Source organism: Antechinus flavipes, chromosome 6 (genome assembly GCF_016432865.1).
Source record: "Antechinus flavipes isolate AdamAnt ecotype Samford, QLD, Australia chromosome 6, AdamAnt_v2, whole genome shotgun sequence".
Classification (NCBI taxonomy): Eukaryota; Metazoa; Chordata; class Mammalia; order Dasyuromorphia; family Dasyuridae; genus Antechinus; species Antechinus flavipes.
This window is the reverse complement of record NC_067403.1, coordinates 81,530,577-82,107,292: the sequence shown is the minus strand read 5'-3', so window position 1 is coordinate 82,107,292 and position 576,716 is coordinate 81,530,577. Positions and strand designations below refer to the sequence as shown.

The 576,716-nt window shown below is 35.6% G+C and overlaps 4 protein-coding genes across 4 annotated transcripts in view; 3 read left to right on the top strand and 1 right to left on the bottom strand.

Moving 5' to 3' along the window:
* Nucleotides 1-3,105, top strand: part of FGA (fibrinogen alpha chain) — a 10,166-nt gene extending 7,061 nt beyond the window's left edge. The window contains exons 5-6 of the mRNA XM_051966683.1: nt 515-1,747; nt 2,070-3,105. Coding sequence (XP_051822643.1) covers nt 515-1,747; nt 2,070-2,885 — 2,049 coding nt within the window. The 3' untranslated portion in view covers nt 2,886-3,105. The remainder of the gene's footprint in view (nt 1-514; nt 1,748-2,069) is intronic.
* A 12,593-nt stretch (nt 3,106-15,698) lies between these two features.
* On the bottom strand, nt 15,699-27,939 carry FGB (fibrinogen beta chain). Its single transcript, XM_051964949.1, has 9 exons — nt 27,838-27,939; nt 27,552-27,572; nt 23,980-24,174; nt 22,968-23,151; nt 20,982-21,209; nt 19,566-19,679; nt 18,324-18,449; nt 17,735-18,020; nt 15,699-16,363 (listed from the first exon to the last, which is right to left on the bottom strand). Exons 1-9 carry the CDS (start codon nt 27,937-27,939, stop codon nt 16,132-16,134), a joined length of 1,488 nt encoding a protein of 495 aa, XP_051820909.1. The 3' UTR covers nt 15,699-16,131.
* A 22,929-nt stretch (nt 27,940-50,868) lies between these two features.
* PLRG1 (pleiotropic regulator 1) lies at nt 50,869-70,969 on the top strand. The gene is made up of 15 exons (XM_051964910.1): nt 50,869-50,986; nt 55,366-55,472; nt 55,886-56,028; nt 56,824-56,877; nt 60,244-60,337; nt 61,596-61,686; nt 63,939-64,040; nt 64,955-65,047; nt 65,709-65,858; nt 65,964-66,065; nt 66,357-66,459; nt 67,414-67,522; nt 69,115-69,254; nt 69,943-70,136; nt 70,755-70,969. Exons 1-15 carry the CDS (start codon nt 50,978-50,980, stop codon nt 70,812-70,814), a joined length of 1,551 nt encoding a protein of 516 aa, XP_051820870.1. The 5' UTR covers nt 50,869-50,977; the 3' UTR covers nt 70,815-70,969.
* A 110,100-nt stretch (nt 70,970-181,069) lies between these two features.
* On the top strand, nt 181,070-510,754 carry DCHS2 (dachsous cadherin-related 2). Its single transcript, XM_051963913.1, has 20 exons — nt 181,070-186,626; nt 333,059-333,250; nt 369,568-369,799; nt 425,113-425,349; nt 425,988-427,004; nt 429,310-429,497; nt 431,250-431,349; nt 435,682-435,839; nt 436,965-437,805; nt 440,837-441,076; nt 453,445-453,579; nt 454,079-454,288; nt 457,874-458,731; nt 477,715-477,828; nt 488,332-488,543; nt 490,410-490,561; nt 498,917-499,047; nt 500,657-500,943; nt 502,049-502,187; nt 504,417-510,754. The coding sequence occupies exons 1-20, from the start codon at nt 184,491-184,493 to the stop codon at nt 507,041-507,043; spliced, it is 10,206 nt and encodes a 3,401-aa protein (XP_051819873.1). The 5' UTR covers nt 181,070-184,490; the 3' UTR covers nt 507,044-510,754.
* The last annotated feature ends 65,962 nt before the right edge of the window (nt 510,755-576,716 follow it).

Below are 576,716 nucleotides of genomic sequence, written 5' to 3'. Positions count from 1 at the left end.
TGAGGAAACAGATTCAGAGAAGTTAAGTTACTTCTTCCTCACATGGGTAGTAAGTGAGAGAGAATTGGGTTTTGCATATAGGTCTTTTGTCTCTAAATCCCATACTTTTCATTAAGCCACAAGATCACAAGATCTTGAGCTCAAAGGATCCTAGAAATGATTCAGTGGTTCACTATAAATAAGACAGCTGAAGCTGAAGTGGGTTAATAAAATCTGAACTCAGATGCTTCTGTATCTTTTTTCCCCATTATCTCATACTGTTGGAACACTCTTCTATTAAGAATTCTTTACTAACTGGAAATGTTGAAATCTTTTCATTATACCATACCTCCAGAAAAGCTTAGCTCTTCCTGGATCCTCCATTAGATGGAAAATGGAGAGTATTGGCTGTCATGTCCATGAATAAAGAAAATGAACAGTCATATGAAAACTAGTAAACCATCCAGAGCTTTGGCCATTGTGGCTCATGAGTCTCACCTCCTATCTTTATTCTTCCCTTTCTCCTTCTCTCTAGGTGGACATTGACATCAAGATCCGATCCTGCAAAGGGTCCTGCAGTAGGTCTTTAGCGCGTGAGATCAACATCAAGAGCTATGAAGAGGATCAGAAGCAACTTGAGCAGGTGGCAGCCACCAACTTATTCCCCAGAAGAGAGGTCCAGTACTTGCCCAACTTGAAAATACAGCCTATGAAAGATCTGATTCCTGAGAACTACAAATTCGAGCTCAAGGAAGCTCCCGCTGAGTGGAAAGCCTTAATGGAAATGAGACAGTTGGAAATGGTTTTGGAAGTACCAGGCAGAGACAGGAATTCCCCAGGAAGTTCCTCCCCTTCTGGAACAGGCTCAGAGCCTGAAAGCCCCAGACCTGGAAACAAGAGGCCAGAAAGTTCTGGGAGTGGAAATTTTGGAACCCACAGTTCTGGAAGCAGTGGGTCGTGGCCCAGAGAGAACCCTGGATCTGAGAACTTCAGACCTGATAGCTCAGGGCATGAGACCTCTAGACCTACAAACCCAGACTGGGGTCACCACGATTGGAGCAGACATGAAGAATCATCCATGGGTGAGAGCTCAACTAGAGGAGGAAGTTTCCATACCGGCAAGCTTGTTTTGGGAGGAGATAAAGAGTTTGTACTGAGTGGAGAAAAGGACACCTCGGCTACCAGAACCACCACACGCCATGCTTGTTCCAAAACTATCACCAAGACTGTGGTGGGTCCTGATGGCAGAAAGGAAGTGACCAAAGAAGTTGTCAACTCAGAGGATGGTGCTGATTGTGGGGACATGCCAGATTTTAATTTTGAGCGCCCGGACGAAAGCTCATTTACTTTCACTGGCTTAGGGAGCTTAGAAGAATTCCGGCGTCGATATCCTGAACATGGTAGCTTCTTCGGCTCTGCATCACCTGATTCCACTTTCCATAGTTCCACTCACCGAGGGGATTCTAGTTTTGGTTCAGAGACATCGAAGGGAGCTAGCAGTAAGGTTTCAGGATCACATCTGAGTGATGGAGACACTGATAACTTAGGTTCATTTACCTTTGGGGAACCTGTCTTTGGTGAAGGGAGCACTAGCTCAAGTCACAGAAAAGTAGTGACCAGTAGCAAGACTTTCAGCAAAGGAGGCAAGAACTTGAAAATGGCCGATGAAGCTGATGGAGAGACCCAGAGAGAGGAAAGAACATTCGTCCAAGCTCGTAGTAGCAAAAGAAGTCATGTTAGAACCCGCAGTGCTCGAGGTACCCACAAATTCTTCTGAAACCCAATTTTGAGTCAAATGCTTGCCCAGGCAAATAGATCTAGCACTCAGAATGCACAGTGGTGAGTGCCCCTTCCTGTATTCCCTTCCCATTTCACCGATTAGTCTGTTGCATATGTCTCAGTTGACATTTATAACGGTAGGATAATAAGGGGGGAAAAGTTACAAAACTGTAATAATAAGTGATCTTTAACATCATTGCTGGTCGCATAATACTTGCCATGATATTCAAATAAAGCTCTGGTTTTTCTCTGAGACAAAGCCTATATGAAATGTCCTTTTTTTTGCATAACTTCTTAATGTATATCCTGGGAGGCCGGGATCTGTTTTATTTCTATCTGGGCCCAGGCCTGACTTTAGAACCTTGAATGAGCATAACCTCTGCCAACCAGCTCAAATTTTCTTTTTAGACTGTGATGATGTCCTGCAAATACACACTTCAGGTGTTCCAAGTGGTCTTTTCAGTATCAAGCCAGCAGGATCCAGTAAGTTTGTTTCTGTTTACTGTGACCAAGACACCGGTTTGGGAGGATGGCTTTTGATCCAGCAGAGAAGTGATGGATCATTGAATTTTAACCGGACATGGCAAGACTACAAGAGAGGTTTCGGCAAGGTCAATGACAAAGGGGAAGGAGAATTCTGGCTAGGTAATGAATACCTCCACTTGCTCACTCAAAGGCAGTCTGTCCTTCGGGTAGAGCTGGAGGACTGGGATGGGAATGAAGTATTTGCTGAGTATAACATCCAAGTTGGCTCTGAGGCAGAAGGATATGTCCTAAGAATTTCCTCCTATGAGGGAACTGCTGGGGATGCACTGATCGAAGGTTCTGTGGAGGAAGGGACTGAGTACACGTCTCACGCCAACATGAGATTCAGCACCTTTGATCAGGATAATGACCAGTGGGAGGAAAACTGTGCTGAAATGTATGGAGGTGGCTGGTGGTACAACAATTGTCAGGGGGCCAATCTAAATGGTATCTACTACCCTGGGGGGCCTTATGATCCAAGAGACAACAGTCCTTATGAGATTGAAAATGGAGTGGTTTGGATCCCCTTCCGAGGTTCTGACTATTCACTCAGGACTGTACGCATGAAAATCCGACCTCTAGAGACCCAGGAGTCAGAATAGGAGGAAGGGGAAAAACAGGATATTTCATTAGTCTGGTGCTTTGGGTTGTGGAGTTAAAAAAGAAAAAGGTAGATGGAAGGAGAATATGGGGATGGGTCTTTATGAGTTCCAATAAATCCCAGGTGCTATTTGATTCCCTTTGTACTGTAGCTAAATGCAACTGAGATATATTTGTACTTCTAATAATAAAGTTTTTTGATATTTTTCATCTCTAAAATAACTTTCAGAGTTTTTTTCCCATTTAATGTTTAAACAACGCTCTAAACTAATTCCTTCCCCCATTCCTCACTCCCACATCATGTCAGTTATCTCTTGTAGAAAGAGAATAATAATGATTCGTCTCTTGTAGAAAGTTAGAGGGAATGATAATAACGATAGCTATCATTTATTAGCCTTTTAAGATTTACAAAGCACTGTACACATTTCATCTTTACAAGAACCATAGGAGAAAGGTGATGTTATTTTTCACATTTTACAGATGAAAAAACAGGCAGAGTGAGGTTATGTGATTTACTTAAGATCACAAAGCTAGTGCCTGAAGCAAGACTAAAACTTGGATTTTAAGGCCCAGGGCTAATCACTACTTTGATCTATTGTACAAGAGGTCTATATTGTTTGATCAACATCTTCCTCCCTCCCAAATCTGGAACTAGAAAAAAGCAAAATATCACCTGTTAGGGAAAAGGAGAACAGGGCTGAAGGTATATTAAGAGATAATTTTACATATTAAGAATATGGACTGGGTCTCTTATTTCAGACAGTTAGCTGGCACAATGAATAGAATGTTGAATATGGAGTTGGGAAGAAAAATTGGAATTTACTAAGTCATCCACTCTTAGGGTTACAATGAGAATTTAATGATAAAACATAAATAAAGCATTTTGCAGGAGGGCAGTTAGGTGGGGCAGTGAAAGGAGAACTGTGTCTACATTCAGGAAGACTCACCTTCATGAGTTCAACTCACTAGCTGTGTGATCCTGGGTGAGGCACTTAACCCTATTTGCCTTAGTTTCCTCATCTATAAAATGAGCTGGAGAAAGAAATGGCAGACCAATCCAGTGTCTTTGTCAAGAAAACCTCATATGGGGTCAATAAGTCAATCACAACTGAAATGATCTAAAAATGACAACATATAGGGAACTTCCTCTACCAGTCTACACTGGTCAATACCAATACAGCATATCCTTTAGTAGCCTTAGGAAATAGATCATGGTCACAGATTCAGTATGTTTCAAAGGCAGGACTTGAAATCAGGTTTTCCTATCTCTAAGGCAAGCTCTCTATTCATTATGGCATGGACATGCTTTAAAAAAATGTGACATTTAAAGTAAATTCACCCATTTTTTTCCCAGTCATTGACTTTTTATTAATAGAACTCATGCCAGGGTAATGTTTTACATTATCCCTTGCATTCACTTCTGTTCCAATTTTTCCCCTCCCTCTCTCCACCCCTCCCCCAGATGGCAAGCAGTCCTTTACATGTTGAATAGATTACAGTATATCCTGGATACAATATACGTGTGCAGAATCGAACAGTTTTCTTGTTGCACAGGGAGAATTGAATTCAGAAGGTATAAATAATCCGGGAAGAAAAACAAAAATGCAAGCAGTTTATATTCATTTCCCAGTGTTCTTTCTTTGGGTGTAGTTGCTTCTGTCCATCCTTGATCAATTGAAACTGAATTAGCTCTCTTTATCGAAGAGCTCCACTTCCATCAGAATACATCCTCAAACAGTATCATTGTTGAGGTATATAATGATGTCCTGGTTCTGCTTATTTCACTCAGCATCAGTTCATGTAAGTCTCGCCAGTCCTCTCTGTATTCATCCTGCTGGTCATTTCTTACAGAACAATAATATTCCATAACGTTCATATACCACAATTTACCCAGCCATTCTCCAATTGATGGGCATCCATTCATTTTCCAGCTTCTAGCCACTACAAACAGGGCCGCCACAAACATTTTGGCACATACAGGTCCCTTTCCCTTCTTTAGCATCTCTTTGGGGTATAAGCCCAGTAGAAACACTGCTGGATCAAAGGGTATGCACAGTTTGATAACTTTTTGAGCATAGTTCCAAATTACTCTCCAGAATGGCTGGATGTGTTCAAATTCACCCATTTTTAATGCCAGAAAATCTTGCCCTTCAGGGCATATAAGTATTTATTCAGTGATAAGTCACATGCTTTGTAGGAATGGAAAATCAGAAGTTGAATTTAACCGACATAACTTTAAAAGGTGGTTCTAGGTTCCAAACAACCAGTTTTTATCAACAACTATTCTCCAAATTCTTTTTTTTATTATTATAGCTTTTTATTTACAAGATAGATGCATGGGTAATTTTACAGCATTGACAACTGCCAAACCTTTTGTTCCAAATTTTCCCCTCCTTCTCCCCACTCCCTCCTCCAGATGGCAGGTTGACCAATACATGGTAAATATGTTAAAGTATAAATTAAATACAAAATAAGTATACATGTCCAAACAGTTATTTTGCTGTACAAAAAGAATCAGACTCTGAAATAGTGTACAATTAGCTTGTAAAGGAAATAAAAAATGTAGGCGGACAAAAATATAGGAATGGGGAATACTATGTAATGGTTCTTAGTCATCTCCCAGAGTTCTTTTGCTGTGTGTAGCTGGTTCAATTCATTAAGGCTCCATTGAAATTGATTTGGTTCATCTCATTGCTTAAGATAGCCAGGTCCATCAGAATTGATCATCATATAGTATTGAACAACTATTCTCCAAATTCTAATTCATATTGTATGAGAGCCCTGAAGCAGCATGAATCACAAGCCCAAGCCAACAAGATGCCCCAACATACCCTCACTAGCCACTGTGAACACATAAAAGGAGTCTAAACACTTAGTGCCTTCCCCAACATATTCTTTCCAACCTCAGTTTCCCCTGCATCCCTCTCAACAAACTCTCTCAGCACCATGTACAAGACTCCAAATGTGACAACCTGTTTTCACTATTCTCCTTAAGACCTTGGCAGAAGTGTCCCTCAAGATGGATCTTTATCTTATGACTTCCTATACTATGAGAATATCTCAGGCAGAACAGGAATCCTAGGGCCTCTAACTTCAATTGCTATGGTGATGGTGAGAGCGAGGTGCATCACTCTCTGCCTCTCAGTCTCTGTCTCTGTCTCCGTGTGTGTGTGTGTGTGTGTGTGTGTGTGTGTGTGTGTGTGTGTTGTGAAAGTATTCACTTACTTTGGCAGTAAACTTTTCAGGGATATCCACATTGATTATGAGATTCACATACTCATTGCCAGAATGAGGTCAGTATTTGGGAATCTCCAAAGGAAAGTATGGGAGAGAAGAGATATTAGATTGACTGCCAAACGGAAGGTCTACAGAGCCATTGTTCTGATCTTGTTGTTGTATATCTGTGAAATCTCAATAGAATAGCAAGGCCGGGCCAGGAAACTGAATCCCTTCCCTTTGAAGTGTCTTAGGATGATTCTGACAATCACCTGGAAGGATAAAGTACCAGACACTGAGGTCCTTTCTTGAACTCAACTGCCAAGCATTCCATCTCTATTGCAGAGAGCACAGCTCCATTGGCTGGCCACATTGTTTGAATGCCAAATATATGCTTGCCAAAAAAATTTTTTATGGAGAACTCCCACAGGGCAAGTGCTCACAAGGTGGTAAAAAAAAGCAGTACAAGGATAATCTCAAGATCTCTCTTAAGAACTTTAGAATCGAGTGTATGATGGAAGACGCTGGGACAGGACCATCCAGCATGGAAAGTTCTCATTAGAGAAGGTGCTGGGCTCTATGAGCAAAGCAGAAGTGAATTGGCTCAGAAGAAATGTGAGATGCACAAATAGAGAAGCCACCTCAATTGTTCACAACAGACTATTTGTGATGGACCTATGCATCCCAAGCTCATATTGGTCTGATTAGCCACAGTTAGACACACTGTAACTTGACTTGAACATAGTGATGTCATTTTGGTCCTCTTCAAGGACAAATGACAACAAACACTTGCCCTGAAATCCAGAAAAAGATGTACATGTTGTTTGGTCACAGCTCAGAGGACAGGTTACTCTGGTTGGATGTAGTAAATCTGGGCAAGATCTGAGGACAATGGAGAGAGGTAGGGAGATAGAGTGTAAAGAGGGGCTATGTTGTATTGGAGAATAGGAAATCCCTGGGGAGAAATCAGAAGGGGGAGGGAAGCAGCAGGCTGAGGAAGTATATTTCTTTCTGCTTCCCCCTAGGATATTGATCCCTTGGAGAAAGTCCTTATTGACCTATGCTGATTCTGTCTCTAATCTCCTTTCTCATGAGGTACTATTTATAGTCTCTGACTTTCACTCCTTGAAGTGTTTCTTTCTTCATATAATGCTGACAATGGATCACTGTGAAAACATAAAAGTTTTATTTCAAAAACATGCATAGAAGTTGTACTTCTCAAACATAGAAAGAGGGAAAGAGAATTCAGAGAAGTTACATTTAAAAAAATCTGGCTTAAGGACACATATATGATGCCTTAGCATAGTCATTCTCAAGTAGGGGTTTTATTGACTAAATTGGGAAGGTTAGCATTCAAGTAAATATACCACAGTTTAGGTTGGTAGATCTTTGTGGAGTAGAAAAACATAGAGTAATTCCACTTTTATTTCTGACAAGCATTAAGTACCTACTGAACCTGTGGTAGCCTGTGGTAGACACCAGAAACTCAAAGATAGATATGACACAGGCTCTATCTGAAGGACTGTATACTTTTATAGGAGTGGCAGGAAGGAGGAGAATCAAGAACCACTCTGACACAAAAGCCAGTCACCTAATGAGAAAAAAAGAGAGATTAAGGAAAAGTACTGTCATTTGAGGAAGAAGAGCTTACTTTGGGATGGAGGTTGGTATTGTAGAAGGCTTCATAGAGGAGATAAGAACTGCAAGAAAACATATAACTTATTACCCTCTCTCCAGGCAAACCTATTTCTGAACCATTATTGCAGGATGGGAATGTATTCTGTCTGTATTCCACAGAAATATCTTGCATTGCTTTCTTCACAATATAGTCCTATATCTAATAACTCCCTAAGTCATAAAATTCTAGTTCTTTTCTAACCCAGAAAAATATTCAGAAGAATTTAAAATTTTTTAAATATATTTTTGTTGTTATTCGGTAGTTTTAGTCATGCCCAGCTCTTTTTGACCCATTTTAGGGTTTTCTTAGCAAAGATAGTGAAGTGCTTTACCTTTTCCTTTTCCAGTTCATATTACACATAAGAAAACTGAGGCAAACAGGATTAAGTGACTTGACCAGGGGTCACACAGCTAGTAAATGTATGTGGCTGGATTTGAACATATGAAGATGAATTTTCCTAAATCCAAGCCCTAAATCCAATAAATACCATCTAAATGGGAAGGTTTTATTATTCTTTTAATGAAAAAAATTTTTGTTATGTTTTAGTTTTCATCACTTTTATTCAATTAGCATTGGATAAAAGTATATTCCCAGAGACAAAAAGACCTGACCTTTTGTCCAGACACAGACATTTGCTTTGTATGCAATGCTGGGTGACTCACTTAACCTATATTTACCTCAGTTTTGTTAAGAGTACCAGTTTCCTATCATTACAGTGAGGATTAAATGAGATAATATTTGTAAAGAGTTTGCAAATGTTAAAGCAAGCTGTTATTGTGATCATTCTTAAGTATAGCCAGCTCAGCATCCTCAACTTCCCGAAGAATGGTTTAGTCATACCTTAAAACAAGGATTAAAAAGATGAAAAACAATAACAACAAAATAACTAGTCTTTCAGAAGTAGCAATACAAAGTAGCACTTTAGTATTTTATACCCTTATCTCACAGAAAAGAGAGAAGTGCCTCTTCATAATTTTTTGGTACCAAGTTTTGTCATTAGAATTGCATAGCATTGTGTTTGAATACTTTGATGACATTGTTTCTATTTTCATATTTATAGTCATTTTGTATATTGTTTTACCTGTATTGCCTACTTCATTTGCATCAGCCAATATGTGTTCCCATGCTTCTCAAATGTTTTTCATATTCATCTTACAGCACGATAACATTTCGTCCAAACATATAGCTATTCACAACTTGGTAGACATCTACTTTAATTCCAATTCTTTGCTACTACAAAAAATGATGCTGTAAATATTTTGGTTTCTATGGGACTTTTATTTTTGCCATTGATTTTTTTGGAATATCTACTTAAAATATCCATACCTTAGTAATTTTTTTGCTTTCATAGGAAGGTTCTTTTCTTTTTTGGGGATGGGAAGGAGGCAATAGAGAAGTCTTTTTTTTCCCCTTTCAATATAAAGGCAACATTTCCCTCAGCATAAATGAGGACTTCCCTTTTCTAGCAAATAGCAGGGATTTTTACACAACACTAGTTATTTCTGAAAATAAAAATTTGTAACAAAAAGAAAAACCTTTTATTCTAGGGAGTTTTTTTGAGACATGAAAAAAGGAAATGTACAGGTGTTTTAAAGACATAGGGATATCATCTTATTGGGTTGGATAATCACTCAAAGGAATATAGATTTTATATTTCTAAATTCTTAAATCAATAAACTAGAGAAAGAGCATATCAGTGAATTAGTAAGGCAACTTTTAAACTAGAAAAAGGACAAATTATAAATCCCTAAATAAGCACCAAATTGGAAATGTTGAAATCCAAATGTGAAATTGATAAAATTGAAAGTAAGAAAACTATTGTGATAATAAATAAATCCAAGAGTTGGTTTTATGAAAAAATCAATTAAATAAACCATTGATCAATTTCTTTTTTTAAAAGAAGAAAACCAAATTACCCGTATCAAAAATGAAAAGGATGAATTGCCCACCAAGGAAAAGAAAATCAAAGCAATCATTAGGAAACATTTTGCTCAACTATATGCCAATGAACGTGACAATCTAAGCAAAACTGATGAAATTTACAAAATTTATAAATTGACCAGATTAACAGAAAAAGAAATAGAAAACTTAAATACTCCCATCTTAGAGAAAGAAATTGAACAAACCATCGATGAACTCTTTAAGAAAAAAATTTCCAGGGCCAGGTAGATTCACAAGTGAATTCTATCAGACACCTAAAGAATAATTAATTATATAAATTATACAAACCATTTGGAAAAAAATAGATGGACTACTATTAAATTCCTTTTTTTTGATACAAATATGGTATTGATACCTAAGTTAGGAAGAGCCAAAGCAGAGAAAGAAAATTATAGACAATTTTCCCTAATGAATATTGATGCAAAAATTTTAAATAAAATGATAGCAAAGACATTATAGCAACATATCACAAGGGTCATACACTATGACCATGTTATGGGCCAGAACTCTGAACTTGAAACAAAGAATTCTTACAAGGTATTAAGTCAGTGAAATTGATAGAGATAATAGTTATCTAATTTAGCATGGTGCTTAACAGTTCTCTAGTTCAGTACATGTACTTAATACTTACTATAGTTCTACAAGATTCACACCTTTGATAAAAGAGCATAAAACTCGGACAAACTCAGCCAGAATCAGAACTAGGGAAGACAGAGAAGTGGTGGCAAGCTGTCCCCTCTTCGCTTCTCCACTGAAACCAAGATCTGGAAGGCCTCCAGAAAAACTAACTGAGCCCCAGGAAAGGAGACAAGACTTGGAAAGAGACAATAAAGGATTTGGACTTTAATCCCTGGCTGCACTTGTGGTGATTACTGAACTGAAAAGAAGGCTGCCTCCAGAGACCCCAAGAAAACCTCAACAGAGAACATTATATTTTAGAGAGACCATTACATGACCAGATGGGATTTATATTAGAAATGCAGGGTTGGTTCAATATTATGAAGACTATCAGCAAAGTTGACCATATCAATTACAAGACCAACTGAAATCATATGATTATTTCAATAGTTGCAGAAAAACTAGCTGACAAAATACTGCTCTCTTCCTATTAAAAACATTAAAGAACATAAATGCAGCTTTCTTTAAAATGATAATTAACATCTACTAAAACTATCAACAGGCATTATTTATAATGAGGATAAGGTAGAAGTCTTCTCAGTAAGATCAGGAGTAAAGCGAGAATGCCCATTATCACCACTATTTTTCAACATTGTAATAGGAGTGTCAGCTATAGCAAAAAGAGAAGAAAAAGAAATTGAAGGAATTCAAATATGCAATGAGAAAACAAAATTATCTCTCTTTACAGATAGATATGAGAGAATCAACTAATAAATTATTTTAAAATGAACAACTTCAGCAAAGTTGCAGGATAAGTTCAGGAACTATATGAATTTGAAACACTTTTCACACAAAGTCACATGTAAACAATTGGGAAAATATCAATTAGACATGGGTAAGCCAAGCCAATATAATAAAAATGACAATTGTACCTATGTGAATTTACTTATTTAATTCAAACCAAAAATATTTTATAGAGCTAGAAAAAATAACAACAAAATTTATTTGGAAGAATGAAAAGTCAAGAATATCAAGGGAATTAATGAAAAAAAAAAAGCAAAGAAAAGTGACTCAGATCAAATGTGACTATTTTGCATTTCAAGACCTCACAACCTGACTTCAGCCTATCTTTCTAGGTTTATTTTCCTTCCATTTTCTTGCTATTCTTCCCACATTTCAGTTCTCATTTTGATCATTTGCATAAGCCCTGAGAACCCTGACCTAATTTGTAAGTGTTACGCCTTCATTAGATTTTTTTAAACTAAATTCCTACTAAATATTATTTCTTACTATGTTCAGCAAGACATGTTATATTTCCCTTCATTTGAGGGTGTTTTATAATATCTTATGTCATATGTTGAATTAGTGGATTTTCCACAGCAGTTTTTGGTAGTATTTCTAGTATGGTTATGCTGTAATTAAAAAGCAGTAAGGAGACCTGCATTCTAATCTTATATCAGCTGCTAACTTGCTGACTGTTTCCAGAAAAGCTATTTGAAATCTCTGGGCTTTGTGACAAATCTAGATAATCTTTATCCCATTTCCAGGTAATACTTCTCATTTCCAGCATTTTATCATTAAGTATGGTTGAGATTTTTCTTATCTTCACAGACCGTAAAACTCTTTAAGAACATCACCTAATAGATCTAAACCTTGTTTCTATAAAGTACACAAATTTGATTAATCAGTATTTATTCAAAGTTTTTTTTATTAATAAAGGCATAACAAGGGGTGTTCCAGAGTTGTGTTTTTTGGGTGATATTTAAATTATTTTAAAGAATATGAGTTATAAATCATTTAGATACCAACCTAAAAGCAAATTTCTTAAATCATTGAAATTTGAGGAGGTATATGGTAGGATTGTTGAACATTTTAGAATAAGAAAATTAGATAGCAACTTTTGCTAAGATAAAATATATGATTTGTTAAGAGGAATAGAAAACAGAACACTGATCTTGGAAGTAGAAAGGTCTTTTCAAATCTTTTCTGAGATGCTTACTAGTTAAGCAATTAAATGAATTATCCTCGCCCTCTAGCCCCTCACCCATGAAATGGGCATAAATAGGGATTCCCACCTCAAACAGGTTATTGGGAGTATCAACTGGGATAAGCCAAAACATTGTAAACTTTTAAGAGTTCACTATATAAGACTTAGCTAGCATGAGGCAACTTTTTAAAACTGCCTTTGAAAATACTCTGCAATTTTGTTTTATGTTTTATAAATCTTTTTCTGGGGTTCATGAAATTAGCTGCAAAGAAAAAACACCCACAATTGTCTCTTACAATAAAACCTCAAGCAAGCTGTTGCATCTATCAGTTGTCCTTCAAATAGGGAGATAAGAAAGTTTATTGACCTTCATGATGTCAGGTTTAGGGAATTGTTTTTCTAACCTCATTGAGTTATCTGACTTCATTTGTTTAGTCCCTGATATCCAAGGACATCATTCCTTTGTGAAACAGTTGGCTAGGATTAAGAGTGATCTCTGCTTCTGTAGAACAGGATTTTCTTTCCTTTCTGGGAAACTTAATGTTCCATCTGTAAATTAAGTTAGCAAGGTTGGTGGTACTGGCACTGTATTTGAACCAGAGGAAGCCACCAGGCTATTTTTTCCCAGGAAAGAAATGACTTTCTCATATGATGATGACATTAATGACTACCCCACATGTTTTGAATTATTGTTTCAGTATTCTTGATAAATTTGTAAGGCAGATTCAGTTTTCCTCATGATCAACAAAATGTATTTATCAGTTGAGACTGAGACTGGAGGGACAACCTTTGGAAAAAAAAAAGGCTAACTTCAGGATCAGGAGATCATTATATAATTCAACAACAATACTATATGATGATCAATTCTGATGCACATGACCCTCTTCAGCAATGAGATGAACCAAATCAGTTCCAATGGAGCAGTAATGGACTGAACCAGCTACACCCAGCAAAAGAACTCTGGGAGATGACTAAGACCCATTACATTGAATTTCCAATCCCTATATTTTTGCCAGCCTGAATTTTTTATTTCTTTCACAGGCTAACTGTACAATATTTCAGAGTTTGATTCTTTTTGTACAGCAAAATAATGGTTTGGACATGTATACTGATTTTGTATTTAATTTATACTCTAATATATTTAACATGTATTGGTCATCCTGCCATCTAGGGGACAAGGTCGGGGAAGGAAGGGAAAAATTGGAACAAAAGGTTTGGCAATTGTCAATGATGTAAAGTTACCCATGCATATAACTTGTAAATAAAAAGCTATTTTAAAAAAAGGCTAACTTGCCCACCTTTGAACCAAATGATTTGAACCAAATCATTTACCATAGTAATTTAACCAAGAATTGGTTAAACTAGTCCTATAGTTATCAATCAGTCAGAATATGCTAAAGAAATTTTCTATATTAATATGGCCCTAAAATTAAAATTATATTTCATATTTATAAAGTACTTTCTATAAATTATCTCACTTGAGCCTTATACTAAGTTATAACATAGACTGAATCTCTTATTATTATTTTTAATTATCATTGTTGTATCATTCTTCTATTAAGGTTTTATTCCAATTCCTTTTTATAGCATAAAGATTTTAAAAATATTCTATTAAATTGAAAAAGTTTTGAGTATTTTTTTCTTAATACTCAAAAAAGACTGAACTGGAAGATCTGGCTATATTCAGGGAGCACTAATTTTTCCTCCAGAAAGGGAAGAGGTGAATGGAATTCAGTTGTCCTAACTCAGCTGTGAATAAGGCCTAGGGACCTTCTGTTGAGGTGGATGAATCTGGAAATCTTTATGGCTTCTACAATGTCATATATAAAGAGTAGCAGTTTGGCATGGTAGAAAGAGTACCAGACTTAACTGACAGGAGAGCTAGATGCAAACTCCAGGTCTAAAACTCATTAGCTCTACGAATCTGGGCAAGTCAAAATAATCACAGAATATGTGAATTAGAAAGGATCAAAGAGACTTTCTGGTTTAATCCACACCCCAAATGAATCTCTTCCACAATGTGCCTACAGGTGATAATCCATTCTTTTTCTAAAGATCCAAAGACTTCTAATGAACTGGGATGCTAAATGTCTCCTAAGGCAGCCCGTAGCCCATTTCCACTTTGGGATGTTTCTGATTTTTGAAAGTATTTCTTACATAGAGCTTATATATTATTATATCTTCCTGCCTCTGTTTCTAATTCTGCCCTCTGGAATCTAGAAGAACATCTGTTCCTTCTTCATGAAAACCCTTCAGATGTTGGAAGATAGCTATCATATTCCCAAACAAATAACACATACTCATTTCTTTCAAGCAGTTCCCATATAGTATGATCATCAGGCCCCTTTACTATCCTGGTTTCTCTTTTCTTGGAAATTATCCAGTTATTCAATGTGTTATACAGCTTTTATTTTGACTGCTATATAATACTGTTCAACTTTAACCTCTCTCACTCTCAATTTTCTTGTCTTTTAAAGGGGTATGTGTGATAATAATCCCTCAATTTCAGCTTCTGCTGCTTTTATTCTTTTATATAGAATAGTTGGGCCCACCAATTGGTCCTACTGACGATGTAAGGATGACTATGTAAACCCTAAACTAGAGTGTGGGTTCCACTGGGATTTGGTTTGTAAATCTGGGCATCTAGAGTGGTATCAGGGCTTAATACAATGACAATAGTCTTGACCATGTGATTGGGCAGTTGCTTTTGTGTTCTGTATTTTGGCTCCAAGGATACATAGAACAAATACGTTTCAGTGGGGTTAAGGGTGAGAAGAGACAACCTAATAATGCTAAGGTCTAAGTGCTAGGTAAGGAAGGTACTGACTTGGGCAATGAGTGAGTGGGGATAACAGGTAGGGGAGCAGGTAAAGAGAAGGAAAAACTTTTGCTTAACAATTTTGTCTAAAGTTAACCTCGACTGGACTACCTTCAAACAGAGGCCCAGCAAAGTTCTAAGTTGGATTAGTGTAGAGTATCACTGGCAGCAAGTTACTGCTGGTTTTATTATCCCTTTTGGAAAGGACAAAATGACAAGCTTCATCCTAATTAATAACCTAATACTACTCTCCCTCCACCCCAAGCAAATGGCAAAGAGGGAGCATTCAGCATAGTCAAAAATAGTAATTTCTTATTTTCAAATACTTAATGCTCAGATACCTATGTATTTGAAGTTTTGAATATATTTCCTTTCTTGAATAAACTAAATTGAGGTAAACTCAGGGAGGCAGTAATGAGAAGTACGTTGGAGACAAAGGACTTAGATTAGAAATGTCATTCTATCGATTATTAGCTGTGTGACCTTGGCCAATGAGCCTCAGTTTAGTCATCTAATGAGAGTCACTATGATTCTCTATGTTAAGAAAAAAGAACACATTTACTTATTGCAGTGTATGGTGTTTAATGAACACATCTTTGGAAAGCTTTCTCTCACAAAACTTTGCATAAATAAATACAGTTTACAAAGTAGAGTTTTAAACATCAGGTTTTAGTTTGCCTCACAGATTTTTTCAAAACTATATAACATTTCTCCACCCATTTTGTTTCATGACCAGATAGAGTTGACATTTATAAATGACTGTTTATCTACTTTTTCTTTAAGTAGTGTCGACAAAAAATACAAATCAAAAGTATAAAATATAGTTATATTGTATTTAATAGCTTTTTATCCTGAATAGCATTTCCAGTTTATATTAACTCTACAACCTTTTGGAGGTTTGCTTCCAATATGTGAAGAAAAGTTCTAATAACAATATATAAAAAATTGTCCAATGTGGTAAGATTTTAAGAAATCTGTTAGGTTTTAGAACTATTGTTGTGGAAAGAATGGTCTGATCTTCATGGATATCTTCTTCAATGAATACCATGAGCCCTTCCAATTCATCCAAACAGCTCCATCGTCTGTGCCATGTTTTGCCATATCCCACGTGTAATGGCCACCCCAATAGTATCTGCCATTTGGGTTAGCTGAGTGACATCTGTTGTACCACCATCCACCACCATCTTCCTTAGCACACTGTTTACTTGAATCTGCAGTTATCCTGAAAAGAAAAATAGTAGTAGTTAAGTATGATGCATGGATTCTATCAATGCATATATTAAAAAGAAATCATATGGAGGAAGGAGAATTCTGTGTTTATTGGCTAGGTCTGAAAGAGACCACTGGTGTCTCAGAAAGTCTAGATGTAAAATTATTTTCATTTCAAGAAGCATAATTCCAGGAGAACCATCTGATTTTTTAGTTATTCTTCTGCAAATTCATTTTTAGGCTACTAGACTATGGTAAAGTGATAATCTGGAATCTTAGTGTTGAGCATTCCTGTTTGGGTGACTTCCTGGAATGGGCTGTTTATTGCTCTCAGGGGGAAAGAGGGAACAAGATTTACAGCAACCAAAGCCATCAGGAGCATAATGTTGGCACCTGGAAGAATGAAACTTCATAAAGCCCAGCTGGAGTGAGCAGCACAAAGTATGTCCCAAAGTCAGATTTTTGAGGGGTGCAAGAGGAGTGCAGGAGGGGAAGAAGCTGGCCCATGAGATGCTCTGGGTGAAAGACCCAAGGACATTGTGAAGTCACTATAAGAGAAGCACTAGCACTAGGCCAGTCAGGGAGAAACTAACTTCCTATTTTAATTAATTATTCTTGCTACATGCTAACATTAATTATTCTCCATACAATATATATAAATGCTGTCCATCCTCTAGAAATTTCTAAAGCCCCCTTCATTCCATCCTAGTTATGGATTTGCTGGAAATCTTAAATAACTTCCTTTAAGCTGATATTAAAATATTCCATAAAAAAATACGATAATGATGAGCAAGTCTCTGCTTTTAATTCTCCTTCTTTCATTCCAGCTGACTTCCTGACCAGCAACACATGGAAATAAATTGCCTATGAAAGCTACAGGATGATTGTTTATTCATGGTAGCTACTTAGTTCTGCTCTTCTCCCCAGCTATATCTGCCTTCAGGGTTGGAATCATTCAAGAGTACTGTAATATCCCAGAAAGGTTGCTCTATTTTAGGCACATGGGGGACTTTTTCTTTTCTTCAGTTTCAACAATGAACAATGAAAGGTCTTTTTTGTTCTGCAATAAGAAAGGGAAAGAATTGCACTGATGAAGTTAATGTTATAAGTTCAGTGAGAGTGGCAACTTCATCACTTTTTAAAGGAACAAATTGCAGGTCATTACAGAACTGCTGAGTTACTAGAAAACTGAATGATAGGTTGAATGCCTATATTGGACCGAGATCATGGAATTGTTCTAGACCTTTGTGCACCAAAGGGATACCTCAAAGTGTCAGATATGCAAGCATATGAGGGACCATCTGTAGCCAGAATATGTGTGTTGTTAATGGTTCAGTGACATGGTTAATGACATATTTCAAAGGAAAAACGAATGTAGACATACCACCCATCGTTATCTCTGTCGTAGGTGCTGAAGTACATGCCGTTGTGAATGGTCATGGTCCTGTTCTCTCCTACCAATTGAGATGCTCCATCCATAAGGGCATTGCCGGCTGTGCCTCTGTATTTACTAACAGAGATCTGGTATTTATTGCCTTCATTCTGTACTGTGAATCCTCCATAATGAGCCTTCACCTTATCACCTTTCCAGTCTTCCATTTCAATCAAAAGTTCAGTGGGTCCCATTTTAGTAAGTTGGCTAATTTTATCATTTCCAAGCCAATATTCACCTAGAATTAAAATGATACAAAATGCCATGAAAATTAAAATATTTGAAAACTACTAGTATTTCTGCTCCAGCTGATTTTAATTTTCCTTTTCCCATGACAATTTAATTTCTCCAACACTGATAAACTCATAGTAAACACCTGAGAATTGGGATGCTTTCTGACAGACGAACATAATGGTTTAGAAACAATGATATTTTATATTTGATGGTGGATTGATGAATAGTAAAAATGTTGACAAGCACAAATGTTCTTTAAGATGAAAAAACTTTAAAAAAGTTCTTTGACTTTTGATAATAATTTTACCTGGTAAACCACAGTATTTCTTTGTATCTGCATTGCTTGCAATATTTCCAAATCCATTTTTGTATGCATCCCATTTTCTTCCAAAGTCAACACTACCATCTTGACGGTTCTGGATTACTGTCCATCCTTATGATGAGAAAGAAACCAAGATTGTTTTCATTAACCATTAAAATAATTTTCTTTACATTTTGGATCCTTTAATGGTTTGTGCACAAAAATCATTGAAAATAATTTAAAAGCTAATACTTAAAACAAAAGGAAATAGACTTCTAAAAAGCAAGCTTTAATCCTTATAAAAGAGCACATATATAATGATATCGAAGGGCATTTTATGTCTTTGGAAGCTTGGTATAAACCAAACTAATGTATTAAAACAAACCAAAAGTTTTGGCAAAAGAAAATCATTTTATAAACAAAACTGAAATATTTCTATGATTTCTTTATAAATAGATTCAAAGAAGTAGGATTATGATTATGGAGTTTTGGGACAAAAAGATAGACATGAGGACATAATTATGTAGGACACAGATTGTTTCTGACATAACAATAGTTGAGACAACATGGAGTAGTGGACACTATTCTGGGCTTGGACTTAAGAAATTCTGAATTCAAATTCTACCTCAACCCTTGCTGGCTATGTATTCCAGGCAAATCAGGATCTCCTGGACTTATCTATTGAGTCATAGATAAATGAACTGTCATTCTGTATGGTTAAAATCACTCTGAACAAATTTCACATCTTTTGGGCATAACAATGCTAGTAAATATTAAAAAGTAAGTTTTGCATCAATATTTAAAGAAAAACAAGTTTTCATGGTCTTTGGTAAGTTATCTATCCCATTCCATGGATCAGATTCCCACACCAAAGTTCCACTTAGTGATACTTTGAAATTGGATAGTTTGTGATATAACTATTTAACATAATCAACAATTTGACAAGTGCTTAAAATTGTTAAAACTTCTACAATTCTTTTTTTTTTTTTTTTTTTTTGCTGAGACAATTAGGATTAAGTGACTTGCCCAGGGTCACACAGCTAGTAAGTGTTAAGTGTATGAGGCCAGAGTTTAACTCAGGTCCTCCTGACTTCAGGGCTGGTACTCTATCCATTGTGTCACCTACCTGCCCTGACTTCTACAATTCTTAAACCCAAGTCTCATAAACACTACCATCATATTATCGCCATAAAGACATTTTACTCCATGATTACTTCAAAAAAATTTTTTGCAGAACCATGTACTTACCTCCATTTTCTGTCTTCATATCACAGTAAACTTTATACGGTTTGACAAAACCATCAGGCTGAATGAGATACATTTCAGATGTATCACCTCCTTTCCTAATAATTTCTTCACACTCTGAAAACATATAAAGACACAAATTATGCAAGAAATTTTATCTTAAGAAAATGTATAATCTTTTAATGTCTTGGCTAGAGATTATTACCTGTAATCTGAAAAATTAAGAAAGAAAGCTATTGGATTGATATCACAGTATCTTAACTTAAAAATCATTATCAGTAAACATATAAAAAAGAAAAATAAATTTCCCTGCATGACTCCTTCAACCTTCCTGAACCTCAATTCTTTCATTTATAAAACGAAAGAAGCTGACTAAATGGCCTCTAAGGTGATTTTTACTTCTAAATCTATAATGCTAGAATTATTTTGTTCATAAGGATGCTAAGTCTAGAAGAACAAGTGGTTATTATTAAAAAGTGAATATCTGCAAAATTGAATCACTGCAATACACCAACAGTCTGTTTCCATGGTTTTCAGTACTGTAATAATGTAATAAAATAAAGTTGTTGATCATTCTGGTAACTGAGATACCTCCACTGTTTATTTTTAAGAACAATATATAATTAGGTGTGCTGTCAAATGACTGTAATCATTATTAGCCATATCTCCTAGTTGGTTGTTTGAGTTTGGAGCTATAACAGGACTATAACCAACCAGGTGTTTTCATGAAGTTTGGAACCAATATGGAGAGGCCATCAGGCTTTGTGAGGACAAACTAGCCCAGGTTAGAAAAATGGGGCAGATTAAAGCTCCCAAGCTGATTGGTACCAAGATGATGAGCTGCTGGCGTAAGATGGGGAAACTCAGTCTCAAATATACACAGTACGTATACACATATGTTTATGCATAAATATATACATGTACAAATATGAGTACATATGTGTACATATAACTAACTAAACTCATACTTTGAATAGGCTTTTTAATTTTTTAAAATTAATTTTTCATTAATTTTTAACTTTTTCAGGTTATATCGATGTTTGTCACCAATATACAGCGACACACAAAACAGAGGGACTTGACATCTCTCTTTTTTTCCCTTCAAACACCATTCATTTGTTCATTCCTACAATGCTTCTGCAACCTGCCCCCTGAATACCCACTTGACATATTTTCTCCTTTATTTCACATTATTGCCCCTACCCTTCAAACATAGCCCCTCTCCATGAGAAAATGGATAGTTAGCTAGAGATGAGAAAATTTTAAGGGCTCTAACATATCCCTGGAGATCATCAGGTGCTGAAGTACTGCTGTGAAACTGGTTGAGAAAAAGTGAGCTTTCCTAAACTCTTTCATCGCCTCTTTGTTGTAAGGAAATATAAGCTTTTACCAAAGTCCTAAGGTCCCATGCTTATATACCTTTGCCTGAAACCACTGGAATGCTACAACTGACAGTGCATGGGTTGCGGCAGTAATCCATTTGGGCTGAAACATCACTTTCTAATTTCTGTATTTTGCTTCTTAGATTTTCTAGAATTGAACGAAGCACTCGGAGGTTATTTGGAATATGAGTATTCACAGTCTCCTGGATATAAATTTCATGCTTTTCCAGTTCAGAAGAAAACCCATTTACTGCATTTTCATTGTCTGTAAAAAAAAAAAAGAAATTTATAGAAAAGATAATTGTTTTCTCTTTATTTTAAATATAACTTCACAAACATTTATTAAGCACTTAACTATGTGCCAGATACTGTGTTAAACATTGAATACACTGAAATCTCATATAAGATGGACATAAAGAAATATGATCAAAATCTGTCCATAAACAACTTTAATATACATAGTGATTATGCTGAATGGGTGAGGGATGGAAAATTGGTATTACACCAATTCATGTAATAATGAGTTATAATAGTAGGGTCATTAGTACTAGGTCTGAATAAAAATTATAATCCATTAGAATTAACTGAAATTTATCTTTTCTTAGGAACTGTGGAAAATGCAGAATATTTATTTTCTACCTTTGATTTTCAACCTTCTGAAGACTGATAAATATACTTCTAAAAAGCTATAACTTCTGAGTTATAATGAAAATACAGATTGATTGGGGAATAAAAGTCAAGGAATCAGAGACAAATTCTTTACAGAAAATACCAATACTAGCCTCCAATTGGGTATGAGAATTAAATGAATGACAGATTTATCACACATTGTGGGATGATGCTAATAACTTAGGACACCTAAACAATCAGACTGCTGATGAAATTAAATTTTTCTTGCTGGCAGAAAATTGTATGTTATTGTTAGTAAATTTTAAATTGTTGCAATAGCATATAAACAAAATGGAAACTAAAGTTTTAGGTGGGGACCAACTTAAAAACTATCTGAGAACATGTGGATAGATCTGAGGAGACAAGACATTAACTGGACACAGTAGAGGTAAATCTGTCCAGTTCTGCAAAAAGACCCAGAACTACCAACCACAAAAACTGAAACAGATGGGAGGAATATAAAACTTCAGGCTAGTGGGTTCTTGGCGCCAGGTGGAGATGCATCATCCACCAAAGAAAGTCCATTGGACCAGGACTCACTGGGAATCACTACTCTCCCAATTATTAGTTACATGATCATGGACAAGTCAATCTCTCAATCTCTCTGGGCTTCAGTTTTCTTATCTGTAAAATGTAAGAGCAGGGTTGGATGCCTTTACGGCCCTTCCAGCTCTTTCTCTGATCCTAGGAATAACTTTCAGGGTGAGCTCAGTCATTATGGCCCAGTAGATTTGTCTGGCTCTAGGAAGATTGAGATATTACATGTAAAAGATCAGAATTTTATTAATGTAAGATAAGATCAAGGCTTGTCTATATGCTAGGCTGTGGCCAAGATACAGATAAAAATGGTTCTGAGATGACAGGAATATACCAAACAAAATTGGAGATTAAAATAAAGGAAGATATTTTTTCCTCTACTATATCAAAACCTTGAGATGTGAAGTATTTTTATTCATTACTGAGAAAAGCCTTTAAAGTATGATCTTCCCTCAGCTGAATTAAAGGAGGAGGTTTTGCTAATATCTAACTTGGGAAGTCTTGAGGATGACTTTCTTTTAGGGCTTTAAGGGAAGAAAGCAAGAAGAAACCCTTAGGGATAAATTCACAAGTTTAGCAGAAGCTGTTCCTATTTTCTGAGGGGTGTTTTTTTTCTTACCTTAATTATTACCTAGTCCAATCTCCTGATTTGCAGATAAGAAATTGAGGCCCAGAAAAATTAAGCAATATGTCCAAAGTCACAGAATTGTAGAGTCAGGATTTAACTTCAAGTCCTCTCAAATATAAACATTCCCAACCATGACTTCCCCCAACTTTCATTTTTTTTGGTGGGAGATATAAGAGAAATGATAGCTACCTAATATTTGCTTCTGTCTTTTGGTCCACATATCCTTTAGGATCTTCATGTACTGGAAGTTGCTAGAAGTCCTCTGAGAAAATGAGTCCACTTCAGTCCCTAGGTCTTTAACATTGGCTTTCACAGTCCTTTCCTGTTTCACTAATGTGTCTTGCAGCACACATCCTGTTGGACACAAGACTCCCTAAAAGCAAAAGCAAAGAATAGATAGTAGAAATCCACTCCAGGAGGTGTTTGAGATAGGTCCTTTTATCAAAACATTTCTGGAATAAAGGCTCAGTTTTAATCTATTTAGCATGGTAACTGTTAATTATTGTTTAGTTAAAAAATAAAAAGAGAGACAAAGGAAGAGAGAGGGAGGGAAGAAAGGAAGAAAAGAGAGAGAGAGAGAAAAGAGAGAGAGACACACACACAGACAGACAGAGAGAGACAGACAGAGACAGAGAGAAGAGATACAGTACCTCCTACCTCCCAAGAAAGAAACCTATTCTAATCTTGGAGAATTCTAATTGGTAGAAGTTTGTCATTTTAAACAGCTTCCACCTATTGCTCAAAGGTCTGACCTCCAGGTCAGTCCCAATACCAAAGAACAGAAGAGGACTCTGCAAACTGGTGTAATGTAGTTTTCTTCACTGATATGAAATTTAACCTCCTGCTCTTTTCTGTGTTTTCTAAAAAATGTTTGGCTGAAACTCTTTCCTCCTTCCCTTACTACTCCTTTTCCCATCAGTCAACTCAGTAATTTGCTAAAATGTGGCAAAAGCAAAAAAATCTTTAGGATTGAATTTCTATGTTCTTGCCATGCTGTCTCATTCAACTGTGACTCCTGTAAGAATGTAGCCCTGAACCAGAAGCAGAAACATTTCTAGCATTTGATAGTAAAATCAAGGAAAATGAAACAAAATTTTTGAAATGATTAGGATTATTATTACTATGTTCCAGGAAACTGGGCCAGCACTTGATTCTCTTCACTGGCCATGACCAACTTTGCCAGCTATTGTAACACACTTACCATGTCAGGATCAGCATGAAGGCAGCCGCCAGCATCAGGAGCTTTTCTCTCCAATTTCTTTTGTTGCGCAGACTGCGGTTGGGAGGGACGAGCTCGGTACCCTCCCCCAGTGATGGGTGGTGGAGCAGGTCGCAGAGTTGGAATGGGTTCCCTTCTCCTATCTACTGGTCGATGACCTCGAGCATCCACATGAGGCTTCATCAAACAAGAGAAAAAGAAGATCCATTCGTAAAGTCATAAAGCTGGAAGAGATACTTAAATATTATTTGTTCTAGCAGTTCTTAACTCTTGATAATCTGTTGAAATTTATGGACCTTTTCAGAATAATGTTTTTAATTGTACAAAATAAAATATTTGAGATCACTGAAAAGAAAACAATTAGGCAGAAGTATAACTATCCAAATACATGTATATTTAAAAGTTCATAGATGAAAGGCTAAGAACTAGTCTAGTCCAATTGGTCCTTAAATTAAAAAAAAAAAAAAAGCAAACCTCTCCAATTAAAACCTTTGAAACTAACATTCTCTTGGTCTGAGTCCCTGTCCCTCCCCTCACTCCACTTATCCACTTTGGATAAAGTAAAGAGCAGTTTACACTACTCCTAGTTAGTCTCTACCCAATTGCTATCAATCCTTTGCAACTTGGTTTCTGTCTCCACTATTCCTTGAACCAATTATTTTCAACATCTCTCCTGGCTTCCTAATGCTAAATCCAGTGACTTTCATTCTGTTTTCATCTTTCTCGACCCCTTTATGCCATTCAACATTAACAACCACTCTTTTCTCTTTCCCTTCAAACCACTAGTGTTCTTTCAGGTACTGGTTGTCATAATCTTAATTTATCTTTGAATCTTCCCTTTCCCTTACTGCATACATTCAATCAATTGCTAACTTCTACAATATTGCTAGCAGCTTTCTCTTTTTCTGCAACAAACTGTTGGTCCAAGCCCTGATTTAGTCTCCCTGAGATTTTTATAATAGCCTCCCATATAGTATTCACGGTTCCAAACCATTCGTTCACACCATTAAGTTATCTTCCCACAGCATTACTTTGATCATGCCATAGTACTCCAAAATCTTCAATGATTCTGTTTACTGTCTAAAATGTAAAGTTCTCATGTTGACATTTAAGGCCTTCCACAATCTGGTTCCAAACTATCTCCTGAATCTTATCTCATATTACTTTCTATCCTGTAGTTTCAATTCCAGCCAAAATGAAATTCTTTGTCTTGCACACTCATTTTATCCTCTGGGCCTTAGCTCATATCTTTTTATGTCTTTGCTTATGCCATACTATAGGCCTGAAAAAAGAGTCCTCTTGGGGGAGAGAAAATGAAATGCTGTTAATTGGAAAAAAAAATAAGACTTTACTTCTCTCCTCCACTCCTCATTTAGCTATCACTTTTTGTTAAAGCTCATTCTTTTCTTTTTCCTTCCTTCCTTCCTTCTTCCTTCCTTCCTTCCTTCCTTTTTTCCTTCCTTCTTTTTTTTCTTCCTTCCTTCCATCTTTTCTTCTTTTCTTTCTTCCCACAGATACTATTCTCCCTCAAGAAGTCATTACTAACAATGCTAGGTCAAAGTAATCCTCCCCTCTTCAAATTTTTTAGAGAAATTTATCTGGATTTTTCCTCTGCATAGATAGAACTTTTCTTTGTTCCAAATTTAACTTGTATATAAGGATTTTCCTAACATTAAGGTCTGTGTTATGTCTGTTTCATCAATATAGCTCCTTACATTTAATAAATGTATCTTACATGGAACTTCCTTCCTCAATTGAGGAAAAAAAACTTAGGAAAAAGAGATCAATTCAGGTAGAACAACTAAGAATGTAGTCATTGGAACCTTTGGACAAAGGTACAAGGCAAACAGACTCTGAAACATTAGCAGCCTCCATGAACACTCACTACATCTGCAAACAGAAAGTATCTTTAGGTACAAGGTGCGATTGATTGTAAGGCAATGAGACCAATTCTTTAAATCTAAACCACCAGAAATGCATTAGTAAGTGATGAGGAACTATACTGTCAACAATAATTAATGTCATTTAGTGTATTTTATTTACTAAATTCCCATACCTGATTATTTAAAATTAGGATTGCCTAAGCTCTGCATATATCAACTTTATCAAGAAAATACATCTATTTATTAAGAAGAAAGCTTATTAACATGTAGATGCTGTAATATGTAATAATTGAAGATTTGAAGAGAAACAGTGTACTGAATATCTATGCAGTAGCTCCTATAATTCTCAGGAATTGATTTCTTGAGTCTTTTAGTCTACCATCAAAATGTCTTTCCTAAGTCACTCCCAACTTGATCTCTTGCCTCTTAGTTTCTATCTTTGGAAGATTTTTTTTTCATTTAAAGCAACTCTGAATTTAAACTGTACTTGAAATTATATATAACTTTAAAGGGGAATTGCTTCTCACAGCACAAAGAAAAGAAAAAAAATAGATAAAATAGTCTCAAAATATTAAATCAATGCTGTATCTTTTAGTAGTTACATCATCCCGCAAAACCTTCATTAAGTTTTTTCAGGTGCATCAATCAAATTCATTTTATTTTTACCATAGTTCTATAAAGTTATTCATGTATATATTTAATATGCATTTTAAGCACTTAATTTATAGAACAAAGTATCGTAGGTATTATATAGGAAAAATAGGGCATGATTCCTGTTGTCAACTTAAGAATGTTATAGAAATCATATTGCCCTGTTCATAGGAATGAGATTTATCTTATCAGTTTAGAGTAGACAGACTTTGAATAAGAGTAATTTTATGCTTTTATGTATTTAATTTTATTATACAAATATACACTAATGAGATTGAAACAGTAGTGTAAAGTTTAGATTTCACAATTATAGCATCAATTACTTTAATCAATGAAAATAACTTTCTAAATAATTCAAGTAAAAAAATCACTTTGAAATCTGACCTCTGAATCAATTATTTCCATGAATCAAATTAACTAGAAAAAATGCTTTTTTGTAGAATGACATAGAGAAAAACTGGGCTCTCTTCCAGTTCCTAATGTTAACTCATTAAAAAATCTTAAAGAGGCCACTTTCCCCTACTGATTATTTTCATCCAGGAAATAAGGATCATAAAACTGACTTTTGAATTTATCTCAAGAGGTTTTGTCTAAAATGTTATATGGGCTTTATAAGTTCCCTTTAATCTATTCCTGAATTTTTATTGGCAAAATGACTTAAAATATAATAACTTAAATGAAATATGTTTTATAAACAGATGAATTAGGCTAAGTTATTTGCTTTATAGAATTTTTTTTATAATTACAGGGAAACACAATAAGAATGATAACATTCATTGTCTAACATGGCAGTCTTATTTTCTTAAATAATTACTAATTATTATAACTACCTATTCCTATCATTTGTTAAATGTTGCTTTTCTTCATTGACACCCATTGTTCACATTTTGTCTGCTTCTTAAATTCAAATTTTCTGGTTTTTGTTCTGTATTATTTTCATAATTTTTTCTTATCTGTTAATATTAACACAATAATGTCTTAACATGCAGTAGAACAAATAAATGACAAGATATATCTTACCTTATGTGAACTTTCCTCTTGCTAAAGAAAAGAGAGAAGAAAAGTCAGAAAACAATAAAACAGGAAGAAAAAACCTTTTTTTTTTTTTTACACAAAGAAATGAATTGATTACATTTCTTAAAATTGAAATTATTTCAATTTCATTTATAAAATTTACTATAAATTAATTTTAGTTCTCATAAAAATAAATACAAATATATATAATTATATAACATTGTATACAGATTATCAGAATTGATATTAATTCTGTTAATGTAACTAGTATGAATATTTTAATAATAACTACCTCGTCATCGTAGTCAGACAGGGATTTAGCTACGGAAATGCAGAGCAGGAGGAGCAAAAAATGTTTCATGGCAGAAGATTTTGAGAATGCCCAAGTAACCATCCTTTGCTAATGAATCTGAGAATGAGCTTTTCAATCTTATATATACACTAGGCAGTTTGGTAGGCCTGATTTTAGAACTAGTCAGAGTCTCCAGTTAATATTTAATCTTGTTGGCTGAACCATTTTAAACACTTGAGCAATATCTTCCCAGCAAGTTGTATTTTCTTGTCATACAACCCTTTTCCCCCAATGGCCTAATTTAGATGTTCCACAAAAAGTTCTGCAAATCTTTCTGTTTGGAAAGATTAAGGGAAATCGAGAATTTCTTAAAAAAAAGTGTGTACGATCTTTCATTTACTCTAATCTTTTCAGCTACATAAAGAAATGAAGTGATCACATTTTCTATGAAAACTACATATGTGCATGTGTGTCGAAAGGAATATGCTAAGAAAAATTCCAAATATTCTCCCAACATGTAAAAAATTTCAAAAATCAATTCACAAAAGTTTGAATTATTCACAAAAGTAGTGATTTAAATTGTAAATTCATTATTTATATTCCATAAATGTTTATTTTTTCAGGGGCAACCACTTAATTTTTAAATATCTGTAGCAAATAATAGAAATGATAAGACTTTAGAGTTCATAGTTCACAAATTTCTTCTTAATTTTACAAATGAGTAAACCCAGATTATAAAATAGAAATGGCTTAAATAATACTGGTAAGGACTAATAAATATAATTTTGGATATCAAATTTTTAAGCATTAGTAATGCTGTATCACAAAATACTGCTCTTCACATTTTTGCAGCTAAAAGTCTTTTACAAAGGAAACACAGTTATTAATATTCATCAGTAAATATTATGAAAAAAAGATTAAGGGAGTTTTGCTTTTCTTAGGAACTTTCTTATTTTGTCCTTTCTTGAAGCAAATGAAAATGTTCAATATAAAAAAGCTCAAAGTTTAATAAAAATGTATTATAATAAAAATATCTAGTTGACAATCAGTGCCTAATTCAAGATACTAATTAGAGTAAACAAATGGCCAGAAAATATGGTACAACATTAAGAATAGAGAATGTACTGAGAATGGTCTTTTTTTTTTTTTTTGTATTATCATAAGTTTTTGGATATGCAGCTTATCCTTGTTTATACACACTAAAAAATGATTCTTCCCTTTCTGATTTTTAATTAGCCACATCATCTTTGTTGTTGTTTTAATCAATATAATCTGAATAAACAAACAGCTAGGTGGGACCAGGTATAGAGCACTGCACTTGAAGTTAGGGAGACCTGAGTTTGAATCCTATCTTAGACACTGTGTGAACCTAGGCAAGTCGTTAAACTTTTCTCAGATTCCGTTTTCTTATTTCCAAAAAACCTATAATAACATATGCCTTGCAAGTTTATTGTGAGGCTTAATGGGATAACATATGTAAAATGCTTTTCAAACTTTAAAAGTACTATATTAAATGCTGGCTGTTGTTTTAAACTCATACATAAATCAATAAAAAATTAAATAACCCTAAAATGTAGAAAGTAAAATTAAATGATGAGCTCTTTATGAAATGCACATATAAACACACACATACACCATGTCATATATACACATTATATATTACATTATGTCTGTGTGAGTATTAATTTATTTTGGATACAACAATGAAGAACTTCTTTTGTGGCAGAAGAAAAGGGCCCATTAAGGCAAAATTAGTTTAAAACCGATATGAAAATATGCGAATTTGGGTGAGTTGTGGCCTTTAAAAATTATGCTTCAAAGAGAAAACCTATCAATGATATCCAAAAAATGCTGCTGTTTCTTCTCCTGATATTTTATTACAAATCTCCAAGTCTTCTAAACTAATATCCACTGAAACAAAAAAAAGTCATGTGAAATTCTTCTCAATCTGTGCCCCACTTATTAGCTGTCTGTGGTTACTGCACTAAGATGTGATTTAGGGTTATTATGCTTACATATTTACTTAGCAAAGAAAGTAAAAACATAAGATATTTTATAAGACATAAAAGTACTGCTTTTAAAACAAAAGAAAATGAACCATTCCTACACAAGTGAACTGCATTAACTGTATGTAAAATGCATTCTTTTTGTTGTTTGGTTTATTTATTTATTTATTTTATTTATTTAATTTTTTAAAATTTTATTTTATTTTATTTATATTTTATTTATTTTATTAAATCTTTTTATTTTCAAAATAGATGTATGGATAATTTTTCAACATTGACCCTTGCAAAACCTTGTGTTGCAAATTTCTGCCTCTTCCTCCCACCCCCTTCCCTAAATGTCAAGTAATTCAATATATGTTAAACAAGTTAAAAATATATGTAAATCCAATATATGTATACATATTTATACAATTATCTTGCTGCACAAGAAAAATCAGATCAAAAAAAAAAAGAAAAATTGAGAAAGAAGATAAAATTCAAGCAAAAAAACAACAAAAAGAGTAAAAATATTATCTTGTGTTCTACAGTGAGTTCCCCCAGTCCTCTCTCTGGGTGTAGATGGCTCTCTTCATCACTGAACAACTAGAACTGGCCTGAATCATCTCATTGTTGAAAAGAGCCATGCCCATCAGAATTGATCATCATATAATCTTCTTGTTGCCATGTACAATGATCTCCTGGTTCTGCTCATTTTACTTAGTTTGTATGCGTCTCTCCAGGTCTCTGAAATCATCCTGCTAATTGTTTCCTACAGAACAATAATTTCCATAATAATCCTAAACCATAACTTATTCAGCCATTCTCCAACTGATGGGCATCCTCAATTTCCAGTTTCTTGCCACCACAAAGAGGGCTGCCACAACCATTTTTGCACATGTGGGTCCCTTTCCCTCCTTTAAGATCTCTTTGGGATATAAGCCCAGTAGAAACATTGCTGAATCAAAGGGTATGGAAAAGCTAGGATGAAGACTAAAATGAAGTTCTCTTTTTCATGTTATCTGATCATTCTTATTTTTTAAAGAGTCTATATTGGGATCAGTTATCTTTCTATTGTAATTATTACCACAGAATTAATTAGATATTTTAAATAATTGTATGAGCCCTGATTTCTTATGTATCAGGGAGGAATGGAGAACATCATTCAAATTCCAACAATTTTTATTTCACTATTTTCCCTAGAGCATTAAAAAATCTTTTCAATTCTGAAATAAAAATTATTGCCTATTTTTACTTGCATATTACTCATATTGTGATAAAGGAAAAGCAGGAAACAAGGAGTATATGTAGCGTAGAGATGTCAAAAAATGTGACCCCCTATAACAATAGAATTTAGGATTATAAAAACTTAGGCAATTGCTTCATTCCTATGTCTGTGTTTCCTTTCAAACCTTTCATAAAAAAGCATGGAGTGGATGTCATTATTATGTCATAAGAACATCAAGGAGGTAAAGGAGTATAGGTTTCTAGGATTTATTTAGAAAGAGTCTTAGAAATCATTCAGACTAATCCCACATATGTTTGAAGAGTAAGTTTGGGTACTGATGGATCAGCATTTATGAATGTTTATCGTTTCTGATTCCTGTCATCTGGTGGTGGATGTTTTGTCTATTGAGTTGGTTTTAACTCAATTGAACTTTTAATTATATTCCAATATGTTTCACATGGTAACAAAAAGATAAAACAACTTATTTTGTTTTCAAACAAATGGAGAATTGAAATTACATTTACTGAAATAGTTAACTAAAAAAGGATGTTCTATTAGGGAGAAATGGGAGTACTGTTTGTTTTTCTGTGTTTCTGATCAATAGGACAACAGTGCAGTGTATGCATTAGCCCACACCATTACACAAGTCAAGGGCAGTAAATCAGTGACAAAGAAAACAAAGATAAATCGGTCCAGCATGATAATTTCTGTGGGAGGAGTGAGAATTCCTGCGGTCGAAGCTTTTTAGGGGCAGGATTGGCAACTACCAGGGCTATAGTGGTTCCAATGGAATAGATTATTATACTTAGTGCTTGGGGTTCTGTTTTTCTCTTTTTGAAAGAGAAAAGTGTTTCATTAAACATTACCTTTACAATTTACTACAGAGACAAGGTAGCCCTGTAAATGATACATAATGTGCATGTATATGGTATATGCACATATGCACATATGGATTGTAAATGTGTGTACAATGCAATCTACATCCATGTAGGTGTGCAAGAATACACACATGTATATGCACATGTTTACCCATATAGTTATACATGTGTATAGGCATGTGTGCATATGTGACATAATTTTAAAATGAAGATCTTTCTTTTCTACCTCCTTACACCTACCTACTTTGGGGGGGGGGAAGAAAAGAAAAACAATATCCTTACAACTGATATGTATAGTGAAGCAAAACAAATCTCCATTAGAAGCCTTATTCTTCACCACAGATACTTTGCCTCTCTTTTAGGCAACAGGTAGCATGTTTCATTATCTATCCTGATCATGGTTGGTCACTGCACAAATCACAGAAAACACAGCTTTCAGTATGTTTGTCTTAATCTTGTTATTGTGTAAAAATTGTCTCATAGTTCTGCTCATGAGTCACATACAAGTCTTCCCAGATTTCTCTGAAAATCTCCATTCCAGTTCTTACTTGTCAGAACATTTCTCATTCAATTATTGTTCTGTAAGAAATGACCAGCAGGATGAATACAGAGAGGACTGGCAAGACTTACATGAACTGATGCTGAATGAAATGAGCAGAACCAGGAGATCATTATATACCTCAACAATGATACTGTTTGAGGATGTATTCTGATGGAAGTGGATCTCTTCGATAAAGAGAGCTAATTCAGTTTCAATTGATCAAGGATGGACAGAAGCAGCTACACCCAAAGAAAGAACACTGGGAAATGAATATAAACTGCTTGCATTTTTGTTTTTCTTCTTGGGTTATTTATATCTTCTGAATCCAATTCTCCCTGTGCAACAAGAGAACTGTTCGGTTCTGCACACATATATTGTATCTAGGATATACTGTAACCTATTTAACATGTAAAGGACTGCTTGCCATTTGGGGGAGGGCAAAGAGGGAGGGAGGGGAAAAATCGGAACAGAAGTGAGTGCAAGGGATAATGCTGTTAAAAATTACCCTGGCATGGGTTCTGTCAATAAAAAGTTAAAAAAAAAAAGAACATTTCTCATTCAGCTATGTATAAAAGAGATGAACTGGTACAAAGGCAAAGAAAATAACAGGACAAGTCTTTTTTCTAACTCCTCCTAAGTAAGAGGGGAAAAATCAAGCCCTGTATTTCCTACATCCATCTGATTATCCTCATTTGGAGTATAAACTGTATGCTGGCAAGAGGAACTGTACTCTCAAATGTCAATATATTGAAAAATTCTTTCTTTCCATACTTCTCCTAGCTTACAACCCACTGCATACTAAAGAAATAATACTTTCTAAGTTCTGAGGCCCAAAATAGAAGAATTCAATTTTATATTTATACCATTTTCAATGGCATTCATCTAAAATATTTGCAACATAATCTTCCCAATTTCTATATTCATGGAGAAGGTTCAACCATTCTCCCACTCATCCAGGATCTTGGGGTCCATCTTGAAGACTCGTCACTTTCATTCTTCCACATAAACAACCTCAAAATTTTGGCGCTTCATGATATCTTTTCATAAGTTTTCTTCTGTCTATCAGCATCACTGAGGTACAAATACACTCTTATCTCATCTAGAATCTTACAATAATTTTCCAGCTTGTCTCCGTACCTTAAGTTTCTCCCCAATTCAAGCTATTTTTTTTACTCAGTTGCCAAAGTGCAGATATGAGATATGATGTGTCACCCTGCACTCTCTCTCTTCTCTCCCCCCACTAAACTCTAGTATCTTCCTATGGCCTCCAGGATCAAATATAAACTCACCTCTTCTTCCTTTACCATCTTCTTACCTTTTACTCTTCTCCGTATTATTTCCCCCACCTCCCAGTCTAACTCCTGTGGATCTACTTGCTGTTCTTCACATCAGGCTCCCCTGCCTTTGCATTGGTTCTTTCCATCTCTTTTTGGGATAATTTACATTTATCTCATACATATTTTGTTTTTACATAGTTCTTCTTTTTATGTTATCTATCCTTTTAGACTTTGAGCTCCATGGGGAAAAGACGGGCTTTTGTCTTTTAAAAAATTTTTTATTGATTTTATTTTGAAGTTAAGATATAAATTAAACATTTCCATAACAGTAAAATAGAAAAAAAAGATGATCATACATGAAACTGCAAATCTATAATCTACAACTTGCTATTTCTTTTAAATATATAATAAAGTTATCAAATAACTTTTTTCTCCCTTCTTTTTTTCTTCCTCCCACCTGATCCTAGAGATGGCTACCATTAGACACAATTATGTCTCTCTCTTTCCCATTCTCTTTCTGTACACATATCCACACACATGTAAAACCAGTTTATACTTCAATTTATCAGTTCTTTCTCTGAATGCAGATAGTGTCTTCTTTCATATGTCCTTTGTAGTTAATTTGGGTATTTAGAATAGTAAAAATGATCTGGTTACTCAAAGTTGATCTTAAAACAATATTGTTACTGTACATTACTTTCTTCTTTTTGATTTTTTTTTGTTTGCATTTCCACTGCTTAGCATTTTTGATGATTAACTGTAACACTTTCCTCATTTTTGGTCTTCCTCCAATTCAGCTCCTATTTTGCTTTTTATGAAATGCCCTTTCTGGGCTGTCTGTCCACCTGCAAGCCTCTGCTCCTCTGAGATCACTCTCCCTCTGCTTTGCATATATCCTGTATATACTTGATTTTTTGTTATTGTTGTCTCCCCTGTTAAAATGTTCCTTGAGAGAAGGGACTGTTTTTGTCTTTTCTTTTCTTTTCTTTTTTTTTTTTTTTCATTTTCAGCAATTAGTATCATACCCACATGGGGCAAATTCCATATAAAGGCTTATTGACTAATGGGCAATTGACATTGATAATAGGTCATTAAAATGAACTGTTTTATGTTTATAAAACATTTAAAATATAGCAAAGATATTTTACTTTTAAGTATCAATGTCAGCTCATATTACCTTGATTACTTAGCTTTAATCATTGAATGGGTACATTGAGACTTTTGGAAGAACTTACTTAGGTCAAGGTCTCTCATTTCATCCAGGGTCATCTCCAGTGATCCTGATTTACATTTTGCCACTATACTCAGATGGCTCAGGAGAGGAAAATGAGGCAGGTGACCTTGTCCAGCCCTCCCTCACTTAAATCCAATTCACTTGCATGTCATGGCATCACCTCTCTGATATTATGGTCCTGTTCGAGAAAGAAGGACAAACAGTAATTAGAGCTCTTTTTTTGCTTTATTTTATTTTAAAAATTAGCATTAACCATTTTCAAAACAATACTTTTTAATGTACAGAATTTATCTCAAAATACTTGGTTTTCTGAAAACAGCAATGTGGACTTTTAACATACTTTTACAATGATTTTTAAAAGTCAGAAATATGTTGTAAGTAACCTTCCTTAATAATCCTCAGGCTAAGTTGAAGATCTCATTACTAAGTGCTAAAGTAGTAAGGATTCATTTTTCATACTTCAACAGGGCTAGTAATCTTAGAAAGATGAACTGTGAATAATGTTAGACCCCTAATGACTTTCCATTAAACACTTGGAAAAACCATATTAAATGAGAAAACTATTACATACATTTGATTGTCACAGTGATCTACCTTCAGAAAATGTGAGGCCTTCAATTATTTAAGGAATATCCTTTTCTCAATGCAGTTTATCATAATTTTATCATGTGACATTTTGCAGGAAAATACATTTTCTTCCTTAAAAGACCATAGAATGGAATATAAGACTTGGGGAAAATTGAAATAGTATCATTTAATTATTTGAAGAATTATTGAGCTGTGAGATATCTTACTCTTTTATTGACAGGTAAAGAGTCTGAGATTAAAGAGTCAAGGTTATTTAGCTATTAAGTGTCCATATTGGCTGTGGAATACAAATGCTTAATTTCTCTCATTCTGGTGCTCATTCTGCTAAGCCAGGCCACCTAATGTAAAAATACCTGTTTCAAGATACTGCACAGACTGAGGAGCAAAATAACTCTGGAACAACAGGGAAGCAATACTAAAAATAATGAATTGGGGGACAGATAATACACAATTTGCTTGGAATACAAATCACATGAAGTAATATGAGCTGAGAAGAGAAAACAAGACTAAAAGATCATGGAGGGCCTTAAATGTCATAGTGAGGAGTTTATATTTTATCCTATCAGCTATCCTATATCAGTAGCAATCGTAGGATAGAAATTCCTGGCAAAAGATAAATGGGCAGGATGAAATATTGTGTCACAAAAGAAATAATAGGTTTTATAATATTCAAAGCTTAAACCAGAGATGCTTAATTTATTTTGTTATGGGTCTGATGAAACTTATGGATCCCTCCTCAGAACAGTGATTTGATTTTTTAAAAAATGGAAGGAAATGCTAAACATTAGAGGCTAATAAAAGTAAAGATATATATTTTTTCCAAAAATTACTTGACTCTTTTCCCTAAAATCCATTCACAGATCCCAGATTAAGAAACTCTGGATTAAAACAGTATAAAAAAAGAAGATTCTAGGGGAAAAAAGTAGTAATGGTCAGCATCCTTATGATCTGAGGTAATTTTAAAACTAGTCTAAATGGATGTTAGAAAACATTAAATCCAATTCCCTCTTTCTACAGCTGAGAAATTTAAGGCTCATAGAGATGAATTGACATTGATCAAGGGATCACTGGCAAAGATCAGGACAAGAGTCCTGAGATCCTGTCCAATGCTCTTTTCCTAATATTCTATAACCCCAAATGAGAGCAAGATATTGACTCCCAAGGTCACACAGGGAATCCAGCTTGGGATGCAAATAAAAAATTATATCAGTTTAGAGCAGACATCATCCTTGACACATTCAGGGTTTCCTGCATATTCCAGGTTCAGTGTGTCTGGAAATTAAAAAAGACAAATTCAGGGGTGTCCTTAACAATATGGAGTTCCATATAAAACTTTCCGAATTCCTTGAGTAAATACTGAAGAAAATAGAATTGAAACAAATATCAAATAGTTTTCTATTTCTACCACTGTCTAAAACGAAAGTATCACAAAAATTTTGAAGAAAAAAGGAAAATTCGGTAGTGGTCGAAGTAGCTAGTTTAATTCAGATAAAAATTACCCGAAAGTTTGACTTGAAAAGTTTTTTCTAGACTTTAGCAATCCCTCTTCCCCCGGTATTTATTTTAATAAAACAGCCTTAATAGCCTTAAGGAAAAAGTCTCTCAGTGAATTTATAAATAGTTACAGTGACACCCACTGGTCATACTTGAAAACAGAACTACCGCTACAAGAAAAGATGATTTGGGATTCCCAGAGTATCAGAACTGAGACAGCAGAACACAGCTACTCCATGCTGTAACTGGGGATCAAAAATTCCTTCTACAAAATATCCCAAGGATAGTCATCTACCCTTTGCATAAAGATACAGAAAAGAGGAACTCATCATCTTAGAAGTCAGTCTATTCCACTTTCTAGTTGTTAGGAAGATTCTTTTGATTTTTTGTTTGTTTGTTTTTGTTTTTACAATCTAACTTTGTCTTTTTGAAGCTTCCACCCACCACCACTACTAGCTTTATCCTCTATAACCATACAGAACAAATCTCATCACTCTTCTATATGGAAAATCCTTCAAATACTTGAGGATGGCTATCTTGTCCCTCTCCAATTTTCTCTTCAACAGGCCAAATATATTTCCTTCATAGATACTCATATGGCATGAATTCAAAACACTTCACCATTTTTGGCTGTCCTCCTCTGGAAACGTTCCATCTTATCAATGTTTTTCCTGAAATGAGTCAGCTGGGATTATGGATAACACTCCAGAAATGGTATGAACATGGTAGAGTAAGACTATCAACTCCTTATTCTTAGGCATTATCATTGGTCATCATTCAGTTGGTTCTAAATGCACCTAATCTTAATATTGTCTAATATCTCTTCATTTTCCCCACAAGAATGGCATAAAACTTGGTAAATTAAAGAATCTAGTTAAGCTATAGTTATAGTATTGCTCTGATTTATTGGTTTAGTAAACCTGTTAAAAATTAAAATAAATTTAGTCTGTCATAACTTCTTCTTGATGAGGTTGTTCTTTGTGATTTCTATGTCCTTTTCATCAACTCTTAATGTTTTAAAACTTTAAAAGGAATTGAGATAGACTTTATAGATTATTCTCTGCCTGAAATTCAAGATCTCAACAATAACGAGAAAAATGCCCCAAATCACTCATAATAAGTGAAATGCAAATTAAGGCAAACTTATTTTATCTCATGCCTATTAGATTACCAAAGATGAGAAAAAGGGAAAATGGCAAATATAGAAAGGGCTAGGAGACACAATGATGCACAGGACAAGGAGCTTTGAATTTCTCTAGCCATTCTGCAAAGCAATTAGAAATCTATTTCAAAAGTTTAAATTGCATATCCCTTTTGACCCAGCAAAACCACTATTAAGCAAACAATAACTATGAGTTACCTTTTGCCATAAACTTATTTTCCAAGCTTTTTATAAGTTTAAAGAACTTGGAATTTGTATGTATTTGTGGGGGAGTATGCCCCCACATATGAGAGGATATTTTATGCCAATTGTTCTTACATAAAATCTTAGTAAATACTCATTTCTAAAAGTTAGATAAATCTTGTTGGCATCCATGAGCACACACTTCAAGATGAAAATGAGTGTTAGGAGAGTAATCCCAGATCCAATGTAATTTATACATTTAGATATATTTCATATGAGCTAGATGACTTGAATTCATCAAGGATAATTAGGTTTTTTCCTTGTCAGTTCCCTCCTTATCTTTGTAATCAATTTCTTAAAAGCAATTTTTGTTTTATCCTTTCCATTCCAAAGATTATTCATGACAAAACAACAATAACAACAACAACCACAATCACAACCACCACCACCACCACAACAACTCCAAGCATCGAACAGCTCTATTATAAATTATCATTACCTTGTTTTCCCCCAAGTTACAGTCCTAGCCCTTCTTTGGTTCTTCCTCTTTGCTACAATAAGGCTTGCCAAAACTTTTTATTTCTTTTTTCTTTACTGGACTTTAGTTCATTCTGATGATTAACACTCCTGATACTTCTTAGAAGATCAAACTATGATTTTATATATATATATATATATATATATATATATATATATATACCCATATACATACATATATACATACATACCCATAGAGTTGCTTAGATGTATCAACAAACAAAACTTACATATAAATACCTATATAATTATTATATTTATTATTATATAATAGATATTATATTATATTATAGATATCTATGTATAAAATCTAAGTTGGTTGGTCCTCATCACTCTTTGCCTGGAATATTAAACTATTTTCCCTGTCTCATGTTTCTTTCAACTCCAATTCATATTCCACTCAACTGCCAAGATAATTTTTCTAAAATATAAATAGGTTCTACAATGTTACTCCCCACCTCATGCTCAATAAATTCCAGTGGTACCTTTATCTCCAGGATCAAATTGTATGGCATTTAAAGCTCTTTATAATCTAGTCCCTTTCCAATATTCTCATATCTTACTTCCCTACATATACTTCATAAGTCAGCTATATTTGCTCACTTGTTATTCCTTGTATGAGACATTCCATCCTTGCTTTTGGCACCTAGCTACTCCTCATACCTGGAATATTCTTCCTCCTTGCCTCCAATTTTGAGTTTATCTGATCCTTCATAACTCAACCCAAATCCTACTTTCTGTGTGAAGGTTCCCTTAGCTGGTAATCATTTCCTTTCAAGTTTTATTTCATGTATTCTGTATATGTTTTGTGTCTCATTATTTATATATTTACATGACTGACTCAACAGAATGCACTCTCCTTGAGGACAGTGACATTACTCCTGCTTTTTTGGTATCCTCAGTACTTACCATAGTGTCTGAGACATAGAAAGTACTTAAGAAATAATACCGACTGGCTATCAAGGTTTTGTTCTTTTTCTAAATTCATTTATTTTCTCTATACATGTAATCTGTGGTATATACCAAAAACAACATTGCTCTATTTCTGCCTACACTAATTTTTACCACAACATTCTCCACTATGCTTCTCTACTTTGAGTTTTGGACTTCTTCAGATTCATATATTTTATAAAAATTATAAATTTATATATTATAAATTTATAAAACTCTACCTCTGCCCTCTTAACTTTACCTAAGCTGGTTCAAAAAGTATAACTATTTCATCAGTTCTAGTTCAAACTAGGATCCATGTCCTTATTTTTAGGCTATTTCTGGCTAATTTCCTGGTTTCTAACTGCAGTTATTTTAGCTTTTTGGCTAAATTTTGTCATGTTTCTACTTGACATAGTTCAATTCTGGCTTTCTACAAGTCTTTCCTTCTAGGTTTTCATGACAATCCTAGTCTGATGCTTCTTCTAAGCCTCTTTTCCTGGATCTTTATAAAGGTCATGCCCACTTAATTAAGGGCCCTATCCTCTTCTCAATCTATACTATTTTGCTTGGAAATTTCATTGGGATTTAATTATCAATTCTATGATAATGATGTCCAGAATCAACCTTAAAAAAATTAACCTTACTCTAACTCCTGAGCTACAATCTCTCAACAATAACATTTGGGATATCTTGAGTTTCTGATCTCTTCATAATACTTCTCTCTGTACTCTACAATTTTACTAATACTAAATTACACCTTTGCTTCTAATTGGCTCCTCTTTCAAATTATTTTTGAAAGTATCACTGTCTTTCTAGTAAACTCACTGTCACTTCAATTTCTCACTTTTTCCCATTCCACAAATCCTATCACTTGCCAAATCTTTTTGTTATTTCTAGCTATTTTGCTATTTCACAACATCTCTCACATTTAACTCATTCTCAAAATTATCACCTAGCTGCTCCTGGAATATTCCACATAATATTCCATACCCTTGGAATATCCCTCTTCCTTACCTTTGCCTCAGTCTTTTTCTTTAAGCAGCAGCTCTGATAATCATCTTCTGCATGAAAGTCTTTATTTCTAGTGGCTCCCTCTCTCAGAGAGAGTACTTTTCATTTAACTTAACTGTGTGTGTGTATTTGTGTATGTGTGCTCATACATACACATATTCATGTTTGTATTATGTTTGCACATATTTAAATGTCTTTATGTATGAACTTTAAATTTATGCTGTAGATATGTGTGGGTGTATGTGTATATATGTATGTGTAAATGTACAATTATATCCTTTCTTAACTGTAGCCTCTTTGAGGGTGTTGGGGGTGGGGATGAAAAAGGGAAAAAAGAATATAGGAAATAAGGTGTACAGCAGAGAACCAAAGAACAATTTATAAGGAAGAAAAGAAAAAATGGGCATTCATGAATATAATATCTTCTACTAATGTATATATTTTCTGGACCTTGTAACTTGTTATATATTTTGAATTCTCCTTGATGTTCTGCTGGGCACATGACAATGTTCTTTTTAGTTTTGCTTTATTTTGTTTTGTATTTCCTTCCTATTTTTCTTTTTTTTCTTATTGTTTTTTCAAATAAAATAAGTCAAAACAAATAAACAAATAAACAAACAAACAAAAAAAAACACCATTCAGAACTTCATCAGTAAATACTAAATAAATGCTTATTGACCAGCTAATTTCAAGTTTCCTGATTGTGTTAGCTATTTAACTGGATTTGTTGTTTTGAGGCTAGGTTTCCCTAGTGTGCCACAATGCAAAGATCCTTGGATTCAAAATCTTCTGATTTTGATTAGGTAATTAGGTAAATTAGGTAATATTTAGTGTTTTTTTCCTAGCTCCAAATATTATGATTTTTTTTTACTTATTATTTTAACAAATCTGAAGTTCTGAACTATCTCCTTCCCCCAGTGCTCAACTAGAGAAGGTTACTATTTGGCATAGATATATAAATATATCTATATCTATATCTATATATAGAGATATCTATATCTATATATCTACATATATATATATAAAACCATGCTATGTGTACTTCTTTTTATCAGTTCTTCTCCAGAGATGGATAGAATCTTCCTTTGTAGTTGCTTTGAATATTTCTAAACTTCAGAATAACTTAATTATTCACAGTTGTTTTTCAAACAGTATTGATATTGCTATTTCTTACAGCACAGTAGTCTTTCATATATCACCATCATATCACATATATATCACAACTTATTTAGCCATTATCCAATTGATGGGAGTTCCGTTGATTTCCAAATCTTTCTCTCCAAAAAAACCTGCTATAAATATTTTTAAAACATACAGATTCTTTAGGGCAGTATTTTAACTCCAATGCACTTCAATCTCATTCCTGATAGGACTAAAACCAACCCTAATCAGCTAATACTGATTTAAAGGCAAAAATATCCCCAAAAGAGACAACTAGTATTAACTAATGATTGTGTTTATTTTTTTTGTCCATAAGATTATGAAATCATAGACTTGGAGGTGAAAGACACACCAGAGTTCACTGTGTCTAACCCATGGTCAGTGAGAGGGGTTTTGTATTCAGAAACCCAGAAGGTATTCCTCTCTCAGATTCATTTATTTATTTGCTTATTCAGATTTTTTTTGAACAAAGTGAAAAAGGAGATTCTTTGTCCAAATCATAATCTAGCCTTAATCACTGAATGGATGCAGTCTTAGTTTCAGTTTTAGTAGAAGACCTTAGTTTAAAAAGGTCAAGATCTGTCATTGTATCCAGAGCCATCTCTAGTTGTCTATATCTATATCTTGCCACTGGATCCAGATGGCTCTGGAAGGAAAAATGTTAAGTTAGATGGCCTTGCACAGCCCTCCCTCACTTATATCCAAAAAGTTTGAGGTCCCAGACCAGTGTGGTGAGGTATTTCAAAGAAATTTGCCGGCTTGAACCCATCTCCTAGAGAAGGGACAAAGCTTTATTGCAATAGTAATTGCAACGTCATTACAAAGTGGATTGAATTGTAAGGGAATTCAGTAGAGACAGAAACAAGGAGATACATTTATACAGTTTTCAATCATAGATATGCTAATTGTATGGCTCATAGGTAGGAAGGAGGAGTGGTCTCCGGAATTTGGTTCTTGCTGATAAGATTACCAGTCAGCAATGAATTGAGGAGTGGTCTATTTAATATTGTCTTAGGAGTTTGATCTGTGGGAGTTTTCGGAGGCCAGAAGCCATCTGACTAAGTAGTAGTCAGAATCGATCAGATTGGGTGTAGGAGTTTCCAAAGCCAGAAGATTTATGACTACTGGCTTATTGTTAGAATAGAAACCCTCAAGGTCAGGGGACCTCAAAATCATATTACATCAAATCCACTTGCACATCATGGTATTACCTTCCTGATGTCACGGTCCTCTTTGAGAACAAAGGACAAATAACCAGCACCTTTGTATTCAGAACCTCTGCCTGTAATGTCTGGACTAGCTTTCTGGAGGATCTCTAGACAGGCCTCGGTCTTTAGGTGGAGAAGTGATAAAGGAGGAGAGCCACCATGAGGCTGGTCAAAAATGGAGTGTCTGTGGCTGAGAGACTCTTCTGTGTCTCTGTTTGAGAGACTCTCAGTTCCCAGTCCTCTCAGCCCTTAAATACCTCAGTACCATTATATCACTACAACAACTGAGCATATACCAACTGACCATTACATCACCATCACATTAAGTATATGTTCAGAGAACCATTATCTCACACTGAGTAGGTGCTTTACTATAAGCACCTGCTCTAATTAAAAGAGATAAGGAAGGAAACTATATCTTGCTAAAGGGTAGCATAGACGATGAAGCAATATCAATACCAAACATATATGCACAAAGTTGTATAGCATCTGACTTCCAAAAGGAGACGTTAAGAAAGTTGCAAGAAGAAATAGACAGCAAAACTATAATAGTGGGCGATCTCAACCTTGCACTCTCAGAATTAGATAAATCAAACCACAAAACAAATAAGAAAGAAATTAAGGAGGTAAATAGAATATTAGAAAAATTAGGTATGATAGATCTTTGGAGAAAACTGAATGGTGACAGAAAGAAGTATACTTTCTTCTCAGCAGTTCATGGAACCTCTACAAAAATTGACCATGTATAAGGACATAAAGACCTCAAAATTAAATGCAGGAAGGCAGAAATAGTAAATGTTTTCTTTTCAGATCACAATGCAATAAAAACTACATTCAACAAAAAGTTAGGGGTAAATAGACCAAAAAGTAATTGGAAACTAAATAATCTCATCTTAAAGAATGATTGGGTGAAACAGCAAATTATAAACACAATCAATAATTTCACTCAAGATAATGACAATGATGAGACATCATACCAAAATTTGTGGGATGTAGCCAAAGAGGTAATAAAGGGAAATTTTATATCCTTAAAGGCTTACTTGAATAAAATAGAGAAAGAGAAGATAGATCAATGAATGGGGCTTGCAACTTAAAAAGCTAGAAAAAGACCAAATTAAAACCCCCCAATCAAATACTAAACTTGAAATTCTAAAATTAAAAGAAGAAATTAATAATGTTGAAAGTAAAAAAAAAAAACCTATTGAATTAATAAATAAAACTAAGAGTTGGTTTTATGAAAAAAACCAATAAAATAGATAAACCTTTGGTAAATCTGATTAGAAAAAGAAAAGAGGAAAATCAAATTGTTAGTCTTAAAAATGAAAAGGGAGAACTTTCTACCAATGAAAAGGAAATTAGAGCAATAATAAGGAATTACTTTGCCCAACTTTATGCCAATAAATTTGATAACCTAAGCGAAATGGATGACTACCTCCAAAAACATGGGCTTCCCAGATTAACAGAGGAGGAAGTAAATTGCTTAAATAGTCCCCTTTCAGAAAAAGAAATAGAATAAGCTATTAATCAACTCCCTAAGAAAAAATCCTCAGGACCAGATGGATTTACATATGAATTCTACCAAACATTTAAAGAACAATTAGCCCCAATGTTATATAAACTATTTGAAAAAATAGGGAATGAAGGAGTCTTATCAAATTCCTTTTATGATATGGACATGGTATTGATGCCTAAATGAGGTAAGTTGAAAACAGAGAAAGAAAATTATAGATCAATCTCCGTAATGAATATTGATGCTAAAATCTTAAATATTAGCAAAAAGACTACAGAAAATCATTCCCAGGATGATACACCATGATCAAGTAGGATTTATATCAGGAATGCAGGGCTGATTCAATATTAGGAAAACTATTGGTATAATTGACCATATTAATTACCAAATTAACAAAAACCATATGATCATCTCAATAGATGCGGAAAAAGCATTTGATAAAATCCAACATCCATTCCTATTAAAAACACTTGAAAGTATAGGAATAAATGAACTTTTCCTTAAAATAATCAGTAGCATCTATTTAAAATCATCAGTAAGCATCATATGTAATGGGGATAAACTGGAATAATTCCCAATAAGATCAGGAATGAAACAAGATTGCCCACTATCACCATCACTATTCAATAATGTATTAAAAATGCTAGTTTTGACAATAAGAATTGAGAAATAGATTATAGAGTAGGTAATGAGGAAACCAAATTATCACTCTTTGCTGATGATATAGTATAGAGAACTCCAGAGATCATAATAAAAGGCTATTAGAAATAATCCACACCTTTAGCAAAGTTGCAGGATACAAAATAAACCCACGTAAGTCATCAGCATTCTTATATATCACTAACAAAATCCAACAGTTAGAGTTACAAAGAGAAATTCCATTTAAAGTAACTAACGATAGTATAAAATATTTAGGAATCTATCTGCCAAGAGAAAATCAGAAATTATATGAGCAAAACTACAAAACATTTTCCACACAAATAAAGTCAAATCTAACCAATTGGAAAAATATTAAATGCTCTTGGATAGGATGAGCAAATACAATAAAGATGACAGTACTACCTAATCTATTTATTTAGCACTATACCAATCAGAATCCCAAAAATCTATTTTAATGACCTAGAAAAAAGTAACAACAAAGTTCATATGGAAAAACAAAAGGTCAAGAATTTTAAGGGAATTAATGAAAAAAAATCAAATGAAGGTGGCCTAGCTGTACCAGATCTAAAATTATATTATAAAACAGTGGTTACCAAAACTATTTGGTATTGGCTAAGAAATAGACTAGTTGATCAGTGGCATAGGTTAGGTTCAAAGGACAAAACAATCAATAACTTTAATAATCTAGTGTTTGACAAACCCAAAGACCCCAGCTTTTGGGATAAGAACTCACTGTTTGACAAAAATTGTTGGGAAAATTGGAAATTAATATGGCAGAAACTAGGCATTGACTCACACTTAACACCATACACCAAGATAAGGTCAAAATGGGTTCATGACCTAGGCATAACCTAGAAGGAGATTATAAATAAATTAGAAGAACATAGGATAGTTTACCTCTCAGACCTGTGGAAGAGGAAGGAATTTATGACCAAAGAGGAACTAGAGATCATTATTGATCACAAAATAGAAAATTTTGATTATATCAAATTGAAAATTTTTGTACAAACAAAACTAATGCAGACAAGATTAGAAGGGAAGCAATAAACTGGGGAAACATTTTTACAGTCAAAAGTTCTGATAAAAGCCTCATTTCCAAAATATATAGAGAATTGACTCTAATTTAAAAGAAATCAAGCCATTCTCCAATTGATAAATGGTCAAAGGATATGAACAGACAATCCTCAGACAAAGAAATTGAAACTATTTCTAGCCATATGAAAAGATGCTCCCAGTCCTTATTAATAAGAGAAATGCAAATTAAGACAACTCTGAGATACCACTACATACCTGTCAGATTGACTAGAATGACAGGGAAAGATAACATGGAATGTGGGAGGGGATGTGGGAAAACTGGGATACTGATACATTGTTGGTGGAATTGTGAATACATCCAGCCATTCTGGAGAGTGATTTGGAACTATGCTCAACAAGTTATCAAACTGTGCATACCCTTTGATCCAGCAATGTTACCATTGGGCTTATATCCCAAAGAGATCATAAAGAAGGGAAAGGGACCTATATGTGCAAGAATATTTGTGGCAGCCTTCTTTGTAGTGGCCAGAAACTGGAAACTGAGTGGATGGTCATCAATTGGAGAATGGCTGAATAAATTGTGGTATATGAATATTATGGAATATTATTTTTCTGTAAGAAATGACCAGCAGGATGATTTCAGAAAGGTCTGGAGAGACTTACATGAACTGATGCTGAGTGAAATGAGCAGGATCAGGAGATCATTATATACTTCAACAACAATACTATATGATGATCAATTCTGATGGACATGGCCCTCTTCAACAATGAGATGAACCAAATCAATTCCAATAGAGCAGTAATGAATTGAACCAGTTACACCCAAAGAACTCTGGGAGATGACTATGAACCATTACATAGAATTCCCAATCTCTCTATTTTTGTCTGCTTGCATTTTTGATTTCCTTCACAGGCTAATTGTACACTATGTCAAAGACCGATTCTTTTTGTACAGTGAAATAACTGTATGAATATATATACATATATTGTATTTAACTTATACTCTTAACATATTTAACATGTGTGGTGTTCTTCTTTTTAAAATATATGATGGTTCTCTGTGAGAGCAGGTTTCTTGGGGAGGTTTTCTGGAGGCAGCCTTAGTTTCAGTTCAGAGTAATAATCACCCCAAATACAGCCAGCTGATAAAATCCAAATGTTTATTTCTTATCTTTTTCCAAGCCCAATTAGATTTCTTAGAGGCCTCTTTCTCTCCTTGGTTCCAAGAGCTCTTGCCACTAATCTTTTGCCTCTGCCAGCTTCGGCTTCTCTTCTTCCAAATATCTCCAGCCAGCACCAAGATGAAAGTTGGAATGAATCTGACTCCACCTCTGAGAGTGGACTTGTGAGCTTCCTCCCAGAGTGCTCTGTGGCCCTCTCAATCTTTTCAACTGAACTAACTAACCTGAAGCTCTAAGAGCTTCTATATATATGATCTTCCAAAATTTGACTCCTCCTCTGAGGGAGGGATTAAAGGAGGTGTGAGTTCACAAAGTTACAAAGTTAACAATGTGAATCTCCCATACTTGTGAACTCCAATGAGTACTTAAACACATTAGTGAATTAGAGAATTTGCTAAGTACCATGCTAAATTAGTCAACTGACTTATCACTTTGTAAGTTTTTGCTCTAATGTGTGAACCAATAAGCATTGTAGCAATTCCACTGAGTTAACACCAGGATTCTAACATCTCCCTTGAGTTATCACCTTGTTTCAAGTTCCAGCTTACAACAAACATGTATTGGTCAACCTGTCATCTGGGGGAAGGGGTGGGGGGAAGGAGAGGAAAAGTTGGAACAAAAGGTTTTGCAATTGTCAATGCTGAAACATTACCCATGCATATATCTTGTAAATAAAAGCTATAATAAAAAAAAGATTAAAAAAAACTATAAGTATCTGCTGTCCTTGATTCAAGTATACCTTTTCAGAGTTCCATCCCTCTACATCTGCCTTCATTTAACATTCTTTTCTACTGTTTCATGTTATCTTTGTTAAATATTACCTGCTTTCCTCCAGTGGTGAAGGTATGTTTACTGATCATAAAGCTGAGTGGTTGGTAGATACTTGCACAGTCACAAAGATAGTAAATTTCTAATTAGTATCACAATCTATACTTGAGAATTCCAGGCACAGAGGAAAATCAGTGAGTATACCTAGAATTGGGAAATGGAAGGTGTTGATAGAGGAACAAACAGCAAGGAAGCAAGTATCACTGGTGTAGAGTGTATGTGAGGAGAAGGATATAAGAAGCCTGGAAAAGCATTAGGAAATGAAGTTATGAAAGGTTGGTAAGAATACTTGTTCCATAACCCAGTTTTGATACATACTAGCTGTGTGACCGTGATCATGAGTTTCCTCTTCTTAAAAAAAAAAAAAAAAAAGAAGTAGGGAGGTAGAATTGAACATCAGGGAATAATAGTTGAATGAGGGACCCATCCTGAACAACAAGAGTGTGAAGTCCTGAGTCCCTGGATAGATGGAGGGAATAGTTCGAATCCTACCTCCTTTTCTAAGTCTCCATCCTACAACATTTAATACTCCCTCTTGGAGATTACCTTCCATTCACATTGTTTCTCTGTTCTGTATATAAAATTTTACATATGTTATCTCCTTCATTAGAATGGAAGCTCCGTGAAGGCAGGACTTACCATCCATCTTTATCCTTATAATTGGGCACAAAGCCTAGTGTCAAAGTATTTTGGGGATACCTTGTTTGCCCCAGAGCTAAGGCCAGGAAAGCAAACTGTGTCTTAAGCTTGGCAAAACAATAACTCTTTGCACTCCAGATGATCTATCACCCTCAGTCAAAGTGTACTTCTTGGACCACAACTAGGTATTCACTGAAGGGTTTAGTTCACCCTGTTTCCCAGGTCTATCCACCACATATTCATAATCCCTCTTTCTTGTCATTGACAGATACAGCACTCCTATTCCTTTCACAGAACTATAGTTCTGTGGGCACAATTCCAAAGATTTGAGACAATACTGTTCCCAAAAGACTCTTGGGAACAGTAACTCAAGATCTAAAAATGATTGTCATCATCCAGACCCACTTATGGTATAGAAACCCTGCCTTTGGTCCAATATGGTAAGCCCTTCTTGACAGAGGAAGGAGAGAGGGGCACTTGCATTTGCAAACCTCATTTTTTCATCCTGGAATCAATTAAACTTATCTTTCCCTCCTTTTATTCTTATGATTTGTAAATAGAAAGAAGAGTCATGAGGATCCTCTAAAATTCCTTGAAAGGGTATACAAAAACAATAATAAAAAGGTTTTCTGAAAAAGTGCAGTGTAATGATTAAAAAAGAAATGAACCTTAGTGAATGAAACATATGCAGATACAGAAGAATCAGAAAGTCCTCATGTCACTTATAGACTCTCTGTGAAATCTTGTTTCTTATTGCCTTTAGACTAGGATTTAAGATTTTTGCCTGAATATTCATTAGGGAAATTGGTCTATGATTTTCTTGCTCTGTTTTAATCCTACCTGGCTTAATAATCAGCACCATTATTTTTGTCATAAAAGGAATTTGGTAGGATTACTCTTCCCCTATTTTCCCAACGAGTTTGTATAATATTGGAATTAATTGTTCTTTAAATATTTGGTAAAATTCACTTGTAAATTCATCTGGCCTTGGAGAATTTTTCTTAGGGAAAGTAGAATTATTACTAAAATAGAAATATTTAGGGAGTTAGGATACAAGGTTCAAGAACTCTAAAATGCATGGAGTCATCTATAAAGCATTCACAGACCCAGGCCATCTTCGAATCAAGGGGAACGATGCCATTAACTGGGCAAAGTTCTTAGGTGGGAAAGGTGGCAGGCAAAGTTCCCTAGGGGAACTCGTCGGCTCTAAGGGGAAAGACATTATAGGGTGGGCTAAGTTCCTCATGAATTCGATGCCAAAAGGCGGGAAAAATTCCTAACGAATCTGCCTTTTAACAAGAGAGGAAGCGGGGATAAGCTGGGCAGAGTTCCCAGACAACTTGCAATTTATGAAGAAAGGTGAGAGAAAACGTTTATAGGAAAAGCTGTAAATTCAAAACGGAATTTAGCAAGGGTCCTCTGCTCTAAAAGCCTACTTAGGGATAAGACAATTCTATCAATCCCCCTCTCTGCTTGTCTCAGAAATAAACTCAAGGATGAACGTCTGTAATTGCATGAAGGCCCCGCCCTACGGACACCTCGACAGCGGGCGGCTAATTCACCCCATCAGGATTTCCTGCCTACAAGTTCAGCAGTCGATCCAGAACACCACTGTCTCTAAAGCAAACGCACAGTCGATTACTTGGAGCCACCACTAAGGCAGCGAGCTCCTCTAATTGCCAGTCAATGAAACTGCACACGCGCAGTAGAAACCATTTCACCAGTCAATGGGCATGCGCACTCATTGCGTCACATCCGGTGTCTGTACAGCCAGATGCCGGAAGTGGCTCATTGTGGTGGTGGCAGGAGCTCCATTTAGATTTCGCTACCTCCTTTCTCCGTTAGTGGGGCGGGCGACGTGTTCGGCGTCATGGTGGAGGTGAGTGACGGGTGCGCGTGAGAGAGAGCTAGCAGTCGGTGTGTGGGCTCGCGAGGGTCCCGCCCGGCCGCAGGGGCTTCGGCCGACTGTTTGTCCATCGCCAGTGCCTGCTGTCTCCAGCTCTCCCGGAGGATGATTTGATCGGAAAGTGAGCGGAGGCCGTGACCCAGGCCCGCTCCCCGCGCTCCCGCCGGGGGGAGGAAAAGAAGAGGAGCCCGCGGGGCTGGAGGAGTGGGCATGCGCGGCTCCGCGAGACTCCCCTGCTCGAGCCCGATCCCCGAGCCCCGAGCAGGATTCCTAGCCGGCAGCTCCTCCCATGGGCTCTGTCCTTCCCGGGGTGTAGATTCTGGGTGCTGTGAGCGCTCTCCCGCTCCCTCCTGGCTTAGCCTCGGTGACCCCGCCTTCATCCCTCTTGTCTCCTAACCCGACCTCCCCCGCCCGGAGGCCCCCGCCTCCCTTCCCTCTCCCAGCTCTGTGCCCCTTCGCGCGTCTGCAGGTGGGCTTGGCCAGTGGCCTCAGCGACCCTCGCGCTGATGAGGGAGATCGTGCTTTTTGTAGGAAATGTCATTGCATCGTCCCAAACCTGTCTAGCCTTGGCCACTTTGGGTCATTCAGCTTCTGTGTGATATAGCTGCACAACTCCTCTATTTATAGGACCGATGCATTACTGGCGCTAGCTTAGTAACTGTAAAAGTGGCTAGAAAGATATTCCTCCCTTCTCTCCCCATTCTTAAGGTAACTGCAGGGTATTACCGGCAGTTCCTTGTTCCAGGAGAATCTTTATAGAATAGGGTCATTGCTGGAAACCACAGTGCAGAGCTGCCGTTTGGAGGGAAAACTACCTTTCCTTTTTGCAGTCTTTTATCACTAGAAGTGCTGGGGTGTCTTGCCGGACAGATATCTTGTCGGAGAAGTATTCTATGTAGTCACTGTTCTAGTAAAAATACGAAGGAGAGAAGCATTTGATTTATAGAACTTGCCAATGAGCTGTCACAAGATTTTTTTCATTTACAGCAAAACAGGCTTGGAATAGAATTTTCATAAAATGGTCCTTACAATTTAATGATTCTGCAATTTATTCCATATTTGTGAAATACAATCAATTCTGTATATATTGGTTATTAGTTACTATGATTCAAGATACCTTAGAATCTGATTAAACTTGAATCCCTGGAATATCTGTAAATCACATTTCCTGTAGCTATCCACTCAGGGATTTCAAGAATTTTAATTTTTTATTTAGAATTTGTTATTCCAAGCCCTGTTAAAACTTTATTTTTAAAAATTATATTTTATGTTATATGAAAGTATATTTAACTCCCTGTCTGTCTGCAATTTCTTCATGTAAAACTTACCCACTACATATGATGAATAATAATTTGTAATAACGCAATAAATATGATATTATGATTTAGTTTTTTTCAGGGTGAATTTTTAAAAGCCAGAGAAAAACTAACACAATTACAAGTTATTCATTAGAAATTTGGAGGTTCATTTTCTACCAATGCCACTTTTGTTATTTCTTTGAGTTGTTCCATCACCAATTACTTCCACATTTGTTTTTCATGTTAAAATTATTGCTTTACCATATGATGTTTGGCATTGACAACCTAGCTTATATTTTTGTAAATATGTTTAACAGTTGGGATAATGTTTGTCATTGACTACTAAGTCTGTATTTGGTAGAAAATAGCAAAATAAATTTTTCAAGGAATGTTTTCCTGATATTTTCCCTACAATTAGACTGAGACAAAATTTAGATGTTTTACAGTATTTATGAGACCATTTAAATATAATTTAAATTCTAAGAAAATTAACTTGGGAGATAGTAAGGTCTACTATGTCAGTTCAATTTAACAAATATTAAATGTTTGTATTACCATTTATAAAGGAAATCAGTGTCACGTGTATGTTAACACATAACAGCAGTGATTTGAACAATTCAGAACATTATTCAGAGTCTCCTATATTCCTTTGCTATTCAGAGCAGAACACTGGTGAAAATGACATGGATTAGGACTTTGACTCATTTGTATGGCGGAGAAGCCTTGTTTAATATTGTTTTTCCTTGTTACTTTTTGCTTTTAGAATATGAATACTTAAAAATAATAGCTACCATTTACACAGATCTTTAATGTTTGTAAAACTCTTTACATAGCTCATCTGATCCTCACACTAACCCTAAAATTAGATGTTCTTATTAATACTGATTTTCACAATGAGCAAACTCAGTCTGAGAGAGCTTAAACAATTTATCCAGGATTACATAGCTAAGAGTCTGAGGCAGGATTGGAACTCAGATTTTATTGACTCTAAACCTAGCACTATCCACTGCAAACACCTAATTTCCTCTCTGATGCCAATACATTGCAGGAAGCTTAGAAAATCCTCTTTATTCTCGTGATGTCTTTCCCTCCTCTCCCACCTCCCCCTCTCCCCCCCCATATCCTTAATCTACTTTTTCTTACATTTAGATATTGCACTTTAAATGTTAAGTTGTTAAGAAGCTATGGGAAGCTGTATATGCTGGAACATTACAATACTTTGCCATAGTATCTTTTTATTACTTCTGTGTTAATAAATATCAAGCATTACATATAAAACCTGAATCAAATTGCTTACTATTTCAGGGGGAAGGAAAGGGTAGAATTTGGAACTCAAAACTTCAAAATAAAACAAACCAAACCAAATGTTCATTGTTTTTATATGTAATTAGGAGAAATAAAATATTATTTAAAAATAAATGTCAAGTATTAAACATGCTTTCATATAACTAACTTATAGTTATGTTTGTTCCCTCCTCCCCCATAGCTATTTTCTAGAAAAGACATTGATTCTTTTAAACATTTGTATACATTTTGTACTTAAAGCATTTTGAATGTCTTTCTAAAATACATCGCCTATTATTCTTACTCTTTAAACTGAAATTATTACACTAGCAGCAGAATTTATCTTTTTTCTTTCTGTCTTCTGGAAATTATGAAAATCAGTTGTAATATTGTACTGCAGTTGGACTGCATTAGAACCTATTGAATTATGTAGAAATAACTCCAAAATGACTTGTCATTTTGTGCTCTTTTAGTTCATGTATCTGCTTTTAAATTTTTCGGTCCATTCCTTGGATCATAGATTCAGAATTGTAGTAGATCTAATTACATGATTACATGATAAGTTCAATTTGAATTTAGATCTTTTCCCTTCAAATTCATTGCAATTTGCTTTGCTCTATTCTGCCTTCCCAAAGGATACTTTTCTCACATTTTCACCTGTTAACTTGTTGTTCCCCTATGTATCTATAGGAGTCTCTTTTATTTTTCCCTTTCCTGATTTGTTCTTTCCGGTCCTAAGAGAGCTAGGAAAATAAATAAGACTAGTTAGAACTTGTGTTTAATAGTATAAATGAGCTCTCAATAAGGACTTTGAAGGGATGTGTATATAAGGGATGGTTTTTCCAAGAGTAAAACAAAAAAATGTGCGTTGATTATATAGCATGTTTTAGTTGCTCAGGAATTTTGTTCTTTCAGATTCTCAGCTGTCCTCTAGATCGCTGAGATTAAGTAATTGAAAAGTTATTTTAGTCAAGAGTGTTTTTTAAAAAATACAAACCAAAAAACTGAACCTTTTCCTATGACATGTACAAATGTCATTCACATGTTGTTTTGTTTCCTGAGTTTTTTTGGTTCCTTTGCTAAGAAAGCAATATTTTTAACTTTTACAGGTAGGTAGGTACTGAAACTCTTGTATTATTTATATGTCAATACTAATGTACTGTGCATCATTCTTATATCATGCTACCGATATGTGCTTTATTGTTTTTCTAATGAGAGTGATGTACCTGTGCTTATTGAGCTATACCTCTACATCTATTGCACCTTCTTGTGATAGGTATCATCCATTTTTACAATAGCTGGTTTGGATAGGAAAATATTCTGTGATTATAGTAAAATTTGAAACTTAGTATTAGTATATGGAGGAGTTGAGCTTATGATTTTTGCTTTACTAAAAAGTACTTTTTTTAGATGAACTGGAATGGTCACAGTATATAAAATATGCAACAGACAAGCATTACTGTAATGTGCATTTAATTCTTATCTTTGCAACCAGAAATATGGGTAAAGCCAGTTTAGACAAATTAGGGGTATGTCTGAGGAACTTTCCATTTTCTAAGCAATGCAATTTGCAGCTAATCTGAAGTCAGAAAAACCTCATCAGTAGTATTAGATTACCAGGAATTATACTTCCTTTCTGAAGATTGATTTATTTAATTTTCCATTCTGATATTTTCAAAATTCATATTTCAGTCTTTCTATTTTAACTTCTCCTAGTTTTCATTTGTTGTGTAGTATATAATTTAAAAAAAACATTTTTTTTTTTTTTAGGAGGTTCAGAAACATTCTGTGCACACACTTGTGTTCAGATCACTAAAGAGGACCCATGACATGTTTGTGGCTGATAATGCAAAGCCAGTACAGTTAGACGAAGAGAGGTAACTATAACTTTATTTCTGTTGGTACAATATTTAACTCATACCATTCTTTTCTTTTTGGGTAATTTAATCATTTTATTAATACGGCCAGCAGGTAATTAATAAAAAGATGGTCATTTGGCCCACTCTTAGACCAAAGACAATTATGGCAGAGGTACTCACAGTTTATATACCTTCAGAACAGTAGGTAGTCAGTGGAATTGTAAATGACTTTTTTTTTTTTTTTGAAAGTGACTCTTTCATAGAGAAATTATTGATCCTGATATTAGACCATTACCAGCCTTGGGCTCTCTAGACAAAAGGACTTTTCTTTACTCCATTGAGGAGAATACAGTGGGCTTCCCCACCCTAGATCAAGAATATTCTTGATAAAATAACCAAAAATAAATGTCACATTTATTTTCTTTTAATAGTCACAAGCTAAAGATGGCTGTCAAACTTCATACAGAGTATGGCCCGGTGTTGCATATGCCTATTTTGAAAGAAAATCTTAGAGAGAAAGGCTCTCAGAGTGCAGTGGATGCATATGGGCATAAACAGTATCCTGCCAGTCAAGGTTAGTATGCTATTTATACAAGTTTTTAGACTGTTCTGTGAGAGTTATTTTAATGAAGCTTGTGAATAAAAAATTCTGTTCTCCTTAGCATCTTCTTGGCTATAGCCAGTAGAGACAAGTGGTACTCAATAATTCTAGTGGCAAAAGAATGGAAATCTTGTTTCCTCTAGGGAAGGAAAAGAGGGATTCTTTATGAGTAACTCATTTCTATCCTCAGAATAAGTGATGGTGCCAGTAAGACAGAAAGATGACTTCTCAAAGCAGGATTAGGAAAGTGTTTATAGATATTGAGGGAACCAATTTGACTGAATATGGGAAGAATAAAGTAAAATCACAAGCATATGAATCACTTCAGGGAGTGTTCTAATAAGGATAAGATCACTGAGATGCTGTAGGAATTCTACATTGTTTGGTAAAGCAACAATGTGTAAGCAGCAGAATGTGACACTAATATATGCAGTTGTAGCTTCCTTTGTCTCCCCCAAATAAGGAAAATTTGCCACTATCATTTCCTTTTGGGGCAGAGTATGTTAACTAATAAGTAGTAAAATAAAAATGGGAATCCAGTCCCTTGAAGATGTACTAAAGATGGTATTGGTATTAATTTTTTTTTCTTTTTTTTGCTGAGGCAGTTGGGGTTAAGTGACTTGCCTAGGTTTACACAACTAAGAAGTGTTAAGTTTCTAATACAGATTTGAACTCAGGTCTGCTGACTTCAGGGCTGGTGCTCTATCCGCTGCGCCACCTAGCTGCATGTATTAATTTCATTTAATAACAAATATCTTTTCCTTTTAGGACAAGAACTTGAATATATAGTAACTGGTACACATCCATACCCACCAGGACCTGGTGAGTAAATTATTAAATAATTACCTGTTGTTTTCGATAGAGAGCTTCCATTAGTACCAAGAAAACTTGTGTTCAAATCTTATGTTTAGCATATACAGGTTCTGTGTCCCTAAAGTCACTTCATTCTTAGTTCTCTGTAAAACTATAAGTCATAGAAAATATGCTGATCAGTCTTGGTAAAAAAGTTTCTTCCTCTGGGAGTTACCCATCCTAGTGAAATCACAAATCTAATATATCCCTATTTTTATAACATCTGGATGAGGGGCAGGAGTTGCAAAGAACTGTAGTAAACTGGAATGGATTGCAATCGACATTGTTTTGCTGAATACCACTATCAGTGAGAACACAGATGTATTGAAGTACGCTGTTTTCATATAGCTGTTTGCATAATTGGTGCAGTATTAATATCTCAACATTTTCAAGATCAGTTTGGTCATTAAACACTTTTGTAATTGAAGCATATTGATAGAATCTGTAAATACCAATTTGGTGAGAGATGAAGTCAGGTATGGAAACAAAGAATTGATGGACTAGAATGGGAAAGCACTTATTAAGTACTTACTATATCTAAAGCACTGTGCCAAGTGCTGAGGTTGCACATAGAAAATTGAGACATCTACTCTCAAGAAGTTCACTCCAATTGTGGGAGTCACAGTTTAAGAGAGGACTCATATTCATGTTTAGTTTATAGCAAATGGAAAATTTAGTCATCTTAGGTTCTGGTAGGGGAAGATGTCAAGATCCTGTAGACCCTGGGAATCAGTGACAGGGTAGATGGATCTCAACCAAAAGGAAAATAGGTCCAAGGACAAGAATGTAATACAGCTCTAAGATACCTCTTGTGAAGGTAGAAATGTGAGGGTTTTTATTTGACTGAAAGTGGGTATCATGTATTTGGTGACAAATGAGTAGTGGGGGGAGAGGAAATGTCTATGGCTTCCTTCACTGGCTGTCTCTGAAATGTTGGTTTGTGGACTAGAATAAGAGAGAGGGGAAGGAACCTGGCTTTTTATCAGGGGTGCTGGTGGTGATGGCAGAAAATAAGTTAAGCCAATTTTCATATTGGAAAAATTGCCACATGCAACAATTATTTTGGTACATGATTTCATATTTAATGTTGTAAAGGGCATAGTCTTGGTGTCATTAGATTTTCTCAGAAACAACTGTTCTTGTTTTTCAGAGCACTGGGAGTCTATAGTTTGGAGAAACTTTCCTTCCTTCTTGGGCTTGCACTCAAAATCTACTTTCACCTAGTCTTGAGCCCTTTATCCAGCCCAATCCTTCATTGCTCTTCACTATTAGCCTTCTGCTCCAGCCTGTTGAGTCTCCTGTAAATATGCTCTGCTTTTGTCTAATTTCAAGCTTTTGCTCATAATATTTTCCCCTCTGCCTAAATCCTATTCATCTTGTAAGGTCCTGCGTGTCCTGTAAAGTGCTGTAATAGAAAGGATTGGGTTCAGGTCTTGACTTTGTCACATTGTGTAAAGTTGGTCAAGTCATTTAATTTACTTGAATCTGTTTCTTCAGCTGTAAAATGAATGTTGTAACTAGCAGATCTGAAAGGTCTCTTCCAACTGTACTTAACATCAGAAATCCTACATAATCTCTGGATTTCTCCATAGCCACTCAAGATCATACTGATTTTTCCAATTCTCTTGTATTCATTTAGGTCTTTGGATATTTTTCCCTATTATTTTTGTGCTCAATATGTATATTCCTTTGATTATTACTTAACAGTAATACTCAGTTACTTAGCAGTAACAGGAAAAATTTTTGTAAATATTTTAGCACTAAAGAGAATGTTAGCTTGTGTATGGCATGGATTCTGTCTTGTACTTTTAAATCCTTGCTCAGATAGTATTTGAATTGGTCGAATGAATTAGAAAATTATTTTGAGGGGAAGAGGGAAATACTCTGGTGATTGGGAAAAAGAATTAGCAAATTTCTGATGACTTGTTAGTGATTAAAATTTAGAATATGAAGAAGTAAAAACTAAAACTTATTAGTTATGATGTGTAGGTGTTATGGCATTCATTGATGCTCTTTTAAAACTTTTCTTATAATAAAAGTGCTGTCTTGCATAGGCTTGTTGTGTGAAGAATATATTTGAATTTTTTTTGCTTCATTAATTAGCACCTACTATGTGCTAGTTGTGGGGAAGACAAAGACAAAAAGAAAGTCTAGTCTTTGCTCCAAAGAAGCTTCTGTTCTGTGGGAGAGGAATAAAAATTAGATGCCTAATTAATACAAAATAGTTTCTGATGGGAAGATACTAAGGGGATCAAGATAGACTTGCTGGAGAAGGTAGTACTTGAACTGAACTTTGACAGACGGTCAGGATTCTGCATAGTAAAGGTGAGAGAGGGTCAACATTTTGGATATAAATTATATGAAGAGAATGATATGTGCTCACTAAGTCTGGAAAGATAATCTGGAACTAAATTGGGTTAGGCTTTAAAAGCCAAACAGGAATTTCTGTTCTATCCAAGAGACAAGAGGAAGTTTTTAAGCAGTGTACTGATGTGTCAGAATCTCATTTGTCACTATGTCAATTGTGCCAAAGTTGTGAATGGGGGAGGAGCGAGGCTGGGTAAGAGAAAACTAATTTGGAGGCTAGTTTAGTCTAGAAGAGATGAGAATCTAAACTAGCGTGATAAGGTGTTTTGGAGTTAGAATTGCCAAGACTTTGCATTAGCAACTAATGGAAAATGTGGAATGAGATAAGAAGAGTAGTGTCAGATAATACTGAGATTGCAGGCTTGGATAACTAGAGCAGTGATTCCAATCTGGAGTTCCTATATAAAAATTTAAAAAAATTAGGAAAGTTAGAGAGAGGGAGGATTTTGAGGAAAAGATAATTTTGTTTTGGATGCATTGAATTTGAAAAGCCTGTAGGACACATTCTCTTGAAAATATACAGTGAACAATTGGTTCTGGCAGGTGATAGAGAGAATAGTGCTAGGTTTATAGATTAGACCTAGAAATTGTCACAAAGAAATGGCACCTCTGAGAAGTGAGGAAGATACCAAGAGATTAATTATATATTCCCTGGGCATGGGTTATGGAAATAGTGTTGAAAAGGAAAAATTAGCATCTTTCTTATACTCTAAAGTTTGCTTTGTATTATATGAGACATATAAAATGTATATTTTAAAATATACATTATTTTTGTTATTATGTATAGCCTGAAGTCTATGCCCAGATTTTTTATTTGTTTTAAAAATTTCTAGATCTTTTAGGTTTTATATTAGCAAACTTAATTGTTTCTCTAAGAAGCCACTTATTATCAATATTAATAATTTAGAGCTATTAGCAAAGTGCTTGTCATTTATTTTTAATTAAACTTTTAAACTTTTCCTCTTAAAGGTGTGGCCTTGACTGCAGATACTAAGATTCAAAGAATGCCGAGTGAATCTGCTGCACAATCTTTAGCTGTGGCTCTACCTCCTTCACAATCCAGGTATGAAAAGTGTATATTTTTTACTCTTTGTAACTACAAAATAAATGTTAGGAATTTTATAATGCCCAATTGTTCACATTTTTTTATCCATTTAAAAAATGTATTCTTTGATGGTGATGCCATATCTACTGGAATTTAGCTAGGCTGTGTCCAGAATAGTTTATTTATTAGTGACTATGACTTTTGAAGATCAGTTAAGTATTTCCAAATAGTACAGTCTGCCTTTTGATATTTTAGTATTTTCATTTCCTTAGTTACTCAGAACTTTGTTTTTATACTTGGTTATATATATTCTGAAACTGAGATCCATGAGTTTGTTTTGTGGGTCATTCTAGATTAGTGGGATCATTCTTCTGTAAAATTGAACTGAGAGAGCAAGAGAGAACCCTGCTGATTTCCTATTTCATTTGAAAGAATTTCTTTTTATCCATTAGCCAAAGGAAACAGGATTATATTCCCTTATATGAGGGAATTCTTTCCTTCAAAGGAAAATTACCTTGCCTAGGAATTTAACTCGCTGAAGCTGAGGAATGCCCATGTATCACCTAGTATAGCAATTTGAGTACTTCAGTTATGCAATTAATAGCATGGTGCCTGACCTGAAGCCAGGAAGATCTGGATTTGTAAGGTCATATGGATAGAAGGTGCCAACCTGCATTGAAAAAGAGTTAATTCATTTGGAAGTTTCCAGTAAGAACCAATAAAATCACAAGTCCAGACAATCCCTTTAAGATAAAGATGTTTTCAGTTTTTGTTGTTCATTGAGTTACAAACTGAATCATGATAAGTTTTGTATCTTATAGTATCTTGTATCTTGTAGTACATTTTTCATGTGTACTACGAATTATATATTTATTTGAATGCAATGACCAAAAATTAATTCAAAATCAAATGCATAAGGAATTTGAGATGTTTCTGGCAGCTCTTGCTCATACTGCATAGTGCAACTTCCCCACAGCTTTGGTTCTGAACATACAACATGCTCATTTTGCACTGTGAATGCACAAATACTTCCAGAAACAAGTGGGTGCAGACCCCAGACAATGTTGTATAAAAATTTCTTGGGCGAAAAGCTGTGAGTAGGAAAAATTTAAGAAACCCTCTACTCAAACACATTTTTTAGTTCTTAAGGTTATTCCAGCCTTAAATTTTGTGATCTTCTTTCTCAGAGAAATAATATATTATTCCCAGAATATTTTTAAATGGGACGCTTATGTGGAAATCAAGTAAATTTAATATTAAAAATGTTTCTCTTCAGGATAGATGCAAACCGCACTTCAGCTACTGTAGGTGATATTTACCGACATGCTGGACTTCCTGAACGTTCACAGCCACCTGGATTAGCTATGGTAAGTTTTCCTATTGCAAGGTCATATATATAGAATATAGAAAAACAGAAATACAGAATTTCAGAGTTTGAAGGGATTTCAAGATTCCATAAAGTTTAACTGTTTCCTGATCAGGAATCGCCTCTACAGCATCTCTGGACAAATTGTCTTTTAGCCTCTCTTTGAAAAATGAGGGGAAACCCTGTGCTTTATATTGTGGTCTATTTCTTTCCTGTTATGAGGTTTTTCCTTATTTCTAATCAACATCTCTGTAGTTTGCATTCATTGGTTTTGATTTTGCTCTTTTGGCCATTCTTCTGTTGTTCAAAATTTTTTTTTATCAGATTAATCCATAATTGTCTTTTCTTTAAGCTAAACATTTTGGTACAACACTGTCTTTAATCCTTTCACTATCTGGGTTTTCTTCTTTAAGGTGTTTTCCAGTTTATTCACATCTTTCCTAAATTAAACATTTTGTTTCTCAGTACAGTATGACACTTTTTTTCCCTCCCCATCCTAATTAATTTCTAATATGTAAAGCGAGAGGTCCTTAGCCATGTCCTAAATATCTTTCTAGCTGTGATGTTTTGTTATTGTAACAATAATAGTCTTCTGGTGTTTGTCATTTGATTTCTCTTTATTCTAAATCTTATTTATAGTAGCTGAGAAAAAGAAAACTAGAGTGGAGGATCCTGTAGTGAAAAAATATTGGATTTAGATTCTGAAAGATCTAGATTTGAATGTACTTGACTAACTTTGAGTAAGCATTGGATATTTTCATTTTGAAATCTTAATCCTTTGAAATATGTTTTAGTTATGTTAAAGAAAATACCAGTTTGAATCAACTGCCATTGTTATCCTAGTAATCAAATTTCTGTTTTTTGTAAACTTAAATTTTTAAAAATTTATAATTATCAGGTGAAACTATTATTAGGAAATTTAGTTCCAAAATTTCCTTTAACCATTTATCAAATTACAAAGGCTTGGCTTGAACCCAAGTATTCCCAAAGCTTGCTCTTTATGTACTACTCTGGACTCTCTCTGATTTTATTTATTTATTTATTAAGTTCCTTTAAAAATATATAGCTATGGAAAAGAGGGAAGTAAATTTGACAGTCATTTTGGTGTGTTCAAACCATAATTTTTATAGGAAAATCTACAACATAAAAAGTTCAGTATGAGTGGGTAGCATAAAGATATGTTATGGTATGCTAGCATTTTATCTGTTCATTTGTATGTGTGTGTTTCTGTGTCTGTGTGTATGTTTTAGAGATAGTCTAGATCATAGAATATTTTTCTGCTGTATATAAGATTAATCTGGCATGAAGATTAGTACAAAGAGGCATAGCTTTGGTAAGTTTGCTCCTATTTGGATTTCACGGCTATTTCAACCCATGAAACAAGTTTTTAAAAAAACATATTGGTGGGTTGTCTGAGTGCATGCATATCCACAGATTAGATTATGCCCTCCTGGTGGACATTATCCTTCTTTAATGGTGACTTTGATTTATTTATCATAACCTTTTTTTTTTTTTTTTTAAGTGACAAGCATTTAAATTTTGAATTAGATGATTAAAGAAATTTAGGTGTTAACTTTTATGGTACATACTCAATTATCATTATATTATGTCAGTATAATTTTTTATGAATCTCAGTTCCTAAAAACATCAATTTTAGTTGTATTTTAGTTTAGTTTTGATCTTTAGGTGTGTTTTGATTTATTAAAGACAATTTCAATTATTAGCTTTAATAATATAGTCCGGAATGGCAAAATTGAAATTAAATTTTAATATTGTAATAGAATTATATAGATGGTTGGAAAAATAGCTTGTTGGTATATGATTTTCATTAAGTAAGGTGTCTTAACGCATTGTGCTATATATTAACATTGCTGATTGTTTTCCTGATTACACAGAAAAACTTTGATATTCTACTACTTATGTTAGGAAAAGACTGCTGATGTTAGCAAACTTCATTCACTTATTTAAAAATACATTTTGGGAATGTCATTTTTCATTTCATGAACTGTTAAACTTAGAAAGGATTATATAGATCATTTAATTCAAGCCACAGATGAGGAAATAGAAGCTCAGTAGGAAAAATAATTTCCCAAAGATTTTATATGGAGGAGACACTAAATGGGGGAGAGGGAGGTAATGGATCCCAGGTTTCCTGCCTCTCAGTCCAGTCTTCCTCTCACCATCCTTAACAAAGATAAAGTGAAACCTCTGAAATGAAGTAATAATAGTATACATCTTGTGTTCAATGTCTAGGCTATGATGGAAGCTGGTGGCACCAAGAATGCTGCATTGATGGCCAAAAAGGCACCTACAATGCCTAAACCACAGTGGCATCCACCATGGAAACTATATAGAGTGAGTTAAAAAACTTATCATTCCTGTGTAAACAATGCATAATTTTTTCTGTCTTTTACTAGGCGATTTTTTTTTAAAAACATAACCAGTTTATTGTTAAAAATTAGTGCAGATTCTCTTACAGCTAGATAGATAAAGAGTGCTGGGCCTGGAGTCAGGAAAACCTGAATTCAAATTTAGCCTCATATACTTTCTAGCTGTGTAATCTTGGGCAAGGCACTTAACCCTATTTACCTCATTTCTTCATCTGTAAAATTAACTGGAGAAGGAAGTGGCAAGTGACTCCAGTATCTCTCCCAAGGAAAACTCAAATGAGGTCAGGAAGAATTAGATATGACTGAAATGACTCAACAACAGCAACACATTCTCTTCTTGAAGCAGATGATTTATAGCAGGAAGCTTTCTTGATAAATTCTAAAAAGTCTGCATCATGCCTATTAGAATGTAACTTAACTTTAAAAAACACACTGTGACCTTCAATTTAGCCATTGAAACATAATTTTCCTGTAAACCTTTAGTTGCAAGTTTTGTGATAAATGCTTATTTGTCACTTGTGAATAAAACCTAGGGGGGGAAAGCATTAAGGAAAAATTCCTTAAGTCATTGAAAAAAATTCAATGGAAAAGTTGTTTGATTTAAAAAAAAAAAAGATTTACTTTTTCCCTTAAAGTAAAACTTTTATTATCTGGGAAATCTACACAAATTGGAGTTAATAAAAGATATTTATAAGCCATAGTGATTTACAAACTGTTTAATGCATTGTCAATTATTCTTTATTAATAATAAATTTGTCAGGTTGAAAATAAGCTAAATTTTCAGATAATACATATTTCAAAAGCAAGCATTATGGAAAGTTAAAGTTGAAAACCATGAAATTTTGTTTTGATTGTGCATATTTTATTTTGTTCTTAAAGGTTATCAGTGGACATCTGGGCTGGGTCCGATGTATTGCAGTAGAACCTGGGAATCAATGGTTTGTTACTGGTTCTGCTGATAGGACTATAAAGGTACAAATAGTGATTTAAAAACCTAAACCTTTTTAAAATTTTGGTGTTTCAATTGTGCTTTACTAAATTAAACTAACTCTCTCTCTCTCTCTCTCTCTCTCTCTCTCTCTCTCTCTCTATATATATATATATATATATAAATATATATTTTTTAAAAGGTTCCTTCCAACTTACTATATTCATTTATGAAGAGAGTTTTGTACTCTGCCACAATATAAAATGCTTCCCCATCTATGTGAATATATATGAATAAATACTAATATTTTATCAGTAGCTTCTATGCAGAGAGAGTGAGTGAGCGTGTGTTAATGGAAGTACAATTTTCATCATTACTTAATGGTTGGACAGCAGACATTTTGCTGTCAATTTTATGGACCATAGTGGTTTTTTTTTTTTACTCTTGGTTATCTTATTTCATTATATTAATAAATTCTTTAGCCTTAGTGAGTTTGTTTTGTTTCTAGAATTTTTAATCTGGTGCCAAATATTAAATTCCCTTGAGATTTAATCTTTGTATTAAAAAATACATAGAATGTTTATTTGCTGTTTACTATTGTTTAGTCATATTTGGGGTCCTAGAGTGATATATTCACAAGATTTGGGGGAAAGCTTTTATGATCTTCTGAACATTAGCTTTTGGATTTTTTCTTTTTGAATGTAGATCTGGGACCTGGCTAGTGGCAAATTAAAACTATCACTGACTGGACATATCAGTACTGTACGAGGGGTGATAGTAAGTGCAAGGAGTCCATACCTCTTCTCCTGTGGAGAAGACAAACAAGTGAAATGCTGGGATCTTGAATACAATAAGGTAATATTCAGATTGAGATCTTAAAGCATATTTATATCTTCTCAATTTTGGTAAAGGATTCTTTTAAATATTCTGATATTACATTGTTTCTCTTTTTTTGTTTAGGTTATCAGACATTATCATGGACATCTAAGTGCAGTATATGGTTTGGATTTGCATCCAACAATTGATGTGCTTGTGACTTGTAGTCGCGATTCAACTGCACGGGTAAGTAGAACAATGTTATATGTTTATCTATAAATAGATTATATGTAGTAAGTGATGTGTGAAAGTTATAAATTCTAATGCATAGTGTAATGTTGTATTGCCTTGATTATTCAAAACTGTTTGGAAGAGCATTTTTTGAAACTAGATTTTTCTTTTCAATTTGCAAAATTCTCTTATGATAATCTTGTTTGAAAATATATAAATAATCTCAGGATTCTTCTATGTAATTCACATATTAAAAACTAGAAATCTCCTTTATTCCATGTTTTAACCATTTTTATACCTTCATAGATATGGGACGTGAGGACAAAAGCCAGCGTACACACATTGGCAGGGCATACAAATGCAGTGGCTACAGTAAAGTGTCAAGCTGCAGAACCACAAATCATTACAGGTCTGGTAGATATTTCTTAAATTGATAGTTTTCATTACATTTTAGATGGTTATTCATATGTTAATAAACATTGTCTTTTAAGAGTATGAATCTTGATTTATATAACTTGTAAGTGGCCACCTTTCAAGTTGTTATTAGATTTAAAATCAGAAGGTAGTAGAAATTAAGATGAATAAATTCCTTTTCCTATTATTGTGAGGAATTGATTTTTAATTCTAAAACCTGCTGATAGAGTTCATATCTTTTGTCAAATGTTGACATATATGTTTTCTTTGATACAAATTAGGCTAGGAAGATTTAGGTATTCATTTATGGCAGTCTCTTTTTGCTTTGAGATGCCTTTGTTTATGCCATCATTACTTTTTGATAATTTAAATTTTTTTTAAATTCATCTTCATATTCTTGAGGAATCTTCAGCCAAATTTACAATACTTCTAATTTCCATACTTTGCATTTCCCTGCCTAAGTGAAAGATGTAAAAAACAATGCAAATTTCATCTTTCTGTCATGAATGTGTATGTGTGTGTGTGTGTGTGTGTGTGTGTGTGTGTGTGTGTGTGTAAAATTATGTCCTTCATGGAAGAAACTACTGTGTGACTCTTAGTAGTTGTTATTGTGTTACAAAGCATAATACCAAAAATGTGTTTGCATTTTTGTGTTCCAAAGTTAGATTCATTAAGTTCCTTTCTTACCGATTGCATTTTGCTCCACTTCTAGTTAATTCTTATTTAAGAATTCAGTGTTAAAGAGAGTGGTACAGATAATTTTGGGCTAATGTCACTGCTAGGATCAGTAAGAAAGTTCATCTTAAATTAGCTAGGAGAAGACAGAAATGAGGTAACATGATCAGTAAATCTGTATTTGGGTTCTTTTGCAGATGTGTGTCTGTATGACACTTGATATAATGGTATCTACAATTCATATATTTAACTTCTGTATTCATTTTAATTGTAGGAAGCCATGATACAACCATACGATTATGGGACTTGGTGGCAGGAAAAACACGTGTCACACTAACAAATCACAAAAAATCAGTTAGAGCAGTAGTTCTACATCCAAGACAGTAAGTTTATCAATCTTATGAATTTTCTTTCTTTTTAAAAAAAGATTCTATGAGGGCAGGTAGGTAGTGCAGTGGATAGAAGCACCAGCCCTGAAATCAGGAGGACCTGAGTTCAAATCTGGTCTCAGATATGTAATTTTTCCTAGCTGTGTGATCCTGGGCAAGTCACTTAACCCTGGTTGCCTCTGGAAAAAAAAAGATTCTATTGACACAAGATCCACAAGAGTATATTCTCATCATTCATCCTAAACTTTTCACTTGCCGTCATTTTTAATAATGTTCCATTTGTAGACTGAAAAAATCTTTAATTTTCAGTTTTTGTTCTCTATTTCTTCTATAGTAAAGAAATGTATACTTTCTAAATGAATTCTGTAAAGCTGATTAGAGTTAAGTTTTACATTTCAGAAACAAATGGATTTATTTACATATTCCACTATTTATATATTTTAGTGTTGTGCATTTGAGAATTAATGTTCTTTATTTTGAGAGAAGCTGATGTATATCAATACATTATAGGCTAATAAAATCTAGGGCAGTCCTTGGGACTATGAGAGTAAAGAAATTCTGATATGTGTAAATTCTGTAAAACAGTGTAAAACTGTAAAAACAATTGCAAAATTCATTTAATTTTTATTTTTATTAAATAATGTTGGGTAAAATTAGTAACTGTTTTGAATCGTCAGTATAATTGTCACACATGAGGTGGGGGTGGTTAATCCAGAACTGATTTATAGCCTAAGAGAAACTGTCATATTCAACTCAAGTTACCAATTCAAAGTTAGAACTATTTTTAAGTAAAATAAAATAATTCTCTAAATATATTTCCAAACTATTGCTACTTATGGATAATTTAAAAAGAATGACTCAGAAATAACTTCTTAGAAGTTCAAATCATTTCTTATGCCTAAGATTGGAACCAGTCAGTTATAGGCAAGAATAGCAAAAATTATATTACTATTGTTTCTGTTATCTTAGAACTCTCTTAACAGTTAGCTGTTGAACTGTGTTCATAAACATAAAGTTTATAATCTGCAGCTTTACTGATTATCAGTGAAAGTAATTGGTATTAATTATCCATGTTAGTTTAGTGTGATTACAGTGGATGGTGAGATTACCAGGCCTGCTCCTAAGCAAAATTGTGAATTTGTTTTCTTTACCCATCCCAGTCTGCCATCTCTATAGAGCTAGTATCAGCCATTTAAATGCTGAATGTAGAAATTATTTGAATTTCTAAGAAAAAACTCCTCTGTCAGCTTTACAAAGATGGAATATTTCTGTCACCTATTACTCTGCTGTGATATAGGGCTTCTTTAGTTATAAGAAATAGGGAAGGAAAACTAGTCTTTTAGGACAAAAATTAATTTATAATATAACTTGTCTTTGCATTTCTTTAAATATAATTTCAATGTCAACAATTTGACTCATTTGTTCTTTGAAGTGTACTGCATGAATAAAGGAATATAGATATGGCAACTATAGATATAAGTATATGGAGATACCAAGCTCCATTAATTTGATATATTATGTCATACATGGTATGTGACTTTATAGACTTGTATCTTCTTTTCTTACTGGCCTTAATCTTTTTTCAGTTATACATTTGCATCTGGTTCTCCAGATAATATTAAACAATGGAAATTCCCTGATGGAAACTTCATTCAAAACCTTTCGGGTCATAATGCTATAATTAATACACTGGCTGTGAATTCAGATGGAGTGCTGGTATCTGGAGGTAAAATAAGACTTTTCTTTATATTTTCTGTATCTGTGAATTTTTAAAGAGAGTTTCATTATGGTTATAATATTTATTTTAGTGAGGTATTCTAAAATAAACTTGTATTTTCATTGATAGGTACACACTTCACCAACCTATATTATAAATGTTGCACATCTCAGTAGATAGTTTCATGAGTTGCTATAGCCAAAAAAAAAAAAAAAATTGATCACAAAGTAGCTCTTGTTTGCTCAGATAATAGGCCCCTTACAGAGTTTTCAGGGCTCATGTGTAAAACTTTTAAATTCATAGACCTATATACTTTATGTACTGTAGTTTAAATACAATAAAGAATTTCTTTAATGCCTGATCAATTATGTCTTTCACAAAAATTTTACTCATAGTTACTATTAAAATGAATTAATCACTTGCTTTTCTAACATGCACATTTCAGAGGTTTAGTTCCAGGATTGTAAGCTCAGGGATTTCATAGAAAACTAGGTGATTTTGAGATCCAGGACACTGGACTGAATATTTTTGGAGCAAGATGATAAATTGGTCTATGTCCATTGAGAATGATTTAAGGAATAAGTTAAAAAAAGAAGTGAAAAGATTAATATTTTCTGACAGGTGCTTTTCTATTTGCATAACTGCCTGAAGACATCATCATAATTTGTACTTAAATATTTTTCTTTTTGGCTTAAAGCGGATAATGGTACTATGCATCTCTGGGATTGGAGAACTGGATATAATTTCCAAAGAGTTCATGCAGCTGTACAGCCTGGGTCTTTGGACAGTGAATCAGGAATATTTGCATGTGCTTTCGACCAATCTGAAAGTCGGTTACTAACCGCAGAAGCTGACAAAACCATTAAAGTATACAGAGAAGATGATTCAGCGGTATGTTTTTAAATGTTCATTTATGTTTAATCAAAAAATCATGTAATATCAATTGTGCTTTCCAGTTTTAAAATTTTGGTAATAACAAAGTAGAAAAATGCTCGCAGCATAAAATAATCATTTTGAATAGTTTCTGCTTAGGTTTTTTTGGTAATGATTTCACTTGAACCATTTTATCTGATCATTTTCTTATTAGATTATTAGTGGAATCTTGGCACAATTCTTCATGTGAACAGATTGGCTACTACCAAAAATTATCAATGTTATCTTTGAACTATAGAGATCAGTGCTGTCATAGGATATGATGTCCATTTAAAGACTTCATGGTGCCTTATATTTAATTTTCTTCTAGCCTCTTGCATAATTCTTTGCACTTATATAGGCACATAATAAACAGTTGGCAAAATTGGGATCAAAATTAGATGTCTTCTATTTATCCTTTAAAAACATCAGTAGTTTATTCTAAAGTTAAAAAACAAATTTGAAATGCAAAATGGTTTAGTTGAAACAAAGACTTCAGTCAGTAAATTAAATCTTTATTATATTATTTCCAGTCAAATTTTAATCTAATTTTTCTTTCTTTCTTTTTTTTTTTTTTAAAACTTTTTACTCTTTCAGACGGAAGAAACTCATCCAGTCAGCTGGAAACCAGAAATTATCAAGCGAAAAAGATTTTAAAAGTGGCAACATGTATATAATTGGGCCATTGTTTTATTTTGGCTTTTATAAATGCATTCAGTCACATTGTGCTCTCTATAGGACTATAAAGCAGAACCTCAAGCAGAGGTTATTACTGCTTCATCACATTTTACAATAAACTCCCTTTTTTCTTAGGCTTTGGTTCTTTTTTTCATTTGGTCCCAGGAAACTAAGATGCAGATGTTAAGCATACATAGTTCACTAAAAGGACAAATGTGCAGGTGGTTCATTGAACATTTATGTTCTCAAAATAATTGTGTTTTCTCAGCTTCTTACTGAAAGACCCATTTTTAATTTACAAAAGAAATTACTAGATTTTTCATAAAGATTGTTTTTAAGGGCAAGAAGATTAAGTTTGTTTTATTCTAAATCTACAGTTCTTTTGTTTTTGTTTTTTTCCTTATAAATTTAGGACTAAATTATTTCATGTTTGAAATATCAGCCTTCATTTAAATCCATGTCATTAGCTGTATTAGTGCCTGTGATGTTCAAACACTGCTTGATTTGTTTTTATTGTTTATTGGTATTATCAGCTTTCTCCAGGACATTACAATTTAAAGTTGAATATAAGTTATGTTCCCCTTAACAAAAAAAAGAGGTTACCTGAAAAAGGAAAATTTTGTGCTAAAAAAGTAACATTTTAAACAGATTTTTACTCAGAATAGTAGGACTATATAAATAAGACTTGGGGAAAGAATGCAACCTCTAGTTAGCCCAGTAGAATAAATACATTTAATGCTTTTAAAATCTTTGGTTTTGAGCCTGTTAACAAAGAGGTCATTATAACACTTATAACCTGGGAATTGGGAGCTGAACTGACAACTGGCTTGTTTTTATTTTACATTAGTAACTCAATAATACATGTAACATTAAAAAAAAACAAAACAGTAATTTCCCGCAAAACACATAGGACATAATTCTACCAAAAAAAAAAAAAAAGCTTTGCTACTGAAATCATGATTTTGTTTGTTAAAGCTCTAAGAAGTTAATACAATTTCAGTGATATTTCTGTTTCAATAAGATTTTGTCCAGAAATGGAAATTCTGCCCATTTTGATGCAGTTGTAATAAAGTTGGAAAGTACACATTGGGTTTTCACAGTATGAACAGAAGGGAGAATATATTGTTAATTGCTAGAAAATAAGTTGTGACCACATAAAATTGTTCATCAAAATAAGGAAAGAAGTGTGCAGTAAAAATGTATTTGAAGACAGAAATTTTGAGTTTGCATTCTGCAAACCCATGTTTGGGCAAGAAAAGTAGACTCTCTGGGCCTCTGTTTGCTCATCTGTGAAGTAAAGGGATTGGTTGGTCTAGATGACCAGGTAAGTCTTAGCTCTCACTCTGATCCTATATGTGCAATGCTAGAAAAATTTAGAAGGCATGCTGAAGACATTCACAAAACAAATTCATGAGAGTTACACATGAGGTAAGATTCTTGAGCGGATTTGTTTGTGCATTTATATTTATGATATTCTCTGCTTTTGTTGCCCTAAGAAATCTTAATGCTGGCCACCAGGTGGTGATATTTGGCCAGAGCAACTCATGATGAAGGTACTGCTTTGTCACACAATGGTAAATATTATTAAAAAATAGAATATTTTGCTCTCCAAAAGGCCAGATTTGTTGATTGAAAGTTAGCTGATTCTGCTTCTTCATATACCTTGTCATTGCTGCTATCTAAAGAGTTTAAGGTCATCACTCAAAAAATAAAGGAGGCACAATATATGTATATGTAAGCACTTCAGTTGAATTGATAAGATTTCAATGCAAAGTGACACAGTATTCATGTTAGTGTATTATACATTACATGTTAATGTGAAATAATGATATTAAAGGAGCTATTACTTATGAAATTGTATATAAATAGTGTAGATAACCAGTTTAAGAAAGGCCATGTGTATTTTTAAAAATTGATATATGTGTATATATATATATATATAAATAATACGTTTCCATATGCATATATATATATATATACAGACATACAAAATACTTGCAGATGTATTTTTAAATATTAATTTCTGTAAATGCATGGATATGAATATACATACATTTGTACATATATATGCACACAAATATTTTGCATATGTGGTATACAGAAACTATACACAAGCTCACATATGATTGTAGATATAAATATGTAGAGAGAAAGTCTAGTGTAAGATAAACTAATATACATACATGACTTGTAATTGAAGTTTGATGTTTTCAAATCAAAAATATATAGTCATTTTAGTTTCTTGATTTTAAATAGCTTAGATTATGCTGTAAGAGGAGATATGATTAATATGGTGAGTAATCTATTCTGAAAGCTTACATTCATTATGGCCATCTTTCCAAATTTTTGTTCTGTGACAAGCTTCAGTTTTTAATGACATTTTAAGCTTGGAGGGATGAAGATTCACCAAAACTTTGGTTTTCTAAGCATGGTGTTTTTAAGGGGAAGTTAGGAATGATGAGCCTTTTAGAATGCTTAACTAAAAAAAGAGAGAAAAGGAAGTAAGAAAGAAAGGGGGAAAAGTGAAGATTAGAAATAGTTAAAATATGCAAAGAGAGTAGAAGAGAACAGATGTTGAAAAGATAGTAATGGAATGGAAAATATAAAGAGGCATGAGCTAAAGTCCAAATTTCCTAAGTTCTTATGACATGCTTAATATAGAAGAAAATTCAGCACTCTGTTTTAACTTGCCAGAAACAAATTCTTATTATTTAAGGCATTCTGAGTGAAGCATTTTTAGAGTACTAACAAAGGGGTAGAGTTGCCTTCTGGCTCTGATAATCTCTTTGACAAGACATTTTTGAGAAAATTAATGGCCCTAATGGACAATCAAAAAAAAAAAAATGTCACAGTGAACCAAAGCTTAGTAATATTACACAGGACAATTGTTTATTTTGCTTCATCAAATAGAACAGTGAACTTTAAGTGTACCTTTGGACAACCATTTTCCTGAAAACTATAACTCTTTGACCATTCTGTTTAAGGGTTCTTCTTTTCTGCTGGTTAAAGGTAATATCAAAACATTTCTATGAACTGAAATATTCAAAGATGTTACTTTTTTCTTTTAGTTTATTCTTTACTCATTATCCCAGTCTATTCTGGACATGGAAATAAGGAGGGACTCCAACTAGACTGAGAGGTTTTCATTCTGAGGCTGGTAACCATCTTTTATTCATTTTCTCGGACATTAGCTTTTTACTTTGCCCTTTAACACAATTTCCTGAAAATGGGAGTAATATTTGTGAAGAAGAGAAGGGACAGGGAAGGAAGTCTGCTTCCACAATAATTCAATTTGATAAGACCAATCAATACCTATCAAACCAAAGCTATCCTTGATAGGTGATCATCCAACTTTCATTTGAGGGGATATTTCTTTTTTTTTTTTTTTTAATTTTAATTTCATTTTATTTAATAATAACTTTGTATTGACAGAATCCATGCCAGGGTAATTTTTTACAACATTATCCCTTGCACTCGCTTATGTTTTGATTTTTCTCCTCCCTCCCTCCACCTCCCCTCCCCCCAAGATGGCAAACAGTCCTATATATGTTAAATATGTTGCAGTATATCCTAGATACAATACATATTTGCAGAACCGAACAGTTCTCCTGTTGCACAGGGAAAATTGGATTCAGAAGGTAAAAATACCTCGGGAAGAAAATCAAAAATGCAAATAGTTCACATTCGTTTCCCAGTGTTCCTTCTTTGGGTGTAGCTGTTTCTGTCCATCATTTATCCATTGAAACTGAGTTAGGTCTATTGTCATAGAAATCCACTTCCATCAGAATACATCCTCATACAATATCGTTGTCGAAATGTATAATGATCTCCTGGTTCTGCTCATCTCACTTAGCATTAGTCCATGTAGGTCTCTCCAAGCCTCTCTGTATTCATCCTGCTGGTCATTCCTTACAGAGCAATAATATTCCATAACATTCATATACCACAATTTACCCAGCCATTCTCCAGTTGATGGGCATCCATTCATTTTCCAGTTTCTAGCCACTACAAACAGGGCTGCTACAAACATTTTGGCACATACAGGTCCCTTTCCCTTTTTTAGTATCTCTTTGGGGTATAAGCCCAGTAGTAGCACTGCTGGATCAAAGGGTATGCACATTTTGATAACTTTTTGGGCATAATTCCAGATTGCTCTCCAGAATAGTTGGATTCGTTCACAACTCCACCAACAATGCATCAGTATCCCCGTTTTCCTGCATCTTGAGGGGATATTCCTTTTCATTTATTAACTTAGAAAATTTTTCTTAACAGACAAATCTATCTTTGCAATTTTCGCTATTGCTCTAATTCTGATTTCTTGAAATTCAAGTTGTAAACTTGAAACAAGTATACAAATACAAATATTATGTGCCAGGCATTGTGCTAAATGCCAGAATGCATATAGTTTGCACTTTCAAAGAACTTACAGTGTACTGGAGAAATAATCTGAAAACAACCATATACAAATGAAACATAACCAGATAAATAGGAGATAACATCATAGTGAAGCCAGTAGTATTATGGGGAATCAGATAAGGATTCCAAGAGAAGGTAAGATTTTAGCTGGAACTTGAACCCAAAGAATCCAGGTGATAAATATGGAAATAGGGGTTAAGAATAAGTTCAATTTTAGATGTATTAAGTTTAAGATGTCTATAGGAAGTTTAGTTTGAACTGTCTTAATCGACAGTTGGAGACGTGAAACACTTCAGGAGAATGGTTAAGGCTGGAGAAATAGAGCCTAAAAATCATAGCTGACATGGTTAAGTGAGGGAGTAAAAAGAGAATAGTTGAAGGCCCAGGGATAAAATCTGGAGAGACACCCATGATTATTAGCAGATGTGATCTGGATGAAGATCCAAGAAGAATAAAGATCAGTCAGATGGGAAGAGAAGAAGGAGGTCAGATCCTGGAGAAAGGGGAATAATTTTCAGTGCTACAATGGATGATGGATGATGACGGGAGAAAACCCAATAGATTGTTGATTAGTAGGTCATACATGACTTTGGAGAGTGAGAGGTGAGAAGCCAAGGTACTGATGAAGCAGTACAAGTTTGATCATCTTCCATGAATTCAAATAGAAACATCCTGCTGGCATTGACTTAGAAAACCACAAGTTAGCATCTATTGTGCATTTTTATATGTTTTGTAAAACATTTCACAATTCCACAATTTCATAATTCACAAAATTCACATTTTAATCTGGTTCAGCTTTGCATTACGAAGATTTGATGAGACCTGACCCAATTGCCACTTTGACACCTCTACAAGGGTGGACACCTTCAGTTCCTTCACCCAGTTCTTGTACCATATGGTCTTATGACTTCACCAGTCTGCTTGCCCTTTCCAGGTGCATTCCTGTTTATTACTGTCATCCCTAAAATATAATACCCCAAGCTGGACAGAGGGCTTGAGTTGTGGTCTCTCTACCGGAGTACATTAGGCTTCTCTATCTTCTTCACCCTAAAAATCACTTTAATTGTTGATACATGTTATATCTATGTGTCTATTATTGTACTCACCTTCAGTATACTGTTGACATCTGTATATCACTGTAAGATTTGCAAAGCCCTTGATGCACAACATCTTATTTAGTCACTACAACAACCCCATGGGTTAAATACTGCAGTGTTCTGTTAGAAGAAAACTCAAGGGAAAGATGCCAAGAATTTCTGTGTCTGTTCATAGTCAGAGATGCCCAAGTGTCAGGAATGGGATTTGAACTCAGCTCTCCATATCTAGCCCTCCACCATGCTTCCTTTGAAATCACTAAACTCTCAAATCTGTTTTCAGATGAACTGCTAGCCACATTTCTAATTTCTATTTGTGAACTACTGCTTTTTTTTTTAAACAGTTGTTTTATTTTATGTGATTTGGTCCAATTTTATATAGCCTGTTGACCTCCTTTGGATCTTGACTGTTAAATAGTGTTCGAATTATCCTTTCTTTACAGGTTGATATCATCTGAAAATTTGATAAGGCTCTTTTTTATCCAAATTAATGATGAAAAAAAAAGTTAAACATTAGGCTAAGGATCCCAGGGGAAAGATTCCTCTATTTAACAAGTCCCCAAGTTTCTTGTAGTTACAGTTGGGAAAGGATTCATTATATCAGTATATTATATCATTATATCAGTTGTTTTTGTACTGATGACCTATTCTCAGCTCCATTCCCCATTTTGGCTTGTGTATGCACAATGTCAAACACAAAGCAATTGTTGGTTTATCTGTCATGATTTTATTTGCTTGTCCCTTGATTATTAATGCTGGAAACTTATGAGTTGAAATCCTCTTTTAATGCTGGAAACTTGAGTTGAAATTCTTTTAACAAAAGAAGTATTCTTTTATCTTCCAAGTTTCTTATTTTGTAATATTTTATGCAACAAAATACTAGAACAATCAAAAAAGATCAACGATTCCCTGAAGTTCACGGTTTTTTCAATTCAGTGTATTTATGGAGTGATTTGGGGCAATAAAAAAGGACATAAATGAAAAGCAGTACAATGTAGTGCAAAATAAAACTAAGCTACTGGCTTTCTGGTACAGTCTGTCATTGTGTCACCTGAAGCAAATTTTTGAGATTTTGAGAACCTGTTTTTTGAGTCTTTTTAAGTAGATGGTTGAACTAGATTTTTTTTTTTTGGGGGGGGGAGGGGACGACGAGATAGTGTCCCAACTTTAGAGTCCCATAATTCTATAAATGATTGAATTTCTCTTAAATTAAATATCCATGATAATTAAATTATCATGGATAATGACATCAATGCATGCATTCCAGTAGACTTGGAATTCAGAGGAAATACACCTAGAAAAAAGCATCATATGGTTAATGGACATGGCTTCTTGTCCCAACTCTGTCATTAATTAGCCATATGGCTGTAAGCATTATTTCTCTCAACCTTTGTTTCCCCCTCATGAGAAGTTTGGATTTAAGCTTATTTTATGTCCCTTAACAGTTCTAAAATTTTTGGGTCCTGTGATGTTTCCATGTGAAAGTGAGATCATGGAGATAAATGTCATCCCATCTCCCAAAAAACTGTCTGAACTATAGCAGATCCTTCCCTCAAGGCTTCTTTGGAGGAGTTAATCAGCTTCTAGAGATGCAATATTTAGTGCTAAAAATGAGCTTAGAAACCTAGAAATAAGCTGTTTGCTACATCCCTGATTTTCATGACTTCATCTTTGTAATTTTCTGTAATACAGTGTCTATTACAGTGCATTGTATATAGTAGCCATGCAATAAAATACTTGAATGAATGTCAAAGAAACTTAACTGAGTAACTCAATACAGGCTAGATGGAAATCTCCCTATTGGTTGGGAGAGCTCTGATGTCTCTAAAAGTTAATCAATGAAAAATTGCTAGGCACTGATTATAAAAAAAAAAAGCAAGACAGGCCCTACTCTCAAAGAATTTACAATCTAATGGTGAAGACAGCATGCAAATATATGTACAAAACAAATTACCTACAAGATAAATAGGAAACAATCAACAGATGGAAAGTACTAGAAATCATGAGTGGTTGGGGAAGGCTTCTTGGAAAAGAAATTTTAATTGGTTCTTAAAGGAAGCTGGCAAGGAGGGTAACCAGAATGGAGGAAGGAGAATGTTCCAGGCATGAGGGATAGCCAGAGAAAATTCTCAGAGTTTAGATGGAGGGTCTTGTTCCAAGAAGAGCCAGGAGAACAATGTCACTGGTTGGATGAGTATTTGTTGGATAATGAAAGTCGGAAAGACTGGAAAGGGGCTAGATTAGGAAAGGCTTTGAAGATCAAGCAGAGCATTTTGTATTTGCTCCTGGAGGCAATAGGAAGCCACAGCAGTTTATTAAGTAGTGGGGTGACTTGACTGGACCTGTGCTTTATGAAAACGACTTTAGTGACTGATTGTCATAGAGACTTGAGACAGATCCACCAGCAGGCTATTGTAATAAGTAAGACATGAGGTGATGAGGGCCTGCACTAGAGTGGTGTCAGTGTCAGAGAGAAAGGGACATAATCAAGAAGTGTTGCAAAGACAAAAATGACAAGCTCTCACAAGGCGACAGATTGAATATGGGGAGGAGTTGAGAGAGGAATCCAAGATGACTGGGAGGATGGTGATGGTTCCTAAAGTAGTATGGAAGGTAGGAAGGAAAAGGGGAAGATTTTTGGGGAAAAGTGATGAATTCTGTATTGGACATATTGAGTTGAAGATATCTCATGGACAAACAATTCAAGATGTCAGAAAGATGGAGATGTGAGATTAGAGGTCAGCAGAGAGATTAGGGCAAGACAGATGTGAGAATCATCAGTGGAGATCTCCGGAAGCTGATGAGATAACCGAGTGAAATGGTAAGGAGGAAGAAGAGGGGGGGTTCAGGACAGAGCCCTGAGGAACTCCTAATTACAGAGCCTGAGTTATACCAGCAAAGGAGACAGCGAAGGAACAAATTAGGAGGAAAACTAGGAAACCTATACAGTTTTAAGAGTGATCAATAATATCAAAAGGTACAAAGGGCAGAAGAGATATAGAATTATGATGAGGCTGTAAGGATCGAGTGAGGGTTTTTTTTTTCCAAAATAGGGAAGACAAAGACATGCTTGTACACAGCAGAGAAAAGCCAGTGGACAGAGAAAGATCAAAAATAAGTGAAATAAGTGAAGATGACAGAGGATATCAGTGTGTTGGAGATGGCATGGAATGAGATCATTTGAACAAAGAGAGGGGTTAGTCTTGGGGAGGGGCAGAGCTACTTCATGGCAGAAGGCATGTGAGCAATGGGAAACAAGAAAGAAGGGAGGCAAGGGAGTCTGGTGAATGGCCTTTTTTATCTGAAAAAATGAGACAAAATTCTCAGCTCCAGTTAGATCCAAGTATTAACTTCTGAAGGTCGTCTTTTGTTGTCCTTTGGGAAAAAAAACAAAAAACAAATTTATAAATGGAAAATGAGGTAGGGGTACCTAACCCATGATAAGGGCAATAATCAAGAGATAAAAAGGGAACCTTCAGCTTCTGTTCACCTCCCCTTCATGGCTTTCTCAAGAAGCTATGACAAGAAGCCCAGAATGAGAAGGCATGAATAGGTGGTGATCTGACACAATGGAATGCCCTCCTGAGTGAGATCACAGGGGAAGGTGTAAGGTGGAGAATGTAGATTCCTTCAGCCCCTGTAACAGGAACATTCTAGAGTATCCTGATTTTTTAGTTGGGTGTGGATAGAGTGCTGGCCCTGAAGCCAGGAAGACTCATCTTCCTGAGTTTCCATCTGTCTTCATTCACTTACCAGTTATATGACTCTGAACAAGTCACTTAACTCTGTTTGCCTTAGTTTCCTAATCTGTAAAATGAGTTGGAGAAGGAAATGGCAAAGCACTTCAATGTCTTTGCCAAGAAACTCCAAGTGGAATCATTAATAAAGAGTTGGACATGACTAAAACAACACTTTTCATAATCTTTGATAGCATAAGGTTCATCTAGCAGTGTATCCAAAGGCTTCAATGAGCTCTATTCAGAACTAATTATATTTTTCCCTGATCACTAATTTGATTTATTGTCACAATGTTTATGAAATTATAAAAAATATTCTACTTCAAATTTCCACATTTAACATACAAACTCTCTAGATTCTTAGTATCATCTGATCAACAATTTGTTAAATTACAGAATTATTAGTACAGTTTTGAGCAAGTATTTATTATCAAGAGAAGTGATGGAAAATAGAGCACATTGTTATAATTTCCACATTGCTAAAAAAAGTGCTACAAAGAATTGATTGTAATAACATCTTAGATTGGATTCTAATCCCTTCTCTATGGATGTAAATTGAAATATGCCTTATGATATCCGCTGACCTTGCTATGGTTATGTGATCAGAATACATTCTGCCTCTTAAATTTGGGAGACTTTCTTATACATAATTAACTCTTGTCTGTTCTGACTCCCAAATGGCATTTCTAAAGAACATAATGAAATACTTTAAAGGACTTTCCTCATTGAAGAAATTCAAGTAATTAAAAGCATAATGGAAAGGGATGATTGTTTTTTCTTTTGTTTTATTTTGGCCAGAGGTTCAAAAATAAAAGGAAAAAAAAAAACCAGTGTATTTGACATGCCAAAAATTAAAATTAATCCTTTTTTACCCTTGTTTTTTGTTTTAACTCATTCCAGAAACTTTGATTAGAATTTCTTTGCCTAACTAATGCATACTTCACCATTAATATGCACTGTGTGTCTTTTTCTGTCACATTTAATATGGGGGAGGGGGTGAGTATCATGTTCTATGCCAGACTGAAATGAGTTTGCCAATAGGAGACAGGTATTCTGCCACATTAGCACATAAGGAAACCCTCAGAACAAAAGGGTCAGTGCTTTCTAACATTTCTATTCTTTACAAAATGCTTCATACCTGTAAAAGATAATACTAAGAAGCAGATTCATAATTAGGAATTATTTTGGAGAGGGCAAATTCTTTTCAGAAAAGAAAGAAGGCAAGTAGCAGGTAACAAATTCAGAAGACAGTTTAACGATGGGTCTAGTCTGTCACGCTGGGATTTGAGAAATTATGAGGGAAACTACAATGAGAAGATATCGTAGGTGGCAGCTTGGCAGGAATGCCAAGGCAGCTCATGCTATGTGCCAATATGGTTCAGAAGAAGACTGTGAAATGATGTACAAAGATGCTGATTGCTGTGGTAAGAAGCACCCTACCCTCTCAACCAAATGTCAGTATCTTAGGGTTAAAAAACAAACAAACAAATAAACCCTCAATCATCTTAGGCTAAGTATTGCTCTGCCAAGAAGTGTGTGTTCTTTCTCAGGTCTGGGGTGGAAGATAGGAGATGTTTAATTTTTTCCAGTGTCCAAAAACAATGGATAAGGCACCAAAGGTGGAAAGAGAGGATTAAGATTAAATTTCTTCTTCATGCATGCTTTTCTTTTGCGTTTTAAAGGCAATACATCATTTTTTTTCTTTTTTTAATAGTTTTTTTTAATTTTCAAAACGTGTATAGTTTTCAACATTCACTCTTGCAAAATTTTGTGTTTCAATTTTTTTTTCTCCTCTTCCTCTCATGCTTTCCCCTTCAAGTAATCCAATATATGTTAAACATAAGCAATTCTTCTGTACATTTCCACAATTATCATGCTGGACAAGAAAAGTCAGATCAAAAAGAAAAAAAATGAGAAAGAAAACAAAATTCAAGCAAACAACAACAAAAAGATGAAATACTATGTTGTGACCAGTGACCACAGTCCTCTCTCTGGGTGCAAATAGCTCTCTCCATCTTCAAGAGCCTGAATCACCTCTTTGTTGAAAAGAGCCACATCCATCAAAATTGATTATCATGTAATCTTGTGGTTGCTGTGTATAATGATCTCCTGAGGTTCTACTCCACCTCAGCATCAGTTCATGTAAGTCTCTTCGGGCCTCTGTGAAATCATCCTGATGATCATTTCTTAAATAACAATAACATTCCATAACATTCATATACCATAAGTTATTCAGCCATTCTCCAACTGATGGGCATCCACTCAGTTTCCAGTTTCTTGCCACTACAAAAAAGGCTGCCACAAACATTTTTTTTTAAATTTTATTTTATTTAATAATAACTTTATATTGACAGAATCCATGCCAGGATAATTTTTTACAACATTGTCCCTTGCACTCGCTTATGTTTCGATTTTTCCCCTCCCTCCCTCCACCCCCTCCCCTAGATGGCAAGCAGTCCTATATATGTTAGATATGTTGCAGTATATTCTAGATACAATATATGTTTGCAGAACCGAACAATTCTCTTGTTGCACAGGGAGAATTGGATTCAGAAGGTAAAAATAACTCGGGGAGAAAATCAAAAATGCAAATAGTTTACATTCGTTTCCCAGTGTTCTTTCTTTGGGTGTAGCTGTTTCTGTCCATCATTTATCCATTGAAACTCAGGTCTCTTTGTCATAGAAATCCACTTCCATCAGAATACATCCTCATACAATATCGTTGTCGAAGTGTATAATGATCTCCTGGTTCTGCTCATTTCCCTTAGCATCAGTTCATGTAAGTCTCTCCAAGCCTCTCTGTATTCATCCTGCTGGTCATTTCTTACAGAACAATAATATTCCATAACATTCATATACCACAATTTACCCAGCCATTCTCCAATTGATGGGCATCCATTCATTTTCCAGCTTCTAGCCACTACAAACAGGGCTGCCACAAACATTTTGGCACATACAGGTCCCTTTCCCTTCTTTAGTATCTCTTTGGGCATAAGCCCAGTAGAAACACTGCTGGATCAAAGGGTATGCACATTTTGATAACTTTTTGGGCATAATTCCAGATTGCTCTCCAGAATGGTTGGATTCGTTCACAACTCCACCAACAATGCCACAAACATTCTTGCACATGTGGGTCCTTTTCCCTTTCTTATATGCATCATTTATTTTAGAGATATTCAAAATTTTATCTTTTATATCACTTTTTGCTGTGGTTTCGATGACCTCTTAAATCTTAAGATCTATGAGATTTAGAGTCTCTCAAGCCATTATTTTTTTCACCAAATGACTGGCGTTATAAAAGAGAAAAGAGGGCTAGATTATATTAACACTTCAGACTGGAGTTTCCCTTGAAAACCATATGAAACTCTGAACACAGTCTGGAATGAGACTACGGAATGAGACTACTAGCTCAAGAAAAACTTCAAGAAAGGTTAGTTTCACTGGGATGAAAAGGGTGCTCAACCCAGCTTAGAGAGACTCAACACAAATAAACTAAAAATAATAAAAAAAAATGGAAGAAAATGTGAAATCCCTCATTGGATAAACAGCCTACCTGGAAAATAGACACAGAAGAGAAAATTTAAAAATTATTGACCTACCTGAAGGTCATGACCAAAAAAATAGTCTGGATAGCATTCTGCAAGAGGTCATTAAGGAAAATTGCCCCAATATTCTAGAAACAAAGGGGAAAATGCTGATTGAAAGAATCCACTGATCACCTTTGGAAAGAGATCCCACAAGGACAATTTCAAGGAACATTGTTGTGAAACTCCAGAACTCTAATATCAAGGAAAAAATACTACAAGCTGCCAGAAAAAAACTATTCAAGTATCCTGGAGTAACAGAATTACCGATGATCTGCCAGATTCTACAATAAAGGATTGGAGGGCCTGGAATACCATATTCCAGAAGGTAAATTACCTGGACTTACAACCAAGAATTAACCACCTAGAGAACTGAACATCATCTTTTAGGAGACAATGGATATTCAATGAAGTAAGAGACTTTCAATTCCTATTGAAAAAAACTAGAACTAAACAGAAAATGTAATCTATAAACACAGGAATCAAGAGAAGCATAGAAAGGTAAATGGGGGAAAATACATTATTTAAAGGTTAAACTATTACCTCCCTAGATGGAAAAACAATATCTGTAACTCTTGAGAATTGTGTCTGTCACTGGGGCAGACAGAGGGGAGCATCACATGGACTGAGGGTGTGGTTGTGAATGGAATCTGATGTGATGACATCAAAGAAAAAGACATGAAGGAGTGGAAAAAAGTCTACTGGAAAAAGAGGAAAGGGAAACTATAATGGGAAAATTAGTTCACATGAAGAGATACAAAAGACCTATTACAACAGAAAAAAAAGAAAGGAGGAGGATGAGCATTTTTTGAGGCTTGATCTCATCAATTTTGACTCTAAGAAAGAATAATTTAATCATTCAGTTGGATATAGAAATTTATCTAATCCTATGAAGAAGTAGGAGAATAAAAAGGAAAAGAAAAGGGAGGGACAAGATAGAAATGGAGGGCAGAAACATTAGGGAACAAGGTAAGAGAAGGGGGTAAGAGGTTATAGAAGACGAAGTGGTAGATGGGGTGGATAAAAAAAAAAAACCATTAGTAAGAGAAGGGGGAGGGTTAGTAGGAGATAAGGTGGTTTGGGGGAAAAACAGAACTAAGGACAGGTTGGAAAGAGAAAAATATATAGAGAGGAGAAAATAGGATGGAGGGAAATACAGAGCTAGTAATCATAACTGTAAATGTGAATGGGATAATGGGAAGTGAATAGCAGAATGGATTAAAAAACAGAATCCTACAATATGTTGTTTACAAGAAACACATTTGACAGAGTGGTATATACAGAGTAAAGGTAAAAAGCTGGAATAGAATTTATTATGCTTCAGTGATAAAAATAAAGCAAGGGGAGCAATTTTGATTTCAGATAAAGCAAAGGTAAAAATAGATTTTATTAAAGAGATAAGGAAGGAAAGGACATCTTGATAAAGAGTACTGTAAATAATGAAGTAGTAAAGATACTAAATATGTATGCATCAAGCAGTAGAGTAGGAAAATACATATAGAAGATTTTAAACCACTTACAGGAAGAAATAGACAACAAAACTATTCTAGTGGGGGACCTGAACCTTCCCCTCTCAGAATCAGACAAATCTAACCACAAAATTAACAAGAAAGAAATTAGGGAGATTAATAGGATCCTAGAAAACCTAGATATGATAGATCTCTGGAGAAAATTTAATAGGAATAGAAAGGAATACATCTTTTCTCAGTAGTATATAAAACCTACACAAAAATTGACCATACTGGAGGGGTCCTCAAACTTTTTAAATAGGGGGCCAGTTCACTGTCCCTCAAACTGTTGGAGGGCCGGACTATAGTAAAAACAAAAACTTTGTTTTGTGGGCCTTTAAATAAAGAAACTTCATAGCTCTGGGTGAGGGGAATAAACGTCCTCAACTGCCGCATCTGGCCTGAGGGCTGTAGTTTGAGGACCCCTGTAATTAGGGCATAAAATATTACAATCAAATGTATTTCTGTAGGTAGAAATAGTGAATGCTTTGTTTTCAGACCACAATCCAATAAAAATTATATTCAATAAAGAGCCAGGAAAAGATAGATTAAAAACCAATTGGAAATTAATAATCTAATTCTAAGGAATGAGTGGGTCAAATGACAATTCACAGAAACAATCCATAATTTCATTCAAGAGAATGACAATAATGAGACAATATATCAAAACCTATGTGATGCAGCCAAAGCAGTTCCTAGGGGAAATTTTATGTCTGTAAATAGCTACATGAATAAAATACAGAAAAAGGAAATCAGTAAATTAGATATGCAACTAAAAAAGCAAATTAAAAACCCTCAATTAAATGCCAAATTAGAAATTCTGAAGCTCAAAGGAGAGATTGATAAAATAAAAACTAAGAAAACTATTGAACTAATTAATAAAACTAAGAATTGGTTTTATGAAAAAACCAACAAAATAGATAGTTGTTTAATTTGATCAGAAAAAGGAAAGGGAAAAAAACCAAATCATCAGCATTAAAAATGAAAAGTGTGAATTTACCACCAATGACAAATTAAAGTAATAATTAGGAACTATTTTGCCCAACTGTATGGCAGCAAGTCTGATAATCTCATGGAAATGAATGAATATTGACAAAAATATGAGTTGCCCAGGTTAACAAAAAAGGAAATAAATTCTAAAATAGTTCCATTTTAGAAAAAGAAATTATACAAGTCATTAATGAACTCTTTAAGAAAAAAATCTCCAGGGTCAGCTGGATTCACAAAGGAATTTTATCAAACATTTAAAGAACAATAAATTCCAACATGTAAACTATTTGGAAAAATAGATAAAGATAGGGAGTACTGCCAAATTCCTTCTATGACACAAGTATGGCACCTAAACCAGGAAGAGCCAAAACAGAGCTAGAAAATTAGAGACCAATCTCCCTGATGAATATTGATGCAAACATTTTAAATAAAATATTAGCAAAGAGGTTACAACAATTTATCATCAGGATAATACTCTATGACTAAGTGGCATTTATACCAGGAAGGCAGGGCTAGTTCATTATCAAGAAAATTATTACCACAATTGATAATATCAATAATAAAACCAACAGAAATCATATGATAATCTCAATAGATGCAGAAAAAACTTTTGACAAAATGCAGCACTTATCCCTATTCAAAACATAACAGAACATAGGGATAAAGGGAGCTTTCCTTAAAATAATAAGCAATATCTATCTAAAACCTACAGCAAGCATTATTTCTAATGGAGAGAAGCTGAACATATTCCCAATAAAATCAGGGGTGAAACAAGGATGCCCATTATCACCACTATCATTTAACATTTTACTGGAAATATTGGTTTTAGCAATGAGAAAAGAAAAAGAAATTAAAGGAATTAAGATAGGCAATGAGGAAATAAAACTATTGCTCTTTGCAGATGATACAATGATATACATAGAGAATCCTAGAAAATCATCCAAAAACCTACTAAAAATAATTCACAACCTTAGCAAAATTATAGGATAATACATCTACACAAACCAGCAGTATTTCTTTATATTACTGACAAAGCCCATCTGAAAGAGACAGAAAGAGAAATTCCATTTAAAATTACTGTAGACAAAATAAAATACTTGGGGGCCTACCTGCCAAAACAAACCTAAGAACTAGATGAACACAATAATTACAAAACATTTCTCACACAAATAAAGTCAGATCTAAACAATTGGAAAAATATCAACTGTTCATGGCTGGGCTGAGCTAATATAATAAAAATGACTTCTGCCTACTTGTTCAGTGCCATACTAATCAAACTACCAAAACATTATTTTATAGAATTAGAAAAATTATAACAAAATTCATCTGGAAGAACAAAAAGTCAAGAATATCAAGAGAATTAATGAAAAAAAATACAAAAAATGGTGGCTTAGCCATACCAAACTTAAAACTATATTATAAAGCAGCAGTCGTCAAAACTATTTGGTACTGATTAAGAAATATAATGTGGATCAGTGGAATAGATTAAGTACTGCATGACCAATAATCAAGGCCTATATCAATCTAATATTTGACAAACTCCCAAACTCCAGCTTCTGGAATAAGAACTCACTGACAAAAATTGCTGGGAAAACTGTCAGAAACTTGGTATAGACCTACATCTCGCACCTCATACCAAAATAAGGTCAAAATGGATACATGATTTGGGCATAAAAGATGATACCATAAACATATTAGGAGAACAAGGGATAATTTACCTATCAGATATTTGGAGAAAGGAGAAATTTTATGACCAAAGAAAAACTAGAGAAAATTATGAAAGACAAAATGAACAACTTTGATAACATTAAATTAATTTTTTTTACACAAATAAAACCAACATAAAAAAGATTAAAAGAGAAGTTCAAAGCTGGGAAAAATATTTACAGATAGAATTTCTGATAAAAGTCTTATTTCTAAAATATATAAAGAACTGAGTCAAATTTATAAGAAAACAAGTCATTCCCCAATTGATAAACAATCAAAGGATGTGAATAGGGCAATTTTCAGATGACGAAATTAAAGTCATCTATAGTTACATTAAAAAATACTCTAAGTGATTATTTATTAGAGAAATGCAAATTAAAACAACTTTGAGGTACCACCTCACACCTCTCAGATTGGCTAAGTTGAGAGGAAAAGATAAGGATAAATGTTGGAAAAGATGTGGGAAAGCTAATGAATTGTTGGTAGAGTTGTGAAATGATCCAATCATTTTGGAGAGCAAACTAAAACTATGCCCAAAGGGCTATAAAACGGTACTTACTTTTTGACATAGCAGTGCCATTACTGGATCTGTGTAAGTCCCACATGTGCAAAAATGTTTGTGGCAGCCCTTTTTGTGATAGCAAAGGATTGGAAAGTGAGTGGATGCCAATCAGTTGGGAAATGGCTGAACAAGATATGGCATATGAAGATAATGGAATATTATTGTTCTATAAAAAATGAACAAGCTGATTTTAGAAAGACCTGGAAAGATTTAAATGAACTAATGCTGAGAGAAACAAGCAGAACTAGGAATACAGGTTCACAATAACAACAAGAATGTATGATGATCAATACAAAAGACTTGGTTCTTCTCTGTAGTTCAGTGAGCCAAGGCAATCCCAATAGACTTTGGACAGAAAATGCCATCTACATCCAGAAAAAGAACTATGGAGACTGAATGTAAATCAATACATGTTATGTTCACGTATTTTTTCCATTTTTAATCTCTCCCATTTTTTCCCCTTTGCTCTGATTTTTCTCTCTCAACATGATTCACAAATTTAAATAAATTTTAAAAATTAAAAGAACTCTTCAGACTGATTTTTTTCAAGATATGAGCTAAAGCTTATGTATAAAAATAAAAGGATAATCTTGTAAAAATCTGCTTACTCTAGCATAGGGACAGTGCAGTTTGAACTAACCTCTGAGATTTCTCTTAATTCTGAGATGTTTTTTGTTATTGTTTAGTCATTTTTCAGTCATGTCCAACTCTTTATGACCCATTTTGGCGTTTTCATGGCAAAGACACTGGAGTTGCCTTTTCCTTCTCCAGATTATTTTATAGATGGGTAACTTGAGGCAAGTAGGTTAAGTGACTTGCACAGGGTCACACAAGTAGTTTGTATCTGAGATCAGATTAGACTCTAGGTCTAGTGCTCTATCTACTGTGCTACTTTACTTCTGTGAGTTATTACAATTCTTTAAATACAGCGTAAGAAGAGAGTAAAGGAAGAGGTCAGGGAACAGTAACTTCCAATTTAACTGATATGTAGAGTATGTGAAAGAGAATAATGGGTATTAAGGCTGAAAAGGGACATTGGAATACAATCATTAAGGACCTATAACCTATACTTGTGGCTCATGGCAAGTGAACATGAAACTAATCAGTTATCTGTTCTTATTTCATCTGAACAAGTGGAAACAACAGCAACAAAATGCTGCTGAAATATGTGCCTAATGTAGTATACCCAGTGCACAATGGGACCCAGTCATTTAATTTGCACAGATTGTTACTATCTCCAGCAGCTGTGAATGTTGGGCATTGATGTTCTACATTCAAAAATAATCATGATGGAGGCTTCATGCATCTGTGTTCCCTTGAAAAAAATTGGAAGAAAAGGCCTCATTAAAAGGCGATTTTTTTCTTTGTGTATCATTTATGGGGATGCTATCAGATGCTGAGAATTGTTATTAGCAAGTGTTTCTTTGAAAACAAGGTCAGGCAATTAGCAATATTCTTAGGTTACTTATACATCTTCCAAAATTATTGTATGACTCTTGGCAACTTTGGAAGTAATAATTTCCAGTGAGCTGGGTTTGTTTGATAGCTTTGTTTAATTCTACGTGTGTGGTTTGACTTGCAAAAGTAAGCAGATAGGAGAGAGAAGGAAGATGCGTGGTATGGTACCTCTGGCTTGTGGATTTCAAACAAGGTTTTTGAAGCCTAAAAACCATCTGCCAGCTAATTGGAAGTCAGAGGCCAGTGCCAAATAGTACTTAGTTTTGCATCTATAAGCCAGGATTTTATTGCTCTAGCTAACTGTGGCCAAAAATAATCCACTTAAACTCATTTTCTTTCTTTTTTTTTTTAATGATTGATTGAGATCTTTGGATGTCTTCTTGATCTGCTGCAGCAAAGAAGACACAAAACTCACACATTTAAAACATGAAAGGACCAATCCCCTTTCTCCATTTAATATATAAGGAAAAAGAGGCTTAAAAGTATTAGATAACTTGCTCACAGACATAGCTTGCAGGATTCTAACTTAAAGCCGGTTCTAAATCCAGTTCTCTCTCCACTGTGCCACTTTAGCAGCCTTTGGTTATTCTGTGGAAACAATTGATGTTTCATGGTTTGTCCACATAACATCCCCTTGGATCTCAGCATTAATGTTTTCATTTTCATGTGAGTCAGTAGAAATACATCAGGGATTGGGTTAAATCTGGCATTGCTTTTAATAACCCCAGGGTGCTCACTAATGCAAAAGCCCATCTTTTATTTATCTAATTCATTTAAAAAATTAAATGTTTTATTAAAAACTTAATATATGAACACTATACAACCAAGTGAACTTGCTTAGCTTAAATATTTATATTTAAATTGAGAATTCCAGGCCAACATGGCTTCCTGAACAGAGGCAGACTCCTGGGGACTTATGCAATAAAAAAATAAAGTTCACACCAGAAAGAATAATGATCAAGAAATCCAATGTGAAAATACACTAAGTGAGTTCTGTTACTCCAGAACTGTGCAAAAAACAACCAGAAACTCACCAGTAATAGGAAAGGAGATAGCCAGGATAGCCAGTGCCAGTGTAGGCAGACAAGCCAGGAACTTGCCAGTGTAACCAGAGATGGGACCTGAGACATGTGTAGCCTATTTGGTTTAGTATTTGTAGACAGCAAAAATAGAAGGAACTAACTCCCAGAAAGTCCCATGGTTGTCAGAATGCACTAGAGAGATTGGTAATCTACAATTGGAGAGGAAGTGGTCATTGTAGCATGAAGTATTTGGACTAGGACAGCCCAGATGAACAGGGACTTTGGGTTTTGTAGCACTCTGCCTAGAAATGCCATACAGGGCTCTTGAAGATCCAGTGGGATGTTGGAGGTGGAAGTCATCTTTTATATACAAGGTTTTTTTTTGTCTTCTCCTGTATATATAGAAATGCTCATTTTTTTTGCTAATTTCAGAAAAGAAAAAATAAGTAGAGAAAAAAGGAAAAAGTAAAATATTTTCATTTAGATTAATTTAATTTAATTAGAAAAATCATTTCCTTAGAATCAGAAGTCTTTCTCTGTGTATTGATGCATTCTTGTTCATTTTCCATTTAGTATGGTTGGATTATGCATTCTGTTCAGTTTCTGCCTTTTTTTCCCCTTCGAAAGACCACTTTATTTTAGTATCAATATCCTCTCTATGATATTATGTGGCTACAAACACCATGATATCAGAAGATTCAAACATGACAGGTGACCCAAAGTTTAATGGAAATTTTGGTAAGTACAAGTGGGTCATATACATATAAAACTATAAAAGAAGATAGGCTGGTCATATAGTAAAAATGAGATACACGAAGATCCCAATTACTGGGGAAAAGACAACAAAAACTTGGTAAAAACTGGAGAGTACTTTGGCAGATATTAGTCGGAGACTAGCATCTTATACCATATTCCCAGATAAGTTCCAAATGGTTACATGATTTCTACATAAAAGATGAAATAATAAATTAGAAGAGTATGGGAGGGACTTCCGGTTAAGATGGCGGAGAGGAGGCTCACAGTTGCATAAGCTCCGCGCTTTCTCTCACTATCCACTTCATTACAAGCCTCTGAATCAATGCTTGACTGAAAAAAACCCACAAATAGTTACCAAGAGAAGCCATCCTTGAGATCCGCCAAGAAAGGTCTGTCTTTACTGGAGGGCTGGGGCGGTTTTAGATCGGGCGCAGGCGGCGGGCAGCGGCAGTGAGAGCACGGGAGCAGAGCTGAGAGGGGGTGGGGAGTGATCGTAGCCGTCTCTGCGGGAGAGCTTCGCTACAGGTTTGGATACTTTGCTCCGGCAGCAAGTCAGCAGCCCAGCAGAGAAGCTAAAAACACCGGGGCTGAAGAACACAACCGCAAACAGCTGGAGTCTCTCAGGACCTGGCCGCCCCCCCCTTCCCCCCCCTCAGTGACTCAGCACGCTCTGGGATCTCAGAGCGCAGGTGCAGCACAGTCCTGCTAGTGCCTCACTGCTGCCCCCTGCAGTCTGTAGAGGAAGCTCGGTAACATACCCAGCCCCCCCCAAAGAAAGACTCCAGTTTTTTCTGTTTTTCTTTGGTAGTTTGTCTCTGATTAATAGACAGAATGAGCAAGAAGCTGAAGAGGACTTTAACCCTTGACAGCTTCTACACAGATAGAGAGCAGACTCTAAATCCTGAGGAGACTAAAAACAGGCAGTCCCCAGGTGATTCCCCAAAGGAGGAAATCATCTGTTCCTCAGCACAGATGAACCTCATAGAAGTGATTAAAAAGGCTCTCACAAGGGAGCTAGAAGAAAAATGGGAAAAGGAGAGTGAGGCTTGGCAAAAGGAGAGGGAGGCTTGGCAAAAGAGCCTGGAGAAAGTTAAAGAGAGAGTGGATAAAGAAGTAAAATCCTTGAAAAATAGGATTAGTGAACTGGAAAACAAAATTGGCGAAATGGAAAAAAATTCCACAGAACAAAAGAACTCAATTGGACAATTAGAGAAAGATTTTAAAAAGTGAGTGAAGAGAATACTTCACTGAAAATCAGAATTGAACAAGTGGAATTGAATGACTCGAGGAGACAAGAAGAATCAGTCAAGCAAATCCAAAAAAATCAAACAATGGAGAAAAATGTGAAATACCTTCTGGGGAAGACAACAGACCTGGAAAACAGATCCAGGAGAGACAATCTGAGAATCATTGGACTCCCAGAAAAACATGATGAAAAAAAGAGCCTGGACACTGTCTTCCAGGAAATTATCAAAGAGAACTGCCCAGAAGTCATAGGAACAGAGGAAAAAATAAACATTGAAAGGATTCATCGATCACCCACTGAAAGGGATCCTAAAATCAAAACACCAAGGAATATAGTGGCCAAATGCCAGAACCCTCAGATGAAGGAAAAAATATTGCAAGCGGCTAGAAAAACCCAATTCAAGTATCAAGGAGCCACAATAAGGATCACCCAGGATCTGGCAGCATCCACATTAAAAGATCGAAGGGCCTGGAATATGATATTCCGAAAGGCTAAGGAACTTGGTATGCAACCAAAAATAACTTACCCAGCGAGAATGAGCATCTTTTTCCAGGGAAGAAGATGGACATTCAACGAAGTAAGCGAATTTCATCTATTTCTGATGAAAAAACCAGAACTTAACAAAAAGTTTGATCTACAAATATAGAACTCAAGAGAAATCTAAAAAGGTAAAGATTAATCTTGGGAACTATATTTTGACTATATAGATGTATAAAGAATACATGTATACCTTGTTCTAGAAATTGATGTGGAAAGGACATTGTACCAGAAAAAGGGTAAAGTGGGGGTAGTACATCTCATGAAGAGGCATAGGAAACCTATTATATCTGAGAGAAAGAATGGAGGGGGATGAATATAGTGGGTATCTTACTGCCTTCAGAATTGGCTTTAAGTGAAAAATCTTAAGACATATTCAATCTATGGTGAAACTTCTCCCATCTCATTGAAAAGTGAGAAGGGAAAAGTGGAAAGGGAAGGAATAAGCTAAGCGGAAGGGAATACGGGAACTGGGAGGGAAAGGGGTAAGATAGGGGGAGGAACTCTAAGGCGGGGGGAGGGACACTAAAAAGGGAGGGCTGTGAGAAGCAAGGGGTGCTCACAAGCTTAATACTTGGAAGGGGGGGAAAGGGGAAAGAAGGGAGAAAAGCATAAACCGGGGTTAACAAGATGGCAAGTAATACAGAATTGGTCATTCTAACCATAAATGTGAACGGGGTAAACTCCCCCATAAAGAGGAAGCGGTTAGCAGAATGGATTAAAAGCCAGAATCCTACAATATGTTGTTTACAGGAAACACACCTGAAGCGGGGAGATACATGCAGGTTAAAGGTAAAAGGTTGGAGCAAAATCTACTATGCTTCAGGTGAAGTCAAAAAAGCAGGGGTAGCCATCCTGATCTCAGATCAAGCTAAAGCAAAAATTGACCTAATTAAAAGAGATAAGGAAGGACACTATATCTTGCTAAAGGGTAGCATGGATAATGAAGCACTATCTATATTAAACATATATGCACCAAGTGGGGTAGCATCTAAATTCTTAAAAGAGAAACTAAGAGAGCTGCAAGAAGAAATAGACAGTAAAACTATAATAGTGGGAGATCTTAACCTTGCACTCTCAGAATTAGATAAATCAAACCAGAAAATAAATAAGAAAGAAGTCAAAGAGGTAAACAGAATACTAGAAAAGCTAGATATGATAGATCTCTGGAGAAAATGTAATGGAGACAGAAAGGAATACACTTTCTTTTCAGCAGTTCATGGAACCTATACAAAAATTGACCATATATTAGGACATAAAAACCTCAAACTCAAATGTAGTAAGGCAGAAATAGTAAATGCATCCTTTTCAGACCACGATGCAATGAAAATTACATTCAACAAAAAAGCAGGGGGAAGTAGACCAAAAAATAATTGGAAACTAAATAATCTCATACTAAAGAATGATTGGGTAAAACAGCAAATCATAGACATAATTAATAACTTCACCCAAGAAAACGATAATAATGAGACATCATACCAAAATGTATGGGATGCAGCCAAAGCGGTAATAAGGGGAAATTTCATATCTCTAGAGGCCTATTTGTATAAAATAGAGAAAGAGAAGGTCAATGAATTGGGTTTGCAATTAAAAATGCTAGAAAAGGAACAAATTAAAAACCCCCAGTCAAACACTAAACTTGAAATTCTAAAAGTAAAAGGTGAGATCAATAAAATTGAAAGTAAAAAAACTATTGAATTGATTAATAAAACTAAGAGTTGGTTCTATGAAAAAACCAACAAAATAGACAAACCCTTAGTAAATCTGATTAAAAAAAGGAAAGAGGAAAATCAAATTGTTAGTCTTAAAAATGAAAAGGGAGAACTCACCACTAACGAAGAGGAAATTAGAGCAATAATTAGGAGTTACTTTGCCCAACTTTATGCCAATAAATTCGACAACTTAAATGAAATAGAAAAATACCTCCAAAAATACAGCTTGCCCAAACTAACAGAGGAAGAAGTAAATATCCTAAACAGTCCCATCTCAGAAAAAGAAATAGAACAAACTATCAATCAACTCCCTAAGAAAAAATCCCCAGGACCAGATGGATTTACATGTGAATTCTACCAAACATTTAAAGAACAATTAACTCCAATGTTATATAAACTATTTGAAAAAATAGGGATTGAAGGAGTCCTACCAAACTCCTTTTATGACACAGATATGGTACTGATACCTAAACCAGGTAGGCTGAAAACAGAGAAAGAAAATTATAGACCAATCTCCCTAATGAATATTGATGCTAAAATCTTAAATAAAATATTAGCAAAAAGATTACAGAAAATTGTCACCAGGATAATACACTATGACCAAGTAGGATTTATACCAGGAATGCAGGGCTGGTTCAATATTAGGAAAACTATTAGCATAATTGACTATATCAATAACCAAACAAACAAAAACCACATGATCATCTCAATAGATGCAGAAAAAGCATTTGATAAAATCCAACATCCATTCCTAATAAAAACACTTGAGAGCATAGGAATAAATGGACTTTTCCTTAAAATAGTCAGGAGCATATATTTAAAACCATCAGTAAGCATCATATGCAATGGGGAAAAACTGGAACCTTTCCCAGTAAGATCTGGAGTGAAGCAAGGTTGCCCACTATCACCATTATTATTTAATATCGTATTAGAAACACTAGCCTCGGCAATAAGAGTCGAGAAAGATATAAAAGGAATTAGAGTAGGCAATGAGGAAACCAAACTATCACTCTTTGCAGATGATATGATGGTATACCTAGAGAACCCCAGAGATTCTACCAAAAAGCTATTGGAAATAATTCATAATTTTAGCAAAGTAGCTGGCTACAAAATAAATCCCCATAAATCCTCAGCATTTTTATACATCACCAACAAAACCCAACAGCAAGAGATACAAAGAGAAATTCCATTCAGAATAACTGTTGATACCATAAAATATTTGGGAATCTATCTACCAAAGGAAAGTCAGGAATTATATGAGCAAAATTATAAAAAAGTCTCCACACAAATAAAGTCAGACTTAAATAATTGGAAAAATATTAAGTGCTCTTGGATCGGCCGAGCGAACATAATAAAGATGACAATACTCCCTAAACTAATCTATTTATTTAGTGCTATACCAATCAGACTTCCAAGAAAATATTTTATTGATCTAGAAAAAATAACAACAAAATTCATATGGAACAATAAAAAGTCGAGAATCTCAAGGGAATTAATGAAAAAAAAATCAAATGAAGGTGGCCTAGCTGTACCTGATCTAAAATTATATTATAAAGCAGCAGTCACCAAAACCATTTGGTATTGGCTAAGAAATAGATTAGTGGATCAGTGGAAAAGGCTAGGCTCACAAGACAGAATAGTCAATTATAGCAATCTAGTGTTTGACAAACCCAAAGCCCCTAACTTCTGGGAAAAGAATTCATATTTGATAAAAACTGCTGGGATAATTGGAAATTAGTATGGCAGAAATTAGGCATGGACCCACACTTAACACCATATACCAAGATAAGATCAAAATGGGTCTATGACCTAGGCATAAAGAACGAGACTATAAATAAATTAGAGGAACATAGAATAGTTTATCTCTCAGACTTGTGGAGGAGAAAGAAATTTGTGACCAAAGATGAACTAGAGACCATTACTGATCACAGAATAGAAAATTTCGATTACATCAAATTAAAAAGCCTTTGTACAAATAAAACTAATGCAAACAAGATTAGAAGGGAAGCAACAAACTGGGAAAACATTTTCACAGTTAAAGGTTCTGATAAAGGCCTCATTTCCAAAATATATAGAGAACTGACTCAAATTTATAAGAAATCAAGCCATTCTCCAATTGATAAATGGTCAAAGGATATGAACAGACAATTTTCAGAGGATGAGATTGAAACTATTACCACTCATATGAAAGAGTGTTCCAAATCATTATTGATCAGAGAAATGCAAATTAAGACAACTCTGAGATACCACTACACACCTGTCAGATTGGCTAAGATGACAGGAAAAAATAATGATGAATGTTGGAGGGGATGCGGGAAAACTGGGACACTAATGCATTGTTGGTGGAGTTGTGAACGAATCCAACCATTCTGGAGAGCAATCTGGAATTATGCCCAAAAAATTATCAAAATGTGCATATCCTTTGATCCAGCAGTGTTTCTATTGGGCTTATATCCCAAAGAAATACTAAAGAAGGGAAAGGGACCTGTATGTGCCAAAATGTTTGTAGCAGCCCTGTTTGTAGTGGCTAGAAACTGGAAAATGAATGGATGCCCATCAATTGGAGAATGGCTGGGTAAATTGTGGTATATGAATGTTATGGAATATTATTGTTCTGTAAGAAATGACCAGCAGGATGAATACAGAGAGGCTTGGAGAGACCTACATGAACTGATGCTAAGTGAAATGAGCAGAACCAGGAGATCATTATACACTTCGACAACGATATTGTATGAGGACATATTTTGATGGAAGTGGATTTCTTTGACAAAGAGACCTGAGTTTCAATTGATAAATGACGGACAAAAGCAGCTACACCCAAAGAAAGAACACTGGGAAACGAATGTGAACTATCTGCATTTTTGTTTTTCTTCCCGGATTATTTATACCTTCTGAATCCAATTCTCCCTACGCAACAAGAGAACTGTTCAGTTCTGCAAACATATATTGTATCTAGGATATACTGCAACATATCCAACATATAAAGGACTGCTTGCCATCTAGGGGAGGGGGTGGAGGGAGGGAGGGGAAAAAAATCGGAACAGAAATGAGTGTCAATATAATGTAATTATTAAATAAAAAAAACTTAAAAAAAAAAAAAAAAAAAGAAGAGTATGGGAGGATCTAATGTATGAATAAAGGAATAGAGCCTGAGAAAACAAGAGAAAAGAGGATCACAGAAGAACAAAATAAACCTTTTTGATTATATAAAATTAAAAAGCTTTGTGCAAATTAATCCAGTTGAAAGAAAGGAAAACAGGCAACTGAAAAAACTCTTTACAGCAAGATTCTCTGATAAAGATCTCATATGGAATGGACTTAAGTTTTTAAGAACAAGAACCATTCTTTAATAGGTAAATACTCAAAAGATATGACATGCAGCTTTGAAAGGAAAAAGCCAAAGCTTTCTATAGCCATATGAAATAATATTTCAAATCACTAATAGTTGGAGAAATGGATATTAAAGCATCTCTAAGATTCCATCTCTTTCTCATCAGATTGGCAGAGTTGTCAAAAAAAAAAAAAAGGGAAATGACAGATGCTTGATTGGTAGTATTACTAATGCTTTGTTGGTGGAGATATTAAGTGGTTTAGCCCTTCTAGAAAATTATTTGAAACTTTGCTCCCTAAATTAGTAAACTATGCATACCTTTGACCCCAAAATAATTTCTACTAGGTCTATACTCCAAAGATTGTTGTTTGTCCTTTGCTCTGGGCAGAGGACCATGACATAAGGGAGGTAATGCTATGACATGAAAGGGATTTGAGTCAATATTTCAGAGATCAAAGAAAGAGGAAAAAGATTTAAAAGTACAAAAATAGTCATAGCAGTCCTTTTTGTAGTAGCAAAACATGGTAAACTGAGGGACTGCCCATCAAAAGGAAATAGCTGAAAAAAATGCGATGTTAATATAATGGAATATTATTGCAACATAATAAATGATAATGCAGACTGCTTCAGAGAGAAATGGAGGAAGATTTGTATGAGCTAATGCAGAGTAAGATAGACAGAACTAAGGAGTAATTTAGACAATAACAACAGCATTTTAAAGAAAAACAACTTTGAAAGACTTGAGAGCTCTAATCAATGCAATGACCAACCAGAATTTCCAAATTCATGATACAAAGTATATACTCACTTCCTGATAGGTAATGGAGTCAAAATGTAGAATAAGACATATATTTTTGGAAATAACTAACATGGGGATTTGCCTTGCTTGACTATGCATATTTGTTACAATGATTATTTTTTTTAATCTTTTACTGTTTTTGAAATGGGGGTAGAGAAGGAAGGAGAGACAATAAATGCTTGTTACTTGAAAACAGTTTAATTTTAAAAAAAGAAAGCAAAAAAAAAAAGCAAGTAATATCCAATGAACAATCTAAGTTTAAGGGAAAAAGAAGAAAGGGAAAGACCATTTATTAAGTTTCTATTATGACATCACCAACAAAACCCAACAGCAAGAGATACAAAGAGAAATTCCATTCAGAATAACTGTTGATACCATAAAATATTTGGGAATCTATCTACCAAAGGAAAGTCAGGAATTATATGAGCAAAATTATAAAAAAGTCTCCACACAAATAAAGTCAGACTTAAATAATTGGAAAAATATTAAGTGCTCTTGGATCGGCCAAGCGAACATAATAAAGATGACAATACTCCCTAAACTAATCTATTTATTTAGTCCTATACCAATCAGACTTCCAAGAAAATATTTTATTGATCTAGAAAAAATAACAACAAAATTCATATGGAACAAAAAAAGTCGAGAATCTCAAGGGAATTAATGAAAAAAAAATCAAATGAAGGTGGCCTAGCTGTACCTGATCTAAAATTATATTATAAAGCAGCAGTCACCAAAACCATTTGGTATTGGCTAAGAAATAGATTAGTGGATCAGTGGAAAAGGCTAGGCTCACAAGACAGAATAGTCAATTATAGCAATCTAGTGTTTGACAAACCCAAAGCCCCTAACTTCTGGGAAAAGAATTCATTATTTGATAAAAACTGCTGGATAATTGGAAATTAGTATGGCAGAAATTAGGCATGGACCCACACTTAACACCATATACCAAGATAAGATCAAAATGGGTCTATGACCTAGGCATAAAGAACGAGATTATAAATAAATTAGAGGAACATAGAATAGTTTATCTCTCAGACTTGTGGAGGAGAAAGAAATTTGTGACCAAAGATGAACTAGAGACCATTACTGATCACAGAATAGAAAATTTCGATTACATCAAATTAAAAAGCCTTTGTACAAATAAAACTAATGCAAACAAGATTAGAAGGGAAGCAACAAACTGGGAAAACATTTTCACAGTTAAAGGTTCTGATAAAGGCCTCATTTCCAAAATATATAGAGAACTGACTCAAATTTATAAGAAATCAAGCCATTCTCCAATTGATAAATGGTCAAAGGATATGAACAGACAATTTTCAGAGGATGAGATTGAAACTATTACCACTCATATGAAAGAGTGTTCCAAATCATTATTGATCAGAGAAATGCAAATTAAGACAACTCTGAGATACCACTACACACCTGTCAGATTGGCTAAGATGACAGGAAAAAATAATGATGAATGTTGGAGGGGATGCGGGAAAACTGGGACACTAATGCATTGTTGGTGGAGTTGTGAACGAATCCAACCATTCTGGAGAGCAATCTGGAATTATGCCCAAAAAATTATCAAAATGTGCATATCCTTTGATCCAGCAGTGTTTCTATTGGGCTTATATCCCAAAGAAATACTAAAGAAGGGAAAGGGACCTGTATGTGCCAAAATGTTTGTAGCAGCCCTGTTTGTAGTGGCTAGAAACTGGAAAATGAATGGATGCCCATCAATTGGAGAATGGCTGGGTAAATTGTGGTATATGAATGTTATGGAATATTATTGTTCTGTAAGAAATGACCAGCAGGATGAATACAGAGAGGCTTGGAGAGACCTACATGAACTGATGCTAAGTGAAATGAGCAGAACCAGGAGATCATTATACACTTCGACAACGATATTGTATGAGGACATATTTTGATGGAAGTGGATTTCTTTGACAAAGAGACCTGAGTTTCAATTGATAAATGACGGACAAAAGCAGCTACACCCAAAGAAAGAACACTGGGAAACGAATGTGAACTATCTGCATTTTTGTCTTTCTTCCCGGATGATTTATACCTTCTGAATCCAATTCTCCCTACGCAACAAGAGAACTGTTCGGTTCTGCAAACATATATTGTATCTAGGATATACTGCAACATACCCAACATATAAAGGACTGCTTGCCATCTAGGGGAGGGGGTGGAGGGAGGGAGGGGAAAAAAAAATCGGAACAGAAATGAGTGTCAATATAATGTAATTATTAAATAAAAAATTTAATAAAAAAAAAAAAGTTTCTATTATGTGCCAGCACTTATTACAACAATCTTGTAAGGTAGGTGCTATTATAATCCCTGTTGTATACTTGAGTCAAGTATAAGTGTCTAAGATTAGCACTTTACCCATTGTACACTGCTGCTTTACAGTCCAATGATATCCATGAAATATTAAAAGATCTAGTTAGAGGAAGGCATTCAGCACATAGGGTGGATTCTTTTATGGGGGATTTATGGGATGATGTGGACTCAGACCAAGCAGGATGAAAACACAGGGACCATTTGCCATCTATGCCAAAAAGGGATGTGTTTATACTGAAGAGCTTTTGTATCCATTGAAATGTTGGATGATTTTTCCCAGGTGGTTATTTAATATTTACTATATCCCTTGGATTTACAATCCATCACAAAGGGAAGGAGGTCTTTATTAGATTCTATATTAATTATTCCATTCATTGGAATATATTCCACATATTCTAAGGCAGGGATTCTCTACTTGGAAAATTTATTAATGGTTGACTGAAAGAGTAGTAGCCATTGTCATGCCCTCTTTTCATGAACTTGCAAGGGACTTCATCAGGAAGATGTCTGTTTTATTCCTATTAAATAAGAATACCTTGGAAAAAGATGTGTCTCTTGGGTCTGGCGGGTTCAAATCCTCCTTTTCCTGAGGTTTATTTTCCATGTGACTGTTTAAGTTAATTTTCCTGGGTTTGTTTCCTAGTGTACAAAATGAAGAGTTTTGGAGAATCCGATGCCAGCACTCTTTTATTTCAAGTTTAACGTTGGAATTAAATGAAACACTTGAAAGCCATTGAGCAGTGAATATAAGAAGGTTTACTTTGTCCTAACCCAGGAAGGTTATGCAACAAGGATGTAGCTGCACATCTCATTGAGCCCTGATCTCTGTATGGAGACCATGACAGCAGAAGGACATCATGGCTCACATGATCTTCAGAAATCGTCTTGAAGGCTTCTGACTGCTCCAACCTAGGACTTTTTAAACCTTTAGGTGAGCAGGAAGCCTTAGTGGGGAATCTGGTTCAAGGGACAACTTCATAAAGGAGAGTTCATATTGTGGATAGAGGAAAAGGAATTGAGACAGAGAAATGTTGGTAAGTATTAGTATTACCACAAGAATTAGTGTAGTTTCTTTGGATTTTAGAACTGTGCTCCTATATCTTTATTGAAAATTAAAAGGACAATCATTTCTCTTCAAATAGACATATACATATACACACAAACACACGCATAAGTTCAAGGATTGCACCATTAAACATTGATATTTTAGAATTGGTACTTGTTTATTTTTCTTTTTTAAATTTTATGTATTTTATGTCTAATTTATGGAATAAAACAAGCATTTCCATAACATAACATAATAAAAAAGTGATCGCATTCTTTCAATCTATATTTCCTGGAAAGCAAGTAAAAATAAAAATAAGCTGTCAACTCTGCTTTCAAAGCCTCAGGGTAGTTTCTCTGGGCACTGTGATAAGATGCAGTGGAGAACATTGGTTATCGGTCTTTTTTTTGAGCTTTTGTAGGATGTTGGAGTTAAAGACATTTTAAAAAATGCTGGCGAACATCTTGGGATCATTTAAGCCCAAATGCTATCCAAGGCTATTCTCTTCCTCAATTCTGGGCACACATTTTAACATGTATATTTTCCCCATGACACCATATGATTGATCAGAGTTGGAGGGGATACCATGATTAATGCTGTCAAGTAAGCTTCAGTATATTTCCAAAGATGACTTATGACCAAGCCATGGCATGAGTAGCATAAATTCTAGAGACTGTTCTAACCAGTTCTTGAAAGCTGATTGTTAAATTTCCGATGTAGGTATCGACACTTTGGAAATCAGCAAATGCTGCAAATCAGTGTTTGACTTATTATTTTGTCAATCATCTTGACTTTAAAAGTGATGGAGAAAATGTTAATGATGCAGATTAAATCTAAAAGTTTGTTGTACATATTCCCACCTCCCTCAAAGAGCTGGTTGTTAAACATTTACCAGCAAATATGCAAATATTATATATGATAGGAAATGGAGGTAAGCCAGTAATGTAAGATAGCCTGATTGATGACATGTAAAAAAGAGCTAAAGATAGCCTTCCAGCAGGTAGGATATAAAGATTTTTAAGCTAGAATATGGGCAACAATTCAATTGAATGAGAAGCCAAGGAAGATGTATGTTTTGTAGTCATAGAAGGAATAAAATTATCAATGAGATATCGACATAGATGTTTTATCTTTTGGTATGAGAGTAAAGGTTTTGTGAACAGGCCTACCAGTTATTTTAAATAAAATGCTGAAAGGAGTTCAATTCTTTTCCTACAATAGAATTTCTTTTTAAGCAATGCCTTTTATAAACACATTTTTTCTTCACTAAAAGGGCCATTTTTCTATTTCATGTGCTTAGATGAAAGCTTATAGAACACACAATTGTGTTTTTTTTTAAAATGCTTGAAAAATAATGAAAATCCTGCTAAACCCTTTAAGGGAAAAAATGTTACTACTTGAAAATAACTTTCGCTATCATAATTTGAAAGTATCCTAGCAACCACCCTGGCAGTGGAATTTATCTGTTTCTCAGAGGGAATATGCAAGAAAGCCAGTAAAGAAATGCCTCAATTTCAGCTTCCTAAAGTTGGGTCTCACTCAGAAGTTGCCAGGACTGGGTGCTCTTAGATCTCTTTGCTACCAAGATTTCATTTTTGACCATTAGAAATATATACTTTCACCTGTTCTGACAATCTCTATTTACTGAGTCTTACTGATTTTTTCTTGAATCTAAGCATAGATGGAAGGATAATTTTAAATTCCCAAACCAGACCTGAATTTAAAGCAAAATAAAAAGTGGGGGGGGGGGATCAATTTCCATGTTGTTGATTTCTTTTGTCTTACTTAGAAGAACCTGTCAAAGCAGCTCTGTCTTATGGAAATAATGACCACCAATGTGGTTTTAGAAGTACAGCCACTGCTTACTAATCTTGATTTTTGCGGGTGCAATGAATGTGGATGAAATCCTTTACTCTGATGTCTCTGAGTGATAAAATAGTATTTAGTTGTGCTTGTAGAGAAGATAAATGGTTTCCTGCCCAAGTGATGAATTTTTTAAGCTCTGAATGCAAATCAAAGCAGAAATTTCTCCCAGGTGTGTGAAGAAGCCAAGCATGAAATAGCATGACCTGAGCATACAATCTGCAAGCAGAAGACTCAGGCGACTAGGCTGTTAATATTAAATAGTGATTAAAATGTAGTTTTAAATGACTAGGAAAAGAACACCTGGCTAGAAAATTTGCAGTCTGAGAATTGAATTATCCATTCTTTCTTTGCTATATTAAAAAAAAAAAAAGCAATGAAATGAAGTAGGTAGATGTTTGGGGATGTGGGGATTTGAAATTCTTGCATTATTTTCAATGAATACATTTTATGTGCATATGTGTATATACATACATGCAGGTAGAAGCTCATTTTAATGAATACCATTATAATACCCAATTTTCTATAGCAAGGTCATTTCCATGTCCTGGCATCCATGCTAATAATTTTCTGAACAGATGAATTCAGAGGTCCTTGTCCACTGAGTGGTCAATTAAGCAATAGCAATGAATATGCTGGCCTTTGGGTAAAATATTTGTGCACAAACCCTATATTGCTCATAAGGTCTCAGTTTCCTCATTTGAAAGTGAAGGGTCACATTTCAGAAATTCTTGCTTTTTTGTGTGTTATTGATTTCTTAGTCAGTCTGGTGAAGCTTATGAACCATTGCTTGGAATAATGTTTTTTTTTGAAATGAATAAAATACAATATATAGGATTACAAAGTTATGTTGAAATAAAGCTTTCTCCCCTAAGTTCACAGATCCCTGGAAACTTATCCATACACTGCTTAGGAATTAGTTGACCCATGTTAAGAATTCTGGAATTTAATAGTCTCTGGGATCCAATTTACCTCTAAAATTCTGTGTTTCTAGTAGATACGGCGCTAAATATTTATGGAAGTATAGATTATATATGGCAGTCCTCCAATGGATCTGTAATCTTATCAATATGGAGTCTCTCCAATAAGGGAGCCACATCTGCTAATCTTGTGAAAATATCATTACTTTTTGTCCCCTTTCCTACTACAATGCTATTGTTACTGAGAAGTGGAAGAGAACCGCACAAGGATTATTTGGCTTTTTTGGGTGGGTGTGTTTTATGGACTGCCTGTTGGAAGGGTCCATCACCAACCATTGAGTCTAGGAATTCTAATTCTATCCAGATTTAGTTAGTCTGGTCTTAGAGGCAGTTATGTGATTCAATGGGTCGAACACTGGATCTGATTACGGTCAAGAAGACATGAGTTTGAATTTGGCCCCAGACATTGATTGTGTGGATAATTAGAGGATAATAACAACTACTTTCCAGAGTTATTATGAGAACAAAATGAGACAATGTGCTTTTAAAGCACTTAGCACATAGTAGATACTTAATAAATGTTGATTTTCTTCCTTCCTAGTTTCTTTGTTTGGAAAGCAGAAATAGTTTGTTTTCCTTGGGGATCATATGCAGAGCTTTTCTAGGATGGTCAGAGTTTATACCTTGCTGCTTTCACCTTCAAGAGTCACCTTCATGCCACAATGAGGCATCAAAGCAAGATTTTGCAGACATGTAGATTGTACAATATTAAATATTCATAATAACACTGTACATTTAGAAATGTGTTGGTAACTCTGGAAGGATTTACAAAATGGGAGATGGTTGGTAAAATGCCTTTCTTTCTTATTACCTAGGCTAGTGAGGGCTCTAAAAAGATAGAGTTTTAGGCAGCTCAGGAACAAGATAAATTCTGACATACATTCTGTAGTTTGGTGAAATACCATTTGCAACCTAAAAGCATAATTGAATAGTTCACAAAATAATAGAGGGAATTCTGTAGATGCTTTTCTTTTGTAGGGTTGAGAGATATATGAGATCATTCTAGTTTGGGTAGTATCTTATATTTGTTAGCTAATATATTATATTAGCAACTTTTTCCTAGGCTCGAATCAGTGATCAAGGAACATTATTTATCTCTCCAAATGGAAAATATGTCAGATTATCTTAAACTAGTCTCTCTGTATATCACAGTATTCTCTCAGGTGCCACTTTGAAATGAACAAAATATTTATTTTTGACCAAGTTTCCATCTTACTTAATTTATTTGGAAAACAATGTGGACCAGAGGTTCTTAACTTGGGGTCAGTGAACTTTATTGTTTTCCCAAATATTTTGATAAGTATACTTCAAATATAATTGGTTTCCTTAGTAACCTTTTGTATTTTATTTTATGTACTTAAAACCATTATTCTGACTTCACTAGAAATCAGATTGCCAAATAGATCCATGAAACAAAAAAGGTTCAGGACTCCTGATATATTTATATATTATCAAATACACACATACATATCTTTCTGAACATTGTATCAGGTGGTTTCCATTTAAAAGATATTTCAGTGTAACTTAGTGAGTCTCATATTCCTTCAATTTTTTATTAAAATTGATCTGTAGATATATATATATATATATATATATATATGAAATTCTATTAAAGAATTTTTAAAGGAAATGTATATGTAATAAAGATGTAGCTGAAAGTATTTTCTGCCTCTTCAAACTGAAAGATTTTTTTTAGATATGTCCTTTGTCCCTATCACAATCAACTTTGTATGATAATTGCCTCTATATACGTCATACTTCTCCTTAGAAGAATGTAAGCTGCTAGAAGTCAGGGACTGGGATTTTTTAAAATCTTATTTTCCTAGTACCCTACATGAAGTAGACGATTTTTTGAATTGAATCCATTTTTTCCCTGCCAATTTTATTGCTTAGAAGATGGAGGAAGCAATGAGTAGGACTAGTACTTAATTTTGAATAAGAATCATAGATTTAACTTGGAAAAGGACCTTCAAGGCCAAATCCAACCCTATTTTTTATAGATGAGGAAACTGAAGCACTGAAAAATGAAATTATTTGCCCAAGGTCATATAAGTGGTAAATAACAGAGTCCGAATTTAAACTCAAGCCCTCGTATACTTTCCAGATCTAACACTTTCCCTGCTACCCTGTGTTTGATGGAGCAGCTTCCAGGGTCCTTTCTATCTCTGCAGAGGGATGGACTATAATATTGTTTTTTAAGTAAAATGAATAACTCATATGTCTTATGTCTCCCTGGTCTTTGATGATATAACAGTAATTATAAATGAAGCAATCAATTATGTGCCTTTTAAACACTTGACAACAATAGCAACATTAACACCATCAGAAAAAAATAACATCATCATCATTATCATCATCATCAACAACAACAATGATGACAATGATGAATCCAACAGAATCCAGCTGTACTTGAAGTTTTGACTGGCATGAAAAAAAGAAGGTAATCCTTGTTTTAAGGAGCTTACAGTCTAATGAAGGAAGACAACATACAAAAGGAAGCTGGAGAGGGGAAGGGGGAAAAAACATCAGGATCTACTCAATACGGGATCATCTTCGTTTATGGGGCTGAAATCAAGTAGAGTAGTAGATTGGGACTTCTTAACCTTTTTTCCATTTGCAATCACTTTGTTCCTGAGAAATTAGTACATGATCCTATGTATATAGGTATATAAAGTAGATATTCAAGTCAAATAGTTTCTGATCATAAACCATAATTTTGCAACCCCCAACATTCAGTTACAAGACCCTATATGGGATTGCGAATTACAGATTAAGAAGAAATATAGAAAGTGGAGCAAGCTGGAAAATGTCAAATAAGCCCATTATAAAGGAAAGTTCTGGAGGAGTTTAGGGCTCTACCCCTGGTCCTGCAATCAGAGGGAGAGGAAGTTCAGGAAGGTAGAATGGCACTGAGTCTTCAAGACTGAGTTAATGGCATGGTGATGAGATCTGAAGTCAACAGTTTGCCTTGAGAAGGGGCATCCTGCTATGTGCATTGAAAGCAATCAGAGTTATAGATGGAAATTGGATGTGTTCTTTTTTTCTTCCTTTCCAGCTTCCCCAGGACCTCTCGAAACCTCCTGCCTCCATGACAATCCCATATGATTTGCTCATATACAGCTTAGTAGCATAGGCCATTCAACACCCTTTTCTTAATGGATCAGTCTCTCTAATCCTAAGGCATTGTGCGAATTGCATAGACCTGTAAAAAGAGCTCCCTTACACAGTTTTTGTTTGTCCCTTATTCTCAAAGAGGAGCATGACATCAGGGAAGTGATTCCATGATAGGCAAGTGACTTGGATTTAAGGGAGGGAGGACTGGGCAAGGTCACCTGCCTCACCTTCCCCTCCAGAGCCTCTGGATCCAGTGGCCAGATATAGATCAGGATGGCTGGAGATGGTCCTGGATGCAGGGGGAGACCTTGGCCTTTTTAAGGTAAAGTCTTTAACAAGTCTCATTTTGACTGAATCAACATAGGTTTCAATCTATACTTAAAAAATAGGCCAGTCTAAGGGGTGATTTAGTTAACTGGCTGAACAACTTTTTTTACATCCTGTTAAAACAGCTACTAATGGATGGAGTCCACCATAGCCTTTTAATGGCAGACTAGGGAAAAGCTCACTCAGAATTGGAATGGAGAAAGATCATCTGCAACTGTAATCCCAAGAGTGGATGCAACATGATACAGTGACAAGAACAATGAATTTGAAGTCAGAGATTTGGAGTTTTATTTTTGTTTTTGAATCCAACTTTTTTTCTACTTTGCTACTTGCTACTAATAGCTTCTACTTTTGTGCCCAGCCTGCCAATTTCCTGACTGTATCCTTCTTCAAAATCTGTATCCTTCTTCCAAAGATGGAGGAATCTTCCTCTTCCCATCTCCCCAATGTTGGAGACTTCTTACATCTTTTCATGTGCCCCAGAAAAGAAAGTGTTGCTCTTGCAAAGATTACTCCTCGCCAGGGGGACCTGCTGTTGTATTATCTTTTGCCCTGCTTTTGGTGAATATGGGAAAAGGTTCCGAAGGTTTGCTTTAGTGCTTTCTGATCTAGCCCTTCTCTGTAGAGGAGGAGGATGAACATGAGTAATGTGAGTTGGGGGAAAACATCTTCTCCTTGGATCAAGGGGGCTAAAGAAAGACAACTAGAGGGTTGTGTTAATAAGTGTCTTTCAAGCTAGACCCTATCCTCCTCCTTACTGGTAACAAGGTGAGTCAGACTGATTATTATCCTGAAGGATACCTCCATTCTACCAGAGTGTAGTCCATTTTCCTACAAGAAGATTTCACCTGATCTTTATCAATTCCATGGCTCTCATATTTCTCCCTTGCTCTCCCCCACATTTCCTTTTTGCCACAGAATGCACTGATTAGCTGGATATTCTAAAAAAAAAGTCTAAAAATACAGAAGAATCCAATTTGTACTCAAAGACGTTGAAATGGCTACAGCCCAAGCAGTCTTCCTTAATATGCTAATAAATATTTTTAATAAATATTTCTTCTTTTCCTGGTCTTGCAGGTTTCGTGGTGGGTGAGATTCTCCCTGGGCTTTTATGGAGTTCAGGCTGGGAAAATCTCTTATCATTCTTATCCACCATTCAATAATACAAGAGAAGACTTCATGCTTGGGACTCTCTAGAAAGGGAAGTACAGAGCATCCCCCAAATCTAAGTACAATTTTAAGCTTAAAACTGTGCTAGGACTTTTGGGACACCCTGTATATTTCCACAGGCATAGGACTGACACTTCAAAAGTCCATCATGAGAAAGTAGGCAGCCATGCTGCCAGGTTGCCTGGGAATAAGACACAGTCTGGCAAGCAGTGTCTTTAACCAACTTCTTAGTAAGGAGTAGGAGCATTTCAAATCCCTGATCCCTCCAGGGACAAGGAACAAGCTATTCTCGAAAAAAAAGATGTGTTTAAAGGCTGGTCTGGAAAATATTCCTCATACCTCTCCCCTGCCACATCCTCCATTGATTTTGTGCAGGCAACAGAATTCCTGGTTTCCATTTAAAATACACATGACCTCTGCCGTGGTCTGTATCTTCTTCAACAATAGTATTCTGCACTTAGACCATCCCTCCTTAATGCCATGAATACAAACATAGGATTGCCAGCAGTCAGTCCCCTTTCCAGCTACCCTTCCCATGGTGAAGAATGGGGAGAGATGCACCTGCATCTCTCTAGCATTTGCAATTCTACTGCATCATAGTCTCTTGGCTCCAGCACTGCTATTTACTATCACAACTTTGGACAATGTACTTTCCCCCTTTTCCTAAGAGCCTTAGTTTCTTAATCTATAAAAGGAGGGTGCTGGATGTAGTGATTTCTACAGTATCTTTTATTTCCAATGCTTCTGTATCTATGTTTTTTAGTGTCCAATTGCCTAATATTTTAAAAGAGTTAATTTTCAAAAGGTTTAAAATGGTAAGAAAGGCAGTATTGTCTATGGGCTAAAGGATTAGCTCTAATACCCTTGAGGTCCTTTCCACCTCTAGCCAAGAAATCATAAATCCTTTGTGTATTCCTGTACCTCTCTTCCCAAACCCGAGAAAACTTTTCAGACTGCAAGAACAAAAGGGCAGAGTCTCTGGGCTGAAATACAGGATTGTTGGGAAGATTGGATCAGATAAAGCTTTTTTTTTTCCCCTGAGGCAATTGAGGGTTAAGAGACTTGCCCAGGGTCACACAGTTAGGAAGTGTTAAGTATCTGAGAAGAGATTTGAACTCAGATCCTCCTGACTTCAGGGCTGTCACTGCATCACCTAGCTGCCCCAAGAGCTTTTTAAAGTACAAAGCCTTATACAAAAATAAAATATTACATTACAGACAATTTCCCAAAGCCAATTCAGAAAGCTGTTTGATCCTATAGAGACATGAATCTGCATTCTGAATTCCAATGTTATAAATGGTGGTTAGGTCCTCAGACCGAACCATAAAAACCAGAATGTGATGCTCTATTGTTTCCTTATGGGATGACGAACACAAACGTTCTCTCTTGTGCTTGAATGGTTTATCTTCATGGTTTTTTGGGTTAGCACAAGTCCTAGCAGATTCTGCCAGGCTGTAGATGCTTTATCCAATGGTGTGCTGTGTATATTCCTCCAAGGACCAATTTCCCTAAATGAGAGAGTCTCACTACTATAGAATTAGTGACCAGACGATGAATCATTTTGGCCAAAACAACTCATAATTGTCTGTTAGGGAGGTCATGGATCTGCTTCAATGGAAAGACTCCCCATAAGAGTGAAACTGGAGATTATTTGCATATTAGTAACAATACTTTACAAGAAAAATAGGATTAAAACAAAGCTATTGCAATAATCATAATTAAAATGAGAGAACAAAATTGAATGAGAGTATTTTATTTATTTTGACTGCTGTAAAAAAAAATAGGAAGAAGGGAAAAGATAAGAGAAAAGAAGGGAGACTAGAGAAGGAAAGAAAAGGGTAAGAACAGAGGAAAGAAGAGAAGAGAAAAAGGAAAAGAAGGGAAAGTGAAGGGAGTAAAATGGGGTAGAAAGAGGAATGGATGTGGAGGGAGGGGGAAAAAAGAAGGAAGAGGAAATTAAAAAAAAGAAATGAAAGAAGAAAAGGGGAGAAGAAAGGACTTAAAATGAGAAGAAAAGAAGGTAGAAGAGGAGATTTATGTATCTGTGAGAAAGTGATTGCCTAAAATAGAATTAACTGAAAGTTAAGTAATTTTAAAAAGGGGGAGATTATGCTTGTACAACCAACCAGTTGACAATTCCACTTTCAGGTGGATGGGAAAGATTTAGTTTGGCGCTTACACTTCCCAGAGTTTCCCACCAGGTGGCATTGTGATCCTGGCACACCTTAGAAGGGCCCCAAACAAAAGGGTTTTTAAGTGGTTTTTAGAGGAAATAGGGACAATGGGAAACCAGTCGTTTGACCAATACAGGATGTGTTTGAGTTGACTGTAAATTATTATTGATACTGCTGTTGCTTAATCTTTCCTAACAAAATTTCACATGTGTCCAGCCCAATTCTAATAGCTCTTGCAGAAAAATGTAGGACTTAACATTGTTAGATGATGAACATTTTGATAATTTTCCTTCCTTTCTACCCAGTTCTTCTTTTCACAGAGATGCATGCAGTCCCCTCATATCATAGTATCACACTATTTTTTGAAGTGCCCTTAAAAGGAAAACAAAACTGGGTTTCCAGCAGGGCAAACCCCTAACACTTTGGTAAGCCCCTGTTAAGTCAATTTTTCAGATTTATTGCAATGCAGAATGGTAATCCACAGAGAAAGGAAAGATGCTTAAGGCTGATAGACAAGCAGGGATCCTATTGTATTTATGCACACCATTTGGATAATTAATTGATACTTTTAAATTTTATTTTTTACTTTTAACATTCATTTTTAACAAATTGAATTCCAAATTCTTCCCCTTCATTCTGTTTCTTCCCACAAATTGAGAAGACAAGCAATATAATATCATTTATGTCAATGAAGTCATGGAAAATATTTTCATATTAACCATGTTGCAAAAAAAAACCCACAAGAAAAATAAAGAAAAATTTAAAAGTATGCTTCAATCTGTGCTCATAGTGCAACATTTTGTTTTTTATCTGGAGGTAAATATAATTTCTTTTTATCTTAAAAATATATTTATATTTATTTCATTAAATATTTTCTTATTACATGAAAAACTATGAACATTTTGAAAAACATGAAAAAAATTTCAGCATGCATTTTTTAGAATCTTGAGCTCCAGATTCTCTCTTCCACCAATCCTTCCCACCCCCATTAAGAAAGCAAGCAATATGATATAGATTATCATATGAAATCATGCAAACATATTTATATATTAGACATATTGCAAAAAACCATACACAAACAAGAAAAATAAAGTTATTAAAAGTATGCTTCAATCTACATTCAGACTAGTTGGAAAACTAAGGAAGTCAAATTTCTTTAATAGAAATATGGAATTCTTCAGGATCACAAAAGAGGAAATGCCCAATGTTGGCACTAACAAGAACATTTCTCTCCTTTATCCAAGAAGCTAGCTTCGAGGACTCTCACCTTTTGACCACATAATTCCCTTCCCTATGACTACTAATTCATAAGTTGAACAGTTATTCTATTTCCAAGGCTAGGGAGGTGAGACTAAGTGCACCAGAACATCGCTGCTTCTTGATGTGTCTCTGTCCTAGGCCGTCATTATTCATCCTTAGGGGATAGGACAGAAAGCTGTATCCTCTGCATCTCATTCCCGAAGGACAGAAATCTACTTTAATCTTTGCTGCATTCATGATCATTCCACAAAAAAGACAAAAGTCTGTCAGTTCTATTTTATAAGCCAGAGGAAAGGGGTGACTAATCTTATATTCTATCTCTTGACAGTGGAAACTGAGCAGTTCATTTTGGGAGCATCTCCAATCATAACAAAATCAGGCAGTGCTCTTGGTTCTCTCAATGAAGTGCCAGTGGGCATGTCATTGGGAGATGCTCTTAAAAATCCCAAAGATTCACTTCCCTACAAGCTCATCAAGTTGATCTGAGATGTATCTTAATTTATTATTTGTCCTTCATTTTGAAGAGAACCAATGACATTACGCCATGATGTCTTGATTCACTCATGAATTGGATTTCGTGAGACAGAGCTGAACAAAGTCTTAGCCACCTCTCTTTCAGAGTCACTGAAGTCCAGGGCTGAGGCAAAATCAGAACAATTAGTGATGGCCCAGGATAAAATGGGTGATTTTGACATATTTGATATCTGATTAAGCTCTAAATGCTCCACAGCACCTGTTTAAGCTGCCTTCATGACAGCTCGGGGGAAAAATTGTTCCCATCTGTCCATTACTCCAAGGGGTTGGAGGAGACGTGCTTGGGGGTTATCTTGGCAAATGAGTTAAATTTTGTTGAGGGTAGACAATTGGTGTTAGGTGAGTCTCCCCATCAACAAAGTTTAACTCATTTGCCAAGATAATTTTACTGAGTTGTGGTCACTGCACATGTTTTAGCTTCTCAGAGCTAAGAGTAAGAGTTGAGTGAAGGTGGATACCTATAGTGGATGAGCAGTTCAGAAAAGGCCTCAGTGAGCCCTCACACCAGAGGTTCTAGTTGTCTTGAACACTTCATAAAGTTCTCCCCCTTCAATCCCTTGCACTAAGATCCTCCTTTCCTCAACTTTTCTCACTTTGCTCCTAGTTCTGTTCCTCGACCAGGTGAAGTCTAATACCTCTTTCACATGATGGCCCTCCAAATTCTTGAAGACAGATCAAAGTCTTTTTTTTTCCCTTCAGATGAAACACTCTAATTTCCATCAATACAATATGTAGCTTGATCTCAAGGCTATTTTTCATCCTGGTGGTCATCCTGTGAACATGCTCTCGCTGAATGTTCTGATTGGACATTCTTCTTAAGTGATGAAACCCACAACCGATGCAACATTTCAGACATGGTCTAAGTAAGATAGCATGAAATGGGTCTATCACCTCCCTTTTCTGGAACACAGTCTTTCTATTGATGTAGCTTTTAACTTCCTTGCCTTTCTAGGCTTCCATATCTATTTTATAAAAAAATCTTGAGGGAATCACACATACAAAATCTTTCTTTTGGCAATTAATAGCTTGCTTTAACATTGGTGACTTGTGACTTCTCTGAGATTGTTTCCTTATCTGTAGAATGGGAATAAAATATATAAATATCAATTATGTTTGATTCTATTGAACTTGGTGTCCACTAAAAAATCCCAGAATGCTTTTGTACAGGCTTATGTCTAACCATATCCTCTACATCAATACTCATGAAGTTTATTTTTTTTAACCCAACTATTATATTTTACATTCACTCCTAAACTGTCATGTTAGATTGGGGCCATTCTTTTAGATTTTGGATTTTTTCACATCCTGACAGTCATCCAATTAACCATAACTGTCTGTCAGGATCTTGACTGAAATCCAGTGTCTTTTAACTATTCTTCTTCCTTCTATTAAACTTGATAAATATGCTTGATCTAAGTCATTGATAACAAAGCTAAGAACAGATTCCTATAGCACTCAATGTCTGATCTTTGCTCAAGTAGGCAGTTTTGATTTAATCATTGCAAAGTTTCAAATTCATCTAATTAAATTCACCAACTAATCAACATCTCTCCCAATAGAATAGCAGAAGAGGGAAAATTTGTCAAATGTTTCACTTAAATATAGTTCTACTATATCTATAGTGTCTCCTTGATTTAACAGCCTAGAAACCCTGCAAAAAAAGGTAGTGGTGAAGAATGAAATTGGTCTGGAAAGGCTTGTTCTTTATGAAACTATTCTGGCTCTTAATAACCTCCGTTTCCCTTCCTAAATGCTCAAACTTTCCCTTTAACAATTGCTCTAAATTTTTTCCAGGAGTCAAAGACAAGTTCATGAGCCTGTAGTTTGCAGACTTTATTCTTTCCCACTTTCTGAGAATTGAAATATTCGCTCTCTTTCCATTCTCCAGCTCATTTTCTTATTTTCCACAAACACCTCCATCCAGTTCCTCGCAATCGAATTTGCCAGTTTTTTTTTTTTCTTCCCATCAGTCTGGAATGTAAATTATCCAAACCTGGTACACTGAAGATATTGAAGGAAGCCCTTATCAGCTCTTTACTTATTATGAATTTCAATTTTTAAAAAAATTCTATCCTTTCCAGGTTACAGACCAGTCTACTTGGTAGAGAAAGTAGTTGTAGAAATAATACCGCTAGATCCTCATTAGGGCAACCCCCCCCCCAAACAAACAAACAAAAAATCCAAACCAGTAGCCTGTGAAATACTCTCATTATTTGAATTTGCATTGTATATCTTCACTGAAACAGTGATCTCAAGTTACCTGAGAATAAATTTGAATAGTGCAAAATCAAATGCATTATTCATACTAATTGGGATTTAGCTGTATTTGAGTGGTTCTGAATTCTCTCAATTATCTGTTATCAGCATCTCATCCACCCTTATTCCTTTTTAATCCTCCTCTTGCTGCAGTTTAGCTATGAATGCCTACTCTGTTGCTTCTGCATTCATCTTCAGCATCAGCTCATTTTGGGATTAAATCATTACTGACATCATTCTTGCATATTGCTTTTTAAAAATTCAACCTCAGTTGGTTACCTGCCTTATAATACTCCCTCCTTACAGTTGATACTCATGAATGAGCAGGGGAAAACAACAAAAAAAACAAACAAACAAAAAAAAACCTCCCCAAAGATATCTTGCAGTGCTGATCTTATGACAATTGTTTAGATTTTTTTCAACATGTTATAAATCAAATTTTTTCTCTTTTTCCATTCATTAAATTATTCTTTACTGTTGTTCTTGGTAAATAATGAAAGAGACATCATTTAACTGTCAATTATTCCCAAATAATAAGAAATTACATTTTTGTGATAAAAAGATTCACAACTGGACTTTGGAAGAAGGGAAGAGATATAGGAGAAGTATTAAGTAGCAAAGTCCACATTAAGTCTCCTCTCTGGAGCTCAGTTAGAATTTGCTTATCATAATATAGATCACATTTCTATTACATTTTAAGTATTTCAGAGTGCTTGGTATACATGATATCATTTAAGCCTTACAATAAACCCTCTAAAATAGGTATTATTTTGTACAGGGCAGGCAGATGACTCAGTGGGTAGACTATCAGAGCTGGGCAAGTTACTTAACCTCTGTGATTCTGGTGATTCTGGGCAAGTTATTTAACCTTTAGTTCCCTCAGTTTCCTCATCTGTAAAATAGGAATAACAATAATAACTATCTCTCAGGGTTGTTGTGAGGATCAAATAAAATAAGAATTATAAAGCATTTATCCAGTGTCTAGCAGAGTAAGTGCTTATATGTTAGCTACAGAATTAATATTACAGGAAAGAAAACTGAGTGAGGCTTGAAGAAAGTCACAGTTAGTAAGAATCTGATAAAGAGTTTGAACCCAGCTCCTCTTGATTCCTAGTCCCAGTCCACTATGTTGGATTGCCTTTTGTGATTGTGAGAATTGAACAAATTATTTTCTGTTTAGGAATGACTTCAAGTCTCACAGAAAGGCAGAGTAGACTAAAGGAAAGAACATAGCATTGGAAGTCAAGAAAACTATCCCTAATTTTACTTAGCTCCTAAGTACATATAGAAAACTATAGACTTTTCATAATTTTTCAGTTCTGTCTGTCTCTTGGTTACCCCATTTGGAGTTTTCTTTGCAAAGATACTGGAATGGTTTGCAACCATTGTAATCATTAATTATACATGAAGAAACTGAGGCAGAGTTAAGTGACTTGCCCAAAGACACACAGCTAGCAAGTATCTGAAGTAGATGTGAACTTAGGAAGATGAGTTCTCCTGACTTCAGACTTAGTACTTTACCTAGCTTCCAATTCACTCTCTAGCTTCTCTCAAAATATAGCTCAAATCCCATGTCTTTTGTAAGACCTTTCCTGGTCTCTCCAATTATTGATGCTTTCTCTCTTTTGAAATTATTTTGTGTTGTTTTTTTCTATGCTTATGCTATACCTTCTTTCCTTCCTCCTGCCAGGAGAATATAAGCTCCTTGAGACATGAATTGGCTCATTTTGACCTCTTTATCTTCAGTTCCTTTCACCAGGACTTGCATGATGGTAGAGATAGAATTAAAAAGTACCTTGAAGTGGAATGGGTTTAACCTTTAATTTAATAGATGAGGAAATAGGATGGGGAAGGGATACTAGGGGACTTTCTTAATGTCACAATAGAAGTAAGTGGCAGAATAACTTTAATAATCTAGTGTTTGACAAACCCAAAGACCCCAGTTTTTGGGATAAGAATGCATTATGTGACAAAAATTGCTGGGAAAATTGGAAATTAGTATGGCAGAAACTAGGCATTGACCCACACTTAACACCATACACCAAGATAAGGTCAAAATGGGTTCATGACCTAGGCATAAAGAATGAGATTACAAATAAATTGGAAGAGCATAGGATAGTTTACCTCTCAGACATGTGGAAGAGGGAGGAATTTATGACCAAAGAAGAACTAGAGATCACTACTGACCACAAAATAGAAAATTTTGATTATATCAGATTGAAAAGTTTTTGTACAAACAAAACTAATGCAGACAAGATTAGAAGAGAAACAATAAACTGGGAAAACATTTTTACAGTTAAAGGTTCTGATAAAGGCCTCATTTCCAAAATATATAGAGAACTGACTCTAATTGATAAGAAATCAAGCCATTCGCCAATTGATAAATGGTCAAAGGATATGAAACAGACAATTCTCAGACGAAATTGAAACTATTTATAGCCATATGAAAATATGTTCCAAATCATTATTAATCAGAGAAATGCAAATTAAGACAACTCTGAGATACCACTACACACCTGTCAGATTGGCTAGAGTGACAGGGAAAGATTATGCGGAATGTTGGAGGGGATGTGGAAAAACAGGGACACTGATGCATTGTTGGTGGAGTTGTGAACTTATCCAGCCATTCTGGAGAGCTATTTGGAACTATGCTCAAAAAGTGATCAAACTGTGCATACCCTTTGATCCAGCAGTGTTTCTATTGGGCTTATACCCCAAAGAGATACTAAAGAAAGGAAAGGGACCTGTATGTGCCAAAATGTTTGTGGCAGCCCTGTTTGTAGTGGCTAGAAACTGGAAATTGAATGGATGCCCATCAATTGGAGAATGGCTGGGTAAATTGTGGTATATGAATGCTGTGGAATATTATTGTTCTATAAGAAATGACCAGCAGGATGAATACAGAGAGGTTTGGAGAGACTTACATGAACTGATGCTGAGTGAAATGAGCAGAACCAGGAGATCATTATATGCCTCAGCAATGATACTGTTTGAGGATGTATTCTGAAGGAAGTGGATCTCTTCGACAAAGAGAAGATCTAACTCAGTTTCAATTGATCAAGGATGGACAGAAGCAGCTACCCCCAAAGAAAGGACACTGGGAAATGAATATAAACTGCTTGCATTTTGTTTTTCTTCCCGGGTTATTTCTACCTTCTGAATCCAATTCTCCCTGTGCAACAAGAGAACTGTTCGGTTCTGCAAACATATATTGTATCTAGGATATACTGTAAGCTATTTAACATGTATAGGACTGTTTGCCATCTGGGGGAGGGGGTGGAGGGAGGGAGAGGAAAAAATGGAACAGAAGTGAGTGCAAGGGATAATGCTGTAAAAATTTACCCTGGCATGGGTTCTGTCAATAAAAAGTTATTAAAAAAAGAAGTAAGTGGCAGATTGGGATCTGAACCCATATCTCTGACACTAGAGCTAGTGTCATGTTAAATTGATTGTCCTGGACTTAGAGATTTTGGATCAATCATTTCAGCTCTCTGGGCTGCAGGTTCAATATATGTCCAATGGGAGAATTGGACTAGGTCTTCTTTTTGATCCTTTCCTGCTTTACCATTCTTTGGTTCTCTGGAAAATATGGACAGGAATGTCAGAGGTTTGCATAGCTTTTTCTCTATATCCTGCAAAGATAAGAAGTAGAAAAATACATTAGGATATTTTATATTTCCAGAATAAATATCTGTAGGAGTGATAAAGCTTGATTTCTCTATGCTTAAGATCATAGATTTTAAGATGGAAAGGACCTTACAAGTCATTTAGTTTAACCTCATATTTTTTGTTATTTTGTCATTTCATGACTATGACACAATTTGAGGTTTTCTTGGCAATGATATTAGAGTGGTTTTTCATTTCCTTCTCCAGCTAATTTTTCAGCTGAAAAAACAGGCAAATAAGGTTAAGTGACTTACTTGTCCAGACTTGCTAGACAACTAGTAAGTGTCTGAGACTGGATTTGAACTCAGGTCTTTCTGACCCCAGCTCTGTGGCACCTTGTCCACTGTACCTGCTCTATACCTCAAACTTGAGGCACTGCTCAGGGATCAGGGAGCTAATAAGTGTCTGAGGAGGAATTTAAACCAAGGTCTAACATCCCCTTAAATAAACCATGTTCACCCTTTCAAAAGAAAAAAAAACAAATAAATCTTATTTCCATCCTAAATTAATTTGCTTGGAAATATACACAATTTTACAGTCATTCATATTTTTCAGAAAGATGAGGAAAACACATGGGGAGGGTTGGGATGGAGAGAGAACATCAGGAGAAACAGCCTGTAATTTGGATGCTATTACAAAACCAGAAGTCTCAAGGAAACTCTGAGAGGGCATGTGATCCATCTTCCTGCCCCTCCAGACAGGAACTTCAAGGATAAATGAAAGGAACATAGAATTTAAAGCTGAGATATCATTTGGTCTAACTCTCTCATTTTTCAGATGAGGAAATGGATGCTCAGAAAGAGTGAATGGCTGCCCAAGGTCACATCAGTAGTAAATAGCAGAGGTTAGATTGAAAGGCAGGTCTTTGTATTTCAGATTCACTGTTTTTTTCGCTACTCTCAACTGTTTCCTGGATATTCTCTCCTTTCTATATTTTTTGTGATGCTGCATTCCCTTGCTTTCCTTTTACTGGAGCAATCAAATCTTGGGCTCCTTTGTTGGATTGGTTTTTACCCAAACCATGGTTGTCTCTCAAAGCTCTTCTTTTTCCAAAACTTATGGGTTCACCTGTCATCTCTATTCATGTGATTCCCATATCTTATCTAAAAGCTAACCTCTTTCCTGGGAGCAGGCAGCCCTACATCCCCAATTGTCTCTTGAATATTTCCTATAGGATGTCCTAGAGCCGTCTCCTACATCCCCAATTGTCTCTTGAATATTTCCTATTGGATGTCCTAGAGCCACTCCTATATTCCCAATTGTCTCTTGATTATTTCCTATTGGATGTCCTAGAGCCGTCTCCTACATCTCCAATTGTCTCTTGATTATTTCCTATTGGATGTCCTAGAGCCATCTCAAAAATTCACCTGTCCAAAACAAGGCTCATCTTTCCTTACAACTCAAAGAGGAAATGATTGAAGAAAATCTTTACTTGAGTGGTGCTTTCCCCAAGCATCCTAAATTCTAGCTATTTAGCTAATCAAAAAAGTTGAAATTCACTGTGTGGGTAGCAGAGCAGAATCAATTGCAGAACATGTATCCGTATGCCATTGTCTCTCCAATTTGCCTCCACTCATGAATCATCACAACTCCTCTACATGAGGAGACATTGACTCAAGTGCTTTATGCCGCCATGATGATCATTTTACACTTTCTTAGAGGTAAAGTGGGCAGCTAGATGGCGCCATAGTGCACATAGTGAATAGAGCACTGGTCTGAGAATCAGGAAGATTCATCTTCATGAGTTCAAATCCAGCCTCAGACACTTCCTAGCTGTGTGATCCTGGGCAAATCCCATAACCCTGTTTGCCTCAGTTTCCTCATCTGTTAAATGGGCTGGAGAAGGAAATGGGACATCACTCCAGTATTGATGCCAAAAAACCCCCTCAAAATATGGACTAAAAAAATCAACACCAATAAAATAAAAAAGTAGCATACCTTATATCTAGAAGGCTGGAATTGAGATTTTGAATATCTTAGTTCAATTCCAGTTCCAGTTTACTTACTATCATTGAGACTGTGGACAAGCACTTAATTTCTGTCAGTTACCCTAATCTGCAAAACGGGACTAATAATACCAAGTATTTCTCAGGCTTGTTGTGAGGGTCAAATGAGTTAATATTTGTAAAGCACTTTGCAAGCATTAAAGGACTGTATACCTGCTAGCTATCATTAATATTTATTTCCTTCCATGCATGATATGATTCAAACACCCTCACCTACGGTGTTGTTGCTCAATCATTTCAGTCATGTCCACCTCTTCGTGTCCTCATTTAGGTTTTTATTTTAGCAAAGATACTGGAGTGCTTGGCCATTTTCTTCTCCAGCTCATTGTAGAGATGAGAAAACTGAGATACACAGGGCTAAGTGACTTGTGCAGAGCTAATTACTATCTAAGGCCAGCTTTGAACTCAGTCTTCCTGACTGAAGACCAAGCATTCTATCCACAGCATTCATCTGGCTGTTATTCCTATAATAAATTCCCTCTGCATCTGTACATTTGCATCGTTCCCATGCCTGGAATGCTTTCTCTACTCACCTGTAATTCCTTACTTCCTTGCCTTCCTTTAAGACTTAGCTCAAATCCCACCATCTACAATGGGGGCTCTCCAGGTCTTCCCTCTTTACCAACCAAGTAGACTTAGATAATGTCTAAGACACATACACACTAGTATCATCTTCCCTCTCAGATTACATTCATTCACTTGGTATACATATTATAGGTACCATTTTTATATATTATCCACCCATTAGAATTTGAGCTACTTGTGTTTTTGCCTTTATTTATATCTTAGTACCTGGTAAATAATAGGCACATAATGAATGCTTATTGATTAACTGTTGATTGATGTTGATTGATGATCTCCCAAAGAGTGACATCTTCAGTTACATATTTCAGACCCATCTCTTTTTGGAAGATATGGGTGGAAAGGATGCTATCTTGGGATACTTGCTTTCCTGGCTCTTGACAAAAATAGGAAATGTTCCGTTTTCCAGAGTAACAAAATCTTAGGACACCCTGTATATGAGCCTTGATGGTTTGCTTGGCAAAAATTCATCGGAAAGAATATTTTATTCAGTCCAATTTATGGTAACTTACAGTGTGGGGAAGAAAACCTAGTAAATTGTTTCTATGTCATTCCCATTTAGGTACGATATTCAATCCTGGGAGTCACATTTTAGAAAAGACATAGACAAACTGGTGTTCACCTAGATGAGACTGACTAGGATGGGCAGCAGTCTGGAAAACATGTCCTTCAAAGACTGACTAAAGGGAGGATGTTTAGTCTGAAGAAAAAAGGCCACAGGAAGGACATAAGAATTGAAGCCTGAAAATATTATATGTAAATTCCAGAGATTTTTAGTGAGATTTTATATTAGGAAGGCCTTCTTAAAAATTAAGGCTATCCAAAGAGAAGCTTTGGTTAGGTCTGGAGATAGTCAAATCTCTTAATGGTTGGACTACAAGTGGAGACTGGGTGGCCATTTGTTGGGGGAGTTTGTAGGTATAATTCCCTCAGGCATAACTTGGATGCTGGCCCCTAAAGGCCCTTCCAACTCTGAGATTCTGTGAGGAAAAACACAAGGAGAAGCTAAGTACTTTCACATAACTGAGGAACTGATGGCTTCTTTCCCATGTTTAAGTTTGAAAGGGCAAACCAGTCATAGGAATGGCAGCATTCTGAATTCCACAATATGATGCTGTAAAACTCGTGTTTCACCTGAGATCACCCATCATGTGGTCGTCCAAAAGCATCTTGAGAGGGAGATAATTACTTCTTTCTCCTGGCCTCCTGCTACTTTGTCAATGAGTTTGAAAAAGTCTTTTAAGCCGACACGGGAATTCTATCCTTGGCAATTCTAAAGAATGAAAACAGATCAGGCAACTCAATTGGTTTGCCCTCTCTCATTTTGTCTCTCTCCTCTCTCCACAAGCTTCTAATGCCTTCTCCTTCCAAATTATCTTTCTTCTACTTTGCATAGATATTGTGAATATTGGTAGTTATTCATATTATTTCCTCTATTAGGATAAGGTTCTTTGAGGATACAGACTACCCTCAAGGGATAGTTTTATCCCTAGCACTTAGTACTGTGCCCAGCATGGAGTAAGTACTTAACAACAGATGATTATTTACTGTTGTGGACAGGGAAGAGATTCTGAAAAGTTTTCCAGGACAGAGCAGACTCTGGAAGATCTAACCAAAGTGGAAAGATTTTCAGGTCAGATCTGGAGAAAGGAACATACATGGTTTTTCCAGTAGCAATATAGCTGTGACTATGAAAAAAAAGCTGACTACTATAGAAGCAAGACTTTTCAATGGTCGTGTTGGAGAAGACTTTTGAGAGTCCTTTGGATAATAACGTCAATTTATTTCAAATAAAGTCAAATTACTCAATACTTAAAGAAATTAATTCAGATTATTCACTGGAAAATCAAATACAGAAACTAAAGCTTAAATACTTTAGCCACATAATGGAAAAGACACTAATATTGAGGAAAATTGAAGGCAAAAGGAAAAGGGAATGGCAGAGGATGCAATGGATCGGGAGTGTTATGGAAACAATGAACATAACTTTGGATTCAGCATCAAATGATGGAATTGATGTTCAGGCAGCAAATGTTGGGGTTTGGTCATACAAAGAATTCACCATGACCATTCTCTTTGCTAAAAGGTAGATTTATTTAGAAGAGATTGCAAACAAAATGGAGAGATTCAAGAAATAATGGGAATGATAAATATGAAGTAGATTTGGGAGAGCACATATTAATAAACAATGAAAAAGGCAAGTTTCCTAGAGGAACTAACCAGGAGAAAGGGAATATAACATGAGGTGGGAGTATGTCCTTAACAGACAGGCTAAATCCATAGAGGAGTTTAGCACTCCAGAAGAGTTAGCTTTATGAAGGAGAAAGAATGGAGACATGGTGAGGGGTGAGAGGAAGGACACCATGAAGCAGAAGGCCTCCATGGCAGGCTAACCCAAAAAGGGTTGCCAGCAAAGATGGCATGGATCACAAACAGATTTATAGGGGACATTTACTCTCTGGGGTTTGACATAGCTTGAATTTCTGAATGGACGCAGGTTAAGTTGATCTCCATCAGTCCCCTCCCCTGCTTGCCCAATTACCTGGGAGTAATTTTATCAGTACTTCAGGCTCTTTCTGCCAACCCCATTTAGTAAACCAGGATCTCACCATTTGGACAGACCTTGGAGATAATGGAGGATAAAAGGGCCCAAGGTCACAAAGAGTTGGACACGACTGAATGACTGAACAGCCACAAAACTAGTGATAGATTACATATAAATCTTTAAATCTTTTAAAGATCAGTCTAGTTAAGTTTGGAGAGTTTTGTCACTTGACTAGTGACATGGGTATACACACACACACACACACACACACACACACATATGTATATATGTTTTTTGTTGTTGTTGTTAAGCCATTCATTAAGATAATCTGCCAACTTGTACAAAGATTCCCATCTCCTTCAATTTTAGGCTTACCTATAATTATCATAAAGAAGCATCCAGATGGTTCAGTGGAGAGAATGCTGGGCCTAGAGTCAGGAAGGCCTGAGTTAAAATTTAGCTTCAGACATGAATTAAATTCAGCCTTACTAGCTCATACTTACTAGCTCTGTGATTCTGAACGAGTCACTTAACCTTTGTTTACCTTAATCCACTGGAGAAGGAATGGTAAACTATTCCAGCATCTTTACCAAGAAAACCCTAAGGAAAGTATGGTCCATGAGGTTATGAAGAGTTGAACGCAACTGGATGACAACAACATAAACATCATAGTTCTTTGAATTATTAAGATAGTTTTGTCTTGTAGTTTTCTTTCATATTTACCTCCTTGAGGATTGGGGATTTTTATGTTGTTATTAATATTATAATTATATATTATTTTTATTTTATGTATTTATGTAATATATATTTAATAATTAATAAATAATAATTTTAAATTAATTTAATTAGCAAGTTTTAGTGATCCTTTTTTTCCTTAGCAGCATCAGTCTCCCAGTATCCCTCCCTGCCTCACAGAATCCTCTTTTGTAGCAAAGAATTATAAATAAGCAAATCAAGTCAATGCATTGGCTGTGTCTAACCATGTATTCCTTCTGCTCCTACAGTTCATCACAATTGTCAGAGAGGAAGGAAGTGAGCTTCCCTGTCAGTCCTTTGAAGTTAAATTTGCTATCTTGTTCTTTCTATATATTGTATTGTTGTCAGAACTTAATCCTGGAGAAGGAAGGGGGACTAGATGGGGGTGAAGGTGGATGTGATTTCTCTCCCCATTATGAGGGTCTTACTGGCAAGTCTTTCTGGCAATGGAAGACATTTTGCAGTCAATACTATTGTCCAAAATAACTACCTTCATTATCTACAACTCAGACTTAATGGACTATGGTCCAACATTGCATTATAAAATAAATTCCGAAGCTGGAGAGGATCTCATTTAATGGATAAGGAAAAGAGAAGTAATTTGCCCAAAGTCACAGAACAAAGACTGGAACCTTAGTCCTCTGCTTCCAATAAAGTGCTCTTCAAATTCCACAGCATAAAGAGATAAAACACTTCTGTCAACTTATAAGAATTTTTTTTAAAGAAAGGACACTCACTAAAAAACTGGAATTTCTCCTAATTCGGAGCTCCTGAATATTTTCTGCTTAATTAAGCCTAGGGGTAAATTAATATCCCACTCTCATGGAATGCAGATGGATTTCTTCTCCCTCATTAAAGAAAAAAATTAAATTAAAGTTTAGCTTTCACTTTGCTTGTCTCCACAAATCCTTGTTTTGTTCACTCCTTTGAGAAATTATGGAGCCCAGCAAAGTGTAAGAGAAAGCTTCAAGTATGGAAACAGAGCGTGCAAACATGGACAGTCACTTCAGCCAAAGATAGAACTAAAATTGGGACTCTTGGGAAGCAGCTGAAGAAAATGGCCAAACATGATGCCAGAGGACCAATGATAAAATATGGTACCAACCTGTTGACAGAGCAGTGATGGACTCAAGATGCAGAATGAGGCATACTTTTTTCCCATGGCCAACAGGGTAATATTTTACTTGAATATCATGTATTTGTTACAAGACTTTTTCTTTTTTTTTTTTTTTCATTCAGAGGGGAGAGGCGGAAAAGAAAAGGATAAATGTTTAGCAATCAAAAATGAAATCTGAAAACTCTCAAATAAAAATAAAATTAAGGGGTTGGATTAGATAAGCTTTGGCATCCTATCTAGCTCTATTTTCTATGAACCTGGATTTTGTTTGTTTTTTCATAAGTTCTAGATATAAGAAGACCATTCTCTAAAGATTTATCTATGACTTAATTAGCATTTGTTAAGCACCTGCTGTGTACCAGGCATTGTGCTAAGTGTTGAGGATACAAGAAAGGCAAAAAGCAGTTTTGGTTCTCAAGCAGCTCACAGTCTAAAGCAATGGTTCTCAAAGTATGGTCTAGAGAATCCTGGGGATCTCTGAAACCCTTTTAGAGGGTCTACAAATTCAAAAATAGTTTTTATTTTTAATATGGTAAATGTCTATAAATATAATCCAGATAAACAAAAACTCTTTGGAGAGATCCTCAATAATTTTTAATAGGATAAAAATACTGAAAACAAAAGTTTGAGAACCACTGGAAAGATGAGACAACATGCAAATAACTAAGCATAAATAAGCTAAATATAGCATAAACTGGAGATAGTCTACTGAGGGAAAGCAGTAACATTAAGGGGAATTGGAAAAGTTTTGTTGTAGAAGGTAAGACTTCAGCTGGAACTTAAAGGAATTCAGGGAAGCTAGGAAGTGAAGGAAACTTGGGAGAGAATTCCAGATTGAGGTAAAGGGAGTAGTCAGTGAGAAAAATCCAGAATTAAGAGATTGGACTTCTTGTTCAAGGAATATTAAAAGAAGCTACTGTCACCGGGTCAATGAATACACAGGGAAGGAAGAACTCTAAGATGGTTCAAGTATCCACCTTATTTATGTATTTTTTTAATAAATAATATCTTGCAAGGAAAAGTAACCCACTTTGGATACTCCAAGAAAATCAAATGATATTGAATTGTGCACAAGTGCTCTGTGAGAGAAGGGAAAAGATCCCTGACTTATGCTATAATACTTTATTAACATCAGGGACAGCAGCCAAGCAGACTACTGGATTTGCCAGACCCATTTTACAGAATCCAGATAACCCCTCCTTTGCATCCGCGAAAAGAAACCCTTTCAGGAAATATTTTCCCACAAGCAGGCAGGAAGTGAAAATGCTGAGGTGGAGGACAACGCCTAAATTGCCTACCCAGGGACGGGTCGGGGGTATCTCTGAGGCTGCTGATTGGCTGAAGCATCTCGTCGCAGATGGGGGAGAGGGTCAAGCTTTAGCAGAGGAGAGCATCATGGAAATTAGAGACGGCAAAGACATGATGAGCTGTTCAGTTCATCCGTTGGCGGGTGTGTTGCAGCCCCTAGGGCCAATCTGCCCGGCTTCATTTGAAAAATATTTAGAGATTTATGCTGCCTGTTTGAGTTCTAAAAATTTGTCATAGATTAATCACAAGAGTCTGTCCCACGGCACTGTTTCGTGGCCGAATCTCTTTCCCCTTGGAGATCCAGGTCTCTTCTCTATTCCTTTGCCTTGAGTCCCCAGTGCCAGCCTCAGCTGTGGCACTTGCTGGCTCATTAATCTGGATGGTGAGGGCCTGAAATTGCTGTAGGAAATTAACATTTCAGATGAACGTTTTAGTATTCAAGATTGGAAACCCATAAGGGTACTTTGGCTCCTCCGGATCTCTCCTGCAGGTAATCTGGGTTTTTAAGCTTTTACTTGCTAACGAACCCAAACCCATGGCGCTCAAATGTTTGGCATTTGTCAATCTTCCACTTGCTTGTTTTGTCCGTTATTCGATTTGGATTTTAAATCTATTGGGCACCAAGCTCATCTCATTTATGTTTTGTGCAGGGCTCAGCACATTACTGGTGCTCACTCAATATTAAACGCTATAATCATCATCTTGTCCGTTTATTTGGTCATTGGTTCCCTCAAAGTAGGATAGCTTTATTAAGAATGAATCCACGCCAGCTTCCCCTGCAGCGCCCATGGCCGTTGGGAAATGAGACAGTGGAGAGCCTTGTACAGCATCCAGGGAAGCTTCTTCTTTAGGAGATGAAGAGTGTGTAAAAAAAGGAAAAACTTGGGGGGAATGGTGATGGGAGGGAAGGAAAGAAGGGAGACCGGGGATTAGGTATTCCTTTTGGCATTTGCCATCGAGGTGATGGCAGCCAAATTCTTACTCCTCTCGGGAGAGGAAGTTCTCACTCACTTCTTTGAAAAAATAATAGAAAAAGGCTCTTGATGGAGAGGAGGAGGGGAAAATCAGGCTGCAGAGAAAATGTCAAATTGTTCCAAGCTTAGGAGCCAGAGGGAATACAGGAGGAATCTCTACGTGTCATGATCTCATCCTGGCAATGGCTGTCTGTGTTTCGCTGCGGGTGTGAGTGAATTTGGGGCTGAAACAGGCAGTCTGTACAGTGTCCGGGAGACGGCCTAATCCGCCCTGTGACCTTCAGCCCCAAATCATCATTCGCTATCTGCTCCTTTGAGGTCTACATCCTGGGGGTGCTGGCTTCCTTCCCCCGTTAGGTTTATTACAGTGATGATATGAGAAAGGGAGAGAGGAAGTAATAAAGGGAGGAGAAGATGGAGGGGGAAAGCAGAGGAGAGAAGAGGGGACAAGGGAGGGAAAAAGAGAAGCTAATCAAAGCAGCATTCTGAGAGCCTTCCCATATTCTCCTTGATGAACCTACTTAGACTAGCTTTCCAATATTGATTCATACATAGGGCATTAACTTATAATTAGTTATTGACTACGTGAAAAACAAATTCTTTACCAAGCATTTACTCTTATTGATTTGATTTTTTTTTTTTAGCGTGTGTGATTCCAGGAAAGCCATATACTACAGGATGCAAATGAACTTTAGACAGATAGACAGAGAGCATTTCTCAAAAGGTTTTAGTTCACAAGAAAATGCAGACCTGAAATTCAGATCCGAGAAGCTATTTTAAAAGGAGCAAACAAAAATAAGTTCCTATCCATTTAGAATCTCTTCTCTGTGGGTCTCTGTCTCTGGTCTCTCTATGTTTTTCTGTTTCTGTCTCTGTCTTTGTCTCTGTCTGTCTGTCTCTCTGTCTGTCTATCTGTCTCTCTCTGGTTCTCTGACTCAGCAGTGGGCATGGATTATGACAGTAGAACAGGGAGGAGTATATGGAATTAGAAGGAATTCCTGATCCAAAGCATTTTCAAAAGAATCTGTGAATTAATCTGTTTGACTTTTCTGTTAAACCTACTCATACTCCTCCCCTTTGCAATGCACTTGATTTAATATCATTTAGAAACTATTTTATTGGGTGTCACTGGGCAAGTAAATTCACCTCCTTTCACAGCCACTGCTCTGCATAAGCTGTAACTCAGATTTATTGCATTTGGGGGTAAATTCTCTCCCTCTATCCTTTTCTTCCCCCTCATCCTCCCTCATTCCTTTCCTCCCCTCTCTCCTTTTTCTCTCTGTCTCTGTCTCTATCTCTGTCTCTCTCTGTTTCTGTCTCTGTCTCTGTCCTTCTTCTTCTTCTTCTTCTTCTTCTTCTTCTTCTTCTTCTTCTTCTTCTTCTTCTTCTTCTTCTTCTTCTTCTCTCTCTCTCTGTCTCTGTCTATCTGTCTCTCTCTCTGTCTCTCTCTGTCTCTCTGTCTCTCTGTCTCTCTCTCTCTCTGATTCTGTCTCTGTCTCCGTCTCTCTCTCTCTTTCTCTGTCTTTTTGTCTCTTTCTCTGTCTTTTTGTCTCTTTCTCTCTGTCTCTTTCTTTCTGATTCTGCTTCTGTCTCTGTCTCTGTCTCTCTGTGTCTCTGTGTCTCTGTGTCTCTCTGTTTCTCTCTGTCTCTCTGTCTCTGTCTCTGTCTCTCTCTCTCTCTCTCTCTCTCTCTCTCTCTCTCTCTCTCTCTCTCTGTTTCTCTCTCACACATATGCAGAGGACAATCTGGCCATAGATGTAATTGTGTCAAGAGAGGGAGCAGCGACTCTCCCTAAGGAGTCAGCTTTGCATTATTGCAGATGTTGGAGGGAAGGAGGGCCCCAGGAAAGGGGTGCCAAGGCAATAAAACTCCCCGGGGGTGCTGGCCGGGGATAGGATTGCAGCACTGACTAGTCAGCCCAGCACAAGCTAAAAGGCAAGTCTCAGGCACATAAAGTGCCATGAGAAAAAAGCATGTGAGCATGTGTCCCGTGTCCCTCCACGCCAGTGTCCTTGGGCAAAGCTCAGTTGGACCCTTATTAGCTGTAATTTTTTATCTTTGTACTGCATTTTCCATACTCACTTCACAAATAATGAATTCCAAAGAGCAGCTCTTTTGGGGATAATCAGGTACAGAATATAGACGAAGAGAAAGAGGTTTAGCATCAGAGTCAGGAAATCTGGGGTGAGCTCCAGCCTCTGACACTTGCTATCTAGGTGACACTGGGCAGGTCACTCCGTGACTTCCCTCTCAGACTGTATGCTGAAGATAATGAGTTGGTGATCTGCTTTGCTGAGAGAAGTTTCTAGCCAAGACAGTTCTGCATGCCAAAGAAGTCACAGATCCAAATAGCCTTCCCCCTTTTTCCTTTTCCCACCCCTACCAAGAATTATAATTTTTACAAAACAAAAAAAATCACATAAATCATAATCTTTCATCTTAAGACTCGAGCAGGCCAAGAAAAAAGAAAGGTTGCCTTGAGTTGTAATTTGTTCCTTATTAATAGGGAAATTACTAGGAATCCCACAGCTTTTGGAAATGAGTATGTTCTTGGATGGAGAGGACTTTGTAGAGATTGGCTTGACTGAAGCCAGTGGTTCATGCACAATCCTGCATGTTGAATTATTTTACACAGTTAAATATGATTGATTTTCTTTATCAGATGGCAGAAACAATTGATTGGACTAACTTGGTGTTTTCTTTTGTTTTTTTTTTAAGCAGAACTATGATTTCACTGGTGTAGATTTTCCCTTCACTCACGTAGCACACAAACCCTTCTCTGGATATCTTCCATAAATTTTTCATGGAAGAACCACTCAATGTGCTGGTGGTCTTCCCCCAGTTATTTTTTTAACCTTTTTTGGGTTATCACATGGCACTTGGGCTGCCTGTCCAAACACTTTTTATTCAGGTTGTATCTCTCTTTGATGAGATTTTTGATATCACTTCATCTGTGGTAATTCATAGTTTATTTATGCCTATCATATATCTTTCTGTTTGCCCTGTGAATAGAGATTAATATATCTAGAAAACATGCTAGGATTAATTTTTCTTTAGGGTCTCAGTTTTTGAAATAATGCTTTGTTGGGGTACTAGGAAGACTAACAACTGATCAAATGTCTCTGTTCAATACGATTGCTACCTGATCACCTGATATTTGATTAAAAAATATTTCCCCCCCCACTTTTTTTTTGACATTTTTTTCTCCATGATCACTAAAAAGTAAAAACAAAACAAACCTGAAAAGAATTGTAACTCTCAAAAGTTAAATAAATTAAAGTTCATTAGAGAATTACGTTGAATAATCCCTGAACTAGAAGAGGGAATTAAAAAAATCTTCCCCAAAGATGGGGCTAAGCTTTGGAAACTTCCCTCACTGGTAGTTCCTTAGGTAGCCATTTGGCCCTCTAAGGGAAAGGAAGAGTTAGTCCTCCCTGAGTATACAAAGCAGCAAAATGGACTACATTTCTTAAATACTTCCTTATTCTAAAAACAACAACAAATGCGATGAATATAATATATATATATATTATATTCATCAAAATATATATTGACAAAAAGTGATAAAAAGTACCTTGCTTGGGGCTTAAGGATAATAGATTTATACAAGGAAGAGAACTTAGAAGCCATTTAGTTCAGTCCTTTCATTTACCAGATGAGGAAACTGAGATCCAGAAACATGAAGCAATATATCCAAGATGACATGGCTAGTATGTGATAGGGCTACGATTTGAATGTTGTCTCTTGGATATGAAGCTGAATGTCTCATATCCCACTAAACAATAATGTCAAGACCCAGGCAGTTTCCATTTCATTTTCCATGATAGAGAAATGATATTGCTAATTCTGATTCATTTTGCTTTCCCTAATCAGCTTCCCAAAGCTGAGGAGTTAAGTATGGAAATAGAGCCGTAGTGTGGATGAGTTCAGGGGTCTGGATTTGTCGTTTGACTAACAGCCCAAAGCTTTTCTTGTTGATCTCCCAATGGGGGAGTCATCAGCAACAGTAGAGGTCTCTGTGGGTACTTTGGGCTCTATCTCAGGGTACCTAGAAAGCCAGAACATCAAGAATCCCGCGCCTCTCCTGTATGCAGTGAGGCTGAGATGAGAGGCAGTGTTGCATAATGGGGAGATCACTGGGCTTAGAAGCACAAGTATCTGAATCCCAGCCCTGCCCTTGGTGACCTCAGACAAATTGTTTAACCTCTGGAAACTTCTGTAAAAGGAGTTATGATACCTGGAATGCCCACCTGTATGAAACTACAAATGGGAGAATGCATGAAAAGTGCTTTATCATCTTTTACATCCGATAAATGTCAGCTGTACAGTCTTTTCAAGGTATAAAGGACATTCTATGATCCTAGTTCAACTGACAGACCAGCAATGCTAATTGAATACCCTCAATAGAGAAGCACTTAGGGGGCTTTCTGGTGCAGTGGAGAATAAGAAACTGAGTTCTGTCTCTGTCTCTCTCTTCTTTGTCTCTCTCTCCCTCTCTCTCTCTCTCTCTTTCTCTCTCTCTGTCTCTCTCTGTCCCATTCTTCTCTTTTTTTGTTTCTATCGATCTTCTCTCTGTCTCTGTCTCTTTGTCTCTCTGTCTCTGTCTCTCTCTTTGCTATCTCTGTCCTTATTTGTCTGTTTGTCTGTCTCTGCCTCTGTCTCTCTTTTTGTCTCTGGCTCTGGATCTCTCTGTCTCTGTCTCCATCTGTCTCTCTCTATTCTCTTTGTCTCTGTCTCTCTCCTCTCTGTCTCTCTCTGTCTCTGTCTATCATTTATCTATCTGCCTCTCTTTGCCTCTGTCTCTCTTTTTGTCTCTGGCTCTGGATCGCTCTGTCTCTGTCTCTCTCCTCTCTTTGTCTCTGTCTCTCTCCTCTCTGTCTCTGTCTCTCAGTCTGTCTGTTTATCATTTGTCTGTCTGCCTCTTTGCCTCTGTCTCACTTTTTGTCTCTGAGTCTGTATCTCTGTCTCTCTATCTCTGTCTTTCTCTTCCTCCCTCTCTTATCTTTCTCTCCCTCTCCCCACCTCTCTTTTTCTCCCTTCTTCCCTCACCTTTCTCCTCTTTTCTTTTTTCTTCCATATTAGGAGTTTGTGGATGAACTTGAAATAGGAACTTGAAGACTTGGGTTGTAGGTCAGATTTTATGACAAACTAGCTATAGGACCACTGATTATTTAGGATTCCCTTTTCTGGTTTGCGCTCTGTGCTTCTGTTTATCTTGCTCTCCTACTTAATAGTATTTTTTCCAATTATGTGGTGATAGAGTTCAACATTCATTTTTATAACATTTTGAGTTGCAAAATTTTCTCCTTCTTTCCTTTCCTACCCCACCCTTAACCAAGAAACAGCTTCTGTCTATGTAAACTCCTTCTAATTGCCCTAATAGAGATATAGTTCTCAAGAGTTACAAGTATCATCTTCCCATGTAGGGATGTAAACAGTTTAATCCTATTGAAAAACATGTTTTATTTCGCTTTCCTGTTTATGTTTTTAAACTTCTCTTGAGTCTTGTATTTGAAGATCAAATTTCCTGTTCAGCTCTGATCTTTTCATGTGGAAAGTTTGAAAGGCTCCTATTTCATTGAATGTCCATCTTTCCCTCTAACATGAAAGATTATGTGCAGTTTCACTGGATAGTTGATTCTTGATTGTAATTCAAGCTCCTCTGCCTTCCAGAATACCATATTCCAAGTCCTCCAATTCTTTAATGTAGAAATGGCTAAATCCTGTATAATCCCGGCTGTGGTTTCTTGATATTTGAATTGTTTTTTTCCTTGACCTACATAATTCTGAAATTTGGCTACAATATTCCTTGGTGTTTTCATTTTGGGATCTTTTTTTAGGAAGTGATTAATTCATGGATTCTTTCAATGATTACTTTACACTGGTTCTAGGATAACAGGACAGTTTTCTTCAATAATTTCTTGAAGAATTCTGTTATTGAAGGGGACTCTTTTTTTTTTAAATCATAGCTTTCAGGTAATCCAACAATTCTTAAATTATTTCTCCTGGATCTGTTTTTTCAGGTTAGTTGCTGGCCAACTACATTTACTTCTATTTTTACATTTTCTTCTATTTTTTCATTCTTTTGATTTTGTTTGATTGATTCTTGATGTCTCATGGAATCATTACCTTGCACTTGTCCAATTCTAATTTTTAAGGAATTATTTTCTTCAATTAGTTTTTGTACCTCCTTTTCATTTGACCAAATCTACTTTTAAAGAAATTGTTTTCTGGTGGATTTTTTCTGTTTGGTCAGTTCTATCTTTTTAAGGAGTTGTTTTCTTCAATCTGTTTTTGTGGTGCTTCCTTTTCCAAGCTGTTGATTCTTTTCTTGTAATTCTCCTGCATAGCTTTCATTTCTTTTCCCATTTTTTCTTCTTTCTTACTTGATTTTAAAAATCCTTTAAGAGTTCTTTCAAACAAACCTTTTGGGCTTGAGGCAAATTTATATTTTTCCTTGACGTTTTCCATATAGGCATTTTGACATTGTCGTTTTCTTCTGAGTTTGTGTTTTGATCTTCTCTATTTCCATAGTAGCTTTTTTTTAGCTTCCTTTTTTATTATTATATAGCTTTTAATTTACAAGATATACGTATGGGTAATTTTTCAGCACTGACAGTTGCAAAACTTTTGTTCCAACTTTTCCCCTCCTTCTCCTACCCCCTCCCTCTCATAGTAGCTTTCTATGGTCAAAGCTGGATTGTTTTGCTCATTTTTAAAAGTTGAGCTCTGTCCTGGGGTGCAAGGGGCAGTGTCCCAAGCTTCTGGTGTTGGGGGCTAGAGGCCTGGCTTTCTGTACTGGGGCCTAAACAGCTTGTAGCTTGTCCAATGAACTGGAGTGATCTGGTCTAGTCTTACCTGTTATGCCGGAGTTCTGCGACTGGCAATTTTGGAGGCCTCATAGCTGACCTGTTCAGCCACTGCCTGATGAATCAGGATCTAGGGAGCTTTGACCCATCTCTTAAAAAGCTTGATTTCTGTGAACATTCTTTGCCCTCTAGGATATGAGGTACAGAGAAAAGAGATGATTAAAGAATTCCTAATGACCTTAGGACAGAAACATGATTATCTTTTGCCCTTGCCATTAATTATAATGATGTTCTGGAAGGAAGGAAAAAAGAAGGAAAAAAAATAAGAAGGGAGGAAAGTAGAAAGGAAGGAAGGAGGAAGGGAAGGGAGAAGAAAAAAAGAAAGGAAGGAAGAAGAGAGGAAGAGCCCCAAAGGATGGCAATGAGGAAATGTTGGGAAACCACCTGCAAGTAAGTAAGTATTAGATGCTACATAAAGGACCAGTGTTACCTAAAAACATTGAAAATGATGCTACTAGAATCCCTAGGTCTCATGGACCATGGTGGGGATTCCCTCCTCCATATTTTTTTATAACCCATGAGCCTGAGATGGAGATGTGAAAGCTTCTCCCTACCCTTCCCCTCTTTGAACTTCAAGTGTGCAAGGATTGGGAAATTTCTTCAATTATAGGAAATATATCTAGGAAGAAGATGTAGGTGTGAGGAGGAGAGGTAATATATTTCTTTGGCTCTAATTCTACTTTATTAAAATTTATGATAATAGCATAAAAATATTTTTATAGGGCTTACTATGTGCTAAGTACTGTGATAAGCACTTCACAATTATTATCTCATTAGATCCTCTCAACAACTCCGAGAGGTAGGTGCTATTTTTATCCCAATTTTACAGTTAGAGAAACTGAGACAGAAGATTATTAAATGATTGCCCAAGCTAATAATTGTCTGAGAATAGATTTGAATTATGATATTCCTGACTCTAAGTTTAGTGCTTTATCCACTGAATCATCTAGTAGCCATGTTTAATTACTCTGCTTATCTGAATTTGAAATGAGTAGAAAGTGTTCTGAGAGACCAGTCTATCCCTATGAGATGGGGACTATGAATCAGATAGCTTTCCCATTTTAATTTTTGAATATACAATTTTATCTTGCAGACTAAATTGAACCTGGCCATCAAGGAGTTAAAACACAAGGGTACTGGGGCAACTAGGTAGTGCAGTGGATAGAGCATCAGTCCTGAAGTCAGGAGGACCTGAGTTCAAATCTGTCTCAAACACGTATACTTCCTAGCTATGTGACCCATGGCAAGTCACTTAACCCCAATTGCCTCAGCAATTCCCCCCAAAACACAAGGATACTTTCCATCTAAGCACTGAAGAATCATCATGTCATAGTGAGTTAATTTAAAAAATAAATTTATTATTTATTTTTGAAATTCTTTAAAAAATTTGAGCTCCAAATTCCTCCCTCCCTTCAGCTGCTTTTGCACCCACTGAAAAGTCAAGCAATACGATAGAAATTATTCATGTGTAATTTTGCAAAATGTATTTCCATATTAGCCATGTCACAAAAAGCAAGGATAATAAAGAAAATGAGGAAATTATTCTGTACTTCAATTTGCACTAAGTGTTTATCAGTTCTTTCTCTGGAGGTAGAAAGCATTTTTCATCAAGAGGCCCTCTGAATTGTCTTTGATCATTGTATTGATCACAGCAGTTAAATTTTTCACAGTAGATCTTCGTTACAATATCAAAATTACTGCATATAATGAGCTCCCACATCAGTTTACTTCACCCTGCATCGGTTCACATAGTATTTTCATGTTTTTCTGAAACCATCCCCCTTATAATTTCTGGTAGCACACTAGTATTCACAACCACACAGCACAACTTATTCAGCTATTTCTCATTTGACAGGCATCATCTTAATTTCTACTTCTTTGCCTCCACAAAAAAGAACTGCCATAAATATTTTTGTACAAATAAATTCTTTTCTTTTTTTTTTTTTTTGAAAATCTTCAGAATAAAGGCTTGAGAGTGGTATTTCTGAGTCAAAGATATTTGCACAATTTTATAGACCTTTGAATATAGTTCCAAATTGTTCTTCAAAGTGGTTGGACTAATGCACAACTTCAACATTTCATTAATGTCCCAATTTTTCCACATCTCTTCCAATATTATCATTTCTGAGAGGTGTGAGGTGATAGCTCAGAGTTATTTTAATTCACCCTTTTAAATGATGAGAGTATTTTTTCATATAACTCTATAGATAGCTTTGATTTCTTCTGAAAATTTATCTGTTTATATCCTTTGACAATTGGGGAATGACTTTTTAAGAAAATAAAATTTGACTTGTTTCCCTAATATATTTGAGAAATGAGACTTTTATCAGAGAAACTTATTGTATTGTGAAATTACTTTATTTTCTTTTTGTATGATACAATTTGCCTTATTATCTACTTTAATTAAGTTTATTTTTACTTTTGCATTTTTCTGAGATCATGATTACTCCTCTTGCTTTTCTCACTTCATCTGAAGCATAATGGATTCTGCTCTGGTTCTTTATTTTAATTCTCTGTGTGTGTCTTTCAGTTAAAAGTATGTCTTTTGTATAGAATATATTGTTGAATTCTGGTTTCTAATCCATTTTTTTATCTGCTTCCATTTTATGGGTGAGTTCATTTCATTCACATTCACAGTTATGATTACTATATATTTCCTTCCATCCTATTTTTAAGTCTGTTCTTCTTTCCTTTTATCCTCTCCCTTCTTAAAATGGAGGAATCACTGAATCACTTAACCCCCCCCCCCATCTGCCTTTTTCAGTCTCACCTTCTTCTAATCTTTTCCCCCTTTTGTTTTATTGATGGATAAGTTTGTTTTCTATATCCAACTGAGTGTGTGTATTTATATACATATGCACATGTATATATGTAGATATATTCTATGTTTTAGGAAACAATTTAAATGAAAATAAGGCTCAAGCATTGTTCAAAATCCTCATTTCCCTCTCCACTGCAAAGGCTTTTCTTTTCCCATCTCTCTTATGTGAGATAATTTTCCACTTTCTATCTCATCCTGCCCCTTCTTTCAGTACATCCCTTTTTCTTACCTTTTTTTTTTGAGATCATCTCAACATATTGAACTCTTATCCATGCCCTTGTCTATGAAGATTCGATCCAATTGATCCAAATAATGAGAAAGTTCTTAAGAGTTACAAATATCATTTTCTCACATAGGAATATAAATAATTTAATGTTATTTAATTCCTTATGATTTGTCTTCCCTGTTTCTCTGTTTATGCTTCTTTTAAGTCTTATGTTCAAATGTCAGTTTTTAAAATTAAACTTCAATATTTTCATTAGGGATCTTTGAAAATTCTCTATTTTGTTAAATATCCATTTTTTTTTCTCTGAAGGATTATCTCATTTTTGTTGGGTAGATTATTCTTGGTTGTAATCTTATTTCTTTTGCTTTCTGGAATATAACATTGCAAGCACTCTACTTCTGTAATGTGAAAATTGCTACATCTTGTGTGATTCTGATTTTGGCTCCATATTTGAATTCCATCTGGCTGCTTACAATTTTTTCCCTTGACCTATAAGCTCTGGAATTTGACTGTATTGTTTCTAGGAATTTTCACTTTGGGATCACTTTCAGGAGGTTACCAGTAATTTTTTTTTCAATTTCTATTTCATCATTTGAATATAAAATATTGGAACAACTTTCCTTTATAAGTTTTTGATTTATGGTATTTTAGGCTCTTTTTTTTTTTTGATCATGGCTTTCAAGTGATAAATTATTAAATAATCTCTTCATTTTTCTGATAATATAATTCACATTTTCTCCTCCTCCTCCTCCTCCTCCTTCTCCTCCTCCTCCTTCTTCTTCTTCTTTTTCCTCCTCCTTCACTTTCTCCTCCTCCTTCACTTCCTCCTCCTCCTTTTCCTTCCTTCTCCTCCTCTTCCTTCTTCCTTTATCTTATTGTTTCTTGATATCTTCTGGAATCATTAGCTTCTACTTTGTCTAATTCTAATATTTAAGGAATTATTTTCATTAAATTTTTGTGCCTCCTTTTCATTTAGCCTATATTGCTTTTTAAAAAGTTCTTTTCTTCAGTGAATTTTTGTGGTGTTTTTACTTTTAGTCCAATTGTTTTTTAAGGTGTTATTTTCATCAGTCTTTTTCTGCCTCTTTTACCAAGCTGTTAATTCACATTTTTCATCCATCACTCTCACTTCTTTTCCCATGTTTTTCTGAGACTCTTATCCCTCTCTTTAATTTTTCTAATAATTTTGTTGGACTTGCGTTCAATCGGTATTTTACTTTCAGGCTTTCATTATATCTACTTGTTATTGCCTAAGTTTGTGTCTTGGTCTTCCCTGACACCATAGTAGTTTTTTATAGTCATGTTTCTATTCTTGTCCTTCTTCTTCCTTTGCTCATTTTTCTAGACTATTTCTTGATTTTGAACTTTATGTTAAATTTGGATTCTGTTCACCTGGCGGGGGTGGGGGGGGGCGGCTAAAGGCACGTCCCCAAATTTCAGGTGTTTTCTTGTTTCTGTTTTCATGGTATTTCTGGGGGATACAAGTTTTTGGTGCTTTCAAGGTGGTATGATTTGGAGAGAGGGATGGTCACTGCTCTCCTGGTTTGTCCTCTTGTCTTTACTCAGGAAGAGCCCCTGCTCTTCAGGATTCCTCAGGACCCTGGAACTGGGACCAGGACTTTTATTGTCCTGTAACCACAAGTGCTAGTGTTCCTCTCTGCCTAGGAACTAAGACCTGGAACCACATACGGACAATGTATTAGAATCCTGACTCAGTGCCAGTAAAAAGTCCTCTATAATCCCTTTCTGACCAGTTGTCTGACCTCCTTACTGTCTCTTGGGTAAGAGCTCCTAAAGCTGTTGCTGCTGCTCTCAAAATTGTCTCCATGGCGCACAGCTGCCGCCCACTGTGTTCTAGGCCAGCCCCCACCCTGCAGTCACAGATCTTTCCATCTGACCTCCTAAATTGTCTTAGGACAAAATGTTTCCCTCTGGCTTTTATTGGCTCTGTTGCTTCAGAATTTCGTTTGGGATGTTAGAGTTGTTTGGAGGAGAATGTTAGGAGAGTTCAATTGGGTTATTGTCTCTATTTTGTCATCTTTGCTCCATTTTCCCATAATGTCGGATTATGAATAATTCAGGTTTCTTTAGCTCTGAATGCCTATTGGTAGTAGTTGTGGACACTGTAGCCTACTAGAAATTGGCATTTCTTTGGGCATTTGGACAGTGCCAAAGGTGGGCAGGATTATTTGAAAGTATCTGAAATATAAAGGCCCTTTGGCAGCTAATTCAAATAACGCACTCAGCTAATAAAACTATTTTAATGGATAATTAACACAATGATTACTTGATTTTTTTTTTATGAGGAAAGGAGACAGAACAGAACCAAAAGAATCAGACATTAAAGGGGATTGGATAATTTAATAAGAACCCTTAAAGTTCTAAGAATCTGAGTGGTTACCAAGTCTTGTTTATTTTTACTCCCTTTAGGGATTGTGGTGTTTGAGGGAAGAACTGCAACATCCCCTGCCCCCAATAACTAGTATAGTACTATATATGTCGTAAGGATTTATAAAATATCATTTTTGAATTCTGAAAAATTAGTTTTTTGTTCTTAGCATTGCCACCAGATGGCAGTGTCTCAGTCTTTTTTTTGAAGTTTGGCTTTATCATAGAGATTGCTTTTCTTTAGTCACTGTTTAGGGTGGCAATGTCATGGATAAATTGATGATTGCTGATGGTGGTAGTAATGATGATGATGACATTTATCTCTCATTTTTATGATATTTACATAATATTTTTATTTATGATATTACTTTGTTAAACCCTATAGACAATACTGGCAAAAGCTCTGACACCAGAAGATGAGCCCTTCAGGTTGGAAGATGTTCAACATGCAACTGGGGAAGAGAGGAGAACAACATAAGTAGCCTCAGTACTAATGAAGCAACTGGACCAAGGCTGAAAGGAAGTCCAGCTGTGCATATGTCTGGTGACCAAAGGAAAGTCCAATTAGTAAAGATCCCAATTGCAAAGGAACCTGGAATGTAAGATCTAAGAACCAAGACTTAAATATTGACATCTTGGGTTTTAGTGAGCTCAACTGGAAGGGAATGGGTGAATTTAATTTAGGTGATCATTCCCTTTACTACTATGGGCAAGAATTCCTCAGAAGAAATGGAATAGTCAACAGATTAAAAAAGCAACACTAGGTGTAATCTCAAAAATGACAAAAATGATTGTTTGAACCCGAGGCAAAGTGTTCATCATCACAGTAATACAAATTTATGCTCCAACTACTGAAACCAAAAAGGCCAAAATTGATCACTTCTATGAGGACTCCCAATATCCTTTAGAAAAAACACTGAAAAATGACCTTACATTCAACACAGAGAATTGGAAAATAGAAAATCAAAACATAATTGAAATAATAGGCAAGTTTGGCGTTGGAGTACAAAATGAAGCAGAGATTATTAGAGTTTTGTCAAGAGAATGTGGTAATCATAGCAAACATTTCTTTTCAACAACCCAAAAGGCAGCTCTACCCATGGACACCACCAGATGGTCAATATCGAAATCAGATGGACTATATACTTTGTAGCTCAAAGTGGAAAAGCTCCACGCAGTCAGTTAAAACAAGACCTGGATCTGACTGTGGCTCAGATCATGACCTTCTTATTATAAAATTCAAATTTCAACTAAAGAAAGTAAGGAAAACCATCAGACCATATCGACATGAGCTAAATAACATCCCTTATGAATATGAAGTAAAAGAGATGAATAGATTTAAGGAATTAAATCTGCTACAGTGCCTGAAGAACTATAGACAGAAGTTTGCAATAATGTACGGCAAGCAGTGGCAAAAAATATTTGAAAGAAAAGAGCAAGAAAATAAAATGTCTGCCTTTTGAGGCTTTACAAATAGCAGAGTGAAGAAAGAAAGGGAAAGGGAAAGGAGAAAGGGAAAGATAAACTCAAAGAATGTAAAATTCCAGAGCATAGCAGGGAGAAATAGGAAGATTTTCTTTTTTTCCCTCAAATTTATTTTATTTAAAGAAACAGAATAAGAAAAAAGAACAGAAAAGGAATACCAAACAAAATGAAGCAAAGCAAAAAAGAACAATCATGTGTCCAGCAGAACATATATTTTGAATCAAAATATATAAGAACAAATACTAGTTCAAGAAAATATAAGTAGAAGAAATTACATTCACAAGGGTCCATCTTTTCTTTACTTCCTTGTAAATTGTTCTTTTGTTCTCTGCTGCATATCTTTTTAATTTTATTCTTTTCCCCTCTTTCATTCCCCCCAGCAGGCTATAGACATACACATACATATACATACATACCACATATCCCCCAACATAGACATGCACAGTATCTTTCCTATCCTTGCTTACCCTTTGCTTTAATTCTGCTCCTAACTTGCCTTGCTAGTACTTAACCTCCCCCAACCCATGAATCACTTCTTTATCTTCTTCCCTTACCCTTTGCTTCCCTGTCTGCCCAGCTCTCCCTCTTGATTTCTTTATAAATTTTGGTGTGCTGTACCCTTCATAGTATATATGTAGTCTTGCCTATTTTGCCCATCCCAGTGTAAGTAGGTTTTCAGAACTACAAGCCTTCCTCCCTTCCTCTAATGTCTCAGTGTGTATTCTTCCTCTGTACCTTATTTTTATGATATAATTACTACTTTTATTTTTACTCTGCTCCAATCTTTCTTTTGCACTATTATATTGTTTATGGCTATCTTAAACACATGATATAAATTTCCGATGTAAAAAACCCCATAAATAATTTATCCATGTTATGTTCCTTGAAATTGCTCTTTGATATTAGCTCTTATATGTTAAATTTTCTAGGAAATTTCAGTTTGCTTGATAGAAAGTCCTGAAAATCTGCAAGTTCATTAAATGTACACTTTTTTTCATAGATAATTTTGCTAGATAAAATATTTTTGGACACAGGCCCAGTTCTTTTCATTTGATAGATATGATTCCAGGACCTGTGGTCTTTTATTGTGGTTGCTAATAAGTCCTGTACAATTCTAATTGTAGTTCCAGTATATTTGAATTGTTTTTTTTTCTTGTTTCTTGCAAAATGTTCTGTTGGATCTGGGGGTTTCAAAATTTGGCGATAATATTCCTATGTGTATTCCATAAAGGATCTCATTGGGGTGATTGGTGTTTGTTTTTTTTTTTTTTTTAATTCCTACTTTACCCTCATGTTCTAACACTCCAGGACAATTTTCTTGGTTTATTTCTTGCATTATTATATCAAGGTCCTTTTTTTAGTCACAGCTTTCAGATACTCCAATTATTTTTATATTTTCTCTTCTTGATCTGTTCTCCATAACTGTCAGTTTTCTTCTAACATGTTTCACATTCTATTTATTTTTTCATTCTGTATAATCAGTTTTGTTATTTCCATGTTCTCTCATAGCTTCACTGGCTTCCCCTTGTCCAATTCTAATTTTATCTTTGAGACTCTGTATCTCCTTTTCTAGTTGGTTGACTCTTTTTTCATAGTCTTGTTTTTCTTGGATTGTTATTTATTTTTTAATAATGTCTCTCATTTGACTTCTAAATTCTTTTTTGAGTTTTTCAGTAAATTCTCTCTGGGTCAGAAGCCATTGCACATTACTTTTTGGGATGGAAGCTTTTTTTTTTTTTACTTCAGTGTCCTCTGAAGATGAGCCCCAGTCTCCCCTGTTCCCACAATATGTTTCTATGGTGGGTTCTTTTTCCTTTGCCGGTTCATTTTTTTTTTTAATACGGAGTATTAGCGTAACCCATTTAATTCTGGGATGAGGGGAATGATGTTTCTGGTTTCTCTTCAGCTTTCCACTATGATCAGGAACCCCAAAGCACGAGCTCCATCCTCCTGCCAGTGCCCACAGCCAGCAGCGTTCCTGCCCCCCCTGCCTTTGCCCTAACGGGTGCCGGTTCCTTCTCATCCAAAGCCATGTCTCTGCAGCACAGTCCCAGCCTGGTGTTCCTAATCAGCCGAGGTTCCCTCAGTCCTCTCGGATACAGACACTGATTTGTCCAGGAGACGAAAGTTTCTGTGGTTCCTGCCCAGGCTCCAGCCACATCCAGCTCTCCCTGGGGCACCGCTATTTGGTGTTACTGCCGAACCAGTCCAGAGGTGTTTGGACTTTACATGGGTTAATTTCCCAGGCAGGGTCTTTCTTCAGATCTTGGTTGTATCAGGAGGACCCCTATTCAAGCCCAAGTCTTCTTGATTTTTCTCTAGTCTATATTTGTCCTGAGGTACAAATTTGTCCTATTTGTGGGGGAAATCGGGAGAGCTTGAAATTTACCAACTTAGGACTTCCGGTTAAGATGGCGGAGAGGAGGCTCACAGTTGCATAAGCTCCGCGCTTTCTCTCACTATCCACTTCATTACAAGCCTCTGAATCAATGCTTGACTGAAAAAAACCCACAAATAGTTACCAAGAGAAGCCATCCTTGAGATCCGCCAAGAAAGGTCTGTCTTTACTGGAGGGCTGGGGCGGTTTTAGATCGGGCGCAGGCGGCGGGCAGCGGCAGTGAGAGCACGGGAGCAGACTGGAGAGGGGGTGGGGAGTGATCGCAGCCGTCTCTGCGGGGAGAGCTTCGCTACAGGTTTGGAACCTGCATCAAGTCAACAGCCCAGCAGAGAAGCTAAAAACACCGGGGCTGAAGAATACAACCGCAAACAGCTGGAGTCTCCCGGGACCTGGCCGCCCCTCCCCTCCCCCCCCACAGTGACTCAGCACGCTTTGGGATCTCAGAGCGCAGGCGCAGCACAGTCCTGCTAGTGCCTCACTGCTGCCCCCTGCAGTCTGTAGAGGAAGCTCGATAACACACCCAGCCCCCCCCCAAAGAAAGACTCCAGTTTTTTCTGTTTTTCCTTGGTAGTTTGTCTCTGATTAATAGACAGAATGAGCAAGAAGCTGAAGAGGACTTTAACCCTTGACAGCTTCTACACAGATAGAGAGCAGACTCTAAATCCTGAGGAGACTAAAAACAGGCAGTCCCCAGGTGAATCCCCAAAGGAGGAGATCGTCTGTTCCTCAGCACAGATGAACCTCATAGAAGTGATTAAAAAGGCTCTCACAAGGGAGCTAGAAGAAAAATGGGGAAAGCAGAGTGAGGCTTGGCAAAAGGAGAGGGAGGCTTGGCAAAAGGAGAGGGAGGCTTGGCAAAAGAGCCTGGAGAAAGTTAAAGAGAGAGTGGATAAAGAAGTAAAATCCTTGAAAAATAGGATTAGTGAACTGGAAACAGAAAACAGCTCTCTAAAAAACAAAATTGGCGAAATGGAAAAAAATTCCACAGAACAAAAGAACTCAATTGGACAATTAGAGAAAGATTTTTAAAAAGTGAGTGAAGAGAATACTTCACTGAAAATCAGAATTGAACAAGTGGAATTGAATGACTCGAGGAGACAAGAAGAATCAGTCAAGCAAATCCAAAAAAATCAAACAATGGAGAAAAATGTGAAATACCTTCTGGGGAAGACAACAGACCTGGAAAACAGATCCAGGAGAGACAATCTGAGAATCATTGGACTCCCAGAAAAACATGATGAAAAAAAGAGCCTGGACACTGTCTTCCAGGAAATTATCAAAGAGAACTGCCCAGAAGTCATAGGAACAGAGGAAAAAATAAACATTGAAAGGATTCATCGATCACCCACTGAAAGGGATCCTAAAATCAAAACACCAAGGAATATAGTGGCCAAATGCCAGAACCCTCAGATGAAAGAAAAAATATTGCAAGCGGCTAGAAAAACCCAATTCAAGTATCAAGGAGCCACAATAAGGATCACCCAGGATCTGGCAGCATCCACATTAAAAGATCGAAGGGCCTGGAATATGATATTCCGAAAGGCTAAGGAACTTGGTATGCAACCAAAAATAACTTACCCAGCGAGAATGAGCATCTTTTTCCAGGGAAGAAGATGGACATTCAACAAAGTAAGCGAATTTCATCTATTTCTGATGAAAAAACCAGAACTTAACAAAAAGTTTGATCTACAAATATAGAACTCAAGAGAAATCTAAAAAGGTAAAGATTAATCTTGGGAACTATATTTTGACTATATAGATGTATAAAGAATACATGTATACCTTGTTCTAGAAATTGATGTGGAAAGGACACTGTACCAGAAAAAGGGTAAAGTGGGGGTAGTACATCTCATGAAGAGGCATAGGAAACCTATTATATCTGAGAGAAAGAATGGAGGGGGATGAATATAGTGGGTATCTTACTGCCTTCAGAATTGGCTTTAAGTGAAAAATCTTAAGACATATTCAATCTATGGTGAAACTTCTCCCATCTCATTGAAAAGTGAGAAGGGAAAAGTGGAAAGGGAAGGAATAAGCTAAGCGGAAGGGAATACGGGAACTGGGAGGGAAAGGGGTAAGATAGGGGGAGGAACTCTAAGGCGGGGGGAGGGACACTAAAAAGGGAGGGCTGTGAGAAGCAAGGGGTGCTCACAAGCTTAATACTTGGAAGGGGGGAAAGGGGAAAGAAGGGAGGAAAGCATAAACCGGGGTTAACAAGATGGCAAGTAATACAGAATTGGTCATTCTAACCATAAATGTGAACGGGGTAAACTCCCCCATAAAGAGGAAGCGGTTAGCAGAATGGATTAAAAGCCAGAATCCTACAATATGTTGTTTACAGGAAACACACCTGAAGCGGGGAGATACATGCAGGTTAAAGGTAAAAGGTTGGAGCAAAATCTACTATGCTTCAGGTGAAGTCAAAAAAGCAGGGGTAGCCATCCTGATCTCAGATCAAGCTAAAGCAAAAATTGACCTAATTAAAAGAGATAAGGAAGGACACTATATCTTGCTAAAGGGTAGCATGGATAATGAAACACTATCTATATTAAACATATATGCACCAGTGGGGTAGCATCTAAATTCTTAAAAGAGAAACTAAGAGAGCTGCAAGAAGAAATAGACAATAAAACTATAATAGTGGGAGATCTTAACCTTGCACTCTCAGAATTAGATAAATCAAACCAGAAAATAAATAAGAAAGAAGTCAAAGAGGTAAACAGAATACTAGAAAAGCTAGATATGATAGATCTCTGGAGAAAATGTAATGGAGACAGAAAGGAATACACTTTCTTTTCAGCAGTTCATGGAACCTATACAAAAATTGACCATATATTAGGACATAAAAACCTCAAACTCAAATGTAGTAAGGCAGAAATAGTAAATGCATCCTTTTCAGACCACGATGCAATGAAAATTACATTCAACAAAAAAGCAGGGGGAAGTAGACCAAAAAATAATTGGAAACTAAATAATCTCATACTAAAGAATGATTGGGTAAAACAGCAAATCATAGACATAATTAATAACTTCACCCAAGAAAACGATAATAATGAGACATCATACCAAAATGTATGGGATGCAGCCAAAGCGGTAATAAGGGGAAATTTCATATCTCTAGAGGCCTATTTTTATAAAATAGAGAAAGAGAAGGTCAATGAATTGGGTTTGCAATTAAAAATGCTAGAAAAGGAACAAATTAAAAACCCCCAGTCAAACACTAAACTTGAAATTCTAAAAGTAAAAGGTGAGATCAATAAAATTGAAAGTAAAAAAACTATTGAATTGATTAATAAAACTAAGAGTTAGTTCTATGAAAAAACCAACAAAATAGACAAACCCTTAGTAAATCTGATTAAAAAAAGGAAAGAGGAAAATCAAATTGTTAGTCTTAAAAATGAAAAGGGAGAACTCACCACTAACGAAGAGGAAATTAGAGCAATAATTAGGAGTTACTTTGCCCAACTTTATGCCAATAAATTCGACAACTTAAATGAAATAGAAAAATACCTCCAAAAATACAGCTTGCCCAAACTAACAGAGGAAGAAGTAAATATCCTAAACAGTCCCATCTCAGAAAAAGAAATAGAACAAACTATCAATCAACTCCCTAAGAAAAAATCCCCAGGACCAGATGGATTTACATGTGAATTCTACCAAACATTTAAAGAACAATTAACTCCAATGTTATATAAACTATTTGAAAAAATAGGGATTGAAGGAGTCCTACCAAACTCCTTTTATGACACAGATATGGTACTGATACCTAAACCAGGTAGGCTGAAAACAGAGAAAGAAAATTATAGACCAATCTCCCTAATGAATATTGATGCTAAAATCTTAAATAAAATATTAGCAAAAAGATTACAGAAAATTGTCACCAGGATAATACACTATGACCAAGTAGGATTTATACCAGGAATGCAGGGCTGGTTCAATATTAGGAAAACTATTAGCATAATTGACTATATCAATAACCAAACAAACAAAAACCACATGATCATCTCAATAGATGCAGAAAAAGCATTTGATAAAATCCAACATCCATTCCTAATAAAAACACTTGAGAGCATAGGAATAAATGGACTTTTCCTTAAAATAGTCAGGAGCATATATTTAAAACCATCAGTAAGCATCATATGCAATGGGGAAAAACTGGAACCTTTCCCAGTAAGATCTGGAGTGAAGCAAGGTTGCCCACTATCACCATTATTATTTAATATCGTATTAGAAACACTAGCCTCGGCAATAAGAGTCGAGAAAGATATAAAAGGAATTAGAGTAGGCAATGAGGAAACCAAACTATCACTCTTTGCAGATGATATGATGGTATACCTAGAGAACCCCAGAGATTCTACCAAAAAGCTATTGGAAATAATTCATAATTTTAGCAAAGTAGCTGGCTACAAAATAAATCCCCATAAATCCTCAGCATTTTTATACATCACCAACAAAACCCAACAGCAAGAGATACAAAGAGAAATTCCATTCAGAATAACTGTTGATACCATAAAATATTTGGGAATCTATCTACCAAAGGAAAGTCAGGAATTATATGAGCAAAATTATAAAAAAGTCTCCACACAAATAAAGTCAGACTTAAATAATTGGAAAAATATTAAGTGCTCTTGGATCGGCCGAGCGAACATAATAAAGATGACAATACTCCCTAAACTAATCTATTTATTTAGTGCTATACCAATCAGACTTCCAAGAAAATATTTTATTGATCTAGAAAAAATAACAACAAAATTCATATGGAACAATAAAAAGTCGAGAATCTCAAGGGAATTAATGAAAAAAAAATCAAATGAAGGTGGCCTAGCTGTACCTGATCTAAAACTATATTATAAAGCAGCAGTCACCAAAACCATTTGGTATTGGCTAAGAAATAGATTAGTGGATCAGTGGAAAAGGCTAGGCTCACAAGACAGAATAGTCAATTATAGCAATCTAGTGTTTGACAAACCCAAAGCCCCTAACTTCTGGGAAAAGAATTCATTATTTGATAAAAACTGCTGGGATAATTGGAAATTAGTATGGCAGAAATTAGGCATGGACCCACACTTAACACCATATACCAAGATAAGATCAAAATGGGTCTATGACCTAGGCATAAAGAATGAGATTATAAATAAATTAGAGGAACATAGAATAGTTTATCTCTCAGACTTGTGGAGGAGAAAGAAATTTGTGACCAAAGATGAACTAGAGACCATTACTGATCACAGAATAGAAAATTTCGATTACATCAAATTAAAAAGCCTTTGTACAAATAAAACTAATGCAAACAAGATTAGAAGGGAAGCAACAAACTGGGAAAACATTTTCACAGTTAAAGGTTCTGATAAAGGCCTCATTTCCAAAATATATAGAGAACTGACTCAAATTTATAAGAAATCAAGCCATTCTCCAATTGATAAATGGTCAAAGGATATGAACAGACAATTTTCAGAGGATGAGATTGAAACTATTACCACTCATATGAAAGAGTGTTCCAAATCATTATTGATCAGAGAAATGCAAATTAAGACAACTCTGAGATACCACTACACACCTGTCAGATTGGCTAAGATGACAGGAAAAAATAATGATGAATGTTGGAGGGGATGCGGGAAAACTGGGACACTAATGCATTGTTGGTGGAGTTGTGAACGAATCCAACCATTCTGGAGAGCAATCTGGAATTATGCCCAAAAAATTATCAAAATGTGCATATCCTTTGATCCAGCAGTGTTTCTATTGGGCTTATATCCCAAAGAAATACTAAAGAAGGGAAAGGGACCTGTATGTGCCAAAATGTTTGTAGCAGCCCTGTTTGTAGTGGCTAGAAACTGGAAAATGAATGGATGCCCATCAATTGGAGAATGGCTGGGTAAATTGTGGTATATGAATGTTATGGAATATTATTGTTCTGTAAGAAATGACCAGCAGGATGAATACAGAGAGGCTTGGAGAGACCTACATGAACTGATGCTAAGTGAAATGAGCAGAACCAGGAGATCATTATACACTTCGACAACGATATTGTATGAGGACATATTTTGATGGAAGTGGATTTCTTTGACAAAGAGACCTGAGTTTCAATTGATAAATGACGGACAAAAGCAGCTACACCCAAAGAAAGAACACTGGGAAACGAATGTGAACTATCTGCATTTTTGTTTTTCTTCCCGATTATTTATACCTTCTGAATCCAATTCTCCCTACGCAACAAGAGAACTGTTCGGTTCTGCAAACATATATTGTATCTAGGATATACTGCAACATATCCAACATATAAAGGACTGCTTGCCATCTAGGGGAGGGGGTGGAGGGAGGGAGGGAAAAAAATCGGAACAGAAATGAGTGTCAATATAATGTAATTATTAAATAAAAAATTAAAAAAAAAAAGAAATTTACCAACTTACACCTTCCCAGAATCCTCCCGAAGATTTTCTTAAATAAGCAATGGAGCTAATAAAAACAAACTAAAAAAAATACAATAGAATGGGAAAAACAAGAGAGGTTTCAAGAAAATTAGAGCTAGCAAAGGAAAAATTCATGCAAAAATGGGCATGATAAAAGACATAAATGATAGGGATTTACCAGCAGTGTAAGAAATATACGGAAAAGCTACAAAAAAAAAAGATCTTACCATCCCTAGTCCTGGTAGTGTGGCTATTGATGTTCTAGAGCCAGACATCCTGGAGAATTAAGTCAAGTGGGCTTTAGGAAGCATTGCTAACAAGACCAATGGTGGTGATGGTATTCCTGCTGAGCTATTTAGAATCCTAAAAGATGATGTTATAAAAATGTTGCACTTGATATGCAGGCAAATTTGGAAAATTCAACAGTAGTCACTGGATTGTAAAAGATCAATTTACATTCCAATTTTTTTGGGGGGGTTGAGGCAATTGGGTTAAGTGACTTGCTCAGGGTCACACAGCTAGGAGGCGTTAAGTGTCTGAGGTCAAATTTGAACTCAGGTCCTCCTGATTTCAGGGCTGGTGCTCTATCCACTGCGCTACCTAGTTGCCCAAATTTAAGGGCAATGTCAAAGAAAGTTCAAATTATTGAACAGTTGTCTCATTTCATATGCCAACAAGCATTATGCTTAAGATACTGCAAGCTAGGATTCAGCAATATGTGAACTGAAAATCATTTCTGTGACATAATACAATGTTTTCTAATCTTTCACTCTCATCCTTCTCTATCCTTTTGGCTAGCTTTACTTTATTCTCTTATCTACTCTCAACTATGGGAGTCCCCCAGGTCTTAGTTGTTATTTCTTATTTCTGTTATTTCTCTCTACTCTTTTCCTCTATGAGTTCATCTGCTGACTTATTTTCAACTATCACCTTTATACTGATGGAACGAATAGAGACAAAAAATTGAAAAGACAACACTCTGGAATTATGAAAATACCCGAGTGTAACTAGGAAGCAAAAGAATTCAGTTTCTAATTTATTGGTGACATATGATCCTACTTTTAAAAATGCACCTTTGTCTAAAGAAAAGGGCTTATTAAAATAGCTCAGCTGCTGGCAATATATATGAGATGACAATCAAATGGTATAAGATGAAAATTAAATGCAAAAAACAGAGACAAAGATGGTGGATTTTTATTTCTATTTCTTTCAGGATTTCAAGAAGAAACCAAGACTGGACTAGGATATTCTTTAGCATATTAACAAACCTTATGACAATAACAACAACAACAACAACAAACTAATTTGCTGAACTAATAGAGGAACTGAGATTTAGGATCCAAAACTATATTGCTCTATTTAAAATTATAATTAGATATTTTTCTTCTATTCTGTGGAAGTTTTTTTTTTCCAGTATTTTTTTTTATATTTAGGACTGTAGATGTAACACACCAGAGATCATTAATTTCCACTCTGGTATTTTATTGGCAATTAGGGTATGATGCTATCAATTGAGTATCCTGGTTATGTTATAACCTTGTAGGCTAATTGTAGGGATTCCCATAGGCAAGGTTAACTGGGAGAGATATGAATGCTCATTCCTTCAATTATTCCTTTTACACTCCTCTCTAAAATTATCTTTTAATAAAAAACATATAAAAGTGAAAGTTTTAAAGAGAAAATTTTAAAAAGAATACATTAAGGTAGCTTTCTTATCCACCTTTTAACTGTCTAAATCACTAGATATATATGTCTATATATATTTATATATCTCATTATGTGTGTGCAAGCGTGTGTGTGTGTGTGTGTGTGTGTGTGTGTGTGTGTGTACTTTAATCATTACTTTTGTCCTTGGTTTTATCCCTAGATGAGTAGCATACAATCAATTTATTTTGATTTAACTAGATGACCCCTAAATTCCCTTTAAATTTTAAGATTCAATCAACGGAAAGTCCTCTCAGAATGATTTGTAGACTTCAGGCTAAATTGGTGTCAGAAATCTTTTAGGAACCTAGGGGCTTTCCTTTTCCTTAGTTCCCAGCAGACTATTTCCTTGTTTGATTGTTAGATTTATACCTGATATATACCTAATTTATAATACCTATATATAATATAATACCTATATAATAATATAATATATATAATATAATAATACCTAATTTATAAATGAATTGATTCCAATTGTAAATTGCAAGTTCATTTATTTATTTTTGCTTTTTCTGACTGTTTCTGGCTTTCTGGAATTTGCCCTATGTCTCAGCTTGGAACGTCCCTTGGAGCTTAAGGTTTTCTCACCCTAGAACATTCCTCTATCATGTAGCCCTCATTGGTGAATTCTGGGCAGGGACACAAACCAACTGTCATCCCTCCCTAGTTCTATTTCCAGACTTCACCTCTGTGCCTCAATTGCTGTCTCTACCCTGGTCTAAGGTTTGGGTTATCTCATTGATGAGCCAGGATTTGAACACAGTGGTCCTCACTCCAAATGTAAGATTCTTTCTTTTTATAATTGTACCAGGTGACCATAATTCTTAGGGTGAAATTTTTTTAGATTATATATATAATTATATATAATAATAGATAATAATATAATATATTAATATGTAATATAATAATATATTATATGACATATATAATAATATACATATTATATAATAATTATTATTATATATAATAATATCAATCACTTTAAGATATTGTTGAATTGTTTCAGTCATGTCTGACTCTTTGTAATCCCATTTGGGATTTTCTTGGCAAAGATACTGGAGTGGGTTGCCATTTCCTTCTCTAGATAAGGAAACTGAGGCAAACAGGATTAAATGATTGGCTAGTATGTGTCTGAGGCCACATGTGAATTTAAGAAGATGAGCCTTCTTGGTTCTAGGATTGACCCGACCCACTGACACATAGTAAGTAATAGAATAAATATGAATTGACTGTTTTTTTTAAATTGATAGATGTTCATCTTTAATTTCCTTTGAGGTGTTGGACTAGATCAGTACTTGTCAAATATTTGGCATTCTTTAGTGTAGCCAGAAGGAGATCAAAATGTAACTGGGAACTATTTAACAAAATAAATAAAAATACAATAAAACCAAGATAACATTACATTTTAAACTGTCAATGCGTGATGTGACTTGTAGGGACCATTATGCACATTTTAGCAGCCCCTCTTTCTATCTGAGCTGACACCACTGGACCAGATGATTGTCTAAGATTTATTCTTTCAAGAAGAAATTAAGATAGGAATAGGATCAATTTTAGTGTATTTGTAAACCTTTTAACAAGAGCACAAAAAAAAGTTCATTTTAGAAAATGAGATTTATCTTCCAGCAATATATTGATAGAACAACAAAAATATAATCGACATTTTCTAATTGTTGTTTTATGTAGCAGGATGTAGGGTATACAAAGTATAGGGTACATCTAATTCTCAATCCTATAAGCATATTCTAGGTCCTGGGAAGAACTCGCGGTTCTTCTCCCTCCTGGGCATGGGGCCAGCCCTAGGTAACATTCTGGTATGAGCAAAGCTTTCCCTTGCCATTCATCCACATCCCTTCCTGTGTGCTCCCCCCCTGGTTCCCAGGCTCCCTCTGCCCTCAAGTTGCCCTAATTTCCCTGGGGTCGGCACCAGCTGCTGTTAACAAGCCAGCTTTGTATGGACCCAGGAAATTCCAAAAGCAGACATCTCCGGGTGAGCTGGTTCAGTCAGAAAGTCACAAGCTCATGGACAAACCTTTCACTAGCCTGTTGAATACTCAGGTAAACTGGACCCTGTCTGGAACATTGGCAGCCCCGTTTCCCAATCTCCTGTGTTAGTAGTTTTATTCTGGGCATTGTTTTGCTTAAGGTCCCTTTCAGTTTTAAAGGTACAAATTTGTGATTTTTTTTTTGGCAATGAACTCAAACTGATGAATGCTTCTGACTGTTGCTACTGGCTTGCCACTTCTTCACTAGGATCCTTCTCTCATGCTATTGGGAAAAATCTCTAAAGAAATCTTTATAAACCTCAGTTTCCATATCTTTAAAATGGGAGTGTTGCTATTTGCCCACTGCAGCATTCCTGGAAATGAAATTGCTTTGCAAAATTTCAGGCTTTAAGCAAAGATAAGCTATTTCCCTATCTCAGTTGCAGCAGAGTAACCTTTATCCCAAAGGGAAGATGAGCAAGAGAAGATTCTAGGAAGAGCCTGATATTGCTTTGTCCCTTTTTTCATCTCCATCTTATTCCTCCCTCCCAACCTCTTTGGAGAAGACCTTTCCTTATTTTCCGCCATGAACATAAAATTTGTTAAGGTTTCTAAAAGCACTATATATATATATGTTTGTCATTTTCTTCAGCTCATTTTACAGATGAGGAAACTGAGATGAATAGGGTTAAGTGACTTGTCCAGGGTCACACAGCTAGTGTCTGAAGCTGAATTTGAATTCAGGTCCTCCTGACTTCCACTGCTTGGTCCACTGTATCAGCTAATGGTTTAAATTAAAGTTAAGGGCAATTACATTTCTATGTGGCTGGGTCATGCAGTTAGAAAATCCACAGTAGACAACTTCTGATTTTGATCTGTGGTCACATGATACAATTTAGAGCAATTTTATATTTTAACTAGCTCTAACTCATAAACTTTGTTCGTGTCTAAGTTGATTTTGTTATACTTTCTCTTTCCAGAAAGCTTAAAAAACAAACTAAAAAACACTCCCCAAAACCCCCACCCAAGACAACAGACATTTAGCAGATTGAAGTGTACTATTTTCATTTTTTTTGTTTTTTTCTTCCTCATGATGTTTTTCCTTTTATTCTTATTCTCTTTCACAAAATGACTTATGTAGGAATATGTTTAATATGATTGTACATTTACAAATTATATCAGATTATTTGCCATTTTGGGGAGGGGGAAGAAGGAAGAGGGAGGGAGAAAAAAATGGAACTCAAAATTTTATAAAATGTGAGTGTTGAAAACTATATTTACATATAATTGGAAAAAATAAAATGCTATTAAATGGAAAAATAAACAGACATTTATCAAGCACTTAATCTACTTGATAATGGGAAAGGAGATGTAAAATTAGATAAGATATGATGTCTGGTTTCAAGGAAAAGAGTGGAGAGATATCCAGGCCAGAGCACCATATATTCTATACCATTTCTTCCCTTCCCAGTCCTGAGTATGCTTGTAGGTAGTTGGAGAGTGACCAACAGAGAGGAAAAAATTGAAGAGCTATCCCAAAATGTAATGGACTTAATTGGAAGGTAGCGATTTGCCAAGGCTTTAAGCATTTAGTCTCTCTATATAAATATATATGTATATCCATATCCACCAGGACTGTATAATATTATGTATTTAATTCTATTTCCATAAATCTATTTGTGTGATAGGTTCAGGGCCATTTTATGGTTCCTGATTGCCTATGTTAGCATTTCCCACATGAATTTCGCCATGGATCATATTTAGAGTTGGAATAATATGGATCCTAGAAATGTTTGTCTGGGTAGAGAAGTAGGAATGTGTTTGGGAGGAGAAAGAGGGAATTAATGAAATTTTGGCACAGAACCAAGTAAATTAAACCATTTTTTTTTCAAACTGAACAAATTGCCACATGTAATGAGCATTTGGATACAGAATTACAAATTTAAAATATTAAAGGATAAAATATTGGTTAGTATCAAACATTTTCTCATGGAACTTGTTCGCATCTTGTAGAAAATTAGCCTTTTATAAAACACTTTGGAAAATAATTACCAGCAACTTCTACACTGCTCAGATGAGTCTATAAGACCTTCTATGATTAGGTCCTCTGCCTATTCAACTTAATTCTCTACTTCTCTCTCACATGTACCTTATGCTCCAAGCAGGCCAGTTCTTTTCCTGACTCATTTCCTGTTCTCCTTTCTATCTCCAAATATTTTCCTTATTCTTTTTCTTTCTTTCTTTCTTTTAACATAATGGCATTTTATTTTTTCCCCAAATGACATATAAAGATAGTTTTCAAAATCCATCTTTGTAAGATTTTGAGCTCCAAATTTTCCTCTTTCCTTTCTCCTCTCCTCCCTTCCCAAGACAGTAAGCAATCTGATATAGATTATACATGTACAATCATGTTAAATGTATTTCCACATATATTATGTTGTAAAAGAAGAATCAGAACAAAAGGGGAAAACCACAAGAAAGAAAAAAAAAGTGAAAATAGTATGCTTCAATCTGCATTCACACTTCATAGTTCTTTTCTTGGATGTGGATAGCATTTTCCAGTATGAGTCTTTTGGAATTATGTTGGATCATTGTAATGCTGAAAATATCTCTTCTTCGAAATCAGGGAGAGGAGAAAAATGAGCTCAAATTGGGAGAAATGGAGGATGGCAGGAGAAAGAGTTCAGGTTAAAATAAGCAATATTATGGCTGCCTCTTGAGCTCAATATTAAAGGAAACCAGAAATTCTAAAAGGAGGAAGTGAGGAGAGAGTACATCCTAAGCACAAAGTACAGTCAATGCAACGGCAAGGACATGAGAAATATATAATTGTGTCAAAAGCTGCAAAAAGGTCAATTTGTTGGGATGGTTAAGTTTATCATAGTTGAGAACAGCAAGGTAGGGACGTAGGGAGACCTCTTAGGAAACTATTGAAAAAGTTGAAGGCTGAAATGAAGGTGATGTCTATGCTGAGAGCATATGAATGGATGTGGAAAATGTTGTGCAGACAGAATTGATGACATTGTTGGTGGAGTTGCAATTCTGGAGAGCAATTTGGAACTGCTATGTTCATTTTTTTCTTTTTTTTTCTCTCTCTCGTGGTTTTCCCCTTTTGGTTCTGATTTTTCTCTCTCAAAGTGTATTTTTTTTAAGAAATGTGTATTTAAAAATTAATATACATGTATAACCAGAAAAAAATAAAACAATTTTTTTATAAAAGAAGAACAAAGAATTAATATTAGATAGGAACCAAGTATGTTGGGAAGGAAGGGGGAAGATGACTCCAACATTGTGATCCTAGATGACTGAATGATTGGTGATGAACTCAACAGAAATAGACAAGAAGGTGGTTTTAAGAAGAAAGATAATGAAGTCTGTTTGGGGTACATTGAGTTGGAGGTTAGGCTGTATGGAATGTCCAGTATAAAACTGAAGATATGGAATTGAAGTTTAGGAGAAAGATTGGGTATGAATATGTAGATATATAAGAGAGAAGGGCTGAGTGCTGGAATAAAGTTCTTGAGGAGGGGAGAGAAAATGGTTTAAGGACGCCTACCTTGGGAAACAATTAAAATATCTCTTCGTTAAAATCATAAGGAAGGATGAGAGGGAGAATAATGAGCCTGAGTGAGGAGAAATGGAGGATGGCATGGGAGAGAGTTCAAATAAAAATAAGGATATTCTTTTTTATAAAAAAGTGGGTGAGGCAATTTGTTATTAAATGTGCAAGACAAGAACAGAAGAAAAGATGAAATTGGAAAGGGTCATAGAAGAATAAATGAAGACATTACCTATCATTAATGATAATTAAAGTTTACAAAGCACTTTAAAGTATGTACAATACTTTCAATTACCATCACACAAAGACAGATTTCAAGTTCAAAGGGATCTTAGAGATCATTAGTCTCATGTCCTCCATTTTCCAGATAAAGAAGCTTGTCCAGTAAGGTATGAGAGACCTGCCTATTGCCATACAAGTTATAAGTGGAAGAATCAGAATTTGAACCTCTGTTTCCCAATCCATAATTCTTCTTATTGATCTGTGTTGACTTCAATTGAGTCTCATGAAAACTCTGTGAAATATTATTATTCTCATTTAACAAATGAAGAAAGTAAAACTTAGAGATGTTAATTGACTTGCTCACAGTTTCCTGGCTGGTAAATATCTGTGTCTGAATTTGAACTCAGATCTTCTTGATTCCTATTTTGATATGTCAAGCAAAACTTAAGAATATTAAAGAGTTTTAAAGTGTTTTACTGAATATCCACTATATCTTTCATGCTAATATTAGCTGGTCATTATTTAGGGAACAATGGCCAAATATTAATCAGCTGTATATGCTACAAGTCCTTGGAATAGCTAATCTTTAAATAGATTATACATGCACAGAATTCAGTGACTCTAAATGAGGCCCCAAGATGAGGGTTTCATTCTTCTTGTCAAAGAATTCAGGGGCATGCATCTTCTTTATAGGTTACTGACTTACTATATTTTAGTGCAAGAATAAAGTCACTTTTGAATTATGGCAGTTTAAAATAATTGCCTTGCTAAAAATAGCAAGAAAATTAGCTGGCTTGGTGGCTCAGCATATTTGGGTGATATGTCTCAGTGTGTCAATCCTCTGCTCTCAGTACCACCTGCTTGAGTCCCCAACAGGGACTGAGACTGATGATATCATTGCAGTCTGTTATAGATCTCTGACAAGTTAACCAAATGGGCTTTGCTTGGCAATAAGACAAACTACTCTAGGAAATAGGGTATAGGACTCTGTGTCAGCTCCCAGCAAACCAATGATTGACGCTCTTATTTTGCATTTATATAGCTTTTATATTTGCAGAGTTCTGGGCTGATTAGTTATTCTTCATGACACTTTGATATTATTGCTCCATTTTACAGATTAGAAGCTGAGAAATCTATTCTATGGGGCAAGTGGTAGAGAATGTTTGTAGATGGAGGAAGAACGTATATGAATGGAGCAATGGAATTAAGCTTCCTAATGTTCATATCCCACAATCTGAATGATTTAATCTTAGAAATGCAAGGGACTTGAGAGGCTGTCTAATCCAATTTGTATTTCAGCAGGAATATTTCCTACAGAATTCCTGATAAGATCATCCAATTTTTGCTTGAACATTTCTAGTTAGTTTTTAAAATTTTATTTTTAATGTATGGAATAAAACAAGCATTTCCATGATAGACTATAATAAAAAGGATAATAATACAAGAAACTGCAAATCTACTATGGACAACTTGCTATTCCTTTCAAATATACAACAAATCTGTAAATTTCTTTTTTGTTCTCTCCCCCATCCCAGAAATGATCACTATTATTTGTAAATATACATGACATACTTCTATTTGTTAGTTCTTTTTCTGTGTGTAGATAGAATCTTTTTTTTATATGACCTTTATAGTTAATTTGGATATATATGTCAGTATAAGTTACTGGTTCAAACATTCTTAAAACAATATTGCTGTTACTATATATACTGTTCTCTTGGGTCTGCTCATTTTGCTCTTCATTATTTCAAGCAAGTCTTTCCATGTGCTTCCAAAATCACTGAGTTCAACATTTCTTATAGCCCAGTAGTATTCCATCACAATCATATACCACAAGTATATGTTAGAAGGAACATCTTATTTCCTGAGGCAGCTGTTGCTGATTGTTAGAAAGATTTTTCACAATGTTGTAACTAAGGGAGGACGAAAAGGATTTTGGTGATGCTTTCAGGATTTCAGAAGTGAAGAATCAATAGAGTTAGTGCTGAGTTATCAAAAACAACTCCTAAAAATGAGAACCTCTCAGATTGGTGGCTTCCTCCCCAAACTGACTGCTCTTGCTAAGGTCCATAGCAGCAACCTAAAAACAATGTCTCGAGGCTGTCATCACCATTCCACTCCATCCTCAAAAGAAGGTGCAATTTGTGAACAATTCCTGGGGGCAATAATTCCTAGCTAAAGCTCTAGTTTTTCCTCACATTAAATTTCTCCTCATTGTTCCTAGCTCTGTCTCCTTCCAGGGAGAACATGTCCAGTCTTTCTTCTATAAATCAGCTCTTGATGAGAGCTTGGATGCTCCCCTAAAACTAATCTTCTCTAGGATCTAAGTATGTAGTTTCTTCAACCTGCCCTCATATAGCACAATTTTAAGGTTTTTGTTGATTTCATCTAAATGCTTTCTAGCTTACAAAAATCTTTTTTTAAGTGTTCAGAATTTAATATACTACTTTAGACACCTGCTGATCAGGACAGAGAAAGTGGTCCCTGCCACTTCAGAGGCCACTAGATGGTGAAATGATGGATGGAGCTCTAGGATTAGAGTAAGAAGTAATTGAGGTCAAATCCATCCTCAGACACTTAATAGCTCTGTGACTCTAGCTAAGTTATTTAATTTTTGTCTGCTTCAGTTTCCTTAACTGTAAAAAGGGCATCACAATAACAGCATCTACTCTCAGAATTGCTGTCAGTATCAAATGAGAAAATATTTGTAAAGTGCTTTGCACAGTGTCCGGCACATAGTAGGTGCTTTAAAATGCTTGCTCCCTTCCCCTTTATTTTGGAAACCAAGCCTTTTTTAAAGCAGGTAGATTGCTTTTTTGTCTGTTTGGTTGCCACATAACATTAATGACTCATACTGAAGTTGTGGTACACTAAGTCTCTCATCTCTTTCAGAGGAATAATGCATTTTCTTCAATCTTGTGCTTAACTCCCCCAATCTTAACTAAGTTGATTTTAAAAACTCAATCGTTAAGATATGACATTTATCACTCTTAAGTTTAATTTGATTAGACTTGGGTCAAAGTCCTCACCAGTCAAGATCTCTTTGCATACTGACACCATTAGGACATTTTAGGGAACATCCCTGGCTTTGTGTCATATGCAAATCTGAAGCATAAGCTGTTGATTTTTTGGATCAAAAAGTCAGCAGATATTGCCAATAACTTTAATGAGGACCTCAAGTCTGTTCTTTTCTAAGTCTGCTTGTAAGTCACTGATAAAAGTAGGGAGAGCCTAGGTTTCTGGGCTGGTGTTCCTAAACTGGCACTATGCAAGGAGTGCAGAGATAATTGTGTTGGAAGGAGTTAGAAAATGTGAAAAAAAAACTCTGGCAGAACAGTGTCGCTCCAGGGAATCTGGCAATCCATGTAGGCTTTTCCTCTGTGAATCAGTTTTTGTATGAGTGCTCCTGGGACAAGTTTCATGTGATGGCCTATCCTAAGAGTTTCCTCAGATATTTACCCACAGAGGAAACCAATAGGCTTGGTGCTGATGATGCTTTTTTATATTCTCTTTGGCATTGTAGCACCCTGACAAGAATCAATCTTGGTGCACATGGGCATTAAATTTAGTATGGGATGGTGTGACAAATCATATGAAAGATTCCCAGAATGCTTAAACCCAGCAGAAGAGATTTGATGCTGGATCACACCAAATTACAACCCCCTAGATACCAATAAACTCTAGAGAAGGGTCAGAATGACATTTTCAGTCATCCCTGATACTGAAAAAGCTTGTTCTTGTTTCAGAACTTACTGAGAAGCAGGAGGAGGGAAGAACCAGAAGGATCTCAGAGGAGGATTTTGTTCCCCGAGTATACTTGCTATAGGGAAAGTTTCCAAGTTCTTCACAGTCCACAGCTGCATTAATTGTAGATAGAACTTCATGTTTAAAAAGCAGAGAAGTCTTCTTGTGAAGAAAGTTAAATATTCATAGAATCAAGAGAACTTGAAGTCCAGCCTAATCATCTTATATTATTTGTGAATGCTAACAAGAATGCACCTAACACTACATGTTGAAAGAGTTAATGTATTCCATATTATCTTGTATTTACTTTGCAGATTTATGCATCTGCTCACATGCACTCTCTCTTTTCCCAGCAAAACACAAACTTCTTGAGGGTAGACTGTTTCTTCTTGTCTTTGTACATAGAGGATGCTTAATAAATATTTACTGAATGAATAAATCCCTCATTACCATCAAGGTAACTATAAAATGAACATATAAGGACCACTTTTCAAGGAATCATCCCATATTTTCAACTGAATCAATTCCTTTGCTATGTAAGTCAGTTTCCCAATATTTTCCTCACAATGAATCTTGTTTACTATTCATATTTGTTTTCAACACTCAGAGTTGATTTCCTCTCATAAAATCACCCTATTTCCATTCTCAATTCCTTTCTTCAAGTCCCACCCTAGAAAATACTAAGCCGACTTTCCAAATACTTATTTGCTTATCTTTCCCCTTGTCCCAGAAGAATCTTCTCTCTCTGACAGTACATAAACTGTATAGGTCACTCAGGTTTACCTAAAACATACTTGGATGAGTAGTAATAGAATCTTATAGAAACTTGAATAGTGGTGATTTATTGTAAAATAACTAATTTAGATTTAAGAAAAATTTCAGTGCTCATTCATTTTGTTTAGCATTTGGATGACATCTGTTTTTTAACTTTAGTTACGTGTGTGTAGATATACATATATAGGTATATTTGCTGAAAGACAAAACTTCTGATGGAGAATTTAAGTCAGAGGACAAAATACCGGATCCTAGTCAGAAACTCCTTCTCTGGAAATGATGAATACACCCAAATATTGTAGGTTTCAAGTTTCCAGCTGAAACTGGACTCCTGAGATTTGAATTATATTTTAATGCTGGCTGGGAGCAGGAGTAATGGAGTGACAGTTCCCGCCTTCTCTCCAATAGCTATTCAGATGTTCAAAGTGGATAGAGCGGTGCTGGGAAAGTGGATACTTGCTACGGAGAAAAGCAGGAAAAGGAATGAATTGGCAATTGCACCAGAGAGTAAAGAGAATGATGAAGGTCCAGAAGCAGCAGGAGTAATGGGATCTCTTCATCTCCTGTCCTTTGTTTTTGACGATGACATTAGCCTCATTGTGAAAGAATGGGCGTGCTACTTATTATAGTCCTCTGCATGGGGCTCATGTGTATGCAGTTTGCCAGGCTGCTGATTAGCAGCTGTCTTCTTCTTCTTCTGATTCTTTTTTTTTTCCAGCTGTGTGCATCCCTGCCTTTTCTTGCTTCAGACCACAATGTCTCAACTCAGATTGAGCTGTCACATTTCTGATTGCTGCACATCAGGCTTCTGGTAGTGGCTGCTCGGCACTTAACATATAACATCTCTGGCTATAATCCTTCAAGTACCCGAACCTTTCTAACATTTCTTCTGCCTGTTTTCCCTCCTGTGGTGATCACATTTAAGGTTTACAAGTTCTTGTGATAATGGCGGGCTTAGGGGAAAAAAAAGCCAAAGGGAAAGAATGGGAGGATCTGAAAATGAAAGATTCTGACAGCAGAAACAGAGTCCATCAATGATAGCCTGAAAATACGGCATCGAGAGATAGAGGGATGGGGCACAGAAAGGGCTGAGAAAAAGTTAGAAGGAAAATGTTGATAAATGTCTTTGTGTCGACAGTAAGTAGTTTCGAAAGTGTGGTCTTAACGGTTATTTATGTAGCGGCGAGGAGAGCTTTATGTGTCCAGGTATTGTCCCAGCTCCTCATTGCTACCCCTTGATGAGGGCTGTTTAGCACTGGGATGTCTATTTATTCAGAAGGTAAAAATTCTTGTCACTCACTGAAGTATATTTTGTTCCTCCTCTTAGGAGACCATGTGGTTCCCTGAAGGGGCTTTCCACATAAGCAGGCTTCTTCTCTGGGGAATACATCCGCGCCTCTACCACTCACTATCCTCCTCCCTCCATTCTTGATTTCAGTTGTTTTTTTAAAAGGTAGGACCAAGATTTAGCTCAAATGAATGGATGAAACTAATCATCCCTAATCTCATTTGAACTAATGAAATAGCTTCTTTATTGGTCTCCTTGCTTTGTCTCACCTTTCTCCAAGTCTATTTTTCACACAGCTGCAAATCAATATTCCTAAATTCAGATACGGTTGTGTCATTGCCCTGAAGAAACTGCTATTGCATCCAGGATTAAGCTCTCCTGTGTAGGTTTAAAATCCTTCACTATTTGGCTCCAATCTTACTTTTCCACGTTGATTCCATATTACTCCCTCCTATACAGTCTATGTTTCATTCAAACTGTCATACTTGTTTTTCCGTGTGAGACATTCTAACTCCTTTCTCCATAACTCTGCACAGGATGTCCCCAGATACCTGAAATGCTCTCTCTTCTCTTTTCAATCTCTTGGAAACAAAGGAGATATAAGTGGAAAAGAATGTGTTTCTTCTTTCAAGGAACTCATTCTTTTTTAAATAATAGTTTTTTATTTTCAAAATTTATGCAAAGATAGTTTTTAACATTCACCCTTGCAAAACCTTGTGTTCCAAATTTTTCTCCTTCCCTTCTCCTCGATCCTTTTCTTCTTGATCTGATTTTTCCTGTGCAGCATGATAATTGGGGAAATACGCATAGAAGAACTGCACATGTTTAACACAGAAACAAATGAGAAAAAAAGCAAACAAAAAGGTGAAAATACTATGTTGTGATCCACATTCAGTCCCCACAGGCCTCTCTCTGGGTGCAGATGGCTCTCTCCATCACGTCTATTGGAATTGGCTCGAATCACCTCATTCTTAAGGTGATTCTGTATCCCAAAGAAATTAGAAAAAAGGGACAAGGACCCACATGTGCAACAATGTTTGTATGAATTCTTGAAAAAGGCCACATCCATCAGAACTGATTGTTGCATAATCTTGTTATTGCCATGTACAATGTTCTCTTGGTTCAACTCCCATCACTTAGCATCAAGTCATGTAAGTCTCTCCAGGCTTTTCTGAAATCATCCTGTTAATCTTTTCTTATAGAACAATAGTATTCCAGAACATTTATAACACTTATTTGGTTATTTCCCAACAGATAGGCATCCACTCAATTTCCCGTTCCTTGTCACCACAAAAAGGGCTGCTACAAACATTTTTGCACATGTGGGTTCTTTTCCCTTTTTTTCTAATTTCTTTGGGATACAGACACAGTAGAGACACTGCTGGATCAAAGGGTATGCATAGTTTGATTGCCTTTTGGACATAAGGAAGCTCATATTTTATTGTGGTGACAAAACACAGGAAGTTACAATAGCAATTCAGATAAAATTCAGATAAAAGAACACATACACACATGGTAATAATGCATGTTTCATGCAACTTTGAGATTTAGGTCAAGTGCTATCATCCACAAGAATTCTTCTGTTTCTCTCCAGGTCCTTCATATTTATCTTAAATATATTTTGTTTTAGTTATTCATTTATATTTTGTTTCCTCTAAGTTGAATGTAAGATTTTTGAAGGCAAGATCCATTTCATTTTGGCATAAAGATTTTATGTTGAAATGATTATTTCCACTTTGTTCTGGGGACATCTTCAACACTGAAACAAAGACCTCCTTAGAGTCTGGAAATGAGGATCCAGGAAAGTGTGGGGAATAGCCCTCCCCCGCTACATTTGCTACAGATACCAAATAGTTTTTATTGCTAATCCCCACCCCTCCAAAAATACTTGGTACAGTTGTTAGTGGTCAAAATGAATTGTGGAGTTTCTGACCGTAGTTAAAATTAGAATAATTGCAAATTAATTAAATACAGCTTGTTAGAGACAAGAGACTGTAGAATTTCAGATGAGATGATATATGTGAAGCACTTTGAAAATGTTAAGTGCATATAAATGTTAGTCATTAGCTATTTTGCTTTATTGCTTTTTTTTCCTACCACTAGATAAACTTAGCAATTAGAAAAGAATTGTAGCCAAGCAGAAAACTGTAGAATATATGAACATACTGATACCTTCTATCATAACTTCTTCAGAAATGGTTCTACATGAAAACTCTTATTTTCTAAGTGTTCTGATGGAAGAAAATGTATATGAGGTAATTGTAGAAAGGTCATCCTCTTTGCCATTAATTATACTAAAATACTTTGGAAAAAAAAACTTGTTATTTTAAATGAGTCCTACAGATAAAATTGTATAGTTTTGTCATTAGATCTAATGAGGGAGGAAAAAGCATGATCAACTTCTAAATAATACTAATTTCTCCCCTTCAGAGTTTCTTTGTTACAAGGGCTACCACAGTCATCTAGGTTTAATGTCAAGGAGTAAATAGTTGTTTTTTTCTGGAACCATGCTTGAAGCTTTCCTAGCATGGTAAAGCCTTGCATGGCATAATATAATATCAGAAAGGGATATAGTCTTCTCAGTAAAAATTACATTAAAGATGCACTACTTGATCTATTTCCAAGATAATTAGGGAAAAAAGGAAAAGAATATATATTTTCTAAAATGTTTTTAGCAGTTCTCTTTGTGACAGTAAAGATCTGGAAGTTGCAGAGATGCTTATTAATTGGGGAAATCTTTTAACAAGTTGTAGTACATGATTGTCATGGAATATTACTGTGCTATAAGAAATGATGAACTTAATGATTTTGGAGAAACATGGAAATACCTGCAGGAAATAATGAAGAGTAAAATGAGCAGAACCAAAAGACCAGTGTATACAGTAGCAGCAATATTGTTTTAAGATCAACTTTGAACAAATAAGTTATTTTGATTTTTATAAATATCTAAATTAACTATAAAGGACATATAAGGAAAGATGCTATCTGCATCCAGAAAAAGAATGGATAAATATAATGGTTATAGAATAATTTCACATATATGCCTGTTTGTGTCTAATGGTAGCCATTTCTTGGATGGGAGGTAAGAAAAAAAAAAGAAATTTAGATTAATGGGAACAAGATTAAAGAGGGAGGGAAAAGAAGGCATAGGATAAGGTGAGTTGTAATAAGATATATAGATTAATCAAATGGGATAAAGAGGAAGGGAAAGGGTAGAGGAAGAAGATAAGAGAGGGATCTGTGGGTAGGGTGAGGTTCAGTAATAGCAAGACAAGTTAAAGAGAAGAACTAAAGTAGAAGAGTTAACAGGGATAGGAAATAAGACAACAAACACAATAGTAATGATCAAGAGTAGAATTTATTAGAAAAAAAGTAGAACTCGTAATCATTGATTTCAAAGTTAAATTTAAAGATTCAATCAAAAGAGATCTACATTATGTTAGCTATATTAATATTGTTTTAGATGCATATCTATGTATAGGTATATATGTGTGCATGTATATAGAGATACATATGTGGGTATACATATATATGTGTATGTGTATGTATATGTGTTTGTATAAATATATCCATGTTTAACGATAGCCTGATTGGGAGGGATAAAATGGGGAAAAAAATAAAGTACACAGCAGAGAACAAATGAATAACCTACAAGGGAGCAAAGAAAAAATGGGCAGTTATGAACAAAATGCTTTCTATTATTATAAATGCTTTCTTGACTTGAAAATTTATTATTAAATATTTTGAATCCTCCCTGATGTTCTGCTGGACACATGTCAATGTTTGTTTATTTTTCCTTTCTTCTTTTTCTATTTTTTTCTTATTTTGTATTTAAAATTTTAAATGAATACATTTTAAAAAAAGAAAAAAGAAATTTCATGATAATTTCATTGTATATTTGAAAGGAAATAGCAAGTTGTGCATAGTAGATTTGCAGTTTCATGTGCAATCATTTTTAAAAATTGTGTTATAGAAATTCTTGTTTTATTTCATAAATCAAAAATGATATTTAATAATAAAAACAGAAGATACATTACCAGATGTATGTTTATATACATACACATACGTGTGCATATGTGTATGTATATGCATGTACATGCATCTATTTACTTTCTTCCAAAGATCACTGGACTTTTCTACCTAAATTATAGCTGTAACTTTCTGTATTATTTCTCCCTCTTGGAATGTTTCTTGAAAGAAGAAACACTTCCTTTTTCCACTGTCTCTTCTGTGCTCAACATAATGCTTTGAACATAGTAATAAATGTTTTAAAAATTAATAATAATAAATGGTTTTAAAAAATTAATTCATTATTTCTTTTCTGGACTCTAGGATAACCTCCATTTTATGATAAGGTATTGAAGTAGGACTCCACTTATTGATTCAGTGAGATAGTGAAAAAAGCACTAAATCAGGTTTCAGAGGACCTGACAGAGGACAATGGTCAGATCACTTAATTTTCTCATATGTAAAATGACTGGATTAGACTAGGTAGTCCTCAATTTCCCTTTGAGTTCCCTTCCAGCTATAGATCAGTAATCTGTAAAATTTAATTAATTCCTATAAAGGACCTGCACATTAAAAAATAAGGAGAGGCACTGTCTACTTTTGAGGACTAGTTTTATCAAATATTATAAAAACTTTCTGGAAATTACCAAAAAAAACACGCTAAGAAATGTACATGTACATATTTGCCTTATTGCCAACATAAGAAGTTTATGATTTCAGAAGAAAAAGATGGAAATTTGAGGGAGGTAAATTATAATAATATGAAAAAGTAGTTTCTCTCTTATTTATGTGTGATTAGAGAAATGTGGATCTGATTTCAATGTAATCATGCTAGTATAGTGTTGGAAATATTTAATAGGGTAAAACTTTTAACTTAGAATTTTAGTTTTGAAAATTAATTTTTTAACACATTTATTTGCACTGTTAGACAAAAGCAGTTAAGAGGAAACACCCAGGTCCTGCCTAATCCAGGCAAATTTAATCAGGGAACAGTTGTTGCCAGATCAACAGATGTTCTATTAAAAAAAAATAACCTGAATATTGACGTAGCCAAAAATCCATAGCACATGTTTCCTTATGAAATGTCTGTGTATTCAAGTGTTTTCTCATAGATTGTATCTGTATACAGTCCATCCCCATCTGTGTATGCTAATCATGAGCTGTGCTTGGATCCAGCAGGATCTATTTATTTCCAAAATAACTGTGTCTTGATCAAATAGGATTCATGTGTGCACGTCGCACGGAGTAGACAAATGAGGCAGGATGTGGCTCTTTTCCCTGACTATGCCTTGATTCAATAGGATCCAGGCATTTTCCAACTCAACAGCTGTGGCTTGGGGAAAATCCAGGTGTTTTTCTCACTGAATATTTGTGGGATTGGCAGGATCCTGGGTATTTCCTTCTCTTTCTCTTGCCTGGAATTATCATAACTTACATGTATATTTCAATGAATTTTTGCTTTATTTTGGGAAATATGCAGCTTCACTTTCCTTCACAAAAGAAGCAATTATGCTTTGAAAATATTAAGATGAGACTAAATACTATTCTTTCTTCCAGCAGTCTTGCTTCCTCATAAATTTTTATATTACTTAAATATGTTATTATGAAATATCATTTGAGGATGGAACCATTCAAATAATTACCTCTGTAGAGATATCATCTCCAGAGGAAAGAAGCTGTCCCTGCCTGTTTTGAGTAATTCCACTGTAAGAGAGATGGACTGCACTTGATAATCAGGTTTGAATTTTACTAGGATGGAAAGAAGGAAACAAGCATTTATTAAACACCCACTATGTGCTAGTTACTGTACCAAATGCTTAACAAATTTCATCTCATTGTATCCTCACAAAAACCCTATGAGTTAAGTTATTATTCCTATTTTGCAGTTGAGGAAACTGAGGCAGATAGTAGTTAAGTGGCTTGCTCAATGTTAAAGAGCTAGTAAATATCTAAGGTTAGATTTGAATTCAGGTATTTTGGAATCCAGTTGCAGTGCCCTAGCCACTGCTCCATCTAGGTGCCTTACTAATTTCAAAGTGAAATCTTCCTGCTATGCTTCAATTAGAGACAACATATAGTATTTTATATATTTAGGCTTGGACTTGAGAGACATTTAAAATAGGGGGCTTGTGGTAGAGAGATGGAATTTAGGAATATGTGGATTTACAGCCTGCCTTTACATTTGTTAGTCATAGGAAAGTACTATATTTGGATCTCTGTATTTTAGAAGATGTGTGGAAAAATTAGGACAAATTCAGAGAAGTAAAACAAAATTTTAGGTTCAAAATAGGTTCAAAAATAGGACCAAAGAATAGAAAAAAAATTCTGCAAGACCTGAATGGTATAAAGCGGATCACTTAATCCACATTTCTTAATTTAAAGATTAGAAAATTGAAACCCAGGTAAATTGCTTGAAATCATACACATAGAAAGTAGTAAAGTAAAGATTTTTTTGGTTTCAAAGAAGCCATGTGATCTGTCACCATAGTTTTTACTTTAAAACAAAGGATTTTAGCAAGTTCAGGGCAATGAGATAGTGACAATTTTATTTTCCAGAGTCAGAATTAGAGGGACTTATTGTTGTTTAATTATGTCCCACTCTTCATGACCCCTTTTTTATGTGCATTTTCTTGGCAAAAATACTTCAGTGGTTTGCCATTTCCTTCTCCAGTTCATTTTACAGATGAGGAAATAGACGCAAATAGGTTTAAATGTTTGACTTCACCTCACCTAGGTCACACAGCTCTTCCTGACTCCAGGCCTTGATACTCTATCCACCTAGCTGCCCATAGAACTCATTAATGAAGATCTTTTTGCTCACCTTGCAGTCCTATCTTATAATTAATAATAATAATAATAACCCACATTTGAATAGCACATTAAAGTCTATAAAGCACTTTCTTACTAGCAATTCACTATTTAGGTACAGCAAATATTATTGTCTTCTTTTATAGATGAGCAGAGTTAGACAGGGTAAGGTAAGGTGACCACTTAAGGTCATAGAACTACAAAGAGTAAGAGTTTCTGCTTGAATTCAATTCTTTTCATGTTGCAACCAATGCTTACTTTCTGATCTTGGGGTAAAGAGGTCTTAGGCTTGAGTCCAAATTCTCCTTGTATCAGCTTGAGTGAGTCACTTTCCATCTCTAGATGTCATTCATGTCCCTGATAAAGTAGGAGTTTGACTACCTCTAAGATCTCTTTGTGGCACCTTTTGATACCTACTGTATAAGTCTAGCTCCTAAATAAGATGGAAGTGGTAGGTAAGTCAAAAAAGATAAGCAGATAGGAAATGATGGTTCAAATAGAAAGTAAGCATCTTGAGAGGTGTATGGAGTATTCAGGAGGACTGGCACTGGGGGTGAGGGCTTGCCGAGCCCTTTTAGAGTCTATTCTTCTACCTTAGGTGTTCACATGATACATTATTCTCACCTGTAGCTCCATGGAGCTATAGCAATTACAGCAGCCATACCTTGGTGAAATCATCTTGGTAGATGGGCTGAGCAGATAAATCTCAAATCAGTAGGTGACTGAGGGCATGTGAAGACTTCCTTTGACAGACTAGGTGGATGAGAGCAAATTGTTTCAATAGCCATGAAAATGGGGAAGCAGGCAGTATGGAGCTTGGTCAGACATTGAAAATGTCAGGACATTCTGGGCCATTATTGGTTAACCTGATTTTCAGGTTCAATGACTCTGGAAGTTCAATGACTCTGGAAGAGAGAGTGAGGTATATGACTTTGTGCATCTCTGCCCTATGTAAATCCAGTTCATAGTGGCAAAGAACTGGAAATTGCAGAGATCCCTGTCAACTGGAAAACAGCTATATATATGGTAAATGGTTGTCATGGAATACAATAAGAAGGGATGAACTTAGAAAATCTTGGAAAGATTTGCACAAAATAGTGAAGAGGAAAATGAGCAGAACTGAGAAAACATTGTATAAATTAAAACAATATTATGTTAAGAATGACTTGAAAAAACTAAGTCATTTTGGCTGTTATAAATTCACAAATTAAAAATGAAGAACATGTAAAGAACGATGCTGTCTGTAAGTAGAGAGAGAACTGAAAAATAGAAGTATGTATAGAATAGTTTACTTGTGTCCAATGGTAGCAAGTTTTAGGGTGGCTTGGGTGGGAGGGGAAAGAAAAAAAAGAAATTTACATGATAACTTTATTATATGTTTAAAAAGAATAGCAAGTTGTATATAACAGTTTTACAGTTTTGTGTTCAATTATCTTTTTTTGTTATACTATGCTATGAAATGATTTTTTTATTCCTAAAATTAAAAGTAAAAGAAAGTTTTTCAAAATCCAATTCATGTTTGAGTTAAGATATTACTCCATGGTGTCATTGATCCTTTTTGAAAATGAAGGACAAACAACAAGCAGAAGCATCTTGCGGATAGGTTCAGATTGACTTTTGTCTTTATACCTTCAGTACTTAGTACAATATTGGAACTCTTTAAAATGTGTAATTCTTTGCAGAGATATTCTTTGCTAAGGTGAGAATACAATGATTAGTCAGAGTCTGATTTTAAAATTAAACAAAAATTGTACTATAAGCTTGCTGACTACCTTAGCTTTTACTTTAGGAGGAATTACTTTTCTGGAAACATGGTAACACACAGTTCTTCAAAATCTACTTATATAATAAACCATGTTATAATGAAGTTCCATGGTATCTTTATGATTATTGTTGTTGTTGTTTAAAACATTTCTCATCTCCACAAAGACCACATCTCACTTCCACAGAGGATACAGACTTAGATTATAGCAAGGAGGTCGATTCCTGTAAAAGGTATAGTAGTTTTTCTGGTGGAAAAAAAAAAGAGTAAGTAATTGTGGATTGCTGATTCTTACTGAAGTGAATGCTCCCTCCACCAGTACAGATTGTAACCTACCTCTGCTTTCTTATTATTTAACTCTTATGCATGTCCTGCCAGAAAGCTTTCCAGATATTTCTCTTAACTTAAGCATGGCAAGGCACTGCATGGGGAGAATTGTGCTGTGGTCCTTCCTCTAGTCCTCAGCTATTTAAAAAAAAAAAACATAAAAGAAGGCGAAAGTAAGGGAAAGCTGGCCACCTGTCTCAGATGGTTAAGGCCTCAAGGAAGGGAGCTGGACTTGATTACTTTTTGAGATCTCTTTTAGGTCTGGGATTTTGATTTTATGATTCTGAGGACATGAAATCCTTTGTAGAAATGCAATAAATGTTAACTGATGTTGAGGTGAAATAGCAAAACAGATTTGCAGTCTATAGACCTCCAAAGACTGATTTGCTCCAATTGTTCCAAGAAAGACAGCTCACAGAGGCAAGGAGTTCATGCCATCTGATTTCCTTTCTTTTCTTGTTTTAAGTTTTATAAGTTTAATTGATGTATTTCATTTGTTTTTAAACATCAGAGTCATTTGCCATTATATTCTTCTTTGTGCCTTCATTCACTTCTCCATAACAAAGAAAAATGGTTATCAAAACCGACTTAAGAGGCAGCTTGGAGTAATGGACAGAAGATTGGATTTGTAGGTTCCAACCCAACTCCACCATTCATGACTTTTTTTGGCCTTGAGGAAATTGTTTAACTTTAAATTAGGGGTGTAGACAATTATTTTTAATGTTCCTATGACAGTGAATACTATCTTTTATGTCCATTTTTACTGTACTTAGAGGATGGAAATGGACCCATTTGTGGTCTGGGAACATATTGAACACTGAAAATAATCAGAATGTATTAGCTATATTGGGGTTGTTCTTGTTATTGTAGTGTGGCCTTCATTCTCAAGGAGGACCATGACCTCAGGAAGGTAATGACTTGACATGCAATGAATTGGATTTCAGTGAGGGAGGGCTGGGCAAGGTCACCTGTCTCACCTTCCCCTCCAGAGGACCCCTCCTCTAGGTCCAGTGGCCAAATACAGAGCAGGATGACTGGAGGTGGCTCTGGATGCAATGACGTGGTGGCAGAGGGCTCAGTCCTTCCTACTTTATCAGCGTTCCCAAGGGGGAAACTCCCAGTGGAACACTGATTCTTTGGGCCAGCCCTCGATAAAGCTTAGAAGTAGTTTTTTTTCATCTCTCCCTTATTCCTAGGCTCCTTTTCCACAGTTTTCAAGTACTAAGAATCCTTGTTCTGTTTTCTTATGGGCTAAGAACCTCTACTTTTTGTACCCTTTGTAGACCAATCCTTCCTGAAGTGTTACAAGCTCTAAAATTACTTTTCTTTTTTCTTTTTTCTTTTTTTCTGTTCTTCCCTTAACAAACTTCTTATTCCTTTAGTGGATTAATCTTCCTGGGACTTTCCTTTTTCTTTCAGACTTCCTTGTGGAATACAATTAGTAGTAGAATCCCTGGATCAAAAAGTAAGAGTGAATATTTTATTTTCTAAAAATAATTCCAAATTGCTTTCCAAAAAGGTCGAATTAATTCATAGCTCCACTAACACGGTATTAGTGTGCCTGTCTTTCCATAACTCTCCTAACTTTTGTCATCTTTGACAATTTGCTAGGAGTGAGATGAAACCTCAGGGTTGTTGGATTTGCATTTTTCATGTTATTAGTGATTTAGAAACCTTTCAGATGTTAATAATCTGTAATTTTTTTGAGAACTGCTGGTTCATCTCCTTTGGACACATCATTGAGGGATGGCTCTTGATCTTAATATTTATGTCAGAGTATTTGAATGATAAAAGAAGATTCTAGTCAACTGAATTTAAAATTGCTAATTTTTTCAGGCATTATGACAAAATGAAATGTAGAGTTTTAGGGTAAGGGATTTTTTTTTGGACAGGTGCTAGCCTTCCCATTTTTCCCCTTACTCAGGCAGCATTCTCTATCATGGGATCATTTATTCAACTTTCCCCACCGACCATGTGAGAATAAATGCCTCTTATTTCCACAAAGCTGAGGTTGGTAGATTAATATCTTGATATATACTATAGCCCAACCAAATACACAAAGATTAGAATTTTGGCACTCTTCCTTTGTAAGGTCTCCTAAACTAAAATCCCCCTTCCATAACATTTTTTTTGTGGGCAAGCTGGTAAGGGCCTCAATAAAAGGGCCAGAGACCTTGAATTGTAAAGACTGGAATTGTAAAGTTTGTTATTAATAGGAAAATGGATGCCAGAAGTGACTGTTTTCCATTCTGTTTCTAAACAGAACATTTATTGCAAAGAACACAGCAGAGGAAGTAGTTAGCCCACAATGAATAATATGGCTATTCCCTTGCATACTGCTGGGCTCAAAAAAGTACTTAATAATAGTAAATGTTGCAAAATAAATTTCTGACCCTTTCAGGAGCCAGGTAGAATCTAGATTAAAATTAAGATCTTTATGTGATGAAAAACTATCAGCTATGCAAGCTAAAGGGAAGCTGGCAGCATGATTTAATGGAAAGAGCACTGGAATCACAGAGCCTGGAAAAGCATCTCAAGACATTCAATTAAGATAGTTAAAGAATATGAGTGCTTGTCATTTAGAGATTGATTAAAAGAATGAGGGATATTTAACCTAGAAAATAAAAGAATAAATTGGGAGAGGGGAAAATCCAAGTGTAGTGGGTTCTTCTTTGTTGACATGTTCAAACACAACTGGGAGATATTTATTCCATTGTATAGGAGTGGGATGAGAGAAATCTCTCAATTGATGAGCATTTATTAAACTTCTATACATGCTAGCCACTGGGCTATGTGTTAGAGACATAAAGATAAAAACAAGATTGGCACTGCCCTCAGAGAACTTCTCAGGAAAAACTGTACACAGATTTAAATAAATACAAACTATAATACACAATAATCCATAGTAATTTGAAGAAAGGAAGGAGAGAATCAGAAAAGACCTTAATTAGGTGGTGCAGAAAAAGCTGAACTTTTGAGAAAAGGAGAGATTCTGAGAGGAAGTAGTGCATGGAAGATGGCCTGTGCAAAAGCTCACAAATGGAAAACGGAGTCTTGTGTTTGAGGGATAGCCAGTAGTTCAATACTGTTGGACCACAGAGAATAAATTGCAATAAATAAAGGGTAATAAATCTAGAAAAGCAGGTTGGAAGCAGATTGTGAATGACTTTAATTGATAAATAGTGGAGTTTGCATTTTAGCCTTTAGGCAATAGGGAACCACTGGAGCTTTCTGAGCAGGAAGCATCACAGTCACTTTTTCAGGACCAGGAAGGATGGATTGGAGAGATTTGAGTCAGCGAATAATAATGCAATGTAATAGTTCGGGTTAGTGTCATAATCAAAGTGTAATAGTTCAGGTTAGAGATGATGAGTTCCTGGACAAAGGTGATGATGGTATGAATGGGAGGAAGAAAAAGAGGAAGAACATCACTGGTTGCAAGAAATTTTTATAGAGATTTGATTAGTCTTGGGCTCTGATCTTTTTTGAACCTCTTGAATTTGAGATGCCATTAATTGGAAATGTCCAACAGGCAATTGGTGATGTGGTCTGTAGATATTTTTCAAAGTCACTGAGAATGGATGAATGATAAAACATTAAATACCTACCATGTTCCAGACACTGTGCTAATTGTTACAGATACAAATAAAGGCAAGATCTGCTGTAGGAAGCTTATGTTCTAAAGGGAGGAAAGTTGACACATTAGACACATTTCAGAGAAGGGGAGTAGATTATTAGCATGGTGCCATGTTTTGGAAATAGCCAGAAGGTGATGTGGAGGATGTATTCCAGGAAAGATAGAGTGAAAAATCACTTAACAAAGCCAAGGATCCAAGGGCAGATTCTGTAGTGTTCTGATATATGATATAGAAATGGATGAAAAGTCATGTGGATGTCTGGTCTGAGAGATAAGTGAATGAGTCCACAGAGAGAAGAGAAGAGTGTTTAGGACAAAGTCTTAGGATATTCCCACAGTTTAAGGTTGGACTATGAATAATACAGCAAAGGGGATAGAGGAAGAGTGGATAGACAGGTGATTCAGAAAAGAGGAGGGGGTGGTATGTATTCAAATAATGCAAACAAGTCAGGAAGATAGAGTCTGAGATGCAATTGATAGATTACTGGTAGTCTTTTTGGTTTTTGATTTTTAATTAATTTTTTAAATAAAGCTCTTTTTCCCCCCAAAACATATAGTTTTCAACATTCACTCTTCAAAACCTAGTATTCAAAATTTTTTCTCCCTTCCTTCCTCCCATGCCCTCCCCTAAATGGCAAGTAATCTAATATATGTTAAACATGTACAATTCTTCTATACACATTTCCACAATTATCATGCTGCACAAGGGAAATCAGATCAAAAAGGAAAAAAAATGAGAAAGAAAACAAAATGCAAGCAAAAAACAACAAAAAATTGAAACTACTATGTTATATCTCTATTGCAAGATCATTGGAAATGGCCTGAACCACCTTTCTGTTGAAAAGAGCCATATCCATCAGAATTGATCATCATATAATCTTGTTGCCATGTAATGATCTCCTGGTTCTTCTCACTTCACTTAGTATTAGTTTATGTAAGTCTCTCTAGGCCTCTCTGAAATCATCCTTCTGGTCATTTCTTTTAGATAAATAATATTCCATGACATTCATATACCTTAATTTATTCAGCCATTCTCTGACTGATGGGCATCCCCTCAGTTTAGTTTCTAGCCACCATGAAAAGGGCTGCTACAAATATTTTTTGTACATGTGGGTCCCTTTTTCTCCTTTAAGATATCTTTGGGATATAAATCCAGTAGAAACACTGCTGAATTAAAAGGTGTGTACAGTTTGATAGCCCTTTGGGCACAGTTCCACATTGCTCTCCAGAAGAGCTGGATGTATTCACAATTCCACCAACAATGTATCAGTGTCCCGGTTTTCCCACATCCCCTCCAACATGCGTCATTATCTTTTCCTGTCATCTTAACCAGTCTGACAGGTGTGTTACTGGTAGTTTTGAAGAGAGAAATTTCAATTGAGTGATAAAATTGAAAGCCAGATGAGAAAGCTGAGAAATGAGAAAAAGTAAGTGAAAGAAATCAGTGTCAACTATCTTCCCACCTTCCCTCCCCAGGATATGAAAGAGAGGAGAAATGTAGGATATAGTTTGAGAGGATGGTGGAGTCAAGTGAAAATGTTTGAGGATGGGGGAGACCCAGCCATATTTGTAGGCAGGAATTAGTCAACACATGGGCAGAACTTAAAGACAGAGATAAGATGATTGTGGAGAGACCTGTCAAAATGATAGGAGGCATGGGCTCACGGTCACTGAGGGCTCTTCTATGTCTGACATTCTGTGGGTTTGAATCCCAAGCCCATGAATTAATCTCTGTATTACTGTGAAAAGTCACAACTTCTCTGGGCCGGAAGATTTCATATTTATATAAATAAGAAGCCTAGACTAAATGCCTTTTAGGACCCTTCCATCTCTATTTGACTTTTTATCTTTATATATTTAAGGTAACTAATGAATAAGAAAAAAATTAGTCAAGTATTTAAGTGCAATAAAGTTTGTGAAGCACTTTACATATATTACATATATATATAATATTACATATATATATATATATATTTACAATATATTTACATATATTAACGCATCTGATCCTCACACCCACCCAGAGAAATAGATGCTATCATTAACCCCATTTTACAGATGAGGGAACTGAAACACAAAGATTAAATGATTTGCATTGGATCATACAGCTCCTAAATATCTGAGGCAGGATTCAAATTCAGATCTTGGTTACCCCAAAAACCAGGTCACCTAGTAGCCTCTCAATGTCTGAGTTGAAAAGGGCCTTCATTATTGTTATGCATGTAGTTAGAATTCAGAGCCTGAAGTAAGGAAGGTTTGTAACCACAAACGATTTGTCCCTCACAGAGGAGAAATGACTCTTAAGGTCACAAGACTGGTGGCAGAATGTAACTTGGATGGCCTTGATTATCACTTTCATGAGCCTTTCACTTACTAGTGGTCCTTAACGTGTGTGTGTGTGTGTGTGTGTGTGTGTGTGAAGCCTACAGATTCCTCAAAATATTTTAAAATGCCGAAAATAAATGTACAAAGGATTACAAAAAAAACCCAATTATATTGAAATAGTTATCAAAAATATGTTTTCATGGACCTTAGGTTAAGATCCCAGGAAACCCTAAGTTCCTAAAGTATATATGCAAAACTCTTGAGGGATTTTAGAGTGAATACAAGGGGTCTGAGAATTTATATGTGATACATATGATGTCTTTTAGATCTTTACTGGGTTTCTACAAAATATGTAGTGAGATTCATAATAACCAAATATCCTTCAACAGACCAACTTAAATGTCTTGTACATTTGTATATCACTAGTTTTTGTGAGCATGTAGACACTGTAATTAATAAGATTAAAAAAAAAGTATTACTTTAGTTAGACGATTTATAGTATGGTACGCTTTCTTAATCAATAGTATCTACCATATATATGGTAGGTTGACCAAAAAAAAACATTTTTTATGTCTAAAAAGGGTCTTCATTCTCAAAGGCTAGGAAGATGGTCTACTATCACAAGCTGCAACAGCCATGGGACCAGCATTATTCTATTGGAAAGCCACATCAGAATATTAAAGAGAGATAAAAATGATCTCCTTGAATATAATTTATTGTATTGTGAAATTCTGCTTAATTTAAATATGTATTCTTGATAACAAGATTCTACTGTCTAAAACAACCAGATAAAAACAGTTCACATTTCCAGTTTTCTCACAACAATATTTTTGAGGTAAAATACATGTGTATATGTACACACACATATTTATACATGTTTACATATACATATGTGAGGGTGTATATTTACATATATACATATTTACATGTGTATATATTTATAACATATACATACACACATATATCCACCCACATGTATGTATGTTGTATTTAGATCAGATTTGTAATTTTATAGATATGAGGATATCTGGTGAGGAAATGTACTAATGAAAATTCTTACAGATGTGAAGTTTAAACCTAAAGAAGCTCTTAATCCCTATGCCAGACAGCATCTCAAGTACAAATACTATTAGTTCCATTTTACAGATGAAAAAACTAAGGGTCAAATGGATAATTTGTCTTGCCCAATGTTATGCAACCAACAAATCTGAGAAGTGACTTCAATTCTTAGGACTTTTGGTTTAGTATTTAGTATTCTGTACTATTACATCAAGATGGTCACTCAACAATTACATACATTCTTTTATACTCTCCGTTTCTATATTTTACAGTACACTTTCTTTGGTGAAACCTTTATGCACAAATAAGTTTGGTGATATCAGTAGCTTATTTTATTATTATTTTTATTACTGCTAGATTTTATTATTTTATTATTACAGATTTTATTATTACTGCTAGATATAACACACAAACACATGTCATTTCTCTAGGTGAATGAAGGGAAATAGCCCTAAGAAGTGATTTCCTCTCTTCCCCTCATTCAGCATGTATAGGAATCATTTCATAGAGATGGATAATCATTCATTCCACAAAAGATTCTCAGCTTTTGCCTAGCATCTTTATTCTAGGACAGGACTTCTTAAGCTTTTTTCACTTGTGACTGAGAAATTTTTGTGTGACCCTGGTTATATAAATATATAAAATAGGCACACAAATTTACTGATTATAAATGATAAATTATCATCAATCATAATTTTATGACTCCTACATTTAGTTAAGAGATCTCATGTGGGGTTGTGTTCCATAGTTTAAGAAACTGGACTCAAGATATTTGTCCATAACGTTGCATTGATTCCTATTTTCTCTTTATGGTTTCCCTTGCTTATCTTATCAGCTGTCATTGTTTTATTGACTCTGTATATAGATGATTCAGAGATCTATTTATCCTTCCCTGGTCTGTCTTCTGAACTCCAGTTCTGTAACACCAGCTCTTTGTCAAATTTGAGATCCCACGTGTCAAACTCAACATAGCCAAAGCAGAATTTATCTTTTATCCAAGTTCTCTCCTCTTTTGAAATTTCCTATTAATTTTAAAATTTCCCTATTAATTCCAGGTACACCATATTCCTTTCAGTCAGCCAGGCTTAAAATTTCAGTCATCGCTCCCCCCAATCAATCAATTGTCTAATGAATTGCCATCTCTTGTAATTTCTTTTTCTACCACCTAGCTCTAACATATACTTTTCTCTCCACTCAGCCTTCATCATTTCTTACTGTAATATTTTAATGAACTTTTCATTGGTCTCCCTCCAGTTCTTTCCAAACCATCTACTAAGTTGCCAAAGTGATTTTTCTAAAGTGGGGTTCATTTTCTAATGTTTTCCTGTCAACTCCAAGATAAAATATAAAATCAGTTGTTTGAGATTTAAAACTCTTCACAACCTGGCCCCATTCTATCTTTCCAAGGCTTCTTAGACCTTTCCCAAACCTGATCTAGGCAATCTGATTTAGTTATTATTCCTAGAAGGACACATTCCACTTTTCTGTGCTTCTGCACTGACTATTCCTCATGTCTGGAAAATCTCCCCTTCCTTCTCAATCCCTGACTCAGAGATTCACTGGTTTCCTTTAAGTTTTAGCTCAAATGCCTCCTGGGGGCCTTACCTAGTCTCTCCAACTACTAGAACCATTTATATTTCATCTACTCTTTTTTTTTTTTTAATCTTATATGTTCTTGTTTATATATGTTGTCTCCCTAATTAGAATGCAAACTTATCGAGGGCAGGGACTACTTCTGCTTTTGCTTTGTCTTCCTAATGCTTAGCTCAGCCCCGGCATCTAGGAAGCGATTAATCCGTGTTTATTGTTTGATTGATTGATTTGTCAATCTTTACTTTATGGATCACTGAAGAGACAGAGCAGTGCTCGTATTCTCCAGCTCAGGCTCATCTAAGATTTTCCAAATGTGGGGAGAGGGGGAAGTTATTGTCTGCGAGAAAACTTTAGTCTTACGGAGAGGGACCCTAGCTGCTGCCTCAGTGGAGAAGTGATGCTCTCGGGCTCGAACAGATTTTGGGGAGCTCCAGATGCTCTCTATCGTCCCCAAGCCAACACCTTAGCAATCTTGTGAGCTGGTTTTGCAATGAATGAATAACAAAGGCTCACAAACAGACTTTCTCGGTCCTGGTGGTAGAGTGAGTGGGGGCTGCTCGGCAAGAAACTCACACATTGCTGAGTAGTAGCGCGGCATAATAAACCGTGGTTTACACCCATGTGTTTCACAGACTTCTCGGGTTTTCTTGGAGGCTTTTCCTAGGAAGACCGCCTTGCCCTCCCCCCACCCTTCTCTATAATAATCCTCGCACCAGCTGTGCTGCTATTCCTTTGACTCCATCTGTCCTTCCGCTAGGGACAAGTCTATCTCACCAAATGCAGAACACAAGTTCGGCTCCCCAAAACGATTAGAGCCCGTCTCCCCCTCCCCTTTTCCGGAGCCAAGCGCCCAGTCTTTTCCAGGGGAGAAGACTACTCCCCACCGTTCTAAATCACAGCTTTGCACGCGAGGCTGCCTGCCCCGGCCCTCCCCCGATCTACCCCCTCGTCCAATTCTCTTCGTTCTCCCCAGGCAGTCTTCTCTCTTTGCTTCCCTGTTCCAACCTTAGCACTTCGCCTCTAGCAGGGGTCTCGCGGCCAGCCACAGCAGGGGAATCGTGCCCTGCGGCAGTGCCGCGGTTCTCCGGGTTGGAGTTTGCCCTTGTCTGAGCGAAGTCACATGGTGAGGAGGGGTAGACGGCAGAGGAGGGGGCGCGGCGCTCCTCGCTCTCCTTGCTGCGGAGGAGACACGCAGCTCCGCCAGCAGGAGCAGCAGAAGCGGCGGCCGAGGCTAGGGAGCTGTCCCTCCCCGCCCACCAACCCTTCACTCACACACTTGTTATTCACCGCACCAACTTTCTCCCTCCCTTTCTCTTTCTCCTCCTCTTTCTCCTCCTCCTCTCCCTCCCCGCGTGTGCGCGCGGCTAAAATGATTTCCTCCTTTTCTGGCAAAAGAAATAATGCACCTGACTTTACCAGGGGGAAACAACCAGCCGAGCAGAACAAGGAACAGATGTAAAAGGAATAACGGCAGAGGGAGAAACCGAGATGAGACCGACCTAAGAAAATCCAGGGGATGAAGCTGGAGAAGAGGGCAGCAGCAGTAAAAGCAGCAGCTTTCTAGTCCTGCATATGCTCTAGGCAGAGGAAGACTTTGCCAGTCGCAAAGTGCAACCCCGAGAACTCAGAACTGCTGTTTGTCCATTTGCTAAACAAACTCTTTCTTCCTTGGCTGAGACGCCGGTTCCGGAAGGAGGCTCCCTGAAGAGGCGCTTGGCTCTTCCACCAAGCTACGAAGACAAATAGCAGTTTTCCAAAAAGCGGATGAACTGAGGTGAGCAGAGGGGGAAGAAATGAATCCCCCTGGGAGAAGGAGGTGCAAGGCGCTGCAGCAGCAACGGCAGCAGGAAATCCCGGCTGGGCAACGCCTGATGTTCCCCAGGAGAAGGGAGACGTGCAAAGGATTGCAATGGGATGCTCTGGCTGGGGAGCAGCTCCAGCTCCGCGCCGAGAGAGGAAGCCAGAAGCGGAGACCCGGCTGCAGCGGTGGACAGCTGTGCACTCTGGCTGCCCGGCTGCGCTACCTGCTGGGCTTCTTCCTCCACATGTGGCTGTGGACCGCCTCCGGCTCGTCCGCTCAGGTGTACAACCTCAGCCTAGCGGTGGACGAAGGGCTCCCACCGGATACTCTGGTTGGGGATATCCGTGCCGGGCTGCCCGGTGAGCAGCAGGGGGTGGGAGACGGCTTCTTCCTCTCTGAGGACTCAGGCGACTCCTCACTGCTGGACGACTTTCACGTGGACACCGACACTGGCATTATCCGCACGGCGCGAAGCCTGGACCGCGAGCGGCGGGACCGCTACAGCTTCGTGGCGGCCACGCTGCTGGGCGCCGTGGTGCAGGTGGAGATTACCGTGAACGACGTGAACGATCACTCACCTCGTTTTCCTAGTGACACCCTGCAGCTAGACATCTCCGAGCTCAGCCCCCCGGGCACAGCCTTCCGCCTGCCCGGGGCCCGGGACCCAGATGCGGGGCTCTTTAGCATCCAGGGTTACACCCTGCTGCAGCCTCCCGAACTCACGGACACTGAGGGACGCTTCTTCCAGCTGCGCTACGGAGGCCCGGGGCAGCAGTCCTCCTCGTCGGGCTCCTCCTCATCTTCCTCCTCCTCCCCTCTGGAGCCTCTGGACCTCGTGTTGGTGCGGCGTCTGGACCGCGAGGCTGTCGCTGCGCACGAACTGATGATAGAGGCTTGGGATGGAGGCAGCCCTCGGCGCATTGGCCGCCTGCAAGTGGAAGTACGCGTACTGGACGAGAACGACAACCCGCCGGTCTTCAACCAGAGTGAATACCGGGCCACTGTGCGCGAAGACGCCCCGCCGGGCACCGCGGTCTGCCGGGTGCATGCCACGGACCTCGATCTGGGGCCCAACGGAGAAGTGCGCTACAGCCTCCGCGCCAGGCAGCCGTCCGCGGGCTGGCTAGACAGCGAGGGCGCCTACTTCTCCGTGGAAGAGCTGACCGGCCTGGTGCGAGTGCGCCGGCCGCTGGACAGAGAGTCCCAGTCCTGGCACCAGCTGGTTGTGGAAGCCCGAGACGGAGGCGCGGAACCGGAGGCCGCCAGCGCTCTGGTATCCATTGCTGTGCTGGACGTGAACGACAACCCGCCCGTCATCCACTTGCTCTTTCTAACGGAAGGCGGCGGAGCTCAGGTGTCAGAGGGCGCCAAACGCGGGGATTATATTGCCCGAGTCTCCGTGTCAGACCTGGATGGGGACCCTGAGGAGGAGGAAGCGGACGAAGTTATAGTGGGTAGTGAAGGTGGCAGCGCAGGCGTCACACTCTCCTTGGAAGGCGGTGTGGACTCCTTCGCACTGCATCCCGGAGGCCCCCGGGATGTATTCTTCCTTTGCGTGGAGGGGCCCCTAGACCGGGAGAGCCGCAGCCAGTACGAGCTGCTGCTAGTGGCCACCGACTCGGGGTCCCCGTCCCTTAGCACCCGGGAGACCCTCTTACTACGGGTCACCGATGTCAATGACCAGGCTCCCCATTTCAACCAGGAGCGCTATTATACCTCAGTATCTGAGGCCGCGGCGCCCGGTACTGCAGTGCTCCGTCTTAGCGCATCTGACGGAGATGAACCAGGCACTGACCAGGCCATGGTGCGCTACAGACTAACCCAGGTCCAGCCCCCGAGCGACTGTAGCCCAGAAGATGCTGCTTCTGGAGCAAGATGCACCCCTCTGGCCTTTGCTGTGCATCCGGAGAGTGGAGTGATAAGCACTACCCTGACCTTGGACCGAGAGGTCCAGGAAGCTGTGGAGCTGCAAGTGGTGGCTCAGGACCTCGGCCAGCCTCCTCTCTCCTCCACCTGCTGGGTGAGCGTGACTGTGGAGGACGTAAACGACAACGAACCCGTCTTCCAGCGACAGGTGTACAATGCCAGCGTGGCTGAACATGCCCCTTCAGGGCACTGCTTTCTGCAGGTGAGGGCAGAGGGTGCCTGGAGACCCCTGGCGGGAAGGGTTCGGTGGGGTTTTCAAAGCCTGGGAAGGAAAGAGATCCTTAGTAGTAAAGTGGAGAAACTTCACTGACCTAAAAACTAACAGAAGACCTAAGTTTCTGTTTTTTCTCTTTGACTGGAGGGAAATCATAAGTTCATTGATTAAGCCACTTATCTGGCTTCTGAGTTGTTTCAATTTGTAAAATCATAGATTAGGGCATAGCATTGGGGAAAAGAGCAACTGGTCAGAAATGAGAAAAGTTGTGTTCAATTCTATAGATCTATGTGACTTTGGGCAAATCTCTTCCCTTATTTGGGCCCCAATTTCTCCATTTACAAAAAAAAAAAAGAGGAGGTTGAATTAGGTAAACCTCAAAATCACTTCCACTTTTAAAGTTTAGGATCTGTTGGTGGAAGGATTTTTGTTTCCTTTATTGTCTATTCACACAAGCTAATTTTAGAAAACAAGACAAAATAAAACCTGCTGAGTCCAAGTGATCACTGGGATATTCAGTAGTGCCTCATTTATTTGGGCACCATTGGGAAATTAAGTACTGCACGTGTATTTTCTAGATAACTGATGCCTTACCCCTTGAAGCTCTCAATTAAAAAACTTTTTTTGGGGGGGAGGGGAGTGAAATGCTTTTAAAAGAGTATTTTATACTTCCCTGTTTTCTTAAGACTAGAAATACTGCAATGAAGTCAAACTTTTCTTGATGATTCAGGCCCATCATGATGAACATCATTTGTTCTGTTGAAATGCCCTTAGGGCATATAGGGCTGTACACTACTGCTGTGCTTTTAAAAATTCTCCTATTTGCTTTTTATAGTTATTTTTTCTTTTCCTTTCTAAATTCAAGCTGTCAGCATGATGACAGCTGTCATTTGCAGCTGTACACACCCCTTTTTGCTGATTCTAATTTGGTCTGAGCAAGAAACCCAGCTCAAATCAATGGGATCATTAGAAGTAAGAGTAGAGTAAAAGTAAATAAGGTATGAGGATCCCTCTCATATATAAACTACATACATAAAGATATCCCTTTTTGCCTACTTTTTTTTGTTTCCCATCTGTGTTCTGGACAGTTTAGAACTTGCTGAATAAAAAACCTGCAGAATAATGAAGAATCAATGTACTTTTCAAAGTAGTTTAATGACCTATTCTATGAATGTACATTTGTTTTTATTCTCTTAAAACAATAAATGTAATAATATTCTTCACTTTTTTATTCTTCCCACTCCAAAGCTATCATTTTAGAGATACAGTGTTCCTAGAGGTGATTTTTAAAGATGAAGTTATGACCAGGAAAGGTTTAATTCAGGGTTTGGGAAATTGAACTAATTAACATTTAAGGCCTCTTCTAACTCAGAGATCATGGACCATCATAAAATGGACATGACATGAAGAATAGAAGCCCAGAGAGATGAAATTACTTGTAAAAAGTCATTTGGGTGAGTATCAGAGCCAGAATTTGAATGGAGATTCTCACTCCAAATCTATGGCTCTTTCTAATTATAATTGGTAGCAGATGACCATGATTCCCTGTTGTGAATTTTTTTCACACTTATTGAATCACCTGAGATATTGTTGTTGAGTTACTTCAGTCATTTTGGCTGTGACTCCATTTGGGGTTTTCCTTGAAAAGATATTGGAGGGGTTTGCCATTTCCTTCTTCAGCTCACTTGACAGATGAGGAAACTGAGACAAGCAGGATAAAGTGATCTGCTCAGAGTCACATAGGAAGATTCTGAGATTGGAATTTTCCTGACTTTAAGACCACTCTTACAGAGTGGATCTACAGCTTCTTCAGTGGTTCATTCAGCTATCATTGGACAGATAAAGAATCAGACTTAGGGTAACTTTGATTAGAACTTGTTTGATCTTCAGTATTTTATGTTCTATGCAAGGTTCTCTCCAATAGGGTCTACTGGGACTCAAGAATATACTTTAAAGCATGTAATTTTCCACCCATAATTATCAAGTAAATCTTCATAAAGGAGATAGAAAGGGCTGTGATGGGCACCAGTAACCCCAAGTTCAGGACACAAGAAATTTAGCTGGATCATGTGCTGTTCAAATTACATGGTATAGTTTGTTTGAAGTCCATGTTTCTTAAGCTGAGGTTTCTGGAGCCCTATCTCCATTCAGTCTTCATGACCAGGGGAAACCTCTTCAACCACTTAAATGGATGCCTCCTCCTTTTTCTCCTTTGAGACATGGAACTCAAGGTAGTATGATATGGTAATATCATGCCAATACTAGCCATTTAACCTTGTTTACTATCTGTTTCTCCATCTGTAAAATAGGGATATAGATGCATCTCCCACTTTTCTCATACGATGGCTAAATTAATGGCTTTGAGAATTAGAGAGTGATTCAGCAATTCAAGGTACCAAGAAAGTAGCTTACTCTCACTAACATTGGTGATTTTTCTTTCTTAGTCCAGTGCTAGGCACATAGGAAAACTCAGTAAATTCTTGTTGGTTAGTAGGGGTAAAGCCAGATTACACCTGAATTTTCTTTCAACTTGAGAATTCTGATTGTATGATTGATTTTGAAAATTTTGTGGGATTTGTTTTTTGATGGAGAAGTGTGATGGAACTAGTTTCTTTTTATTGTAGGTAAAAACCTCCGTATTTTTACTTTGTGTTTCTTTTTCTTTTGAAGGTTAATTTTGAATAACAAAATTTGGTGTTTATTCTTTTCTACCTACAGTTTTCCCCAAATAAAACCCAAAACTATGCATAGCCAATCTAAACAAATTGCTAGATTCATCCTATCCAAAAAATAGAGGTCTATTTCTTTACCTGAGTCTGTCACTACTCTGCCAGGAGGTGAATCTTGTGTTTCAAATTAGCTGTCAAATTAAATTTTGTAATGAGAGATAGCATACAATAATAGAAAGGCTGAACTTGGAAGACTTGGGCTGAAGTTTCATCTCTTTCACTTGCTGGTTGTAGGACCTTGGGCAAGTAACTTAACTTCTTAGTGCCTCAGACAGCTTTCTATGATTTTTAAATGACAGATGAATTCCCTATAATGATGAAATCATAGATCAAGGGTCCCAAAGCCCCCCTAAAAATTACCATGAATTATAGAGTATCACTCTCTCAGGAACATCTAAATAATGTCTTTCTAAAAAAATTCAATTTCATTTTCAATTACAAGCATTAATTTTCTCTCTCTTCCACCTTCTTCTTTGCAAATGGGGGATCAAAGCAAAATCTTGACATATATATATATATATGTAGGTATTATCAAGTAAAATGTTGGCCATGTGCAAAAATGTATCTCTTACTTTGCATTTTATATCTTTTCTCTCTCTGTTAGGAAGTGGGTACCATTCTCTCTATTATGGCTGGTCATTGGTATTATCAAAGTTTTTTGTTTTTAAATTGTTCATTTTTACAATGGTTTTATTATATACATTGTTCTCATCATTCTGTTTAATTCACATAACATCAGTTGATAAAGTCTTCCAAGATTTCTCTAAAATTTCTCCTTTTGTTACTTATTATGATATTAGTATCCCATTATGTTCATATATTTTATTGAGCTGTTTCCCAATTGCTGACCATTCCTTTAGTTTCCAGTTTTTTTGACACCCTTAAAAAAGTAATTATTTTTGTACTAATGCATACTTTTCTTCATTTCTTTGATCTGAATAATATCTTTTAAAAATAATAGCTTGTCATTTTTCAAAATACACGTAAAGATAGTTTTCAACATTCAACAAAAACTTGTATTTCATATTTTTCTTCCTCTCTCTCCCCTCTCTTCTCCTTTAGACAGCAAGTAATCCAATGTAAGTTAAATATGTGCAAAATCTAAACATATTTCCACTTTTGTCATGCTGCACAAGAAAAATCAGATCAAAAAGGGAAAAAAGGAGAGAAAAAACAAGCAAGCAAACAGCAACAACAACAACATGAGTAATATATTTTAAAATCTACTAACTTGGGGAATGAGTAGAACTGATAATTAGGACTTAACAAATTTTTTTTATTTTATTCCTACTGAAATATGAAAAATAAGAGATACCACTCAAAACTGGAATTAGTAGGGAATTCCCTGGAGGCTAAGGGTATTAATAGCTAAAGCCCACTAGTCTGTATTAGAACCTGGTCTGTGCCTAAGGCAGCTTCAAGGAATTGGATGATTGTAACCTTTTAGGGTCATTTGAATTGAGGATGATTCCAGTCCTGTTAGCTGATGAGAACAAAAGGTGCAGTGAAAAGAGCCCCTATCTATGGCTGAATCAGATTAAACAACAGGACTATATGGACAGATGAATCAGGATAGAGAGAAATAGACCAGACCTTCCTGGGTGTGCAGATATAGGATTCAACAAAAGAAAGACCTTAAAGTCTTTTTTCATGGTCAATGAAGGATGTCCCAGTAGAAAAATCTTTGATATCCTTCAGATAGAGTTGAGACGCTAAGGAAGAGAAAGGGACTCAGGCTGTGTGATGTGTCCTTCAAATGAGACAAACACATCTATCTGTGACCAGGTGGAAGTTCTCTCAGGTAAGATTTCAGTGTTTTATGATTATGTCAGTGCTTATCTAGTTTGTGCTTTCATATTCTGTTTTCTTTTTCTTATCCCTCAATTTCTTGGTAAAGTTTCTTGAGAAAACTCTACTCGTTTTCTCTGCCTAGACTAAGAGAAGGATTTGGTCCATATCTTCCATATCTTCATTAAGAAAACTGTTAGGAAAGTGAAAATTCAAGTACTAACTGAACCAGAACTGGCTTCTAACACATTAGTGGCTGGAGCAGAGCAGGCTAGGGACAGGAGAGTCAGAGGTTAAACAGAAGTTTAATTGATTTCAAGTGAAAAAAATGCTTGTAAGTGGAAGTCCTCTTGAGAAGGAGAGCTTAATATGTTGGGTCAAAGCCAAGTCTCATATACATGAAAAACCCAAAGTAGACTGGACACAATCACTCTTAAATCTTGCTTAGCAGTTCTCCTGGCAAGCTCTTTTCTGGCCGATACAAGTCTTCCTTGGTCTTCAAAACATTTTGACAGTATGATCGAGAGCTAAACCTATCCATCTAAGGTACTTTCTCTCCAAGGTAATAAGTCTTGCCCATGATGGTAGAAAATGGAGCCCTGGGATTACTATGCATCTTGTGTATTCCCTGCCATCTTCCAGATGAACCTTAGCAGCTTTATCAGGGTTTCAGTTTCAAGACTGGTCTAGAGCAGCTAATCTTTGTTTCTATGGCTTTTTTCTTTCATCTTATCCTAAATCATCACTGACTGAACCCCAACCCAAGGAATTCATTCAACTTTTGATCTATTTGCTCAACTTGGCTCTAGATTTGAAATACCTCAAGCCTAATTACTGTAATTATCCTTCTGCTACTGTCTCATGATGCCAGTTTCTGTCCCCTACTTCCTATTTACCTTGCTTCAATACATTTTAGACTATGGAAATGCATTTTATAGGATTTTACAAGTGAAAAGAAGGCATTCAAATTTAGAAATAATTCTTCTAGGAAAGGCAATTAATTAAAAATGCCAAAAGAAATAATACTTAAATCCAAAATTAGGTGACTCCAACCTTCCTAAATTCTACTATCTAGTTACAGTTCCAGAGTTCTATCATTGCTCATACTAATTTCCCTTAATCCAAGAGCCTTGGTTCCCTCTTAACCAGGGTCACATAATAGAAAGAACAGTGAATTTAGAATTAGGTGTTAGAGTTTCAGATTCCTCCTTTTTTATTTCCTACCTATTTGATCTTGGCCAACTTATTCAGCCTTTTAAGATCTTATCTGTAAAAGTAAAGTTGGACTAAATGGCCCCTAAGTAGTTCCTTATATTATATAGTGAAAATGCTGTCTTCCTTCATAAAATACTTTTGTGATTTATTTGACATGTGTATAGCCTGAATCGAACCTGTTGTAATTCCTTCAGGATAACTGAGTCAATAAGGAAAATTATCTTATTGAATGATTGGGTTTTGGGAACTCCATGCATATGACTAATTGCTTGATGAATTGTGGAAAATTATCTTATTGAATGATTGGGTTTTGGGAACTCCATGCATATGACTAATTGCTTGATGAATTGTGTACAAAGATGATAATGTACTGAATAATACCTATTAGCTGAAAAATACACTCAAAATTACATTTTTCTTTATAGGACTGGAAGTTCAGGACAGCCTCATCAAATAACTACTTCTCCAAGCAGTTTAGAAAAGTGTCCTTATTCTTTATTGCTATTTTGGCTAATCTGAGATTCAGGAATTCACACTTTAAAATAATTGTGTGACTTTCAACTCCAATTCCACAGGGAAGATAATACAAAGAAACAGTCAGTTTAACATCTCCCCTAAAAGGAGTGAAGTTTGTTGTGGAACATTTGCTTTTCTTTTTAATACTGAGGAATGCTTTCTGATGTCCCCAGTAACTTAATATTCAGATCATTTTAGTATAATACAATTCCTATCAAAAATATGAGCTGGCTTAGCCATTTGTTATTGTAATGCTTTTCTTTTATCACTTTCATCTTTAAGAGAACATTAGATGTGTTCAAATCAAAAATTAAAGATCATTAAGCACCTTGCTGCTGCTCCACCAACATACATCAGTGGGTCCTATTGATGATCAATACAGAATTCTTATCAATAGTATGTACCCTGTGAGGGTCTGAGGGGGAAAGTCTTCATCAAAGAGGTGGTATAGCATGCTAGGACCTCTGTTAGGAGAAGATCACAAAAAGACTTAATGTAAATAGTTCCTACTTTGGAGAAATTAATATTATCTCAAGTATGGGTTTAGGGAGAGAGAAATACACAAATGCATTGTATACTTTTGCTATGGACACAACAAATGAATATGAAATACATGAAGAAAAAAACATACACAGTAATGTGGGAGAGGAAGGAGCTAATGACTGTGCTAAGAAGGGAGCATCAAGAAAGGTCTCTTATAAAAAGTGATACTTGAACTGAATCTTGAGTAAAGATAAGATCTGGCAATAGGGAAGGGTGAGGAGAAAGTGTATTCCAGGCATTGGGAAGAGATTTTGCAAAGATGTGGACATAGGAGGCAAAATGTAGTACAGAAGGAGAAGTGAGTAAGTCAGTTGGGTTAGACTTTAATGAGTGGATAGGGATTCAGACAAAGACACTCTAGGAATATGAAACTGTTAACAAAGGGAGAGAGGCAAAATAACACTGTTGTATTCTAGGAGTTAGAGTAACCTAATTTAGAGAGAGTTTAGGATAGGGTGAGGAAAGTGATGTGAAATCAGACTGGAAAGAAGGAAAATGTGGTAAAAAGTTTTGAATCCTAAATGAAAGAGTTTGAACTTCATTTCATAGATGATGGGAAACCATTGCCATTGGCAATTAATAATATGACAATATAATTATTTGACAGTATAATTATTTTTGACTGGGTTGAAGAAATGGGTTTGAGAAAAGGAAGGAGAAGAAGAATAACCTTTCAGGAGTCTCTTGTAGTAGTCTGCTTGAGCAGCAATGAAGGTCCATGTATTATGGGAAAAAAGAGAAATAAATAGTTTCAAGAGATGTTCCTTTTAGTCACAGTTCTATTTTCTATAACGATATTGCATTTCATCATAGATTAAAGTGTAGTATGATTAATCTTGTTCTTGTAGCTACTTTCCCTCTCCTACCAAATCTGGAATTTTACCTGTGGATAAAACCTATGCTACCTCCTACATGTTACTCAGAACTACTCAGAAGCAAAAGGAAATTTATTTTTTTCTTATGAGCAATGGAACTGTCTATTCTAAGAAGTAGTCATTTATCAAATCTCTAAACCTTAGCTACATATTTTATCCATTTGAAAATTTCTGCCAATATGCATGGATAATTGAAGCTTCCTTTTACGAATGCTTGGCTTAATTTTTCATTGTTCTCAGTCTTGTTTAACATTTCAAACTCAGTATTACTACCTTGGCTAAATGATCTGTAGTATAGCTCTACTATTACATTTTCCTAATTTTGTCATGGAGTTTCCTTCCACAAAGATGCTGGAACACTTCACCAGAGGGCTAAGATTTTGTTATTATTGCGATTTATGTAGTCTGGTCTCTCATGTATAATGCTATAATCTCTTCTATCTGATCATCACACTGTTTATAGACTCGTACCCTTGTGTCTGATTGGTTGTGAACCTTCCATTTCAGTCTTAGAAACCAAATATTTCCCCAGAAATTTTGGGAGACTGTGGCTTGTATTCTTCCATAATCATTAATTTTTAATTTAAATACTTTTATTACTAGAGGCTATCTAGTGCAACCCCTTGATTTTATCTATATTATATTATTAGAGATTTATAGCGATATGATCTGATTTGACCAATGTCATACAGAGAGTCAGTAGTAGCTTCATTCTGAAGGCCCCTGCCTCTAAATCTAGCCCCTCATGTTGCCTTTGATGTGACCTTATGACTCATGTGTACCCATTATTAGTGGTAGGAAATTACTCACCACTATAGGTTTTCCCAATCCTGATGAATATACTTGCTTGTTATCTGTGCATTGACTTTGAAGCTTCTTAAAGGAAATTCACTATGTGGAAATCTGATTCTGATAATAGTTGTTAACAGTCCATTTTGTAAATCAGATAAAAATAAGTCTTGGGACAAGTCCTTATTCTACAACTATTCTTTTATATTTAATGTCCTGGAGACTATTGCTTTATAGATATTTAGACTATTAGAGACTATTATTTATAGATAAAATAACTGATTTTAAAAACTGAATAACAATATTGAGTGTCAAACTTATCTTTAAAAAAAGTCCAATTATTTTTTAACATTCATTTAAAAATTTCAATTTCTACATTCTATCTTTCTTTCTACCCTCTATCCCACCCATTGAGAAGACAAACAATATAATGTAAATTATATGGGTGAAGTCATGTAAAACACATTTTCATATTAGCCATGTAGTAAAAAAAAAAGGTGAAAAATTATGCTTCATTTCACAAAGTTCCTCAGTTTTTTTTCTTTGGACATGAATATATATACCCACACATTTTCTCTTTCCACTGCTTCCTTCCTTAGCTGCCTAAAAAAATCCCTCATTTTTCCTCTTCATTTTCTACCCATAAAAAGCTATTTGATCCAACTCTTTTCTCCATTTAATTGCTTAACTGCTTGAAAAAAAAATCCTAAATCAGTATTTGCACTTCTCTCCCATTTACTCATTGGATCTCTCACAGACTGGTTTCCTTCTTTATGCTATAAAAACTGCTTTCTCAAAGATCATTAATCATCTCTTTACTCAATAGTCTCAGTATTCATCTTTTTTGATCCTTCTGCAGCACTTGCCACAGTTCAGGACTTCTCCTTGAGGCACTTTTTATTTGTCCTCTTTGGTACTATGTTCTTGCTTCACTTCCTACCTTTCTGATTGTTCCTTCTCTATCTTCTTCACTAGCTCCTCTTCCTGATTTCTTAAGGAAGATATTTTCCAAAGTTTTGTCTTTGCCTCTACTCTCCTTTTCTTTCTTTCCTCGTCTCCTTCCCTCCTTTTTCTGTCTCTCTCCAATTCTCCCTCCCTCTTCTCTCCTTTCCTTTCTTCTTCTTCTTCTTCTTCTTGTTCTTCTTCTTCTTCTTGTTCTTCTTCTTCTTCTTCTTCTTCTTCTTCTTCCTTCTTTCCTTTCTTCATTCTTCTTCTTCTTCTTTTTTTTCTTTTTCTTTCCTCTCTGTCTCCCCATCACTCACTCTTTCTTTCTCTCCTTTCTCCCTCTTTCTTTCCTTCCTTTCTTTCTCCTTTTCTCTTCATCTTCCTCTTTCTCTCTCCCTCCCTCTTAAGAAATGCAATTGATTTCATGTCTGCAACTGTCACCTGAATACAGACGTAATTAAAGAATTCCTAAATGCCTATAAGGAACATACTGGGGATACAAAGATGGAAAAATTACAAACTTTGCCATGAAAGTTTATAAGCTTACAATCAAATGCTGGAAGAATGTTCCATACACAGGTATGTGCATGTGATAAGGCTAAAAAAATTACAAAGTGCTAGTTGAGGATGTGAAGAAGGGAGAGCTTAGTTTCTGCTAAGGGCATTAAGTGAAATGAGTTTAAAGAAATTCATCAAATAGGAGATGCTTGATTTGGAGGAAGAGAAGAATTTTTTAAAATAACTTTTTATTGATAGAACGCATGCCAGGGTAATTTTTACAGTATTATCCCTTGCATTCACTTCTGTTCCGATTTTTCCTCTCCCTCCCTCCACCTCTTCCCCCAGATGGCAAGAATCCTTTACATATTGTATGGGTTGCAGTATATCCTAGATACAATCTATGTGTGCAGAACCGAACAGTTTTCTTGTTGCACAGGGAGAATTGAATTCAGAAGGTATAAATAACCTGGGAAGAAAAACAAAAATGCAAGCAGTTTATATTCATTTCCCAGTGTTCTTTCTCTGGGTGTAGCTGCTGCTGTCCATCTTTGATCAATTAAGGTTCTCTTTATCAAAGAGATCCACTTCCATCAGAATATATCCTCAAACAGTATCGTTGTTGAGGTATATAATGATCTCCTGGTTCTGCTCATTTCACTTAGCATCAGTTCATGTAAGTCTCGCCAGTCCTCTCTGTATTCATCCTGCTGGTCATTCCTTACAGAACAATAATATTCCATAACATTCATATACCACAATTTACTCAACCATTCTGCAATTGATGGACATCCTTTCATTTTCCAGCTTCTAGCCACTACAAACAGGGCTGCCACAAACATGTTGGCACATACAGGTCCCTTTCCTCTTTAGTATCTCTTTGGGGTATAAGCCCAGTGGAAACACTGCTGGATCAAAGGGTATGCACAGTTTGATAACTTTTTGAGCATAGTTCCAAATTGCTCTCCAGAATGGCTGGATGTGTTCACAATTCCACCAACAATGTATCAGCGTCCCTGTTTTCCCACATCCCCTCCAACATTCCCCATTATCTTTCCCTGTCATTCTAGCCAATCTGAGAGGTGTGTAGTGGTATCTCAGAGTTGTCTTAATTTTCATTTCTCTGATTAATAATGATTTGGAGCATATTTTCATATGTCTATAAATAGTTTCAATTTCTTTGTCTGAGAATTGCCTGTTCATATCCTTTGACCATTTATCAATTGGAGAATGGTTTGATTTCTTATAGATTAGAGTCAATTCTCTATATATTTTGGAAATGAGGCAGAAGAGAAGAATTTTAATAGATGAAAATTGGAAGGGAGTGCCCTGTAGGCTTGAGCAAAGCCTGTCTAAATTCACTTAGGCAGGAGAGTCGGGCATAAGATTAGGGAATACCAAGTTTGGTTAAATACAGAATAAACAAAAGGAAGTTTAGGAAGTAAAGCTGGTAAAAAATGGGTTGGAACCTGATTGTGGAATTCCTTAGAGATAAGGGCAAGGATTTTGTATTTTATCTAATAAAAGGCATGAAGGACTCACTGAAGGTTTTTTTAATGAGGAATTGGCATGGCCATATTGGTGAATGGATGATTCTTTAACAAATTTTCTCCCCAGGTTGATTCCTCTTTTTGATTTCCTTTTCTTTTTAACATTATTTATTAACCAGTATTTGAACATATTTGAAATCTTACTGCTGTGATCATTGCCTCTTGTGACACTGTCACCTTCTATAGTCATTCAGTTGCTAAAGTCTATCAGATCCTCCTTCATGGTATATTTTTAATCCACCATCTCCTTTTCTTACCATTTTTCTATATTATTATGGGTTATAACAAGAGCCTTCTACAACAATTGGTTCCTTTTCCGATATTCAAAACCCTCGAAAAGCTTCCTGATGCATAGTGAATAAAGGACAAATTCAAGTCCTCTACATTTTGGAAACTCTCTACTATTCTAGTATTCTTAGGTTACTTCCTTCTTTATACACAACATATCCTCAAATTGGACTACTTATCATCCTAGTGTACATGCTTATTGCTTTATCTCCTCTCTGCCTTTGGTCACACCATTTCATGAACTAATATTTTTGCCCATCTTTCCACTTTTTGGAATCTTGTCTGTCCTTGGTCCAGCTCAAATGCTATCTTCTTCATGAAGTCTTCCGTGACTTCCCCAAGTTGGCAATAATTTTTCTTTCCTCCAAACTCACTTAGTACTTGGTATCTTTTTATTAGTGTTTATCCATGTTCCATATGTTCTCTAATTTATTAGCATATAGCAGTATGGAATAGCCTCTGATAATACTCTCAATTTCTTTTTTGTTTACTGTCATTTTCCTATCTAATTTCTGATTTTGGTTATATGTATTTTCACTCACCTTTAAAAAAGCAATATACCAGTGCTCTATAATTTCATTTTTATTTGTAATTATTTGTTTTATTTGACATAGTAAAAAGAATACTGAATGTGAAGTCAGGAAGCCTGGATTTGAATCCTTCATTTGCTATCCCCCACTGACTATATGATCTCGGGCAAGTCACTTTCATTTTTGGCTTCAGTTTCCTCATGTGAAAAATGAGGAGGCTGAGTTACAGAGTCACTAAGGTTTTTTCCAACTCTAATCCCATGATACTACTCCAGTTATACTAAAAACATTTTCAGAAAAAGTACAAAATATCCAACTATGGAAGAAATTAGTAATAGAAGTTAGTAAGTTTTTTTATTCAGTTCAGATCTTTTCTCAGGCTTGCTCATTTACTATAATTACTCTTACCTCTGCTTTAATCTCTTTTGTTCTTCTCTGAAAATGTGCTGTTGATTTTTATCTAAGAGCTTCTATGTGTGACTCTTTAAAGGAACATCTTTACTATTTTTAATTCTTTTGTTGTCATCTTTGCCTTTTTTTTTTTTAATTTCCATTTTTAAGTCACCCAGTGGTTCTCATAATCCTGCTTTGTAGTCATGCATCACTTTCTTGGAAGAATTCAAAAAATTCTATCAACATTACAACATGATGTGTGGTCTTAATTGTTATCATGTGATGGCAGATAGTAATGTGTACATGAAGAGTTGGCCAAATGGGCATGGAAAATTTAATTGTTTGTTAAAAAGTTCTAGTCAGAGTCATAGCTTGAAGTGGTTACTAATTTGACATCATGCAAGCAATCTTTCATCATTTTTATAACAGTTTTCTTATGTGTATACTAATATTCTTTTTGACACAATGATAGATTTTGATTTCTAATCCTTAGCTTGCATTTTGAATAGGTATAAAGATATAACAGCAATGGGGAAATTACCAAAAAATGCTACTCTCTCTTAGAGTTAGTTTCTATTGAATAAATATACTTTTTTAGTTGCTAATAAGGTGGATTAATGGGATCCTCTATAAAATATTGATTTAGATGGATGATACCTGACACTTCTGGCTGAATTAAACATCAAAGTTTCCAGTGTTCAAGCTGCCTAACCATGTAAGATAAGAATAAGGCACAAGAAGGTTTTAAGGCAGGTAAAAATAGGCACGTTTTCTAATATTATCTTTCCTGTTCCTTTTTCATTCTAATTGCAAACTCAACTACCGAGGAAAAAACCTACCCAAAAAACATTAGTGCCCATTATTAATAGGTTTTCTTATTAGAAAGTAAGCTTCTTTAAATATGTAGACATATTGATTGAAGTACCTTTTCCCAGATATGCTGGACTTACCAGTGTATTCCTAGCTTTACATAATGTATCCTCTTAAGACATTTTAATTTGAAACAATTTTCTGATGTGTTGTGTGGGAATATTTTTTCTAGTATACTATCTTTTATTATTTTACTGTTCATCACAACCATGTATATAATTATTAGTTACATTAATTATTCATTGTTGAGAAAACATCAAATAAATGTCATATGATGATTATAACTGGAATCCTATCTCATCACTATTCAATACATATTATCCAAAGACTGGGTGGCTAGGAGACACAGTGGATAGTGTGTCAGGCCTGGAGTGAGAAAGATTCATCTTCCTGAGTTCAAATCCAATTTCAGACATGTATTAGTTGTATCACACTGGAGAAGTCATTTAATCCTGTTTGCCTCAGTTTCCTCATCTGTAAAATGAGTTGAAAGCGAACATAGTAAACTACTTCAGTATCTTTGCCAAGAAACCTCCAAATGGGATCATGAAGAGTACGAAGTGACTGAACAACAAACAAATTCACTTTACAAAATCTTCAGATATCTTTGGTTATATTTTCAGAAAGATATACTGTTACTATTTCATGTATTATTGTTTATTGCTATTAATATGCTAATAGGTTCATTGCCTGTTGCCTTTGCTTTATTTTGTGTTAGTCTAGGTTCAGTTCCATTCAACAAATATTTCTTTATTATCTTTGACTTCAAGGTAGCTACGTAGGAGGAAAATAAAGGTGAATGAGACATGGACTTTACCCATAATGAGATTATTAATACTATTGTAACTATCATATAAACTTGAAGGCAACTTGAAGTAGAAAGGGATTGATTTGGAATCAAAAGAACTGGCTTTGATTTTTTTTCCTGTTTATCTTTTACTGGTACTCTATTCCATGGGTCACTTCATCTCTCACCCTTTTGGGCTTCATTTCCCTCATTTATAAAATGAGAAAGTTTAAATAGCTAAGCTCAGAGATTTCTTCCAGCTCTCTATGTGTAATGGAAAACACAAATCCAAAGGAAAGGTAGAATGATACAAAATGCAGGGAGAGATCTGAGAAAGCTGAGATTATGTTCAACTAGGGGGAACTGGAAAGTTTTGTGAAAATTAACATTTCTTCTGGGCTTGAAGAGATGATTAATTTTTAAACAGGTAAAGAGTTTATGGAGTGAATGTGCATTCCAGGAATGGGAAAATAGTAGGCAAATGCAAGGTAAAGTTGACAAGGAAGATCTAAGGATGGGAGGTATGAGCTAAAGGAAGATACCAGACCCAGTTATGTTTATTCATGTGTGAAAATCACTTGCTTCCACAAAGTTATGGGAAATGGGTTCTAAGAAAATAAGCTAGTTGTTCTGCCTTTAAATATTGGGGCAAAGGTTTTGACAGAAGCTGGATAACCATTCAGGGCAATATGTGTAATTTAATTAATTAGTTGTTATTTTCTAAGACCTTTTAAGCTGTCAAGACCAAGCATAACTCTAGTTACTTTGAATTCTAAATTTATGACTATTTCCCAGTAATACTTTACTAATTGTAGTTTAATAGAAACTTATTGATTTGTCCATTAATTACAGAATTAAAAAAAAGTCTTGTTACTTTCTTAAATGTGATTAAAAGAAGCTTGATCAGTATTTTTTCCTTCCCTCAAGAGAAATCCTCAATCCATTTTATAATGAAAATCAGAAGGGGAATTTATTTTACAGAAATTAGTTTTACAGGCAATTTCCCACAAGGACAAGTACGTTCTTATGACCCCATTTTTATTAGAAGTATTTCAACTCTAAAACCTTGTTATGAAGCTCTTCTCTATCCCATGGGGCTATCTTGGAATCTGTCCAAAACATATTTAAACCTGGAAGTGTCGGCTAGTTCTCCTAGATGACAATTATACTCATGTTCTACTATACCTAGGTGGATCCCTTATATCAGCTCTGAAAACATTATCACAAAGTTCTATGAAGTTCCATCTCTCTCTCATCTATTAGCATATTTTCCTTCTTTCTAAGGTGAATTAATGAACATAAGAAAAATTCAACTGTCATTGGATGGAAAAATCTCACCTGTCCCTGAGTTTTTGCCATTGTCAGGCACAATATACAAACACCTTCAAATAGGAGGTGGTTAGGTGGAAGCAATTTTTCTGGCCTTTCCCTCATAAGTCATAGAAGTTATTTTTGAACATAATGCTGGAGACTTCAATTTGGTGTCCCTTACAGGATTTCCACTTAGCCTTTCTTATGGTACAACTGAGAATATTCATTTTCTCCCAAGCCTGATTAAGCCTGGAATGTCTGAGTAATTATTTTTACTTGTTGAAGTCTTCAAGTTTTCTTTGTACTTTGCCAAAGACATTTTTTAAAAAGTAGTTTTCATCCCTTCCTGATTTTATTGTAACACATGTTTTTTCAATATGTTACTTTGCATGCGCGAGATATATTCTATCTGTACAATACAGACTAAATTTATGTTGTTCATTTATTTTCTAAGAAATTCATAGTATTTTCTGACTATGAATTATTGTGTTCCTAAAAATCATATCCATTATAGAGCAGCCATGATAGTCACTGTCAATCATGCTTAGTAGCTTTATATAAATTACTTTTCTTGAAGTTCTGAACTTTTAAGAATGTTTTTAAAATTTTAAATTAAACACCAATGTTTCTTAATAGCCCAAGAGTTTAAAAATTGGTATTTTATTCTCTTAATTATCTGGAATAGAAGAAAGCATTTGCTGAGATAGTTTACTCAGCATTTAAGAGATTTATTTTGCCTCATTTAAAAAAATATTAAATTAATACATAAAAACGTGAGAGGATTTTCTTTCTTTCTTCTTGTTTAAAAATGTGCTTCTAATGGTAGCAGGTTATGTCCCTTACAATCAAAAGGACTTAACTTGAAATGCACTGAGGATTATACTATAGCACTGCTGTTAGAATTTTCATTAATAAGTTTCATTTTGAATTGAACCAAACAGACATTTAGATACTATAGATAAATAGATATTGCAGCAGGTATTGGAAACACTTAATGAATAAATGGAATTCTGTACTTTGAATATCAATTAAGACTGAATAAGGCATTACATGGGGGGAAGGGTATTGAGAAAATATAAAAATCACAACCTATTTTAATTCAAGATCTTAATCTGTCACGATTTCTGAACCTGAGACTTTCAAAATATGGAAGAATCAGCTTGGTGTTATAATTATGACCTTGGAGTCTTGGACATATAGAGAGCAAAAAAGTTTTATCATTTGTTCCTTTGTGTAATATTGTCTGAATGCAGATTTTTCCACGTATGCCTCTAATCCTGTATTTCCTTCTTGATTATATCATGTATAAGACTCTACAAAATATCTTTCAATGGTGTTTTTTCCTTAAAAGTATTCCCCTAAACCCGTTCATTCTTTCTGTACTTATAGCATAGCTTTTGTTTGTCATTTCCATCATCAATGAGTAGTTATTGAGTATTTAGCCTGTACTAGGAATGGAGGATACAAGGATACATCTCAAGATTCTGAATCAGGTTGGTGATTCAGCCTCAGTTTGGGAATAAAATATGACTTTTATTGACCATATAACATTTAACAAAAGAAGTTTGTTGATGAAAGGATGGATGGAAAGATTATTCAGCAAAGATAAAGTGGGGATTCACTTGGACTCATTTTTTTCTCACCTCCTCACTTAATAAGTATACTAACTTCCATGATAGTGGGACATCCATCAGACTTAAGGTTGAACAATCCCTATTCTAGATATTTTCTATCTTGGATGATGGGGAAGCTAAATTAATGATTCAAGTCTTAGTCCCTTTAACAAAGTAAGTCTCCAGGATGGTTTCATTATATTAGTAACAATAACTAACTAACAAATAATAGCTAATCTTGCTTACATAATAGGGTTTTTGTAAATGTTGCAAAAGATTATTTCATTTTTTGTATTTGTATTACCAGTGCCTTGAACAGTGACTGACACATAGTAAATATATAATAAATACTTATTAATTGATTGATTACAGAACTAGCTTCCACTGTGTAAAATATATGTTGCTCTTCCCATTCAAGTCCCTTGTCTTCAAAGGGCCTATAATCTGGTTTGTGATATCTATAGGCAGATAGTTAGAGGGGATTGATAAAAACTATAGCTGATAAGTTCATACAATTTCAAAAGGGAGGGTCATAATTAAGGGCTAGAATAGTTGCAGAAGGCTTTGTGGAGGAGGGCAAGACTTGTTCTCATTCTCAAAGGAAAGTTAGGAATTAGAGAAATGGAGAGCAAGAGAAGGGGACTGAACAAAGGTATGAAAGTTGAAATACATGGTATCTCTGATATGAACAGAAGTATCATGTAAAAAGGAACAGAACATAAGATTGGAGCAATAAATAGGAGATGGATTATCAAAGGCTTTGTATGTCAAGGTAAGATGGTTGAAACTTATCCAGGTAGTAGAGTACCTTTGGTACTCTTGAGAAATCCTTTTTTGAGTGAGAATGAGAGGAATATCATGTCAAAAGCAAAATCAGTGAGTGAGGCTTGGAGGTTTTTTATACTCTTAATTACCTGACATACAAAAAAGCATTTACTGGGATAGCTTATTCATCATTTAAGAGATTTATTTTACCTCATTTAAAATATTAAATTAATACATAGAAACATGAGAATTTTATTTCTTCTCCTTTTTAAAAAATGTGTTTCTAATGGTAGCAAGATATTTAAATATTATAGATATTGCAGCAGGTGTTGGAAACACTTACTGAATAAATGGAATTCTGTACTTTGATAATCAATTAAGACTGCATGAGGCATTACATGGGGGAAAGGTATTGAGAAAATATAAAATTTTAGTTCAAGATCTTAACATTACATAATGTCACCATTTCTGAACTTGAGCCTTTTAAAATATGGAAATCAGATTGGAGTTCAAAATCAATCTCAGAAACTTACTAGTTGTGTCATCCTGGGCAAGTCACTTAGCTCTGCTTCAGTCTCCTCATCTATAAAATAAGATAAAGAGGGAATTAATAAACCACTCACTATAGTATCTCTGACAAGAAATGGGGACAGAATAACACAATCAGATCAGGAAACAAACTACTCAGGGCAGTGTATCCCAGAGCAAGGTGGAGATTTTAACAAAGATAGTCCAACAAGTAAGTGGGGAGCTTCTAGACGGATTTCAGTCATGTCTAATGCTTTGACCTGCTTGTGATTTTCTTGGCAAAGATACTGGTTTGCCATTTCCCTCTCTAGTTCCTTTTACAGATGAGAGAACTGAGGCAAACGGGATTAAGTGATTTGCCCAGGATACAGCTAGTAAATGTTTGAGGCCGGATTTGAATTCAGGAAAATAAATCTTACTGATTCCAGGTCCAGTGCTCTATCTACCTTATTGCCTTTGGACTTCAAAATATAGATCAATCAATGTAACTCTAGCAAGAAGAGTAATAAGATGTAAGCAGCTAAGCTTTAAATGCAGTTTGATCAAGAAATCTAAAAAGAGTAAATCTTGAGCTGCATTAATAGCACAATAGGCACTGGCATCAGAACATTTGCCCAATTGAAACACATCTACAATTCCCATTTCTGTAAAATGAGAGATTTGAGTTGGATTCCCTCCAAATTCCTTTCTGATTCTAAATCTTCAGTCTTGTGGTTCCTTCATCAAACTTAAGAAAGGGCATTTAGAAGCCAGAGAGTGTCCAGTGGAGAGAAACCAGGATTGTCAGGGGCCTGAGATTCATACCATATACGGATCAGTTCAAGAAAAGGAAGTTGTTTAATCTAGGGAATTGAGGACCAAAAGGAACTAGAACAGCTCTCTTGTTTAAAGACTTCCATGAAGAAGAGAGATTAGATTAATTTTATTTGGTACTAGAGGGCAAACTTGGAGTAATAGGTAGAATTTACAAAGAGTCAAATTTAGGTTTGGGAAAACTCCCTAACAATTTTAGCTACCCAGAAGTGAAATGGACTTCCTGAGGAGGTAAGGCATCACCAGTAATTAAATGGCTTCAGGCAGGCTAGATGACAACTTTTGGCTGTGTTCTTGAATAGATTTTATTCTGTCTGTAGATTGAAGCAGATAGCCACCAAGATCTGTACCCATGGAGTTTGTATGATTTTGTGAGAGCATTTTGGAATCAACAGAAGAAGCTCATGGGTTTGGGCTTGAAGCTAGGTTTGAGATGAGACAATCTGACATGCTTGTTTTAGTACTTTACATTTTTTTTCAATACACAGACCAAACTTGCCTGTGATGTCCATATTAGCTGTTTTTCTAAAGTTTGATGTTAACCACATTGAGCTAGAAGTTCACTTTAAATCATGTTAGATCACCTAGGTGGGATTCTCTAGATTAGAAGGGTTAAAGTAGGAGATAGGATTTGAGCATCCTAGAAGATGCTAAGAGTCATGGAAAGCATTAGTTGAAGCTTTGTGAGTAGAGAAGACAAATTATACATCCCCTGAGCTTTGCTTTTGCTTACACTCTTTCAAGACGACCTGTGTCAGGGCTCTAGATGACCAAGTGTCTATTGTAGATGTACTGCTTTGAAGGAACTCATCTAGCAGAGGTAATGTACATATGCAGATGAAATAGCATGGGATTAGAATGTGATCAAAATATAGAGGAACATGGAGTGCTATGAGTTTAGATGGGAGAAAGAGAACTTTCAGTGGAGGTGTGTGTTTTGGCTCTTACTAACTGCTTGACAGTGGTTAAGTCACTGCATCTCTTAGTACAATATACAACTCTAATCATTCAGGCACAACATTAGAAGCTGAGACAATATTGTAACTGCAGATCAGCATGAGTGGGTGGAGTATTCACAATGGGAATTCACACCAATAAAATCACATGTTTAGACTCCTTGGATCTAAGTAGGAAAGACAGGAAGGAAGAGGAAAAAAGGGAAGAAGGGAAGGAAGGAGGAGAGGAGAGAGTAAAGAAAGGAAGAAGAGAGGAAAGAAAGAAGGTATTTTTGAGAATTTTCAATGTAGATTTACTGATAATACTTAATATTCTCATCTCACATAATAAAATTCCAAAACTACTTTTATAGTAAATTGAGTGATTCCCCCCACCCAGATATGGGAATTCCTCATTTACAGTAAAGTTGAGGAGATACTTCAGAAGTGACTTTTATTGTCAGAAGGCAAGTTTTCCACTTAGGCTAAACTTGCTTCTAAAAATGAAAAGCTTGTCAAATCAGATGCATTTAAAGAAAATAAATGTGTACCATCTCCTACCACCTTTTCTGAATGAGTTTCACATCTGCCATGTTCTGTTTGTGAAACATTTTCTCTTGAATGTGTAGTTCAATTTCAACATTAGGCTCTGATGCACAATAGTCCTGGGACTGCAGGAAGGCAGCTTTTCCTGCTTTTGATTTGTGATACCATTGGCTAGGTTGAGAATTCTTACCATTGATGTTTCCAGTTTTTCCACATCTGCAAAACAATCTTCTCTATGAAAGAAACCTCTAGAGCTTTGGTGTGTTTGCAGATGTTGTAAATAGCCATTGCTTAACTGCCATATGCAAAACAAAAAGTTGGTTCATAATAATTTCTAATGTTTATTTCTGATATAAATAAAAGCAATCTATTTTCTTAAAATTGAAGCCAAAATAAACTGTTTAATGTTAAATTTCAGGCTAATATGTAGAGTAGAGCTTTTATACAAAAGAAAAGGTTGATGTAGCTCAGTTGGGTCCCTGTAGACACAATGAGGTAAGTATCTTTGGTGATTAAAGTCACGGTATTAAAGTAATGAAATATGTATTTTTACCCTTTGGCAACATGGAAAGAATAGATAATCTTTATGGAAATGTTCCTTCCTATTAGGAAATGACTTTTTCCCCACCTTTTTCTTTAAGGTTAAACAAATACATAGAACTCCAGTGGCCAAGAGAGAAATAGAAGCTATGAGATTCAAAAGCATGTGTAGCTTAAGATGTTAGTGGAGAGAACACTGGAATTGCAGTCAGATCTAGATTCAAATCCTACCTTTACCACTTACTGGCTGTATGTGGTACATACATTTATGTGAATCATTTTCTCTCTTGGAGCCTTCATCATCCCTTCCATTTCTAAGAAATAACAATCAACTATTTCATATGTAAGCTCTATCATTCAAATTCTGATGCCCAGTAATTACATCCTTACCCTTTCCCCTCCACATACACATATATACACAGATAATTTAAAATTATTTTAGTGGGCTTAAATTACCAAAAATAAATTAGGTGATTTAAATATTTTTTCCTGATGGGATATAAATTGATTGAAGATAGTGACCAGTTTTTCCTTTTTATCCCCCAACACCTTTCACAGTGCTTGGCACCTACCTAGTTAATAATGCTTATTGATTGATTAATAAATGTTAATTCTTGAATTTAGGATTAATATACATGCACACACAACTATATAATACAAGATGAGGCTTTTTCTGATCCTCTTGAAATTATTATATATTTAGTATTGCCTTTTCTGTGTATGTGATATCTCTCCAGAACTATAATTAGGGCACTAAAACCTGGAATTTTATCCCACTGTGGGAAATTGTCCAAGGCCTAGAAACTTGCCCAAAGGTATGAGATATAAATGGTGACTAATGAGCACCAAGATGGAACCTAATAGTTGTGGTGAGGGGAGTGAAAAGATGAAGTTCAGTATTTGGACTGGGACAGAACTGAAGATGATGAGAGAGGAAAAAAGGTTTCTACTGAGGGAGCAGTCTGTCTCTCAGAGGCTGATGGTACTAAAGCTTTTGCCCAACCTAGAGATGATAAGGGAAACTCAAGTAAAGCCAGGGGAGCCCATTCCTCAGCACTGAGAGTACAGCTCATGTGTTGCCTCATAGAATATTTTACAGACTAGTAAAATAAGATAGCCCTGACATCATATCAGTAGAGGAAGAATTCCTCCATTTCTTGTTCAGGATGGTCTGAAAAAAAAGAAGAGAGAGCCTTCAGGTAGATGTGAGGTAGATAAGGAGGGTGAAGGAGAGTTAATGGGGTAACAGGAAGGAGGAAGAAAGATAGCATACCTCCATCAATACTAGAAGACCCTCCCTCCCATTGGAGAGGACATTTTTAGGAATTTCATCTTTTCCTCAAATTTGCCATACTCTACTTCTCATTATTACTTCATTGTTTATGGTACCTTTTTTCAAAATGTACTTTCCTTTCTTATCTCTTATAATGAAATCTATTTTTACTTTTGTTTTATCTGAGACCAAAATTGCTACCCCTGATTTTTTTATTACTTCAACTGAAGTATAATAAATTCTGTTCTAGCCTTTTACTTTTACGTGTTTATGTGTCTCTCTGTGTCAAATGTGTTTTTTGTAAACAACATATTGCAGCATTCTGTTTTTTTAAATCCACTCTATTATTTGTTTCCATTGTATAGGACAGTTCATTCCACTCATATTCACAATTATGATTACCAGCTTATATTTTCCTCCATCCTATTATCTCCACTGTATATACTTTTGTTCTCTCTTTTTACCCTGTCCTACCTTCTTTTGGGTTTTCTTTGACCCACTCCACCTCCTACCTTATCTTCTATCACCCTTCCCCCTTCTCTTAGTAGTGTTTTTTTAATTCACCCCACCCACTAGTTTGTCTATCTCCCCTCCCCTTTTCTCTTACCTTTTTCTTACCCTTTCCTTTTCTTTCCTCTTTCTCCTTCTATTTTTTATAAAGTTAGATAAATTTCTATACTAATTGAATGATTAAATTATTCCCTCTTTGAGCCAAGACTGATGAGATCAAAATTCAGACAATACTCATCCTCCTTCCTTTTTTACCTCAATTGTGCCTCTTCATATGATCTAGTTTGTCCCATTATGCCTCTTCTTTTCTCGTCTCCCAGTACAATTCTTTTTCCATCTCCTTAAAATCGTTTTCTTTGATATCATCGCATCAGAGTCCACTCATAACTATACTCTCAGTCGACAATTCTCAAGAATTACAGATATCATTTTCCCATTTAGGGATATAATCAATTTAATTTTTAAATTATATATATATGTATGTATATATTATATATATATGTATATATTATATATATATAAAATTTCCCCCTCTGCCTTTCTATGCTTCTTTTGAGTTTTGTATCTGAAGATTAAATTTTCTGTTTAGTTCTCTTTTTTTCCAAAAGGAATGATTGAAAGTCTCTTACTTCATTGAAGATCTTTCACTTTCTCTGAAAGATGCGGCTCAGTCTTACTGGATAATTAATTCTTGGTTGTAAACCTATGTCCTTTGTTTCCTGGAATATGGTATTCCAGGTTCACTGATCCTTTACTGTAGAAGCTGCTAGATCCTGGGTAATCCTGCCTGCTGCTCCTTGATATTTGAATTGCTTTTGTCTGGTTGCTTGCAGTATTTTTTCCCTTGATATTAGAGTTCTGGAGGTTTGCAACAATGTTCCTTGGGTTTTCCTTGTGGGATCTCTTTTCAGAAGTGATTGGTGGATTCTTTTAATGACTATCTTCCCCTGTTTCTAGATTATTGGCAGTTTTCCTTGATGATCTCTTGAAGAATGCCATCCAGGTTCTTTTTTTTTTGGTCATGGCCTTCAAATAGACCGATAATTTTTAAATTGTCTCTTCTGGATCTGTTTTCCAGGTTGGATGTTTTTCCAATGAGGCATTCACATTTTCTTCAATTTTTTCATTCTTTTTAGTTTGATGAATTCTTTATGTCTCATAGAGATATTAACGTCCGTTTGCCCCATTCTAAGTTTTTAATGTGTGATTTTCTTCAGTTAGCTTTTGTATCTCTTTTTCCATTTGGTTCATTCTACTTTTGAAGGTATTTTCTTTCATGGATTTTTTGTTGTTGTTGTTGTTGCATTTGATTACTTGTATTTTTTAAGGAATTTCCTTCCTTTTTCCAAACTGTTGACTCTCTCTTGAATACCTCTCATTTCTTTTTTCATTTTCCCCCAACTCTCTTATTTGACTTTTAAAGTCTTTTATGAGCACTTCCAGAAAGCCTCTTCGGGCTTGAGACCAATTCATATCATTCTTTGAGATTTCTCTGTGGACATTCTGTCCTAGTCCGAGTTTGTATTTTGGTCTTCCTTGTCACCATAGTAATTTGCTATGGTGCAGATTCTTTTCTGTTTCTTGCTCATTTGCTTTTATTTTGATATTTCTTCTTGTTTACTTTTATGGTCAAACTCTGTTCCTAGGGTAAAGGAGGCACCGTCCCAAGCTTCCAATGCAGCTCTGAGCCTTGGCTTTGAGCACAGCAGCCTCTTGTATTTTCAGGGGGTAGTTTAGCTTGCTTTTTTTCAGAAAATAGCCTTGTTTCCCAGAGTTTGCCTTTTGAACTAGGACTGGAGGGTGCCCCACTGGTCTGCTTTACTACTGAGCCAGGACAGAGGATCTCAGTTGCTGATCTGCTATGATTAGGAACCTCTCATTGGCTTTCCTAGAGTCTGTCTGAACTGGGATGACCATTCTTTTCATCCTAATCACTACCCACTTTTTTTGAAGTTTTCCCAATCTTTCTTGAAGAGTGGTTTTATTCTGTCAGACTCTGTTCTGCAGTTTGTTTTCATGTGGCTTTTGAGGGAAACTGGGAGAACTTGAGTAGTTTTTTGGCTTCACGCCACCATCTGGCTTTAAGTCTATGAAGACTATAGGGTTTGAGTTCCATTTGATTTCACCTTGGCTTAGCCTCAGTTTCAAGGAACTGAATGCACTTTGCTCTGTGATTCTTGTGATTTCATTTTTCTTGTCCACAGAATCAAGGAGTTCAATAATAATCACAAAGGTTGCTTCTACTTCTAAAGTGACACTTTGAAAGTATCTATTTTGGGGGGGGCTGGCATTAAGTGCTCTTCTAGCCCCTCACTACAAAGAGTCTATCTCTTTTCTTTAAGAGATATTCTTCCTCCCTCATAATCAGACTTCTTAAATGTCAAATAAGAAACAATGGATCTTAGCAATCTAAGAATAATTAATTTAAATAGGAAGCTACCAAATGATCTGATTGCTTGGGAGAAGAGAAGGATGGAGCTACCCGTCTGTTACCTTAAATTACACTTGGGTTTCTGTCTATGCTTTCCCTATCATTAACCTTCCTTCCTCTCAATTAATATGTAGCTCCTTGAAGGCCGATTTTTAAAATTTTTGTCTTTGTATCCCTAGCTTAGTCAAGTCAAGTCCAAGAACATTTATTAAGTGACTACTATGTGCTAGGCACATGTTTATTCTAGGGACCTAGTAAATGTTATTGAATTTCAAAACTTTTATTAAGGTAAAAAGAGGTTTAAGTAATGGAGAGAAAGCCTAATGTGTATGGTTATCAGATGTCATAGCTATAAAAAATTAGATTGAATCACTAGATGTATAGTTTGTAAAGTCTCATTGAGCTTTGGGTTCCATGTACTCCATAGGATCTGGAACTTGCCCTTACTGAGATTATACTTCTAGATTGCTGTGTTTAGTTTGGGGGACCTCCAGAGGAGGGAGCCAGCATACCAAGATGGTAGAAAAATATGTCTTTTAGCTAAATAATTGAAAATTCTGCATAAAACTGACAAATAGAGGTAGATCCTTTCTTTTCTGCCATGCATTTTGCTTCCCTATCATTCAAAACATCTCTTCCAATTCTCCCAACCCTGATCACTCACTTAAGTTTTTTCACTTGTGTCAACATGCAAGAACTGGGATGATTGTTGTCCTGTTCCCATCCTGGAAGTTTCATGAGAGAGATGAAGTTTCTAAAAATAACATATGAAGTTCCAAGAAAATATGTTGGATTTTGATATTTGATAACAAAATGGTTCCAAGAAACTAAAATGGATCCTTTCCCATCATCTTTGCTTTTCTGTTGGCATTGCAGTTAGTCTGATACAGAAAAGCTTAATGTTTAGTTTTAAATAAATTAAGGAAGTAGGAGAGGACAGAGAAGAGAAATGTTAGGTCAGTCACTAAAAAAGAGAGGAACATTTTTAATGGGACCAATACATTTATTACACTCAAGTGAATAATTGATTACCAGTAGCTGATATCTATAGACCACTTCAAAATTTGCAAAATTCTTTACCTACATTGTCTCATTTGAGCTTCCTAATCATGGGTACTTTCCATGGGTACAGGGGCAAGTACTTTCCAGATGAGGAAAATAAGGCTGTGACAGGTCAATTTAGCAACTTGTCTATTGTCACACAGCTAGCAAATGAAAATAATATAAGTCCATCCAGACCCTCTCAACTCTCTAGCACTCTACCCCAAGCTAAGAGGAATCAGGGGAAGAAAAACTATTGTCCCATTAATGACCATCTTTTATTAAGCCCCTACTATGTGGAAGAATTTTAATTTCAAGATTAATGGAATAATTTTAAATTATTTTTGAAGCATGAGTTCTGCTATATTTAAACCACTTTTTAACAAGATCAAATGCATATACAAAACACCTAGATGCATCTTAGATTATGAATCAAACAAAATTATTTTTAGCTAAATATTCATTTCTTAATACTAGAAAATTCATTTTAGGACACATTTCTGTTAGAAGAGTTATATATTTGATGTACTCTGTAGAAACAGTAGTCAGTCTTTTTATAGGGTACCTTACAAAACTCTTGCCCCATTCTGGAAGAGTTAAGATGAGCAGGTATTTATTAACATTATTTCATATATAATGCTACTTTGTGGTATGGTGAAGTTATAGGTTCACAGTCTTCCAATCAGTATCAGAGTCAGGTCTCAATTCAGATCTTCTGATGTGAATGCTATCACTTTTTTCCACTATCACATGTTTCCACTTTTATTAGGATTTCTCGGATGTTGAAGGAACATTAATATCTATTTGTTCACATTTTGGATATATTACTCTTCTGAAACAATTATAGAAATGTTATAACCAAATGGTTCAAGATGATGGTGATAATGTGTGTGTCCATAATCTTAGTTTGTGCTGAACAGTTGGTCGGGATTGCAACGTTCAATTCTAATATTTTTCTAGTCATGTGCCACTAGCTCTGTACACCTCAGATATTTCACCTACAAAATGGGCACACTACTATGGTCTCTGACAGGGCTTTCCAGTGGTCAACTATGTAACATTTCTAGGGACAAATTATATTCAAGTTATTTCCTATATTATACAAAATGTTCAAGAAACAAAGAAAAGTCAAGAACTGTAGCAGTCAGTTGGTGGATTTAGCAAATATAGATACTGGTCACTTTGAAAAATATAAGTCACTCAAGCTCAATTTTATTTTTCAGCAACATGATCCTTATCCTGAATTTTTCAGAAAGTGATTTCAATTCTCCATTTAACTTGCCCTTGTAAATCTGGCTTTAGCTATGGGTGTGTTTTCTGGATCTTAAATTGTTTTTCTTTAACCTCCTCTAAATGGGCTTAAAATACTTTTTGATTCTCAACAGTTGTCTAGTCAGGAAATTTGCATGGAAAGGAATAGCAAGAGACATGATTGTAAACTCCCCCTTGCCTTCCACATTTGGCAACCCAGAGGAAATTATTGTTTACATAAATATTAGATGTGACTAGTTCTTATGGATGTCTATTATACATGAACCAAATTATGAGGCACAGAACAGAGTCTTCTTAAGCTTATGTACTGTTTACTCGTCTTTTGAAGTATAGATTATTTTAAGTATCAAACTGTTAAAAATAATACAAAAGCAGTTCTGTTTGGTAAAGGATAAACAAATGTGCCAGCCTTCAATGCTGGCAGATGCTTTGTCTCCCAAGCTAACCTTATGAGACTTTCACATGGTATTTTTTCCTTTATTTTTCTGTGCATGGAATTGGATTGTCATGCTTGTGTCTGCAGCACTTCCATTGACTCTATCTGTGTCTCACACAGGGAAAGAGGTGACAGGAAGGGCAGTTTATAAATTAATATTGGACAAAAATTTAAAAACTGTTTGCTTTGCATTTTAGAATGTAGACAAATCCTGCATGATTCAGAATACAGACGAGCCTTATATTGTCTTTAAAGGAACTGTGCTATTTTTGATTCTAGCATTTTAACAAATTAAACAAAGGGAGCTAGTGAGGTTTTTTTTTTGAACATGGTAAATTAATTATATTCAGTTTTTCCATGTGTGCACAGGAGTTGAATGGAGCTCTGAATTCAAAAAGACCCAAGACTGTTTTTTTTTTTTTTTTACTATTATATGATCATTCCTGCAAATGCATTCCACTTTACTAAGTGAAAATTGAGTACCCAAGTCCTATCATTTGTGTGGGAAACTATTTTTGTATTCAGAAATTGATTGTTCTGTTGTTTTAATCATAAGCTCATGTAGTGAGTGTTTATTTTTTTCCCCCTTGAAGAAATAGGGGTATTTTTTCTTCTCTTATTTTGCAATTCATATAAAGACTGATCCAGTACTCTGAATATTTTCCCTTTATAATTTTCTTAAGCCATGTGTTACATATATTGGTTGAAAGATTGCATGAAGCTAATATCTTCAGCAGGGAAGAATGGTCACAGATTCATTCATTAGTGCCCTATTTAACTAGAGTTTATCCATGATAATCATTTCTCGGTTCAAAGTTACTGCACCTGTTTTCGTTAGAATCATCAGAGCCATTCAAGAGATGATAATGTGCTTGAATTTCCATATATTTGAATTTTACCTTGGCAAATCCAAGTTTTCACAAACTAATATTTGCTATCGTGACACAGAATCTTAAATCAACAAGTGATAATCCTTTAAAAATCAAATGAAAAGAAACTCAGTGTTGAATTTTATGCTGTAGTTTTCTCGATTATGAACATTAAGCTCTTTTTTCTGTCTTTAAAAAGTAGTATTGACCTGCCCTTCAGAAAAAAATATGCTGTTCCTCTATCAGTTTATAACACATTTGTTTCATTTGTACCTACTTTTGTGTATCTTCTTCTTGTATTTTTTTAACCTATAGAACATAAGCTATTTGAGGAAGCAACCATTTTTTATTTGTTATGGTAGTAGATAGCCTTGAAGACAGAAAGATCTGAGTTCAAGTCTCCTTCTAGCACATTGGTTGTATGACAAATATAGACAAATGATTGAATCCCTCAGTTCCCTAGGCTACTCCCTAAGACTAAGTAGTGAAGTTTCCTATCTGCAATGGCAGATCCAGTCATCCCCATCCCTAGCACCTAGGACAGTGCTTGGCACATAGTAAGCATTCAATAAATATTTTCTATACTTCATTGAATATTAAGGCTACATGACATACTGGACAGAGAATTACTTATATAGGCAAGAAGACTAGGCTTCCACTTCTGCCTCTTGCTCTGTGACCCTGGTCAAGTCACTTGATGTTTCAGTGAACTCAGGCTATTATAAATTAAATAGTAGAATGGTTATAGTTCCCCATTGATAGGTAGCAGGGTAGTAATTCCCTGCTGGGATTATTCTTCATCAATAAAATCATGGGTAGAGACTATTAGAGGTTGCCAAGATTTCTTTCTTTAACAATTACTCTTAGTATAAATGAAAAGTATTTGTGTTAAGGAATTGATATTCCCCTATAATACACTCATATGAGGAATTGTTGCATTGCAATACAAGGAGGGTAGCTGGTATAGTGGAAAGTATATCAGGATTGGGATTAGGAGAGGACTGGATTTGAACCCTGTCTTTGATGCTTAATAAACTGTGTGACCAAGTCACTCAGTGTCTCTGATCCTCTATTTCTTAAATGACAAAATGTGGGTAATAGTATCTTCAGAGGTGCTTATTGTCTTTCATTCTTGAAGAGGATCAAATAACATCACTCTATTGGGGTCAAGATATAGTGTATCCAATTGTGTTTGAACAGACCATCATGAGCTTGGAACACTCTACCACAGGTTGTGTACAAATAATCCAAATGAACATTTGGAGTGAAGATGTCTCTAACTTTGCCCATCTCACGTTTTTTAACCACTGCAATTCTGCTTTGCTTATAGAGCCCAGGCACAACATGCTGGGTGGTCCTGTGCCAATGTTTCCTATGTCTCACAATCATTCCAAAGATCTTCAGGAAAACCTGGAGAGTCTTTCAGGCAAATGTACATTTGGCAGGACATTCCTCACAAAGCTATTGTGAGTCTCAAAGCAGATAATGCAGTGAAAGTAGTTGGTATTTTCCAAAGTGCTGTGGGAATATCAGTCAGTGATTATTGTGATGTAAGAACTAGAATTTCTGCTAGAACATTTTGACATAGTAGGTATAATTCAATTAATCAACAAACAATTAATTATTAACCACCTGCTCAGCCCTGGGGACATGATAAAAATTATGCAAAGTAGATACAACTATAGATAATCTAATGGGATGTAGGTGGGAAGGTACTAGCATTCCTTTTGTTCTCAGCTAAAGTTTTGCCACTAACATGAGGTTTTAGTGATTTTTTCCTTGAATCAATCATTTGAGTGCTACACATTTTCTGAATCTTTAAAGTTATTTTCTATTCCACAATTTAGTAACTTTGATTGCTTGTGTTTTTTCATAGCTGGGAATATTAATCTTTATGCCAAAAATCTATTATTCTCACTAAGACTACTTATTAATCTTAATGTGGTGGATGGGTACATTTCATTCTCACTAATGGAATCAGTCAACAAGAATTTAGTATGTGCTGTGAGCCAAGCATTGTGCTAAACCCTGGAGACACAAAGAAAAGCAAAGATAGTCCTTGTCTTTGAGGAACTTCAAGTCTAATGGGAGAGATAACATGCAGACAGATATAAACAAGTAAGCTATAGACAGGATGAATTTAAGAATTGGAAACTGAGATAGTTATTCTGGTGTAAAGCAAAGCTTCAAATTGTGAGTCATGATTCCATATTGGGTTGTGTAACTGAATATGGGACTCGTGAAAAATTTGGCAACAGTAAAAGATTTCTGAAGGTAACAACCAAAAATTCATTCAAAACCAAATGTGTAATGAATCTGAGGTGTTTCTGGCAGCTTTTGCTTATGTTGTATGGGGCGGCTTCACCACAGCCTTGGTTCTGTACACACAAAATGCATACTTTGCACGAACACTGCCAGAAACACCTCAGCTCAGATTTGAAATGGAGTAGAATAAAAATTTCTCAGACAAAAAGTTTAAGAAGCCCTAGTCTAAATGATGTGCGAATGAAATGAATTTAGTGAGAATAGGGGAGAACTTTATTATCTGAGGAAAATATAGAAAGTCAGATTTATAGATCAATTTATATTTTTTGAATTTATTAGGATAATGTATCATGACATTTACTAATATTCTTAATAATGTGTTGTTTTACAGAATGATGGGATTGTACCTGGCACATCCCAGCTTCACATAAAACAAGTTCAGAAGATGAGAAATGATGAATTAAATAAAAAAGAAAATTTGATTGTTAATTGGTTTTCCAATATTATAGTATTTTAAGAATGTCAGCTAAAGTAATGCACACAATTGACCTTTTCAGAGAATGAAACTTTACAGCTTTCTAATTTGGCTCTGAAATATCATGATTTAACTGCCTTTTTCTGCTATTGTAATGTTTTCCTATAATACATAAAATTATGATTTTCCTTATATTGGCTATATTTATTTTTTAGAAAATGTTTAATTGACATTTTTTATATTACAATCACTTAATAAATCTTCCCCATTTCTCCCTAGAGTACCCTCCCTTCTTCCTACAATGGCAACATGGACAGGGGCAAGCACAATTGTCTGATATATTCACTAAGAATATTGTACTTGAGAAATCCTTTGTTTCTCTTTCAAAAGAAAGGAGTTATGTTGTATCACGAATTATCTAGGATTAACATTGATTATTGCATTTGATTTGAATTTGATTTTCTGTCATTGCCATCGTTAATATTGTAATATTAATATTACAAGTCAATGTAGGTATTGTTCTTTGGGTTCTGTTTTTTTTTTTATTCTGCATCAATTCCTACATCCTTCTCATATGTCTTTAAATAAGTCATATTCATCACTTCTCAAGTGTAATAATATTCAATTACACTCATATATCAGTTCAGTTAGTTTTATATATTATGGGACACATTGTGCTGGAGACAGCTCAAACTAGCCCTTGAGGACCGATTGTTAAAATTACCAAGTGAGCATTCTTACCTCAGAAATTGGCAAATGCTACAAATCAGATGTAATTTAATGTTTTTGTTGATTATTTAGTCTTAAGAGAGTAATATAGAAAATGTTAATTATGTAGATTAAACTTTAAACCCTGTAAGCCATATTTTTTTTTAAAGGAGAGCTGGTTGTTAAACATTTACTTATACACCATTGTCAGGATGTCACTTTTTATCAGAGATGAATGATGCAACTGTTTTTCTCATTAGCTTCTCTACCAAACTGATTTTTTATGTGAAAACTTTTAAAATTTTATTTAATCCAACTTTTCTATTTCATTTTTGTCATAATCTCTATCTTTGGTTTTGAATTTTTCCTTCAACCACATAGCAGTTGTGTAAGTTGTATAAGGTTATTCAGGTACACTAAATCACTGCCAGTTTTCTTGATTTTTGTAGTCATTGGACTTCAGTGATTAGAAGATAGAGTGAGGCCGATGACTTTATCTCACTTAAATCTGATTTGAGACATTACCCCATGATGGCATTGGTTCTCTTTCAGATGAATGACAAACAACAGTTGCATAAGGCACTTCTCCCAATGGTGTCTAATTTATTTTATGTGGCCCTTTGTATTTCAATGTAATTTCCATTTGAATTTTATTGTGATATATTGATTTAAGAGATTTGTGTGACCTTTTCTGACATTTGTTTTTTTTAAATTGCTCAAAGGTTATTTTGAATTGGAACTTTCTCTCAGGTAATTTATATTCTTGGGTTTATGGAATAGTGGGTTATTCTATTCATTTGTTCTTAAGTTTTGCATATATGGTCTAAATGTATGAATTTTTTTAAGAAATTAAGAGCTTAAAGGATCATAAAATGTTAGAGGTAGGAAAGGACTTTAGAACTTATTCACTTGAATTTTCTACTATTTTTCTTACCTCCCATGATGAGGAAAGAGGTAAGTGACATGCCCAAAGTCACAACTTGTAAATGGGAGAGCTGGAATATGAACTTGGTTCTTTGGATTCCCAATGCAATGGTCTTACCATTTTATCTTGCTCTAATCCCTATACATTTAACATAGCTCACCTTGTAATTACAGAGCACTTTCCTAAAAACAATGATGTGAAGTAGGTTATTCATGTACAACATCTACTTTACAAATTAGGAAACTTGTAACTCAAGGAGCTTAACATTATTTTGAAAGATCCTAAGATAGCATCAGGGCAGGGACTCAAATGAAGTGTCCTGTCTGAGTCCAGTATTCTTAACATTCTCTCGTGCAGACATGACTACATGTAGATTCAGTGGGAGTAAGAGAACAATTTATTACATTTCAGAGAAATGAAATGCAAATGTGACCTACTTTTAGAAATTATAAAAAAATATATTTTCTAATATCAAAAATTTAATAGTGATTCTTACTGGTAGTATCTGATTAATCATCTCAGTTGCTGAATTGGAGAAAGCTACCTTTTAATTTTATTTTTATATCCATTGAAAAGAAAATTTCTTTATAGATACTCTTTTGGAAGAAAATTAGGCTATTTATGGCATATTCATATTCATTTTTCCCCTAAGAGTTTTATTCAGGTATGGGGGGAAAAACAACTATAGCTCAACATTTTTTAAAAAATTATACATGGATAAATTTTTAACATTGACCCTTACAAAATCTTATATTACAAATTTTCTTCTCCTTCTCTTTCCTCCCTCCCCAGATGGCAAGTAATCCAATATATGTTAAGCATGTTAAAATATATGTTAAATCCAATATATGTATACATATTTAAACAAAAATATTGCTGCACAAGAAAAATCAGTCAAAAAGAAAAAAAATGAGAAAGAGAACAAAATGCAAGCAAACATCAACAAAAAGAGTGAAAATGCCATCTTGTGACCCATACTCAGTTCCCATAGCCCTCTCTCCAGGTATACATGGCTTTCTTCATCACAAGATCATTGGAACTGGCCTCAATCATCTCATTGTTAAGAGTCACGTCCATCAGAATTGGTCATCGTATGATCTTGATGTTGCCATGTACAATGTTCTCCTAGTTCTGCTCACTTCACTTAGCATCAGTTCATGTAAGTCTCTCCAGATCTCTCTGAAATCATCCTGCTGATCATTTCTTATAGAACAATAATATTTCATAACATTCATATAACACAACTTATTCAGCCATCCCCCAACTGATGGGCATCCACTCAGTTTCCAGTTTCTTGCCAGTACAAAAAGGACTGCCACAAACATTTTTGCACATGTGGATTCTTTTCCCCTCTTTAAGATCTCTTTGGGATGTAAGTCCAATAGAAACACTGCTTGATCAAAGGGTATGCACAGTTTGATAGCTTTTTAAGTTTAGTTCCAAATTGCTCTCCAGAATGGCTGGATGTATTCACAATTCCACCAACAATGTATCAGTGTCCCAGTTTTCCCTCATATCTTCCAACATTCATCATTATCTTTTCCTGTCATCTTAGCCAATCTGATGGCTTTTTTAGTGGTATCTCAGAGTTGTCTTAATTTGCATTTCTCTGATCGATAGTGATTTAGAGCACCTTTTCACATGACTAGAAATGGTTTTAATTTCTTCATCTGAAAATTGTTCACATCCTTTTTGGTCAACATTTTTAATGCACTTTTTGACAATGAAAATATCCGAAGTTGATATTGTAGTCTTTTTTAGTCTTTCATCTCTATTAAGCTTAATTGAAGAATCATGGATTTTTTTCCCAATTATATGACTGATATATCAGAAAATTATTATTTGCCCCTTAACTAAGATAAGAAATTTAGCTCTAAATATCATTAATATAATAAGTAGTGCCTGTAGAATATGGAGACTCAGAAATATGAAAAGAAGTCTAAGATAAGAAATGAAAAATTAGGAGAGATATATGAAGGATAATGAAATAAATAGATATTATCATCATTATTATTAGGCTGATAGTTGAATGTTTTGCAAGGAAATAGTAGAAACTCATAGGTTGCATATATAAGATATTTTAGTTGACAGGATCAAGAAGTGAGAATTTATATATCTGCCACTCATTTTTCTCATCATCCTTTGTATAACAGGAATCTTTCTAACGTGATTTCAGTGAATCTATAGAAGCTTGTCTGCTAATACTTCTTACTAAAGTACAAAAAAAGATCAGTTATTTCATCTACTTGCATAAAAGTTCACTAAACCTTAAAAATAAAGCAGAATAATGCTTCATCTTAGAATCTTTTCTATCTGAATTCTGTTGGACATAAAGACAAGCAGAACAAAATGATAATATCAATGATGGTAATAAGTTCTAGTACTTTTATTCAACTAAAAATGCTGAATAACTTTTCACATGGAATATCTGGTATAAAACTATTAATAATAAAATGGCTCTTGGATTAGAACTATTTTTCTTTGAAACCTTTTAGAAAAAATGAAAGAACTATTTAACAACAATACTTTTAAACAAGGAGGTATTATTTTGCCAAGCCATATTGAAACCTGAAACAAGTACACACTATCGCATTTGTCAAATGTAACCCAACTTAGTTAAATTGTGGTGGGTGAGCTTCAAAATCTTACTTTAACATTATTCTTCCTGAATCCAAACTTATCCACTACACATTACTTTCTCTCAGAAATGGATCCATTTGGCTACAGAAGAGCAGGTGCCATTTAATTGTCTGGATTAGATTTTATCTTGAGACTGACATCAGTAAATACTTATTCCGCATCAAAGGAGGGCTTTAAGATGATCATGGAAAGTGTATTTCTAGAGCAGCAAATTGTGCTTGTCCCATGGAATCAAGATTTCATAGCTTGAAGGGACCTTTTGGATCCTAAGCTAAATGTCATCTTTTGTGATGGGGAAAGCATAGCCTAGACGCGTGAGATTGGCTTGCCTACAATCACATAAGTTGTCAATCTCCCCAGTTTCCATTCCATTGTTCTTTATAGCAGACAATCTTTCACTGAAAGAATTTATCACACCACAAGTATAATTGGGCCAATTTTTATATAAAATAGAATTTTATTATCTAATAAGATTTTGCAAAGTTTTTTTTTTTTTTGTAGAATTCTATATTAATTCCACATTAATCCTGTGTAGCAGCCTTTTATAGTATAGCATTTTCTCTCTTTTTTTCTTGAAAAAGATTTTTGAAGTCCGATCATTATCCATTTGAGCTTCCTGACCCTGGCAGCTTTTATGCTGCCACTATTTTGCTGATAATGTTCCATTTTCATTAAAAAAAATAAATGATATAAAGTGGAATTTACTTCAAACACTTTAATTAAAAACCATAAGCCCTAACCTTTTACAGTATTAATTAAAAGCCCAATGCTCTGCTCAGATTTACAATTTACTGATTGAATATGGGCCAGCTTTACCTGAGAGTTTCGAGATTATTGCAGATTTTAAGTATACTGCCTTTAAAAAGCATGACACCCCGAAAGCTTTTTCCTGGGCAATAGCCTTTCAAATGACATTGTTGGCACAGATTTCAGAACTAGGTAACAGCAGCTGCTAGATTGGCCTAGAAGCCATTTTAGATAGCCTGACAAATACCCTCACTCTCTGGGATACTCCAGCTGCTCTGTAGAGACATATCATTATCACCAAAAAGAATTTTCTTAAAAAATAAAAATAAAAACAAAAACAAAAATCTGTTCTGTCACGGCTGTGGATAAGAAACCAACAAGTGGTTTCTATTTCTTAGCCTATAATATAAGTTTATTTATGTATTTATGAACTGGGTGTATTACTATTGCCATCTGCCTTCAGGAAACACTGGCACAGTTTAAAATTACACATTAAAAGTGCCACAACGCCATAGAGTCTGTCTCTCCCTGCCCCACTCTGTGTCTGAACGACTCTGCGTGCTACCAGATGTGTTGAATGGCTCTTCCAAAGATGGCTCCCTGCTCTTTGCATCTGTTAAGACTCAAATGGATTATTTACTCAAGCCCAGGTCTGAAATACATTATGCTCAGTAAATGTGTTCCTGATCTCACCCTTTTCAGAGCAGAATAGGAGGGTAACTGCTATGTAAAGCTTCCTTCCTGCTTTTGATCAAGCCCTGCTTTCTTATCTCTGTCTTCAAGGTCACATGTAAAATAGAGACAGGTTTCTAACCTTATTAACTGGAGTGGTTTATAGCAGCTGCTGCCTAATCAGAGATGATTATGACTGTTTAGTAATAAACCCTAGTACAATTAAAGAGTCACATATCCCCCACAGTTTCCAAAACACACAAAAACGTAGGTAGCTCTTTAGACCGTCACCCTCATAGATGGATCTGCCATCATTTGATGTCACTGTTTCAATTATATTTTTCATAGAAATAGGAATTTAGAACTGGTCTAAGGGATCTTGATCATCATCTGTTCCAAGCCCTTTCTTTTATAAATGTGGAAGATAAGGTCCATGGAAATGAAGGCCCTTCTCAATCCTATCCTGTATGTATAGTAATTGTTAGAAAAGTTTTTCATTATTCTTTCTATTTCACCATGCTGACCTCTGGTTGCAAATCCAGTTTCCTTCCATGACACATTTAAACAATCCTGCAATGATTGTGCTTAAAAATTTAATCAATTTTCATTTCGTCAGGATTGTTAAAGATTCCTCTATTTGAATTGGATTCATAGTCGAGAGGATATGGATTTGAATTCCCCCTCTGCTATTTACTAATTTTGGCACTCTGGGGATATGATTTTATGTCCCCAGCCCTCAGTTTCCCCATCTATAAAACTACGGGATTGTATTGGATCCTTCTGAGCTTGGCTCTAGCTCTAAGCCAATGATCTTTAAGCTATTATCTCTTCTGTCCTGTTAAACCTCGTAAAGCCTATTTTCTATTTAAAGTAAGGCTTTGAGCAAATAAGGTGGTTTGGAATGCAAGGAGTTATTAATTAACATTACAGCATAGCTTTAGGATATAAAACCACAAAGCAGCTTTCTGGCTGGTTGTCAGTGAGGTCACACATGTGTAAATAATCCTTAGTTAACAACAACAACAAAAGCTCCCCAGCTTTTTCTTTCCTCTGTATTTTATCCTTTTCACAATGACAATGACTCTGCGGTGAGAATCCTTGTGGCTCTGTCTATATAATTTCATGACAGCAAGAAAGTGATCATGGTCCTTATTTTTCCTCTGTGCTTTAGAATAATAAAGCGTCCCAGAAACAAATTTTCTACTGTGTTCTTAGGCTTAAATGAGATCACCTTTTTGACTTATTACTAGGTTAGGTCAGGTAAGCTTTAAAACTAGACTGGACAACTAGGCCAGCAAATAGATCAGCAGGGTAGTCTAGGTTAGGTATACATGTTTATATTGTAGATTTTAAAATTTGTTTTCAGTCCCTACTTAGAAGAATACAAGACCTATGTGTGGGTTCAGGATTTACTTCCTCTACTTCCTACTTATATTGCTTCAGCAAGTCATTTAACCTTCTTGTGCCTCAGTTTCCCCATCTGTAAAATGAAGGGAAGACTATATAATAACTAGAGTACCACCTAGATCTATATCTTCTGTGAAATTCCCATTCTTAAATGGAGGTGACTCTGAGTCCTTGAAGGCTGGGCAAACAGGTAGAAAGATCTTGCAGGATCTTGCAGGAAGATCTTTGCAGCATCAAAGACTTCAAGTACTCTCTTGGAACAGGACTGTGTCTATTATCTGAACTAGCAAAGTTCAAAGAGATTCATTACCAGATGTTTGGCTACTGAGTCTTTAAATGTGTTTCTAGCTGTAGCAGCCCATGGTGCTGAAAAAAACCCAGGAGGAGCAATGAACTATATGAGTTAAAGAAGTATCCTGTAAATAAAAAAAAATTAAAAAAAAAAAGAAGTACCCACACTAATGAATATACAGAACATGTTGAAATATTGAAGGTTATGACTATCAAAAAACTACTTTTTTGCAATATTGGTATTTCTATCAGCATATTGGAGAAATATTACTTTTTTCCATCTCAAATGCTAATACTGAGCATTTTCAAAAATTTTATAATTAAGATATTAGACTACAGTTTTAGTTTTCAAATTAAAATGTCTTATGACAAACCTAATTTGTAATAATTGTCTTAATAAAAAATCAACATGGACAGTAGTGTATTAGAATAATAGATACTGTCCTTTCTCTTCATCTTTTTTCTCCTCTTCCTTCCCTTCCTTCCTTTTCCCTTCTCTTTCTTTCCTCTCCTCCTTTCCTTACCTTTATGATTCTGGACCTATTCTGCCCCATCCTTTCTCCAATGTCCTTTGCCCTGTGTCATCTTCCCCAACTTTTCTCTTCTTTCCTTCTTTTCTCCCTCCCTTCCCTATTACCTCTTTCTCCCTTCCATTCTCACACACCCTCTTGGACATGTTAATTATCTTTAAATATTTAAAGATTGGTTATGTGGAAGAAAGAAGTATTAAACTTCTTGTATTTGGTTCCAGAGGGCAAAACAAGGAAGTGGATTAGAGAAGGGAGTTGTGAAGAAGTGTACCCCACCTTGATATCAGGGAAAATTTCATAGCATTTAGACCAATAAAGAAGTAGAATAGATTTCCACAAGTCAGTGCCCCTTTCCTGGAGGACTGGAACCCCACTTGACATCCATTTTATAAAGGAATAATTCTTGTTTAGACACACAACTAGATTTCCCATTCAGTTCTGAGATTATGTGATTTTTGCATGATTCAAACAGGAGGCTCTGACTTAATTGAATTATTAATGCAGACATGTTAAAGTGGTTAAAGTTTATCTTAGTCTATAATAATTCTGGCACCATCAGTATCAGATATATTAAAACTTAAAATATAGGCACAACACCCCTAAACGTCTGTAATTAGGTCTGAATTGCTAGAAAAATGAAGTGAAATTTGTTTTTTAAACAGAGTTTGTTGAATTCCCATCAGAAAAAGTAGCATTAGTTCTGTTGACAGGTCATGACAATCTCTTTCTATGGAGAAATATGGTTCTATAGGTTGTATTTAAGGCCTATTTTAAAATTTTAATCTGAGTATAGACATAAAGAAAACAAAGTCATGTAACAATGAACATGTAAGTGAGCGAACCATATCTAATCATCTGATAAACAGAACTTTCAGAGGCAACAAGAAAGTTAATATAGAAAATTGCTAACATTAGAAAAAGATGGGTATAAAGAAATTGCATTTAGGAGTTTTGGTTCAGAGTTGCAATAAAATTTTATAAGAACCTTTAAGTATTTTAGTATTATAATCTTCCTATGTATAATAATTGGGATAATCTTTTTTTTTCAAAAAAATCTAATCAACCATTTACATAAATTACATTTGTGTATAATTTATGTCTAAATGAGTAATGAAGCAGTTAAAAAATTTGACATTGCTGCTTATGAAATGTAAATGCAAAAAAGTACCACTAGTCACTACCCAAGAATGTTAAAATGTCGTTCTACCCATTTGAAATAAGCCTTTTTATATTAAACAACCGATCAATGAAAACCCTAGGTACAGCATAAATTACCCAACAACTTAGACTTTCCTTGGAGGGAATGATTGCCAAATGCTGTAATGAGACACACACATTTGTATTTAAATCTGGACATATAATTCACATCACAAAGAGACAGCACGTCTTCACACTTTGTTCATGCTTTCTTAGTCACATTGGCACCAGTGTTCCGTGGCTATATCACAACATAGGAAACAGGGTATTGTATTTGGTTCCATAGGACACAAATGGATAAGCCTTGCTTTTAGTTAGATTAATATCTCCTGTGTAAATGTGGATTTTAATAAAAAATAGAGGTTGAACATTTATTTTGCAAAATAATTTTCTGCAACTTTCATTTAAAAGTTTTATCTCCTCCATGCACCTAAAAATGTGATTTGTTGCTAAAAACAAACAAACAAAAAAAAAAACAAAAAAAACTTTTGTACTACTTTTTCTAGGAAAACACTTTGTAGTACACTGTGGATCATAGGGTTATTGAGTAAGGATTTGAAGGGACCCCAAAAGCCATAGAGTTTAATATTTAACTAATTGATGAAGAATTGAGCTCATGGGGCACCCAAGTGATTTGCTTATAATTACATCACAGTAAATTACCAAAGTGCAATTTGGTATAGTTTTGATGTATTAGGAATGAGAATATACATATTATCATAATTTTTTTAAAGGTAGAATCAAGAAAAAATGCATTCAAAAACATTTATTAAGCACCAACTAAGTTTCAAGCAAAGTCAGTATGAAGTAATAGCTAGAAAGCTGACTTTAGAGTCAGAAAAACCTGGACTTATATTTTACCTTTGGCATATTCTTGGCCACACCATATGTCACTTATATTCTCAATATTCCAGTAAACTTTCTAGTAAAGAACAGAGCAGTTCCTAATTTGCATTGATTGAGGAAATTTCTTTCCTGAGAATCCTTAAAAAATGAAATAACAGCAGAACAGGTCTGGTCCAATCTCTGTTTTTGTCTCGTCTTCTTTCTTTCTTTCTGTCTTTGTCTCTATAATTTTATGCACTGAGTTGTAAAGCTTCACTATCATAAATGTTTCCAACCCTCATAAGAATTTCTAATACTTACCAATGGTCTCCATGCCCATAATAACCCTAAATTCAACAAGAAAAATGTAGAGAATATAAAAATTATCTAATGCTATCTATTAGGCAGGATATTCGAGAGAATGCCTAAGCATTGTATTCACATATTTAGCTACACTCCCTTCTTTATTTCACTAGCCCACATGGGTTTGGTTTAAATTACCTTCAATGTTCTGGGCTTCATTCTTGTTTTTAGCCTATTCACTAGTGTGCTAGTCCCCAAAGGCATTGCCCCAAGCACTTAGAAAACTTTTTATTCTGTGCTAGACACTTTGTCAAAGTTGGTGTGCACAACACATAACACATGTGTGATCTGGGAATGAGAGCTAGTTAAGCTTTCCTGGGGCTTATGGTAACCAAAACACTATTAAAGCCCAATAAAGGAAGCTGTAATCAAAAAGGAATTATAATAAAGTCCAGTTAGGTATTAAACTGCATCTCTGGCTGAATTGCTTTCTTTTCAAGAAGTACAGTGTATACTACCCATATTTCTCATGTTAATAAAATAAAAAGCCTTAGCCCTCTATAGCTCTGGCACTAATTCTCATTGTTCCCTCTGGGAATTACTTGATTAAGAAACACTTTGGATATAGACAGTCTGGTTCATAGGTTTTTCTTAAGACTAGCAATGAATGTTTGCATTTTAAGAATATACTTCTGAACTGGCTAGCATGTATAGTTGTGATGTAATGCAATCAGCTTTCAACTGGACCAGTCCTCCTCATTCTCCTTTTTCCCATGGGTCTGAGCTAGAGAGTAGTTTACTGGAATTTGGCTGTAGCTGAGTTTCTTTCAAATCTGCAGAAAATAGATGATGTCCTGCTGTTTCTTTCAAACAATTTTTTTTCCTTGTCTACATTTTGTCTGGCTGGAAAATATTCAGTAGGGATATATATTCTAAATGCAACAGATGAGATTCTAAATGTATGGAGACAACAAATCTGCCTGGACCAGAATTGATTGATACTCATTTCAATTAATATCATCCAGCACCTCCTATATTCCAGGTACTGTACTAGGCACTAGGGATATTTGCATTCTCCAGGTTGGGGGTGGGGGTGGGGGAAAGAAGACAATTTATACAAGCAAGCAAATAGAAAATATATACATAATACAACATCATTTGGGTGATAGAGGTAGCATTTTAGATTTTTCAGAAATGAATTTTGTTTTATTTTATCAAGTTCTACAAAGTATTCTTTTGGTAATTTGATTGGTATGCCATTTAAAATACAAATTAACTTTGATAGTACTGTCATTTTTAATATATTAGTACAGCCTAACCATGAACACTGAATATTTACCCAGCCATTTCCCTTGTTTTGTTTCTTTTAGAACTTAGTAATTGAACTAATTTTTTTTATTTAAGTCTTTTGTGTTCTTCAGCACATTGGTCCTCAGACAACTATGCATTTTGTAGTTATTTGGAATGAGATTTTTAGTTCTATTTTTCTTCTTGAATGTTGTTATTATTTTAGAGAAATTCAGTTGATTTTAAGATTTATTTTATAGTCCGGGGCTTATGTGTGGATAGCCTTTGCAAAAGCACCAAGGTAGATGCATATTGTGTATTGGAAAGAACAAATATATCTATCTATTCAAAGAGTTTTCTCTAATTACACATTAAAACCATTTTTTAACATTTAAAAAAAGCTTTGAGTTCCAAATTCTGTTCTTCCCTTCTTCATTTCCTTTACCCCTCCCTGAGAGGATAAACAATCACATATAGATTATAAAGTTGGGCATTCCTCCTCAATTTAGTAGCCTTTGAAAGTTTCTTGTACCCTCAAACTGAAAACCCTACAAACCTGAAGATTATTGCTTCTAATTTAATCTAATATGGCTGCTTCTTGGATAGAGGATGCAGAATCCACCCCCAAGCTCTTGTGCTAAGTGTGTATAACTTGAAAGGATTGATTAGAGTTTCAGTTTGCTATCAAAGACTGAACATTAGAGGAACTTCCATACCACAATGAAGCAATGGACCACAGCTTGAGATGGAAATTAGAAATGGGGCGATAAGGAGGAAAGTTCAAGGGACCTAGGTAGGAAAAATGAAAGACAGAGAAGAAAAGCTTATATATAAATTAGCTAATGGAAGAAATTGACACAAAGATTGTTATATAGAGTGTAACATTTTGGGAGAAGAAATCAATCAATCCATAAGCATTTATTAAATACCTGCTCTGTTTTGTTTGATTATATATGTTGGTTACAAGAGTTCAATTTTCCTTTTTTTCCTATTGGGGTAGAAACAGATGGGAGAGAAAAAAAATAGATTCAAGGTAACTGAAGGAAATGAAAATAATTTTAAAAATTAAGCGCCTTGTATATGCTAGGTACTGGGCTAGATATTGGGGATAGAAAGGCAAAAAAAAACCCCTTCTCTTCAAAGAGCTTCCTTGCTATCACAGAAGAGAAGGGAATCTGACACAAGGGAGGAATATGATATCCTAGGCATTACAGGGATAGGTTTAGAAGAGAATCAGAAAACATAGGATGTTTAAAGACTGGATGAGAAATAAGAATAAATAAGATAATTGAGGCTTCAATTCATTTTCTGATCTTCTTGATTTATGTGATTTCTTATTAATATGAGTGACTCATACAATAGGTTATTGTGGCGTTGACAGGCTTTGTTTATGACCTTGGAGCTAGTTCAGAACCATCATCACAGTAAAGCACAAATAGATGCTTTTTCTCCCCCTTATAAACCAAGACATATTTAAGTCTGCTTAGGGTTTACATCTGGACTGAAGTTTAGAGACAATCTAGTTCAATTTCCTTATCTATGATGAGGAAACTAAGGCTTGAAGAGAAATGACCTGTTCAAGTTCATATAGTTAACGAAGAACAAAGCTGATATTCATTGTGAAGTGATCATACCATGTTCACAGGATAGTGAAATGACTGGACTTGATAGGTGATGAGGTCTACTGGAGATCACTTTGGAAAGGTGGACCAGATTAAGGAGGACCTTGAATACTAGGCTGAGAAATAAGGACTTCATCAGTAAGGTCAATATTTGCCAAACTTTTTGGTGGATCCCATTTGTTCTCCACAACATGACCAGTGGTTCTCTGAGAAAATGAGGACACTGGCAATGTTTTGTCCTTTAAAATATGTGAAGTTATATATTAAAATGCTTATCAACATGTGGCAATTTTCAACATGAAAATGAATTTATTTTATTTTTATCCAAAGTTATACCAAATCCTTTCATCCAAGGGCACCCTTTACCTCTCGGTCTAATTCTATTCCCTCTTCTTTGGTCAGAATTTCCATAAATATGTATTTAACTCCAGAAGTGTTCCATGGCCAAATGCATTATGAAAATTGTACAGTAGCATTAAGGAGTCATATATTGGTCATAGCCAAATTATGCAAATGTCTGAATGAAAATAATACATCAAAATCCTTTTAGGAAATGCAGACTATTTAACATATCTGAAAAAAGCTGGACTTGGAGTCAGGAAGGTTTGGATCAAAAACTTTCTCTGCAACTTACTACAACCGGAAGCACAACATTTGATTTCTCTGACCCTCAATTTACTGATTATTAAAGTACCTGAAGTACCAACCTGAGAGAGATTTGTTGTGAAGCTCAAATGAGAAATATATGGAAAGTTTTATAAATTTTAAAATTATAAATACATTCCAGTCATTATAATTCTCTCTTCATCATAATTCAAAAGAGTTTAGGTAAAAATGCTCTTGAGATCAGTACTTATCCTGCTCCTATTCTTTTCTGTTTAATAATTTCTGACTGTTGCACTAGTAAATACAATAACTAATTTTGGTAATTGAATAAGAGTATTGAGGCATAAATATCTTTGTTCTGGTAAATATCTTTGCATCTTTGCTAAGAAAATCCAATGCACAGTATGGTTGGACCTGGCTGAAGGACTGAACAACAACAATTGAAGTATAAACTCATTTTCTGTAGGTTCACTGAAGGCATCTTGGATTCAAATCCATTATCAAGCAAGCTGATAGGGATGGTATATATTTCAACTTGTACCACTCTGTTTTGATTCCTCCCTTAAGGAGGAGGAGCCCAATGCAATCTTCCTCATTACCTTCTAGAGAAAAGAGGGAATTGTTGTCACCTCACTCAATTAACTACTTTCCTGGTTTCAGTAGATTGTATGCACCAAGGTTTTTTAATCCTAACGATTTTTTGCAAATAAATTCCATCTCTATTAAATAAATGGATTTTAACATCCACCCTCCTTCACACTGAGCCAGCACTCTCTCTCCATCCACCCCCAATTCCAGCCCCAGCTTGTACTACAGAATCCCAATTATATTTATAGATCCTCAATACAGCTTATTTCCCTCCTGGGTTTCCTCTCTTTATTCTTCGTCTCCCCAAATACAGTCAAGTAAATATAAGTCACACGGCTCAGATAACTATCTAGTTTTAAGATAGTTTCAAATGTGTAAAACCCCCCAATATAAATAATTTTTAAAGAGATAGCAGATCGAATGCTAAAATTTTCAAGCTTTAGTTATGATAGCATTCTCTCTCCTAACCCTTTCTATTTTTGAATAGGTAAAATGCAGGAAATAGGTAAAGCCAAATACAGACAACAGGGGTCTACACTCTTATTTTGAGGGGAATATAAAGCTACTCTCACCAAAGACATCTATGGATCAGTATTCAGAATAACGATAGGTTCTGAATAATTCTTTCCCTGTATTGAAATGTTTAGTCATTGTCGTGGTTGAAGAGGGTAGAGGTAAGTGATCTCTAAGCCACAGCTAGGATCCCCTCTGGTGCTTAGCTACTCATGGACACTGATATTCTAAACATCTTCAAGGTCAAAGACTCCCTTTTATCTCCCAAACGACCCTGCATAAGTCACTTAACTTCTTCCTGCCTCAGTTTCTGCAACTGTAAAATAGAACTAATAATAGCACCTATCTTTCAAGGTTGTTGTGAAGATCGAATAAAATAATATTTTTAAAGCATTTATCACAACGTCACAAAGTAAGTGCTTCCCTCTTTCTTTCATTGTCTTAGTGTAGAGAAAATTTTGCTACTTTAGTAGAACCAGTGTTTTCACTGGAACAAACAGGAAGATGTCTGAGATAGAAGTGTGTGTGATCTCTCTAGTTTTCATATCTCTGGCTTTAGAGAGGAGAGCTACCTATGAAAAAGAGTGAACATCTTATGTATGATTCTGGCTACCAGGGAATTTTTTCAACATATATTATATCGCATGTTTTGTTTCCTTACATAATCCATATTGATCCAGATTTCCTATTATTTCTGATACTAAATGGCTTTTACAATCCCCCTTTATTTCTGTAAAGCAATTCTCATGACTTGGCCATTTGGTAGCTGTGACTTTGTTGAGATATTGCTGACTGAGCTCAAGTAGATATTGCCCATGGAGAATCTTTTGATTTCACTTTTGGATCTCAGTTGGTTTTATAGGTTTTATCTGGATTTAAAACCAAAATTCAGTGGTTGTACCTAGTTTTACATTTTATTGTTATTGCTTCAAGGTGATGTCTTTGGCCCCAGAAGTATTTGTCTAAGTTTTTAACTTGTTTATCATGCACCCTGGAAACATCCTTTAATTCTCTTCCTTCCTTGTGATGAAAAAGTGTTCTTTTTTGGCATAATTGTCATGGATATGAGTCCTGAGTTTCATTAAGTAAGCTTATCTGGGTTCATGTTTGGATATTTTCTAAATCTGTTATTGCCCATTCTACTATTGCAAAAGTGCAAGAGAGAGTTATTATTGTGTAAATGTTAATCACTTTGTTATCCTTTTTATTAGCTAATTCAAATCATACACAAGCCATGGAGTGATGGCAGAGGTGGGCTATTATCATTTCTGCACTGGATTCAGTGCTTCTGTAGTCTTCTCCCTATCCTTTCTTGCCCTCAAACTGCTGCAGAATCAGTGATCGTTTTTTAGACCAAGTTCCAAACAAAAGCTTTACTTCCTATTCTGTCACTTTCTGGCTTTATGCCCCAGAACCCTTGCTCCAGTCCCAACTCTGGTGATGACATAATAGCTTAAAACTAGTTTTTCTCTGAATTTGGATGAATATTAATTTAATCCTTTGTCTACAAGAACTCGTTCCTATATATATGTAGCTTTAGCTTTCTATTGAGGGGCCAAATGAAAAAGAATGCACGAGAGGCATGGGATGGAGTCTTGTTTCTGCCATAAGATTTTCCATTATGATTTTTTGTCAAAACCTTCAGAAGATACCAGACCTTGACTATTCAGGGATCAAAGAATAGGGGAGAAGATATTAGCAGGCTAAGAAAAATCATGGATAGAAGCAATGGATGTTCGGTTAGAAAGAGAAAACATGTAAGCAAATTCTTGGTGTTTTTAAAATAGGGGAGAAGTATCTAAGAAGATAGCTACCAAAAATTGTTCTAAAATGTGTCTCTCATTTCCACCTCACCCTCAGGCCTTGTTCCTCTGTTCTAGGCTATGGATGCTATATTGATGAGTTGGGTCAGGTTTGTGTGTGGGCACATATGTGCAAGCATACAATTGTTTCCTACTACCTGACAAATGGGGGAGGGAAAGAGAAAACCATGACCCTAGTATAAGGTCGAGGTGCTGGACTTTTTCCATCTTAGATTAGATTATTATACATAGTTTAATAATAATTACTATTCATTTAGTACTACAATTCAGCTCTATTATGGATTTAGTAGTCTTCTAGGGGTTGGCTTGAGAATTTGTCATAAATAGAAAAATGTTTCTCTGGGACAGTATACTCTGAGCTCCAAACAGCTGATTTACAGATGCAGCTTTAGAACATAACCTGTCTGTAAGTTGGAGATTGCCTATATTAATTAATCTTGTGGTTTCTACTGCAGCTGTTTGTGAATGCTCCCTTGGGCTAAAAGAACTATTGACCAACTCCAGTATCAGGTCTTTTTTTAAACATTTGTCAATTATATAAGATTCTGAAGTTTCAGCTCTTTAAATGTCTATTTTTTACTTAATCTTTGTTATGTGTATTTTCTGATTTAAAAAATGAGCAGAGAGAACTTTCTTCTGTTTCTTTTTATTGAAGAAATGATAGGAAAGGGTTTTAACTTATGAGTCCATCTTTGTAGAGAACTTTTGGTTTGAAAAATCCTTTCACCCATGCAAATCAGCAACTTATAGTCTTAATTGTCCAGAGCCCAGCTTCTTAAATTGTGGGTCATGACTCCACGTGAGGTCTCATAACTGAATGTGGGAATCACAAAATAATGATTTATTATCAGTAAATGTTTGCTTTGTGTACCTATTTTAGATACCTACCTACCTGGATTCATGTAAAAATGTCTCAGACAAAAAGGGATCGTGAGTGGAAAAGGTTCAGGAAGTCCTGGTATAGGGCATGTGAGTTTAAGTGACATATCCAGGATCATACACTCAGCATTTGTCAGTAGTAGAAATTGAATGAACCTTGTTCTTCTTGGTTCCAGGTGCATCCCTCTACCCACTATTTCATACTACTTCTTTTTTTCTAGGTTGATCAGATATTTTGAAGTTTAGGAGATGCCTAGACCCCTGTATAAAAGGTCTATTAAATTGTTAAACTTTATCATTTTATATAGATCCACATAGAGGAAAAATTACATCATTAACCATTGGATTTATTGAGTAAGATTCAAAAAAACGTAGAGCAGATGATCAAAGATTTACAACTAGCTAATAACAGCTACTCTTCCTATAGCTCTTTAAGGTTTGCAAAGCACTTACAAATATTATTGCACTTAATTCTGACAAAAAACTCTTATTTCTTATTACTTTAATTTTATAGGTGAAGAAACTGAGGCATGTAATTTTTATGTGATTTATTCAGGAACACAACATTAGCAAGTATCTGAGAGATTTGAACTCAGGTTTTCCTTGACATCAAAACTGCCAATTAGCTGCCTAAAGAAGCTGTGTTAACTCCTTCCTTTGCAGATAAGGAAACTAAGTCCTGGGCTAATAACATGACTAATATCCTGGGACATGAACACAGGACTTTCAATTCCAATTATGGTCCCTTTTCCATTGTACTTCATTGTCTCAGGATGCTCAGAATTTGTGTGTGTGTGTGTGTGTGTGTGTGTAAATGGGTCTTCATGTGTGAATTATGTATTTCTGTCTCTTGTTCTATATATGTGTGTGTATGTATAAATGTGTGTTCATATGTGAATTATGTGTTTCTGTCTCTTGTTCCACTCCTCTGTATGCTAGATCTTTGGTAGAATCACACATACACCATGACTATTCTAGAACAGCATTATGATTGCGTCTTTAAATAGAATGTTCTCTATAGGAAAGTTGAAGATATTAATTTTTTAAATAAAGGCAAAAGGAAGAAAGGATTAAGAATGCACTAGAGTGATCATTTTATATAGCTCAGCACCAAGTCTAGCAGTAACCTACTTTTCCTTGATGTTTGGAGAAAGGCAGAATCACCATTTTTGAAGTTTGAAGCTTTCAGGACGCTATTCTTTTAACTTCTTTTTTTTTTTTAGCACCCTAAGAAGTGGCAGAAATTGGTGTGAATTAATTCCTTGAGATTACTAGAAATCCCTGAAAAAAAGTTTCATGTTTCACCAAAAAACAGTAGAGAGTGTCGATGGAATCAGATCTGTGCTAGTGGAAAGGTGACCACCTTTGGATATCATCTATACTTGTTTTTTCCTGTATTTTTTAAGTAACTAAAGATCTTAGAGTGTTCAGATGTTGACTTCAGCCAAGAGAGAAGTCCAACGTATCAGTTGTAACTTGAGATAAAGAAATATTGAGACAATGGAGAGTTCTGGATGGTCAAGTTTGTTGCTTTTTTAAAGAGAATATGGAAGCATCTCTTGATTGTTGTGGGGGAGTGTGTTCCTGCCAGGTGGCTTCTGTCCCTTTCACTCCACTCAGTGTTAAAAGCATGACCTGCTTCTCTCCCTTTTGATTAGTTTAACATCAATTGCAGGGCATTGGATATCCTCAGCTGCCGACCTGAGGGAGATGTTTTCTGGGAAGTTGTGGAAATTGAGCAAGTATGCGAAAATCTTCTTCTCACGGAAAATCTTCAGACAGACTTCCCCTTCCCATCTTTTCCTTGGCCAATGTGGTAAAAATTTCCAGGGCTTCTCTCTTCCCTAAATGATAAATGCAGTCACTTTAGAATCTAATTGCCTCTACCAGATGGTAACAGTCTTAAGGGGACAAAGAAGAAGAAGGCAATACCACCCCCTTTTTTTTCTCATCATATAGGGATTTTAAATCTACGACATTGATAAGATCAATTCAATTCATTTTTGTATATTAGAATATTGTTATGTTCATTGACTAAAAACATCACCTGTTCTGAATTAACACATACCATTTCTCACATTTCATATTGTTCTCATTTTCTTTTATCCTCCCCCCCTCTCATTTTCTGTCCTGTTTAAAACACAGCAGGACAAAATCTTGTATTGTGACGCTTAGCAGCTTAAACTTAGATGTTAAACTTGAGAGAGCCGGCAAACAAAGCCTGTCCCTTGAAGTCTATAAAATACTTCACTATTCCAAAATGTAAGGTCAAGGTTTATATATTTTTATGATTCCATGTCCTACATTTTCCACAAAAGTATAGTTAGAACCTCTATTTAATAGCTAAACCCTGGGCAGCTTTCTGAACATACAGTGAAAGAATTTGGAGGTAGAAAGGACATACATTTCCCAGATCAAAAGTCCAAGCATTCTAGGTGGTAACTGCTTTTCATGTAAACCTCTGGAGCCTGAGGCAATGGACCTCAACCAATAATATATGTGCCCTATTTGAGTTTCAGGGATGGGGTTGTTAAAGGTGAAGCCCCAAGGGTGGAGATTGACAGGGTTCATTCTTAGATGTAATGATAATACTGATGGGATGCTAGAGGTGAATGGAAATAGTGTTTGAAATCCTGAGATTAGTTGAACTCTGTGTGTGTCTGTGTCTGTGTATGTTTCCTTCATGTTTTTCTCCTCTGTGATTTGATCTTTTTTCCCTTCTCTTTATTGAATAGCTTTTCCCCCTTCTTCCCCCTGGGCCCTCTATTTCAGTTATCCAACGATGTTACACTCTGATTTAGCTTCAGTTATTCCAAGATATGAGTTGTTCTTTATACCTAACTATGCTGACTCTTCACCCACTCTGTTCTTGCTCCTTTGTCAAGATCCAGTCATTTGCTCCAATTTGCCAAGTCCACATTCACATTTCTTGTGAATTTTCCCTTCTCCTCTATTTTGTTGCTTCCTGGTGTATTTTTTTTTTTTTTTTGCATCTGTTACCTCCCTCTGGGAATCAATCTTCCATATAGATGCCAAATAGAAATTCTTAAAGCAGGGCCAAATCATGTCTCTTCTCTAAGGAGGTTCAGTGGCTCCCCATTACCCATAGGATGAAATAAAAACTCTGGCGTTTAAACACCTACATAATCCATTTCTAACCTAGCTTTCCAGACTCATTACACAATATTCTTCCTCAGATATTGTTATTTTCCAGCCAAACTTCCATTCTTCATGCCTAACCTTCAGTCACTTACCTCCTCAAATCCTTGCCTCTCCTCTGCTTTTTGTAACTCCCAATTCCTTCAAGATACAGCTCAAGGATCATGTTCTAAAAGCCCCCACTTATTAATGCTTCCCCTAACAAAACTGCCATGTATCTATTTTTGCAAATGTTGTAATCATCTATATACATATTTGCATTTGGTTATAATGTATCAGTTGTTAGCCCAATAGAGTTTAAATTCATTGAGGCAAGAGACAACTTTACTTTGCCTTTCTATCACATGGTAGTTTGTAATAATGTTTATTGAATGAATAAATAAAAACTCGTCCTTGAGTTTTCCTTTGCCCTCTAGTTCTTCTAGGGAGATTATCAGTTCATGACTATTTTAAAGAGAATTTCCAGATTGACTATCTTTCTATGTGTGTGTCTTCAAATTATCACTATTAAGCACATTCTGTCTTGATCTCTACTTTGGGAACTTTTCAAAGGTTTACATATGGCTCCATTGAGCACTTATTAGGGATGGAGGAGTCTATTTTGGCATCCATTGCATTTTTCACATCCAGGATAATGGCAATGTATGATGACACTTTTTATTTATCAACTATTTCTCCTTAAAAATTACAAGCATATGACTGGTGTATGGCACCGGAAGAGACATTGTAGTATCATGGAAAGGAAGGTGAAAAAGAAGTCAGGAATATCAAATCAGTTCCATCACTGGATAGCCTTGGTAAAATCATCTAACATTCCTGTAGAATGAGGATGTTGAACTTTATGGATTTCTACAGTCCCCTTTAGCTCCTAAACTCTATAATTCATCATTATGACTGCTTACTCTAGAATCAAAAGAGAAATGGGTCTGCTCATGTGTCTAATGCTACCTTCACCTGCCATTTCATGTAATGGATTCTTTACTTCGATAGATTTGTTTCAGTATGTCTAGAAAGGAAGATGTACTTATCATAGTCACCTTTAGATGTAGCTCAGTTGCTTATTTTAAGAAGGGTAATAGCTTGCTTTCTCTCAGCCAGACTTTAAGATTGTAAGGGCTAGATAAGGCAAATTGCACATTTGATTCCAGATCTATGTGAATTTACCATAAAATAAAACAAAGAAAAAACATCCAACAACAGCAACAGTTTTATATATATATATATATATATATATATATATATATATATATATATATAACTTTAAAGTTTACAATTTACAATGGGCTTTTCACCAACTGTCCCATTTGATCTTCACAACAACTTGTGAGGTAGGTACATTACCTGCCCATACTGCCCGTGAGCATAGGAGAAAGATTTGGACCCGAATTCCTTTATGATTGTAAGTCTAGGGTTTTTTCATATAATAATCCTGGGAGCCTGATCTCTTTGGCAATAGCCTCTACCTGGATTAATCCAGGAAAACTTAAATGCTTTAGCTGCGTCTAAGTTTTCCCAAATGTGGATAATAGCAGCTGAAACTTTCCTTTTATAGATCACAGCAGAGGGGTAGCTTTCTCAGCAAAAGTCTATTTATTGCTCTGTTCTCACTGGCCAGTAATATGGGAGGCAAGCACAGTCTCTAGGGCTCAATCAAAGGTCTTCTCTGTATCTTCCCAGCAAGATTCTTCTTAGCTTGCCTCCCCACTTTGTGGGGAATTAATTCTCAGGTGTCTCAAGTCTCTATAATGTCATCAAATTATGACTGAGGAGATCAGAAAATACACAGAATTCTTGCCTTGATTCACTCCAATGGGTCAAATCTTTATAGTCTTATAGGAGGAGGTAGAATAGAAATAAGATGTTAAATTGAGGGTTTCCTCCATATTGATTCATTAAATATATACCAAGCACCCAATCTACCTACTTTTTCCTGCTATTTGTGTGAGAGAAATACAAAGAAAATACAATGCGTGGTGCAAATGAAGATTGTCCTTTTCTTTGTAGTGTAGGATCTGAGAGAATTGTCTAGAGAACTTAGAAGTTAATGGTCTTCACAGCCAGAGTTGGGTTTGGCTGTGAAGGCCAGCTCTGTCCTTAAAATGTGATCCTTAAAGAGTGGTCTGGGGACCCTTTGGGATCCAAGAAACTCTTTCAGGGAGTCTGTGAGGTCAAACCTGTTTTCATCATAATAATTAAATCTTAATTTCTAATATAGTAAATATTGATATACATAACTCCTACAAATAAAAACTCTTTGAGATCCTCAATAATTTTAACTGTGTAAAAGAGTGTTGAGACCCTAAAATTTGAGAGCCACAGTACTAAGTCCTGTTGCTTCTCAGCAAGAATGAAGAGTTAAAATACAAAGCATAAAAATAAATACTAAATAAATGATTTTTAAAAAATAAAATAAACAAAAAGCTATTACTAAAAAAATAGAGATCACTCACACTGGAAAATAAAATAAAATATCAACCTACCAGGCTGCATAGAATCATAGATATGGAGTCAATGGCTATCTAGTCTCCTTTCAGATCAGGAAATGAAGTCCAGGAAAGTACCATCCATGATTTGCCCAAAATGAACTGACCCCATATTTAGTAGTTAGTTAAGAAGCTTATATAAAGTTGGTGCAACAAGACATTGACATATTAAAATCAACAGACAACACAAAGATCATATAGTAATGCAAGATAAATAATCTTGCCCAAGGAATCATATAATTAGTGAGGAAGTGGTAATGATAATAAGGGCTATAGGACTCAGAAATTAGGAGGCTGATGAAGTTGGGGTTAGGAGACTGGAGTTCAAATACATGACTGAATTTCATTTTCTTCATAAAAATAATGATGGATACACAATACAAATGTAATCTAATATTGCTTTCAATAATAGTTTTGATAATTTGGCTGGAGTATTAGAGCAATGGAAATAGAGCTGTAGTGAGGAATCTGAATGGACTAGATTCCACCTCTGACATTTACCCACTATGTATCCATAAACAAGTCACTTGATTTCTCCAATTTTCTCATATGTTCAATGGATCTGTAGAGCAGATACTTTGAGGCTGAAATTAAATGATCTACACAAAGTACTTTATAGGCTTTAAAATGCTATCGAAATGGCAGCTATTATTTGCAATATGGGATGGATTCTCTAAGGAAGGTTTCTAGGAGAGTAGGGACCTGACTGATAAATATGATTTGGATGGATGGGGAAGAAGGGATCTTCCAAATGGGGATGGGTGTGAGTGGAATGGTAGGGGGAGGCACGGGAGGGATGATTACACCATGAACAGAATCTCAGGATTCTGCTTAGTGTTAGGAGGAAAGTGAAGAGATTTGACTGTGGAAGATTTGTGGGTCTGTCTAGAAGCTGATGACACGTCCTCTGTAATGTTTAATGAGGCTACTGGCACCTGGTTTTCACTTCTGAACCGTATGATAATATTGGTGGCTTAGAAATGGAGATTGTATCAGGAATGATACTTGAAACTAGAGCTCCCTTAGAAATCCCTTCCAAATGATAATTCTGTGCTGGCTCTACTTATTTTGAGATTTGGGGTATTCCAATAGTTACATGATCCTTGCTCACATTGCAAAGAAACAGAAGAAGAGTAATTCTTATGGAGCAAGAGAAAAAGATTCCCAAGATGGGAACAGAGTAGTTATCTCTGAAATCAACCATGCTGGTAAGCAGTCTACAGAATCTGGCTATCAGAAGGGTTCAGATGAAAAAGAACTGGTCACTAATCAGACAGTGAAGGGAGATTTTGGGAATCCAGGAAATGAACATCTTCAAATTACCAAGTACAGTGGAGAGGATACTGGAATTAAATTCAGGAAGATCTGAATTTGAATCTTGCCTCACTCACATCCTAGCTGATTTGAAAGTCACTTGGCTCAGTTTCCTTATCTGTAAAATGGGGATAATAATAGAACTTACCTCTCAGGGTTCTCGTGAAGATCAAATGATATCATATTTGTAAAGTGCTTAGAGCAATTCATAGCTGGTACCATATAAGTTTTAGCTATAATAATAAATATAATAATATTATATTATATGTAGATTATAATTATATATTATTAATAATATAATTAATAACATACAATTTAATATATAATTCTATATTATATTTATATATGACATATGATTATATATAATATAATAATAAATATGATATTATGCTTTACAAATCAAGATTTGCTTGCACCATCCCTTTTAATGAGTTGGACTTGTGCCTGCTTTAGGTACCCCGGGTCATCCTAATGAGCCGATTTTTAAGTGTTTCCCTGTGATAATCATGGAGGAAATCCTCTGTGAAATTGAGGTTGGTCCAGAATTTTGATGCAAAGAATGATAGAGAAAGAATAAATAGGAAGAGGACTGTATTGGTAAAAGAGGTTAGGTATTATTGATAGAATGTCAAATAGCAAATGGTGATAATAATTATCTTTTTTATAATAGCTTTTTTATTTTTCCAGATACATGCAAAGATAGTTTTCAACATTTACCTCTGAAAAGCTTTCATGTTCCAAATTTTTCTCCCTCTTCCTCCCTCTGCTCCTTCCTCTAGACAGCAAGCAATCCAATATAGGTTAAACATGTGCAATTCTTCTAAACATATTTCCATATTTGTCAAGCTGCACAAGAAAAATCAGATCAAAAAGAAAAAAAATGTAAAAAATACCTAGCAAGCAAACACCAACAATAATGACAAAAGCAGAAAATACTGTGCTTCGATCCACAATCAGTCTCCATAGTTCTTTCTCTGGATGTGGATGGCTCTTTACATCATAAGTAGGTAGTAATAATCTTGTTAAGGCGAGGAGGACTAATTTGAAGTTAGGAAGTCGCTGGGACTACAGGCTCACTATCTTTACATAGTATAGTCTCAAAAATGTGTATGGGGTTGAAGGATTTATTAACTAGGTTCTATTTGGGGTATACAACATTATATGAAGTGTGTTGAGATATAAACAATCATGTTCTTATTTTCCAGGCATTGTCCCTTCTCCACATTACCCCCTACCCTGAAAAATAGAAATACCTATAGCTTCAACTTACTTTCACAGAATTTTCACTCGTTTCCTACATTTTTATGTCAAAGGTGATTTATGGCCAAAAGATTTCTTGAGTTTCTTAATGTTTCTCCCTCTCCTCTTCTAAGATTTGTTGTTGTTTCTCCTTCATTCTCAGAGAGGATTAGGATATCCAGAAGGTCATGGAATCACCTAAGTGAATTGGATTTAAGTGAGGGAGGGCTGTGCAAGGTCACCTAACTCACATTCTCCACACAGAGTCATCTAGAATCAGTGATCAGACATAGATCAAGATGATTTTGGAGATGACCCTGGAAGAGTAGAATAGGAGGAACTCAGATATCAAGAACAATAATCTGAGTTAAGTCCCAGCTGTGATTACTTACTATGTTTGCCGTTGGACCAATTTGAACCATTTCCTCCTTTATAAAATGAGGGGGTTGATCTAGACTTCTGTAAACTCTTGCAACTTGAAATCAATGATTCTTATGAAAATCAATAAACAGCATTATCACAACTTTCCTTAATACTTTAAAAACATGCAATTTCTCTTCTTATTATGGCACTCAATCCTGCCTCTCTTGAAAAATTATAGGGCTGTTTTTTACTTGGGCCAGTTAGAATCAAAATAATTTTTGTATTGACAACATTTTTAGCTGCTATATATCTCTCTATATATTCATGTACGAGCACCATGTAATTAAAATAATGGTAGATCACAGCTCACTAGATGCCCAATGAGAATCATCGATTTGGAGCAGAAGGTCAGATGGCATCTAATTCAGTGCCATTTTTTTTAAAGATGAAGAAATTAAGGCCCTGAAAGGGTCAAGTTTCACAGGTATTAGTGTCAGGGGTGGAGCTTGAATCCCAGGTTCTTTGATACCAGGATTAAGGCTCCCTCCTTGTACCATGATGTATATACCTTTATTAACTCCACCATGTTTTGGGTGCTCCATGTTTGTCTAATGCTTGGTGTATGCTCGCATGTGATGCTGCCAATCTCCTTTTTACTGTTCATTTTTAGAAGGATTAAAACAATCCTAGGAATAGAGCTGAACCTGCCATGACTCCAAAATGTAACAATATAAACAGGGACAGATTAATCTCAAAATGATCCTTTGTTTTCTAAACCAGGAATAGTTAGAATATATCAGCTTCATATTAACTAAGATAAATGTTTTCCCATTTTTTGACTCTTTACTCTTAAACACACACACACACACACACACACATGACAGAGTGGTCATACTATTTTCTAAACCTTTATGCACAGCAGGTGTTTTTGAAAATCCACTTGCAATAAGCCATACAGTCTTTATTACTTTTTTGCAGAGCTTTTTTTTTTTTTTGCCAGGTAGATTTATGAGGATAAATATTTATTTTACTGAGGCATTTAATAATTCTCTGGAGCTAGGGAATTTGTATCCTTATGTATCTATTACTTCATTTTATTGAACGCATTTATTTTTTTAAAAATTAAGGTGAAGAATTACTGTTTCTTGTGACTAAATATATCAGCCTTACTGGTTACATGCCTATGAGAATCTCTTCCCAAGAAGAGCTCTTTTTTTTGAAAAAATCTGTGTGATCTGAATGCAGTATATGCCAGTAAATAGGATGGCAGAATGTTGTCATTTCTTTAATGGAAATAGCAGCAGTGAGGTTTCGACTACTTTATAATCACCTGTATAAATTCTGCATGTTGGTCTCACAGTCTCAGAATCTTAGAATATTAGAGCAGGGAAGGACCGTGGAGATCTCGTCTGACTCCTCATTTTACAGATGGGGAAACAGACACCCATGGAGCAGAAGGATTTTTGCCCGAGGTCGAGCAGTGAATTAATAGCAGATCTGGGACTAGAATTCAGGTCTCCTTATTCCCAGGCTTATGCACTTTCCCCTACATTGTTCTGCCTTGGTCTATTTTAAAGAGTATTCTCTTGTGGAAAAGTAGGAAGGGGGAGAGAATGGCTTTGCATTCTAATTTTGACTCTGCCATTTCTTTGGTGGTTGCTATAATTGAACACAGTTTGCATATCTATAAAATGAAAATGAATAATAGCAAATTTTATTGTAGCAGCCAGCCTGCAAGAGAGACAGAAGGAACAGGAAAGGGATGTATTTCAGCAAAGTCACTGCACCTTGTGGTTTCATCTGTATGGTATAGTCAACAGGTTATCCTAGGGTATCAAGGTGTGAATGAATGGCAATGGATATTAGCTATTTTAAAAACGGCTTTACAATTTTCAAGTTATAATGATTATAGGAAATATATAGAAAATATATATATACATATATGAAATATATATAATGATACAGGAAATTATAGGATCCTATAAATGATTATAGGAATCATATAATAATGATTATAGAGGAAACACCTCTACAACAGAGGTGTCAAACACATCATTATGGGGTTGCAATATTCCTGGTGTGGCTTAAACCAGATTAAAAGATAGTTGGGAAATACTCAATAAAGTAAACAAAAATATAATAAAATACAGATTACATTAATGCATGGCTTACTAAGTTACTAGGTACAGAGGTCTTATGTTTAGTTCTCCCCCCCTTTCTATTTGAGTTCAAGATAATTATTCTACAAATTAACCATTTTGGAGAAGCCTCTTAGAGCAAGAATACGTGAGAGTGACTGAAGAGTTGTCAGATACTATAAAATGAGCAGACTGATGTACATGGAGTACTTCTGATGCTGAGAATGCAGAGTAGAAGGCACAGTTGTAGGTGTAAAATCAAGGTGATGGCAGAGGGAGGCAGGTAAGTAGTTCACAGTTTAGGTTTAGAGCTCAAGTAGACCCTGAAGCATCTGGAAAATGTATTGGAAGTGGTGAAGGAAGAGAAGGAATGTAGACAGAGAACAAGTATTTGTGTTGAGAGCTTAGGAGTTTGTAAATAGGTGTGTGAGGGGAAAAGACGTGATTTATTTCATTCTGAGAGAATTCTGCAAGTGGTGTGGAAAAAAGAAAAAAGGGAGATACATGAGATGTTGAGTAGTGTAGGTACATATTCTGATGTGAAGAATAATAGAGAAAGAATAAATAGGAAGAGAACTGTGATGGTAAAAGAGGTTAGGTATTATTGATAGAATGTCAAATAGCAAATGGTGATAGTAATCATCTTTTTTCATAATAGCTGATCTGGTCAGCTTTGGCTGGGAGTTGAATCTGGTCTGCTTGGCAGGAAGGGCCAGGTGCATGACAGCATGATGCAAGGATGCAAAGTGTTATGCAGAAGTTTATTTTCTGCCCTTCTCCCCAATACTTCCAAGTTCTCAGAAGAAAACTTAGACTTGAAAACTGTTTATGACAACTATCTATCACCAGCATAACTATCTCCTTTAGGGTGTGAGGAAGTCAGAGAATTTAGCATCACTACTTTTTTGGGATGAGATTTTTTATAGCCATTGTAATTTACATCATTAAGATAGAATCAGAGAATCACAGATCATTGGATTAGTCTGAAGGATTTGAGAGATCTTATTGTGCAACTGAAGAGAGCCTGAGATTTGGAATCAGAGCATCTGGATCCTAATCCCAGCTCAATTACTTATCTATGTTGCTTAAGCATGGGCATGTTACTTCATCTCTCTGGAGCTCTGTATAATGAGGGGATTAGGCCAGATGATTTCTGAAGTCTCTTTCAGCTCTACATCAACAATCTTATTCCCTGTTAGTTAAATTTTTTATGATATGAATAGGAATTGGCCAAGTTCAACTCAGAAGTGGAGTTGGAGGTCTGGTTTAACCCATATCTGAGTAAGAGTCTCTTGTGGAAATATGTAGGAATGGTTGAACATGTGTGGGTCTATTAAAAAATCAAGATACAGATGAAATAAAATTATATAAGCTATCCCCTGACTCCTGAGGAGCATGTTTTGCAAACCTTAAAGGCACATTTTATATGTTAAGAGTTCCTATTGGTATAATCTGATGTGTTGTACAAATCCATGAATATGGACAGTCTCAAAATGACTAAATCTTTTATGACTGGTGTTTTTTGGCCAGGAGAAAAGGAAACTTGGGGAAATGAGAATCATCTTCAAGTACCTAAAGGGCTGCCATATGGAAGAGGGACAAGATTTGTTCTATTTAGCTCCAGAAGTCAGACCTAGGAGCAATAGATAAAGGTTATAAAGGGTTAAGATTGATTTTATTTGGAAGAAAACTTCCTTAAAATGAAAGGGAAAAGCAAAGAATTGGAAAATGAGTAGATACCCATCAATAAGAGAATGGCTGAATAAGTTGTGGTATATGAAGGTAAGGGAATATTATTGCTCTATAAAAATGATGAACAAGCTGATTTTAGAAAGCCCTAGAAAGATTTACATGAACTGATGCTAAGTGAAACAAGCAGAACTAGGAATACATTGTACAAATTTAACAAAAAGAGTGTGCGATGATCAACTATGAAAAACTTGATTCTTCTCAGTGGTTCAGTGTTTCAAGGTAATTCTAATAAACTTTGGATAGAAAATGCCATCTGCATCCAGAAAAAGAACTAGAAATTGAATATAAATCAACACATGCTATATTTACTTCTTTTTTTGTTTTTTTTCCTCTCCCATGATTTTTCTCCTTTGTTTTCTCTCCCAACATGATTTATAAAGAAATGTGTATTTTAAAAGAAATGAAAGCTACTCAAAAGTGAAATGGGCTCCTTCAGAAGTAGTGACCCAACAGCTGAAATTTCTATAATTGATACCATAAACTGGTAATTCCCCTACATTGGAGATCTAGATCAGATTGAATAACTACTTATTGAATAGATTGTAGAGGGTATTCCTGTTCAGGTATGGGTTAGGTCAAGGCTACTTAAATTTTTCCATTCATGACCTCCTTTGGACTGAGAAATTTTAACATTACCCTGGAAATATAGGTATATTAGACTAGGTGGGTCTCTGTGAACTTTTCCAGCTCTTAGATTCTATGAATCTTTTCTCTACAGCATCCCTGAGAAATCATCATCCATTTGGTACTTGGAGACCTCTACTGACTGGAGAATGTGCTACTTCCTAACTAGTCCACTCTCCTTTTGGACAGCTCTGATTATTAGATTTGCTCTGGTAAAGATGAATGTTGGCTCATAGATTTTGAAGCCAGAAAGGACTTGTTGGATAGTCTGTTTAATCTCGTCTATTTAACATATGAGGAAATGGAACCTGAGAGAAGTGAAGGGATTTGCCCAACCTTACACAGTTATTGTCACAGTTGGAAAAAAAAAACTTCATTGACACATTGAAGTAAATTTCAGTTATATTTGGATACTTGCTCCTGGGTTAGCCCATATCAGTTCAGTTCAGCTGTGGTTCTTTCTAAACATTCTGCAAAGATTTTTGTCCTACATGTCAAATGCCTCCTAACAAAATCTCTGATTTAACCATCCCTCCCCCTTTTATAAAGCTTCAAATCAGTCTTATACCACTCAACTTGGATTATAACAAGAGATCAATTGGTTTATAAGCTGTGAAAACTGCTAGCATAGGCTAAATTGAAGAAGATTCTAACTATAGCGAAAAAAAGGACTCCAGATGTAATGTTTAATATGTTAATTTTACATATTTTAATATTCATTGGCTAAGTAGTTATAGGGTAGAGTCTCAGTAAGAAAGAAACCAAGAACGAGATTATTTTGCTAAAAAAAAGACAACCGAGCCCTACCCAGTCTTCATGGTTTTAATGTCAATGTCTTTAGTGAGTTTTTGAAAAAAAAGAAAAGCTTTAGGTTTTTGTCACCATCTGCACTTTCATGCCTACTAGTTAAGAATATTTACTAATTCCATCACAGAATCCTGAAAAGCTTTATCCTACAATGATATATTTTTGGTTTTTGGAAGCTTATTTTCCTCTTTCATTAAATCGCCCCAAACTTCTTTTTGATCATTTTGTAACAAGGCTTCCAAGACATTCAATAGTCCATCTCTGACACATTCCCAGACAGAAGGGGGATAAGGAGATGTAGAGAGAAGGGGGAAAGCAGGATGGAAGAGGACCTAAGAATTAGGAACACCTCTTCTAAAGTATATTATTATTTTTGTTGTTTTTAATCATTTTCTCAGGAATAGAAAATATTTGGTTGATAACAATCCTACTTAAATGCTGCCTGCTTTTTTAGGTATGTTTGATGACCAACAGCTTCCTGCGAAAGCATTGTTTGTTCCCTTTGTGTAAGGCAGCTCTTTGTGACCCCAGTGATGAAGCGATCTCATGTTTGTGACATCACATTTGCTTCCTTGGTGATGAATTCCAGTGGCCTAAGGTCATGGACTATAAATAATCGAGTTGAATAAATAAGTCACTAGGAGTCTGGTCCTCCATAAGACTGAGGTCTTGGCGGTACCACTTAGCATTTATATAGCAGTTAGTCTTTCCCCACTCCCTTAGCATTTCTAATTTAGCCACAGGAGGCTTCTGCAAATTAGGTCAATATAATTAACCTCAGTTTATTGATGAGGAAACTGTAGCAGAGATGCTCTAATTTGTCTATGGGATTGAGTATGACTTTCCTTGTTGCTTTTGCAGCTGACTCTATTTCCATTTCCCCAGAGATCCATGCCCCTTTTTTAAAGTTCTCAATCAACATAATTTTATTTTCCTTTGGGTGTTTGAAAAGGTGTCTTCTTCCTTATGACAGCCTGGAGGAGAGAAATAGCTCTCTATTCCTGAAAATTCCTATAGTCCAACAGTTGAACTTATTATGCTAATTGTAAACATATATTATATAATTGTAAAAATTATATAAAACAAAGACAATTGTTTTGGGGGAGCGCCTCAGAAATCACTCTGAAGAAGGAAGGCTTGCTGACCCAGTCCAGTATGATAACTGCCCTTCAGTACTTTCTCTTAAGATCATAGACTGAGAATTCGGCCAGAAGTCAACAAATCCAACTCTTCTGATTTGACAGATGTGTAAACTGAATCCCAAAGGAATACAATAACTGACCTAAGGTCACAGAAGTTTTAAATGGCAGAGACAGTGTTTGAATCTAGGTCTTTTGATTTTAAATCTAGTCCATTTTGTACTTGCACTATAATGATACATGATGGAGTTTCTCAAATACAAATTTACCTGTCAGCCGGTGGCTAAGAGAAGTTATCTGAAAGGTCTTTGTTACCCTTCAACTAACCTCAGTATCAGTTTGTGCAGGAGGAAGAGAGCAATTCCCCAAACTGCATAGACTAAGGGCTCATGGAGTCCAGTATCCTATATATGACAGTGAGAAATACTTCAGAGGAAAACAGGAAACCTCCATAACAAATCTAATTGTGCAGCACTATATCATTGGAGGAAACTTTGTCCTGACCCCAGCTTATTCCCTCAAGCATGAGGAATCATATGCCTTTGTAATTCTATCTTCATTTAGGATAGCTACAGAGACTGTTTTTATTCTTAAAAAAAAAAAAAAAAACTCATTGTCATTTTTTTTTTTTTTTGTAATTCAGGAAGCAATTTATCTTGATGATGTTTTTTATTGTGGAGTTGCCTTTTGCTATTTGGTAGGGATAGTTTGATTCCATAGTTCCGATCATGTGGGAATATTTTTCTCAATTTGCTTTTCCACATGTGCATCTGAATGGTGAGTGTGGATTGGTTGTCACAGGCTGAGGAAACTGTATCCTCACCATGTGGTATTAGGTTGACAGTCACCACCACTTAAATGAAACTTTAGGTCAGGGAGCAATCTGTTTTTATCAAGTTTTGAAAACCAGGATAAGATTTATTTTAGTTCATTTGGCATATCAGTTCTCTTATGTGTCTACAGTACCAGCAAACATCAGGGCCCAGCTGTGCAGGCTTCTAGGGTATTATATGGACAGCAAAGCAAGTGTCCAAATACAAATGTCCAGATGTACCACAGAGAGCTCTGGAAAGTCGCAAACTGGCATTTTATCATAAAGCTCAATTTGTAGGTTTTCTGAAGTTCGGACTAGATTGGAGTGTTCCAAATTATTTGTGAGTTTTATGTTTAAAAACAAAGATGACAAGTTTTAGAATTGGAAAAAGGAAAAATACTTTGTCTTGCAAATAATATATTATTATTTAAAAAAAAACTTCTTACTGTAAATTTACTTGCAGAAAAAAATAGGAAGTAGAACAGCTGTTTTCTAATTTGTCTTTAGAAACTTGCTGTGGGATTTAATTCACTGAACATAAGAACCAAGTAACTAGATCATGAGGAAAATAATATTTTTTCAGATGTAGAATAGGAGAAAGAATGGCAGATTTCATTTGGATTTTTAACTGATTAATATGTTTGAAACTGGGTTAAAGAAAGATGCCAAACTAAAAAATGTTAGTTTCCCAATTCTGTTTTATTCACTCCTTGCCTTTTTGTTAGATCTCTTTCTTTTCTCACTTTTCCCTGACTTAAGGCCAGACTATCTTTTCTTGTAGTCTGAACTCTACATGCAATACACAGCTGAGGCACTCGGCTGCTTTTGTTGGAAAAGGAGGGAGTGTTGCTATAATTTCCATAAAATGATTAGTCTTATCCAGGAAATTATTTCTATATCTACCTGAGGACAAAAGAAACATGCATAATTGTTGAGAATATATCTTCATATTCTTGTCAAAAACAAATTTTAAAAAGCTACCTATTCAAAGAATTTAATAGAAGCATTATATGTAATTAAAAAAATTGGAAGCAACCTAAGTGTCCAACAATTGGGGAAAAAGGGGGATGGTTAAATAAAGAGTGGCATAATAATGTAATGGAATACATAATGTAATTAGAATGGAGAAATAATGATGAATGCAAAAAATCTTAAAAGACCTTTAGAAAATTATGTAAAAGAAAAAAAAGCAAAAGAAAAAGAAGAAAGTATTCATGAACTATGACCATAAAAAAGGAAAATAAATGAAAACGAATTGGAAAACAAAGAATGCTGATGGGCATTTAGAAAGAGTGACAGAAAAATGATCATACTTTATGCCTTGAAATGAGTTAATTTAAATACAAATATTTCCAAAGCAAAAATTTTAATAAAACAATTTAGAAATAAATGTTAATATTCCTTTGGGGGAAAAAACAACCTCCCCTTATCCAACATACACACATATTCACTAAAGGAGATAGCTTTTAAAAAGCAGACTTTGCTTAACCCTTATTGCCTAGCAGCCTGCAGATGCATTGTAGTAATGTGGGCAGAATTCCATCATTATCTTTTAGAACAAAAGCATCCAGTGTGGCTAGTGCTTGGTCCAGTGTTTGTGAAATTTCTTTTCTGGAGTAACAAATATTTATGCAACATGATAACCCACATTTGGGTACCACTTTCTTGATCAGACCATTGTTTTATAAGCCTGGTGGTACCAGATAACACACACTGACACAATTCAACAATAAAAGGCATGGGCTTTTTATTTTAATTTTTTTTTGCATGATAAGGGAAGGTTTGTGGTGTAATGAGCAGAGCAATTAGCTTTGGGGCAGAAAAAAGATGGGTTCAGGCTCGATTAAGAAACTAGTCAAGTCACAATGTCTCTGTGGCCCATGTCTAGGACTATAAGTTGTGCAATAACAGTTGACTTTAATGGTAGAGTGAGTTTCATAGGAAAAAAATCCCAAATCCCTCCACAAAATCCCCCATTGTGGTTTGAGCTGAACGGGTTTGCTAGTTAAAATAAGTAAGCACTACTCTGAGGAGTTCTATTAATCTGGAAAGGTGATCTGGTCCTGATATCAAACTGAGCTTACTCCCTGAGGATCAGGCTAGGTGAGTATCACCAGTAAGTTGTCAATTAGTGGTAAATTCTTTAGTCATAGTGACCCATGAAACCGAAAAATACATAATGATTTTAATGAGCTCTATTACTTCTTCAAGAACTATATTTCTCTATTAGCCCTAAATCTGTCCAGTTCCTTTGGCCCATTTAGATATTTAGGATTGAAATGAAATGATGCTTATAAGTCATTCAGCAATTAATTAAAAAAAAAAAAGATTTGTTTACCTGAAGACTAGGATATTTAAGAAGGACAGACATTGCAGACTCTTCAAGTTGATTCAACAGATTGAAGTTCAATTTCCTGGGTTACCTGCCTGAATAGCCCACTGTGGACACCCACCAAACATCAGGGAATTCCTTAGGGTTGCTTTGTATTGAAGTAATGAGGAAGTGGTTCAAGATTCTGAGCCTTTAGTCCTTAGAGCTAAATTTCGAGGGAAGTCTTAATACCCTTTAAGGAAAAACTAACCTAAATTGCTTGGAGGTGGGGGTTAGGATATTGCTCCCACGACATACTGAACAGAGCCAGTGGGTATTAAATATCGTATTGTTTGCAGAAATTCTACAAATCCACTGATAGCATGTAAAGGCTTTGAGAAAAGGGATTCTTTTTTGTCTTTGTATTTCCAGTGCCATGAAAAACCATAGATCCTTAGTAAACATGTGTTGATTGATTTACTGATTAATTATCCTAAATGTGAGATCCTTGTCTCATAACAAAGCATACTAGTAAAGAAACAGAATTGTATCCATCTCAACAATCTTCCTATAAATGAAACTAGATGATAATAATTAAGTTGCAGCTAAATGAGAGATTGGCCTAAAATGGAGATATAATGAATGTTTGAGGCTTGATTTTTAAATTTTCAGTATGACCATGTATACCTTGGAAATTGGCAAATGTAAATCAGGACTTTATTTTTGTTTTGTTGTTTTATAGATTTAAGAAAATGATAGAGAAAACATTAATAATTCAGATTAAGTTAAAAGTGTATTATACATCCATTTCACCCCAGAGAGCTGTTAAATGTTAAACTTTATTAGCACACCTGGTTTAAAGGTACCTGTTGGATAAATAAAGAAATTGGTAGAATTGATTTTACTGTGGGTTGAAAACCCCCAAGAAATCTATGTAATGAGATATTATATTATTTTGTACTGGTGTGTTCATCTATCAATCCATTAAACAACAAGCATTTGTTAATCACCTACTGTGTTATGTTTTAGGTGCTGGGATACAAAGACATTAATAAAACACTTCTTGTTTTTAAGAAGCTTACATTCTAAGGGGGGTAAAATGTAGACAGCATAAAAATATGTAGGTATATACAAATCACATAGAAAGTAAATTCAGAATGAGTTTGGAGGAGACTGCACTAACAACTTAGAGGTGGAGCAGAAACCATATGACAACCACCAAATTCTTCAGGGATAATGGAAATAGATTATATTGTAACAGGTAGGACATAAAATTTATGATGTGAGTCATTGCTGAATCAGTTATCTTTGTATAAACTACCGTCCTGTTAGAACAAGGATTAAAATGGATATAAAACAAGAAAGAATTTTGAATGTGGCAAAAAGATAAGATGTTGAATTATCTGATATGTTTAAGCAAGAATGTTTAAATATTTAAATGAAAAATATTTAATGCAGAAAGATGTTAAATAAATTGAAGAACAGACATCATCACTGACTTTAACCTTTTCCTTAAGTTTAACTGATGTAAATTAATTATGCTAACAGGGAGACTAAAAATACCTATAATCTTTTGCCAGCAAACACACGATTTTGCCAAATTTAACTATGTAGCACTCAAGGGCAGTGCCAGTTTAGAAAATATATGTGGTTTAAAAATCTTACAAAGAAGGATGGTAGAACATTATGAAGTATAAAAACCTCATACAATAGTGAGAAATAATGGAGGAAAAAATAAATTTAAAGATAATTTGAAAGAAGACCCAACTAAGCTAAATTCTCCTGAAGGAGTTTAATTAAGAATGAGAACATAATAAAAACAACAAAAAGATAAAAAGTGGGATGAAGTTGTGAAGATTTTTTTTATACAGCAAACTCATTTTTTTTACCATCAAGGATAATGGGGCCACCACATTTAGATGCTAACATCCCAGTCCCAGATGTTCTGCTGGAGGACATGAAAATGACAATGAAGAAAAATCACACTGAAGAACATAAAGATGGAAAACCCAGCTAACTATACTGAATATACATAAGGTCCATAAGAAGGAGACTTCTTTAAGGTTTTGAAGGACCGATTCTTGAGGAACATGAAAGAAAGAAGGATGTGGACGTATGTCAAACTGTTATTATTCACCAAACAAGAGAATATAACTATCAATCCATATGCCTGTTTTCTTTTCTGTACAAATTTCTAAATGAGAATAATGTGTATTCTTTAATATATATTGGATTACTTTCCATCTAGGAGAGGGGGTAGGGAGAAGAGGGAAAAAATTTGGAACATAAGGTTTTTCAAGAGTGAATGTTGAAAATTATCTATGCATATGTTTTGAAAATAAAAAAGAGAGAATAATGTATGTACACATCATTTTAAAAAAGCCAGCCTGTTTCTTTTTTATACCTTTCATTAAGAATGCCTTTACTAATTATTAAAAAGCTATGAGGGACAGATAGATGGCATAGTTGATAGAGCACTGGACTTAAAGTCAGGAGGAGTTACGTTCAAATGTAGCCTCAGACACTTAATATTTATTAGCTGTGCAACCCAAGGCAAGCCACTTAACCCTAGCTGCTTCAAAAAGCACATAAGAAGGTACAAGAAGGGAACAGGAAGGCTTTTTGAAGAAATAAAAAGGTTTGCTTTTATTTTTCAATTAACATTATTTTTATTAATCTCTGTACTACCTTCCATTCCCTTTAACTCTAACAAAAAATAAATAACATAACAAATTACAAATAAATTAAAAATAAATAATGTAAAAATAAATGTCTCTACCCATGAGCATATATAATTTGTCAAAACAAACTCACATTAGCTATATCTGAAAATGTCTGTCTCTTCATTTCTGCATTTAATTTTATCACTTCTGTTGGGAGGGAATAGCATATTTTATTTCCATTCTTTTGGTCTATTGGTTTATCATGGAGTTGATCAGATTTCTAAAGCCTTTCAAAGCTTATTTTCTCTATAATGGTATCACTTTATCAAATGTACAAATTGTTCTCCTAGTTCTAAGTTCATTTTATGCCAGTTCATAAAGTTTTGCTGAAATTGACCATTTCTTATGGCATGATAATATTTAAATACCTCAATTTAACATAATTTCTTTAGTCATTCTCCAATAGGACACCTTTACTTTTTAGTTTCTAATGTTTGGTAACCACAAAAAGAGCTGCTATAAATATAGTTGTATTACATATAGCTCCCCTTTTTTTATTTCTCTGGGCCTAGAATTGCCATAGTTGGCTATGTAGAGTTTGATAAGATTTCTGGGCATTGCTTCATATTGCTTTCTGGAATGGTTACGTCAACCCATGGCTACGCCAATGGATGCTAGTGGACCTATTTTTCCACAGGTCCTCCAACATATATCATTTTCTTCTTTTGTGAAATTGCCAACTGTGAGATGAAACTTCAAAGTTGCTTTAATTTGCTTCTCTAATTATTAGTGATTTTTAGCATTTTAGAAAATATGGTCATTTATAGCTTGACTTTTTGAAAACTGCCTGTTCATATCTTTTGACCATTTAGCTATTGGGGAATGGCTTGTCTCATAAATTTGGATCATTTCTTTTTATATTTTGGAAATCAGACCTTTATTAAGGAATTTATTGCAAGTTACTATTTGCTTTTAGATTTTATTACATTAATTTTTTATGGGTATGAAATCTCTTAAATTTTATATAATCAAAATTGTCCATTTAATCATGTGTGACCTCTATCATAATTTTAGTCATGATCTCTTCCCCAATCCTTAAATCTGAAAAATAATTTATTTCCTGTTGGTCTAATTGGTTTACAATGTGATCTTTATTTTTGTAGGTCAAGTGTCCACTATCTTTGTGTATGGAGTGAGTTATTTTTACAAACCTATTTTCTTAATAGATAAGCTTTTGAAAATGATAATCTATAGTACAATTCATCTTTTCATCAATATACTTGATTGAAGGAAGTAGAGAATGTAGATTACATTATTCTTATTATCTGTTGACTATAAAAAAGCTTTTGCCTCTGTATTACAAAGTGCTGCTTTAGAGTCTTTTTTTTGCTGTGTAGTATCTCCAGTACACATGTCAAAATCACATGAAACTCTTTCCTTGAAAGACATAACCACAAATCTTACTTTGTTCAGTGATCCTTTGATTATTCATTCAAGAAGTGCTCACAATAGTGTTTGTCACTGTCATGGAGAATGTCCAATGCTGACTCCAAATTGAAGAGGGATTCTCTGTGCTCTTATTTGTGGATGATATTGTCCTGATTGCCTCGAGCTCTGTAACATTTCAGAACCTCCTGAGATCTATTTCCATTCAAAGCACTCTAGCCTATTTATCCACAGATGATAAACCAAGTGAACGAAGAAGGTCTGTTGTCCAGATTCTGCCAGCAACTGAATGGATACCCCATAGTGCAAATGTTTTTTAACCTGGGGTCCATAGATTTCCCAGGAGATCTATGGATAGATTTTAGGAGCTTCATGAACTTGAAGGAGAAGAAAAATATCTTTATTTTTACTAACCTCTGGATAAAATTTATAATTTCTGTTAATTATGAATGAAGCAGCAAACATTATTCTGAGATGAGGAGTGATCCATAAGCTTTACCAGTTTGCCAGAGACATTCATTATATATTAAGATAAGAATTCTGGGCTAAATCAGTGTGGTTCAGGGAAAGAACTCCTGTCCCAAAGCTTGACTTTGTCCCGGGGCAGACACAGTAAGTGAACAATGAGTTAGGTTTAGAACTGAATAGAAGTAGGGGAGCAGGCTAGATAATCTTTTGAAAAATTATAGTTCTTTTAGTGATTCCTACATTTCTCCCTGAACAAAGGGTTATATTTTTAATTACCAATATTTTTCAATTGATTTTGTATAGCTTTGAATCAAGGAATTTTATACTCCCTAAAGAATTGGTATTGAGGATCAAGTGAAGGACAGTGTCGAGTTGCCTGCTAGGTGTGAGCAGAATGCAACATGTGACAAATTGTGCAGTAGAAACAATAGGAAAAGATGTCATCAGTGAAACATATGAATAAGGAAAATAAAGGGGGCAGTCAGATAGGGAGGGTTAACACATGTCATTCTTTGCTATCCATGTAATGCTAAGAAAGCTAGAAGAAGACTGCTATAATGTTGGAAAGACCTTCTATGATAGATTTATAAGAGAATATGACTAAGAGTCACCCAGTACTTTTTTTATTTTATTTTTAGCACTAAGCAAGCAAGAATGGCTTGTGGCAGGAGAAACCATATCTTTTGGAGGGCTGGAATATTCTCATATTCTTACACCTCACAGAGTAGGCTTTTTATATATGTTTGCTGAACAAGATTTCATTGAAAAAGAAATGTAACTACCACTATGTTATACTAATTATTAGGATTGGTATATTAAGTCTAATTTGTAGTTATTTTCAGTGTTCTAATTCTAGATTAGGAAAAAAAAGATTTTTAAAGATTTTCTAAATGCCAACAACTAAGCTATCATCATTTTTTCCATTATTTTAAAGAGATATTATATTGGGAAAGGTAGCAAATAAATGATTCTAAAGGTATCTAAAATTTTAGAACCACCATTGAAATAGAGTAAAGTCCAGCTAGAAGTGAGAAAAGTTTGGAAGGGAAACCACTTCTGAATTAGACTATTAGCTTCTCCTAAATTTAGCATTCTCTTTTCCACTTCCCCTCTATCATGGCTTTAGTACACTTCCTCCACCAACTATGTATCTCCTTGGAAGCAAGATCCCACCATTGTTGTCTCTTGAAGACTTTCTTCCTTAAATCAAAACTAGTCTGATTCTAATTGGCCACCAATAAGTCCTAGGTCAGCCCCATTTGGTCATTGTTTGGGTCCTGATTGACTCAAATTGAATGTAAAAAGCTGTAATTTCTGCTTTATCCAGAAACCGTAAGGGTCTTCTCCTCCCAAATTAATTAATTAATAAATAATAATAATATTATTTTTTGCACTAAGCGAAAGAGGAGATTCTTTGCCTCAGTTGCTACCTGGCCTTAATCACTGAATGGTTGCACTTCAGTCACCTACTGAGACCTGCTGAAGACCTTAGTTTAAAAAGGCCCCAGTCTCCCATTTCATCCATGGTCATCTCCAGTTATCCTGAGCTATATCTTACCACTAGACCCAGAAGGCTCAGGAGGGGAAAATGAGGCAGGTGACTTTGCGCAGCCCATCCCCCTCACTTAAATCCAATTCATTTGTTTGACAAGTTACCTCCCTGATATCTTGGTCATCTTCAAGAAGGAAGAACAAACAACAATCTTCTTAATCCCTCCACACAATCTCCTTGCCTTTGCTTATTTATGTCAGTGTTATTTGGATGTAAGTATGGGCTAGTAAATGTTTAACAACCAGGCTCTTGGGGAGGGGGGGACATTTGCAGTGTACTTCAAAATTTAATCTGCATTATTAACACTTTCTTAATTCTAGACAACCAACAAAGCAACAAATTAAATCCTGATTTGTAGTGAAGGTGAATTTTTAAAGATATAATGTTCACAGTGAAAATTTAAGAATCAGCTTTCAGCTGGTACTCCTTGGCTGTATGATGTCAGAGGATGTCACTTCCCAGATGGTGGGAACTGTTGTGTTTTCACAATTTTTAATCCCCCAAATCCCAGAACCTAGGGAAGGACACAGTGCCTTATAGATGTCAAGTATACTAGTGAATGATAATAATGTATTAGAGAAATAAAAATTAGCTTCTCATCATCAAAAGTATCTTAGATTGTATTATATTCTAAAGAAGATAGAATTACAAGTACCTAAAATGTTTTGCCATTCATTTGTTAAAATATTTATTAATAACTTCTCATAAACAGATGATAGGTTCTTATCCTAGAACATTTTATATTCTAAAAGAGATGAAATTTTAACAAGTATCTAAAGGATCTCTTCATTCATTCATTAGAAATTAATTAAGGTACTCTGGCAAGTATTACAAAAGATAGAATGAATGAAGGTCATTACTCTTAGAAGTTTATAATCTGATAGGAATGGTAAAATAGGTACAAAGATGAACATTATATATATATGTTATAGAGAGATTAAATGAGATAATATATATCAAGTATTTTATGGATTTAAAAAGCACTAAATGAGTATGTGCTATGCACATCACATCATTATTATTTAAAACAAATTAAATGGGATTACAAGATTTAGAACAGAAAGGGGATGCCATTTTACCCAATTTTATAGAGGAAACTGTCTGTTGTTACATTATGTATTTACTAGTAGACCCAAAGTAAGAACTCAGGCTTTCTTGCTCCAAATTCTGTGTGTTTTCCACTAGATCACATTACTGTATCCAGTACTGTGATGCTTAACTCCAAAGACCCATTTCATAATTAATAGGGTCTCAAATCACCCTCAATTTTCTCTTTATTTTTCTTTTTTCTCAGGGGCTAGATTTGGGGTTTGGATACCTCAAACTACACATCTGAAGAGTTTTATTTCTCATTTCATATATTAAAGTAGAGATAAAAATGAATAACTGTTGGTCAGTCCTACTATTGATGTCACAACTACTTAATGGAAAACTACTTGCTGTTAGGAGCTACTTAGAAGCATGAGATGTTAGAGCTGGAGAAGACATTCAAGTTCCCTTCCTCACAGTGAGGGACAGACACTCCCTTCCAGATGACTTCTTTCTGGTGCAATATCTGCCCTGAAACTCCTCATTTTTTCTGGTAATAGAGATTCTGCTCTTCTTCCTGCTGTGTGATTAAGGAGAAAGCATTATCTGTCAAAGATATCCCTTGCCTCTGCCACGCTTCTCTGTCCCAGCAATCACTACTTCTCCTAAACTTCTCATTAAAAAAAGATCATTGCCATCTCCTTCTTTGTTTCTTTGAATGACCTAAATCCAGTTGTTCACTGGGGGAGGCCTGGTCCTCTATCAAATAGCTTGAGTTTAACAGATGGTTGGCAAAGCATTTTAATGACTATTTCACTTTAGTTTTAAACCTTTAGAAAGGAGAGTTACTTTTTTCATGAGGCTCAAACAAAGGGGGAAAAAAGCTTCAGAACAGAAGCTTCAGAACAAAATCCTCACAAGCCCAGTGGACTCTTGGATTTACAGGCTTCAAATGCCAACTGTTAAAGGGTATTAGCTGCTGCTTGTTACTACTCAGCTTTATCCAAATTCAGAGAGTTTCTGCTTATCTCAATTTTGTCTACATATGTCAATGGGAAGCATATCCAGGAGTGTGCTGCAGCCAGTTTGAACTGGGCTTCTGAGCCAATTGTTAAATTTTTGGGTGAACGTTTAAATATCAGAAATTGGCAAACTATAAATCAGGGTTTCCTTTATTGTTTTGTTGATTGCCCAGAGCTAAAAAATACAAAGGAGAAAATGTGAACAATTTAAATTAAAACTTATACTAGGATAGACTGCCCTTATCTTTTTGCCACCCAGCCCCTATTACTGCATTGACCTCCTAATTGATTTTCCTGCCTCCCTTCTTTTCTATTCTCCAGTTCAGCTGTCATATGTTTCCAGAGTAATCTGTCTTATAAATGGATATGGTCCATTTTTTCCTTCGCTTCAAAAATCTTCAGAAACTATCTATTACATACAAAATCAATTTCAGATTCATTTACCTAGCATTCAGAGCCTTCCATAGTTAGGCACCATCCTTCTTTCCAGCCTTTAAATTGGATTCCAGTTTGTCCCAACTATAAACCCTATGCTTTCCCGACTCTATGCTTTTTACTCAACTTCTTCCCTAATTGTAGAATTTCCTGCTTTGACTTCTTTGCCTGTTGAAATCTAACCTAGCATTTAAAATCTATCTTAAATGCCATCTTTTAAATAAAATATTCTCCAATTCTTTCCCTTCTTCCTCATGCAGTAAACTCATCCTTGGCCCTCACCAGCATAGTTTTGTGATTTTTAATATTCTTATTTTTAAAAATTATATTATCTCTGAATTCATCATTTCATGATTGTATTTCCATGAAGTCAGGTACTTTTGATCTGTCTAAACTATCTCCCTTAGCATAGTTTTCTACTCAGTTTAAAATCTTCATAGAATCATACGTTTTGAGCCTAAGATATGTTGGAAGTTGTCTAATTGGGGACCCTATGAACAGACATGACTTGTCCAACATCACACAGCTAGAAAATAGCAGAACCAAGTTTCTGGGTCCAGGTCCTTTCATTCCAATCCCTTTTTCCAATTAGGAAAATGCTCATTAAATTTGAAGGAAGATTAAGATTAAAATTAAAGTTGCCTTTCCATAGAAAGTTGCTTTTCTTCAATTGTACAATAACCTTGTACAAGGTTTAATCTTCTCTTACTGCATAATTTCCAAGATTGTGACATTTTTCAATGTCGCAGTGGCCCCATTTGTCCTTGAGAAATGATTCCTCGGCCAGAATTATGTGTATCCTATTGTTATTGTTAGGTGATTTACACTATACTAGACAGGATCCTTTCTGTCCTAACCACAGGTCACAGCTCCTGAAATTCCATCAGAGTCACTCTTTTGGGATGAGAGTCGCTCCCTGTTAAAATGCTAATGTTGGGCAATAGCATGTTCTAACATGCTAAGCCTTTTAAACCTTGTGCAGATTACTTTATCAGCTTGCTTTCTAGCATGAAAGGAAATCCGTATATTTTGACAAGTGTGTGTGTGGGAGCATTTCAGCTCAGAAGGGAAACCCTAGGTGGAATGTTGCAATGGAGGACTCCTACCAGGAATAGGAGAGACTAAAGAAAAAGGGAGCCAAAGACAAATTCAATTTAGTGGATATGGTTAGCATCATGTTTGTTCCAGAGACAGAATGGTTTAGGGCAGTGATATCAAACTCAAATAGAAGTGGGGCCACTAAATGGTACACATGGATCCCCGTGAATTGCATAACAACTCAGACAACCACATATTAACATTTAACTATATAGTATTATACTTTTATTTATTTTGTTAAATATTTTCTAATTACCCTTTAATCTGTTTTGGGGAGTGTTATAACCCCATGTTTGGCAGCTCTCTTGTAAAGGATAGAGTACTATATATAGAATTATGAAGATCTGAGTTTGAATTCTGTCTTAGCCATATCACCTTAGGCAAGTCATATAAACTCAGAAATTTTTTTAATCTATTAAATGAAGCCAATAATGTCAATCCTCAAACATTTATTAAGCACTTACCTTGTGTCAATAATTCAGTTAAGTGTTAAGGATTCAGAAAAAAGGCAAAAATATGGTCCCTGCCCTCAAGAAACTTACATTCTAATGATACCTACTTTTGCAGGATCATGATAAGAACCTAATGGGATAATGTACATAAGTACATTTAAGTGATATAGAAATAAGTGCCTATCATAGATAAAAAGAGTATTTATTAAGTACTTATTATATATGTCAAGAACTAAGCACTATCATTAGTACAGAACTACTGTAGACATAATAAATATATACCTGTTTTGATTTAAAAAACACTGATATAACTTGTTATAATAAATATTCAGTGGCCATCAGCAAAACTATCAGTTTTGAAAGCAATTAAGTTGTTGAGGAGACTGATACTTGTGCTTGGTAATAGTCATGGTCAGATGCCTGACTTTGTCCCTCTAGTTGAAATAATTTATTTGGCCGGACCCTGGACAAATCAATTTTTCTGGCAAGGGAATCAATAGGTTATAGATCCTGTAAGGTTAGTGTTTTCAAACTATAAGAAAACATTAAATTTCAGTTATGGGGAGAATCATTAAAATTACTGCACAGTGAGTAAAATAGTATATTTATTGTCCCTTGAGCTTAATTAGGGCAATCTAAAATGATTAATCATTATTTTCTCCCACTTGGTGATAAAGAACTCTTTTCATTAGCAAGCATCTCACAACTAATTTTTTTGGAAATAACCAACTTAAATAATTGTATTGCATTTCATAAAATGCAAAGGGGTATGTATTATTGGCAATAATATGGATTCCAACATCTTACTTTCAGACTAAAGCTGAAAAAAGGAACTGTTGGTAATGCCATACAATGAAAGGTGTGTTATGTAGTAGCTGACCAATCAGAAAAAAAAAAAAAAACCCACCAACTCTTGAGAATGGTGTCTCCCAATATTAATATTTTTATCTGAAAGCAAAAACCAGAGTCAAAACTGAGGCAGAGCCTTACAAAATAATCCAACAATTGATAGGAAGTTTCTGGTGGTAAGATTATCTTGTCTCAAGGAGCCCAGAATAGTGTCATATTCTCCTGGGAAATCACTAGCCTGTCACATTGTGATAAGCCTTGCTAGGAGCCATTTTCACTCTTATCTATAAAACTTCAGCTCACTTGCTATCTTTCATTCATTTGTTCATTCAACAAACATTTATAGAATACTTATTTTACACAAAGCACTGCAAGGTGCCACTAACTCACCTATCAATGTCAAGTGCTTGGGTTTATAAACGCAACTTTTGAAGGATTATATTTCATGTTGTCAGGCTTTGTGTGCTGGAGACTGTTTTTAGGTTTTAGAAGTTTATGACAAAATGCGAAATGTATTTCTATTTGCCCAAGTAGCCTATTACGTTTTCCTTTTATCTTTTGTTCTCATCTCAATGAGAACCTCTTTTTATCTATTGTTGCAAGGGATTTCTATAGCATTTTGCATCATGTTGCACACTAGCTCTTAGGGAAGGGAGTTAGGAGATTAATAACAGAAACCACCTGGGGAAATAGAAATCAAATCTTAATTCAATGGAATTGTTGATTAACCGGGCCTCCATTCTTCTAACAAAGCTTTTAATGTGTTCTTTTTGTTCACTCTGCCTGCTTGTGGTGCAGCTTTATCAATGTTTTCTTTATCCTTGAACTTGTATTTGGTTATTGTGTCCTTGTTATATCCTGTTTCCCTGTCTAAGTCTCCAATAGTGTATAATAGAATCAAACTGGATCCAGAAGTGGGTTCTAGTACCGATTCTGCTGCTATCTAGCACTCTGATTTCATCTCATCTCTCTCAATCTATTTCTCCATTTCTAAAATGATAGGGATGAAGTAATTTCTGTAATTTCTTTTAGCTCTAAATCTTCTGATTTTTGACATTGATTTTTTTCTACCCTACTAAAAAGATATTGGCAATGGACAGTTTAATCAATCTTTTATCCACTTAATTGTTTTGCTATAATGTAATGTCATATAATATTGTATCCTTTTTATAATATTACTTCAAGGAATTCAATGTAACTCATGAATTCTATTCTCACAAAGAGTACTAAATAAATAACACGAACCTTGAATTTTCCAAGGTCTTCCTTATTAGTAATTCCTTTACTATAATCCAGTCAACTTCTTGATGAATCATTTTTAAAGACAGGCTTTAATCTGGTAAAGAACAGATCAAATTAGATATTTACTAACAATTTTTATAATACCTTGCACATAGTAAGTGCTCAATAAATATTCCTTGAAATATGTCTTAGAGTTATATAGTGTCAAAGCAGAACTGTTCTAATCCCCTCATGGGACATATACCAGGAGCCTGAGGCTAAGGAAATGAAAGGACTTGGCCAACATTAGATAGTGACTTAATGGCAGAGATAAATGTTGAGCTTACTTGGCTCACAGTCCATGCGCTAGCAGAGGTACTCACTTGTTAAAGTATCATTCATACTTCTATAAAACTATAGTAATAATGTATAAAGAAGAAAATCATGTTTATGTGTGTGCATTATTTTTGTCTCAAGTATTCAATATAGTACACATAGAAGAGTTTTCCCCCTCCTTGGAAAAGATACTACTGTGCTCATTCACAAATTCCTGTCAATTTTTTCTTTTTATGTAAATGTGTTCCCAAGAGAAATGGTTCCTTTTCCAAATCATTGATCCCCTTTAGGTCCCTAATGATAATATATAAGAAAACTATTTAAAACCTCCAAAATTTTTCATTAAAATATTATGCTTGGCAATATTTGTTGACTCTATGATTTTCTAGCAACTCTTGGTTCTAAATTAAGTTCATTAATATGAAGGAAATGTCACTGCCAATTTAGCATAATGAAACAGGACCAATGCATAAAAAAATAAAATTTCTATAGGAAAAAATCCATAGATTCCATTTCAGAATAATTTTTTTTCAAGACTAGGGAATTTTTATCTCCTAAGTTAGAATCATGCATTTGTTTCTGACATGCCCATGCACATATATATTCCAGAAGAACATAAGCTTCTTGAGGATCAGAATGGTAGGTCATTTTGTTTTGCTGTATCCCTAGTGCCTAGCACCATGTCTTGCATGTAGTTGACAGAGTGAATGGAGCACTCTTACTGGAACTGGGAAGCCCTGAGTTCAAACACAGCCTTAGAAACTCATAAATTGTTATATAATCTTTGTTTGCCTCAGTTTTCTCATCTTATAAAATGGGAATAATAATAGCTCCTACCTTCCAACGTTGTGGTTGAGGATCAAATGAGATAATTATAAAGAGAGCTGACACAGATTAAGCACTATATAAATGTTAGCTATTATTATTAGTAGTAGCAGTCTGTGTTTGATAAATGTTTGTTTATTAGATGTACTTATGTGATGGTACAAAACAGGAACCATAGTAAATTAGCCTGTTTTCTTCTATCCCCACAAGTCTTTGCTTTATATCTGAGGTTTGGCAGTCCTCCCCTAGCCTCAAGGAATGGACAGAAGAGTCTAGTCATTCTGATTAGTTTTATTTTCAGAGAGTTAAATTGCTCCTCCAAGACCATGCTGTTGATGAAGAAGCCAGAAGTAGAATCCAAGACCATAATTTATATCTCATGCTGTAGCATAGTAATCCCTTCTTTTCATCAGGACCGTGAGGTCTTCAGAGTGCCATTTAGCCTTGCACAGCTAAGACAGCTGAGCAGGCAGCCATGGATTTAATTCCCAAGGTTGTATTGATCGGTTGATAAAATATTTCTAGTTCAGAACCATGACAGAAGTTTAAAAAACAGCCTACAAAAATGTCATGTAAATTATTCCATAAGAAATTTTTCATTTTTTTTCCACAAGGCACTTTATTGATGTTATCTGTTTTGCGTAGGAGAAGTGGATTGTCAGACAGGACAAAGAAGGCAAAACACCCTGAAAGTCAGAGAAATGGAAGGAAAAAAAAAACACAAGGAAAAACTCTCCAGGGCATTTTTTCATTACATCAAAGTTTAGAGTTACAAATTCTTTTATTTAAACTACAACTTTGTAATATTTGTGTATAATTTTTCATGTTGCATAACTATTTGGGTTGGGTATTCTTTTTTTAAATATCCCTATTTTTAATTCAAAGTACAGTTGTCCCATAAAAAAATTAAGTGGGTTCAGCAAGTGAAGGCTAATGTGTCTATGAGTTCTGAATCAGAGGACAGGGTTTTGAATCCTGCCTCTTCTACTTGCTCCCTTTGTGATTCTGGGCAAATCATGTCTCTGCTTTGAGCCCCAGTTTCCTCAAATAAACCCGAGAAGGAAATGGCAAACCACTCCTGTGTCTTTGCTAAGAAAACCTCAAGTGGGGTCACAAAGAGTAACATAAGCCTGAATGACTAAATAACCAAAAGTGAAAAAAGAGTTATATTTAGAATTAAAAGACCTGTGGTCACATCTCACCTTTGCCATCTACTCTTTGACTGGTTCTAAGTGCCATGATCATACGAGTTCAGAGAAATATCAATGTCACTGTAGGTTAACATAATCAGTTAAGGCTTCATGAAACAAGTAGACCTTAAACTGAGCCCAGAATGATGGACAGAGGGAAAGAACGGGAAATGGCATTTCAGATGAGGAACTTGGAGGGTTAGAGTTAAGACAGAATTAGAAGTAAGGCTTCTAAGAGACTTCTGATCTTACTCTAGGAATGGTGGAAGAGAAAGTTAAATACAAAGGGACAAATGATAAAAGGCCTTGAGTCCTATTGCTATCCCAATTAAATAGTCCAGGAAGTTGATTAGTGAGAGGAAGAAGGCAGCAGCTGCTAAAAATAGCCCTAATGAAAACATCAGTTTTTCTCTCATTTTAAGGATACCCAGTGGATTGTAGAAAGAGGCAGGGAGTGGTAGAACCTGTGGGATGTTCCTTCTTAAAAGATGGCCTAATGCTTGTGCTGTAGCTGCCTAGAAGTTTCAGAAGGAGATCAGAAATGATTGTAGTATAAAGAGCTACCAGTGAGAAGAGAGGTTAAACAAGAAAGAGACAAAAAAGCTGCGAATTTGGATTTTTCAGATCCAAATATATCCAAATATAATACCTTTCTGTTAATAACAGTGGAATATGCTTGTGTAATATTTTAGCTTGTGGGAAATAATATGATCATTACAGATCAAAGGGAACTAATAAGAAAGGATGGGACAACTTGTTTCTACAGACAACTTCTCTTTCTGTAAACAACTTTTTTTGGGTTTTGTTTTGTTTTTTAATGAAAAACGTTCAACAAGCATCACAAGTAACTGAGGATTCCAGTTTCAATAAATATGAATAGCAAAGATAGAGAATGCACTAATTTTGGTTCTTTCCATGTACGAAATACACATTTATTTCTGTTAGAGGAATTAGTGAAAGTGGAAAATTTTTCTGCTGTCTTACTGTTTGGAGTGAATGAAGTATATTTTAAAATAATAGAAAATGCTTCAATAGGAGAAGGAAGAAAAATGCTAATAAAAATAACTAGCATTTTAACATAGTACTTTGAGGTTTACAAAGTACTTTTCCTACTTTCTAATTTTATTCTTTCAGTAACCCTGTGTAGAAAATGTTATTATTTCTCCTACTTTGTAGTTGAGGAACCTGAAGCTGAGAGTGGGTGACTTGCCCACTAGGTTATATAGCTAGTAAATACTTGAGGCAGGATTTGAACTCAGGGCTTCCTACTTTAAATCCAATACTATATCTACTTCAGTATTTAACTTACTATAAAAAAGAAAAAAAGAAAGATAAAAAGAAAAAAAAAACCTGAATAGGAAAAAGCAAATCCAAACCTATGTTAGAAGGCTGAAAATTAGGAGAATATGAACAAAAAGAAGGAAAACAGAGACCACTGAACTTCTGGAACCATATCATAGATTTGATGCTATTTCTATTAAAAATAGAACTAGAGTCTTGGAAAAAAAAAAGGAGCTTCCCATTCTCTATGCACTGAGAAATGAGAATCGACAAATGTCAAAGGGGAGAGGACATGTAGTGATAAGTATAGGAAGAAGAACTGAGCTGTGTATTCTTTAAAGGGGACTGTGCCATATAACATGAATTTAAAAGTTATATTCCTTCCCTGTAACCTAATACCATGTGACCAAGATCTTTCTAATACTTGTCAAATCTGATGATGAATAATACCCACTTCTGGTGAGTTATATGGAAGGGAATTATGCCCCCAGAAGAAACCTAGAGAATTCTTCTAAGGATTATGAATCTTGGATAAGAAACTGAAGATCCTAGGGGAACAGATGGTGATTTCATGACGGCTGCTGATTGAAGGTAGAGGCTTTAGAAGACAAAAGCAGGGTTTGGAAAATGAACAGCTGGCTAATGATATAATGTTGTAGAACAGGGTTTAGATTTCTGGATCAGAGATGAAGGCACACAAAGCTGGCAAGAGTTTTGGCCAGGGATGGAGTACATTTAACGAGGGCAAATAAAAAAGCACACACAATGCATATATATTTAGATATATAATATGTGTGCATATATAAGTATATATACACATGCCTATAGACTTGCATATTTGATCAAAGGGGCTTTGAATTAAAACTAGAGTAGGGAAAGAAGAAAATTTGTAATGTTTGAGCTGTTTCACCCAAGCTCTTAAAGGGAAAAGTTTTGGCTTGCTCTCATAGATTCACAGATGAAGATACCATAAAATTCTATCATTAGCAATTTGTGAATATATTTCCCCTGGTTCTGAGGCAGGTTCCAGGCACTGTCCTATTTTATGAATATATTAATAGGGAGAAGAGATAAAATCTTGCCCACAATTGCCCACCCCATCCACTTTTTCCAGCAGGTCAGTGAACCAGCAAGTCCAGGGAACCAAAAGAAAGGTCATGGATCACCTAATCTGAGTTCTTACTAGAGTCCTTTTCTCTCTTTGATTGAGACATGATTTCTGTCCCAAAGGCACCGTTATTGGGTCCAATCCTTCACCCAGTGTAAATTTCCTCCTTTCTTTTTCTTCCAGTACCTTTGTTAAATGTCACCTCAGCATATTGGAATAGTGTTTCAATTACAAAACAGTTCCTTTGGTTACCTGGTTTTCCCTAGTTACCATCTTCTCAAAACTATCCACTTGCAGTAAACCAGATGACACAGAGAATATCAGGTACAATATAGGAAGAAGAAATGTAGTGGAGATGCTAATAATGTACAGGAGATGATATACAGAAAGAGGGTGATTCTGATAATATTTATGCTCTCAGATATCTATACATAGCCAAATAAAGCATATTTCATAGCAAAATGAATAGGAATATAATGGTAAGATGTAAATTTAGTCTTATAGTTGTTAGGATGTCACCTATGATTTGCTATAAAATCAGAATGGTGAACTTTCTTCAAAAAAAAGCATATTTGAAAAAAGGAGTAGGTAAGTAACCCTTTTTATCAAGATGAAGGTTATCTTATAGTGTGATGCAATTGGTAGAGAAAATGGAAAGGACAAGAGAATGATCAGTAGAGGGAGAAAAATGGTGCAGTTGCACTTAATGTCTGTGGAATCAAGGATTATAAACCTCCTCAACTGTAAAGAGAAATTGGATAATAGATTCTAGAATTATGTCCTTATATAACTTATACTAATAATAAGACATGTTAGGTATCTGTAGATGCTGGAGTTTTCTCTCAATTGAAAGCAAAGCAGGCAAGAGTGACTTGGTTTACCTTAAGGATAATTTCATTCTTCAGAAGGTAGGAAAAGCAAGTAGAATTACTATTTAACATTGCATTTTGATAAATAAAGGTGAATTGGTCACCAAAATTGATCTGACGAGAGCCTTGGGAAGAAATATAGAGTTTATAGAGAAGAATAAAGTATGATACAAGGTCTAGCTTTTGGAACAGTCTGGGGTGGTCTCTTTAGGTTAATTTCTTTCTTTTTTCCTTCCTTTTCCTTATTTACTAAAGGTGGCAACACAATGTGAAATATCTGTAAAACCAGAGTAGGAATTTTTATACATATACACATTTATATTTTCTTTGGAAGTCTTTCACTGGAGGGCAGATAATTTATAAATAACCTAGGAGACATGTATGAATGATAGGGAGTGGGGAGGAGAGCAGGAGAGAGATAAAAGGATAATCTAAATAAATAATGCCAATCACCACTATATTTTGTGTATGCCTACCCTTAACTACACATCCATGAACCTCTTTGGGGAGAAGATTAATCATTTGTCAAGTTTAAGACATAGTATAAAGTTTACACAATAGATGTAATTGATTCTGAGTTTCTTTAGAATTTGAGGAGGATTCTTTAGGGGAAAAGTTGTTTCTCTGGAGCCATGAAAAGATGGTAATTAAACATCTAACAGCTCTGTTTTAACCCTTTCCCAGCCTTTTTTTTAACCCTTCCCTCACATAATCCTTGTATGTTTTGTCTAGATCTCTTACTCCCTGTCTATAGGAATGGTTTGAAGGATAGTCCTTGAAGGGGGGAAACAACAACTTAGAAATACTATAACTTGACCTAAAAGCCATAATGCATTTACCACTTAACAACAATCACAGTTTTAGTTGCATGGTCCATGAACCAAATCATTATGATGACATTGCTTTATGGGAAGAGCTGGAGAAAAATTTTCAGACTGCTGAATTTTTTAAAAAGGACCTGTAAGACCACTAAAGGAAAAAAAAATCTTTCTCCATACAGTGACTTTAAAGAGAATTGAGGAGTAGACTCCTCCTAAAGTCTATTTGAATCATATTCTATAATTTATAGGCATGCTACTACTTGATAATTCTGTACCCCACCACCATGCCCAATTGAGGTAGAAATAAAGTTAGATTGTTTCAGTCACGCCAGGCAAATTGCCTTTATTTCCTACCTTGAATGTTATTTATAATGATTACAAGCAAATGGCATATTCTTTTTCAAATGCTGGAGGGACCCTGTGAAAAGAGTCCTTATTGCATTTCATGATTAAAAGTACAGAAGTTTGCTGTTTCACAAGCTACTGTTAGTTGAAAACAACTGGAAATTTACTTAGGCAGGAGGCCTTGTGGCTTACTGAGATCTCTCCTCCTCCCTTCTGTACCCCACCAAGTAAAGAATCACACTTGAGGGGCAGCTAGTTGATAGAGTACCAGCCCTCAAGTCAGGAGAACCTGATTTCAAATCTGACCTCATACATTTAACACTTCCTGGCTGTGTGACCTTGGGCAAGTCACTTAACCCCAATTGCTGCAGCAAGCAAGTAAGCAAGCATGAAAGAAAGAAAGAAAGAAAGAAAGAAAGAAAGAAAGAAAGAAAGAAAGAAAGAAAGAAAGAAAGAAAGAAAGAAAGAAAGAAAAAAGAAAGAAAGGAAAGAGAAAGAAAGAATGAAAGAAAGAAAGAAAGAAAGAGAAAGAAAGAAAGAAGGAAAGAAAGAAAGAAAGAAAGAAAGAAGGAAAGAAAGAAAGAAAGAAAGAAAGAAAGGAAAGAGAAAGAAAGAAAAGAAAGGAAAGAGAAAGAAAGAAAGAAAGAAAGGTACGAGAAAGAAAGAAAGAAAGAAAGAGAAAGAGAGAAAGAAAGAAAGAGAAAGAAAGAAAAAAGAAAGAAAGAAAGAAAGAAAGAAAAGAAAGGAAAGACAAAGAAAGAAAGAAAAGAAAGGAAAGACAAAGAAAAAAGAAAGAAAGAAAGAAAGAAAAAAGAAAGGAAAGAGAAAGAAACAAAAGAAAGAAAAAAAGAAAGGAAAGAGAAAAGAAAGAAACAAAAGAAAGAAAAGAAAGAAAGATGTTAACAGGTTACCAGTGCTGTCAGGCTTAAATATTGCACTGGGGACTTTTGTGGGTGAGAGGACATGAAGGAGCAATTGTCTTATCCAGTGGACTAGGAATCTTTTGTTTCCAGACTCAACTCTGTTTATTCTAATTCAACAAGGTTTTAGTAAGTGCTTACTGTTTGTCAAATGCAGGGAGACACAAAAGCAAGTAAAAACATAGCTCTTGTCATCAAGGAACCATGAGGAAGATACTACATATAAATGGGTAGGTATATATGTAAGAGTCTGAAGAATATAGAAATATACAAACAACTATATTTGTACAAACAAGACTTCCTATAGGAGGCAGCTTATAAGGAGAGTATTGGAAGAAAGTAATTAGGAGGTAGATATGAGAAGAGAATGTATTCCAATGATGAAGGACAGCCTATGCAAAGGTACAGTGATGGGAGATGAAACATTAAATTCAGGGAGAGTGTTGAGTATCCAAAGGGAAGTAATATGCAAAATATCTGGAAAGAATGAAAGGAGAGTAGAAAGAGAAAAAGAAAGGAAAAAAAGAGGAAGAGAGGAAGGAGATAGAGGTAGGGAAAAAGAGGGAGAAAAAAGAAGGTGAGTTAGGGCAGGTGGAATGAATCATGACACATGAATATTCTGTACTAAAAGCATTAGCATGTGTTTTGGACTATCCGTGATCTTTGGAGAGTATTGATATTACATGTTTATAATCCTATAGCATCAACCATGTGTATTGTGTGAGTATTTTATTTACAAAGTTCACAAAAGTCTATAAATTACATATATGTATATAGCATATACAGGCAAAAGTTTGTATGTATATGTGTACATACAGATATATATACATGTATACACAAATATATAACTCTCCCTCTTTTTATTTTTTCTCTCTCTTTCTGTCCATCCCCCACTTCCCCCACTATGTATATGTGTGTATTATTTATCTGATAAGCCTTGCAGTACATCCACCCTGTTCTGGAATGACAATAGTAGTAGTGGAGTACTAGACTATTTTTTAGGTCATATTAACTTAGTATTGCTGGCAGAACATAGTTTGTGGGTTAAAGAAGGCAACTCTCACCACTGAATTTGGAAGAACTTGTCAGAACTTAAGGTGAGGAGTTTGAGATCCACAACTTGGTGCATAGGAGAGCAGACAGGAGTAATTCAATAGTATTTTCAGAATTCTTTTTTAGTGATCACTTATGGAGTAGCTGAATTAAGGAATATCTCTGAAAACTAAGAACTTTTAACCATGACCAGCTCAGAGCCACGCAGTTAGTCCTGCAACTAAAGCACATCATATTCCTCTGTGGGAGAGGTAGTTTTCAAGATCAGTCATCAAAAGAAATGTCTTCTGGTCAAAATTATCATTTTCTGAGTTGTCTGTGTTCCTTAGTAATATAGTTGTCAGACCCTGGTGATGATGAGGGACTGGGGAGGAGGTTTCACTTCAGGTTCATGGACGAGAGATTGGCTGTTCTCTAAAATATCTAAATCCTCATCTTTTGTGACCCAGTTATAGGTTTGGATCCCATGAATCCTTATTGGACTACTGACATATCTGATTCCCAAACTCCACATGCCAATTCCCGAAATGCTCCTGGAAACCCTGGAATTTCCTGATTGAGGTGCTTTGAGGACCACAACTGTTTTCACTTCATGACTTCCCACCACAAACAGAGTATCTGAAATTTTGAATTCCTCATGTTGCTGAGCAACTACTGCTGTTGTTCTGTAAAGCTGGGTCTTTTGATTATAGGCTCTGAAAATTGATAGAAATTAGAAATCCAAATGAAAAAAGGAGTAGAACCAACAAACTCCATTATAGCGAACTCCTGAGAGGCAAGTCATTGGTGAGCCCTGGGGGTGGCTAGTTGGACAGCTCCTAGGGAAAGAAAACTGTAAGTTCCAAAGGATTCTGGAGTTGTGACTGTACTTTAGGGACTGACATAAATGGATGCCTACCATGATTAAATGATTTCCCAGAATATGATTCCCAGGTTTTTAAAAAATGGAAGAAGAACAAAGAAAGTAATTTCTTTAAATAAAGAACTGATGTGCATCTGAAACTAAATAGATGGAAATACCAGAGAAAGTAGATAGAATGGCAGATTTAAAAGAAGTAAAAAAAAAAAAAAAATCAGTGAATGACTTAAAAAGTGAAGTTAGAAAAAATGGAAGCATAGTATGTGCTCTAGTTTTCAAATGGAAAAAATAGAAAATTTTCTTAAAATACATCAGAAGTGAGAGGATGGGGGAAAGAAAAGCATATAGATCCTTTTGTTAAATGGCAAAGAAAAGCTGAGAATGAATGGTTACCCCCAACTCCTGAGGCATTGTATATGTATAATGAACTAAGGATTCACAAAGATAAGAAACCAGAGAAATGGAAAAGATAAAGAAGGAGGTTTACCTTTGTGATTAGAATGACTAGAGTTAAGAGGAGCTAAGCCAGAAATGCTTCACAGGGAAAATGAATTTTGAACAAAACGTTAAAAGAGAGGAAAAGGGTGAGCCAGCTGGCTTCTTGGTGTCTCTTCCTTCACCATTTATTCTGTATTCTGGTAATAGGGAGTGAGAAGTTTTCAGGAGACAAGAGAACGTTCCCAATTTCTAAATATTGGATTGACCTATTAAGGACTGGATCAAGATCTTTGAAAGCATTTTATATGAGGTGGGTTGTCATCTCTTTGGGATAGTTATTTCTTCTAGCTAAAAGATCTCTTACATCTCTCTGATTCCAAGATTTTAATGGTATCTTTAACAGCTTGTCACATGTAACTAGAGAAGCCCGTTTTATACTCATTCTTCTTGAGTAAGCCAGAATCCTAAAGATATCTTTGATTTAAAAAAAAAAAAAATTCGTTGGAACTTTGTAGACCCTAGGGGTAAAACCTTGCTATCAAAAATTCCATTGAGAGTCAGATCATAAGCACAGAAGCCTATGACTGACCACAATCGATTTCATAAAATCCATGTGCTTGAATTCATTTAATTGATCAGATAATCACAGATTAAAAGTTGTGGGGAGGACTCTGAGTTCTTCAACCCCTCCTCTCATTTTATAAAGTTGGAAAATGAGGCTGAGGAAGTTCTAGTTTGCTCAAGGTCACATAATTAAGTACTAAAGATATCTCTGTGTACTTCTTTTAAAAGTGTTGGTATACTATCAGCACTAAGAAGCAATTGCTTACAGCTTGATAGCATAGGAAAAGACAGAAAAAATAATTTTTTAGAGAGAAGCAGATATAAGAAATGAAAAAAAAATAACAATCCAAAACAATCGATTTCAAGGACATTAAACATCTCAATAAGCTTGGAAAGCATTTTTGTATTGTATTATTGCTACTTGGAACCTCTGCATTTTGAACCCACTTGTCTCAGCCTTGAGGTGCTTTCTAGGTTTTTCTACACACTCAAAGAGGTAAAAATGCTATATCTAGTTCAGCCTTTTCATGTTACAGAAGCGAAAACAGAAACCTAGACAAGATAAGTGATTGCCAAAAACCACAGAGAAATATCAGAGGCAAGATCAGAACTATCATCTGATTTTAGAGGGTTCCATCATGCACTACTTGGCATTTTGGCTAAGATAAAGTATGTAGTGCTCCGTCATCTTTTCCTGGAGTTCCATACATCATTGTAACCACAGATCCAAATAAAAAGACCAAATGTTGTTTAAGTGTGCAAGAACAAATGCTGTCGATATTTGAAAAATCTAAAGTGGTCAAATTAAAAAACCAAACAAAACAAGACACCTGTTGATTACAAGGGACAGCTCCTTAGTTATTGAGACAGTCATTTTATTTAGGATGATTCATTTCAAATCAAATCAAATCAAAGGATTATATATCAAGCATTGTGCTGAGCATCAGACTTTCCATTTTATAATTGTAGCCTTCTTGTATTTGTAACCAGATTTGAGTCTATTAGATTATGTAAAAACATGAATATTGTACAAACAGAAGAAAATTGGTTTTTGGTTGGTTAAGAATCTTCCATTGTTAATTTTCTCTTTAATCCATGACATAGGAACTTGAGTATGTAGTAAAATCATTCTTCTACTTTAATGCTATCATAATCCTTCTCTGTGGTGTGGGGGCCCACGGTTCTTCAAGGCTGTCCCAATGGAGTGAGTGCAAAAATCTTGCCAAGTGTTAGAATGACTAGTTTTGCCAGGTGACTTTGTTTTTGTTTGAGGACCAGCCCAACTAAGATCAGAAAGACTTTTATCAACGACAGTTGGCTATTAGATGAATTTTGCTGACCGCTGCCGCTCATAAAGACCATCTATTAAGGCAGAGGTGCCAAACATATGGCCCTGTGGTTGTATGTGAGCCATAACACTCTTGATCATGGCCAAACCAGATGAAAATGTAGTTCCTATCTGATTTTAATGTGTTGATGTATTAATTTAAAAAAGAAATATACAAACATGTGTGGTTTCCTAAGTCAATATGTGGTCACAAAGATCCTTATGTCTGGTTTGTTTGGTTTAGTGAGTCCTGTTTGGCTCGACCATATTAAAGCATTGAACCATTGGAATTTGGAGAGGAATAAAATATTCTGAGTAATGAAATCATAAATTTTTTGAGATATTGAATTAGGATGTCATTTAAATAGCCCCTCCTATAAGTTCAGATGGGCAAGAAATTTGCTTAGGGAACTCTGAAATTTGTTCTTTTTTGATTTCTTAGCCTTGGATATGTGAATTTTAGTCTAGGTTTGGATTAAGTTGAAATATATTTGTATGCAAGTTTTTTTTTTTTTTTACTTGTCCTTATTGTTAATGAACCATAGGTGTGCCAAGTTTGTGACTGAGGCGCTTTCATCTTACAATGTCCCAGATGTAGTGCATTGATTGTAGAATGATTGAATTCTATGCCCTGTGGGGTAATAGAAAGCCAAGTCTTTGCAAAGGGAGCTTTGATTTTTTTAAAATTGAGGAGATATGTGAACACTAGCGTACTGTGTTTTGGCTTCTTCTCCCAGTGGTGTCATTTCACATCACTCTGATTGTGGAGTCGTTATTTGTACCTTGTCATTCTCTCAGCAGTTGGTTATTTTATCTTCTTTCTATCAGATGCGCCTACTTACCAAATTTACAATGAACTTGTCCTCCCTTGCTCACTCCCTTCACCTAATTCCCAGTAAGCAATTGTTGCTTTCTTTCCATTTTTTCCATATCCTTTCTCCACCCCCTCTACTTTTCCTCCCTTATTTTCAATTTAATAGAAATGCCTGAAGTGAAAAAATTATTTTAAGGATAGTCTAATTTGACCTTTTAAGAACAAGCTTTATTTTAAATAAATATAATGATGGATATTTCCTTTTATTTATTTCTCTAAAATAATAAAAGAAAAGAATAAACCTTATAATTGGCTTTAAAAACTATGCACATTAATCATTTTCACTTGTCTAGAGAACTCCATCACTTTAGTTTTTCTAATGTCATCCTTCATAAGATTTTATTTTTTTTCCTTTTCCCCTATTTTGTTCTCTTATAATTTCAGTACTAAAAAAAAATCCCTTGCTCCATTCTTATTTACATCTATTTTATCCTCTTTGTCATTAGGCTAACTTTCTATGCCTATTTTGAGTTATTAATCCAGTCACACATAAAAAGATGATGGTAAATTATTATTTTGAGATAAACCTTTATTTTTGAAGGCAATTCTAGCTGTTTTAAAAGTGTAGAAGGTAATCTGATAGAAGGATGAGTCTTAAGTAGTAAGCCCCAGTTGAATCTTAGATAAATTGCTCATGGGAAATGACATGAATAGTTAGGAGATAAATATACTTCAAGTATGTAGATGTGTGGTTGAAATAAGGGCTTTTCACATTATATATATTATATGAAAGTCAATGGGCAAATAAAGAAGGAGTATTTTGAATTTGAAATCACTTCAATGGAGGATCCAAAAAAAGGAAATGCCATAGGAGGATCATTTGATAGAACTGAGAATATTTCATATAGGAAAGACTTAGGAAGACACGAATGGCTGTCTTCAAGTATATAGAATTCAATAGTCATCTAGTTCAACCCCAAACTGAAAAAGAATCACTATGACAACATGTCTGATAACTGGTCATCCATACTACTTGAAGACCTTCAGTGAGTAGGAATCCATTACTTCTTGAAGACAATTCATTCCATTTATGTATGGTTTTCCCAGTTAGGAAATTATTCTTGACATGAAACCTAAATTTTCCTCTTTGTGGCTTCCATTCATTGATTTTCATTTTGTTCTTGGGGACCGAACAACTTTACTAAGGATTTGATATAATAGTAAAGTTAGCTTCAAAGTTTAAGATCCTCTCCTCTTTTGTCCCAGAGGACAAAAGAAGTATAAGCCATATGTAGAAGGTGCTGAGAAGAAGGTGAATTTCAATGTAATAAAAAAAACTTGCCCCATAGTGGAATGGGCTGCCTTGAAAGGCAATTAACTCCCTTTCCTGGAGAGTTTCTTACAGAATCTCTCTAACTTGATGCTGATGTTTTAGAGGGAATTCCTGTTTGGGTATGACTTGATACACTTGGCCTCCCAAGTCTCTTCCAATATTGAGATTGTAGCTGAAAGCCATGAGTGACAAATGGAAATCCAAAATCTACATCATTTATCACAAATATCCAGTTCAAAAAATCATATGCATAATTTTATGTATATACCTGGAATGGTTCAATTCACATGGGGTACTCAGCAAATACTTGTTTATTGCCTATTGAGAAAGAGGCCTTTCCATCTATTCATGTGTGAAAATAGACTTTGGGCATACTCACAAAAATCTTACTCTTTTTTTTAACTGTAATTTTTTCCATATATGGAACTTCCTCAAATCTTTCACTGATGTAGATGAATAGCTATTTTGCAACTTATATTCTTTGAGATTTTCCAAAGGGCATTGAGAGGTTATGTGACTTATTCAAGCTCACAGAAACAGTAATAATAAGTCAGAGATAGGACTAAGCCCAAGCTTCTCTTTGAGGCAAGTTCTCTATCTACTCTGTCCTCGTTGATTCTCATTTTATTGGAGTTAGCATAGTTAAAAAGCCCTGAAATAATTGCCTTCCAAATGGCATATGGCAGGCTGACAGTGATATTGCTATTGAAGTTTATCAATTCATGTTATGTTGAGTGGTATGAAACTGAGTGATCTGAAAGTATAAAAATCTTGATTTTGAATGATTTTAAAGGGCTTATATTTAGCATAAATGATTTTTGATATTTAAAAAATGTAGTGCTCATGAACTCAATAGGCAGAGTTATCAGGATGGTGGAATGGTTGAACTTTTCCTTAATTGCTTCCATGAAATTGAGAAGTTCACAGTTCTATACACGAGTCTCCCACTCTATTCTTCATTTTGTTCCACTATGAAAAAACTAAAATATAATAGGACAGATAAATGAATATTTGCACGAGACAATACGATACTAAGAATCCAGTCTCTTTCCTGCTAAAACTTGGACAGCAATGCAATGTGCAGGCCAGGAACAGCCAGGATTTGGGGTTGAACTATAGCAGAAGAGGCTTAGGAAATATGATAACAAGAACATTGGTTACTGGTCAAGTCCAGGGAGTTTAGTTAAGATAGAATAAGAGCATCCAATAATTTGAGTTCAAAAAAGTCAAAGCCTGGGGTCTGGGAGGTGGGCAGCTGATGAGTCATATATTAATAATCCATTTTGAAAACCTAGAGAGATTAAACATCAAGAATCAGGGACTTGGGGATCAAAACAAAGCATCTGGGTCAAAGACAACAATGGGTCAGAAATAAGGCAAGGGATCTGGGTAACAAAGAGAGACACCATCAAGAATGGGCTTCATAATAAGATAAAGGAATCTGAGAAAAGGACCTCTTAAATATATTCTGCTCAGTGTGTGTGTGTGTGTGTGTGTGTGTGTGTGTGTGTGTGTGTGTGTGATTGAAGGGATGATATTTGTTCGAATACTTGAGGCAATTAAGCAGACCTAGCTAGAGTAGGGGTGGGAGAGGATAGAATTGAGGATGAATGCAAAGAGAAAAATAGTTCTAGCTCTATTTTCTTAAGGCCTTATTTGAAAATTAATCATGCTTCATATAAGTACTATATCTTTGCTAGTTACCTCAAAACAATTTATTTAGCCTTAGCTAAGTAGAGCCCAATGATCCAGAAATCCATTTTGTAGAATGTAATGTAGAAACTTGACGAAATGAAAATTCATTTCCTGCTAAGTGTCCCAATTCTCCATCCTCCAAATTAGCTCACTAGCATGTCAACTTCCAAGCTCTGATTTCTGTGATTAAAGGCACTTATTAATTGACATTTGGTTTCTATATTCTGCAGTGAATATGTGTTCCTGAGACAGATTATCAGCAACATTTGGAAACAGTTGATCCCAGTAGATTAAACTTCTGTATTGAGAAGGAATGCAAGTTATTACTCAGTTTGCAAATCACAAAAATAGGATGGCAATCCCCAAAATGTCACTTGAGGGACATGGGAGTGCCAATTCTATGATTTCAAAGCATTAGCACTTCTGAGATTGACTATGAGATCCCTTTCTCCTTCCTCCCCCTTAAGCTGATAGCATTGGAACTTTGGAGAAAATGTGCCCTTTAATGCTGCTATGACTATCAGATTTTTTTTTTTTGAGAATAAGCCTCTTTATTGCATTGATAAATTTCACTGCATCCTGTACTACAGTCCTTGGAATAATTGCTGTAATCTGTTACTTGGCTGAGATCCTTCAGCACACAGAGCTTTATTTGAGCAGCTGTCAAGGTATACCTATTGGTAAATGGTCCTTTGCAAAGCATACATCCCTCTTTGTGGGGATTATATGTTAATTATGATTATATGTATATGTATATATATATATATATATATGTGTGTGTGTGTGTGTGTGTGTGTGTGTGTGTGTGTGTGTGTATGCATGTATGATGTATATACTTCTTAAAAGGAATTACTGAGCCGGAATCTCTATGCCCTGCTATGGTCACGATTACCACATTTAGCACCAACTTTACATTTCCTTTGGCATTTGCTTTGATATGTATTGCTTTTATGTCACCACAGCTGTGCACTTATACATCCACTTGGTATGACACTGAAATTTATGTGTAATCCAGGAGCTCCCTTGCCCTGGAAAAGCTCTTGTAGAAAGAGCTCTGTCCAAAGACAATTCTCTCCAAAGATTTTTGAATTGTCAATAATATGGAAATGAAGCAAAGATTACCTTTCTAGTTCCTATCAGAAAAATCAGGGCTGACTTGACTACTTAATCACATGAGCCCCACTAATTCTAGTAGAGAAGAGGCTTCTGATAAACTGCCCTTGTTTTAATTACCTGGTGATGGCATACATCTGTACCACCTACTAGTAAATCCTTATGCTCAGAATGCTTTATGATGCCATTTGATAGAAATGAAGTGCTTCTAATTAAAAACAAAATATATTTTAGTCAGATGCAGTTTCCCAATGTTATTGTGTGTTAACTTTTATATTCCAACTCTCACATACTTGTCATCTTGCTAACTTTTGATCTTTTATCAAAATCTTCTCCCCTTCATTCCCCCTTTCTTCTATATCTTCTAAGCCTTGGATGAAATCATCTGTTGGTTTCCGATTTTGCCATTTCAGGTGGCTCACTGGATTTCAGCATGCCAACTTTTTTTTCCCTCCCTCAGAAATGCCATTCTGGCTTCATTTACCACATTCTATTCACTCAGCTCAGCAATTACTCCTACTGACATATCATTTCCCCGCAATAACATTATTTGGGATCCAATTCCCTTCTTTCATCTCCAAGAATTCTCCATCTCAAAACCCCTACCTCTCTCCTGCTGTTTCCGCTTCGGAAAGCATTTGTCAGACAGAATCTCTGGGACCTTTTGACACTCAAGGCTCATTTACACATTTCGAAACATCTGAAGTGCAGTCGCTTTTGAAAATGATTAGAACACAGTCCCATTTAAAGAAAAAAAAAAGAAAAGAGAAAGAACAAAACGAGCTTGGACCCAGGCAGACTAGGTAATGAGATGTTTTAGGAAATATTAAATGTGTAATGTACAAAGGTCCCTGTTACAATTTTTTAAAGTGCATTAGTAGGTTTTAGTTATCAGATTGTGACTGCTAAAATGTACCCATATATGCAGGAGAATGGGCCCCCAGGGCTTTAGCATTTCAGTGATGAAAAGAGGTTCTGTCTTAACTAAATATTACTGCACCGAGAAGGTACTTTATATTTTAAACTGTGCTAGTTCAGACTAATAATCAGATTGTTAGCCTGTCAGGAACAGAGTAGCATTATGGATGGTGCTTGAGCCAAATCTTCTTCTCCAGATTAGTGGAAACAACCGAGGGGAGAGCCTGTATTCCATCTTCTCTACGTGGTGTTTATGAATATGTCATATGTGACCAGGCATTCCTTAAGAGGAGTCATGACTATCTTTTAGACATTTTCCATCTCCTTCGCACGAGTCTGTCTGCCATGCCTGAAATGAGTTCCTTGCCTTTTAGAATCCCTTCAGTGGTCAGCTCAGCAAACACCTTTTACATAGGTATTTTTTTATATAATCTTTTTATGGGTTGCTTTTTACATAAGCAAAGGTGTTGCTGTTGTTCCCTTCAGGTATTCCCTCTCTCCAAATTACTTCATATAACTAGGTATTTTATATGTACTTTATCTGTTTACATGTCACTTGAGTAGAATGTAAGCTCCTTGGTTTCCTTTTTGTCTCTGTATCCCCTTGGTGTGCCTAGAACAAGGATCAGCACAATGTAGATAGATCTTGAATAAAATTTTATTTTTTTTAAAGAAAACGGCTTATGATGGACATTTTATGCATTTTCAGTTTTAGAAATCAGGGTATTCAGCTTGGGAAATAGAAGACTTAGCTTGGATGTGTGAGAGGTTGGTGATTACTTTCTCCATTTTTCTGAGGGTCTATATTACTTTCTCCATTTTTCTGAGAGTCTATGATGTAGAAAAGGGATTAGCTCTGTCCAATCAGGCCCAGCAGCTGGAGACAGAAAAAATTGGCAGGAGTGGTGATAAATTCACATAATATATTTCAGTTTCAACATAAAGAAAATTTCCCAGCAGTTTGACCTATTCAAAAGAGGAAAAGGTTATTTTGTCTCCCACTGAATTTTCCTCATCACTGCACATCTTCATATAGGAACCTCATCTGGTAGAGATCACTTGTTGATGGTGGACATGGTGGAATAGAGAATCTTAGTTTGGGAAAGCATTATACTAGATCTGGAAGATCTTGCAGAAACTCTGATCCTATAAAGTACTTTAATAGCTCCTTAGAGGAAATAGTTAGGAATTGAGGAGAAGTGAAACTTGGGCATTTTTATATTTTGCCCTCAAATACATTTATATTATATATTTTGTACAATTTTTGTTTGCTGTTGTTAATTAGAGTATGGGAGTATTAAAGATAAAAAAAAATGTAGGACCTTGGGCTATCCACTGTGCTAGATGGCACAGTGGATAGAGTACTGGCTCTGAAGTCAGGAGGATCTGAGTTCAAATCCAGCCTCGGGCACTTAAAATACATACTAGCTGTGTGACCCTGAGTAAGACATATAACTCCAATTGCCTCACCACAAATAAACAAAACTTTTGGAATCTTTTGGACCCAATTTATTTAGTTCTCTTCCAAGACAAAGGCTGCCTTCCTAAATATGACCAAATGTGCCCAAAATACATGTGCCGTTGGTCATGAGGAGTAGTATTTGGCTATAAGGGTACAAAAGCATTACCAGTTCTAGAGAAATAATTCAAAATTTAACCCCTAACAACAGTTTTCTACATCCTACATAAGAAAACAAGTGATTTCATTTTCTCCATTTTTTGCAAATATCAAGTTTAATGGCAAAATCGATTGATTCAAGTCTAAATGCCAGCTAATGGCAAAATTAGACTAGAGTTTCTGGGATCAGTTTGATATTCTGAACAATGAACAGATGACCTGGGCCCTTTTAGGTGGTATGATATAGAACAATTTACTCAGTCTCTCTGGTTTTCAACTTCTTCATGTCTTCATGTTTAAACTGGGGGTGTTGAAGTATGATTTCTAAGATCCTTCTAACTCCAAAATTCTCTTGATTCCTCTAAGACCACATTGTTTCTCACTAGACCGGCTGTCTCTTTCAGGCCATAAGGGTACCATTATTGTAATGCTTAAATGGTACTTTGATACTAGAAATAGTCAGCATCAGCCAATCAGTGAATATTTATTTGGTGCTCGTCATGGGTGGCCAAATGTAAAATATAAAAATTGGCCCTTGGGGTTTGTAGTACTTATAAAGGGTCGAAGTTGTCAGGGGGAGTTAATTTGGGCACTGGGGAGAATCAGGTTTAATACTTATTAAATATTGGTGTAGTACTAGGAGTGAAAAATGGATTCTTCAGATAAGAAATTGAACCTTGAACATGACACTAGAGCAGACTAGTCCTAAAGACAAAACTGTCAAAATTTGGTCTTGCTCAAGCTTGGTGAGCCCTGGCTACAGTGAAAAGAACAAGGCTAATGGTCTGCTCAGGTTCTGGTGACCAACTTCATGCTCAGTATTTTTCTTTTGTGTGGTTGAAATTTGATCTTTGTGTTGTGAAATTTTAGCTGCCGTGATTCCCATCTGTGAGGTTTTAACCAGGGCCAGATTCCCCCACTTTTGTTTGTTTTATGCCCTTAATGAAACACTGTTGCTCCACATCTGTGATCCACGCATCTGGCAGCTCTGGAGCCCAAGTCACGGAGGGAGACGATTGGGACCTGGGTTAGGTGTAGAAGGAAAGATTTCCTGTCAGTTCATTCCTAGTCACTGGGGAAGAGAAAACAGTGGGGAAATTGAATGAATGATCCTACTTAGAAATAGGAACTCCTGTTAAAAATGAATTTGAAGGAATAGCAAAAAGAACCAGAGAAATTTCAACTACCATTCTCTTCTAAGCCCTGAAGTCCTATTTTAATTTCTTCAGGAAATAGAGGGGCCATGTTTCTGAGAGATGAGAATTTCCTTTACTGTGAAATGTTTCCTGACTTTAGAGGCAACAAAACAGTACAAAAGAAACAGTGAATTGGGGATCAGAAATTGTGGGTTCAAATAATGCTAACCATTTAAAGCCTGTATAATATTAGGCATGACCCTTAAGTTCTCTGGGCTTCAGTGTTTTTTTTTTTTTTTAATTTGTAAAAGAAATCTATACTAGATTATTTCCAACTCTTATTCGGTGATTTCTCTGTAGTAGTAAGTTAGGTGGTTAACAATTACAGCTTTAGAGTATAAATTGCCCTAGTGGCTCACAGTTGTTGGGTATCTCCTTTAGGAGAGGTAAGGACAAGAGTTTCAGATACTGGTGACAATAGTGCTTAGTATGTGGGAATATTAACCACTCTCTAAGAATGAAAGGTCCCTCTCTTGCCTCCCCATCATGGAAAATAATGATCTATCTGCCAAGTTTCCTTTGTCTCCATAAGCTTCTATAATCTAATCAGAAATAGCTCCCCATGTTCTTTTTGATGGTGGGTCATGCTGGCTAATTAGTTCGTGGTTAGTGCTAATGAGCCCTGACCATAATTTCCTTTTATCCCAGTGCTTGCCAGAAAAATGTGAAAGTGCAGTTGGGGGTAGGGAGTACTATTTTCATATTGTAACCACCTTGCTGGGACTAAATATTTAGGATTTAGACAGGGGAAGAAATATTGTATTCATCTGTACCATTTGTAACTATAAACAAGATAGAACAATAAAGTAAATAAACTGCCAGGCAGAAGACTCGCCCCTACTTTGAGTCATAGATCTTTCCATTTCTTCCTACATTTAACAACATCACATCATAAAAAGCAAATTTTATAATTTTATACATTATGTATTTCATGCAGAACACATTGTAACCTCTGAATAAGAGAGACTGAGATCATCATTTCACAAATTGAGAGGTGTGAATTTGACATACTTATAGACAAATTCAACTTTGCCATTTGTTATGGTGTGAATTTGGGTAGATAATTTCTTTCAGGGCTTCAGTTTCCCCATTGGTAAAATTAGAAGGTTGGGATTAAATGATTCCTCAATCTTTAATCCTATAATCAGAGTATGAGCCAACTTCCACATTTTAGTGTTATTTCCCTAAGGGTATCTCTTTTCTAGCTAGAATGAAAGTTTCAGATTTCAAGTTGGTGTTGGAGAGTCCTGTTTTAAAGTTCAGGATTATGAAGCTGTTAGTTATACATCCTAAAGTGGAAAGAAGCTTTGTGCGTCAGGAGTAGTGTGAAGAAGGAAGTATTTGCACAGCAAGTGCTTGAAAAATTAAGAGATCAAGTTATTAAAGGGTAGGATGAATGTCAAACTCTCCAAAGATGATGGTGAGAGATGAAGTGGGAAGTAAAATCAGATCCTAAATAGAGGGAGAATGAATTCAAAACCAACAACAAACATATATCATGGATCTTGGAAGAAGAATGGTCATTGATAAACAATGGTAATAAAGTCATCTGGATGTGGCAGTGAGATACAAGAAATATACCCAAATCTCTTCCTAACTCTTTGTGATGGGAATGGTAGTCATGGGAAAATTGTCCTTCTTAGAAAGGGTTGTAAGAATAGTTTCAGTTGGCTACTGTCTTGACTGAGATATCGAGATTACTAGAACTAGTCTTAATCTGGGTGGAAAATAATCCTGTCTGCTGCAGTTAACTATTCTGTGATCACCTGAGAAAGTAAGATGTCTACTCATCTTCAGTCCTCTCTCCCACTTTGGTTCCTAGTATATGTCAGTTGATTCCCTGATAGTCCCTACACTCTCTTCTTTCCTCCATCCCATGCCCCACTCCTTCAGACAGTAATTAGACTCTCTTCTCAAATGTATAACTCTATTTAGTTACCATGGTGTTGGTGACTTCTTAGCTGTATTGAGTCCTAGAATGTTAATTCCATTGTCCACTGTCCCCTTTGGAGAATTTGCTTTCTACTGGTTCCTCCCAATTTGTCTATTTCTTTAAGCTTCAGTTCCATTCTATTCATTTGAACATATTGTTTATTTCTTTTCTTCTTTTGTGTCTGATCTTCCCACTACTGATTATGGATGGCATTGTTACTTAGAAACCGCCTTCATCACATTCTATTCCATCTGAATGATCTTTCCTTTCATTAATTGATCTTCAGATCCTGACATTTTACTTATTCTATTCATTTAAGTCTTTTTTGTTCATTAACTGAGCTTGGAATCAAGAAGATTAGGGGTTGAATCCTATTTCAAGTACTTGCTGTATAAACTTGAATAAATGTCCACAATTGTGTTTTTATGGACCACAATTTCTTCATTCATAAAATGGAGTATTTAAGATTCATTTTAGGACTATACCTATGATGTTATTATTCCACTCTTTCCCCCTTCTGGCTAATTTAGCTTTTCAACTAACCATAACATACTAATAAGTAGAACAACAACTCAAGTTTTATCATGAGAAGGAATTTTTAAAAAATCCACAACACTTCAATACCTTTAGAAGCCTTCATTCCTTATTAATTTCCCCTCCTGACTCTTCAGACTTTCTTTCAGGAGCTTTCTTAGCCTGGAAGACTTTTTTATCCCTGTGGTCCTTCTTCTGAGTTATTTCCTTCTAAGGAGTCAAAGTAATAGAGTGAGAATTTAGCAACTTTGCCTCAGCTCCACCAAAACCTTTTTCTACAACAACCCAAATTTGTGCCAAACCAAGTATCGAATGGCAAAATCAAGAAAAAGTCAAAGTGAGTTATTTTCTCAATCTAGGACAACTCAGAGAGATAGAAACATCTCCAGATCCCGGGATTGGAAAAGCAGTACTGGAATATTGCAAGGAGTAGTCTTGTGCTCAGGGACAGTGAGGTGACAGAACCTATGGGAAAAAAGAGATTCCAATAAACTTTGTACTAGAACTAAGTATAGGATTGGGTTCCATTTGGAAGCTCTATTATCCATTACCTAGTTCCAGGGCATAGTTCCAGGACAAAGAGGAATGGTGCTAAGTCTTCTGAATAAGGACTACAGTTTAGAAAGGGAGTGCAGTGAGCAGACCCTACCCCAGCTTACGCTATGTTGGAAGCATCCAAAAATCATAGGAGCCCAGACTGAGTTGTAAAAACAGTAGAAAGACAAAAAAGACAAAATCTCAAGCAAGACACCCCCCCACACACACACATAAAGCCTCCCCATCCCACTCCCCAGAGATGAGCAGATAATTCATTTGTCTGCTATCAACATGAATAAAGGCCCTTTTCCTCCATTAGAACTCAATATTCCTTAGTTTTTCTGTACTTTAAAAATCCCCATTTTGAAGGAAGATGGGGGTGGGGAATCTGGAGTCTGAAGAACAGTTGAATGGCAAAAATTAATAAAATTTGGTTTTTAGTAGGAAAACTTATATGCAATTAAATTTGTCTCAGAGATGTTCTTTAGGGGATAAGGACTAGTTTATTGACAAGTTTCATGTTCCTCTTGGCAGACTAGCTCTAACTATTAAAATATATAAACAAATATGTAATAAAATCCAAAGTCTAGAAATGGGCTGGAAAATGAACAAACAAAAAATGAGCCTAATCATGAAAAGTTTCTCTGGTGACAAGAAAACTCAAGACACAAATTCCAAAGAAAACAATGACAAAGACATCTATAAGGAAAGCTTCAAAAAATTTATATTGGATGCATGCCCAATAAGAATTTATAAAGCAAAAACTAAGGAGAGAAATTTAAAAAAATTTTTTTTACAAATTCATGGAGAAAAATAAAGAAAATATATGTAATACAGGAAAATTATGAAGAGAATTAACAGCTTGGTTAAAGAGATACAAAAATTACTAAAGAAAATAACTCCTTAAAATTTAGAATTGGCTAAACGGTAAAAGAGAGAACAAAGCCTTACTGAAGAAAGTGACTATTTAAAAAATTAGAGGGGCAGCTAGATGGCACAATGGATAGAGCACTGGTCTTGAAATCAGGAGGACCTGAGTTCAAATTTGACCTCAGACACTTAATACTTCTTTGACCTTGGGCAAGTCACTTAATCCCAATTGCCTCAGCAAGAAAAAAAGAAAAAAGAAAATTTAGGATTGACCAAGTAGAATCTAATGACTCTATGAAATATCAAAAAACAATAAAACATTCATTTGAGGAACCTGAGGTCTAGGAAGATTAAATTGGCTTGTTTAGGATATAGAGGGAATAAGTGTAGAATCAGAATATGAACCTAAATCCTTATATTTCAGAGATGGTGCTTTTTTCGTTGTATCATATTGCCTCTCTCTTTTGACCAGGTCTTCATGAGTTAAAGACATAATTTAGAGAGTTTCTGCTCTTGGAAAGTCCATACTTCATCAGAAAGATGATATGAACACATAAGTTTATTTAATGTTCAAGTTTATAAAATTCAAGATAATTGGGGCAGGAGAGACAGTTGTTAGCTTGAAGAGATTAGGAAATGTCTCATGAAAAAAATGGCATGAATGGAACTTTATAGAAAACCAAGGGCTTCTAAAATCACATGATACTTTTATTTTAAGATGATGACGATAACTTACATTTTATTTGGTCAATAATGTTTATCAAAACATCACTTAATTAATTTGGAAATGGTCAAAGTAATAAAAAAGTATAAGAATATAGGAAATATTAAATTTCCAAATCTACTTATTATTCTTGGAGCAGATTATTCTTTTGTTCATCAGAGCATAAAAGCACTGAAAGTTGAGTCAGATGATCTGGGCCCAAATCTTGCTTTTGTCAATAAGCTTCTTATATGACTATGGGCAAATAATTTTACCTCTCTGTGTCTCAGTTTCTTCTTTTGTAAAATGAAGGTTCTGGTTCCAAATCTGTGATCCTATAACTCATTTGCCTGCTGTCCTAACATAAGTAAAGAGCCTTTTTCTCCGTTAGAGCTCAATACTCCTCTGTACTTTAAAAAGCCCCATTCTGAAGGAAAATGGGGGGAGGCAGAATTTGAGGAACAGCTGAATGGCAGTCATTAATAAAATTTTGCTTTTAATCTGAAAAATTATGTGCAATAAAATTTGTCGACTAAAAGTCAGAGATTCAGCTATAGGAGTAAAAGTTAGCAACCTACTTGTATTCCCTCCATTAATGGATAAGATTGGTGTCCACATCTGGGTTGGGATTAAAATTGTAGAAGGGAGGGAGTATTAACTAGCCCAGCTGTGAATGATAAGAAAATTTAGGAGCAAAGAGAAGCATTAGAATATCCTTTGGTTATGGTTATTCAATCAACTGTGACTCCACATAATAGTACTATTCAGCTCACAATGTCACCATATTATTCATAAAGAAGCAATGAAAATCTTTATGAAATGCTGTGTTGAAATAAAAATAAACTGCAGTCTTTATCCAATGTTTATCAAAGTATTAATCTTATTATTAAAGGAAAATGAAGTTAGTTTGGCATACTAAAACCCATACTAATTCTTAGTGATCACTTCATTATTTTCTAGTTGTTCACCAGTTTGGGGAATTTGCCCTTTTAAAAAAAAGTTATATTTCCTTCAGTTTGGTCTTCTATCTCCTGGAACTTTTTCTTTTCATGTTGGTGGCTCAAAGATTACTGAAGATAGTTTTAATATTGTGTCTGAAAGTTTTGGACTTGGCCCATACCTCAGAATCTCTTTCTACATGGTACAAATATTTAATCTATTCTTCTCTTTGTTGACACCCATTTTCTTGATTTTTTTGGATGATCCTGGGTTGAATACTATTACAGCTACATCTCAATTAATGGGTTCAAGTAACTTGACATTAGATTTAGGGTGAATTATGAAAAAAATAGGCTAAATTTAAGGTTATTTAATAATTAATGACATGCATGTAAGCTAGTTGAGGATTTTAACACACCAAAAAGCAGTTTTGTCTATCAAGTGGATGCAATTTGTTGCTTTGTATCAAATTACCAACACTTGTGTTATTTTAAAAAGAGACTTTAGTAAAATGGACAAAAGGAATTATACTTTATATAGAAAAACTACCAGTGCAAAAAAGAAGAGACTTGTTAACACATTAAAACAAAGATTTTATGTAATTAAATGGCACAGAATTAGCATTGTAATTCTATACTAGGCTGAGATATTGGAATGTCTGAATCTATGGTACAAGATATTATGAAACATGCAGGTGAAATAAAGGAAAAGGCAAAGTCGCACCAACTTTTTGCAGTTTACAAATGACAAAAACCTTCTGAAATGATAGAGATGAATCACCTTTAAGTTGTAGATATTGAAGCTTGCAATCAAAATTGCATTTCTCTTAGCAGGGCACTCATTTAAGGCTGTGAAAGAAAATGGAAATGAAGTGGATAATAAAGAAACTTTACTGCAAGTGTTTATTTGTTTGATTGCTAAATCAAGTTTATCACATGTTAAAATCACCAGAAAGATAGCCATTACAGATAAAGATATAGACTAAAGAAAATAGGCAAAGAAAGTGGATACATTAATCAATACATTTTTTAAAATATGATGTAACAGACTTCAATCTGAAAAAAGAATGCCTTCTAGAACTTTATATTTATAAGAAAGAAATCTTTGACCTGAATCTAAAGTATCTAAGAATCACTTAACTCTAATTGGCAGGTAATACAGAAAGGAATTTAAAATTAAAATTAGTACTTATTTATCTTTCACAAAATCCCACCTCTCCGGCTACAACCAGCAATCACTTCCATTGTTTTTGTGGTCCAATAAAAAAAGCATGGGTCACTAAACCATTTTTGAACACCAGTTTTCAAGATATTTTAGCTTGTTGTTATTCACTTTTTTCAGTCATGTCTGACTTTTTATGACCTCATTTGAGGTTTCCTTGGCAAAGATACTGCAGTGGTTGGTCATTTTCTTCTCCAACTCATTTAAAAAATGAAGACCTAAGGCAGACAGTGTTAAGTGACTTGCCCAGGATCACACAATTATTAAGTGTCTGAAGGTGGATTTGAATTCAAGAAGATGAATTTACCTGACTCCAGGCCTAGTCCCTATTCACTGCATCACTTAGCTGCCCACTATTGTAGCCCAGCTGTTGAAAAATGTGGCACAGGCCACAACAGCTTGTTTAATGATTACTGATTTGAAATAATGCCGTAGGATGGTGATCCAACTATGTTTGATTTATTGCATGAGAATGTGTGCAGATTTATTTGAAGTATCAAAGAAAGAGAAAGAAGTTCAATCTAGTTCAAATGATAATAATGTTTTCATCATTTTGTCAGTGTAGGCTCTTTTTTGGGTATAATTCAGTAACTTTTAAATTTTTCTTTGTAGAGTTACTCTATTGTAATAAATGAACCAGAAATGCATTTTTCTAATTCTTTGCTGATATATTCCATCAACAAACAGATACAACTTATTTTTTAAAAAATCAATGGCATATTTCTGTTGATCTAGAACCAATGATCATATTTTACACATAATTATAACTTCAAGTAGTGTGAATTAAAATAATTCTACCACATTACTTCATTCTCCACACTAACCAAGAACCTATTTGTTTTCTTTCTGAATGTTGTTGATGTTTTCACCTCAAAGTTCAAGGACACTGGTTATATTCATATTTTGCATCAGTCACTAGGCAGAGTGACTCTTTTCTCACTTGTTATAATCACAAGCATGACTTCCCAATTATGTTTGTGTGAATGCTTTTGTCAAGAATAGCTTATGGCCCTTTATTACTTTTGAGTGATAGTCTTATTAAATGTACTGATTAAAAATAGTACAAGCCCCATCATGACATTCATGTTAGAGGGAATCGCTAGTTGTCAAATGAAACGACACTCTGAATGTGAATTCTCAAATAAGCCAGTCAAGGCATAATAAACAAGAAGGATTATGTTATTTTAAAATTTCTCTCTGTAGCTCTGTTATAATTCTATAACCTAGATTCCTGGAGAACTTGTTCCTGAAATCATCTTTCTGCATCTTCAAAATTTTGCTTTTAATCTCATGATATGAATAATTCATTAATTAACAGAAAATGATGAAATACTTAGATTCTTGATCTTAGATCTTAGATCCTCCAGCTTGCCAAAGTATCTGGACTATGATTATTGAGTTAGACTGTCTGGTTCATGGAATAAAGTCTGTGGGAGAATATTTTGGCACAATTCCACACCACACTAGGTGGGATGCAGAGATGAATGGGCTGTTCCAAAAGTTCTAGCCATCTTGAAGAGGAAATCTTTAAGAGATAGAATTCAGGAAAGAATGGAAAGTGTAGTTGATTTTGAGTTAAAGGACTAGGTTCAAATCTCACTTCTGACCTTTTCTACTTCTGTAACTTAGGGTAAGTAGTTTGATTTTTGTGAGCCTCATTTTATTCATTGGCAAAATGTGGGGGTTGGATTTTATGACCTCTAAAGTCCTTTTGTATTCTATGACTTTATGATATCATGGCCTATATCCACGCTAGACAATCGCCCACTGAATTTTTCTCTGAGAAATAGGGATAAGACTGGGATTTCTTATTGTTGTGAATTCTTGTGTGGAATTCCCAGGGTACCATTGGTTCTTGGGGCACCATCAGAGTTGCTCAGCCACTGCTGCTTTGAGAACCCCATTGGGGAATTCCACAGCAAGCCTGAGATTTCTTTTGCTGCTCTCTCACCAGATGCCACAGTGAGTAAGTTAGGGAAAAAAGGCTGAGTGAACGTTTTCTCTGTCATCATCATCCCCTTTCCTGTCCTTGAAGTTGTATGTTACTAACCAGCCCCATTCTCAAAATTAATTCCCAATTCAGAAAATGTTCAACATCAAGAATCAATTTAGTGCCAAGATGGAGAAAACCTACAACCAAAAATCATCACTAAAAGCTTTTTATTTATGGTGGTTTAACCTCTTATAATTCAGAGTTGTTAAAAGACAGCACCTCCATAAAACATTCTTTAACAATAGACAGATTTGTGCCCACTAGGCTTTTTCCCCCTCATTGGTTGCAAGGTTTTCATTTTCAGGTCTTCTGCCACCTCTGGTGTTGAGCAGGATTTGGGGAATAGATTGAGGGAGGTGGAAGCTGAGCTCTCATTAGCTATGCTAGGCTTGGTATTGTTTTTTACAAGTCCAGCCAAATTGGAAAGGGGAAATTGCTTTCAGGCCTGGTGATCCTACATTTGCAGACCAGTTCATATTTCCAGATTTCCTCAAGAAGTTTGGAACTATCAAATTAGGTCGTCTAATTCAGCAATTTTAATGAAATTTAAAATCAATCTTGAAGATGATAATTTTACTATAACCAATTAATTTCTGCTCTTCAAATTCATGCCATAAAGAACAAATCGTGTTCTCTTATGATAAGCATAAGTTTTTTATTCAGAGTCTTAACCATACACCAGTATCCTTACTTATTATCCAAAAGTCTTTGGCTTTTTATATTTCCAAATTATTTTTTTTTCTGATTTAACATTTCGGGGAGCTTTTGGTTCTATGCATGATAAAAGCATAATTAGATATGATCCCTTTTCAATGAATTTATTTTTAAACTAGACAAACAGGATTCTATCACTAAGAGGGTAGGGGGAAAGAGAAATAAAAACTGGATTGATCAATCTGGAAACCGTTAGCACCTTCAAATCTGTCACCAATTGAATGTTGTGTACTGCTGCTCTCCAGTTTACAGAAGGGGATTTAGGGGAATCTCAGTTTTAACCTCAGGACAGGACCAGAGGAGCCCCCAGGTGGAGTATGGTACCCTGTATGCCAATTTGGGAATCTTAGTTTCCACTTCTGCAGCCAGAAGTGACCTTCTTGGTAGCCAGGAATTTTCAGTTCCTTTGAAGGGAATTTAAGCTCGCCTATAATTCCCCACTAGTGAGGAATTCTTCACAATAAAAGTATTAAGTAAAAAGTTGTTTTTCTTTGCCTTTGAAGGATTTCCTGTCTTGAGAAACGAGATTTTTTTGTTATAGGCTCTCAGCAAGTCCTTTCCCAATTACACTTTGGGGATCTTTTGGATTAAAAAGATAACTTGTAAATGAATAAGAGGTATGGACTAAGAATTCACTCACCAGTTCCAGGAGAGGACTTGGTAACCTTATAGGGTGAATTCTTAACTTTCCTTGCATCATAAACCTTTTTTTTTCTGTAAGTCCCATGGAGTCCTTTTCAAGAATAGTGTTCTTAAATACATAAAATAAAGTACAAAGGATTAAAAAGAAAACCAATTATTTTGAAATAGAATTATCAAAAGGCATACTTTTAAAGTTTACAAATCCTAGACTAAAAGCCTCTGTTTTAGAGGTTCAAAAAATTACAAATTTTCATTTATCCATTTCATTTGTTCTTCCAACTCATTTCCCTCTTTTCTCCATATCTTCCCATACCTCAGAAGTTTCTACCTTGGAAAATGCCCTCTGATGAAGATGCAGTTGGATATTGTGATATTCCTTTCTAAAGGATACCCCTTTAATAAGAAAATACTTTCTTTAGTTTAGATAAAGTATCCAGGAAGAAAAGGTAATATCCGAAGATTATATTCTGGGAAGAACACCAATAATTAAAAGACAAGGAAAAGAGGAGTCTATGAAAAATATAGATACAAAAAATGTTTTTAGACATTAAGGGAGAATTCCAAGAAGATGGATGGTCATATTATAGACTGCTGAGACGAAGGAAAAGTTGAGGAGAATTGTGAAGAGAGGAAGTCAGTGATTCTCAGTTTGGTGTGATGTAACATATCAGTTAATTGAGCTGATAGTATAAATTGAAGCATTTCAAAAATATACATGGATTTCCTGTTGAATGTAGAGGAGATATTCTATAGTAACCTCAGTTTAAACTTCTGGTTTGATTTATGAATAAAGGAACAGGAATAGGAAAAAAAAAAGAAGAAAAAAAATCAGCTGCTCAATAAAATCATGCCAAATATCCTACATATGGGAGAACAATGATTTAACAAATGTATTCAAGATAACATTTGCCAGATTGATCTTCCAAATGTACTGCTTTAATCATGTCACTCTGCTGTTAATAAAATCTTCAATGAGTTTTACTGTCTACAGGATAAAAGTTCTCAACTCGTCAGCTTAGCATTCAAAGGCATCTACTATCTAGCCTCAGTTAATCTTCCCAGCTTCATTAACTACTCTTCCTTAATATTAACACTCAGCTTTACAAAATGTCTTCTTAGACTACCTTCCCCCAATCTTCATCCAAATGCTGCCTAAATATTCAGCCCCAATGCTTATGTGTACACTATTGTGTAAAACTCATTTAGACTTCTTGCTTACCAAAAATCTACCCATCCTTCAAAACTGAATTGGATTCCAGTCTCCTTTATGAATTCTTCTCTGATTGATCCTCAGTGTCCAAAGGGATCTCTCTTTCCCTTGAATTCCTAGACCACTAGCCAGCTGTGCCATCCATTTAATAACTATGTGCTTTGTAGAAGCTCCTCTTTTGTGGTCTTTAAATTAAAAAAAATTATAGAATTATAAATACACAAGTTAATTATAAAAGACATTTGAATAAATATATTATCTGCATCCAGAGGAAGTACTGATAAACAGAAATATGTTCAGAATAATTTTACATATGTGTATATATACATATACACATTCCCCCCCCCCTCTATCTATCTAAAGAGAAACCTATTTCTGTTTAAGGATATCCATCTGTGGGAGAGAGGGTGGGAGCAGGAAAGAAAAACAAAGAATTTTGCCTGATAATTTTGTTGTATATTTGAAAAGAATAGCAAGTTATGCATAATTGGTTTGCAGTTTCATATGAAATCATCTTTTAAATTATACTATCTTATAGAAATGCTTGTTTTATTTTATTATACTATGTTATAGAAATGCTTGTATTAATCCATAAATTAAAAAAAAATAAATGCTATAGAACTATAGACTCTCAGAATTGAAAAGGACCTTGGAGGTCAATTGATTCAAAATTCCCTTCCCAAGAAATCCATGAATTTCCTATCTACAAATTTCCCAAGCAATGGTCATCCAGCCTCTGATGAAACACTTCCAGGGAGAATAAGCTCAGTACCCAAGGAGAAAAATCATTTTATTCTGGGACAGACCTACTTGTTAGAAAGTCTTTCCTTTGTATGGAGCTCAAGTCTTCCTCCTTGTACATTCCATGTAGTTCTGTTGGTCTTGGTTCTATCCTCTTGAGAACAAGAGAAGGACCTCTCATGTGATAGCCCTTCAAATGTTTGAATATAGTGATTCCATCTTTCTTTGTCTTTTCTTTAGTTCATTCAATTGTTCCTCCTATAATTTACTTTTGAATCCTCAAATTGCCTCCATCTGTTTGTTCCCTAGCTTGTTGATGTCCCTTCTGAAATATAACATATAGTTGAAGACAATACTGCAGATGTTGTCTGACCAGTACAGAATATTGATGACAGACATGATTTTTTTTATCAATATAGCTTATTGGTGTAACATTTTTGTGACTACAATATAATATTATTTCCTCACACTTAGTTTCTAGTCAACCAACACTTGATAGGTTGGGTGTCTTCTAGCCTCTTCCCCACCCTCCACAAATTATTATTTATATATATGTATATATATATATGTGTGTGTGTGTGTGTATGTGTGTGTATGTATGTATGTGTGATATAGGTTAAACATGTACAATAACATTAAACATATATCTATATTTTTCATATTGTACAAGAAAAATCAGACCAAAATGAAAAAAATATATATGAGAAAGAAACAAACAAAAAAGGTGAAAATATTGTTTGATCCATGCACTTTCCATACTTCTCTCTCTGTATATGGATGGCATTTTCTATCCCAAGTCTATTGGAATTGCCTTGAATCACCTTATTGTTGAGAAGAGCCAAGTCTATCATTGTAGATCATCACATAATGTTGTTATTGTGTATAATGTTCTTTTAGTTCTGCTCACGTCACTTAGCATCTGATTTTTAACTATACAAACACATTTAGAGCATCTAATTGTTCTCTATCTCCCCTCTTATTTTGGGCTGCAATTCCCTCTTCAACAAGTTTGTCAGTCTTTTGAAAGGGATCATTGCTTGACTGATAGTCCAGAAACAAGATTGTAATTGTCGTTTCTTTTTCTCTCTGTCATTTTTCAATGTTATATATTTCTCCTTAAGTACTAGTTCTATTTATTTTGTCTCTCTTTGCTTTAAAATATTTTTCTTTTTCTCAACTTATTTTGGTATTTTTCTTTCTGACACTTTTCTTACTGGCTTGTGATGCTCTTTTTGTGTTGGACCTTTATTATGGAAATCTTGTGTACGTGTTCTTATAAAGTTAGAGATTATTAGAGAGCTCCCTATGTAGATACATCAATCATTTTAGAAACTTGCATCTAGTTGCTCTCTTTCTATCTCCTCTCATATTTTGGGCTAAAATTCCCTCTTCTATACATTTTGTTATATATTTATCTATATATCATTGTGAGAATATATTTTTATCATTGGATCTTTCATGATTTTCTGAGGACTTTTTTTTAGAACTGCAGTTTTTTGAAATATCTTCTATTTTAGATTATTAGATCATAGAGTAATATCTAAATTTTTTCTTAAGTTATTTTTGAATCTTTCATAAATTTGAGATTTATACACCTTTCTACGTTCAACATTTTATGCCATGGCTTTTCAGAGTTTGAATGTGATCTGATCATCTTCTCCCAAAGTTATCATCTCAATCCATAGCTTAAGATATTCCTTCTAAGTTAGAATAAGGTGAACAACAACATTTTCACTTGTTACTCCTATTTTCTAAGAGATGATATTGTCAAAAAAAAAGGCAATTTAGTTGGGTTTACACAACTTTTAAAGAAAATTGAGACAATAGATGATCAGCAGGTCATAGCATAACAATTCCAGCAGATATCTAAATAGTTTAAAGAAAGCCAGATAATATTCTTTCCCTTCTTTCTTCATCCTTTCTAATTTTTGAATTTATCCTTTCAAAGATTTGTCTTTTTGGCACCTCCCTTTATTTCTTTATAAAGGTGATGGAACGCTGCATGTGATGGACTTTTTCTTGTGATTACTTTTGCTGAAGTGTTCCCTCTCTCCTCTTTTTATAATTTATTTATAAGGTATGGTTCTTTGGAAAGGTAATAGGGAGAAATACATTGGGAAATATAAGTGGTATAAAAAAAGAAAAAAGTGTGTATGTGTATATTTTCTTCCTAATTACACCATAAATTCTTTTATAATGCCTAATAGTCATAGTAAGTATTTAGTAAGCATTTGTTGATTTGAATTTAATTTCATTTAAATAGACGGTACTTTGTGTCTATGTGTTTATTAGCTTATTTATTATATGAAAAATATATATATGTATATTATTTAAATCTACATATGTATATTTTCCCCATAGTTATTATTCTGGTGACTATATTTATCTATTCACTTTTCTCATATCCCCTATCATCTTATGGTTTCCTGTCTTTCCCCAGTCTACCTTGGCATTTGGATTTTCTTTCTTTAGTGTTTCTGCACATGTTTCCTTTCCTCTCATTTCTTGCCAGCTATCTCTTTTCCACAGTGCTTAATTCATTCACTCTCTGTCTCTTGAGTCTGCCTTTCCCCATTCTCCCTCCTCTTATCTACCTCTTCCTTCCACGTCTCCGTTGTCTGCTTTTCTCTCCCAAGGACACTTTAATGGGCTCTGTGCTGACTCCCCCCTCCAGCTGCTCTCTCTAACAGTCATATATCTACTCTACATTCAAAAGGAAGTTTGCTTATGCTTTTGAAATGCTTCATTTTATAATTTAGACTTGATTAGCTTCTGTGTTATATCCTCACAAATAGAAAATAATAATTGACTCAGCCCCAAATTAAAACATTTCCACTACTGTATTAAGTTAATTACTGAAACAATGCCGAAAATGCACGCTATAATCACACACATACAACATTGTCAGTAACGACATTTTAAAGACCAAGGACATTCTATACTAAATAGCTGGAATAGTGTTTATTGAGCACATTCCTTTGCAAGAAATAGACTTATGAATTAAATTCAGTTCAACAAACGTTCATTAGGTGCTTGCTGTGGACAGAGTACACGTGTTGTGCGAGGTGCTGGGAGAATGACAAGTATAATGAAGACCTGGTCTCTCTTTCACAAAGCTTACATTTTAAGAGAGGAATTTGACCCTCATATCCAAACAACTAAAATAGAAAAACTGACCATAATTAAGTTCTGAACATCACTTTGTTCTAGGATTGAAGAAAAGATAATTTCTAAGGCGGGGGAGAGAAGAAGCGGAATCAGAGAAAAAACATCTAGGAAATGGCATTTGAGTTAGATCTTGGGGAAAAAAAGGAAAGGATTTCAACAGACAAAAAACACAGGGAGTGGATTTGGAGGGTGGGATTCTAAAATCTAGAGAGGAGGATGAACAAAAGCATGAAGGCAGCTGATCATGGGATGGGTCTACGGGTTGGGTTATTTTTCAGTCCAATTCTTTGTGATCCCTTGGGGTTTTCTTGGTAAAAATATGGAAGTGGTTTGCCTTTTTCCTTCTCTAGCTCATTTTACAGATGAGAAAACTGAGGCAAGTAGGTTTACATGACTTGCCTAAAAGCACAGAGCTAGTAAGTGTCTGAGGCTGGATTTAAAATCATGAAGATATAAGTCTTCCTGACTCCAGACTTGTTGCTCTGTCCATTGCACACACACACACACACACACACACACCACACACACACACAATTTTGTCTACAGGGTCGCAAATGGTCCAGTCCACTTCAGTCCAAGGGAAGAGCCTTGGACAATACTGAGAAGGCAGAGTCATATTCTATTGAGGAAATGATAGATAAAGGATACTTTATTCAGGCTTTATTCAGTAGGAAATAGGGAATCATTGAAGAATTTTTGAGTAGAAGAATGATATGATAAGAACTATGAATTAGGATGGATTGGAAGAAGGAAATTGTGAAGGCAAGGAGACCTATTAAGGAACAATATTATAATAATGTATATGTTGGAAAGAAAGTTTGTTACAGAATAGTGGCAAAAGAGCATAGAAATATGGGAATAGAAATTAAACATACATGTGTACATATTATATATTGTGTATATATATAGATATATATAGATATACATACACACACATCTCTCTTTCTATAAATATATATATAGAAAATAAAGTATATATATATGCATATATATATATATATATATATATATATATATATATATATGTAATCTCCATATCGATACACATAGGATTGGTAAAGAGGGCCTGTTCATAATTACACTGGAAATAAAAAAAGGATATATACACACATATGTGTGTATATGTATGTATGTATATGTATTTGTATCTATACAAACATCCAGAATTGTGATTTTATTGATATAGAGATCTTTCAATAAAGAAACTTTCTTTTTTGGTGGACATCTACACCTACTCTTCCTTTTCTCTACTGTGTATATGGAATATCTTTTGTATACCTAAGTATTTATATGTTGTGTTTCCCTTTAGAATATTTGTGCTTTAAGAAATGCAATTTTCCCCCTTTATTTTTAATCTACAGTTGAACACAAATTACTTGGAACATATAATAAATAGCAAATAAATACTAAAACATAATAAATGTTCATTGATTGACCAGACTCAATGGCTTTACCTACAATTTAAGGGAGTTGATTGGGGAGAGTGCTGAGGGGTTAAGCAGCTTGCTCAGGATCACACAGTCAAAGGTAGATCTTGAGTCTGGGTCTTTCTAATTCCAGAGCCTCCCTCCCTAGAGATATTAAGAAGGGTTAATGACAGATGTTAATGATTTAACAGCTGACTGAATAGGGGAGGTGAGGAAGAGGGAAAAGTCAAAGATAATATCAAAGCTTCAAAATTGGATAAATGGTGGCATAATTGACAGAAATATTCGAATAATGAACAGTTTGAGATGGTAAAATTAAGTTATGAGTTTATAGAACTGTTATAAAGGGTGGGGATGAGCTACTGGGGTCCCTAAACAGCTCCATCTCTTGACATTTCACATACTCTGGAATGCTGGCAAAATCAGTCCTAGGGTAATGGAAAAATATGGATGATGAGATATCAACTCCCTAACTTCTGGCTTTTTCTCTGAAGCACTGCCCTTTACCATTAGCTGCGGAAGGTAATAATGATTCAGGACTGAGCCATTTAAAGAATTACACCCAGAGCACCCTGATATCTTGGTGACTAGAATCCTGTTGTAGTACTGCTATTTAATCAGTAACCTCTGATTTTTTTTTTTTTTAAAGACACACACATATACATCAACAGAAAAAGAGACAGTCACAGACACACACAGAGAGACTGAGACAGAGAGAGAAAGAGATATTTAGCATTTGAATGGAGGTTCTTTTAGGTTTTGGCAATCTCGTTTCTAACTACATGATTAGCCATGAACTGAAGAAGACTGAGATCTCTAGAGAATCAGAAAGATACTAAAGTTCTCCATCTCATTTGACTTTTTGCCCATTTCCTTACATACTAATTCTCAATCATTTGTACTTAAGGGACTAATAAATTTGATTTGCATGCTGGAAAACTCTGAAACACAGAAAATAAGGGGACAAAAATTTGTATATCCAACTTTTCAGATTCATAAATAAAAAATCATCTGGCATTTTAGTTTATATCTTAGTCCATTATTTTAAAAACTATTTTAGGAAGGTAGTCATAGAGTAAGTGTGACTGATTAGTATTTTAGAATTTTAATGAAAAGTTTGAGGTCTAATTTTTTAGAAAAAAAAAACACCATTGAAATCTTATAAAAGTTAAAAATAAGTAAACTGTATTGTAAGGACTGGTGTCATTTAGCTCAAGAATGTTCCTCCCCCCATTGTGTTATGAATCCTGGGCACATATGCAGAATATGCTGGTCACTATAACTCTTGTCAATGTGAAATTATTTATTATAGAAATGTTTTGTTGCTAAATATCTTTCTGTACTTATTTCAGTTTACGTGTTTCATCCTAAGATTTCATTAATCAATTGTGTGACTTGTATTTTATTTCATAAACCATAGTGCCTGAAGTACATTAGGGGTGTCCACACATTGAGTTTTATGGCCAGATAAATCTCAGCTTGGGTATTGTGGTCTTCATAAGTCTTCTGCAGAAAAATTCATAGACTCAGAATTTCTGAGGTATAACGAGCTTAAATTTATCAACTGATTCCACCCCCTCAAAATAAACTATTTAAAAATATTTCCATTAATTTTTCCTGAGTCTCTGATGACAAACAATAAAAGAAAAAAAAATGTGTTCCTTACAGAATATCCTGGGAAGACTTAGTATACTTGCGTAACATAGGGAAAATTGGGAGAAAGCAGCCGTAGTGAACTACCAATCCTTTAAAAATATTGACATGTGATTCAATGATATACGGCATTGCTTTATTTGCAGGTGAAAAATGGAAATCAGAAGAGATATGGCTATTAATATGCCGAGCCATCTCTTTGCATGGAACATCTCTCCTTTAATCTAGTGCAACTCAGCAGCCCTGTTCCAACAGATTATCTTGGAAGATGAAATTATCACAAAACATATACACATTCACAGTGTAATAATAGTGCAGGCAGAGAGGAAACTCAAAAGCAAATCCCCAGTTTGTAATATAGGACTTTGGAGATGTAAGTAGAATAAGAGACAATGCACTTCCACAAAGAAATCCAGAGATTTTTACTTTAACAAGTTGGGGGCCCACCTTTCTCCTCATCACTAGCAAAAACTGCTGACCGGCTGCTCACCAGACAGAAGGCTACAGGAGGGGTGGGAGTGGCAGTGCTTGCTAGATTACCATTCTTGTTTCCAGCAGGTAAACAGTTCCTATGGAGAAAAGGCCAACCGTTGCTGCCATTTGTCAAGCAGCCATCACACATAGGGCAAGCAAGCTGAAGCAGCAAAGCAGAAGCAGCAAGGCATCTGAGGGACAGATATTAAAATATCACTGGGAATAGTGATATTAAAAATAGCATTAACGAAAAGGCCTGAACATCTGCTGTAGTACCTTTAGTATCATGGGACTTTTCCATCTTACTTGCAGCTGAAACCTTCTCTTATGTGTGGTCTCTCTTATTAAGTCTTGGGTCCCCTAGTGTTACAGTGGATAGAATGCCGGGTCTGGAGGCAGGAAAACCTGAATTCAAATCCAGCCTCAAATACTTGCTAGCACTGAATGATGTCTGCCTCAATTTCTTCACCTATAAAAATAATTGAAGAAGGAAATGACAAACCAGTTCAGTAGCTTTACCAAGAAAACCACAAATGGAGTCAGGAAGAATTGAACATGAATAAACAACAAATTAAAATCTAACCTGACTATTTATGATCCTAGTGTTTAACAGAGTGCTTACATATAGTAAAGGATATTAACTCTTTGTTTATTTATTCCAAACTTCCTTATCACCATCAAGGATATCATTATTTTGTTCATCAAGTCATACAGCCTTGATCTCATTCTCAACTCCTCATTCACATTCACCCTAAATATCCAATCTTTCGTTGAACCTTGTCATTTCTGTCACAACCTGTTGTCTATTGCTCTTCTTCACATACAAAGATCACTCCAGTGCAGGCCCTCACACTTAGAATATGGCAATAGCTTCCTATTTGGTCTTTTTGCTTCAGGTTTCCAAGTTTCTTCCTGTTCCAATTCATTTTTCACTCAGCTGCTGAAGAAATTTTCCTAAAGAACTAGTATGACCATGTCACTCCTCTAATCAATGACTCTCTTTTACTCCCTACACCTAACAAAAAGTCCCCATCTTAACACTTGATCCCAACTTTCTTTTTTGGTCCTTTTAAGTCTTGCTCCCCTTTATACATTCTACTGTTTGGCAATATTGTCTTCCCTGGTGTTCCTGGTATGTGACATTCATCTCCTTCCTCCATGCCTTTTCATAATTTGTCTCCCCTTCTTAAAATACTCTTTACCTTCATCTTCTGACTTCCCTAGCTTCCTTTAAGTCACAGCTCAAATATTGCCTTTTACAAAAGTTTTTTCTGGTCTCCCCACCCTATTCCTTTTTTTTGTTTACTTTTTTCATTTATACTGTACATATCATATGTATATATGCATATATGCATATGGATAGTATATATGATGATATATCTATTGTATCTATATATAATATATATACATATATATGACATATATATAATATATGTGAGGAGAAAGAGAGAGAGAGAGAGAGAGAGAGAAAGAGAGAGAGAGAGAAATAGAGAGACAGAGAGAGAGAGACAGACAGAGACAGACAGCCAGACAGAGAGAGAAAAAGAGAAAGAGAGAGAGAGAGAGAGAGAGAGAGAGAGACAGAGAGACAGAAAGAGAGACAGAGAGAAAGAGAGAGAGACAGAGAGAAATAGAGAGACAGAGAGAGAGACATACAGAGACAGACAGACAGACAGAGAGAGAAAAAGAGAGAGAGAGAGACAGAGAGAGAGACAGAGAGAAATAGAGAGACAGACAGAGAGAGAAAAAGAGAGAGAGAGAGACAGAGAGACAGAGACAGACAGACAGACAGACAGAGAAGGAGGGAGGGAGGGAGGAAGAAGAAGCTAGTTATTTGTGTGCATCTTAAAATGTGAGCTCCCTGAGATCAGGAACTTTATCTTAATCTTCCTTTAAACCTTAGCACTTAGCACAGTGTCTGGAACACAGTATTTACTTAAATGCTTGGTGATAGATGGAGTAATTGAGAAAACTGATTCCAGTGGTGCATCAATTTGTGGGTTCCAGGGCAAGGAACACACACTAAGACTACCAAGAGTTAAGTGAAGTCTTATAGGTGGTATAAGAATAGTGTTGCCACCTTGGTACCATCATTGAATGCATATAAAAATCAAAGGACTGACGACCCTGTTTGGTGGATTTGGTGGATCCATTTTGTGGATGCCATGACCAGAAAAAATCATCCCCTTGTGGCCAACTTTGGAAACATGTATGTAGAAAAGAATACATAGAATGTGAAAACATCCCAGTTTTCTGGAATTTATAGAGGTGCGTGTTGAATGGAAGAGAAGGTTGGTATGAACATGTAAAGCAGATACAATTTCTAGCTTCTATAAAGATCTAATTTAAGCTGCTATACTTTGAATTTTGTCTGCCCAGGAATACATTTCCAAAGTATAATTCTGTTTCTATGGAAGCAAATGCCCCCTATAATGTTCTTTTGCTTAATGTTTTTTTTTTTTTTTTTTTTGTGGAACCAATTAGCCATATTAGTTGGGCTATGCCTATAGCTAATATAAAGAGTCTATTAAGCATAGAAATCTTGCATATGGCAAGCATTCAGAACATCTACAATAACGTGAGATGTCAAATAAGACATTTCTAGTGTCATAAAAAGCAACTCCCATCAGATCAATTTTACTTGTTTGTTTGTTTTCCCTAAAATTATTAGTTTTCTCCATATTTTTCTAGTCTCAATAAAATATGTTGAAATATAAGTTCCTTCTTCTTTCCCAGACCAAATCACACCTTAAGAAAACATTCTGAGTTCTGAAATTAAAGCAGCTGCCTGCCTGGGATCTTCATCAAAATGGCGGGAGAGCCGGATGTATCCAAGCAGTACTTTTTGCACCAAGACCATTCTATTCCTTCATACCCACATGCACACAGCTGCATGTTTAAAACAGTGCAGCTGTAATGTGATGCCTAGTGGGAAAAGGTATGAAACTGTACATTTTACAGTCAATTTATAATTATATAGCCTCATGGCCACATAATCCATTTTTCCCCTTGCATAGTATGTGTACAATTCCTGTTCTTCACCTTAAGACTATCCATGGCATGGAATTCATAATCCAATTTCTAAGCTCCAACATTGCTGATTATATGACTGAAGTTCCTTTAAGAGATGTCAAACCTGCAGTATATTATTGAATTTTGTGAATTTCTCCAGGGTCACTCAGAAGAGCACAGGTTAGCATTCTCAGCTCTTGACCTTGCCCTCCAGTGCCTGGCTCAGGCAGCCCCCCTATCTTCATTCTTAGTTTCTCCAGGAACCTTCTAAACACCTCTTCCCCCTTGGATTCTGAGCACGGATTCCTGAATGAATCCTTCCTACTCCTTCTGTCTCCTCTGGGAAGACCATTGCACATAAATTAAGCTTATCTGTTTTGCTTTTCAAAACATATACAGTTGCTGTAAAAATAAAAGATAAAAGCCAAAACAGAACCTGGATTTATGATGGTGTTTTTCCCAGTGGAGAATAAGGTGCTTAAACATTAATCTCTTTAAAAACTAAACACACAACTGCCCCCCACCTTCTAACACAGCTCTAGAATTTATAATCATTTTATAGTAAGTATCCTGTGGGCATTGAGTGAGGATGAGATCATAAGGGGTCAGAAAGTATTTACTAATAACACAATTAATTCTAAATAAAAGTTTTTTGTTATTTTTACCTCATTAACACATTTAAAACAACAACAGCCCTTCATCCTACCCATCATTTGGAAATAAGAGACAATAGGGTCCTTCCTGGGGCAGAAATTGTGATCAGAGATAAATATTCCAGGATTGGGTCCTCACTCACCATACAGAAAAATAGGAACAACTCAAAAAATGAGTTGGAGGACCTTCTGAACATCTTAAATGTAAACAAGCATTGGAAGGGTCTATATTTTTCTACCCCAGGGGCATATATTAAGTTTTCTAGAGCTGATTTCTCCAACTGATAACAGATTTACCAGAAATATTAGGATTTGGGCAGGACAGAGACTGAGATTCTGGAACTATGTCTGCATAATGCTGGACTTTAGAGTCCAGGAGTCATGGGCTCAAAGCCTGCCTAAAATATAAATTTGCTGGGTTGACTATGCACAAGTCACTTAATGTCTCATCTTCCTCATCTGTAAAATGGGGACAATAAATATACTTATAGTTCCTACCTTACAGGGTTCTTGTAAGGCTCAAATGAGTTGTGCTTTGCAAACTTTAAAGCTCTCTATAAATGCCAGTTGTTTCGACTGTTTTTTTATGATGAGGATGATTGATGGTGTTGGAGCTTGGCTCAGTAAAGAGCACCTCCCTCTCCCTCGTGATGAAAGCAGAAGCCTAAGCTTTAGATGTGCATGGTCTGGGAGAGAAGCTCAAAACATAAAAACAGAAGACTGATGGCTAGCCAGAAAATACAACCCTGACTTCCCCTGTCTCTTAAGCAGGAGTTAGACTCGAAGAGACTACATGTCTTTCTTTCTAATTCTTGGCTGAGAATAATGGCACCAGTGAAATGTGAATTTTGGTTGTTAAAGGGATGGAAGAAATAGAAAACTTGGGAGAAGCTATATTGGAGAATAAGACTCTCCTGGAGAAGTCAAAGACATTTATTAGGAATGTAGGGAGTTAAACTAGAGAAGGGGAGCTAGGAAAAAAGAAGTACAGAAAAGCAGAGGACATGGTCAGGAGGTCAAAGACAATGTTGATTTTGAAACTTTGCCTAGTGCCAGTTCTTTTCCAGCTCTTCTGGAAGCCATCTCACTGATCTCCTTCCCCGGTATATGAGGTATTCAGGACTTCTGGTGGGAGAGTTTGCTGAGCCCTTTTCAGGGCTGCTCATCTACCTTTGGCATCCATCTCATCTAACCTCATCTAGCTCCAAGAAGCTGTGGTATTGCAGCAGCCACACTTCAGGAAACTATTTCAACATTCTGGTTAAACCATGTAATTGGGATCTCAAATCCCTCAGTGAGTTGGGGTCTGTCTACTCCAAGTATGCGAAGATTTCCACATTCCCCGCCCCCAATGGAATAGGGTCATGAGAACAATTTGTTCCAACAGTCATGAAAGTAGCTTAATCAGGTGTGGTGGAACAGCACTTAGAGCTTGGTCTCAGGCATGCAGGATGCTCCCAGGTCATCTCCTGCATCTTGGACATCTTGACTTTTGAATTGTCACAGGACTTTGATGACTCGGGAAGAGAGAGTTAAGCTGACAACTTTGTGCAACTCAAATTTACTTAAACCCAATTAATCAACAAGTCAAGACATTATCTGTTGTGGGCCTGAACTCTGAACTTGAAACAAAGTACTAAGTCAGTGGAATTGATAGAGACAATAGTTATCTAATTTAGCATGGTTCACTATGATTGATTTAATCCTACAAGCAGATGCTGTGGGCCAGAACTTGAAACAAGGTACTAAGTGGAATTGAGGAGACTATGGTTAAATCTAGTTTAGCACTGATTTAATCCTACAACACATAATGGTTTCCTGGTGATTGCTTTGTATTCAATGTGGGGCACATAAGCAGAAGACTCAGCCAGGGAGTCAGAGATTCAAGGACAAGCACACTAGAAGCTCTCGGAGGCCGAGACAGATTCGTTCCATTGTCCACCTTTGTGGTGGCTGGAGGCTGAAGCACAAACTTTTGGATTCGAAGAGATTCAGAGGGCAGAGAAGGCTGCAGGAACTCAAGCTCTGGGAGCCAAGGAGAGAGATAAGCCTCTAAGAAAGCTAACCGGGCCCCAGGAAAGGAGACAAGACTTTGAAGGAGACAATAAAGGATTTGGACTTTAACACCGGGTGATTGCAGAACTGAGAGAAAGACTGTTCCCAGAGACCCCAAGAAAACCCAACAAGAGAACATTACATTTTAGAGAGAATATTATAATTATCTATGATGTTCTTTCCAAAAATGAAGTACCAGCACCACCAACAATTTCTACACTCCCCTACTCTTTCCTGAGAGCCAAGAGTCTTCTGAGAGCCTTCAGGAAGACCAAGGACAGTGCATCTTTTGGGGGAAAGAAGAGGATCTCTCAGAGCTCTCTTATGCCTTATATTCCCTGTGGATTCTGAAATTCAGTATCAAGAGAGAGAGGTGACATGAGTCTCTTATTTCCTAAAGTTTCTGCCTCTCTGTATTGTGAAAGGGAAATCCAGCTAATTCCACTGAAAAAGCTCCTTCTATCCTTTGATACTGGCCCTCACTTGCTTTAGCTTAGTTAGTCAATATGCACTCATTGAATACCTACCATGTGCTAGGCACTGTGCTAAGAGCTGGGATACCTAGAAAGGTTAAAGACAGTCTCTGGCCTGGAGGACTTCAGAGAGTATTCTCAGGAACAGAATTCCTAAGAGAGACTTCGCAGGGAGAGACCCAGTGTCTTGTAAGATGCATTTTTATGTTCAAGCAATGCTGTAACTTAGTGAACACTAATTTGATTTTCAGTTTCAGATGTAAAACAAAATTTCCCTTGATATTTGATCAATAGTTTTTAATTGTTAAAAATCATCTATATCTAATTCAAAACATCAAAGCTTTAGAGTTGAAGGGACCCTTGGGAGTCATCCAAATTATTCATTTTACTGAAGAAGCAATTGAGACTCAGAGAGATTGTCATATGCTCACAGAATACAGTAAGATTCAAAGTCAGAATTTGAAACCAGGTCATCCTAAGTCCAGAATTCTCCCTTTTATGCTCATGCTCCTTCTCTTAAATTTTAGACTTTTATATAATATCAATATTCATTATGTTACCATTTAAAAAGGTCCTTCTTATGCTCTTCAATAATATCTTTGATTATTTCTTTTGGATTTTTGCTCTTCCTGGGTATAATTATTCTATTCTGTAGAAATCTACATTGATCTCTCTTATCTATTTTTCTCTATGGCTACTAAACTGGTCAAGAGAATTTAATGGATATAATTTACTTATTTTAGAGACCACTTGATAAAACCTCTTGTACAATTATAGTGTAGGACATGGACAGATGCAAACTAAATGACAATGATGATGACAGGATTTAGGACTGTTTGTTTATTTGTTTGTTTGATGGATGCAAAGAAAAGTCACTAAGAGTTTAACGTCAGTTTGTCAAGTAGTCTCCAGTGGAGAATCTCAGAATTTGTGATTTGCCCTTTGTTAGTTATGTTTCTTTTTAAAAGTGACATATAAAGGAATATATGACACATTTGTAAAAAGTGACAGATGATGCAAAGGTAGGAGAAATAGCTAACTCACTAAACGACAGTCAGGATCTCTGAAAGATTGAGGTAAGTTATTTCAGTGGGTAGTATGCTGGGTTTGGGGTCACAGGCCAGACTCCGATCATCCCTAGCTGTGTGATTCTGGGCAAGTCTGTTTACTTCAATTTCCTTATCTGTAAAATGAGTGAGAAGCAAATGAGATACCATTATATATTATTGCTAAATATTTTATGTATATATATATGTATATATATATATATTTGATATAATTATACCATAATAAATTATAATCATATATAAAGTATATATAAATATAAATGTAATATTGGATAAATATACTATATGAAATCATAATTATATAATAAAAATTATAGTGTTATAATTAATTATTTATTTTGTAATTGCTGGTTATTATTATTGTATTAGTCAAATCCAAGAAGATGAAATTTAATATGAGTAGATACATGGAAAGTCTTGCACCTGAATTCAAGAAGTTAACTTCAAAAGTATAACATGAAGGATATTTATAATTGTTTGAAAAAAGTTGGGATTTGGAAGGACTGCAAATTCAGTTATTTGATATAGCAGCCCTTAAAAAAGCTAAAGTGATGGAATTTATTAAGATTGGTATGGTTTCCAGCTGCAGTACCCTTCCATGGTCAGATCACATGTTCAGTCCTGTGTTTAGTACTGGGTTCTGTGTTTTAGAAAGTACTCTGATAAGCTGGGGAGCTTGGATAAGGGTATTCAGGATGGCAAAGCTTTGTCACATGAAAACTATATGATGGAACTAGGGATATTAGCCTGGAAAAGAAAAGACTTCAAGAAATTGAACGATTGTCTCCTGGAAGATATATTAGAATCATCCCATTGGGTTCTAGAGGGCAAAATCAACAGCAATGGTAGAAGTTAGAAAGAGCTAAATTTAGATTTGAAAAGAAAACATTTTCTAATAATTGGATCAATCCTTACGCAGAATGGACTACTGAGGGAGATGGCAGGGTCTTCTTTATTCATGTCAGTGAAGCAAAAACTGGTTAGCTTCTTACCAAGTATACTGAAGGGATATTTCTTGCTTAAATATGGCTAATTCATCTAATTCTGAAATTCTGAGATTTAATAATTCATTTAAAAGTCATTTTTTGTTGCTTCTTTGTATTTGTTGACTTATCTCTGGCGCACGCTACTAATTACATATATTTCATACTTTCTGATTTCTTTAACCATCTAAATTTCCTTTCTGTCTAAACTATCAATTCCCCTAGACCTTTCTTTCCTGAATTCCACAATCATACTGTAGTATATACTGAAAATAATACTTTAGAGTCATAGGACTAGGTTTCAAATCCTTTTCTGCCACTTCCTATATCTATGATTGTGAACAAGGGATTTAACTTCTTGAGAGAAGATGGACTAATTAACTTCTCAGAATTCTTTGGCTCTAAGTCTGTGATCTCATGGCGTGGCTATCTGCCTTTAATTTAGTTTCTGCAACTTCAGAGTAAGAAAGGCTGCAGTCAATTGCCCTGCTTTCTTGGTTAGCTCCCTGCTTGCTTCCTTTGACTTCCTTACAATTGGCACTTGATTACACCAGTTTGCAAAATTATTTGTGATTCTACCTTTATTTCCTTTGAGTATTGTAATTCTCTCTTTTTAACCGGTTTCTCCATTTCTGTTGAAATATCAACCTGTCCAAATTGTACTGTTCTATTTCCTTCCTCAGGCAAGACCATGTGACCCTATTTACTCCCATTATGGTAGCCCAGTGTCTTTTTCAACAGCTTAGTGTAAAATCTAGTTAATTATATTACATGCCTCATAATTTTATAATTTTCTCTTCATGTTTTCTTACCCATTTCTTAAGCTTTATATATCCTCTTTCACTATTACTCCTTCAATCTCTTTATACTAAATTGTCTCTCTTATCATTTGTAGTAGGCTGCCTATATACTCCAGTCTGCTCCTTCACTTTCTGCAAATCCTATCTCACCACCTCATTTTCTTGGCTTCTGATTCTCTCTATAATGAGATAGTGAAGTGTAATGAAATTCTTGGAACCTCAATTTTATTATGCTCATTCATTCTCTCTAGAATTTGGTCTAGTATCTGCTACACTATATACCTTTAGGGCAAGCAGTTTTTAACCTGTTTGTGTGCAACCTGGATCCTTATGTAATCAGGTGAAGCCTCTGAATCCCTTCTCAAAAACATGTTTCAAAATGTATATCATAAAATACATGGAATTACAAAGAAAACCAATTATATTGAATTAAAAATGTAATTTTTTCCATCTAAGTTTGTGGACACGTTGGTGGTGCAGTGGATAGAGCAGTTTGGAGTCAGGGAAAACTAAATTCAAATCTGATCTCAGACATTTACTAGCTGTGGCCAAGTCACTTAATCCTGTTTGCTTCAATTTTCTCATTTGTAAAATGATCTAGAGAAAGAAATGGCCAATCACTCAGTATTTCTATCAAGAAAACCCCAAATGGGGTCACAAAGAATCAAACATGATTGAAAAATGACTAAATACAATAAGAAATTTGTGGAACTCTTAGAATCTATCAACAAGACCCTTTTTTTGGGAGGGGGGATTAATAGTATTTCATGGTAAAAAGTAAAATCAGCAGCATCTTTATAGTAAGTAACTTTATTTCATGATTTTGAATAAGATATTAATTTTATTAAGTTTCTAATACCTCAAAAAAAGTTTAGTATCTTGGGCTTAGAGATATTTAGGACCTTTGTTTAGCAAAAGCCTACAGAGTACTTAGACTGAAGAAAAGTATTGGGCAAGGAGAGAGTGGTTCATAGGGCTGACACCGACTTGTGAATCCAGATCAGGTAAAAGTGAGGCTTGGGTTTCCTCAGGAAAGGGGGAAAATAGGAATTTCTCTTTGAGATGGAAATTGCTCACTACCATTCTGCTGCAATGAGATAAGAAAACAGGTCCTTGGTAAGAACTGTTTCTGATAGACAGAATTGATGTAGTTGTGATAATGAGAATTGAGTGGCATTCATTTCCATTCCTTTTAGGTGAGTTCCTTCTTCAATTAAAAAAGTACTAAAACAATGAACAACTTTAGGTGAGTTCTTTGCATCCTTCTGATCTGAGGTTTGTGGTGAGTCTAAGTAGGTGTTTTGAAGTACTAATTGGTGTCTTTTCACTGGGGGCAGTACTCTTAATATGACTGTGTTCATTGGGTGGACATAGGGGCAGATCAGTCACTTTGAAAAACTACCCTTATTCAACTTGCAGACAGTAAGCATTTATTAAGTGTCTATTACATACTAAGCACTGAAGATACAAAGAAAGGAAAAAAGGCAGACACTTGAGGAGCTCACAACCTAAGAGGTGACACGACCTATGTACAAACAAGCTAAAAATAGGAAAAATGGGAAATAATCAGTGGAAAGAAGGAATTAGAATTAAGAGGGATTGGGAAAGGTTTCCTTATTATATAAATGGGATTTTAGTTAGGAGTTGGAAGAAGCTAGGAAAGTCAAGTAGAAAGGAAAAAAATCATTCCAAGAATGGATGACAGTTATGAAAATGCCCTGATCAGAGAGATGATTGTCTTGCTAAGTTTCCAATCTTACTGCAATGTCAGTGTTCAGCACAGAGATCACACACAAAGAGAGAGACAGAGACAAGAGACAAAGAGACAGAGAGAGAATGAAGGGGGGAGGAAAGAAGGGAAGGAGGGAGAGAAGAGAAAAGGAGAATGGGAGGAAAGGAGGGAAGGAGGGAAGAAAGGGAGAGAGAAAGAAAGGGAGAAAGAGAGAGGGAGGGAGGAACACACACACACATACACATGCAGAAACACAAATGAAAACAAAACAGTTTAGGAGGAAAGACCCTTGCAATTGGCAGTTTTGTGAAGGTGAGGGTCCTGTAATAAAAATTGAAGGTTTAGGAACTATGCCTTAAAGGGAGAGAAGGGTTCTGTCAGGTGGAGATGAGGAAAGATTGTATTTCTAGCATGGGGTAAAATCCAAGTAAAGGCACAGAGGTGATGTGTGTATGAGGAACCAAGAAAAAAACCAATTTGGCTGAATCAGTGTGTGTATATGTCATATATATTGAGTCTAGAGAGCTGGGATAGGGCCAGGTCGTAAATGGCTTTCAAAACTAAACAGAGAAGTTAATTTTGTATCCTAGAGTAAGAGGGAAATTAGTGGGATCTTTTGAGTAGGGGAGTGATATGGCAACATGAAATAATGATAGTAGCAGCTTTTCTCCCCTAATCTCCTGACTGCAATAAAAGTGTACATGGAGAAAGATGATATAATAAAATTTGGTGAGAAGTTTCCTTTTGTTAATTGTCTGTTTTCATGCTGAATCCCTCATTCAAATGTGAACCCCTTGACAAGAATGGGAGCTATTTTTCATTTTGTCTCTTTATTCTTAGTGCCTAGCACAGAGTTAACATTTATTAAATGCTTATTTAATGGAAAAAACAAACAATTTTGCTAATTGAGATTAGTTGGATTAGAAACGAGTTTCTATAACCTAAGGTCAGGTTACTGAATGTTTTAAAAGACATTTGTTTATTCAGTGAATATTTATCAAGTGTCTTTTGTGTTTAATACTATGGACTAGTCCCTGACTTAACAGAGTTTAAAGTCCATTAGAAGAAGATGGCATGTGTACAAAAAAAGTACTAATGCACATTGGAATGGGAAGTATACAAGAAAGGCAGAAGATGATTAGCTCTTGCTGGATGGTGCAGGGACTCAGAGCTACAAGAGAACAGCTAAAATCCTGCCTCAGACATTTATTAGCTGTTTGACTCTAGGAAAGTTACTTAATCTCTTTGTCTCCTCATCTATAAAATTAAGATAGTAATAATATCTTCTTCTTAGGGTTGTTGTGAGGATCAAATGAGACATATTATAGAACACTGCAAATCTTAAAACATTGTAAATATATGTGCTATACATGTGCTATTATTATTAGCTTATTGGATATATCAATTATTTTCATGACATGACAAACTGAGCTTGACTTAGTTGTCATAAATTAGGTGAAATACAATTCAGCACGCACAGTGCTCAACACTTAGAATACAAGAACAAAAATGAACAGTCCTTGCCCACATGGAGATTTCATTCTATCAGAGAAATAATAGATATAGAGCTAAACCATCATACCTGACAATAGCTATCTACCTCTATCTCTCTCTGTGTCTCTTTCTGTCCTTGTCTCTGTCTCTCTGTCTTTGTATCTGTCTGTCCGTCTTTGTCCCTGTCTTTCTGTCTGTTTATGTCTAACTCTATCTCCACACATACAAAAAAAAAATACAGAATGAGTTCTAATAATTCTAATAATTTCACAGTGAGGGAGGAGATCAGAAAAGACTTGGTATAGAAAAGATGGTACTTAAGCTAATCCTTAAACAGAAGTAAGGATTCCAAGGGAAAATAGGAGAAAAAGCTTTCCATGAAAAGAACAACCTGGGCAAAGAAGAGCAGGAAGTGGAATGTTGTGTTTGTAGCCAGAGGACCAGTTTGCTTGGAATGTAGTTAATTAAAAGAATAGTAATGTGGAAAAAAGGTGTTTTAAATGTTCAACAAAAAAGAGTTTCTATTTCTTCGTTAAAGCCAGTTGGAATCACTGAAGTATCTTGATCTGGAGAGTGACGTGGTCCACCCTGTGCTTTGGTAATAGCCAAGTTGGCAGTTAAGAGAAGGATGGATTGGGAAAGGAGATATTTGAGGTAGGAAGCTCAATTAGGCTTTTCCAGTAGTCCATGCAAGAGGTGATGATGGTTTGAACTAAGATGTTGGCTGAATAAATAGAGTTCAATTGATGGATGTGAGAGCTGTTGCAAAGGTTTTACCTTGTATAAGACAAGGCATGTGATTAGATTTGGGACTGGGAAGAGTCAAGAATGAGTCTCAAACCTGGATTAATAAAAATCCTTAGGTTGTAGTCCTTCAAGAATAGATAAGAATGAATTATAATTAGTATATATCATTCAGTGACTGGCTCAAAACTATTTCAGAAAAAATTTGAACATTCATGTATTTTGCTGATTCCCCCTACAATTTTGTTTGTACTATAAATCTATTTCATACATTGCTCATAAAATATATAAAAGTAAACTTTGGTTTAATATCTTTGCAAATTAATGGAGGGCCCTTCCTCCTACTAAATTTAAGACAACCAGGAAGCAAACCATAAAAAGTTTTAAAATACATGGGGAAAAAAAATCACAAGAAAAACATTTGTTGAGAACAGATTTATTGAAAGTCATTGTGGCAGATGTAAACTATTTTAGTCCTTACAGAGTAAGACCAGGCATCTGATTCTTGCATTAGTTCTAAGTTTGACCACTGACTCCTGGATGCCTTTAGTTAAATTGCAAACCTATTTGTGTCTTGTTCTTTCTGTCCAAGATATGACTATGACAATGCAATGATTAAATGAAAAACATTTAGTTTCTTGGACAAATAAATGGTATTCCCCTTGTAATCAACATATCTTCTAGGATAACAAAACAAAAGGCTAAATAGCAGCAATTCAAAAGTTATTCTAACTGCCCCAGTATTTCACTCTGAGGTAGAAATCCTGTGGTGTGAACATCTAACTGCATGTTACTAGGAATTAATGAGCCTAAATCAACTTTCTAAGTTGGAGACTTTTGGAAAATTTTTCTGAATGAACTGTGTACATTGAGAAACCAAACTCCTCAGTAGTCAATTTAGGATCCAGCCTCTCTGTTGCCAAAACAAACTCACAATACTGGACACTTAACTATTCAACTTAAGCCCTTGGAGCATTAGTAACTTCACATCTAAATAGAAAATTTGATTTTCTATGTAATTCCCAAAGAGTGAATAATTAAATGAAAAGGATGTCAACTATTTTTAGGACTTGTTATGTGTATTTTCATTATTTTATTCTTTGTAACTGGTTTTAAAGGAGAGAATTGACAAAATATTTGTTCCTTTACAAGGGATAAAAATTCAAAATTAAAGACCATCCCTAACTTAGAGGAAAACTAATATGATTGCCAAAGTAAGGCACTCTGGACCTGAAAGTTACTTGAATGTGATGAAGGATTATTGGGAAGTACTGATAAAACCTATTAAGGATCATTCAACTTCTATTCAGACTCAAAGAAAATAAATAGGATTCAGTTATACTACTCTACTTTTCTAGTACTCAGACTTGTCACAATTTCAGATATCTGAAATAGAGTATATTCTACCATAAATTGGGAAGGAGGGGCTACTGAATCCCTTTATAAAGATAAAATCCAAGTCTGTGTTGCTGCACTGCTTCTTATCCTGCAAAACTGATTTTGCTATCATTTCCTTTTTTTCCCTTTAGTTCTTTTTTTAAACTTGAGTCTTGTACATAATAACTAATGGAAATATTTTACAGCACATATATAAACTATATTGGATTGCTTACTATCTTAGGGACAAAGAAGGAGGGAGAGAAGGATAGGACGGGACTCAAAACTTTAAAAAATGTTTTAAAATTATTTTAACATATAATTGGTGAAAAATAAAATATTTTTAAAAAAGAAAAAAGAAATCAGGGGGATTCTTCTGCTTGGTAGAACAATAAATATATTTTTGAAAAGCCTGAGTTATATGGCACAGTGAATAGAGCAGGAATACCTGAGTTCCAATTCTGTCTTAGACACTTAGTAGGTATGTCATTCTGGGTAAGTTGTTTAACCTCTGCCTGTAAAATAGGTGATTGTGAAGCAAAAATGAAATGATATTTGGAAAGTTTTGCAAACTTTAAAGTGCTATATGCTGGTTATTACTATGTATCCATGTTTCTATTATGTATGTATTATTTGTTTATTATGTATCTATCTATTTATGTTCCCTTCTGTCATATGCATATGCCCTTGGAGAAAGAACCTTGGGAAGTGGGCTTTGTATTGAAAATTGCACTCTGTCTTAAGATACAGTTTTTGGCAGAAGGCTTGGGTACTGGGGATCTGTCATAAGGGCAGTCATGGCAGAGCTTTCTTAGTCTGTTCTCTTGGTCATATCTGTGGAGAAATATGGGACCAGAAAAGGGGAAAAGATTTTTTTAATTAAAAAAAATGGATATCACAATGCTAACATTTGTTTCATAGAAAAGAAAACATCACTCAGCATCTCATTTAATGTATATAAAGTAAAACTGTATATTAGACATAGGAGATGAAGGAAGAGGTAGAGGAACAAAATTTATTACACCCAAGAACAATAAAAACACAGTAGTCACTTAACATAAATACAAATAGCCTAGAAACCTTAGTGAATCCTGGAAATCTTTCTGTAAAAAATACTGATTAATATTCAAAATGATGTCTGTCAAAAAAAGGAAAAGATTAAAATTATGGTCAGTGTATTCAGTTTAAAAAAAAAGGAAATATTCCGCACATGTTCAGAAGATTTGCATTATAACTGAAAAAAAGTCATTTGATAAAGAATGAATCAGATTTCCTTTATGAAGAATCACCCAGGTTTCTTTTTTTTTTTAAGAAAATATTTTATTTCCCCCCAATTACATGTTAAAATAATTTAAAAACATTTTTTAAGTTTTGAGTCTCAAATTCTATCCTTATATAATTTAGCAAGTGAGATAAACTGAGTGAAGACCTCTCATAAGAATGTTGCCTTGACCTATGTGATTTGAGACTTTGCAATAATAGTAAGTTGACCTCTAACTAAAAGCTGCAGGTGTTTCATCATCTTAAATAAACATTTCCCTCCTGTCCTCCCCCCTCTTAATTAACATTTAAGTACTTTATAGATAAAGAGGTTGTTATTTACTATTATTCTTTTGTTTCTGGGATAGATTTCCTTGTTAGGATGTAAGCCTAGAAAAGTTGGGATGGAAAGCTTCTAGTTAGGGTCTATATAATCTTGTGTTTGACAGTTTGCAGTTTTCACTCCTTTACTGAGATACCTTGTCTGTTAGGAGTTGTCCTTTCTCTGGAGATCATAATAAATCCTTTTTGCTTTTCTACCTTGAGAGTCTCTGATTTTAATTTAGATTGGGGTCATAGCTGTTCCACACACTTAGTGTTATAGGATCATAGATAGAATTGGAAGGATTGTTCATGGCCAATCAGTTCAAATGAGGAAACTGGGGCTCAGAGAAGGCATGGGGTAGGATTTGATTATTTGGAATTTTTGCTTTTTTGGGCTACCTGTTGTGAATCTCTGGATGCGGTAAAATCTTAGTTAGCACACAAAAAATCTCAAAAAAGGCTACTTACTGTAATCAAATGAGAGCTTGCAAAGAGAATTGCAATTTTAATTTTGGATAGGAAATAGAAAGAACTAAGATGTTAGAAGTTATGGAAACACTCCAATGGCTGACCCTTCTGGCAATATCTTAATGGCAGTTACTGGAGACTCAGTTGTAGAGAAGGTGCTAGCCTAAACTGGTAGAGAAAATTTCTTCACTCAGGAGTTTGATATATCAATGTAATTACTAACCTCTGTTTTTTGTTTATTGAGATACACTGCAAATAAGTTATATGTAAATAAAATCTTCTGGCAGCTAGGTGACACAGTAGGTAGAGTGCCTGACCTAGAGTTAGGAAGACTTATCTTCTTGAATTCAAATTCAATTTCAGATACTTATTTGCAGCTTTTTTCCCCCACCCTGTTTGCATCAGTTTCCTAATCTGTAAAATAAGCTGGAGAAGGAAATGAGAAACCGCTCCCATTTCTCTGCCAAGAAAATCCCAAATGGGGACACAGAGACAGGCATGACTAAGGTGACTGAATGACAATAACAAATAAAATCTTTAGGACAATGAATATCTCACCTACGTTTATTGATGCATTTCTTATTTAATTTTGATTCCCCTTCTCCATTCTTCTCTACCACTAACACATTCACTCCCTTCCACTATCTTCCTTTAAAGACCATCATACACTAAGAATAGTGATTAACTAGCCTACATTTATACTATATTTGTAAATATTTATAGGATTAAGTGATGTAATAATTGCAAAATTCCTAGCCTAGTGCCTAGCACCCAGTAAGAACACAATAATTATGATGGGTAGAATGTTCAGATGAAAATAAAACAAATCATTTTTAAAAAATTTAGCTGACCACACAAAACTTTTAAGTGTATAGTTTGGAGATATTTCTCTTTTAATTGAGTCTCTTCTCTTTCCCCATCAAATCTCTTTATTTTCCCTGCTATTTTATCCTGCCCTGAAGTTATAATGCTGATTTCTCTTTCCCCCGTCCCCCACCATCCCTTACATTAAAGTCATTGGGTTGGCAATCTCTTACTGTAAATATAGGATTTGTCCTTTAAATAAGCAAGCAAATGGAAGCATAGGACAAAAATAAATCTATTCTCAGACATTTTCAGCATTAGTAAAAATAACATGGCTATATGAAAAGAAAATGACCTCACTAAAATTTTAATTTGTAGGAGCTGTACATGTTCTAATTCAAATAGCAGTAACTAATACCTAGCAGGAGAATCTAGACCCATAAAAAATGAAGAGCAGATAAAAATGTAATATTTGTAACTTTAGATACATTTTTGAAGGTTTTAGCTATTCATTACTCATTTGAGTGTAACAACTTGGATATTAGTAAAAGTTTAAATTGGGCTTCTTTTCAGTCCTTTCTTTTTTGGGTAAAATTGTTATGTTTCTGATTGAAGTCACAAAAGTAGTATGTAAGATTGTTTATGTGACCCTTTTTACTAGTCAGTCTAATTTTCTACTATTTTTTTATCTAGATGCCCAGGTCTAGGAGCACTAGGTTGTGCTGGCAAATGTTTAATGGGGAGCTCTTTGAAAAAAAGGAGACATACTTTAAATTTAGTCTGCATTATAAATTTTTTCTCCATTATTTTCTTAAGTCTAGACTAAAAGGATTACTAAATTATAGCTCAAGGGTCAAATGACAAGGGCCAGATCCAGCTGGCCTGTTTTCCTAGAGCATCTAGCTAAGAAAACTATTTTCAGTAGTGTAAACAAAATAATAAATGAAACTATAATTCTTAGTTTGGCTAATTTCTATTACTAAAAACTTAAAAATCAACTTTCTCAAACTGGTAAGAGGTAACTCTAGCATATAGCTTACAGGAATCAAGGAAGTCAAAGTTTTTCTTCACATGGGCAGACTTCTAGAAGATTCAGCGTATGAACTTCTTAAATCATCTATTAGTTTGGACAAATAATGCCAAACAAAAGGCCCACAATTCGGAAAGTAAATGGTAATAGGTGACGTAGAAAATAGAATATCATGGATGAAGTCAAGAAAACTTAAGTTCAAGTCTTATTTATTAACTGTGTGACCCAAGTTGTTTAACCTCTGTTAATCTCAATTACCTCATCTATTAAATCAGGATAATAATAGTACCTATACAAGGGTTATTGTGAGGATTAAATGATGTAATAACTGCAAGATTCCTAACCTAGTGCCTAGCACTCAGTAAGTACAATATAAATATTAGCTATGCTCATCTGAGTGCTTCAATTAATCCATTGCCACATCTGTGTGGATATTTCTTTTAGAGTGTAGTAGATCTTAAACCCCCTACCCACCATGGCTCTTCATCCTTTATGATTTTTATCTATATTCTAAATAAAAGTATTCAGCATTACAAAGTGATTCATTAGGGACTTATTTGTTATTATGTTTTGAATTCCACTAGAGTTCTATTCTATTAGAATGTAAGCTCCTTGAGGGCAGGCATTGTTTTTGTGTTTTTGTCTTTGGTTGAATACTGGAGGCTTATCATAATGCTGAGTATGTCATAAATACATGATAAATGCTTATAGATTGATTGATACTCAGTGTAGTGTGTGAGAACACTATGGGGAGTGGACAATGAAACCATGCATTCTAAAAGGTTTTACTAGTAGAGCATGAAATCCAGCACTGGATCATCCAATATGATGTGTTGTGTTCTACAGCAAAGCAGAATTGTAGTAGATCAAAAGAAGTGTGGGAAGCACAAATTTGGAAATATTTCTCCCCCAAATGGTCATATGGATTATTTGTGCCTGATCTGGAGTGTGCCTTCTGAGCTCATATGACTAATCACACACAGCCAGTTGATATCAAGATGTAATTTTGATTCTTTTCAAGCAAAAAGGACAAGGACCACCATGACCATCACCACTACCATCACCACCACCACCAACTAGCGCAGCATAAAATTTATAAGAGTTTCACCAAAGCCCAGACATGGTTCAATGGAATGAGTGTTTGTGTGGAATCTGAGATAGATGAATGGATGGATGAATGAGTGAATGGATGCATTGACAGCATTTATTAAGTGCTAGTCATGTGGTAAACACAAGTTATAAGCCCTGGAGAGATAGGCACAAAAACTAAGACATTCACTGATCTCAAGGAACTTAACATTTTTAATGGCACAAAAGAAAACATACAAGGGGAGCTAGAGGGCCATCTAGGATGGCATGACGTTCATATGGTAGGGAAGTAGTATTGAGTCCTAGTTCCAAGAAAGATAAAGGGAAAACTCACCCATTAAGTCTATCTTCTCAAGAACAGAGATCAAAATTCCAGTGGAGGGGGATGATGAGGATGATAGTCTGGGAGCAGGAAGCATGGCGTGAAGAAAATTGGGAACATTGGAAAAGTTCCAATTTCAATTTTTCTAATTACTATTTGTATAGTTTTAGGCAGGTCTTGCTTCTCTGGATCTCAGTTCCTCATTTTGGGATTTTATTAGATGACTTCTAAGTTTCCTCATTGTCATACAACTATAATAATATTGTGATTGATTTCTGAGGAATTGACTGAGTTTGCAGAGGCTGATCTTCAAGGTAAGTGCAGGTTGTTGAATCTTTGGGGATTTTGCTTTTTCCACAGTCACTCCTAAAGACTGTCATCTATGTTATAAAAGAGTTGTGATTTGTTTTGATGGAGAGTGTTTCTTTACTAACAAAATTGTAGATTTTAGGCACAATAAAGCTTGGTGAAGGATAATTATGAGCAAAAAAAACTTCAGTAAAAACACTAGGACCATGCATGAAATGTGTGCAATTCATACATACTTGTAGAATTCAAACATATGATCTCTTAAGACAATAAAGAATTTAGTTTAAACAAATGTCAGCATCATGTTTACAATGGTATTAATGGGTATTAGCCCAATTGGCCTATAATATCTATGTCTAAAGGCTAGCTAAGTGGTACAGTGGACAGAGTGATAGTCCTGGAGTCAGGCAGATTAATGTGCCTAAGTTAAAATCCAGATTCAGACACTAGCTGGGTGATTCTGGCCAAACTTCTGCCTCAGTTTCCTTATCTGTAAAATGATCTGGGGAAGGAAATGGAAAACCACTCTAGTGTCTGTGCCAAGGAACCCCAAATAGAGCCATAAAGAGTCAGACATGACTGAAAATGACTGAACAACAGCAATCTATGTCTAGGGCTTTCATATTCCTATCACAAGATGTCTTCTGACTTTTCCATCACCCCTCAAATTTTTCTAAATTTCCTAATTATTTAATATATAGGGTCAATACTGTGAATTGCTCTGTACTCTGTAGACTTTTTCCAGGTCTACAATACAAATATAAAACAAGATGAGTACAGTTATAGTTTATCAAAATTAATGATATAAGCTATTGATAAATCAATAATAATACATTTCCATATTGAAATATTGATTGTGACATAAAAACTTTATTGATTATTCAGGGTTAAAATATATCAAGATTCAAGGCTGTACCCATATTATTTCTTCCTCTCATACTAGCAATTAAAAATGATAAATCTGGCTTTAATTTGATGTTATATTATTCATGATTCTGCTGTTCTGAATAGTCCACACAACAACCTTTCAAATACTTGAAGACAGAACTTATATCTGTAAGTCTTCAGGACTTCAGAAAAAAACATTTTCAATTCCATCTCCTGAATGTTTGCATGACTTGATATCCAAGATCCTTGCAATCTTGGTCACACTAGATAAACTCATACTTGCTAATGTCCTTAATAAAATAAAATACCCTGGAACGTGAAGGAGAATTATCACTATTCTCTTTTGGTGCTGTGCTTAAGTTCTACTGACTTCAGGCTTTGCTTAAGGTCTGATCATCTTTATCTTATGATGCATTATTCTCTTATAATAAACTTTCAGTTCACTAAACCCCCCAGATCTTTATTGCATAGTTTTCTAACCATATGTCCACTACCTTGCTCTTAGAATGTTGATATTTTGCAACCAAAGGTTTTTACCATTTTTGGTCAATTAGTCATGTACGACTTTTTTGTTTTTTGTTTTCTTTTTTGGAGAGCAATTTGACATTTCCTTCTGCTCAGAGGCAAACAGGATTAAATTACTCAATTTCCCAGGTTCATAACATTTTAGTTTACTTTTCTCTGTTCTTTACCTGGTTCAACTCATTCTGTTTAACAATTTTTTTTTGCATTCCCTCTCTAACTTCCTTTTTTTCTTTTTCTTTTTTTAAAAAAGAGTTCAACAAAACTATTATACCTAATGATATATTTACCTTTCCATTTTTGTAGATTATTGTTGGTCAACAGTGAGGAAAGATATGTATTTCTAGTAAGATGAGGCAAACATCATCCATTATGTTTGGTTTGAATTTTATTATCTTTTATTGTTGTGTGTATTTACATTATTTTAGTTACTGTATATTTTCTTTTGGTTCTATTTTATGTTGTTCTTCATTCAGTCATACAAATCTTCCTGTTTTTTTTTCTTTTTTGCATTTTCCATACAACATTGTTCTTTATAGCACAATCGTATTCTATTACACTTAAATTCCAGAATTTTCTCAGCATTCTCTAAGTATTCTCTAATCATTGGGCATATTAATTGATTCCCGATTTTTGCTGTAATATTTTGGGATATATAACACTTTTATTTCAATCACTGACTCAATGGTAGATTTACGGAATGAATCAAAATAAATGAATGATTTTAGTAACTTTTCTCCCCCACATAATTTCAACTTGTTTCCTAGAAATTTCAGACTGATTCTCAGATCTTTTAGCACTGAATTAGTGTGTCAATTTTCCCATGAGCTCTCCAACACTCACTTTTCCCATCCTTTTTAATAATCTGACAATTTGTTAAGTGTGAAGTGACATATCAGAATTGTTTTCATGCTCATTTCTTGTGCCTCTTACTCATGTCAATGTTAAAATGTTAAGTAGCATGGACCAAACATAGATCCTTTAGGATTATAAATTCACAAATGGATAACTTTTTAGGTATGCTTAATTGCTGATGTAAGGAAGAAAGGCACCATGGTTTATAAAAAAAATGCCTTCCTAATATCCTAGTTTTCTCTGAGAGGGATAAAGATGTAATGCACTTAAGAAGATCCTTTAATAAGATTCTTCATCAAAGAATATTAAAAGATTGCATCACCATGGGATTGAAGTAAATGTTTTCTTTTAGATTTGTAGTATCTTTAAAAATAATAAGTCACATTTATGGAGCACTTTAAAGTATACCAGATGCTTTCCTTATGACTATGTAAGACATGTAGTCCAATCACTTTTCTTTTTCACTTTTTCTATGCCCTTACCTCCCTGTCTCTCAATTCTGGCAAATGCAACTTTTTCATGTTTCTTCTACAGCTATTTTCTCCTTCATCCCACTACCACTTTTGCTACTGTCATCTATCATCACTTGTCTGGAGTATAGAAATAATCTCCTAGTTTGTATTCCTGCTTTAATCTCTTCCCTTTCCAATTCATATTTCACAAAGCAAGCTGAACTTTATACATGTCACTCCTCTGTTCAAAGTACCTCAATGGTATCCTTGCATCTATCAAATAAAATGTGTATTGCTAAGTCTGGCATTGAATCTGCCCTGAATCTGACTATATGATTATATCCTGCCCTTCCTAGCTGACATACCATTTCTTGGGTATTTTCCACTTTAGTCAAACTGGATGAATTATCCATTCAAAATCTCAAGCTCTGTAACTTTCGTGTTTTTGCATGCTACTACCTGGTTAATGGGCTTACATGCCTATTTAATCACATTTTTTTTTTCCATTGAAAGACCTTGTGGCAAAGAAAAGAGATCAAAAGATCACATGTGTGAAGTGGAAGAGGCCTTAAAAAGGTGAAATTGGGAGTGCTTGACCATAAGAAGGCAGTGGGGAAAGACAGTGAAAAATTGAGAATGAGTCCTGGGTCAGCATAGAGATGGTAATTAGATAATATAGCAGTTGATGCAATCACTAAGTGATATAACATACAGGGAGAAGAGAATGCTCAGGACAGAACCATGTGGAGCAGTTTCCATTGGAGAGTATGATCTGTAGTATAAAGAGGGTAAGAAGGAGTGATCAGATAGGTAGAAGAAGAACCAAGAGAAAGTCATGTCCCAAAAACCTAGAGAAGAGAAAGTAGCAAGGAAACTACCATGATTGGAAGTGTCAAAGGCAACAGAGAGGATGAGGAGAATGAAAATTGAGAAAAGGTCATTGGTTTGACAGTCAAGAGATTATTGCTAACTTTGGAGGAGTTGTTTCAGGGGAATGATAAAGTTAGAAGCTGGATTGTAAAGGGTTAAAAAGAAAAAGGGTGAAAAGAGAGGAGAGCAAAGTGGAGATGACTATTGTATTCAACCTTTTTGAGGATTTTTAGCTATAAAAGACAGGAGAGAAATAAAATGATAGTTTTTTATGGATCAAATGAGTTTTTTTTTTTTAGAATAGGGGAGTGAAGGGTATATTTATAGGTAGTAGAAATAAGTCACTAGAGAGGGAGGAATTGAAAGTAAATGAAAGAATAGGGATGGCAGAAGAGGCAATCTGTTTGAGAAGACAGATGGAATGAGATTATTTGAACAGACAGAGGGATCAGCCTTGGTGAGGAATAAGGTCACTTTATCATATGAGACAGGAGTTAAAAAACGAAATGGTGGTAAGAAGGCATATTAGTGATACAAAATAAGGGAGTGGGGAGAAGAGAGAGTTCATGGCAAATGGATCTCAATTTCTTTTATATGAGGCAAGGTTCTCAACTGAGAGACTGGAGAAAGAGAGAGGAACTGGGAAGTTTGGGAGGGATGGAAACAAAAGATTTAGAAGAGTTACTATGAAGAGTGGGCTAGTGAATTAACAAGGAGAAAATAGTAGGCTTGCATAGCAGCAGTAAAATCCCAGTTGAGATTATGTAACATAAATCTGTATTTTGTGGACCCATTTAGAATAGTTATGTGATTTTCTCCATCTTTGTTCAATAACAAGCTTGTAGGAGTAAAGGTGATAAATGGGGGGAGTAATCCAAGGCTCTGCTGCTTGACAGGGAGCAATTGCTGAAATGATAAGACAACTAGGGATTCAAGAAAAGAGGACAGTATAGAATTGAAATAGTTTACCAAAAAGGAGAGAGAATCGAGGGGTCAAGGGATTGGAGGTAATGATGCTACAGACAGAGATGGGTTGGTAAGGAAAGGCAGAGGGAGAGTTAAAAAGCCAACGGAGTATAATCAGAACTGTTGAACATGGAAGGTGGGTTTTGGGTAAGATCAAGGCTATGACCATCTTTTTGTGTGACTAGGAATAGGGCAGATCAGTAGTTATATGAATTAAATAGATTAAGAAATTGAACAATTAAGGTGTTTAAGGAAGAATCGGTATAGAAACTGAATTCTCTAGTATGAAGGTAGTAGTTGGGATGGAGAGAAAAATTGAGAACCCTGTACTGAACTCATTGATGAAGGAAGGAGGGTAACCTGATGTCTGGAGACAACAGTTACCAGGATTTTGCTTGGGTGGTAGATGTGGATTATACTTATTTCAAAGGAAGAGAAGTAATTGAGTGATAGAAGTAAGGTGAGAATTTGGAATTGGTGATAAGGAGTAAAGCCTATTCTAAATCCTACTTACCAGTGAGTCAAAAGGAATGAGTAAAAATACAGTTAATTCTGAAGGGCCCAGCAAGTCTGTGTCATCAGGGGAAACAGGTTTCAGTAATCACTAGTAGATGGAAAGAATGGGAGATGAAAGATTCAGCATGAAGGGAAATTTGTTGTTTATGGAACAGAAATTCTGGTGGACACAATAGAAGGACTGGATGGCATTTGTCTAGAACTTTGAAAGTTAGAAGGTTAAAGGGGTTGAGAATAAGAAATTGAGTGGGGAGAATGGGGAATGGGGTTTGGATAATGGAGTTCATGTTGTAGGTTGAACAGATGTGAGAATGTTTATTATTTAGTAAAAAGGACCACTCCTCTTTCCAGAGAAGTTTGGAGATTGGCTTGGAGATAAGTACAGTATAAAATGGGAAGCATATGGTTAAATTGTCAGTTGGGCCACCTGGGTTCAAATCCCACAGCTGACCTGGGTGGAATCATAAACAAACAACCTCTTTGATGGTTGTCTTTTTAAAGATGGAGGAAATAATAATCATGATAATAACAACACTAATTTCAACAATTGTTTTTATAAAAAGTTACTTAGTCCATTGGTGAATCAAATTCTTAAATAAGGAGGTTAATAATAACAATAGCAACAATTTCAATGGTTCTCTTACACAAAGAGGCAGTATGATGCAGTGGATAGAGTGCTTGTCTTGAAGCCAAGTAAATCTGGATTCCCAAACTATATCAGGTATGTGCTCCTCGTGGGCAAGTTATTAAGGTCTCTGAATCTCAGTTTTTCATCTTTAAATAGGAGATCATAATAGCACCTCAGAGTGATTGAGAGGATCAAATGGATTAATACTTCTAAAGTTCTTTATAAACTTTAAAATTCTATAAAAATGGAAATTATTATTTACAATGTTAAAAGTATAAATGAAATATATGTTTCATATGTATACACACATAAAAAGTGCAAGCAAGCCTTAAAACATTATAGAAACTTTAAAGCACTGTAGAGAGATAGGCCATTATTATTCTCTCTCCACTCTTCAAAGCTTTTGATAGTTCCCCATTGATTATTGAATAAAGGCCAAATTTCTTGGCCTAGCTTTTAATTCCTTCTACAACCTGGTTCCAAACTACCTTTCCATAGTAATCTCACGCTGCTTCATTTTATGTACCCTGGGCTCTAACCCAACTTGGCTACTTATCTGCCATTCCCTAAACATATTCCAGCCCTCTTTCCTGGATCTATTCTGTCTTCCTTAATTCTGGAATGTTGGAATATCCTCTCTGCTTTTTTTTTGGTTTTTTGGGGTTTTTTTGCTTTTTTGATATTCTGTGTATCCTTTAAGGCTCAGCTTAAAACACCACCCTTAAACCAAAGCTTTTTATGGTTCAGATGGAAGCAATCTTTCCTGCCTCTAAGCTTTTCTATCCTTTTGCTTTGTCAGAGCCCATACCATCCCTGGGATTTTCCTAACTAAATAACCATCTCTACTTTGTATGTGTTTTCTTCCCTTTTGGATCGGAAGCTTCCAAGACTCTTTTTTTATTTTGTTTTTTTATCCCCAGCAGACAGCGCCACCTTTGTCAGTCACCTTTTGTTAAGAATTTATTTTTTGCCAGGCACTGTGCTAAATGTCTGAGGATATAAAAATACAGTAAGCACTTAATAGACATTTCATTCCTTCTTTTTACTTTGTATCATGCTTATTTGTGTGCCTTCTTTATCACTACAACTAGATTATGAATGATTTATAGAGAGGGTCTGTATATTACTTGATTCTACTTTGACAACAACATAGCTATTTCAGAACATAGGTATTTTATAAATGTTTTTTGAGCTTGTTGAGTATATAAAAAACTCTCTGACCTAGATAGACTTCTTTCATTTACTGTGGGATGGGGTCAAGTTCTTAATATTTACTTTATTTGCCAGCACTCACCTAGTTGCTTGTATCAAATCACGAGAATAGAAAGCATTGGAATACTGCTATTTGGAGGGATTGTAGAAACTAAATTTTTCCTCTTTGAGAGCAAAAATTAGCAGATAATCTATTATCAGTAAAAAGAATATATTTGGCCATCCTATATTCAATTTCTGATTTCTTTTGCAGGTAAAAGCATCCGATGCTGACACAGGTCGGTATGGCCATATTGAATACTTTCTTTACGATGGATTCCATAGCTCTGAAAAATCTCAAGCATTCCAGATTGACCCACATTCTGGCCACATCTGTGTGTCTCAAGATATTGACAGGGAACGAGATCCAGCCAGCTATGATTTGTTAGTGAAAGCTCAGGATGGGGTAAGTCTTACTAAAGGTTTCAACTATCTTGGAAATGTGCTTTTCATGATTCTTGTGATTCTGTGTAGAAATAAAATTTCTGTGATAAGCTATGCAATGGAATCTCAGGCAATCAAATTCCTATCATGAGATTAGGGAGGATTTTGTGATTGGCTGTCAGAATCCTAATTTACCAGCTACTCTGAGTACATTGGGTAAAAAGGATATATTTACCCTTATGCATCATTCAGATTGATCACAGGGATGAAACAAGATGAATTCATTAAGTATTTGACCTTTTCCATTCTACATTTGTAGTTGCAATACTATACATAGGTTTTCTTGACAAAGATACTGGAGTGGTTTGCCTTTCCTTCTCCAATAGATTAAGGCAAGCAGAGGTTAAATTATTTACTAAAGTACTCATAGCTGGTGAGTGAAGCTGGATTTGAACTCAGGCTTTCCTACTTCCAGATGCAGCCTCTATCCACTGAGTCATCTTGTGGTCCTCTAATCTCCTCCCTGAGTCTTAGATATTTCACCTCTAAATTGAATTGGACCAGCTGATCTTTCAGATCCCCTGCAACAAGAAATCTATGATTTTAGGAGCTCATGAAATAAGTACAAGATATTATGGTAAAAATTATGTTTGCCTATAAACAATGGAATGAGAAGATACTTACTAAGTACTTTTATTATTATGGGCTAAACACTTGCCTAAATGTTGGATTACAAATAGAAATGAAAGATAGTTTTTAACTCTCAAGTAACTTATATGCTAATAGGGGAAGAAGGCACATTTGCAGGGGGTTAGGAAGGGATAATTTGGTTTTGAAATTATAGGGCTGGTGATTAGGTTAACATGCCTAGTTAATTTGTTCTGGGTTTCTGGATTAAAAAGAGGTGGGGACAGGAGCATCTAGTGAAGGGATATCCAGGGAGAACAGCCAAGTTACACTATAGCCCTGACCAAGATGAAGTAGGTTATTGAAGCAATGGGGGGGGGGGATTGGGGGAGGGCATATCAGGAATTTTGTTAATTGCTCCATAGCTTAGTTCTGTGTCTCCAAACTGGTGAGGGAGTAGATGGGAAGTGAAGTTTTAATCTCCTTTCTCATCCCTATACTAGGTCTCTTTTTCTTTTCTTTAATTAGAAAAAAGTGAATAGAAAAAAGAAAAACAGAAAAGGAAAACAAACAAAACAGAATATTATCAAGTATTCATCAGGGAAGATTCAAAATACATAACAATAAATTAACAGTTCAAGAAAGGATATATAATAAAAGAAATTATATTCATGAGTGTCCATTTTTTCTTTGCTTCCTTGTAGGTAATTCTTTTGATCTCTGCTGTGCACTTTTTTTTTTTTTTACTTTATTCTTCCCCTCCTTCATAGAAATTCTTTTTCTTGTCTTTGAAATGCAGAATCTCATCTTTCTTCTCTACCCTTACACCTCCTATGTGCTCTCATGTAAATAATTTGCTTATAATCACAAGTTCTCTCACAAGGGTGGAGACTATTTAAACCTGAAGTTTTTTGGATTCTCTAAAGCAGCAAGATCTTTCTCTCTCACTTTTTTCTCATTCCCTCCCTCCTTCTTTCCCCCCTTCCTCCTCTTCTCCTCCTCCACCTTCTCTGTTTCTCTCTCTCTCTCTCTCTCTCTCTCTCTCTCTCTCCTCTCTCTCTCTCTCTCTCTCTCTCTCTCTCAAAAACATATGAACAAGAGAGGTTATCATAGAGGGTTTACGAAGAAAAGGAAGACACAATTTAAACTAGGAATTAAGGAAAGTGATGTGAAGAGACTGAGAGAGGGGAAGAAGATTCAGAAAAAATGGTAGGAATGAAAAGATGAGATCAGAATAGGTCAGAATTAATAGAAAAGCTAGCCATCAATTTTATTTAACTGAAGTAAAAAGATTATTTTGGTGGATAGTTGTTGCAAATATTGTTCCATCCTCATCATTTTCTTCCACTCTTAACTTGACCTCTTCAAAAAAACAAAGAGATTTGTGAATTTAGTGACAACCCTTCAGATAATGGGTCATAAATGTCTTTGTTAAAATAGTAAATGTAAGGCTCTTAATTATTGTTTGGAAAATTTACTAAAATAATTTGATGATTTCCTGAGTAAGATGGAGAAAGGAGGAGCTTACCTTTAGATGCTTTGTGAATCCCTGGAAGGAGATATTATAAAAGAAAGTGATGTTGAGTGTGGGTAAAGGAAGAGACTTATTTGGTTCACTTCCCATCTTCTATTTAAGGATTATCATTGTGAAGCAGCAAAGAATCTAGAATGAACACATGAAGGGATAATAATAAAATGGGAGGCAGAAGATAAAGCCTTCAAGGATAGTGTTAACTAAAATCAGTATGAAGGATAGAGATAGGGAGCCAAGCTGACAGCTTCTAAGTGGAGAGGAAATAAAGGGTCTTCTGTGATTACCTAAAATGGGATTAAGAATAACCACATTTCTTGTTTTTAAATTATAACTTTTAATTTTCAAAATATATACATAATTTTCAACATTCACTCCTACAAAACCCTGTGTTCTATTTTTCCCCTTCCTTTCCCAACCCCAAAACAAAGATCCAATATATGTCAAACATGTGAAATTCTTCTATACACATTTCCATGAATATACTGCACAAGAAAAATGAGATCAAAAAGGAAAAAAAATGATAAAGAAAACAAAATGGAAACAAACAACAATAATAAAAAGAGTGAAAATGCTATGTTGTGGTCCACATTGAGTTCCCACAGTTCTCTCCCTGGGTGCAGATGGCTTTTTTTCATCACAAGACCATTGGAAATGGTCTGAATCACCTCATTGTTAACAAGAGCCATAACAATTCCATCAGAATTGATCATCGTATAGTCCTGTTATTGCCATGTACAATGTTCTTCTGGTTCTGCTCACTTCACTTAGCATCAGTTCATGTAAGTATCTCCAGCTTCTCTGAAATCATCCTGCTGATCATTTCTTATGGAACAATATTCCCTAACATCATTCAGCCAGTTTCCAACCGATGGACATCCACTCAGTTTCCAGTTTCTAGCCACTACGAATAGGGCTGCCACAAATATTTTTGCACATGTGGGTCCCTTTCCCTCCTTTAAGATCTCTTCGGTCTATAAGCCCACTAGAAACACTGCTGGGTCAAAATGTATGCACAGTTTGATAGCTCCTCGGGCATAATTCCTAGTTGCTCTCCAGAATGGTTGAATTGAAGATACAAATTTCTTTAATGAGAGTAGGAATTGTATTAGAGGCAGAAGAAAAGAGATTAAGACAATTTCTAGAGCAGAAAGTAACCAAGGAAAGAGTTAATGACATGAGAAGAGGTGGTTATGAACTCAATGTTCTTTGGACTGGGAGGTAGAAAGGGTGAATGCCTGGTACCAGATAAGAAAAAACTATATTCTTTCAGAATCTGTTAAAAGGTGATATCTAGACTTGGGACTTGTGGGTAGAATAAGAATAAATTATCTGTTATATCAACGACTATGAGCTGATAAAGAAACCTTGCAAGGACTAAAGGAAGAATGTAAGTACCTGGAAAGAATTTCTTAGAGCTTTAAATCTGTGCATACTGAATGGTCTTCATTGTACTTTAGATATTTCTCAACTATACATACTTAGCACTGTGCAATTCTTTCAGAATCTGCTAGTGGTGCAGTGGATAGCAAGCCAGGCTGCAGTCAGGAAGAGCTGAGTTCAAATCCTCCCTTACATGCTAGTTTTGTAACCCTGGACAAGTCATCTAATGTTAATAATGTTATTTTGGTTATTTTTTCAATTAATTAATTAATTGATTTTTAATCAATTACATTCAAAACAAATTTTTTTACATTTGTTTTAAAGATTTTTGAGTTCTAGGCTCTCTTTTTTTTAATCCCCACCCCAATTAAAAAACCATATGTGAAGTTATTCAAAACATTTCTATAAAGGTCAAGTTGTGAAAGAAAACATAGATTTCGCATCCTAATGCAAATAAAAACCCTCAAGAAAAATTAAGTTAAAAATAAAGTGAGAGACAGAAAAAGAAAGAATGCTTCAATCTGTATTGGGACTCAATTAGTTCCTTCTTTGGGTATTGGATAAGATTTTTTTTTTATCTTAAGTCCTTCAGGGTAGTTGTGGATGATTGTACTACTAAGAATGATACTCATTTATAGCTAGTCATCCCAGAACATTGCTATTACTTTATATACAGTACATTTCACTTTGTTCATGGAGGATGTTCCAGATTTTTTTCCTTGAAAACGTTCTGTCCATCATTTCCCAGAGAATAATAATATCTCCTCAGAAAAACTTGCTTCAACTTTTTTTTTTACAATTACTATTGCTAATTGAATTCCCCCACCCCATTTATTCTCTCTTCTTTCACCTACCCCCTTCTCAAAAGTGTTTTGCCACTGACCACTCCCTCCCTCAATCTGTCCTCTCTTTTATCACCCTCTCCCCTTTTCTACATTCTATTCCCCTCCATTTTCCTGGTGGAGTTAGATTTCTACACCCCTTTTTAGTATATATATTATTTCCTATTTGAGTCTCCTTCCTTTGTTCCCCTTTACTGTAAATGTTTTGTTTTTTAAGTAAAACATTTTTGTGCTTGTCTTGTAGGTAAAATTTATGTTTTATCTAAAGGTTTTTTAAAAAAATAAAAATAGTATTATCAGCTGTTCTTTATGTTTATGGATAACTGATGAAAAGATGAAAAGATAAATGAAAGGAGATATTCTGGTTGGATATAACAATCATACACCTTTTAAATTTTTTTTATTCATTTTGAAATTAAATACAAAAATACAAAAAAAGCACATTTCCATGTACATAGCACAACATAAAAAGAAGATTCAATATAAAATCATGAATTTCCATTTTATACTGTTTATTGTTACTGTGTAATGAATCACTTAACCTTTCTGAATTTGTTTCCTTAATCTATAACATGAAAATAATAATACTTGCAAAAATTTGAGAAGGTGGATACTTGTTGAAGGGCTGGCTTTGAGTTCAGCTTCAAGTTTAGTGGGAGGAAACCTCTCTAGGTTTTGGAGGTGGTGGGAGTAGAGGGGAGACAGAGGCATGTTGACATCAGTGACTTTGGTAGTCTCATTTGACAGTGGTAGGGAAGATGGACTATCCCCTCAAGGGTAAGAAATGTTGTGCTGTGGACCAGGAAGTACATCTATCAAGTAGAGTCCCATGAACAAATAGAATTAGTCCTGGGACTAGTTCTAGTCAATACCCCTTATTGATGACTTAGCCAGAGGAATTGGATATGTTTATCAAATATCCAAATAATGGTAAGTCAGCCAAATAGCTCATGTAGTGGAAGAGAGCAGAAAAAGTTTTTTTTTTTTTTTTTAAGTGACCTTGGAAAATGAAAGGCTGGAGTTTACAAAAGCAGAATGTAATTCAATTAAAGGTAGGTGCAAAGTGGTATAGACAGAACAAAGCAACAGTACATCACCACAATTACAGTGGGAAGGAAGCAGCCAGGCATAGTTTTAGCAAACAAAGATCTAAGATAAGAAGATTTGAGTGTAGTTACGGCTCAAATTAAATTAATAATCAACATATCATTTTTATGAGGGGTGAAAAAATGGACATTATTGATTGTAGTCTGTGGGATTTGCAGATGACCATGAGTATATAGGTCAGGAGATCCTGCCATGTATTAGAATAGTGTAGTTTGATTTTTTTCCAGTTATGAAACAACATGAAGAAAATGAAAAGAAAGAAAGAAAATAGCAATAAGCAAAGACATTGGGCAGGCAGTCACATAAAACTTTGTTCCTGTAAGAAAAGAAAGTTGAAAAATTTCACTGGAAAGAGAGAAAGTTAAAAGAGAAGAGAATTAATTCCCCTCTTCAAATATATATAAATTTCTTTTAATAAAAAAGTATTATCAGCTGTTCTTTATGTTTATGTGTGACTGATGTGAAAAGAGATATTTCAGTTGGACATAACAATCATACAAAAATACAAAAAAAAGACATTTCCATGTACGTAAAACAACATAAAAAGAGGATTCAATATAAAATCATGAATTTCCATTTTATACTGTTTACTGTTACTATGTAATAAATACTATATGTTGTTTTTCAAAGATAACTCTGCTTTTCTGTTCTTCCTTTTCAGTTTTCTTTTGTTGTCCACTATGTACTTTTTTTCTCCTTTCCTCTGTAGAGATGGCTACCATTAGACACACACACACACACACACACACACACAAAACATATACATATATATCAGACCATACTACACATGTTTTTAATTATTAGTTCTTTCTCTAGATGTAAATAGCTACTTTCTTCATAGATTCTTTATAGTTGTTTTGAATTTTTATAATATTCAAAATGACAGTTATTCAAAGTTGTTCTTAGAACAATATGGCTGTTACTGTGTACAACATTCTCTTGGTTCTGCTCATTTCACTGTATAATCTTTGTAATATATTATTGTAGTCTCCTAGCTGGTATTTAGCATTTTGTATCCATATTTACAAATGAAATTGTTCTATAATTTTCTTTCTATGATTTTGCTAACCATATGCCTTTAATATCATAATGTTTAAAAGTAGAATAATAAGTAGCATAATATCTTTGTTTCAACTGGATATTACCAAGGTTTTGTCCTAGACCTTTTCTTCTCTCTCTCTCTCTCTCTCTCTCTCTCTCTCTCTCTCTCTCTCTCTCTCACACACACACACACACACACACACACACACACACACACACACATCCCAAAGGTTTAACATCATTTGTATGCAGATGACTCTCAGATCTATAGAACCAGCCTCTCTGGCTCTATACTCTACACTCCTGTCTAATATGTTAATGGATATTTCTAAACTGAATGGGGCAGAGACATCTTAATCTGTACATATCCCAAACTGAGCTCATTAAGCAAAAGCTTAAACCCTCTCCTTTCCCAAACTTCTTCATTTATTTCAAAAATAGCAAAAACATCTTTTCAGTCTCTTAAGATTTATAACCTTGGCTTCATACTGAACTCTCACCCCCATACATAGATCTAATCCATTGCCAGAGCTAGACATTTCTATCTCTACTACATCTCTCCCATCTGACCCTTTCTCTCCAATCACACAACTACCATATTAATTTAAGCCCTCATTCGATACCTTTTTCCTATTACAACAGCCTCCCAATTGGCCTCTCTGCCTCAAGTCTCTGCCTATTCCAGTCCATCTTCCTTACTGTAATTTTCCTAAAATATAGACTTGATCATGTGATTTTTCTACCCAATCAATTTCAGCAGCTTTCTATTACTTCTAGCATAAAATGTAATTTAATTTTAAGTCCCTAAAAGCAAAAAAACCCAACCTTTCTAGCCTCACTATTACTTCCTTCTTATACTCTACAACCCATCCAAACTGACTTCTCTGTTCCTCACACAGAACATGCCGTCTCCCACCTCCAAGTCCTTATACTGGCTGTCCCACATGCCTACAATGTCCTTACCTCTTTCTCACTAGGTGACTCTTCCTTTAAGATGCAGCTCAGGCATTTTTTTCTCCTAAACCCTCCACGCTTCCTAACATGTATCTAATAGTCCAGTGAATCACTATTTTCTCAGGCACTCATGTTCATGACCTAGGTGCCATCTTTAAATTCTCTCTCTCTTTCCCTCCCTCCCTCCCTCCCTCTATCCTTCCCTTCCTCCCTCTTTTCCTTTTTTTCCTTCCTTCCTTCTTCCTCCTCCTCCTCCTTCTCTTCTCTCTCTCTCTTTTTCTGTCTGTCTCTCTCCTTCTATCTGTCTGTCTCTATCTGTCTCTGCCTCTCTGTGTGTCTCTGTCTGTCTCTCTGCCTCTGCCTCTCTGTCTCTGTCTCTGTCTCTGTCTGTTTCTGTCTGTCTCTGTCTCTATCTCTGTCTGTCTGTCTCTGTCTCTCTTTCTGTCTGTCTTTGTCTCTCTATCTCTGTCTTTTTCTCTCTCTCTTCCTCCCCGCTTTTCTTTCTCTCCATGTACAATCAGTTGTCAGTTCTGTTGCTTTTATCTTTATAACATTTTTGTATATACTCCTTTATCTCTTATGGTGCTGCTATTATAACCCTCACTGGGGACTCAATAAATGCTCATTGACTAACTAGTGACAAAGCGACTGACTCAGACACCATGTTGTCCATGAAGCCTTTCCTGAATTTGCAACTTCTAGTCTCCCTTCTCCCAAATTATCTTCATTTATTTTTGTGCACATTTGCATTTATTCACTTTATGTTTGTGCAATATGTATTTTTCCAACGTATTTTTGTCTCTTCCTTTAGAATGTGAGTGCTTTGAGTAGGGATTATTTCATTTTTTTGGATTTTTTTTTATTTTTATCCCCCATGCCCAGTGCAGTGCCTAGCACATAGTAAACACTCAATAAATACTTGTTGGTTGATTGATTAATGGAAAAAGCATTGGAATTAAATCAGAAGACTTTGGTGTGTGTTTCAGTGGGACTTATTAGCTGTGTGATCTTGGTTAAGTCATTCAATGTCTCCAAACAATGTTTCCCTATAAAATAGAGAAAATAATACTCACCCTACGCCTTTCATAGAATCTTAGTGAGGAATGTGCTTTGTAAACTATAAAACATGATGATATAAGCCTGGGCTACTGTTACTCCAAGGAAGTTTTGGACTTTATGGAAGAGAGCAGATGAGGCAAGTAGCCTTTTGAAGCCCTTTGCAACACTATGATTTTCTGATTTCCTGTTGCTTTCCAAGGATTAGAATATGCTCCAGTGTAGCAGCCAACCCTTATATAAAAAGTCTCAAGTTGTGCTGCAGCGTGAATTAACTAAAGTGATAAAGGGGGAAGAACCTGAACAGCAACATGCTTTTCAGCAATGAGCGAAAGATGGCCTTTCCTCTGCTAACTCTGCTTCTTTTTTTGTTACAAGCACCTAAATTTGATACATAGCAGCCACTGAGATTTTCCCATCCTCTTTACAAAGCTAATGATTTGCCAATTCAGTCTAATTGAGAGATCCCAAAACTTATCTACTGGCTGATTTTTTTTTTGGTAGTAACCATAGGTTTTTAAATGAATTAGATGAATTTCCTGGAGATCTATATGAAGCTGTAAGTAGGTCAGGATGACTGAACTTTTTGACCAGAACTTAGAAAACCCTTGTAGTTTTATTTTTAGCAACATAGTGTAACAGAACTTAACGTAGAAGTTAACAGTTAATAAGAACAATTAGTGAAAACAGAAAGCTAACAGATGACCAAGGGCTGTATCTTAAATGAGGTCCTCTCATTCTGGTCTTCTCTCCACCAGAGGAAGTTTCCACAACAGTTACCATTGTTCACAGGGGCAGGATACGGGCTTTTATTGGATTTGAAGCTATGTTTTCTATCACTTAACCTGAGGCACAAAATTCCTGCTTATGGTTTTGGGTATCTCTGACAGGTTCAAGAGATTGGACTGAATACCACTTCATAGTAGGAAAATACTGAAGACATGGGCCAGTAACTTCCCAATAAATGTAATCAGACTTTAGCATTCCTTGTATCTACCCTTGAAAAAGATTTAAGAGACTCCTAGATTTGGTTTTCCATTTCTTTAATTTATTTGGATGTCAATTGTTAGAAACTGTCTTTCTTAAGTATATTTGGTTATTTGCAGTCCTTGCTGAAGGAAGAGGAGGAGCGCCATGATCTAAGAACTGTGGTTCATACATTGGTCTTTTCAATGATGTTTAAGTTTCTTTTAGCAATAATATTTTACATATAGTGGATAATTACATGGAGTGCTTCTTTGAACTAAGATGCTTAAAAGATCCCAAGGATCTGAAAGCTTTATCTGACAAGAGTGGACAGTGAATTTTAGATAGCAATGATAGACCTTTTCCAAATACACAAGTCCCAATCCCGTAGTAATAAATATTGTGATTTATGTTTTCAATTCATTATTATAAGATATATACCTACCTAGGCAGCTAGGTAGTATAATAGATACATAGTCAGTCCTGGAATCAGGAAGACACGATTTCAAATCCAGCCTCAGATACTTGTGTGAGCTGAAGAGGAAATGGTAAAAACCATACAAGGTATCTGTGCCAAGAAAACATCAAATGGAGTCACAAAGACTTGGACGCACCTGAAATGACTCATCAACAAAACATGTTTATTAAACTAGTTTTTTGGATGCTTCTTAAGGGAACAAAATAATGGAAAGAGCACAGGACTTAAAATCAGTGGGACTTGATTAAGTCTCAATTCTGCTATATTTTAGCCATGTGGCCTCAGGCAAGTGAGTTAACCTCTCCTGGCCTCAGTTTCCTTATCTATAAAATGTGAAGTTTGGATTACATGACCTTTAAGGTCCCTTTTAGCTATAAATCTATGGTGATGATTGAATGGAAATCTAGTAGGTGTTTCTCTATTGTGTAAAGTACTTTTTCTGGTCAATTACCGATCTATGGCAGAGAGAATTATTGACATGCTGTAATTGGTTTAGTTCAGTAATTGAAGTTTCAACATATCATGAAATAATGTCTGCAAATATCCCATCATTCCAGCACAAAGACTGTATCAATGCCTCTGAAAATTTGTTCTGTTCCTGATATTTAGAGAGAAAGTCTTCCTCTTGTCAAAGGAATTTTGATGCAAGATTTAGTGTAACACTCATGAAAGGGAACTGCAGGACTGAAAAAGCAGTGGGCAGAAAAGCTCTAGGAACTGACTTGTGCCTTGAACATGTGCCGATGAAGCTCAGGGCTGAGACAGCTTTCTTGCCTGCACTGCTGAGTTAACACATTTTGTTCCTAAGGACTTGAGTGATGATGGAATTCACACAATATGAACAAGAAATGAGAAGAGAATAATGCTAATGAATCAATACATGCAGTAAGCAGAGATGTATTTGGGGGAAATGAAAGGAAAAGCCAATGAAAACAAAGAACAAGAGAAGCAGGTTTAAAGATAAGGGTTTTCCCAGGTGAGCTATAAAGATATATTTTGGAAAACATTTTAAATGCCAGTGCTTTCTGTTCAATCCAATCCCTTGGTCATGTTGTATGAATTTTTGAGCATGTCTTCAAATTCTGTGTGTGAGATAAACAGTGGCAGCAGGAGAGCAGAATGATTCTAGAGAAACCACAATGGAGTACAAAGATGGAACAAGGTAAAAATTGACATTTAATACTTTGAGCTCAAAGCCCATAGCAAAGAAAAAAAATATATATTTTCTCTCTCTCTAATCTCTTTTCTCTTCCTCCATCTTTCTCTGTTTCTCTTTTCTTTTCTTTCTTTTGTTTTCTCTCTCTCTCTTTCTCTCTTTCTCTCTCTGTTCTTTCTGTCTATTTCTGTCTCTCTGTCTCTTTCTATCTCTGTCTCCCTTCCTCTCTCCCTCCTCCTCTGTCCTCCTAATTCTCTTCCTCCTTCTTTCTCTCTGTGTGTGTCTTTCTGTCTCTGTGTCTGTCTGCCTAAGTCTCTCTCACTCACAAACACACACACACATACATCATGAGACACACAATAGTAACAGTAAAATTGATTGATCTTCATAAAGGTAGTGATGGTGGTGATGGTTATCAAGCACATGAAGAAGGGAAGCATCAAAACAGCTCAAGTCATGCAATTTATTTCACAAGTAGAGATTGAATTATTGACAGAATCTGTTGCAAGTATAGGCAAGAAAGCACTTTGCACAATTGTTCCACAAGCTGTGTAGCACACCAAATAGTAGAGGAATGGGGAAAACCATGGGTTTTTTGTTTTAAGTAGCCTTCCTATTAATTTATTCCACAGTGTCCTGATACCCCTCAAAATACTTGAGCTATAATATCTAACTCAGTTAATTTTACAATTTTATTCTGCAATTATAATTTAAATTATTTTAAGATATAGTTTATGGAACCATCATCACTTTTACTGCATTTATGCAAAATTATTCAATTTTACTCCATTTCTATTATACCTTTTAAGATGTATGTTTCTGGGTATTTGTGTGTGTGTGTGTGTGTGTGTGTGTGTGTGTGTGTGTGTGTGTATCTTTCTTTGTTATGGGTGCTGAGCTTGAAAAATCTTATGTAAAGATGAATGACAATTACATACGTTCGAAGACGCTAGAGGACACTAAATCAATGGAACTTTTTGTTGTAGAATTTAGAATTATAGATTTCAAGTTGGAAAGAACCTCAGCCATCTAATCCAATCTTTTCATTTTACAGATGAGAAAATTGAGGTTCTGGGATGCTAGTTGATTTTTTCAAAGTCACACAAATGTTAAATAGCAGAAACAGAATTTGAATTCAAATATCCTGGTTCTCTCTTCCTATCTGTACTCCCCACTGGCAGCAGTGAAACATTATTTGACAGGCATTTCTAGCACAATAGGCTGAGCTTTGAGAAATTTTGTAATATTTAGGCCCATCTTTCTCCTATAATTACAAAAATCACAGAATTTAGGAGTTATAAGAGATTTTATTGTTCATCTAGTGTGACCTTTACATGAAAAGAATATATCAGCTGGATTAGATAGTTGATGACAAACCCCTATAACATATCCCACAAGTGGTCATCCATCTTCTGCTTGAAGATCTCTAAGAGGTGTTGGGGGGTGGAAAGGGGTCTGGGCAAAGAAATAACACCATCCTTTCAGAAATACCACTCTATTAAGCTGGGACTGAGGCAGCCATAGAGTAACAGCAATCTCCCTGCTTGGAATCTTTTCCAAGTATGAGTCAGGTCCCAGTCTGGGTAACATTGGTAAATATGACACCCACACTAGGACAAGAGTATACAATCCAGGACTTTTTAGAGTTAACTGAAAAGCAATATAGGGAAGAAAGAAGAAAAAAAATGTTCTTAGGTTCTGATGATGACGCTCCTCCAAAGGAAATGTTATTAGAAGGCTCTGAAAGGACCCTTTCTATCCTCTATATCAAGGTCAACTAGGACTTGGAACTATTGATTGAGAAAGGGATTTGCTCTTCAGCTTTTTCTTGATTCACTGGTCCTAAGAGATTTCATATCCCATCTACGATTGGTATTGCTAATCTCTGGATGCTCAGAGAAGCCTATCTATCTTCTAAATATGCAGCTGAAGTTCAGAAGCCCCATAATATTTTGAAAAGGGGGCACCAGAGATAAAAGGAAGATGAGAGTAACTCAATTGCCAGAATTTTTTTAAAGCAAAATGTTAAATAAGATGAACATTGAAAAGATAATTAGATGAACTTGAAATATAATATTACAAATGTTAATACAGCATATAAAAGTTTTTCCCCAAGGATCAACTAAAGCAACTAATTCATATAGAAATAGACACTTGGACATATGAAATTTTGAACCTAATAGTATGCAATTATTGGATGCACCTTTAAGACATGCCCAATAAACTCAATTAAGAATGAAATTTGAAAGGCATGAAAGAATCTTTTTTTTCTTATTAAGTAAGGTCTAGAGCATCACACCATGTGAGCCAATCTGCTCTGGCGTTTTTATGGATGCATTTGTACCATAGATCCTTTTTCTTCATGCAAATAAGCAATGGTCCCTGAAACCATAAAGAAAGTCAGCAGTAGGTGAAAGCCTAATTACATAGATGCCAGGAAAAACATACTAATTACATTTAATATGAATATGCCTTTGCTTTTCACATTGGCTTGCTGGTATTAAATACACGTAGTCTCATTTTCATCCGCTACATGAGTCTTCTGTGTATAGACCCCCTGCTTACTTCAAAGGAAACATATTAAAGGAGAGAGATGGTAGAAGGGTGAAAATTAAGTTCATTATGTTTAGAAAACTTGTCCCCCTGAAGCAATTCTTCCATAAAGATGGAAAAGATTATGTTTTGCCTTGAATTCCTCATTTGTAAGGTGATAAAGCTCACAGTTTTTATGGTTTTTGAGCACTAGATGTTTGGTTTGTACTTTGTATTTCAAAGTTTTGGGTTATTTAAAAATGACACATTTTGTCTTGATACTAGGGACAGTTAAGAGAATCTCCTTATAAGTTATACTCCTCCTAAAACAATTAATTGTTGACAAGAAGAAGAGCTATCATCTTTTTATTTTAAAATGTTTTCCTAGTTCAATATCAGGAAAACTATTAACATAATTGATTGTATTAATATTAACAGAAATCATATGATTATATCAACAGATGCAGAAAAAGCATTTGACAAAATCCAACACCCATTCTATTAAAAACATTAGAGAGCATAGGAACAAATGGAGTTTTCCTCAAAATGATAAATAGCATCTATCTAAAACCATCAGAGAGTATTATATGTAACAGGAATAAGCTATAAGCATTCCCAGTAAGATCAGGGGTGAAACAAGGATGCCCACTATCACTGCTACTATTCAATATTGTACAAAAAATGTTGGCTTTAGCAATAAGGGAAGAAAAAGAAGTGGAAGGAATTAGAGTAGGTAATGGGGAAACAAAACTATCACTTTGAAGATGATATGATAATATACTTAGAGAATACTAGAGAATCAACTAAAAACTCCTAGAAAACAATGAACAACTTTAGCAAAGTTGCAGAACATAAAATAAACCCACTTAAATCATTGGCCTTTTTATATATTACCCAAAAAGTCCAGCAGCAAGAGATAGGAAGAGAAATCTCATTTAAAAATAACTGTAGATAATATAAAATATTTTGGAGTCTACCTACCAAGAAAAAACCATATGAACACAACTACAAAATACTTTCTGCACAAATAAAGTCAGATGTAATCAGTTGGAAAAATATCAACTGCTCATGGGCAGGACAGAATAATAAAAATGACAAATCTTCCTAAATCAATATACTTATTCAGTGCCATACCAATCAAACTGCCAAAAAATTACTTTACAGAGATAGAAAAAATAATAACAAAGTTCATTTGGAAAAACAAAAGATCAAGAATTTCAAGGTAAATAATTTTTAAATGCAAATGAAGGTGGCCTAGCTGGACCAGAATTAAAACTGTATTATAAGGCAGTGGTCATTAATACCATTTGGTTCTGGCTGAGAAATAAAGTAGTAAATCAGTGGAATAGGGTTAGGTTCACAAGAGACAATAGTCAATGACTATAGTAATGTAGTGTTTGATAAACCACTCAACTTCTGGGATAAGAACTCACTATTTGACGAAAATTCTGGGAAAATTCGAAAACAGGATGGCAGAAATTAGGCATTGACTGATACCTAACACCCTACACCACGATAAAGTTGAAATGGGTTCATGATTTAGACATAAAGGGTGAGACTATAAGCAAATTAGGAGAACAAAGGATAGTTTACTTCTCAGATCTGTGGAGAAAGAAGGATTTTTGGTCAAAGAACTAGAGAACATTATGAAATGCAAAGAGAATAATTTTCTTGTATTAAATTTAAAAAGATTTTATACAAACAAAACCAATGCAGCCAAGATTAGAAGGAAAGCAGAAAGCCAGGGAAAAAAACTTTTTTATATCCAATGTTTCTGATAAATGTCTCATTTGTAAAACAGATAATTGATTCAAATTTATAAGAATACAACTCATTCCCCAATTGATAAATGATTAAAGGATATGAACAGGCAATTTTCAGATGAAGAAACCAAAGCCATTTCTAGTCAAATGAAAAATGCTCTAAGTCCCTATTGATTAGAGAAATTAAATTTAAGACAACTCTGAAGTAACCACTTCATATTTCTTAGATTGGCCAAGATGATAGGAAAAGGTAATGATAAATGTTGGAGGGAATATGGGAAAACTAGGACACTAATACATTGTTAGTAGAATTGTGAACTGATCCAACCATTTTGGAGAGCAATTTGGAATGATGCCCAAAGGAATATCAAACTGTATATACCCTTTGATCCAGCAGTATCTCTACTGGGTCTGTATCCCAAAGAGATCATGAAAAAGGAAAAAAGAACCCACACGTACAAAAATATTTGTAAGCAGCTCTTTTTGTAATGGCAAGGAACTAGAAAATGAGTGGCTGCCCATCAGTTGGAGACTAGCTGAATAAGTTTCCAGAAAAGCCTGGAAAGACTTATATGAATTAATGCTAAATGAAGTGAGCAGAATGAAAAGAAAATTATACGTAGTAACAAGATTATGTGATGATCAAGTGTGATGGACTTGACTCTTTTCAACAATGAAATGATTCAAGGTAATTTCAATAGACTTGAGATAGAAAGAGCCATCTGCATCCAGAGAGAGTATTATGGAGACTCAATGTGGATCATAGCATGGTATTTTCACCTTTGTTGTTGTTGTTTATTTGCTTGTTTTTTTTTTCTTCCTCATTTTTTCTTCTTTTGATCTGATTTTTCTTGTGGAGCATGACAAATGTGGAAATATATTTAGAAGAATTGCTTAACCTTATCGGATTACTTGCTATCTAGGGCAGTGGTTCTCAAACTCTTTTTCTCAGTATTGTTATGGTATTAACAACTATTGAGAATATGTCCAAAGAGTTTTTGTTTACATGGGTTACATAATAGATATTTATCATAAATAGGAAAAAAACTAATTTTGAATTTGTAGACCCTCTGAAAGGATTTCAGAGACCCTCCAGGATTCACTGCACCACACTTTGAGAACCACTGGTATAGGGGATGGGAGAAGTGAGGAAGGAGGGAGAAAATTTTGGAACACACGATTTTGCAAGGGTAAATATGAAAACTATTTTTGCATGTATTTTGAAAAATAAAAAGTTATTCTAAAAATGGTTTCAGATTTTTTTGGGGGGAAATTATTAATACCTCCAAAAGAATCTCTCTCTCTCTCTGTATGTATGTGTATATATATATATATAAAACAGGAAAACAGAAAATGAATATTGTATATGAAATCCTGCATCTCATTGTATAATTCGATTTTTAAATTATGCATGTACATATAAATATATGTATGAATTATGCATATGCATAAATGTATACAGAGATACTTCTGTACTCATCTGCTTTGAAACTTATCACATTCAGTATTTGATACATTTTGATGAGAAAAAAAAATGTTTCAATATGATGCTTGCTTCATTCTTTGTCTTGGTTGAGCATCAGGGATGTTAGGTTGGTCAGAGCAACCCTTAAGCTGCTGTTATCCCCCTCAGTAGTGGGCAGATAACCTACCTAGTGGTGTGCTCCCTAGCAAAGGCAGCAGTGTGCAGGACTGTCAGGTTGGAGTCTAAGATGCTGAGTTGTGTGTAGTGGTGAGTAGATCACAGGGTAATTCTTGTTTCTAAAAGTTGTCTCCACTTATCTGGGTTCTCCTCTCTACCTCCTTCTTTTTGTGCAATTAAAAAATTCTTCATTGACTTTATTTTTCATTTTTGGAGGGGTATCATTATCATAACTCACCTCTTCTCAGGAATTATAAGCCTCTCCCCAAAATAATTTTTAAAAATCATGTCCCTTTTAGTAAGTTACCTTAGGTAAGCAAGGTAAGCAAAAGAAATTTCTCTGTGCTTGATTTGGATGCTACTGTGGTCTTCTCATCAACCAAAGACCTGTTGTATCAGAGCTTGCTGATGTAATCTTTCTGAGGCTTTCCCAGTGATGTTGTTGCTTTGGGCTTCTGTTCTGTTCATCTGAGCTCGGGATTTTTTTCTTGGGGGTAATCCTAGCTTCTTGTCCTCATGGCTTGTGGCTGACAAGCTCTCTTAAGGAAAGCTGTCACTTACAGAATGGAAATATTGAAAAGTGACAATAATATTTTTAAGATTAAGACAGTTGTATACCTCAAATCCTATTTTTCTAAGTTAACTTGTTTTTCTTCCTATACCTGTGTACTCCACCAAATTCTTTATATATCCTGAACCCTAATTTTCAAAGTAGCCAACTCTAGGCAGCCACTAACATCAGAGTATAAGTATCCCATTGTCAGCTGAACACTTTGGAGTACACGCTCCTCTATGATGGAAGGATGCAGTTCTGTTGGAACAAGCCTTCCCAACTAAAGAGATTCAAGTTTCTATGCTACGCAATATAGCATCACCTTTCTATGAATTTTATTCTGTATTACTATGTTTCTCAGTTGTTTATCAGGTCCTTTTCTCCCCCTCCCTTTCCCCTTTCCACTCTTTCTATCACTTGCTTGATAAACTTAGCATGGAACTGATTTACAGTATTGTACATATTATTTCTACTATTCAAATTCACAATCTCAATACATCTGGCTGTCCTAGGGACCTTCCCTTACACATACACTGGTTTCCCAGATAAGGGATCTATTTGACTGCTGCATCTATAGTGGGGCTGAGGAGGAGAAGGCAAGGATCACTAGAGGGACCCTACATCAATCCAGAAAGGACTTTTATAACAGAGAATTGTCACAAAATGCTACTGTTTGTATTTGGATTCCTTGGTCATTTTTTTTAATGGTTAGCTTTTTAGAGCATTGCAAGAATATGTAGGAGAGGTAGATTGCTTCCTAGTTTTTCAAGCCATTATCTTAGTCAAAATTCCCATCTTTTAACTTTAACACCATGGTACTAATTCCAATCATTTTGTCTGAACTATGTCCTGTCATCTCTCCTTATTAAGAAGTCTTAATAAGAAAATGCAATTGTTTCAGGAAATTCATTTCTGAATGCTGGTGGTATTTATAGCCAGTTTATTTTGTACTGAAAAATTAAACTTCTGGTTGTGCTCATTACTAGATTAGCTAATTGTTTTATTCAAATAGTTAACATTTCATAAACCAGTCTAGGCTAAAAATTAAATTCATAAGCTTATAATATCATAATAGATATTTGTTTAGTCACAGGCTCACTTTTTAATATAGTTAGCAAACAAGGTGAGAAAAGCAAAGTTAAATTTTAATGAGATTAGATGTTTATGCATCACATCTCTAGTTCTTGGTTTTTAAAACCTACTGAGAGTATAGTATCATAAAAATATAATGGCAATAGTATCTTTTGATTTCTTAGAAAGTACTACCTAACAGAGAGGGAAATTTAGGCTTACAGAGAGAAGAAAAGTAAGAAATGCTTCCAAGAAATTTATAATCTGTTGGGAGAGTCACCACTTATGGGAGGTGTCAGCTACCAATGAGATGGAAAGTTCCCATAGTCCTTAGGGTGCAGTGGCAAAATAGATGTTAATGCCTCTTCTCTAATGCCATTTCCATTGATAAAGTTACATAATATTCTGATGTTGAGCCATTGGACAGTGACAAGGGCCTATCAGTAGTGTTTTCTCAACTCCTGTTTATTGAAGGAAAGGACTTTCGAAGAGAAACCAGGATTTAAAAAGTGCATAGCCTATTAAGGAGACGATTCTAGAGAATGAAATTTCATTTTCTGGTTTAACCTGTGAAAATACTCTTTGCTATAGATGGAACTTATCTATGAGGTCTGGGCAGAATAAAGAAGTCTTTTTCACATAAACTATTGCCTAGCTCTGCTTCTCCCTTTCTGCATTTGTGAACTTGATTTTGTAAAAAACAAAAAAAACAAAGTGAAAGGCTTTATTTAATTTTATTACTATTTAATTTATTTCATTAGATGTAGCATTTTATTCTAACCTTGGGTCCTGACTCTTCCATCCAATGTATTAAGTTTGCTTCCAAGCTTTGTATTATCTTCAGATTTTATATATGTCATTATCCAAATTAATGATAAAAATATATAATACATTGTTATGAGAAAAAAATAGGTCTTTGGAAGGCTTTGGACTTGAAATCGAGAAGGCATAAATTCAAATTCTGCTTCAAATGGTTACAAGTTTATGTGACCCTGGACAACCTACTTAACTGATGTTGAGAATATTAGGAATCATACCATAGGAGGATCATTTTAAAGGAATTGGTAATATTTAACTTATGGGACAGAAACTTGTAATCTTAAAAACTGTTCATGTGCAAGCATATCTAAAGTTATTCCAATGAGCCGTTGGTATTGAATGAGGACAATTAGTTTGGGAGACAGAATTGAAGAGAAGAAGAGTTAAGCTAGATATAAAGGGAGAAAGAAATCTAAATTATTGGAGGTATCTATTGGGCTGCCTTAGGAGATATTGAGTCCCCCCTCCCCACTAAAAATTTTCTAGCAATGGCTGAATGAGGGATTGTCTGGCATATCCTAGAGGCTGTTCATATTCATTGATGGGTTAGATTTCATCTACTCTACAGCCTCTTCCAACTCTGAGATTTTATGATTCTGAGAATATATTTGAGATGACTTCTTAGTTAAATATCCTGCCAAGCTTTCTTTAAACTCCATTAAAAAGATGGATGATGAGATGGGTCCAGAATTGTAAAGGATGAGAAGAGCATGCTGGATAACTTTTGGGAAACTGCAAAGTTCTTTTATGTATCCCAAGTTTCCCATGAAAACAAAAGTCCATGGTTTCATGCATTTTGCCAGTGTTGCTATATGATAGTGTGATATGGAACACTTACTGCCTCCAAAGAACTAAAAATGAGTATTACTCAAGGGGCAAAGTAGAATTGCATAGTGTGTGGTGCAACTCTGAAGAGTTCAGGAACTCTGAAGAATAAAATTAAAGGATATCATCAAAGAATTGGAATAGAATAGAATAATAGCACACCTTCTGTGTGCTAGGTGTTGTGTTAAATGTTTTACAAATATAATCTCATTTTATCCTTACAACAACTTTGGCAGGTAGATGCTATTCTTCTTCTTCCCATTTTATAATTGAGGAATCTGAGATGGGCAGAAGTTAAGTAACTTACACGAATTCATATAACCAGTATTTAAGACTGGATTTGAATCTATATGTTCCAGATTCACAGTTGGAAGGGTATATCTGGTTCAATAAGCAATAAGAAGAGGGCACCATCATATACCAAAAATGATATCCACATTTGTGGAAGCTGATGAACTATGAATCTAATTAGGGGAAGGAGACATAGTAGAGAACTTTTGGATAGTAATAAAGACTAATTTTATATAGCACTTTTAAGTTTGCAAAGTGCTTTATTCCTATTAACACATTTGATTCAATCCCCCTAACAACCCTTTGAGCATAGGTACTTTTATTATTGTTGTTTTATAGATTAGGAAACAGACCAAGAGATGTTAGATGCACCCACAGTTGTAAGTCTGAGGCAGAATTCAAAGAAGGATCTTTCTAAGTATATCACTTAATCTATTAAGCCACCTAATATCACAAAAGAAGGAGAAAGAGAGATCATATTGAGGACAGGAGTATATTATAGACCACTCAACTCTAATGAGAAAAGAGATGAGTTCTTCATACAAAAGTGGAAGAGAAACTATGTGTTTTTATGATAGTGAAAATGTAACTTTTCAAGCATCTTTTAGTGTCCTCTACTAAAAGTAGAATAATTGGTAAATTCTTTCTTTGTTTCCTGTGAATTTTTGCCCTTCAAAGATGGAAAGAAGAAAGGAAGAAAGGAAAAAAGAAATACAGACAGAAAGAAAAAAAGAGGAAGAAGAAGAAAGATTATTTATGAATCATCTACTATGTGCCAAACACTGCCCTCAGTGTTTTACAAATATTTTCTCATAACAACTGGTTCTACCATTTTGTACCAGATTCTTACCCATAAAGAGGAAATATTGTGCGAAATAGAAAGGATGGGAGAGAAAGAATAAGCATCTATATAGCATCTATTGTGTGCCAGGAGATGCTATTATTATCCCCATTCAGTTGAGGAAATTGAGGCAAACATATTTTAAAATAAAATTTGAACTCAAATTGTCTTGACTCCTGGGCCAGAGCTCTAGTTCCTGCACCTACTTAGCTGCCTATGGAAATTTTGAGAGGCTATGAACATTGTGAAGTTTGTGATAGAAACTTTAGAAAACTGAATTTCAGAGTTCAGTTATAGAATAGGCAAGTCCCCATGGCCAAAGACATTGAAAAAACAGATCAATTAGAACAGGAGACTCTTAAGGATGAAATTCTGGCAATGCAGTTATAAAGACAAAGAAAAGGAAATCTGGTTTGAGAGATTGATATGCCTATGTGGGAAACTTATCGAAGAACTCAGATTTTAAATTGTGAAATAGGCGAGGTATAGTTATGTACCTTAAAAATTAGAAAAGAGAATAAAGATCTGATAAAATGACTACTGAGAAAGTTAAATCCAATGATAAGGTCATATTTATGGCAAATGTTACAGACTACAGAAAGGACTTTAGATCCATATTGGGAACAAGAGGCAACAAAGGAAAGGAGAATACCTCAGATCGGTGATGAAAAGATGCCAAAAAAAGAAATTTAAAAGAAAATTAGAACGCAAGATAATGGGAAGAGCTTCTCATTCCCCTCAGTCAGTTCCAGTCATCTGTGTAAATGTATTAGAAGGTGTATATGTGGTTCCTGCTCTGTCTCTGATCTGAGAAGAATCACAAATAGGTGATTACCTATTCTGGGTAAATAGGTGAGGTGATGTTACACTAGGAGAAAGGTACTGATTTTCAAAAAGGAGAAAAGGAAAGATACCTTAAGCTATATTCAGTGAGCTTGACTTCAATTCTTTGAAATAATCTAAAATGCATAATTAAAAGAATTTTGCTTGAATACATTAATAGAAGAGATAATCACTAAGAGGCAATATAGGTTCATTAAGAGCCTTGTTAGATTTACCTTGCTTCCTTTTTTAGATGAATAGATCAGAGAAACACCATGGAAGTTAGAACATCTAGAGTTAAAGAAGGCATTTGGTAAAAAATCGTTATGATACTTTTGTAGACAAAATGGAGAAATTTTAATTATTAAGCTGATTTTAAATTAGTTGACTGAATTGGCCCAAAGAATGTCCATCAATTGGATCAGTATCAATTTGGAAACATCCTTTTCCTTCTCCTTCTTCTCTTTCTCCTCTTCCTCTTCTTCTTCCTTCTCTTCCTCCTTTTCCTCTTTTTCCTCTTCTTCCTCCCCTTTCTATTTCTTCTCCTCCTCCTTTTCCTCCTCCTGCTCTTTCTCTTCCTTCTTTTTCTTCTTCCAATTTGAAACTTTATTTTGCACTAAATATATGAAATAACTCGTTTTAAAATTTTGTTGTTGAAATCATTTGTTTTTAGTTAATCTATATTTCCCAGTATATGCTTTCCCATGCTCCCTAGACAAAAACTTTTCCCCCCAACATTCACTTTTATAAGATTTTGAGTTGGAGGCTGACTTCTAATGGAGTTCTGCAAAGCACTGTCCTTGGCCATGCTCAGTTCTGCATTGTGACCAGTGACTTACATAAAAATATAGATGACATATTTATTAAATGTGTAGACAATTTGGAACTTGGAGAGAGCGTTAATGACTTGTTGATAATGAGAACATAAAATGACCATGACAGACTGAAACTAACAAAAGAAAATTTAATAGGGAAAATACTTCATTTGGCTCCAAAAAAAATCAATTGCACAAGTTCAAAATGGGGGAAACATACCCAGTAAAAAATTCATTTGAAAACAAGATAAAGGTTTTCATACACTCAGTCCCATCATAGTTGCTAGTGTGATATGGCAACTCAAAATGCTAATATTCTTTTAGGCTACATTAACAGAAAAAAAAAACATATTGGCAATAATTTTACTTTGCTCTGGTCAGATAATACCAGAATATTGTGTCTCATTTTTACTGGGTGTCTCATTTTAGAATTAAAAAAATGATAAACTGAAATACATTTGGGGAAAATTGAACAGAATGGTAAGAAGGCTGGAAATCATGCTGTTATGTAAAGATTAGTTGAAGGAACTCCAGGAACTGGATAGACTAGATAAGAGAAGAGATAAGGAGAATACAATAACTGTCTTCCCTGGTTTGAAGAGTTACCATGCTAAAGAAGAAATGATCATAATTTTGCTTTGTTGCCTGAGTGAAGAATTAATGGGTAGAAGTTGCAAGGAGGCCAAAATTGACTCACACTAAAGGAAATAAAAAACTGGATAGTTAAAGCTCTCTGAACACTAGAAGTCTTCAAGCAGAGCCTAGATGTTAGGTAGCTGGGGTTGTTGTAACCTCATTTTCCTTAGTTGAAATATGGCTTCAGACACGTACTAACTATATGACTCTGAGCAAGTCCCTTAATCCTGTTTATCTCAATTTCCTCATCTTTAAAATGAGCTGGAGAAGGAAATGGCAAATCATTCCTATACGTTTGCCAAGAAATCCCCAATTAGGGTCAAGTTAGATGTGAATGAAAATATACAGTAATATATAATACATGTGCAATAAATATACAAAATATACAATAATAATATCAATAATATCAAAGCTGCCTATGAAGTTATGAAAATTGTAAAGGGTTATAAAACTATGTAACCTGGAAAGGATGACACCTCATTTTAAATATGAGAGTCTGAAGAGTCAGTGTGGCATGGTGAATGGAGTGCTAGAATTGGAATCAGGAAGATAAGGATTGAAATCTTGCCTCAGGAATTTATAAGCCATGTGATACTGAACAGGTTACTCAGACTCAATTTCTTCACCTGTAAAATAAGGATTCTGGGGGAGAATCAAACTAATACATATGTAAAGTACTATCCAAAGGTCAAGTATTTTGGGGTTTAGCGAGTGGCTATATCCCAAAATGATTGAATGATTATGATGTGAAAACAAAGGTTATTGACAAAAATTCCTTTAAAATATATATATATATATATATGTGTGTGTGTGTGTGTGTGTCAGTGTATGTATGTATGTGTGTATACACACACACACACATATACATATACATTTTACCCCAATGGGAATAAGCAGATAGCTTAAGACATTACACATAGTAGAGCCTAAATAATATGTGTATGTTGACTTTTGGGGAAAACAAATCTAAGCAGAACAAGCATTATTAAAGGAATAAGCAGGAGTCAGAAAAATATCAGTGCTGAGTGTCTTATTTTCTCCATTATGATATATCAAAAGAAAAAGTTGTTTTTTTTTTTTTTAGTCTGTATTCATGTAATTCCCATGAAATAAATGGGAATTTGGCCATCATATAACTAAGCATCATTTGTTTTCCTTTTATTAATTAGACCTTAATTTAGATTTATATTTTGTTGATTCCTCTCTTTCCTTTAAAATAAACAAAAAACATACCTAAGAGGAATCATTTTAACTCATCGAAATTTTGCTAATTGCTCTTCTTGTTGGGTTATTTTGTATTCAAACTTAATAAGAGCCTTTAAGAGATTGCATGTTGTATATATAAAAAATAAATCAGGTTCCCAGGCAGTGAAACTGCATATCAAGTTTCACTTCAGATTTTCCCAGTGAAATTTTTCCTCTCAATTCCCAAAAGGAGCAGCTTATAACAGAAACCTTGACAGACCCTCCTGAGTAATTTAAGAACACTAAAAGTGATTCTCTAAAGAAGATGAGAGAGATTTCCCAAACCCCCTATGTTTTTGTTCTCCTCTAAGGAAAGAGAATACCAGTATTCTTACATTTTTAAAAGAAAGATTTAAGAAATACACTGTTAGCTTCAAGATTTTAAACAAATAGAATTCTTCTGAAAACTAAGAGTCACCCACCTACAACCTCAGTTGAGAGATAATTTATTAAGTATTAAAGAATCCCCTAGCTCCATAACATGGCCTCATTTCCTCTCTGTTGTTCTGTGAAATGGTTTAAGGTCGGGATTCCAGTGGCAAAGAAAAAATAAAAAGGATAAAATTGCTTTTTGTTCTCTCCTAACAAAGTTTTTACAAGCAACTTTGGATCGAAAGAAAGTTGTTTTCTGAAAAGTTTGTGAGTTGTTTTGTTGTTAATTGGGAATCCTCAAGTTATTTTTTTCTATAGAATTAATGCTTTTAGGGGTTCCTAGGCTAGCCCTTCGGCCTACTTAATCTAGAATAATGCTATAATAAAGTAGTCATCTGAATTCTGGGGCCTGGGATCAGGTAGCCATGTGCTGGAATAGGAGGAAGTAGAAAGATTCTTTGTCTTATGGCAAATTTACTAGAGAATGTGGGCAAGAGCTGCATAGATGGCTGGCAAGCTGCCTTATTGGAGGAGATATCCATCTTAATGATGATTTTCATATACACAGACACACAGACACACACACACACACACACACACACACACACACATTCAGCTATTAGTATATTTTAAAATGGTGAAAATTTGTCATTGGTACTGGCCAACAACTCTTTCTGCCCTTATGGGCATCTTCTAGATTCCACCAGATCTAGATTCCCATCTTAGAGAAACCCTTTCTAATACCTTATTTTCTCCTGCTGCCCTAAAATTACCTCCACTCATCTCCCCCTCCCCGCCTTTGAGTTTGTTCCTTTTTTTAAAAAAAAAAGTCTTTTTTTCCCAATATACTGAGATCATCAGCGCACCAGATGCATTAAATTATCTTTCTTGTCAGGAAAACAATTAAGAAAAAATGACCAACAAAGTAGCCATGACTGACAGTACATATCTTATTCCTCACTTTTAGCCCTCCTCTCACAATGCATTTAGAGTTAGCATATATTCTCCAGAACTGAGATTTTTCATTGCTGTTAATGTAGATTCATCTACCTTTTTTTTTTTTTTTTCCTGAGGCAATTGGGATTAAATGACTTGCCCAGGATCACACAGCTAGTTAAGTGTTAAGTGTCTGAGGTCATATTTGAATTCAGGTCCTCCTGACTTTAGGTTAGTGCTCGTTTCAACTACCTTTGAATGTTGCTTTCTTTTACATTATTACATGTAACTAGCATTTATATAACTCTTTAAGGCTTGATAAATATTTCAAATTCTATCCCCTGGAATATATTATACCCATTTTATAGGTGAATAAGCTAAAGTAAAAAGAACTTAAATGATTTGCCCCTAGATCACACTGCTGGGAAGTGGCTCCAGAATGATTTGAACTTAGTTCATTCAGATGTCAGATTCAAGCTCTTTATCCTCTGCACCAACCAGCTGCCTCATTTGTGAATCCTTTTTCTTGATTCCTACCACAGCTATCTCAAAAAGCAATTTAAAAAATTCAGAGTATTGTAGTTTGTTATTGAGATTCATAACATTTTAATAAATCAGTTCCATTGTTTATGCACAATCTTTATCCACAGTGGACAACACTTTGACAGGTAAAAAGGTGTGATGGTAGACAGAGATGTTAGGAAGATCTGGCTTCTGGTTATAACTCCCCAACTTAAGAGCTGGACGAATGAGGGTAGTAACTTAACCTTTCTGACCAATGATTGTCCATTCAGAATGGGAATTTTAATGCCTACCTCACCTCACTTAGGGTCTTGCTGCAAGGATCAGCTGTGACAGCTTATGTGGCAGGGATTTGAAAACCAAAGCACCGTATCAATGTAATGAGGCTCTTTTCCCCCCCTACTTGGCTCAGCACGGCAGAGCAATGACCACTGAGGACGCATTTCTCAAGGTCTCCATTTGCCTCTGTCAGATTCAATAGAGCTAATATAATATATTTTGTTTGTCACTTGCAAATGGCTTTCATTTGTGAGCCTGTAAGAAAGGCACATTGAACAGTTTGCAGTCCTTGTTAATTACAAAGATGGTTGTCTTTTAACAGAGCCAGTCTAGGACCGGAGGCGAGCCACTAACCCCCCGACATTTCAGTTATAGAACAGGAATAATAGTACCTACAAGGGAAGCTTGGTGAATTAAGAAGTTAATGTTTATAAAGCGCTGAAACTCCTTGGGTAAGAGGCACTATATAAATGCAAATTAGTATTGTAATTAAGTAATGCTTGAATTGCATTGCTGCGTGAGCATGGCTAAGATATTAAGGTAGGGCATGTTGTTAGCTAGGTGGATGGAGATACTAGGCTTGGACTCATCTTCCAGATTTCAAATCTGGCTTCCGATCCTTAACCATGTGACTCTGGGCAAGTCACTTAACTCTGCCTCAGTTTCCTCATCTGTGAAAATGAGCTGGAGAAGGAAGGGGTAAATTATCCCATTTCTCTGGTAAGAAAACCCCAAATGGGATCATCATGAAGAGTTGGACTCAGCTGAAAGGACTGAACAACATTGTTAAAATACACAACAGAAGAAAAATCAACTGGCCCAAATAGTACTGCCTTAAAAGTGACAATAAGTATTATTTTTCACCAATAAAGTTGTTTAATATATATTTGGACTCTGATTTTCATAGAATCTTATGAGTTGAAAGCACTGACTCCTTCTCTGTTGTCATAAACCCCACCCTTGTGCGGGCTCTCATCATCTCTTTCTTGGACTATTGCCATAGCCTTTAATCTCTTTCTACTACAATCTCTTTTTCCTCACATTTATTCTCCACACAGCTACCCATGTGATTTTGCTGAAACATATGTTTGACCTTGTCACTACCCTTCTCAAAAAACTCCAGGGGCTTCCTAGCTGCCTAAGATATACCTACATATACACAGAGAAGGAGGAAAGGAGGGAGTGAAGGAAAGAGGGAGGAAGGAAGGAAGGGGGGAGAAAAAGAGAAAGAGAGACTGAGACAGACAGACAGACAGCTAGAGACTGAAGCAGAACCAGAAACAGAGAGACAGAAAGACAGAGATAGACAAAGATGACAGAGACAGAAAGACAAAAACAGATTTTGTGAAAGCAAAAACAGTGATAGAAAACACTATAACAATACCTGACACAAAGAAAGTACTTAATAAATACTTTATTTATCTAACTCATAAAGTAGTATATTCAATTTTCAGACAAATTTTAGTTAGAACATTTTTCCTTCTCTGAGCCCAAATCCTCCCCCACCTCTTTTTTCATCTTCCAAACATTGCTTTTTTTGGAAACATTCAGAGTAAATCAACTTCCTGTTATACATCCTTCAAATATTTGAAGATGAATGCCATTTCCATAAGTGTGTTCCATCAAACAACATATTGCTAATTTCTTTCAATTTCCCCTAGTGCCTGGTCCAGGAGTAAAACTGTCTAGGAAATACTTATAGATCCATAGAAAATCTTGGCTATTAATGAGCCATATTTTACATGGTGTTCAATATATACATACACATTCACATACACATATATGTATACACACACACACAAACACACACACACATATTTTGCCTCCAGGATCAAATATAAAATTCTATTTGACCTGAAAGCCCTTCATAACTTGTTTCCTACCTAGCTTTCCAATCTTGTTATGCCTTAATTTGCCTTGTAAACAGAATCCCCTCCCTCCCCCATTAGATTATGAGCTCCTTGAAAGCAAGAACTGTTTTTGTCTTTCTTTGTATCCCTAGCACTAAGCACCAGAATATGGTAGATAGTTAATATATAAATTTTTGCTTATTGACTTGGTTTCCCCTATTATTTTTGTCTCTATTCTCTGCAATCTAATTTCTGACCCTGCTACTGCATAAAAATGGCTTACTAAAAAAGCTCCCAATGACCTCCTCCTAATTTCAAAATGAAATGCCTTGTTGTTTATATAACTTGGCCTAGTGACCAGATCTAGTAAGGAGAAATTTAATAGTTCACCATACCCTTACTGGAATGGAGCTGAGATGAAGGCCAGGAAGCTAATGGTAGGAAGCATTTCCTAGCAGAGATCACAAGATTGTTGAAGAAAGAATTCAGTGGCGAGCGGAGACACCTAAGGGAGAATGTAACGTGGATAGTAACAAAGATGAGACACCCTTTGGGGAAACAGAGGAGACACAATTAAATGGCCAAATACATAGCCAATAGAGAGTGATGTTCAGTGGGGACAGAGCCATTAAGAACAGTGTAATGATACCAGAAGATATTGATAGCTGTATAGCAGAGATGTCAAACATGTCAATAAGCTATACATATATAGGTGTGCATATAGCATCTATTACTTTAAACTATCAGGTCTTCTGCCTGATACCTAAAAGTTAATTGCATGGAACTTGTGAACAATGCTTTCAAGTTATGTCAGTGTACAGAACTGAACCTCAGGTAGCTTTTGTGGGGCTTCATCAATGAAAGAGGATGTCACAAGTGTGACGTTTTTAAGCACAGGTATTTGTCTTTATGTCACTTCCTACTATATTGTGCATTCCATGAGGGCGGGACCTGTGTCTCAACCAAACTTTGGATCTTCCCCAGCATCTATCATTAGGTTTTGTACAAATATACTTGAATTGTGTGTAGCAGAAGGCAGTGCACTTAATCTAAAAATCAAAGTCTGTGATTAGGCATTAGAGAAGCATCAACAGGTGCTCTATACACAGACTTTAGCCTTTTAAGGTATTGTCTTCCCTGTTCCTCTCATGTGCCTTTCTCCAGCCTATCGAGAGTGAATTGGACTATCCTTTCTTTCCATTCATCCTCTTGGAGGAGAAAAAGAAGAAAGGATAGGAATAACAGAGTAGACAAGAGGGAGGGAATTCAGAAGGAAGAAAAGCAACTTTAAGGGGGAAGTTCTATAACATATTTTAATCTTAGGAGTCAAATAAAATTTCATTTTCCAAAACAACCTGAGATTATTTCCTCTTTTTTTCATCCACTACATTGATAACCTTTTGGTTGCAGTGGTGGAGATGACTTCCCTACTTCTATTGAATTTCTGATCTTCCAGAATAGGGGAAAAAGGGATTGCCAGGAGTGCTGATGACTGCAACTGCAGCCATCACCCCATCAGCCACTTCTGTCTGAGATTCTACACTCTGTAATCAGCTTTGTCCTTGAACTTCATTGCTCTGGGAAGCTGAAAAGTGTGGCTGTTTGCAGAGGAGTTTTAGCAACCTTTCTCAAACTGTGATACACTGAGCACCCCCAGGGCAAGAGTCATTCTCCTCCCAACCCTGGTAGAGTCAGACATCTGTTCATCCACATTCTGCCTCCCCCTCGCTACTCCCCACATATATCTTATACATACAAACATGCCAATCACCTTCTTTACTCTTCCTGCCAAGGTTATTATTCCCTCCTCCTCTCTCTACTCCCTTAGGTTAAAAAAAAAAATAGGAAGAGGAATGACTCAGTTTAAAAATGCTGGCTGTTGTAGCCTAGCATGATCAAAGCAAAGTGCCAAAATGCATTAGCTAGAAATGGAAAACTGTGCTTTAATGTAACCACATACACTGTTCCTAAAAGAAGGGGAAAATACAATCAGTGAGTGAGCTGGTGGGGGATGTGGAATGGGAAATGGGACAAGAGAAGATGCCATCTACTGACAGTGTGGCTACTTCCTGGTACCCATCCTCAGCACCTTTGAAAGCAGCTATTCTTACATAATGTACTCTTTTCTTTTGTTTCCGTGTGTCAGCAATTGTTTCTTGTTTCTCTTGATTTGGAGTTGGGGAAGGTAATTAATGAGAAGGGCCACATAGTGTAGAAAGAAGATTCTTCCATAGTTTTTCAAGAGACAAGTTTGGCATTTTTAAGAAGTCTCATTAACTTTTCCAGGCCACCAGAGAGAATATTTACTGCATAAAAAGCAAAAATATATTTAACAGTCCCCCCAGTGGACTGAAAGACTAGAATTGGCCCTACTTTTAAGCTTGATAGGTAATTCATTATTCTGTGTGACGTGAGTGAATGGTCTCCCATCAGTCTGTCAGCGAACAATATTAAATGCTTATAATGTGCCAGGGACTGTGCTAAAAGGTGGGATACAATGAAATGTGAAATGACATCCTTGCCTTCAAAGAACTCAAATTCTAGTGGGGGAGACAACATGTATGTAACTAGGTACATATAAATTACACAGAGTAGATCAAAGTGGAGAATTTAAGAAGGGAAGGCATTAGCAGCTTGGAGAGCTAGGAACAGCTAAGGTCTTTTGCTGGAATGCTAGGCCCATTGGATAGAGTACCAGGCCTAGAATCAGGAAATCTCATCTAGCTGATGTCGGACACTGACTAGCTGTGTGACCTTGAGCAGGTCACTTAATCCTGTTTTCCTCAATTTCCATATCTGTAAAATGAACTTGAAGAGACAATGGCAAACCACTGCAGTAGCTTTGTTATGAAAACCCTAAATAAGGTCACGTGGCTAAATAACAGACCAACAAAGGTTTCTTGCAGAAAGTGGTAAATTGAGTTGTGAAGGAAGCCAAAAAACTTAAGAAGGGAGAGATCCTGAATGAGAGACAACTGGTACAAAAGCACTGAGGGTTGTCATGGGGATAACGACATGTGGACCACTGAAACCAGATAGTGAAGTGTGTGGAGAGGACTAAAATGTAAAACATTGAAAGAGAAGAGCAAGATTTTGAAGAGTTTTAAATGCTAAGTCAACTAGCATTTATTAAGAACCTACTGTGTGCTAAACACTGTGGTAAGACCTAGAGAGCCACTGGAGTTTTTATTGAATGTGGAATTGAGATGGTGAGGTCTGTACTTTGTTGTGATTCAGTTGTTGTTCTCATGACTAACTATTCATGACCCTATTTAAGGCTTTCTTGGCAATGTTACTGGAGTGGTTTATAATTTTCTGCGTTTTGCAGATGAGGAAACTGAGGCTGTTAGAAACTAAGTGACTTTCTCAGGCTAGTAAATGCTTCAGGAAGATGAAACTTCTTCGAGTTAAGGCTCAGCACTCTATTCCCTGTGGCACCTAGCTGCCTCTGGCCTATGCTTTGGGAAGATCAGTTTGATAACTGACTGGATGATGTACTGGAATGAGAAGAGGCTTGAGATGAGAGATTTATTATTATTGCAACAGTTCAATGCATTAGGGTCATTGCAGCACCAGAGGATAAGAGGAAGTGTGTGTGTGTGTGTGTGTATCTGTTGTGAAGGTAGAAACAATAGAATGACAGTTGATTGTATATGGGAGGTAAGAGAGAGGGGTCAAAAATAGCAGCTAGACTATGAGCCTGAGTGATTATAAGATGGTGGTACCCTTGACAGTAATAGGAAAGTTGGAAACAGGAAGGATTTGGGGCCAACGATAATGAATTCAGTTCTGGGCATGTTGAGTTTATGATGTTTGCGGAACATCCAGTTTGAGATGTTCAATAAGCCAATGGAGATATGAGATTGGAAGTTGGAAAAGATGGTAAAACTGCACAAGTTGTTCTGAGAGTCATTTGCACAGAGATGATAATTGAAATAATATGATATGATGAGATCACCAATAGATTATTTGTTTAATATTTTTATTTTTCCCAGTTATATATAAAACAATTTTTTACATTTGTTTTTAAATGAGATCACTAATTGAAAGACTACAAATAGAGAAAAGAAGGCACAGAACAGAGCATTGGGGGGCACTCATTTTTGGCAAATGTGACTTGGATGAAAATCTAGCAAAGGAGACAGAGAAGGAAGAATCAGATAGAAGGAGAACCAGCAGAGAATAGTGTCACTGAAATTTAGAGAGATGATGATATCAAGGAAAAGGTGATTGATAGTATCAAGTTTTAGTCAAGAGATCAAAAAGGATGAGGACTGAGAAAAGCTCATTTGATTTGGCAACTAAGAGATCTTTAGTAATGTTAGAGTGAGTGGTTGAGGGTTGATGAGATTAGATGACAGACTTCTGAAGTAATAAAATGAGAGAAAAGGAATTGAAGACACCCATTGTAGATGGAAATATCTGTTGTAAACTCAAAGAATTTAGCCGCAAAAGGGAGGGGAGACATGGGAAGAAACCTAGTGGGAATGGATAGATCAAGTGAAAGCAGCTGAAAGGAAGATAGTTTTGAATAGAGAAATATTTGAAGCAGGGAAATCAGTGAGAAGACAAATGACTAAGATCAAAACAAAGCATCAAGGGTCTGAACTAGGTTTGTGGCTATATAAGTGGAGAAAAGGGAGGTGTATATGAAAGGTATTGTTGTGATAGAAACAATAAGATCTGACAACTGATGGGATATGTAATGAGAGTAGGAAGATGGTGCTATCCTCAACAATAATAAGAACTTTTGGAAGAGAGGAGAGTTTTCTGTGTTGAACATGTTGACATTGAGATGCCTATGGGACATTCAGTTCAAATTGTCTAAGACATAGGAATAACTGAAACTCAAGAGAGAGGCATTAGAGTTTGATATAGAAATATAGAATCATCTGCCTACATATGATAATTGAATGAGAGTTGATGAGATCACCAAGTCATAGTGAATAGAGACTTGGGACAGAATATTAAAGGAACTTTTTATCCCTAAAAATTTTTTGCACTAGGGTACATGTGTACACTAGTGCTTGAACTTCCTTCATAGATTTATTCTCCTGGGATAAGACATGAAGTCACATGTTTAAAATATATAGTCACTATTTTTGTTTCTCCAGAAGAACTTTAAAAATAGCTTCTCTTTAAAATTTTGTGCCTGCATCTTTCCATTAAAACTTTTATGGTATTGGATATTATATGATGCTTGATGGTCAGAAGTAATTTCACTAAAACAAATTTTCTCAAGTGAGGAATGAAGAAAGATATTTACTATTAGCAAATACATAGACTATGGGGAAATATCTAGTAAGTTTAGTTAAACATATGTAAGAAATCAATCACAAATGGTGTCTATCATTTGAGAATATAACAATTGATAGTAATCATCATGACATAGATATACATTTCTCTAAAGAGGATACAGTTATATTGCCTGTCCTAAATCCAGGCAATCTATTTTACCTTCAGAAGTTGTCTGGTTCTACTCTGTTACTTTACAAATGAGGAAACTGAGGCTCACTGAGACTAAGTAATTTGTCCCAGTCACAATACAGTAAGTGACAGAGACTGAATTTGGATGCAGAATCCCAAAACACTATTCTTTCCACCATACCAGCTCATCCCTGGATGACTTTCAACACCTAAACCATTAGAAATTTGGGAAAATTGTCTTGGTTCTTCTCTGCTCAGATAAGCACCTGTATTACTTTCTGCTCTGCTTGCGAGGAAAGAATTAAGAAATGAAGAGAATAAGACTTTAAAAGCTTGATTTGTATTCAGGCTCCTTCCATTTCTTTGGTCTTGCTTCTGCACCTAGAGTCTCTACTCTTTCTCCTTAGCATCTCCTTAAAAGTTGGAAGCAACATTACATCTTTGTCATTCCCAGCTCTGTACAGAGGGTTTCCTCCCTTTCCTCTTCCTCTACATTCCTTTTAAGGAATCAGATAGTTTTGAAACAAAAGGCTCTTTCCTTGATAACAGCAAAAAGCTACTGGTTCAATCCTTTTACATACCTCAAGAGGACTCCATTTTGTATAGATTGGAGCAGAGTAGGGAAGGAGTAAACTATTCTCCTGCCCTTTTCCCTCCCCCAAATAGCTAGAAGGTCACTTGATGTCTGATGGTGATTATGATGTTGCCAAGGATGGCTAATCAATCAGGACCCTAACATTGGGCTCTTAGCAATCATTAACACCCTATCTTGAAATAATTTATCCTATTAGCAGAAAGACATTTAGACCCCGAGGGAATTAGATTTAGGATGATTGAATTTTGATGAAGAAAGAAAAGAGGGCAAGATTTGGAGCCTGAATAATAATCTATGGAGAATAGGCCTGACCAGGTGGTGACAGAAGGAACTGAATATTACAGCAGAAGATTCTGGACAACAAAAATTAGAGGGGAATGGAAGACAGGGCATCAACAGCAGAAAGATCTGAATTCAGATCCTATTTTTGATACTAAGTTTAAAAAGAACAATAAGAAGGATGGCGAGTTAGTCATTTAATTTCTCTTGGATCTTAACTGCATCATTTAAAAAAATGAAGTAGTTAATTTTTATGATAGTGAAAATGAATAACTGTCATATTCCTTAAACCAAAAAAAAAAAAAAAAGAAAAAGAAAAGAAAAGAAAAGAGGTGATTAGAGTTGATGGACTTAAGATCACTTGCTGTTCTAAAATCTATTAGGACCATTGAGAGGAATGTGTGTGTGTGTGTGTGTGTGTGTGTGTGTGTGTGTGTACGCGCGTGCCCGCACTTGTGTATGTGTGAGAGAGGGGGGGTAGTGAGGGGGGGCAAAGGCAGAAGCAGAAAATTTGAGATCTGAAATGGAGAAAGGCCTATCCAAAAAAAAAAAAAAGATGTAAAAAGAGAAATAATAATTTTTCTCTAATATTAGACTATTTAAAGGTATAATACTCTAGTATCAAGTGTACTTCAATGATTCAGCAAACAGTTAATAATTCTTTACTATATACCAAATCCATTAAGTCCATACTATATATCAAATGATACCAAAAAAATAAAAAAGAAAAACAATTCCTTCCCCAGAGAACAGGGGACAGCATAGACATGAATAGCTGGATACAAAGTACATTTAGACTATATTCAAGGTAACCTTAGAGAAAAAGGCAGCAGAACTGGAGGAGTCTATTAGGGGTTGGAACAGCATCACTTGAGATCTCTACACAATCTGCTTGGTGCTTTAATAAATAGCAACGATGTTACACAAAACACTAAGAACTGGTGTCTTAAGGTTAAAAGTACTGTAACTTAGACTTTTTGTCGGTGTGGTTTAAGAATTCCATTCTGGTTTCAGTCTGCTGGTTATCCTGCCATCCATCATTTAGCAGAGCGTGTTTTTAATAGTTTCTCATTTATCCAACAGGGTGGACTAAGTGCTCAAGCTTTTGTTCGAGTGGAACTGAAGGATGTGAATGATAATCAACCTGTTTTTAACCCGGCCTCCTACGTGACGAGCATCAGTGGTCACACACAGCCAGGCACGGAGATTCTCAATGTCGTTGCTACCGACAGGGATGCTGGAATATATGGCGTGGTGGCCTATGAGCTCATTCCAGGAGACTTCTCCTCTCTCTTCACAGTTGACTCCTCCACAGGTATGTGAGAAGTTCAGGTAGGGCTAGAATCAATCTTAGAACAGTTTTCTTCTGAAAGCAATGGCTTCGGTGTGAGCACGATAGTGCAAGAACCAGAAAATTAGATTGGGTTGTTTGGAAAAGAAGGAACTATTTCTCACCGCAAATGATATCTTGATATAAAGAATTGGATGACATGTAATTAATGCTCAGGAAAGATGAGCAAAAAAGCTATTTTGCCAGCAGATAACCTCTAAATGAAGTATGTCACTATTACTTTTTCCAATCTGCAGTGTATTAAAATTCCCTGTCTCAGAAGGTTGTCTTGCTTATTAAACTGCTTGCTTATTATTAACATTCTATACTTGGAAGCATCTATTTCAGGTATTAATAAATAATATTAGAAAAAAACAGCAGGCTAGCCACAGAACTGGATCCTAACTAGTCATGACTGGCTCACTTAGTCTCTTTGAATCTCATTTTTCTCATCTATAAAAATAATGCAATATAAATTATATGATTTCTAAGGCTGTTTTCCACCTAAAAAATCTATTATTCTAAAGGACACTATATACAGGATAACTTTTATTCCAAAGAAATATATCATTCTGAAAATCAATGGTTTCTGTAAAGCATCTCCTTCTTCTGTTTGTTACTAGAGGGAAGGTTTTTAAATACTTTAAAAAACAGCAAAGTATTGAAACTCTAAGAAACTACTTTAGCAACCACTGACATGATTAGGTATTAATTGACTCAGGGAAAAGCTTCTCTAGTTGAACATAGAATCTCTGTGGGAGATTCATGAAATGAGCTGGCATAGAGAAGCAAAATGTGCAAATGTGAAAAAAAATGTCAGAGGGGATTGCTGTGTTAGTTGACTTTGCTTAAATTTTCTGTTGCAAGAAAGGGCTTAGCAGATAGTAGGGGGTGAGGTAAGAAAAAACTCAAGAAGAAATGATTGTGGAGTGAAAACAGAAAACAACAATAAATTAATAGAAGAAAAAAGAAGTAAAGGACATGCACATGAATTGTATTGCTGAGAAATGTGAATCAATTGTATTCTGCTCTTGGGTAGAAGGATGGCATGGGAAATGAAAAGAAAGGATGGGAGAAGAGAATAAGCATTTTTGTTGCATGTACTCAGATTCTGTGCTATGTACTATGTCCATATTATCATCACATTTGAATCTCACAGCAAACCTGTGAGGTAGGTACTATTATAAGTCCTCATCTTTCAGGAAACTGAGGCAGAAAGTAAGTGATTTGCCAGGCTGACACAGTTGGTAAGTATCAAAGATTATATTTGAATTCAGATTTTTCTGCCTCCAGGTCTTGGATCTTTATCCATTGTGTCACTGAGTTGCCTTGACAGAGAAACAGAGGCAGAAGACCCAGGTTCATTTATTAACTCCGCCATTCATTTCCTGTGTAGGAAGTTACTTAACTTCCCTGGTTCTCTCTGTTTCCTGACCTATAAATGAGGGAGTCCTGCTAGAGCTTTCAGGTCCCTTCCAGCCTTAACTTTGTGATCATCTGAAAAATCAGAGGGCCTACTATTCCCCTACCTATTCCCGGCCAACTCCTTGCTTTTGAACCCCAATTTCTTAGATGGCCTCTAAGGTCTTGAACAATGATACACTAGAGTATCAAGGTATTCAGTATTAAGACATGCTTAGAGGGAAGAAAAGATTTAATAAAAATAAACTAAATTTGCCTTTTCTCTCAACTCCTTTTGAATGTTTGACCTTTGCAAAGGGTGGAGATGTGTGCTTTTAATGACTAGGAATTATGGAATCCCATGATTCTTGAACTATTGCTTTGCTAAAAACATCTGTTTGGGATTCATGTCTCAAGATGGGGTACAGCAGCTGTTGGCTTGTGCATGGCAGCATTCTATTACTACAGAGGGCAAATAGCTAAGAATACTGTATTCATTTTAGATTAGCAGGACTGAGGTAGGTAAACTGATCGTGTCTCAAGTCTGTTCAACCTTCCTGCTTGTCATCCATACCCATCTTCCCAGAAAGTCCCAGGGGACTGAGATTAACTCACTCTTTTAATCTACGAAGTTTACTTCATGTGGTTTAGCAATCTTAGTGTCTTGCATGGGACTGTCCAGGGGATTAGATGTTTACCCTGGCAATCATCTGGAGGCAAATCTTTTCTTGCTCAAAAACAATGCCAATGATGTAGCTCCTGAAACATTCCAAAGAACAGAAGAAATTAATCTTTTTAGGAAGTCAGACTGCTTATCTTGGCTTTTTCATAATTTACTTTAGACCGTGGACCTTAACTCCCTGTCAAATCGGCCCCTCTAGGGCATGGTAGTTGCCAAAAAAATATAGGTCAATCAATAATCAGGGAACACAATCTCTAAAAGCATTTAACAGAAGGTTTCTAAACAACATCAGAGATGCTTTTCTCAGCTCCCCCTGTTGGACATTGGAGATGAATGGGATACATTCTCTTCTTATAGAAAGGATCCTGGGTCAGTATGATAGTCCACGATTAGCCACATGCTTCCCCTTTTGGCATTTGGTATGAGGTAAATGCCTTAGCTTAATCACTGGGAACACTTGGCGTGGTCATTATCTCATGGAAGTATCATAGTCTTTTTATAAAGCAAGAACCAAATTCGTAATGGAAGTAGCCTGAGGTCATTATTGCTGGCATTTTTTTGATGTGGGAGCATTTGGGTTGAAGACACTATTCCCAACCTTATAACACTTGGAATCTGCTTGTACTTAATCAGGGCTCATGAGTAATTCATGAAGTCTGGTAATACTTTAATATAACCTTTAGTTACAGAGTATCAAACAACATCATGAATAGTTATTGATTTTTTTTTTTTGGTAGAAAAGAGAGTCTAGTACATAGGCAGTTCCCCAAATTTGAACTAGTTGTATGCTAGAGGTTTGTTTGTAAATTGATTATTTGAAAATATGAATATAACTAAGACAATTTGTTAGAATGGAAAGAAGGTCAGTCAATAAACATTCTTAAGTTCTCACTTTGTTGAGACCGAACTAAGAGTCTGACTTGAAGTCCTTGCATTGGCCAATTTCTGGGTTATGTGATCATCCAAAAGTTGCCTAGCTCTTCTTAGAGTCTTAGATTGATTTATTTAGCATTTGAAAAAAATGAGAAAGAGCTATGGAAGAGTGAATAATGGGCCAGCTTGAGTCAGAAAGATCTGGAGTCAAGTCTTGTCTCTGATAGAGACTGCATGATTCTAGTTAAGTCACCTCTTGATATCATAGGCAGCTTTGAAAGACAAAGTTTAAGAATATCTACCATTGATCTCCTTGGCCCATTAAAACTATACTCTTTTACTCTCTCTCCATCTCTCTTTCCCTCCCTTTCCTTCCCTTCTCTCCTTCCCTTGCTCCTTTTCTCTCTACCTCCCTTCCTTTCTCCCTTTTTCTCTCTCTCCTTCTCTCTCTCCCTTCTTCCCTTTCTCTCTCCCTTTTTCCATTTTTCCCTTTCTCTCTCTCTCCCTTTCTCTTTCCTTTTCTCTTTCTCTCCCCCTCTCTTTCCTCCCTCCTCTCTCTGTCTATCTCTCTCTGTTTCTCAGTGTGTGTATGTGTGTATTTCTCTCTATCTCTCTGTGTGTGTGTCTGTCTGCTCTCTCTGTCTCTGTGTCTCATCTGTCTGTCTATCTTCACACACACACACACACACACACACACACACACACACAAATATGTCCATGTGTGTAGAGAGAGAGAGCTGTCTCTAATACTAAAAGGTTATATGTATATGTATATATATAAGCATATGTAAGTATCTTACCATATATAATTCACAAACACATATTTACAAATGTGTAAACATATATATTATAAAGCCAGCAGAATCACTTTGTAAAGTGATTTTCTATCCCAGATAGAAAATGGAGCTTTTATTTACAAAATTCAGAGAAAAAATGTGATTATGTATGTAATAGTAAGTGTGATAGGAACCCCAAACTAGGAAATAAATGGAAATAACATTTCACAGGTCTTACACCAGTGATTTATCCTTGGTCAAAGACTACCTGCGATAGCCTCCCCATTTTCTGTTTTGTCTCTCAGAATTTCTGAGCTGCCAATGTTCTGAGCATTAGCATCTCCTTTCTTTTACTTCCCTCTTTCTCAGAGTAGGAAGCCTTACTATGTATCTGTCTCTCTGGCTCTTGATCTCTCTTTGTCCTACTAACTCTAGACTTTGCTCCATCAGTCATGCTTTTTTTCTTTAAAGACTCTTTACTGTCTTATTTATTAGCTCTTTTACATTTGGCTACAGATTTGTTTAGGGGACTCCCTTAATCAACCAAGTGATAAGAATTTGTTAAGGCACTGTGCTTGGTGCTGGAGGGACATAGGCAAAATGAAACAGTCCCTTACTTCCCTTATTCTTGCTATTTCATCCAGTTATTGCCTTATATCTCTCCTCAGCCCCACTATCAAGAAAAAAAAAGATGTCTACATTTTATGCCTCTACTTCCTCACAAATTATTTTTTCCTTACCAACATGAAATCTGCCTCTGCTTCTCACCTTGATCACCTACATCTCCTGTTGTAGTTCCTTTTTTTGTTCTTTGAGGGATGCCATCAAAGGGAATTATATGTTCTGCAGTAGGTTCTGCAACAAAGAAACTTCTTTAACCTCTCTAAATATTCCTTTGCAACCTCATTTAGTCTCACATCTTTAATTATAACCTCAGTGCAGAAGGATGGCCCTTTAAGTTGTATTCCTACTCTTGATCATCCATTTTAGTTCTAGAACTGAACATCCCCCTACCGACAGGACATTACAATTCAATCTGATAAAGCATTTATTAAACTCCTAGTATGTGTCAGGCATCATGCTATATGCTAAGAATACAAAAACAAAAACAAAACAAAGTAGTTCTTGCCTTCAAGGATCTTACATTCTTCTTGGAAGATGCAATATGTACACCAAAAAGTGTAGCACAAGGAAAAGTGAGGGGAACAAGAAGGGCAATAATGGAAGAAATGAGGGACTTCATGAAGCAGTCACATCTGAGTTGAGCCTATGAAGAAAACAAGGTGGTAATGAAGAAGTACATCCCTTTCATGGGACTGACTATAGCAAATGCACAGAGTTAGGACACAGAGTATGTGAATTTCTACCTAAAGAAATTACCTTAAGATCCACAATCTAATTCCTACTTCCATCTCCCCTTCTTCTGAATTTACTCTTTCTTTCTTGGGTACCACCAGACTTCTCTGATTGCAACTTTGCACTATCTTGGACTCATCTCTCCTTGTTCCCCAAATATTATCAGTTTCAAATTCTCCAGAATATTTTGGGAGAACATTCTCTCTTTTTTAATCCTGACCATCATCCTAGCACATATCTTCATTATTTTCTTCCTAGATTATTGAAATAGGCACATAATAGAACTTCCTTCCTCTGCTCCTTCCCTCTCCAATCTGTCCTTTGTTTTGATTCCAGACTAATATTCTTTATGTATAGATCTGATCATAGCAGTCATCTACTCAAAGATCTTGACATTTTTCTCTGGCTCCCCAAATATAGTTCAGACTTTTTTTTGACCTGGTATTTAAGTTCCTAAACAGATAGTGCCTGCCACTTCCTCTCATCCTACTCTCCATGTTCTCTCTATTTATACCCTCTCTTCATGTACTGTTCTCCATGCTCTAATCAAGTTATGCTACTTCTTGCTCTTCTATATATTGTGCTTTTGCCTCCTTCTATGCTTTTCGTTACACAGCAATTCCTATTACCTAGAAAGTCTTCCCATTGTGTTTTTGCTTGTGAATTCCTATCCCATATTTAAAACCAATTTCTGGCTTTACTGGGGAGATTTTGCTGACCATTTCTGTCCCTTACCTTAAAGCTTCCTAAAGGCTTTGTTTCTGCCTCATTAATAAATATGTATATACAACATTTTGGATTATAGTTATTTATATATGTTTCATATTCTGTTTCTAGACTCTAAGTCTCATGAGAGCAAGGGCTACATTATATTCAGACTTTATCTTCCTTAGCAACTAGAACAGTGATTCTTTTCATAGAAGGAGCTTAATGCTTAAGCAAATGTTTTTTATTGAGTGTAGGCAACTTGCAAGGGCCCTATGAATTATAGAAATAGTGAAGGTATAGAATTATTGGCTGTGTGGTCCTGACCAAGTCACTTTATTTCCCTCAAGCTTCAGTATTTCCTCTCACATAAAATTAGAGTTTGATTCAATAACCTATAAGGTCCTTTTCAATTCTAGATGTATAATCAGGTACTTCTAAATAAGATATAAAGATTTTAATTTTTAAACTCTCTGTGCATTCTGAGCAAATGGCATCAGTGATTTTGCCCTAGAGCAGTGGTTCTCAAAGTCTGGTCCAGAGCATCCTGGGAATTTCTGAAATCCTTTCAGAGAGTCTACAAATTTATAATTAGTTTTTATTTTTAATGTGATCAATATCTATAACTATAAACCACATAAACAAAAACTCTTTGGACAGATCCTCAATCATTTTTAATAGGATAAAGATATTAAGAACAAAAGTTTGAGGACCACTGCCCTAGAGTCTGTGGTCTGGATGGGGTGAAGAAGAAAAGGGGTAGTAAAATGATATCAGCAACTAGGAGAGGCATAGTTCTCTGAAAGAGTGGAGATAGTAGAATAGCTATGGGAATAAAGAGTGAAAAGGGGAAATCTTTGGGGTTGGGGTTTTCCTTCTTGACCTAGCTTCCTGCTTTCCTCTTGATTGTATCTTTCCTTGACTTGCTTCCATCTTAAAATGATCATGAGGGGGCTAGAAAAGATGAATAGAGACTGGAATAGAAATAGGGATAAGGCACAGTGGTAAGGTTATCATTTTCACTTGGATAGGTTCCCTACTTTTTCTTAGCAATTGCTTCTCATATTATATTTACCTTCCTTTTGCTTCAGGGAGACATAGACACAGAGGGAAAACTACTCAAGTAACCCAGACTCCACACTGTTCAGCCATGAAGAAAAGTTCCCTAGCTTTTTTTCTTTTTCTCTTCCAACATAATCAGCTCTCTAGCCACAATATAAAGGCCAACTAGGGAACATCAACTGAGAAACCTATGCTCTTTCCACTTTTAGCTATTGTTATTAGGCAACCTCAGAAAAGGAGATAGGCTGCTTTCCTGGGACATACATTATTCCCATAGCTCAATTGACCTGTTTCCCTGATTGTAGTGGCAAGAAGGAGTTTGTGAGAGATGTATTGGGACTGAAAAACTTTTCTTCTACTATTCCCTTTCTTTTTCCTTTCTAGTGGCCACATCTCACAACTTAGAGATCTTACTCCTGAACAGAGCCAGGTAGGAGGGCCTGCTGGCTAATAGTAGGGAAGAAGTGTCCAGTGGTAGCAGATTAGGGTTTACAGTAGGAAAAGGAAGAAGGGAGTGAAATTTTCAGTGGCAATAAAGAGTATCAGTCTTGTGCAGTGGGGATGAATGTTCATATAGAAAGAAGATATCACAGGGTGATATCTGCCTGTTTCATTAAACATCTAACATTAGTAAAATTTTATCACTATGAAGAGAACCATCTGCACCTAGAGACAGGACTGTGGGGACTGAGTGTGGATCACAACATGGAACTTTCACTCTTTTTGTTTTTGTTTGCTTGCTTTTTTTCTCATTTTTTCCCTTTTGATCTGATTTTTCTTGTGCAGCATGATAATTGTGGAAATATGTATAGAAGAATTGCACATGTTTAACATATATTGGATTACTTGCCCTCTGGGAAGGGGTGGGGGAAGAGAGGGAAAAATTTGGAACACAAGGTTTTGCAAGGGTGAGTGTTGAAAATTATCTATGCATATGTTTTGAAAATAAAAAAGCTTTAATAATGAAAAATAACCTGGAAAAAAGTTTATCACTATAATTATTACAACAAGTAATTTGATTGTTTCTTTAGAAGATAAATCAGAATTCTTAGTTTATGATATTTAGGAACAGAACATCTGGTTTGTGGTTCATATTATCCCTTTTCTTCTCTCAGCAATGATTATCTTTGGCCATATTGTAGTTGTGGAAGGTGAGAAGGGGAAGATGAAAGTCAAATCAGGATATTTTGCAGCATTTAGCAAAGGATTTAGTAGGAAAACAGATAAAGACATTGGAGAAAATTGGGTTTCTCAGTTATCTATGAGTTTCTTGTACTCAAAAGTTTTTTCTGTTGTTACCATGAGTAATTAAGAAATGAATATATCGCTGTACTTATTTTAAAGATAATTAAGGCTAGGCACATTCAGAATACTTAGACAATTTGTTTTATTTTATTGGAAAGTTCTATTGATGTCTCTCTCTTTTTTTCTATGCCACATACACTTCCTGATATACTGAATCTCTCTCATAACAAAGAAAAATAATTAAACAAAGCCTACCTATACAGTGACCCTATCTAGCAGTGTTTGCCTCATTTAGCACCTATTTTCTTAACCATTATACCAAGAAGAGGTAGTGGGTTTCTCTGTGTCTTTAGAAATTAATGTTAGTAAGGGCATGGGCTTCTGGTTTGATGTTCCCTATTGTGGCTATAAAGCTGGTTATGTTAGAAGAAGAGAAAGAAAAAAAGCTAGGGAAGACCTCTCTTGCTGGCTGAGCAGTGTCAGGAGTCTGGGTTACTTGAGTAATTTTCCCTTTGTGTCTGTTTCCCTGAAACAAGGGAAGGTAGCTACAGTATGAGAAACAATTGCTAAGAGAAAGGGGGGAATCTATTCAAGTGAAAATGCTAGCCTTACCATTGTGCCTTATCCTCATTTCTGTCCCAATCTCCATTCATCCTTTCTTTTCTGTTTGTTTTAATTAGCTTTTACAAAGGGATATTTACCAAAAAAATGTTGCAAGTACTTTATTACAGCAACATATTCCATTGGAAGATACTCTCCCCTTGTGGACCCTAGGGATAGTGGGTTCAAACTTAAAGTGGTTACTAAAACAACAAAAAACAAAAGCAAAGAATCCTCTCCCTAATCCTTCTGAGGAAATGACTTCCCAGTTTAGGAGATTTTCTCTTTTTTCCTCTGGAATCTTCATCAAGTTCATTTCTGGGTGAAGCATAGCTGATAGATGAGTTGCTCCTTCCCTTATCAGGGCTGACTCCTTAATTTAACTAGCAGCTGCTCTCACTGTTTTTGGGAGAACAGTTGTATTCAGCTCTGACACTCACTCCTCTTTAGTACTTCTTTGTCTTAGGACCCCTTCTCTCCTTTTGACTAGAGAAGGTAGAGTATGGGCATCAGAAAGTTTCTCCCAAGTGCTCCATTTGTGGAGAGTGCCCAGTACAGTCAGCTCATCATTTGCCTCCTGGCTGCAGATCTTTATCACACTTCCTCTGCCATTTAAATTTCTTATTATGTGTTGCTTTCCTTATAATATTGCAAACTTCTCAGTGCCAGTCATTATCTTTTTTTCTTTCTTTGTCTTTCTGGTTTTTAGCATTGTACCTGACACACGTAGGTGCATGATAAATATTCATTGATTGCCTAACTCATTGAATTGTTAATGAGTCCTTGAATGGTTATGATAGATTTTCAGTTCTCAATGGTGACTTGGGTATTTCCATTAAGGCAGATGCATTTACTCAAGCTCCAAAAGGTTAAATATAACAAAGGTAGAAAAAACAGAAATGCCACCAAGTGTTCATGGACATATGGCAGCCTGGTGGGGAAAGGGTCCTCCATCTGATAGCTCACAACAGTTCCTGTCTCTCCCAACCAGAGAAAAACGAGCCATTGCCTTTTATTTTAATTAATCTACCTGTTAGAATTGCTTTCATTTACATTAAAATAGTTTTATGATGAAGAATTTAGATTTAGAAAGGACCTTAGAAGTTTTGTACTATAACTTTTTCATTGACAGATGAGAAAACAGAGACTGCAAGGTTACATTATTTGCCCAAAGTCACACAGACAAACAATAGAGCCAGAATTTAAACCTAGACCCTGTGAGTTCAAAATCAAAAACTTTGATTAAAATTTATAGTATTCTCTTGATATTTCATAACTTGTAAAAATGGGAGTAGCTCCCTAATTTAATAACTGGTTCATTATCTCGATGGAAACCATTCTTCAAGCTGCTTTAAGTTAATTGATTCATATACTGTTGCCAATCAGGGCTTTTCTATTCTTTTTCTCCAGTGTATTTTTTTTTCCCTTCTGTAATAGAGACTTATATTAAACTATAGCTCAATGGGCTAAGCATCCTTGGCTCTTTGAGATAAGTAGAATCTAAAGAAAAATTGAAGCTTCCATCATTACTATCAATTTCCTTCCTCATCCAATCAACAAGCATTTATTAAGTGCCTACCAGGTGATAGGTACTGTTAGGCTGAAGATAGAGTGAGTCAATTTTGATCTTTAAGGGGCTTACATTCTAATGAGGAGAAAACAAGCACATCTATAAAATACAAAGGAAACTGGAAATGGACCTATGATTCAACTTCCCCTTGAGGAAACTCTCAGCATCAATGAAATTTATAGTTTATAAACTTAGGGTGTTGGAGAGTAATTTATGATAAAAGGGTCTTACTCCAGAGTACTGCTAGAACAGATTAAAATATAAGTGGGAAATGTTTAACAAACTAAAAAAAATGCAATAATGATAATGTTAATTTGTGATTTTATAAGCCTATGAGGAATCTGCAGGGATTGGTTTCTCTTTGAGTTTGACACCACTGGAAAAACAATGAAAGGCTTGACTTGCCTCATGTCATAAAGCCAGCATGGGTTAGAAGTGAGGTCTTCTTGGCTTCAAGAGCAGTTCTCTCTCTACTATGCTTTCCCAAGGGAGCTGTTGATAAAGCCACCGGACTTAGGGTCAAAAAGACTTTGATTGGAATTCTTCTTCAGAGACTTAGTAGGTAGGAGATGCTAAGCAAATCATTTAACTTCTCTCAGTATCAGTTTTCTCATCTGTAAAATGGGGATAATAAAAGCAGCTATCTCATAGAGTTTTTGTGGGACTCAAATATATGTTAGTAAATCTTAAAATTAATATGGAATGCTAACTATAAAGAAAATAGATATAAAATAATTGGATAGATATACACTAGTGGGGAGGGCATCAGGAAAAGCTTCATTCCCCTTGGAATATCTGGGGAAGTATTAACAACTCTTGTTAACAGTAATGTGATTTCTGTCCTCCTGTTCTCTGTGTGTGGCATAAGGGGAGACACTTGAGACCAAGTTCTCATAAGACAAAGGCTCCAGGCATCACTTCTGGATTCTAATGAAGCAGATTTGCGTGTGGGGAAAATTCTGGACTTTGCTCTCACTCTCCAGATCCATCACCTTGGCAGATGGCCATATGGTCTGAATTTAGATGGAATACCATAATTCCTTCCTCTGCCATTCTCCACTAGTAGCATAGAATGCCAGCTGCATAAACCAGAAACACATGTACCACTCTCCTTCTCAGGACTAAAATCACTCTTATGGAACAATGCTCTGGAAATTTATGGCGAGTAGTCCCAGGAAATTTTTCTGTCCCTGATAATTATCCCAAACCTTCAAGATCTTGGGAGATAAGTGAAGATGAGGACTAAGGACATAACATATAAGTGCCCTTTTCTGCCTCCCAGTTTTGAGGGAACATGTCCTGGTGGAGAAAGGATTGGAGTTAGAGCCAGAACATACCTAGCTTGGAATCTTGGTTCTGCCCCTTACTAGTTATATATATTCCCAGGCAAGTCACAATCTCTCGACCTTTATAAAAATGAAAATGATAATCTATGTATCCCATGAGATTGTTGTGAAGAATTGCTCTATAAATGTGAGGAGCTTTAATTTACCCCTTGCTGTAAAGAGTCCCTCAAAATCCATGCTACCTTCTGGTCCCTAAATTAGGAGAAGAAGCACTCATCCCTGGACATATCAGAGAATGGGTTGGGGGTTCACAGAAAGGAGCTCTTTACTGATTCTTCCACAAAGACATCTTGGACATCCTGAGCTAGGAAACCATACCAAAAAGTTTGCTTCTATATACATACATACCTCTGTATACATGTGTATCTACATATGCGTATCAACACGTGCATATATGTAGACATTGTATACATATGCACCTGGAAACATGTACATATTCATGTTTGCATTGAAGGGATTCTACCTGTGATCCTTGGACTCTTGGACTACAGTAACTCCTATATAGAAACTTTTAGTGGGCAGATGGAAGGGGAAGCAAATAGATCTCAGACACTATGAATTTTTAAATCATCACTCAATTCAATTCAATAAGCATTTATTAAGTGCCTGTGGTGTGTTGGGGACTCTGATATATTCTGGGGCTATAAGGGCCAAAGTCAAACAGGCTTGGTTCCCAAAGAGCTTGCATTATTTTGGAGAAAACATGTAACACAGCTAAATAAATATAAAATATAGGCAACATTTTCTCCCAGGTTACTCCATGGTTCTCTCACGGAGTCCTGTATTTATTTATTTTAGTGCTCTTTGAAGCAAGCTACTATTTCCAATGGAGCTGGCAAACCCAACTCTCTGAAGGCTAGAGATCTTTTGCCCTAGCTTGTTTGTACTATGACCAAGACTCAATCAATTGGCTCCTTGAAGAAAAAAATAAGAGTTCTTTGACTCATTGTGTGCATGTTCAGAGGAAGCCTGAGACAGAGGAGGTTAGAGGGGCGGAGCTCTGGGGTGGCTGCTTTTCTCTGGTGGGTTTATTTTCCAATTTCTGTTTCTGGTTTTCTAAGTTTGTTGTTGGTTCCAAGAAAATTGTTGGAAAATGTGTTTAGGCACCAGGAGAGGGAGATGTTGAATTGGGCCTTCATTTTTCTTTTTCCTCAGTTAGTTGGGTTCCTTTGATGTGGGCACAAGGCAAACCACATTATTTAGAGTTTTAAAAAGAGGAAACATGAGAGGCATATTTATTATTAGCTCTATTTTTTAAAGTACTACTAATACCATTATGGTCTAGATGTCAGTTTAAACTCTCCATTGTTTGTAACATTTTCTTTAGTAGTTTCAAAAGAACCATTCTTTAGCTTTTGAGATTGTCCTGTTCAATTTGACAAAACTTTCTTGACTATTAGAGTCTTTATTTGCTTCCAATACAGGCTGTTTTAAGGGGACAACCTCACCACAAGCTTTGACATTTGGGTCTGATTGTCACCCCACCATCCTCAGCTCCTTTCATAAGAGACTCCTTTGGCTTTCTTCTTTTTCTAGCCACAGCATCTGTGATAGTAGAAAACATCCCTAGCAGGGCTAGCTAGTACAGAGAAACAAAGAGAGAGTTCATATTGGCAGCCCTATTGTCTGTTCTATGTTTATTCACATTATAATGGATACCACATCTCAAATTAGAGGTGCAGCATATTTATAGACATAGAATGATAGGTAATTAAAACACAGAAGATGCATACTTCTAACAGCATGACACCAGACAGGCAGAAATAATGTTTAGAAGCTTGGTAGCAGCTTTTTAATCATTTTTTTTTTTTAGTAGTGGGAAGGATGGGAGGACTTCACTTTTTTTTAATCTATCATATAGAATATACTGTTGCTTCATTTTTAAAGTAGATTTAGTCATAATGATGTTTTAATGTCCTAATTTGACACTGAGAATGTGTACTGCCCAATGATGTGCATAGCTTTTTTACCATTCTAGCCTATATTTAGAAAGTTCTGCTGTTAAATAAATTAAGATATGCCTTTTCCTGCAAGTTAGAGACTACAAATTGAAAAAAAAAAGCTAAACTGTTTAATTATATTATACTTGTTCTATAAATCAACCATATGTTATAGAAGGTATCAATAGTCCTTTCAGTATACCTTTGGGATAGATAGATGTAAATTTCATAAAAATAATGATAGTACCATATTATTATGTCTCATATAAGATCTAAGGATCTTTATCCAAATTCGATTCCTTTTCAGGATGCTGAGGTAGCCTGGGGGGAGGTAAGAGTTATTTTCTCAAATTCCATTGACTTAAGTCTTCATGTGTGCTTTTATATCCTTAAATTTAAGTAGACATTAAGGAAGGAGTATTTGCTAAAGTAAAATAATAAATACACTTGGATAAAACATCCCTTCCCCCTTGTCCAAAAGTCAGATCCATTGTCTCACCAGTAAATTTGAAGTCCAGGAAAAGTAGCTCCTAGTTATTAAAAGTCTTTTTCATGGGATACTTAAGAAGTTTCCCTTAAGTATTGTCATTCTGGGTCCATCTATCCTTGGTTTTTGATGTAGATAATGCCATTAGTTGAAGATGCGACTTAGATATATAAGAGAAACTATGAAGTTTAAAATCCACTGGCTGCACTATTTGAAGCTTACAAAGTCCTCCTTTTGATGGGAGAAAAGGAATGAGGAGACTTGGGATAAAGCCAGAGCTCTGGCCTTTTCTTCTACCCCAAGTAGCTCCTTCTCATTCTGTTGAGCTAAATGTCATGCTTGCCCCAACCTTTTGATAATTGGTTCTTTCACTTGTAAATTATAGATGACCTTTGGGACTTAGCCAAGTTTCCCTGGCCTATCTCGATATGATTTTTGCTCAATGTTACTGCAGTTTGATGGACTTTTTTTTTGTTGTTGTTGTTGTTTGTTTTTACATTTAGCTGAAGGTCTAAGAATGAGAATGATTGATTGGATGTCTAACCACTTTAAGTGAAGTAGACCTGAGTAAATCCCCATCCCTACATTATATTAGCATGAAAGATCATATGATGTAATATATGATAGAGGAGGGGCAACATTTGGAATCAAAGAAATCTGGGTTCATGTCCTGTCATAGTCAAATTCTTTGATCTCCCTGATCCTTTCAGGGAATTATAGAGTTATAGAGAGGCTCTGAAAAGAGTGTAATGTATAGAGAGATATGAAGAATTCTCACATTGATAGCAATCACAGATCTCTCTATGACTCAAGGATATATTATGTTAACATGGCAGCTTTTCACTTTTCAAAACCTTTTTACGTATGTATGTATGTATGTATGTATGTGTGAATATCCTCATTATTACTTCCAGTTGATGGGCAGAAAACTGAGAATCTCTCATTTGAGATTTACTCATTTGCCCAAAGTCAAAAATCTAGTTGGTAGCAGAATTAAGATTTGTGCAAATGTTTTGTGTACTGCTGGCCTCATTTTACCACAGAATTTCAGTTAGTAACAGGTTGATTCTGTACTAACAAACAGAATGGAAAAAATTCTTCGGAATGTCTCTTATGCAAATCTATCCTCATCAACAAATTTTCTTTGCATAATTGAATAATTAGTGTTTTTCAAATAATTTTCAAAATAATTTCCCACAGAATTAACCAACTTCATTAACATAGAATGAACACTGGATTTTAGTGAGTCAGTTACATAGAAAACCATCTACCTGAGTTTCTTTGTAGTTCATTAATCATTGGTTCCCATATAAGTTCTATCGGTGCTTAGTAGAGTATAGTCAAGAAAGTGCCAGATTTGGAGGCAATAGAGACTTAGATTTGAATCATGTCTTTGTTAACTACTCTGAATCTCAATTTGTTCAATTTAAATTAAGGCTGATTATAATATCCACAGTTTTCATCTCAGGGTTGGTAGAAAGAACAAATGATATCCTGTATGTGGGGCTCTGTAATACCCTAAAATGTCATGTTCGTTGTTATTAGTATAATAATGTAGGTAACATATTGATTTCCATTTAGAGAAGGAAATCTGGTAACATAATACTGAGGTAATAATAGCTTCAGTTTCCTGGGAAAGGAAAGCATGGGACTTTTAAAAAAAAATTATAAACATAATGAATTTTATTACAAACTTAATGATCAATCAATCAATCAATTAGCAAACATTGTTAAGCATTTATTTTGGGCCAGGTACTATGTTAAGTTCTGGGAATTCAAAGAAAGGTAAACAATGATTTCTGCCTTCAAGGAGGTTAAATTCTAATGGGGGAGATCACATGTAAATTAACAAACACATACATGATATTGGCAAGTAACCTTAAAAGGGAAGACTCTAGCAGCTTGGGATGCTTGGGGGGAACCAGAAAAAAGATCTACGCAGAAAGCAGCATTTAAGTGAGTCTAGAAGAAAGACAAGGGATTATAAGAGGCAGAGAGGAGGCAAAGGTAACACTTCCAATTTATGAAATAGCCAGTTGCAAAAGTGAAGGGATAGCAAGATAACCAGTATGGATGGATCACAGAGTGTTTGACAGGCAATAGAATGTCCCACTATTTAGGGAGGGTCAAGGTTGAAGAGTTTTAAGTGTCAAAGATAAGAGTTTATATTTGATCCTAGAGATATTAGGGAACCATTGGGATCTATTGAATAAGATACTCAGTGGCCAAATTCCAGCTTTGAGAGAATTGCTTTGGCAGCTGGGTGGAAGATGGATTGCAGTGGGAAGGGACTTAGGGTAAGGAGACACATCAGCAGGCTATTGCTGTAGTCCAGGTGTGAGGTACTGAGTGGGGGCAGTATCAGAGGTGAGAAGAAAGTCTATACTAAAAATCTTACATAAATAGAATTACAACTAATCTGTTGAAGTTCTCTTTCTCTTAAGTGATAGAAAAGGTAGATTCTCTGGCCCCATCTAGGATGCTCAGCTTTAATATTAATCCTCATGTAGCCCCCCCTTTTTTCTTTCATTTACATCAAGTTTTTCTCTCCTTCCTCCCCCCCACCCCCCAACTTCTTTTCAACATTGCATGGCCCATATGGCAGCAGTGATGACCTACAGCTAGGGCATTTCCTGATTGTAAATTACCACCTGGTTCAAGGGCGCCTCATCTTCTCCAGATGGTCATTAACAGCCAGAACATGCCTGCCACTGAAAATCACTGTTGCTTAATTAATAGATGTACCTAACAATATCTCTTTTCCTGTTTCAGGTGTCATGCTGTTGTAACTCAGAACAAGTCTTTACCTCTAGGTTGTTATTTTAGCTGAATCAGTTTTAAAAGGACTTTATCACAGCAGCTTCCTGTCTCTAAACTAATAGGAAAAAAGACAAGATGAATAGCATAGGTAAATATTATCACACATTGCCATCTATAATATCTAACTCAGAGCACATGATGAGGTGAACATAAACGAATCAATGTCTTCTCAAATTAATCTGAATATCTTTTCCCCTCAGTGAAAGTAGGTTCTATTTCCTGCCAGTAATGGTAATTTGTTACTATACTTCATTTACAAATTAAATGGAAAATACCACCTATCTATATGTAACTGCAACACTTTTAACAGTCTTAAAAATGTAGCATAAATAAGTTAATGTCTCAACAGGAACAAGAGGCAGCCACTTACTGTGCGAAAAACACATGACAATGTTTGTTTGAAACTAGGCTACTCTATTCATTTCATTTTATATATCCTGGTCCCCATAACTGTTCAGGGAATCAAGAGTTTATTGTTTTATGCTCTAGGAAAGTCAGCTTTCTAGGGGCTGTTCATATGCAAATGTTACAAAGAGTGTTGTTTGATTTGGCTGATTGAGGAGTGTTCATTCAAAGAGTTTTGCTAGTTCCTTCATGGTCTCTACTACTGGGGCATATAATTGACTTTGAAGGCAGATAAGTGAGTCATTGACACGGAAGATCATTGGCACACGAGAGCAGAAACTCCAAGTTCTGTATGATTTCCCAAATATATTTCAGTCCATTTTCCTTCTCCCTGACATTTTTTTCCATTGATTTTTAGTGGACCTCTCTGTGGGCCCAATGGAAAAGGTACAAGGTGAAAGGCATGCTAAATGCAATGAGAGGATTCAGACTTTGTTATTTAGTGCCTATGTGACCCTGGCAAGTCCCAACTGAGGCAGTAAATGGGGAAGTTGAACTAAATGACCTTTGAAGTTCTAACCAATTTTTAAATCTAGGATTCTTGGAGACATCCCATCAGATTGCTTTTTCCCAAGAGGACTGAGTAGTGGTAGAATTTACTTTATAAGGCCAAGAGTTAGATGAAGCATAAGTCAAAGGGGTAAGATGTTTATTCATTGGGGACACTAATCTGGGTTAAATCATCTTAGTGCTAAAGATACTATGGTGCCAGAGACCATGCTCTTGAAGATATGCCAGAGACCACTCTTGAGGATATGCCAAGAGACCATGTCCTTGAACATTGCCATGTCCTTGGACGCAGGAGACAAAGAGCTAAGATTAGCATACACCCTAAATTCCTGAAGATAATGTGTGTCCCAAGAAATCGGTCATCTCCGCCCAAAATCTAGATAACAGTATACTCTAGGATTTCCGCCACACCTATGGTCCGACATTCTTCTCATTGTAACCCCCCACTCAGAAATCCTATTTAATTAAACTCTCTTCATTCATTAAACAGAGACATTCACCATCTTAAATCTTGAGTTGCCTCTCTGTCTCTCCGATCCTGTCCCCAAGCCGTAGGCTTTACAGACTGATTGTCTTACAGCACCTTTGCTCCCCTTCAGCCCTGGCTCCACTCGATGACCCACTGTTATTGTCCTGCCGGACAGGACAATTGGCGCCCAACGTGGGCCTCTAAGTGGACCTCGGCCCGACATCGCCCCCGAGCATTCCGGGAGAGAATTCACGGTCTCTACGGAACCCCCGTAAGGGTAGAGGTAAGTTTTCGCGATTGTCGATACTATGGGATCGTATTTATCTAAAGAACAAATATTCCTTAAAGATCTTAAAGGAAATCTTAAGGAAAGAGGCATAAAAGTAAAAAAGAAGGACCTTATAAAATTCTTTATATACATAGATAAGGTCCATCCTTGGTTTATTATAAATGGCCCTGAAATACACCCCGGGAAATGGCAGAAGGTTGGCCGAGACCTAAAACAAGAAGGGCCAAACGTTGTAAATGTTTTCCCCCTCTGGGCATTAATTAATGAAGTCATTGAAGGAGCCTCTAACAACGGCAAGGTTTGGCATTTACCCCCGGGTCCTCAGATAATTTGGGAAGACGCTGAGGGAAATACGGGCACTGTCTGCCCTTACATAGTTCCTAATCTACCTATTAACCTATGGGGAAGAGATATTCTCTCACAAATGGGTACTATTATGTGCAGCCCCAATTCTGTAGTCACAAAACAAATGCTAAGCCAGGGTTTTCTCCCTCAACAAGGATTAGGGAAAAATAACCAAGGTATCAATCAGCCTTTACAAGTACAGCCGTACCCTGGCCGTGCTGGCCTTGGTTTTCAGAAGCATTTTTTATAAGGGCCACTGGTCCGCCCAGCCTGCAGGCGGACAAGATCAAAACACTCCAGTCTGGTTTGACCAGTGGCCCCTTTCCAAAGAAAATATGTTGCGCCGTCCATAGATCCTTTTCGCTTGAAATACCCCAAACCTGCCACTAGACCTTAACCCTAATTTCATTTAGGTACCCCAAAGCTAGACCCCAACATTTGCTTCCCTGACGAAACAAACACCGGAAGCTAGATAATTTGGCGATCAAACTGGACCCCGACCTTTTCGGGGCACACTCAGAACCAATCTGGGTTTTGAGCTGTTCAAGCAGTATTCTTCCGGGAAGAATCTGCGTTCTTTCTTTGGTCTCACTCTATCTCTAAAGGTAGTGGGGAGAATATCTGTGTTCCGTCTCACCCTACTTCCATTTCAGGTGAAAAGGCTTCTTTGATCTAGACACTCCCCTGCCCCTAAAGTCTGTCCTGGGGCAGATGCTTTGCTTGAAGAAACTCCCACTGACCAAACCCTTTGGAGAGAGAAAGGCCCTTCCTTTGCATCTCAATGCATTTCTAATCTTTTTTTCCTGTCACCAGATAGTCCTGCTCTCCAGCAGGAACTGTTGAGACACGAGAGGAAGTGTCTCTTTAACACCACCCCAGACCAAAGAGTGCTCATGTGGCCGTTCTGGGGACCTTACCCTTCTCGGGGGTCCCAGGCCAGCGCTCTCTTTGCTCTGTTCTGGGGAGATAGCCGGAGAAACGTAAGAGGAGCTGTGTTTGAGCCCTTCTCCCATGCCACTGTTAAATGCAATGGAGTCTCTAAAGGTCAGGCTGTAGCCACGAGGAGAAAGGTCACTAAATTGGGGTGAGTTTAGAGAATGTCTCTGCCCACGGCAGCTACTCCCTGGACAGGGGTAAGCAGTCTTCCCTTCAGGTTTTGCTCTCCCAGTAAGATCTGGGGACTTAGATGAGCTGCCCTGCCTTCAAGTTCCAGCGTGGAATCGCCAGAGGAGCCCTCGCCATTCAAGACGCACTGCGCTGGGTAAGATGGCATCTCTTCCTCCCCCACCCTGGCTCTGGCCTTTTCTCCCCCTTCTTACATGGAGTGGGGAGTGTAGAACTCGAGGCCTGGTTCGGACCTCTCCCATGTGGCTTGGCAACCTGCCGTTTAAATGCTTCTATCCTGCCCCCTCCTTGGGGTTACTGTACAGTGGGGAGATTGGGGACTCAATCTTGATCTTCTCTAATTTCCGGAAAGGTTATCACCAACTTTTAAAATAGAAATTTGCTAGCAATTTGGACAAGTGGGCCGCGCCCCTTCCAGACATTTACCTGGCTCTTAAAGCCGCAGCTTCTAGCCCTCGGGACGTGTGCTCGTCCTATACATTTAAACGGGACTCAGTTTCCCTGATTTGGTCATCAAGGCTGTCTACAAAGATGGGATTTTAAACTGCTCTCGGTTTTTTTCTTAGCTTCAGGGCACTACTTAAAACTTTCTTAGCTGCTTATGGAGAGATAATCTAGGTAAGCCAGGCTAGGTCTGTCTGTCTCACACTTTCCTACCTAACCCTACAGGTGGGAACTCTTTTTGCTCCTAATTTTCTTAGTCCTAAAACCTTTTGCTCTTAGCACACTTGGTTTCTATTCTTTTCTGGATTGGCATTCTATGTCCCTGCCAACAAAGGATTTTTTCCTGGGCTCCAACCCTGGCCAGGTTGCAGCTTCAAGAAAAACCTTTGGAATGATGGCTGGGAATGAAATTTTAGGTCAAGGCAAATTAAATTCTTTAAAAGATGGCTTTTTATTTCCTTTCTCCCCTCATTCCTTGACTGCAGCAAGAAATGAGTAAATGAGAGAAACTGAAGCCATTCAAGAATTCGGTGAATACCCTTAGGAAAGAAGTCTGCCTTTCCTGTGTGCTTTTCTATGTTCTCTAGACTTGTTCCCTGTTTTCCCTCCTCCATTCTTTGAGAAGTTACTGAGGGACTAAGATGGGATAGTTTACCTTCCTACTTAGATGGTGTGTTTTCTAGAGGTATTGGGTAATTTGTAACTGAGTTATGCCTTAAAATTTGTCATCTCTGATGGGCAATTGTAAGTTATATGAAGTTTGGTTCAGTTACTTGTGAACTTCAAGATCTGTGTAATGTTAAATTTAAAACTATCTACTTAGATAAGAAAAATAGTTGTATAAGCTGTAAACCCTTTACTGTGATTCTTGAACTAGATTTTATCTGAAGTCTTTGATTAATGATAACTGATGTAGAAGATAAAATCCTTTGGGACTGCAGCTAATATTTACTGGGAGTTTTGAGTTCAAGTGTGATTGCATAGACCAGAAGTAGAACTGCCTTAAATAACTATTTTAATTTGTGGCCACACTATGATTGTTGCTAAGCTTTTTTCCTGGGGCTAGAGTTTCTTTATCTAAAGGTTTACTTCGCCCAAGTACTTGGGGCCGCTCCCACCTTGCCTTTTGAGAAAGATGACCGGCCTTTTACAATGTATGTTGATGGAAGGCAGGGCTAGGCCCCTGACTTGCGGCTCAAATGCCCGGGCTAATTTGACCTCGCTGGGAAACCCTTGCAGTCTTGGGGGGATTTGTCGCTCATAGGACTCTGTGAGGCCCTGAGTCTTAAACTCTAGGTCTCTGGACAGGTAGGCTTGGCTAGGCCTTCTAGGGTGACTGGAGTCAATTGGCGACAATTGGCGTGTTTGGGTGTTTTTAGAATTTAGATTCCGTCCAAATTCAATGGGTGTGGCCCAGTCCCAGCCAGCCCTCGCGGAGAGAAATGAGAAAAATGATCAGAGAATACCGGTAGATAGTCCCTTGGGAAACAAATTAAGTAATTGGAACTAACTGCCAAAATATAAAGGAAAAAGCAAGAAAAAGATGATAAGGTATTGCTGCTTTGTCTGGGGTGACAAAGGCATTGGTGGAGGCACTATTTGGCCTAAATTTGGCTCCCTTGAAGATTGGGTGTGCCAAATACTGAATTTGTGGGTTAATAACAAAGAACCTGTTAATCCAGAGGAGGTTCTATATGCAGGACTATGGCTTTCCGGGGCTTCTATAATGCTGAGTAAGAGTCCAAGTGTAAAGGACACGAAGGAGGAAACTTTAAAGACCCAGCAATGGGACCCATTGTTATCTCTCAGTCCTCCATACTTATCCCCACCCCCAGAAGAAGCCATGGTTTTAGGAAAGGGAAGGTGAGGACTTAATCCCATCAGCTCCTCCGGGGCCCCTCAGGGCACGGGAGGATTTAATTCGATTGACCCCACCTGGACTCCAAAAAGAGTCATTCTCCTCTTTAAGGAAAGAATTAGATCAAATTCAAAGAGATATCCGAAATTATCCTTTGCCAGGAACTAAAACCCCAAGTCCTAAATTATATCCATTAAGAGAGGTCCCTTCGGCCCAGGGAGGTATAGGATTTGTGAACGCTCCCCTGAGCACCACAGAAGTCAGGGCCTTTAAGAAGGAAATGAGGTCCTTGATAGAAGACCCCACTGGGCTAACAGAACAGTGTCTCCTAGGACCTAACATGCTTCCTCCCAAACAGCTTGAAGGCGTTTGCAACCACACCATACCTGTCAACCTGACGTGGCAATATGTGGCCGCTCCTGACGGCTCTTATTTTGCCTGCTCTGCTGGCCTTACTACATTTCTGGATGCCCGATCTTTTATCAAAAAACGCGATTACTGCGTTTCTGTCTTTCTCTTCCCTCATATTAATATACACCAGGCCGATGATTTCCTTGATATCTGGGAAAGAAAAAGTACTGGCAATTTCAGGACCAGGAGGGAACCCCTTACTGCATTAACCCTGACTGTCCTCCTTGGCCTAGGAGCGGTAGGAACGGGGACGGGTATAGCCTCCCTCATACAAAATGACAAACAATATTCCCAATTGAGCGCTGCTATAGATAAGGATTTACAGGAATTGCAAGCAGGACCTAAACACCTTAAAGACTCAGTAGCATCCTTAGCTGAAGTCGTCCTGCAAAACAGAAGAGGCTTAGACCTTCTCTTCTTACAACAAGGAGGTCTTGGTGCAGCCCTCAAGGAGGAATGCTGCTTTTATTCAGATAAACTTGGCCTTGTTGAAAACAGTCTACCAAAAGTTAGGGACAGTCTGGAAAAAAGAAAACAGGAAAGAGTAAAAAATGAATCCTGGCATAAGAACTGGTTCTCCACTTCTTCCCTGCTATCCACTCTTCTCCCTAGTATTCTCGGCCCTCTTGTGGGACTCCTTCTCCTCCTTTCTTTTGGCCCTTGGGCCTTTAATAAACTAACCACTTTCGTTAAATATCAAGTAGATTCTGCGATCACAAAAAGACACATCTTTTATCATCAGTTACGAGACCAAGACACCTTGGAACCTAAAGAGAAGATCGAACCACTCAAATTCACTGAACAGCTCCTGAAACAGACAGGGTGTCAACGATTGAGAAAATTGTTGTTCTCATGTTTAAAAAAAAAAAAAAAAAAACAAAAAAAAAAAACAAAAAAAAAAAAAAAAAAAAAAAAAATCCTGAATGTCATGGAATCTGTATAACTGTGTAGTCTGTCATATATGTTCCATGTTCTGTGTGGTTTGTCTGTTATGTTGTTGTTTGGAAAACAACGTTGCAACTGTACATAGTAAATTGGAGCTCCATGTCTGTTTCTGTGTGTCTGTGTTAAAAGTTAGTAAGCTTGTAAGAGATAAGGATTCAGCCTCTGTGTTGCAGACTTAGAAAATATCAAGAAGTTTGAAAAATCTTTCTCTCTCTCTCTCTCTCTCTCTCTCTCTCTCTGTCTCTGGCTGACTGCAGCAGCCTGTGAGAAAAAGGGAGAGAAAAAGAAAAAAAAAAAAAAAAAAAAAAAAAAAAAAAAAAAAAAAGAAAAAAAAAAAAATAGATTGATAGGGATTTGAAAGTTTGGAAAGTTAATATACAGAAGGAAAGACGTTTGAATAGAATATCTAGGCATTCTCTGTGAAGGCAGAGTAAAACACTAAATGGGCTTCCTTGGAAATTCACCGAAGCCGCTTTGGATTTTGGAGTGGGAAAAGGGAATTCAAGGTGAAACATACTTCTCTCTGAGGGTGGGGAATCCTGGAAACAGCCCCTAATCTGTTTTTGCTGATTTAAAAGCTTTGTTAAGTTTTAAGAACAATGATTAAGGATAATTTGCATGTCTTTAAGGAAAAGCCTGCTAGAGTAAAGAACTATAAAATTCAAGCTTAGCCTGGTCTAGGCAATAAATAGCTCTAGAGATAAGATGCTAATCGCTGTTAAAGAAAGGTGGTAGAAAAACTTTGCTGTATTACTTTGATTCAGTTTGTTACCTTCTGAAATTTGTTAACACAAGTTAATACTTTAAAACCAGCTCTGCTAGACATGTGTGGATTTTTGGAGGTTTATTATTCACTATAGGGTTGATTCTTACAGGTTTTTGATGGGAAAAGGAAAGAGGAATGCAGGTGAGTTAGGAAGGACTGATTTGTAAGGATAATTAAGGTTTGATTGGTATCAGAAGGGTGTAAGAAAGACTTTTGGGAGTAGGTGAAGAGGTGGGGGAAGGAGTCACCCACCCCCACTGCCTTCTGCTACTTCACCAAAGGAGTATCTGGGAAGGAAAGTTCTTTAAGGAGATTGTTTAAGTATGTAGTCATGGGGAAAGAGAAAGTTGGAAATGGGTGGATTTGGGAAGAAACCTGATATTGGGAAACTGATGGGTTAAATCTTGAAAAGGATCCCCATGTAGGAAATTGAGTGGGGAACCCGAGGGAAGTTTTTTTCCGAGGGGTCAGGAGTGGGGGGAGGGTGGCCACGGGGAATCCTCTCCTCCCCTCTCCTCTCTAAGTATGTTCCTGCTGCTTTTTTTCTTAGCTGATTACAGCCAGTGCAGCAAACTGTGATTTTTAAGGACATGCTTACTTTAGCTTAATTGATTGAATATTTGTTTCTTCATAAAGGTTTTCTTGGTTAAGAGATATGGTCATAAATGTGATCCATACTTTGGTCTGAGTATTTCTAAAAGTTTAATTGCTATGTTAAAAAAAAAAAAACCCTTCTTGAATTCTTTTATGTGGAATTGGGTGTTTTGTATAAAGTTTAAATTGATTGTATTGGGTCATCCTGAGGTTATTTAAAGGGCCTCTGAACATAATAGTTGTTTTTCTTTGTCCTTTTGAAAATGTTTGTTATGGACAATATGCAATTTGGGATATTTTTCTATGTATTGGGTATTTTAAAAGCAAAATGATTTGTATGTATAATGCTCACTTATGTAACATCTACCTAGATATGATAATTGTTCTAAGTTGTGAACTTACTAAGACAAAATTGCTTTCTGTTATGACTTATAAGGATATGATAAATAATTGTTTAAGATTTATCCGAAATTTGATGACATCTGTTGTTGGAGTCTTTGGCTTAGAGTTAATTCGCTAATGTTATTTGGGAGTTTTAAAGCTCCACCCTGTGACAGTTAATGGGACAATTGATTGATAAGCTGTTAAAACTCAATTGCTTATGTTATGTTATAGTTATGTTCTTGAATTTTTCCTTCTGTAACTGATCTCTCTGATCAGAGCAATGGTCAATAGAATTGTTAATGCAATTCAATTATGTCATGCTTTGCTATTTTCAGTCTGGTTATATGTAATCATTGTATCCTAAATGCTTGGGCAACTATTTCGCCTAGTCAACTGTCTGTTACTGGATATTTGTGTTTTGTTCCTTTTAAGGTTTCTACATAAGTGGACAATTAACAAGGGTCTATAAGACTGCAGCCGTTTGCTTGGCCTGTAAAGCAAACTCGTCTCGTCACATAGGAAACTGCTGGCCAATCCATTTTGGCCTCCTCGTATTTTGCAACAGTCTGGTGAACTGAGTCTTTCTATCTGAGACTGATCCAATCTTTATGTGTTAGATTTGTGTTTTTGTTTTAGATTTGGTCAAATTACAGATATTGACTTGCTTCTGGAACCTGGATCAGCTTTGATCAGCTTTGATTGCCAGCATGACACACCCACTCTACAAGGAATGAGAGCCTCCTATCACTTCACAGCCTGAAGCAGCAGTTTTAAAAATGAGACCATGGACTGGACCCTGCATCGAGTGTACTTTGGACTGATATGAGGGACCTTGGGAATGGTTGATGACTGACTGTTAAACCTTATCTGGATCATCTATTACTGTGTGTTTTTAAGATTTGGGATGGGATTTGTTAAAACTGTAATTGCTGTTATGTTTGAGGGCTTTTAAGGAAATGCTACTGTATTAGTCTGTTATGTATAGGGATTTTGATTTGCTCTTGGGATTTATATTGGGAATGGTCATTTGAAAAGGGGAGGTAGAGATAGAACATTGGGGAAACTGGTATATTTTTTCAATATACCTGAAAGAATGGGAACTCTTAGCTCCTATTCACTTTGCCTTAAGCACTTTTGCCCCACCTCCTCCTCATATCCATACAAGGTCTGGTCTCGGGTATTGCCCCCCTCCCGCACTCAGTAAATAAGCTGTGGGTGAGCCAATGACGGGATTATTGTGGCCCCATATTTCAGGATCATCATACCCTCTGGCTGCAGGAACACCCAATGACGGGATTATTGTGGGCCCGTTTTCCAGAAGCACACCCTGGAAGTTTGATGCTGGGGTGCTGGGACGGATGCCGCCCACATAGCCTAAGACAGGGGTCCTGCCCTTCTCTGGCCTTCTAAGGTCGGATTACTTGGGTACTGAATATGGATGCCGGCCACATAGCCTAAGACAGGCCTCCCACCTATATATTAATAAAGAAAGGGGGATATGCCAGAGACCATGCTCTTGAAGATATGCCAGAGACCACTCTTGAGGATATGCCAAGAGACCATGTCCTTGAACATTGCCATGTCCTTGGACGCAGGAGACAAAGAGCTAAGATTAGCATACACCCTAAATTCCTGAAGATAATGTGTGTCCCAAGAAATCGGTCATCTCCGCCCAAAATCTAGATAACAGTATACTCTAGGATTTCCGCCACACCTATGGTCCGACATTCTTCTCATTGTAACCCCCCACTCAGAAATCCTATTTAATTAAACTCTCTTCATTCATTAAACAGAGACATTCACCATCTTAAATCTTGAGTTGCCTCTCTGTCTCTCCGATCCTGTCCCCAAGCCGTAGGCTTTACAGACTGATTGTCTTACAGCACCTTTGCTCCCCTTCAGCCCTGGCTCCACTCGATGACCCACTGTTATTGTCCTGCCGGACAGGACACTATGGTTTTCTTGAATATGTCTGGAAACCGGATCTACTATATTTAAAGATTTTTCATGTTCTACCAGCTTAATACTTCAAATGGGTTAAGAATAGTTTTGTCCAAGAATATGGCTTAGAATTGGATGGTCAGGCTAATAATAACTAATGCCTGGCACATACACACACATATATGTATATATAAAATGTACACACATATACATAGACACATATATACTTATACACGTGTATCATTTTAAGATTTGCCAAGTACTTTATTTGTTATTTATCTTTACATCAATCCTATAAAGTAAATGCTATTATCTTATCTCCATTTTATAACTGAGGAAACTGAATAAGTCCAACATTAACTCACTTATTTGGGTTTACCTGAGCAAAGTAGGATTGAAACCAGGTCTTCTTTCCTTCAAGTTTAATGTTTTCTTTCCTGTTCCACTTAGCTGGAGTTACTCCATCTGTACATGTATCTTGGATTAGGAAATGAAGGTAGATAATGAGCTGAGCTCAGGACTGAATAGAAGGAAGAGAATGTACTGAGCTGCATTTTGGGAACTGTGAAATACATTTGATGATTCCATTTTATTCCTTGACAGTCTTTTGCATTTGGAAAAAAAAAAGAAAAAAAAATTCTGTTTCTCCTTCTTTGGTAGTGGTGTTCCATTTTCATTGTAACACTGGCAAGTCAGGATCATTGAATGTCTAGACAAAATATTCTGTTTGAAAATATTTATTTATATGAAATTGTATTAAAAGATTCTCCTCTTTCCACCTCCTTCCTATCTCTGGCAGTTCATGGATTATTGTCTTATATGCCCTTAGTCTCTGTTCTGTCCTGCTTCCCTCCCCTTCTTCCCCCCCTCCCTTTCCTACCTTATGATCCTATCTTTATAGGATCATAGATTTTGAGAAAAAAACCTAGGGGTCATCTAAGTTTCTCCCTTCCTTTTACAGATGAGGAAATTGTGACTGAGATATGTTCAGTGAGTTGCCCAGCTGAAGAACAATCAAGCACCATCAAGCAGTAGGGGCTAGCTAGGTGAATAGAGTGCCAGATCTGGAGTTGGACCAATGCATCTTCCCAAGTTCAAATCTGGCCTTAGACACTCATTAGATGTGTGACTCTGGACAAATCACTTAATCCTGTTTGCCTCAGTTTTCTCATCTGTAAAATGATCTGGAGAGGAAATGACAAATCACTCCAATAACTTTACCAAGATAATTTCAAAAGAGATCACAAAGAGCTGGACATAACTGAAACTGAAGAACAAAAAATCAAATAGAGCTGGCATTTGATCTGCACAAATCTACTTGGTCAGACTGACCTGATGAAATCTAGATAAGTGAAAGTGGTCAGTGTCACAATGACTGGAATAGACAAGATAGAGCTGAGTAACTCTAATAGGAACACATAGTTATTCTGTGAGTAGCCTTTACAATGGGAATTAAATAACGCACCCTAGTTCCTAAACCTAACACTTTGGTTATATGTAAATTATTGGAATACACACAGACACACACACACACACACATGTTTTCAGATCAAAAGGAAAATGAGCAGAGGGTCCAACTGACTAGATCCAACTTCAAATACTGTACTCTATGAGCATTTATTTTTTAAAAAAGTTTTCTATGCTGTTCTTAAATTTCATGTATTTGAAAAGCAAATAATTCAAAAAATATTTATTAAGCACCAAAATATACTAGACACTGTGACAGGCCCTGAAGATACAAATAAGCAAATGAAAGAAGGTTCTTGTTTTCCAGAAGTTGCAGTCTAATGAAGACAAAACAAAAGGAAACTAAAAACTAGGTGTATGTAGTTATATATAAACTGTATTCCATAATTCTGAAGATTATTGAGGAGAATATACATTGTAACCTTATGTTGATGTGATTATCATTATGATATATATCAACAAATAAGAATACAAATTATCTTCCTTCTCTTCCTTTTCCTCCTTTTCCTCCAAAGAGACAAGGTGGCACTGGAGAGAGAACTGACCCTATATCCAGGAAAACCTGGATTTAAGTCCTATTTTTGACAATACTGGCTTTCACTTAACTTCTAAAGGCAATTTACTTACTTCTTTTTTTCCTTGAGGCAGTTGGGGTTAAGTGATTTGCCCAGGGTCACACAGCTAGAAAGTGTTAAGTGTCTGAGGTCAGATTGGAACTCAAGTCCTCTTGACTTCAGGGCTGGTGCTCTATCCACTGTGCCACCTACCTGCCCCAGTTTACTTACTTCTTAATGACTTTAGGCAACTCTTTAAGTTGCAGGAAAGATGCTAGCATGGTATTTTCATTAACAGAGTTCTCTATAATCCAACCTTTATTCTTATCCCTATCATCATCATCATCATCATCATCATTACCATCACCATCATCGTCATTATTACTTCTACCATCACTCCTGCCACCATTATCCCACATCTGAATCCAGATGTGGAAAGGTGACCTTGACCTCTTTGTTCTCCTGATAGGAGAACATTGCTTTCTCTTCTGACTCCAGGCTCTTAAAACATCATGACTGGGGATTCTTTGTATCTATATCTATCTGGAAAGATACTGGCTAATTAGAAAGGCAAGCTTTGTTCTTCCTCTTTCTCTCTCTCCATCCTTTCAATGATATAGCCTTTCAGTGATCTTTCCCCTTTCTTTAAGTACCACTTTCCTTTTTAACCTGCAGGTGGTAAATTTCCAATCTGTGCTCATCCTATCCCTTCCCAAGATCCTTTGTTATGAATCTCCTCTTGCCAGTTTTTGTGTTATAGTATTCCTTCCCTATCATGGGGAAACGTTCAGTTAAATGAGGCAACTCCCCTTTGTTAGGGGACCACTTAAAATTAGTGAGGCAGGGTGGTCTTGAACAGCCAGAGAGACTTGGTGAAGATTCCAGACCTCCAACAATAAGGGAGAAAGAGGGAGTCCCTGAAGAATACATTTATATATCTCCCAAGCAACATTAATCAACACTTGAGATATATAAACATTATATATTTAACTCATGCATCTTAAAAGAATGCAGAAAAAACTTATAAAATTCAATTTCACTTTCTTCTGTTCCAATTATGAGTATGTCTACAAGAGTTCTCTGTTATTTTTCATCACAAATGTACAATGTTTCAGTAGCATTATGGGTTAAATAGGCGTTTGTGGGTTGGCCTGGAAACCTAACAACCGTTTATAACATTGTTTCCATGGAAAAATGCATTCTGAGTTCCAAACAACTGACTTACAAATGAATTTTTGGAACCAGGCCCATTTGTGAGTTAGGAACTGGATATATTTGTCTTCTTCTGGTCCTAAAGTATATGTCTAACATTGTGAAGATCTGAATGGGTTCTGGAGGCTAAGGATCATTGGCCATTTCAGTGAAGGAGAAAGGCGCAGATATGGTTTCCCACCCTTGTCAGGCATTAGATTGTTGGCGTAGGACCAAGATTGAAAGATGCATATTTTCCCAGTGAGCAGAGCTGCTTCTACCATTGGCTTGCAGCCAGGAGGGGACATCAGTATTACAGAACACAGTGAATCTGGTGATGGCAGTGTGCAGTCTCGCTGGATTATCTGCAAATGATGCTGATGCTGGCCATGTGTGATGGTTGGTTGAGTGATGGATGGTACCTGAGAATGGATGGTACCTTCGAATCAGCTGTCTAATTCTTTTATGAAAGAGAAAGTCAGGGGAAAGTATGTTTCATTCAGGGGAAAATTTGAACACCTGGTTGCTTCTGGATTCAGAATCTTGCAGAGAGGAGTTCTTAAGTTCATTTCAATTTTGTACAATAGTATTTTCCTGGTTGCAGGCATTGGGAGTCTTTCCCTCATTAGGACAGCTAAGATTGCCAGAAGGGAGTGAATTCTCATAGATAGATCATGTGCTTTATCAAATACAGGATAAGCAGGATAAGTTTGTAATCTATAGACAGGGGTAGAGATAGGGAATGGACCTATGATTTTTCTTAGTGGAGGAAAGTCCCAGGTAAGGAAACTTCCTCTGTTACTGCAGATAAGGGCTTTTTTTGCCACTGTATGAGAGAGCTGCCTAACTCTATTAGAGAGCAGAGAGAAGTTAATGATATCCAGCATCACACAGCTATTATGTGTCAGGTCAGTCAGTGACCTGAAGCCAGGTCTCCTTGACCTCAAACCCACTCTACACATCTGCGTAAAGACAGACCTTTCCCAAATCATAAAAAAATTGAGCATGCACTTAAGAGACAGAAACCAGAGACTCCACTAATCATCAATCTTTCTCAGTTATGATTTTGAAGTCCTATCATACAGTGGTTTCAAGTTTTGATTCAAGCATTGCATCTTATAGGGTAGTTTCCAATGTAGGGAAGCAAGAATAATATGAATGAATGAGGAGGTGGTTCTCAAGCATTTCCAAAGGTAGTTGTGACTTAATGTGGGAGATCTTTAATTTTTATCTACTTCAGTCCATCCTTGAGGGTGAGAAAGATGTAGCCCTTTCTCTTTGGGAGTTATCATGGTCTTCCAATATCATGATAGGATTTCCATTTGACTCATGTAACTGAATTTTTTGCATCACATCATCCAAATGCTCTCTCATCCTTGTAGGAATTTGATTAAATTCAGTAGACCTTTATTTAAATGTCCACCCTGTGCCCTTTCTTGGTTGTTGGATATGCAAAAACAACAACAAAAAAGAGAAGTATTTCCTGCTTTAAAAGCTTCCAATCTAAATGGTGGCTTCATTGGGACAGGTACTATTTTTCATTTTGTCTTTAAATCCTCTGTGCTTGCTATAGTGTCAAGGCAAATTTGTTATTGTTGTTCAGCCATTTCAGTTGTGTCCAATTTTTCATAACCCCATTTGGGGTTTTCTTGGTATTGAGACAGGAGCAGTCTGCCATTTCCTTCTTCAGCTCATTTTACAAATGAAGAAACTGAAGCAAAAAGGATTCAGTGATTTGTCAAGGGTCACACAGCCAGTGAGTGTCTGAGATCAGATTTGAACTCAGGAAGACGAGTTTTTCTAGTTCCAGGGCCGGTATTCTATTCACTGCACCACTGAGCTGCTTTGTAAAGACAAATAGTAAGTGCTTAGTATATGTTGCTGAATTTAAATTTTGAATTCTGAATTTAAGACTCAATCAGTAATTCTGCCAATTCATTTGCCTGGATACCAGAAGAATCTGTGACTTTCTTTGTATAGCTCATGTCCTGACCATGAGCAAGTATTTAACCTCACTTATCCCATTTTCTCCTCTGTGAAATGTGGGTTTAGCCTTTATGATCTAGTAGGTCTTTTGCAGCTTTAAATCTTTCATGCAGCTGTGGTAATTCCCTCCAGCAACACAAATGCACCCTGCCTATAGAATAGGAGGTAAATTCAGAATTATTTATACCAGATGAAGGTAAAATGACTTGCCCAGGGTCACTTGGAATAATATCCACATCTGAACTCAGGACTTTCTTACCAGCCAGGTATTCTATTCATTCTGCTGTTTCTCTTGTCAAAATAAAGACATGTATACAAAAATACCAATGGCTAAAGGATCAAAAAATCCAAAAATTGAAGGTCGGGGAGAAAAAAGGACAGTCAGGGACTCTGCTGGCAGTTTGAGTTAATTTCTCTCTACAACTTTTAGTGCTGCAGGGGATAGACAACCATGAAAGGGTGGAGGGTGCAGTGGAGTTGATTATAATTCTTCAGGGTTATTTAGGAGCACCATGAAATCAGCAGATTGCTCATTATTGGAGAGTACTGATTGGGACCAGCTTGTCTTGGTGTGGGGAATATTTGAGCTTTCTAGGAAACTCAGCAGCTATGATGAACAGTGAATTTATTACCTAAAGTAAGAAGACTCTCAGCGTCTGATATCCAAGAAACTGAAGTCATGGAAGCTTAGAGACAATAGGGCAGAATTAGCATTGATTCTCCTCCCTTTCTTTTGTCACCACTACATATTGTCTGTTGGAATATATGGTTTGGCTACTCTTGTACCCTGTTGGCCATTCCTAAGGGAAAAAATGGGTGGTGATATTTAGAGCACATATTGATTAAATCCTTGCTATGGAGTTGCAAAGTGTTTTGTATGCATCATCTCACTAGAACCTTAGTACTACACAATGTGATAGGTACTAATCAATCAACTACTAAATAAATGCTTATTAAATATTTGCCATTTGCCAGATATGGTACTATAAGTCTTTTTGTGCTAATTATCTGTATTTTTATCTCTGTTTTACAGTTAAGGAAACTGAATCACAGAAAAAGCAAGTGATTTGAACTAAGTCTTTCTGATTCTAAATTCAGTATTCAATCCATTATGCCACACTGCTTTTCCATAAATGATAACCATGAGATGAAATTCCATCTAGCCTTGCTATGAGGTCAGGTTCAGGCTTGAGAGTGTTGGGGTGAGGTTGTAGTAGAAAGAGAAAAGAAAGATGATATATTAATACTTACATAGGGCTTTACAATGCACAAAGTATTTTCTTCACAATAAGATATGTTACATTTATTTTTCTTCTTTTATAGATTAGGAAACAGAGTCAGAAAGATTGAGAGGCTTGCCCCTTGGTCATGGTCTAGCAAGTTTTCAAGTCAATCTCAAAACCAAGCCTTCTGACCCAAAATCTTTTGCTTTGTCCACTGCATATATTATATCATATTGCCTTCGGTTCAGTGAGATAGTTTTATCTTATTGAAGCCACAGAAGTGCAACAGTTTTGAGATGAATACTTTTGTATTCTTTTGGAACTGGAATCTCATCCATATGCATAATCCCCATTCAATGATGTAGAGTTCCACCCTTCCATGCCTTCTCTTTTTGTGTGACCTTATCTGTTTCAATACATAAATCTGTCACAATGTATCCCTCCACCATACTGAAAGCCTTTCCACTATTAAAAATAACAACAAAAGATACCAAAATATATGACATTTTTAGTGTAAGACCAGCTTCTCTTCCTTTCTGTTCATATATATCCTTAGTGATATTTTTAAAATCATCTGTTGAGCTTAAAAAGTATACCTGGTAACATGCTAGAACCTACTGAAATCTTTCATATATCCTTCAATTTTTTTTTTTTGTAATATGTTTCAGAAACTACACACTAATCAGCTATGTAACTTTATATTAGTAATGAGTAAAATAAATAACTTCTTCAAAGATATTTAAATTAATTGAGGAGAGGACTCACTAAGGTCCTTCGAGTAAATTCTTGTCTTACTGTGTGGCTGGCATTTACATTAATCAATTGAATAAATGAAATTAGCAAAAAAAAAAATGTTACAAATAAAAAATGAATAGGCAAACAAACACCTCCTCTCCACCGGTTATGGTGAATTTTCAGGATGATGCACTTGAGGGAAAGAAAAAGGAGATTGAAATGCAATTAAAAGGAATTGCAATGCAATTAAAATTCAGCTGTGCTATTGCTTTATGCAAATGCCGCTCATGAACAAAGAGTAGGTTGAAGATTCTAGGTACCATCCTGAGATGGATCCTCAAGGTGGAGTGGAAATTTGGGGCTGGAAGAGTGGAAGGGGTTCAGTAGGAATTGAAAGAAGAATGACAAGAATTGTGGAGAATTTTAGGGAAAAAGTCGGCTTAGAGACAGAAAAGAAATCTGAGACTGTAATGATCAAGATGGACTCTGCTCAAAGAATGCAATTCAGGAAATGAGTGTTCATACCCAAAGGAAACTCAAAGAATCTCTGAGTCAAGGGATAGCAGTCAAATACTTAGGGTGAATGTGATGTGATGTGTGTGTGTGTGTGTGTGTGTGTGTGTGTGTGTGTGTGTGTGTGTGCGTTCTCTTTCTGTGTGTGTCTTTGTCTCTCCGTCTCTGTCTCTCTGTCTTTCTCTCTCTGTTTCTCTCTGTGTCTCTATCTCTCTGTTTCTTTCTCTCTGTCTCTCCTCCCTCCTTCCCCAATTCTTCCTCCAATCCTCCCTCTGTCTGTCTGTCTCTTCCTCTGTGTCTGTCTTCTATCTCCTCCCACAGGAGGCCTTTCATAATGCCCCTCTCCAATGAACTAAGTTTTCAGTAATACTTCTACTTTCCCCCAAAATGTTGTTTTTTATTTTGTGTGTGTTTTAATTTTGTATATAGTTAAATGTATACACATTGACATATGCATCTAACTATATACATATATGTGTATGTGTGTGTGTATATATATGTATATATATGTATATGTGTGTGTGTATGTGTGTGGTTATGCATAGTTCTATACATACATTCACAATAGAATATAAAGTTTGGAATTATTTAATTTTGGTCTTCTTGGCTGAATGAGCATCACACTTGTGTCTGGTACATAGTAGGCACTTAATACATGTCTGGTTGATTAATAGGGACTAAGAATAAATAAAGAGAACTCTACCCAAATTTGGGCTTAGGAATAAATTTGGACCAATAAAAAGGACAAATGCCTCTCACTCCCGCAACCACTCAAAGTTCACGACAGGCGGAAAAGCAGAAAAAAGGAGTAACAAGGACAAGATTGCCTAGTGCTTTCAACCTGTGCCAAACTAACTGGGTAACCTCAAAGTCTGAACTTGTGATTTATTTCAACTGTATATAGTTTGTATGCTAAGGTTCCCTTACACTGTAGTAAAGATTGATTATGTACTTGAATGCACTCTGAGTGTGCTTTACTGCTGCTGACAGAGTGAGGCTGGAGAAGATAAAGTGGGGGAGAAGTCAGGGGCCCTTGGGAGAGCCTGATTGAGAGAGCCTTCTGTTTGGGAGCTATGCATGGTAGTGCCCTGTTACATCGTCACAGGTACTTATGGAAATTTCTGAAAGGAAAACAGTTCTTAACCTTTCTTATGTCCCATGGACCCCTTGGCCAAAGTTGCTGAAGCCTGTGAAACTTGTGCAGAATAATATAGTATGTATGTATACATATAATATAATAATAATAAAAGTTGTCAAAATATTTAAAAATATATAAAAAAGTTTTTCATGGACCCCTAGTTAAGAATCCCTGCCATAGGCTTTAACCCAGGTATTTAAGAATAATTGAGAAAGCAATAAGTGTATTTAGTCATAGATAGTTAGCAATAACTACCTTAAACTTAACTTAAACTGCCATTTTCCACATTCTTTTTTTATTCCTTCCTACTTTTTCACTTCCATTGAACACAGAGCAGTAACTATTAATATTTATCAAAAAATGGTTGAAGTGAATTGGTGCTAAGGAAGTCAATGTGATCTTCAACCATGAGGACAGAGGAGAAAGTGGATTCATGGAGGAACTGCCATGATGAAAGGACCCCAGGGAGGAAGAGGTCTGGCATTGTTTCAACCAGTGCAGTGGAGTGGGCTTTGACCACCATGTGATAGTCCATTTGCCCTATCCAGGTCAAGGCTCTGATTAATCCTAGAAGATGCAAATGAAAGAAAAGTGTATGAGATAAAGACAAAGTCCAAATATGGTATTATGTTTGACACTTTTGCTAAGCCAACAAAGACTTAATGGGTCATGATCTGGGTTGGAGGGAGAAACCTCCCAAAATTTTCGAGAGGAAATTTTGTCTAACATTTATTTAATACTTAGAATAAATGACATAAGGAATGAATAAGCTTTTATTAAGCATTTAATTTGTATACAGGTCTACTGAGGGGCTGGTTCTTCTTGGATAGATGGCCAGTCTTCTCTGTTTCATCTTTGACTCAGCCCTCTAACCAAGGTTGAAAGTGGGGAGGTGGGGAGGAAGTGGCACATATTGAATATAGCCTGAAAGTTCCGATTGTACATGTCTTTTATCAAGGAACCCATAGAAAGGGCCACAGCAGATGTGCTCCTTGAAGGGGCCCAGTTGCAAGGTCAGGACATGTGGCTTGATCAGATCCCAATCCAGAAATGCTCCATGCAATGTTCTATAGCCAGATCTGATTGGGGGTTCGGAAGTCGGGAGGGTATTCTCCTGTTTATCTTTAGTGCATATTTGGTTTTGCCTATACTGTCTAGATCTCTCAAATATATCAAGAGAGCAATAGGGTACCATTCCATTATTTTCATAGGAATTGTTTCATTTTTTTAATCTTTGTAGCCCTAGTACCTAGCATTGTGTCTGGTATATAATAGGTACTTTATAAATGCGTATTAATGACCTAATATATGTCCTAATATTAGTCCGTACTAAGGTACGGCCCATAGCATAAATAGGATAATTTCTTTACTAGAGCACCAGAACATACTGGGCTTAATAATAGAAAATCAGTATCAAGAATGTAAAACATAGATATTCAATATAGTCCTCATTTAATTAAGGAGTATCTGGGAGAGGGTGGAGTGGGATGGAGTGATGGGAGGAACTTTGAGCTATAACATGGGATTACAGCTGGGATTACAGCTAAAATCACTCATGAATCTTCATGACTAAATCCTGGCTCTAGAGATTATTTGTGGTTACCTAAGGGAAAAATTGAATCATTCAGCCAAATCTGAGCCTTTGTCCTCCTTGTCAAAGGATATTTGCTTCTGCCTAGGAACAGCTAAATAGCCCAAGTAAACCATGAACTAGTCAAATTGTCTAATTGTTTGTCTTAATTACTCTGGTTAACCAATCAGAGCAGCATTAGATATGTTAGAACAGACTGGTCAGTCCATGGGCATTGACTGACCTTGGATGGTGATTTCAACATATATCTCCATATGTTTATCTAAAACCCTGGTTACCATTTTATCTATATTTGTCATATGGATTTGCAAAGTATTTTATCATGTAGTTAACTTGAAATAAGAAAACTAAATGAACACATACTTATAGTAATTTATATTTAACAATTAATTGTTGGAGAAGAAAATGACAATCATTCTGTTAGTTTTGCCAAAACACCCAAATGAAGTCATGGAGAGTCAAGTCCAGCTGAAATGATTGACCAACAACAGAGAGACTGAGGACTTAGCTCTGTGTAAATGGCAAAGATTTTTCTAAAATAATCCTAAGCATCCTGTAGCAAGGGCTCAGGGATGGAGATCATTTAAGGATACTTTCTCTTTTCCTTTTCTATCATAGAATCATAGATTTTAAATTGGAAGGAACCTGAGAAACCATCTATTTTCTTCCTTTCATTGTCCAAAAGTGGGGGATCAGAAAGATTACATGATTTGCTTGAAATAACATAAGCATTTGAATGCAGCTCTTCTTCCCCCAGACCTAGCATGCCTTTCTTTGTACCCTACTACCTCCCCTAATCTACTTCCTCCAAACTACCTCCTATTTATTCATTAAGAATAAATTTTTTAATTTTTAATTTATGCTTTTATTATTGTCCATCTTCTCATTTAAGGTAGATCAGATTCATGGGGAAAGTGTTTTAATTAGAATCTTAGACATTTTTAATCAATAAAAACATTCTTTGAATATGTATATCATCTCTTAAGAGAGGCAGACTGGGTAATGTAGTGTTTAAAAATCTAAGACCAGGGTTCAAGTATTGCCTTTAACTCTGTTGGTTATAGGACCACAGGCTAGTTTTCCAACCTCATGTTATTTCTAAGATTACAATGAGTTTTTGTTCATGGAAAAAGTTTCCCTACTGGAAATCATCTCTACCATCCCTATCCCAACATACTTACCAAAAAGATCTGAGATCAGGTCAATAAATATAATTAATCTCTCAGAGAATTTTAGATTTGGCAATAAAATAAGAAGAAAGCTCTATTTACTATATAATTACACAAAGTAATCATGTGTTTTGTCTAGGGTGTCACTATGGTTAGTCAATGGCAGAGTTGGAACTATACCAGGACCACTGGAAATACTGTAGGGATAGCTTGACAAAATGGAGCACTTGTGGCAAGAAGGGAAAGAAATTCATTTCTGAGATTTCTGCTTGTTCAAGGTGGAGGTCAAAGATTTGAGGCTTTTTGATGGTAAAGCAGTATGATCAAAGCCAAAGAAATTCAGGGCAAATAGTAATTGATTCAGTCAATCAGCAATAAACATTTATTAAGCACCCAGTACTGCCAGGCACTGGGCTACGTACATAAAAGAGACAAAAGACAGTCCTAATTTTCAAAGAGCTTATAAATTAGTAGAGGAGACAATATGCAAACACATATATACAAAGCAGACTAAATACAGGACAAAATAGGAAGTAATTTACAGAGATAAGGCATAGGAATTAAGAAAAGTTGGGGAAGGTTTTCTGCATTTTATGGGTAGTCATGCCTTGCTAAAATAGAGTTCAAGTTGCAGCTACTAGTTCATCAGTAAGGTAGCAATGGCCAACAATTTGATCTCTAAGCCATGTTCTTGCTACACAGAAAGAAAAAAAATCCATTTTAGGATATCCTTGGATTCATTTCTCAGAAAGTTAGCTGAATCTAAGACTTATCAAAGATATGTATGGAAATTTTCCCCTGCTAAAAGCCAGTCTGAGTTTCATGATCCAGGAAGGAATTTCCTTGCCTACAGCAGAAATTATGAAATAAGATAAGAACTATGAACCTAGTAAACAAGGATAGGCCTCGGCCTATGCTTTCATTGGGGAAGTGAACTCCCAATTGAGGAAGATTCTTTTCTGCAATTTGTCATCCTAGAGAGTTGTCTAGAGCACTGAGAAGCTTAGAAACTTGTTCTTTTTTGAAAATGAGGAAAATTAATATATTTAAAATAAATTTACATCTCTAAATCTGCAGACATATGTGTATATATAGATATGTAAATGTTCTATCTATATACTTTCTATCTAGGTTATTTATGATCAATGAAACAAAGGATTTTTGGTAGTAATTTCTTAAAAAAAATACCCCAAACCCTGGATTTCAGAGATATAGTCAGAAATATAATTCCCTATTGTACTGTGAATGAGATGCAAGAAAGGGTTCCTTGCCAAGAATTCAAATGAATGTAAGGAATATAGTTTAGAGTTGAAACAGTTTCTGAAGGTAGTGTCGGAGTGGGGGATATGGGCAAAAAAAGGAGAGAGGGGATGTTGATGATTTGATATAGTTTAGCTTCCCCTGCATCCTTGATGCATCCTTGATAGTCTTGAGTATATACTACCTTTTAAAGATGTGAAACTTTTTTTTCCTTTCTTTTCTCAAAATTCACTAGGAAGTTAACTAATACAGGATTATTTAAAGGAAGCTGACAATATAATTCAATTCAACACGTATTTGTTAAGTGTTGAAATCATAGTGGTAGATGCTGGGAATGGAAATATGAAAACCAATACAACTACTGTCTTCAAGAAGCTTCTCTTGGGAAGCTAATGGGGAAAAGGGGGTTAGATGTGCAAACATATATTTATGATGTAAGATTAGTTTGAATCAAAGGAAATGACTGTAAAAACGCATAAGTTTGAGAAGGGGAAAGGTCACTTTTTGCTGTCAAAACACGGGAAACCTTCACAGATAAGAGCACATGATTCAGCCTAGAAGTGCACTGTGAGAATTTGCATTTGTGAAATCAAATCAAAGAAAACTTTTAAGACTCATTTTATTCCATCACTCCACCTCAAAATTAAGCCCCTTCTATAATAATTGTAGCTAGTCTTTATAGAGCTTTTAAAAATGATAAGTGCTTTATAAATATTTCTCATTTGATCCTCACAAGAAACCTGTGAACTAGATGCTATTTTAATCCTTGTTTTTCAGATGACAGAACTGAGTTCAGCCAAGGAATCTAAGTGACTTTTATAGTCAGGGTCATACAACTAGTAAGTGTTTAAGGCAGAAATGGAATTCAGGTCTTCCTGATTTCAAATCCACTAGCATTTTGTCGGGACACAAAAAGTCTGCATACACCTCAAGGGCTTTCATTTTTTTGGTTTGGTGCTCTCACCTGGGTTGAGCCTGGCATTGTCAGTGACTGACACTCTCATTAAGGATAAGTGCTTGTTTGCCTTATAAAAACTTAGGTTTACAAGGCTCAAAACATAAAGCAATTCTATTTACAAATTACCAAACCAAGCTAGGATTAATACTTGATCCTATTATGAGTCAGACTGTCCAGTGAGCAACCTTTCTCTCAGAAACCTATAAAGTCAACATGACTTAAGAAAAAAGTGATCTCTGTCTGGCTCCTCATATTTTCAACTTCATTTTGGGACATGTTAATAATTATTTCCTTTCTTACTCCAAGTAGTGTGTGTGTGTTCTGCTTGCATCAATACCCTCCCTCTTGGATCTTTGAAATCAAGCGAATAAATTCTCTTTTCTCAATATCCTATTCCCCTGTATCTTATATTCCCTTGGAGCATCTGAGTTATTTAAATTATGCTGGGACTACTTCATGAAAGATCTACAAAAGGGAGTCAGCTGCTTTCTGTGGAGAGCTAGAAGGAGAAAGAGATTTTGTAGCCTTTGCTACAGAGTTCTATCTAAATTATCCCTAGAAGATGAAAATACATCTTCTATTGAAAATACAATATTTTATATTTTCAGATCTTTAAAGACGTAAACTCTATATTCTTTCTTAGAAATGCATTCTCATATATAGTAGTCTTGTTGGCAGAAGTTTTTCTATATATCTAACAGAAATTCTTTATCAGAATTTCTCTCTCTGTGACTTTGACCAAGCCATACCACCTTTTGACTGTAGCTTTCTCATCTGTAAAATGAAAGGGTTGAATTAGAAAATCTCTGAGGTCCTTTCTTGCTCTAAATCCTATGATCCACATCTGTAACTGGGAGCAATTGTTCCTCTTCTGAATTACCACATCCCTTTATACCTTTCTTACTGCCATCTCACAAATTTATCTTGTATGTTAGTTATTGGCATACAAGTCTGACTTCCTTTGCGAGGTTCTTCGGGGCAGGGAACATATGGTATTCTTTTTCTCCCTCATGGTACCTTAAACATAGTCGGCATTCAAGTAAAGTATTGATTGAGTATATCAAGTTGATAAATAATGAAGTTTTAGCCATTTTTTCATTTTTAGTGCATTTTGTTTTATTTGGTTAATGTAAAGTGTTGTGAAAGATATTGTGGAAGGATAGAAAGATGAATAAACTATGACTTTAGCCCTTAGGAGCTCTAAGTCCATCAGAAGGGGTAGTATCTATACAGATGTAATTTTAAATCAATGGATCAAGTGATAATAAGAGGTTGAGCCATTCTCTGAGAGTCCAAAGAAGGAAGACGTTTTTCCCTGGGGAAGTGGAAAGACCTGACATATCTCTGCAGAAGTCATCTTTTCTCTGCTTACACTGTAAGCTGCACCAAGTAGTGCAGGCTTTCATGACCTCACACAGAGACTATTTCAATGACCAGCTGGTTGGTTTGGTTATTCAAGCTTTTCTCCTCTCCAAACCATCCTTTATTCAGCTGTCAAAGTGATCTCCCCAAAGGTTAAGTTCTGACTTCCCTACTCAATATATTACAGTAGCTCCCTATCATCTCCAGGATCAAATATAAAAATCTTTGGCTTTAAAGCCTTTCCTTGATCTGCCTCTCCAGCCTTACCAGTCCTTTTTCAACCTCAATCTTTCCTGTATACTTTGAGAGCCAGATTTTGCTTTCCTTGACATTTCTCAATCAAAACACCCCATAACCTGACTCCATGTATTTTCTGTGGCTGTCCCTCATGCCCGGCTTGATTTGCCCATTCCCCAGTTTCCCTGGCTTCCTGCAAATCTCAGCTAAAATCACAGCGTCTCCAGAAAGCCTTTCCCATTCTCCCTTATTACTAGTACCTTCCCTTAGTCAATCATTTCCAATTTATCTTGTATTAATTTTGTTTGAACGTATTGTTGTGTTTTGTCTCCCCTATTAAGAGAGCAGTGAATTGTCTTTGGCTTGTCTTTGTATCTCCAGGTAATTAATAAAAGTGTGTGGACTAATTGATGACTAAAGGAGGTGGCATTTCTGTTTGACTTTGAAAGATGTGTAGAATTTCAGAAGGCAAAGATTGTGAGGAAAAGATATTACTCCCCATCTCTCAGCATTGATTGTATGAGCCTTTAGGACAAATCATTGAGTTTCAGTTTCTTCATTTGTGAAATGAAGAAGTTAGATTTGTTGGCCTCAAAGGTCTGTTCCAGGTCTAAATCCATGATTTCCTATGATTTTCCGGAGGAAACAATGTGGATAAAAACATTGGGGTAGCCAATATTTAGAAAATGACCATTAGTCCAATGTGACTAGAACCTAAGGTTCAGCAAGGCAGAATCATGGGAGATAAAATAGGTTGATCCATGTTGAGGAGGATCTCTGGTGCCATGATAAGGATTTACATTATTTGAGAGCTGGAAAGGACCCCAGGGATTATCTAATGATCCCACCAACTAATTTTGCTGATGAGGAAATTGACTTGATTTATAGACAATAGGGAGCAATTAGGGATGGGGGTAGGAATATTGAAAAGGCCAGTAGCATGAGGAGAATTGTTCCTTAGTGAGATTAATTTGATATCAGAGTAAAGAATATATTGAAGGAAAAAGACCAGGGGGACAGAGACCAGAAAGAAGAATACTGCTGTGATTGATCAGCAGAGAGGTCATGAAGACCTGAACTTGGGTATTAACAATGGGAATGAAGGAATGACTAGGAAGGCATTTGTCTGAGCAAAGCAGGGCATCAAAAACAACATCCCCAATCCTGAGTTTCTGTAAACCTGATTGGAATTATCATGAAAATGCTAGACTAACCATATCCTATTATGCTTTCCATTGAATTGTGGATGTTGATCAGGGAGTATGTGACAATAAAATGGGTACCTAATCATTATTATGCCCTCAGGACACAAATTCAGCATTTATAGGGTTTTAAAAAGTTGATTTCTCTCATTCACTACTACATAATCCATTGGATGGATCTGGCTGGTGTTTCCCCTGCTTGCCATGGAAACTCTAGCTATCAGTCATTTGTCTGATTCAATATGCTAATTTATGTGTTGCCAATGTCAGACTTTTATAGGAATGATTTTGATTATATTCTAGGAGAACCAGACTTCCTGGTTTAACCTGGCATATATTTTACATATCTTAGATATTTTCCATATGGTGTTTGCTTCTTTAAAAGAGAGGAAAGAAATGTAATTTTAAGAGAATAGTTCATAGTGAAAAGTACAGTATAGAAAGCTATATGTATCTTAAAAAGTATACATATATGTACATACACATATGCATATTAGTATATCTACATATACACATATAGACATGCATTCACATATATACATAAACATATATATATATATATATATATATATACACATAGAGAGAGACATTATTTTGGGAGAAAGTCTGTATAAAATAGCCTTGGTGAATGGAATAATAGCACCAATGACATTCCGGGTTACTTAATTATGCATGAAATCTCAGAATAGAGCAGACCAATGATTCATTCATATCAATACCTTCTCTCCAGGATGGTAGGTGCCTCAGGTCATTCTGTAATAAGGTCATGGTTTCTTTCCATACCGTCAATCTCAGAAGAAAGGGGATGTGCCCTAAATATTCCTCATTTCTCTTTATAAGATGTGGTTTTCTCTTTTGTGAATTTTTTCAAGCTTCCCTTGAACTTAGTTACAGCTTCTTCTAAAATAGCCTCTAGGTAAATTAAATCTCATAATTTTGCTGATATTCTGAACTTCACAAGGTATCCCCTCATTATAATATTTTAGAATTTTATGGAAAAGGCAGCCTTTGCAATATAACGCTCTTTTCATAGTTCTTTAGACTTTGACTACTTGCCTTCTTTATCTTGAAATATACCTTTCCAGCTCCTTTCCTGCCAGAGATTGTAGAATCTCAGCCACCTGCACTTGATTAATTGATTGAAGATTAGCAGTCATCATCATGACCTAGCCCTTCCTCCCAAAAGACCCTCCCCCAACTCCATGGCAATCAATAGGTGTGTCCTCAGGGAAGAAGTGTGTGGCCAGAAGACCTGACTATCATTCTCTTTGCTTTCAATAGTCCTCCTTTTCATATCTTTCCCATTCCAATAAAATTGGGAGCACGTTCTATCTCTCATCTCCATACTTTTACCCAATTGGAAGGTACTCTTATCTTAAATACAGAAGGTAGAAAGAATCCCTTTGTTCCTTCAAAGTATAGTTTATCTTGCTACCTTCAATGCACTTTTCCTGATTGCCATCCTACCAGTAATTAGCATTCTCTACTTCTTGAAATCTTTTTTTATTTACTCAAGGGAGTAAATATCATACTATCACCTCCAGTAGAAAGTACAGTTCTTGAGGTCAGGGATGGTTTCATTTTTGTCCTTATATTCATAATGCTAAGCATTGTATCTAGTATCTTGTATCTAGTAAACTCGTCAATATTATGTTGACTTGAATTAAAGAGTTTTCAACTAAAGAGAGGAAATTTGTCATGACTTTTGGTCTTAACCTCCTTTTTCTACCAAATATCTATAATTCAAGGGCATATTCCCTTTCTCTGCCTCTACCTTCTCATTTAGCTTGAGGTAAATTAGCTCTCTCCTCTTAATCTCCTTTTCTCTCCTCTCACCACCAGATATGATTCTTTACACCTTGAAAAAGTACAAGGAAAAGTGATATTCCCTATATTTTATGATAAGATAAAGAATAGACTTGTGGATTACTGGAGAGAACATTTCTGCCTTGGATACTTATTCTCATCACTAGATAAAATATATATTTGAATGTCAGTTTCTTCATCTAAGAGCATTTTTTAACCATTTGCCCCCTGCTAATTTCATAAAGACAGTTTGTGAGGATTAATGAGTTAATGGGCGCAACATGATTTGAAAGCCTTGAGGGGAAGGTGCTGAGTAAGTACTTATTTTTATTATGTTACATTCAAATCTGGCCAGGGGTCTATTTATAACAGGTAAAAAGGCCAAGGCAGATTATAGTCTCTATGGAGAATCTCTTTCCTTCTCTCTTTCTCTGCCCCTGACAGGGGTCACTATGCTTCTGCTTCACATAACATACATTCCAAGATGTTGTTATGGTTACATAATAAGCACAAGAAAATCGTCCTAATAAGATAGGTGCCCTCTGATTATTGATAAAATAACAAATGTAAATCATTTTAAAAAAAGAAGAGAAAAATAGAAAAAGCAATTTATGCCTACAGCTGTGTTAAAATCATATGAATGACATAGCCAATCTCTTGTAACTTCTTTTAAACTATATCTTTATTCTAGTTCCAATAGCAGCCCATGCTTCCATGTCAAGGACCAAAACATTCCTTTATTTTATAGTTTCAGGTGTCTTACACAACAGATATCACAGAAATTATTAAAAATGGATGTCTTCAATAGATCACAGTCAGAATATAAAAACACACCCACCTGATCAAGAACTTTTGGGGAAGAGGACTGACCTACAGGATTTAAAATGATAAGCATGACATCCAGATGGATAGAAAGCAAACTTGAGGTTAAGAATGCATATCCAGCCTTTGCCATCTGCCTACTGTCTGAGACTGGGGTCAAGTCCTCTCTTTAAACCAGTCAGAGAATACACAGAGCAGAAGTGTGCCCTTGGATTGGGGCCATGACTTCATCTGAAAGAGCGATGCTAAATATAGGCCATTTGGTCTTTTTCATTCATGGATATTTATTTGTTCTAACCACTCTACATAAGAACTAAAAAGTGCATAGCAAACTGTTGAGCCAATAGCTATATATAAGAAAAATTAAGAACTTCATGTTTTGATTAGTAAAGCTTATGGTAATTTATGTCTTTTCCTTTTCAGAGAACAATTTATTTACCTCTATATTTAGTGCCTATACACATAGATCATGATATTAATGGGTGAAGTCATATGTGCTAAGTATAATTTGGAAAATATTAAAAAGATGCTTTTAATACTGCTGTTTACTTTTCATTTTGTTCATTAGGGATCATTTGTTTCTCAGGAAAAAATTCCCCTCCTAACAGGCTTAAGAAAATTGATTGCTATTAATCAAGGAATATGATTCATGTGCCTCAGAGAATATAGATTTTCAATATAATCTGCATTTGGAGGGAATGGAAATCAAAATATGGTGGATGAAGAATATAGAAAATGGTGGCAAGATGCTAAAAAAGAGAATTTCATTCACTGGGATCCACATATAACTAACAGAATTGTAGAGGTGTCAGAGTTTTGATCAATAACTACAGTACTATTATTTTATAAGTGAGCAAACTGAGGTCCCATGATCATAAAGTAGGAAGCAACAGTTAAGGGTAATTTCTGATGAAGTAGAGGAGATATCAAATGTTTAAAAATCTTGAATCCAAGACCAATTTCAAGTGCCGTACTTTTCTATCGAATGATAGATTCAGAGCTGGAAAAGACCTTAGATCATCAGCTAGTGACATCTAACCATTTTGTTTTACAGAGAAGTCAAGTGGTTTACCTAACATCAATCAGATAGTCAAAGATAAAGCTGTGACTTAAAACCAAGTATGCTGATTCCAAACCCAGTATATTTTCCACTATACTCCAACATGTCATTCTATTTTATGTTTTTGTTGATATCAGTGTTTATAATGAGGGAAAAAAGGCATTTTTTTATTGGGAGTTTGTGTGGAATTAGAACTGGAAAGAAAGCCAAATGTAGACCCTGGCATCTGAACTGAGTTTGTTTGAATCTTTTAAAGCCCCAAATCATGAGAATTTTATAATAGTGTCTTAAATTCCACAAGACTGAAGTCAAAAAAAAAGGGAACTGATGTAGGATGGACATCGGAAGATTTCATGGGAGAGTAGGGGAGCTTTTTAAAGGCTTGGGAAATTTGTCCTCAAAGTGAGAGACATCTTGTCTAGAAAAAAGCTGTCATTGTGAGTCATTTTTTTTTTTTTTTTACTGAATGTTCTAGAGAATTACACTGAAGCTCTTAATATTCCAGTTGTAAGCAAGAACTCATTTGCTTCTACGTATTTTACTAAAAAGAAATTATCATTGGACTTTAATTATACACAGTTCAATGGAACTATGCTACAAACAGAGCTGTCTCATTCTCTAATTTTCCCAATTATAGGCTGGTCTTTTAGACACTGTGAAAGAGACAGAGTTTGTCTCTCCTCTTCCCCCTCAACTTCTTCTCTGACTCCCCCCTCCAAAAATGGGGTCCACATAAGCAATTGTTCAACATCAACACACCAACTATATTTAGGATCATAGGATTATTGATTTAAAAACAAAAAAAAAAAAAGGAATTGAAAAGTCATCTAATCCAGTCCTTTCATTTTACATGAAAGGAAACTGAGGTTTGAGGAGATGATTGAGTAAATTGCCAAGAGAGTAAATGGCAGAAACAAAGCTCTGAACCTAGATTCTCCAACTCTGGAGTGATCACTCGTGGGGTGATGCTTGCTTTAGGTGCAGTGAGTCCCTAGGTCTCTACCCCAGCTGGTTCATAGAAGGGTCACAGATTACAGACAAATATGGGCCTGTGATCGGAGCAATCTACCCAGCAAAGATGGCTTTTAAACACTGAAATAAGTGACCTTCATATAAGGTCACAGATAGAACTTTGGATTGCCCCAGTCACCTGTCTCAAGCACTGCAAAATATTTTATTGCAATATAATTGCTATCATAGATCATTTTAAGACAAATAGTGTTATTGCAATCCATTTGACAAAGATTGATCATTTCTGAATAGATAAGTTTCTAGAACCCACAAGATGGGTGGAGGGGACTTGAATACATATACACAATATCATACATATATAATGTGTTTATATTTGTATGTATATAGTTATATATAACATATGCACATATAGACATACAGACACAAATATATACATATATGTGTGTATATAAATAAAAATGCTTAGGGAATATATGTGTATGTGTGTATATATATTCTTTTCAGATAGGAATCTGATAGGAGTGACTATACATTTATATCTATTTATCTGTACATATATACATATACATATAATTCCTAGGTGTCTTTATTTGCCTTTAAGGTACCTGTCCTGATACTACTTGCCCATTTTTCTCATGCTAATCTTTTGCCTCTTTGGATTTTTTTAATGTAGCCTCAATGAAGTCCTATTCAGATTTTTAAACATTTGATATCTCCTCTACTTCATCAGAAATGATCCTTAGGAGCTTACACTCTACTATGTGAAAAATAGATGGGAATTAGTTATGAAACTCAAATATATTAATGACTTAGAAAGACTGTAATTTTTTTTTTCATTATCCAGGTTCTCTCACTATTAAACTAATTATAGACAAAGTTGAGTTAACAAATTGCCCCATACCCCCTCAATAAAAATAACAAAAACAACCAAAAAACCCACTACCACCACCAACAAAAATGTCCATTTTTTTTTCCTGGAAGACCTTAAGGACTCTTAAGGAATTAAAACAAAGTTGAATACAAGAAATCTGTTTCTGAATCTTGCTACTCTTGCCTGTAAGATGTGTGGCATTTGGGTGTGTCTCCAGTGCCTCACTTCTTTAAGAAATGGGGATAACAGTATTTCCAATTATATAAGGAATGTATTTTGTTAACTTTAAAACACTATAGAAATAACAACTCTCCCTTGCATCATTCAGCAGAGAGCCATCACACTTACCATGATATTTCCTCCTAAATTTTACCTCTGATTTTTTTTCCCCAATAGGAATTGGAATAGTAGTTACAGTGTTAAGTTGGGTTCAAGAAAACCACAGTTTAATTCTACCCTACCCCCCCCCCCCCCCCCCCCGTCTGTACACTATGTGATCCTGGACAAAATCTTTAATGTTACTTGACCTCTATTTGCCAATCTTTGAAATGTGGATAATAAGAATACCTATCCCACAAGAAATAGGAAGGTACCTCAGAGGCCATGAAATTCAATCTCTTTAATTTACAAAGGAAAAAGTCGAGTCTCAGGGAGCTTTTGTGGCTCTCCTAAGATCACACAAGTAGGAAGTACTCATGCAGGCTTCGATCTTCTCACCCTAGGGCCAGTGTTCTTTCCACTGTACCATGCTATATCCCCTTTCATCAGCTCAAAGTCTCATGCCTTCCACTAACTGTAATGCCTCATTTTTGCTGTATTCATCTACCATCCCACCTTGCCCTGCTCTTTGAAACATATTCACATTTAAATACAAAATTTAAAGTACAGTATATTTCCAGAGACTAAACATTAGTAAAAGTATAGCTTCTCTTTTGAAATACAATATAGTTTATCGTCCTCCACCTACTGAAACAAAAGTCTTTAATTAGATATTTCAGGTTTTTCCAAGCCTTGTGCCAGACACACAAAAAAGGCTTTGTTGATCTTAGGCATTTTCCAGCCCTCTTCTGCTTGCCACCAGTGGAACAAAGCCATTCCATGACAAAGAAAAGAGAATTTGCAAATGAAGTCCTTTCCCTAGTAATAATGATTAACTTGTGTGGAGTTTGGTGGCAAATTGATCTGGTGAGAGAATAGTCATCCAGAAACAACACTTCTCTGTGCCAAAATAGAGCACTTTACAAACCTTAATGAATATCCCCCACCCCTGAGGTTGTAACCTCCCCCAACATTTCACAGATGAGAGAGTAAGTAAAAGTGACCAACTTGGAGCCCACACAGCAAGTTGGTCAGAGGGGGTTTCTACCCCTGTAAAAAAAAAAAAAAAGGTTTGGCTAGAATTTGGCAAATGAGATTAACAAGGTTCTTGTTTATTCCAAATTGACCTGCCCTTCTTTAGAGAACCTTTTTTTTTTTTTGGCTGGGGAGCTTACATACTGAGGATGTCTTTCCTTGGTTTGGGGGTTGTCAGAAGTTTGGCTTCAACTTCTGAGCTTTTTGTGAAAGGAGAGATGGGTCTATTGGGTAACACATGTGGCCTTCTCAAGCAACACCTAGAGAAATTCAGAGAAGGGAGGGATGTGCCCAGTGTTGTCAAATTCTTTATATGCTATCATTGGTTGAGAGAAATTTGAAAAACTTCCCCCCTCCTTCTATTATCAAAGCACTTTCCTTTTGGCAAGCAAGGGCTCTCTTTCCTGCATGAGTCCTCCTTGGAGTGTTTAAACTAATAGGTTCTACCTGCTAACTTTTCTCTTGGTAATGTGAACCATCACCCCCAGAATGGTGTGAGAACTGGAACATGGCCAGCCTTGGCTCTTTGTTGCTCTATTCCCTCTAGCCAAATCATGGAAGACTCTTACCTTAGTGATAAAACATTTTGATTAGGAAGGTTAACTTTTGTGGGGTGGTGAATATAAGCTGATTTTGACCAACAGCTTGCACTATTTTTAACTGATAGCCTAGGATACTCCATGTATTTGATTGAAACTTTTTGGCCAAACCTTACCAATGATTCATTTTTCTAAGGCTATTGAATGCTTAGAGCATTATTCATGGTGTTTCCCAAAGGTTTAATCTACTATTATTTATTTTGTCATTGTTCTGCAACTTAGTTTTATTTGTTTATTTTTTAATTTACTTATCTGTTATTTCTTTCACATGTCTATAGATAGAATTAAGTTCATAGAGTTTGAGCTAGAAATGAGTTTAGAAGTCATAAAGTTCATGTATTCATTTTTCAGATGAGGAAACTGAGGCTAAAAAGGAAACAGGAGTGCAAGGATTTGAACTTGAAATCTTTGCCTTGGGAGCTAGTGTTTTTCCTATTATTCCCTCTTTCACCTTTTTTGTCCCCCTTGATGAAGTCAACTTGGAATGTTTATCCCAGCTTTGCAAGTTCTTGTGCTAGAACAGGACTCCTAAGGAGCTTTGTTTGCTTATTGTTACACTCTTCATTGATATTCATTACTAAAGCTTTTAAACATAGCATGAATTCTATTTTTAGAGAGGTGTCTCTTGCAATTACTTTTAAAGCTGAAAATCAAAAGGGCTAATCTAAACCTTCTTTGGCTGGTATGTGTTCTTGCTTCCTATACAGCTGAAGGTAAGGAGGCCTGCTATGCTATGCTTTGTCCCTTGCTGGTTTTGTCCATACCACTAACATTTTAAGGAAGGAATTCTAGGTTTCTAAAAAAAAAAATCATTATTTCTGTCTTCGTTGCTTATTCGTATGACTTTAGCAAATGTGTCTTTAATACATTCAGTATATTGTGGAGAAAGCTTTTCAGAGGAGATCAATGAGAGTGTAGTATAGTTACTTTCGCAAACATATTTTTTGAAAACTATCCACAGTGTGCTTTTTACTGGAAAGCCTTTAATATTCCTCATTACCTATATAATATTAAATATTCCTGACTACTTAGCCAGGAAATCCAAGGTCATCTCTAGTCTAGCCTTAATGTACCTTTTCAGGCATATCTTCCTAAATTAGGAGTTCTTAATTTTTTTACATCGTGCATAATTAAGAACCAGTTTGACTGACCATATATAGTGAAAATAAAGATGTATTTTTTCCCCATCCAAGTTCATGCATTTTCTGAAATTTATCCACAGACTCCCCAAGGTCTGTGGACCCCAGGCAGAGATAAGCTGATAAATATTTAACAACTGATTCTCTGTGTCACAGCTAGAATTAGGTTTCCTGGATCCTTGCCTTTATTCCTTGTTTTATGAGGCAATTCAGAGAATATCCTCTTTTCAGTGGTCTAGACTAGTGGTGTCAAAGTCAAATACAAATAGGGGGCCACTAAAATGTACATAAAGTTCCCTGCAGGTCACATATTAACTTTAAAAACCACAAGTCTTCCTTCCTTCCTTCCTTCCTTCCTTCCTTCCTTCCTTCCTTCTTTTCTTCCTTCCTTCCTTCCTTCCTTCCTTCCTTCCTTCCTTCCTTCCTTCCTTCCTTCCTTCCTTCCTTCTTCCCTCTTTCCCTTCTTTCTCTCTCTCTCTCTCTTTCCCTCTCTCTCTCTCTTCCCCCCCCCCTCTCTCTCTCTTTCTCTTGTGTTTCTTCTTTCTTTTTCTATCTTTCATTCATTCTTTTTTTTTTTTTTCTATCTAGCTATCTTCTTTCTCTCTCTCTTGCTTGCCTTACAGGTTATGGGACAGTCTCCTATTGGTCTTATATTCTCTTTTTGTCTAAAACGCTATGTAAAGTTTGAGCCCCACATGATTTGGGGGACCTGAGAATGGAGCTTACAAATTGCTGCATATCCAAGAAACTAACCCGCCCATTGACTTGGAGACAGTGCGTGGGAAAGGTGCTCACCCTGTTGATTCCTGTGCTCTCATGACTGCCCTTCCTGGGTGACAGCATCAATCTTCAGAAACATCTCTCTTCCCTTTTGTCTTGCATGTATGTTTCTTCTTTTCCCCTCTGAATTATGATATTTTTAAGGGAAAAAATTACTCTTTTTTTAAGTATAAGAATAAATGTAGTATATAGTGAATAGAACATTGGGCATACAGTCAGGAAGATTTGAATTCAAATTCTATCTTTGAGACTTACTACCCGTGTAATCTTTGGTAAATTCCTTGACTTCTCTGAAACTCAGTTTACTCATCTATAAAATGAGGGCATTATACTTGATGATCTTGAAGGGTCAGTTCAAAATGTTGTGAATTGAACATAGTAGTCACACTCCTTTTATATGTATTTGACAGTTATAAAAGAGATTATATTTTTGTCCTCAAAGAATTTCAAGGAATAGACAACAGTTAAAGACAAAAGAGATACTCCCCCACTTCTCCCAAAACTCTATTCTACACTGTTGTTATTTTATATTACAATTCTGGACAAGACATTGCTTCAAGATTAACATGGATGTATCAAGTAGCCAATATATTCAGCCCTTGGTGAGAAGAACAAGGATTGACCCGGCAGATGGACAGTATTAACATGATATTGAATAGAATAGAATAGGCATTACAGCATGATACCTGCCTTTAAAGAACCTATAGTTTATTGGGGGTAGTGAAAAGAAAACTGAAATAACCCTGGAACAATAAAGTGCATGCATGAGTGGGTAGTGTTCAGTTTGAAAGCCAATTGTGAATTGGTGTGGATAGAAAAGCCTTCATTAAAGAAGTGGGGCTTGATTGAATTTGAAAAATTTTAGGAGAATTTGACTCATCAGAGGGAAGGATGACAGCAGGCAGGGGAAGGGACTAGTGGGAGAGAACGACAGAGGCATCCTGCTCCCCTCACAAATGGTTCTTTCTTTATCATGTCCACACTATTACTCCAGTAATTTGTGAAGTCACTGATGCTTCCAGTGGCACAATTTGTGATCACAGGCTCACAAGAACATGGCACTAAATCTGAAAGGTCATTCAGGGTCTATCAAGGCCAACTTACTCATTTTTAAATTGAGGAAATATACACACAATATAAATGTATGCATGTATATATAAATATGTTATATATACACATATGTTTATTACTACAACAACACATGAAATTAGGAACTTCATTTTAATCTCTTTGGGGTTACACTTGGAAGTGCTATGGGTCACATTCAGCTCTGTAGTCTACGTTTGATCCATCTTGCTTGCAGTTGTTAGTCTTTCATTCTTGAGGAGGACCAATGGCATCAGGAGAATGATGTCTTGTATTGCCAGTGAATTGGGTTGAAATAAGACCAGGCCATTCAAAATCATTAGCCTTGGGGCAGCTAGGTGGTGTTGTGGATAAGGTACCAGCCCCGAAATCAGGAGGACCTGAGTTTAAATTTGATCTCAGACACTTAACACTTTTTAGCTGTGTGGTCCTAGGAAAGTTACTTAACCCCAATTGCCTCAGGGGAAAAAAAAAAAAACCCTGAAAATTCAAAATCATCAGCCTCACTCCTCCAGGTCATCAGATTGCAGTGGCAAGACAAAGATCAAGATGGCTGACAATGGCCCTAGACGCAGTGGGAAACCTCCCCTTTTGCTTAGAACACTCCTGAACGGTCTTTTCTACTGACCATCTTCCTATAGTCAATAGATGGAAAAGGTTAGACTGCAACAAAGTGTTTCAGTCTACATCCCTTGAGAGAGTTATGGCTTGTTCAAAGATGCCTAATTTCTAGATACCTCTCCCCAGCTCCCCCCCCCCTTTCAGTTGGCATCTGTTGATTATATTGCAAAGATCAGATTCTTCTATGGTACTCTTCAGATAGTCACTACAATGATTGTTTAAGGTTAATTGATTCTCATTTTTGTTTCCCTTAGGGATTATTTATTTAATATCAACTCTTAGTCACTTGGAGTCTACTAGTGTGTTTTTGACTGTCTCTGCCCGAGATGGTGGTGGGCTCACATCTGTAACTAATGCAGATGTTACCATCCACATCCTCCAGACCGCTCTGGCACCTGCAATTTTTGAAAGATCCAAATATGTCTTCTCCATTCATGAAGACATGCCTGAAGACAGCCCTGTTGGAACTGTGAAAGCAAGAGAGCCTTTGAGTAAGTGGTCATTTCTCCAATTGCAGTTAGGGGTTTTCTGTTTGGCCTTGCATTTTAAAGTGATGAGACAATTCTTATTTTCTTTCCTGACTTATTTCCCTATTTCCCTGACTTACTAAATACAATTTCCCAAAAGGGAACTAAAAAATAAGTAATTAAGCTTCCACTTTAAAAAAAATTATTTCATTTCTTCCTGTTTTCTACTTGTAAAAAATGAACATTTTTATCCATCTGTAAATAGAAGAAGAGAATTATATAAATGAAATTGTTTGGAGTTTTTGTAATTAGAAAGAACCAGAGATCTTCTGAATATTCATCCCTTTTGTCTAATGTAAGAAAAATGAAAGATTAAAAAGAGAACACTGGTTTGGTCTTTGATTATTCATCATATGTTTGAGGGAAAAACCAAACATTCCCTGAATGACCCAACTGTGTTCAGTTTTATATGGTAAACAGGAGATGTGGCAAGACTCCAAGGCCATGAGCAAGAAAATATTAAGAGTTTAGGAAGGAGTAACAGATTGCATTATATTCTTCACAGATGTCATATAGAATAGCAGTCAAATCTTTCTACTTATCAGAAATATTGTTTTAATTTTATTGCTTGCACTGATTGCTTTTCCTCTCCTTTCCCTCAGATTCCTTGGAGACTGTATCTTATAGAATTTCTTCTGGGGATCCCTATGGGAGTTTCACTATTGATTCTAAGTTTGGTGTCATTCGTACCCAGAAGCAGCTGGATCATGAAACACAGCCCAGAGTTATCCTCACTATCCAGTCACAATTGGGAAGCTCTCCTGTTTATAGTAGCACCCAAGTCAACATCACTGTAATTGATGTCAATGACAACCCTCCCATTTTTCACACATCTTCTGATGAGGTGAAGTTATTACAGAGTACACTGCCTGGCACAGCTTTATATATTGCTCATGCAGAAGATAAAGACAGTGGACAGAATGGATTTGTCCAATATGCTATTGAAAATCAGAGGTCAAGCATCTTCACCATTGATTCGGATACTGGTATCATATACCTTAGTGGAACCGTTGGGCAAGAAATGCATCAGGATTGGACTCTGTACATCAGGGCTAAGGACCTAGGAGTTCCCCCCTTAACATCTCTGTTGACTTTGACAGTGACTGTTGAAAAACCAGACTTGACACCTCCTTTGGCTTTTGAACACTTAGTCTATCAGGTAGAGATAAGTGAATTCCTTCTACCAACAACTCAGATACTTCAAGTTCAGGCTTTCTTATTAGAGCCACATCATAAGACGTCCCATATTGAGTACTCACTGGAACTCAGCACAGATTCTGTTGCATTTGGCATTGATGCTTCTACAGGTTGGATTTCTTTGCGGAAACAGTTAAACTATGAAGCATCTCAAATATACCATTTCAAAGCATTTGCCTGGAGCCTGGAAGACAGGTTGAGGCAAAATGTGAGTACAGCTATAACGGTTCATGTTCTAGATGAAAATGATAATTGTCCAGCCTTTTTGCATGATGTCCTTTTTTTGCAAGTTGAAGAGAATCCTACACCTCAAGGGGTAATAGGAAAAGTTGTAGCGACTGACAGAGATTCTGGAAAAAATGGACAGTTGTCATATTTCCTCTTGTCTGATGGAAAATTCTTCAAGATAAATCCCAACACAGGTAGGATTTTGTTGCCTTGCTTCTTTTCTCTTAATAAGTGTCATATCTTTTGGCAAGTTCCTTATGGGTAAGAATTGTTTCACTTTTTGTATTTGTAGTCTTATTTCCTAGTGTGGTGCCTGGTACACAGAAAAAAAGGTTGAATAATGTCTTTTGATTGCTTGATCGATTAGATAGAGCATCATATATACACATATGATTATAGCAGGGGGCCAGAAAGCAACATACATTGTTCCACTATTGTGTGAATTTAAGAAGTCAGAATTGAATGGCACTTTAGCAATTATGCTGTCTAAACTGGGAACACTCAATTGTACTTCACAGCCAAAGATTACAACACTATTATTCACACAGGCTTTCCAGTTTATGTGGATAGTATTTGATTCAAGTGGTGATAACATTTTTCACCTGAATTAGAGGCACAGACAGAAACCATTCTGGTGAGGTCTATGTACAGGTTCTGGAATTGTAAGTAGAGCTGCAAGGGATCTTACAGAGATTATCTTGTTTAACACACTCTATTCATAAGGAAATAGAAGCAAAAGGTAGTTAAGTGACTTACTTGAGGTTTTTTAATTTTTTGTCTGTGCTTTCCATCTCTCCTTCCCACTATTTCGTCTTCTTCTTTCAGTAAATCTTTTGCAAAATGTCAAAATTGTTATCCCCTACACATGATCCTCATCAGTGTCAAGCTTTCAGAAATAAATCCATTGACCAGATGTCAAATAATCCTAAGGATGGATGTCTCTATTTATCCCCTTTTAAGAAAACACACACACACACACACACACACACACACACACACACAAAACTCTTAAGTTATAGCCCTTAGTGGAAGGAGATTTCTGACCCTCCAAGATCCCTTCTCATGCCTTCCAGGATTCAAAGATCTTATTATTTAAAGTTATTTGTTCACAATTTGCCAAATGAAACACGTGTGACAATCCATGAAACCACATACATGTTTCATCTTGCAAATGATGAATTATGCACATTGTTTATGAACTCTGTATGAGAGTTGCATTTCTAAGCAGCTCCCAATACCATGTATCTTTATGCAGAGAAATTAAGTTGCCTTACATTGTATAACTGTATAAATAACTGCAGAACGGATTTCTAGACCTTTTATTCCAATATTTTTTAAAGATATAAATATGCCAGGTAGCATTATCTCTGTTAACTACTTTTCCTACAACTATAAAAAAGGTCCTTAATCTCCAGCATTGAGTGTATGCCAGCAAACCTTAATTTAGTTTAGTTTGACAAAGACAGTGAAAGGAAATTACTTTTAAAGGGAGGTTGAGTAAGGGTACATGACAGCATATAGCTGCTATCTTAGGCGTCATTCTTTAGCAGATACATTGGAACATAGCTCCAATATTAAAAAAAATTGTTCTAAGCTGTGGTGAAGAAAGCAGTGTAGACCAAGAACTAGTGTGAGTGAATTGGTGCAAAGATCAGTATTGATGAGCAGGGGAATAGGCACAAAATTGTGAATGAGAAGCACTTTTGTTGCTTAGTAGGTGAGGGTCAGAAGCTTGGGAGTCTAGGTCTGTGACCCAGATATAGAGTCAACTGTGAATGGGAGAAAAGAGAGGGAATGAATTTAGATGATAAGTTTGGTGAATGGTGGGTGGCAGGGTAATACCAACAGCAAAGACGGACGATAACAACAACAAAACAATTATATAGCATTGACTGTGTCCCAGGCTGGATGACAAGTTGGCACAGTGGATAAGAGGACAAAGAATGAATCATCCAATGACCACCTTGTTGGTGGAGCCTATCTGTATTCAACTGACAACACTGTGTATTGTCAGATCATTAAATTGGAACAGAGTTTTAAATACCAAAAAAAGTCATCATATAGTCAACAGTCAATTTATTAATGTGTTAGTTAATGGCAGTTATCAATGTGTTAATGTTATACATTTATAGGCAATTAGGTAGTTAAGTGGATTAGTTTAAATCCAATCTAAGACATTTAATAGCAATGTGGCTCTGAGCAAGTCATTTAACCTTTTTGTTTCCTTTTCTTCATCTGTAAAATGGGAATAATAATTATTGTACCTATTTCCCTGGGTTGTTATGAGGATAAAAAATAAGATGTTTGTAAAGTTCTTAGCTCATTATCTGATACATAGTAGGTGCTATACAAACTAATTATTCATACTATTGTTAATTATTGTATATGGTATTTTATAGATTATAGTTAATTCTATAAGGTTTTTGAATATTGATATTTAATCTAAAATTTCTGATATTCATTATCTTGATCTGTTTTATTTTATCCTATATCCTTTAGGTGAAATTATAAATTGGATGGCATTAGACCGGGAGCAGCAAGTACACCATCAGTTGACGGTTCTAGTGACTGATCATGGTTCCCCACCACGAAATGCCACCATGATAACTTATATCTCAGTTAAAGACCTCAATGATAACAAACCTTATTTTCCCCAATTTCTTTCTGGAAAAGAACTCAAAATTAAGGTTTGTAGAGCCAAGTGATTTTAAATGAATCTGTTTATAGTGGGGAAAGTTCCCTTTTCTATGGGTGTGGCCTTGGACAAGCTATTATTTTCATCCTTTTCAGACTTGTTTTCTCAGCTATAAGATGATGAAATTGCATTTAGAGGATATTGAAGGTCTCTGGAGCTCTAGAGCTTTACTGAGATTCCATTTTTCCCACCCACATAAGAGTATGCACCATTTGTTTTGAGCACCATCTTGTGGTAAAAAATTTGAATTTTTCCAATAGTATCTCAGTGAACAGTTTATTTCATCTACAAGTAATCATTGAACCAGATCTTTGCATTTTTTCTCTGCAAAATAAATCCTAATTGTGTATTTTTACCATTTCGAGGCTATTAAAGGTGGTTTTCTTATCATCACAAAATACTGACTTTTAATTAGAAACATCACTTTATGACAAAAAAAAAATACTGTCCCTGTTCAGAGAGAGAAAAGTGATGAACTCTCAGTGCAAATTCAATTATGATTTTTTCACTTTCTTTATTTTTCTTACTGTTTTTGGAAATATAGCTAAAGTGGAAATAAGTTTTGCAATATTTCACATTTATAACTGATATATTACTGTGGCTGGCAGATGGAATGGGAGAGGGAAAATTTAGAATTCAAAATTTAAAAGAAAAAGAATGTTAAAAATAAATAATATTGAAATGTTGAAAGATAAAAAGATCGATAGATAAATAGATCATCTTAGCAACCATTCAGGAATTTGAACTGCTCCCTGGAGATATGGAAGCTTTGTGTTGATCTCCCTGTGCCCACTAATCCAGTATCTTGCTTCGTTTATCCCACTTCACTTCTTCTCCCCCCTCCCACCCTACCTCCATGTTGCACCCAAAGCTAACTAGATCTCTCAAGAATCATCTCATGCTAACAAATCTTAACATAGTGCTTTAAGATTGACCTAGTCATTCTGTTTTTATTACTAAATAGACCCCCAAATGTGTTATTTCTGTCACTTCATTGGGTCTGTATCCACTTTATTACTTCACCTGGATGAATCCTGACTTCCTCACACGAAACACTTATATTTGTTAAGGAAATTATATCTCTGAGCTAGCTGTTTAAGTTAGGGACCATACAAATACCCTAAAACTCATTATATTTGTACCCTCTGGGTCAGTGAAATAGTGTCCAGATTTGTGCATGGATTATAGAAATGTGGAAACATGAAATCTGTCTAAATGGCTAGGAGATTCAAGACAAGCTGCCCATGTTTGAGGAGGCACATTCTTTGTCCTTGCAGTAAGGTTTTGCATTTTTCTTCAGTGCGATTGTCCATGACAACCCCTTCGTGTATAACCTTTATGGGCAAACATATGTACCACTTTTTTGTGTGTGTGTGCCTTGACAAGAAAGGCTTAGCTGTAAAAGGATCTATAATGAGAAGGTGCCGGAATCCCCAAAGGAAATTCAGAATCTCAGTGTTTTCAATTTCCTTGATTTCCGTCTTTTAAAGAATTACTAGAATCTGTCAAATACCCTATAGGGCAGTTGGTTTGTCTTTAAATGGAGCTCTTTAAAATGTGCAGTTTGGCATATTTCCATGGCCTCTACCCAGATAGCTTTACAGAGAGTAAAACAGAATTCATGTCAATTTCAAAAGTAAAATGAGAAGAATTAAACAGATGATATTCTCTCATTTAAAGGTTTAAATACATTTTATTTTTAATTATAAAGAAAACACTTGTAAGCCATTTGTTTTTATGGCAGATCCTGGAAGGTCAGACTGCAGATATGTTGGTTACCACGGTATTTGCAAAAGATCTTGATTCAGGAAATAATGGAGAAATTTTATATTCATTATCTTCAGGTAAGATTTTATGATTGCTATGGAGAGATTACATAAAGTTTTTAGGAATATTTGAAGACTGACCATTTTTCTAATTTGTTTGCAAGTTATTGGGGATGGGGGTGAAAGTAAAGGAATAGGAAGAAAGGAGAGAAGGGAAAAAAGAGAAGGAAAGAGAAGGGAAAAGAAGAGAAAAAAAGAAAAGAGAAGAGGTAAACATTTAAAATTTAAATTATTATCTTGCTATTTCAATTTGGTTACGATTCCCTCAGTCTAAAATGGTTCCTAAATACCTCAGAAAATGATCACCTTAACTATGATGAGTGTGATTTTAGAAATGGAGTCTTTAGCTTTTTTGTGTCATGGACCCATTTGGCAGATTGGTAAGATCTATGGATTCCTTTTTAGGATAATGTTTTTAAATGTGTAAGATAAAATTGATAGCATTATAAAAGAAAGTAAATTCACTGAAATATAGTTATTTTTAGAAAGTTAATGGATCAGAGGTTAAAAAACTCTCTTCTAGAATATCTTAACCAACATACTCAGAATCTCTTCATTCTGCTTAAACTGGTGGAGCTAATGAGAGGGACAGCCTTAATAATTTTTCCTAGTCTTCCTAGTCAGTTAGAACACCTTGCTGTATTCTTCGACTGCCTTGTGTCCCATACTGCCTTATGGTGAAGCTGGAAGAAGAAACAGTTATATAATATTATGATCATATTTTAATATAATCAACATTATGGATTAAGCCCTTTCTAGAGTGTCCTCCTCTCCCATTTGTTTTCTGTTTTAAAACTCTTTATAGTGCTCCTCTTTTAAAATTGATTAGTTCTGGTTCTTACCTTTCTCCTGATCAATAGATTAGTTAAATATTTGAAAAACAAAATTTGCATTAAGTTGTATCCATAACAATTCTCTCAGCTCAATTAGTCTTTAGATGTCTATTGCCTTCTCTCATGAAATCCTTGCCCCATTTCAAATGCTTTAAAGATACTGACTGTACTGGACTTTATGGGCAATTTGAAGAATTTTCAATGATAAGTTGACTGAATATGATTTTCACCTTAATTTAAAACTTCATTCCTTTATACAGTTTAACTTTGCTGTAGTTAATAATGTTTGTACTTATTTGAAATGACCTTAATTTTGAAACCATATGGAAAAAAGGAAGGAGTTTGAAACTTTGGTGGAAAAAAATGATAGTGTGCCTTTTATGTCAAAACAAAAACCTTCCAACTTTAATAAATCATTGTAATACTTTAAAGTAAGGATTACATTTTTCTCAGTACATATTATTATGGTATAAGTAGAAAGCACATTTAACTTACTGGGAATTTTAAAGGGAACATATAACTCTATTGAACATCATACCTAAATGTAACTATATCTATATACATACCCCTAACTCTATCTATCTATGTATACACACACATGAAATGGGTCAAATCTTGGATATATTGCTTGAGCCACAACTTCCTCATTAAGTGATGCAATTTGAAACTAAAAATTATTTTCCACAGACAATATTTGAGAGTTTATATGATTTTATCCTGGTAGCTCTTCCCAAAGAAGGGCTGAATGGTCAGTCCCTGGTCCCAACTTCCTACCTTTTCTCCTGACAGGAATCAAAGTTTCCTTTGGATAAAAGTAGGAAGATGGCAGGGGGTGGGGTGGGAGGAGGATGTGGGGTTCTCCCTAAACATATCTGTTCCCACCTTCCTGTGAGCATATATATATGTGTGTGTGTGTGTGTGTATGCACTTAAAATGAACATCGTTGTTACATTTTGTCTTCCTTATTAGACTGTTCTCATCTTTGAAGAAAGGAATCATGTTTTTACCTTTCTTTGTATTCTTAACACTTGTGTTAGGACAGTACCATGAAACATCATAAATGCTTGATTTTTTTTGTTCCAATTTTAGTTCTTAGTTGCTTTACTTGTGACCATGGTCATAGTTAGAGGTTAAATAAGAAAGAGAAATTTTCTTTTTTTATTTCTATTTTTTGAGAAATTGTGTATTTCCACATGCAAACAAGTAATCGCTTTTAAAAGCAATTTTTGACAAAGTTGCGTATAGTTTTAGGGGTTTTAGGACTAAATATATTAATAATAAACCTTGATTTGTTTTAAAAAATAGTGGGGCTTTGTTGGGGACAGGTGGGAGTGAAAGGAGGGGAATAGAGTAGTTGAATCCAGAGGTCATGACATTTGCTTTTTATTTTCTACCTTTTTATTTCATAGGATTTATGAGATTAATATTTTTCGTGCTTAATATTTTTAAAACCATTATGACTGACTTGGACAGCTTATAGTGTGATTAAAGGGAGATTGTGCAAGAAAACATAGCTAATGTTTCTAGTGCCACCTTCATTCTAAGTTTTCTCACTGGTTATTATTTTTTCTTAGCCATAGCTCACATTCATGGGCCATTCAGTTTATACTTGTGATTATTTACCTGCCATTGGCAAGGAAAGAATGAAAAATAAACTATCATAAAATAGAATTACTTCTCACTCTGAAAGGGGAAGAATGAAACTCTTATAATCCTTTCATGGAATTGGCTGCAGTTACTACTATACTGCTATGGGATATGCTGTATTTTGGTTTTGTGTGTTTGACTTCTAGGAGGGAATAATAAGATATCATTTAAGTTACAAATCTCTAGAATAATTAGTGGATTAAACCTACTTATATTCTTAGTCTCTCAATGATTGATGTATGTTAGGAAATATATGGTTCTTAGTACAGCTGTGCTTTTCAGAAGCAGAAGAAAAAATGTTTATTTTTATGGAAAGAACCAGTAGGATTATAGTTAATGGAATGGAATTTCTTCTACATTATCTAATTTTAAAGTGCTTCTGTAACCCATTTTCCACTTAACTCTAGATACACTCTGATTGGGGTTCAATGTGGGAATTTCAGTTCATTATAATTTATCTCATATGGCTTGAACCCCCACCCAGTTTCTTGGGAACTTCTAAAAGTTATCTGAATTCAGTTTGCATGCTTTTCTCATAGAGCAATCAGGAGTTAGTTATATATTACAATAATAAAACTATTTAATTGAGAAAAAATTACAAGACAGTAGAAAGATAACATATGATCTTAAATCCTATGTACATCTTAATACTTATTTCCAAATAAATGAACTTTCATCAGTGTTTCTCAATAGAAGAGAAACAGTTTCTCTGAGAGTCACCCAATGGAAGATCTCATTAACTCTCTTTCTTGCCTTGAAACTAGAATAAGGTTACTATCGCATTTATTACAGAGTTGTATACTTGAAGACTCCATCTGTTAGGGTCATGGTTCCAGTTTATCTCTCTGCTCTCGGACATAGTTTCTTTTTTAATCTTTGGCATTTCAGGAATATGCCAGGTCTTTTGCATTCTTGGATGCCACTATGACCATCTTATAACCCCCTCAATTTGATTCCGTTATGCTTCCCAGTAACCCAATGTTGATCTAAATAATAATCCTGATTGAGAGAGAAACTTGCAGTCACTAAAAGCCCTATACAATTTCCCTCAGGCACTTCAGACCACACTTCCCCTCCTATTTTATTTTGAATCTCTTTCATTCTTCATTAGCAATAAGAAACCAACTCTATGGTGGCCATCCAAATGCATATCAGTCTAGACAGTAGCTATTCTTTTCTATTAACTTCTTTTTCTGCAAATAAGACTGAATTATTAAATGATTTTAGACCTCCCTGAGTATTCTCTGCTGTATTCCAGGGCTTGATGCAACTAGCAGAAGTCCATATATAAACAAGAGCATCTGAAAGATCTCATCATCTATTGAGATTCCTCATCTATTTGTAATCTGTGCTGAAATCCTCCATGAAAAAGTTCTAAAGAAGAGATAGATGGATGGATGGATGGATGGATAGATAAAAAATAGCTAGTTAAATGGGTGGGTGGGTATGTATATACAAACATCTATGTATATATGTATGTATGTATGTATACATATTGCAGATAATTCAAATAGAAAACATTCCCACAAAGATGTAGACACAAATGTGTCTACAATTATTATCTTATTTCATTGACAAAAAGCATCACAAATAGAAGAAAAATATGAAAAAAAGCTACTAGTAATGGTATTAGTTATCTAGTATTTCTAATAGTTATCTAATACTAATCTTTTTCTGAGCTCTTTAGCATGTTCAAAATGCCAAATTTCAAGCAGGATTGTTTAAAAAAATGCATTTTGCTATGTTTTTGGTCTCTATTTGAAGCATCTTTTATGTTTAATTTTAGAAAAGAAAAGCACATTTGAGCAAATGTATCTCTTCTTTTGCACTTGTAAATTAACATTAGAGCCTTGATTCTGTTTTCATTTAGAAGAGAGTTCAGAGCACTTTAAGATTGATGCCAACAGTGGAGAAATAAGAACAACAACCCCACTATCATATAACCACAGGCCACATTACAGGATGACTGTAGTGGCAAGTGACCAAGGTATGCCTCCTCTTCAAGGACAGGCAGTCATTCACATTCAGGTGGGTTTCTCTTGTATCTGGCAATTATGCATGTTATAGATCTTTGGTCTTATTGCTCCTTGTCCCAGTGAGTAGAATGCACGTGCAGCAATTATTTGCCTTCTTTGAAGGGAGAGTTTCATTTATTACATTGACTGGTGCAGCTTCATATCAGTAGCAATGGTGAATTAGGTGAATTAGGAAGGATATAAATTGTTAAAGATAATTGTTGGAAAATCTCTGTCAAAAGATTTGTTATACATTTAAGAAACCTTCCCAGCTGTTTTTGTACCAAAAAAATGTCTCTTGGGTTACCTCTGAAAGTACACTTCCCATTCCCATGGACCAATGATGGATGAATTTCACAAAAACAGCGCCTACATAATAAATTCCATTGCCTGTTATTATTTTTTGAAGTTTTACAGAAGTTACTCTAGGACTTGCAATTTTGAATTTTACTTTAATCATGGTGAACAAATGAGCTGTGGGTAGTCTCCATAGAGGGGGAAAAAGAAAAAAATAAATAAAATCAACAAAAAGCAGAAAGAAAAAAAGGGAGGGAGAGTATGAATAAATAGATTCTTTTTGAGCATGCATGTAATTACCATTAATACAAATGCAAAAGGAGAATAAGTCCCGGAGAGCTGTTTCCAAATCCAATTCATTATTGATTAGGGATGTGTGGGTTAGGAAAAACCCGTCTATCATCATTCCTCAAGTCTCTTGTTTCAGACAAACAAAAACACATGATACTTAAAATGTACACAGATGTTGTCATATATATATATTGGCCTCTGGCACTAAGGATAATTTTGGGTAACTTTAAAGAAGGCACTAGTCATCCCACATTCCCAGTGAAGAAATCACGAGACTCTAGCATAGTTTAAGCCTTGAATGATTTCACTAAACTCTCATTTCAGATGTTGGAACAAACCAAACAATTTAAGTAAGTTCTTCAGTGGCTTTACCTACTATATATTATGCATTCTTTGCTGTCTCCCCAGATGTAATATAAAAAAGAGCTGAGTTTCTCTGATGAGTACACAAAAAAATGAATCACGCTCTAAATTAGTGTTGAAATGGAACAATGAAAACCTAAAAACAAAACCCTAGCAAATTAGCAAATTTTCTATATTTTTGTTTCAGGTGATTCCACTCTCCAAAGAAAGGCCATCAGTTTCTCGTTATATTCAACATTTGGTTATACCAGAAAACTTTAAGCCTGCAAAAGTAATGAGCCTGATAAAGTCTCCTGATTATCTACAGCAGCATAATGGAAAGCTACAGTTAAGTATAATTGAAGAAGACAAGGATATCCATTTTGCAATTGATGGCTCAACAGGGGACTTATTTCTTTCCAGGGAACTTGACTATGAAATGACCTCTCACTATCTTCTCAGGGTGACTACAAAAGATAACAACCAAAATCCTCCTTTGAATAGCACCATCTTCCTTAGTATTGATGTGGAAGACCAGAATGATCATTCTCCTTCTTTTCAGGATGATTTCATAGTGATCAGCATAGAGGAGAATGTTTCTGTAGGTACCTTGGTCTACACATTTAATGCCAAAGATGGAGATGGCAGTTTTCTAAATAGCAAAGTACAGTATTTCATTGAAACTAACAGTCCTGGTGAAAATCCTTTTCTTATTCACCCCTCATATGGCACATTGGTCACTGCATCCCCATTGGATAGGGAAACCATTCAGTCCTTTGTCTTGACAGTGACAGCATCAGATCAAGCTGTGAATGTAACAGACCGGAGATTGAGAACCATGACGGCCAAGGTTGTCATTTTAGATGTTAATGACCACAGTCCTAGCTTTGTGTCCTCTGCTGTTGCCTATGTCTCAGAAGATGAAGAAATAGGCTCCCTGGTGCATCATATTGTTGCTAAGGACCCAGATGAAGGAAGGAATGGAAGAATCACATATCATATTATTTCAGGAAATGAAAACAAAACCTTCATGTTGGATGAGATATCAGGTAGGGGGGTGTTAACTTTAATTTTAATCTTTGTTTAACCAAATAAATTCATACTTTTAAACTTCTTTCATGTTTTTTATGGCATTGTAGTTTTCCAGATTTGGTAGCTACAATTCAAAACAATGATTATCATTTGTATTTCATTCTCCTTACTGCTTGACTTAGATGTACAATAGACCCAAACTTACATATGTATGGACGACAGCTTTTGTAGAAAGATACTAATGACTACTTTGAGTTACCAAAGCTGACTAATAAATAAAAGAGGAGAAAGGCAGTAGGGAGGGAGGGAGAGAGAGTGGGATGGCAAGAGGAAGAGAGAGACAGAGAAAGAGAGAAAGAGACAAACATAGAGAGACAGAGACAAAGAGACAAAGGCAGAGAAATAAAGAGACAGAGACACAGAGACACAGAGACAGAGAGAGAACAAGATGGGGAGGAAGGATGAACAGTGTTCTTTTTGGTGTAGTAAATTCTTCTGATAAAACTTGTGAAACCTACGGGTCCCTTCTCAGAATATTTTTAAATATATAAAATAAAATATATATGACTAAAAAGGAAAGCAATTATATTGACATAATTATAAAAAACTTTTTTAAGTTCATGGACTCCAGGTTAACAACCCTTTACAAAGATAAAGGAAAAATATTTTCAAATAGGTGAGGCTTTCCCTTGCCTCTTGTTTATATCTGCACAGGTGGATATGGTGATTTTAAATTAATCAAGCTATGAACTTGAATCACTCATGGTCAATTGATATATTAATGGAGAAAATTTATTTCAAGGCCATATGAAAGTATTTTGGTATTCCTAGCATCCATAGTTCCAGTGGTGAGAGTACTGTCTCTACCAACTCAGATTCTAATGTTCTATATCTTGAGAGATGGTATTTGAGAATTTTAGTGATTAAAATAATCACTGCTGATGAGTCTTTCCAAAATTAGACTGATTCTTAGAAGAACTAGCCTTGCAATCAGCCCCATGTTAATGATCCTGGAACTGATTTAGGTATGAAGACATTACTGTTCATATCCACTTACGAGTCAATCAATCCATAGGCATTTATCAATCATTTGCCATTGATTGTATTCAGCACTGATGGCACAAAGAAAAGCCAAAAAAATATGGTTCTTGTCCTTAAGGAGGTTATTGTCTTATGGGGAAGCCACTATATAAGTAAACAGGTCCACACAAGATACCTACAGAGTAGATTTGCATTGTTTTGTTGTGCTAATAAGGAAGTGTTTGCCATAGTATCAGAAAATTAATGATAAGAGAAAAATAGCAGAAAGTGTTGCTTTCCACCCTCAAATTCATCTTTTTTCCTTGAAAATAGTGACAGTATACTATCTTCCAAATATTTTGAGTTCTTTTAATAAGAAATTCAATATATAGAGTTCTTTGTGATACTGAACCCCATATAACTTAGTTTCCAAGTAAAATGGAAAGCAATTAAATTGATATACTGCCCTAAATGTTGCAGGGAAAGTACCTATTTCAATCTTCTATTGATGAGTGGATTGACTGAAGTGGAAATAGATGTCTAGCATTTGGAATTCATGATCTCTCCATTGTTATATTATGCCATTGTGTGCTTACTAGTCCTACACATATGATTCTCTTTTGAGGGAATGTGGACCTTACTTAAACACCAAGACTGATAAAGAAAAAGGGAAAATATAGACCACTGATCTCCTCTAGAACTGGGCATCCAAGTTGTTCCATTGATACCCACTTTGTTTCCTAGAATGGCTATGGCCAGTTTATTCAGGCTGTCAAAGAAAGAAAGATGGATAGATTTAAACAGATAAGTGTCCCAGCAAAAGGTATCATGGATCTTTGACTGTAGCGATGCTTTTTCAATTGCTTAGGCATTTTTCTGGTACATAAAATGATAATTGCCAAATACATTCATGTGTGAAAGGTTTATCTCTCTCTCAAGGTTCATATTTCTCATAAGCAGACTTCTAGCTAAAGGGTTTTCAATGGTTCCAGGCTATAAAATAGGAAAAGTACTCAAGAGGAATAATTATTCAAAGGTGGGTTTGTAGAAAGCTAAACCAGAAAACCTCCTCTTTAATTATTTGGAATAAAACTTCATAGAAGGTTGAATTGTTTATGGAGGAAAATACCACCCCTGAAGGAACATTTGATCCTGGGAATCAGGGTGCAGTTGTCCAAGTACAAATCTTTATCACACTTTCAACATATGGATAGTTAGAGAACAACAGTGGGCTAGAAGCTCAAGCATGTTTTATTCATGAAGTTTATTGTCTTCCTCATAAAGTCTTTGCTTTTTACTGTCAGTAAAAGAGGCAGTTAACAGATAGGCAGTACAAAGAGAACATAATTCTATAATGCAACACTGAGAATTTCAGAAGACCAGAGCCAGGCTCACATTCTCAATAACTAGCTTATTTAGGCAGGATATAAATTTGACCTGTAGTAATCCTGAGTATCATTTGAGATACTGATTTAAATCACTAATACTCTAGAGGTCTTTGAAGATTACCTTAGTTATCTTAGATGGTTTGATTATGGTCCTGTCTGTAGATATGGAGAGAAATGAGAGCTGGGCTCTTTACCTGGATATAACCACCCAGTGAGAATTTCAGAGGGATGTGAACTTGGATGGGAAAAAATAATGTATTTTAGACTAATCTCTAAATGATACTTAGTTTTTTTTCATTATCAAATAAAAAAATATTCTGAGAATTGTTTTGTTAGACTGATGAAAAAATGTCCATCATGTAAAAAAATATTAAGAACCTCTGTATTAGATGAATTCTTGAAGTTGCATTTTTTCTTTAATTTTACAATGGACTGGATCTTATTTTTCATTTCTATGCTTTAGTCATGAACATTTATCAAAATTTCGAATGAATTTGAGTTCTCCTCACCCTTCCTTCACAATTGCAGAGCCTGAATGAATTTTCATCAAAATGTTCCAGTTAGATAAATGAAATGTGAAAACTGCCTGCCCCTTTGGGGATATTGATGACATTTTTATCTCTTAACTTTCTCTACCTAGGCTTGTTAACAACTACTTGTCCTTTGGACTATGAAACCCAAACCTTTCATGTGCTGACCCTCCTATCACTGGATAATGGCCTGCCGGCACTTTCTGCAACACAGACTTTGACAATTTATGTCCTTGATATAAATGATGAGGCACCAGAATTTAAACAACACCTCTATGAAGTTACTGTTGCTGAAAACCAAGACCCGGGACAGTACGTTACCAAGGTGGAAGCTGTGGACAGAGATTCAGGTAGTTCCATTCCTTTTATACTTAGTTGTTTGACCTAGATTATAAAACAGCACATTGTTTCTAGAGAAAAAAATAGGTTAACCATTTAAGAATAGCTTTTTGAAAGACACTGTTCATTCATTTTTTGGAGAGTCAAAAATGCAGCTTTATGAATGCTCAGAAAATGGCATTTGGCTTAAATTTTAAATTATGCACAGGCTAGGAAACATATAGAAGCACTTGTCTCTAGCTTTCTTGATCTTCTTTTACTGTTCAATTATTTTAAAAACATTTATTAAATGCCTTAAATATGCAAAATATTTGTGTATTTAAACTGATGCAAAGGTAAAGATGGATGCAATTTCTTCTTTTAAGAAGCTTATAGTCTAGTAGAATATGTTCCCAGACATAAAAGATACAGTATAATGTGAACAAAACAAAAATAATAACAAATCTAGAAAAATATTTCTGGCATATTTAAATAAGCAAAGAACAAAAAAATGTTACTCTTTGGAAGTTTAGATGGGATTTTTTTTCTTAAAATAGAAAAAATTAGAGGAGGGAGAACATTTTAATTAAGGGGACAGACTTGTGGTTGGTCAATTATTTTCAGTTGTGATTAACTCTTTATGATTACTTTTTGGGATTTTCTTAGCAAAGATACTGGAATGGTTTGCCATTTCTTTTTCCAGTTCATTTTACAACTGAGGAAACTAAGGCAAATGGGGTTAATTGACTTGCCCAAGGTCATGCAGCTAGTAAGTTTTTTAAAGGTGGATTTGAATGTAGGGCTTCCTGACTCTAGTGTCTGTGCTTGATCTGTTGCTCCAAGAGCTGTGCATAAGCAAGGAAGTTAGAAAGAATAACTCTCAAAATACCAAGTCTTCCACTGTGAAAAAACTCAGTGAATATTCTTTTTTTTTCTATTAATGGTCAGATATATGCATAAGACATATTGCTTTTATCTGACTGTTCATTTTATTGGAGTGGCTACCTCCACTTAGCGCTCTGCATATGCTAGGAACTTCTACATTTGTTGAAAATTTTGGTAAAACCATAAGAAGTTTAGGCAATCTGTTTCTTCTTTACACTTAGAATTTAACAGTTAAAGAAGTAGTTTCAAAACAACAAATGAGGATTTTATTTATCTAGCTCTTATCTACTATGCCCAGGAAAATGTCTTTGATATTTACAGGTACTCTAAATGGAAAATAATTGGAACCATTTTTTCCAAAATGCTTACCAATAAAACTGCTCATCTTTCATGAATTAGAATTCCATAAGTTTATCATTTTTAAAAATATAACTATAATCTATATGCTATAATAGTAATTCAAATAAGTAACAGAATATGCAGTTTTTACTATTATGCTTCATTTATGAATGTAATAAAGGATAGTAAAAACCACACCTGTCCCTTTCTTTTCAATTGTTATATATAAGAAAATGCAATATAGAGCTCTAAAATACAATGTCCTATTATTGCAAGGTAAAACAGCACTGGAGTACTCACAATGAACTTGTTATTTAATCAGAATTTTTGGCCTAATCTGTATGAACTATGCTTAAAATCTCTCAGGTGCTTCTGATATATCATTTGGATGTTCTAGACAAGTACATAAACTTTTTTCCTTCCTTAATTCTTTGATACTCTATTTGACAACATACTTCTTTTCATATTTCTATTGCATGTGTTGAGCAAGTTGGGATATGGAGCATGTAGGATGTGATTTTATTGCTATGCATAAAAGATATATAGGTTCTTTATTGTATCATATTGAATCCTTACAACTTTGCAGATAGTGAAAGTCAGAATCATTTATAAATGTTTTTTACAATGATGATTAAAATTGGTATTTTTCAGTTGCACTTCTCCCTTTTGACCAGAATAGGGCAGCATGATCAAAGTTTTTCTTACTCCAACCAGTACGGAAGCGCTATTGCATTGCTATGTAGCCCTATAGATTACCTTATCACACTACTTAGATGAAGGGTAACCCAGAAACTCCTAAGTATTAACATTCTGAAGGTGAACTCTACATAGAAAGCAATGTAAAATCCTCATAGAATTGTATTTGGATACAATCCTAATATACAAAATCAAAACACTGTGAACTGCCCATTTTTATCCAATCATTTCATGTCCCTCAGCCCTGCCTTCATTTGAGCTAAGTATGAAACAGCTACCAAACATTTGTCTGTATACAACTCTTCTGTTCGATGGAGCTATGATTATATAAGATAATGGGTGATTTTGTTCAATCTTCTCTTCATTTCATGGTTTTAGAATTGCTTGTTTCTCCTCTTCTTCCTTCTCTTCCTCTCCTTCCTCTCTCACCCTTCTCCTTCTGCTCTTGCTCTTGCTTCTCCTTTCTCATCTTTTTTTCCCTCCTCCTCCTACTCCCCTTATTCTTTCTTCTCCTCCTCACCTTGAAAAATCAAAATATATTTAGTAGTATTGGACAATACTATGGTTTTTTTTTTAATTTAACAATAACACTTATATTTGTACTTACAATTCATGGAATTTGGAGCAGTGAAGGCTTATGGTATATAGCTCATTATTCTTTTAACAGAAATTTCTTCTTGAATTAAAAAAGACATAGACACATTAGAAAAGACAATTTAGATTGTACCCAAAGACATCAGCACCAAGATTGGAATCTATGTGAACTACCAGTAATTTTGGGAGGCCAAAAATATCTCACTATAAAGATTCCCAAGAAGATGGAGTCTGCAACATTCATATGCTAAAATAGTGTTAAATTGAAATGATACTTTTCAAGATTTAAATGCCTTACAGGTGTGACATTTGAAATAGATAATAGAAGCTTTATTCTCAATTTATGCAGGGTAAGATTTCTTTGCACAGAATCTATGTCTGGCTCCAGGAAAAATCCCTGGAGAATGTATCAGGAGAAGAAGAGTTAAAATTGCTTTAAAAACCAAGACTAAAACTCTTAGAGTGATTCTACTGAGAAACTTAGTAGTAGTAGGAAAAGATCTTCTGAAAGTCTTTTGTTTTTTCCATTAGTTTTTTAGTAGTTCTAATCCAAGTAGAATTTTGATGCCCCACAATTAAAGTCTTCATGCCCTCTCTGTAAGAATATTCTAAAAATGCCCTCTGAGCACATTAACAGTGTACTAAGGCTTTCACAATACTTTTCATTCTATATATATCATTTGCGTCTCATTCATATCAGTTCTGTGAATTAACCAGAACTATATATGTTATATTCAACTATGACATAGTGAATTCATCATTTCAATGAATATCTGTTTATTATATGGCATCTCTCTTATGCTTCTGTGAGCTCAAGGACCATTTCTTTAGCAGATCAGATGCCAATCTGTGTAACTAGATCAATGATATCAAAGTATTTTTTTTTCCTGCTACTAAGACAAAGATTTCTAGATAATGTAGACTAATTAGAAGTGATCAGGGTAGATCCCTTAGCCAGTCAATTTTACATTTCTTTAGGCATTTAATCTTTCACGGTGCTCTGTAAATCCAAGCCATCTCTACTGCCATGAATGAAAACGGTTTTTATTGTGCTTCTAATAGGTCAGGTAACTAGCATTTGTTGGGGACCATAAATGAATCCTAGATGGATATGAATCGGGAAGGGGAAAAGATCAAGTTTGGCAACATGAAGTACCATCTCCTCAAAAAATGTGAAAGAGAAAAACTATATAAGGAGAGGTATCTATGTTAGTATTGACAAGGTAGTATTAAATGGGGTAAGGAAAGGAGAAATTAGACTGAACTTCAAGAGGGAATGGAAATAGCCAAAAGGTAATTGATAAAGTCAAATTTTTAGAAATGGTTTATGAGAATATAAAATTAAGTAAGATTTATTTAGACATACACACTAGCAATATGGAATATATTCAAAAAATTGGAGGGATAAGATTGATGTTAGGAGAACAGAAAAAAAGGAGAATAGAAACTAGGATAGGTAAAGTAAGAAATGCCACTTTCTTGACTTCAGTGATAATGGTCAAGATTAGTTTATCAAAAGAAAATATTTTTGGAGAATGAGAAAATCATTTTTAAAAGAAGGAGAAATGGGAAAACAGCTATTTTAGACCTCTATTAAAAACCTGTTAGTGGAGCCCTTTTGCCTACCAAGTAAAATTCAGACTCCTTTTTCTCTTCTCCCCCTCCCTCATTTGGTGCCACCATTGATCTCTAAGCTATTTTGTGTAGTCTATATTATACTTATACTGGTCTCCTCATTTCTGTACATGCATTGCATTTTCCTATTCCTGTGTCTTTATCCATATAAGGATCAGAGGGTCAAAAACTGAGATCCAGAATGTACCTTAGAAGTTATCAAGTCCAAACTTCTCATTTTAGATCAAGAACCTGAGAACTAGAGGACTTGTCACTTGCCCAAGGTGACTTATAGGTAGTGAGTGAAAGAAAAACCAGGATTTAAATCTGAGGCCTGACTCTAGGGGGCAGTTAGATTGCACCAGACCTGGAATCAGGAAAACTTATCTTCCTCACTTCAAATCAGATACATACCAGGTGTGTGACCCTGAGCAAATCACTTAACCCTGTTTGTCTCAGTATCCTCATCCGTAAAATGAGCTGGAGAAGGAAATGGCAAACCAACCCTGTGTCTTTGCCAAGAATGTCCCAGATGGGGTCCTGAAGAATCCGCCATAACAGAAAATGACTGAAAAAAAGATGCACATTAAGTTTTATCTAGATTTAATGATAAATTTCATTGAAGAAATTATACAGCACTTTCATTGATCCCAAGTTTCTCCTTGAAACAGAAATCCACTCTTTGAAAACTAGTATTTTTCTGATGACTTTTATGTTGTTGAATATAATGGTTTCTAGAAGAATCAATTATAAGTCAATGAAGCAAAATATAATGACTATAAGTAGAAAATGATATTAAAAGTGATGGGCTGTGTGCAAGACAATGAAGCAATGTATATTGGGTAGAAGTAGAAAAGAGGTTATTAAAAATGAAAAATGAGTGCAAATAGAGGTATAAAAGTTACAAATGTGATGGATGACCAAAATTTGAGATGGGCAGGTAATAAAAATAAAGCCTGTAAATTGCACTGGAGTTGATTAAATATTAAGAGGGCTAAAATTGGGGTGTGGTGTCACATGTCTGTGATCCCTTCTACCGTGAAGGTTGAGGCAGATGGATATCTTGAGCTCAAGAATTTGGCAGTGAATGTTCAAAAGGTTATCCAACTGTGCATACCCTTTGATTCAGCAGTGTTTCTACTGGGCTTATATTCTAAAGAGATTTTAAAGGAGGGAAAGGGACCCACATGTGCAAAAATTTTTGCGGCAGCCCTTTTTGTAGTGGCAAGAAACTAGAGACTGAGTGGATGCCCATCAGTTGGAGAATGGTAGGGATAAGTTATGGAATATGAATGTTATGGAATATTATTATTATATAAGAAACGATCATCAGGATGATTTAAGAGAGACCTGAAGAGACTTACATGAACTGATGTTAAGTGAAGTGAGCAGAACCAGGAGATCATTGTACACGGCAACAGTAAGATTATATGATGATCAATTCTGATGGATGTGGCTCTTCTCAACAATGAGATGATTCAGGCCAATTCCAATGATCTTATGATGATGAGAGCCACCTACACTGAGAGAGGTCTGTGGGAACTGAGTGTGCATAACAACATAGCATTTTCATTCTTTTTGTTGTTGTTTGCTTGAATCTTATTTTCTTTCTCATTTTTTTCTCTTTTTGATCTGATTTTTCTTGTGCAGCAAGATAATTGTATAAATATATATGTCTATATTGGATTTGTATATATATTTTACCATGCTTAATATATATTGGATTACCTGCCATCTGGGGGAGGGGTTGGGAAGGGGAGGATTTGGAATACAAAGTTTTGCAAGGGTCAGTTTTCAAAAATTATCCTTGGACATGTTTTGAAAATAAAAATTTTCAATAAAAAATTTTGTCAGTGAGCTAAGCCAATTGGATGTCCACACTAAGTCCATTACCAGTATGTTGGATTTTAAAGGTTTGAGAACCACTAGGTTGCCTATTAAGGGACAAACTAGCTCAGGTAATAAAGAGAACAGATCAATGTCCTTGTGCTCTGTTCAGTAGTGGGATTGGGCCTTTGAGGGACTACTGTGACCTTAGCCTAAAGGAAATGTGATTTAAGAGAGGAAGGGAAGAAGATGGATGGGGTATAAGTAGCTAGAAAGATGCCCTATAATAGAAGAATCACTGCAGATGTGGCAGATTTAAGGAAGGCATGGATGAGCCTCACAGAATGATTAAGTTTAGAGGGGTAGTAAGCTGTACCCCTGGAAGGAATGTCCAGATTTCGAGTTAGTAACCTGACCTAAATATAGAAGAAAAAACACTAGTGAAAAAATTGAAACTCTAAATAAAGAAAATCAAAGAACAGCCATGGAGAGAAGTATGTCCAGTCAAAACACTAGTGAAAAAATTGAAACTCTAAATAAAGAAAATCAAAGAACAGCCATGGAGAGAAGTATGTCCAGTCAAGGGCAAGGTAAGAGGGCAAAAAATAGTGAGCCAAGATGACAAGCTTTTCTAATAGATAACTGAAGTATTATGGAGGAAGAAGAAACAAAACTACTACTGTAGCTCTAAAAAAGTTTTAAAAAGTAATGAAAAAGTGTATAATTGAATAGCTCACATTTACATATCACTTTAAAATATGCAAAGTATTTTTTGAAGATCAAGGAAAACTTAGAGAAGGGAGATTATGGGTTAATGCGTACCAGTTTGATGCAGAAAAAACAAAGGATTTAGCAGTAAACCATGTGGCTCAAGAATTGTGATCAAACCATGAAAAAGAGAATGGCTGGAGGTTGATGGGCACACTGCAGAATTCTACAAGGCTGCTTAGACCTGCTGGGCCAATCTGGGGCTGCATTTTCAATGATATAGAAGAGGATGAATGAGGTCTTGAGCTCATGTTATAGATGAGAAACTGAGGCAAATAGCACATGGTCTTCAAGAGATCATGCAGGTGAATAGTGGAGTAAAGAAGGAACTACATCATCAACAATCTCACTTTCCTGTCCTTTTGATTCATTATTCCTTCTTTTCAATCAGTTCATGTCAATGAATGTCAATACAACAATAGTTCATGTCAATATAACAGTCTCGAGTTCCAACAGTTTTTCGGAATGTCATATTTTTATATGATCCTGGAGAGGAGATCATGGTTTATGCAACCAATAGATTTCATTGATCTAACTAGTTAAATTAAATGTCCTTACTACCCCAGGCCACTGGCTCTGCAGTAAGAGAATCTGGATTTAAATCCTGCCTTTGGATTTCTCATATATCTTTGAGCAAATCAAGTAAGCTCCTAGGGCCTTTGTTCCTTGCCACATAAAAAGAGAGTTGAAAACGCAGCCCAAGATTGGCTGGGGCAGATCTCAGCAGCCTTGTAGAACTCTACAATGTAGCCATCAACCTCAGCAATATTACTCTATTGCACATTTACGGGTCAGATTAAGTGATTTTTAGGTTCCAAATATTTGTCGTACTCTATCTTTGTGTATATGGTCTGTCACACCACTCCAGAAGTGGGGAAAAACCTCCATGTAAAGATGAAAATGGGTACAGTGATATGCAATCTGAGCCCCCTGTGAACATGCACGTGCAGAAGACCTTGGGCTTGTACTATTGAAAGGGAGCAGATATTAAAAAATCTGTAAAGAGTGTGCCTGGAGAAATTAGTCAAGAAAATAAAAGTTCCAGTTATTCTAAGAATTGGAAAAAGGAGGGAATAAGTGAAGAAGACCAAGTGAAATCAATGACAATTCTTGATATTTGCATGAGGAAGGAAAAAATACTTTGAGGAAACTAGGGAATCAAAATAAAGAGCAAAAAAGAGAACAAACATGTAAGGTATTTTGGAAGTTAGAATTTAGAAATGCAATCCCACACTGATCGAACCATTTCTGGTGCCAGGTTTCCAGGCAGTAATTATACAAGACTCCCACCAACAGGATGTGTGGTCCTTCCAATGGCTACTATTTTTATGGGCCTAAGAAATAAGAATGTGAGCTTGGAAGACATCTCTTTTCCTCAGAGGAGAAAGGGAGAAGACTGGTTTATGAATAACAGTGTTATGCTTTTGGAAGGAGATGATAGACGTGATGGAAGTGGGGGTGAGTGACAGAAAGGCTTTGGGGGCTTCAAATTCTGACAATATGTCTTCAGAAAAGAGATTTTTTTTTTAGTATGATGAAATGGCAGAGTTGAAGATAAAAACAAATCACCAAAAAAACCCACCAAGTGAATCTAAAAAAGAGAGCTAGAAAACTTCAAAACACACCTCCCTCAAAAAAACTTTGCTAAAATAAATCATAATGTTCAAATTTATTCATCAATTCATATTTTTCAGTCAGTGACTAGTTGATTAAGCTATAAACTATATATATCATATATAACATATAAATTATATTATTTATATATTTATATGTATTATTTAATAATATACAATATATTATATATCATATAATATATAATTTTATAATATACATTATAATATTCTAGTATATAAACTATAATTCAGGTATTCTTCTATGTGCTGAAGCTACACACACATACACACACACACACACAAACACACACGAAATTTTATCTGCCTTCAGTAACTTCAATAAATGACATTTTAGAGGGGGGAGGCAAATAAAAGCTTTTAATAGAATATATATAGTGCAAATACAAGGTAGGTAGGGCAATGAGAGCTCTAATAAGGTGGGATCAGGAAAGATTTAGTGTATTCTTGAAAGAAATCAAGTAATCAAAGGAGAGTGGAAGTTAGGAATGAGTACCTTCCAAGGCATGGGAGGTAGCAGATACACAAAGATATAAGTGCAGGAGATTGGTGGATCAAGGCTGGAAGGGAACAAGAAGAAGGGCCAGTCTAGTGCATGAAGAGGAATAATGTGTAAGAATTCTGCACAAATATGAGGGGAAAAGTTGTGAGGATTCTTAAATGCCATATGGAGGATTTTATATTTGATTATAGAGATAATAGGATATTCTTGAAGTTGATTGAATAGACCTATGACATGATCAGATTTGTACTTTAGGGAAACTTTGTTGATAGTAGTTTGAAGGATGGATGGGAGTGAGCAGAAGCAGGAGGACTAGGTTAGGAAAGTATAGCAATATTCCAAGCTCCAAGTAATAAGGATCTAAACAAAAGTAGTGGTTTTGTCAAGATAGTGGAAGGATGAATACATTCAAAAGATGATGTAGAGATAGAAATGACCAGACTTGACAACTAACTGGATATATAGGGCAGTGAAAGGTGAGTATAACATCAAAGGAACAATCCTGATGAACTAACAGGCTAATATTACACTAGGCAGTGATAGGAAAGTTTGTAAGATGAGTTTAGTTTTTCAGATGTTGAGTTTGAAATGTTCAAAGGTATTTGGCAATACCCGACAAGGATGAAAATGGATAAATAGATAGATAGATAGATGTGGGAGTGATTTATATAAAGAATGCTAATTAGACCCATGGATGCTGAATATATCACCAAGTAAGAGAGTTTGGAGGAAAATAGCCCTAGACAGCAAAATGGGATACATTCATATTTAGTTAAGTGTGACATAGCTGATGAACCACTCAAGGGAATGTAGAGCATTCAGACAAGTAGGACAAAGACAAAAGTGTCACAAAAACACAGAAGAGATTATTTAGGAGGAAAGGATGACGATAAATATGTCTTATGGCTTTATGATATATGTATGGTTTGGAGGATAGGTAACAGATTTAGAAATCCTGAAAGAGAAGAAGTCTGAAGTGTTAATGAAAATGTGAAATTTGTTCTTTCTTATGTATTTTTTAAACATTGTGGAACTTATTGTCTGTTTCTTGTTATTTAAAAAAGACTTTTCTAGGGTAACCATATTAGAGAAAAGTGAAGGCTATGCAAGAGTCAATGTTGAAAAATTATCCATGCATAAGTTTTGAAAAGAAAAACAAAACAAAGCAAAAAAAATGGAGATAAAAACAGAATAGGAAAGAATGAATATCTGAATCTATTAAAAACTGTTATGCATATAATGCCAGACTTGGTTTTGGCTGAATTTGTCTGTTCTAAAGAAGTTTTTTTTGTTTTGTTTTGTTTTGATTCTTTGTTATAAGGGATTACTTCAGGATGTGTGTGTGTGTGTGTGTGTGTGTGTGTGTGTGTATTGGATGTAAGTCAGTGTTGAACAAAGTCTTCAGCCTCACTCTGTCTTTCAGAACTATCAAAGTGACAAGACAAAAGTCAAGATAATTTGTGGATTTCCTCTAGTATAGGGTTCTTGGAGTCAGAAACATTAGTTTGAGTTCATTCTTTGCCACTTATTAATTAAGTCACTCAAGTGGATCTCATTTTTCTCATCTTTAAGATGAGAATAATAATGAAATGAATAATTCACATTTGATTGGAGGGCAGGGCAAAGAGCTGCTCCCCAAACTTGCATTTTAAGGAGGGTGCTCAGACCGGCCATCTCCTCATTTCCTGCCTGACTGCATTCCTTGGGACCACTCCATCATGAATTGGGTCTACACCACCACACTGGGTGCTTTCCCTCCCCCCTCCCTTTCTTTTCAGCTTCCTTTTGTGTTTTGATTTCTCCCATCAATTTGTAAGCTCCTTGAGGTGAGCATTGTTTTTCATTTTTTGTATGTGTATGTCTAGTACTTAGCATAGCACCTAACACATAAGTGTTTAATGAATATTTATTGACTGACTGATCATTTCCTTCTAATTACCTATGTGAATACCTGTAGCCTCTCTGTATCTCAGTGCCCCCATCTACAAAACAAAGGAATTAGATTAAGTCTAAGGATCCTTTCAGAACTAAATCTATGATCCTGAGGAATGTCTTCTGGGGAACCTAATTAAGTAAATATCAGAGTGAGATTTGAATCTCAGATCTTCCCACTAAAAAATCAGTTCTTTCTCTTCTACATTATGCTACCCCTTATTTTTACATTGCTTACTTCACATGCTCGTTTTGAAAATCAAATTAAAATGCAATACAATTTTAAACGTAAGCTGTTATGGAAATATAATCCACTGTTATTATTTTATTATCCCTTGTATCTCTCTCAGGTATAATAATACACGTCATATATATTTATATATGTATAGATCATATATATGGCATGATGATGTATGTGTGTGTATATGTACATATATGCATGTGTATATGTGTGCGACATGTGGTTTTCAAGTTTTTTTCTTTAAAAATTTAAGCCTTTGCAATGAAAAATCTGATAAGAACCCATAAGTTCCAACTCAAGACAATTGCTCTATATGTTTAGCTGCAGTGAGCTCAAGCTTTATTTTAAAATGTGATGTATTGAATAAAGATGATTTACCACAGATGAGGTGGAGATTTGCAATTAAAATTTTATTGGGAATGTCCATCCCTTCCCCTCCCCCCGACAAGTTCTTGCAGCCTTTGATTAAGGTCTAACATCAGTTCCAGGTGCATGGCCTGAGTCTTGGGTCACACTTAAAGGCTGATTGTTTGTTAAGAGGGGAACACAGAAAAGTGATTGAATGGAACGTGTGCGAGATGCAAATAAAACTCATGCAATGGTATGAGATGAATGCCTGCTACCCTTTGTGTATAATGTAGGATTAAATTCATTAAAGTTAATGGTGTGAATGATCTTACTCTATAACCAGTGATGGAAATGACGTTATATGCCTCTCAGGGGAGTACTGAAACCACCAAAATATGGGAAAAATTATTTTGGATCAGTAATGGGGAAGACTGTGGAACCAGATTTCTTACTCTACACAGGAGGCAGAAGGCTAAGCACTTTGTGGGTATGCACCATGCGTGCACACATATACACATTAATGGCGCCATGTGTGAACCTCCTGATTCTTGAGAAGACACAGGGTGCTATTACCGAACATATGCACCCAAGTTCAGAAACAGCATGGAGAATCACAGCTCCCCTAGCCAGGTTCCTATTGTCTCATTAAATCACAATCAGGGGTGTTCCATGGAGTAATTAGGAATACACTGTCGAGTGCAAACTCATAAGACATTTTTTATGAGAGGGAAAAAATCTTAAACATTTACTGTGGGAAAATCTCAGGAGGCTTTTGAAAAACCAAATATTTCATCCCATGAGTCTTTTCTTTGGCAAGATCAACACTAACAGTTTTCTCACCTTATTTAAAAGTTGCCCAGAATTCTTGTTTGTTCTCTCTTTAGCACCTATTTTCTAGCAAATGATCATGGGGAAAAAAGGATGGGAAAACAGATTAATGAATACCAAAGAGATAATTTATGTACTTTCTCTCCCTTCTTTTTCTTCCTGAAACTAACCAACCAACCAAAATTATTCTTTAAGGAATCAACTCTCAACTACATTTTGAAATCATACCAACTTCCATATCTGGGTTTTTCAAGATCAATTCCAGCACTGGAGAGGTGGTAACAGCAGCTATACTCAACAGAGAGACTCAGGAGATCTTCACCCTTAGAGGTAACATGTTTAAATTCCTGGAATATGCAGTTAAGCACTGATGTTTAATTTAATAATGTTGTTATTTGCCCTTTTCTCCCACCTTATGAGTGTGACCTTATTTCTTCTCAAGATGGTTGTTGAATAACTCAGTAAATTGTCTTGATCTGTATCTTGTCACTGGACCCAGATGGTTATAAAGGGGAATGTGAAGCAGCTGACCTTGCACAGTCCTCCTTCACTTCAATCCAATTCACTTGCATGTCATGGCATTACATCCCTGAGGTCCAGGTCCTCTTGAAGAATGAAGGACAAACAACAAAACAGCAGCATACCCTTTGGTTCACCATCCAGTTTTGGATCAAGAATAGTCAAGTTTAGACAGTTTCATCAATAAATTCCAACAATGGTTACCTCATCTCTCATTTCTCCTTTCCCTAATAATTTGTACACAGGATAGATCTCATTTAAAACCCATGGCTCATTAATGTGAAATTTGCTTTTTTCTCTCTCCTGCTAGTACTGGTGAAAGACCAGGGAGTCCCTCAGTTATCCAGTACCGTGACTATTCTCTGCCATGTGAAAGATGAAAATGACCATGCTCCCAGGTTCATTATCCCCAATCCTGAAATCCAGGTTCCAGAGAACCAAGAGCCAGAGATCATCTATACCATTTTAGCTATGGATATGGATACTGGCAACAATGGAGCTGTGCAGTTTCATATAATTGGTAAGTGGCAGACTTCTGCAGAATGTCTCCCAAGATGGACCCAGTTTCATGACTAATAATGATTCCTTATGGAGTCTGTGGGATAATGTTTATATCAAGTTGTCACAAAATGATCACCATCACATTCCAGTTTTAGCTCTTTTGGTTTTAGCATTCCCCTCTTTCTACTTTAAAATTGGTCACCAACTTTTCTAGGACTTTTGACTAAGTTGCCTTTAACAAAAATGATATAGTTATTTTTCTAGATTGTCATTGTTGTTTTACCCCTGTGTTCTGTTGTTTTATTATTTTGAGTGACAAAATCTTCATTGTTCAGGTCTTTATCAAAAAAGAACTGAGTGGATGCCCATCAGCTGGGGGAATGGCTGAATAAATTATGATATATGTAATAGAATATTATTTTGTTCTATAAAAAATGATGAGCAGGCTGATTTCAGAAAATCCTGGAATGACTTATGTGAACTGAGGCTAAGTGAAGTGAACAGAATCAAGAGAACCATGGATGCAGTAACAACAAGATTATATGATGATAAACTGTGATAAACTTGGTTCTTTTCAATAATGCATTGATTCAAGGCAATTCCAATAGATTTGAGATGAAAAGTGCCATCTATAGCTAGAAAAGAAACTATGGAGACTGAATATGAATCAAAGGATATATTGTCACCTTTTTGTTGTTTGTTTGCTTGTTTTTTTTCCTGTCTCATGTTTTTTCCCTTTTGGTCTGATTTTTCTTGCACAACATGATGAATATGAAAATAAGTTTAGAAGAATTGCACATATTTAACCTATATCTGTCTTGAGAAGGAGAGAGAGGAGAGAAGGAGAATAATTTGGAACATAAGGTTTTTCAAAGGTGAATGATGAAAACTATTTTTGCATGTATTTGGAAAAATAAAATACTATAAAAAGAAAAAAAAGAAGAAACTTATAAGGTAGGGTTTCCTCAAATTGGCAACCAATATATTGCAATTTTCTGCACATTCTTATACAACTTAAGAATATATAATATTATTATACTTATAGTCTTAAGGAACTGTTTCTTAATTTTGGCCTTTGGGAAGGAAGAGAATAACATTTGTATAGCACCTACTTCATGCCAGATATTATGCTAAAAACTTTTTACAATTATTATCCTACTTGATTGATAAAACAGATTGATAGAGAAATTGACTTAGCCAGGATTCACTTAGTTGCCATAAAGTGTCTGAAGCCATAATTTAACTCATGTCTTCTTTTTTGTTGAGATTTTCTATTTTCTTTTACTTTTATTTAAAAAATATTTCTTAATCTCATTTGGGCTATGTTCAGAAACATTATAGCAGAATGTTTGATTGAAAGTCTATCACACTACCCCCATCTTAGCCTGAAAAATTATGTATCTCTCTATGACGTTACAATATTGCCCATACCCTAACATCTTGGGGTTAGAATGAAGAAATCACAACTTTATATATTTAGGAATTGTTGAGTATCTTCAGGTTAACTATCTCTGCATTCTATAAACCTTTTGTGCTGCTTTGCAAAAAAAAAAAAAAAAAACAAAACAAAACAAAAAAAAAAAACAATGGAACTAGGAAGTTAACCATTGATTTCTGAACCCTGAAAAGAAGATTTCACTCCATGGATCCAACCGTTCCTGTATCTGTGACTAATACACAGAGAACTCAGGTCTTCTTGAGCCCAAGGCTAGTACTCTATTTATTGTGCTACCTTGGGACTGAGATAAGGGTCTCTGAATTAATGTGGAGTTTGCAGTAGATATCATTTGTCAGTTTCTGAATGTTGTTTCTTTCCATTTTAGTAATCACTCTCAATTATCCAGCAAAACATATTGAGTAAAGAGTAGATATTTAGCATCTAGAAAATATTATTTGTAGTACACAGAGATCCCCTTTCGGTGGGACAAAAAATCTTACAGAGGTATTAAAATGACATAATCTAAAGTTGAGTTTGAAAATAACTAGTAAAAGGAATACATATAATGGATAATTAACTGTTTTCTAGAAATTCTGTGCCCAAACCAAGATTTTGTAATAAAAACTCATCTACTTTCTTTAAAAAAAATCAACTTCCAACTAATAAACATCCATGACTTTATATAAATTTCATTCAATATTAGAGATGTCAGGGATCTTAGGAATAATGTAGTCTAGACACTTTATTTTCCAGAGCACACAGTTGAGATCCAGAGAAGAGATAGAGTGGGAGTTCTGCCCTCTTGTATTTGAATATCTTTTTTTCTTTTTCTTTTTTTTTTTTGGTTCTTTTAAATAATAACATTTACTAAGAGTTCAGAACCCTAAAACCTTTAGAATTGTCTTGGATCATTGTATTGCTGGGAATAGCTAAGTCATTCCTTGTATAATGTTGCTTTTACTAAGTACAGTATCCTCCTGGTTCTGTTCACCTTACTTTCCATGAGTTCATGTATATCTTTACAGATTTTTCCTGAAATCCACCTGCTCATTATTTCTTATAGCAAAATAGGATAAAATTATCAACTTGTCCACTGACATAGATTTCTTCAACTTTTGATCTAGTGACTTAAACATTAAAGATGTCTTCTGGATCCTCAACTATCCCAGAGGTGTAGGTTTAAGTGATAGCTCTTATGTTTGAAATAAGGTATCTCTTCCTCTCAAATTCTTTTAATTCTCCCCTATCTTCACCTGTTACTGTTCTAGCTAGTGTGTCTCCAACATACTTATTCCAACTCTCTTGAATTTGTGTTCTATGCCATCTGACTTGATAGTTTTTCCAGCCTCCACATCTTATAATATATGCAGGTTAGTTAACTTTTTTTCTGTAATTAATAGGCAAGTTATTTTTTTTTTTACATTTATTCCAAAAAACTATACCTTGGTATCCTACGCCGGAGAGCCAGTGTGGTCTGGTCTATGAAAAGCTAGCCATAGAGACAAGGATAAGTTAGATTCAAATTCTATCTTTGACACATTCTAGCTATTGGACATTAAGCACGGTCACTGAATTTCCCAGGATCCCATGCAACTCTCAAAAAGTATAATAACTACAGATGGATTACTAATATGCCTCAGAAATATTTTTTCTATAGCAGGAATTCCCTACACCAATTAATCACAGGTCCAGACCAAATTTTTTCCTGGTTTGCTTACCCCCTGCCAAAATATTTATATAATTAGAAAACAATGAAAGGAAAACAAGACAAGCACTATTTACTTCTTTTTAATTATTATTATTATTATTTTTACATTTCTCAGCAAGGAAAACAAAGTCTCATTTATTACAATGATAAAGTTAAAATAAGATTTATTGATTTAGAAACAAAACATTTCCTATTATATTCATTTGTTAAACAATAGTTCTATAACTTTAAAATAGCCTACATCTCTCCTCCTTATTGCTCAGATTCTCATTATAAAAGGAAAAAAGTACAAAAACTCTAGTATATGGTATTTAAAATTAAATGACAATAGCTAATTTTATAAGCAAGTAGATTAATAGTTATTTTTTATCTTGATTGGCATACCAGGAAAGCCATTTATAAAAGGATATTTGTCATGTGTTAATATTCTCACCTTTGTCTTCCTTTCACTTTTATAGGAGGAAACACCGAGCAGTATTTCACCATTAATGAAACTTCAGGAGAACTCTCAACAACCTGCAGCCTTGATAGGGAGCACATCAGCAATTTCACACTCACTATTGAGTGCTCTGATTTGGGTAACCCAGGTAGAAGCTCCATAACAGAGTTAAAAGTGATCGTATTAGATGATAATGACCATAGCCCTACTTTCTCTGCTTCACACTACCAAGCTTGGGTGAAAGAAGACCTTGTAGTGGGATCAGTGATTCTAGAGCTCACTGCAGTGGATGAAGATGGCGGTCTCAATGGACAGGTTGAATACTTCCTAACCAATGATGCTCTGGGTATCTTTACCATTGACAGAATGGCAGGCACATTGAAACTTGCTCAAGGTCTCGACCGGGAGACAAGGTCCCAGTTTGTGTTTACAGTTGTGGCCAGTGATTGTAGTGTTCAAAATCCAAGAAAAACCACAGTTCATCTGACTGTGAATATAGGTGATGTCAATGATAACAGTCCTGTCTTTGAACAGAACCCTTTGGATGTTTTTATCTCTTCACAAATGTCTGTGAACCAGACCATTGCCACACTGATCAGCTATGACTCAGACCTGGGTCTCAATGGAGCTGTAGTTTTTCATTTTGCTGAAACCCAAGCTTTGTTTCATATTGATGAACACTCGGGAGAGGTGCAACTTCAAAAACAATTGTCCTCAGAACACTTCCCTATTTGGCTACAGGTAAAGGCTACAGATAAGGGTATCCCCAGCAGAACAGCCATCGGTCTTTTGGTTGTCCATATGCAGGAAAAAGATGCAAGATTTTCCTGTAGCCAGCAATTATATACATCAACTATAACCGAAAACTGTGAAACTGGTGAGTATTTGGTCCTATATTTTTATGTGCTCTGCATTTATTGAAAAGCTGCTTAAATGTATTTGTTGTACAAATGGATCAAGGCCATGGATTTATTAATAAGTTCTTCCTTTTATTTACACTGAGGTTTGATCCATAAGTTTGCATTGAACAAACTATGAAGCAAAATGTCAGCCATTTAAAAAATTCATATGTAGAAAAGAAACTTAGTTTGAAATAAATTAAATATAGAAATATAAAATGTTGAGTTAGCTCTAGAAACTCACACAAATCTAGGGCACCTTTAACTTTTTGCTATTTTTTGAATCTCTGAACCAGAAATGCAAGAATCAGTATATATCCCTCAAAGCATTGCCACTAGCACTTTTTTTCTCTTCCACAATAATGCTGGAAATATATTGCCCAGCTTTAGGACTTTTAGTTTTCCTCATCCCCCTCCCCATAAACTTAATTGAGACTTTAAAGTTGCTAAACAATTGAAGATCATTATTGATAAAAAGGATGCTTCTTCCTCAGGATTTCCTACACAAATTAAATACTTATCTGGACCCCCCCAGCCACTCCTCTCCCCATTCTCTGCCCTATCAAAATCAATAAAATGCTGCTACATTGTTCTCATATTAGAGAAGAGACTAGGCTTCTTAAACAAACTTTCCTGACAGGCTTTACTCTCTCCATAGAGTCTCTTAAAATGCCTTTCACATGTATGTTTGTTGAGTTAAATAGAATATGCCTGATTAGCCCAATTTTGAATTTTCATTTTGCAACTTGTTTTTCTGCCTGGAAACACACACTTGTCTGCCATTTTGGATGTTTTTCCCAGTACCTTATTGCTCCTGATAACAATGTTAATAGCATAATTTACCTATTATGCCATTTCCACAAAGTTAGAGAGAATGTACCTGCTTTTGTACTGGCATTTATTTATATATTTCTTTTTTATGATTCAAACTTTAAATTTCTTTGAATTTCATAATTTAATTTTATATTATAACATATTATATTATGCATATTATATTATAATATATATTAATATTATACTTTGAATTTCATAAGGGAGAGGAAAATGAGAAATTATGTCAGGAAATGAAACTTAGAAATTCTTGGAACTAATTTTTGAGCTTTGCTCATCTCTGGAAGTTTTCAAAGAAAGAAATTAGCCTTACATTTTTAACAATTGAAAACAATAATATTAATGTCTATTTTCCTTTAGGTTCTGAAGACATAACTTTAATAATTGATTCTCGATGCCAGTCCATGTAGAACATGGAAATCAATAACATAAATGTGAAATGTCATTTGATTTGATCTATGCCTTTCCTTTCAGAATTTTCAGAGTTTCAATGTATTGACAAATCCCAAATGATCATAATCAATAAGCCAAATCAAATTCTTCCTTGCTTTAGATCATACCCATAGGTTTGACATTTATATTTTTGTGAAATTTTAGCACCTATAAATTTCTGGCTGTTAGTTCACTTGAATGCCTGGATATCATTGAAAGCTGATGCTTTTCAGGGCCCATGCTCCAAGTATTATGTTCAGATAGACTGAGATTCTCATTACTCTTAGTAATACTGAGGTTTCTGGTCTGTTCCATCCTTAACAACTTATGACATATGAGGAAAATATAAAATCAAATAATTTATATACTTTTTCATTTTGTGGTTTTCCTTTTATTTATTAGTGAATTGAGTAAGCAAACAACAAGCATTTATTATTAAGTGCTTTGTGCCAGGGCATTACGTGAAAGGCTAATAATATAAAGAAATAAGGTATAGATAGTCTATCCCATAGGATTCCAAATACTTATACAAGATATCTACCTGGGGAATTGGTGGTAGCAGCCTTTTGAGAATATGAATAATTGATAATAATTAATAATTGATAATGCTGTTGCTGTTATCATTTTCATTATTTTTAACTTTGTATTTGATGGTTTCAAGTAGAAATTGTTCTCAGAATATTCTACTACTGTACTTTTATGTTTCCTATTTGATATGCTATTCTTCAGGCAAATGAAATAATTGATTTTTATAATTGAAGGAAAAGGTTGGGATACAGGCTCCTCATCTGTAGACACACTGAAAGCATTTATCTCATCTTTTTTTTTTTTTTTTTAATTGGATGAGGTTCAGATAGACAGTGTGAGAACAAGTCACTATAAACCTGAATGTTCTGCCTGTTTGCCTCAGTTTTCCCATCTGTAAAATGAGTTGCAGAAGGGATCTTCACCTGTATCTTTCCTGTTCCCACACAGGTTTAATTTCTCCTTCCATGTGTTTATACTTTGAATTTTTTTTATTCCATGTAATCTGGGGGTGATGACTATTCAGTATGTGATATCTATTAAGAATATTTTCAAAATTTTTATGAGTCAATATCATATCAGGGAAAATGTGATATGTCTCTAATGCTGTTCCATTTCAAATATAGTTTATTTGCTAAATTCTCAAAGATAGCTTAGGCTTGTATGTAGTATGAAGATTTGTTACCTGATAATTTATAAAGTGTAACTGACTTCTGGTATGTAATTCTAGCCAACTCATCTCATCCTTAAAAATATCCTGTGAAGTCTACATTTGTAGCAACCTGAAGGGATAGATTATAGTTTTTCTATTATTTTGCTGCATAATCTATATAAGTTAATATTCCATTCAATCTGAGCTCTTTAAGGATAATCTTTCTATAATTTTTGATAGCAAGAGGTTGAGCTCTCTCCTTCCTTCTAGACAAACATGAATAACTAATATTTTTAATGCTTTAATACACATGATTTAAGAATTGTGCTCATGTAGACAGCCTTTTTTTCTTCTACTCTTGAATATTAGCCTATTCATAGTCTCTTTACAGAAACTGTGGCTATTCTCTCATTGATAATCTTCAAGTAGATAATTAGGTGAATGCTTATTGGGTATATTGTAGTAGAAATACTTTTTTCAAGTATAGTTGGATATAACTGCATATATTTATATATGTGTACATACATATGTATATGTATATATACACACACATATATGTACAGCTCTCCTTACTATTAAGTATCTCTGTGACTCACCTATATATGATAAGTTAGAGCCCCAACAGTAGACCTTTACATGAGTCTATTATTGCCATATTTGATTTCAACTGATTTTCTATCATTCAGGCATCACAACCAATCTGTACTCTCTCTGTTCTCTCCATTCACAGTTGGGATTAATCAGTATAGCTAAGAGGAATCTGATTGAGGATGAAATGTTAAGGATAGAAGACAGTTAAGACCAAATTACCTTTTTGCCTTTGGAGGTGGTCCCTTCAGTCTTTGATTAAGGAAGGAAAGTTGATGGTTAATTGAAGCAAAAGCTCTTATTATTGCTATCTGTTGCTGTTGACCCTGACCTTTGGTGAGAACTGACCTCCCTCGTTCATTTATTTTCAGAACTACTTAATTCCATTCAAATTGATACTTCTTTTTTCCTTTTATTCCCTGAAAAAAAAAAGCACTCTCCAAATCCTTTTTATTAAATTTTACACGTAAGGAAATTCTGAAATAGTTCTGGAAATGATACAAGCATATGGCATCCATAAATGTGAATGTAGGTATATATTACAAGGCATACAAAGCAGTGGCCTGGAATGTCTCCTTAAAGCATAAATATGACATATAAAAAGGGCATTAAAGTCTAAGTTGAGAGGTAAAATCCAGCTAAGAGCTGCAAAATATAGAGGAAAGAGAAAAATAAGAAATGAAGAAGAGTGATAGTTAAGAAGGCTATTGAATTTGATGGGATATAACTAACCTGCATCTGGGTTGACAGTATTTCCTAGAGCCCAGTGAAAGAGGGAGTGGTAAGCTTTATAAAATATTGACTGACATTGCAATCTGGCCAAAGCTGTGGTTGGCACATAAAGCCAGAATTAGCTGCCAGATCTTATCACATAATTTTTATCAGATTTTTTTTCCTTGAAAATCTTTTTAGTTCCAAAAAGCTGGAGAATCGTTGATCATTTCTGGATATAGCATTGACCTTCAGTATATGCCAGAACTTTTTAGCACTAGATCTCAAAAGCGCTTGTAGTTTTAAAATGTTGGCTGCCATTAAAAAAAGGCATTATCCTGACTATAGGCCTCAGTGTTGGGGGGGGGGGTCACTCAAAATTCATATCATACTTTCAAATCACTTAGGAATAATGATATCCTAGCTGACTTTCTAGATTATCATAATTTCCTAACATTCTTTTCTCTTTTAAAAGCTGCCTTTGACTTCCATCTTTAAAAAAATCACAAAATGATCTTTTAGTTCATAGTTATATCAATATTTACATCCATGATCACTGAGAGTGGATATATAACATTTAGTTTTAATACTTTAGTTATCAATGATCTATAAGTTTACACAAGAAGACAAAATTGTGATGCGAACTGGATCAACTAAATTCACTGAAAAGAAATCTGTACTGGAGTTGACTCAGTTTCAAAGATTCTCAGGAATTCGTTGTTTTTGAGGGGTGGAGGGCAAGTGGAAGTTGGTCTTGACCTGTGATCTCATAGATTATAGAGAACTCACAGTATGAAAACTATCTCCACCAAAGTAGATCAGCCACTCATTGGTAGCTTTAGAATCTTTGAGTCTGTCTGGGGTACTAAAAAGTAGAGAGGCTTGACCAAGCTCCTCCCATTATTACAGGGTGGAGATAAGGGTTGAACCCGAGTCTCTTGGCTTCAAAGCCAGTCTTCTGCCTTTTGTACCATGATGTCTCCCATTTTGAGTTTCATTTTAAAGGTAATTTTCAAGAATTAAAAAAAATATTCTTAGATGATACTGTGATCAAAATATAGACAAGCAATCAAGAAGACATTATTACTAAATGTACCATAATCTTACTCTATCAACTATTTAAGAGAATAAGTCATGTAATGTATAAAACAATGGGAAAAAAGCAAGACTCGAAATCGGTAAGACTAAGTTCAAATTCTGCTCAAATGCTCAGATACTGTGCCAATCACATTACCTCAGTTTTCTCATCCATAAAATTAGAATAATATTAGCAAGTGTCCTACTGAGATGTTATAAGAATCAACTGAATTAGCCTATGTAGAGAGCTTTGCAAATTTTAAAATATTTATCATCACCACCACCATCATCATCAAGTAGGCAGACTTTCATGAATTGCTCTTTACATTAGACCATATATTCCTTTATAGTTAACTGAGAAGTTCTAAATTCAGGAATAAGTTGAAGCTGAATACACAATCCTAGGATGATTATTTATTGCTTACATATCTATCCAATCACAAGCATTTGACTAAATAGGACAAAGCACAGCTTTAAAAGTTTTTGCTCTAACTACTTATATCCTATATAGATATCAAGATGATGATGATGATAATGATGATGATAGCAATGATATTTTCATAATTCTTTAAGATTTTGAAACACTATAAAACATAAATTATGTCATTTGATATAACAATTCTGTACTATAAGAATTAAATATTATTCCCATTTTACAGATAGAGAAACCAAGGCATTAAGTGAAAGTAAGTGATTTGATCAGTGATCATGAAACTTATACATGTCTAAGGAAGGATGTGCATCGAGGTCATCCTGTCTCCAAGCTCAGTATTTTTAATGACTTTGCCATGCTGCCTCTCACATTATAAAAGATTAATTGATACCCTAGAGATAACTTTGCTTAATGACTTAGTGATTACCAGCACCAAGTCAAGCATAAAATGGGGAGATGTGCAACTGTTCTAAAAATGTTTTGTGCAGAATCCAAGAGGAAGGATTTTTCATATATGTGGAATTCCATTTAGTGTCAAATTCTCAGTCTGCATTATATGGATAACAATGATCCAGTTATCCTCCTCTCTCACTATATCACAGTATCACTTATATTTGTGACACTTTTTCAGTAAAAAAGTAGACTCAACTTTCTCTTTTTTATCTAATATTTCATCAACTGTCCTTTATTCTCAGGGTACCTCATGACTCTTCGAGTTCCCAGATCAGAATTTATATGTTTTGTCTATTTTTTTCAAATCCAAAAGTGTTCCATGGCCAGCCTGCAAAACTCCTAAGTGTAGCCTCAGAGCAGATGAAAATGTAATTGGGGAATTTTCAACAGGATAAATAAAAATACAAATAAACATAAATAATATTGATTTATGATTTTCTAAGTTTATGTGTGGCAGAAATCTGTTTCTATTTGATGCTTGTATTCCAGATGTTCTTGTTTATGGTGTCAATCAATAAATGTTTATTAATTGCTTACTGAGTCTCAGATACTAAAATAAGTATTGGGAATACAAATTCAAATAAAAAGAAAGACAGCCACTCCCCTCATGGAACTTAACATCTTAATGGGGAAGACAAAAGGGAAGTAAAGAGGGAGGGAATGAGTAGAGAAGATACCCAGCCAAGAGCATGATGGAGACATCTGGAAAGTTGCTGTCTGGTGAGAAATGAAGAGGTGGCTGGTATGGGCACCCTCCTTAAATGGAAGCTCAGAGGGAGGGCCTCTAGGAGGCAGAGAGTAGCATTAAGGTCTAAATTCTAGGACTGAAGTGATCTTCCAGGAATGGCAGGTTTAAATATTACATTGTATTTGTTCCAGAATGCTCAGCATAATCTATAGTCTTTCCAAATCTTCTGGTCCACACAAGAAAAAATATGTAGTTGAAGAATGCTTATTGCCAAGATTATGACATGTAGTTAGATAATTAAGTTGATTGAGTTAGTCCATTAGTCCATATATTTTAGGTCAGGAAGTAGAAATGTACAATGGGCATAATTCCTAAGCACATTTAATGACCTGAAACTCTTCCCTGCCACAAAAGCAGAGCTTTTTAATACAGGTATTCCTTTGATAATGCTAAAGGACTACAAATCATCAAATGCTCTAGTCTCAGAAGATTAAGAATCATAGGTCATCCAATGGACAAAGATGGCACAATATTCACAGTAATGGCCTGTAACGCAGTAAGTTGGGTAAAAGTCACCCTCAAGAACAAGAAAAGGAAGTGGCTCCTTTTTTACCTTTTCAGGTAGATAGTGCATGTGTTAAATGAATATCCATGAGAAAAGCCTCCACTGTGATGGATAGATGCTTTATGGAGGAAAAGAAGTAAAGAAAAATTTCAAAAATGGAGAAGGTATGGATACTTGAGTTGCCATTTGCACTGGAAAGGAGATATTCATATTAGTAAGATCATAGAGTCATAGAAATAAAAGAATTGGTGAAAGAACAAAAGCTTCAGAATGTTGAAAAATGCTTTTATATAGTTTTTCTAAAAAGCAATTAAGGCAGGTAGGTAATATAGTAGATAGAGTGCTGGGTCTAGAGTTAGGAAGACTCATCTCCCTGAGTTCAAATATAGTCTCAGATATGCATTAGTCAGTTGTATGACTCTATTCAAGTCACTTAATCCTATTGCCTCATTTTCCTCATCTGTAAAATGAGCTAGAGAAGGAAGCAGCAAACTACTCCAGTATCTTTGTCAAGAAAACCCCCAATGGAGTCATGAAGAGTTAGAGACAACCAAAAACTGGGGCATCCAGGTGGAGATGTCCAGCAGGCAGTTAGAAAGGGATTCTGAAAGCACAGGTTAAGTGAAAAATAAAATTTGGAGAATTTTCTTCTGAGAAACTTGTGCAAGTTATAGCAGTAGATGAGCTCACAGTGGGAAGAAAGCATATTGCTTAGAAATAAAAAAAGACCTTGAGTACATGCTGAAGGAATTGGAAATATTTATCCTGGAGAAGAGAAGACAAAGGAGGACAAAGGAGCTGATACTTTATCTTTCATGTGGGGAAATGATTGATCTGGTATTTGCTGTCAAAGGATTACACTCAGAGCAATATATGGAAGTTGAAAAAAAATTCAGAGTTGATATCAACATCTATTTCCTAATAATTAGATTTGTGCAAGAATGAAATGGGCTTCCTCAAGGACTATTGGGTTACCAGTCTTTGGAGGTCTTCACACAGAAGCAGAGGCTCAACTAGTCATATTTGTTGTATTTAGTAGAGTGGAAGAAGTTTGTCTTTCCCTTCCTTTCTTCTCTTCCTGCTTCCTCCCCCTTTCTTTCCTTGTCCTCCCTTCTCCTCCCTTGCTTCTCCTCTCCCTTCCTTCCTTTTTTCCCTTCCCTTTTCTCTCTTCTTCTCCCCTCTCCTTCCCTTCCTTTGCCCTTTTCATATGTCTTTTTATTCCCAGCCTAGAATAGCAATACCACTTAAAGAATGCTGAATCTAAATTCAGAAGTCCTTAGTTAAAATTCTGCATCTGATTTTTATTATTTGTGTGATCTTAGGCAAGTTATTTCATCTTTATGGAACTATTTCCTCATGGAGAAAATATAAGCAGAGATGGATTAGCAAACTGAATGCCATTTGGATCTTAATCTATAAAACTGGGATATCTTTCACTGTGTGTGAAATTATAAGGTGTATGTGTAAGTTGTATTCACCTTGCATTATGGTTTATGTCTCTTATGGTATATACAAGTAGAATAAAGGCTCAACAAAATATAAAAGAAATATGTTTTATACACCATAAAGTAATGAGCAAAATTTCATATTAGGGTGTTTAAAAAAACCCAGATTAGAATCCCTGAAATTACCTAGAACCAATTTCTTTGGAAGTTCATTGAGAAGAGAATATAGTTTAGATGGTGAGTAGAAAGGCTAACACAAATTTGTAGTAAACAATTAGAATGTCTTTTACATTTAAAATATACATATATATGGATATATATCAGATTTAATATTTAATAGTTTAATATTAGATTCATCTTTTACCAATAATAGAATAATCTAGAAAACTTTTACATTTAAAATAATGGCTATTTGGGCAGCTAGATGGTGCAGTGGATAGAGCATTGGTCCTGCAGTCAAGAAGACCTGAGTTCAAATCCATCTCTGACACTTAGCACTTCCTAGCTGTAAGACCCTGGTCAAGTTACTTAACCACAATCCCCCCCCCCCCGCTCCCCTCCCCCAAGAAATAATGCTTATCTTAGAATAGTAGAATTTACTGATGTAAGGGACCTTTAAGATCATCTTAAAGATGAAACACTTAAAGCTTAGAGAGATCAAGTCAAATGGCCAAGATTGTACAGGAAATAAGAACCAGAAATAAATATTCTAAATGCAGTTTGGGAGCATAAATAGAGCTTCAATGGGCCAGTCAAGGAAGTTCTTCAGAGTGAAGACGCTACAAGTCGAGATTTCACCGGAAGGACATGAAGAGCGGTGCTGGCTCTGGAGGCTGAAGAAAGCAGAGGCAGAAGCAAAGGACAAAGTGGCAAGAGCTCTTGGAACCAAGCAGAGAGATAGGCCTCTAAGCTAACCGGGCTATATTGGAGATAATTAAAGATCTGAACTTTTATCACCTGGCTGCGTTTTGAGAAGAAAAAGATCACAACATTTGAACTCCCAACACCTGCCCTCAAGAAGCTTATTTTCTAGATTATTCTGTTATTGGTAAAAGATGAATCTAATATCAAACTATTAAACATTAAATCTGATATATATACATATATGTATATGTATATATATATATGTATATATAGTTGATTGGTCATATCTGGTTCTTTATGACTCAATTTGAGATTTTTTTTTTTTTGATAAAGATACAGAAGTGGTTTGCCATTTCCTTCTCCAGATCATTTTACAGATAAGGAAACTGATGCAAATAGGATTAAGTGATATGTCCAGAGTCACACAGATGTTAAATATCCAAGGTTGAATTTGATTTCAGACGCACCTAACTCCAAAGCTGCCAGGCTGCCTAGCAATCCATGTATATGTGTGTGTGTGTGCGTGCAAATAAATAAAATATATCATACTATACAATTATTATAATTATAACTACAATTATATACAATAAATATGATTATAAAATAAGTCATTATTTGAATACATATATGATATAAACTACATGTGTACCATTATTATTTGTAAGTGCTTTCCAGAAGGTGAGATTTAATTATTTATTGTTACATATTTAAAATAAACTTAATTACTTTTTCTTTTCTTTCTTTATTTCATTAAATAATTTTTATTGAAATGTAATACAATAGAGACAAAGACTTTCTATACAATTAAAACCAAAGAGTGCCAAAACAATACTCCATTTGATGTTTTAGATTGAGAATCTAGATAGTTAAGTGGAGAAAAAAAATTAATTTAAACAACCTGTTATTTGACTGACTTGACTGGCCATAAACTTAATAACTTAAAAAAAAAATCAAACAAATGTACAAAGCAAGCTATAAAATTCTAACAACCCTCCAGGCTTCTATTATTCTAATAGGACTCAGTGAATAGAGTACTGAACCTAGCATTAGGAAGAGCCAAGTTCAAATCCAGCTTTAGATACTTACTAGCTGTGAGATCTTAGATAAGTCATTTAATTATTGTTTACTTCAGATTATTGAATTGTAAAATAGGGATAGTACCATTTATCTTGAAGAGTGTTGTAAGACTCAAATGGTTGACTTGGTATAGTCTCTGTCTTTTTCCAACCTCTGTCTCATCCCTGAAGATATCTTTTGTGATTAATGATCATATGCTATACAGACTTCATGAGGCAGCTGATTATACTAAATATTTTTAAAGCATATTTTATATTTTTTAGATAAAAATAAACATAAATAAGAATGTGGTTTCCTTTCTACATCCCATGGATTGTCTCATGGATATCACATTTTGGAAACAATTATCCTGATCCATTGTAGATGAATGATAATAACCTACTTTTTTTCTGGTGGTTTGAAGTTTACAAAAAATGATTTACTTATAATAATAATTATGGGGAAAAGTAGTGCAAGTATTTTATGTGAAGAAATGGACTATCAAACAGTCTAAGTAATTTGCCCATGATCACTAGACAAGTCTTGACTGATACTCTTGTCATATACTATTACATGTCAGAATCAAAATTGAACAGACCACAAATCTGTCATTCTTTTCACTACACTCAATTTATGAAGCTCCCTCTATTAATTCTTCAGGTGTTCATATCAGCAATTGATGCTATGTTCAAAATTGTATATATCACTTTCATTGCAACATGGTTTTCATTTGTTTGTAAGTTTTGGATAAATTATTCCTTTTGAGCATATTTTTTCCATTTTTTGTCTTATTCCAGGAGAATTTGTGTGTGTGTGTGTGTGTGTGTGTGTGTGTGTGTGTGTGTAAAATTATAGCAACATATGTTCTAGAATTTTTGAATGAAGGAAAGGTGGGAGGGAAGAAAGAATGTTTCTCCTTTAAAAAGTTGAAATATACCGAGAGTTTAAAGGAGGTGGAAAGGGTAAGAAACAAGGACTCTTAAGTCAACAAAATGTGGAAAATCAAAGTTTCTCTGTAGTCAGTCCTTAAGAAGGAAGTGTCAGAATAATTTAGGGGGGAAAAGGAAGGTTGTAAGTGACTGAAGAATCATTTACACATGCATAGTACTGAGTTTCATGACTGTTTACAATTACTATACCTAACTCTTTCCATGACTATTGATTTTCACAAACACATAATATTATTTGATAGCTGCATAACTGTGGTTTTCTGCTGATATTTTCACTGCTGCTGAGCATGATTATAAATCCTTAAATTTATTTCTTCCTTTCTTTTGATAAAACAGGAAAAACATTCATACAAGGACATTAAATACAATAAAGTCCATTAATTAAATATATTTACAAGTGAAACTTATAAAATTTAGAATTTTATACCTTGTTTTGTATATTTGTTTGATTTTTTGGTAAATAGTTATTAAGTTTATGGGCAGTCAAGTCAATCAAATAACAGACTTGATGAATTAATTATTTTCTCCATTTAATTAGCCAGATTTTCAACTGGAAACATCAAATGGAAATGGAAAAATTGAATTCTTTCAATAGCATTCACTGGTTAGCATTACACAAATTACATGTGGGTTGTGACTATTTTAACCTAAAGTGAAGCTTAATGGAAATTACAAGCAAGCACCAAAATGTATAGAATATATATTATAACATGTATACAAAATGAATATTAACTCTAGAAATCAGAGTGTCCTTTAAAAAGTTTCTAGAAACTTTGTAAATTCATCTTATTACTGTCAAGCATATCTATAGTAAAATCATTCTGAAAAATGATTCTCAAAGGATGCTCTTTGCATTTTTCTAGATGTTTCAGAAAACTCTTTATATTCTAACAGCTCCATACTATCTAGTCTCCATATCCCAGCTGCATTCAGCTGCATTCTCTTCCCAAATTGACACTTTTCTGCCATCATAGCCTTCTCCTTGGTGCATAAAACCACCATCTCCAATGTTAGTCCTAAGGAAGAAAGGAAGAAGAGGAAGAGATGGGGAAGGAGAAGGAGAGATGGACAAATCTTGAAGCTTGGACAATGAGTTTGGAGAACTTTTTGTCTCCAAACCAGTTCTTGATGCTAACTTAAGTGTTCATTGTACCTGGATCCTTCACATGCAAAAAATACATGAACATGAGCAAAATAAATTTGAGAACCAAGATATCCATTCCCTAAGAATTCTCAGGGGAACATTCTGCAACCAATCCAAGTCAGCAAATATTAAATGGAGGAATTGGAGGAGATACAAAATTTAGCTAAGACTTCAGGTTCTGCCTTTATGAAATCTCCCTTGGTAACCCATTTCAACATCATACCACTCTTCAGTATAAACTATATACTCTTAGTATACACTTAGTACAAACCATATACTTTAGTATACCATATACTCTTTAGTATATATTAGTATAAATCTCTCTCTCTCTCTCTCTCTTTTTCTCTCTCTCTCTCTCTTTCTCTCTCTCTTTTTCTCACACACACACACACATACACACACACGTACCATAGATATCTCAAATCTCAATTTAACATTTATCTTATTTTGTCTCTAATAGGACTAGAGATCTGCTTTTCATCGATCCTTTATGTAATTCCCACATACCTACTGAACATAATTAGAAACAATTATTTTTTAATTTGGAAAGTAGATAAGAAAATCCATTTTCTTTTCACTTTCCTTAAGGTTCTTATTTTCCATATCTTTTGTATTGTGCTATTCCTTTATTATTTATCATAAGAAACACAACTCCATTAATTCTTGGCTTTTGGCATCTTTTAATTTAGAATATTTTTAATGAGCCAAATCTTTTATTTTTAACTCTAATTGGAAATTGTGAAGAAAAGTTCTAAGTGAGTGTTTGTTTCTCCTAAATGTGATCCTTCCTTCTATAAGACAGCCATATTGGATTGCTCTCCCTCCAATAATGAGTAGCAGAAAAAGCACTGGGCAGGGAGTCAGCGAATAGGGGGTCCTGTACCAGTGCAAACCCTGACTAGTTGTATGATTGTTGGGTGACTCATTTCACCTAAATCTTTGTTTCCTCATTTATAAAAGTGAAAATAGGAATATTTGCAATATATATATCTCAAGAGTTGTTAACAAAAAAAGAGAGACTTTTACATTTATAAACACTAATTCTTTTTTAGTCAGAAGACAGGTTCAGGCTCCTCACTTATTTACTAGTCTCCAGATAGAATCTGGGGAAAATCATTGAACCTCTCTAATTCTCAGGTTCCCCATTTATAAAATGAGGAAGTTGGATTAGATGACCTTGAAGGTGCCTTTCAGATCTAAAGGTCTATTAATCTGTGATTCTATTTTTCTTTTAAAAAATGCAAACTTAAATATCAAATAGGATATATATATATATAGAATATTTTCTATATATATTCCACAAATATATATGGAATACCTCTATAGTATATGAGTTAACACTATTATACTGCTTATTTTTACATGTCTTTCTGTCTAACTGCCTTTCTATCTGCTTCCATCTATCTACCTCTCTATCTATCTGAATGTCTATCTATGATCTACCTGTCTCTCTCTTTTTCTCTCTATTCCCACTTCCCTCCATTCACTCCTAAGTGAATCTATCTATCTGTCATCTATCTATGTATAAAAAAGGAAAATTGTACACAAAACCATAGATCTCTATTCTTTTGATACTTTTTCCAGCATCTCTTTCTTTTCTCATCTCTGTATTTTTAAGATGATGACTCAATGACCCTATTTTCTTTTTCCTTCTTGCTGTTTTGTCCCCATTCTTCTTTATTCTTTCTATATAGCTTTTTTCTAGTTGGGTGGTGAGGGGCAGAAAAGAAAAATAAAGTGAAAATCAAATATGGGTAGTTGAGTTAAATAAATTCTTTCATTGACTTTATATCTTTTTTATTAAAGCTTTTTATTTACAAAAATATGCATATTAATATGCAATGTTGCATATTTGTTTGCAAAACCATTTGTTCCAAATTTTCCTCTCCTTCCCCACCCCACTCACTCCCTTGGCTGGCAAGTATTGAGTGTATATCTTATTCTGCATATTGTTGATCATCTCTTTTGCCAAGAGGTGGGCAGTATCAATCCTCTAGAGTTATAGCTGCTCATCGCACTGGTAGGAATTCTTATATTTTTCAAAATTGTTTTTCTTTATAATGTAGTTTTTGTATTTATAGTTTGTTTTGCTCTGGTCCCTTCTGTCAGTGCATACAAGTCTTCTCAGTTTTGTTTGAAACTGCCTATTGTGTATATATATATATATATATATATATATATATATATAATATATTTACAGCTCATTCAAGCTCATTCATATTCTGTTATACTTACCATAATTTGTTTGGTAATCCCCCAGTAAATGGGCATTCCTGTAATTTCCATTCCACAAAATTTTTTTTTGTTACCACAAAGAGATGCTTGTAAAATTTTTATTAGACATTAATCCTTTTTCACTTTCTTTGATCTACTTTAGGCCTAGTAATGCTATAGCTGGGATAATCAGGTAGTACAATGGATAAAATTCCAGTCTTAGAGTCAAGAAGATTCATCTTCCTGAGTTCAAATCCAGTCTCAGACACTTACTGGCTGTGTGATCCTGGGCAAGTTACTTTAACTCTATTTGCCTGTTTTCTCATCTTTAGATTAAAAAGAAATGCCCAACAACTGTAGTAACTTTTTTAAGAGGTCACAAATGAGATGATAAAGAACTGGACAGGATTGAAACACAATGCTATAGCTAGGTGAAAGGATATGCACAATTTACAGACTTTGCTTTCTAGAATAACTGGACCAATTCACAACTGTACCAGTAGTGCATTAATGTACTTTTCCCTCCCCTCTCCAGTCTCTTCAGTATTTGTCGTTATCCATTTTTTCCTTGTGTTTCAATCTTATGAGTATGAGATAGAAACTCAGTTGTTTTAATTGGCCTTTCCTCTAATTATTAGTGATATGGAACATTTTTTCCTATTTCTATTATTTATGGTTTTATCATCATTATTACACCTCTTTTCTTATATAAATCACCATGCTTTTTATAGAAAAGGCTATTCAGTCAGAGGGATGATATGATTTTCCTACATAGCACTTTTTCTGCCATATTTAAGAGTCAGTGACAAGCCAGTTGAAGTAAGATTTCCTGTGTTTAAAAAACAAATGGCATCAGGAAGCATGGAAGTCTTATGTGTTTTGAAGGTGGACCATGTTGTTCTGTTGTGAAGGCACATTTCCATTCTCAAATGGAGGACATTTTATATTAACAAACAGCATGTCTCCTGTAATGCAATAAAATAAGGATCAGCTCAGAATGTAATTTGGAAGGGTCAAGTTGTGCAGTAACTTGATTCCATCGTGATTGGTTAAAATCAATTACCATGTGTGCTAAATGACTTCATCACTGGCTTGAAATGAACAGCCATTTGGAAATCTTGATCAATGTTTTTTAAACTTTGTCACAGTTTATGTTAAACATGAAGTTTTCTGAAAAGTATAATGTATTCCATTTCACATTTTTCATGTTCTTTTTTCTACGATGCTTTCTTTCTGTTCTATGCCTCTCTATAAAGAGATTTCTTTGAAATTGTTTTCTTTGCCATGTTCTAACTCTGCTCTCTGATACTTCTAGCCATCTCCAAATATTTCTAAGAGTGTTATTAAGCATTGCAGAGCCTTTGGAGGAAAATACCTTTCTAGTTGAGGAGGGGGCCTTTTTGCTCAACTTTTACATGTTTGCTAAATCTGTGTTATGAATACTATGACCACTTATAACTCCTGACTTGTGGAAGGTCCCTTTTCTTCTCCATCCTATCTACTAGGCCCTAGCAAATAAGGGCATGTTACATCACTGAGTGTTCATTTCCTCATCTAACATATATTGTTTCAGGAGGGCTGCTACAATGACAGCAGTTCCATCCATCAGATTTCTCCAAAAGCATGTTGTTAAACTATGGAGGGGAGGAGGGAAGGAATAAAAGGAAAAGAAGAGAGAGTTCAGAAAAAAGAAAAATAAAAGTTTGCTGATTTAAAAAAGTTTAATTTAAAAAATTCAAAGCTGGGAATTGTTGGGAGATGCAGTAGAAGAAACAATTTTTGGGTTTTTTTGGAGATGTTAAGAAGCTGAACCATTACATGATCAATAAATTACCAAGTTATAGAAAGAACATTTTCTTGATAATAGCTGACATTTTATGCAATGGGTACACTACATAAATGTAGTGTAATGCTTACACTACAAGGATCAAGTGAAATAATTTATGTAAATTACTTTACAAAACTTAGGGCACCATACAAATGATAGCAATTACCTCTTTTTAAATTTTTTAAAGCACTTTATTTTTTATTATTATAGCTTTTTATTTACAAGATAATGAGGTGATTTTTTTTAGCATTGACAATTGCAAATCCTTTTGTTCCAACTTTTTCCCTCCTTCCCCTCACCCCTTCTCCCAGATGGCAGGTTGACCAATACATGTTAAATATGTTAAAGTATAAGTTAAATACAATATATGTATACATGTCCAAACCATTATTTTACTGCATAAAAAGAGTCAGACTTTGAAATAGTGTACAATTAGCCTGTGAAGGAAATCAAAAATGCAGGCAGACAAAAATAGAAGGATTGCAAATTCTATGTAGTAGTTCATAGTCATCTCCCAGAGTTCTTTCCCTGGGTGTAGGATAGCAATTACCTCTTAAGGAACTGTGGCTTAAAGGATGGAAGGCATCCATCAAAAGTCAGAGACACCTGCTTGATTCAAGTCTTGCCTTTTAAGACATTCTAGCAATGTGAGACTCTCAGCAACATAGACAACTCTTTCTGCAGAATTGCAGAAAAGTTGCCTGTTTATTTTGGTAGAAGCAGATTCTTTATTAGGAGTTTTCCAAATTCAATGAATTCACAGGTTGAGTTTTTTTTTAAATTATAAAACACTTGAAGCAAATGAATCTCATAAAAGTCTATGAAGTTATTAGTACAGGTATTAATATCCACATTGTACAGATGGTCATTTTCCCCTTATTTCCTAAGTTGCTATGCCAAAGAGCTCATCATTAAGTGGCCACTTCATTGACAATGTGTTTCTCCATTCTTAGGAAGAATGATTTTCAGAAAGTAGAGATAATCTGTTGCTAAAATCAAAGTCAATGTGTTCATAGTGATTAAATTATTTGCTCATGGTTTTGTAGCTAATAAGCAAGAATGACAGAATTCAAATTTAGGTGCATTGGACAGAACATTGGGCTTAGAGTTAAGAACACCTAACTTTGAATCCGGCCATAGACATTTACTTATGTAACTTCAAGCAAGTCATTCCACTGCTTTCAACCTCAGCTTCCTTCTTCATAAAATGGGGATGATAATAGTACCTACCTCACAAGCTTGTTGATACAGATAGATAGATATATAAATATAATATATATATATATATATATATACACATACACACACACACAAACCCTCACATATGTATATGTCTCTATGTATACATATTTATGTATATGTATATATGTCTTTATGTTTGCATGTACAAGCAGATGTCTATGTATATGCATATAAGTATATGCACATGTTATATGTATGTACAAGCAGATAAATTTGCATGCATATATCTATATAAATACATATTCATGCATGCATATATACCCAATTATATATGCCTGATTTAATACACATAGTGTTTTCTAAACCTTAAAGCATATTATAAATGTTATTCTCATTTTTATTATTGACTTCAAATCTAGTTTTAATTAATTAGTCTTATAGATAGTCTAATGACTATGCTCTTTCCATATATAATCATCTTGCTGCTACTGCTTCTGAAAAAAAAATTTATATGAGCTAAGCTTCTTCTTTGATGTTTATAAAAATCTAATAAAAGAGACATGATATAATCACAACTATATAAGGTATCCCAAAAGCCTTCTTTAAGTAACCAATAATTAATTAAGTTATTGTTTAATTAATTAATTAAATTATTGAATTTAGTAAGTAATATAAGCTAAAACTGAAAATGTAAAGTTCCATGGGAGTGGCAAGCCCTGAGAGAGAGAGAGAGAGAGAGAGAGAGAGAGAGAGAGAGAGAGAGAGAGAGAGAGAGAACATTCATATACCCATTGTTTTGTTATTTCCTTTAAAATCTAACTGTACTCTAATCTACTGTTATCTAATATAGACTCTTACCATCTATCATCTAAATTGTTATAATACCTTCAGCTATTTTCCCCTCAAATCCTTCTCTACTTCAGTATATGCCATTGACACACTAATCACTCCCTTATAATATGTCATTATTTTGCTCGTAAGCTTACAATGGTTTTTCTGTTTTTGTCTTATCAAATCCAAATTGGCATCAAGGGTCTCTTTAAATTGACCTCTGCTTATTTATCTGAGCTTATTTCTGCCTGTTCTCTAGCAGGCATTCTCTGTTCCTGAAACATTATTTCCCTTGTGGACTTCTGCATGTGTCATGTTAATCATTTAAACCTTCATGATTATTATACTGTTCCTCTTTGGCCACCACCCCCCACTTCCCCAAATATCTAAAGTTCTGTGTACATGATAGGGATTAAATAAATTCTTATATGTTCAATGATTTTCTCTTTGAAATATTCCTTTTCTGAAATATTCTTTATTTAATTGTTGTAGGAACTCCTATTGTGACTGTCGAAGCCTTCACTCCAGAGTCCAGTAGAAAAGACATAAAATATTGGATTTTTAGTGGAAATGAAAATGGAGTATTCTCTTTAAACTCTAAAACAGGTAAACCATTTGCCTTTTAAACTATATTCATTTTTTCCACTTAAAACTATTGAGAATTACTTCACAGACCAAGAATAAAAAGAGTAAAATTTGTCATTTGGAATTCATAGATATATTTCACCTGTCTTTGTGTTATTTCAGTTGCAAATACTTGTCAACCATGGTAATTATCTGATGACTTAAAACCTCCAAATGAATAAAATAAGAAATTGTGTATTCTTGTAACTAATCAAGGATGATTTGAAATCATCATCTTTTGTCACAGAAGCAAATGTTAACCAAATTCTTCTATAGAAACAGTCTTCCCTCTGCTTCCACATAAAGAAAGATCTATCCTACTTTTTAAAATACTTTAAACATATTACTTTTCAGTTATATTTACTCATCCTTTGTAAAAACTTGGAGATGTCCTGGTGAGATCACTGGTATTCAGGTTGAATTAAAAATAAATACATATGTATAGCCCTGGGGAGTTTTCTTGAGATTTTTCTAATTCGCCACTGAATGTCAACAATGCAACAAAAAAGGACTGTGTGGTAGTAAAGAAATTATTCCCAAATACAATATGCATTTAATTTAGCTCTAATGAGACCATTATTGTGTTTTAAATGAATACCAATTGATTATTGGAAACATACTTTTGATGACTAACAACTATGTAGTAGATCCGTATCTACTGCTTCATTCTCAAACCTCAAGGAGAATGCTTTTAATAATTACTCTATTGACATACAACTGTCTTATTTAATCTAGATTATATGCACATGTGAAGACTTTTACTTAAGCAATTTCACCTCCCCACCATTCCATTCCAGTTTGTAGGGGACTAGGACCAAGTAAAATAAGTTTTGGGGTCTGGTTTTGGATTTGCATGTGAAGTCGTCATTCACTTACTTCATCATCATAGTCCAGCATCAGAGATGGTTTCAGGAGCATTCTGGCTGAAAGCCCTCTAACCTTGAGTTTCTACCTATCCACATCCTAGGAGCCATGGGGAGTAACACACACACACACACACACACACACACACACACACACACACACGCACACACAAATCAGGAGAGGAAAGGCTTTGGTAATGATTGCCTTATTCACCAATCCTAGAATGAACTGATGATAATCTTAATGATTCAATAAAACTTGGTCAACAGTAGGTATCTATTATATGCTAGACCCTAGGGATGCAAAAACAGTAAAGAGCTGGAATAGTACTAGGAACATTTAATAGGTACAAAGTTAAGAACTAGCAAGGTAAATTGAAGAGGGAGAACAATAAAAGAAAATTGAAAAAATATTTGAAAAGTCTCTTTGCAGGAAATAATATCTGAGCTAAACCTTGAAAGTAACTAGGGATTTTAAGAGATGATATGCATTCTAGGCAAGGGTTATAGTTGAGTCAAAATCATAGAAAAGGGAGATGCAAGAGTAAATTCAGAGACCACTGAAATTCTAGTTTAACTGAAAAATCAAAAGCATGAAGAGGAGCAATAAAAATGTCTTTTTAAAATGGCTGGAATCTGGTTCAAAGCTTTTAAATACCATGCTGGAGCATTTGTACTTTATCCTAGAGTGAATGAAGAACTATAAGTGATTCTTTTTAAGAAAGGAGATGCCATGGGCAGACCTATACTTAAGATTGTTTTCTCAGCTTTATGGAGAAGGGATTGAAGAAGGAAGAGACTAAGAATGGAGAGAACTACCATGAGACTATTATAAAAGAATGATTTTGAAGATCTTAACTTTTGTATTGCCCTTAAATGAAGAGAAGTCAAGAAATATGAAAGAGTTTATGGAGGCAAAAAGCAGTCTCTTTAATGCCTCCTCATTTGAGATACCTTATTATAGGACCTTCAAAACCCAAATTTCAGTAACTAAGCTTAGACATTTGACAATGAGCATATTGTCAAACATGTTTGGCCATAAGCAATGATAGAGGAGGGATTTAAGGGTTCCAGATTAATAGTAATTAGTAATAATAGCCATTTTTATAGTTTTTACTGTTTGCAAAATTCTATTCCTGTTATCTCATTTATTCTCCTAACTCTTTGAAGTATTAATCTCATTTTAACAGATGAATTTGAAAGAAACAAAGTGATTTACACAAGTCACATAGCTTAAGTAGAATTTGAACTCAGGACTTCATAATGCCAAGTCCAAGTACTCTTATCTACTAGATCACTTAGTTGTAATCTGGTTGAACTGGATGAGAAAATTTGGAGAGTTAAAGGGATTGGAGATTGCAGTGAAAATCAATAATAGTTTTAGGAAGCACAAGGAGAGAAAATAAATTAGAAGGTCATGATCCGAGAGAAATTTCAAAGTTCTTGATAGGTCATGAAAGTGATAGAATGATAGTGAGCTATGATCATCTTTGTGAGCTGCTGAGGGGAAATGAAGATGTAAGTCATGACAATTTTGGAGGTTGATGAGTTAGGAGATCATGGTGTTAGAGATACTAATATAGAAGAAGTTCATAAGCATGATAAAAAGGGGGTTGGGATACAGAAGGGATGATGTGAATGAGGTAGGCACTCCTTGAGAAAGATGAGAGAATGATTTGTGGCCACTTCATAATAGCAACTAGGACATAAATAAGGCCATGTGGATAGAGTAACCTTAAAGCAAGAGAGGTATATGAGTAATATGGCAAAAGGAGGGTGTTTCAAAGTAGAAGTGAGCAACCTCCTATGTTACAGAAGCATCAAGTATATGGATCTAGGTTTCTATCAACATAAGACAACACAAAGATTATAAGAAAAATAAGAAGTCTAAAGTTAAAGAAACTCTGTTAATTATAGCATGTACATTCCCAAGGGTGCCATGAAACAGGACATCAGAGAATAAGACAAGAGATTGGAAAGGGGTATAGCAGAGGAGGGTGGGGATCTATAATTAGAGAGCTATCTGAGAGATAGAAGGGAAAAGAGAGAGAGAAAGAGTATGTGCATATATAGAATACATACAAACACAAATATACACACATGTGCATATATACATATGTATACATGTATCACACATGTATACACTCACATATATAGAGATATTATGTATTATATATCATATATATATATATATATATATATATATATATATATATATACATAAAATGAATTACATAATGAAATAGTATCACCAAATCCCAACTTGGTCACATATTAGCTGAGTGACCATGGGTAAATCACTTAACTTCTCACTGCCCCAAGGAACTTTCTGAGGTTATAACCTATAACTATTTTGCTGATGGGCATCAGTGGAGGAAGTTTCTATACTGAAAGTTCACAACATTGAAGAGATTACAGGCTTGTATGTGTATGTGGGGGGGAGATAGAGAGGAGAGGGGGAAGGAGGGAAGGAGGGAGAAAGAAGGAGGGAGGGAAATGGAGGGAGTCAGAGACAGAGAGAAAAAAAGGAGGAAGAGGAGAAGGAGGAGGAAGAAAAGGAGCAGGAGGAGGAGGAGGAAAAGAAGGAGAAAGAGGAAGAGGAAGAATTAGATGTCTAAGGTGAAGGGAATATTGTATGTGTGTGTTATGTGTGTATATATGGGTTATAGATTCTCTGTGTGTGTGTGTGTGTCTGCGTGTGTGTGTGTGTATTTGTTTCTCTCATTCTCCTATCTCCGTTTCATCTCTGTCTCTCCATCTCTCCATCTCTTCATCTCTCTCTGTCTCAGTCTCTGTCTGTCTGTCTGTCTCTCTCTCTCTCAAAGTGGGGACCACATTTTTGCCTTTCTTCTGCATCTGTACCACTTAGTACAGTTCCCAGGACATAGTAAGTACAGTAGGTGCTTACTTAATACTTGACTGACTAGCTGGACCCTTCTGTTTTAGAGGGTTGAGTTGTTACTGATTTTCTCTGACAAATCAGTCAAAAGCAAAAGACATACCTGCCTATAAGACAGGTTCCAGGGAAGGGAGGTCTCCAAATCCAGATCCTTCAATTTGATTGGTTGGTTTCTTTCATCTTTTCAAAATCTTTGCTTCGTGAAACAGGAATACCAGTTTTCAAGTGTTTCCCTATTTGCAATACACTTTAGTTTTAGCTGACACTATCAGAACATGGCTTTGTAGGAATGTAATACACATCAGAGTGCCTGAAGGGGGACAGAAAAGAGGAATAGAAAAGGAATCTGATAAAGTAGAAAACATGATAGTGAAGGTATATTTTGCCATTTTACACCCCATTCCTTCCTACATGTCCCATTATAACTTTGACCATGTAACTAAAATCATTTTCTACATCTCTTTGGCACATGTATCATTGATCACTATAAGCTCTTCTGGATGTACCCCTCAAATGAAGCTTTGCAACAGCCCTGCCAAATGTAATGTGCTATGTTGAATTATACATTGATGTCTTTCCAGTTATGTCGTTTCTTTTTGAGAAAGGGATATGATTTATAAACACATTTTCTTTGTCATCAGTGCAAGAAAACATGAATATGTGTATGTATGTATTGTGTGTGTGAAAAAGAGAGAGAGAAAGAGAAAGAGAGAGATTGAGAGTGAGAGAGAGTGAGAGAGAGAGAGAGAGAGAGAGAAAGAGAGAGAGAAGAAAAATGCTCTTTTCTATTCTTATGGAGCCAAACTTGACCTACTGCTCCCTAGCCTTCATTGCAGGGTTGGATTCTGTCTCCAAATTTTATGTATCACTATTGCTTAAGAGAATCTATGACTCACTAACTAAACCAGAGGGATTATGTGTAAGGCTCTGACAGTTATTTGACTCTGAATGTTCATGTGAATAACAGATGGTAAAATTAATCATATTATTTGGTATATTAACATGAAACATAAATGGCCAATGTTGCAAATATGTCATTTTAGGGAAGGGACCTATTAAGTTTCTTGAATTATAGAAATATTTGTCAAGTGAGTTGTGTTCATGGGTATACTGATGTGAGAGATGTGTAATCTGTCCTGAACTGTATGAAACTGATTTAGGGAAATTTGGTTCTGCTGATGACAAGCCATAGGAAAAGAATGTACTCTGTGAAGAAGTTTCATTTTTTAAATGTATCTTAGTAACCTTGCCATCACTAAAAATTACACATGTATGTAACATTCATGTATAGCATATTACACACATACACATATGCACAAAATGAGTTGTAAAATGGAAGTGTGGCCAAATCTTAGCTTTGACATAAATTAGCTGAGTGGCCATAGGCAAATCAATGAATTTCTCAATGCCCCAAGCAACTTTCTGAAGTTATATAACTTTAAATAATATGATAGACATTTTCCTGATGGAGGAGTTTCTATATTGGGAGTTCCCAAAACTGAAGAGATTACAGGTTTGTATTAAATAAATATATACATGCATATACATATATTAACACACATGTTATAGATATGCCATAGTAACCTTATTTTGTGCTGTGTATATATATATATATGTATATATATACACACATATATACATGTATGTATGTATGTATATATAATATTATACAATATATAATACATCTCCATTTATATATGTATTGATATATTTGTTTAATCATTTTTAAAAGACAAGCAATTAATACCATCCCTGGAAGTTCCCTATGAACTTCTATGTATATTTAAGAGAAAAATATCAAATAACATTCAATTTACTTTCAATAAAACACAGTCATAGCAGGACAGCTGTTACTTGTATATCACACTACACATTAGGAGTTATAACAAATGATGTTTTCTTCTCCTTTGAAGATGTACAGATTTCTAGTCTTCAGATTGAAACTTATTCTTGCTGCTGTAATGCAAAGTCTGATTCTACTTTAATTCCCTGACTACAATTCTCTTTTGAAATCCCTGAGAAAATTTTTATGGCTCTCTAAGGGGACAATATCAGCCTAGTGGACATCCCAGTCTATTTCACAGACTTCTCATTGCACATCTCAATTTGCAAATCTTTCATGGCATATGCCACTTGTTACACCAAAAATAAAACAGAGCAAGGAAAGCATTAGAGTTGCAGAGCTGCTCCAAGTGCAAAATTCCAATTATCAAAGCCCCCACAAGCCTTTTATTTTAAAAAATGCCCTTTGATCTGCCCTGTAATTGGCACATTTTCTACAAAGTGACACTGCAACAATTTTATATTGCATTCTATTATTATTTTTCCTGTATAAACAGTAACAGAATATGATACAATGTCAAGTGCTCTATTGTGGATGGAAACAAAGCCCAGGCTGGGCGCCTTCCATCTCAGACCCACCTCAGACTCCAGCTCCTCTGAGCTGGGGGAGCTCCCCGTACACCCTTCAGACATGTGGGCCTCAAAATGTATTGAAGACCACTTGCTTTCATCGCCAACCCATCACAAGAGATCTTAGAGATTCTGCTGCTGCCACATGTGAGGTCTGCTCTGAATTTTCTATCGGGGACATTGGTAACAATTGACTGTGGTTAAGGAAAATGATTGGGTTTTAAAATAGTAACCAATTTGGATATAAAAATGCAAAAGTAAGGGTTAACAAGAACACCCAAGGCCAGAATATAAATGATGAAATTCTAAAAATATTCTCTATTTCAAAAGTAGAACAAAGAAACTATACCTAAGCAAGCATGCTATCCCCTGGATGTCCCAGGGAATGTCTTCTAATTTCAATATTTTCTGATTGAATACTTTGTTTAAAATGTAAGCTCCCAATGGAGCATTGCTTATAAAGGTATTTTTAAAACAACCATCACCACAACAGCAATGACCATTATTGACTGGTCTTGCTGATGTTTTTCTTTCTTTCTCTCTCTTTTTTTTTTCCTTTAAAAATTTTCTTTGCTCTCAGAGATACTCTTTGGAAGGAATGAGGTGATGTAAACTTAGGTGATATAAAACAAAAGATAATACTAAAATTTAATTTTAAAAATAAAGTTCCTTGAAGGTAGGGACTTTTCAGTTTTTCCCCTTTCTATTCCTAGTACTTAGCACATAGCCTACCATATAGTAAATGCTTAATAATACTTTTGGAATTGAATTCAATTCAAAAGTAGATTGGTTGGGGTGGAGGAGGAGCAGAGATAAACATAATGTCCTAGCACTTTTTTCAAGTACATTGTTGATTTGTTTTATTTTTTCTCATTCCCTTGTCTACACATTGTGTCCTATAAACCTCTAACAAGACAATGTGGATTAGGGCAAAGAATACTGGATTTGAAGGCAGAAGATCTGGGTTCAACTGCTGACTCTACCACTTGCTGTCTGTGTTATTTTGGGCATGTCACTTAACGTCTCTTGCTGTGATTTTCTTTATTTTTAAAATTAAGGACTTGCATCATGTTTCCTGAACAATAGTTCTCTATTGTCTCTAATATTTTGTAGAATAAAATTTCTGCTAATTTTAATTGATTTATAGCAAAATCTATAAGGGAAACAAAAGGGTACATGCTAATAAAAGTCAGTAGTTAATAAGTATCCAGGAGAGGAAATTTTTATAATGTTCATTTTTTAAAATAACTTTTTATTGACAGAACCCATGCCAGGGTAATTTTTTACAACATTATCCCTTGCACTCACTTCTGTTCCGATTTTTCCCTTCCCTCCTTCCACCCCCTTCCCCAGATGGCAAGCAGTCCTATACATGTTAAATAGGTTACAGTATATCCTAGATACAATATATATGTGCAGAAGCAAACAGTTCTCTTATTGCACAGGGAGAATTGGATTCAGAAGGTATAAATAACCCGGGAAGAAAAACAAAAATGCAAACAGTTTATATTCATTTCCCAGTGTTCTTTCTTTGGGTGTAGCTGCTTCTGTCCATCCTTGATCAATTGAAACTGAGTTAGCTCTTCTCTTTATCGAAGAGATCCACTTCCATCAGAATACATCCTCAAACAGTATCATTGTTGAGGTATATAATGATCTCCTGGCTCTGCTCATTTCACTTAGCCTCAGTTTATGTAAGTCTCACCAGTCCTCTCTGTATTCATCCCGCTGGTCATTCCTTACAGAACAATAATTCCATAATGTTCATGTGCCACAATTTACTCAACCATTCTCCAATTGATGGGCATTCTTTTTTTTTTTTTTTTTGATGAAAACAAGCTTTAGTTTTTTGCAGTGTTGCTTTAAATGACTTTGCATTTCTTACCTATGTGAGATCCTGGTTGCTCATCTGTTGACTGAGCATAGTGTTGACAAAAAGCTTCTCCAATGCTTTTCACTAAGTTTATGATATTTTCCATAGGATTGCATATACAAGACCTATAAAATATACTATGAGTAACCTAATACTGGAAGAACTCACTGGTGGCTTAGGTTCTGTACTGTGCTGTTCTGTACTGTATAAACTTAGCTACATAAAAAAAACACATTAAAATAAAGAAGATAAACAGTCTTTAAAAAATAAAACAAGGGTCTTGGGCTAGATTCCCTCTGACCTTTCTTTTAGTTCTAAATGTGTCATTTTATTTCTATGTAGTAAGACATATCAAATCTATAAATGAATATTAACCCCTGATTTCATTGCCTTGAAAAAGGGGAAAGGAAAAGAGATGTATTTAAATAAAAAGTTAACACCTGATTTCATTGACTTGAAAAAGGGGAAAGGAAAAGAGATGTATTTAAATAAAAAGACAGGATTTTAGAATACCTAGATGAGGTTATGGTGGAGAGTTGCCTTTTGAAGTCTGTCTCTTTTAGTTTGAGGAGGCTTGGCTGCCTCAGGCAGCTACTCTCAGGGAGTTCCTAAATATGTAAACATGGGACCTACTCTCCTATGATTCTGTATACTTGTCCAGAGTTGGCATGAAAGAGCCTATATTGTCCAATTGATACTTGAACAGAATCTCCTCTGCATCAGATCAGCAAGTTTTCTTCTAGCCTTGTTCTGAAATCCTCCAGTGGAAAGGAGCCCACTGAGTCCCAAAATAGCCCATTCTGCTTGTGGGGAGCTCTCACTGTTAGGAAAGTTTTCTATTGAATCAAAATTTTGCAGTTTCCACTCATTGCTCCAATTTCTTTCCTCTTCAGCAAAATGGATTGTTTCATATCCTTATTGTATGTAATTTCCCCTAAATCCTATGTTTAATTTTTTCTACTTATCCTATTTTTGGCATAAAATAAAGAGAAAAAAGAGGAGAGAAAAAAGGAGGAAATAAGGAAGGGGAAAAGGAGGAAAAAAGAAAAGAACCATTTATTAAGCACTTTATGTTTTTATTCAATTTTTTTTTTGAGGCTGTATGGACCATATTGTCCATGACATTTTCTTGGCAAAGATACTGGAGTGGTTTGCCATTTCCTTCTTCAGAGCATTTAGGTAAACAAGGCTAAGTGACTTGCTCAGGGTCACACAGTTATAAAGTATCCGAGGTCAGAACTCCAGTACTCCTTATTCCAGGCCCAGTGCTCTTTCCACTGAACCATTTAGCTGCCCCCATTAAGCATTTACATGCTTAATGTAAAAAAATAAACAAATAAACTCTTAGGAACTTAACTGATTTGAATGGCTGCTAGCTACTTTGGGAAAGAATTAACACCAAAATCCTTGCCTTGCTATCAGAGCCAATAGAGTCCATATATTATTTTCACTTTTTAATGTGATTTAAATATCTTTTCTTTATTAGTTTTTCTCTTATTGTTGCTCTTGACTTGAAAAAAAATTAAACTCGATGCAATTATGCTAAGTATTGAGGAATGCAAAAAAAGAAATATAAGATAGTCCCTGCTCTTGAAAAGCTCCCATTCTGATGGAAGAGACAACAAAAAAGAAGGGTTTCTCTTGCAAGTAAGATAAAAAAGTCCTATAGTTCTTAGGAGTTCAGTGACCAAGAAGATGATAATGTTTCTTCCCTTACTGTCATTTCCACTGATAAAATCCTACCAATTTTTGATTTTGAACCATTTAAGAATGCCAAGAATTTTATTCTAAGAACTTTTTATGGTCTTTGGTAAAGACTGTGGCATGAATAGGATACAATGCCAGGCTTCATCTTCTCAGTAATTGCTTTTCAAGCTGATGTTTGAACTGAAAGCACTGTGATTCTGAAACTCCTTTGGACAGTTCTCATCAGGATCTGAATGAAGATGGTGGTCAGGTTTTTTGGTAGGTAGAATGTCCATTTCTCCTCTTGGTGATGGCTTCTAGGCAGGGCTGGAAACATGGTGAGTCTGGAGGAAGCTCTGATCTTTGCCTTCAACATCCTGGGCTCTCTCTAATGGGGGCCAGGGGAGATTCTGATCACAGTCATGGTGGTGGTTTAACTTTTGGCATTTGCTACCTCTTCATGCTCCTTGAGGATGCCTTGTTGTTGTTATAGATAGCCTGACTTCTTGGTATTTGCTCAGTAGCTAGTGGGGATAACTTTCAGGATTTTTAGAAAAGTCTTTGTTAAGTTTTCCCATATTGTGATTAGTATTATTTAGTTTCTTATTCAAGTATATCTCCAGTTTAAAAATTACATTGGGAATTTATAAAATAGTGACTTTTTAGGGAGTGATGTCTATAAAATGGCTTCATCCCTTCATTTCCATGTTAGATTTGTATACATGAAACAAACATATTTTTGTTTCTTACAGGTGAACTCATTGTAAAGGAACCCATGTTTCTTGATTTTGAAGTCAGAAATGAAATTAACCTCATTGTATTGGCTGAAAATGACTTGCATACAACCTACTGCAAAGTGACAGTCTTAGTTCAAGATGTAAATGATAATGTACCAGTTTTTCAGCCAAGCACTTACCAAACATCAGTGTCAGAAGGACAGATCTTCAACACACAAATCATACAGGTAACACAATATAATTTTATAACTCTTTTCTATTGAAACATACACTAAAATACCTATGAACTTAAGTCATGTTCATCAAATGAGTCTCTGGATTGTTGAAAATCTCTAAGCCTTATCGCTTAGAATGGATGCTCATGTATTTCAAAGTAAAGAGTGCTCAATTTATAGTCAGAGAATTGGGATTCAAATTCTAGTTTTGATAATTTATTGTCTGTGTGATCTTCAACATGTCAGTTAAAACCTCAGTTTCTTCTCTCTAAAATACTTAGATCAGGCTTGAGTTGTCTTAAAGAGCTCGTCTAAATCTGCATACTGTGAAACCATCTTTAAAATAACTTGGTTGGCACTCTAGATTGACCACCCAGACACCTCCAGGGTGGAATGACTTCCATTTGGCATTATACCGGCATACTCATCAGATTCTTACTGAATGAATATTGTCTCTGAATGATAATGATGCTGCCTAGAGGGACCTCTGGTAAGAACAGCTGCAATGTTTTTGAGATAAAAAAAGAGCTTTTTGAAATGAAATTTTCATTGTCCTGGTATGTATTCAAAACATGATTAATCATAGACTTCTGAGGCATGTTATTTAATTCACTTATGTTTCAAAAAAGTAAACTGAGGTCTGGGGAGATTGACTTTTAATACTGCTTAAGGATGAAAGTCAGTTATACTCACTAGGAAAAATAAAGCTATGGAAAAAAATGAAAATAATAATAGCCATTATTCTTCCCTTTCACATTGCCATTTCCCCCCACAGAATATCAAGGAAAAAGAAGCCACCCTTTTTTCATTCTCAGTGGGAGTTCCTTTCCCACTTCATAATTATAGAGAGCTTATCTTCTTATGATGGTAGTATATGTGGATATAAACTCAGATAAGAATTGTAATACTTTGGAGATGTCTGGATAGTGAATCTAGACTCCGTTACTTCCACCTATGTTATTTTGGAAGTGGTTTCATAGGATGTAGGCCAAGAAGAGCCCTTCAAGATAATCAGAGAAAACTGAGGGTTTAATTGACATGCTAAAATAAAATGCCCTGCATTTGAAGATGGAGTTTTCACACCTAGGAGTTCCTAATACCAATGAAATCTAAGATCTAGTTATCGCCTATTCTATTAAATGTTCTGTCTCATTTGGATTATAAATGTGAATGGGACAAATAATTATACCATCTATTCCCATCTCACTGTGAGATTTTTAAAAAATAAATTTTGCATATCTCAGTTTTCAGATTATAGTTAACTTTTTTTTTTCTGTTAAATCTGGTTGCCACCCAATTCAGGACTTTATTATGAAATCCAAATGTTTTTGGAAAATCAAACATGTTATTAGATTTTTAAAAATAGAAACCAAATCTCAAAAATGCATTGTTGGTTCTCATAGTCACAAAAATCATTAGTTTTCTCTGTGTGAGATGTTGTTAAATCTAAATACTAAATGCTAAATGCCTGTGGAGAAAGACACAAGACTATTGTGTTTATTTACAACCTAGCTTGTAGAAATCAGCAAACGACTCCTTGTTGAGAGTCAAGTTTCTATAAAATATGCACTCCACAATTTCTTTGGATTATGTTTACCTCCTTAGAGTTCACTTTAAACTCAAATTTCCATAAGGAATTAAAACTTATCACCTTACTTATTTTGCTAATTTGCCTGGAAAAAAAGATTAGAAAGGAAAAAAAAATGTATACACACACACACACACACACACACACACACACACACACATATATATATATGAAAATACATACAGTCATATAGTCATACAGGTGAGGTACTGGAAATACATTAATGAAGTCACAGATACTTTGACACATTAAAGCACATATAGACTAATGAAAGATTTACATTCCCATAGGTGTTTGCTGTTGACCTAGACAGTGGATTGAATGGGCAAATTGAGTATTCAATTCTCTCAGGCAACCAAGATGAAGCATTTCAGATTGATGCAGTGAGTGGTGTAATAGCAACTAATATGGTTCTGGATTATGAACTCACCAATTCCTACAGGTTTGTTGGAATACTTCAATGTGGCTTTTGCCTTTGTTTTTGAATCTTCTACTGAATCTACTTGTAGATTGCTTTTTATCATATTCATTTAAATGATTGAAATCCATCCCCCCCTTCTTTGACCATTTATAGTGATATATTAATTCTTCAGGAAACATTTATTGGTTGAGTTTGGACCATTATTTCCTTGATCTTTCCTTTTCTCTTTTAGTTGTCTCATGATATAGAGATTTGAGAGCTTGAAGGAATGTTTCCCTTAGAGAAATTTTCTAGTTAGAGAAAAACTTGCTTTATATACAGCAATTAATCAATTGACTGACAAATAGTTTCTAGCCCCTACTTATGTCTAGGTCCTTGATAGGCACTGGAAAATGACAAAAAAAAAGAAATGGTTTCTGTCCTTCAGAAGCATTTGGAGAAATAAAATATATACCTTTAAAAGAATCCAAAGTACCTACAAAATGATAGGGATGGGACTAGACATCTAGGAGATTCAGGAAAAGCCTAGAAGGTAGCACTGAAATCAGTCATTGAAAGGAAGTAGAAATCTTTTTAAATTGAAATGATGACAGAGTAAATATATTCTGTGCATAGAGAATAGCTTGTTCAAGAGCAGACTTAGGAGCTATATGTTGTAAGCCATTTGGATAAGATGATAGAGCTCACCAAAGAAAAAAATGTGCAATAAATCTGGAAAGGGAAGCTGGAGAATACAGGTTGAACTGAAGTCATTAAGAGTGGAGGTGGGGATAGAAGAGAGTTATGTACTAGGAATATTTTCAATGTTGATAATAGAGGACTCTTTTGGAAAGAAGAAGAAAAAATGTTCCCTAGGATTTTACATTGCCAAGGAGAAATCTGAATTTAAACTGGGGAAGGATGGACAAACTCCATTGCCAGCATCTAATGCTGCCAGTGTTTTCTAATTAAAACCTATGCTGGACTCTCATTTGTAAAACATTAGGACATAAGGGCTATGTGAAGGGCAGACTTCCAGTGATTTAGAAATATAATCCCCAAGCTTGGGTTACAGCATCATTTTTTAAGGACAGATTTTTCATATATTTCCCCATCTGTAGAGAAACATAGAAATAACAATTTTAAACTCAAGGCATTGTTGATTTTGGACAATGTCCCAGGCCATCTGAATTCCCTTGATGACTTCTATCCTAACATTTAGGTCACCTTCTTGCTTCTAATGAAACATCATTGATCCCTCTCTGAGATCAGAGGGTCATTTGAGGCTTATTATGTTAGGGAAATTTTTGCTCAAGCCAGCAAAATAACTGACCAGAAAGGAAGACTTATCCTAAAGGAATTGGGGAAGGACTTTAAAATTTTAGATGAAATCAAGAATATTAGAGAACATTGGGGTGAGATCAATGGAATTCATGTTAATGGAGGTCAGAGTAAAGAGTGCCATCATTTTGCAACAGACCTACAGACAAGAAAGTTATAGCAAGGACTAATATGAGTAATCTACTGTAGTTTGAAATAAAAGTGCCATAAAGTATTAATAATGTATTAGTATAACATGATGATTGGTGAATACCTCCTCTCTTGAGAGCAAAGAAAAGAAGATGAATTTTTTAAAAAAATCTAAACCTTTGTAAGCTCCTTATTTTAGGGTCCCAAATAATAGATGATATAAAAGAATGATCAATGGAGGACTTTTTGATATCCCTACTTGTTATAGGAAAATTTGTTAATAGGAAAAGAAAGCATCTGTCCAAATTTTCCCAGACAGCTTTTATAAAAAAGAGAGTTAAGCTACTATAAGGATTCCCCCAAAACCCTCTTAAATATTAGAAAGCAGAACCCATATTAATTCCATATTTAATTAATGTATACTATGGATACAAATCATGGAATGTAAGTTATCTCTGAAAAATTGAAAATTAGTATCATGAAAAGGGCAAAGAATTGATGTAGGTTTGATTAGAGCAGTTTTCATTATGGTACCAAAAAGTAATTATGTGGAAGAAATCAAGTTAAAAAAATACATCTTCAAAGAAGTACATCATCAAAAAATATGAGGAGTCACATGATGAGATTGAGGGATGACTAATGGCTAACCTGTATGTTCTCCTGGTCATCTAATTATATACAGAAGTGAAAAATTTTTTCCAACATTTTGGAGTAACCTGATTCTAATGGGAGGATAAAGACAAGTGCTAGTTAGGATGAAGAAGTAGACAAGGTTTGGCATTTGTATCAATAGGAATATCCACATCACTGAACTCACAGACTCTTTTAAAAATTTGTACATTAACATAAGTACATTAGCTACAGGTTAATTAATGAAGTGTGTTCCTATTATCATGGCTCTGAGGAGTATCTTTTTGACTCAGCCAATAATTGCTGCAGTTCTCAATGGATGAGTCAAAACAGCTCTTCTTTTATAAATCATTTCTAGTCTTGGTTGGTATTAAAGTAAAATAGACCTGGATTCCTTTCTCCTGGAAGGAGAGAATTTTGACAAATCCCCTATTGAAACCTAAAAGAAGATTTGGTGGGTGGAACAGGAAATTATAGCGATGATAATTGAGAGCTTTCCAATTCAAGTTCTGATTTTGGATGCTCGCATGGCACGGAGAAAAGATTGTTTGACCATCATCAGCAAGCAATAAAACGGAGTCTGAGTGGGAAAGGGCCCCTCTAAAGTTGGGCAGTTTCATTTGTAGTCTGTTGAAGCTACAATCAAGGCAGTGGTTCTCCTTCTGCATATGGCCAACTGGATGGAAGACAACCAACTAATTTCCCAAAGGCTGCCAAGAAACTATCATAAGTGACTTGATGCCTCTCAGAAGTTATACAAAGTTCATTGTAAGATCTACAGCCATAATTTTCACTTGTCCCTTGAGCCTCTGAGTCACCCTTAACTTGTCCTCTTACTTCAAAACTAAATGATATATATTTCTCTATATCAAAGATTTCTACTTTTTTTTCTACCTGACATGGACATTATATATAATCTCCCACTCTCAATTCCCCCCAAACATTATAAAGACCTGAAAATAGGGCTAGTTATAGGGGAAGGGCTGACAGAACATCTACTTTGATGTCTTGGCTAAGATACCAGCATAAGATTCCTTTTCTTCAGAGAAACATTAGAAGGTGATTATTTTTAGTAAAATATTTCCATATGTACCTTACTGATGTTCATTGTAGACAAAACAAACCCTTCTACATGGAATTATTTCTATGCCCTGATTGAACAGAATTTTACAATTCAGATTCTGTGTTCTGTTGAAAGACCCTAAACTGCGAGCAACCATTAAGCTACCAGTTTGTGAATGGCAAGAGTACCCATAAATTAGATCACTAACACCCTTGATACCCAGACACAGCATTAAAACATGGAGAAAATTACAAATATCTATTTGTAGTTTCATTTAGAAGTATATGACATGGAAGAAAAAACCTCTCATATGGTCTGATGATGGAAAGGGATCAGGAGAAGTAAGTGTGACAACTGGACAGGACCTGCTTTGCTAAAAGCAGTTTTGGCAGATAGGAGAGCCTGAAGCCCATTTTTTGGAATGAAATATTCTTGGTAAATCTTGGAGTTGACTTAGCACCTCTAATGACTTCAGCTATTGGATGAGTGTCCCCTCAAAATGTTTGGCTTTCACTTCTAGACCTATGTCACTTGCCACTGTTGTTTTCATTGGCTAGGAAGTTATTTATTGGGAGTGAAGCCTTTCCCTAGTGAATACCAACAAGTTCCATAGCAATCCAAGCTTTTCTCTCTACTAAGCATTTTTGTGTAAATTTGTGTTGTGAATTTATTTTCATGGACTCAAGAGATCTTAGAGCTATAGTTAAAAGGAACTTTAGAGATCATTTGAGCCAACCTCTTCATTTTATAGATAAGAAAACTAAGGCCCAGAGTTGTCATGTGGGCAGTAAATAGCTTAGCCAGGCTTTACCTCTAGGTCCGGGGATTCAGCTTTACAAAATCAGCATGATACTTCCCATTCCTCTTGTCTTACTTGCTATCTTATAATTTTTAAGATCAGGGACTCTGATCCTTACTAGCTAACCCTTTGAAATATAATGGTACATATTTAATTGCTACTAGTTATAGCAACATTAAGTCATGAAAAAGAGCATGGGACAAAATATGAGAAGACATAAATTCTCATTCTTTGTTTAAACACAGGTCTTATTTTTTCCAATTGTTTAACATTTTATTTTCTTCCAATTACATGAAAAAACAATTAGAACTTTGAATTCCAGACAGGTCTTCTTCCCTCCCTATTCCCCATCATTGAGAAAGCAAGCAGTTTGATATAGGTAATACACATGTAAACATACAAAATATTTCCATTATAGTCATGTCATGAAAGACTACATAGACCAAAAAAATCCCTCAAAAAAGTTTTCTAAAGGTATGTTTCAATTTATATTCAAACACAATCAGTTCTTTCTATGGATATGGATAGCACTTTTTATCATAAATACTTCAAAACTGTTTTGTATACACAACTGGTGATCTTACCATATTGCTGTTACTTTGTACACAGTATATTTCACTTTGCATCATTTCATGGAAGTCTTTCTAAATTTTTCTTAGAGCATCTCTTGCTCAGTGTTTGATATGGCACAAAATTATTCCATCATAATCACATACCACAATTTGTTCAGCATGGGCATCCCCCTCAATTTCCTATTCTTTGCCACCAGAAAAGAGTGGCTACAAATATTTTTGTACACATAAGTTCTTTTCCTTTTTTTTAATCTTCTTTGAGATATAGTATGGTATTGCTAGATCAAAAAGTATAAATGGTTTTATACTCCTTTGGCCATAGTTCCAAATTGTTCTACAGAATAGTTGAAAAAGTTCACAACTCTATTAACAGTGTGTTAATGTCTCATTTTTCCTAAATCCCATCTAATATTGCCATCTTCCTTGTTTATCTTATTACCCAACCTAAGAGATATAAGGTAGTAATCCAAATTGTTTTACTTTTACTTTGCATTTCTTCAAACAATATTGTTAGAACATTCCATCATATGGTCACATATAACGTTGATTACTTCATCTGAAAACTTCATATTTTTTAATCATTCATCATTTGGGGAATGGCTCTTATTTTTATAAATTTGACTTACTTTTTTATGCACTTGAGAAATGGGTCTTTATGAGAGAAATTTACTTCAAAAAGTTTTTCATAATTACAATTGCTAATTGTATTCCCATACCCCATTTATTTTATTCTCTCTCTCCTATCATCCTGTTTCTCCTTAAAAGTGTGTGTTTCTGATTACCTCCTCCCCCAATCTATCTTTCCTTTTATCACTCCACCTTCTCTTATCCCCTTCCCCTCCAGTTTTCCAGTAGATTTCTATACCAAATTGAATATTGATATCAAATTGTTTCTTTCAAATTGCTTGAAGTATTTTCTCCTTGACCTCAGAGCTCTGGAATTTGAGTGTAATATCACTGGGAGTTTTCATTTTGGGATCTCTTTCAAGAAGTGATCAGTGATCTGTTTTACTTTCTGGTTCTAGAATATCAGGACAGTTTTCCTTGATAATTTCTTAAAAGATAATGTCTAGGCTCTATTTTTTTATCATGTCTTTCAGTTTTTCAGGTCAGTTAGAATGAGATATTTTACATTATCTTCTATTTTTTCATTCTTTTGGTTTTGTGTTATTTTTTCTTGATTTCTCATAAAGTTCTTAGTGTTCATTTGTTCGATTCTAATTTTTAAGGAATTATTTTCTTCAGTGAGCTGTTGAACTTCTTTTTCCATTTGGCCAGTTATATTCTTTATGGCATTCTTTTTTTCCATTGACTTTTTGTACTTTCTTTACCATTTGGCCTAGTCTGTTTTTAAAGTGTTATTTTCTTCAGTAATTTTTGTGTCTCCTTTACCAAGTCTCCTTTATTCATTTTTCAAGATTTTTTGGTATCACTTTCGTTTCTCTTCCCAATTTTTCCTCTATATCTTTAACTTGATTTTCAAAATCCTTTTTTCATTCTTCTGAGGTCTGAGATTAATTCATATTTTTCTTAGAGGTTTTGGAGGTAGAAGCATTGACTTTGTTATCTTTTAAGTGTATAATTTGTTCTTCCTTAGCTTCATAATAACTTTATATTGTCAGAATCTTTTTCTGTTGTTTGCTTGGTTCTCTACCCTATTACTTTACTTTAACTCTTAGTTAAAAATAGGGCTTTGCTTCCAGAGTGGAAGGTGCAATATCCCAAAACTTCAGGGGTTTTGTGCAGCTATTTTTAGAGTTATTTCTAGGGATAGGTAAGTTTTTATTTCTACCTAGATATTATGATCTAAGGAGAGGTATTTACTCTTCTTCTGGTCTGTGCTCAGATCTGTGAATGACCACAAGCATTTTTTTCTCCTTTGGAACTATGAGGAGTGTCAGCACTCCACTGTGGCTTCAAGCTCTGATGTGCTAGTGCCTCTCCTTGTCCTAACACTGCCACTCAGATCTAAGTATGGACAGAGCAAGAGTCTTGCTTCATTGCTAACAAACAGACCTCTGTAATCTCTTTCTGAGCAGTTGTTTTACCTCTTTACCATCTATGGGCTGAGACCTCTGGAAGCAGCCATTGCTGTTGCTGATTCAGTGGCTCCCAAAGCTTATTCTAGGTTTGCTCAGTCTGGGGCTATTTTGAGCACCTATGCTGTCCTGGATTCCATTCTCACTGAGGTGTAATAGACCTTTCTTGCTGACCTTCTAAATTATCTTAAATTTTTTTACTCCATCTTTTTCTGGGTTCTGCCACTGTAGAATTTGTTTAGGTCATTCTTTAAAAATATGTGGAGGGATTTAAGGGAGAGTCTAGGTGAGTCCCTGCCTTTATTCTACCATCTTGGCTCCTTTGCCATGAATTACTCATTTTACCTTCTTCTTAGCACTTCTTAATACTTTTCCATATCTCAATTTCCTCTTTTGTAAAGTAAGAATAACAATTATATCAACACTTCTCACATCCTGGGGCTGTTGTGAAGGTTCATTAAGGTAAGATAAATGGAAGTGCTTAGAAAACTCTTAAATGCTATGTCAACATTAGATTAAATAATACTGGTCTTTTCTTTTGACTTCCACTTTTTAAAATGTTTTGAGTAGGGATATGAAATATCTCAATGCAAAACAACTCTTTTAAAGTTGTATTTTTTCCTTTTTTGTGAATATAACATTTTATTTTTCCCACTTACATGTGAAAATATTTTACATTCATTTTTTTAAAAAAATTAAATTCCAAATTCTCTCCTCCTTTTCTCCCTTTTCTCATCCCTGAGACAATAAACAATTTAGTATAGGTTATACATATGCAATCATATAAAACATATTCATATATTAGTCATATTATGAAAGAAAACATAGAAAAGAAACATGAAAAAAATAAAGTTAAAAATGGCATGCTTTGATCTTCATTCAGATTCCATCAGTCCATTCAGACTGGAGATTAATAGGGAATCTGAAAAAAATCTCAGTTCAAAACAACTCTTTTAAAATTATCTTTTTTTTTTACTTTTTGTGAATATAACATTCTATTTTTCCCAATTACATGTGAAAATAATTTTTAACATTCATTTTTTTAAAAAATTGAGTTCCAAATTTTCTCCCTCCCTTTCTCCCTTTCCCCATCCCTGAGACAATAAACAATTTGATATAGATTGTACATTGTATCATGCAAAATGTATTTCCATATTAGTCACATTATGAAAGTAAATGCGAACAGAAAAGAAACATGAAAAAAATTAACTGAAAATGGTATGCTCTGATCTTCATTCAGACTCCATCAGTTCTTTCTCTGAAGATGCATAGCATTTTCCATCATGAATTCTTTGGCACTGTCTTAGATTATTGTATCTCTGACAATACTTAGGTTATTCACAGTTGATCATCATAAAATTTTGCCATAACTGTTTACTCTGTTCTCCTGCTTCTGCTCAAGAAATTATATTTTTGACAGTAAGATAAATATGTCATGCAGTTTCCAGGTCATGTTTTTAACCTAATGGGTTGGAGAAGGCATGAAGATTATTCTTGGAGGCATCTTTTTCTCCAGTGCACTGAGCATTCTTTGGAGGAGGAAGAAATTCTACAGATTGTCTCCCAGAAGTTATTCATTTGTTTTGACATAAACAGATTTCAATCTCTTAGGGCTTGTTGGACTGGATTATTCAAACTTGTCAAAAAAATAAATTCAGTCTCTCATTCTTGTGTCAAAATATATATTTCTTTTTTCAAAAATGTGATTTGGAAAAAGCAGTGCCAGGGGAAAAATTAAGTAGCTAGGCAGTTCATTTTTCATTTTCTTCTGGATATTTAGTATTAATGTTGTTTTTCTTCATCCCAATTTCTTCCACAAACTAGCTTGGTTGTACACGCTGCTGATAAAGGGATACCCAGGCTTTCTGCTACAGCTGTAGTCAAAATTCAACTGGTAGATCTTAATGATAACATACCAGCCTTCCTTCCCTTTGAACGAGTGGAAGTTCCAGAAAGTAAGTGTGAAAATCATCAGACTGTCGTTTTGATTTCTGTTAATTGAATAACCTAAGTGAAGTTCCATGTTTTTGTTGGGTTATATCCACCAAGAGCAATTAAAGTTCAGTTACTTGCAGAGAACCATATTTGGCTGATCACATACCTGAAGGTCTAATTATTTCACAGAGTCCTTTGGCAGTCTGGTGAATACTGTGGATTTTTCCTCAGAATAGTTTTTGAATATAATCTTTTTAAATGCCTAAAATAGAATATGAAAATTAAAAAGAAGTCAATTATATTGAAACATCAGTATCATTTTTTTAAGTTAACAAATCCCAGATTAAATATTCCTGCTCTAGTGGGATATAACTTTCTGTCTAAGTTGGGTCCTCTGGGAACTTGTGTCAGTACAATAGATTGTTATTGTTGTTGTGGTTGTTGTTTTTCATTCTCAAAGAGGACCATGACATCAGGAAAGTAATTCCATAATATGCATAGGTTACTAACACAAAGATCAAGGAAGCTGATGGGAAACTTCCAGGGCCAGTTTCTCAATGATTTTTTTTCCCCAAGATAACTCGAGAGAGTAGTTGTTAGACATTAATGCCATTTTTATAGTAAAGACTGAGAATTTTTCATAAATATATATGAATAAAAATTCACATGTTTATATTCATATATACATATATTCCTTATATATCTACATCTATTTGTCTATACATCTTTATCTGTATCTCTCTATCTAAGTAATCATTCTCCTTGTAAGTGACATAGATCTTACATTTGCTGCCTGTGTCCATCATTTCAATATATTCAATCTCTCTCCAAGGTAAAAATCTATCAGGTTCTGCAGAACTGCTAACAAGATTGGCATTTTCCCATAACTTTTCCTAAAGCATTTTTGAAAAGAACAGGAGAGGGAAACTACTGCTGCGTAGTTTTTAAATAATTAGTATAAAGAAGACCTCTCCCTATCGACAAAGTGATATTATTTGATCTCTAAAAAAGGAGGGGGTAGCTTGCCATTGGTATCAATGGAATGAGTTCCATTGATGTAACTACAGTCTTAAAGTATGGTGAACCACTTTAAAGAATAGAAAATTTCATCTAAGGAATTCAGAGTTTTGTTACAAGAACTATGTATCTTAACTGATATTCTGTAAGTATTCTGGACCCTTTTGAACTGGGTTGTCTTATGAGTCTTGGGGATAAGTATACCTAGGGTATTTTACTTTATTTTATTATTATTATTACTTTTGCTGAGGCAATTGAGATTAAATGACTTGGCCAGAGTCACACAGCTAGGAAGTGTTAAGTATCTGAGGTCAGATTTGAACTCAGGTCCTCCTGGCTTCGGTACTGGTTCTCTGTCCACTATACCATTTGGTTGCTCTCCCGCCCAGGGTATTTTTAAATGTAGATTAATATCTAATTAATACCTTCACCTTCAATCCCACTTCAGAAGAACAAGGTTATCTTTTAATTTATACTTTAGAATCTTCTTTCTGTTCACATGAAAGTAAGGACAAGAAAACATGCCAGGAAATATGCAAAACAAAGGTACATTTATGATCATATGAGTGAATGGGTTTTGAAGATGACTGACCACAGTTGTCACTATTATAGGTATTCCCCTCGGTTCTCTTGTGACTCGAGTACATGCTCACGACAGAGATTCAGGCCCTGCTCTTGTCTACAGTTTCACTAAGAAGGGTAATCCTGGAAATAAATTCACTATTGACCACAATACTGGAGCGGTGATACTGGCAAAGCCATTGGATTTTGAAGAAGGCCATGAATATGAGTTACTGGTTGAGGTTTCTGATTCTGTACACCACATGGAAGCAGCGCTCATGGTCTATGTTATGGATGTCAACGACAATCCCCCACTTTTTCCTCAAGATTTCTATCAGGTAATGAGATTCCAATTCTATGACCCAAGTTTAGGAATATAAGGAGTAGTCCAAAGGCCTCTAAATTGTGGGATGGCTTAGGAAGGCACCATTTAGTACATTTTTCTTAATATTTAATATTCTATAAGACAAAAGATGTGATTAATGTGACTGCTGCTGGAGTTGAATATTTCATTCAATTTCGTTTTCATGAAATTCCTATATCAACCTCATTGCACATGTCTAGGGTACTTCCAGCATTGTTAGAGATTATTTTTGATATTACACATTTTTTAGTAAAATGCCTAACATTTGCCAGGATACTAAGGTTTTTTTTTTTGCTTCATTTCAATTTCAATATTAAGACTTTAGTTATTTTTTTGTAAATTGAGGACAGTTGTGTCATCTGCTATTCATTCAGGCTTTGCATCCTTAAAAATGCTGGAGTAAAGAGAATCTTTTCTTTTCTGAGTCTATTTTGTGAATGTTCTAAATAGTTTATTGCAGAAGCAAATAATTATGAGCATTATCTACTAGATGAGTCACACAGTGATGTTTGATTTTTTTTCAAACATTTTCAGGACTAGGGACAATGGTAGACAGCAATTTTATACTTCAGAATGGCCTGAGAATTCTTGCATGTCTTAAATGCACAGTGCAAGTATAAAGATAGCATGGAAAAAATCTAAACATTTTGCGAAGTTTTAGTGCTTTATGAGGAGAGAGAGAGAGAGAGAGAGAGAGAGAGAGAGAGAGAGAGAGAGAGAGAGAGAGAGAGAGAGAGAGAGAGAAAGAGAGAGAGAGAGAGAGAGAGAGAGAGAAATTGAATCTCCTCTAACCTGTAGAGATATTTTGGAAAGAAAACAGGTCATGAAATCTCAGAAATATGGAGTTAATCAGGCACAGTTCATCCTGAATCCTATAACTTTTCTGACTTTATCTTTTAATATCTCAACTCTGCAAAGTTGTTTCAGCTTAAGGAAATCAGGAGAAGCAGCATGTCCAAAGAAAGACTCAGGATTATGTTTCCTCAACAAAAACACTCCAGTTATCATTTGCCCAGGAAAATATCTTTAGCCCTAAAGCAAATTATGTCCTCAATCTCTTGTTTCTCTTTTGGAAATAGGTTACACTTCCTGAAATGACACCTGTAGGATCCTCCATCTTGACTGTGTCAGCCACAGATGAGGATGTAGGAATTAATGGGAGGATTTCCTACAAAATCCTTTCTTCTGCTGAAGGATTTTCAGTTGACCCTCAGAATGGTGAGTTGTTTTCAGGGCCTGCAAAATTCATCAGTTTCAATCACAGAGTGGGAAATGGGAAATCTTTTTTCCAAATGTGGGTTGGCTGGCATTCCACTGATGGAAAGCCATAAGACTCCTGTTAATCTGGAAGTCCAAATCTAGTGCCGTCTTTCCTTAATTACACTTTAGCCATACCTGGAAAGAAATAGAGAATCAGTAACTAGATCCTAAGTGTACAAAGCTCACAGTACCCAAGACAGTAACACTGTTTGCTTATAAAACCAAGTACAATTCCAGCAAACATCCTAGAACTGTTGCAGCAAAACTCAACCCATGTTGATCTATGCAATCACACATGTATACGTGTGCACACACACCCACACACATATACACACAATTGAATGGACCTTGTTTGTGAAAAATCAAATACTTTTAAACTATTTTAATTTGATTTACTAATGAAACTCTAATGGAAAAGAACATTTCATTTTTTAGTCTAAATACATTTTCCATGTTTCTATGACATTCATATACATGACATCATCTGAATATTTGTAACTTATTTCTAGCCACAATGAGATACAGAAAACATATTTTATTGATACAAGAAACAATCAAATAAATGAATTTTCATATCAACCTGAATGGATCGGTTTTAGGAAAGAGACAATTGCATCCTTTAGAGAATTCTTTTTTACATCATTTTCTTATATTACATGTTTCTGTAGCCTTTACAAAGTATTTCCATGAGGCATGTTTTATATTCAAGCATGACATGAGACCTTTTGCAAGCTATGTGAGATGACTTTAGTTGCTGCTAAACTAACCTGCCCCATAATTTTGTCTTTAAACTAACCATACAAAATTTTACACAAAGAAATTTTTTTTCTTTTCAATTTTTTTATCAGTGGTTGGGAAAATTATTGTCTCTGAAGTCAGAAGAAGTGGGTTCAGACGTGGCTTCTGATGCTTAATCACTTTTTCTCCTCAGGCCTCAGTTTGCTCACTTGTAAAATTAAAGGGTCAGATTAGGTGATTTCTGAAGTCCTTTCCATTTCCAGATTTAATAACTGAATGATCCTAATTGCCTATAAGGAATTGCTAATAGAATTTCCTTTTGTTCACTATCTTGTCTAACAAGCCAGTGAATCTTGAAGCAGACCATAGAACATATTATTTCACAGTCAGAAAGGACCTTAGATTCCATCAATTCCAACCCCTTGCTTTTAGTAAAATAAGAGACCCAAGACCAGATCAGTCACACAACTAAACAATTCTTTGGTCTCCATATCACTACCCACCCTCACACTGCTCCCATGCCTTAAATTCCTCATGAAGTATTCCAATGAATTCTGGCCACCTGGGTGAAAGAAATTTGCTAAACAATGTAGTATAACAAAGCCATAGCATATATACATGGCACTTTAAGGAGTACAAAGCATTTTTATTACAGGTTTATAAATACTGTTGTTCCCTTTTTAGATGAGGGTTTTGAGGCTCTAGGAAGTAAATAATTTGTCCATAATAACCCAGGTGGTACCTGAGACAGAATTCAAACCCATAGTTTGACATCCCATTTACTATGTCATACTGTTCTTTATGTAGGTAGCATTTCTGAACAAATTCCTTTTATGCTGGAGAAAAACACACACACATACACACACACACACACACACACACACACCCCACTTCATGTTGATCTGTTTTTTTCAGTTGTGTCTGACTTAAATGTGAACCCATTTGGATTTTTCCTGGAAAAGATATTGAATGATTTGCCACTTCCTTCTCCAACTCATTTTAAAGATGAGGAAACTGAGGCAAAAAGGATTAAGTGATATATCAGAGACACACAGCTAAGTGTCTGAGAATAGATTTGAACTCGCAAAAATGAGTCTTCCTGACTGTGTATTTGGTGCTCTATCTACTGTGCCAATATCCATCCATCCATCCATCCATTCATCCAAACACACATACACACACACACACACACACACATATACACACACACACACACACAAAACATATATATTTAGACTTTTACATGCAAAAATCCATATATAATGAATCTAATTTATGTGCTTTAAACAATCTAGTAACAACTGAGCCACAATTTGTCTTATGGTTTTATGAGTGTAAAATGGTGTAATAGCATCTAATATGGTGCTGCAATGCAATTATTTTTCAGTAAATATTTGATATCTCAAATCTAAATTCACAGAAATCATGGTGATGGTTGTTATTTTTCAGGCCCCATATTTACAATCAAACCTGTGATGCTTATGGACAAAACATCAACAATTCAACTTCTTGTGGAAGCCAAAGATGGTGGAACTCCTGGTTTGACAACCCTTGCTTTAGTGGAAGTAGAAATTCAAGATGTGAACAACCATCCCCCTCAGTTCACCACGGAGTACTATAACATCACTGTGAGTGAAGATGCAGCCATTGGGACTACCTTACTCACATTTTCAGCAATTGACCTTGACTGGACCCGTGAAAATACCAATGTCGAGTATTCTATCATCAGTGGTAATTTGCAGAACACTTTCTATGTGGAAATTCATGTAATTTCCTCAGGAACCCCTTACAACCGCATTGGTCATCTTGTGCTGAACCATCCTCTAGACAGAGAAACTATAGCCTCTCATGAACTCATCATTATGGCTTCTGACCATGGTCATCCCCCATTGAATTCTACAGCCACTATTTTAATTGATGTGCTTGACGTCAATGATAATACACCAATATTCAACTCTCCAGAATACTATGCCCATGTTAGGGAAAGTCTACCTGTGGGTAGTCAGATTGTTGTGGTCTCAGCAAAAGACCACGACAGTGGAGCCAATTCTGAAATCACCTACACCATCATCTCAGGAAATGAGAGAGGACATTTTCAAATAGATGGGGAAATGGGAGCAATAGATTTGATTAAACCCTTGGATTATGAAGATACATTGATGTTCACTTTAACTATCCAAGCTTCAGATAGAGGAACAAATCATTTTGCTTTTACGATGGTATTTATCAGTGTCCTAGATGACAATGACTATGCCCCCCAGTTCATGTTCTCAAGTTTAAACTGTGTTGTCCCGGAAAATTTGCCCAATTTCTCTGTTATGTGTACAGCACATGCCTTGGATTTTGATGCTGGTCCTTATGGACAACTAACCTATTCAATTCAGTCATCCTGTTTGATGAATGATGGAATCCCTCAGGATCATGACCTATTTTTTATTGACCCATTAACAGGGGATATCTATACCAAACAAATCTTAGACTATGAAAGTGAAAATAAACACTGCTTTATTGTTCAGGCAGAAGATAAAGGTGAGACCACAGCTACTTTGATGGTCCAAGTGGATGTTGAAGGAATTGATGAATACGAACCCATATTCACACAAGACCAGTACTTCTTTGGCCTTCCAGATATTCATCACACAAGACAAGCTATTGGCAAAGTAGAAGCATCTGATGCTGATGCTGGAGTTGATGGACTTGTGCTTTATACCCTTGCAACTTCCTCAACATTCTTATCCATTAATAAAACCAGTGGAAATGTCTATTGGGTTGGAGACCCTCCCTTTATGGGAAGCAGCGTCAGGAAAGATGACATCATTGAAATGAAGGTAATAGCACACAGTCCTAAAATGGACTCTAAGTTCTCCTCTTGCACCATCTTTGTAAATATATCCTCTTTCCCTCAGGGAGGATTCTATGCACTATCTGCTAACAGCCTTTCAATCAGCCTCACAGTCTCTATTGTCATATTCATGCTCTTCATCATAAGCCTCATTGCTCTGATTTTAAGATATAAACAAAAAGATGCAGTGAATTCCTGTGGAGAAAAAAAAGCATGCCCATTATCACCTAGTAATCTGAGCCTGAGTAGTGATCCCAGCATCCTCAAGGATTCCCAGAAAGCTCCAGATGTGGGCAATGGCATTCTCCCCATGGGCTCCATGGCTGAGTGGTTGAATTTAGTAGATATGAGAGAGAAAAAGGATTTGGTGAATCCATGCAGACATTCAGACTCAAGTGGCCACTGCTCAGTGGATGGAGATACTGCTGAGGATGAGGAGATCAAAAGGATCAATGAACACCCCTGCCGAAAAGGCTCTGGCTCAGTTCTGAGTGACCGAGGGTCTCGGGTGCCAGATTCCGGAATACCCAGAGACTCTGACCAGCTTTCCTGTTTGTCTGGAGAAACAGATGTGGTGATCACCACTGAAACCTTAGAGAGCAGTTTCACCTTTGAAGGGGTAGGAGAAAGGTGTGATGCCATTTATGCTCAGAATAAAATGCTCTCCCAGACACTCCACAAAATTGGAATGAAAGAGAAAACCCTCATGGAAGATAGTAGAAGAGATTATCTCTTCGTTTCAAATGATCAGGACTCAAGGTATGGATCTCTTACAACTTTAGAGGCTCCCACCAAGGATCCAAGAAACAGCTATGATTGGGATTACCTTCTCAACTGGGAGCCCCAGTTTCAGCCTCTTTCTTCTGTCTTTAATGACATTGCTAAGCTCAAAGATGAACATTTGCAGGTGCCTGGCTTACCACAGGGGAAGAAATCTTTTGTTTTCCCACCGCCTTTGATCACATCAGTGGCACAGCCTGGCATAAAGGCAGTGCCACCACGAATGCCATCCTTCCCACCAGGGAAAGCATTCAAGAAATACCCACGATCTCCCCTTCACCAGCACCTTCATTATCCCCCGGCAGCTATGACTCCCAGTTTTTCTCCTTCTCTCTCCCTGCTGACCATTCAGTCTCCTGCAATGTCTCCTCTGTTGCCAGATGCTGGGTTGTTAGGAACATGCTTAGTCAGGACAGCCCATGGTCCCAGGGCAGAAGAAGAAGTCCGGCTGTGAAACCTTGACATTGAGCCCCAGGATATTTTTAGTCGAGAAGAAGTATGTTCAAACAAACAAACCAACAACAACATTTCTAACCAAACTCCTCAGGGGTGATTTTTTTTCATAGCTGAGAGAATAGGATCCATTTCAATCTGAGTTTGTACAGCTCCCCATTTTATCCTCTAAACTCTCTCTTAGATTTATTGAGAAACTGCCTGATGCCGGACTCTTGTCTTCACCTGCCTGTAGTCACACCTTCCGAATAAACAGTTCATACTGTTGTACTTTGCAGTCTGTATGGAAATGAGTTCAGAAGGTGAAATGACTTGATGGACATGAGTGACCCGCAAACAATTTTAAAGTGCTCTATGGTGCATTGCCATCTTAGTAAGAGGTCTAACTTCTTTAAGACACATGAGGCAAGAGCATATCAGAATTGCCTTTGGTCAAGATGACCACAGAGATCGAACAGCTTGGGTAAATGGACTGTCTGTGGCTCTTCACATCAAGTTAATTGGAACCTAAAGATCCACTTCTGGATTCTCTTTCCTTTCCACCCTTTCTGCCAACCTATTCCATTTGTAGATGCTAATAATGATTGTAGAAGTGACAGACACCATCATCTCTAGAGAGATGAATGGGAAAAAAAAAGAATGGAATTAGCCATCAGTCTATGCCAAAAAAGAAGAGTGTTTCCCAGTTGTTTTTGTCTGATTAAATGAACCGAGCATGTCCGTTCTTGGTATGGGTCCAACAATGATGCTAGCCTAAACCACTGGGTTAAACCTCTCACGTGATAAACTTCCTTGGACTTCTTTCCAAAGAGATCAGAGTACATTTTTCCTTTTTTTTTTTTTTCTTTTCTTGCTTCTTCTTATGACAGGACACATGTATAGATGTGAAACTTTGAAGATTAATTTATAGAAACTCATTTTATTATTTTTTTCTAGACACTACAGTTACTTGTGGTAAACAGAGAACAAATAATTTATGCACTGTGTTAACAGTGGCAAATTTATGTAGATAAAAACAAACTAGATTGATGGAATTAGTTATTCATATAATTTCCTAGTTAGAATGATTTAATGGTATTTTTTAAAATTAAGATTTTTGTATAAATTTTTCTACTAAAAGTTTAAATGAGCTCCAAAAGCATACTTTCTGTCTTCTCAAGGTATAATCTAATTACCATTTGCTCAATTAGAGTTTGTATTCATGGTGCAATCAGTACTTAGACTTTGTATAGATGGATTGTACGCATAGCAAATGGTGTTGGATTTTTGGCATAGTCTGCCCTTGGATTACCTTGTTTTCAATACTGTTTCATGGAATCAAGCAGAGAACTTAGAATTTCTTACAGTTGAAGGGAAAAGTCTTGAGATTACTCAGTTCAACACCTTCATTTTACAGATGTGGAAAATGGAGACCCAAGGGGCACTAAATGGAACAATGCTGGTTCCAAGGGCAATAATACAAACATTATCCTCAAATGAGCTTACTGAAACAATTTAGTTGAAAGTGAGAATCTGAAATCTTGGGACATTACATTTTATAATGGGAGAAATTCTAAGTTAGACAGTGTCGGGAAAAGTCATAAAACCTTGGACTACCACAAACCAGTTCTGGGAAAGTCACCATTGGAGGAAGATGCATGGCAGTACTGAATCAGAGAATAATTGCCTTACAGGTGTGATTAATCAGGTCATTTTGTAGCTTCCTATTTGAATGGATTACTTGTGATAACTAGATGCTAACATCAGTTCTTTCTGCTTACTAAAGAAATATAATAAATATTGCCAGTATCTTGGAGCAAAGCTCCAACTAGTTGTAGTTCCACCCACAGAAAGGAATCATCTACCCAAATTTAATTCTAGAATTTGGACTTAAACTCACAATTCCTGTTTCCTTGTTCACTACTCTTTCCCCTGTGCTACCTAGTATTCCTTTGTTCCTTCACATCCAGGAATAAGCATTTTTCTAAAGATATCATCCCTCTAGCTCCCTCCTTTTCTGAGCTGGTTGCCTTTGGCATAAAGATCTTTCTCTTGATGTTGGTGATCCAATGATGGAAGAATGAGTCTTTTAGACATCATCTAGAATCATAATCATAAAGAATCACAAAATAAAATTTGCAGGACACAGGAGGAGACTCCCTTCAAAACTGACCCATGACCTTTCTCTTGTCTCTATGTTTTATCGTGGGGTTGGACATGACTGAATGACTGGACAACAACTATGTCTTATTATTTCATTCATGTTCATGGGAGTACTACTCAGTAGACAAGGCTACATCTGTGAATTCTGATCTTTGTTCCACTAACTCACTAAAATAGCTAACTATTCTGTGTCCATTTTCCTTCTCTACAAAATGGTACAATCATCCTCACAACATCAATGTGAGGTAGGTGCTATAAGTATTTTTTTCTCCATTTTGCAGATGATGAAATGAACTCAGAGAAATAAAGTGATGTTCAAAATAACACAGCTAATAACTGTCAGAGGTAGGCTTCTAACTTAGGTTTCATTCAATTCAAAATGCAGTACCCAAATCTCACAACAACACACTGCCTCTCCATAATTGGTACTGTCCAAAGGGTACCTACATCTATTTACTAGAAAATACTACTAAGAATGTGATGATTTGCAGGTACAAATGACAGTGAATTATATATATATATATTTGAGCAACACTATAAATATTCCATGCAGGTATTAGCAGATAAAGTAAAAGATCTATGGACACCATTGTGATTGACCCAATCCTTCGTCTGAAGGATGGATTGGTGTCTTGAGTTTTTTTCACTGTGGTACATGTTTTTTCATGGAGTCACAAAATAAAGACCTACAATCCATAAAAAATGGAGTTCTTAATCAAAAGTCCAGGGACCTATTTTAGGAAGGTCTGTGAACTTGAATGGGGCAGAATTACGTCTTTATTTTCGGTCATCCCTAACTAAAATTTAGTATCTCTTAATTATGAATTTAATTTTTTAAAATTGGTACTTAAGTATCATTAGTCTGCCAGAAAGGCCCATGATATAAAAGAGAATAAGTTCCCCTCTACTAGACCTAATCCAACTATAATAGTCCCAGCTGATCCAAGGGACAGTCAGGTCCTGCCTAAGGAAGACTGCATTTCAAGTATCCCTGACGTATAGAAATATTAAAAGTCTCTGGGGAAGGAGATTCAACCACAACCTTTGGCACATTTACAGTATCTAATCTTTCCTTGATTCCTTTCAAAGTTTCACTGGAATATACCAAAACAGTAGAGGAAAATGTTTGTGTCTAAATTCATTATTATGGAAGTTCTCTTTGGCCACATTCTTTGTTTGTAGCTATAAGGAAAACAGTATTTGCTCTGTCATGCTGATAGCATCGATATTTCTTTTCCTCATGTCTGTACACAGTTTGTTTTCCCTAACTCTTCCACAAATTGTATGCTTGCTCATCTAAGTGTGTTCTTTTTGTGATTTATTACTCATGCTGGATATGAGTCTGCATTTTTTTCTAGATATTTTGTAAGAGCTAAAGATGTTCATTGTTTTGAGTCACTTGTTACCAAGTTCCAGTGGAGATTTTTTTTTAATTGATAGCTTTACTAATGCCCTATCAAATACCAAGAGCCACACTGGCCAACATGCTGCTGCTTCAAGTGTGGTTGAGGTTAAAAATGTGAATATGTGAGTTAAGTGTCTGCAATAAATCATGTGTCAGCCTTTTCAACTGGGGTCCTTTTCTTTTCCTAAGTAAACAATATAATTTGTACAGTTTTCCTTCAAGTTTAATATTAACTTGCCTCATCTGTTCTGGGTTACTTTGCTGATCTGCACACCGGTTTTAGCACTTTGGAGGGGGTACAGAACTTGTTAGTGGAAAATCATATTAAGCCCCAAATTCATAAGCTATAAAATAAAAGACAGTTGTCTCTGGTGGAATTTTGGCTGCCTGAAGTTCTGGACTTGCTTGCTGGCAGCCTGAGAAATCCTGGTGTAAATCAGGACCAAATGGATATCAAAATTCCATATCCTAGCAGTCATCAGCAACCTGGCATCCAAGCAGATTCCTGGACCAAGAAAGAAGAGGAAGAAGAAGAAAACTCATTCTCTTTACCTTTAGGGATTTGGTAATTTAGCAGTTATTAAAACTATTTAAAATTTACCATAAAGCACTGACTACCTACACATATACATATTTAATCTATAATAGATTTTTAGTTGAAGATAGGATTGTTCCTAAGAATGTTTCTCCTTAGTTTTAGAATTTTATTTATTATGTATTTCAGGGACATTTCTATTGGTGAAGTATCAGTTGTTAATTTAAAGATTTCTTGTTTCCATTCAAGCACAGGTCTTTTTCATCACTTTTTTCTTTTTGCAATTGATTACTTAGATATTTACATGAAATGAAAAGGGATACAATATCTACAAGAATCTTATCCCTTCCTTCTTATTACTTTCTTACTACTCACTTATTCACTACCTCATCCCCCCCTCACAAAGACACAAAGTTATATGGTTGTATGAGCATTCTTTTCTTCCTAGCCAAATGGAATAAATCTACTGAAATGTTTTGGATAAGTGTGAAAGTGTAAGCTGTTCTGTTTGTTTTAAATGAGATTATAAATAGAACACTTTTTCTTTGCTTTTCCTTTCCTTTTCTTTTTTATTTTCCCCCCAATGGGAAGACTGAGAACCATTTGATTGCTAAAGCTTTTTACATGCAACCAGCTCCCCACCCCCACATCATGGCTACTTGATATGGTCAACCTTGAATGTTTGCCCTCCACTCCAAAGTTAAAGGAATAAAAGGAAAAGGACCCATGGAAGAAATGGAAAAACCTGTTGAAAGATTGAAGATTTAAATGTACAGGTTAACCTAGAGAAAGAAAACTTTCAGGGAGGGAGAAAACATTTAAATGCCATTAATGGACATCTGACTTTGCTGAACTAGCATTTTTCTTCAGGTTCCTATTTTAAGGTTTAGTCAGTTCTCTAGTTCCTTCTCCTTTTTCACTTCTCTTTTTCATTCTTAGCAAATAAACTATGACTTAAACTTTGATCACAGTAGACTTTGTTTGATTATAAAGAAAAGAAAAAAAGCATCCTTTAAATTTTTTATTTTTTGGAACTGGTTATTATTCTTTGTGCTAGAAGGGGACCAAAATGACTATCACTATCCAATTACAATATTCCAACTATGGCTGATCAGACCAATACAATATACTCAGAAGGCTCTACCACAGGTCCACAGGAACATTTGTAGTGAGATGTCTCTAAATTTGCTACATTTGAGCTACTGTAATTCTGTTTTGCTCATAGAGTACAGCATCTTCTTTGATGCAGGCACTTCATGTTGGGCAATTCTGTCCCAGCATCGACCATGTCATGCAATTAATTCCAACGTTCTTCAAAGAAACATTTCTGAAACAAATGGCAAATTATAATCGTTCACGTTCCTTATATTTTCACTTGTTCCCGTGCTCTCTCTTTTCTCCACAAATTATCATGTATATGCTGTTTATATGCTATATTACGGCTCTATTGAAGAATGCAAACTTGATAAGAGAGTTTTTAAAAGTTTTATCTTTTTATCCTCAGTAACTAGAATAGTGCCCAGCAGGTATTTAATAAATGCTTGTTGGCTTGGATTAGATTATATTGTGCTTTAGAGTTTGAGGCAAGTAGTGGATGAGCATTGTTATTTTATAGATAAAGAAACCAAGGTTTAGAGAGGTTAAATAACTTTCCAGAGGTTAGACCCTACAACATCAGTGCTTTGGTTCCACTCCAACTCAGATTTTCTTCCTCCCAAGTTCACTATCTTTCTCACTATACCAGAGGCATCAAACAGATGACCTAGTCAACCCACAACACTCCTGAGTCTACCAAAACTAGATTAGATTGTATTTGAAAAGTATTTAACAAAATAAAAATACAATAAAACACAGAAATTATCCACATGTGCTTATGTCAATATGCAACCTGCAGTCATCCTTAAACATGGTTCTGCTTGAGTTTGAAACAATTATGTTACACCCTACTGACTTCCAGGGAAAGGGAATAGCAAGAAATTAAGTTTCTAGGGAAGTACATTTCTCACTATACATGACCTCAGCATTGATGTTGCCTAGATAACTCTAATTTAAATACATAAAATGAGAAGTGAGCAATGAAAATATTTAAAAGCTGTTATCATAAAAATGTTGTATGTGTGTATGTATGTTTACAGAAGTGTATGTATTTGCAAATACAGACTTGTGATTTATATTTATCCATTTTTACAAATATGTGTACATGTGTGTGCATACACACATACATATATACATGCAAACATACACGTACATTATATACATACATATACACACAGCTATCCCTTCCATATCATGGGAGTTGCAGACATGGTATCTTTACAAGCTAGAAAATTCATATAAAATGTTCTGACTTTCTCTTTGTACCAGAGAAGTCTCAATTATTTTTTAATACTTAATACTGAATTATTATAGTATTAAAAGATAAAATATTTTATGTCATACAATGTATTGTATAACACAAAATATTTTATACATTTCTAAATTTCTAAGTCTTTTCTGTGTCATCTTCCAGCTTTTACATGTTATTGGTGCCTTCTGCAAAATTCCCTCCAATTTTTCATTTAATTTCTTATACTGACTTCTAATATATCAAAATTGTGATTGGAAAAGTCACAATGTAGAAAGGATATCTCTGTGTGTGTTTAATATGTGTATATATTTCATGGTACCTTGCACATTATTGGTTTTCAGTAAATATTCATTTCAATCCATGTCTTAATATTGATATGATTTATATAGTCTGTCTTTTAGGGCTAGGAATATAGCATGATCTTAGAAGGATCAGATCAACATGTGTATTTCTTTTTTTTTTAATTTTATTTAATAATTACTTTATATTGACAGAATCCATGCCAGGGTAATTTTTTTTACAACATTATCCCTTGCACTCGTTTCTGTTCCGATTTTTCCCCTCTCTCCCTCCACCCCCTCCCCTAGATGGCAAGCAGTTTTATATATCAACATGTGTATTTCAAAGATAATTAACACTCCTTACTGACTTACAACTTTTCACATTTTACAGTTAATAAACATAGACTGAGAAATCAATAATGGAGATAGATTGGGAGGTGGAATAGAGCTAAACAAGGAATAGATATATATGAGCACCTTTTTGATGAGTTAACACTATTTTGGTTGCAGAATTTGCCTTTAGATAGCAAGCCCTCAGAACAATAACCTGGACTCAAACTTACTATAGAAGCCTGAGGAATTTTAGAATGAATGCAGGATGAGTTTTCATGGGTGTGAATATGTGTGATAAAGAAGGCAAACGAATAAAAAAGAATAGTAATTCTAACATAGGACTATTCAACCAATTATAAAATATTAAAAATAAGAGTTGGAAAGCACTTCAGGATTTAACGTGTCCAATTTCGGCAGGAATCCCATTTATAATGCTCCCTAACAAGTAGTTTTCCATGCTTTACCTAAAATATATCCAGTGATAAAAACTCATTCTCTAAAGAAATATTCTATTTCATTCAGGGGCAGATCAGATTTATAGAAAAGTCTTTCTTTTGGGGAGCAAAATCTATCGCCTTACATGAAGTCAATTTCCATTCATTGATTTTTAGCTTCACTCTCTAGACCAATGCAGAATATAAAGCAAAAAGACCTCTAAGAAGAAAATATTCTATGTAAATAAACTAAAGTAATGAATCTGCCCTTTTCAACTGTGGCTTATTTTCTAAAACCAAAGACATCAGTCATCAATCTTGACTTTTTTTCTAAGTAACATTTGATATTTATGATATTACTGGCTTCCCTTTCTTTTCATCTCTTTCTTGTTTCTCTCCCTACTTATCTAACTGCTGCTTCTCAGTTTAATTCTACAAATATTTTTCAAACACCTACTGTATGCTCCTTGGTCTTCACTGGTTCAATTTCTTCTTCCTCTTTTCTAAATGAAAGTGTCCCCTTCAAGCTCTGTCCTCAATCTTTTTTTTCCCCTTCTATTTCCCGTCTCTATTTGGTCAAAATAACTTTCTTCTCAAGGTTTTCTGGTGCATTTTGTGCAGATCTTCCTTTGCTCCTCTCACATCTTATTTATATCATGTTTATTTGTGTACATATTTTATTATATCTTCATTTGATTAAACAACATTCAAAAGCAACAAGACTGAAGGAGCATAGGAATTACAAATCTGGATTTGTATTCTGAGAAATTATGTATGCTTCTATAGTTCCATTGATATTTTGATGATTTGCTCTAAATTAAATTAATTTATCACTGAAAATATAGATGACAGACATTGAAGTCCATAAAAAATAGTCCAAATATGCTTTCATTACTCCAAGTCTCAGAATCTTCTTCCCTTGGCTTTAATCAGTTTCTTGATCCAATCTGTGTGACAACTCAGAAATCATGCAAACATAAACTTACATGTATGTCTAGAGTGATGCAATGGAAAGAACATTGAATTTGAAGATAGAGTGCCTTCTTTCAAATCCTTACTCTAGTATATTGTGGGTATAGAAGTTACTCCATATTTAGATCTCAAATTCCTAATGTATAAGATGAGGCCCCCCTTCCTGCACTAAATCTATGATTCTACAGTACAGATAGTTTTAAGAAAATCTTAAAATCTACTGGAAAACTCTGCCTCGTAGGTTCCTATGCTCAGTGATTCCAAAATCCCAATATGCAATACCAATATGGATAATTGTGTCTCTTCTGCCCTCCCCTTTATTAATTATCAGGCACATTTTTATGATTTTTAGCCACTATTTAATCAGAAAATTCAAGGACTGAAACTCTGGTACTTGAATTTATATAAAATTTGGCTGACCACTGAAGCAGACAATAGTTGGATGTAATGCCTGCAGGCGTCTTGGAAAAAGTTGGCACATTCACAATCAGAGTATTCCAATGATCTTTCACAAATCTGAGAATGATCAGAAAAGACAGAAAAGAATATTTAGGTTGGACTCTATGTTGCTGACACCACATAATTCTCATTAGTTTATTCTTAGCTCTAAGTTTTTTTTGGATGCTCTGGATACTTAGCAGCCAGGTCACATTGATATATATATATATTGATATCATACAGCCATTCATATATACTTATATTCAAAGTAATACATAAATGACATTTAGGAGTAGTAATTTTAATATCAAGGCCTTCACATCAGGTGAAATTTAAGACTCAGATTTATATGGGAATGGAATAGAGAGGAAAAACCATTATGTTCTTCTAGATTCTGTTAGAAATTATCCTTCATATACCATCTTCAAATAAAGATACATGTGGTATTTATTTAATATTTGATTATGATATCAGATTTCACTAAAAGTATATTTTTAGAAGTTTGATATTGGTTGCTATCATACCTAAAATCTCATTCAGAAAATGATATTTAAGTGGTTCTTATCAGAAGCTTTAAAAACTTTCCAAAACTGAGGTGCCCCAAGTGACTATTAACTGGTTATTTGCCTATGAGATTTTTAACAGTTCTGAATTTAGGCTCAGAAGACAATATAAACAGCATCCTTGAAGGGATGTTGTAAGGCTCTGATTGAGGCAATGTAGGGTTGGTTAAAGATTAGAGAGAATCCTTTTCTACCCATAAAAATTCAATAATTTCATCATTTAAATGATATGAGAAAGGTTATTCTTTTAATAGAAATGACTTTACTTATGTATTTAAGATTAAGATTAAAGCATTCTGGATATGGGTTATAATCAGTGAATATTGGAACAAAACTGCTATATGAGGGTAGCTACTGGGTATCCTGCACAGACTCTATCATGCCATGGAATGGGCAACCCCCTAATCATGGTCCATTACTACAAATACCTTAGTTTGACTGAGAAACAATGAAATGGATTGATAAATGAACAAGAGGAAGAGAGCCAGTATGCAAATGGAAAATTGTGTAGTATGATCCCATATCATGTTGACACAAACAATTCTTTGTCTAGACATCGATATTGTTCCTGTGGTACTTTACAGCTACAAATCACAGGATAAAAGCTTCAAAGGGCTACAGGTCATCAAATTGATGGACTTTTGTCTTGTACTAACAAGAGTGATTTGTTCACCAAAAAAGGAGTGCAAAACATTATGAATTTCATATGGGATCAGAAAAAGAGATGGGCATGAGAGATGACTGGGGGGCAGAGCCAAGATATGTAGAATAGACAAGTCTTTGTCTGAACTTTTCCTGGCTTCCCTCAGATCAATACCAGATCAAGCCCATGAATGGATTTTGGAGTGACAGAATCCACAAATATTTGGAATGTAACAAATTTCCTGCAGAAGATATTTTGAAGAACTTCAGTAAAGGTCTGTCTCAAATGGGGAGGAGGAGAGGAGACCCAACATAAGTAACAAATTTTGTGCAGAAGATATTTTGGAATAACTTCAGTAAAGGTCTGTCTCAAATGGGGAGGAGGAGAGGAGATCCAACATAAGCACAGTGCTGAGATCCAGGACACAGATGCCTCCAAGCATCAGGGGAATCTACTGAAAGGCTCTTAGCCAAAACACAACAGAATTGGCTACTCTGTCCTGATTCAAAAGAGAGTGGATTAGCAGATAAGCTGTGAGATCTACAACACAACTACAGAAGACAAATAGTGAACCCTTGAAATCCAGCATAACAAGGACTGCAGCTCCCAATGTAGGAAGGAAACCAGAAACACTGGCCTCAGGGCAGTATGAAGTTGCTATCATTTGTAGAGGAACTTGAGACAATACCCTTCCCCTTTGCACTAAGAGTAGACTTCAACCTTTAAAAAAGGAGCAAAAAAAAGCAAAAAAAAAAAAAAAAAGATAGCTTTTATAGAGAAGAGAAGACCAGACCTCAAACCCTGAGGACATTAAAGACAAAACATCTCCAGATGAAAGCTCAAATGATGATATGAGTTGGTCTCCAACTCAAAGGACTCCCTGGGAAGAATTCTAAAAAAGAGCTTACAAGTGAGTTAGAAGAAAAATAGAAAAATGAAATGAGAGCAAACACAGAAATTATCTGAAAAAAATCCTAAAATAGATTTGAGAAAATGGAAAAAGAATACAACTCCTTAAAAACAGATTTGGCAAAATTGAAAAAGAAAACAACTCCTTGAAAAACAGAAGTGGCAAAATGGAAAATGAAAACAACTACATAAAAAATAGAATTGGTGAAATGGAAAAACAAATTCAATAGACAAAACAACTCATTTAAAAGTTCAATTGGTCAAATGCAAAAAAGAGGTGAAAAAGTTAACTGAAGAAAATAATTCACTAAAAGTAAGAATTGAACAAATGGAATAAATGAATGATTCAATAAGATATTAAGAATCAGTTAAATAAAACAAAAAATGAAAAAAATAGAAGAAAATGTAAAATACCTCATCAGAAAAACAACTAACCTGGAAAATAGATCCAGGAGAGATAATTTAAGAATTACTGGACTATCTGAAAAGCACAATGAAAAAAGGAGCCTAGATAATATCTTTCAAGAAATTATCAAGGAAAACTGCCTTTCTGTTCTAGAATCAAAGGATAAAAATAACCATTGAAAGAACCCACCACTCAAAAAGAGTGACCTCAAAATGAAAACTCCAAGGAATATCATAGCTAAATTTCAGAATTATCAGATCAAGGAGAAAATACTGCAAGCATCCAGAAAGAAACATTTCAAATATCAAGGAGCAACAATCAAAGTTACCCGGGATCAAGCAGCTTCCATTTTAAAGGATTGAAGAAGGACAAAGGAGCTTGGATTGCAGCTAAGAATCAACTATCCAGAAAAATTAAGCATTAATTTTCAAGGAAAAAGATGGATAGTCAATGAAATAGGTGAATTTCATTTATTTCTGATGAAAAGACCAGAATTGGACAAAAAAATTTGATCTTCAAATACAGAACTCAAGAGAAGCATAAAAAGCTAAAATGGAAAGGAAAAAACTTTTCTTTTAATAGTTAAAAAGCTTATATCTCTATAAGAAAAGATGATATGTTTAACTCTTGAGAAGTATATCTTTGTTAGGCATATATTTAGACAGTGTTGGTATAATTTTACTTTATTGTGATGATATAAAAAAGAAATTGGGATGGAAAAGAGATTGTACTGGAGAAAGAAGAAAGGGCAGATAAAATGGAGTAAATTATAACACACGAAGAAGCAAAAGAATCCTATTACAATTGAGAGAAAGAAGGGAGAGGGAAGAGCTTTGTGTGAACTTTACTCTCACTGGGATTTGGCTGAAAGAGAAAATATCAGACATATTTAGTTTGCTAGAGAAACTTGTCTTACCCTATAGGGAAGTAGGAGGGGAAAGAGGAAAGGGAGGTGGTAGTTAGAAGGAGAGTTAGAAGGAGAGAAAAGAGAAGAAAGAAAGGAAAGAGAAAATCAAAACTTGGGGAAAATAAGATGGTAGGAAATACAGTTAGTAATTTTAACTGGGAATGGGAATGGGATGTACTCTCATAAAACAAAACTGTTTAGTAGACTGGATTAAAAGCTGGAGTCCTACAATATGTTGTTTACAAGAAGCATATTTAAAACATTGATAGTTACAGAATAAAGGTAAAAGGCTGGACCAGAATCTATTATGCTTTAGCTGAAGTAAAAAAAGCAAGGGTAGTGATCCTGATCTCAGATCAAGCAAAAGCAAAAATAGATCCAATTAAAAGAGATAAAGAAGGAAATTACATCTTGCTAAAGGATACCATAGATAATAAAGTAATATCAATATTAAACACATATAAACCAAATGGAATAGCATTCAAATTCCTAAAGGAGAAGTTAAGAGAGTTGAAATAAGAAATAGACAGCAAAACTATAATAGTGAGGGACCTCAACCTTGTTCTATCAGAACTAGATAAATTGAACCACACAATAAATAAGAAAGAAGTTAAGGAGATAAATAGAATTTTAGAGAAGTTAGTTGTGATAGACCTTTTGAGAAAATTGAATGCAGAAAGAAATATACTTTTTTTTTTCTCAGCGGTACATGGCACTTATACAAAAATTGATCATGCATTAGGGAATAAAAACCTCAAAAGGAAATGCAGACAGGCAGAAATAGTAAATGCATTTTTTGGGAGCATGATGCAATAAAAATTGCATATAATAAAGGGCCAGGGAAAATAGACCAAAAATTAATTGGAAAGTAAATAATCTAATCTTAAATAATGAGTGGGTGATGTAACAAATCATAGACATTTCTTTGTCTATTGATTACTTCATCCAAGAGAATGAAATAATGAGACAACATATTAAAATTTATGGGATGCATGCAGATAAAGCAATCCTTAGGGAAAATGTTATATTTCTAGATGCTTACATGTATAAAATAGAGAAAGAGAAAATCAATGAATTGGGTATGCAACTAAAAAAGGTAGAAAAAGAACAAATTTAAAATCCCCAATTAAACACCAAATTTGAAATTCTGAAAATAAAAGGGGAGATTAATAAAATTGAAAGTAAGAGAACTATTGAGATAATAGACAAAATTAAAATTTGATTCTATGAAAAAACAACAAAATAGATAAACCTTTAGTTAATTTGATTAGTAAAAGAAAAGAAACAATTAAATTGCTAGTATCAAAATGAAAAGAGTAAAATTTCCAGCAATGAAAAAGAAATTAGAGCAATAATTAGGAGATATTTTTCTTAAGTCTATGCTAATAAATCAGATAATCTAAATGAAATGGATAAATACTTAGAAAAATATACATTCCCCAGATTAACAGAGGACAAAATAAATTACTTAAATAGTCCCATTTTAGAAAAAGAAATTGAATAAGCTATTAATCAACTCCCTAAGAAAAAAATTTCCAGGGCCAGATGGATTTACAAGTGAATTATACCAAAAATTTAAAGAACAATCCATTTTAATACTATGCAAACTATCTGAAAAAACAGGGAAAGAAAGCATCCTATCAAATTCCTTTTATGACACATATATGGTCCTGATACCTAAACCAGGTAGGGTCAAAAGAGAAAGAAAATTATAGACCAATTTCCCTAATGAATAATGATACAAAAATCTTAAATAAAATATTAACAAAGAGATAACAGCAAGTTATCACTAGGATAATAAACCATGACCAAGTAGGATTTATACTAGGAATGCAGGGTTGTTTCAGTTTAGGAAAACTATTAGCATAATTGACTACATTAATAATCAGACTAACAAATCATATGATTATCTCAATAGATGCAGAAAAAACAAATTTTCAAAATCTAAAAATACTAAATTTTTAAAAAAATACTTTTAAAAAATACTAAAGAACATAGGAATTAAAGGTGGTTTTTTTATTTATAACTTGTTTATTTTTCTATTTTATTATATTATAGCTTTTTATTTACAAGATATATGCATAAATATTTTTTCAGCATTAACAATTGCAAAACCTTTTGTTCCAACTTTTCCTCTCCTTCCCCCCCACCCCTTCCCCCAGATGGCAGGTTGACCAATACGTTAAATATGTTGAAGTATAAGTTAAATACAATATATGTATACATGTCCAAACAGTTATTTTGCTGTACAAAAAAGAATTGGGCTTTGAAATAGTGCACAATTAGATTGTGAAGAAAATAAAAAATGCAGGTGGACAAAAGTAGAGGAATGGGAATTCTATGTAGTGGTTCATAGTCATCTCCCAGAGTTCTTTCGCTGGGTGTAGCTGGTTCAATTCATTACTGCTCTATTGGAATTAATTTGGTTCATCTCATTGTTGAAGAGGGCCATGTCCATCAGAATTGATAATCACATAGTATTGTTGTTGAAGTATATAATGATCTCCTGGTCCTGCTCATTTCACTCAGCATCAGTTCATGTAAGTCTCCAGGCCTTTCTGAAATCATTAAAGGTGTTTTCTTAAAATGATCAGTAGCATCTATTTAAAACCATCAGCAAGCATCATCTGTAATGGGAATAAATTGCAAACATTGTCAATAAGATCAGGAGTGAAACAAGATTGCACACTTCACCATTACTTTACAATATTAAATTCAAAATGTTAACTTTAGCAATAATAGAAGAAAAAATTAAAGCAATTAGAGTAGGTAATGAGAAAACCAAATTGTCATTCTTTGCAGATGATATGATTCTATATTTATAGAATCCTGAAGAATCAAATAAAAAACTTCTAAAAACAAGTCACAGCTTCAGCAAAGTTGCAAGAAACAAAATAAATCCACACAAATCATCACTATTTCTATATGTTACCAGTAAAGTCTAGCAGCAAAAGATACAAAGAGAGATTCCATTTAAAATAACTTGATAATATAATATATTTGGGAGTCTACCTGCCAAAATAAAGTTAGGAACTATATGAAGACAAGTGTCTTGTAAACACTTTCCACACAAATAAAGTTAGATCTAATCAATTGGAAGACTATTAAGTACTCATGGGTACACCAAGCTAATTTAATAAAAATAACACTTCTACCTAAATTAATCTACTTATTCAGTACCATGCCAATGAAACTCCCAAGAAATTACTTTATAGAGCTGGAAAAAATACTAACAAAGTTCATATGGAAAAACAAAAGGTCAAGAATTTCTGGGATAAGAACTCACTATTTGACAAATATTGCTGGGAAAATTGGGAAAATTTTTGGCAGAAATTAAGCATTGATCTACAATTACCACTCTATGCCAAGATAAGGTAGAAATGGATTCATGATTTAGACAGAAAGATTGGTACTATAAGCGAATTAGAAGAACAAAGGATAGTCTACCTGTCAGATCTGTGGAGAAGGAAGAAATTTGTGTCCAAAGAAGAAGTGGAGTACATTATAGAATGCAAAGTGGATAATTTTGATTATATTAATCAAATGTTGTACAATATTGTACAAACAAAACCAATGCAGAAAAGATTAGAGGGGAAGCAGTAATTTTATAGGTGATATTGTGCTCTTTATAATGTTGTCATCTTTAGTTATGACTACATACCATTTCTCATCTTTACTCCTTTTCCTATAATCGGTTATTCCTCATATCTGAACTTCTCTCTCTTCATTTCTGCCTCTTAGAATGCTTACTTTCTTTTAAGGCTCTATTTAAGTGCCCTCATCTTCAGGAAGCCTAACTCTTTCCCTGCAAGTGCTAATTTCCCCTCCTCCACTGAAAATAGTTTGAAGCTATATTATGAAATGTTTATTTTCTTAATTTTATACAGGTTTCCTTTCTATTGCAAATTTCTTGAGGCAGGCTGTTTTTGTTTTGATCATAGAGCTGGAGTTGAGAAGCATGCCTAGAGGATATCAAGTTCTTTCTCTTTATTTTACAAATGAAGAAAATGACTCAGAAAGATTAAATGACTTAAGTCTCACATAGTAACAGAGGCTTGAACTCAAATCCTCTGAACTCCAAATACACCTCTCTTTGCATCACCTATCACAATGCATGACACAGAGTAGACATTTTATAAATGTTGAAGAATGAATGAAAAAGGAGAGTATAGGAATAAATGAACTTTTCCTTAAAATAATCAGTACCATCTATTTAAAACCATCATAAGTAAGAATCATATGTAATGGGAATAAACTGGAACCATTCCCAATAAGATCAGGAGTGAAACAAGGTTGCTCTCTATCACCATTACTATTCAATATTGTATTAGAAATGCTAGCTTTGGCAATAAGAGTTGATAAAGAGATTAAAGGAATTAGAGTAGGTGATGAGGAAACCAAATTATCACTCTTTGCTGATGATATGATGTTATACTTAGAGAATCCTAGAGATTCTACTAAAAAGATATTATAAATAATCTACACCTTTAGTAAAGTTGCAGGATACAAAATAAACCCACATAAGTCATCAGCATTCTTATATATCACTAACAAAATTCAGCAGTTAGAATTACAAAGAGAAATTCTACTTTAAATAGAATTTCTCTTTGTAACTCTGTTTATTTAAAGTAACTATCAATAGTATAAAATATTTAGGAATCTATCTGCCAAAGGGAAATCAGAAAGTATATGAGCAAAACTACAAAACACTTTCCACACAAATAAAGTTAGATCTAACCAATTGGAAAAATATTCAATGCTCTTGGATAGGGCAAGCAAATATAATAAAGATGACAATACTACCCAAATTAATCTATTTATTTAGAGCTATATCAATGAGACTCCCAAAAAATATTTTAATGACCTAGAAAAAATAACAACAAAGTTCATATGGAAAAACAAAAGGTCAAGAATTTCAAGGGAATTAATGAAAAAAAAAATGAAATGAAGATGGTCTAGCTGTACCAGATCTAAAATTATATTATAAAGCAGCAGTTACCAAAACCATTGCTGTTGGCTAAGAAATAAACCAGCTGATCAATGGAATAGGTTAGGTTCAAAGGACAAAACAGTCAATAACTTTAATAATCTAGTATTTGACAAATCCGAAGACCCCAGCTTTTGGGATAAGAACTCACTGTTTGACAAAAATTGCTGGGAAAATTGGAAATTATTATGGCAGAAACTAGGCATTGACCCACACTTAACACCGTACATCAAGATAAGGTCAAAATAGGTTCATGACTTAGGCTTAAAGAATCAGATTAGAAATAATTAGAAGAACATAAGATAGTTTACCTCTCAGACCTGTGGAAGAGGAAGGAATTTATGACCAAAGAAGAACTAGAGATCACTATTGGTCACAAAATAAAAAATTTTGATTATATCAAATTGAAAAGTTTTTGTACAGACAAAACTGATGCAGACAAGATTAGAAGGGAAGCAATAAACTGGGAAAAGATTTTTTACCGTTAAAGGTTCTGATAAAGGTCTCATTTCCAAAATATATAGAGAATTGTCTCTAAATCTAGAAGAAATCAAGTCATTTTCCAATTGATAAATGGTCAAAAAATATGAACAGACAATTCTCAGATGAAGAAATTGAAACTATTTCTAGCCATATGAAAAGATGCACTATTCATTATTAATCAGAGAAATGCAAATTAAGACAATTCTGAGATACTACTACACATCTGTCAGATTGGCTAGAATAACAGGGAAAGATAATGCAGAATATTGGAGGGGATGTGGGAAAACTGGGACACTGATACATTGTTGGTGGAATTGTGAATACATCCAGCCATTCTGGAGAGCAATTTGGAACTATGCTCAAAAAGTTATCAAACTGTGCATATCCTTTGATATAGCAGTATTACTACTGGGCTTATATCCCAAAGAGATTTTAAAGAAAGGAAAGGGACCCACATGTGCAAGCATGTTTGTGGCAGCCCTCTTTGTAGTGGCCAGAAACTGGAAACTGAGTGGATGCCAATCAGTTGGAGAATGGCTGAATAAATTGTGGTATATGAATATTATGGAATATTATTATTGTTCTGTAAGAAATGACCAGCAGGATGATTTCAGAAAGGCCTGGAGAGACTTACATGAACTGATGCTGAGTGAAATGAGCAGGACCAGGAGATCTTTATAACAATACTATGTGATGATCAATTCTGATGGATGTGGCCCTCTTCAACAATGAGATGAACTAAATCAGTTCCAATAGAGCAGTAATGAATTGAACCAGCTACACCCTGCAAAAGAATTCTGGGAGATGACTATGAACCACTACATAGAGTTCCTAATCCCTCTATTTTTGTCCACCTGCATTTTTTATTTTCTTCATAAGCTAATTGTGCACTATTCCAAAGCCCAATTCTTTTTGTACAGCAAAATAACTGTTTGGACATGTATACATATATTGTATTTAACTTATACTTTAACATATTTAACATGTATTGGTCAACCTGCCATCTGGGGAAAGGGGTGGGGGGGGAAGGAAAGGAGATGTTGGAACAAAAGGTTTTGCGATTGTCAATGCTGAAAAATTACCCATGGATATATCTTGTAAATAAAAAGCTATAATAAAATTTTTTTAAAAGAATGAATGAAAGAGGAGAGGAGAAGAAGATAATTATCTATCTCATGTCTACAATGTGCTCAGTATTGTGCTAAGCACTTTATAATCATGATCTCATATGAGTGAATGCATTAATGAATGAATGATTGCTTTCCTTTTTGATCTCATACTGAATTATGCTTTCTATTTTGAAAAATCATTTTTCTGCATTAGAAGGAAGTATATAGTTAAAAGAGGCGAAAGATTTATGTTCTTTTCAATAAAATCTGATTAATCTCTTTGGATGAGATGTAGTTCATGGTCTGATTATTTCTTGAACTAATCTCTCATGTATTTCATTGGTCAATTAATTGCCAGAATAACTGGCCTCCTTCATAGACTGGACTTTTTTTTTTGTTTATGGAAGAGAAAGTTTGGTTTTATATTAGGAAGAAATTTAAAGCTTTATAATTTTGGTAACTGGATCTTCACTTGGCTTATATACTTGACTTTCTGATTTTATATTTACTAGTTTCTTTATTTCCTTTTCTGTCTTTTCTAATCTGTCATTCAGGACCTCTTTTCCACTGATATAAAAAAGTGATTTCCCCTATTATGAACTGAGGGTGAGTTATAAATCATCAGAATAAGGAAGAAGGAATTTTAAATTCAATTCAACAAGTTTTCATTAAGTACTTATTGTGTGTAAGGCACTAGATAAGATGCTCAAGTGAATGATTTCTGAATCCTAGGATTTCTAAGTCAGAAAAAACCTCAACAGCCATCTAATCTTATCTTAACTAGAAAAGAATTTTTCCTATAACAAAGTAATCACTGGTCATCCAAGTTCTTGAATACCTCCATGGAAAGGGGAATATTTTACTTCCAAGGCTACCCATTCAATTTTGAGATATTACTGCAGATTCAAATTGTTAGGAAGTTGTCTTATTCCCCCCTTTTTCTGATATCAAGCCTAATTGTCCCCTTTTCCAATACAGAAAGATAAAAAATGAATGTAGATCTGACCATAGCTCTTGGCAGGTCACCCCCTCAATTTACTATTTGACTCATCTTTGTTTTGTTTTTATTCTTCCACATTCTAAAGAAATCCAGCAGCATGTTTTGAAAGTTTATTTCTAGTTAAAAATCTTGTAATCTTGTTTCTTATCAACTAATAAACTTAAGCCCCTACCCCAAAAGATTGACTATCTTTTCTCAATTGTAATTACAGCTACTTTTCTATATTTAAAAATATTATAATTCCTGAATATATGTAATTTGTTGAAAAAAATTACTAAGGATAATGATATATATAAGAAGAAAACAACAAAAATGTTACTACAGTTTAAAGCTTAATAACTTCAGAAATAAAAATTCTACATTGCAAAAATATTTGAGTTTAGTTAATTAGCATTTTAAAATTTTGAAATGTTTCATATTAAAATTCAACATGGCCACCATCTTGTGTTAACCTTCATTCTAGTCAATTGTAGAACTTTGTAAAAACTTTTATAAACTGCTATTAATGACTGAAAGGATTTTATTTCTAATTTTAACATTAAGATCATCCAAAGAATGAATTTTTGACATGCACAAAATTGATTTTGTTGTGATCCCATAAGAAATAGTCTAATGGAAACAAATCAAGTAGCTGAAGCAGTCAAAAAGAGGATCTCTGCTAATAATACACTAGTCTGAGAAAGTATCATACATGCAATAACTAATGATAGCAACATTTCATTAAAGTTAAAACTGTATTAAAGCTAAATAAGTATACTAGAGTAAAACAAAACTAATTAAAAATAAAAAAAATTAAATCATCAATTTTTTATTGTAGTTTTTTTATTGATAGAACATATGCATGGGTTATTTTTTAGCACTGACCCTTGCAATCACTTCTGTTCCAGCTTTCCCCTTCTTTCCCTCCACCCTCTCCCCTAGATAGCAGGCAATCTCATGCATATTAAACTTGTTAAAGTATATCTTAAAGACAATATATGTGTACATATTTAAACAGTTCTCTTATTGCACAAGAAAAATCGAATTTAGAAAGGTAAAAATAACCTGGGAAGAAAAACAAAAATGCAAGCAGTCCACATTCATTTCCCAGTGTTCTTTTGCTGGATGTAGCTGGTTCTGTACATCACTGATCAATTGGAACTGAATTGGATCCTCTCAGTGCCAAAGAGAGCCATGTCCATTCAGAATTGATCCTCGTATAGTATTGTTGTTGAAGTGTATAATGATCTCTTGCTTCTGCTCATTTCACTTAGCATCAGTTCATGTGTGTCTCTCCAAGCCTCTCTGTTAAATTATCAAATTTCAAATGATGCTTTCTGGTCAATGAAACCTAAAACTTTATTGTGACTTTTGGGACACCACATATAACTATGATATTATAGTTACAACAAATGTCACGTCAGTTATCTCAAACCTCAATTTATTAATGACTCATATCGCTGAAGTGGAAACATTTTTGCATGATTCAATTACTCTAAATACTTATTAAAATCTCTTAGACTCTATTTTTTTCAATAAAATAGTTAAATTCTGTAAATAAGTTAGACTGGTCATTTTTCTTGTCTTCAATAATTATAAGACATAGAATTTACAAAATTCATTCTATTTAACCACTTTTCACAAACTTCATAAAATTCTCTTTACACTGTTTCTTCATGTCACTTAATAACAGTTATATTGAGGAAAAATTTTCATATCACCTCCTATCTGTCTTCTTCATATATTCCTCATAGATCACAGATAAAACAGAATTTTTCTTTCTTCCTGACTCCATATAGAGAAGCACTTCAAAAACCAGATATATCTCAAATGACTTTTAAACTTCCAACACAAACTGTTTTCTCAATATTCTCTCCTAGCTACTGATTCCTAAATCTATGGTAGTTATCTAAAAATATTTGAATCAGAGATTACAATAATCATTTACTTGCTGTGTATGGTTCTTTCACTTGAGGACAAAAAGTGTAATGCTTTTTTCCACTTTGTGTCTCTTCATTATTTCAAGTCTATTATCATAGCTTCCTTCAATCTATTTTTCTCCAATCCTCTTCAATCCAATCCAAACCTTAAATTCATCTTTATTTGGCATAGACTCAAGGATTTTCACATTGTAGTTATCCTTCTTTGAATATTTTCCAACTTGTTATTTCTAAAGTGTGGTGCCCAGAACTGAACACAATATCTCTGAATTGTATAACTAAGCAGAGCACAATAACATGATCAACTCCTAATCTCTGAACATGATGGCTGTCACTGCCTAACATCACATCAGTTTTATAGCTTCCACATCATGCAAAGCTTTTTCTTTTTATTCTAATTTTAATCAATTTCATCATCATTTCTTGTCTGAAGACTTGATAGAGAATTCTCTTAACAGAAAGTCTTACATGATAAGTATTTAAAACTTGGGTCCATGTGCTTCTTTTTAGGAAATTAAAGGGACCTAAATTTGAAAGTTGGATTTTTAAAATATATAACATATAAATAATTAAATATATATGTTGCTCCTTACAGAACCACTGAACAAATAATAAAAACTTCCTTCTTCAATCTAGGACTTTAAAAAAATTCTGTCAATCAACCAACAAGCACCAATTAATCCTTAAGCATCAAGCTCTGTGCTAGACCACAAGAATACAAAATTAAACAATTCTCTCCCTTAAGAACTTTTCATTAATATTACTATTTTTTGCCTCACATTCATTTTCAAATGTATCACTTATGACCTCTTAGATTCTTCTATTGTTTAATCAGCATTCATTCCAGTGTCGCACTAGGTATGAAATGGAGTAAGAGGGATCCTCTCCAAGGTGCTACAGGCTGGGCATATGGGTTAGTGGGTTTTTAACAGTGGTAATTCTTTTCTCCTGGACCAAAATTGACTATTGTCATTATTATGAATTCAACTGGCTTTTCGTGTCTTTCAATTTGCATTATTGCAGTCATAGTGTCCAATGTACTGTTTCTGCTTACTTGCTGTCTCTCAATTCAAAAAAGCATTTCCGTATTCCGTTGAATTTCTCCTGTTGATTGTTTCTTATAGAATAATATAGAACAGTCCATTCATGTGACGTCATTTGTCAGTCCCCTCAAAATGGGCACCCACTTTCTGGTTTTATTTTTCTACCGCAAATAGCTTATGCCAAATATTTTACCATAAACACGTGAGTTTTCTTTTTGCCATTGCTCTCTGTGGTATACATGTCCAGGAAAGGGATCACTAGGTCAAAGGGTATGAAAAGTTAAATGACTTCTTTCATTATTGCAAATTGCTTTTCTAAATCACTTTTAAACACAAAACACTCTTTGCCTTCAGTACTGCTCTCCATCCCAAAATGTGGCCAATTTAATGGCATGGGGAAACAAAATAATGCCACATAGGTAAATTTCACGTTCCACAGCACTTGACTTTATTGTAGAGCCAAAATCAATTCTAACTTAGGCAAACCATAGCCTTGTCTGTCTTCCAAATAGGAGTTTTACCCTTTTATGGACAATGAGCAAGACTCCTTATATATTCAAGCAAGTAACATGAACTTTTTTTTGAAGCCCAAAGAAAACTTTAATCAACATCTCCCACCAATGATGTTTTTTTGTTTTTCCTTCAGACTACAGCAGACTAACCGTAATTGTGTAACAGTACAATATCTCTAATTTTTCACTGGGGTAAACCACAGAAACTGAAAATTGTCAGGAAAAATTGTACAGGTTTCTTTGAGCAAAAGGAGTTCTTGGTTTCTCTGGTGAGTGTGATATGGCATGCTGTAATTGTTCAGTGACCCTAGAAAGTGCTTAGTGAGTGTGGGGAGGGGGCACATTTCAATTTGGTAATCAAGTGTGGTTTTGATTGTACTCTTATTTGCATTTGTATAAAGCAGAGACCTTGACTTCTCCATCCCATATGCTTTCACTTATAGGTTCACAGGATCATGGATTTAAAGCTGTAAGGCATCTCAGAGGGCATCTAGACTACTTCCTTTATTTTTTTTCGAATGAGGAAATTGAAGCCCAAAGTGATGTGCCTTCACCAAAGTTACATAAGTAGCAGAATCATTATTTAAGCATCTTTAAAATGGTTCTTGAAGTAGCATTAATTTCTCTGCCCCAGTAGGTGTGAAAGAGAGTAAGGAACTCTCTCCAAGGTACTACAGTTTGAGTATATGGGGTAAGCAAGTCTTTGACAGTGGTAACTCAATATCTTAGCAATAGACTTCTTCCATGTTACTAAAGATTTTCTGGGTCTTCCTGGAAATTTCAGTCCTTTTTAATTTTAAAATACAGTTAAACAGTCATTTCCAAAGCCTTTTTAGAACTTGATGTAAGAAAAGGCTTTCTAAAAATCAGAACTGTCCAAAGAGAGAAGACATTGTTCAAAGGAAGTAGTGAATCTCCTGCAATAGAGATCTTAAGTAGAAGCCAGATGACTATCTGTTAAAGGTATAGAAAAGATTGCTGAATGTTTTCTCCTTCTTCTACACATAACCACAATTGCCTATTTTTGGATTTAACTCCCTTGTAATTTTCATATGTGTATGTGTGTGTGTGTGTGTGTGTGTGTGTATGTATCTCCTATATATCCATAGCTATATTTCCTTGTTGGTCTTCTCCTCTGTTAGAATGTAAACTTCTTGAGAATAGGGATTGTTTCATTAAAAAATATATATTTTCCCAGCATCTAGTACAACCTATATAATAGGTGCTTAAGAAAAATGTGTTGATCAATTGATTTCTCAGCTAAAATTTGGACCAGATGACTTCTGAGATCTCTTCTAACTCAAAGATTCAGAGATTTTGTAAATTGTGCTACTTTGATCCTGGACTTTCAATATATAAACGATTTAATTTTAAATTTGTAGTTTATATATAGTACTTTAAGGTTAACAAAATATTTTACTTTTTATTTTTTAAAAATTTTATAAAGCTTTTTATTTTCAGAACACATGCCTAGATAATTTTCAAAATTTACCCTTGCAAAACCTTCCAAATTTTTTTCTCCATCCCCTTTCCCCCTATAGTTGACCTATATAGCAATGAATCCAATATATTTTAAACATGGAATTATTCTATACATATTTCCACAATTATCATGCTGCACAAGAAAAATCAGATCAAAAAGGGAAAAAAATGAGAAAGAAAACAAAATGCAGGCAAACAACAGCAACAATGATAACAAAAAGTGAAAATACTATGACCTACACTCAGTACCCATAGTCCTCTCTCTGAGTTTAGATGGTTCTCTTCATTGCAAGATCATTGGAAATGGCCTGAATGCCTCACTGTTGAAAAGAGCCACATCCATCAGAATTGATCATTGTATAATCTTTCTGTTGCTCGTACAATGTTCTCTTGTTCTACTCATTTCACTAGAAAGTAAGTCTTTCTAGGGCTCTCTTCAATCAGTCTGCTGATTGTTTCTTATAGAACAGTAATATTCTATAACATTCATAAACTAAAAAAATATTCAGCCATTCTCCAAATAGTGGGCATCCATTCAGTTTTCAGTTTCTTGCTAGTACAAAAAGGGTAACTAAAAGCATTTTTGCATATGTGATTTCTTTTCCCTTTTTTATGATCTCTTTGGGATGCAGACCCAGGAGAGACACTGTTGTGTCACAAAGTATGTACAGTTTGATAGCCCTTCGGGCATAGTTCTATATTGCTCTACAGAATAATTGGATCAATTAATAACTCCACCAACAATGTCCCAGTTTTCCCACATCTCCTCCAACATTCAACATTATCTTTTCCTGTCATCTTAGCCAATCTGAGAGGTTTGTAGTGTCTTAATTTGCACTTCTCTGATAAATAGTAATTTAGAGCATTTTTTCATATGATTAGAAATGGATTTAATTTCTTCATCTGAAAAATTGTCTATTATATCCTTTGACCATTTATCAATGGAACATGGCTTGAATTCTTATAAATTTGAGTCAATTCTCTATATATTTTAGAAATGAGGCCTTTATCAGAACCCTTGGATGTGAAAAAAATTCCCCCTAGTTTACTGCCTCCCTTCTAATCTAGTTTGCATTGATTTTGTTCATACAAAATCTTTTAACTTAATATATCAAAATTGTCCATTTTGCATTCCATAATGTACTCTAGTTCTTCTTTGGCTGCAAATTTCTTCCTTCTCCACAGATCTGAGAGATAGACTATTCTGTGTTCTTCTAACTTGCTTATAGTATCAACAAAGTATTTTACAAATATTATCTTATTTGATCTTCATAACAATCTTTGAAGGGTTGTTAGTATTCTTATTTTACAGATGAGGAATCTGAGAGAGTTAAGTGCATTATCCTGGGTTACATAGCTAGTAAGTGTCAGAGCAGATTTGAACTCAGGTTAACTTGATTCCAGGCAGGGTGCTTAATCCACTGTGCCACTTATTTGTTGACTACATGCAAGGTACAGCACTAAGTACTAGGGCTATACAAAGCCAAAATGAAATATTGTAAGACCTTAAATGTCTTCAGTTGGGGGCTTATCTAGAGGATCCTCAGAGTAGGTATTAATTTGACTACCACTTCTGTGTCAATCCCTCTGTGATTGGGTAGATTGCAATCAAGAGAAACTGGAGTTGATCCTAGGACCAAGACGCTGAATCCCTCTGAATTCAGTTAGGCTGATCCTCAGATAGCAGATGTATAGTCAGACCAAGTTCATATTTGAAGCTTTTCCCATTTGCTAGGTCTTCCAATGTCTATACAAATACCATACAAATTTACAAACAAAAATAACACAGATAGTGGAGCTTTTGTATTATTTTATCTTTCATTGACCAGATCCTACAGGCAGAGGGATAACTTGACAAAAAGATGGGGGCGGCGGTGGGAGTTACATTGAAGGCCTGGATTCAATAATTCTGGGGAACACAAAAGAGAGTGAGGAATATAAAGAATTTCCAAGTAAATAGTAAATCTGATCTCTGCTACATATCTGTGTTTGCTTAGCAAGTCACTGATCATAGATCTTGGATACCAGCCTTCCCATTTTAGAAATAAAAGAACAGAGGTCCCTTGAAACTTAAGGGACTGGTCTAAGATCACACAGGTGGAAAATTTCAAAGCCAGGATGTGAATCTTGATCTTGACACCAAATTCAATTAATTTTGTACTCATTAAGCCACATCAAGTTTCTGTAATTGGAAAAAGAAAGGAAATAAAGGGAAAACTTTTTTTTTTAAGCCAGTAGATCTGAATTTGAATCCAACTCTGTCACTTATTATCAGTGTGAACTTGGGCTTTCTCACAGCATTGGACAGTTTTATTTACCATCTAAGCAGACTGCTCTGCTGCAGCTTCTTTAACCACTGGTCAGTAGGCACCAGCCTAAAAAGAACTTTGGCAAAATAAAGATCGTGTATGTACTATAGTAGTGGTTCTCATCAGAAGGATGAGAAATTGAAAAGGGACTTCTATTAGCACCATTTCTAACAGTTTGGCCATGATGATAGTAAAAAGATTGAAGGAATATTCTACTAATCCTGGGCCTCTTGATCCCATTTTTATATCAATATTTCCATAGCTGTAGTTGAGTTCCTGATTAATTTTCCTTTTCCCAGCACTGAATGCCCCAAATGGTGAATTGAGTCCTCACAAAGGTTTCCCACAGACTCCAACATTTAAAGCACAAATTTACCTCAGGGGAGACGGGCAAGTAGCTTACTGTCTTCTCTACTCAGCTTGATTCAGGGGTAACAAAAGTGACTTTTTAATGATGTGGTCGCTTCTGACCTCAGACATTGCCCAAGACCACAGAAACTCATTTCACACAGACTGACCGCTCTGTTGCAGTCACCAAATGGTGCCAGCTCTGGATGGATTTGAACTAGTGCCCTGCAGATGAAAGATGTCCTTGCCTATTACTAATCCCCCAAACCATCTGCTCTCCATTTCTTCTGCTTTTCAAAATCATTTCTGTAAGCTTTGAGCTCAGAAAAAAAGGGCTGTCCTAATAGTGTTCACTTGAGCCAAGCCCTCTGAACACATGCCATGTGTCAGCTCCTACATGCAGCCGGCCTCATTAGCTTCCTTCCCAACCTGTAATTTGTTGGCATCGCTAGTCCTAATACATTGCCTCGGCAGGATCTTCTTTTTGAAGACTGAGAAAATTGTGGCGGTGGGGGAAGGAGGGAATGCTCATCGTGAAGAACAGGATGTTGCCCAGACTCCCTGACATAAAAAGGAAGCAGATGGTGCTATCAGGACGGGGTGGAGATTAAGTGTAGAGACAATAACTAGTGGGTGGGAGTTAATGTACTAAAAAGATGAGGGGTTTTAATGAGAAAAAGACTAAAAGAGGCTAAAAGAGTGGGGGAAAAGCTTCTTATTGAATATAAGTTCTTGAGAGCATTATTTTTGCTTTGTAACCCCAGCATTTATGTCAGTACCTGGCACATAACATCTATTTAATAAATGCTTGTTGAGTTGAAGTGAAGAATCTTCTGCATACATGATCATGGCACGTGGAACTCATCCAATTGTGGTTTTGATTTCCATTTTTCTAATGACATTAGTGATTCCTTCTGGTCTCTTTTAGTTTGGGCTTAACTAAGAATCTGTAATGAATCTGGGATCTTATTGATGTGAATATTCTCTCCAGCAATTTAAATGCCAATCTACCCCTGTCCATTCTGTGTAGCCTTTGTCCATGTTTCCCATAGATTCACAACATAGATTCTCAATTGACATGGTGGGTCTGCTCCTTATTTCTACTTACTTTTTTACCTTATTTTCTTATTTCATATTGACTTATTTCAAGTCTTCCAGTAAGGTTCACAGATTGCCCATCAGTTATTACCCACTCTTACCATTTGACCAGCCCATCTAGTTTTTTGCTCCTACTTTTCTCAATGGCATCCTTTATGCAACTTCCTCTTCATAATTCCTTATAATATCAGAGATTTGGAGGTAAAAGAAATTTTTAAAAATCAGGGAATCCGATCCTCTCATTTTACAGAGAGGGGAAACTGAGACCCTGAGAGATTGGGGGTGACTTACCTTAGATCATAATGTCTGAGTTAGGATCTGGCTCCAAAGCTAATATTCTTTCCAGTGCATTATACTGCCTCTTATTTTTAACATGTTGCAGTCTACTCATGATCACTAGCACATCTCCACTGCCCTTTAGTTGGTGGGATAAATTTCAATTTGGGAGGAGATTTTGAGTTCCATTTCTCACAGCCTTATAACAATAGTAGAAGATTATTGATTTGACAAAAATAGATCAGCTCAGCTTCTTCCCGGCCCTGCTTAAGTTTAGTATTCCCTGAAAGCATCAGTGTTTCTAAACACTACAAACTAAATGTACGTAGCTTTATATGTATATATATACATACATATATGTATATAGCTTTATAACTTTAATCAGCAATGGGAGATTGAGTAGACTCAAGCCAAAATATTCTTAAAGATAGAAATGAAACCCATCACTACCTTCTCTATGCGGCCATTCTTCTATTTTTGTTCTCAAGCTTATCCAGATCTTCTTCATGAACCTATGAAAATAGTAGCAATCAATGTTTAGATCAGTGGTTCTCAAACTTTTGTTTTCAGTGTCTTTATCCTATTAAAAATTATTGAGGATCTCTCCAAAGCGTTTTTGTTTATCTGGATTATATTTATAGACATTTACCATATTGGAAATAAAAACTATTTTTGAATTTGTAGACCCTCTAAAAGGGTTTCAGAGATCCCCAGGATTCTCCAGACCATACTTTGAGAACCACTGGTTTAGATGATCAGCTCCTGCTAAATACTTATAACATGTCTTCTTATTATTCCTGCTGTGACTAAAAGGATAGAAGACAAGATTTGGCTCCCTAGAGAGGTGAATGTAGACAAAATTACAAAGATTTTAGAGGATATAGGAGTGATTCAAAAAAAAAAAAAAAACCAAACAACATGGTGATCAGAAAAAAAGAGATTTCCTGAGTTCTGCATATTCTCATGATGTGACTATGTAATTCTAGAGAGAAGCAGGTTCATGCAGTGATTATATATCAGGAGAGGCTGAGATAAATGACTGAAGGGGAAAAAGGCAAGTGAATCCAATCCCTGTTGGTTCCCTTTGTGGAACAGCCAGAGAGACCATCCACATTGTTCAGAATCCCTTGCTACTATCAGTACTGTGAGTTTTGTATTAACTCATTTTCTGAAATGGATCTATGATCGTTACAATATGAGCATTGCCTTCAGTGATCTAGAATATATGCCCTCTATGCCTGCCCTGACTGTTTAAACTTTTAGGCACATTCATATCCATGCTCATATTTGTTCACTACAGGAGGGCCACCCAGGCATCTGGGAGTGAAAATGTTCAGGGATAATAACTCAGAGATAACATGATATGCTGAAAAAGTCATTGTCCTTAGATCCAGGAATAAACTTGTTCAAATTTCACTTCAAATCTCACTAGCTGTGTGCCTCTAGGCAAATTTTTTAACTTCCTGCTGCCTCAATTTCCTTATTTATAAAATAAGAGGTGGGGTTGTTTGATGGCCCCTAAGATCCCTTCACCTTTAAGCCTATTATTCTTTATTTTAAAAAAGGTTTTGCAAACCGTAAAGCATTCTGGAAATATGAATTATTGATATTAATATTAATGTGTGCTTTTTAAAAAAATTGATAATTTTTCCAAAATAATAAAAAAGCTACTGAATAAGGAGGTTTTTTTTTATCCTGCCCTTATTCTCAGACTACTTCTTTTCTCACTTTATTTTATTTTAGAAATAAACAGTATTAACTCTTAGATGAAGGGTTCTTAGGATACACGAATCCCAAGAGATCCTGGGATAGATTTCACTATAAGTGAACTTGGATGGGAAAAAATGATAACCTCTAATTAAAATTCACCATTTCTTTCGATTGTGAATATGGGCAACAAATTTTATTCTGAGAAGGTATTTTGCCTGATTCCCAAAGGTCTATGACATAGAAAAAGTAAAGAACCTCCTTATTAGAGGGGTGCAAAATAAGTCTGAGATAAGATGCTTTACAAAACTATTACCTTTTCCACAGACTGAAGGAAATTATTTTTTTTGAAGGAAATAATTAAGGGTCTTTTTTAAACAGCTGTTGTTAGGACTCTGATTTCCACAACAGAATAAACAAATAATCTAATTAATTTGTTGACAGCATTACCTATTCTAAAACAAACAAACAAACAAACAAAGATGGTACAATGCAAAGGGGCAGAATTTAAAGTTTTGAATAACTGAGTTCAAATGTGACCTCAGACATATAGTAGTTTTGTGAGCATGGTCAAGTCAGTTAACATCTTAGAATAAGAATGCCTCCACAGAATTCTCTAACATTTTGAAATAGAATAGGAACTAGCATTTAAATAATTTCTAGGTTTGCAAAACACTTTTTAAAAGCATCTCCTTTAATCCTCACAATAATCCTGGGAGGTAGGTACTATTATTATCTCCATTTTACAATTGAGGAAACTGAGGCAAGCAGGTTAAGCAATTTGACCAAAGACACAACCTAAGTGTCCAAGCATAAGTCTGAGTCTTCCCTGAAGGAGATTCTGTCTTTGTTCTGTCTTTGTTGAGGGAATATTCCACGATTGGAGCTCCCTAACCTGACCAAATACAGGTTATTCTTTTCTGGACACAACTCCTTCCCCAACCCTCTTCTCCAAGGAGCAGTAGTATCATGAAGGAGCTGGAGATGAAGTTAGACAATATGATACAGTTGCAGCAGGAGGGAGCTGTGGTTGAAATCAGAGAGATGTTGGGACAGAATGATGATGCTCATTCTCCAATAGGTTAGTGAGGCAAGATGCAGTTTGAAGTTCCTACCAGACAGCTGAGAAAAAACTCCATCCCTCATGAGATACAGTTTGTCACAGGTCTTACATTGCACATCTATAAAAGCATCAAAATCTAAGTTTTGTAGTTTGTCTTTATCTAAAAACCAGCTGTAATATGCCAACTACAATTGAGCAATGAATGGATGCTCTTTGATTACTTATAGGAACATGACAATGGGACTAAACCTCCAATTCTGTTTTCTAGAATATCTGGGTTCAGCTTAACTCTGTGTCTGGAGGCTTCTGGGTTCTAGAAAAATGGCCAATATTCTTCATAAGTGTTTTATTATGCCTTTGTTTTTTTGCTGTGTATTGTTTCTTTGCTTAGAGATTCTATGTCAAGAGTCAAAGCACTGTATACAGGTAAGCATGTTTTTTGTTTCTTTTTGTTGTTCTTTTTGTTGCTGTAGGGCATGAAGACAGGGTAGCGTAACTAAGGCTCAGGAAACATGTTCTCCTCCAGGAGGAAGCAAAGTTGAACCAGTAGATAGAAAGTTGAGTTTTATCTTAGTTGGGTAAATGCAGAAATCTACAGGCCTCTTATAATGAGTCACCATGGTATCACAAAGTCAATAATGAGTTAACATAGGACCACAGAAACAGGAGCTAAAGGCTAAAAGGTTACCGAGTGTCTGGGAACTATAGAGAACTTGAGGAATTCCTTGACATTTCTGCTGATTGGGATTCACAAAATCTTGCAGTTTAATGGTGCTTGAAGCTTTACAAAATACTTTCTCCACCAGTTTCCAAAACTTCTCCTTGTTTCCATTTACTCTGTTCCCCTAACAGCAGCCAAATAACACAAAGGGTGAAGTGCTGGAACTGGATTAGGACCTGAGTTCTAATTTGCTAATTGTTAGCCCCTGGGCAAGTCACTTAATCTTTGTCTACTTTAGTTTCCCCAATAGTAAAAATAGGCAAAAATCTATCTTGCAAGATTATTGATTAGGTCAAATAAAATAGTAGGAGGTACTTATTAAATGTTAGTTTCCCCAATGGTAAAAACAGGCAAAATCTATCTTGCAAGATTATTGAGAAGATCAAATAAAATAGTAGGAGATGCTTATTAAATGTCAGTTTCCCCAATGGTAAAAATAGACAAAAATTTATCTTGCAAGATTATTGAGAAGATCAAATAAAATAGTAGGAGGTGCTTATTAAATGTTAATTTCCCTATTTCCCATTAGGTTGCTCCTAGAATAGGACAAATAGTGGATTTGAACGTTGCACTTTCTGGCTTGGAGGCCAGCTTTCTATGCGCAACACTATCTTTCTCAGACAGCCAGTTAAGTTGGGCAAAAAGCATGTTCTGAATTAATTCATTTAGTTCCATTTTAAACACACTGAATTAGAATAGGACAACCAAGACTCATGTAGCCCAGAGAAAAAAGGAGCCTTGGGCTACTTTTCAATATCATTGCCTCATTCCTCTATAACTTTCAGCTTTGTACCAAGATACATCTCCAGGGGAAAGTGATAAATCCTACCATCTCCCACCCTGAAGCTCCTCAGTAGAGCATGAGGGGTTATTGACAGAGGTACATGCTTTTAACGTCTTGCCAACATTTTAAGACGTGTATTGGGCGGTGCTTCAAATGGGTCTATTCTGGACCTGACATTTTCTGTTATGATCACACGTGTTTATCTAGCACGTTTCATTGACAACATGGCACAGTGTCATACGAAAGGAATTGCCAAGGAAACATAATTGAGGGAATCGTGACTTTCAAATGGTCCTTGTTTTCTGTCATCCTCTTCTGAAAACACCCTAATTTCTGTAAATAAGAACTATCATTTTCATTAAAATGGCTGCCAACCTTTAAAAAAAAATACCCCTAATAGCACTTGCGGGTTACACGATAAAAATGCCACGAGTCATTTGATTTATGATCCCCAGATGGGCAATGTCAGATGGTATGTTTGACTGTGGATCCCAAACAAGCCCACGAATGCGCTAAGAATGCCAACCCACCAATTCTTCAAGCACATTTTTTAATTTAGTGGATTCTTATTTGCCAGAAATTTCCATATCTCATTTGTCTTTACTACATCCCTTTGGAAAAAGAGAGAAAGGAATGATGAGTGGCTATCCCCATTTTATAGATGGAGAAATGAAATGACGGGAAGTCAATGGCACGCCCATGCAGAACCAATTTGTCAGTGGCAGAGCTGGAGGCTAGGAGTGAACCTCGTTCTTAGACTTTGCAGCCCCCGGTTCTCTCCCTGGAGAGACCCTCTCATCATTCCCAGTCAAAGGAGGAGATAAATGGAAAAGAATCCCTCAGAAATCTGCAATTGATGAAAGTGCAATAACTGGAAGTTCCCATTCTGCTTTGTTAGTTTATGGATAGCAGAGAGAGATAGCTGGAGGGTTAATAGAGTGTTGGGCTAGGAGTCACAGGACACTAGCTGAGCGACCACAGACAAGTCCCATTCCTCTCCATCTCAAGTGCAGCATTGTAAGGCTATAAATTATATCTGGGTTGTGATCTGTATCTGTGAAAGGGAAGAAGCTTTATCTGTGAAGAAACTGTCATGAGGGGAGTTCTTACACATTAAAATCACAGGTTCTTTTCATATTCAAATAGGACTAGGGTGCTGAACCTGGAGTTGAGAAGGACTGAGTTGAAATTCAGCCTTGAAACTCTTTTATGACCCTGGCCTGCCTCTGCTTTCTCATCTGTAAAATGGGAATATAATAGCATTTGTCTCCTAGGAATGTGTCAAATGACATCATAATTATAAAATCATGCAGTGTCTGGTAAAGAGTAAGCACTATATAAATGTTATCTTTGATTATTTTTATTATAAAATCATAGTCATCTAGGTGGCGCCATAGTGCACTGAGCGCCATGTCTGAAGACACAGACTCATCTTCTTGAGTTCAAATCCAGCCTCAGGCACTTACTAGTGTGATCCCAAGGCAAGTCATTTAATCCTGTTTGCCTCAGTTTTTCCATCTGTAAAATGAGCTGGAGAAGGAAATGGCAGGCCATTTCAGTATCTCTGCCAAGAAAACTCCAAATGGAATCCCAAAAAGTCAGGTATTGCTGAAAATGAGGGGACATGGTCGTCATTTGATTGTAGGGAACAAAGTTGATAGATATTTGTAGCCTATCCAATGCTATGTGACTGTGACCTATTATTATTTTGTAAATCCCTTCCAATTACAATGGACTGAGCTAGGAAGCCCAGGGAAATTTAAGAGAAAAGTGCTAAGCAATAGTTCTCATGAGGCAACGCATGGAGGAATGTTCTTAGTATTGGTTTTATATTTCTTAAATTCTCATAGATTGCTATGATCATTTATTTCTTTTCCATTTCATTGTAGACCTTCTAGAAAAAGTAAGCTGAGTGTGCTGTCTTTATTGTTTCATCACCCTCTCATCTCTGCAAACTTTTATATTCTGGGTTTTTTTTTTTTTCTCTATTCTTCTGTTAGCATTGCTTCCTTTGAGATCAACAAGGTCCTCTATATTATCTGATCTTGAGCCTTTGGTCTGTCCACATCATCATTGACCTCCCAGCTATATAACTTAAATTATTTTAAAATGCAACTTTTTTGAGGACAAATACTGTTTTATTTTGATTTTATATACTTGGACCTTAGAATGCCTGACATGCAATAGGAGCTTAATGAATACTTGTGGATTGATTATCTGATTAACAATACTTCATGGCATCATTGTGAAGCAAATGCTTCATAAAATAGCACCACTGATGTGGATACCATTGTTATTAATAACTGATCGCCTCTTTCTTCATATTCTTTTTCCTTGAATTCTGTGATACTGAAATCTCATGCTTTCTAGCCTACCTCTCTGTTCTTTTGTCCTTTTCATTATCTTCTTTTCTCTCTCTTTAAAAGTAAGTGATTCCCAAGACTTTATCCTGGACTCCATCTTTTCCTTTATACATATTCTCATTTTAAATTATTTCAGCCAAACCCCTGAAATCAATGGTTAGTTCAAAACAACATGCTTCCAAATCTGAATTATCATCCTAAAACCATCCATTGAGTTTCTATCCTATCTTTCCAAACACATGCTGAATATCTTCACCTATCAATATTGCAGATTCAATATGTCCAAATCAGAGTCCATTTTTTTTCTCCTCCCAACTCAAATTTCCCTCTGATTTTTCTGTTTCTGCTAATATGTCATCCTTCCAGTCTCCCCCAACTCAACAACTGGTGTTTAATCATTTTTCAGTGTATCCAACTTTTTTGATGGTGTTTAGGTTTTTTCAGCAAAGATACCAGAGTGGATTGCTATTTCCTTCTCCAGATCATTTTACCGAAGAAGAAACTGAGGCACACAGAGTTAAGTCATTTGTTCAGGGCCATCCAGCTAGTAAATGTCTGGACCAGATTTAAATACAGTAAGATGAATCTCTCTGACTCCAGACCTAGCATTTTATCCACTGTGCCATCATAACTGGTAGTCTTTAATTCTCCCTTCTTCCTCATTTTTCATATCCAATTGTTTACAAAGTCATATCAATTCTACCTTGCTAGTATGTTTTGTATCTACTCTTTCCTTTTTATTTCTACTCATTCACCCTTCACAATTCTAATAAAAAGCTTCAAATGCTACATTCTGGCTCTGACTAACTTTACACAATTCTCTGTCCTTTTCTTATCCCTTTCTTTTTTCTGGCCTTTTGCACTGACATCCCTCATTCCTGTAATAGAAACATTTCTGCCCCTCCACCTTCCTCTAAAGTCCCACTCGAGTGACACCTTTCCCCTGTGTTTTTCCCAGTACCCCACATCTGAAAACGATCTCTTTCTCTCTCATGGGACACTGCAATTTGCCTGGATCTCTCCTCTGCATCATCATGGTTTCCTTTGTACTATGATTATTTGTCCACATTTGTACACATTCATTTCCTCTCATATCCAAGGCTATATGTTTCCTGAGAACAAGCATGTTGTCATAATATAGCCTCGTACGGGACCTTGAACTTTTTTTCCCTTTCCCTTTTCTATTTTCCCCTTGTACCTATGATTTATCCTTTTGGGAAATTAGAAATCCCTTAGTGTGGAAATGCTATCTGGTCAATAAGCATTTGTTAACTGTCTACCATGTGCCCTGTGGGCACTGTGCTAAGCATAATCATACAGCTGTACTGTTTGTAACCTAAAATCTTAGAGAATTGCCCGGGACCTTGCAAAATGATTTGTTCATGGCCCCATAGCTAGTATGTGTCAGAGGCAGGATTTGAATCCAGCCTATATTTATTTTGCTTTAATAGTATATTGGTTTAGTTGAAACACTGCAAAATGTATAGAAAGTGGAGGTCTTTGGCTAGTGGGGAGAGATTTAATATATATAACCATATTATTTTAGATGCAGAAACCATATGTTGTTCTAAACAACATGCTCCCAAATCTGAATCTCCATCCATCCATCACTTAGGGACAGGATAGAGGCAGAGATGGAAAAAAAGACAGAGGTGACAACCCAGGAGTAGAGGAGGGGGCAGAAAACATTGAGTGTCATTATTCTGTCTGAATGGGCAGCTGCTCTGCAGCTCCTAAGCAGTAGGGGCCACCCCTGGGTTCTATTGGCCAGTGTCCAATGGTGGAAGTGGTGGCTGAGTCTCATGTGGAAACCAGCAGGTCCTCCTCTCACCCCCTGCCTGACTGTGGGGACGAGTCAACCACAAATCAACAGCAGGAGATTCACATTGGAGGGAGGAGATTCTCAGAATGTGTCCTAGTCTCATAAAAGAGCTGATTTTTTTTTCACCAGATGATTGCATTCTGGTTGATCTCAATTGATGCTAGAGGAAAGAGGGAGGGGAAACAACATATGATTAAACATGTTTTCCAGACACACACACATGGCTTGTGTCTTTGAGAGGGTGAACTCCTGGAGGTCAGAGACCATGCCTTTCCATGCACAGAGTCCCAGTGTCAAAAGGTTAGTGTTTGGAGCAACATTAAGGCAGCCACTGAGCTTTCTCCAGCATTTGGATATAATTTCACATGACTTCACAAAGTTTCCTACTAGCAATGTAGGAGTCACTTCCACGCTGGGTAAATCCTCCCATCTGCAGTAGTTCTTTTTGTGAGGAAAGTCTGAGCTTTGATTTAGCAGTTTGCCTGTTTCCATCCATGGAAGCAGTGTTCCTAAGTATGGGACAACCATCTTCTGCACTTGTACTTTGGGTCTTGGAAGGACTCCAAAAGATCGTTTGTCCATCCATCAGCCTCAGTACTAGATTGCACCTACATTCTCCCAACTTTAGAATGATCGATTCCATCCTGAAAGGGTTGTCTCAGTGGAGATTTCATAAATCTACAATAAGAGGATTTGACAAGAGCAGATGGTGGGGAGTCCTGGGGGAGGTGCTCTTCTGGAGAAATGATTCCTAGAGGGGGAAAGAAAGAGGAAATGTGATATCAGAGTGCAGTCCAGGAGAAGTTCACAGGGACTCTTTCCAAATAATACATATGGACTCTGACAGAATCCTGGAGATGGGAGGGCTGGCTCAAGAGAAGGAGTATGAACCTCTGCAACCATCTTTAAAAGTATAGCATCAAAATGGTCAGGAACTGAAGGTTCTCCTCTGGCCAGTGATGAGGATAATAATGGGAGAGGGAGATAGAGAAATGGAAAGGTCCATGGCCATCTCTGCAAGACTGATGGCAACATCATAGACCTGTATGGCCACCTAATTCAGTTGTCTCAAATTCTAACTACATGTTTGTTTGAAATATTTATCACTACTTGGGGAAGCTAGTGGCACAGTGGATTAAGCACCAGCCCTGAATCAAGATACTCAAGTTCAAATCCACCCTAAAACACTGAATGACGCTGTGCAAGTCACTTAACTGCAATTGCCCCTCCCAAAAAATTATAGGACTAATCTTTATGAGAGGTGCCATGATATATTGGGTTGAGTAGGGGGATTACTAAGACCCAGATTCATATCCTGTCAATTAGGCTTAGTAGCCAGAAGATCCTGAGTAAGCCATTAAACATATTTAAGCCTCAGTTTCCTCATCTGTAAAATGAGGATGTTAATAGCACCTATTTCACAGAATTAATGTGATTATTATTTATTTATATTTGTTTTTATTTTATTTATATTTATTATTTACATAATAAATGTGCACAAAGCACATTTGTAAACCTCGCTATATAGAAAAAGAGCATGGCATTGATATTAAATTTCTGATTTAAGACTTGCTATTCTGATCAAATTTTCATCAAAACAAAGGGACAGAGTCACTTGTGGATACAACATCAAAATTGCAAAAAAATGCTAATGACCGACATGTAGATGGACCTCTGGGAATTTTAGAATGTTTTCCATTTTACCATCTCATTTGGTCCTCTGTGCAACAGGTGTGATTATTATCTTCATTTTGCAGATGAGCAAACTTCTCTCAGAGAGGAATTTGTCCAAGGTAACATAAGTAACAAGTGGTACAGCTGATCTCCAGGAACTAGGATCCCAGTTCCACCTACCCTCTTAATTTATGAATGAGATGTGTTTAGTGTGTTTCCCTGGGAACAAAAATGTGTCAAGATTTAACAACATCAACAACAACAAATCTTTGAGAAGTAGGTGAAATGGCAGACGAGAGGTTGTCATCCAGGGAAATAGAAATGTTTAAGCCTCCGGCAGAGATGAAAGCTATAAAGCTAGCACGCCTTGAGTCAGTAAATAATATGGTACTGTTCTCAGAGTCTCATTCTTTTATTAATACTTAAATAAAACAGGCATGTTTGCTAATCTTTTTTTCATGTATTTCTGGCTCTATTTACTTCCCCCATCTGTTCTGTCTTTTTCTTTTTCCTCTTTCTGCATGTAGTTTTCCTTGTCTCTATCATTCAATTTGAGGCTTTCTCAAGGCCCCTCTTCTCATTTCTATAGAGTGATTTTTTTAATGTATTCTCTCTCACTTTAGAGGCCTTTTCTGATTTTGCTTTTTTAATTTTTTTTTTAATATGAAGGGCACCACCATTTCTTCTTCTTGATCTCCAGATTCTTCACTCTTTAGCTTCCCTTGTTTCTAGATCCAATAGTTCCCAAGTTTTATTGATTCTTTTTCCTCCCCATTTCCATTGCCATCATGCTGGTTCAGGCCTTCATCACTTTTCACTTGAACTATGGCTATTTCCTTCTAATTTGTGTCTCTGTCTCTAGCTTCTGCCCTCTTCAATCTCTCTTCCATACCACTGAAAAGTTCATATCCTTCAAAGCAAAAGATTTCTCTGTTCAAGAAATTTCACTGCCCCTCTCCACCTCCCACTGTCTTTCAAATACTATATGAATTCCTATACTTGACATTTAAAGGCCTTCACAGTCTGACTCTGGTCTATCTTTCCATGTTGATTGTGCAGTATATAATATAAACTGTTCTAATGATTTGAATGCTTTTTCTCATCACCTCCATCCGTCTCTTGGAACCCAAAGTCCCTTTAATCTCAGCTGAAGGGCTTCCTCTTTTAAGGGAATTTTCCTGTTTCCCAAGTTTTCTGTTGGAGAACAGTTTGTCCAGACCAGCGTGAGTACTCCCAAGTTGGGAAGAGGATTTATGCATTTAGGAGGTAGCCTAAGTAAGAAATGGATCTTGCCCCCTATTAATAGTCCAGGGGATCTGGACGGAGTCTTCATCCCATTGTCATATTTCTCATTTTTTATGAGACATTTGGAAAGGATGGAGGTGGTTGTAGGATTCTCTTAGTCCCAGGCTTAGGTCCCTCTGAGAAACTGCCATTGAAGGAAAGGCAATGGGCATCCAGGACCTGGAGGTTGGGCTTCTAGAGGATTTTAACAGAGCTCTGTAGGATCTGAAGGGGCTCCTTGGCTTAGTGGTAACTTGGCTATATGAGCTATAATTAAATATTAATTAATTAATTATTGTACTGTTCCTACCCAACTGGTTCTTCTGATAATAAAGCCCAGCCTAATTACAAAACAAAAACCAAAACAATTCTTTCAATAAACAAATAAACAAACAACAATAAAAAAAAGCAACTCAAACCTTCCACTGTATTTTATAAAATATATCATATAGTAATTTCAATGCACATAGCATTTCCTAGTTGCTTCTTGAAGGAGGAAACCACCTCAGTAATACTTAGCACAGTAGCCAGCATATGGCAGACACTTGTCAGTTGATTGACTGATTAGATAGCCACTCGTTGCTATTTGTCATTGGACAGTCACTGGACTCCCAACATTTATTTCTCCTTCCTCTAATCCTATTATCCAAAGAATTGCAGAAATAACCTTTCTAAAGCATCACTCTGACCATACCACTTTCCTATTCAAGAGCCCCTCAACTTGGCATTAAGCGTTCTTTACAATATGACTCTAACTGACCTTTCCAGCACTTAGCATAGTGCCTGCCACATAATAGGTAATTAATACATTTTTAACTCAAAATTGACATAACTTCCCATTACATACTCTACTTTCCAATTGAACCGGCTCACTTATGGTTCCATGACCTAGAGTTTCTAAAACTTGTTACCATTGCCTTGGCTATCCTGCATTCTTGGAATGCATCTTTATTGTCATCTCTTAGAATCTCTCCTTTCCTTCAAGGTTCTGCTTCTGTACCATTTCCTATTAAAAAAAAATCTTTCCCAATCCTCTTTGTGGTTAATATTGTATTTTTCATCCTCAAATTACCACGCAAATCCTTATCTGTTGTATTCCTTCTATAACAAGGCAAGTTCTTCTTAGTCATGGTAAGTGAAATTATGAAAAGAGAGGGAAAAGTACTAAGACTATGGATTAGAGTAAATGAGCTTTAGAAAAAAGCTCACAAGAAAAAAAGCTTGGCTCTTTTCAACAAGCCAATTCCAATAGATTTGTGATGGAGAGAACCATCTTCATCCAGAAAGAGGGCTATAGGGACTGGATGTGGATCACAGCACAGTATTTTCCACCTTGTTTGTTATTGTTTGCTTGCTTTTTCTTTTTAATTTTTTTTACCTTTTTGATCTGATTTTTCATGTGCAGCATGATAAATATGAAAATATATCTAGAAGAATTGTATATGTTTAACCTATATTGGATTACTTGCTGTCTATGGGAGGGAGGTGGGAGAAAGGGAGAGAGAAAATTTGAAACACAAGGTTTTGCAAGAGTAAACATTGAAAACTATCTTTGCATGTATTTTTAAAATAAAGACCTATTATTAACATTTTTAAAGGTATTAAAGCTTAAAAATAAATAAGCAAATTCTATACAGGAAAAATAATTTTAAAAAAAGAAAGAAAGAAGCTCACAATTAAAACAAGGAAGAATGAAAAGAAATTAGATTTGACTAAACAGAATAAAGAAGAGAAACAAGTGATGCATTAGACCGAATATTGGAAACGTGACTTATACTTTGCTACATTGCCAAAATTTGCCTTCATATATCGATAGGAAACGGTTGTGTGGTTTTATTTAGATAGGAAACCTCCAAAGAACACTTTTCTCATGCTAGGGATCTTGGGAATTAATTCAACCCATTCCTTTTACAGAGAAGTAAAGGGACTTGCCCATATCAAAGAGTCAGAAAATGATAAAGCTAGGATTTAAACTTAGGTCATATGATGCAAACTCTCAAAAAAGAAAGGGGAAAGTTGCATTCTTGTTCTTCTTCTCCCACTGCCCTATCCTCAGATATTGCATTTGTGTAGTGTTTTATATTGTTCAATTTTTTTTCACAAACACTGTTTCATATAATACTCTTAAGGCTGTGAAGAAAGGACTTTATCATTAACCTATATTATAGATGAGAATAGTGAAATGCAAAGGTATATAAATCCACTGATTTGTTCTGAGCTCTTTCTAACTTACCTTCCTCTAAATGTATCTTTCTTTATGACTGAAGAACAGCCTTGGTGAACTTGAAATAAATTCCTAAATTGGAAGTGGAAAGGAGAGAATTAAGAAGAATGAGGTAAAAAGAAAACACTTAGGATGGACCTTTTTAAAATTCCCTAGCCTCCTCCAGATCTCAAATCAGGAACTACTTATTATCATTAATAATAATAATATATTTAGAGTTAATAATACCTTTGAGTCTGCCATCTATCATGAAAGCATAGCTATATTTGTCTGACTATCTAGACCACTGACTTTCTCATTTGACGGAATCTTTGGCTGCCCAATTAGTACAGTTATTATTATCCCCATTTTGCAAAGATTTAAGAGATTTAGACTATCTTGCACAAATCACTATAGAATAGGGACATCTCACATCTAAAATTCTTTTCCAATCTTTAAATATGTATAAACATATAGTTTTATATAAAATAAAATAAGAATAATACTCTGAATTCAATTATATATTTTATGCAGTTGAATTCAGGGTATTATTCTTATTTTTATTCATTGTTATGGCTCTTTGTTTCCCCATCTGTAAACGGAGAGGATTGGACTAGAAAAGCTCCAAGGCTTCTTCTGGCCAACTTTAATATTTTATTAATTCATTTCATATTTACATTTCCATGTATGGCTATTTTCCACACATGTACCATTTTAAAAATAACTATGCAATGTTCCATTATGTTGATAGAGAGGGCTCAGGTTTTACTTTTCCAGATTCCTACTTTTAACATCATTTATGGGAATCCATTTTGACAGCTCTTTGAAAAAACAAATAATGAAGGAAGAGTATAACCAAAAGGATATACAATATTTCCACTTCAGCTTTCACTAACTGGATGGAAGAACTGTGTGAATGGGAAGAAAAGGGCAGTGTTTATTACAGTAGTCTTTTTGAACTTCTAACAATCTTTCACCTCAGAATGGGACCTGGATGGAAGTGTAAGTCTCTGTGGTCACAAAACATTGTACATTTTATCCTGCTGAAAAGATGTAGTTCCAAACAAGACCTGAGTAAGGATTGTTCAATTGTGAAAGATTTTTCTGCTATCGGTCACTTGGTAGGGACTTGTTCTAAAAAACAAAAATGGTGGATGAATTCTGTCAGTTTGAGGAGAGTCACTGTATATTTTCAATAGCCGATACCAATTCATCTCCAGAAAGCTTTTGTTTCACCACCCCAGAGCTCAGTAAAAGACTAAGTGAATTGTGTTTTACCTCAGCCAACACTGTTAGTGCAGCTTTTCCAGAGTCACACAGACCAAGAAAAATATGGCTTGAGTGTTATTGAAAATAAACCGGTTTTTGAGACAATGAAAACATTTTATTCGCCAAATTAAAGCCGAATGACAGTGGCCTGTTTTTAATTCCTGATGTCCATGGAATCGAAGTAATGCATTCATCTTGATTTTTCATGGTCATTGTCCCCATTAAAAAACGGTCAACTTCAATTGCTTATTATTTGCTCAAGTTGTTTACCTTTGAGTCTGGATTTGACTGAAAATTAAACAAGTATATTGAAATGCCATCATGTAACACATGGTCAGTGTTCTCTCCTGGCAAGGCTATTTTTCTCACTGAACACTGACAGCCGCATGTAAAATATTTTCCCTGATATTAAAACAATATTGTACTCAAGGATTTGGGGACAGGGATAAGAATGAGGGAGAGATATAGAAATGTTTTCAAATAACCAAGAAAAATTTTAATTAGAGTTTACAAAAATTAAAAACAATTCCAAAACCACAAAAGTAGGTGGGAGTAGAGTAAGTATCCACAGTCTCCTAAAATGCTGGTGTACAGTTGCATGTGTGCCATATATAGGTTTTTTAAAAATTCAGCTTGACAGATTGCAAAGGGAGAAGCTGACCCGCCAGTGTTCCCACCAATCACACATTCTGAAACTCAGCTTTTTCCAATTATTCTTAGACCACATGGATTTTTAGGGTTTGGAAAATCAAGGTCAAGTTTAAAAAGGCAAAGACACCCAGGAAATCTTTTTTTTTTCTTCTCTTTTGTGAATGAAGACTTTGTTCAAGGTTCTGGGTTAGGCAGTTTTGAATATTACCTGTCATTCACTGGAATTTGAAGTTGATAGAACTTCAGTCAAGGGGAATAGCAGGAAAAACCTTGTGCTTCAAGAAGTAAGGAGCCAGTCTCCGGAGCAGTCCAAATCAAAGCTATACCTAAGTGAAATTCACTTTCATTTACCCATTTGGATTTTATTTTTCTTGTATCAACTCACTCATTTAAAATGATAGGAAAGTTATAGTGACCTGAAGAAATTGAGTTATAGAATTCTAAGACTGTAGAATTATAGGATCATAGACTTTAGAATCAAGTTTTACCATGGTAAGTCTTTAAAACTGAATTTTTAAAAATTGAAAGGAACTCAGAGACCATCTAGTTTGACCAATATATAAATGAGAATAACAGAAAATAAATAAGATGATAAAAGTCATCCTGCTTTTGTTTGAAAATTCCAGTCAGGGAGGATACCCATTTCCTATTTCCTATTGTAGCCCATTCCATTTTGGGAGAATTCTAATTGTGAAGAAGCCACATGCCCAGCCATATACTCATCTTCTGTTGTTAATCAGTCATTTTAAAATTATACCCTACACTTCACGATACCATTTGGGGTTTTCTTGGCAAAGATAACTGGAGGGCCATTTCCTTCTTCAAATCATTCTAGATATAAGGAAACTGAGGAAAATTAGGATAAGTGACTTGCCCAGGGTCACACAACTAATAAGTATCTGGGGCTACATTTGAACTCAGGAAGCAGAGTCTTTCTGACTTTAGATCTGGTTTTCTATGAGCTATAGCATTACACAGTTGTCCATCCACACTTTTACATGGAGCTAAAATATGCCTCTGAAATATCAAACTGTTACTACTTTTTTTTATTCTACAGAACCAAATAGAAAATTTATATTCCTCTTCCACATCACATCTCTTCGAAGACAGTTATCATGCTTCCCCAACTGAGTTTTGGGAACGCATGAAGTTAGATGAAACAATACCATGGCAGGATGTTAATGCCAAGGAATAATATTTAAAGTGAGTGATTGACCAACTGATGTTAAAATGATTTTATAGGGAATTTGGCTGTAATGAATTAATGAGGCTGTTGTAAAGGGTTGCTAAGCTGGATATGTCTATCTTCTTAAAATTATCAGTTTTTTGCTCTCAAGTGGAATAAATATAAAGTAAGATAAAGTATACAAAACTAAGATACTAAACAGTACATGAAACTTACAAATAAATAATTCATAAGTAATTGTTCTTTATAATGAATCATACAGAAATATCATGTGTAAAATGATAAACACTGAGGAACATATATCATTTCTTTCATTCTTTGGTGGTGAAGTTTTCTGCCTTTAGTATGAATTTCCTTATTCTCAAGTTAAGAATCCTGAATGTTTTTCAAGAAAAGAAATCTTCCAAATTTTACTGAAAAAGTCAAGGAAATATATACATATTAATATATGATCTATATGTTTTACATATGTAAATTAAAGAAGATTTTATCTAAAAGAAAATAAAGTAAGATTCTGTGGGTTTATTTCTAGATGCATTTCCAAAAATTGGCCATAGATCTAAGTTTTTGAAAATTATTATGATTATTAAGTGGTTATGTTACTTGTGGCTGTCTGCTAAATTTTGTTTGGTTATGCTACTGGATTGCCAAGAACTTTCCCTTTTAATAGCACCAGCACATTCATGAACTTGGAGATTTCTATCCAGAAGTTAGATTAAATGGAGAAAAAAGTTGAGAATGGTAGATTATAAACCAGCACCACAGTGATACACTAATCTTGCTCAAGTAGGGTTCTATCAGGAAAATTGTATAGAATAAGACATGGTTCCTTTGTTCACAATGTTTGTGGAGCTATTTGAACAAGATGAGCATGTTTCAAACAATCAAAGAATAGAGGAAATATATAAATAAATACTAAATAGTATAATAACCACTGTAAGGTTTACAGGAGATCAGAGAACAGAGGTATCATCATGTGTTGCAGCAATTAGTGTTGGCTTTATGAAAGAAATGGAATGGTGCTTGAGCCTAGACAGATAGATGAGAATTAGAAAGATGGAGAGAACATCTTACAGAGAGAGAGAGAGAGAGAGAGAGAGAGAGAGAGAGAGAGAGAGAGACAATCCTCCCTCAACAAAAACCTGGACAGGGAAATAAAGATGACATTGACAGGCAACAGTTTAGAATTCTCAAATCATTGAATTTGAGGTAGAACAGGATGAGTCTTTTAGCCCAATCCCTTCATTTTACTGGAGAAGGACCTGAGGATGAGAAATTTGGTGACTTGCTAAAAGTCCTGCAGAGAAAGACTTGATTCTGAGAATATCTAGGGGTAGAAAAAAATCAAATTCATGTCTTTCCATCATCTCTTTCCAGAGAAGCACATCTGACTTCAGAATTCAGAAGAGTTGGGTTCAAGTCTCACCTCTGATACAAACCTGTGCATCACTTAACCTGGATACTTAATTGTTCCCTTCACTTCTCAGGTGATTTGCTAAGACTATGAATGGCAGGGAATCTATAGAATGTGTTTTTCCCTGGGGAATTCTCTACACCTATGAAATAATAGACCTGTGTGCCTCTCCTCTTCCAAAATACTAAAGGCATGGCTTCCTTGGAACCAGGGACTGGTCTTCAGAACTTTTTCTCTTTCCCACTCACAGATATCTTTCCTCTTTGTGATTGTTCTATTAGAGTCACAGCTCTTATTTGAAAGTTCATATGAAATATCATATATTATAATTTTTATAGAAGACTCACAATGTGAAAGACATTACCCAAGCAGAAGATTATTTATATTATTCATAGAGAGTAACTAAACTTCCTATTTGCTTTTATCAACAATTTTATTGACCCTCCACCCCCCACCTAAAGGAGATCAAAGAATCTATCTAAGTATCTATCTATCTATCTATCTATCTATCTATCTATCTATCTACCATCTAATAAGTATCCATTGAATGCAAAATGGCTCGATAAACTATGAAATTTGAATGTACTGAATTATTATTGAGCTATGAGCTATAAGGTGTATGAAAAATTCTGAGAAATATCATAAGGCATTTATAAATTATATTGAATTACAATTAAAATAAATATGTATATGTTACATAAACATATAATATGCAAGACATATATCATATTTAACTTATACTTTAACATATTTAACATGTATTGGTCAACCTGCCATCTGGGGGAAGGGGTGGGGGGAAGGAGGGGGAAAGTTGGAACAAAAGGTTTTGCAATTGTCAATGCTGAAAAATTATCTATGCATATATCTTGTAAATAAAAAGCTATAATATATATACACACACAAGGACTACAATAATGTAAATAAAAACACACACACACACACACAAAAAGAGCATCAGCCCTGAAATCAGGAGGACCTGAGTTCAAATCTGGCCTCAGACACTTAACACTTTCTAGCTGTGTGAGCCTGGGCAAGTCACTTAACCCCAATTGCCTCAGAAACAAACAAAAAAAATTACAAAAATGTCAGAATCTAAACTAATAACTAATCTTTCAAGAGTCAGTTTTGGTTCTAGAAGCATAATGATGAAATAGATTTCTTCTGGTGGAGAGGTGATGAGCTGCAGGTATGGAATGTTGTATAAACTGTCAGATGTGGTTGCTGTGATAATTTTATTGACTGTTTCATTATTACAAGTTGAGGGGGAGCATTCTCTGGATGGAACTGGGTAAGAATGACTGAGAAATTCCTCTGTTTGACATTTAAAACTCTTCATAACCTGACTTTAAATAACCTACCTTTGAGACTCTTTTATATGAGTCTCCTGTATTAACTTTATCATCCAATCAAATTATTCTTTCTATTTCTCACACAGGATTCTCGATGCCCTTGAACAGACAAGTCCCAGATTCTTTGAATATACTTTTTCTATACCTCTACTCCACCCCTTTATAATCTGAATAGATTCTAGTGCTGCTTTGCATAAGATAGTATAAAAATCCCTGTTTTCAAGGCAAATTCCATGTCTCAGTTTTACTCAGAAGTTAAAATTGCTTATTGAACTGATCTTTAATTCCCTTATTGACCCAACTTCTTAATTCAATTCATTTCAGTTTTCTGAACCATAAAACTCTCAGAGTAGGGCTATATTTTAAGAGTATATCTAGTTCACTCATAACTGACCAAGAATACCCTCTATAGCATCCTAATGAGTGTCCACCCAGCCTTTGCTTGGAGATTTTCATTGAGGGAGAGCTCACTACTCACCGAATTGCCCATTGTACTAGGGGCCATCTTTAACTGTTAGGAAATTTTCCCTCACATCAAACCTAAAGTGTTCTCTTTACAATTTTTTACCCAATGACCCTAATTCTACTTTCTTTGGTCAAGCAGAACAAATGGTATTTCTCTTACATATTTTAGCCCTTCACATATTTGAGGAGCTATCATGTTTCTCCAACGAAGCATTTCCTTTTCAAACATTCAAATCAAACATTCCCAGTTTTTTCATGGATAATGATGATGAGGAGGAGGAGAATGAGGATAATGATAACTAACATTTTACAGTATTTATTACATGCCAGGCACTGTGTGTTTTAAAAATAGTATTTCATTTGATCCTTACAATGACCCTGAGAAGTTGGTTTGATTGTTATTCTTATTTTATAGATAAGGAACCAAGGGAGAAAAAGGTTAATTGACTTGCCTGCTCATTCATCTTGGAAGTGTCTGAGGCTGGATTTGAATTCAGGTCTTCTTGACTCCAAGCCCAGATCTTTATTCAATGCATCATCTAGGATATGATTTCAGAGCCTTTCCCCATTTTGATTGCCTTTGTCTGAATCCCAGGTGGGGCAGCTTGTCCTTCTCTCAAGGGGGACCACGACATCAGGAAGGTGATGTCATGATTTACAAGTGAATTGAACTGAAGGGAGGGAATGCTATTAAGCAAAGCAACAATCTCCATTTTGTAAGTGAATTAGATTTTTTAATTTATATGAGACATTTTATTTATTCCCAATGAATTTAATTTTTCTAGATTCCACCAAATGATCTAAATTGTCAAGATCTGTTTTATATCCCGACAGTCTGCAAATAGGTCAGATTTGTATATTTTTTTAACAATTTGGTAAATATGCCAAGTAATTGTTACTAATGGTAAAGGTCACAGAACTAAGCTCAGACTCTAGGATTCAAACAAATTCTGTGACTCCAAGCTCAGACTTCTTTCTATTTCTTACATTCTTTTTTGGTTTTCTTTCTCATGTGAAGGAGACATATTGCACTGGAGACTTCCTTCCAAGCTGGCATCAAATTATGAATGACAACACTTTGGGGTCCATTCATTCAACCATTCTAAATCTACCCAACTACTCTCATCTCGCCTACATCTCTCATATTTTTCACAAGAGAAGCACAAGAGTTTTTGTCAAAAGTTCGATACTCCTCCTTAAGCCTCTAATTGCCTACTTTTAGAAATAATTCATTTGATATGGCGCCCTGTACTAGGTGTACAGGAATATAAAGGGGGAAATGGAAGGCATTATTTTGAGAAGCAAATTCTTGCTGAAAGATTTAGCTTGCCTCTCTGAGAAATCAGGGAAAGTCAGCCTTATTATAACTCCTTCCCAAGGGGTCTGCACACAAATGGGAGCATGTCTTACCAAGGCCTCTTGGAGCTAATAAAATAAAAAGGAAAGTAAATGTTTAGAAATTGATTTAACAGGATCTATACTCAGGAGTCAGTTATGGAGCAGAAAACGTTCCAGTGGTCTAATTGTGCCCACAGTCAATTGCAAACATCAAATGTTTCTGGGTAAATGATAAAGTATTCTGTGTATAGTCAGCTCTGTATACATAGCTGGTTTAGAAGGGCTGGGTTCTGTTAAGTGGAGCTTTACTTCATGATACAGTTGAAGGACATGCGGGCCCCCTTTTATAGGCAAAGCCCATTTCTTGGGCCAGTTGGCAGGGAATACCGTGTAGGAACCCACCCTTGATGAATCCTCATTAACCCTGAGCCATGTTCCCCCCAGCCTAAGTAAATGGAGAGTAGGGAGCAGGGAGATCATCAGAAATAGATAGGAATTCACACTTTGGGGAGACAAAGGTATTTTTTAATACCAAATACCTCTGTGAAGAACAAAACCATCCAGGCGGTCTGTGAGGAACGCTGGACCCACATCACATCACAGGCAAGTCAAAGGCAGCCAGCACAATTGTGCAAGCACTTAGCCAAATAGCTCGACGCTGCTGATGGAAAAAATTATCCTCAGTGCATTGGCATCTGGAGCCTGGGTCTGCCATCCAAGAAAGGAGACTGGAAGAGTACAGCAGGCTTGTTCAGCTCTAGCAGCCCTAGCAGAAATCTGGTGTGACTTAATTGGTGAGACACAAATACACACACATACAGAGAAACAGAGAGAGCGAGAGAGAGAGAGAGAGAGAGAGAGAGAGACAGAGACAGAGACAGACAGAGACAAAGAGAGACAGAGAGAGAAAGAGAGAGAGAGAGAGTGCAAAAAGGAAAAGAGGGAGAAAAGAAAGATAAGATATTGATTCATAAACAGATAAAAGCATAAACAAATGCTTAATGATCCCCTTCCCAAAGAAAAAAGCTAAAAATTAAATGTAAGATTATCTTGTAAAAACAATCCTCCTTTTAAGGCTGCATTGCTCGCCTCCTCCCCACCAGTCCCTGTCCCAAAGATATGTGTATATGACTTTGTACAAAATCCCCATGATGTCTATACATACATATCTAGTATTCTAAATAATTGAAAATTCCAATGTCTGTTGGATATTGGAAACAGGGAATGGGGGGGGGGCAGTATCAATGAGTACAAAACTCCATGGTATTATAAGTATCTTTCTCCTTTACTCATCCAATATAAACATTTATTCCAATGAAGGAGAAATACTGAGACTGCAGCACAGTGTGTTGGCCAACAACTGGAGAACACCGGTCCAAAATGCTGAAAATTGGGCTGATTTTGCAAAGATAGCAACGAACTTCAATAGCTCAGAGGGTGAGCCCCTATACATTCAGCTTCTTATTGAATACAAAAATCAAGCATTGTACTAACAGTTGTTTCTTTGCAACTGAGATAGTACTCTCCCCTGAAAATCCATGTTCTTGGGCTAGTTACTGTGCCTCTAAATTTATTTGAGAAAGGGGTTCAATTCTCCCAAGTATCTCTTCAAAAGGAAATTATAAAATATCACTAGAGATGTCAACATACATCTGGACCATCTCAGCAATTTTTTCTTTCGAGGTAAGGATTGTACTTTTTGTCTTTTGACAAATAGAAAAGCATTTGGACTTTAAAAAATGCTAAGCTATTCCTCGGTAATCCCCTTCGCTCAGCTTGGGCAGAATTGTTTAAGAAATAAAGAATTTATCAACACATGAAAATAGCATAGAGCACACATGTTGTTTACCAATTAAAATCTCTAAGAAAATTAATAAACACCAAATGTGGTGTCTAGATCTCCTTGTGCACAATGTATGTGTATATACACACTCATTTCTGTAGAGAACCATGGAATAAGTCTTGTGTTGCTAGTCATTGTATGGCTCACATTCCTTAGAATTTCAAAAACTCTTTGGAGATAGGTTGTAAAGGGGCCCACCCTTCTGGTAACCAGAGCTGGAACTAGCAAGGGTGCCTTAATTTTTCCTAGAGCACTGACATCTAGAATGGGGCATGAACCAGGCTATATCCTGAGGGTCCATTCTCAATGGAGTCCCTGGTTAATGAAGTTTGTCTTTTCCAAAACTCCCAGAAAGAGAGGGTTACACCATTTCATCTTGATACCACTGTCTTTGAGTCATTAGCTTGCCTTCTTCCCACCAACTGTATTTTACACCAGATGAAAACATTTCTAGTTACTGCTCTGTTAGTAATTATGCTTCCAGGATCCCCCAAGTTCAAAATACCTATGCCATGGAGAAAAAAATCAGAGGATCTGGGTTTGAATCTTATCTCTTCTACTTAACCCAAAACAAGCTCTTCTTAACATCTCTGAAACACACTTTCTTTTTCTTTAATGTAGGATCTTAAAAGTCCTGACTTCACAGAGTTGTTGTGGGGATCAAATGAGATAATGTATATAAAGTGCTTTGCAAACCTTAAAGAACAATAAAAATGTCAGCTGCTATTATTATTATTGCCAACCTTACAGGGTTTTTATGAGGATCAAATGAGATAATGTATGCAAAGCACTTTGTAAATCAGAAAGCACTATATCCATGCCAGGTCTGAGAGGCCTTCCCAGATTGTCCCCAGCTGGTGGGGACTCATCACTTGTCTGATCTCACAGAATTTTCTACTTCTCTTATTCTAAGAGCTAGCATTTATATAATGCTTTAAGTCTATTTATCTCATCTGATCTTCACTAAATCCTATGAAGTTGTTATAATTATTGTCCACATTTTACAAACTGGAAAACTGAAGCCAAAAGGTTAAGTGCCTCATCCAGTATCTGTGACAGAGTTCACACTCAGGGATTCTTGCCTCCAAATCCAGTACTCTTATTTGCTTTATTATCTCTATGCCAACACAAGTCTTTGTTATATTATCTGTAAATGAATAGAGTAAATAGACTGTAAGATGCATGAGAGCAGGAATTTCTCTTCTTTACCCTCACTCCTTCAATGCCTCACTCAGTGGTTTCTATTAAACAGGTAATTCATAAAGGGCTCTAAATGAACATTCAAATGAAAGAACTACTCCATTTACTAAAACCAACTGTTATGCCCAGTTGTATTCCCCTGTGATAAAATATCTGTTGGCAAGCAATGAAAATGACGACAATGACAATGATGTAGACGAAGAAGAAGAAGAAGAAGAAGAAGAAGAAGAAGAAGAAGAAGAAGAAGAAGAAGAAGAAGAAGAGAAGAAGAAAGAAAAAAGAAGAAAGAAAAAAGAAGAACGAAACAGAAAGAAGATGAAGAAGAAGAAGGAGAAGAAGAAGAAGAAAAGAAGAAGAAGAAGAAGAAGAAGAAGAAGAAGAAGAAAGAAGAAGAAGAAAAGAAGAAGAAAGAAGAAGAAGAAGAAGAAGAAAAGAAGAAGAAGAAGAAAGAAGCAGGAAGACAAAGAAGAAAGAAAAGGAAGAAGAAAATGCTTAAATCACCCAATTGAACTTTTAATCCTTATAAAAATCCTTCTCCTTTGTGATTTATTGTATTTGCAAAAGTCAAAATGGTGCCTTATGTAAGGTCTTTTTAGGTAAAGAATGTTGCCATCATCTACAAAAAAGTAAGTTCAAAGTCATTAGCTGTGTAGGCAAAGCAACAAAGCCAGTTTTAGCAATAGTCACCAAACAAGCTATAAAAAGCCATTGAAAGTTAAAGATGGAGGTGATTGTAAAGATTTACAGACCAAGTCACTCCTTTTAAAGATGAGGAAAAAAAAAAACAGGAAGATCAAGTTATTTGTTGAAGACCATTAGGGAGTGGGAGCATCAGAACTAAGTAGAACTAAGTACTAGGTCTACCAATTTCCAGTGCAAGCCATTTGTCATTGTGTAATGATGATTGGAAAAGTGCACTACCCAGGATCCCATTGGTGGAAATTCATTCATTTGATACAAAATAGTAGATTTTGCAGGTACATTCTTTGAAAATCCAATGCTCCAGGGTTGGGAAATAATGTGTCAATAATACTTTGCTGTGAATTAATTTATAACACCTTCTTGGGATTAAGACAATTTATTTTGAAGTTTAAAGAACTGATAAGGAAAATGCCTATGATGGATTAAGAGAAGGCATTAATTGACTTATTCATTCAAATATTTAATGAACTTTTGACTGACCTCCACAATATATAGAGCACTGTGTTAGAGATAAAAATAATAATAATTGCTATCATTTGTATAACTTCTACTACATACCAGACACTATGCTAAGCACTTTACAATTATTATTTCATTTGATTCTCACAAGTTTGGTGCTATTTTTAATCCCCTCTTTTTCCAGATAAGGAAACTGATCAGACAAAAGAAAGGAACTTGGCCACAATCACACAGCTAATGAATGTCTGAGGCTGGATTTGCTATCAAATCATCCTGACTTCCAATCCAATCCAATTGTGCCATCTATCTCCCCCTAGGTTGGGGTAGATAGTTTAATATATAATAAGTTAAGGTAATACTTGTATACACACAAGTAAAATGAAAATGAGCATTTATAAATGTAAAAAGGACAAATATCCCACTTCACAATTTTGTCTAGCATTAGATCTACATAGCAAATAAGGATTTTCATCAATCTGTGTGTATATAAATTTATTAGCCTAGAATAAGCCAGGGAGTGAACTTTATGAAAAATGAAATAAACCTGCTTTAAAAAATGTGACTAGTTCTGGGTTGTTGGTGGTGGTTTTTATTGTTTTTTTACACCCAGTTGATTGAATGTTCCAGGTACACCAGGAAGTATTGACTAGATGACGTAGCACAAACATTGGTCTCCTTCTGGAACCTATGCAACAACAGATTCAGACAAAAAGGAGAGCTCTTGAAAATCCACCAGTTCTTGATATGCATTTCAAGGTTGAGGGTTCCCTGAAGTGTGAGTTAACCAAGGTCACTCAGCCTGAGAAAAGAGTGTGAAAGAATAACATGGTTAAGCTGTGACCAACCCTGTCTGATCTCCTTTTGTGGTAGAACTATATCTTTTTTTTTCCCTCATAGTCTTGGTGCAGCCCAAATGTTGCTTTCACATTATTAACATAACATTAGCAGGGAAGGATAACAATTATATGTCCTGGCAATAGATATCTTTGGACAATAGTCCCCCAAATGCCTCAGTCTTATTATTTGATGCTGACCCATAAAATGTATCACAACGATCCAAAATAAGGGAAAGGCATAAAAATAAAACCATTCGTAAAATCATTTGGAAATGAGGTAGAATCTGGAATGGCTTTAACTAAACGTGCAAAACCTCTATAAACTCAGGTTTGAGACATGACCCTTCTTCTTTTCATTATTTTTTATGACATCTTTTAAATATGTAAGGGAGACAATTGAAAAATGGTCAGCTCTGCCAGATCACGAGTCCAAAGCTAAAATATTCCTATAATCAAGGATCAGAGGGCTGGAAGGGATCTTTCAAAGTCATCCAGTCCATCCTTCCAAACTAGAGACATTCATAAAAAATACCACTGGATGCAAAAATGTCTCCACAATTATAGAATGCTCAGAAGATCAAATTTTTAGAGCTAAAAAGACCTTACAAACCAATTAGTCTCACTTCCTCATTCTACAGATGGGGAAACAAAGGCCCACAGGGAAGTCACAGAGGTAGTTAAAAGCAAATCTGGGATTTAAACTCATCCCGATGAGTCAACTAGAATTTATTAAATATTTACTATGTGTCAGACCTTGTGATAAGAACTGAGGATACAAAATAAAACAAAAAACATTCTATGTTGTCAAGGAACTTACAATCAAATCTACAAACAATCATGTTTAAACAAGATGTATATGGAACAAATTGGAGAGAGAAAGAACTAGAATGAAAAGAGATTAGGAAAGTCTTCTTGCAGAAGGTGAGACTTAAGTTGGTGCTGAAAGGAAAAAAATCAAGGAAGCCAGGAGATGGAGATGAGGTAGAAGAGAGGTTCAGCACATGCAAATTTAGAAGAAGCATCTTGTATGAAGAACAGGATGGAGACCAGTGTCACTAAATCAATAAAGATGTGGTTATGAGTGCTGGAGGAGGAGTCAAATGAAAGAGGACTAGAAAGGGGGATTAAAAGTCAAATAGAGAAATTTATGCTAGAGTCTGGAGCCACTGATGTTTCTTGGATGGTGGAAGGTGTGTGTGATGTAGTCAGAAAGACTTGAGGCACAGTGGTCAACCAGTGGCTATTACAAGTATGATGTGTTGATAGTCTACACCAGGGTGATGATTGTCAACAGAAGATAAAAGGAAGTATGCAAGAGATATTATGAAAGTAAACTAAACAGGCTATGACAACAGTTTAGATATAAGGGATGAGAGCCAGTAAGGAGTTGAGGAGAACTCTGACGTTGTGAAGTTGGGTAACTGGGAAGATAACGATGCCTTCAATCATAAAAGGGAAGTTAGGAATAAGGGAGTATGTTAAGAGGATTGAGAAGATGCATACATTTAAGATGTTTAAAGAACATAATAATAACTCGTATTTATATATGGCATTTTAAGATTTACTAAGTACTTTTCAAATACTATGTCATTTGATACATCGATTCTAGGAACTGCTATTATTATCTCCATTTTATATTGAAGGAAACAGGTACACAAAGGATAATTGCCTTGTCCAGGATGACACAGGAAGCTAGTATTGGAGACTGGACACTGGAGACTAAGGTTTGCTTGACCCCTGGTCCTAGCAGGTATTCTACTATACCACTGGATATCCAATTGAAGATAGTTAGAATTCCCAGAGTAGAGTTCAAGAGAGAGGTTAGGGATGCACAAATCAATCTGAAAATCATTTGCATAGAGATGATCATTGAATCCACAAGAGCTGATGAAATTATTGTTGCTGTTCAGTTGTTTCAGCCATGTCTAATTCTACGGCATCAAATTTGGGGTTTTCTTGGCAAAGATATTGGAGTGAGCTACCATTTCTTTCTCCAACTCATTTTACAGATGAGGAAATGGAGTTTAACAGGGTTAAGTGACTTTCCCAGGGTCACAAAAAAAATTGAAAAATGCATGGCAGCCTCCAGTTAGATGGGAGATTCAAAGACAGTGTGCAGCATTGGAAAGAACTCCGAATCTTAAAGAATTTGAGTTCAAAATGTAACCTTAGAAATGACTGCCTATGTGACCTTGAGCAAGCTTTTAATGTCTCTACAACACACTTTCCTCATCAGCAAAATGAGAGGATTGATTGTGGATGAGTGGTCTTGAATGGTCTTCCAGCTCTGAATCTATTTCACAAAACACATTTCAAATGAGAATGCCAATTTGATGTGCTGTTTTCTATTCTGGCAGTCAAAGTGAGGATGGATGCCTGAGAAAGCATGGAGTTTTTTGGGAAAAGGGTCAAAGGGGAAAATTATGGCACTATGAAGCTTTACCAATCAATTAATCGAGTCTTTATTGAGCATGATGATGGAATTCTTAAGGAACTCATGGTCTAGTTGGAAAGAAAGACTGATCCAAGTCATGTGAAGTCAAGAAGCATTTATTGATCACCAACCAGGTTCCCGTCATGGTTCTAAACAATGGGGATACAAATTAAGGGGAAAATAATCTCTACTCTCAAGAAGCTCACAGTCTAATGCAGAAGATATCCGTGTGAAACAATTATGGAACCAGGCCAGACAGTGACACATGTAATTAAGTGCTTATCTGGGAAAGATGCTGGAAAAATAAATGCTCTACTCTTGCTCTTCCCTCCCCCACTACATGTTCTTTGGCATTGTTTGTCAAGTGATCCCACGACCACCAGGCATGAAATTCCTGGGAGACAATGATCTACCACAGAGAGAACACATAAGTTCTCACTGAATTGGCTTCGAATGATGTAAGTGGAACCTCTCATTCGCTTGGTTCTGTATATTGATATAGCAACATAATACATAACTTGTGTGAGGCTTAACTGAGGTTTAGGTTTGACCTGATTACGGTGCTCTGCTGTAATTACAGATGAAAAGAGCATGATCTAGATGTCCTCTGTGGTGATTCCATCCATCAGGCTTCTCATGTAACCCATAGCAAAGGATAGTTTTTGTGGCTATGATCTGCAGGACATATGAGCATCATGAAAATCTGGGCTTGGGACAGCAAGGGGTAAAACCCTTCCTCAATGTCCTGGTTCAGCATGTATTGACGCCACACTGGTTTTAAGTTGGACTTTTGTTCCCAACACCAAGATTTCGATGATAACTAATCCAGGAGCTGACTCAGACTTCTTGATCTTTTTCTTGTCTATCCATTGTGCACACAGCAAGACTGATCTGCCCAAAATACTGTTTCCATGAGGGTTATTCACTGGATGAAAAACATTCAATGGCTCCCTAATTCCAAGCACTCTACATATAAACTGTCACTGCTTTACATTCAATTTTTCTTCCCATGGACGCTACAGAAAGCACCCTCTGTGGACTTAAGTCCATGACCTCACTGAGAAATTCTCATTCTCTTCCTTGTCATCCCTTTATCCTCTCCCCGCCCCCCTCGCCTATCCAAATTCTACCCAAGATTTATGCATACTCTTCCAACTATGAAGCTTTTCACAACCGCCCAAGTCGTTATTATCTTCCTCCCTTCTAAAAGCACAGAGTACTTATAATTTAGAACACACAGTTTAGGGCTTTAATTATATGCTATCTTACACGTGTTTTAGTCTTGTCTCTTTAGCTAGACTGAGGTCAGAACTATATCTTATATTTGTTGAATATCTCCCTGAATGTCTTAAGCCCTCTTTATCTACATTCTCTCTGCGATCTCATGAACTTTAATGAGTTCACCTATCATCTCTAGGTTTATGACTTGTCAATCTACATATCAAGAACTCACCTCTCTCCCCTTTCCAATCTATTTTCCAGATAACTGTCAGATTGATATTCGTAAAGTACAGGGCTAAATATGTCACTCCTCTGCTTAAAATGTTTTGCTGATTTCTTATTATTTTTAGGATAAAACCCTTTTTTTTCTCTTTAGGACTTAAAGTCAACAATCAATAAATATTTATTAAGTGCCAGATACTGTGCTAGACCCAAGGAATGAAAAAAAAAATATATATATATATATATATGTGTGTGTGTGTGTGTGTGTGTGTGTGTGTGTATGTGTATATATATATATGTATGTGTGTATGTATGTATTAAAAGAGTTCTTGCTCTGATAGAACATACAATCTAATGAAGGAAGATAACATATAAAAGAAAGCTGAACAGGGAAAGAGGCCACCAGAGAGTAACAAGCTTGGAGATATGTGTAATGTTCAAAGAGTTGAAATCAAGCAGAATAGGTGATAGAAAAATGAGGTTACCTGGAAAATTCTGAGCCCTTTAAAAGGGAAAGATTTGGGAAGAATTAATTCTTTTTCCTCCTTCCAGACCCCACCCATTAGAGAAGGTTTTGAAGATCAAAATTGGATCAATGTCCATAATGATGAGATTTCAGGTGATGAGCTTATCCTGAGGAAGACTTGCAGCATGTCTTTCACCATGATCTTGTATTACTCCAGCTCTACCCAATCTTAATTATGGTAAACTGCAATTCTCTCCCCTTTATGAAGTTCAGCACCTGAACCACTATCTTCCACCCTTAGCTAACACCTATCTTTATACTAGTGGAATTTAATAACCATGTAAATGCTCCCTTTTTTCCCCTCACCTTCCAACTCCTCAGTCTCCCTAAATCCCATGACCTACTCTTTTACTCCACCCCAGTCACACATAGAGATGGCCATATTCTACATTTCCTCATTACTCCATAGAGTACTCTCTCCTAGTCAGAAATCCCAGCAAGCCCTCAATCTCCTTTAATTCTATCTCTGTTCCTTCCTTGTATACCTATTCTTTGCATTCATTGCACTCTCCATTCTTTCTACTCCTCAGTATTTTCTCACACCATTACTCTTGCTCTCACTTCATATGCTTTCTCTCCAACCTCAATTCTCTAGTTGCCATCCTAGCTCCATATGGTATTCTGCTATTGAATTTCTTCTCCCTTTTACTCTCAATACTCTTCTCTTGCCAAACCTCAGGCCTAGAATACTTCCACCCTCTGCCTCCTCTACTCATTTTCATGAGCTGCTAAATAAAATTGAAGGAAATCCCATAACTATGCTGACTAGGTATATTACAAATTCATGTTATCCAACCTCAAATGGATTCTCACTATAGCACAGCATTCCTTTATTTTTCCCTAATTGATTCCCTATCTCACTCCCCACAAAAGTTATTCCAAATCTTCTCTTCCCTGCTCAAATTGCTCTTTTTTTCAATTGAGGAGTTTTGCTTTTACTTTGCAGAAATAATTGAAGCCATTCGATGTGAATTCCTTCTTCTCCTACCCTCTTCATCAAAACTCCTTGATATTATGTTCCATTCTCTCCTTCTTTCCAATGTTCTCTAACAAAGAGGTGACCTTCCTTTTTGTCAACCCCTCTACATGTACCTTTTTCTCATCCTTTCCTACTTTCTCTAGCAGATTGTATTCTCCAACATTCCCTCCATATCTCAAATTTTCCACATCTCCCAATCAATAGATTGTTTTCCAATTCCTGCTTGGTTCAGGTCCATATCACCTCTTATCTAGATTATGACCACAGTCTCCCGATTGATCTTTCTGCATCACATCTTTCCCTATTCTTATTCAATGTACATACTGCTACCAAAGCAATTTTCCTTAAGTTCAGATCTCACCATGTGACTCCTTTATTCAATTGGTTCTTCTGTCTTCCCAATATATCCAGGAAAAAAATATACACTCTTCTGGTATAGTTTTTAGATCCTTATGCAAACCTACTTCTAATCTATCCTTTTAGCCTGATTGGATCTTATGCCCTTGGCTGGATATTAAATCTAGCCAAACTAATATTCTTTCTATTCCTCCACATGACACTCCTTAGCCCATCTCCCTATCTTTGAATTGTCTGTCCACCATGCCTATAATTTGCTTTCTTTTTACTTCTGTCTCACAGAGTCTCTTTCATCCTCCAGAAAATAACTCAAGCACCATCTTCTGCTTGAAATCTCTCCTGATTTGTCCTTCTCCTTCTAACCAAAGTAGCTTATTTGCTGCTCCTTATACACATAATCCATTCTCAGCTCTTAAATCTATAGCTAAAATATTCTCCCTTAACATCTCCACATTTGATAATCCCTACCTCCCTTTAAGGCTCTGTCTAATCATTACCTCTTCTAACAGGTATTTCTTTGCTGAATCCCCCAGTAGTTAGTGAGCTCCTATTTTCCAACCTTATCCCCAAAACTATTTTGTACTTAATTTTATTTTTTTTTAATTTTATTAAAGGTTTTTAATTTTCAAAAGATATGCATGGATAATTTTTCAACATCAATTCTTGCAAAACATTATGCTCCAATTTCCCTCCTTTTCCCTCTGCCTCCTCCCCTATATAGCAAGTAATCCAATATATGTTAAATAGGGTAAAAAATACATAGTAAATCCACCATATGCATACACATATTTGTATTTACTTTTTAAATACAACTACTATTTAGTATATATGTTGCTTCTCCCATCCCTAGAAGAATATAAGCTTCCTGAATGTAGGGATTATTTGATTTTTGTTTCTAGTATATAAGCACATTTTTTAAAAATGCACTGAACCTATGTTTCATTGTAGGGAACTCCTGGAGAGAAAACTTTATATATTTCTACAGATCAGTAACTATTGTGCAACTTTTATTCTTAGGATGTTGCCTGGAGAAACCAAGATTTTCAGTAACTTGCCCAAGATTAGGAATAAGCCTTCATACAAGTTTGCTAAATTGAAAATGAATTTAATTTTGTGTATCTCTTTATGTGGCAAGTTACTAATGGGAAGGTTCACTTATATACAATGTTGGAATGGAAAAGAACTCCATTTAGTCTTCTGAACCTCCTTCCAAAGTCCAAAAAATACCAAAATGTCAGAGCTGTTTGAGATCTTCTAGGTCATTGAGTCCAGTCAGCTTATTTTACAGATGAGTAAATCAAGGTCTAAGGCTATTGTGTGAGATGGCCAGGACTAGCACCTAGGACTCCCAAGAACTGTGATCATGGCTTCATTTGCACCACATATCTACTGGGCAGTGGTGAGTGCCTCAGAAGTCATGCAATACATCTCTATTAATTTAGCAACAAGTCATTTACCCAGAAGTTTTACTAGGTGGGCCTACCAGGCCTCAGGATCCCTAAATTTATAGTGTTCTGAGAATACTTCTCTTTCTTTATAGATAGAAACAATTGTACTCAACACATAAATTAGCAGAACTAATTTAAAAGAAGAAAAAACCATATGGTTTCATCCTGTCCAGGTGGTCTCTGCATTAATGGCCTTGAGATATCCCAAAATATTTGTTTCCCTGCCATGTAGCAGAGCCCCAGGATTTCTTCTTGTCGTGTGGACTTGTGTCCTAACGTCTAAGATCTCTGCAGATGCCTACTTTCCACTCTCAAATATATGTCTTTAAATTTTGTTTTAAGGGCATAGTGTGATATGAAATTACTGGTTAATTTTATATGCCCAGGTGCCAAATTACTAGTTAAGGCTTTGAATTTACCTGCTTACCTGTTGACTGAATGGTAGTTCAGTGTTTAAACAATGATTTCATGTAAACATGCTTAAATGTTCTCAGCTTAAACTGCCCAGTTTTCAAAGACATGGGTGTTTAACTCTTAACAAAGGGGAATATTCATGTGTGTACATTGTGCTGGGAACATGGAACTTTGAGTTAAGAAATGAGTGTGAATGCCAGCCAATTCTAAAATTCACTGGCTATGTGACTTTGTGCAAATTACTTAACCACTTGGAACCCACAGACTAGGATTGTTGTGAGAAAAGTACTTTGTAAACCATAAAAGACTCTAATAATGCTGCTGAAGAAAAAGGAAAAAAAAGGAAGGAGATGCAGAAGAGAAGAGGGGAAAAAAAATGAAGAGAGAGGAAGAGGAAAAGATGGAGGAGAAAGGAGAAGGAGGAAGGAGAATGAAAGAGACAGAAGTAAGAAAAATCAGCTTCACCTCCATTAAAACTTTGGTTCACATTGTTAGGGACTTTGGTTTCTTTGACCTTCCCTCCATGTCTTAATATCCCTCCAAAGGCTTTGTTTCAGGGGTGGGGGGAATTAGATAACAGCCAGTATTGAAATAATCAGAAGCCCTCGGGAGAGAGCTCAGAAGTTTGGTGGGGGAGATATGTGCTTCTTTTCTAGCAATATGTGACTCAGCAACCACAAGTTAGCATTTTGGAAATAGTTTTGGCTGATGGGGGAAATCATCCTGAAATTATTGGGATTGTTATCTGTGAGTGGAAATAAAGAGTCATTTGACTGAGGTGGAGAGGAATGGGCCTGGGTTGGAGAGGATGGCAGCATTTAGTACAACATAAAAATGTTTCTTTAATTTCTGCCTATTTGGAAATCAATATTTATTCATCAAATGATCTCATTACAATAGCTGTACCCCTTGCAATGGCACAAATTCCTAATCCATCTCTTCCTTCTCTTCATGAGCAACTCTTGTTCATGTCCCTCCTTAATTAGAGCCCTAGAACCCTAACAGAGGTGCTGGAAGCCTTCTTTAAGGTTTGCTATAACAAGTAGACATAGCCTATCCATTAGTTATCACTTTCTCAGTCTATATGACCACTTGATTTTCTTCCCCAATTATACATCCCCCTGATATCATAGATGGACTCTGCTCAAAGCTAGTCCAAATGTCCCCTCCATTTTCAACAGTTTATTTTCTCTTTTGGTATTAAGTCCAGAAGCAAATTCAGAGAAAGGAAAATTAGGATTTAGTCTCCTACGATTTCAAGGGGAAGTCAGTACAAGAGACATTGGAATTCAATTGAAAACAGAAATTATTTCAGATGTGAGAAATAGGGAGCTGCCTAAGGAGAACAATGTGGATGCACAGGAAACTTATTCACCAACTCAGATGTCTAAAAAAATAGAATATGGAAGAGCAAGTAACAGAATGAATACAGAAGAATAGTCAGTCTTGCAAAAATACTGTCTGGAACACTAAATTTTAAAATGGCCCGAGTTAGACAAGGGACATTAAGAATAAGGAAAGAACACAAAATATAAAAAAAAAGGACTCATGAAGGTGAGTCTTCCTGGTTCCAAGCCTAGTTCTCTATTCAAGCTGGAATGGAAGATGACAGTGGGTGAAAAAGATGAGAAAACCAAAAACTATCCAACTCAAATTCATTCAGATGTCCCTTCAAGGGAGAACGACCTGTGCATTTTTAAAGATGGGGAAAAGAATGGTTAACAGAGAATTGAATCTGAAAGAAAATGAAACCATAAGAGGGAATCTCACTATGCTCCATGAGTTAAAGTCATCAAGTCAATTAGAATTCTAGGACACTCTAGGAATGGGAAGATGTTAATGCTGTATAATAGCTGATAATCTTTTAAAGATCACAAAGAAATGAAAGAGATGCTCCAGGCTTGGAGAAGGTCAAATCTTGAAATGCTAAAGAAATGGTAGCTAGTATTATTAACTATTATTAATGCACTGCAAGCTCAATATAAAGACAATGTGATATAACAAATAAAAGGGAATATTCAATTATATTATAATTATAATTATCCATAGTTGTCTTTTTTCTTTTAATTTTTTTGTTTTTATCGTGAACTTGTTAACCACCAAATACACAAGCATTACAATATACAAAGAACAAGTTGTTGTTATTGTTGTCCTTCCTTCTCAAAGAAGACCATGAATTCAGGGAGGTGATGCCATGATAGGCAAGTGAATTGGATTAAAGTGAGGGAGGGAGGGCTATGCAAGGTTACCTTCCTCACTTTCCCTTCCAGAGCCATTTGGGTCCAGTGGCAAGATATGTATGATGTATTCAAGGTCACTGGAGATGGCCCTGGATGGCCTTTTAAAAGTAAAATTTTCAACAATTCTCAATTTGACTGAGATTGTACCCATTCAGTGATTAAACTAATTAGCAATTGAGGCAAAGAATCTCCTTTTTCATCTAGTAAAAAAACCCAAAAAACCTAACTAAATAAATAAATGAATCTGAGAGGGGAAGACTGAGCGGTTCTGGGCAAAGCAGAAATGATTGCTGTTTACATTCAATCTGAGTCAATCAGGACCCAAACAATGACCAAATGGGACTTGGTCTAGGATCTATGGGTGGCCAATGAGAATCAGATTGCTTTTGATTTAAGGCATGGTCCTTAAGAAGGAAATTTAGCCACTAAACCTCAAGATATCTTGGGAAGGTTAGAATGGAATAAGAAACTGTGGACATCTTTTATATAAAGTTATTTTTTCAAAGTTATAAACATTAAATTTAATAAGGTAGTAACAAAAATTTTTTTTGCATACCCTTATGAGCTTCCTCTTTTCCCGTATCTTAAAATCTTTCATGGAAAAAAAATCTTTTATGAATGCCTTTTTCCATATTTATAACTACCCACTAATTTTCCCTCCACCTACCCAGCCTCCTCCTAGAAGTCTCCCCTTGTAATGACCACATGTAGTTCAACAAAACAAATGAACAGATTGACTACACCTGAGAATGCATATCTTATCTTACCCTTCTTCTCCCCTCCTTCTGTTAGGATTATTTGAACAGCTAGGTGACTCTCAAGGCTTAGAATCAAGAGGGCTCATCATCATGAGTTCAAATCTGGTCTTAGACACAAGCTTTGTGACTGAGAGTAAATCACTTAACCATATTAGCCTCGATTTACTCATCTATAAAATGATCAGGGGGAAAAATAACAAATCACTCCAGTATCTTTACCAACAAAACCCCAGATGGAGTCACAAAGTCAGACATGACTAAAGATTGGTCGTAAGTTCCATGAAAAGACGAACAAGTAATTGTATAAAGTCAAAATTTACTACGTGTTAGAAGCAACCTGGAATCAAGACCTAATTCAAATGCAGTCTCAAATAGTTACTAGTATTGTTACTCTAGGCAAGTGACTTAATGACTATCTGCCTCAGTTTCTTCATTTGTAAAATTGAAAAATTTATTATGATATCACCTAGTTCCCAGAGTTCTTCCTGAGGACAAAATGAGACATTTTATATAATTTTATATAATATCATAGATGTATAATTAATATACATAAGATATATAATTTATATATATAATTACAACTGTTTTTGTTGTGTCGTATCTGACTCTTTGTGACCTTATTTGGGATTTACTTGGCAAAGATACTTGAAGTTTTCCATTTACTTCTCCACCCTACTTTTTAAAATGAGGAACTGAAGCAAACAAAATGAGGAAACTGAAGTTGAGTGACTATTCATAAAGTTCTGAGGCCAGATTTGAACACAGAAGATGAGTTTTCCTAACTCCAGGCCCAGCCCTCTCTCCACTACACCACCTGGCTGCCTTTGTACATACAAGTTCCTTGTACTTTTATAAAGACTAGCAATTATTACCTAAACTTTTCATCTGCCCCAATGTTTTGCACATAATGTGCCCTTCATCTATCATTTTTTGGAATTGAATTAAATTGATTTGAACATGAATGGAAGAAGAAAGGGGAACCATGGCCAGTAAATTAGTCCTTCCCACCACATGAAATGCAGAATAATTCTTGCATGTTAAGTGTTCACCATTAAACCACCTTCCTTCATATTTCTACTGAGATCTTTCCAAAATCCACAATTATAAGTTCAAAAAATTCCAAAGCAAAACATTAACCTTGGGATTAGTCTAGTAGTTGCTTCTCCTATCTGGGAGTTTGAACACATATTTCTCATTTTAGCCAATGAATGATAATATTTCTTGTAGTTTCTTTCCCTTTTATTTTTTAGAAAACCCTCCCCTTTTGGTTTTCTCTCAATTTTCTTTAGCATTTTCCACCCAGTTTGAGTCTTGGTGGACATTGTACACTGACCCCCAGTATTCTGCTTGTTGGGGGTATGAATGGTGGTGGCTTGTATTTCTTTAACCAGCAGAGGGCACTGGCTGGTCAAGCCTGGCCTGGGTTTGACCATACAGGCAGCTGCTGTCCTGGCTCCTCCAGAACTGCCTGTAGAAGAATTGCTTCTTTCTTTATCTTCACCTCCCAAGCACCAAGCACGATTCCTGGTACATCTGGCTAAGGGAAGGAACTAGACCTATGAGTTTGTTAGTATAAGGAGCTCCCAATGAGCAAATTCCCTCTAACAAGAAAGGTTGGCTCCTTCTCTGCAACTAATAAACTTGCCTTGGTCATTAAGAGAATAGATTGCTTGCCCAAGGCCATACTTCCAGTATATGTCAGAGGCAAGGCTTTAACCCAAATCTTCCTGACTTGGAACTAACTTTTTGTCCACTGTACCAAGCTTTTTTTTGCACCTCGCCTATAGTAGATGCTTAATAAATATTTGCTGATTGATTCAAATAGCATTTTTCCCACATTTGTCCTCTTACAAAATAAGTTTGCATTTATAAGATTACCAGCCTCAAATCTGCTTGGACATCTGTCCTGTCTTCAGCAGTGTGCTGGTAAATGTTTAACAACTGATTCTCTAGGCGGGGAAATGGACCCTCAACACACTTTTAAGTTTAATCTGCATAAACATGTCTTTCATCACTTTCTTAAGTCTAGACAATCAATGAAACATAAATCATGCCCTTATTTGGTGAGTTTGCTGATTTCTGCGGTGTAAATGCACATATTAAAAATTTAACAATTGTCTCATCAGCTGATGAACTGTCTCATCAGTCTCATCAACTCCAGCACAACCCTGCCTGTGTCTAACCTAGGAAAGATACACACTAACCCAAAAGAATGAAAGACAATCTAGCTAAAATATCCTTCAGGGTTTAAGTAACAGTTTTGGATTTGGACTTTGAGCATCTGATTCAAATCTTGACTCAAATTCTCTGGACCTTTGTTTTCTTATTTGTAAAAAGGAGGAGTTGGACCCAATTATCCCTTCTAGGTATAAATTTTTTATCGTGATCCTTTCTGAAAGAAATAAAGACAATTGCTCATCTGAAGCGATTAATAAATTCTTATCGAATCCAGATCATGCCTTCTAAACAAGGAAAACAGCAAAATCTCTCTAGTCCGTTTACTTTGAATGATCATTTGCTTTTCTCAGATTTCTCAGATTTTTAGAGATCATTACCCCCAAAGTACCCAATTTTTCTTTAACTTAAAGGTAAAGTTAAACTCTATTTGTAAAGTTGGAAATTTAGAGCTAGAAAGGCATTAAGGATCATTCGTTCATGGCTGTAATTTTACAAACAAGGAAATTGAGATCCACCCAAAAAAGAGAAGTTGTTGAACTATTCAGTCACATCCATCTCTTAGACCATATTATTCATAGGGTTTTCTTGGTGAGGATATTGGAGCAGTTTGCTATTGCTTTCTCCAGCTCATTTTACAGATGAGGAAATTGGGGCAAACAAGATTAAGGGACTTTCCCAGGATCACACAGCTAGTAAATGTCTGAAGCCAGATTTGAACTCATAAAAATGAGTTTTTCTGGTTAAAAGCTCAGTACTTTTATCCACAGTACCACCTAGCAGCCTTTGAGTAGTATACACATTAGTCATTATTAGCACAATTTTCCTGATAAAGAATCTGAGAAGCAGAAAAGTGTGGGACTTGTTCATAATTAAATAAAGAGTAACCCATAGATGGGATTCTCAAACAAATGCCTCTGTTTTTTGTGTACTTTTCAGAAAACCATGTTTTTCCCACAGAAAGTCAGTCTCTAATGTTCTAGAAGAATTCATCATCTCTTGGATGAGAGAGCAACTTGGACTCATGGCAGCTTCTAGCAGCTGGATGGGAGGTTCAAAGACAGTGTGCAGCATTGGAAAGAACTCTGTATCTTAAAGAACCCGAGTTCAAATCATAACCCTGCAAATGACTGCCTATATGACCTTGCGCAAGCTCTTTAATGTCTCTACAACAGATTTTCCTCCCCAGTAAAATGAGAGGATTCATTGTGGATGAGTGGTCTTGAGTGATCTTCCAGCTCTGAATCTATTTCACAAAACACATTTACAAATGAGAATGCCAATTTAATGTGCTGTTTTCTGTTTTGGCAGTCAAACTGAGGATGGATGCCTGAGAAAGCATGGAATTTTTTCAGAGGAGAAAATTATGGCACTATGAAGCTTTACCAATCAATTAATCGAGTCTTTATTGGGCATGATGATGGAGCCTTCAAGGAACTCACAGTCCAGTTGGAAAGAAAGACTGATCCAAATCAAGTGAAGTCAAGAAGCATTTATTGATCATCAATCAGGTTCCAGTCATGGTTTTAAGTATTGGGGACACAAAGGAAGGGGAAAATAGTCTCTATTCTCAAGAAGCTCTATTCTGTATTCAGTCTAATACAGAAGATATCCATGTGAAACAATTATGGAACCACCCCATGTAATTCAGTGCTTATCTAGGAAAGATGCTAGGACTCAGATCTT

Excerpts from the sequence above, each read along its gene's own strand:
- DCHS2 (XM_051963913.1), top strand. The coding sequence starts at position 184,491 with ATGAATCCCCCTGGGAGAAGGAGGTGCAAGGCGCTGCAGCAGCAACGG. Across the intron at positions 490,562-498,916 it reads GAACTCACCAATTCCTACAG|CTTGGTTGTACACGCTGCTG; the intron begins GTTTGTTGGAAT and ends TCCACAAACTAG. Across the intron at positions 502,188-504,416 it reads TTCAGTTGACCCTCAGAATG|GCCCCATATTTACAATCAAA; the intron begins GTGAGTTGTTTT and ends GTTATTTTTCAG.
- PLRG1 (XM_051964910.1), top strand. Across the intron at positions 65,048-65,708 it reads CTGCTGATAGGACTATAAAG|ATCTGGGACCTGGCTAGTGG; the intron begins GTACAAATAGTG and ends TTTTGAATGTAG. Across the intron at positions 69,255-69,942 it reads TGGAGTGCTGGTATCTGGAG|CGGATAATGGTACTATGCAT; the intron begins GTAAAATAAGAC and ends TTTGGCTTAAAG.
- FGB (XM_051964949.1), bottom strand. The coding sequence starts at position 27,939 with ATGGTTACTTGGGCATTCTCAAAATCTTCTGCCATGAAACATTTTTTG. Across the intron at positions 27,573-27,837 it reads TGTCTGACTACGATGACGAG|CAAGAGGAAAGTTCACATAA; the intron begins GTAGTTATTATT and ends TCTTTTCTTTAG. Across the intron at positions 23,152-23,979 it reads TTCATGCTGATCCTGACATG|GGAGTCTTGTGTCCAACAGG; the intron begins GTAAGTGTGTTA and ends TTTTGCTTTTAG.